Here is a 447216-nt window from a genome sequence, read left to right as displayed (position 1 = left end):
CTGTACAGGGTGCCTAGATCTATCATTGAAACTCACTGTCAAGTGGGTGAGTAATGACAGATCCTGTAATTTCTACAGAGGAGACAGGTTCCACAGGAAAGTGGAAGTAGTACTTGAGATACCTTTTGTAGCAGTACCACTGTTACATGACTCTCAGGAGCTCTTCCAACACAGTGGTTCACAGCAGTTGCCAATCATTTGACATTAGTCAGGGTGTTTTGTAGCTGCTTATGAACATCAACCAACTCATCTTATGTTCAAGAACAGCATTCCCAGTGAGGCAGTATTTTGGCTGGTGCATGTATTACAGGACACTGAACAAATAACTTTAAACTAAGCCTGCTGATTATCTTTTATACCTCTTGACCTAAAAAATTGCTAACTCCCCATAAGAATTGTAACAAATATACAACACGCAATTTCTGTTAGGGCAACAGAAAAACCTGTGGCAAAAATTACTAATTTCCTAAAACTTTTTGAGATTAGTTATACTGTAGTTATTAAAAAACTCAAGGGAAGCTTTTGATTCACACAGCATACAGCCCAGATCTAGTGCTGAGTGACTCTCATCTTTTTTTGGCAGCTGAAGGAGAGATCTGGGAGGACATTACTTGTGCACCAATTGAGAACTTCAAGACACCATGAAGACCTGTCTCCATAGGCTGGGGACAATCTTTTATGAAAGGGGTAAAGAAAAGCTCATCTATTGATGTGACAAATGTCTTAATCTTCACTCTATGAAGCAAAGTGTCTGTAACCGCTCTTTACTCCTGGTAATAAAACCATTTTGTAACTTACATTTGTCTTTCCATTATGCCCTGTTGAAGGTTGCAAGAAAGTAGCCCTCTTACTACAAACAGCATAGGTCACGAGTTATCATATCCATTATAAACATAAAGCCAGAGCTCAAAGCAGTAGTATAAGTATTTATGTCTACTAGCTTTGCAAGTGACGAACAGGTTGAAAGAAAGGCATGATGAGATCAAAGAAATTATTCACTATGTTAAAGATGAAAATTTAATTATGATGAGGAATTGAAATGCAATAGTGGGTAAAAGAAGAGAAGCAAAAATAGGAGAATGTGGACTGACAGAAATAGAAAGTGGAAATCATCAGGCAGAATTTTGCCAAAGTAGAATTTAACAATTGCAAACACTTGGTTCAAGAATCTTGAAAATCGGTGTATATGTGGAAAGGATAGATTGCTAATCATCACATAGACATGAAAATTACTGCCAAAATATTAAACGTTTGGAGAAAATCCTTCTCCTGAAATAGAAAACACAAACATGTCTCGCACCCATGTGGCCACTGTCTTTAGGTACTGGAGCCTGATTGTGACTGCTTGTGCTGTGAGCTGCAATCCGCTGGTGTGGGTGGTGAGCATAAGGAGGAGACATGTGATGGGGAGAGGGAAGAGCAGAAGGTTAGGCGTGGGGGAAGATGCTGTGAAGCCTCATGATACTGCACCTAGCACCACTATCCCGTCCCCACCACTTCGCTGCAAGCTCTTATAGGCAGAACAGCATCTTCCACAACCTGTATCTGCTATACCTCCAACTTCCCATCCCATGCCTCCTCCTTACCCTCACCATCCAATCCGGCAGTTTGCAGCTCACATCACACACACCTGCTCTTGGGCTCCAGCACCCAGAGACAGTGGCCCTGTGTGTGTGTGTGTGTGTGTGTGTGTGTGTGTGTGTGTGTGTGTGTGTATATGTGTGTGTGTGTGCATGTGTGTGCATGGCTGCATGTTTTCTGTTTCAGGAGAAGGACTTTGTCCAAAAGCTTAATATTTTAGCAGTCTTTTTCATTGTGCCTGTCTGCTACTGAAACTTCCTCTACAGTGTGAGTAGCAAGCTATACTTGTTTTATTGTTAGTATTATGAAAAGGAGAGACTGCTAATCACCATATAGCACAGATGTTGAGTCCCAGAGAGGCACAACGAAAAGACTACTAAACACTTTAAGTTATGCTTTCAACCAGAAGCACACAATCACTCAAACGGAGCTCACGAACACATGACCACAGTCTGTGACTGCTGAAGCCAGCCTGCAAGTGACAGGGCGTGATGGAAGAAGCAGTTTGGGTGATGGGGGTAAGGAGGAGATGGGTGGGGAGGGTGAGGGAGAGCAGGGTACAGGCAGGGGACAGTAAATTGCTGCTTGTGGGAGCTTTGTTAGGGCAGTTAGGTGGAGTCAGGAGGTTAGATGGATGGTAAAGGTGGGCGGGAAGAAGTAAAAAGACTTTGGGTAGCCTTGTGGAATAAAAGGATGTTTAGTGCTGTAGTGGGATCAGGGAAATGGGTAGGTAGGTGAAGGATAATAACTAACAAAGGTTGAGGCCAGGAGGGTTATGGGAATGTAGGATGTATTGCAGGGAGAATTCCCACCTGTACAGTTCAGAAAAGCTGGTGTTGGTAGGAAGGATCCAGTGGCACAAGCCCTGAAACAGTCATTAAAATGAAGAATGTTGTGTTGGGCAACGTGCTCAGCAACTGGCTGATCCAGAAGTTTGTTGATGGAATTCATGCCGGCAGACAGCTTGTTGGTTGTTACACCTACATAGAATGAAGCACAGTTGTTGCAGCTTAGGTTGTAGCTGACATGACTGGTTTCACAGGTAGACCTGCCTTTGGTGGGATAGGTGATGCTTGTGACTGGACTGGAGTAGGTGGTGGCATTGGGAGGATGTATGGGACAGGTTTTGCATCTAGGTCTATTACAGGGATATGAGGCATGAGACAAGGGGTTGGGAGCAGGGGTTGTGTAGGGGTGGACAAGGATTTTGTGTAGGTTCAGTGGGTAGTAGAATACGAGTGTGGGAGGGGTGGGGAGGGTAGTAGCTAGGACATACCTCATTTTAAGGCACAACAAGAGGTGGTCCTTATGTACAAATAGTACTTCACTGTCCCCCACCTGTAACCAACTCTCCCTCCCCCCCCCCCCCCCCCCCCCACACAGCCTCCTCCTTACCTCCACCACCCAGATTGGTTCTCCCATCATGTGCAGTTGCTCACAGTCTGGCCTCAGCAGCCAGACACAGTGGCTGTGTGCGTGTGTGCTGCCTTTTCGTGAATGTGTGTGTGTGTGTGTTGCCTACCTCAGGTGGAGGCCTTCTGGCCGAAAGCTTAGATGTTAAGTAGTCTTTGTGTTGTGCCTGTATGCATCTCAACATCTCCACTATATGGTGTTGTGCTGCGCATTCATGCAACGGGACTACCGCACATAAGACACGGCCACTGCGTTCTCAAGCATTGTGTGCCAGTGCTCCAGTGGCAGATGCGGGGCATACTTCAAAGTGCTCACACTGGGGGCGCCACAAGAAATGCAGCAGTCATACCGCTGGAGTTGACGGAGACAATCAGGGTGCAACCCCCATGTGATCAAGTCATGTCATCGCGGCCCTCGAAGGAGAGCTATCTGGTGGGTCTCCTGGAGTATGGAGCAGGTCTTTCAGTCACAACACTGTTAATGTGATAGTGTTTACAGGATATAAACTTTGGCTACGGACCTGGACATGAGTGATTACGCTGAGTTATGTTTCATCTTGTTTCCAGAAAAATTTTCCAAGTTGTAATTAATTCCGACTTTCAATTTGATAGTTTGTACCTGGGATGCAACATGTGGTGAATAGTAATCTATCCTTTTCATAATATTGCCATTATTTTCTTCCTGGATATTCCATTGTTTGCTCCTGTCTTTCTGTTGTTATTCCAACCAGGATTTTCCATTATTTGGTTGTATGTGTGGGAGAGACTGGGAGACAATGGAAAGTTTCAGATACATAAAACAATTTTAAAGCAAATAACTACCTGTAAAATCAGGTTTTAATATGTAAAACATTTCCAGAATCAGATGTGGACTCCAATCAAAAATTATTAGTTATGAAATGTGGAATAAAGGCAAAGATTGCAAAAACTATTTGGATGTGGAACCTGGAGCAAGTGGACTGAGATGAGGAAGGGGATATGATGAAGTGACATGAAGTTGACAGAGCTCTGCAAAAGAGAAGAGGGAAGATTAGATTTAATGTCGTATAGACTACAAGATTGTTCTTACCCTTTTCAAGGAACTGTCATGACATTTGCTTTAAACAATGTAGGGTAAGCCCAGATGTCCTAAACCTGGATGTCTGGGTGGGAATTTGAACAACCATCTTATGACATATGAGTCCAGTTTGTAACCACTGCACCACCTCGCTTAGTAGCTCTGAAATGTCTTAAGTTGAGGCAAGGCACCTTAAGTAGACAATATCAGAAAGATTACGACTGTGGGATAAAAAGTCATGACAAAACTGTTTCACCTGTTATTTAGGATAAATGAAACATGTAAAATACTCTCAGAAAAACGTAGTAATCTGGATGCTGTAGAAATCAGACGCTGACATATATGAGTATGACAAACTATTGTGTACAGCTTTGTATGCAATGTTAAGATGTGGGCTATAGATTGGTGCGACAACTGTTGTCATAGGAAAGCTGGACAGGAGCAGAAATGACTAGCAAAGAAGTTAACACAACCAACAGTAGATTTACTTAACTGGTATTTCTCCAATCATATGAAGACTCATTAAAAATATTGCAGAAAAAGCGCTAAACCCAGACTGCAGTACATACTAAAGACATTGTTCATATGCCAGTGCCGACAAGGAAAGGTGTTCATACTGTTGAAGGTTTACCCCGCCTCAAGTGATCGTCTGGTTATGTCGCACTAAATTGTTATCACTTGTTACAGTTTGTTTTGCTCATTTTGTGAATTGCACATTATGGTAGATGCACATCAAGCGAGGTTCCACTGTACTTCTGTGTTGTTACAGTTGTAGTTTATCTTGATTTATACTGGAGAAATATTGATTTACAAAGTTTTAAGTATGACATCAGTTTTAAGTATGACATCGGATTCTGCATAAATCTACAACATATTTGAAATACATATTTTTATTAAATATAAATTTTCCTACACTAAATTTCTGAAAATGTTTAATTTTAAGACACATAAATTTCAGTAATACAGATCAGGTATTTTAGTTGTCTTCAATTGCAGAATCTCTAGTACTGAAGTTTTTATTACCTTTATAAAGAAAAATTTGCAGAAGGTTGATAACATGCTAAATGTTTCTGTTTGACCATTTGACTAAGTTGTCTCACAAAACTGCTCTCTTGTGATTACCACAGAAATATAGTAGTGAATACTCAACAACGCAATAAAAATTACAATGTATCACATACTTCAATTGAAATGTGTATCAACTACTCCTTTTGTGGAATTATCTGTCATTGGATGTCTAAAATCAATTAAAATCTGAGCCCCTATAAATTAACTGACCAACAGATCCACATAATGGATATCATTGATTACAATGATGAATTATATTGGTTACAGACCTTTCTAGGAGATTGGTCCCTGGGTTCAGTTATGCTAAAGGTGCTACGTTCAATGTTATAATAAATAAGTAAAAACATTTATTCAGAATAGATGGTTTTTTAAACACAGTCCACAGAAATCACTTCACAAGATCCACAGTAACAAATATCAGCCATGTTGTTTCACTGTTGCCAACTTAATTGTGACAGACAATCACAAAAAATACATGAATTGTATGTCACACAACCTACCCCAATGTTATCTCACACTGAACTACCATTGGCATCTCTCAAAAATCTATTTCTAGACCTGCCTCTCCCCACCCATTTAGAAGATGTGAGCTCATGAAAACAAATATAAATATGTTCTTCATAGTAGAAGTAAGCTTCCTGGTGCCAAGCAACACCTTAATTTGTAATACTTTTAACACAAGACATCGTTGCTTGTGTACTAAATCACTCAGACTGTATAAAATGTGCTAGCAGCAATAAATGAATCAGTTATTCCTGCCAAAAATCATGCTGCAATTACAGTGAAATAAAGTAACTTTAATTTTTAATGAAATTTAAAATGACATCAATGTTGTGTAAATCATCTCATCATGAAGCAGTTGTCGTGCTGATTCCAAAACTGGTCTTAGAATTTGCAAGACACCCATGTTTCCAAAGTTGTACATAAAGCACAGGAATCCAAAGAAATATTTGGAAAATTTATTACATTGCAAGGAGAATAAATAATGACTTAAAGGTTTGCCATTGATTTAATTCTGTAAAAGGTAGTAAAGAACCTGGGAGATCATAATTTTCTCTCTATTTTCAGAAAGAAATTTTGCTGTATGTCCATATCTGATATGTTTTAGGAAATGACTCTTCCAAAACCTCACTGTATTTTTTATTTGTTGAGTCGCAACTATTTAACAGGCTGAAGTGTCATTATCAAATACTCACACTCATACAGGACAGACATAAGTTATATTGTATTATCAGGTCACGTAACGTGTTTACTTGCTGTTCAACAGCTAGACAAACATTATCTGCCCAAAGATTCACTATCAAGAACTTACACTCATTGAAACCAATCATACATCATTGTTGTATTATCAGAATGCATCTAACATATATTTACTCACTGATCAGCAGCCAGACAAAGATTATCTGGCTCTTCAGCAACAAGGAAATACATGAAATTGCATGCATTACTGTTTTCCTTGTATCACATGGAACATAGTCAAGAGGTTACAATGTTCTGCTTGTTCTTCACTATCAGATCAGGTAGCGAAGTAAAGTCTGATTGGGAGTGGAGCTAAGACTTCCTGTTATTCACTCTTGCTCAGCTTACTATTTCAACATACTCACCAACTTCTTCCAATTGAACTTTGTTTCTCAAAGTATTACAATTACTGCTGGAAGTTAAGAGTACAAATCCAACATCCACTTCTCAAAATAAATATGATGCTTCTGATGGTCAATGTATAGGATATTTACTGTTGTGTACAGTGACTATCAATTATAAAGTTATTTCAACATTTGGAATTACACAATTATATTGATAAAGACTAAGTCTTTGTGTTGCCCTTGAGATGTCATAGGCAATGTCACAGCCACACTTGCTCTATAGCACACACCATGTGTACAAAGCAGGGGCAGATGACAAGGAATAAATGGCCCAGCCAGCAGGTACTGCGAACATCGTACACTGTTTATCATCATCCTGGTTTGTAGATACGCTGCACCCATCCATTTAATAATACATGTGCATGGATAATATGTACAGTAGATTATCTAATTCATTCCAAACATAAACTTTTTATAGTAGTGATCATCATTTGTTGGTTTGAAACATGCCTGTGCAACACATCACTGCACCAAAGTGATACATTACACTACAAAGTGTAAGACATGGTGCCCAAGATGGTGCCCAGATAGTGTGGACATAGCTCATGTTCACACACTGCTCTACAAACATTAGCCTGAGATGTGCCCTAGGCTTGCACCACTTGGTGAATGGTAGTAGACTGTTCTATTTCGGAGTGTTCCAAATCATCTTCCTCAAAGGCAATCATTTGAACTGAGGGTACAGACGGCTGTCATCCATTTTTGACACCTAATACCTGATAGAAATATGGAATAATTGGTATAGTATTCAGAAGGGCTACCATATATACAATAAATTGCTCAATATCTCACAGTACTACTGTATGAACAAGGGAGTGTATAAGTACAGCAAATGCACTTGGCTGCACATACACACCACAATTTTGGAGAAACTCAAGGCAGTAAATACTGTACCTACATGCAACCTTCTGATCTTCTGTAGTTTACCCTCAGCTGCTGCAAATACAGACTATTCCTGTTGGGAAAACTTTTCCTCATACAGCTATGCAGCAGCTCTGCCATTGCTATCAACTTTGCTGGATATAAGCAACATGCTGGTAAGTTTGTTACTTATGTACTGATTTTTATCACAACAGTGATGCTGAATTGGTACAAAAAATAGCTATTCATGTATGATGAGAACAAAGAACTATGGAATGAAGCAATACTTGGACAGGAATGCTATGTAGCACAGTCTGGGAATTAACTTGACACCAGTGCCTATTAGATTACATAATTCATTAGGCTACCAAACACAGTCAAGAGTTGTGTTGATGACATCACTGTTCTCAAACTTTGATGCTCCATAGCATCAAAACTAAGCACTTACAAACTAGGGTTCCTACTTTAAAACTAACCAGTTTGCCATCCCACACAGCACGTTAGGCACCATCAGTGGTTTTTTTTATACATACCATTTATAGACTTATTGTTAAATACAAACAATGGAATGAGTGAAGATAATCAGTCACTGTAAATGGAGATGTTGAGCAGTGAACAGGCACATGAAAAATTACAGGAACATGATTAGCTTAGCTTAGGCACTTGCATCCTTCTTCTAAACAAAAAGACATGCACAGGTACATTGTTTGATGCTTGAACCACATTTGGTTATGAAAATATATTAAATCAGTACATCTTCATGTCATAATCAGTCCATCTATAAATAATGATGATGATGTTTGGTTTGCCAAGTGCTCAATTGTGCGGTCATCACCGCCCGTACCAAGTCCCAATTTTTACACAGTCCAAGTTTCACACAATCCAGTCTAGCTACTGTCACAAATGATGATGATGATGATGAAATGATGAGGACAACACAAACACCCAGTCCCTGGGCACAGAAAATCCCCAACCTGACCGGGAATTGAACTAGGGACCCTGTGATCCAGAGGTAGCAACGCTAACCTCTAGACCACGAGCTGTGGACATCTGTAAATAAGAAGGAAGAGTAAAGAACACATTACATGACAAGACAAGGATAGTAATAATAATGTACTAAACTTAATGTGCATTTCCAACAAAAAAAGACCAAATGAATGGCTAACACAGATAAAATAAGCACATTAAACATGAATTCAAAACTCCTTGATGCAAGATATGCTATTTCATTCCCCGCAGTAAAGAAACAGTTCTCAATAACTGTACACACATTCATATGTGTAGTCTAGCTCAAAAAATGATTTGTCCAAAATCCAGTGAAGTTCTCAGCCTTTTTTTGAATGCCTGTCACTGACTCAATCTCTCTATTATTGTGTGAGTTGACCTTCACTCAAGAATAAAGTTACATTTTACCAGAACTTTCCATTACCAAACTGCAGAATTGTTCAGATGTAAGATACATTTGACATTAAATGCATAACTTCAAACAAAGTTAATAAATCAATATATTCCCAGGATTAACTATGACGTAATACGCTACCTCATGAAAAAACTGAAGCACCTAGAGGACATGATTGAACATCAATGTAACTTTGTAAACTTGCACACCATTGGCGGGTACGTAAATGACCAGAGTTGCAGCTCTCTCCGAGATGTAGAACAATTGCCAGAGTGCGTAAGTGTTGTTCATGTTTAGTGTTGGTACTAGGCCTTGGAGGGTATATGATGGGTGTGAAAAGCATCAGATGTTGATTGTTCACTGTGAAGGACACAGAGATACCTTGTAGTCATATGAGTCAGCATTATCAGCACCATACAAGGTTTGAAAGGAGTTCCATTGTGAGTCTCCTTTTGGCTGATTGTTTGAATCATGCAATATTAAGATTTGTGGCAATTCAGATGTGACAGTAATCTGATGTTGGGCTGCATGGAAACATGAGGGCAGGACAGTTTCAATCCTGTACTTGTTGTCAAGGTTCTGGTCGATAATGTCCTGCTCAAGGGAGGACTGCTATATTGTGCAGCAAGCACATAGTAAACCCTTCACATCTCCACCTGCCATCCAATAACAATTAATGGGCTCTCTGCAACATTCTGTGTCATCCTACACCATAGGTTGGAGATTAGCAGCAGCCAAACTAGGGAGTTACTGAGCCTAGTGTGTAGGCTGCCATTAACTCCACAACACAAACACTTGTGTTTTGACCAGTGCCATGACTAGGAAGCATGGACTGCTTATGAATGACATCAAATTGTGTTCAGTGATTAATCTTGGTTCTAAAATACTCAGGATGAGCATTATCTGTGAATATGGTGACAACCTGGCGAGAGATCCAATTCTTCTAACATTTTGGAGAAACACAGCTGGTTACTCTCAGTGTCACAGTGTAGACAGCCATCAGGTATGGCTTAAGTTCATGGCTGTTAGTGATCAAGGGAACTTGAGTGGCACAGCAGCATGTCATGGGCATCCTACATCCTCATGTGTTACCTCTTTGGAACAGTATTGTGATGCCATTTATCAAAAGGGCTGTGCTCATCCATACATGGCAAGTGTCCCTGTGAACTGTGTTAAATCTGTTCCCAATAGAGCACTCATAAGACTATCTGGAATGTCACCTCCATCCCAGTGCCAGTATCCAAGACATCAAGGATCAGTTACAACAGTGATGGACCAGCTCTCCTCAGGAGAGGATTCAACATCTTTATGACACACTTCCCAACTGAATCACTGCATGCATCCAGGTCAGAGTTTGTTATATACCAGAATTTACTGACAAGCTGCAGTTATAAAAAATGACCAATCATGGATAAGTGGACCCATACTGCCAGGTCCTGTATGAATCTCAATGTTGTAATCACTGAAATAATATCACATAACCTATGCTCTCAACCTGCGAAGTTTCATTTCATTACCACCTCCCCTTGTGGGTGCTTAACTTCCCCCCCTCCCCCCCCCCAAAAAAAAGAATGATTTTGTGACAACATTTAAGTAAGAAATGGTCTATTTTTAAAATTCAAGAATGGAGAACAGGAGAGACAGGCCTACTTCATGTGATGTGCAACATGAAATCACATAAGAAAGGACTTTACACTACTATGCAAACTGAAGAGGAAATAAAACAAGTTTGTTATATACCATAATTGACTGACAAGGTGACCAGTGCTCTGCAATTATGAAAAATGACCAATCATGGATAAGAAATCTGTATTTACATTGATACTCCATCAGTTACCTTTCAGTGTGTAGCAGAATACTTCTGGCACAACTGTGGTTTTCTTCCTGTCCCATTCCAGATTCAAATAGTCTGCAGAAAAGGTGTGTCAGAAAGCTTCCTTATGAGATTGAATTTTCTGATTTTCTCTTCTTAGTTGTTTTGCAAGATGAATGTTGGAGAACGTAAAATTTGCCTGACTCCTCTTGGAATTGAAGGTCCTGGAATTTTGACAATAAACCTCTCTGTTGTATTGTAACTTTCAAGTTTTTCAGCAAACAGCCCCATAAGCAAAAATTGTGTACCACCTTGAACTTCATTAGATATTAAGCTTATCATGCAAACAAAAAAATATCTGTGTAAATAAGAAATACAGTGTTAATTTAAAAAAAATTATACTTAGCTCTTGTATTCATCCTGAATGTTTGTATTCCTTTACAGTCTTTCCTTGGGTCCATTTCTTTAAATAATGATAACGATTTTTCAGTGTGTTGATGTCGTAAATATTAATTTTCATTGAATGTGTTACCCCCAGAGTTTTCCTTTTATTTATCAATGTGGAAAATCTTACACATGATACACTACATTAGTGACCATTCTCCATATCTCACATCAATTATGTACGCTCTCCATGAGTTCTCTCAAAAACTACTACTTTACAAACATGTCAAAGTTGATGCCCAGAAAAAAGAAAATAGGTACAGTTGAGTGGTTTAGTGAATTAATTTTGTAATTTACAGACATTTGGTATTCCAAACTATTTTCTTCCAAATATTGTTTGATAAATTATAACTGTAAGATTTACTTTGTAATGTTCTTCAACAATTTTTGTGAGATATTAAACTGATCTTTATTTTAATCATGGTCAACTTTGTTTATACAATCTACAAATTTTATATAAACTGGAAATAACATGAAAAGCATTTCTGAAGAAGAGGAATTTGTTGACATTGAATATAAATTTAAGTGGTAATGGTAACGGTATTGAGTGTAGTCGTGTATGAAAGTGAAATGTAGAGGATAAGCAGTTCAGATAAGAAGAGAATAGCAGCTTTCCAAATGTGATGCTACAGAAGAGTGCTGAAGTTAGATGGTTTAAAGTTCTTATTTTTATTCTCTCTATTATTTAATGAGCATTTTATTAATGTGATTGCTTATTATTATTAATTGATTTTTATTTATGCTTTGGTTTAGCTATTCCTTTTCACTGCTTGCTCCTTTTATTTAAGTTTAGTCTTTTTAATTATGTTTGTGGTGGTTATGAAGTCTATATTGCTTACTGTTTTCTGTAAGTTAAAGAATACAGTAATACCATATGCACTTCGCAGCAGCAGATCTCGTTGAGTCTCCTTGCTGGAACTTCTCCATCTGAATTTCCTAAAGATAATTTATCACTCTAAGAAAATAGATCAGAACAGTCAAGTGCTATGCTGTGTCATTTGTATGAAATGTGGCGTCCAACTTTAGTTCGTGAAATTATTTAGGTCTTTGGAGAAATATTCTTGGCGAATCCCAAAACCATGTAAAACTGCAGGTTCACACCATCAAACCACACAACACTTCTGAACAACTTGCATCCTTATAATCACTGAATATTTCTTTTGAAATGATTAAGGCTTATGAACTCTACACGTCTGATACTCCTTTTGTCCTTTATATGTATTTATTTACTTCAATACCATAAAACATAGATTACTGCCTTAATGGCGGCTTCCAATAATCTCCTCTCAAGCCAACATAGAACATCTCTCTTCCATTGTCCAACATGGAATAATTATTTCTTTGCCGTAGCTTAATACAGTCTGTATATCTTTGTTATTGAGTTCGCATGAAGATGCTTAAATTCCACAGAGTATTTATCTCTCGCGTAGGTATTTTACATTTTTCATTGTATTAATAGTCCGTTGCACTTTATTTATGGGTTTTTGCATCATGAAATGCTACAGTGGGGACATATAACTAATGAGGAAGTACTGAATCAAATTAGGAGAAAATATATTTGTGGAAGAACTTGAGTAAAAGAGGGGATCAGTTGATGGGATGTATCCTGAGGAATCAAGGAATTTTCAGTTTGGTAATAGAGAGAAGTGTGGGTGGTAACAATTGTAGAGGAGAACAAGGTTTGACTACAAAAAGCAGGTTCTAATGTATGGAGGTTGCATAACTTATGCTGAGATAGAGTGGTTAACACAGGGTAGATTAGTGTGGAGAGATGCATCAAACCAATTTTCAGACTGAAGACCACAATAGCAATAACATACACAGTAAACCACAACTCTACCAACAAACTTTCAGAGGTTGTTCAGGGGCGCTTTCCAAGTATTTTGGTACAAGGAACTGATGGTCTCCAGACAATCGTTATAGTGTAATAATGGAATTATGATCTATATGGTTTGTTGCCACAGTCGCCCTTTTATTCTGTGAAAATACCTTCACAAAAGTGAAGAAGCAATAAAATGCAATAACCAAAAAGTACAGCACATAAAACACAACAGAGAGTAATGCAACATTCTTCAGAAGAAACACATAGCCTTTAATCGCAGTGTGTTCAATCTGTTCTGTCAGTGTACAGTAAAGCACATTACAAATGATACACTCAAGAAGTCCAGGAGGACTACACTGCGATAATACTAGGAACCAAGTCATGAAGAGTATTGACTGGAGTGTCATAAATTTGGCTCTTTACATGTTCCCCGAAGAAGTTATCCAATGGTGTCATGACTGGTGACTGAGCTGGCCATGCAACAAGACCATTGTGACCAGTCCATTGTTGTCCAAACAAAATGCAATTTCACTGTAAAAATCGGCCAGAGACTGAGTACTGTATACCAAAATACCCAGAAAGTATTCCTGAGCAACCTGTGAAAGTTTTTCAGTGGAGTTCTGGTTCACTCTGTATAAGCAAAACATGAAAACTAATATTTGTCAGAACTGTTAATCAAAACTTCACAAAATAATTACATGACACAATATATATTAAGAAACCCCATATTGTAGCAAAACAGGCTTAGCAGGAGCTCTCTCAAATGTCAAGTACATGATATCTCACATCTCAGAAACTGGAAATGAACTGTTTGGAAACCCATGTCTCAAAAACTGGAAATTAACCCTCCAAAACCTCATGTCTCAATAACTTTTGTTGAACTACCCAAACCCTTGCCAACATTACAATGTACAGTGCCTCTCATCTGCCACTGGAGTTTGAAGAGGATTGTGGTAACATGTACCCTCATTGAAGAAAGTAGTATAAAAAAGTGCATGCTTCATTGGATCTACTGTATTAACCCAACCTGTTACATGTTGCAGTATGACTAACAATACTCAAGAATAAGTCAAGTAAGAGTTTTGTAAGCTACTTCTTTTGAGGGTGAATTACATTTCCTTAGAATTTTTACAGTGAATCTCAGTCTGACTTTTATCTTTCTTATATCTATTTTGATGTGATTCTTCAGGTCATTCTGGATGATTACTGCTGTATAATTTAGGCTGGCAGTGCTTACACTGATATATTGTGCATAATGTAATCAAACAATTTTCCATTTACTTATGGCAATATGTTACATTTGTTGCTTGGTGTCATGGGTTAAATTTTAGTCCCTGTACCAACTGTTGATCCTGTACAGATCATTCTGCAATTTGTTTCATTTTTCTGGTGTTACAAGTTACCTATATATGGCAGCCTCAGCTGTGAACAGTTTCATGGAGTTTCCAATTCTATCCACCAGATCATTTATATAATAAAGGAAGAATGATTCCCTTGTAGTTTATTCATATTGAGTGTCTCTTTGCATATTTCTTACGTTTAAAATCCAGGATGGAAGAATAACAATATTATGAAAAGGTAGACTGTTACTCGCCATACAGTGGAGAACAACAAAATGACTGCTAAACATGTAAGTTTTCAGCCAGAAGACCTGAAATAGACAAAACACACACACACACACACACACACACACACACACACACACACACTCATACAAACAGGGCTCACACGCTCATGACCACTGTCTCTGGCTGCCAAGACCAGAGACAATGGCTGTGTGTGAGAGAGCTGTGTTTGTGTGACTGTGTGTATGTATGTTATCTATTTTGGAGGAAGGTCTTTTGGCTGAAAGCTTATGTATTTAGTACTCTTTTTATTGTGCCTGAATGCGACTCAATTTCTTCACTGTATGGTGAGTAGTAATCTTTCCTTTTCATAATATTATTATTATTTCTCACATGGCTCATATTGTACCAGTACAATCAACCCACAAAGAACAGAACCATGACCTAAATACAGCTGACATATTTACCAAGTTCTCTCAGCTGAAGCCTGTAAAGACTACTATCTTGATCTATAAAATATAATTTCAGTTGTCCAGTACCAGTAATTAATAACAGAAAGATTTCCTTCACAACCTAATAATATGGTAAGTATTGCAAGACAGAAAGAGTTGAACACATTTTAGTTATGCCAGAACTTCCTAGAGCAAATTCCTATATAGAGAAGATCAATTCCTGTATTACTATCATCACCAATTGATTTAGCATTGTCTGCTTACTGAACAGTCCAACGAGGCACCAGTAGTTAAACACACCATTAATGGCTGGACAACTAATTAAGCGTGATGCTGAAATGTATCAAAGATTGTGATGGTGGTTTGGAGCAGTGGTGCCGGATTGAGAGGTGCACAACATCTTTATTAATAACTTAAAAATCACAACTGACAGATCAAAATTGAGAGGTGGAGACACCCAGTTCACTGTCACAGTTCAGTAGCACAATGTAAAATAACCGCAACATGTGGTCATGAAAAAAGACTGTAGGACAGCATCACTTCAACAAAAATGTAGAAAATTTAACACTCTGAGTTCCTGGCTGCCAATGCTGCAAATAAAAAAAAAAAATACTCTGATGATCGCAGGTCTAAGATGCCATTTACATTTCCTTTAAAACTACCACTTTACACACACTCATATGAGTAAATTAGTCACATACTTGCAGCTGCTAGTACACTGTGCAATCTTTGTTACTCCAAGCACTCAGAACATTATGATTTTAATACTCTGCTGGTACGGCTAAGAAATTAACTCCAGAAAGTAAGCTCAGAGGTTTGAGGAAACACGTGGCAATGACCACAACTGCCATTCAGTCGGCAACATGAACCAAAATAGAGCCTATGACTATTAGCCAATAATAAATAGAAAAACATATGCACAAATAATAATAACAATAAAACAGGAACATGATTACATTTGACCTAGACAATAGCAACTACACAGGCATGCATCATAGTCCAGATCACAGTACGGATTACTACAACCACCCTGTAACCCAAATCTCTTGCCACATAACAGGTCACTAATGAGCCAAAATACGACATGTCATTTTACACAACTGATCTCCATTTCATATAAACCAAACTGAGCCAATATTGACCCAAGGTAATAGGCTACTGAGGAATCCAGTTGATGAGTCCAAGTTCTCGCCAGATCAAGGCAGGTGACACTAAGCCCAGGACCTGCTGGCGTGATGGCAGATGATGTTTCCTTGCTGATGACTCAACAGGGAAGACACCTTGCAAAACCCTGCCACACAAAGCAAGCTCTGAAGTGCGACCCCCCCCCCCCCCTCCACACACACACCAAGTTTTGCCCATCATTTATACTCTTTCAACGACGCACGTCAGATACATGTGTCAAACAACTCAGTGACATGATGGAGTCAAACCATCACAAACTTGTAACAGCATTTAGTGATATCCAGCATATTACTAACCTCACTCTGCATCATACATAACCATGTTTCAGGGATGATGATGATGTGGATGTGACTAGGCAACTAATAATGCAGTGGTCATAAATCTTTCGTACTCAACAGCCAATCCTGACATTGTTGGGTGGCATCACCAGTTGCATAGGTACCAATATTATTGTTAATCGGTAACTAAAAACTAATATGTTATGAACCTCCAATCAGATTAGCTCACTAAGGGTGTGATAAATCAGCTGCTGGTCCCCAAGTACTGATCGTTAAAGAGTCGGCATAATTCAGAACACTTCTTGTTGACTGTTGTCTGCTTCAAATTGCTGCCACCCTCAGTGACTCCAATGTGGTGACATTGTAATAGTCTGACCAAGTCCTGTTGTGTTGTCTGTGTGGGTAAATAATTAATTGATTACTAATAATAATTGTATTTTTACTTAAATGCCTTTTTGCAAAATGAGACACAATCACAAATGTTTACTATATGCTGTGAATGTAATTTTTCTCCAACTAATTACATTGTATTAGAACAGCCTTAATTTAATTCCATACTGCTCACTGCAAATATGTATCACATTGTAAGATTAATATTAACAAATATATATATATATATATATATATATATATATATATATATATATATATATATATATATATATATATATATATATACCCAAAATTTTTATCACAGCAGTTGATCGGTACAAGTCGCACACCACCATGAGTTGTCAGTGCTGTAAGACAAACAAATCATTTTACTGAACTGCTCAAACAATTAGGTTCAGCTGCTTTTGCTGTTTGTATAATTTCTGATGTTGGAAAAAAACAAATCAACTTCCTCACATATTTTGCATAGTTCCACTCAATATCGTATGGAATAATTCCCTGTGGTAACTGATAACTTCAAAAGCAAGTATTTATTGCACAAAAGTGAACAGTAAGAATGAGGAGGAAATTTCTGAGAATTTACATATGGAGCACAGCACTGTATGGTAGTGAATCATGGTCTGTTGGAAAACCTCAACACAAGAGAATTGAAGCTATCGAGATGTGGTGCTACAGAAGAATGTTGAGAATTTGATGGGCTGGTAAGGTAAAGAATGAGAAGATCCTCTGTAGAATTGGTGAGGAAAGGAATGTACCAGAAACACAGACATGAAGAAGGGGGAGGATGACAGGGCATCTGTTAAGACATCAGGGTATAACTTCCACAGTACTAGAGTGAGCTGTAGAAAGTAAAAAACTGTAGAAGAGAACAGAGAGTGGAATACATCCATCAGGTAATTGAGTTCATGCTACTCTGACAAGAAAGCTTGGTGCAGGGGAGGAACTTAGGGTGGGGGCAAGTCAAATCAGTCAAAAGACTAAAAGCAAGGAGACCAGTGGTCATGTGTACATGAAGTGTGCTTGTTTATATGAATTAATGGTGTGTGTTTCTCTTTATTTTTCTGATGAAGGTTGTGGCCAAAACCTGATATGTAAGTGTCTTTTAATTGTACCTGTCTGCAACTTAAACGTGACGTCTTTGTGGTCAGTAGCAATCCACATTTTCGTTACATTGTTGCTACTGAAATTTGTTGCAAACAAGTCCATCACAATCTGAGAAGACTAGTGCTGTCTATACCTACAACACTAGAGGAAAAAATAACCTTTATCACCCATTATTAAACCTATCAATGACTCAGAAGGCAGTTCAATATGCAGCAACAAAAATTTGTGATCATTTACCCAAATTATGTAAGATGTGTGACAGGCAGTGAATCATGTTTTAAATATAATCTAAAACAACTTCTTCTGGACAGCTCCTTCTATCCCATGAATGAAATTTTATTTACAAATTGTAACCCTTTAAAAAAATCTAGTTTGTATGTGTAGTTGCATGTGTTGGGCTAAAAAAGTATTAATTAATGCTAACACTAATCATGTACACATATTCTGTATACTGACTCATTCCATATAATTTCGATAAGAGAATCATTCAAATGATCTATGGAACATGTAACTAACTAAATGACCAGCTAACAATAAAATATTCGTCCTCTAACACCGTAGTGGCCGTGCTACTTTCCCCTCTACCCCTGAAGTAAGCAGCCAGCTTTTCTTAGCTCACAGCCGAATTCACTGACATGAAGTAAAATTAAGCAAATCGTAAAATATTACTATCTCTGTAAATATTTTTACTTGTTACTGAGCAGGAAAACTATACTCTTTAGCTCTTAATATTAGTTGACTTTTTGGTTGGTTGGTTTGGTTGTTTGGGGAAGGAGACCAGACAGCGTGGTCATCAGTCTCATCGAATTAGGAAAGGATGGGGAAGGAAGTCGGCCGTGCCCTTTCAGAGGAACCATCCCGGGATTTGCCTGGAGTGATTTAGGGAAATCACAGAAAACCTAAATCAGGATGGCCAGACACGGAATTGAACCGTCATCCTCCCGAATGCGAGTCCAGTGTTGACTTTTTGGATTTGGGTGTTAGTTGTTCAATGAATCTTATTATAAAATATCACGGGCTGCACAAATTCTTGATTCGGGCTGCAAGCAGCCCATAGGCTGCAATTTGATGACCTCTGTAATAACGTGTGGTATTGAAATAAATCAGAGATACTGATCTTGTACCAAACATGTACTAAAATTAATTTTAAAGTGATACACTAAAATGCTATTTGGATAAATGCACCTAATATTCATATGAGAGACACCTTGTTAAAAATTAATTAATAAATTAATACATTACTGTTAATTGTTGAGTGAATGCTGTTTACATTAGAGGGCATCTTAGATGTGTTTCTGCTGGAGTACATTAAGATCTGCATGTGGCCATGAAGCCATGTTGCCTACATGTGAGATGTGCTTTTTAATGTCATGCATTATAAGTACTGTATGGAACTGTAAAATTATCTGTAGAAGAAGAAGTAATACTACTTACATGTCTGATTCTCTGCAATTAGACCAATACCCCATTAACTTTGGGTTGAAAATTGTGGTGAAATAACTTCAGCCAGTCTGCATATAGCATTTGAATCATCTAGGGGGGGGGGGGGGGGCAGAATGCATCTTATTATTGGCGTTCTACACAAATGTAAATCATTATTCATAAAACACACACATACTGTTGTTCTTGCAGTCTTCAGTCCAAAGACTGGTTTGATGCAGCTCTCCATGCTACTCTATCCTGTGCAAACCTCTTCTTCTCCGAGTACTGCAACCAGCACCTTTCTGATCTGCTTCCTGTATTCATCTCTTGGTCTCTCTCTAAATTTGCCCCCCTCCCCCCCCCCCTCCTCCCCTCCTCACACTCACACACACTTCCCCCCAGTACTAAATTGGTGATCCCTTGATGTCTCAGAATGTGCTACTAACTGATCCCTTCTTCTAATGAGATTGTGGCACAAATTTCTTTTCTCCCCAGTTCTGTTCAGTATCTCCTCATTAGTTACACAATCTATCTATCAAACCTTCAGCATTCTTCTGCAGCACCACATTTCAAAAGCTTCTAACACACACACATACACACACATGAATATGACTATGAATACTTATGTTTACATTCATACACATAATCCTTTAGGGAAGCCATATTGCGATTATCAAAGAGCAGATATAAACAAATAAATAAAATTAAACAGTACACTGTCATCCTGCTCACACATAGTGTTCAGGTCTCAGGTCACCTACAAAAGTAAAGAAAACATCCCATAAGCATTATTAACAAACTTAATACATTATTTTAAAATAACACATATAAATATAAATATGCATACTTACAGTCACATCCCTCTGAATCATTCACAAGGAAAGCCATAGTTTCATTGTCAAAGAGTGATGACAGTATGCTTGCGACCATTCGTCACTGGCTGAAAAACAAGATGCTTACTTGCTCCATCTTCATTACCATAGTCAGACTGACATTTCATATTGAAGTAGTAGTCATCAATGATGGCGGTTGGACTGAAATGTATGGAAGCTGCTCAATGCACTTATTGATGGCAAATGCTAGCATGCATGTTCCAACTTGCAGAATGTTGACGCAGCTGTATTTCGCTAGCATTACTCGGCTCAGAAGTCAATGAGATATTGCACTGGTCTTGGCATATGTGTATAGCACATGCACTGATTTTGCAGATCATACATTTTTATGTGGAAGCCGATTGAAAGTGCATACACACATCCCATGGACCACTTTGAAATGCAACACACACTGCACGCCACAAGGAGCACTGCTGTTTTCTGAGCATCTGCCACAGCACTGGACATGGCATTGTGTGATGAATACTTACCCTGTAAGAGGTGTGGGAGGAGCTGAATAAAGTAATATACAGGGTGGTCAATTCATCGTGACCAGGCAAAATATCTCATGAAATAAGCATTATTAAAAAATTTACAAAGAACGAAACTTGTCTAGCTTGAAGGGGGAAACCAGATGGTGCTATGGTTGGCCCGCTAGATGGCACTGCCATAGGTCAAATGGATATCAACTGTGTTTTTTTTAAATAGGAACCCCCATTTTTTATTACATATTCGTGTAGTACGTAAAGAAATATGAATGTTTTAGTTGGACCACTTTTTTCGCTTTGTGTTAGATGGTGCTGTAATAGTCACAAACATATGGCTCACAATTTTAGATGAACAGTTGGTAACAGGTAGGTTTTATAAATTAAAATACAGAATGTAGGTACGTTTGAACATTTTATTTCGGTTGTTCCAATGTGATATATGTACCTTTGTGAACTTATCATTTCTGAGAATGCATGATGTTACGACATGATTACCTGTAAATACCACATTAATGCAATAAATGCTCAAAATGATGTCCGTCAACTCAATGCATTTGGCAATACATGTAACGACATTCCTCTCAACAGTGAGTAGTTCACCTTCTGTAATGTTCACACATACATTGACAATGCACTGATGTATGTTGTCAGGTGTTGTCAGTGGATCATGATAGCAAATATCCTTCGACTTTCCCCACAGAAAGAAATCCAGGAACGTCAGATCCGGTGAGTGTGCGGGCCATGGTATGGTGCTTCGGCGACCAATCCACCTGTCATGAAATATGCTATTCAAAACCGCTTCAACCACACGCGAGCTATGTGTCAGACATACATCATGCTGGAAGTACATCGCCATTCAGTCGTGTAGTGAAACATCTTGTAGTAACATTGGTAGAAAATTACGTAGGAAATCAGCATACATTGCAATATTTAGATTGCCATCGATAATATGGGGGCCAATTATCCTTACTCCTATAATGCCACACCACACATTAGACTAACCCGCCAAGGTCACTGATGTTCCACTTGTCACAGCCATCGTGGATTTTTCATTGCTCATTAGTGCATATTATGCCGGTTTGCGTTACCACTGTTGGTGAATGACACTTCGTCGCTAAATAGAACGTGTGCAAAAAATCTGTCATCGTCTCATAGTTTCTCTTGTGCCCAGTGGCAGAACTGTACACGATGTTCAATGTCGTTGCCATGCAATTCCTGGTGCATAGAAATATGGTACGGGTGCAATCGATGTTGATGTAGCATTCTCAACACCGACATTTCTGAGATTCCCGATTCTCTCACAATTTCTCTGCTACTGATGTGCTGATTAGCCGTGACAGCAGCTAAAACACCTACTTGGGCATCATCATTTGTTGCAGGTCGTGACTGACATTTCACATGTGGCTGAACACTTCCTGTTTCCTTAAATAACGTAACTATCCCGTGAACGGTCCGGACACTTGGATGATGTCATCCAGGATACCGAGCAGCATTCATAGCACAAGCCCATTGGGCATTTGGATCACAAAAGCCATACATCAACACGATATCGACCTTTTCCACAATTGGTAAACGGTCCATTTTAACACAGGTAATGTATCACAAAGCAAATACCGTCCGCACTGGCGGAATGTTATGTGATTCCATGTACTTATACGTTTGTGACTATTACAGTGCCACCTATCACAAAGCGAAAAAAGTGGTCCAACTAAAAATTTATATTTCCTTACATACTACACGAATATGTAATAAAAAATGGGGGTTCCTACTTTAAAAAACACAGTTGATATCCGTTTGACCTATGGCAGCACCATCTAGCAGGGCCAACCGTAGCGCCATCTGGTTTCCCCCTTTAACCTAGACAAGGTATGTTCTTTGTAGTTTTTTCGTTTGACACTTATTTCATGAGATATTGGGCCCGGTCACTATCAATGGACCACCCTGTATATATTTATAAAGACCATCTCATTTATTTGTAACCAAGAGCAGCTGCTGTGTTAGTGTTTAAATAAAAAATTAAATGGGGCATGGAAGAAAATAAGAAGAAATTTCATTTTCCAAATGAGGAGTGTACATAAGTTCAGATGTTGAATGATTGGGATTATTTTATACATACAGAGACTCCCATGGGCCCCTGGTTACAGGCAACTGCTGACTGCACCTGCTTCTAACATTGTATAGAAGAGGCATCTAAAATTATATATCCCAGTGTTAATGAATTGCATAGAAAATGTGTAATGAAAAGAAGTAAGAGGTATGCAAGGAGCTGAATAAATACACACACACACACACAGATATATATATATATATATATATATATATATATATATATATATATATATATATATATATATATATAATAGAGGGAAACATTCCACGTAGGAAAAATATATCTAAAAACAAAGATGATGTGATTTACCAAATGAAAGTGCTGGCAGGTCGACAGACACACAAACGAACACAAACATACACACAAAATTCAAGCTTTCGCAACAAACTGTTGCCTCATCAGGAAAGAGGGAAGGAGAGGGAAAGACGAAAGGATGTGGGTTTTAAGGGAGAAGGTAAGGAGTCATTCCAATCCCGGGAGCGGAAAGACTTACCTTAGGGGGAAAAAAGGACGGGTATACACTCGCACACACACACATATCCATCCACACATATACAGACACAAGCAGATATCTCACAAGCAGACATATTTAAAGACAAAGAGTTTGGGCAGAGATGTCAGTCGAGGCAGAAGTGCAGAGGCAAAGATGTTGTTGAATGACAGGTGAGGTATGAGTGGCGGCAACTTGAAATTAGCGGAGATTGAGGCCTGGTGGATAACGAGAAGAGAGGATATATTGAAGAGCAAATTCCCATCTCCGGAGCTCGGATAGGTTGGTGTTAGTGGGAAGTATCCAGATAACCCGGACGGTGTAACACTGCGCCAAGATGTGCTGGCCGTGCACCAAGGCATGTTTAGCCACAGGGTGATCCTCATTACCAACAAACACTGTCTGCCTGTGTCCATTCATGCGAATGGACAGTTTGTTGCTGGTCATTCCCACATAGAATGCATCACAGTGTAGGCAGGTCAGTTGGTAGGTCACGTGGGTGCTTTCACACGTGGCTCTGCCTTTGATCGTGTACACCCTCCGGGTTACAGGACTGGAGTAGGTGGTGGTGGGAGGGTGCATGGGACAGGTTTTACACCGGGGGCGGTTACAAGGGTAGGAGCCAGAGGGTAGGGAAGGTGGTTTGGGGATTTCATAGGGATGAACTAAGAGGTTACGAAGGTTAGGTGGACGGCGGAAAGACACTCTTGGTGGAGTGTGGAGGATTTCATGAAGGATGGATCTCATTTCAGGGCAGGATTTGAGGAAGTTGTATCCCTGCTGGAGAGTCACATTCAGAATCTGATCCAGTCCCGGAAAGTATCCTGTCACAAGTGGGGCACTTTTGTGGTTCTTCTGTGGGAGGTTCTGGGTTTGAGAGGATGAGGAAGTGGCTCTGGTTATTTGCTTCTGTACCAGGTCGGGAGGGTAGTTGCGGGATGCGAAAGCTGTTGTCAGGTTGTTGGTGTAATGCTTCAGGGATTCCGGACTGGAGCAGATTCATTTGCCACGAAGACCTAGGCTGTAGGGAAGGGACCGTTTGATGTGGAATGGGTGGCAGCTGTCGTAATGGAGGTACTGTTGCTTGTTGGTGGGTTTCATGTGGACGGACGTGTGAAGCTGGCCATTGGACAGGTGGAGGTCAACATCAAGGAAAGTGGCATGGGATTTGGAGTAGGACCAGGTGAATCTGATGGAACCAAAGGAGTTGAGGTTGGAGAGGAAATTCTGGAGTTCTTCTTCACTGTGAGTCCAGATCATGAAGATGTCATCAATAAATCTGTACCAAACTTTGGGTTGGCAGGCCTGGGTAACCAAGAAGGCTTCCTCTAAGCGACCCATGAATAGGTTGGCGTACGAAGGGGCCATCCTGGTACCCATGGCTGTTCCCTTTAATTGTTGGTATGTCTGGTCTTCAAAAGTGAAGAAGTTGTGGGTCAGGATGAAGCTGGCTAAGGTAATGAGGAAAGAGGTTTTAGGTAGGGTGGCAGGTGATCGGCGTGAAAGGAAGTGCTCCATCGCAGCGAGGCCCTGGACGTGCGGGATATTTGTGTATAAGGACGTGGCATCAATGGTTACAAGGATGGTTTCTGGGGGTAACGGATTGGGTAAGGATTCCAGGCGTTCGAGAAAGTGGTTGGTGTCTTTGATGAAGGATGGGAGACTGCATGTAATGGGTTGAAGGTGTTGATCTACGTAGGCAGAGATACGTTCTGTGGGGGCTTGGTAACCAGCTACAATGGGGCGGCTGGGATGATTGGGTTTGTGAATTTTAGGAAGAAGGTAGAAGGTAGGGGTGCGGGGTGTCGGTGGGGTCAGGAGGTTGATGGAGTCAGGTGAAAGGTTTTGTAGAGGGCCTAAGGTTCTGAGGATTCCTTGAAGCTCTGCCTGGACATCAGGAATGGGATTACCTTGGCAAACTTTGTATGTGGTGTTGTCTGAAAGCTGACGCAGTCCCTCAGCCACATACTCCCGACGATCAAGTACCACAGTCGTGGAACCCTTGTCCGCCAGAAGAATGACGATGGACCGGTCAGCCTTCAGATCACGGATAGCCTGGGCTTCAGCAGTGGTGATGTTGGGAGTAGGATTAAGGTTTTTTAAGAAGGATTGAGAGGCAAGGCTGGAAGTCAGAAATTCCTGGAAGGTTTGGAGAGGGTGATTTTGAGGAAGAGGAGGTGGGTCCCGCTGTGACGGAGGACGGAACTGTTCCAGGCAGGGTTCAATTTGGATAGTGTCTTGGGGAGTTGGATCATTAGGGGTAGGATTAGGATCATTTTTCTTCATGGCAAAGTGATACTTCCAGCAGAGAGTACGAGTGTAGGACAGTAAATCTTTGACGAGGGCTGTTTGGTTGAATCTGGGAGTGGGGCTGAAGGTGAGGCCTTTGGATAGGACAGAGGTTTCGGATTGGGAGAGAGGTTTGGAGGAAAGGTTAACTACTGAATTAGGGTGTTGTGGTACCAGATTGTGTTGATTGGAATTTTGAGGTTTTGGAGGGAGTGGAGCTGGAAGTGGGAGATTGAGTAGATGGGAGAGACTGTGTTTGTGCGCAATGAGAGGTGGTTGAGGTTTGCTGGAAAGGTTGTGAAGGGTGAGTGAGTTGCCTTTCCGGAGGTGGGAAACCAGGAGATTGGATAGTTTTTTGAGGTGAAGGGTGGCATGCTGCTCTAATTTGCGATTGGCCTGTAGGAGGATGCTCTGAATAGCCGGTGTGGATGTGGGAGAGGAAAGATTGAGGACTTTTATTAAGGATAGGAGTTGACGGGTGTGTTCATTGGCTGAGTTGATGTGTAGGTGAAGGATTAGGTGGGTGAGGGCAATGGATTGTTCAGTTTGGAACTGGTATAGGGACTGATGGAAAGAAGGGTTGCAGCCAGAGATGGGAACTTTAAGTGTGAGGCCTTTGGGGGTTATGCCAAATGTCAGACAAGCCTGGGAAAATAAAATATGTGAGCATAATCTGGCTAGGGTGAAGGCATGTTTGCGGAGGGAATGTAAATAAAACTTAGTGGGGTTGTTGTGGGGGTGTTGTGAGGGTGACATGGTATTGAAGGTGGAAAGTTTAACATGAGGTTGAAATGAAAATGAAAGATAAAATTATATGGGGAGAGATAAAGGTGAACAAGAAAGCAACTGGAGATCTGGTATGAAAAAAGGCGAAAAAGTGTTGGTTGAGTTGATCCTGTGGTGAACTTGGGTTGGTAGACAGCGATGTGCATAAAGGTTAGGTGGTTGTGTTGCCGCTAAAACACGTTAAAGGACGGAGAAATTCGGGAAAATTTCGAAAAAACGTATTAAAAGGAGTGGTGTTGTGGTGAAAGATTACGAATATATATATATATATATATATATATATATATATATATATATATATATATATATATATATATATAAAATAGAGGGAAACATTCCACGTGGGAAAAATATATCTAAAAACAAAGATGATGTGACTTACCGAACGAAAGCGCTGGCAGGTCGATAGACACACAAACAAACACAAACACACACACAAAATTCAAGCTTTCGCAACAAACTGTTGCCTCATCAGGAAAGAGGGAAGGAGAGGGAAAGACGAAAGGATGTGGGTTTTAAGGGAGAGGGTAAGGAGTCATTCCAATCCCGGGAGCGGAAAGACTTACCTTAGGGGGAAAAAAGGACAGGTATACACTCGCACACACACACATATCCATCCACACATATACAGACACAAGCAGACATATTTAAATATACACCTGAGAACTCAGTGTGAGTTGAAACCCTGTGGCAGCTAACATACAGTCATGGACTCAACGGTGGGTCAACTTTGTCTTAGTGGGGCCTCTGCCTGGCTTTCCCTGGAAGTGGGTGTGTTCTCCACCCCATCCTAATGGCCACTCCCGTAAGGGGTACCACTTTTAGCCTAATTTATCCTCGCCCACATTGTTTCCAAGCAGTGTCTGATTGGACTGCTAAGGAGGGAATCTAGTTCTAAGATTCAAAGACAAGGCGATGGTAAAGTGTCAACCCCTGTTCATTTAGATCATTGACAACAATGGTGATTACAATACATTGTTGGGGTAACTATGACTCTCTCAAGGTAGCCAACATCTCTTTGGCAATACTATGACTCTTAAGGTAAGTATAACTCTCTTAAGATAGTAATCCATCATTGTTTGACTATGGCACTCTTAACTATTCAGTGCCTGTTCATGGTAATTATGATTATCTTACAGTAGCCAATTCCTTGTTCAAGTAATTTGGCTTGTCACTTAACTATGACCCTCTTCAGATAGCCAGTACCTCATTTGGTAAGTACATCTCTGTTAAAGCTATGCTTCACATAGGGGCATATCAGTAATGATGCACAGTACAACGCCATAGCTGATTTAGCCCCTCACTCTCAAGTAGGCTTCCCACAACCTTGTGCTCTGCATATGGCTTGGCTCTGAGCACTATGGGACTCAACTGCTGAGGTCATTAGTCCCCTAGAACTTAGAACTAGTTAAACCTAACTAACCTAAGGACATCACAAACATCCATGCCCGAGGCAGGATTCGAACCTGCGACCGTAGCGGTCTTGCGGTTCCAGACTGCAGCGCCTTTAACCGCACGGCCACTTCGGCCGGCTGTGCTCTGCATAGTGCCATGCTCTTCTTAGTGCCTACAACCTAGTAGAAGAGTATGCCAATTCTACCCTAACACATTTCCCTTTTCAGCTGAGACATCAACTCAAGAAAACAGAGGATGCAGCTCTTCCACATCTTCTCTGTACAGTCATGGTTGAGACTGCAAATACAGACAGTAGGTGAGACAAGAAATGATCATTGGAGTGAAGAGAACTTGTCTCCTTAACATGTGCCAAAACAGAGCTCTTTATACTGGGGGAGCTCTTTCTTGTGACAAAAGATCTAGCACTGCTGTTACCTCACATCTTTAATGAGGCCATCAGGAGACAGCAGCTGAAGGCTATCCTTCTCAAGATACAGGGAACGGCTTCACCCCAAGAGCTTCAGCCTGATGATCCACGTGTTCCAACACCATTGTCTTCTGTTGACAAGCCCTTCCAGGAGCATGTCTCTAGGCTTTCAGCTTTGGTTGAAAAATTTGCAGTTCTAAGATCCCTAGCAAGTCTGTGTCCAAGAACACAGCCTGTTGTCATCCTTGGCCTGCTGCCCAAGGTACTTGATGTTGTTGGCAGCAAAGAATAGTAATAGAAGAAGACACATAGCTGATGGGAATACTCATGCTGTCAGGAGTCCTGCTGGAAAAGTGGCATGCATTGCATGCATGGCCTCCTGCATGGGACTCTTCTTCAGAGTCTTGCCGACATTCTGGGCGTGGTAGACTCCTGATCTCAACTGTTCACATAAACGGTCAACTTCACCATAGGCCTCACTGATGGATGATCCCTACAGTTCTTAGAGCACATAGCCTTTGAAACACTGTGGACATCAATCATTGGCGAGGAGACTGCTGCATTACTGCCATCCAGAGGCTCTGCTACTTCTCTAGATGGTCTCATGCCCATCCTGCTTCGTCTTCTGCAGATGGAGACCCTGGAGAAAATCTTCAACCTTTTTCTCCTCTCTAGAGCTCTTCCTACTCAATTCCTTTCTGCTAGGATCACCCTGCTTCCCAAGATGATCTCGCCAACATCCCCACTGATTTCCATTTGCTCAGTGCTCGGTCAGGCTTTTCATAATGCCCTTTCATCCTTCCTGATGTGGTTATATGTACTGAACAGCAACGGGCATTCATCTTGCAAGCTGGGATATTGGAGAATAAGTTCCTGCTGGATCTTGTACTCACCGATGTGACTCACCCCTGTAGGTCTGTTTATAAGGTGTTGCTGCACATGTCAAAGGTGTTCAACTCATTCGATCATGTTGCTCTTGGTCCTGGTTTACTTTGCTGGATCTTGTGGTGCTGTGAGGACAGTACAACTGTGCTAGTGGACCGTGGCAGCATGTCCAAAATTGTATAACCTTTGAGAGATCTCTGTTATGTGATCCTGTTTCTGCCCTACTTTTTAACTTTGCTGCTGGCCTTGTTCTAGACAAGTTTCCAACTCACACTGATACCCGGGCCTTCAGCCACCATATCTACTTGGTGGCCTTTGTAGATGATATCCTGCTCTTCACCTTTATGCTGGGGAAGTAGGCTACATACTCTCATTGGCTCTGAGATGTTGACCCTGGGCCACCTGGGAGTGTGAGTTGATGACACCAAATGTCTCACACTTGCACTAGTAGCCTCTAGCTATGAAAAGAAAATGAAGATTGAAGATGTAGTTGCCTTTAAGTGGGCACAACTGCTATGCCAGATATGCATGTGGGAGGGACCTTCTGATACCTGAGTCTGCAGTTTTCATTGGTGGGACGGTGCCTCTTCAACCCAAGGTGTCACATCTGTGATAATCTGGATGTCATCACCATGACTCCCTTCAAGCCTCAGCAGAGGCTGTATATGGTCGCAAATGTCCTTCTCCCTTGCTGCTGCCATGGCCTCGCCTTAAGCCACTTGTGTATTGGAGCTCACAAAGCTCTGGACACTTGTGTGAGGGCTGCTGTTCACAAACGGTTTTGACTCCCTGCAGATATTTAAATGGGCTATTTCCATGCATCCTCAGCTCATGGGAAGCTTTGAATTCCATCTGTGTGTTGGGTTGGAACCATGCTTTGATGCAACAGACTACAGACTCTGCAGCACCTGTTACCACCAGTCCACGAGAGAAGTCAGCGGGTGGTATAGATGGTGACTGTGGTGCTAGAACGTCACCTTACATGGGAGGACCACCTCCTAACTTCACCCAAGAAGGTTACCAAGACGTGATCAGTACTACTCTACGTGGCCTTTGAAAGTGTGGCCCTTCTGTCATTTGCCACAACACCTAGATTACATTAGTGGGTTGCAGACATCAGTCATTTTGTTTCCAGCCATGTGGTGGCTTATGTCACATGCGGGTGAGGCAGATGGGATTCATCATCTATGTTGAGCCTCACCTCCATACACTGGAGTGGGGCCAGAAGCTGGATATAATGGCTGTCAAAGATGGTCAGGCTCACATCATTCACACACATACTGTCAGCAACCATCTCCATCTCAACTGGTGTCATCAACAGAATGTTACAAACTATAACAGTGAAACATTCTTTATGTTTCCTGCATTCTTCAGTGAGATGTCAAGGAGATCTCCACAACAACAACAATGTTGAACTGAAGGGGGACTTGGGCATGGAGTTCAGCCAGTGGTATTCTCCAGATCTGCCTCAAATCACATGACTCTAAAGTTCTGTGTAGAAGAGTGCTAGATGGTTTAGTGAGTTCCATAGGATATTCCAGTACATAATGACTACCAGTCCAATGAAAAGAGTCAGTGTTGGGTCACATTTCCGATTTCTACACACTCCAGTGGCAGCGGAGCCTTCTATTGGTCACTAAAAGACTGACAACCAGAGGAACACTGGTGAACACAAGTGAATATGTAATTAAGGTTCCATGTCTCAGTCTATTAAAACAGAACCCTTATAGGATAACTTTGTTTTCTGACTGTTTGACTGTTAAGAACCATTTTTCTCAGGAGTAGGTAGACATATCAAGCTCAAATTTATGTCATTATTTTAAGATCTATGGCCCCTTGGCAGTGTAAAAAAATTTAAGCCTCTAAGTCAATCTGATGAGAAGATTCAGCCATTTATGTTACATATTTTGAAATCCACAAACTCATTTATCGAAACCTTATATGACCTAGAATCATGAAATTTGGCAAGAAGCAATGTTTCACAGTACAAGTAAAGAAAAAAATCTGAAACTTGTTAAACAGTAATTGTATCACATATAAATATCTTTTTGCCTGAACATACATTGCATTCCATTAGCCATCAGAAGCATAATAGATGCACATTACTGCATGCTAACATAAAATCCGAGTTGCAACCATGTTTTAGTAAATAAATGAAAAATTCTTTATTAAACCTTCTCTCTATATATACATAGGCTGAAGCCCCTGACTGCTTCTTTTTGTATGCCCTGGCTTATCTCAGGCACTACTATAGAGATTTTGATATTCTCTTGGAATTCCCGGGAGCATTATATTGCCAGTATTGATACTGGTAACAGGCAAAAATTGTTGAGATTCTCGATACCCAAAATTGATGAACTATATAGTATATATATACATATAATTAAATTTGTACAGAGCCCTCAGTGCATGAGTCCTACTCACACTTGGCCATTTTTTTATGGAACATTTATCTTGGAGAAAATCAATGGTCTATCTAAAATACTTCAAAATGAATTAAAAACCGTTTTGACTGTAGTAAAATATTTCTTTGTAGTGGTAACAAATTTCAGTCAGAATGTGACCATCTTCAGACCATTTGTATCATGATGGTAGGTGGTGGTCATGAACAGAGCAGATGTTGTGGCTCAATAAACATCAACTGCAGTTGATGTTTGTGGAGCTGCAACATTTGCTCTGTTCATTGCCATTGCCTACCATTATGGTATAAATCAGGGCTGGACACAGCATGTCAACCTAAGACATGCAGTGAACGAGCATCAGGCATGTCAAGGCTGGCCTGCCACGTGGCTTTGCATAGTCCTTCTTAAAAGTACCCGCAACAGTGTAACATTTCATTTAACACTGCAGTGCTACATTTTTCAGTCCTCACTGTCAGCAGAATTGTGGTGTCATGGCTGTTTACCCTTCGCTGTTTGTTTGTGGTATGTAGGATGCTCACAGGTCCAGTGGCCATTTGTATAAAAGTGGCAGTCTAGTGATCTTTTGTCACAGTTCTTTAATATATGTTTCATTTTGTGTCAGTTTGTGGACGATCTGAAAGTTACATTATTCTTGAAGAATCAAGTTAGCTAAGATCTCTAGAAGTTCTGTTTTGACAGATCTACACTGTCATCATCGTGCGACAAAATCTAATGATGACAGCAGAATAATACACTGAAGAGCCAAAGAAACTGGTACACCTGCCTAATATTGTGTAGGGCCCCTGAAAGCATGCAGAAGTGGTGCAACATGACATGGCACGGACTCAACTAATGTCTGAAGTAGTGCTGGAGGGAATTGACACCATGAAACCTGCAGAGTTGTCCATAAATCCTTAAGAGTATGAGGGGGTGGAGATCTCTTCTGAATAGTACATTGCGAGGCATCCCAAATACGCTCAACAATGTTCATTTCTGGGGAGTTTGGTGGCCAGCAGCAGTGTTTAAACTCAGAAGAGTGTTCCCGGAGCCACAATGGACATGAATGGATGCATGTGGTCAGACAGGATGCTTATGTACATGTCACCTGTCAGAGTCATTCATATCTGTACATATCAGGGGTTCCATATCACTCCCACTGCACATGCTGCACACCATTACTGAGTCTTCAACAGCTTGAACAGGCCCCTGCTGACATGCAGGATCCATGATTCATGAGGTTGTCTCCATACCCGTACACATCCATCCACTCGATGCAATTTGAAATGAGACTCATCTGACCAGGCAACATGTTTCCAGTCAGCAACAGTCCAATGTCGATGTTGACAGGTCCAGGCGAGGCATAAAGTTTTGTGTCATGCAGTCATCAAAGGTGCATGAGTGAGCCTTCGGCTCCAAAATCCCATATTGATGATGTTTCATTGAATGGTTCGCACAGTGACACTTGTTGATGGCCAACCACTGAAATCTGAAGCAATCTGCACTTCTGTGATGTTGAACGATTCTCTTCAGTCATCTTTGGTCCCTTTCTTGTAGCAATGCTGGAGATTCCTGATATCATAGTACACTCGTGAAATGGACATACGAGAAAATCCCCCCTTCATCACTACCTCAGAGATCCTGTGTCCCATTGCTCGTGTGCTGACTATAATACCACTTTCAAACTCACTTAACCTGCTATTGTAGCAGCAGTAACTGGTCTAACAACTGTGCCAGACCCTTTTATCTTATATAGGTATTGCCGACCGCAGCACCGTATTCTGCCTGTTTACATATCTCTGTATCTGAATACACAGGCCCGTACCAGTTTCTTTGGCACTTCAGCATATAATGCTTTTCAATAAATGGAAATGACTGAAGGGAGGGATGAGAATTCTCAATTTGCATAATCAACATGTACTGCATATTTGCTATGAAATGACGAATAAATGCCACACAGAAAGAATTTAAATATTTGGTTGAAAATGAAAGAGCAAAGAACTACAGTAATCGACACAGGGGATTCACTGTTCTGTATGAAGAAGCAGTTTGTGCAAAATTTACTAGCCTGAAGCAAATGATGACACTGATGTTACAAATAATAAAATTTCTGAAGTAGCATGCGTTATTCCGTTGTCAGTTGCAAACGTTTTTCTATGGAACTGAACGAAGAGTATAGAGACTTCATATAATACTGCAAAGTACGTTGGATAAGTCTGGTGGGGGGGGGCATACCTGAAACAAATTATTTATTTAAAACTTGCTACTGATGAATGTATGAAGGAAAAAGGAGTGCAAGAACGAATATTATAACATATGGAATAGATTGCAGACTTTGTAATTGAAGTGGCATTGTCTGCATACTGCCAACAGTAAGACACTGCTGTGTAATTTCTTTAAAAGGAAAACTGTGTTGTAACAGTGATGTATGGTGCCTCTGGCATGAAGTGCCATGTCTTTGGATCCGATGGTCTTTGACTTTACTTTTGTCTCTGTCTCTCTGCATGTTATGTTCATACAGCCTTATTGTATTCACCTTGTTCAGTGTTTAAATAAATGTTCTTTCAACTGCAAAAGTGTGTTATTACCAATCTATGAATCATAATATCCACAGTGGTGACCCCGACATTGTTATCATGTGTTCGGGAATTTTTTTGTGCTTCTTTCCATCATTAACGGACTTCATGTACTGATCCACATTGTCTTTGGACTAATGGATCTACCAGTGTCATTTTGTGCCAGTACCTTGCCCCCTATTGACTGTGGTTGCATTTTTTCTAGTGTTCCTAATGTACATTTGGTTGAAAGTGAACTATTACTTGGCCCCAGTCATGTTGCCAGCCACTTAACCATAACCGGCCCAATGTGGCCACCGTCAAATGTTACTATACAGCAACGGCTGCTACACAGATAGTGCACGCCATTCAGTGACGTTGTGAACGATAACTGAGTGAAGGATGTTGTGTTTCACCCCTCAGCTAAGCAGTCGCCTACTGTTTGGTCTGATGTGCCAACGTTTGAGAACTGTAATTTGAACATTCATGCACACGAGGTCGCACATTCTTATATGCCTCATGTCAATGCAACTCCCCGCCCCCCCCCCCCCCCCCCCCCCCATACACTGTCTCGGCGACTCCGCTCGCCTCAACTGTGCTGGTTTCCATGACCATCGCTCTGTGGTCACACCATGATCACCTTCCAACCACTCTCATACCGGCACCGGCTTTTCTTCCGCACTGGTTTCCGGATCAGCTCCCCCTTGGCTGCATCATGACTGCCTTCTGCCTGCTGTTGCTGCGGCACTGGCCATTACACCCACACCACGTCCGCATCCGGGCCTGCAGTTGGGACACATCATGCCATAGGTTGCATCGATTCACTCCACATGGTGTGCTGCTTGCAGCTAACCCTCCCCCCCCCCCCCCCCCTCGAGCAACCCATCGTCCACCGCTACTGCACTCCTGGCGTTGGGGGCTTCCTACATCATTCACACAGATCTTCACCTCACAGTGCTGCATCAACATGTGTTACCTGGCAGGTTCCCTAAGCTGCCTGATTTGCAAAAGGACAACCCTAAGAGTTGGTTCACATTGGTGGATCATCTACTGGATGTCCATGGGATTTTGGACGATGATATACATTTCGTGTGCCTGGTGAGCCACCTTCATGCTCATCCAGGCCTCATTAATGATCTGATCCTCTCACCACCCGCCTCACCCAAGTATTTAATGGTAAAAACATTGCTCGTCTAACGCCTTTCTCGCCCTTCAGCAGAGGCTATCCACCACATCATCCATGACGAGCACCTCGATGGCCTCACACCTTCACAGCTTTGGCTGTGCCTTCGTGCATTAATTGATGACCAAGCACTACCAGACGCTGTGCTGTGAACCTTATGGATGGTTAAGCTTCTGTTGGACCTATAACTTCACTTACTATCTCACATAACTGATCCTCTCGACGTTCGTCTACGCATGGCTGATCAGGCCTACGCAATCATTCGTCACCGACACCACCTGTCACTGACAACTTCGCCTTCACCTTCCGTTGGCACACCTGCTCCTTCGGTTCCATGTCGTGCTGGTAGGAGCCAGCACGTGTGCCTCAGCAGCTCAGCAACCTACCAGGAGATGCCTCCTGGCAGCCTACAGGAGGTACTGCCTGTGACCTACCGACAGCAGCCGACCTTGCCCGAGCAGCAGCCAAAGTGGTCTTGGGCTACGACACAGTCAGCTGCCTCCCCCGCCCACTCTGCACCACCTCACCTCCAAGCTTACCAACTATGCTGGTACCATGCAACCTGCAGGGACACTGCTCGCAACTGCCACATGCCTTGTGCGCACCCAAACAACTCCAGCGGGCAGCGGGCACGTTTAGTTGCCATGTCCCGCCATGATCATTCTCAGTGCCTACCTTCTGACACCATACCATTTGCTTCAACGACGTGACGCTTCTACTTCACGGACTTGTCATTAGGCATGCACATTCTCGTCGACACTGGTGCCAATGTCAGCACTATCCCAGCCAAGCAAGCGGGCAACACGCTTTCTCCTGCTAACCTCACTTTGATCGCTACAAATCACTCTCCTATCGTGGTCCTTTGCTCCATCAAGATATTGCTTCACCTATCACTGGTCGCAACCTTTCCTTGGACCTTCCATGTCACTGACATTGATGAACCTGTGATCGGGCTGTACTTTCTACACCATTAAAAACTTTTGCCAGACCTGCAGGCCGCAACTCTCTGTCATGCATCTGGTTCTACATTTCTGTGCTTGAATGAGTTCGGCACAACTCCACTCTCCATCTCCTTGGCTACACTTTCCACGGGTGCATCTCTGCTTGAAGGTATTTCTGCACATCTCTCTGATTTATCGCACATCCGCATACAGATCTATGGGCTCCGCACACATAATGAGGAGTTACGCTCCCACATTGGTGCCGCCTCTGCTGAGTTGGCTCACGCACAGATTACTACACACAGCTTGTCTGCAAAGCCACTTCTTTCAGAACCACCATTCTACTGTGTCTTTGCTCTGCATCACTCCTGTGTTGAGTTTCCCTTCCCATGCTGGCCGTTCTGTGCCATCACTGTTGAACCTACAGGAAGCTCATGTTCTCGCTCTGTGGCATACCTCGCATCATGTGGCTACCGCGCCACATCCTCAATCGTTGTCTGCCACTGACACACCACCCACACCATTCAGGCCTGGCAAGGTCAGTGACCCACTGTCGCTCGTGCCCCCCTCCCACCCCACATCTGTCCCCCTTCGTGGGTTTTGGCAGTCAGCAACGATACTTGTCACAGAGTCCACACCACATATGGCCCACCTGTATGTTATTAAGCTCAATGTCTTACCGCTTCCAAATTGCTGCGCATGAAAGAAATTGTTCAGGTTTCATTGGCTTTGGGCGTGCTCTGAAGTTCTTGTCTGTCTTAGACTGTTCGATGGTGTATCACCAAATTCCCATGCACTCACTGGATATTCTGAGAATGACCATCACCGCACCCTTCGCCCTATTTGAATACTGTTACATGTCTTACAGCTTGAAAAATGCTGAGCAGACATGGCAGTGTTTCATCAATTCCATTTTGCTACCTCTGCCTTTCGCTTTTGCCTATTTGGATGACATCCTGATCTTTTCCTCATCTGCTGAGGAACACCAGTTTCACCTTGACACAGTTTGCGCGGCTCTCATGGCCAATGGTTCCGTTATCAACCATGACAAATCTCAAATATGTTCTACATCAGTTACATTCCTTGGCCATATGGTCTCGGCCAACGGCCTCCAACCAATGATTCTCATGTCAAAACCATTCTTGCACTGCATGTTGCTGAGGACTACCCTCAACTCCATCATTTTCTGGGTAATGCAAACTTTTATAGACGCCAAATCCCTAGGGTTGCCTCTGTCCAGTCGGCCCTAACTGATACTCTCTCCAGTAAAAATACCTAGGGGAAGCAAAAGTTGGACATAGTCTAAGCCCATGCTCGATGCATTCGACAATCTGGAAATGGCCATCGCGAAAGCAGTCACTCTCACTCACCCCAACCCCAAGGCCCGCATTTCTATTACTACTGACGCTAGCGTGTCAGCTGTGGGCACTGTCTTACAACAGCACACTGCAGACTGCACGCAGCTCTCCATTTCTTTTCAAAAATCTAACCAGGTGTCAGTTTAAATGGTCGGCTTTCGACCGCAAGCTTCTCATGGTTTATGAGTCAGTCAAACACTTCAGGAGCGATGTGGAGGGGCATCCTTTCACTATCTACTCAGACCATAAACCACTCATTGACACAACATGCAACCCAGTGAAAGATCTCCTGCCACAACACTTCCGGCATATGGACTTTTTTTGCCAACATTCTTCGGATGCTTGTTACATCTGCAGTGCTGAAAATGTTGTAGCTGATTATCTATTTCGTATCTCAGTGATATCCACACCCTTGTGGTTAGATGAACTCGTGTGACTTCAGACAGAAGACGGAGACACACAGCGACTGGTTTCGGACGATGAGTCTTTGCTTGCCATCAAACCTCTTACCATGCACGGGTCGCCGACTCCAGTCCTCTGCAACATTTCTACTGGCTCTCCCCACCCCTTGGTGCAACCTGCCCTTCGGCGTGGGATATTTGATGCTTTACACAATCTGGGCCACCCCGGAATTCAGGCAACGACAAGACTAGTCACTGAACGTTTTGTCTGGCCAGGCTTGCGGCATGATTGCTACTCCTGGAAACAAGCATGTGTCCCTTGCCAACGTAGTAAAGTGAGCAGATGCACGCAGCCTCCTTTAGGACAGTTTGACATCCACAGGAGTCGCCTGTGGTCGGTCCTCTCCCCCCTTCCGAGGGGTATAAATACATATTGTCTATGATCGACCACGTCACCCTTTGGGTTGAGGTGATTCCTCTGGTCGACATTACAGCAGAGACCATTGCTCGTGCCTTCTTACCGGCATGGGTGGCGAGATTTGGCTGCCCCCTTTAACTTACTATGGACCAGGAATGACAATTCGAGTCCTTGCTTTTGGCTCGACTGTGGGAGCCATGCGGAGTAGTGAAATTCCACATGACGGCCTATCATCCGCAGGCGAACGGCCTGGTTGAGTGATGGCACCAAACTCTAAAAGCTGCACTTATGTGCCACGGTGGGCTTTGGTCTGAGGCACTTCCTTGGGTCTTACTCGGCATCCGCTCTACCCACAAGGAGGACCTGAATGCTTCGCTGGCAGATGACTTACATGGAGAACCGCTCATCCTGCCAGCTGAATTCGTTAAGGACACACCTCCATCTGACGCAATTGACCTTCCGGCTCTCATAGAATGAGCACGTATGCATGTCGCCCGCCTTCGTCCACCCCTGCCTCACACTCGTTCCACACCGCCGGTGTTTGTGCACAGAGACCTGGCATTGTGCGAATTCGTCATGCTACGAGATGACTCCATATGTGTGGCCCTGCAACCTCCTTACTCTGGTCCGCACCGCGTCGTACACCATGGAGTGAATACTTTCATGATACTACTCAATGGACGACCAAATACAGTTTCAGTTAACCGATTAAAACCTGTGTGGTCCCTCTCCGAGCCATGTCCTGAAACCCATTACCAACGCCTCACTTGCTGATGCCACCGACTTGGCCTTCAACGCCTCTCCACCGCCTGTGCAGCAGTCCGTTGCACATAACCCTGTCAGCGCGGCTTCTGAGGCACCCACTTCGTGCACTGGACGCCACCTTCATCCACCATGCTGGCACCAAGATTTTGTGTTGAAGCTCCTCACTACCAGGGGGGAGGCTCTGTGGCGCTTCTGTCATGAAGTGCCATGTCTTTTGACCCAATGATCTTTGACTACACTTTTGTCTCTGTCTCTTGCGCACTATGTTTGTATAACCTTATTGTATTTGCCTTGTTCAGTGTTTAAATAAATGTTCATTCGACTGCAAAGATGTGTTATTATCGATCTACAACTCGTAATATCCACAGACACATTCTGATAGAGACAGACCAGTTCGCTAAGCTTGCTGCTGTTAAAGAAAACGAGAGGTTTGAAGAATTTACTGTGGCCTTGAAAGAAGTACAGGGATAGTTTTATAAAGGTTTTGAGGACACTGTCGATCTTATATATGTTTTAGAGCTGTTTTCGAGACCGTTTGCATTTCAGTCGAATATGTCCATGTGCACGTATGCAGATGCAATTAACTGACCGACATACAAAAAAGTGGTGATTTCCAAAACTGGGGAACAATCAAGAATGGGGTGCCGCAAGGTTCGGTCTTGGGTCCTATGCTATTCTTAATATATATTAATGGCTTGCAATTCTATATTCACGAAGATGCAAAGCTGGTACCTTTTGCCGATGATACAAGTATAGCTGTCACACCCAACAGACACGAATTAACTGATGAAATTGTAAACGATATTTTTCAGAAAATCATTAAGTGTTTCTCTGCAAATGGACTCTCATTAAACTTTGGCAAAACACAGTATATACAGTTTCACACAGTAAATGGAATGACACCATTAATAAATATAGACTTTCTTTTGAATACATTACGGGAAAGGCAGTGATCAATGTCTTACAAATATTTACTATTAAAACAGTATTGATCACGATTCATTTATCAAGGTGACCGGTTTCGACCACTACTGTGGAATAATTGGAAGTGTGTATTCATAATCGCAATACTGGCGTATCACCCGGTGTGATGGTATGGGCTGCCGTTGATTACACGTTCCAGGATATATGTCTGGATATATGTCTGCTTGTGTCTGTATATGTGCGGATGGATATTTGTGTGTTCGCCAGTGTTTACCTGTCCTTTTTTCCCCCTAAGGTAAGTCTTTCTGCTCCCGGGATTGGAATGACTCCTTACCCTCTCCCTTAAAACCCACATCCTTTCGTCTTCCCCTCTCGTTCCCTCTTTCCTGATGAAGCAATCATCGGGTGCGAAAGCTTGAATTTTGTGTGTGTGTTTGTGTTTGTTTGTGTGTCTATCAACATACCAACGCTTTTGTTTGGTAAGTTACATCATCTTTGTTTTTAGATATATTTTTCCCACGTGGAATGTTTCCCTCTATTATATTTACAAGTTAAGATCAATTTAAAATAAGCTAATTCATAAACACAAATATTTCCAGACTTCTAGTTAGAGACAATCATTAGATTTACTCCTGGTATGCAGTACTTCTTTTACAAATAACTTATTAAATACCGTAATTCCACACTGTTCACTCATATCTCACTAGCAGTCACTACACACACTATACACATATTGTTTCATAACACTTCACTCACTACACACACACACGCATGCACACACACACACATATACTGGTGATCTCTGGGCCATTTCCTGTACTGCAACTTCCCATTTGCTATCCTGAAAAACTGAGGCAGCATCCCTCCATAATGAGTGAGATGTTGAGCTCAGAAAGTGGAAGAGGTGTTAGTATTGAGCTATGCATAGCTTGGGGGTACGTACACTACTGGCCATTGAAATTGCTGCACCAAGAAGAAATGCAGATGATAAATGGGTATCCATTGGGCAAATATATTACACTAGAACTGACATGTGATTACATTTTCACGCAATTTGGGTGCATAGATCCTGAGAAATCAGTACCCACAACAACCACCTCTGGCCATAATAATGGCCTTGATATGCCTGGGAATTGAATCAAACAGAGCTTGGATGGCGTGTACAGGTACAGCTGCCCATGCAGCTTCAACACGATACCACAGTTCATCAAGAGTAGTGACTGGCGTATTGTGATGAGCCAATTGCTCGGCCACCATTGACCAGCTGTTTTCAATTGGTGGGAGATCTGGAGAATGTGCTGACCAGGGCGGCAGTCGAACATTTTCTGTAACCAGAAAGGCCTGTACATGATCTGCAACATGCGGTCATGCATTATCCTGCTGAAATGTAGGGTTTCGCAGGGATCGAATGAAGGGTAGAGCCATGGGTCGTAACACATCTGAAATGTAACGTCCACTGTTCAAAGTGCCGTCAATGCGAACAAGAGGTGACCGAGACGTGTAACCAACGGCAGCCCATACCATCACACCGGGTGATACGCCAGTATGGCAATGATGAATACACACTTCCAATGTACGTTCACCACAACGTTGCCAAACATGGATGCGACCATCATGATGCTGTAAACAGAACCTGGATTCATCCGAAAAAATGACGTTTTGCCATTCGTGCACCCAGGTTCATCGTTGAGTACAGCATCACAGGCGCTCCTGTCTGTGATGCAGCGTCAAGGGTAACCGCAGCCATGGTCTCCAAGCTGATAGTCCATGCTGCTACAAACGTTGTCGAACTGTTCATGCAGATGGTTGTTGTCTTGCAAACGTCCCCATCTGTTGACTCAGGGATCGAGATGTGGCTGCATGATCCATTACAGCCATGCAAATAAGATGCCTGTCATCTTCACTGCTAGTGATACGAAGCCATTAGGATCCAGCACGGCTTTCTGTATTATCCTTCTGAACCCACCAATTCTATATTCTGCTAACAGTCATTGGGTCTCGACAAACACGAGCAGCAATGTCACGATATGATAAACCGCAATCATGATAGGCTACAATCCGACCTTTATCAAAGTCAGAAAAATACACATTTCTCCTCCTTACACAAGGCATCACAACAACGTTTCACCAGGCAACATTGGTCAACTGCTGTTTGTGTATGCGAAATCGGTTGGAAGCTTTCTTCACATCAGCACAATGTAAGTGTCGCCACTGGTGCCAACCTTGTGTGAATGCTCTGAAAAGCTAATCATTTGGATATCACAGCATCTTCTTGCTGTCTGTTAAATTTTGCGTCTGTAGCACATCGTCTTCATGGTGTAGCAATTTTAATGGCCAGTAGTGTATTTCTAGAAAGGAAAAAAGAGGAAAAAAAAGTGAAGGTGTTATCTGGAATGTTGGATGTTTTATAATCATTATTATTATTATTTATTTGTATAACATTTTTTTATCAAACCCCTACTCTGTTTTATCTAAGTAATCCTTCAATATATAAAATGTATTGCATAACAGGTACTTTTTAGCTGTCTTTTTAAATAAGTGTATTCTTGCAATTTCTTTAGTATCTTTTGGTAAATTCCTTGGTAGAAAATGCTGTTTTGAGTTTTATGTTTATTTTTTCTTGGTAAATGTTAGTGAAGTCTATCTCTTGTTGCATGGTCATGAAAAGAGATCTTTGTGCAGTTATTACCAATGTTATTTTTGATGTGTACAACTAACTGGTAAATGTATTCACATGGAGCAGTTAAAATCCTCAGTGTTTTTAACAGATCTTTACAATGAGCTTGAATAGTTTTCTTGGTTATTATTCTTTTGGCTCTATTCTGGAGTTTGAAAATTGTGTTCATATTTTGTGCATTTGTTCCCCAAAAAAGAATGCCATAGCTAAGAATTGATTGCACTTATGAATAATATGTAACTAAAGACACTGCATACTACACACTGATGACAGGATTCTAAGAGCATAACATGCTGATGACATTCTGTTTGGAAGTACCTTTGTGTGTTCACCACTTCAACTGAGAATCAATATTCATTCCTAGAAATTTTGCATTTGTTACACAGTCTATAGAGGTGCCATCTACATTAAATTTTTAATTCACATTTTCCTCTTCAAACTGAAATTCATGGCATTAGTTTTCTTTATGTCCAATGTCACTTTATTGCTTATTGACCAATCATAAACTTCCTTGAGAGTTTTATTTGCTTTCTCGGCAAGGAGTTCTCTTTTTTTCTCATTGACTATAATATTGCTGACATCAGCGAACAGGATTTTTTCACCATGAGTAACACTACTGGGAAAGTCATTGATGTATATCAGGAACAGTATTGGTCGTAATATGCTACCTTGCAGAACCCCTATATTAATGTATTTTGATCTGATAAGTGTTTTACTAAATGTATAGATCTATTTGAAGTATGTATTATCTCTACTCTTTGTACCCTATCTGTTAGGTATGATCGAAACCAGTCATTAGCTACCCCTCTTATTCCTAATGCTTCTAATTTATTTAATAGACTTTTTGAACACCCCGTATTTAGTGCAACATTATTTACAGGTGTTATATTTGTTTTGGGGAATTTTCACTGTAACTTCTCTGCAATACTTGAAAATTGCTCGTTTACATAGTTTGCTAAGTGTTGTGGATCACTTTTCCCCCTCCCTTAGCACAACGTTATTCTGCATTTGTTTGCATCTTCCTGTTTCCTTTATATAACATCCCAGAGTGCTTTGCTTTTATTTTCTGCGTTATATATTATTTTGTCATTAAATGACTTTTTTGCTGCAATCAGCACCTTCCTATGGGTCTTTTTGTCTTTATGGTAGAAATTAAAGAATTATGGATCATTGCGAATCTTTTTCATGGAACTGAGGTGTTTAAGTACTTGGGAGGACTTCTCAATACCTGCTGTTATTAATCTGTTTTTATGAGATGTTGATACAGACATGCATACTTTTGGAAATGCCTTTTCAAAGTTCAATTCAAACAATTTGGAGAATTTAGAGAATTTCATATTCACATTGGGTTCCTTATACATTTCATCCCATCTTAGTTTTTCTAGTTCTTTTGAAAAATCTTTTATTTTGATTTCTGATAGATGTCATTTGTAGGCTTGTACTTTAGGGAATGATTCAATGGCTGAATTTACTGTTTGTTATTTGACAGAGATGGTCTGATAGTCCGAGATCTTTTACAGCTTCATCACATTTTTCCCTCTCCATATTTGTGGCCACGTGGTCCATTACTGATGCAGTCATTGTAGTAGCCCTTGTTGCACTATTGACCAATAGGGACATGCCAAAACTTTGAAGGATGTTTGTGAAGGTGCAGCTGGATCCATTTATGATATTAGTGCTGATGTTAATGTCCCCACACAGAATTATGTTGACCTTTGCACTTGAGAATTTATCTACAACTTCTGTTAATTTATCGAAAAAAGTGTCCACACTTATCTACAAACAATGTCAGAGCAGATTCAGCAGCTAAATGATCGTACTTATGTTTGATAGACTGAAATGTCAATGTTGACTGTTGTGAAGATGAAAAAGGTTCAGCTGCTTTTAAATGTTTCTTACTTTTTCCATGCAGAAGTAAATCTGGCAAATGCGCATTCAGGTTGCATTGAGAATATTTGCACTGTGCACTACTAGGTTCCCCGGGCACCTCTAGCAACCAATCCTTTAATTGCTTATCACTTAACCATTCTTTTCTAAAATGTTGTACATCTTGCTTGACATTCTTTTCAGACATGTTCAGTCACTCATAAAAACAAACAAGAAGGGCACCAGACACTAGTTATTAAACACACAATAACTCATTATAACACTGTAGTCTGTAATTTGGTATGCACCTCCCGAGTTATTATCGACAGCAGTCAGCAGCAGCCAGGAGAACTCGTGCCCTAGTGATTTGCAGATGTTCGTTGTCAACAGAGCAGCGCACTGTTAGCTGATGTTGACTGCATTGTCATCTTTGTTGCTGAGCTGAGCTGTCTGTCGCAGTCTGTCTTTTGTTGCGCTATATTCATTGTGATTTTTACGAAAATGACTGGTGATAAGCTTGCTGGCTCATCAGGGGGGCTACCTTCTACTCCATTTCGGAAAAGAAAGCCAGTTATCAAGAGCTCATGGAAGCTCAAAACACTGCTTTCTGTTGCTTACACTGGGTGCTTAGAATACATGGAGGTTGATTTTGTTCCACTCCTCCCTCCTCCCCTCGCAACCCATCATGTATTTAAACCACCATGTATTTAAAGCCAGTTCGAATCCTGGTGGTAGATGATACTTTTGCTGCCAATATTTGGCCGGCCAGGGGAGGAGAGATGGTAGTTCAAACCTCCTGATCGCCAGTTTTTGCGCCGATATCCTGGATTAAATTCCAAACCTCTCCACAATCTCTCATGAAGAGAGGAGATGTGAAACTGTTGATGGTGATTTGTCCATCGGATGGGGATGCATCAGCGGCCCCCATGACGCTCTCCATAAAAACACAAACATGACACCACACAATACCAGCACTCATCACAGTCATCCCCTGCGTACAAAAACATGCTTGACACTTCGTAACAGGTCGGAGGAGGGCAATGGCAAACCACCTCCACTCGGACCCTTCCCAGAATGGGGTTTCAGGATTCCTGCTTCTGCTCCCTACACTCGTTACTTGTTATTGTATCTTTGCTTACAACAGAAATTAGAGCCATTTGCCACCACATTATGTTTGCTTTGCTGAGCTTGCCAGTCGTCAGAGATGTCTGGTACTGTTAGCTAAAAAATAGCCACATACATTGCTCAATAGGAAGGAAATCCTCAGGAGTTAATTTCAGTTCAGTTTTCGGTTTTATCCTACATGTATTTAATTTGAATGAACAAATCAGAAATTCAGCCCATTCTTGCAACACACTGTGTGAAACTTAGAGTTTTAGTGCAATACATTCATGACACTGTCTTGCGGGTGCACAAAGATTTGTGTTCATAATAGTTTTATCAAAGAAATTTTTTTTTTCAAAATTAAATGAAAAATCCGTCAAAAAAAACTACCCAGGTTTAATAATACACGTCAAAAAATTCGTCAACCGTCAAAACTAAATTTTACCCATCACACAACATGGAATTCCGCCAAATTTGACGGGAAATCCGTCAAGTTGGCAACGCTGGATCTAACCAAGAAAGTTTTTCAAAGTGCTGACCATGCATCTGTTTTACAGCTACAACGTATGAAGAGCATTGCTTTGATCAAGAGCGTACTCTCCAGCACTTTGAATCAGAACTACAGAACGATGTTGGTAATAGGCTTTTTCAGTCTTTTTATAGATGAATCTACAGACATTTCTGTCACCGAATTGTTGGCTGTGTCCACTGTATATTTTTCAAAAGACCAAAGCAGAGAATTGTTGAACTACAACAGGGGGATGCTGAATGTATTGTTACTGCAGTAAAGTCATTACTTTCAGATTATGGTATAGACATTAAACAAATGAGATGAACTGGTATGAATAATGCCTCAGTAATGGTGGGTATTGACAATGGGGTTTGCCAGAATCTGAAATCTGAGGTCCCTAATCTTGTATCGATCCCCTGTTTTTGCCATTCAGTTGAGTTAGCAGTGTCCTCTGCTGCCCAAATGCTACCAAGGAATCTTGAGTTCTTTAATTTGTGATACTTATTCTTAGTTTTCCAAATGTTCTTCTCGACGAGTCATGTATAGGGAGCTGTTTAAAGCAATAAATGATGGAATCTAACCCCTTAAAGTTATACACCAATCAGACACAAGATAGCTATCGATCGAGGTTGCTGTTAATCGCATTTTAAGTCAGTGGCCTTAACTACAGACACATTTTGAAATATCCAGTCAGCAGACAAGCGCTACACAGATGAACTATTATATATTATGTACTCTGATGTCATCAATAAGCTTTATCTTTTGTTTCTTAGACCAACTCTAGAAGAATGTCAATAGGTCAATAAATCATTCCAACCGAGTACAGCAGATCGTTCAAAGACAAGACTTAGTCTTTGTTATTGTAGGTCTTACGAGGTGGATCGTTGTCCCCGGTTATAAGGGGGATTTGCTAATGGTAGAAGTTAGGAAATACAAATCCGCTAATATTTGTCTTGGCCATGAAGTAAAGGTTTCATTGGTTAGTATGATGAAAGAACATAAAATTATCGCAGAAAGCGAAAAAGTTTTTCACAGTAGATGCGAAAATTGCCTGCTTTGCTTAGCAGAGGAACTCCAGAGGCGACTGCCGAATAATGTCAAGGCCTGGCAAAAAGTGTGCCTAATTACTCCAGAACAGTATTTGAAGGTGGTGGAAAAAAGTATAATCCCGCTAGCTCAGGAATTTCAATTACCTGACAGAAATAACAAAAATTGACTTCCAGTGGTCAAAATTAACTACTGCTCAATGGAAAAATGTCGACAATACAGTAGAACTTTGGCAAGAGATCGCATCATATAAAGACGCTAGTTCCCAAAATTCATTTCAGGAGCACTCAGATTTTGCAATGATGCTTTTGGTGTTACCTTGGTCAAATGGTGAGACCGAAAGAGCATTTAGCATGCTCAACAATGTGAAAATCTCCGTCAGGAATAGACTTAAAACAAATATAGTAAACGCAGTTCGCACTGTGTTCACACTTAGGCGTGTGAACAAGTGCTGTCATACGTCTTACTAGAGCATGGTTTGAACCAAATTGGCACAATGGCTACGTACGGAGGAGACCAACAATCCAGCACGTCAATTGAAGAAGAGGCAGAGGACGATGTGGATGAACTGTTATTATTTTAATCAACACAGATGAGTAAATATCTTTAAATTTGTGCATATTCACGTTTACGTGGCTCGATGACTGCTCGTTAAATTTTGGGCGTGCTGCGCATAATTTCGGCTTTTTCTTCTAATATTTCGGCTGTATGCTGTCCAGCCATCTGTCTGTCGGCTCATTCTGAAGATGACTGGACGTTATAAAGCGGAAATATTAGAAGTAAAAGCTGAATGCGTGCGACTGCATGCCAGAAACTTAATGGCCTGTATTTAAATTTGCTTGTTACTGCTACCTTAAAATGTGATGTAGTTATATAATAATATATATTTTATATTTTGGCCGAGTAAGGCGGATTTTTAAATGACTGGCCGTCTCGTATACTAGTTATGAGTATAATATTTAAAAATAAATTTTAATTTCGTCTTTTTATTCGCAAGAAAATACGGAAGTTTTATTTTTTCTTTATTTTTGCAAGAAAATATGGAGATATTTCATTTTGACGGGTTTTGACGGATGTTTGGGTGTTGGTTTGACGGAAAAAATAATCACGTGTTGGCAACTTTGCTTTAAAATATGTTTTCTGTGAAGGACTGCATTTATTAATTTGGAGCGAGATTTTCATTGTTGTGTTTACTAGACGGTGTCACTCGAAATGAAAACTTTTTGTGAACCATTTTAAGATTTAAAAACGAAGACATGATGAATAGGATTCAGAAATTACTATTCTCAGAATACAGTGAACTTGAAGAACTCGTTTTGTTAGAAAGCCCTTTCGCAGAAACCGAGAGGAACGGTAACGCCATACGTCAGGTTCAGTTAGGTACCGTATTCCAAACAACGTTATTTTTAAATGCATAAATGTAGCGTAATACGTAAGTGAGTAATGTGATTTGTTGATGCTTACAGTTTTGATTGTCCTCATGATAGACAGTAAGAATACTACGAAGTGACAGATTTCGAGTGCATTATTCAGTAACAAATGAGATGTATATACTGGAAGCGGCTCTATTTGCGGATTATAAAACGTGTCGACTTCGCATTTATAAACCCCTGTGTTCATTTTTCCATTTACTGTAACTACTGGCCTGAGACAAAATCACGTAAATTATCTCCAGCTCATCACATTATCTGCACCAAATTTCACAGCTGTGACAACACACTCGAATTTGAATAGCGTTCACCAAGTGTCAGTCTTATACATTCCCATCCGAATTGTTCATCACGTGTATGACTCATCTCTGTACATTGTTAAGGCGCTGCACTTGCTCTCGTATTTGTGAAGGCAATGATTCACATCCCCGTCTTCTATCTAGATTTTGCTTTTGGTAGGAACCGCCCCAGCATTTGCCTAAAGTAATTTAAGTAAAGCATGGAAAACATAAATCAGAATGGCTGGCTGAAAACTGGAGCCTACAGACTCCCAGGTGCAAAGCATCTGTTTACAATAGTGCTACCTCATCCCATTTCTCCCCGGTGTATAATGCAACAGTTATTTGCTAATGTAAAGCGCTAGTGGTACACCGTTCATTCATTTCCTGTTCCCAATCGCAGCACACGCTATACGCATATATGTATGTTTCATAATGTAACCCTACACACAGTCATCAAATGTTTGGACCATAGTGACAATGTATGGCTTCCATTCTGTGTACCACAACATCCCATTTGCTCCCCTGAAAAACAGAAATCACTCCATAAATGAGATGTTAAGGATAAGGTGGTTCTGAAGCGCCAAAGAAACTGGTATAGGCATGCGTATTCAAATACAGAGTCATGTAGACAGGCAGAATATGGCGCTACGATTGGCAACATCTATATAAGACAACAAGTGTCTGGCTCAGTTGTTAGGTCGGTTACTGCTGCTACAATGGCAGGTTATCAAGATTATGCAAGTTTGAACGTGGTGTTATAATCGGCGCACAAGCTGTGAGACACAGCACCTCCGAGGTAGTGATAAAGTGAGGATTTCCCCGTATGACCATTTCACGAATGTACCATTAATGTGAGGAATCCGGTAAAACATGAAATCTCTGACATCACTGCAGCTAGAAAAAAGATCCTGCAAGAATAGGACCAGTGACAACTGAAGAGAATCGTTCATTGTGACAGAAGTGCAACGCTTCTACAAATTGCTGCAGGTTTCAAAGCTGGGCCATCAACAAGTGTCAGCACTTGAACTGTTCAATGAAACATCATTGATATGGACTTTCAGAGCCAAAGGACCACTCGTGTACCCTTGATGACTGCACGACGCAAAGCTTTATGTTTTGCACGGTCCTGTCAACATCGACATTGGACTGTTGATGACTGGGAACATGTTGCCTGGTCAGATGTGTCTCATTTCAAATTGTATCTAGTGGATGGACGTTTATGGGTATGGAGACAACCTCATGAACCCATGGATCCTGCATGTCAGCAGTGGACTGTGAAGCTGGTGGAGCCACTGTTGTGGTGTGGGGCATGTGCAGTTGGAGTGATATGGGATCCATGATACATCTCTGACAGGTGACACGTATGTAAGCAACCTATCTGATCACATGCATCCATTCATGTACATTGTGCATTCTGATGGAGTTGGGCAATTCCAGCAGGACAATGCAATGCCCCACACATGCAGAATCGCTACAGAGTGGCTCCAGGAACACTCTCCTGAGTTTAAACACTTCCGATGGCCACCAAACTTCCCAGAGATGAACATTATTGAGCATGTCTGGGATACATTGCAACGTGCTGTTCAGAAGAGATATCCACCCCATTGTACTCTTATGGGTTTGTGGACAGCCCTGCAGGATTCATGGTGTCAGTACCCTCCAGCACTGCTTCAGACATTAGTCAAGTGTGTGCCACGTCGTGTTGCATTGCTTCTGCGTGCTCGTGGTGGCCTATAAGATGTTAGGCAGGTGTTCCAGTTTCTTTAGCTCTTCTGTGTATTACACATTGCTTATCTCTGGAAACATGTTTTTCCAGAAAAGAAGGAAAAGACATACCGGTAGTGTGAAAGTGTTATGTGAAATGGTAGATATTCCATTACCATTACTATTATTTATGTGTTTTACATTTTTTGCAAAATGACTACTCTGTATTATCGAAATAATCCTTCAGTGTAGCAACAGAATTTATGGCTAAAGAGATACTTTCTATCTCCCTTGTTTAAATAAGTTTGTTTTAGTAATCTCTTGAATATCTATGTTGAATTTATTTTACAGTTTTATTCCTGGATAGGAAATGCTATTTTAAGTTTTGTGTTTAATGTGTTTTTTGATAAATGTAAGTTCAGGCTGGCCATTGTTTGTGCAGCAATTCTGAATGCTATTTTAGATGTGCATACTGTACCTGATTGGTAATTGTACCGACATTGTGTACTTAAAATCCCCACCGTTTTGAACAGATCTTTACAATGAGCTCTACTGCTATTTTTGGTTATTATTCTTATAGTGCATTTCTGTAATTTGAAAACAATGTTCTTATTTTGTGTATTTGTTCCCGAGAAAAGAATGTTATTATTCTGTGCATTTGTTCCCCAGAAAAGAACTATGTAGCTAAAAACTGAATGTACATACAAATAGTATGTAATGAAAAAACAGTGAGTGTTGTCCACTGATGACAGGATTCTAAGAACATAATATGCTTATGACATTCTCATGGTGTCAGCGGCTCTTCCTCTGTATGCTGCGTTTGCAATTTGTTTTCTTTAGTCATAGCCAATTGGGTAATACTATACATTAGCCAGTGAGAATCACTGGATCTGATGACTTGTTTTGGTTTTTATTTTATTTTTTTTTTATTTATTTATTTATTTCGTATTCCATTAATCCGTATTGTGATAAATCACAAGGATGTGGAATGAGTCATGATTACATACAACAGATATAATACAGATATATAAAATGACAAAAATGTACCATAAGATTATGAATAAGTTTGTAGGTTAAAATCAAATCAAAGGTATAGCTCAAGTAATATAAAACAATACCTAAAAAGGAAATATGGTACATTTTCCAAATTAAACAAATAATACACATATATAAAATGACAAAAATGTACCATAAGATTATGACTAAGTTTGTAGGTTAAAATCAAATCAAAGGTATAGCTCAAGTAATATAAAACAATACCTAAAAAGGAAATATAGTACATTTTCCAAATTAAACAGTTAATGTGATCTATAGCAAACAAATTTTTATCAGTATAAAAAATCATTGCTTTATCTGTAGATACTCATCAAGAGAATAGAAGGAATTTACCATTAGGTATTCTCTCAATTTACATTTAAAAGTAGGTAAGACATTAATGTGATCTTTAATACCTGATGGAAGGGAGTTGAAAATTTTTGTGGCTGAATAATGAACACCTTTCTGAACAAGACTTAAATGTTTCAGATCCCTGTGTAGATCATTTTTAGACCTAGTATTATGATCATGCTAGATTACTTTTGTTTTTGACAAGATAGACAATTATTGGTCTGACTATTATGGATTATGAATTTGGGTACTAGTTTTGGTATGTATCTCTTGTATTGTATGTTGCTCATAATATGACAGCACTTCTTGAGATATTAGCCTATTTTGTATCCCAGTGTTATAGTTTGATTGTGAGTTGTTAAGCCAATGAATGTGACTTGAGGAAAATTTGCTATGGTAGCAGTCTGATCTATACCATAGCCCGAGGTCTAGGGTGGATTGAAATATTACCATCTGGATGTGAATTGGCAAAGCCCACTGATATAACTGGAGAAAAACTGACTATGGTAATGGACTGATCTGTAGTGTACTCCAATGATTGTTTTGAAAACATTGTTGAAGTGTTCCAATTTCTGTGGTGGTGCCAGGCCCCCACAACCGCACGAGTGGTCGACTGTGAAGAGCGGACAAATTGAATAGCTGGGCGGCGGCCATTAGAGTGGTAAACTGACACGCGGAGTTCGAATGTTTATACATCGCTTTTGGTTATAAAATGCCTTCCCTCGAGTTAGGTCACAAACATAATGCCTCATTTAAATACGTTACGACAATATACTTTTTAATTTATGGACAAACAGCAACTAGTCACTGTTTATGAATTTATCTTACGTACTACATGGAATTTGCCGTAGCTAAAAGTTATGTACTGGCCCCGTAGCATTTTTCGTAGTTCATTCACGATAGATGTACGCAAAATGCATCAAAATACTCGAAGATTTGCCCACTATGTTAATAGATATTTTCTGACTATACCTTGCTTTACATTTTATGACAAGAAGTGTGTTATATATGCCATTGTGCTTTGGCAACTCACGACCAAATTATCAAGTTTCAACCTAACATAGACCATGAAAACACTACCGATCAGCCAGCTACAACAAACAAGACTTCAGGCAGGCATCCAGTATCGCACTAGTCACAACATTTACTTTTGAAGATGTACACTTCAGTTTGTATGTGTGGTTTTTTCATCAGTTTCTGAGCAACTTCACAGCCCCACTGAATGAAACATGTGAAATAAACAAACATTTGCACAAGTACTGTCAAAAATAACAGGTACTGTTCAAAAATGTAAAGGCAGTAACGTATCACTTCTGAAAATGTAAGTCCCTGATCTAATCTAGAGTTACAGCATGTTGAGTAATTTACTCTTTCTGTTATACATGAACATATTTTCCCGTCTATGAAGGTTAGACTTACAGCACACAAGCAATATTTACTTTTTACTGTCCCTGAAGAATAGTACTACCCTCCTCCCTATGAAGGCTATCCAATTTTAGCTTACGAAAAATTTTCATTTCTTAACTGCATGATAACATCACACTTACCTAGGTAAAAGAAAGGTCACCCACAGTGGTTATCAAATAGTAGTTGACAGTTCTACAGAAAAAGTGACTGCTCTGAATAATGAATCAAAGTTCAACCAGCAAAAAATTAACCCTGCTGTTATTGCTACTAAGTTATAACCAGCAAAGTTTTATTGTAGTTTTCAGTCAAAAGTTTGTATTATATTCCAAACAAATGCAGAAAGCTGTCTTATGAAACTTCAAGATTTTTTATTCAAAGTGTACAAATGAAAAGCATTTTAATTTTAAACCACTTTATTATTGATTAAGGAACAAAATAGATTTATTTAAGTGTTGCCTTAGCATTTCTTTGTGAAGAGTAAAATTGTAACTACCTGCTACATGATGCAATCTGATTTTCATATAACATGAAATTATGGCCCTTAATAGTAGTACAATATGATTTTCTGGCAGTAAATTGTCTCTGGCATGGACATTTAATTCTTCAAATAAACTGAAGTGCTGTAGTTTCTCCAGTACTTTAATTTCCACTACAAGTTTTACATTGCCTCTAGGTGGCTTTCCTCCATTTACAGCTTGTATTTCTCTTAAAATAATTTCGCACTGAGAACATACTATTACAACACTATGTGAAGGTATTGTCAAACCTCCATTATTTTTCCTTCTTAAAAACTTGTTATACATTAAATCATCGTAAGTTCCAAAAAGGGAAGAAACACATGTTGAACACATTACAACATTTTTCAAATGCTGCACAACATAGCCAGCTATGTACACTACAATATTTTCTGAATATTCTGTCAGGATGGAGGGTGACTGAATATAGTCATGGTCTGGTATGTGAGACCAATTTTCATTCAAGTCAGATACAAGGCCTATATCAATATCATTCACTCGACTTTTTGAAAATATAACGGGATCAAACCATATTTCTTGAAACATATCCTTTTTCCAAGACAATAATAGAGTTACAGATTCTGATGAACAGTTCCCAGTGCTTTTACATTTTATCTCATTCCTCACTAATAGTTGCCTGTAAGCAGAACGGAACTGCAAAGCAGAAGGATTATTATTCCAACCAAACCTACCTCGTATCGTGCAGAAAAACATCTGTATATGATCTTGGCTGAATTGATACATTAACAAATATTTGAGGTAATCAGTCTCAACAAGATCAACAAACAGCCCCCTAATACTGTGAATGATGCATAAGAATCCTATTATTGGCGTTTTACGCTGTGTCTTATAGATCTCTTTTCCAGTAATATCTTTCAAACCCAATAAATAAGATTCTGCCTTTGATAGAAAAGGCTCCCAGATGGGTTTGTTTGAGACCCGTAAAGCAGATTTGTAACCAACTGCTAATGGACTTTTGCAATTGCAAATGTCAAATAGCCTATCAAACATTTCACAAAAATCTGCTGTACCTTTAGCATCTTCAAAGGTATCAAGTTGTAGGTCTTCACTTAAGTACCTTAGGCTTGTACAAACTGAGGAACTAAGCACTTGTACAGCTAATTTTACTTTCATCTTTTGTCTCTGAAATGTAACATGATTTCTTTTCAATCCGTTACCCAAAACTAGGTCCTCCTGACACTGTAATATTTCTAATGCAACTATGTGTTCCCACTTGATGACATTTCCATGCACATCTATCATCACTTTCATATCTGAAAATAAATTTCTTACTAATTTTAACATATGACAGGCATCAAGCAATATAAATACTTTTTCAGCAGTACTGGGATGCAAAAAGTAAGGCTGCAAATGGTTAACATTTATAATTGCTCCTAGTTTTGAGGCAAGTGTCAAGTTAGTGTTTAGACCATCAAATGTGAGGCCCACACACTTCACATTAACTTCGTGCAAGAGTCTGAGTGCATTCTGCACCACACCAAACTTTTCTTCAGAGGACATGCTATTCACTAAAAAATATGCAATTGGGATTTTCCAATTAGTGTTTACACCCACAACAAGAAGCACTAATGCTTCTTTGGCTTCCACTAACTCTTCATTCTGAACCCCAAAACCTCTGTCAACATAACCAATGAACTGATTCCCATCCCAGTCTAGTCTTTTTTTAATCGACATTTCATCAAATGTTAAACAAACGTAAACATCACCATTTACCTGCTTTGCTCTTTCTGAAATTGCTGAAAATGCTTCAGCAGTAAACCCTGGCTTTCCATCTACAGAGTTGTACCAACATCTTAGTGTATTTGGATGTGGCAAAGCTAAGTGTAATGATTTACGCACGTATTCATATGCACATGGAGAATAAAAATACAAAGTTAATGAAAATGATTTCAGTTTTTCAGAGTATTCAGTGTTCTTGCTAGAAAACATTCTCCTAAATAATTCTACAGAGACATCGGAAAAAGTCTCCTCAATTAGGCCAGCAGTTCTCTCACTGATTAAGTTTTTGGCTTGCAAATCAGTCACAAGCTCCTTTAAACACTTTATTTTCTCTTCTTGTCTTTCACACTTCACTTTCTTTGCATACAATTGTTTTCGTATGCTTCTAATCACACAATCCTTCTTTTCTATTATTTTACTACACTGTCTTTTGTATGTCCTTGGACTTTTTTGCAGCGAATAAATGTGATCGTTGTTAACACTACAAGTACTTGTTGTGGGTTCTGCTTCCATTTCTTGTTCAGCTGTGGCAGTGGAACTAGCTGCTTTAGTAAAAGTTTTTGAGGTACGTGGTGTATTTCTCTAAAACAGAAATATTTATCAACATTACTAAAATAGGAGAGTGAAGAACAAAATAGTCTTATGATAATTAGTTAGTTGCTTGTTTCATGATTTAAACACAATAAAGATCATGATAAGCACAGTATAAGGGTTTTACTACACATATGATTGTAACTTAAACTATATGCTGAGTATTTACAGAAAAAAAGCACATTTCAAAACACACACACACACACAAACAAACACCCACACTTACTTTTTTGTTCAGAACTATACTACAGAGAGTTTAAAGTTCTTACCAAATAGCTTATGAAGATAAGGTATTTGGTAATACATTTACTTTGAAGCACACTGTTACACTTAGTAGGCTATGGATCATATTGTATCCAACTATTTTACAGATTTCTCAGACAGTGAATTGATGATTCTGTGCCTAAATTGTGTTTTCCTTATTGTGTTTAAATTCAATTTGTACCAGAAAATGCATGAAAAAATAAAACTTCCATCGAGAGAAGTTGTGAAATCAGAATACAATTACACACATTCAGTTGCATTTTATAACGATAAAAAGCCTGCTAACTCAAATTTCGTGTTGCTTGCAACTCAACGTCTTTAAAACTTTTGTAATTAAAATAAAATATGGTTCACAAATAAAAACTGACCTTCTGCTGTACATGGTTTGGAAAACGAAAGATGGATGGAACAGCATCATATTTCAGCTTTCTGCGATTTACATAATTTGCAAGGAAACAACTTTCTTCAAAATGATCGGAACATATAAAATGGTATTCTGTCGGTCGGAAATCTTGCCTCCTGACAGCGTGTAACCATTTTTGTAACAGCTGTGGTTTTGAGAAAGGAAACCTGCAAATAGATGCACAGACATTATGCTAATACCGCGTTACAAAAACATTTATTAAGCAAGTGCACTGACATACAAAACAACTTAAAATATCCACATACCTGTGAAATGTAATATTCGTTCCTTTCTCGAATTTATTTGTACAATTCATCGCTGCACAACTCTTCACCATTGTACTTCTTTTGATTGGAACGTACAGACATTAGAATTAGGGGTAACAAATACTGTATGTACGCCCCAACAAATATAGAATGTTGAATCAGGGTCTTCACAAACAACAACACTACACAACACATCAGACTACAACCACTATAATGGCGTCCAGCCGAAGGTTCAAATTATCCCGCGACTGCAGCGCCATCAGTGAGTCTAGTTATTATTTACAAGGTCTTTGGGTGGTGCTTATTCAGAAACATAAGAGTACAGTTTAAATCTTACTGAATTTTCTGTTTTGTATCACAGCTATCTGCACAATATAGTACATTATGCCATCATGTAATTTCATACACTACACATCATCACAAGGCATGTTGAACCCTATTTTCTAATTGGTTCCACCACCTTATTTAATCATCCAACTCATTGGGGTTCATCTTGCTCACTTCCCGTTATGCACCAAACGAACAGGTGCCAACAGCAGTATGCAATGGAAAAGCTGCCAACACCAGAAGTACCTTTTATCCCTTCTGTTTGCAAGTGACTGTGTGTTGACACCACTTCAACACTAAATATTCATTCCAGAAATTTTTGTGTTTGTCATGCAGTCTATACAGGTGCCATCTACATTTACTTTAACTATGTTATTTCCCTCTTGAAATTGAAAGTCACAGAATTTGTTTATTTATGTTCAGTGTCACTTTGTTGCATATTGTCCAGTTGTATACTTCCTTGAGTGTTTAATTAGCATCCTCTGCTTGGAGTTCTCTTGTATTCTTAGTGGCTGTAATATTGCATTGTCAGAAAAGAACATTTTTTTCTCCCTGATTAACACTGTTTGGAAACTCAATGATGTATATCTGGTACAATATTGGTCCTAAAATGGAATGACTGATTTCCTCCTGCATCCTTTCCCATTCCAAATTTGGTCGGCACCTCTGATGACCTTGTGTTGTCGACTTGAAACCCTGATCTTACATCTTTTAATCACACTATAAGTTAGATCACTGCAGCACAGACAGAAAATGCAATTATTTGCATCTGTCTCAGTGAGTCTGTGTTCTGGGTTATTTGTGACATCAGGGCATAGAAACCTGTATCTCTCAATTTATCATTTTTGTCGTTGGTGTCGGTTCATATATGAGCTTTAACCCTAGAACTGCATGAGTTTTTTATATACCACTACCAGTACCTAAAACCTTGACAGTGATCCAATTGACAGCAGTGGTCTATGCTATTTTCTATTTTAACACACTGTTAATTGAAGAAAAATATTTATTTGTGAAAAGAACATTGAAAGTGAACGAACAATGGAAACTCCAGGTAGGAATATCAACAATGTAGGGAAAGACAGATTGTTCCTTACCCTAAAGAAGATATATATAAAGTTGCTGGCAGGCACAATTAAAAGACACTTACATAAAGCTTTTGGCTACAGCCTTCATCAGTAAAAGAGAGATGCACACCATTCGTGCTCACAAGCAAGCACACCTCATGCACACACAATCACCAGAATGCAACTATCACATGAGATGCAAACAGCAGTCTGGAGGGGCCAGGAAAGGGGAAGGGATAGTAGTGTATGAGTAGAGAGAGAGAGAGAGAGAGAGAGAGAGAGAGAGACGAATGCTGTCTGGTGGAGTGTGTAGGGACTAGAATGTCAACAGGCTTGGCCTCAAAGGGTTGTGGAGCAGGGAGGTGGGGAAAAAGGAGCAAAAAAGGAGAGGAGCAGGGAAAGACGGGTGGCCGCATTGGCAGAGGATTACAAATAAACAGAATGGGGAGTAGATCATAGGGCAGAGGGGGTGAAAACTGTTGCGCAGAGGGAGTGGGGGCAGTATATTACTGTAGGTTAAGGCTGGGATAATTATGGGAGCAGAGGGTGTGTTGCAAGGATAACTCCCACCTGCACAGTTTAGAACAGCTGGTGGTGGAGGGAAGTATCCAGATGGCTCGGGTAGTGAAACAGCCATTGAAATCAAGCTTGTGTTCACAGGATGGTCTACTTTGCTCTTGGCCACAACTTGGCGGTGGCTGTTCATCCTGGTGGACAGCTGGTTGGTAGTCATACCAATACAAAAAGCTGTGCAACGATTGCAGCAGAGCTGGTAAATTGATGCTTTCAGAGGTGACACAGATCCTGATGGAATAGAATAAACCTGTGACAGGTCTGGAATAGAAAGTTGGTGGATTGGGCAGGTTTTGCACCTAGGTGTTCCACAGGGATATGATCCATGTGACAGGGGGTTGGGATTGCGAGTGGCATAGGGATGGACTAGCATGTTGCAGAGGTTGGGTGAACAACAGAACACCACTTTAGGAGAGATGGGAAGTATCTCGAGTAGGATGACCCTCTTTTCAGGGCATGATAATAGGTAATCAGAGCCTTGGCAAAGGATGTGGTTCAGTTGTTCCAGTCCAGCGTGATACTGGGCGATGAAGGGGACACTCCTTTGTGATTGGTTCTTAGGGGTGGTGGGAGGATTGGGGGTGTGAGGAGAAATGGCATGAGGGATCTGTCTGCAGACTAGATCTAGGGGTTAGTGCCTCTCTGTGAAGGTCTTGGAACAAGGAAGGTTTTGTCACTGCACATGTGCTGTCCCCGGGTGGTCAGGCTGTATGGGAGGTATTTTTTGGGCTGAAAGCTGTCAAACTGTAGTGGCTGGTGGGTTTCATGTAGCAGAAGTGCGGAAGGAGTCATCATAGAGGAGGAGGTCAACATCTAGGAAGGTGGCACACTGGGCTGAGGTGGACCACATGAAGTGGATGAGAGAGAAGATGTTCAGGTTGTGAAAGAACAAAGATGGGGTGTCTTGGCTCTGAGTCCAGATCATGAAGATATCATCAATGGACCGAACCAGACCAGGAGCTTGGTGTTTTGGGAGGCAAGGAAGGTGTGCTCTAGATAGCCCATAAAAAGGTTGGCATAGGAGGATGCCATGCAGCTGCCCATGGCTGTGCCACAGATTTGTTCATATATGTTTCCTTCATAGGAGAAGTAGTTGTGGCTTAGGAAAAAGTTAGTAAGGTATATGAGGAATGAGGTAGTGGGTTTGGAGTCTGAAGGACGTTCTGAAAGGTAATGCTCAATAGTGGTAAGACCATGTGCATGTGGGATGTTGGTGTTTAGAGAGGCAGCAACAACAGTGACAATTATGAATTCAGGAGGTAAAGGGGTAAGTAACTGTGCAGATGGGAGTTAACCTTACATAATTTTGTGCTCCCACAATTATCTTGGCCTCAACCTATGGTAACATACTGTCCCCACACCCTCCATCCAACAGTTTCCACCCCCTCTGTCCTGTCATCTCCTCCCCATTTTCATTTCCCCCCAGCCCCCACTCCTGTTTATTTGCCGCTCTCTGTCCACATATCTGCCCATCTTTCCCCACTCCTTTTCTTTTTTTGCCCCACTTCCCTCTCCCACAACTTCCTGACACTGCACCTGTTAGTGTTCTAGTCTCTGGACAGTCCACCATGTAGCGTTCATCTCTCTCCTAACTTGTACGCTACTATCCCTTCCCCTTCCCCAGCCCCTCCAGATTGCTGTTTACATCACATTGATAGTTGCATTCTGGAACAAGTCGCTGGAGTTGGTCATCATGTGTGCATGAGGTGTGCTTGCTTGCGTGTATGAATGGTGTGTGTCTCTCTTTTACTGATGAAGCTTTATCTAAACATCTTTTAATTGTGTTTGTCTGCAACTTAATGTGTCGTCTTTACAGTAAGTAGCAATCTGTCTCTTCCTACATTTTTGAACATTGAAATTGAAGTCATACATTGTTTCCATGTGTAGTTATCATTTTTACTTATTATTGGCTTAATTTGGGATCAGAACACTGTTGTTTTTCTGATAATTATGAGTCATCAGTGCAAACATGGCACTGCTGCTAGACTACATTCATACATTTTCCACACTCAGGTTTCATACAAGCGTCACAAAGTCTACTATATCCATTACCTGACAAAAAACTGAGGCAACCACAAGACAGGATTGGATATCAATGCAGCTTCATACATGCACACTCCATTGGCGAGAATCGGTGGCTTCTGGAATGGCCACCTTCTGCAATATGCTGATTTATAGGGCATTCAGATGTAACAGTGGTCCTATGTTAGACTGCATGGGAATCTGATGGCAGGAATACTCGTCATCAAGGTTCCAGTTGACCATGTTTAAGACCACAAGAGAGGATTGCCATATTGTGCATTAAGCACATTGTAACCCCTTCACATCTGTCCCTGCCATCCAAGAACAAGTAATGGACTCCCTTCAGCATTATGTGTCATCCAGCACCAGTGCTCAAGAACTAGTGGCAGTTGAACAGTAGGCTTACCGTCCCATGCCTATGCTGCTGTTTACATCGCCATCCAGAGTGCCGCATCTGGAGTGGTGCCATGACCAGGAAGCACAGACTGGTGAAAAATGTCACTTTGTGTTAAGTAACACAACTACTCTTCACTATCCCAGATGACAATCATAAGTGAACATGGTAACGGCTTGGGGGGACGTCCCAGTCTTCCAATCTTTTGGAGAGGCACAGCAGTGTTACTATTGGCATCATGCATTGCATTTGACTGGAAGTGATCTAGGGAACTCTGACAGCACAACAGTATGTGACAGACTTCCTGCATCCTCATGTCTCTTGCTAGAGTACTGTGGTGCCATTTTTCAACAGGACAGTCGTCATGTGCCCACAGTACATGTCTCTGTGAACTGTCTGTGTGATGCTGAGTTAGTCTGATGGGCAGCAAGATCCTCAGCTTTGTCCATGATAGATCATGTGTGAGACCAGCTCAGATGTCAACCCTGTCCCACTGCTAGTATCCAGGATATCAAGGACCAGTTACAACAGTTATGAACCAGCTTGTCTCAGGAGAATATATAGTGGCTTTATGACATCCTTCCCTACCGAATCAGTTCATGTTTCCATTCCAGAGTGGGCACAACATCTTACAGACAAGAGGGCTCTTACTGTCAAGTTATTTGTACATTTCACTCAATTTTGTAATCACAGAAATAACATCAAATACCCTCTCAACCAGTGAAGTTTCATTTTACTTCCTCTTCTGGGAGCTTCACTTTTTTTGTCAGGCCGTGTAGTATGACACTCATCTTGTTCTTGCATTTTAAACTCTGCACTTGCATCAACCTTTCTTACTTGCAGGTTCATCTTCTTAATTTAACCCACTGTTGATACGTTTTGTCATTAAAAGTTACTGTTGGTGCGCCCCCCTTCTCCTTAAATTTTTCATAGTTTATGTAGCGTATATGTACATAATATGCATTAAAATAATAATGAGATATGTGCCCATTATCTAATATTGGTTTTCTGAATTTATTGAGTAGTTTTTCTTTTTATGAAAAAAAGCATGTTAAATATGGAGAAGTGCATTAAACGCAGTGTGGGTGTAATTGTTAGGCTATGCTACAGATCATTCTATTATCACTATTTTTATTATGCATTCTCAGATCTTCACCTTCCAATGTAAGCTAAACCTTCAGCTATGCCGTAGATCAGTCTGACACCACATGCTAGCCCAATATTATTCTAGATTTTCTGGAAGAGCTTTTGAATCTAATCTACTTTCTACACTGGAAGGAAGTGTTCTAGTAATGAGATTCTTTTTTTTATTTTTCTTACCTGGTAAATCGAACATGTTGTGCCCTAAGTTCATGACAAAGTATTCAGATTGGGTTTAATTCCCTAGTTCTTACTTTGCCTTGTATGCAAATCTGTTGAAAAGATATTTGGTGCTTGCACCCATTGCTAGAAGAATTTGATGTCAAATTTGTCTGGCTTACCATTGCATAACTCTGCATCTTGCCTTGGTGGGAAAGAGTCATCAATGATGATGTCTTGGACTGTAAAGCAATGACCAGTTTTAATGAAACAATTGCAGACTTATGGAATCAAAGCAGATGTGTCTGTTTTGAGTCTCACTGACCTATGTCCCTTGATGTCAATGCACAACATTTTCATAGTGTTTCTGTGTCAATCTCTTGACATTGTACCATGAAAGAATTGTACACTCCAGTTTTTTAAACACAAGTTATAAACTTCTGTTTCATTGGCACAAAAAGCCATGCACATACCAAACAACAAAGAATGGATCTAGCTCTGAAAGGAAAACACATCAACCATTTGTGCCCTTTTTGCCACTGGGCTTCTGATATCTACCTCTTCATCTCTGTCTTCCTCCACTGTACAGAATATCACATCTTCCTGAATTGTATACCAGTTTCAATTGAGGAGTTTGTCTTACTGAGCTGTAACAGTCATTGATGTAACCCTCCTGACACATTAACTCTTCTTGCACTTGATACAATACTGTCTGCAATATCACCATCACCACTAGTTTCTACTTGTATTTCAGTTTCACTTGCTTTAGACTCGTGCTCTGAAACTCCTAGCAAATACTGTAAATATTGCATTAGGCCTACTTTCTTCTCTGACAACTCATGAGCCATTCAGATATAGAGATATGCAGTAATCAGCTCAGAAAATTCGGCATACATTGTACATCACGTCACAGTCTTGTGCAGCCCAACTAAGTACTTGCAGTACTCTTTGGCAACATAGGCGCATAAAGAAATTTAAGCAGTGAGAAGGACTGCTGCCAATCTCTAGGTATAAGTTAGAAATAAATCCTTGGATGTAGCTATGGGTCTGTAATTTCTACAGTGCAGTCTTTGTTAAAAAGTAATAAAAATCACAAAATTTCAAAGTTTTATTTAAAAATAATGTAGTGTTTATAGACAGACAAAATTTCAGACCAATCAGTTTCACAACTTCCACAGTTCTAGTTTTAAAGGAAGTTCTCTGTAATGGCTGTTGCGGATGCCTGTTGGGTGGCTTGTTCAGTGTTGGTACACTTAAAAGTTCAGTGATCTGTATCAGTTTTTTACATAGATAACAGACTAATGATTGTGTTTACAGTGTGCAAGATATCTTCACATCAAAAGTGTACTTAGGTATGTGCAAGTCTTGTGAAATACCTCTGACATAGAGACTGAGCTTCTGACTCAAACCATCAAAACCATTCACATTCATTCAGTCTTCTCCAGTGACATATTCCAACTATTTATGTCTGTATTACAATGACACATTGTCATTACACTTGAATACCATCCAGTACTTATCCTGTGCTCACACAGAGTTCGTTTTGAAGGTTTCCACTATTTTAAGCTGTTCATAACTCACCATACTAGCCCAGTGTTGACAACCTTGCCATATGCGTGGATTGTGTATTGGATATCACCATGGACAGCTTGTACTTCACTGTTCAACTTGGTCAATTTGTACTTTGCTGTTGACAGACTTTATTGTGTTTAAGGATGGCACTTGTAAGTTCTCCTGTGAAGCCACTATCACCAGGCAGGTATGAACTCTGAACATAAGGTTCACGTTTTCCAGCAAATCAATCAGCACTTAGAAGTTGTAGACTCAAACCTGAGAACTGCATGGGGGCGGGGGGGGGGGGGGGGGGGGGGGGAGTTCACATTCTCATAATTGTTCTGACAAGTTGAGGGAGTGTTGGGAAGTATATCTCCATTTTTCCATATGGCTATGTCAAGCAAGTGATATTCAAGACCCTATTCGTCAAAGCACATTATTACTTCTCTCTATTATTGTACAAATTAATACAAAAACTAACAGCCCTTCACAGACCTTAGTAGTTTATAGTTATCAGATATCCACAATTTCCTGTCCAAACAGTATGGTAACCAAGTGTGTGTAGTATCTGCTCATCTGTCATTTAACTAGTCTTACTCATCTTGGGTAGTTGTTTTTCCAGGAATTAGCTGACAGTGCAACTACAAATGTCAGGCTTATGAAGTATCACATGCTTAATCTCTTATCTGATATGTATTAGTATGTGTTTGGCAGTAGATCATGAAGGGCATGAAAAAGCTCAAACAAATCAGATCCCAGTCTTGGTGATGCTCTAAAAGTCGCTCAGTCAGTTGAGATAGATTGGGCTGCACAAAGAACATTTGGCAGCAGTGTTGGAGTAGCTAGTATTCAGCAATGTTTTATTCAGTAATCAACAGATGATGGCAGTTCAGCTGTCATTGTTGACAAACTATTGCAAAGCAATAAGTAACATTTTGTAGTTACTGATCAATTAACAAAGAAGTGCAAGAACTGCCTCAACATCTATAGGTGCTCCCATGAAAAGAGCATGCATAATATAGTTGATTCAGGTCAGCAGATACAGCTTCAATTGTGCACCCTTCCTCCATGATGCTGAAAACAGACCCATTCAGAGTAAATAATGTAGTACTGCATCACACAAGTAGTGTCCGGACTGTCATAATAGCTTAGCCATATATATTGCTCACTGTGGAACACATTACGCTATGATTCAGCATGGGTGTTCACATGGTTGCTTTCTGTATGAACCAATACTGTGCAGCAACGTGTGAATACCACATACCAGTTCAAAACACCAAACCAATATCCAGCACCATCTATGTAACTCTCAGTCAGTTAATCGTTACACTGGACATCAGCACCAACAAAGTGGAGTTTCATGTTAACACAGACACGGCAGTGTTGCTTATCAAAATGGACACCTACTGGTGCCTGGGCTCTCGATAACTCCAGCCAGCACAGGGGCTGGTGGTTTCATACACTCAAAGGCTAAATTACGATACAAACTGTGAAATAATCAGTGTGTCTCAGTGTGCTTTGAAGTTTGTCACTAGACATTGTAGAAACTCTTAGTTTGTTGAGTTATGCTGGCTGTGCTTTGGATATTTGATGAGTTTACCAACAACATGATAGTAGAGGTGTGCGGTTGGCAAATTTTTCATAAAGTACGACGTTGTTATTGATTTTGATAACAAGTCATTGTTATAGACATGCCAATGATGAGACAATGGCAGACAAAAGAGAACAAACTGAAAAACTCTTAGTGAAGAAAATTGAGGAACTTGCAGAATGAGAACTATTTTAGAATTTAACAATATTTTTTATATTGTCAATGGTAAATTCATTAAACTGCTAATTCTTTCAGTTGACAATAAGACTTCTCATTGGGGAAAGCAAGACTACCAAAGAGATTTAGGATAAGTTGCATAATATTTATGATACTGACTCAGCTGAAAACATTAATCTGCTTAGATTCAAATTTCATAATATTGTTTGGGAAGCATCTGGTGTTATACAAAGCCATCTAGTCATATTTGATGAAATGTAAACTTAAATTTCTTTCTTAGACAAGCAATCAATGACAGTGATCTTTGTGCATGATTTTTGCAACCTTTGCCCAAAGAGTTCAATTACATTTGTATTATGTGGAATGATATACCTGGTGAAGAGAAAATATGGAGTAAATTACAAAAATGGTGTACAAATTATGAGTTGAGAAAGAGTGTACAGCAGTTATGTCAAAAAAGAAGGTTAACAAACACCAGTGAAAGCATAATCAAACTACTTCTGAAACAGTATATGAAAAATGTCGCATTACGAAAGGAATGACAATGGAAAAAGCTTTTCAGGTGCCAAAGTAGGTCACTCATCAAAACAATGTAACACAGGTTTTGTTTGCTTTAGATGCAGAAAAAAGGATCGTCAATCAAATGAGTCTCCTAGAATAGATGAAAGAAAAGACTACTATATCTCAACTTGTGTAACATCAGTGGGAAGTTCAAGAATTGTAGCCACAACGATGCTTCAAAAATTGAGAAGAAAGTTTTTATGGTGAGATGCAAAGTTTTTCTCTTAATATAAACAAACAGGACTGTAATAAGTGGTGTATTTGACAGTGTTGTAACAAATCAACATGACTGGTATATCATGTATGAGCTATTTGAAACTCCAAGAAAGAAAGATAGATCCACTACTCACAAACCTACGACAGAGCCCACACTTTTCACTCATGATAAAATTTTACAATTACTGAAAAAAACTATACGTCTATGTTACCAAAGTGCAGTTACACCAGTAGAACTATTTAAGAACTAACAATAATGATCTCGAAATTCTCTGCCTACTAAGAAAGCAGATACTTGTATTAATACTTCTACAACACAGTTGATACCAATACCAGCAAAACTTCACAAAATTATTAGTTAAAACCAAAAAATTAAAACGACCACTGTAACACTAAGCGAAGTTAAAACACTAAATGAAAATTTCACTGAAATATTTCACTAGAAAGAATAATAAACGTCAGTTGAAAACTAAAGCACGAAATTTACTAAGCGACTTCAACACACTGAAAACTCTATAAAACACAGCGAGCGAATGATTACAAAAGTTTATTAAGTCGTTATTTTGCCACAAGTGGCATGCAACACCGCTGAAATCTATTAAATTTAATAACTGTATTACAGAGCACAAATAAGTTTGTCTGTACTCAGCTTATAACCGCTACAGCTGCAGTGCACGCCGCAAAACGTTGTTGTATATATTAATATTCTTTAAATGTTGTCGCTTGAAATATAGAAACTGTGAGTTATTGTGTTGTGCTGGCATTGCCTTGGACATTTTTCAGTATTGTTCAACTCCTGAAATTTTAAAATAAATGTTTTGAGACTCTCTATGGTGTTTTACCAACACAAACTGAATGTAAAAATGTATGGATTGCGCTAACATTTTACTAGCAGTCTCACCCATAGGGGTTAATAAGCTTTTTCATTGTTCTCTTTTCATACCTGTCAGCCACTTGAAAACATTGTGTCAACCGTATAAGAAACTGCATGAACTTTAGCTGGGTTGTACAAAAAATTTTACAGCTCACATATTTGTCAAACCATTTGCTCAGTTCCATTTTTGCAGATATTGTCCAGTTTCATTCACCAGGCATGAACTAGCAAAGGCAAAACTGAACAGAGTATGAGGAATGGGGTTTATTGCACCCTTTACATCTACTCACTGGGCATCAGCCATGGTAATTACTAAGAAACCTATGGAATCTATATACATATTCATACCAATTTTAAAACTATTGCTAATACCCAGTCCAATATTGACATGTACCCAATTTCAAGCCTAAATAAATTCTTTGAAAAACTGGCTAGGGGCCAATACTCTTCCATAATAGATTTAGCAATTTCGTATTTGCAGATAACATTAGATGTAGAAATCTCTAGGAATAGATATACCATTTGCTTTTGTAAGTGGAGTGGCCATGTTTCAAAGGTAGTTGAAACAGGTCATTCAGAGACTTCCTCAGTGTGCAAGTGCAAAGTGTTCAAAATCTATAAGCACTTACTGTGACATACGTAGTGTACGTGTTACATGAATCTGTGCTAAAAACTTCTTGAATGGCTGATATTCTGCCATTGAATGGCTTTGTTGTGTTTATGGAATGGTTGACTATCTCCAGACAGGTAAGAGCTCTTCATTGTAACCTGTATCTTCTCACTGTAATCCATCAGCCATTTTTTTTAACCCTCAATAACTTGAACTTGAGCACCAGTTTGTATGACACACGCACTATTGATTATGGACTTAAATCCAAGCACCGCTTCAGAGAACTCCCATCAGCATTAATAATGGTCAATATTTGTTTATATCTTATATGGGGCAAGAGGAGGAGCACCAGTAAAATGGTCTACCTTCCCCTTCATTACCCCCAGTCAATGCATTAATTTTCCATTATTTATTTTTCCTTTTTGTGTAGCTTTCATAATTTACAGTTTTTCTTGTTATTTATTCCCTTGAGTGCTTCTCACCCACCATTTGCCATCTCATCTTTCCTCTTCTACTGCAACTTAAGTCTCATTCACACCTCCATTTTTGTTCTATCATTCCTTTATTTCTAGCTCATTAACTGCCTTCATCGCACTATCTGACTCCAGGCTTTCAAATCTTATTCCTGACATTTCAATACTAATTCTTCCTTTTTTACGCTGCTGTCTCCCCCTTTTCTGGTATCCCAGCCCAGTGAGTTTGAAGACCCATCATAAGGTATGGAACCTGATGAGACTGTTAAGTAGCACTGCTACATCTGTGGGTGCTGGTGTGACCACTGCAAGTGCTGCAACTGGTACACATCTGCCTTGCCAGCCAATCAGCACCCACACCTGCCCTTTAAAGCCAGCAGCGCAGTGGCTCTGTAGTGCTCTTGTGTTTATCTGGCAACATATCATTGTTTTGTTCTGCGTTCACTACATTTTAGGTTTTCAGTTTCAGTTTACCTGTTTGACTTATTATTCTGCCATGCTGTCTGTGTTGCCTGTCCTCTAATTTTGTCCTCCTGTTTACGCTTGGTGACTCCCGTTTGAACTCTGGGCCTTTTGGCCAGTTTCTGTTTCTCGACTCATTCCTGATCATGTCAAATTACCAGGCACTATATCTTTGTTCTGTAGTCTCATACCCATAAACGGTCTCTTCTCTTTTGATGAAAGAGACATGGTTCAAAAAATATGAGCCGTGATGTTTTCTACATTAGTGACCCAAAACATTATGACCATTTGTTTAATATTATATTGGACCACCTAGCAACATCCTTCCTTTCTATTGCTGCAAGAAACCATTAAAATGTCCAAACTTGAAAAATATCACATTAAATGCAATTTTTTTTAGCAGTGACAATGCTATTATGGTGCAGCTAATAAATGCCTGATAAGGAGAATTGTGCAATAACAAATTGTGTTACACATCTGTTTCTTGTGGCTGCTTAATGAAAATGTGGCTCACTGAAAAATATGGCTTACTGTAAGAATATTGCATCTAGGAATCATATTCCTGGTTTTTGTCTTTCAGATAAGAATACTGCCTGGTTAACTTATATCCATTCATTGGTTTATTTCCTTCATTTCAGATATAATATTTTTATGTTTCCACAACGCTGAAATTACAACTGTTCAACATAGCAATATTCATAAACAACAGTCATTTCACTCTCCTACCAAGTACATACTCCAACTTAAACGTACAGAAGAACAGAACATATTTCGGCGGCAGAACAGCCCGCCATTTTCAAGGCAGCTGCAATGGACAGGCAACGTACATGCAAATTTAAAACCTTGGTTCTCGGACTGATGCAGGAAAGATAACACACACACGGAACACTAGAACACTAGTGCCACCAAAGATGATCAAAGTCAGAGCTATCAATAGTGAGACTACGAATTCGCAGGTGAGGTAGCGTTGACTCTGTTCCTCTGTTTTTTGACGAGGGGGAGAGCCAGATTCCAAACAGAGTTTAAACAAAAACCTCCATCCCTGTTAACAAGGTTGCTTGCTAATTTAATCTCAACTGTTTCCTTAATAACACTGTCCCAATAGCTGGACGTGCATTTCAATATCTCGGTGTTAATATATTAACATGAGGTGACCAGTATCCAAGCAATGTTCGGCAATAGCAGATCTACTTGGCTGCTGTAATCGTGTGTGCTGTTTATGCTCAGCACATTGGTCCTCCACGGTCCTGATAGTTTGACCAACATATGCCATGCCACAGCTACAAGGAATGCGATATACACCCACCTTACACAGACCAAGATCATTCTTAACAGCACTCAAAAGCACTCTAATTTTAGACGGAGGTCAAAAAACACATTTCACATTGTATTTCTGTAAAATATGACCGATCTTATTGGAAGTGTTTCCTACGTAAGGCAAAAAGGCAGTAGGCTTAGGTGTCGACTCAGAATTATGATCAATCACCCAATTTACAGTTGGTCAATAGCCCAATGCACATTCAATATGTCTATCACTATAACCATTTTGACGAAACGTAACTTCCAGTTGGAACAGCTCAGCTGGCAAAGTCTCAGCATCGGAAACGACATGTACCCTCTGTACCAAGGCATGAAGTACCCCTTCACGCTGAGCCGGATGGTGATAACTATTAGCCTGTAAGTACAAGCCAGTGTGAGTACGTTTCCTGTAGACTGCAGGTCCCTATGATTCATCATCCTTTCTCCTAACCAACACGTCAAGAAGGGGAAGGCAACCATCCTCTTCCACCACCATCGTGAAACAAATGTTCGGGTGGATCGAGTTCAGATGTTCTAGAAAGGCATTCAAATTCTCCCTACCATGAGGCCATACAACAAAGGTATCCAGTATGATATCTCATTCTGGAACCATCCCCCAGGCTGTGGCTAAGCCATGTCTCTGCAATATCCTTTCTTCCAGGAGTGCTAGTTCTGCAAGGTTGCAGAAGAGCTCCTGTAAAGTTTGGAAGGTAGGAGATGACGTACTGGCAGGTTTGAAGCTGTGAGGACGGGGTGTAAGTCATGCTTGGGCAGCTTAGTTGGTAGAGCATTTTCCCACGAAAGGCAAAGGTCCCAAGTTCGAATCTTGGTCCAGCACACAGTTTTAATCTGCCAGGAAGTTTCATATCAGCTCACACTCCACTGCAGAGTGAAAATTTCACTCTGGAAACATCTCCCACGCTGTGGCTAAGCCATGTCTCCGCAATATCCTTTCTTTCAGGAGTGCTAGTTCTGCGAGGTCGCAGAAGGGCTTCTGTAAAGTTTGGAAGGTAGGAGACAAGGTACTGGCAGGTGTGAAGCTGTGAGGACAGGGCGTGAGTCGTGCTTGGGTAGCTCAGTTGGTAGAGCATTTGCCCGTGAAAGGCAAAAGTCCGGAGTTCGAGTCTCGGTCCGACACACAGTTTTAATCTACCAGGATGTTTCAACAAAGGTATCGTCAACATATCTAAAGGAACAGGTGGGTTTCAAAGGCACTGACTCCAATGCACGTTCCTCGAAGTCTTCCATAAACAAATTTGCGATCACAATAGACAACGGACTACCCATCACAACTCCATCTGGCTGCTCGTAATACTGGTCATTGAATAAAAAGTAAGTGGATGTCAATATATGCCAAAAGAGATTAGTTAATTCAGCACGAAACCTAGCCTCAATTAACCTCAATGAATCAGACAGAGGAACACTAGTGAAGAGAGAGACCACATCAAATCTCACTAAAATATCAGAGTCATTCAACCGCAGTCCCTGCAAACGAGGTAAAAAATCAGATGAGTTCCTGATATGATGTTCACGCCGACCTACTTGTGGACTCTATAGAGAAGCAAGATGCTTGGCTACACGATGTGTCGGAGTGCCGATGTTACTCACTATAGGACAGAAAGGAACCCCTTCGTTGTGAACCTTCAGAAGGCCATATAACCTAGGGGGAACAGCACTATAGGTGTTAAAACTCTTGATAGTGTCCTGCGACAAACCACTTTTATTCAGGAGGCTGTTGGTCTTTCTCTCAACACTTTTTGTGGGGTCAGCATCGATTCTACGATACGCTGAATCAGATAGTAAACGCTGCATCTTTTGTACATAACCCTGTTTATTTAAAACAACGGTGGCATTGCCCTTGTCCACAGGTAAAATAACTAGTTATCAGGATCAACTTTGAGAGAGTGTAAAGCAGCCCTCTCTGCTGCTGTTACATTACTCTTGGGTGGACGAGCCCTAGTCAACACACGGCATGTCTCTTCCTAACCTCCTCTGCAGTGTCAGGAGGCAGTTTGCAAACTGCCTCTTCAATTGAACTAATAAAATCAACTACCGGCAAACTCTTTGGAGTGGGTGCAAAATTTAAACCCTTCCCAAGCATGGATAAGGTTGTGTCGTCAGAAGATTTCTCTGTGAGATTTGTCACAGAACGTCGAGATATAACATCAGATTCAGTGCGTTGAAAATGTTCAAACTTTGCCAAATGCTGGGCAGTAATGGAATTGTATTCCCAGTCAGCTTGAGTCCATGAGGAGGCACCGTCCAACCAATCCCAAGTGAAATCAGACAATTCCAATGCAACCATTAAATAAAAACGAAACAATTCTTTGGAAACAGAATCCAAACGTCGACGAGTGAAACAAATCCTTTCATGAACAAGAGCCATGCCAGCAAGTTGCTTGATGCAACTGATGGCAGGAGAATTAATATGGTGCACAACCTTGGCAAATGTTGGGACATGATTTTCATCACGACACATCAATAAAAACGACAAAGCGCATTGCAGTCTAACTCGACAGCAACGAAGTTTATCCAACTTACGTAAACACCGATACATTTCCTCCCCGTAGAGGTAAACAATGTGAGACCTGAGCTTCTTCTGATGTATACAACTTTCATATCGCTTTCGGGAATTCAGCTAGGTAACACTTTCAGCAACAGAGGTTTTAAATTTGCATATACGTCGCCTGTCCATTGCAATTGCCTTGAAAATGGTGGGGTGTTCTCGCGCCAAAATATCGGTGATCGCTGAAAGTGTTCCCTGGCTGAATTCCCGGAAGTTATTTGGAAATAATTAGCTTAGTTGAAAACGAATTAATAAATATATTTATGTTAGAGTCAATGTTTAAACATAAATCTTTAAATTGGAATACAAAGAAAATAATATTTTACTATTTGTTGTCTCAGAAGTTAAAATTTATGTGATATCCAAGAAAATGTCTGTGTACTTGGTACTCCAAGAGTTTGTATGTATTGAGTGCTCTGATCATTTAAGAATACTGTGAATTCTGGCTTGTGGTGAAAATGCCAGGTGTACATGTATGAAATGCAAATTTCAGACAACAGATGTCACAATAACGCAGTTTGCGCTGTAAGGATTGGACACTGTGCCATTTTGTTATGTCATCAACAAGTGTCAGACATGCATGAGCGATAAGTTGGAAAAGTGCGTGAATAGTGTTGTGTAGTTGTGTTCAATATGTTGAAATTTATACTGAACACAATACCATTTGTGAACAGCTTTAATTTTTTGTTTTCATTTGAAGAAAACTGCTGCTGAATCATACTAATTATTTCAAGAATCGTATAGTGAACATGCTCTGTCACATGTAGTAACGATGTTTTCGGTGTTTCAGAAATGGTAGCTTTGATGTAGGAGATGAGGAACATGTAAAACCGCCAAAACAAAGATGTGGAATTGGAAGTATTGTTGAACAAAGATGATAAGCTGATTTGCAAACTCAAAAACTCACTGAGCAACTAAGCATTAGTCAACAAGCTGTTTCCAGTCAGCTATGGGAGATGGGAAAGTTTCAGAAGACCTGTAGATGGGTGTCGCATGAGTTGAACGACAAGTGAATAGAAAAGGGCAAAAACACTTGTGACATTTTGCTCGCTTGGTACAAAATTTCTACATTGCGTAGTTACAGGGGATGAAAAGTGGATTTATTTTGAGAATCCCAAGTGTAAAAAATCATGGGTAGACCCAGGCACACCATCCACATTGACCACAAGATCAGTCACTTTGACAGAAAGACGATGCTCTGTTTCATGCGATCAGATGGGCGTGGTCTATTATGAGTTGTTAAAACCTGGGGAAACAGTTAATACTAAATGTTACCAACAACAATTGTCTGATTTCGAATCATTTGCTGCTTGAAAAAGAGGGCACAATATTAAAAGACGCAACACAAAATCATTTTTCTTCATGACAGTGCTCTTTCACATATGACAAAACCAGTTTGTAACATGCTGGAAGCACTTGGCTGGGGAGTTCTACCCCATGCAGCTTTCTCATTGTTTGCATCAATGGGTCATGCACTTCCTGACCAGCGCTTTGTTCATACAAAGATGTGAAAAAATGGCTCGATGAATGGTTCACAGCACAAGGGGAAAATTTTTACTGGCACAGTATTCACAAATTGCTCAAAAGATGGGAAAATGTATAACAAACAATGGAGCCTACTTTGAATAAATCACTATTTATCATTCTTCTAAATTTAACATGTTTTTTAGACAAATCTGCATTTCATACTTGTACACTTGGTAAGGCCATTGACCAGTTCCATTACAACCTTTGGAATATGGTACAGTAGCAGTTCCACTTGGCATGGATTCAACAAGTCATTGACAAGTTTGTGAAGGTTTGTGACACCATATGTCAATGCACAGATCATACAATTCTCACAAATGTCAAGTCAATGATATGCAGGTGTAGAGCTGATACCCAGTAAAGTCTAAGATGTGTTCCGTTTGAGTCAATTAAGACAAATTTGGAGGCCAAGGTAACAAAGTGAGTTCACCATCATGTTTCTCAAACCACTGTAGCGCAATTGTGGGTTTGTGATACGGACAGTCATACAGTCATCATGCTGGAAAATGCCATTGCCATCATTTGCCTGTAACGCTGCTAGGTGGCATTATCTCGTGTTGGACAGTGGCCATAAAGTTCTGGTTCATTACTGTATGTGCCTGTTTCTGTTGTTGCTTAGCAAGTGAAGATTTTGAAGTAGACTAGGCATACTGCCATGCAGGAGGTCCATAACATGTTCACATAGTCCACAGCTATAGCGGTGCCCTCAATTACTACCCCAGATTCCCAAAGAAGCCCAAGTGAGTGTGCACCATAACATAATACTGCTCCCACCAGCTTACATCCATGTTTTGAGCAGCCATTTGTCTAGGAAGGTGTATCTGAATATGACCATTGATCTGGTATCACAATGAACAAGATTGCATGTAGCACATTTCCATTGGGCCATGGTCCAATGGAGATGATCCTGTGCCCACTGCAATTGTAACTGAAGGTGTTGTTGGGTCAACATTGGAACACATAGGTGTCATCTACTGTAGAGCCGAGCCCCATGTTCAGCAGTGTACGCTGAATATTGTACTCCTAAACACTTGTGCCTGCACTATTACAGTATTGTACTCTGTCATCAGATCTGCCATGTATCTCTGCCTTTCCTACTTTACAGAGATAGCAGGTGTGGATGTCCGACAGCCCGTCACCTGTTCAGAGTTTCACCATCCTTCAGCCACTCTCCATACATGTTACAACTATAGCATTTGAAAAGACAACCAGCTTTGCCATTTCTGATGTGCTTATTATCAGGTGACAGGCCATAACAATCTCTTCTGTAAAAGTCACTTATGTCAGTGGATTTCCCTGTTTGTGGCCCATATTGTTGATAGAATGATTGACCATTATCTCTGCTGCACTTTTAGACTTTCCTTATCACATCATTTGTCCGTAATGCTGCTAGGTGGCATTGTCTCATGTTGGACAGTGGCCATAAAGTTCTGGTTCATCACTGTATGTACCTGTTTCTGTTATTGCTTGGTAAGTGAAGATTTTTACATAGACTAGGCATACTGCCTAAGTGGAACATAAAAACTGCCATGTAAACAAAAATCCTTTTATTCTATTTTGAAGTTTCTTCCTCACTCCTTTGCAGCCTATAGATCTTCATGATTAATTTTTTTGTTTTGAAAATAAGAAATTCATATCTAACAGTTTCCCGTATCTTTTGGAGTAGCAGTAGTAGTAGATACCTGGAACTTTTTATATATTTGAATATAGTTCCTACTTTTATTTGTTTGTATGATTTAGATCTTACTTAAGAATCAAGAAATTGAAAAAAAAATTGCCTGATGTTAGGAATTGCTTTGAATTTTCAGGACTGACTCCAAGAAATCTCATTATTGCTGGAGATATGATCACACCTGCAGATGAGGTGGAAATCGGTTATTGCTTGGGACTAGATCCAGAAATTGAAACACTGGAACTAATTTCTATTATACCAGTTGAGTGTGTTAATCTTAGTGTTTTCAGCAGAAGGAAAAGGCGTACACTCAAAGCTCATTTTTGTAATTCTGTAATTAAATATTATGAACTTGGAGGCTCAGAACATCGTAAGGTGAGTTACCAACGTGTCTTATTCCTTCTGTGGTCAATATTTTTTCTAAGAATTGTGCACACCCTAGGAAAGGATTACTGGTGAATTCACTGATCACATACAGAGGTTGGATAAAAATATGGAAACACTGAAAACCCATGCTTAATACAGTGCAGGAAACCTGTTAGCAATCAAAACAACTTACAGTGGATAAATACAGGTACTGTGCGGTTTTCAAGGGAAGCTTATACCATTCTTTCTGAAAAATAGTAGCAAGTTCGAGTATCAATGACTGAGGTAGGTAGCAATCACACACCCTTCTTTCAGTAGACCACAAAGACTCAATAATATTGAGATCTGGTAGCTGGTGGCCATGGGAGATGCAGGAATTCATCCTTGTGCCCAGAAAACCAGTCCTGAAAGATGCAAGCTGTGAGAGCAGGGACTCTGTCTTTGTGGAATACAGCATCACAATTGGGAAACAAAAATTGTACCATGGGATGGAGCTGATAAACAAGAATGGTAACATAACCCTTGGCAGTGAGGGAGAAGTTCGGGTTGGTTACACCAAACAACACCCATTTTGCGATAGTTCATTTATTCACCTAAACACAAGCAAGGCTCACAAAGAACTGACATGGCAGAACAGCCCAAAGACAATTCTCAGTGTCCAAAGACAATGCTCAGAGTCCACAGACGAATGCATACCGATGTGGAGTCAATCTCATCAGCACCACATAGCTCCCCCCCCCCCCCCCCAATCCCTCTCACTACGGAGTACTCTTGAGAGGCCAGGGGGGGGGGGGGGGAGTGACTAAGGTGTCGGCAGGGTTGGTCCGCGGGAGCCGGACCACCGTCAGCTTGATGGCATCGTCGGGGAGCTGTGTGGGTAGTTGTCGTGAAGGAAGGTTCGGCTATCGAACCTGGAAGTCGTTGAAGCGAGCCGGGTGTCATGGGCGTGCAGCGACAGGTAGGCCGGTGGTTTGCGAGTGGAACGGAGCGACAACGACGATGTCTCCGGTGGGCGTAGTGAACACACGAAGCATGTCCAGGTCGAAGTCGGGTGGGAGGGGAACACATTGCACCAGGTGGCAGGGAATGGTGGAGGTTGTGTCATGAGCACTGGATGAAGAGAAAGACACGACGAACAGTGTATCATTGCACAATATTATTGAGATGTTGTGGATTATGTCCGGGGAGACAGGCACAAATGCTTCGTTCAAGATGGGGGGGCATGAGAAACCTCGACAGGGCGAGGCAGGCGATGGTGGAGAGGTCGAAGGGACCGGCGGCGAGGTTGTGATCGTAGGTAAGCTCGAAGTGGGGAGCATGTAGTCACTCGATGGAGTGCGTGAGAGCGGGGTAGAGTGCGAGGTCAGAGGAGAGCTTGACGATTGGAGCTGAAAGTCACTCGATCGAGTGTGTAAGTCTGACGTGGAGGGAGTGGTCGGAGCGTCGTGAGCCACGATAGTGAGGGGCGTGGTCGTGGCCTGAAGGGGTGTAGAAAAAGGCTCGACATGAGCAGGCTTAAGTCTGTTGAGAGAGACTGTAACAGTTGAATCTTTCATCTGGATGTCATAGGTGTTGGCTGGGCGCCGGAGAACTCGGTACGGGCCGGTATATGGAGGTTGGAGGGGAGCACGGACAGTGTCATCTCGGAGCATGACGTACTCAGAATTGTCCAGAGATTTCGGGATGTGAACCTTAGAGCGGGAATGGCTGGTGGGCGGAGGAATATGGAGGTTGATGAAGTGGCGTCTGACACGGTCCACGAAGGAAGGTAACTCAGACTGAGGGAGAGAAGCGGAAGGGCTCACAAGTTCGCCAGGGAGAACAATGTTCTGGCCGTATACGAACTCGGCTATTGTACCTTTGAGGTCTTCCTTATAGACTGCACGAATGCCGAGTTGCACAAGGGGAAGGGCCTCTGTCCATAGAGAGTCGTGGCATCGAAGAGCCACCTTGAAAGTGGGTGCTAGCACTCGACTAGCCCGTTACTTTGTGGGTGATATGCTGTGGTATGGATGCGCCGGATGCTGCAAATGTTGCAAATCTTGTTGAACAGGGCTGACTCAAATTGTCTGCCCTGGTCAGTAATGATGATAGCTGGACATCCGAAACGCGATACCCATAACTTGGCGAAAACTTGAGCAACAGTTTCTCCCATAATATTGGGGAGGGGGACAGCCTCGACCCAGCGAGTTGTTGGGTCGATAGACGAGAGAACACAACGAAAGCCTTTAGAGGGGGGGATGGTGACAATGTCAATATGAATATGTGGAAACGCCCAGGAGGGTTCGAAAAGGCGCCGAGGGGAGGTGAAGTGTGCTTGTGTACTTTGCAGCGTTGGCACGCGACGCAGGAGCGTGCCCAATGCTGGCAGTCCTTGTTGACATTTCTCCACACAAAGCACTCCGCTACGAGGTGGGTGGACTCATGAACACCAGGGTGGGCTAAATTATGCAATGCGTTGAAGACAGTTCGACGGAGCGTGGTCGGGATGAGGAGGCGTAGCGTGCCCGTACTGTCGTCACACCAGATCTCACCAGAAATGCTAGGGAAGGTGGTGCGGATGAAGTATAGTGAAGAGGTAGAGTCTGAAATCAGGTTTTGTGTTTCCTTGTAGGTAGGTTGGAGGTTAGGCAGTTCAGACAGGTCTAACAGCGAATGGACGGCGTCGACTCGTGAAAGGAGATCAGCAACTATATTGTCAGCACCCTTTATGTGTCTGACATCAGTGGTGAACTGAGATATGAAGTCCATGTATCTGAAGCGGCGAGGAGGTGGGTCAGCTGACAGGTTTGTAGTGGCCGCAGCCAGGGGTTTGTGGTCCATTAAAACACAGAATGGGCGTCCCTCAACGTCAGTCTTAAAATGCTTGATCGCTTCGTAGACTGCGATCAGCTCCCTGTCAAATGCGGAATATTTCCGTTGTGCATTGGTGAGCTTGTGCAAGAAGAATTGCAGAGGCGAAGTTTGGCCATCGATTGTCTGGCTAAGGACAGTGCCGATAGCAGTATCGCTCGCGTCTGTGGTGATGAAAAGCTTCGCATTGGGATGAGGATGCGCGATGGTGCAGGCCTTGGCAAGGAGATTTTTGAGGACAGTAAAAGAGACAGTCATAACAGGGGTCCATGGAATGGGCCGAGGTCCAGAAGTGTTGGTGCCTGCCAAGGCATCCATCAGTGGAGCCTGAATATCCGCAGCCCGAGGTAGATGTCGGCGATAATAATTAACCGGCCCCAGAAAGTGCCAGAGCTCTTTGAATGACGAAGGTGTGGGTAGGTTTAGTATTGTTTGTGCTTTCTCAGTTACAGTGGGTTGATGTAGCTGCAATTTGTCCTGGTTGGTCGCGATGCCTGCTGCCACGAGAGTCGTCATACAGTTTGCACATGTCGAATGTTGTCCTTGGCGGAGGAGCTGAACACAAGAAAGCTGAATTTTAGGTCGAATAGCACTTGGTTGATGAAGCGTTGCCAGGTCTGGGTTGCTTTTTCAGACCGAAGGGCATGAATCGAAACTGAAATAACCCGATCAGGGTGGTGATTGCTGTCTTCTCTATGTCTTCAGGTGCCGTGGGGTCTGGTGGTAGGCTCGTTTGCAATCAATGACAGAGAGCTTGGTCGCACCTGCGAGGGAACTGGTAAAGTCAGCAAAGTTGGGTATGGGGTAGGTGTCCATAATTGTTGATGCGTTTAGTACGGTAGTCTCCGCACATGCGCCAGGACCCGTCTTTCTCGGGTGTCGTATGTATGGGCGTAGACCAGCTACTGGCAGAGGGTTCAATGACGCCGGAGCTTTAGTAGTGCAGAAATCTGATTTTTATGGTTGGAGAGGCGCTCGGGACAAGGTCGACGTGGTTTACTAGAGAACGGGGGACCTGACATGAGGCAAAGCTTGTGAACCGTGCTGTTGGTGACGACGGAAATGTTGCCGGCAGCACGGGAGGTGGTTTGTTTACAATGTGTGGCGGGCGGGGCAGGCGAGGCGAGCTCGTGGTGTTCGGAGCCACTCAGCGGATCCGACGGGAGCCGAGGTGGCGAAGTGTACCAGGAGTCAACGCGACAAGATGGCCGTCGCTCGAAGCAGTGGCACCGTGGTTGGGTGAGCTCGGTAGAGCTTGTGAGCCTTTACTGAGTACATTCTCCGAGGGCGCGGCCTGTGGCAGCACGGTCGCGGGCGAAATGCTTGGCGTGAGTACGCTGTTTGTGTTGTCAGTGGCAGTCGCACGGTGGCATGCAGGAGCCGAAGTTGCATAGTTTGAGGTGCTGTCCGCGAGGGGCGGGGTAGGAGCCATCAGTTTGAGAACATGTGACGCTTGTCGTGCATGCACACTTGTGTCCAGCCAAGTGTCAAACACTGCCGTGTAGGAGGGTGTGGCCCTGTGGAACTGTCAGTACACGTTATGGCAGTCTTGATAGCACAGTTGTGAGGCGTAGTGGGAGGTAAACACACGGAGGCTCGTTTGCTGGGATTGCAAGCAGATTCGGCGCACTTACTGACCTTGCTTTGTCCTTGCTGTAGTGTCTGTAATTCCTTTGCTGCGTCAGAGAGCTGGAGCTGTGTTTCATGGAGCCGGAGGGAGAGCTCGATGTTTTCCTTGCATAGGCGAGCGATGTGTTCAAGCTCGACAAGGCACTTGTGGGTGGTTTCTTGTAACGTTGTTGACAGAGACAAGCATTTACAGATGAGATGAGACCGGACCAATGTATCACGGGAGGGCTTGCTCGATGGAGCACAGGGGAAGTGAGTCTTGGATGTAACATGGTGTTTTGCACTAGTTCCGGTGAAAGTTTGTGGTGTCGCAAGAAGTCAATGCCTAATATAGGTCCGTAAATTTCGCACACTAAAATAGTCCACTCGAGTTTGTAGTTTGCGGAGAGTGAGACGACGTGGGATGTTGAACCCGAGCATTGTAGTTTAGTTGAATTCACGGCTTGCAGTGAAGTATGATGAGGGCAGATGTTCAACGACGCTAAGGACGTAGGCAGCAGTGAAACATCGGCACCTGTGTCCACTAGGAAATGGTATCCCGATGAAATGTCTTTAATGTAAAGTCGTCCGCAATTATCCGGTCATTCCCGGACAGAATGGAGCACTGGGGGTTGCCTGTCATCTGCGCAGGTGGCGGCACCCGGACTTACCTGCGATTGGCGTTTGGGAAGTAGCAGGGTGGTCTGCAGTTCCGTGCCACCTCACTGAACCTTGTGAGGAAGTAACAGTATGGGTAGTTCAGTTGCATTTCCTGCGGAAAGTTCGTTGCCAGTGGCGGTGGCCGAGGTTCGGTGGCTGCAGCAGGTTTGGTTGCAGGAGGGGGCGTGACTGGGGGCGGAGCAGGTGACATCCCAGTTGCTTGTTTACTGCATCCCGGAGCGAGCAGAACACTCGGCACAGTACGGCCCTGGCCGCGTCCAGATGCAGGGTGATGAGCCTGAACCTAAGACTTGTCAGTTAGGCATTGGCTGGCGAAATAGAGCAGTGATGTATCGCGTAGCTTGTCAGCAATTGTCATTCTTTGCTCGACAGGTTCAGGAGACCTTTGAGCCAGAGCAAAGCGGATGTGAGGAGATAGTTTATCTGACCAGATGTCAAGGAGAGCTGAGTCAGAGAGTAGATCAGCGTTGACCAGGGCACGTAGCTGTCTCCAGAGCTGGGAAGGTTTGTCATTGCCTAGTTGCTTGACATGGAGCGGTTGCTGTATTGTTGCCTCAGTTGAGCGTGCAAGCCGACATAGAACTGTCTTTTTGGCTAGAGTGTACCGGGAAGATGAGTCCGGGGTGTCAAACAGGTCAGCAATCAAGTCCTCCTGGTCGTGCAGGTGGGTGATGAGGCACAGAAACCTGTTGACTCGTCGAGTTTGTAATGGTCGAACACTTCGTCCATAATTCTGAACCAGGTTGTTCCTCTGTCAGGATTAAATGGCGGCAGTGTCGGAAATTGTTGTAGAATGTTCGGAAGAAAAGGTAGAGTTGAGTTCGTTAGGGCACTGCCTGAATCGAGCTGTTGTTGCTGTAGTATCCCAGGAGAGTGTGCCTTCAGCAGATGTGGCAACGACGGCTGTTCGGGTGGCAGCGTGAAGGTGACACGTTGTCGTTGAGCGCGATCCGTCGCGACGCGGAAGGCTGACGTGGGTGAGACACCGTAATGTGTCAATTGCGGTTGCAGAAGCTCAACATGTTGCAGGTGTGTTCGGATTGACGCGTTGCGGAAGACTGACATGGATGAGGCACTGAGATGTGCCGAGAACGGTAGCAGATTCTCGACTGGAGCCGGCGCAGGGGCAACAGGTGAGAAAAAGTTCAAAGTTTGAGAACGCATGTTAGTCCGCGGAAAACTTGATGTATGATCAGAGCCAGGGCCACCTGTGTTGCAGGGAGGCTGCGGAGGTGCGGGCTGTCCAGAAACACAGTGTGGGAAAAGGTGTCGAACGTGGGACAGAATGTGTGAATGTTCACTGTTCATAGTCACTCCACTCAAAACGGTGTGCGGATAAGGTGAATGTCGTGGCACAAAACACTGAGGCGTAGCAGAGGGGCAGAAGTTGAGGTCAGGCACAGATAACGAAGTTATTGTTCCGTTGCTGGCTGAGGTATCAAAGTAGAAAGGCGTGTGCTGATGCTGAACCGAGGCAGGCGTGGGCGTGGTCGGATGCTGCAGAGGTTGACCTGTGAACGAAGCAGTTCTGGCCACGTGGCAGGTATCCGTGTGGTGGTGGTGGTGGTGATTAGTGTTTAACGTCCCGTCGACAACGAGGTCATTAGAGACGGAGCGCAAGCTCGGGTTACGGAAGGATGTGGAAGGAAATCGGCCGTGCCCTTTCAAAGGAACCATCCCGGCATTTGCCTGAAACGATTTAGGGAAATCACGGAAAACCTAAATCAGGATGGCCGGAGACGGGATTGAACCGTCGTCCTCCCGAATGCGAGTCCAGTGTGCTAACCACTGCGCCACCTCGCTCGGTCCCGTGTGGTACTGCACGGATTTCGGCGTGGCAAACCATTGTCCTGGCGGTAGTAGGTTGTCCGACAAAGCATTTGCAGAAATTGACATTGGTCTTGCACTGCACGGAGATCTGTAAGAGGTAACTGCACAGTCGATGAGGGAGGGCACGTGTGGTGGGAACAAAGGCGTTTGATAGCCAGAGTCATGCACACTCCTAACCTCACTTATTGTTGCAGGCTGAAGAATGCCCAGCGAAATCGGCAGAATCATCGAGTGATAGGTATCATGTTGCAGTCCTGGTGGATGTACATAGCCCGCAACATGATGTATGTCAATCACAAAATCCAGCATTAGGCACTGGGCCAAAGTCATTGTTCGAATGCTGTGTCGATGTAATGCTCCGACGCGGAGGTCGCGGACACAGTACAACGGCGAAAACGGAAGACGTTACAACTCTGGGTCACCAGTGAGGGAGAAGTTCGGGTTGGTTACACCAAACAACACCCATGTTGCAATAGTTCATTTATTCACCTAAACACAAGCAATGTTGACAAAGAACTGACATGGCGGAACACCCCAAAGGCAATGCTCAGCATCCAAAGACGATGCTCAGAGTCCACAGACGAACGCATATCGATGCTGGTGTTGACCTCATCGGTGCCACAGCAGTAATGTGATCTTTCAGTGTTGATATGGTGCCTCTTGAAATACATTTCATTTTGACTGCCTTGATTATGGAAGTCCTGACAAAACTCTTACCATCTGGTGAGCAAGATGTATGAGACAGGCGAAATATCCTCAGACTTCAAGAAGAATATAATAATCCCAATCTCAAAGAAAGCAGGTGTTGACTGAAGTGAAAATTACTGAACTATTAGTTTAATAAGTCACAGCTGCAAAATACTAATGTGAGTTCTTTACAGATGAATGGAGAAACTGATAGAAGCCAACCTCGGGGAAGATCAGTTTGGATTCTGTAGAAATGTTGGAACACGTGAGGCAATACTGACCCTACGACTTATCTTAGAAGAAAGATTAAGGAAAGGCAAACCTATGTTTCTAGCATTTTTAGACTTAGAGAAAGCTTTTGACAATTTTGATTGGAATACTCTCTTTCAAATTCTGAAGGTGGCAGGGGTAAAATACAGAGAGCGAAAGGCTATTTACAATTTGTACAGAAAGCAGATGGCAGTTATAAGAATCGAGGGGTATGAAAGGGAAGCAGTGGTTGTGAAGGGAGTGAGACAGGGTTGTAGCCTATCCCCAATGTTATTCAATCTGTATATTGAGCAAGCAATGAAGGAAACAAAAGAAAAGTTCGGAGTAGGTATTAAAATCCAAGGAGAAGAAATAAAAACTTTGAGGTTCACCGATGACATTGTAATTCTGTCAGGGACAGCAAAGGACTTGGAAGAGCAGTTGAACGGAATGGGCAGTGTCTTGGAAGGAGGGCATAAGATGAACATCAACAAAAGCAAAACGAGGATAATGGAATGTAGTCGAATTAATTTGGGTGATGCTGAGGGAATTAGATTAGGAAATGAGACATTTAAAGTAGTAAAGGAGTTGTGCTATTTGGGGAGCAAAATAACTGATGATGGTTGAAGTAGAGAGGATATCAAATGTAGACTGGCAATGGCAAGGAAAGCATTTCTGAAGAAGAGAAATTTGTTAACATCGAGTATAGATTTAAGTGTCAGGAAGTCGTTTCTGAAAGTATTTGTATGAAGTGTAGCCATGTTTGGAAGTGAAACGTGGATGACAAATAGCTTAGACAAGAAGAGAATAGAAGCTCTCAAAATGTGGTGCTACAGAAGAATGCTGAAGATTAGATGGGTAGATCATATAACTAATGAGGAGGTATTGAATAGAATTGGGGAGAAGAGGAGCTTGTGGCAGAACTTGACTAGAAGAAGGGATCGGTTAGTAGGACTTGTTCTGAGACATCGAGGGATCACCAATTTAGTATTGGAGGGCAGCGTGGAGAGTAAAAATCATAGAGGGAGACCAAGAGATGAATACACTAAGCAGATTCAGAAGGATGTAGGCTGCAGTAGGTACTGGGAGATAAAGAAACTTGCACAGGATAGAGTAGCATGGAGAGCTGCATCAAACCAGTCTCAGGACTGAAGACCACAACAGCAACAACGATTATGGAAGCATCCGTCATACGAGCACCAACAATTTGTCCACATTCAATTTCACTTGGTTCCAACAAACACATCATGACTACTCAGTATATTGTTCTGATCCCAACCGACACTTGCAACATATTAAGGACATTGTGCAGATGCTGTTCCTGATCAAATATGACAGTGCAATCTGCAGGGTTGATTAAAATCTACATTTATGTTCAAACATGCATTTCTTGCAGTGTTTTCATATTTTTGCCTGATCCCTGTATATTGTTTTTATTTTATTGCCTATGAAGCACATGATATGTTATGTTCTTAACATTGCAGGCAGCATTAATTATTAGTTTTAAGGATATGTTAATGGTATATCTACAATAGTTTAATATATTTCAAAGTACTCTCCAGGAGCATCTCCACATTTTTTTCCACCAACTCTCTCATGCCACACCTATTGAAAGCCTCGATGGGAGTGTCCTTTAAAACTGTTGTTATAGCTGCTTGAGTAGCCTCCGTGCCGTGAAAATGAAGTCCTTTGAGTACATTCCTGACCTTAGGGAACAAAAAGAATTTAGTTTGAGTGAGGTTGGGACTATCAGTTGCTAAAAACTATCAGGGCGTAGCAAAAAATATATGTTTCATTATTTTTGGGACACACCTCGTAGAAGCAACACATGACACACATGAAATAATCACAAACAACAACAAATCAAGATTCAAACTGCTGATGCTAATAATGAACTACAGGCAAACAATCGATCAAAGACAGGGCCTAACAATCAAAAAAATGGTTCAAATGGCTCTGAGCACTATGGGACTCAACTGCTGTGGTTATCAGTCCCCTAGAACTTAGAACTACTTAAACCTAACTAACCTAAGGACACCACACACATCCATGCCCGAGGCAGGATTCGAACCTGTGACCGTAGCAGTCGCACGGCTCTGGACTGCGCGCCTAGAACCGCGAGACCACCGCGGCCGGCGCCTAACAATCCAGACCGAAGTTGTCTAGATGTGGGACAGAGAACAAAACAAAAATGAAGGGTGTTATAAAAATAAGTAATGTACATGGCAAATAAAACATTTTAAAAACTAATCAAGTGCGAGGGGGAACCATTGCTTAGTGCAATGAAGGAAGGATGGATTTGGTAAGGAGAGTGTGAAAGCAAAAAAATGATAGATAATAGGAGCTGAATATGTGATGAGCCACAGATTGGAAGCACTATATTGGAAAAGTTCTTATTAAGTAATTCGTTGACGTCTTCCTTTTTCAGAATATTTTGGAGTGTGGGATGATAATGAAATAGATTAGTAGAACCGAAGAATCCAGTGTGAGTATTGGATATCTCCATTGTTTACAGGATCTCTAGAAGAAATTCACAACTGTGCTGAAAATATGATTGATGTGATTTTTTAACTTTGGGATGAGCTGTCAAAGATAATGGAAAACATGGTAGTTTGGCTGGGCTTGGTATTAATGAGAAAAGACAAGACTGTTAAAGCTAAGGTGCAGAAGGGTTAAAGAAGGAAATTAGAGTGATTAAGAAAAACATATCTGTTGAGAAGGTTTGTCTTTCAACTAAATTCAGTGTGAGTTAAAAGAAAGGGATGTGAAATATTCTATGGACTGTTACAAGAGTTTGTGTTGAGAAAGGAACTGTCAGAAGTGGGATCTGGCTGATTAAAAATACTGTTAGTAGTACTTATTGTGTAGAAATTTAAGTTGGGTAGACATCATATTTCGTCAGTTAATATCTCAGATTACAAAGTGGTTAATAAAATGAATGACTTCATTGAACATATGAGATTCAAAAATCTGTTCTGTTTGCTAATGATATTAGTGTGTTACTCTTTGTATCTATAATAGGAAGTTTGCAGGTAACAGCCGAAAACTCTATGTCAAGTCTTTGATAACGATTCACCACAAACAAATTATAAATGCAGAAAACACAGTATGGTTATAGAGAAGCTTTATAGCAAGCTTAATAGATAATCTATATTACTAAATGGTGCATGGTTTCAGTTGAAGGTTACCTATGTAATGGCTTAAAGGGACAACTTTTTTTCGGTTTTCAAAAAATTATTGACAAAATTTAAGAATTTAGTTTGTTTTCATAATTTATTCATTAAGAGTTATAATTCCACATCAGAGGTTTAACACAATAAGTCAAGTACTGAAGTTAGAAACCGTATATATGTCTTGAGGCAGCATAACTAGCTGCACACAAATTGTTGTTGTGGTCTTCAGTCCTGAGACTGGTTTGATGCAGGTTTCCATGCTACTCTATCCTGTGCAAGCTTCTTCATCTCCCAGTACCTACTGCAACCTACATCCTTCTGAATCTGTTTAGTGTATTCATCTCTTGGTCTCCCTCTACAATTTTTACCCTCCACGCTGCCCTCCAATACTAAATTGGTGATCCCTTGATGCCTCAGAACATGTCCTACCAACCGATCCCTTCTTCTGGTCAAGTTGTGCCACAAACTTCTCTTCTCCCCAATCCTATTCAATACCTCCTCATTAATTATATGATCTACCCATCTTATTTTCAGCATTCTTCTGTAGCACCATATTTTGAAAGCTTCTATTCTCTTCTTGTCCAAACTAGTCATCGTCCATGTTTCACTTCCATACATGGCTACAGTCCATACAAATACTTTCAGAAATGACTTCCTGACACTTAAATCTATACTCGATGTTAACAAATTTCTCTTCTTCAGGAATGCTTTCCTTGCCATTGCCAGTCTACATTTTATATCCTCTCTACTTCGACCATCATCAGTTATTTTGTTCCCCAAATAGCAAAACTCCTTTACTACTTTAAGTGTCTCATTTCCTAATCTAATTCCCTCAGCATCACCCAAATTAATTCGACTACATTCCATTATCCTCGTTTTGCTTTTGTTGATGTTCATCTTATACCCTCCTTTCATGACACTGTCCATTCCGTTCAACTGCTCTTCCAAGTCCTTTGCTGTCTCTGACAGAATTACAATGTCATCGGTGAACCTCAAAGTTTTTATTTCTTCTCCATGGATTTTAATACCTGCTCTGAATTTTTCTTTTGTTTCCTTCACTGCTTGCTCAATATACATATTGAATAACATTGGGGATAGGCTACAACCCTGTCTTACTCCCTTCGCAACCACTGCTTCCCATTCATACCCATCGATTCTTATAACTGCCATCTGCTTTCTGTACAAATTGTAAATAGCCTTTCGCTCCCTGTATTTTAGCCCTGCCATCTTCAGAATTTGAAAGAGAGTATTCCAGTCAACATTGTCAAAAGCTTTCTCTAAGTCTACAAATGCTAGAAATGTAGGTTTGCCTTTCCTTAATCTATTTTCTAAGATAAGTCGTATGGTCAGTATTGCCCCACGTGTTCCAATATTTCTACGGAATCCAAACTGATCTTCCCCAAGGTCAGCTTCTACCAGTTTTTCCATTCGTCTGTAGAGAATACGTGTTAGTATTTTGCATCCGTGACTTATTAAACTGATAGTTCGGTAATTTTCACATCTGTCAGCACCTGCCTTCTTTGGGATTGGAATTATTATATTCTTCTTGAAGTCTGAGGGTATTTCGCCTGTCTCATACATCTTGCTCACCAGATGGTAGAGTTTTATCAGGACTGGCCCTCCCAAGGCCGTCAGTAGTTCTAATGGAATGATGTCTACTCCAGGGGCCTTGTTTTGACTCAGGTCTTTCAGTGCTCCGTCAAACTCTTCACGCAGTATCGTATCTCCCATTTCATCTTCATCTACATCCTCTTCCATTTCCGTTATACAGTGTGTATACTACCCAGGACAACCGGGAGATCCGGGAAAAACCCGGGAATTTTTTCATCCGGGAAAAACACGGGAATTTTAGAATTCCGGGATTGTTTCATTGTTTTAGTTTTCAGTTAAATTTTTGTTTTTTTGACTGGTAAGAACCAATACTCCAACAAAGGATATTACTCTATCCCGCGTCTGCAGGATAATACTGCAGCAACAAAACGTTAACAAGAGGAAGAAAAAACGAAAATAAAACTTAAACAACAAAACATAGTGCTCATACAAGCGTCTGCCAACAGCAAAGGCTTTAGAAAGACTATGCAATAATTCATAACGACAAATTGCCTCCGATGAGCGTGACGTAACAGCTGTTTACGTTAGATTCGTTCGAGCCATTGCGGGAGGGCTCTTGTGCATGCGCCGTTGAGTAGCGTATGGGTAGTACCTTCTCCCGGTTCTGGCTATGGAAGTGTGGCTGATGCATAGAGCAGTCTGAGTTGTGGTAGGGAGGTGGGTAGTCTCCATGTGACCTGTGTTTATGTTTAGTGATTTTGCTGTTTCCTCTTCATTTATTACTCTCACATCAAATGAAAACAGAACGGATTCATGTGGCCGGGAGCTATCAAATGAATTAAAATACGTTCGCATAATTACGGAAGGCTAAAATATGTTATTATTTTCACGTTTTATTTCCACGTTTCTGACAGTCAAGCATTAATCACCTTGCAGAACAATGAAGTTATTTTTGTCGCTTTGCTAAAGAGATTTGGCTTTTATTAATCTTTTGTGCTCAGGCAGTCAATTTATTTGAAACGAAGTGTTTAATTTCACACTGTTGGCTAGTTTCAACTGTTTGCTGCATTTCAAGTGCACGTTTTCCGTCTTCTAGCTCGCATGGCATTATGCCATAATAAAGAACCAAACATGAGATAATACAGTACTGGTACCCAAGAAAATATACGTCCGAATCTGGACATACGAATGTGCACTTTAAGCCCAATTATGCATTTTAGTATGGTTCACGAAATTCCGATGAACTTGAAATGTCCTCTGATGTCTTGTTTCTTTTGTGACGTAGTACAAGATCTTTTAATGTTTTACACGTACGAACGTATGGGCTTCCTGTGTCATCGTAGCTACGCAAGAGTGGTGGCGCCTCTTATCTGGCGCTCTCTGGCAACTGCTGAAACGAATCAGTTTCTAACAGGTCACGGGAAAACATTGCGGATGGTGGTTTAAAAAGCGTTGCTTTCAGAGTAAATTTCCTTTTACACAAGATGAACTATATGCGAGAATGTACGCTGAATTTCTTAAATCACAGAGCGTTTGACTCTCAATTAAAAATCAACTCTTTGAGGACGACCATCTGGAAGAATTTCGAACCCAGAAGATCCGACATTTACGTCGTTATTAAAAACTTTACTGGCACGTTTGTGTGATATATCTTAAAGTGTAACACGCGCAAAAAAGATCAACACTATATGTGGAAGCTTAGCTTCTCTTGCATCTTTGAGACTACGATTATATGTGAAACCTCTGTTTTTCTTGTAGCAACAGTATGTATATTAATTTAAACCATACATTTTTCTTATTTGTGTGTTCGCGCTAATTAAGAGTGTTCTTGCTATTGGCTGACTACATCACGTGTCCTATGCTGTCATCAGCTGGCAAGATCACATGACATGAGCTATGACTGGCTTACAAAAGCACGTCGCAACCTCGATTTCAATGCCTTGGAAAGTAACTTGTAGTGTTTGGTGGAATCCGAATTTACATCTTCGTAACACGAAAATATGCAGCGTACATGTTGCTGCTGCACATCAAAGATCTTTCAAAACGTGTTTTTCCCCCCATGAGTTTCGTTTTCTACGGGAAATTCTACGTGGGCGTATAAAACTATAAACATTCAAAAGACTGATAATTTTTACAGTGCCGAGGAAGAGTACACTCTCACATAACACGGGGAAAAATGTCTTTTCACCCGGGAGAAAGTGTATTTTCAACCGAGAAATCTGGGAATTTTTTTTCTTGTCCATGTATACATCCTGATTATATTGTCCTCAAGTACATTGCCCTCTTATAGGCCCTCTATATACTCCCTCCACCTTTTTGCTTTCCCTTCTTTGCTTAGAACTGGGTTTCCATCTGAGCTCTTGATATTCATACAAGTGGTTCTCTTTTCTCCAAAGGTCTCTTTAATTTTCCTGTAGGCAGTATCTATCTTACCCCTAGTGAGATAAGCCTCTACATGCTTACATTTGTCCTCTAGCCATCCCTGCTTAGCCATTTTGCACTTCCTGTCAATCTCATTTTTGAGATGTTTGTATTCCTTTTTGCCTGCTTCATTTACTGCATTTTTATATTTTCTCCTTTCATCAATTAAATTCAGTATTTCTTCTGTTACCCTAGGATTTCTACTAGCCCTCGTCTTTTTACCTACTAGGTCCTCTGCTGCCTTCACTACTTCATCTCTCAAAGCTACCCATTCTTCTTCTACTGTATTTCTTTCCCCCATTCCTGACAGTTGTTCCCTTATGCTCTCCCTGAAACTCTGTACAACCTCTGATTCTTTCAGTTTATCCAGGTCCCATCTCCTTAAATTCCCACCTTTTTGCAGTTTCTTCAGTTTTAATCTACAGTTCATAACCAATAGATTGTGGTCAGAGTCCACATCTGCCCCTAGAAATGTCTTACAATTTAAAACCTGGTTCCTAAATCTCTGTCTTACCATTACGTAATCTATCTGAAACCTGTCAGTATCTCCAGGCTTCTTCCATGTGTACAACCTTCTTTCATGATTCTTGAACCAAATGTTAGCTATGATTAAGTTATGCTCTGTGCAAAATTCTACCAGGCAGCTTCCTCTTTCATTTCTTAGCCCCAATCCATATTCACCTACTACGTTTCCTTCTCTCCCTTTTCCTACTACCGAATTCCAGTCACCCATGACTATTAAATTTTCGTCTCCCTTCACTATCTGAATAATTTCTTTTATTTCATCATACTTTTCTTCATTTTCTTCGTCATCTGCAGAGCTAGTATTTGCTTATGGCAGTGTTTAATGACTTCCAGCAAACTTTACACATAATATCAAATATTTTCAAAACTTTTCTTGCTGTCACATCACTTTGCCCCCCCCCTCCCCCCCCCCCCACACACACACACAAAATAATGAAAGGAAAAAAGTTTGTCACTTAACTGCATTTTTGCTGCTCATGCAGAAAAACATCAGCATCAGATCTCACTTTAATTAATCACTTTTTTTTTATACTAACTCTATTCACAATACATTCTGCAGACAATATCCACATATACTACTGAATATACTTGCAAAATTATATCACTGCACAACACATAGTTCAGGGGTAATAATATCACAAGTAATGATATGTGTGAAAAACCTAATTTTTCTTAAAGCAGATTGATTTGTTAAAGAAATCGGTGTTGGTGAGTTACTGTTATTGTAGAAAATTTTTATGTTGTAAAGGTTTTGGGTCTATGGGTGTGTACATCTGTGAATAACTTATTGAAGAAACTCAGCAATGTGCCGTAGACTGAGGATATTAAAAGTTACAACTAGTAAATAAAAAATTTAAAAAAAAGCACAGGCATGCTGTACACAGTTCCACTATGGAGTCTTTTTTCAGGAGAATAGCTGAAACTTCCTGGCAGATTAAAACTGTGTGCCCGACCGAGACTCGAACTCGGGACCTTTGCCTTTCACGGGCAAGTGCTCTACCAACTGAGCTACCGAAGCACGACTCACGCCCGGTACTCACAGCTTTACTTCTGCCAGTACCTCGTCTCCTACCTTCCAAACTTTACAGAAGCTCTCCTGGTAGAGCACTTGCCCGCGAAAGGCAAAGGTCCCGAGTTCGAGTCTCGGTCGGGCACACAGTTTTAATCTGCCAGGAAGTTTCATATCAGTGCACACTCCGCTGCAGAGTGAAAATCTCATTCTGGAAACATCCCCCAGGCTGTGGCTAAGCCATGTCTCCGCAATATCCTTTCTTTCAGGAGTGCTAGTTCTGCATGGTTCGCAGGAGAGCTTCTGTAAAGTTTGGAAGGTAGGAGACGAGGTACTGGCAGAAGTAAAGCTGTGAGTACCGGGCGTGAGTCGTGCTTCGGTAGCTCAGTTGGTAGAGCACTTGCCCGCGAAAGGCAAAGGTCCCGAGTTCGAGTCTCGGTCGGGCACACAGTTTTAATCTGCCAGGAAGTTTCATATCAGCGCACACTCCACTGCAGAGTGAAAATCTCATTCTGGAAACATCCCCCAGGCTGTGGCTAAGCCATGTCTCCGCAATATCTTTTCTTTCAGGAGTGCTAGTTCTGCATGGTTCGCAGGAGAGCTTCTGTAAAGTTTGGAAGGTAGGAGACGAGGTACTGGCAGAAGTAAAGCTGTGAGTACCGGGCGTGAGTCGTGCTTCGGTAGCTCAGTTGGTAGAGCACTTGCCCGCGAAAGGCAAAGGTCCCGAGTTCGAGTCTCGGTCGGGCACACAGTTTTAATCTGCCAGGAAGTTTCATATCAGCGCACACTCTGCTGCAGAGTGAAAATCTCATTCAGGAGAATAGCTACTCAGATCATAAACATATTTATAATGCAAAAAAGAGCACTGAGGATAATATGCAGCTGTAAAAAACTGAGTTGTGTGAACCTTATTTCACTGAGCTTGGGGTTGTAGATGTTCCATGTGTGTTTCTTGAAACAATTTGCTTTACTAGGGATTATCTCATGAAAACTGGTAATCTAATGCAGAACATGGATATTTACAATTATGGTACTAGATGAAAGTCAGACCTTCACAAAGTGTGTGCCTGAACATCATCCTTTAGAGAAGTGTAACCCACTGTGATATGATATTGTATTAGAAGAAATTAAAACTGCTTCAGAGCCAGTATTTAGGAGCTAAGTAACGGAATTCCTAATGAAGCAATGTCTTTGGTCTGAACTAGAGTCTTAAAATACGTGAAAATAATAATTTTTCTTCAGATGTGCATCAAACAACCAAACTGGGAGTATATGAATGCTTTTATGTTTTTTCTTTGTTTATACTTTGTGTGATGATGTGTTATTTTGACCTCTCCAGTAGCACTTGTACAACCTTTACTCTATGCTGAAATGGACCAATAAATATACAGTACAGTACAAAACGCAAACAGTTTACCTTAAGTGGAACAATGAGTCTGAAATGAGATGCTCACAATCATTGTAGATTAGCAATTCTGATACTTGGTGTTGGGACATGCACTCTTAATTCAAACAGTGAAGAGATACATGTTGGTAATTTCTAGAGGAAATAGGGAAACAAATAATTGGATCAAGGAACAGTGTGGAATAAAAGAAATGACCATAAAGAACTGAAATGTAGATGGATAGGTGATGTAGCTAAGTGCGTGAATAGTTAGTGGCCAAAGAAGTGTTCAAGTGAAGTCCAAGAAATAAGAAAACACCAGAAGGTGGCCAAATGGGAGGTGGATGGATGTCATTATAAAAGATACAAGAGCAATGTAGATGTACACTCATGTGCAGGAAAAACAGAACACCATGCACAACTAGAGATAGGACACTCATTTTCACAGGACATGTAAATTAGTATGTTATGTACAAATGATTAGCATTTCAGTTACCTTAGTTCAGCATGTTTCCTGTTCCCCAGTAGGCTAGGGTCTGCCATGGGCTCCAATAACTTGTTCCATGCATGATGGCATTGACATGCATAAGGTATGAATGGCATCCCATGGTATAGCCATCTGTGCTACATTCACCTGGTTCCAAATTTCATTTGTGATGGTTGGCATTGGGTCAGAGGGCTACATCCATTGTTTCACCTCATCCCACATATTTTTGATTGGCAACAAGTTTGGTGATCTGGCGGGGCCAGGGCAAAAGGCTGACATCCTGTGACACCAAGAAGGCACTTGTTGTGTAGCAACATGTGGTCATGCATTGGCATGCTACAGGGCATAGGATGTCATTCACATAGATCACACTGGTCACCATGCTCTGGAATGTTCTAACTCTGATTTGTGGCTGTGCCCAATAGCACCCCACACCATTAGGTCTCAAGATGGTGCTGTATGTCTTGTGTAAGTGCAGTCACTGTGATGCTGCTCCCCCTGCCTGAAATGAACCAAACTGTGGCCATCATTTTCAAACAGAACCTGGATTCATCTGGAAACGTTATCTGACACCATTCCTGGCCACAGTGACATTGTAACATGTGCCATTGCCATCTAACATGTTTCTGCACATGCCTGAAATGCTAGGGACTCTTTATTCCTTCAGCAGGATGATTCATAACAGCCAACATTAAATACTTATAATTTTGATCTTCTATATATATATTTTCTGCCACTATCTTGTGTATCCTTCATTCTTAATAATTTTTTAACAAACATTATTTCTGATTTCTGCTGTATTAATGTTGTTTTCTTTGTTAATTTAGTTGCTGTGTCTTTTATAAATAATAGTATCAGATTGCTTTATGTGATTTTTGTTTATTTTATTATTATTATTTTTATATTTGTCGTATGTATTGTGACAACTGTCATCATCAGATCTTGTAACTAAGATCAAAATAACGGGAGTAAGAAGTGTTTCATTTGTATTACCAATCAACAAAAGTAAATATAATTCATCAAATCTTAGAACTCATGCAACAGGTTCGGTGTTAATTGCAATAAAACCTAAGCTGAAGTGGGACATCACTCCAAATTCAGGCCAAAAGATTACAGAAATGCCCTTCATTTTTCAGGTCATGTATATATAAAATGAGAGAGAGCCTTTAAAACTGCAAATATTGTAAGCTAAATTATAAGAAATGATTTCAATAGATTCAGTTCAATAACTGTAAAATTAACAATGTAGGAAAAGGTAGACTGCTACTTATTGTAAACAAGACACATTAAGTTGCAGACTGGCCCTTTTAAAAGATACTTACATAAAGCTTTTGGCTACAGCCTTCTTTAGCAAAAGAGAAGCACACACCATTCGTATGCACAAGCAAACACATCTCATGCACACATGACTGCCAGCTCTGATATATTTGGTTGGAATGCAACTATCACGTGGGATACAAGCAGCAATCTGGAGCGGGTGGGGGAGGGGAAGGGATAGTAGTGCACAGGTGGGGAGAGAGATGAACGCTGCATGACAGAGTGTGCAGGGACTAGAATGCCAAGAGGTGCAGTGTCAGGAGGTTGTGGGGTAGGGAGAGGGGAAAAAAAGGAGTGAGAAGAGATGAGGGGGAAAGATGGGTGGGTGTGTTGAAAGAGGGTGGCAAACAAAGAGGGTGGCAAACAAAGAGGGTGGAGAATGGGGAGCAGATGATAGGACAGAGGGGGTGGAAATTGTTGGGTGGAGGGTGTAGGGACAGTGTGTCACCATAGGTTGAGGACATTCACCCTGGTGTTGCACCTGGGTCTTCTACAGGGATATGATCCTTGTGGAAGGGGTTGGGATAGGGAATGGTGTAGGGGTGGACTAGGACGTTGTGGAGGTTGGGTGGGTGATGGAACACCATTTTAGTAGGGATGGGTAGTACCTCGGGTACTACTGTTCCTACACCCTCCACCAAACAGTTTCTACCCTCTCTGTCCTGTCATCTTCTCTCCATTCTTATTTCCTTCTCTTTGTTTCCGCCCTCTGCCAAAGCACCTGCCCATCTTTCCCTGTTCCTCTTCTTCCTCACTCCCTTTTTTCCCACACCCTCCCCTGCCCCACAACCTCCTGACGCTGCATGTCTTGGCATTCTAGTAACTGCAGACCCCACCAGAAAGTGTTCATCTCTCTCCCTGCATGTACTCTATTATCCCTTCTCATTCCCATTCCCCACTCCCTCCAGATTGCTGCTTGCATCCCATGTGATAGTTGCATTCTGGCCAAAGATGTCGGAGTAGGCGATCATGTGTGCATGAGATGTGCTTGCTTGTGTGTATGGATGATGTGTGTTTCTCTTTTGCGAAAGAAGGCTGTTCCTTTGCCGTGATCCAAAGGCCAATAGGAACTATTTCTTGATACAACACATAACCAAATGTATGGTTGGATGCATCACAAGACAGAATGAATTCCTTATTCAAATTTGTAAATACCAAGACCAGACTCGATATCAAAGCTTCTTTTAGTTTCTGAAAAGCGCCTTAATAATCCTCTGATCAAACAAATTTTGAACCCTTATTTAATAATTGCCTGGCAACATCCAAAAATCCCATTACAAATCTCCTATAATAATTTGTGATGCCAAGAAATGATTGCATTTCATTCACTGATTCAGGTACAGAAAATTCGCATATGCCTTTAACTAACCTTAAGTCTGTCCTAACACCACACTTACTTATTATATAACCCTGGTATGCCAACTCTTCCAACACAAAATTAGACTTCTCTGTACTCAACATTAATTTCATGGCTCTCAATCTCAGGAATACATCCCTTAGGCACTGTATGTGCTGCTCTGTGTCACTCACAAAGACAATTACATCATCCAGAGGCACCATACACTGACATGGTTTCAGTTCTCTGAGACCTCCATCCAACAACCTCTGAAATGTCGCAGGGGTTTTCTTCAATCCAAAAGGCATCCTCCTAAATTGATAATGCTTCTGCAATGAAGAAAATGCTGGTTTTTGTTGGTACTCCAGAGTGATTTCTAGCTGATGGTAGTGACTCCTCAAGTCTGTTGTCAAAAAATGTTTGCACTGGACTAAATGGTCTCTGGTTTCCTTAATGTTCAGCAAGGGGTAGGCATCAAGGGGGCATCCATTATAGTTTTGGCATTCAGATGTTGGTAATTGCAACAAAAGCTATGTTTCCATGAGCCACCTTTTAATTACTTGGCCACAATGACAATCCCGGCTGTTCGTGGGTATTACTTTCCTCATCAATCCCATCCTTCAGCTGCTGATCGATGAACTCCTTTGAAGTAAATCAGAACTTTGTATGGTTTGTAGACACAGGTGATTCATTTCCTGTTATTATTAGGTTCTGCTTAATATGCATTGCCGACAATGGCTCTTTTTGGAAAAATAAAACCTTGGCAACAGTTAATCTTCCATTCATTCCTTATCTCTCTCCTTTATGTGCTTCAGTGTCCCTTGTAATGCAGTTTCAGTGGTGTTTGTCAATTGTCCATGGCTAACAACCTTATATCCCACTCTTGCTCCTCCAGAATACCCATGTTAGTGATCAACATCCCCTTTGCTAACCTTAAGTCCTTGGCACTGGAACTATGCATAAACACAGATACCAGTTTTTCACCATTTACCTCTTGTGCACATACAACACTTCACTGAGCAAACCACCTGATTCAATACTTCATTTACTTCCTACAGTTCCACCACATTCATCATACCTAATGGTAAGCTAGACTTAACATTAACCCAAAGCGATTTCCCAGTACTTTCAGTATGCAGTCATGTGAATCAAGTCTCAGTGTGGTTGTTCACAGCTCAAATGGTTTGTCATACTTGATAGACTCACCTCACTATATTGCAACACTGCCACTGGGCTCACCCAACTAAAACCTTTCTCCATTGAGCTCCACCATGTGTTGCCGAAGATTGATTTTGGCACAAGGCAGGTGCAATGAATCCAAACCCAGAATCATATCATAGCCCTCACTCATTGCAGCACAATCTCTACATGTAGTCTGAACTGAACTGTACCCAGGCAAAAATCATGCTCACCGATCCCAATGGTGTATCAACTTTCTTCCACACTTCACGCAATCTATATCGTGATGGGTTCCACTCCTTATGTTCCACCAGACCGTCACTGGCAACTGATGCATATATCCAACAACATCCCGCAATTTGTCTTCCTTATTATTCTCCTGACAAAACGATCCATCTCTGCATATGACTTTGTAGCATCTAACTTTACTGGGAAAGCCCCCAAGTGGTCCTAGGGTTCCTGTTGGCATTTAACATATCTTTCTTTCCTAGTCCCCTATTTCTGAAACTACCATTACCATTGTGCTGCCTCTGCTTCTCCTTTCGCTGTCCTGTGGCTGGCAACATTGCCATAGCACATGCTCCATCTGTCCACATCTACAACAGCTTATGTTGGCTGAAAACACTGTCCCTCTGGTTTATTCAATGTGGTTGATATATCAATTTCCTTGCATTATGCTGTCAGTTTGACAGCTGTGTGCAAATCAGTAAGAACCCCTATCCATACCCTCCTTGCTATTTTTGACAGCAACCATCTAAAAAATGCCGTCAGGCACCCTCTGCTCAGCCTCCTGTGAAATTACTTCATTCACTACAGTGTTCTGCCCCAACCCGTATATACAACGATTGATCTTACTTATTCTATCCACAAATTCTTCTACTGATCCTGTGTGCCTTTGTCACCATGCCCAACAGTACCCAAAATGTGTAACACTGTTTTGCTTTGTATACCTTTGAACCAATCTCTTTCTAAATTCGTCAAATGTTTCAGCTCCCCTGAGAACCTCCATATAAACTGTATAAGCTTTTGCTTCTCAATTTTCTTAATTTTGCTACTTTGAAAGTTCTGCATCAGACCAACCTTCCATTTTTGCCAAATTCCTAAGATCCTCCACAAATGCTTGCACATCCTCAATTTATTTATCAGAGAAAAAAGCAGCTAAACTTGCAGCTGCCAAATCTATATTTTGCTTTGGTGACAGCGCTTCTACCAGACTAGGTAACTCTGTGTTGTTATACTTTTTCCAATAATATACAAGCTGACACTGATTCTTCTATACCTCAGACTCCTCGCCCTTCTTGGCACATCATACCGTGATGGGTTCCACTCTTTACGTTCCACCAGACCGTCACTGGCAGCTGATTCATATATCCAACAACGTCCTGCAATTTGTCTTCCTTATTATTCTCCTGACAAAACGATCCATCTCTGCGTATGACTTTGTAGCATCTAACTTTACTGGGAAAGCCCCCAAGTGGACCTAGGGTTCCTGTTGGCATTTAACATCTGTTTCTTTCCTGGTCCCCTATCTCTGAAACTACCATTACCATTGTGCTGCCTCTGCTTCTCCTTTCGCTGTCCTGTGGCTGGCAACATTGCCATAGCACATGCTCCATCTGTCCACATCTACAACAGCTTATGTTGGCTGAAAACACTGTCCCTCTGGTTTATTCAATGTGGTTGATATATCAATTTCCTTGCATTATGCTGTCAGTTTGACAGCTGTGTGCAAATCAGTAAGAACCCCTATCCATACCCTCCTTGCTATTTTTGACAGCAACCATCTAAAAAATGCCGTCAGGCACCCTCTGCTCAGCCTCCTGTGAAATTACTTCATTCACTACAGTGTTCTGCCCCAACTCGTATATACAACGATTGATCTTACTTATTCTATCCACAAGTTCTTCTACTGATCCTGTGTGCCTCTGTCACCATGCCCAACAGTACCCAAAATATGTAACACTGTTTTGCTTTGTATACCTTTGAACCAATCTCTTTCTAAATTCGTCAAATGTTTCAGCTCCCTTGAGAACCTCCATATAAACTGTATAAGCTTTTGGTTCTCGATTTTCTTAATTTTGCTACTTTGAAAGTTCTGCATCAGACCAACCTTCCATTTTTGCCAAATTCCTAAGATCCTCCACAAATGCTTGCACATCCTCAATTTATTTATCAGAGAAAAAAGCAGTAAACTTGCAACTGCCAAATCTTTATTTTGCTTTGGTGACAGCACTTCTATCAGACTAGGTAACTATTGTGTTGTGTTACTTTTTCCAATAATATACAAGCTGCCACTGATTCTGATACACCTTGTACTCCTTGCCCTTCTTGGCATTCATTTTGAAAAACCAAGAATTACAAGATACACAATATAAAGTCTTGATGTTTAATCATTAGCTATCTAGCCATGTCCCTGTAATGATTACACTTCAAACTCGCTACTGTTACTGATACTGTACATGGTGCTCAATGACTTTCCAAGTTACAGTGCGTAAATCTGACAGGTACTAGACAGTCATGACCTCCATTACCTCTAGAGTGACCTCCAAATCCCATAGCTCCTTATTTTTAATGAAAGTCACCTTAACAAAGAGCGTGGCAGTCAAGCTTTTTTCTGTGGGTAAGACACTTTAACAACAGCAATTAAATTTCTTGACTCACCATAATGTAGCCAATAGGTTCACATATTGCACTGGAAAGGCAACATCAGTACCTTAACACCAGTGAAGTGAAGAGTGGTGGACATGCAAGGGGTTGCCATGTGGCGCCAGTCATACAGCCAGAAATCTCCCAGATTTCTTTATTACCACTCTTATCCATGGTTCCATACAAGCAGCAGCAGGGTGACTGAAACACCCAGTGGCTTACAGCATGTTATTCCAGCAATGTTGGCAGAGTGCAGCCTCAGCTGAGTAGAGGCACATGGCACAGCTGCCTCTGTCGGTGATGACTCCACCCTTCAGCGCTTTGCAGGATGACCTCAAGAAACATGGCTAACTACAGCCATTAGTGCTTGGTGCTGCTTGTGCCCCAGCGCTGTCCAGTAGCAGCCCAGTGCTGTCCAGTAGCAGCCGGCAGGTGATGTAACAGACCTGTATTGATGACTGGCCAAGTGCTTTCCAGGACTGGTGCTGGCCCAGTGTGTCAGTGGCTCCAGTCCCCATGGTTTCAGGGTAGGCTGCCATGTTGCAGATTCAAAGTACGCTCCACAAATGGCATTCTGGGTGATGCCTCAAATTACCACATCCCTATGGAAATAGAGCTGTGATACTAAACGCAAGTGACTTGAGTACATAATGGCTAGTTATGTATACACTTTTGCGCTGCACTGGCTTGGGCTCTGCTGTGCCTTGCAGCAAGTATGGTAACACTTTTTTGGCTGCTGGTGTGGAAAGGGTTCTGCCATTTTCTGCCTAGGTATTGCTGTGTCAACTGTTTACACACCTCGTCAGGCCAGTTTGCCTTGCAATACTGCAACAGCATACATCCACACTTGCCTGTGGCTAGTGTTGCTGCAGTCTACTTCCTGCTCAGTGTATTTCTAATTAAATGTGGTTGGTGCACTACAATTGCAACATCATAGAGAGCCCGGTAATGTAGCATGGAAGTCCTGGGATAATGCTCCAATGTTATGAGTAAAAACAGAAATACTGTACCCAAAGGAAAATTCTGTTGAGAACATTGTAAAATTAGCAAAAGACAGATTAGCTGGCCAATATTTGGTAATCCAGTCTCCCTCTTTGTTATTTTATAAAAACAAAAATATACAGTTTTTGTCACCATTACTTCATAAGGATATGTACCCTGTGGTTTCTAAGATAGAACACACTATGTATGTTAATTTTCTTTCTTCTTGTTCCCACTCCATTTGTTCCTGTGAAACAGTACAGTTTAACTCTTTGTTGCCAGTAATGTCAACGAGTGTGCTCTTTGTCAAGTTAATGCTAATAAAGAATACACAGCTTCTGAGATGGTAGAATCCTGACCACTAATGAAGAATATTATTGATATATCTGAGAGTGCTTTCTCATTGTAATGTTACATCTAAATAATGACACCAACAAAATATAGTGGAACTGTAACACATTTATTGATTCATGACAGTTGTATAAGTAGAACAGTGTGATATTATGAATGTACGGCAAACATGAACATAGTAACACAACATTCAAACAGTTAAAAACACAGGACAAATTTTACATGATTTGTTAACACTTTGGAGACCAAGCCCAAGCATAGCTCAGGCCTCAGCTTTGTGTAGGTCAGGGCATGATTTTCTCGGTGTGCAAGCAAGCTATCTCTTAAAAACCCAGTTCATTTGGTTTGACAACAATGTACAGATGTCTTGCTATCTGTCCTTTGATTGGTGCTGCTTTCTCTTTTCAGTGTTCAGAATTATTTTGAAAGATACATTAGCAAATGTAAGAGCTGCTGTCATGAATGACTGAACCAATATGATCACATTGACTAATTTCATGTGTGTGTTCTTGTTAGGTTTTGTACTTTGCTGTAATTCTGCTACAGATATGTCATGTTTGTTGCATGAGCAAGAAATTTTGGAAGCTCAAGAGGAAGAAATTGCTCAATAGCTCACCTCACACTTTCTTCTTGGGAGGATAATTATACTTTCTGTCATCATTATTTTAAAATTTGCAATCTTTCAAAGAACGAAAGTAAATTTGAAAACTGTATCTTGGAGCTTGGTCCTTTTTATTATATTTCACTTGTGAAGATACATTAATTACATCTTTGCCAGTAACACTTTAAATAATGGCATAAATGGCCAAATTCCTAGGCCTGATATTCTTCGATGTAGTCAATCTCCAAAGTGTTAACAGATGGTGTTCACTTTGTCCAGCATCTGTTCATTGAATGATGATGTGATAGCAAGAACAACATAACGTATTGTTAAATGATGTGAATTGTACTCATTATGTTGCTGTTTTCATTTTTTTCAGTCTAAATTATGGCATTGTTGCATTGCTTTGCATTTTTATGTTATTTATTTTCAATTTTGACTGTTTCTTGAGTTTTCAATTCTAAAACTAATACGTATGTATTGGCAGACATTTCATGCATGTATGACTTGTTATCAAAAACTAATGAATAATGTATAGTTAGAATATAATAGATTCATATGTTAATGAAACTTTCACTTTCATATATCAACTAGCATATTTCTTTTGAGAAAACAAGTCCTTTCTTTTTTAATCATTCTGCCCAATCTCTTATAATTGTCATACAGTACTTTAATGAATAAGTATTTATACAGAGTGACACTGTCTTCTTTTTAATTTTACATGCAGATGTTCTGGAATCTATGGTGTGAGAAAGTGAGGTTTTTGTCCCCCAGTGAAGATTTCTCATGTCTGTCAGAAACATCAGCTGAATCTTCGTCATCTGAAAGCAGCCTCTATATCAAGTCCAAGAAACATACAGTTTCTGAGTCAGGGAAGCACAGACTATGGTGTCAGTTTGGAAGGGGTCAAGCCAAAGATGAGGTATCATTTAATCAGTTATGCATATTGTTATTGCTGAAGTAAATCATAATTGTTGGAAAATAAACTGCTATATGTCTTAGGCTTTACTGATCACAGTGCCTTGATCGTTTATAAATTATCAAGAGGAATGTTTGTACAACAGTCCTTTTTATTAGCAACTGAGAGTGATATGAAGCTAACTCATGATCCTGGAAGTGAGATATACAAAAGAATCAGAATTCAGAAACAAAACAAAATGGGGAGTGTTAAGGAAAAATGTGCAAAGAATGGAAAGAATACCGATTTACATATTCCTCTGTTACCGTGATATCACATGTCCATTTTATATTGTTTTAAATGAGAACACAAACTGTCATAAACAAACAAAATAATTTCATATAGTAACCATTGCAAAAAGTTGAATATTTTAAAATATGTAAGAAATGATGGATGGTGGTCATCCCTTTTTTGTTGTCTTGTTGTCTCTGTACAGCTGTACCATGGGAAGCAAGGAGAGGGTATTGTTTGGTGGCCAGTATCCTTTTTCTATAACACAAACTGCATGCATAGATTAACTGTGTTCTTTATTCATAGGAATAGAAAGTTACTTATCTCCAGATCGTCATTGTGGTACCGGCTCTTCTGTATAGTCCAAGTTAGCCTCACTGTTGGTGAAGTACAAAGCACACTATTAGGGTTGTTACACGGTGCCTGTCCCTGAGTTAGTGGCGGAGCTAACTGGTACTGCGATTCCCACTGGGCTGCGGCTGATGACACTGGAACTTACTCAGTGCGACAGACTGCAGCAGATTCGAACAGACTGGCCCTCTGGTCCTTGGTGGCTATTTAAATACTGGTGGGTGAGAGGGCATTGGCAGAACATTTCCTGCCAGTCTGTTGTTGGCCTCTATGTATCGTCTGGCAACCTCTTTGCCACATGGTGTGCTGGCACCAGCTTACGCCACCACAAAACATTTCCTTAGATATGATAACTATAACACCATTTTAACTGTAATTCAGTGCATCAGTCTGCAGACATTGATGGCCATAAAGTACTTCTGTATGCACAAATTATTATCCATTAAGTCATTCTTTTAACAAGTACACTTCTGCTAATAATAACGTATGAACATATCTCAGTGCCCATACTCCTTGACCAGCCACCACCATACAAAGTAGTTACTATGTTCTGTGATAATTTATATAAGGTTACAGATATTGATCCTGTTCTGGACAGATTGAATCTATCCTTACACATCTATGATTCAGTGAGCTAACATTGCTGATGGGGAAGACCCATTGCACTAGAACGTTGCAGTTGGTGACTGCTGCGCATTTTGTCACAGAAGTGAGTTAATTGAGCTTGTGTGAGCCTGCAGGACAGGTCCTGTGTGCTTGCACTCTATGGGATTGTGATATTACAGAATATTTAGTATCACAACTGACTCATCTTAAAGAGAGGATCATGAGTGTGCACATGATTGGGAATAAAAGGCATTAATTTGTGGAATGGAAATGTTTAGAGAGTCAGAAGATGATTTTAAATTATGGCGGACTCTAAAGAACTTACAAGCAATGGCAAACTCAATTAAAAAGTGAAAAGTGTATGAATGTGATTGTGGAGTGAATGTTATTTGGCAGGTAGAGAAGTTAATATATGTGATTAAAGTACAATAAACAAAGTTTTGTCAAATCTGGGTGATTTTGTAGGAGTTTAGATCAAAATTGTGGGAACTGTAGACAGGGCATGTACCAGCAGGCAAGCCTACATCTATACCTATAGGACTACTCTGCATTCACATGTAAGTGCCTTGCAGAGTGTTCATTGAAACACTTTCACACTACTTCTCTACCATTCCACTTTTGGAACAGCGCACAGGAAAAACAAACACTCTAATACGAGGTTCGTTTGATAAGTTCTCAGAACAGAATAGAAAAAAAAGTACTTACATCACTGAAACTTTTTTTTATTTTTCAGTGTAGTCTCCTTGTAGATTAATGCACTTGATCCAATGATGTTCCACTGCTTTGATTCCATCTCAAAAATTTGTTTCCTCCAGGACTGCAAAATAGTTGTCAACTCCGACTAGTAATTCTTCATTTGAAGTGAATTTTCATCCACCAAGAAAAATTTTCAATTTTGGGAAGAGATGCAAGTCAGACGGAGCCATATCAGGGGAATAAGGCAGGTGTGGCAACAATTCATACCTTAGTTTGTGTAATTTTGCCACGGCGATGACGTGTGCGGGTGCGCATTGTCCAGATCGTAGATGACCTCCTTCCTTGCTAAACATGGCCTTTTATGCATATCTTGTGTGGCAATTTGTTCAGGAGGTTAGCATAGTATTGTCCAGTAATTGTTTGCCCAGTGGGGAGATAATCTACGAACGTGATCCCTTCACAGCCCAGAACACTGAAGCCATGACCTCTCCCGCTGAAGGTATTGTCTTTGCTTTCTTTGATGATTAGATTAGTTTTTCATTCCATAGATAGATGCTGAGGAGATCCTTGTGGATGTGGAACAAGTCAACCGTTTTTTTTTTTTTTTTTTTTTTTTTTTTTTTATATATAAAAAGGCTGAAATAACAATACTAATAGTATGAATATATGCAATACATCATTTGTTTCTATTAAAAAATTCTTCAATGGAGTAGAAGGAGTTGGCCACTAGTAAGTCTTTCATTCTCCTTTTAAACTGATTTTTATTTGTAACTAAATTTTTTATGTTTGCTGGCAAATTATTGAAGATGAGTGTTCCTGGTATTGTGTGTCTGAACTGAGCTGTTTGTTGGAAAAAGAGATATATTATTTAGGACAAATTTCATTAAGGTGTAAATATACTGAGAGGCAGTAGTTAGTGTACCCAGTTCTTTGAAGAGGTTTCTAGAGGACGTCCGTGAATTTACTCCACAAATAATACGTATTACACGCTTTTGGACTTGAAGAGTTACCCCAAAATATTATACCATATGACATTATGGAATGAAAGTAGGCAAAGTATGCAAGCTTTTTCATTTTTATGTCACCTCTGTCTGCTAACACTCGAATTGCAAATACAGATTTGTTACGGCGTTTCTGCAGTTCTGTGGTGTGCTCCTCCCAACTGAATTTATTATCAAGTTCTAATCCCAGGAATTTACAACTGCCAACCTCTTCTATCTGCTCTTCTTCATACTTTATGCATATGCTGGGTGGAAACCTCTTACAGGTTCTGAATTGCATATAGTGAGACTTTTCAAAGTTTAATGTGAGTGAGTTGGCTTAAACCATTTATTAATACCCATGAAAATATCAGTAGCAGATCTTTCCAGAACTACACTCGACATACTATTTATTGCAATACTTGTGTCATCTGCAAACAAAATGAACTCTGCTTCTGGCAGTGTTACTGATGAGAGATCATTAATGTACACAAGAAAAAGCAATGGCCCTAAGATGGATTCTTGTGGGACACCACATGTAATTTCTTCCCATTCTGATGATGACTGATGACTTAATTCACTAATTCCTTGCACTGATACCCTTTGTTTCCTGTTAGCGAGGTATGGCTTGAACCATTTTGCAGCACTGCCAGTGACACTATAGAATTCTAATTTATTTAAAAGGATGTTATGGTTCACACAATCGAAGGCCTTTGACAAATCACAGAAAATACCTGCTGCTTGTAACTTGTTATTTAATGAATTAAGTACATTTTCATTGTAGGTGATATCAGAACCCTTCAGAAATCCAAACTGTGTTCTTGATAATATGTTATTTGTGGTCAGATGGTTGAGAAGCTGCCTGTACATTACTTTTTCTAAAATTTTTGAGAATGCTGGCAAAAGTGAAATCGGTCTGTAGTTTGATGGTATCTCTTTATCCCCTTTCTTGAATAGAGGATTAACATCTGCATATTTTAGCCAGTCAGGAAATGTCCCAGTTATAATTGACTGGTTACACAAGTAACTTAGAATTGTACTAAACTCACAAGAACGTGCCTTAATTAACTTTGTTGATATTTCATCATAACCACTAGAATGCTTTGTTTTTAAAGATTTTACTATGGAAGTTATTTCTTTTGGTGAAGTGAGTGACATATTCATGTACCTGAAGCTATTTTTAAAGGCTAGTTTCAGATATTTAAGGGCATTATTTACTGACCCTGACAATCCTATTCTATCAGTAATGGATGTAAAGTTCTTGTTAAATAGATTTGCCACACTATGTTCATCGGTTACTAATGTGTCATCTACCCGTAGTGCTATTTGCTCCTGTTCCTTTATGGTTCTACCAGTCTCCTCTTTCACTATATCCCATATTGTTTTTATTTTCTTCCCTGACATTGCTATCTTCTTCTCGTAGTGCATTTGTTTAGATGTCTGAATTACTTTTTTTTAAATATTTTACAGCATTCCTTGCATTTAGCTAAATTATCAGCATTGGAGCTATTCTTGGTTGACAGATACATTTTCCTTTTTGTCTTACAGGAATTCTTTATTCCTTGTGTAATCTATGGTTTTATTATAGACTTCTGTTTAATTTGAGTAACTTTTAGAGGAAAACAGTTTTCAAACATGGTACTGACATTGTTCATGAATGTGTTATATTTTTCATTCATGTCATGAGCACTATAAACATCTTTCCAGTTCATATCTTTGAGCAGTTTTCTAAAACACTCAATTTTTGGTTGGTTGACTACTCTCCTGTACTCAGATTTTGCAGTCTTGATTATCTGCTTAGAATTTACATCTAAAATAATGAGCTGCATGTCATGATTTGATAGTCCATTTATAACAGGCTTTATGATATGATTTTGTTCCTTTGATTTGTCTATAAAAATGTTACCAATGGCTGTCCTTGAGGATTTAGTGATCCTAGTTGGAAAGTTTACAGTGTGAGTTAGATTGAAAGACAACATTACTACTGCAGTAAATGTTTACTGGAAGATTGCATTATAAAATCTGTATTAAAGTCACCAGCAATCAAATTTTTTTTGTTTCTTCCTGTTAAATAACCCAAAAGAGCTTCTAGATGATTTATGAATAGATTATAATTTCCTGCAGGTGCTCGGTAAATAGTTACTATTACATAGGATCTGTTATGGAACTATACTTCTGTTGCACATGCTTCTAGATGCTAATCCAAACAGAATTTATTAATGTCAATGTTCTTGAATTTAAGGCAGTTTTTAATAAATGTGACAACTCCTCCTCCATCCATATCTACTCTGCAGAAGTAGGAAGCTAGCTTAAATGCTGAAATGTCTAACAGATCTATACCAGTGGTCACTTGATGTTCAGAGAGGCAGATTATGTCAATTTGGCTAGATGAATTCATTTCATCGATACAAATGAGTAGTTCATCGACTTTATTTCTGAGTCCCGGAATGTTCTGGTGTAATAAAGATAACTCATACTGCAAACTGATGGGATTATAACTGCTTTGGCGAAAATGAACTAGCAGTTTCTGATTACTTTCTGTTGAACATTGTTTAAATGGAGGGTGTATACTAAAATCTGCCTCCCGTTCATCTGTTTTCTCAAACTGAGTGTGTCTGCCAATCTCTCTTAAAACTTGTTTTTATTCCCCCTTCCCTATCCTAGAAAAGGCATCCCTCTGACACCTGTGACCACTTGTATTTTACCATTTGTGACAGTGTCCCCCCCTTAAGTTTGCTGCAACCAACCCAGACAGTTTTCCCTTCCCTTTCCTATTGAGGTGAAGGCCATGCCTAGTGTAGTCCCACCTATCGATAGCATCCACAGGAATCAAACCAATATGGGATCCTATATCCGCCATATGCAACCACTCCAACTCCAAGTTCACCCTCCCTACGGAAGAGTTCAAATGAGGCCGATCATGGCGTCTCAACACAGACACAAATCCCACAATCGTATGCTTAGTTGCTGATGCTATCTTCAGCAGGTCACTCTCTATGGAATGTTCAGAGTCTCTGTCAGTCCTATTTCCTGGACCACCCACTATAACCACGGCATCCTCCTTTGTGAAATCCTTGCATAAAGAACCTACATCCTCTGTTATCTGACCCAGATCTGCACTAGGCTTGAAAAAGTTTGTGACCTGGTACTCTGGACCTAGATTTTCCTGCAGTAGTTGTCCAACACCTCTACCATGGGAACTACCTAACAACAGAACTTTCTTTCTCTTTACAAATTTCCCTACCTTTTTCAAGTCCTTGAAAGCCTGTTGTGCCGTTTCTACAGCTTCAGCTACATGAGGCTCATCCAATTCTGACTGAGGCAACAGGTCAAATCTATTTTCAAGATTTATGACAAAGCTGTCTGATGCTCTCCTTTGCCTGTCCCCCCTATTACCTGTTGCCACTTCCCACCTCTGTTCACCCTTCTGCCTCTTTAACCTGTCCAGATCCTCTCTTGCCTTGTCTAGGTCAGCTTGAAGAGCTGCAATTTTCCTTTCCTGTTCCAGTATTTTCCTATCTCTACTGCAGATCCTACAATACCACTGGCGAGCCTCATTTATGTCCCCATTTCCCACGCCACTACATTTGCCCCAGTGAAAGAAAATACAGCACCCATCACACCATACCCCGGAACTAATGATCCTATGGCATGTCACACACTTCTCACTCATGGTAAAAACAGAAATCGTATAAACTGATTTAAGTACTAACTAAAACGTAAACAAAGGACCCTAGAAACTATTCAGGAAGATATAAATAAATTGAAAGAGTACTGAATAAAAAAACTGGTGATTACATATAAGTTTAAGTCACTGTTTACTTATGATACACGTGTGTGAAATTAAACCTAAAATCCGTGCCATAGGCGCGAGAAGGAAAATAAACTTCTTACCCCGTTTAATCTTCTTTAACACTTCACTAACACTTCCACTAATGCAACAACACTTATATTATATTTATACCAACTGGAAACATTTACCTATATGTTTAATTCACTGCTTACTTATGATTCACATGTGTGAAATTAGGTCTAGGATTCGTGCTACAGGCACGAGGATCAGCATGTTTCCACTACTTTGACTGTTGTTTTGTCTCTGGGGTATAGTTGTGCACCCAAGTTTCATCTGTGGTCTCAAACCAGCACAAAAACTCTTGTTCGTTTCTCCTAAAACTGGCCAAACGATGTTCCAATATCCCCATTCTCATGCATTTTTGATCCAGCATCAAGAGTTGTGGCACCCATCTTGCAGATAATTTTTCATTTCTAATTATTCAGTTAAAATGTGATATACCCTTTCAGATGACATCTGGCAAGCATGAGCAATTTCAAGCACTTTCAATCAGCGATCCTCCATGAACTTCTGTCGTGATTTCTGGAGTAGTGACACCTTGGCCGACCAGTGCGCAGATCATCATCTAAGCTCTCCTGACCAAATTTAAATTCATTTGTCTACTTGGCAACAGTTGCATATGAAGGAGCAGAGTTTCCCAGTGTATTCTGGAAATTATCATGAATGTCTTTTGCTTTCATACCTTTCTTTACGAAGTACTTAATCACTGCTCGAATCTCATTTCTTTCCATCTTCGCAAATCACTATGTAGGAACAACAACAGAGCCACTTCACCCCCACAGCTCTCTTCCGAGAGATTTGATGTGGCACGTGTTTACAGGTAACAGTCCAATGGATATCACATGAACAACTTGTTGCGCTGGCACAGAACTCTCATGGGGATTCTTAGAACTTTTCAAACCAACCTCATATTTCTGCAAGCTCTGATGTATCTTATTTCATTACAATGATCATTTCTCCTACATAGGTGGGCATCAGCAAAATATTTTTGTATTTGGGGGAGAAAGTTGAAGATTGAAATTTCATAAAAAGATCTTGCCGCAGTGAAGAATTCCTTTGGTTTAATGGTCGCCATCCCAATTCATATATCATGTCTGTAACACTCTCCTCCACTATTTTGCAATAATATACGAGGGCTGTTCAGAAAGTAACCTCCGGTTGATTTAAAAAAATACACCAAGTTAAATAAAAATATTTTAATATATACATCTTACAACTACATCTTTGCACTATTTTTCTACATAGTCTCCATAGCGATTGAGGCACTTATCGTATCTCTTCACAAGCTTTGAAATTCCTTCTGCATAAAAATCACCCGCTTGTGCCTGGAGCCAGGCTGTGACCGCATCTTTGAGCTCTTCGTCGTCATCAAACCGCTGTGACCCGAGCCATTTCTTCAAATGCATGAAGAGGTGATAATCACTTGGCGCCAGGTCTGGGCTGTAAGGTGGATGGTTGATAACGTCCCACTTGAAGGACTCAAGAAGGGCCATTGTTCTGCGAGCAGAGTGAGGACGGGCGTTATCGTTCAAAAAAACGATACCGGAAGTCAGCATACCACGGCGTTTGTTCTGTATAGCCCGTCGTAACTTTTTTATTGTTTCACAGTACACGTCTTGATTAATGGTCGTACCACGTTCCATGAATTCAACCAACAACACCCCTTTGGCATCCCAAAACACCGTTGCCATCAGTTTTCTGGCAGAAAAATCTTGCGAGGCTTTTCTTGGTTTGGTAGGCGAATTTGAATGTGCCCACATCTTTGATTGTTCTTTTGTCTCAGGGTTCACGTACTTAATCCAGGTTTCGTCACCGGTCGCGATTCTGTTTAACAATGGTTCTCCTTCGTCCTCATAACGTGACAGAAAGTCTAATGCAGAGGCCATTCTTTGAGTTTTGTGGTGGTCCGTAAGAATTTTGGGCACCCATTGTGCACAGAACTTACGGTAACCCAATCTTGCTGTCACTATCTCGTACAAGAGAGTCTTAGAAATCTGTGGAAAACCAGTAGACAACTCCGACATTGAGAAACGTCGATTTTCACGAACTTTTGCATCAACTGTCTGAACGAGTTCGTCAGTCACCAATGATGGTCTACCACTCCTCTCTTCATCATGAACGTTTTCTCGTCCACTTTTAAATAAACGTACCCATTCATGGACAACTCCTTCACTCATAACTCTTGGTCCGTACACGGCACAAAGCTCACGATGAATAGCTGCTGCAGAATATCCTTTGGCTGTAAAAAACCTTATGACAGCACACACTTCACATTTGGTGGGGTTTTCTATTGCAGCACACATTTCAAACTGCCACAAAAACTAAACTAGCGCAGGTACGACGTTCACTCGACCACGGCTTGATGCCGACTGACCTGTTGAGTGCGTGAACGCACAGATGGCATCGCTACTCTCCCCACAACCCGCACTGTGACCAATCGGAGGTTACTTTCTGAACCGCCCTCGTAGAATTAGCTGCCCTTCTTTGAACTTTTTTTGTGCCCTCCGTCAATTCTGTCTGGTAAGGCTCCCATCTGCACAGCAGTACTCTATCAGAGGATGAACATTCATAGTGTTGGCAGTCTCCTTATTGGATTTGTTGCATTTTCTAAGTGTTCTGCCAATAAAACACAGTCTTTGGTTCACCTTCCCCCAAATATCTATATAATCATTGCAATTTAAGTTGTTGAGATTGTTATCCCCAGATATTACGATGAATTGGCAGACTTTATATTTCTGTGATTTATCATTTAACCAAAATTTAATGGATTCCTGTTAATACTCATGTGGGTGACCTCATACTTTTCATTATTTAGGATCGATTTTCACACCATGCGTATAATTTGCCCAAATCAATTTGCAATAGGTTTTGATCTTCTGATGACTTTATTAGACAGTAAATGACAGCATCATATGTGAACAACCTAAGAGGGCTACTCAGATTGTCTCCTAATTCGTTTATGTATATCAGGAACAGCAGAGGACCTATAACACTTACTTAGGGAATGCTAAATAACACATCTGTTTTTTCAGTGATTCTCCATAAATTACTATGAACTGTGATCTTCTGATGGAAAATCTTGAAGCCATTTGCACAGCTGAGATAGAACTACTCCATAGGCACACAGTATGACTAGAAGTTGCTTGTGAGTAATGGGATCAAGAGATTTCTGGAAATCTAGAAGTACACATTCAGTTTGACCTGTTGATACCACTCATTACTTCATGAGAGTATAGAGCTAGTTATGTTGTTCAGGAACAATATTTTCTGAATCTGTGCTGATTATGCATCAATAGATCATTTCATAATGTCTGAAGACAAGACATGTTTCAAAATCATACTGCAAATCTACGTCAGGGATATGTTTCTGTCATTCCTTTTTTGAGTATTGGTGTGACCTGTGCTACTTCCCAGTATTTAGGTGCAGCTCTTTTCTCAAGCGAGTAGTTGTATATGACTGCTAAATATGAAACTATTATATCAGCATACTCTGAAAGGGACCTAATTGGTATGCTGTCTGGACTGGAAGACTTGCATTTATTAAGTGAGTTGATTCGCTACACCAAGAATATATACTTTTAGGTCATGTTTGCTGCAGTTCTTGATTCAAATTGTGGAATATTAACTTCACCTTCTTTGGTGATGGAATTTCTGAAAATCGTATTTAGTACCTCCACTTTAGTGGCACTATTGTTGGTAACATTGCCTTCACTATCACGCAGTAAAGGTATTGATTGTGTCTTGCCTCTGGTGTACTTTACACATGACCAGGATCTTTTTATATTTTCTGCCAAATCTCAAGACAGAGTTTCATAATGTGGAAACTATTAAAAGCATCTTACACTGAAGGTAGTGCTAAATTCTGATTTTCTATTAAACTTTGCCAATCTTGGGGAACACGCATTGTTAACAATAGGGTATCAGTTCCATCTGTTATTAAATTATTTGGTATAAATCTCTTACGTGTTGTTGATAATATTTCTTTGAATTCAAAATACATTTGGTCTACACTTACAAAGTTAATTTGAAAGGAATGGAAACTGTCTCTTGGGAAGCTGTCAAGCAAATTTTTATCTGCCCTTTTTAAATAGAGATATTTTGCAATTATTTTTTGTAGATTTTGGAGTTACAGTATTTAGTCTCATTACAACGGCCTTGTGATAACTAATTCCTGCATCAGTCATGAGGCTTTCTGTTTGCTCAGAATTATTTGTTGGTAAGAGGTCAAGTATGTTTCCATAACCATTTACATTTCGAATGGGCTCCTGAGCTTATAGCTCAAAATAATTTTTTGAGAAAGCATTTGGTACAATTTCTGATGTTTTATACCCACCATTGGCTTGCAACATGTATACTAGTCGATATATCAAGGGCAGAGTGCAGTGAGACCAACTATATCCTAAAAAGTAGGGTGCCTATCTGAAATGATAGTCACGTTTTCTGTGAATCTTTCAGCAACTGTAACTTCTGAGTCAGAGGGTCAGTAAAAGGAACTAATTATTAGTTTATTATGGTTATCAAGTATAACCTCTACCTATACTAACTCACCGGGACTAAGTACTTCAGTTTTGCTACAAAATAAACTATTTCTAACAGCAACAAATGCCCAACCACCAATTGTATTTGATCTATCCTTTCTGAACAATATTATGTTGTTTGTATAAATTTTGGGTATTAGCCGGCTTTCAGTATCTATAATGATTTAAACTTCACTGCTTTTAATTAGTTATTTGAGGTCTGGTACTTTCCAGACATAGCTATGACAGTTTACAACTGTAATACTTAAGGTTCATAGGTCTATCCTCGTCATGTGTTTGCCCTGCACACTTTGAGACTGAAGCCCCTTTTCTTCTCTTGCAAGACCCTGTAACCTAAAAAAAACCCGCCTAGTCCACTCCACACAGCACTTGCTATCCATGTAGCCACCTCCTGTGTATAATGGAATGCAGACCTATTAAACAGAACTTGGTACTCCACCACCTTATGTCACAAGTGAAGGATCTGCAGTCTACATGTAACAAAACGGTCTGAGCCTCGGATTCAGAACCTCCACTTAGCTCTGTACCAAAGGTCTGCAATTGGTCCTGTCAACGATGTTACAGATGGTGAGCTCTGCTTACATCTAGCAAGCAGATAGCCCCATTATGCACCTAACATTGGAGTTTCCAACTACCAGTAATTCCAGCCTCTGTGAATGCCCAGATCTTGCAGGCAAAGAAGCGTCCTCTGAAACAGGACAAGCAACTTGATGTGGCTCAGGATCCATGTCAGCCACAGATATTGCATGGAACCTGTTTATTAGATGAAGTGAAGAGGCCTTATGATTGACTCTCTGGAAAGTCTTTTGCTTCCCACCACACCTTGGGATTACCAGCCATTTTGCCACAGGTGAGGGGTAAACTCAGGGTCAGCAGTAACGTGGATGGCCACAGTAGTGGACTGATTGGGGGAGATGTGGGACATGCTGGACATCCCTTAGAGCTCTACATCCAGTTCCCCCCACAGTGATGACTAATGGAAACAGCCTCAAATTGTGTGCCAAAAACCAGCAGTCCTGGGGCTGTGAATGAAGAGTCACCAACTAAGCCTGCATACAAACACAGTGATCACAGTGCCAACACAGTAGTCACATTTGCCCCATATTAAAGATGATGGAAATGTACACTCACAAGAATTAAAACATTAGATTGTGCCTGGTAAGCACACAAATATACAAGAAATTTATAAATTAAACTACTAAACACACAAATAAATGAAAAGAATTCATTTCTCTTTGAAGCCTGTACAAATAATTCATGAACTAATGTTGTTCCCCACCTGGGGTATTTCTGGAACAAGAAATGCCTTTGGACTGAAGATTATAACTCGAGGAAAGTATAAATACTATAGAATATCAACTACATGAGTTCATAGTGTTAGGTTTTTATGGGTGGATTTGGCTACCGATTTCTCTGAAGCTTACAGAAAATTGTCAGTTCAACCTACTATTAAATGTTTTAAGAGTTCATTTGGCAGTTATTTGACATTAAAGGATTCAGTGTAATTGTAATTCGAGTTCAGTTGTACAAGGAAGCCCTTAATGACAACTGGTTTAAAAAAATACTCTTCTGTTGCCTTAACAGTGCTACTAGTTGCTGTCTTTTCACAATGGTGATTGTTGATGTATGTATTTACAAAACACCAACATCAAACAGTGCCCTACCTGACAGTAAGTTCAAGAAAACCACAAAGTTAAAATAAAAATGCTTTGTGATTTTGCTTCAGAAGAAAGTAAAGGCAACAAAATGCACTGACAATTATGAGAAATTGTATTCGGTTGCTAGCAAGTATTGTGCTTGTGCTCAAAATATTGGTGGTTGGTGGAAAAGAAAGAAAAAGGGAATGAAAAAACAGAATAAATATCTAGAATAATCTACATCCAATCTAGATGAAAAAATAAAGTTTGAAGATTCCATCTGTCTCAAGAACAGATGAAGTCATTTATTCCTGGTTCGAACAGCAGCATAGCAGACATATATGCATTTCGGATTGCATAACTGTGGCTTATGCAAAGGTACCACTTGGAAAGTTGGTGATGAGAAAAAATTATTGGGAGATGTCACATTTAAATATATTAGCAGATTGAACACATGGTACAAACACAATTGCAGTACATATCCGTAGTCAGTGTGATTACCTGTAGCACTGTGAACCATAATCCAAAGAAAGATCTCACCAAAGTCTGCAAATAATGCCAAATCTGTTGTATCCCAAAGAGTGCAGAATCCAAGTCCGTTCAAGTTGGATTAGCATCCAAGGAAGGAGATGAACTCTAACCAGCACAGTGAAAAAGATGAGAGTGATGGAAAGTGACCTCGTGTTGCCTTGTATCTTGCTCATTGTTTGAGGCCCTGCCCAGGACATATAACTTTTCAGAGGGTGTAGTGGTAGCATCGTGAAGGCAGTGAGAGAATCATCAATGCATGTGATGGAACACCCTGGCTGGTTGAAACTGTGTGCCAAACCGAGACTCAAACTCAGGGACTTTGCCTTTCACAGGCAAGTAGTCTACTGATAGAGCAGTTGCCCATGAGTTCAAATCTTATTCTGGTACACAGTTTTCATCTGCCAGGAAGTTTCATCACAGGCATTGATGATTATTTCACTGCCCTTGTGATGCCACTGCTACACACTCTGAAAAGCTACATGTCCTGGACAGAGCTTCATCATTGAGTGAGATATAGAGCAACATGAGGCCAGACCTCATCACTCTCGTCTTCACTGTGGTAGCTACAGTTCACCACCTTTCTTGGATAAGTTTAAAAATATCTCATGTCTAAGGAGTTGCCAGGATAATTTCTTCTGTTATTGGACAGCATTCTCTCTCATCCAGCAGAAACTCAGAGGAAAAATAGTTGTTTTCATGTCTTTATACCAAGTGTCTGAGAGATGCCCTTCATTTTTAACCATTTTTATCCTTCTGCCCTCCCCAAGAAAGATGCTATTAATTCTGAAACCAAGGATAGCATATGTACTTTTATTTGTGTCTCTCAACAGTACTGACATTTTTCCTGAAGGTAAGAATTGATCAGTAATTCTGTACCATAATTTTAAAATATTAATATTTTCGTTTATCATGTGGCATAAATTTTGTTTGGAAACAGAATCTTCAGCAATGTGAAATGAGTCAAATTATAATTTAAGAAAGAGAATCAGCCATTAGGTACTGCGTTAAAAATTTGTTATTATTAATCAGCTTTAAACTGTTTGTGCTAGCTCATGCTAAATTTAACACACTGACATTAGGAGAAATTCTGCTACTTTGCATAAAAAATTGTCTGTCCCACTCAGTTAAATGAAGTAGCTATGTTTACATTGTAATGCTAGCTTAAAGTCTACATGATCTCATTGCTATTTATCATAGAACAGATGTTATCTACATCTGTAATAACAGAGCATTGCTGCTTGTCATGCAGTTAATCTGAATCTTGAGCCCTTGAATCTAGATTATTAAATTACAGAACATGTTACAATATTCAACACCAATTGCAATGTAAGCTGTGGTGGTTTGGAAAGACCAGAAAACTTTGTTCTGGGGAGGACTAACATCTAGGATCAGAATATCTCGTGACTAGAGAATTGAGCTTGATTTAATGTAGAGGACTAGCTCTACTCAAGACTTAATGTCACACTACCACCAATATTACAAAAATTCTTCTTTGTGTCATAAAACAAGCAAAACCATATCCACTACACACAAAAATTCGAAATTCCAAGAACAAAGCAAAGATAATTTTGAACATTACTCCATATATAAGGTGTGCAACTTTGGTTCCACCGTTTTTTCCCCAACATTTGTTTGCTTTAATGAAACAAATTGGTCACACATGTATCATTCAAAGTATTTTCCATTGCTAGCCACTACTTTCTCCCATCTTTTGGGCAGTGTACGAATCCTGCATCGAAAAAATTGTTCATCTTTTGAAGCGATCCACAAATCGATCCAATTTGTGACTCCTTCATGAGATTGGAAGTGTTGGTCCACCAGGCCATGCGCCATTGATCTAAACAGCTGATATTCAGAGGGAGCAATGTCTGGAGAATACGACGGGTGTGGTAGAACTTCCCATTTTAACATTTCCAAGTACGTTTTGACCTCTTTTTCAATGTGGGGTCAAGTTTTGTCATGCTGCAAAATCACTTTATCGGACCTCTCGCTGTATTGCGGCTGTTCGTCTTTTATGCTCTGCTCAGACGCATTAATTGTGTTCGATAACGAGCACCTGTGATTGTTTCACTTGGTTTTAACAGCTCGTAGTACATGATGCCGAGCTGGTCACACCAAATGCAGAGCATAATCTTGGAGACGTGAATATTCGGTTTGGCTGTCGACGTGGCAGCATGGTTGGGATATCCCCATGATTTTTTGCATTTAGGGTATCGTAATGAACCCATTTTTCATTGCCGGTCAAAATGCGATGCAGAAATCCCTTCCGTTTTTGCCTCTGAAGCAACTGTTCACAAACACACAAATGCCGTTCAGCGTCTCTTGGTTTCAGCACACACAGGACCCTAGTTCCTTCTTTCTGAATCATTCACATATCCTTGAGACATTTTGAAATGGCTTGCTGTGTCACTCCCACTAATTGTGTCAATTCTTCTTCAGTTTGACGCGAGTCTTCACTCAGCAATGTCTCCAATTCTGCATCTTCGAAAACATTCTCTCTTGCACCACTAAGCCAATGTACAACATTAAAATCACCGTTCTTGAAGTGTTGAAACCACTCCAAACATGTTACTTCACTAATAGCGTCCTTACGATATGTACTTGAGAACATTAGATGAGGCTCAGCTGCTGTTTTCTTCATATTGAAACAAAACAGTAACACCTCCTACAAATGATGAGAATTAGGATCGTAAACTGACATTTTAAATCAAGAACAACTTTATGATGCAGACACAAATCGACTAATGTTTGAATGAGGTTATGTTGACCAAGGTCCAAGCTAACTGCCTGACATCTGCAATCTGTTTCTTTCGACCGCTACTTACCATTGTCACCACCTATCGGCAAACAGCGGAAGCAAAGTTGTACACCTTGTAAAATGAATAAAATGGGTTAGGCAAATGATGTCCATCTCACTTCTTTAATGTATTTAGACAGGTAAGAGTGATTTGTGAAATCAGTAAAATTAAATAAACACTTGATTTGAAGTAGCATTTTTATCTGCTTTTCTTCATTCTCTCCTTGTTTGTTTGTGTGTGTGTGTGTGTGTGTGTTAGTAACCTACAATGGTGACTTCTGCCTGCTGATTCTGACTCATTTCGCAATCCTGAAGGCTTTCCATCATAGCATCATTTATGGAACATTTTATTTGAATGAAAGTACAAAATCAGTAGTTTGATTAGCTGAATTTTTCTTTAATTTCCCCATTCATAGAATGTGACTGCCCATGAAGAACAAAGTATAGTGTCTGATAACCATGTCGCAGAACTTCTTCCAGTCAACAGAAGTGTCCTCCGAGGAACATCATTAACTGAAATCCGGGTGAATTTTGAGGAGCCATTCCAAAAGCAGTGCAGGTAACTATGCTGTAGAGAATTTTAAACATTATAAAAACACATAACATGACAGTACTGCAATGTGTCCACAATTAAAGTTCCAGTTTCAGAACACTGTAGAAAGACAGCCACTGTTCAGAATGATGTTCCTCAGTTTGCATTCGAGACACCCAACATGACTGTTTCCATGAAGGATTGTGAGCTGCTGGTGAAGGTCCTTCGCAAGAACAGTGACTGTGCAGCAGTAGTCCTTTAGGAGTTCTGGACACTCAAGGGTATGAAAAAAGGCAAAGGTCTGATATCTTTTAAGTATCTGGAGAAAATGACTATAAAATTCAAAAAGACAGGTCCTTTGAAGTGCAGTGTGGCAGAGGGAGGAAGGCAGTTGATCAGACATCTGTCAAAGATGCGACCACAGCATTGCAGGGGAGATCGAGTGGTGGTGTGCAAACATGCAGTGATCGGAGAATTGCCCAAATGTTGGACATGCCTGCCAGCATGGTGCATAAAATCCTATGAAACATCCTGCAATGCTATCCATACAAAATCACCCACGTTCAGGAGTTGTTTCCTGACCTGACAACAAGAGAAATATTCCTTCTGGAATTTCCTGCTCACATGGAAGTGGACAATGAATGGCCATGGAACATTTTGTGGAAAGATGAAGCCTATTTCCATCTCCAAGGACATGTCCATATGCAGTATTGCAGAATATGGGCAACAGAAATCCGTACACACATCAAACAGTACCACTTCATTCTGCAAAAGTGACACTGTGGTGTGTGTTGATGGCATTGTTTCTCATAGGGCCATATTTTTTTGGGTTTTGTTACCTGTATGATCGCTGGTAAATACTATACAGTCTTTTGTATACAAATGTCATTCCAACTCTTCAACAGTGTGGATATATGGGCAGGATCATTTTTATGCAAGATGGCACATTGCACAGCGAGTGAAGTGGCTGCTGCAAAGGCATTTTGGAAATGCTAGATTTATCAGCAATCATTTCCTTACAGCCTGGCCATCCGGATCACCTGATTTCAATCTGTTTGACTTCTGGTGGTATGGTTATCACAAAGATATGTTCAGTGCTCCAGTTATGAACGTAGCTGAACTGAAGGCACACATTGCACAGCACTTTCTGAATGTGACCTCCGAGACACTCTGATCTGTTGTGGAACATGCTGTCTCTTGATCTGAAGTTGTGGCAGAAAACAGTAGACAGTATACTGAAAATGTCTTGTGCCAGTCCCATGACAACTAAAAACCAATGGCATGTGTCTTTTGTTTTTTATGCAATTTTTTGGCCCTGAACAGTTAAAAACCAATGTCATTTTGCTTGTTATGTGACTTTTCACCTCTGGGGGGAAATAAAAGGTTCGCATCCAATGTTGCGTGACCTTGCCATGGCAGAAGGGCTTGCCTAACTTACAGTGCCATAATTGTTGACTGCCAGACTTACGCAGTCATGCACATTGAACAGTATGTATGGTGTAATGTGCAGCTCAAACCGTAGCCATTGTATTGCAATTAATCATTTGTTTGTAGCTGACTCCATTTATGTTAAGATGCTTACAGCGCCATCTTTTGGTAAGATTTTTGTTAAATTTGTTCTGCTCCATGACATTTCCCCCTGCGTCAGTAATATGCTGCTCAAATTTGACATCATTCTGAGCAGTGATTCTCTTTCTACAACATTTTGAAACTGTAACTTTAATTATGGACACCCTGTATAATGATTTGTCTTCACCTGAATGCTTTACTGTGCAATGAACTTGTTATTACTAGTGGACCTGTGTTATGATTGATAGTAATTGTACAAAATACAATATTAAGGTAATAATTTAACTTTACTAAATTTTAACAGAAGATTCCAACTTGTCAGGTAAAATAGCAAATGTAAAAAAAATGAAGAAAAATTACATAGGAAAAATAAATGCCTGTTTGTTGTGGAATGTTCTTCATCACGTAAATTGAGAAACAAAGTCACAATGTGGAAAGCTGAGGCATTTTGCAGTTTTACATTTTTGAGGTAGTTGCACTAGAGATTGAACATATGAATATTTTGCTGTGTCACATGTTTTCCTCTTTTTGACATGTAACTCATCCTAATTCTACTCAGTAATGTGATACTTTCTACTTATAAATGAATGTTTAAGTAAACAGTGTAATCCATGTAAGTTCCACTATTGGTATTTGTTGTAAGCACTGCCAGAACTTAATATTTTTTCTGTTTCAATTAGTTTAAGACTTATGTAACTTGTCTATAACATACATATGTCTACAAGTTATTGGTACTTATTGTTAATTTGTGTTTGATACTATAACATTTTATACTGAAACAGGACAAGTAAAAGATCATGTAAAATTAGACATTAATTATAGATATATGTTTTGTCTTAAGTCTATACATTAATATCCTCTAATTTGCATATATGCCATTAATAATCATTAAATAAAGTACAAATAGTAGTTTCAGCCATTGGGTGTAATATATGAAAGTTTATGACTACAGTAATTTCAGTGTTTGTTATCCGTTCACATTAATAACATGCTACCCAGTTAGGTGTGACCTAGACAGTTTCAGAGAAAATGGTAAGCGCCAAAAACAAATGGGTGTATGAATGCATACCAAACACCAGTTCGAAGGTAGCTGAAATGAAAAGCAAATGTAAAGCCAAAGTAATCATCAATAGCTTGTGGACAAAACCTGGATCACAAACCAAGAGAAGAACCTAGAACACGCTCATCACGATGGGCACAGTAGTAACGTCGGCGAATGGATAACTTCAGATGCATAATGCAACTGGCCAAGGAATGCACACTCACTTTTCTCCTAGCCTACACTGCCAAAAGGTTTTGCCAACTCATGTGGCATCTGCACTCTTAATGGAGTGACTGTGAAACTGAACAACTCCAGATGGCAGAGCTGGTGCCTTCATCTTTGTCTGAATCTGGCTATGATACCAAATTCAGTTTCTTTCCCATCATTGTGCTTGCTTGTAAATTGTTATGTTTTGGTGATGAAAATGTTATGGGATCTCCATACAGGTATGCTTGCTGGGATATCATGCCTTCTTGGCACACGAATTCATCATTATAACTTGTCATCATGGTAGGGTACCAACCATTATAACTTGTCATCATGGTTAAGTACCAACCAAACTGACTTGGTCAAGGAAACAGCTCATTCGTTTCTATATGCAGATAGCATCCTCCCTCTGTATTGATAAGTTAAGTTGTTGTAATATTGTGCAAAGAAGACATGACATCCCAGCAGCACACCCAAGAGGAAGTCATGTATTGTGTTAGCTTCAGCAATGGTGTTTTCTTCTAGTAACTGAATTGTTGTTTTTCTAACTGTGGAATTAAAAAGTGCTTCATCAACAGATAAAGGTTTCTCTTTGCCATTGATATTGTGAGTAAGGTCTTCTATGTGCAAAAGAAAAAGGCTTGGACTTAGGATGGATCCTTGAGCTCTGCAGTATTTAAATAGTGTTTTTCTGATGAATAAATTGTTATTTGTATGATGTTTCCAATGGATATGTCTTGCTTAAACACATCTTTTTGTTGACAGTGTATCAGATTACATCTAATACATTATTTGGAATATCTCAAACATCTTTCCTGTTCAACTTATTTAGTAAGGTAACTAATTATGGTGATCAATAATGTCAAACATTTTAGATAGGTCCAGAAATATTCTGCTAGCCATTTCCCCTCTATCTGTAGCTTTTAGAAGAGCATGCACATATTCAGAACCAGCTGTGTTTGTAGATACTGAGTTCCTAAAGCCATGCTGATACGACAATAATGAATTTTTGTATATACTCTCTAGCAACCCACTGTTTTATCATCTTAAAATTAAGCTGTGCTACATAGCTGTCAGTGCCTGTGTTGTTCGTGGCCTCCTCTTTGTGTGGTGTTGTGATCTTAGCAACCTATAGAAGACTGAGGAAAGAACATAAAGAAAAGATGTGATTTATTATATGCATCCGACATTCTACAAATATTGTCTTGTTCATTTTGTGGTACAAACTGGGTACCATTGAAATCACAGGAAACAATTTTTGTCAATACTGAAGATTTGAGGGGGGGGGGGGGGGGGACATTTATGCACTATCAAACTGAAGCATATTTCAAGTTCCCTGGTTATTTTTGATGAGAAGTTTCACCATTTAGTTAAAGCACTCATTGCAAATGATTAATACAGTGTTCACATAATATAATTGTACATGACTTCAGTTTTGTATATCAAGATTAGTTGTTTCAATGTTACATGAATCATGTTCATTATAAATCCCTATGATATGTAAATGTGAACTGTTTTAATATATGAGACTTTTTCTGTGAAAGTATTGCTACCTTCTGGCCACTCATGTGAGTGTTTCTAAATCATGTTTACATAATACTTATTCTATTCTTAAATTAACTAATTGAAAGAAGATTTTGCCCTGTCTTACTAGTTAATTGTATGAAAAAGAAAGTTTACTTAGCAATTAACTTTTTTTGTTCTTTTACATGTATATTGACAGTACTAAGAATTTTACATCCTGAAGGTAAGTTATGGTCAGCCTTTCTGTCCATAATTTTGTAGCTCTCTGACTGGTTTGGCCATCAAGTTACAGGGCACACTACTTGGCACAACACAATCAATTTATTTTTAATTAATTGTCAGACACAGTCATGTTCATCTGTTCACAGCAGACTAGATGAAAGTGAATATGTCATCAACTAAAATTGTTAATACATGATAACTATCACTAACTTCTCCTAGGACAGTATGTCATCTTCTCCAAAATGACCAACTTCAATGGCTGCTTCAGACAATGGCTGCTTTAGAACTTATGCCTTCTGGTTAAACCACTGTGCCTCCCACCCCATGTAACCAGCCTTTTTTAGTTGTGGAAAGGGAAACTTCCCTTCAGTGTTATCTTAAGTCTTGTAATACTGCTGGTACCAATATCCACTATCCCTGCCCTTCAGCTATAGCATCTCATTTTCTAGCTCTGTGCCTTTGTTCCCACCCTATATCCAAGTCAGTTGCTCATTTCAGTTGCTTCATAATTCCCCTTGCCACTAACTTAGATTACATTTTGTAGGGTTTACTTAGGCTCCGTATCCAGTTACTACTGCCTGCATTTGTATGTGTGTGTGTGTGTGTGTGTGTGTGTGTGTGTGAGAGAGAGAGAGAGAGAGAGAGAGAGGGGGGGGGGCAGTGTTAAAAATAATAATTAGAAAATAATCATAGCAGAAATAAAGTAAACTGAAACAACCCCTTGTGAATCAGAGTACGTCATCTATCCATTTCTCTAGAAGAGAGGCAAAATAAACTGGAAGAATTACAAACAAATATCTGTCCTACAGGGCACTCACAAATTCTCTCAAAAGCCTTTGTAAGAGACTAAAAAACAAAAGCATGTGGACTTACAGATACGAGAGTGTAGTAAGTTGTTGCAAGAGACACTCCTAGATTTGGAATCTGTAAGATGATTTTTCAAATGAAAAACACCGAAAATATGGTAGTCACCTTTATGGACTTCAAGAAGGCATAATACAGTAGTCACCTTTATGTACTTCAAGAAGGCATATGACTCCATAGTCGGACAGATGCTGTTCAGCACACTAGAAGTCTTTCACATTGACAGAAAGGTGAAAAGCTGTCATTTGGGCAATGCTGTCTTAACTCAGCTCTTTACAGTAATAATATGAGTTACGATATGTTTAAGAACATAACTCCACTTTCAAATGCTCCTTTACAAAGGAAAATCCAGGAGAATTTCCCCAATTTAATTCTCGTATTACGGAAAAGATCAATGAGATAAGTATCAGTGTCAGTGGTGTTGAGAAACAGCTGAAATCGTTAAAATTGAACAAAGCCTCAGGCCCCAATGAAATCCCTAGCAGATTCTACACTGAATCTGCAGCTGAGTTAGTCCCTCTTCTAACTATAATCTATTGTAGATCCCTCAAATAAAAAACTGTGCCTAGTTCTTGGAAAAAGTTACAGGTCACACCCATGTGCAAGAAGGGTAGTAAAACTGATCCACAAAACTTCCGTCCAATATCCTTGACATAAATTTCATGTAGAAGCTTAGAATATATTCTGAGCTCAAACATAATGAGGCACCTTGAACAGAATGACCCCCTCAGTACCAACCAGCACGGATTTAGAAAACATCGACATGTGAAACCCAACTCGCACTTTTCTCACATGACACTCTCAAAGCTTTGGATCAAGGCAACTAGGTAGTTGCAGTGTTTCTTTATTTCCAAAAAGCATTTGACTCAGTATTGCACCTATGCTTATTGTCAAAAGTATGATCAGATGGGGTATCAAGTGAAATCTGTGACTGGATTGAGGACTTTTTAGTAGAGAGGACACAGCATGCTATATTGGATGGAGAATCATCATCAGATGTAGAAATAACTTTGGTTGCACCCCAGGGAAGTGTGTTGGGATCCTTGCTGTTCATGTTGTATATTAATGACCTTGCAGACAATGTTAATGGTAAAATCAGGCTTTTTCAAATGATGCAGTTATCTATAATGAAGTACTATCTGAGAGAAGCAGCATAAATATTAAATCAGATCTTGATAAGATTTCAATGTGATGAAGAGATTGACAACCTGCTCTAAATGTTCAGAAATGTAAAATTGTGCACTATAATTTCAATGAGTCACTGTTGGAATTGGCCAGCTCTTACAAATACACTTTGTAGGAATATGAAATGGAATCATCACATAGGTTTAGTTGTGCATAAAGCAGGTGGTAGACTTCAGTTTATTAGTAGAACATGGGGGAAGGGCAATCAGTCTACAAAAGAGATTGCTTACAAATCAGTTGTGTGAGCCATCCTAGAATATTGCTCAAGTGTGTGGTACCCGTACCAGATAGGACTAACAGGGGATATTGAGCATATACAGAGAAGGGCAGCATGAATATTCACAGGTTTGTTTATTTTCTGGGAAAGTGTCACAGATATACTAAAGGAACAGAATTGGCAGATGTTGCTGACAGACATAAACTATCTTGAGAAAGTCGATTAACAAAATTTCAGGAACTGGCTTTAAATGATTACTCTAGGGATATACTACAATCCTCTATGTATCACTCACATAGGGATCATGAGAATAAGATTAGAATAATTACTGCATGCACAGAGGCATTCAAACAATCATTCTTCCAGCACCCCATACACGAATGGAACAGGAAGAAACTTTAATAACTGGTACAATGGGACGTTCCCTCTTCAATGACCTCATGGTGGTTTAAAGAGTATAGATGTAGATGTAGATTACTACTTAGCACATTTAGAGGAGGCATTGTGCAGCAAACAGTCACATTTAAAACTAGACTGTTTGATATTATGAAGCTATGTGTGGGCAGTGGGGATGCAGAAGAGCTGTGTAGTGGGGAGGCTGAGGAGTAGCAGGGAAGAGATAAGTGTAGATGCTGTAGTGCTGCCAGTGGGAGCGTGCAGGGACATTGCAGAGGAAAGATGGTGGACTGCTATGTGCAGCATTGGGTGAAAGAAGCAGAGATGGGGAAAGGACTCTGGAGGTGTGCTAGGTATGGAGGGAGGAGATTTAAAGTGTGTATGAGGCTGAAATGGGAGCAGAGCAGGGGAACAGAGCCAAGCAGAGGACAGGGAGACTAGCAGTTTGAAGCCAAGTGGGTCACAGGAACAAAGGATATGTTGGAGGAAGACTCATCAGCTCCAGTCTTTTACAGACATTTTCTGCCCCATCGAAGGCTCACTCACCTGTGAAAACAATAATGAGGTCTACCAGCTTAGCTGCAACCACTGTGTAAAATTCTGTCAGAATGACTACCAATAACCTGTTCACCCACATAAATGGCCATCGCCAAGCTGTGCCCAGGAGAAAGCCAGACCACCCAGTTACCAACAACGCCAAGCAACATGGTGTGTTGGACTTTAACAAATACTTCACTGCACATGTCATGTTGATTTTTCCTACCAACATCAGCTTTTCTGAATTGTGCAAGTGGAAACTCTCCCTATAATATATCCTTTGTTCCAGCAATCTTCCCTGGTTTCAACCTTCACTTGTCCTTATCCCCATCTGTCTCTGCCCCCTTCCTTGCTCCCATTTATGCCTCACATATGCCTCCTATTCCAACTAATGCAACTGTATAGTCCTTTACCCTCCTCTGCTCCTATTCTCTCTCCTTTTTCCTCAAGCACAGCCTCCTCGTGCTGCACCTAACAACTCACCACCTTGATCCCACAACATCCCTGCACAGCCCCATAGGCAGCACCTCTCCTGTACTCTCACTACCCAGCTCAGCTGAGATTGCATTTCACTACAGTTTGGGCCCCAGAGCCTGCATATGACAGTAGCCATGTTTTTGTGAGTTCAGTAGTTTTTTCTATACCTGACAAAGGACGCTGCATGATAGCTTAACACAATCTGTCAGTCTACTTTTAAATGTGCCTGTCTGCCACTCAGTATTTTGTCTATGTGGTGAGTAGCAATCTATCCTAATTAATATTGTGATTATTCTATTACAAAACACCCAAATTGGAATTTAGAGTGAAATTTCTGATGCATTGGAGATCAAAACCAGAGAGTGGTAGGGTCACTGTTACTCTTTAACATCATACCCGGAAAACAATTATCTGAGAAAAGGATAAAAAGAACCTAAAACAATGCAAATTGGCATAAAGAAGATAACAGTGTCAACGTGAAATGCCTGGTGTTTGCTGGTGTTGATGCAGTCCTTTAGGGCAACAGAGAACAAGTAAAAAACCTACTCAGGGTTGTCTTAAAAGCCTAGTTTGCAAATTTCATATGAAAAAACAGGTAAACTGAGAGATAGCCACAGGACCAGTCTCCCTATAGTAACAACCAATGGGAAAACCATACTAGTTCCTCATATCAGATATTTAAGTAAAAATTATTCAGCTATTCTGATTTAACTTAGAGATCAATTAAGAAAGAATCAAAAAACTCCAAAGAGAATACATGCTTATGTGAAACCACTACAGGAAAAGATCCATATCAATGCACATTTGAGGCATTAGATCACAGTCATATTTCTGGAAGCACTATACATATAAGAAAAAGCACATATTGGTTGACAGACAAAAATCAAAGAAACTGGAATGGAAAAGCCTTACAAAGATTTTTGGATCTAAAAATAGAGAAGGAATTTGGGTGGAGAGACCAATGTCAGACATGTACAAAGTCACAATCAACATCATGGACAAATTCAGGATGAATCACATTCCACTGGTCATTTGCAGGAAGAATGCAGAGAGAATCACAAGAAAAATTCTTGATTTCACCTGTCGATGCAAGGAAAGAATAAAGTGATTAGAGAAGTTTAAGATAATGTCAGACAACTAAGCATGAAGACAGATGACATGGGAGGTACAGAAAAGTTTACGAATACCATCAACAAACATGAAACTGAAATCACACAACAAAAGGAGAACACAGGATGTAGTGAACAGAACAATGAAAGAAACAACTCATTGAACACATGAAGAGAATTTGAGGAAAGAAGAAAAAATCAAAAATATTGTTATAAAGGAATTAAAGTTCAAATGTTCTCTTTAACAGGAAAAGCTAATAAATATTTAAAACATTATAATGCATCATGTTGTTTATTTTCTACTCATCAAAAGATTTGCTTTCTTTACGCAGTAAATATTTATCTAATGCTATTTTTCCATGAGATATAAGGGGCAAACTGTTTACATGTTTTTTAAAATACAGTTTCTTGAGATATTCTAGTGGTTGAGTTGATCAGCCTGGAAAATACCTGATTTTATGTTTGTGGCAGTGTTTCATTCACTCCCATAGAATATCTAATAAATCAAATCACAAATTAAATGTCATTTATTTAATTAATTAATTTATTTGTTCTTTGACCATTCAACACAATCACACAGGACATAATAGATGCACTACAGAAATAATTTATACATGTATAAAACATATACAAACTTGGATCAGACTAGGCAAGGATGGGCAGGAAGTTGGACATCTTTTCAGAAGAACTAGCCCAACATCCATGTTAGCAAGTTGGTGAAACCATGGAAAATCCAAGGCAGGATGGACAGATGGGTATTTGAACCCTGCTCCTCCCAAATAAGAGACCAATGCCTTAAGAGGACTGATCCGTGAATACCAGCCCATATAATGCTTACCATCTTTTGACATCTTTTGGGAAAATTTTTATGTACGAACCACAGCTTTAGCTCTCACACTTTTCTTAATCATAATTTTTTGTTGCAAGTAAAATGCTAATTATTTATGTACATCATAGGTACACATTACTCAAAAAACAAACAAAGTAAAAAGTTTATTTTTTCCTGTAAGTTCTTTACACTATCGTCTTTAAAGCAGGCTATTGTAAAGATGGCACTGTCCTAAATTGTGGTACAAAAATTTTTTTAAGTATGATTATAAAATTTTTTCGAAATGAGTTCAGGGTTTTTCTTCAAAAAAGCATTTTATTTTTGAAGTTAAGTCACAAGAGTAGTCTGCTTTTCAGTTAAGCTTGTTTTAAGACAGTATAGAAAATTGTAGCTCTTTATCTTTAATAGTTTTTAGTCAAAATTTACCTGAAAGTAAAACAATTTAAGTTTTGGGAAATTCAAGTTAAACTTAAAACTTGCTTTTTCTATTAAACTTGCATGGCGCTAATGCATCCCAGGTCCATATTCATCTTATTTCCTGTGTTGTTCTTCCTCCCTTCTCTTTTTCACACTATTTCTTATTCTTACTTGTTTGGTGGCTTCCAACACAGAATTTTCTACTTCGAAGAGTCTCCTTTGGTCAGTGGCTGTTAGAGGTCTACGCATATTTAGTTCATCAGGCACTCCCTCACTTCCATAACACTAAGCCTTGACACTGCGCCACCATTGAAACATAAAACAGTATCTAGCACCATTAATCACTGACAGGTGGGCGGAGTGCATGACACGGGTTGTCATCTGTGGGGGATTTATGAAAGAAGGACCCCATACTGCCTTTTTCATTCCCTCAAGGTCATTTTTATTTTGTCTTGTGGTTTGTTCATAATAATACTACAAACTCTCTGTTTCTTTGTCTGTAAGGCGACCATGTCACTAATTCACTTACCATCATCTAATTTCTTTCCATTCAAATGCCTCTTCAAGTTCCTCAATCTTGTACCTAACCTTTCCTGGATGTGTCCAAAACATCCCATTTTTGTGACACCATAAGGTTTGGATTCACAAATTTTTTGGTACCCTTTTGAGTCTCCATCTCATGGGTAAGATGTATACATCACACCATATTTCTCCACTGATCTGTAAAATATCTTCACAACACCTTCAGATTCCATCCCTCCACTATAACCACTAAAATTTATCAAACATTTATGATTTTCAGTTCCACTAGTACAACCATGACAGTACTTGCTAACACATTCCACATCAATGACTTTACCATTGTCTAAGGAGGTAGCTGTCACTACACCATTTAGGGAACCACGGCCTCTTCATTGTCAAGATGCATCCAGGGCTGCAGACATACATGTACTGCTGTCGTTCATGTCTACACTTCCTGAACAGCATTGTTCATACTATAATTTGCTAATTTCAAAGTATGTAGAATAATTTTATTGTGCCTGTCAAACCTTGTTGGGGAAGGTAGTATACTCTTTGCCTACACACCTCATAGCATCAGCAAGCTTAGTATTTGTGTTATATACACCCTGTTTAGTTATGCCAAAAGTATAGCCATATTCACTTAAATCACAAAAATTACAAACAATTCTTAATTTTGATGCACAACCTCTTCTAGTGCGTACACTGTGTGATCAAAAGAATCTGGACACGTGGCTGAAAATGACTTACAAGTTCATGGCATCCTCCATTGGTAATTCTGGAATTCAGTATGGTGTTGGCCCACCCTTAGCCTTGATGACAGCTTCCTCTCTCGCAGGCATATGTTCAATCAGGTGCTGAAAGGTTTCTTGTGGAATGGGTGCCCATTCTTCATGGAGTGCTGCGCTGAGGATAGTATCGATGTCGGTCGGTGAGGCCTGGCATGAAGTTGGTGCTCCAAAACATCCCAAAGGTGTTCTATAGGATTCAGGTCAGGACTCTGTGCAGGCCAGTCCATTACAGGGATGTTATTGTCATATAAACACTCTACCATAGGCCGTGCATTATGAACAGGTGCTCAGTCATGTTGAAAGATGCAATCGCCATCCCCGAATTGCTCTTCAACAGTGGGAAGCAAGAAGGTGTTAAAAATCATCAGTGTAGGCCTGTGCTGTGATAGTGACATGCAAAACAACAAGGGGTGCAAGCTCTCTCCATGAAAAGCATGATCACACCATAGCAGCGCTGCCTCCGAATTTTACTGTTGGCACTACACATGCTGGCAGATGGCGTTCACCGGACATTCGCCATACATACACAACCTGCCATCAGGTCGCCACATTGTGTACCATGGCTCGTCACTCCACACAATGTTTTTTCACTGTTCAATTGTCCAATGTTTACTCTCCTTACACCAAGCGAGGCATTGTTTGGCATTTACCAGCATGATGTGTGGCTTATGAGCAGCCGCTCATCATGAAATCCAAGTTTTCTCTCCTCCCGCCTAACTGTCATAGTACTTGCTGTGGATCCTTGATGCAGTTTGGAATTCCTGTGTGATGGTTTTCATAGATGTTTTTGTACTACTCATTACAACTGCTGGCAGTCTCTGTCAGTCGACAGATAAGGTCGGCCTGTACGCCTTTGTGCTGTACATGTCCCTTCACTTTTCCAGTTCACTATCACATCGGAAACAGTGGACCTAGGAATGTTTAGGAGTGTGTAAATCTCGCATACAAGTGACACACAATCACCTGACCATGTTCAAAGTCCGTGAGTTCCTCAGAACGCCCATTCTGCTCTCTCACAATGTCTAATGACTACTGAGTCATTGGTATGGAGTACCTGGCAGTAGGTGGCAGCACAATGCACCTTTTCAGTAGTTGCAGGGGCAACAGTCTGGATGATTGACTGATCTGGCCTTGTAACATTAACCAAAACGGCCTTGCTGTGCTGGTACTGCGAACGGCTGCAAGCAAGGGGAAACTACAGCCGTAAATTTACCCGAGGACATGCAGCTTTACTGTATGATTAAATGATGATGGCGTCCTCTTGGGTAAAATATTCCGGAGGTAAAATAGTCCCCCATTCGGATCTCCGGGCAGGGACTACTCAAGAGGACGTCGTTATCAGGAGAAAGAAAACTGGCGTTCTACGGATCGGAGCGTGGAATGTCAGATCCCTTAATCGGGCAGGTAGGTTAGAAAATTTAAAAAGGGAAATGGATAGGTTAAAGTTAGATATAGTGGGAATTAGTGAAGTTTGGTGGCAGGAGGAACAAGACTTTTGGTCAGGTGATTACAGGGTTATAAATACAAAATCAAATAGGGGTAATGCAGGAGTAGGTTTAATAATGAATAAAAAAATAGGAGTGCGGGTTAGCTACTACAAACAGCATAGTGAACGCATTATTGTGGCCAAGATAGACACAAAGCCCATGCCTACTACAGTGGTACAAGTTTATATGCCAACTAGCTCTGCAGATGATGAAGAAATTGATGAAATGTATGACGAGATAAAAGAAATTATTCAGGTAGTGAAGGGAGACGAAAATTTAATAGTCATGGGTGACTGGAATTCGTCAGTAGGAAAAGGGAGAGAAGGAAACATAGTAGGTGAATATGGATTGGGGGGGAAGAAATGAAAGAGGAAGCCGCCTTGTAGAATTTTGCACAGAGCATAACTTAATCATAGCTAACACTTGGTTCAAGAATCATAAAAGAAGGTTGTATACCTGGAAGAATCCTGGTGATACTAAAAGGTATCAGATAGATTATATAATGGTAAGACAGAGATTTAGGAACCAGGTTTTAAATTGTAAGACATTTCCAGGGACAGATGTGGATTCTGACCACAATCTATTGGTTATGAACTGCAGATTGAAACTGAAGAAACTGCAAAAAGGTGGGAATTTAAGGAGATGGGACCTGGATAAACTGAAAGAACCAGAGGTTGCAGAGAGTTTCAGGGAGAGCATAAGGGAACAATTGACAGGAATGGGGGAAAGAAATACAGTAGAAGAAGAATGGGTAGCTCTGAGGGATGAAGTAGTGAAGGCAGCAGACGATCAAGTAGGTAAAAAGACCAGGGCTAATAGAAATCCTTGGGTAACAGAAGAAATATTGAATTTAATTGATGAAAGGAGAAAATATAAAAATGCAGTAAATGAAGCAGGCAAAAAGGAATACAAACATCTCAAAAATGAGATCGACAGGAAGTGCAAAATGGCTAAGCAGGGATGGCCAGAGGACAAATGTAAGGATGTAGAGGCTTGTCTCACTAGGGGTAAGATAGATACTGCCTACAGGAAAATTAAAGAGACCTTTGGAGAGAAGAGAACCACTTGTATGAATATCAAGAGCTCAGATGGCAACCCAGTTCTAAGCAAAGAAGGGAAGGCAGAAAGGTGGAAGGAGTATATAGAGGGTTTATACAAGGGCGATGTACTTGAGGACAATATTATGGAAATGGAAGAGGATGTAGATGAATATGAAATGGGAGATAAGATACTGCGTGAAGAGTTTGACAGAGCACTGAAAGACCTGAGTCGAAACAAGGCCCCGGGAGTAGACAACATTCCATTAGAACTACTGATGGCCTTGGGAGAGCCAGTCCTGACAAAACTCTACCATCTGGTGAGCAAGATGTATGAGACAGGCGAAATACCCACAGACTTCAAGAAGAATATAATAATTCCAATCCCAAAGAAAGCAGGTGTTGACAGATGTGAAAATTACCGAACTATCAGTTTAATAAGTCACAGCTGCAAAATACTAACGCGAATTCTTTACAGACGAATGGAAAAACTGGTAGATGCGGACCTCAGGGAAGATCAGTTTGGATTCCGTAGAAATGTTGGAACACGTGAGGCAATACTAACCTTACGACTTATCTTAGAAGCTAGATTAAGAAAAGGCAAACCTATGTTTCTAGCATTTGTAGACTTAGAGAAAGCTTTTGACAATGTTAACTGGAATACTCTCTTTCAAATTCTGAAGGTGGCTGGGGTAAAATACAGGGAGCGAAAGGCTATTTACAATTTGTTCAGAAACCAGATGGCAGTTATAAGAGTCGAAGGGCATGAAAGGGAAGCAGTGGTTGGGAAAGGAGTGAGACAGGGTTGTAGCCTCTCCCCGATGTTATTCAATCTGTATATTGAGCAAGCAGTAAAGGAAACAAAAGAAAAATTCGGAGTAGGTATTAAAATTCATGGAGAAGAAGTAAAAACTTTGAGGTTCGCCGATGACATTGTAATTCTGTCAGAGACAGCAAAGGACTTGGAAGAGCAGTTGAACGGAATGGACAGTGTCTTGAAAGGAGGATATAAGATGAACATCAACAAAAGAAAAACGAGGATAATGGAATGTAGTCAAATTAAATCGGGTGATTCTGAGGGGATTAGATTAGGAAATGAGACACTTAAAGTAGTAAAGGAGGAGGTATTGAATAGGATTGGGGAGAAGAGAAGTTTGTGGTACAACTTGACTAGAAGAAGGGATTGGTTGGTAGGACATGTTTTGAGGCATCAAGGGATCACAAATTTAGCATTGGAGGGCAGCGTGGAGGGTAAAAATCGTAGAGGGAGACCTAGAGATGAATACACTAAGCAGATTCAGAAGGATGTACGTTGCAGTAGGTACTGGGAGATGAAGAAGCTTGCACAGGATAGAGTAGCATGGACAGCTGCATCAAACCAGTCTCAGGACTGAAGACCACAACAACAACATGTTTTTGAGGGTCTCCGGATACTTTTGATCACATAGTGTATCTTCTCAACTATTCCTCACATTGCAAACATTTATTTATTAGTTCAGCCACAGCAGAGAGTTAAACAATAACGCAACTTGAATCGATAGTTGGCTTCTCTATATTACCAGCATTAATACTGTCAGTACCATTGTCAAAATATTTTAGTTTTAGCTTTGAAGTACTTGGAGCAGTTGAAGCTGATTCAGGTGTTGAATCATGTTGTAGCAGAGTTAATCCATTTGGTGAACCAGTTTCCATAAAATTTATGTTATTTAACGCTTAACTTCTTAATTCTTCCCGTTGATTTCAAGGGAAATAAGAAACTCATGCACACAATAAGAGACTCTCCACACAATTACTTCACTGTAAACATAAGTATTCTCACCAAAAGAACAGCAAACTAAACTCTCTGTATAAACAAAAGATAAGCAGCTGTAAAGCTTTTCAGGTTAGCCAACTTAAGGGGCTAAAAAGTCATAAAAATAACAGAGCTGACTGTGTGCTATGGGGATGTCATGGTGCGTGCATCCATTTTTAAATACCTCTAATTTTAGTACCTTCCGTGGTCCATTTTGCTGGAGGTAAACTTTCCGCCGTTCAGGAAACTACAGAGAATTTTTAAGAAAAAAATTAAAAAATCAATTTTTCAACAGCTGTTTACATACAAGTCCCCTTAAGAAAACCATTGATAAAATGACACATATATAAAGCCTGCAATTAGCTTACATCATGCACAAGCAGTACTTTTAAACAGTTCTAGAACATAATGCTTTTTTATATTATAGCTTTGGGAAATATAATCACATGAACACAACTTCCTTCCCAACTGTTTCCCTTCACTGACATGGTATATTGCACTACATCTGGAAAAGAGAAAGCAGGAAATCAAGAACAGAAACATTCTGGTTCAGTTATCTGAGACTGTAGACGTGTAGTTGTTCTTGGTGTCATGGCTATCCCAAAGGCACAAAAAGCAGCAGTATTTCGTGAATCCAGCCTGTAAACATGTAAGGAATGCAACTTTTAAATCACAGCAAAGCTGCCATTCATGATCCTTATATTTGATTGCCTCTAGCAGCATGGTTTCATATGTTTCTTTCATGTCTACTGTGTAAGCTAAAGGTACCAATGGAAATGCATTGCCATTATGCAGTAGTACTGCTTTCAAGCTGGTTTTACTGGACTCTATTTAGTTGCCACTCCTGTGGATTATGTTGTTCACCTAGATGCATCATCAGACCATATTGAGCGAAGGAAGCACCTCTTGATCTGAAACAGGAAATTTTTGTCCCTGGATCTAGAAGGTTCTGTTGTTGCAGTCTCGACACCAAGAGCTCAGCTTGCTTTTTCAAAAGTTTTGGATTGTGAACCAAATTGTTCAATTGCTTTTGATTAAAGAGCTGAGATGAAGTGTCATGATATTGAGATCAGTAATCTTCCATATGTTCAATACTTTTTGATTCACTTGACATGGTGTCTGGTTCCATGGCTTTCAAGTTACAGACAGGAACAGGCAACCCCTCATCAGGGGGCACAGTCAAATGCACTGAAGATACATTTGGATTCTTTGTTTCATGTCTAGTCTGCTTGAATGTCCCGAAATATTTGTAAGACAGTCTGAATAATGGTCATTAGGCTCACACCACACCATCGGAACAATGAATGGCATGGTTCGGCATTTTCCTTTGAACCACTTGGTTAAGGTTGTAGTACAGGTTATGCAGTCAATAAGAGGTGCAAAATTTTTAACTTGATCATCAACAGGACAATCAAAATACAATTCATATGCCTTCTTAACGAAATCAGTGATTGGCTTTCTTTGGGCTTTTGGAGTGAATTTCCCACTCTCATAAAAAAAAGTTGTCGGGTGGTTTAGACAGCAACGAGATTTAGTTGCCATTTTTCTTAGTGTAAGTTCTAAACACAAAAAGTTTGCGCCATCTGTCACAGGAACACTCACTGAGTATCTCTTTCACACCAGTGGATTACCACACCAACCATTTACTGACAATTTGTAGATCTTCTAGCTCTTCTCTGCAAATCCAAAACAAACAATTAAACATAAGAACAGAAAAATGTGAAATCCTGAATTTAAAAAAAATAAAAAAACCTTTAAAAACTCAAAAATGGTGTGTGCCAGAACATTTTGAACGGTATAATTGGATTCTACACACCAAAATACATACTAGTTGATGTATCACATCCCAGATGGATAATGGCTGTTGACTAGTGTTACCAGCATATACTTGTCAGCAGGAGGAAGTGGGGGGGGGGGGGGGCACCACACGTGATATGCTTACTGCAGCTGTGGCACCTTACATGGGCGCAAGCTGTGGCTGTAGTATGTAGCCTGAGTATCTCTGACTTTTTCTCTCTATTGATATTTGGGCTGGGTGAGGAGTCCTAATCACTGTTGGATACTAAACCCCCTGCCCCTTTATCCCGTATGTAGGGCCAGAGGCTCTGCCTGTGCTGACTTTGCTGAGGAAGGGGAGAGGGGGGACACTGGAATCCCTGTCAAAGCCTCCCATAGTAGGTTCTCCATGTGATCGGTTGGGTTGGAAGACAATGCCATCTGTGAGAGACCCGGCCAATTCACAGTATCTGGGGTGCAGTTTGAGTCTGCCTCCAGGGCAGTGTGTGCCAGACATGGTGCAATGGGACCCATAGTGTGGCGCCCATAGACACCACAGTCCAAAAATGCTTAGTTTCAAAGAGAGAAGAGGGGCCACTAGTGGTGAGGGTGGAAGTCAGAAGTACAATAGGGAAGGAGGTTGTTCTAGCTCCGTCAGTTCTCATCATTGGTGATTGTTGACTGCCTGTTGATACCTAACATGAGCAGTAACAGACAAGCTGGTGGGCTGGCTTGTTCCTGCAGTAGTTGTGGAGGTTATGCCCAGTTGGCAGGGGATATGAAAGGAGCGATACATCACGTTGTGGACTGAGCTGATTCTGTTATCTTACTACCTGCTTCTGGCTGGCCACGACTTCAAACATTTGCCACCTCCTGTTGCCATTGATAATGCACAGGGTGTACCCAGGGCTTTACCCAAAAGTCAGAGCCAAGACCTAGGAGCCCATGCAATAATTCAGCTGTGTTTGTGGGTTTTGAGCCCACTGAGTTGGGCATAGCAGATCAAACAGGGTATGGGGCTGCACTCATGTCAAATTTCAGCCTGGCTATGTCCATTTACAGGAAGGGGTGGACCAGTAGGTGGTGAGGAAGATAGTGACTACTTCCCTGGAGTCACCTGTCATTCTTTTGCATATCTATGTGTTGAGTGTCATTACCATCCATTCAACTTCTGTATTGGACACTGGGTGGAAAGGGCCAGTGATCGGTTGTTCAATGGCAATGCACTGACAAAAATTCTGAAATGCCGATGCCATGAGCTGAGGGCTGTTGTTGGAAACCAGGGTGGAAGGTGCCCCCTCTGTTGCAAATATCATGGCCGGGCCACTAACAGCAGCTGCTGTTGTAGTTGTAGCCATTCGTGCCAGATATGGAAAGTTAGAGAAGGCATCGATAACTAGCGACTACATTTGTCCCCAGAATGGTCCAGCAAAATCGACATGTACTCCAGAATGAAATTTTCACTCTGCAGTGGAGTGTGCACCGATATGAAACTTCCTGGAAGATTAGAACTGTGTGCCAGACTGAGACTCCAACTCGGGAATTTGACTTTCGCTGGCAAGTGCTCTACCATCTGAGCTACCCAAACACGGCTCACGATTCTTCCTCACAGCCTTAATTCCACCAGTACCTCATCTCCTACCTTCCAAATTTCACAGAAGCTCTCCTGCAGACTTTTCAGAACTAGCACTCCTGGAAGAAAGGATACTGCAGAGACATAGCTTAGCCACAGACTGGGGGATGTTTCCAGAATGAAATTTTTACTCTGGAGTGTGCACTGGTATGAAACTTCCTGGCATTTTAAACTGTGTTCCAGGCCAAAACTTGACACTTTTAATCTGCCAAGAAGTATCATGTCAGTGCACACTCCACTGCAGAGTGAAAATTTCATTCTTTTTTATTTAATAAAATTGCAGCCAAATAGCCATATACAGTTACTTTGCTTAACATTTTACATTTACATTTTACATTTTTGCATATTGATTTATCGATTTCACTCTTTTACTGCACAGTTCTATGTGATATCGTTCACAGGCTTCGTTACACAGTTCACATACACATGTTGCGGTTGGATCGTGATAAGTTTTGTTTTTGCAGATTAGATGATGAAAGCCGTGAATAGAAAGTCTAGCATTCTGGAAACATCCCCCAGGCTGTGGCTAAGACATGTCTCTGCAGTTTCCTTTCTTCCAGGAGTGCTAGTTCTGCAAAGTCTGCAGGAGAGCTTCTGTGAAGTCTGGAAGGTAGGAGACAAGGTACTAGTGGAATTAAGGCTGTGAGGACACATCGTGAGTCATGCTTGGGTAGCTCAGATGGTAAAGCACTTGCCCACGAAAGGCAAAGTCCCAAGTTTGAGTCTTGGTCTGGCACATAGTTTTAATCTGCAAAAGTTTCAATATGCACTCTTTGCTGGGTACAGTCAGGGTGCAGCCAAGAGTTGAAATGCTGCCCTATGGCTGACAAGTTGTGGATGCAGGCCTGACAGTTCCAGATGATGTCTTCAATGGTGGCATCAACTCCTTACCAGTACATATGATACCACACCGTTGTCTTCATTCTGGACATCCTCCTATGCACAGTGTGAAGGAGCTTGAGCAGGTATGGGTGGGGCATAGGAGCAACTACCAATCAGCATTCAGAATCATCTGTAGCTTCATTTATATTAAGGATGTGCCATAAGGAAAAACAGGTGCACCCCAGGTTGGTGTCATTAGGCAGGTGCTCCGGCCAACACCACCTCACAGCAGATATCATCCTGCAGAGCAGCAGATCACAGACTGCTCTGTTGCAGCTTCGTATGCCATAAATTGGGAATTTGTCAAGGGTAGGTCACTAAATTGTGTGTAAGACATAACACAGTGCTTCATGCCTGTCAAATATGGCACCTGATATCACAGCTTGCAGGATAGTGCGTTAATGTTGGAGAGCTGCATGATGGGTTGATTATGGACCTCATTGGTATAATTACTTCATGACAACACCAACCACTGCAGCTGCTGTGCCATTTTATCAGGAAGTTCTGAATGTAGACTGAACAGCGGAATGAGGGGTTTGTGATAAGTGAAGTGTAATAGCATGAGATACACATGAAACTTCCTGATGCAATTTATGATAGCCAAAATTCCTTTCTCAATTTATGATTAATTCCTCCGTGCCACATACAGAGTTTTGGACACAACTGCACTGGACTGTTCCATGCCATCAGCCTATTTGCGGCACAACGTGCCACAATCTGACATATCAGTGGTAAACATTAAACATTTGCTGAGATAGAACGTTGCTAAACAAGGGGCCCACCTGCGGCACTTTTCAAGTTGGAACAAAGCCTCCTGGCACACCTCTTTCCACCCAAATTGAACACTTTTTTATCTGATTTAGGTGGGAAATATGGCCCACACTGTGAATAAACTTCACATAATAATAGGATTGGGGAGAAGAGAAGTTTGTGGCACAACTTGACAAGAAGAAGGGACCGGTTGGTAGGACATTTTCTGAGGCATGAAGGGATCACAAATTTAGCATTGGAGGGCAGCGTGGAGGGTAAAAATCGTAGAGGGAGACCAAGAGATGAATACACTAAGCAGATTCAGAAGGATGTAGGCAGCAGTAGGTACTGGGAGATGAAGAAGATTGCACAGGATAGAGTAGCACGGAGAGCTGCATCAAACCAGTCTCAGGACTGAAGACCACAATAACAACAACAATAATTTGTTTTGCTGTGGAATGACCATTTTTCTTTAAGGCTCTTAGGAGATGATAAATTAGTGATAGATCTACATGATCCTGTGTGCATGTGGAGCCATCTGTACGTAATATATGTGCCAAGTACCTGACATTCAGCTTAAAGAAACTACATTTGGTGAGTTAAGACTGTGGACCATGGTCTCTGAGTTGCTCTATCAATATTGTAGGTTGCAAAGGTGGTGCTCTGAAGGGTCCCAGTAACTAATAAGCCATCTGTAGTTGAGTTGGTCTAAGTTGTTCACTGACAGTTACAATGAGCTGAGTGGCTCAGCTTTATGGGCCTGCCTCAACCAATAAGATAACGTGATTTTGTAAATGTCTCTATGGCAGTGCGTTAGTCTTGTCACAGCTGTGTAGACGGGCACTGTTTTCATCTGTGGCCATCAGAGCTTCGCAGTTGAAGTTGGCAACAGTGCTGTGAGCTGTCAGGGATCTTCTTATGCCATCTCGACCATAAATAATTAATATAGTGCTTGTGATGCCAAATGGCAATCTGTTGTAATGATACATGCCAGATAGTATGTTAATCACTAAAAACTGTTTCATTTCATTATCTAAAGGCAGTTCAAAGTAGGCATCAGTGAGATCTGTGTTTGGAAAGTAATTTCCCCTTCCAGTCTTGTTAACAATTCCTCCAGTATAGGAAGTGGATGCAAATCAACATTTACTTAAGCATTAATGATAGGATTAAAATCACCACAAATTCTAAGTGATCCATTAAGTTCTGCACTATGATCTTGGGCACTGGCCATTGACTAGATGATACTGGGGACATGACTCCCATACTCTGCAACCTATCTAATTCTGGTTTGATTTGGTCACAAGTTCTGTGTATGTAATCACAGTTTGATATGAGATTTAAAAGCCAAAAATGTTAGTTGTTGCCCGCATCTCGTGGTCGTGCGGTAGCGTTCTCGCTTCCCACGCCCGGGTTCCCGGGTTCGATTCCCGGCGGGGTCAGGGATTTTCTCTGCCTCGTGATGGCTGGGTGTTGTGTGCTGTCCTTAGGTTAGTTAGGTTTAAGTAGTTCTAAGTTCTAGGGGACTTATGACCACAGCAGTTGAGTCCCATAGTGCTCAGAGCCATTTGAACCATTTTTTTGTTAGTTGTTGTCTAAGAGTTGACTACTAGCAAGGTTAGTTGCTGAGCTACACTTCTAATACCTAACTTGGACTCTGACCCCCCCGCCCCAGTGGGATCTACTGGCCATTGCAAGTCACCACTTAGCTACTCAGGGGACCCCCAGCTGTGGGGAGCCAATGCACAGGTACGTGTCCTCATTAATCAGGAACACAGCAATGCCTGCATACAACTGGAAATTCAGTGTCGTCCTATTAATGTCCAGTTGCAATGTCAAACACAGCATCCCATCTGCTTCTGCTATGAGCACCAGCAAGATAACATGGAGCGTGCACAATGCTGGGGCAGGTGCTCATGGGATGCCCCAGTTTGCGAGCAGGCAAAACGGACAACATCATGGAAAGGGTAGTGATGCCATTGATATTGTGGGCCACACTCTGGACATGATTTGATGCCCTGGACTTCTGTGGAACACCTTGTCAATATTGGGGAGGAAAACATTCTATGGGTCTTCACTCACTTTGGAATACATTGACAGCAGTGGCTAGGGGGCTACATGTACCTCTACATCTACATACATAATCTGCAAACCATTGTATGCTGCCTAATGGAGGGTACCCTGTACCGCTGCTAGTCATTTCCTTTTTTGTTTCACTCACAAATATGCTGGAGAAAACGAATGGTCTATATGCCTCCATAGGAGCCTGATCTGTGTAATCCTATTTTCATTGGGAGCAGTAAAATCATTCTGCAGTCAGCGTCAAATGCCAGTTCTCTGAATTTTCTCAATAGTGCTCCTCGAAGATTAGATTAGATTAGATTAGATTAATTATTCATTCCATAAAAGAGGGAATCCTCCTGCTTGTGGAACATGTCAGATAAACACATTATAAAAATGTAATTAGAAAAACTCGAGTTTCATTAATTTTAATGATCCTCAGTCAATAAACAGTAAAATTATGTACATGAATTAAATTTAAACTTATAATATTTACAGGTTTTACTTACATCTGTTTTCATTAAGTCCATCATTCAGACATTTGCTAGTTTCTTGGCAATTACAACCAAGAATTGTTAAAAATTAAAGTAAATTATTCATTTCAGTGATCCTCAGTTAAGAACAGTCAGATTATGTACAAGATTTAAAATTAAACTTCCACTATTTACAGACTTAAGACATACATCTGATTTCCATCCATCCATCCTTCACACAGTAGGTACAAGGTGGCACACGAAATGTGTTACCATTTTGTTTTTGAATATAAACTTTATTGTCAATACAATCTGAAAGGAACATATACTACAATGAAGAGCCGTCCATGGAGATTTGTTCTAACTCAGCACATGCTCAGCATGTCCACCATTTCGTTTCCTAACTTCCTTCAAACGAACGCTGCAGTTAGTGATTACCCTACGGCACATGTCTTCCGTAATTTCACTGCAAGCTTGAAGAATAAGTCCTCTGAGCTCCCTTAAATCACGTGCACATTTCGGGAAAATTTTTTCCTTTAGGTACCCCCAAAGAAAAAAGTCACATGGATTGAGGTCTGGACTATTGGGGGGGCCAATTTGAAGATACCTGGAAACCTGAGTGAAATGATCTGCATGTCGAAATGCTTGTGTAAAAACTCCAACACAGTGTTTGCAGTATGTGACCTTGCTCCATCTTGCATGAACCACTGTGTGTTGAAGGGCAAGGCAGTAGCAAGAAGTTGTGGAATGGAGCTATTGCAAAGCATGCTCAAATAATGCTCGCTTATCACAGTTTCTTCAAAGAAAAAGGGTCCAATAAGTCCGTGACTGGAAATTGCTGCCCACGCTGTAATCCTCGGAGCATAATGTTGTCATTCATGAAGCACTTGTGGGTTTTCAGTGGCCCAAAAGCATACCACACCGTCTAAATGAAAATGCGCCTTGTCTGAAAACCAAACGTTGTTGAGAGTTTCTTCCCTATCCTCCGCCCACTGAGCAAACAGTAGTCTCTGCTGCTTGTTTTCTGTGCACAGCTCATCTTGTATGGGTATATATGGAGGTCACTTTTAAGAATGCGTTGAATGAAGCGTCTGGATATTCCCAGTTTCACTGCTGCCTTTCTACATGATTTCCCGGGACTTCTCTGTACAGCAACTCGTACCGCTTTGATACTCTCTGGCGAACAAACAAGCTTAGGCCGAGGTCGCTACGCTTCCATTACTGTCCCTTCCTGTACAAATTTATCGTACAACCTGTGGATGGTCTTCTTGCACGGGACCCATTGTGTGTTAAACTGTTGTTGAAAACGCCTCTGAATCACAACAAGGCTTTTCGTTTCATGAAAAAGTAACACAATTGCCGATCGTTGCTGTGTCGTCAGTCTTCCATTGTCAGCCATTGCTGCTTACTAGTCTCCTAGCGGCAGTATCATGAATTACACGTCATTTCATAACTCATTTGTTTTTCCAAGCTCTGCTGGTACTGCTGTAGAGATCCCAGCAGGATATCTCATGAGCGTCGTAAATTGTGAAAAAAACAATTGGTAACACATTTCGTGTGCCACACTGTAGTTACTTGGCTGTTACAACCAAGTATTGTCAAAAATTAAAGTATTATAAATTTTCATTAAAATGGTCTACTGCACTTGTTGAGAAACTCATGGTTGGAATAGAAGGAGTTGGCAACCAAAAATTCTTTTAAATTATGTTTAAATTGTGCCTTGTCTGAAACTAAACTCTTAATGGTTGCTGGTAACTTACTGAAAATATGTGTTGCTGAATACTGGACTCCTTTCTGGGTAAGAGTAAGTGATTTTTAATCTTTATGTATATTGTTTTATTCCTAGTATTGATACTGTGTACTAAGCAGTTAGTTGGAAAAAGAGATGCATTATTTACAACAAACTTCATTAAGGAATAAATATACTGAGAAGCTGTGGCTAATATGCCCAATTCTTTGAATAGGTTTCGACATGATGTTCTTGGATTTACACTACTCATTACTGTTATTATACGCTTCTGTACTCTAAAAAATTTTTCTCTGTTTGTGGAGTTACCCCAAAATATGATACCATATGACATAATGGAGTGAAAATAGCAAAATATGCCAGTTTTTTTATATTTATATCTCCTATGTCTGACATTATTCGCATTGCAAACACAAACTTGTTTAGGCGTTTTAGCAGTTCGTTAGTATGTTGCTCCCAACTGAATTTATTATCAAGTCGTAATCCCAAGAATTTTACACTCTCAACTTCTCCCATTTCCATGTCGTCATATTTTATACACACACCAGAAGGAAATCTCTTGGAAGTTCTGAACTGCATATAGTGGGTCTTTTCAAAGTTTAATGACAGTGAATTGGCTATGGACCACTTATTAATGTCAGTAAAAATTTGATTAGCTGCCCTTTCTAACTTTATATTTGATTTGCTATTTATTGCAATGTTTGTATCATCTGCAAATAAGACAAACTTGGCATCTGGTAGTGTAACAGATGACAGGTCATTAATATAAACAAGAAACAGTAGTGGACCTAGTATGGAATCTTGGGGAACACCACATGTAATTTCTTCCCAGTCAGATGATGTCTGATTGCCTACTGCTGAAGTGTTACGTAATGGCACCCTTTGTTTTCTATTAGTAAGATATGACTGAAACCACTTTGTAGCACTACCAGTGACACCATAATATTTTAATTTACTTAAAAGATGCTGTGATTCACACAGTTAAACGCCTTTGACAGGTCACAGAATGTGGTAGTTGCCTCTAATTTGTTGTCCAATGAATTAAGGACATTTTTGCTGTAAGTGTAAATAGCTTTCTCAATATCAGAACCCTTAAGAAACCCAAACTGTGACTTTGACAGTATGTTATTTTCACTAAGGTGCTTAAGTAGACGCTTGAACATAACCTTTTCAAAGATTTTTGAAAGAGCTGGCAAAACTGAGATCGGTTGGTAATTTGATGGCATTTCTTTGTCCCCTTTCTTGTGGAGAGGTATAACTTCAGCATATTTAAGCTAGTCCGGGAATATTCCAGTGACAAGTGATTGATTACACAAATAACTTAAGATATGACTAAGCTCATATGAACACTCTTTCATTAACTTTGTTGATATGTTATCATAACCACTAGAATGCTTTGATTTCAAGGACTTTATGATGGATTCTATTTCTTTGGGTGAAGTAAGTGTCAATTCCATTTTATTGAGATTGCTTGTGTGCACTAATCTCAGATATACCATTGCATTATTTACTGAACCTGACAACCCCATTCTATCAGTAACAGAGACAAAATACTTGTTTAAATAGTTTGCAACACAACATGCATTTGTTACCAGGCTTTCGTTTATTTTTAGAGCTATTTGTTCCTCCTCATTTCTGGTCCTACCTGTCTCTGACTTAACTATATCCCATATTGTTTTTATTTTATTGCTGGATGTATTTATCTTCTTCTCATAATGCAGGTGTTTAGATTTCTGGATAACCTTCTTCAATATTTTGCAGTAATTTTTGTAATGAGCTATAATGCTAGTATCAAAGGTGTCCCTATGTATCAGATAGAGTTTCCTTTTTGTCTCACATGATATCTTTATTCATTGTGTGATCCATGGTTTATTATTAGACTTCTGCTTAATTTGAGTTAAATTCAGGGGAAAACAATTTGCAAATAAGGTGCTAACTTTATTAATGAATGTTTTGTGTTTTCCATTTGTGTCTTGGATGCTATAAACATCCATCCAATTAATTTATTTGAGCAGTCTCCTAAATTTCTCAGTTTTTGACTGTTTTATTGCCTTCTGTACTCAGTTCTGATAAATGTTTTACCCTGAAAATTTTAAAGTTTAATGTTAGGTGTTGCATGTCGTGGTCAGATAACCCATTTACTATTGGTTTTGTAATGTGGCTTAGTTGCCTCGAATTGTCTATAAATATATTATCAATGACAGTCTTAGAACATTTGTATATCCTAGTTGGGAAATTTACAGTAGAAATTAAATTGAATGACAATGTAACTGATGTCAGTAACAGTTCACTGACAGTGTTTTTCAGGACATCTATATTAAAATCACCAGCAACCACTAGTTCTTTGTTTTTTAATTTTAGATAAGATAATTAATCTTCAAGACCATTTACAAACAGGTTGAAATTTCCTGAAGGTGCTCAGTATATGGCTACTATTATAAAGAACCTATTATGAAATTCTATTCTATCTCTGTTGCACATGCTTCTAAGTGCTGCTCTAAGCAAAATTTATTAATGTCTGTATTCTTTAATTTAAAACTGTTTTTAACAAATGTGGTAACTCCTTCTTTTTCCATCTTTTGTCTACAGAAGTAGGAGGCTAACTTAAATTCTGTAAGGTTTAACATATCTATACCAGTGGTCACATGATGTTCAGAGAGGCAGATTGTATCAACTGGGTTCGATGACTCTTAATTCATCAATGCACATAAGTAGTTCATTAATTTTACTTCTAAGCCCTCAAATATTTTGATGCACTAAAGATAGTTGGCATTTCACATTTACCAAGATGAAATCAGGTGGAAATAAAATTTCTGCTGATTGCTGTAAATTTTTAACCAACAGCTGTGTTCGCTGATCCAATGTGCCAGGATTGTGCTGTTTGATTTCTTTATCGTACTGAAGGTTTGTTTCAATTTTTACTTCTCTCAGAACTTGACTTTGTTCTGTCCTACCTATCCTAAAAAAGGTGCTGCTCCAACACCTATGACCACTGGTATATTACCACTCATGGCAGTGCCTCCCCCCTTACATTTCCTGCTATTAGCCCAGCCAGTTTATCCTTCCCTTTCCTGTTGAGGTGTAGGAGATTGTCTTTCCTTCAGCAATTCCTACTTGAGTTCCCTAAGCATCTCCATAATACTTGCATGTTATTCAAACCTACCGGTAACAAATCTAGCAGGCCACCTCAGAATTGCTTCAATGTCTTCCTTTAATGCAACCTGGTGTGGATCCCAAACACTCCAACAGTACTCAACAATGAGTTGCACTAATGTCCTATATCCAGTCTCCTTTACAGATGAAGTAAAATTCTCCCAATGAACCGAAGTCAACTATTCTCTTTCCCTACTACAGCTCTTACATGCTCATTCCATTTCACATTGCTTTGGAATATTATGCCTGGATATTTAATCGGTGTGACTGTGTCAAGCAGCACACTACTAATACTGTATACAAATATATTGGATTTGTTTTTCATACTCATCTGCATTAACTTACACTTTTATACATTTAGAATTAGCTGCCATTCATCACACCAGCTAGCAAGTTTGTATAAGTCATCTTGTATCCTCTTGCAGTCACTCAATGGTGAAGTCTTCCCACATATCACATCATCATCAGCAAACAGCCACAGACTCCTGCTTATGCTTACCCTATATGCCAGACAATTTATGTGTATAGAAGATAACAGCAGTCCTATCACACTTTTGCAGGACATTCCTGATGATACCTGTGTCTCTGACAAACACTCGCCATTGAGGAGAACATACTGTGTTCTGTTACTTAAGAAGTCTTTAAGTTACTCACATACCTGGGAATCTATTACATATGCCTTTGTTAACAGTCAGCACTGTGGTACCATGTCAGATGCTCTATGGAAGTCTAGGAATATGGAAGCTGCCCATTGCCCGTCATCCATGGTTCGCAGGATCTCATATGAGGGACGGGCAAGCTGAGTTTTGCACAAATGATGCTTTCTAAAAATGCGTAGATTTGTGGACAGAAGCTTTTCCCCCAGTGAAATTTATTATCTGCAAATTGAGAAATATTCAAAGATTCTGTAACAAACTGATGTTAAAGATATTGATCTGTAATTTTGCATGTGTATTCTTTTACCCCTATATACAGGAGTCACCTGCAAGCTACGTAAGGGGCTGTAGAGTGCTCTTTGTAAAACTCAATTGGGAATCCATCAGGAACTTGTGACTTATTTGCTTTCAACTCTTTCTGTTGTTTCTCTGTACCAGCAATGCTTATTAGTATGTCCCCCATATGGAAGCCTGTGTGATGTTCAAACAAAAGTATGTTTATAAGATTCTCCAATGTGAACGATTTCTTAAATGCAAAATTTAAAAATTCGGGTCTACTTTTGCTACCTTCTGCTCCCACACCAGGCTGGTCAGCGAGTGAGGGTGGAAGGCTCAGACCCAGTTAGCAGTTTTACATAAGATTAGAATTTTCTAGGATTCTCAGCAAGATCTATTGCTTAGGTACGATGGAGATAGCCGTTGTAAGCTTTGGGCATTGGTCTTTTTACAGATGCATGAATTACTGTTAACTTTCAGCTGTTATCATTTGTGTGTTCTCTTTCGGACTGAGAGTGCAACAGCCTTTGCTTCCTCAGCATTTTTGAATTTTGGTAGGTCTTTTCAGTCTGTAATCCACTTTTTTGGCGCATACTTCTCCTGTGTCTAATTTACAATCTTTGTTATTCTTCTATGTCCATCATACTGGAACTAAGTGATGTCAATTCGTTGTCTAAGTGGGATGCTAACAACTGTCTATCTGCTGTTTCTAGCAGAAGAGTTCTCCAAGCCTTCTTGATTGCTTTGTTAACTTTAGTAACCAAAGTCACTGTGATGACATCATGGTCACTAATCACTGTCTCTATACCTACACTGTTTGTTAGGTCAGGCCTGTTTCTGGTGAAGTCTTTCAAGTTGGCATGGGCTGCGTGGTGGTTTGTTATACTGCACCTCATGCACCAAACATCTTAATAAGTTTCCACCTGAACACTCCTTTTATGTTCAGTGAATGTTGTTTACAGACTATGCAGTCGCCATTAAGTATTACAAGTCAGGGTCCAGCAAGTCCACATCCTGAACTCATGTATCTTCTTCCTCCAACTTGCTTCAGACTCCGTCCCCTTACAGACTGCAGATAAAGCTGCTGAAAATCAACTTCTCATTTTCATTCATTCTTAACACATACATAAGACGTAATATTCAATTCACTGTCTTATATTATCTGCAAAATTGCAACTCAACGCATGATAAATGAGGACAGCTACCAACTCGTATACTGCTTCTCTGTACTTTGTACATAACAGATTGAACTTTATAACTAACAATTACAATATATTTAATATCTTTGATGGTTCACATCCTTAGCTTTCATGGAGCTGTTTCTTCTGCACCACCAGCTCCATGGAAGTCCTATCTCCACCTCAGCAGGTAGGGTCATCTGACTGCTACTCACTTCCGTACAGTCATTGGATTGTTAGTGTAGTAACCTGAATTGAGTGAGACTGGAACGCACTAGCCAATGGGTCAACAGTGCCAATGGGGAATCGCTGGTACACACAACAGGGATGACCGACAACACAGACCACACAGCGAAATACTGAGTCCAGAGAGCAAAACCATATCGGATACCGAGACGTAGCAACTATCAGTGACCAGAGCAATGATGAATTGATAATGGTTAGGAGTGCTGTTGGTATACAACCACAATCTGAGCCCCTGTGCTGCCGGCTTTGTAGAACCACTGTGAGCATCAGTAGGCTGGCATGGTGGGTGTGGCCCATGCATAGTGCTATGGTGGTGACAGCAGTGCTTGCAGTTTATAGGTGGGCCACCTAGCGGCTGTCATCTACATCCCTGCCTTTTGGTGGGCTGTCCAAATTGTCAGACCAGCATACCAGAGTTATCTTTGGTATCAGCACCTAAAATTTGAAGCACCTCCCTACAGTGGGGTGCTCACAACTTGTCAACTACTCTCAGACACAAACATCTTTTCTCTGACATATGTAATTAAGGACGTGGTACCTCTCAGTCAATGAATTGTATGTATCACTACATATCCCTCCACTAAGAGAAAAGATGTTGTGACCACACATTCAACTTTAATTATTATACAAGTGTAACATAAATAGACATGATAGCCTTCTTATCACTTTCAGTTTTTCTTTAAGTTTATAATGGCATTAAATAGTACTTCTTTGCATTTGGTTTTACCATTAACACATATTTCATTATACCTTATCATGGAAATCTCTTTCTTTCTTGGGGAAAATAAATATTATCTATAATTCTAGGATCAAATGTCAGAGCTCTCTGAGATTACATTATGTCCTCAGAAATAGGTAAATTACATAACTTAAATAATTTTATTTAATCGTTCTGAAGGAAATACTCCCTTATCCAGGGTCTCCACCCTTGTACAAATAATAATATTGTAAACATTTCTGAACACTGCCCATCCGCGGATTAAGTACTCTTTCCTCTAACTTTGTACCCTTGCTAACATGATATACCTCTCTTCCCATAAAGGGTTGGGGTCCTCCCTTCTTGGGTCCATCTGAACCTGGTATAAGTTCCCTTCTCTGGGGCAACTTACCTGTCAACTCCTACATATGGTTGGGGTCCTCCGTTACTTGGGTCCACCCAAACCTGGTACAAGTTCTCTTATCTTGGGTAACTTACCAATAAGTTCCCGTAAACTGCATCACATAGCTTCTTCACTATTATGTTGAGTACTCCAGTACTTCTTCCTTCTGTTTTTCTTTTTCTTATCTCTACATCCCCCACTAGACTCATGATTTTCTCCAGACAGATCTCCTGGCTCACTGTTCTTCCTGTCGCTACTCTCCTCCAAAACCCATTTCCTTCTACATGTTAGCTTGTGACTCTTATCTTTGGGTTAGTCTGACACCTGGACCCTTTACTCCCCTCGAAAAAGTGACAAAATTTACTCCTAATAGGAAAGAACACCGTTTGCATGTGTGTGTGTGTGTGTGTGTGTGTGTGTGTGTGTGTGTGTGCACACATTGTTCCTCTGGCAGGTAACCGAAGTTAACTTTATAACTTTATAATTACTCCGTGATGAATGTCACTATTGACATAGAAAATAGGGTAGATTCTCAACAATAGAGACACATGAATATGGAAAGATGGAAATCAGAGTTGCCCTCCATTTTGAGAAGTAAGAAAGTGAAAAAAACAGAATCAGAGTGTTGAACCCAAAGGAGGAAAGAAGATAGGTAGACCTCAAAGACAGAATCCCTTTCCACTCCACCCGCCCAAGGACACGCCCCCTGCTGGGTTCTTCATTGGGACACCGGAGGACGCAGAGTGGTCGAAGTGCCCTACAGAATGGTAATGTCCCAACTTCACCCAAACAGAACCCAAAAGATGAGTCCAGCACCCCGATATGGAATGCCTGTAGGAAGTAAACAATAGTGCTATTAATTGTATGTGTGACTTGTAATGCCTGCAAATCCCACATCTCTTACCCACAGTACAATCATCAAATATAATAGTTAAAAAAATTACATAATTCACATTCTTCAGAGTAAAAAACGGTGCTTGACTAGGTCTCCAGTCGGATACTCTATTGTTTAAATCTCTTTACCATCTCTACATTGTATAGTCCTTTTTCTTTCCCATAGTTGGCTCTACTAGAAATAATGCTTTTGGATGGAGAACTCCATCAACTCTTTAGGGTCCAACATATTTAGGAAAAAATTTACTGGTTTCTTTGTTAATATGTGATCTCATGTGATGATCATTGATTAACACCAGGTCTCCAATACTAAATTGTGGTACTTGAGCATGCTCACTGTATCATTGGACTCCTAGATCTGCACTGTCTATTGAAGTTTTTGTTACTTCTCATTGTATTTCATTTATTGACAAGGTTTTGTGTTTTGGCCAGCTAAAGAATTTTGTGTTTTGTCCTGCTAAAGAATTTTAGTAAAGGATCTCCTATAAACTGTTTGTCCATTGTTTCTATAGGTGATAGGCCTGTAGTTAGATGTGGCAGTTCATTAATAATCATTTAAAACTGTGAAATCAAGTGTGCCCAACCTGTAAGTAGCTTCAAACAATAGCTTCTACAAAGTTGAGCAATTTACTTCATTGTTCACTTAGAAAGGTTACTTTGCGTGTGGTATTTTGAAATAGCAATGTGTTAAATGTTTTCCCATCCCAGAAATTCTTTAAAGGCCTGACTGGTAAACTGTGGTCCATTGAATAAAAGTCTCTCGGTGTACATGCCGTGTCAATTCAGGATAAAACTCCAAGCTTTTGACCACTACCTCCATGGTCGTAGCCAGGGCTAAAATTGACTGTCGTAAACTGGCGAGGCTCCCACTTTTATTCGCAAAGGACGGCTTCTGATTGGCTGGAATACGTCATAGCAACAGCTATATGGCGTGTAGTGGAGAGGTGCCCTCTACTTCCATAGATGTAGTTTCTATCCCACGTTGCTTGCAGCGCATGAATCAGGAGGTAAAGTGCGGGAAGTTTTCCTCTGCGATTTTTCTTTATCCAGTGCACTCTTCCAGGTGTTGCTAAGTGGATAACCGTTGTCTCTGTTAAAGTTATTATCACTAAGTCTAATTTTGACTGTTTCGCGGATCACAGAGTCCCAGTAATTCGATGCGTGGGCTATTACTCTCGTTTCTTCAAATAAAATCTTATGCTTGTTAAGCAGGCTATTCTCAGCCACTGCTGATTTTTCCAAATAGGTGGCGCTGGTGCTTGATGCAGTGGTCGGCAACGGTTCTTACCGACTGGCCCACGTAATTCTTGCTGCATTCGCAAGGAATACTATAAATTCCCAGCACCCTTAAGCCGAGACTGGTCTCAACATTTCCTTAATTTTCCTAAGTGGTCGGAAAAATGGTTTTGTTCCTTGCCTCTTTAGGACTCTGCCTATCCTGCTTGTTGTAGCACCGCAAAATTGAAGCCTTGCTATGTGTTGGTCCTCTTCTTGTTTATGGACGGCATCATGTCTTACTTTCTTGGAAAATAATTTCACTGGCAGAATAACCATTCCTCTTGAAAACAGTCGTCAAATGGTTGATCTCGGGACTGAGGTGGTCCTTGTCGGAAATAGTCCTGGCTCTGTGTACTAAAGTATTCAGCATAGCTCTCTTCCAAGACGGATGATGGAAGCTGTGGCTATGCAGATATAAGTCTGTATGCATTGGCTTCCTGTACACAGAATGGCCCAGTCGTCCATCCGGTTTTTGCTCCACCAACACATCTAAAAAAGGTAACTTCCCTTCCTTCTCTACCTCCACTGTAAATTTTCTGTTTGGATGTGCACCATTCAAATGTTTGACTTACTGCTGCAGCGTGTCAATGCCATGTGGCCAGATTAAAAAGGTGTCGTTGATGTATCTGTAGAAGCATGATGGTCCATTGTCTGTCAATTTCCTACGAGGTTTTCCTATATCACTGAAATATTCCTTTAAACACCTAATTACTGTTTCAGTGTTAGTGTGTTTGATTGGACAGGGCTTAACGCACTTTGACCAATACTGTACTAGTACAAATATGTCGACTTCCCCTACTGCTGGATAGTTCACCAAAAAACTCTGCTGCTATGAGGTCTTGCAATCCCTTGGGTATTATCGGGTACAATTTATATGACACTACTTGATTATTGTCTTTCATGCTTTGACATAAATTCGCAAGATCTTATATTTATAATACTGTTCGACCTAAGTTTTTAAAATTGTCGCACTGAATCATATGTTTTATACATTTGTGTACTCCAAAATGACAATACCCTCTTCAAATAAACTAGTTCAACTGAACTCCACTGTTTGTGGTATACACAATCCCCATTTTAATCTAACTTTCTTGACTCTTCAAAATAACGCATCCTTCGGATAGTCCAGCCTGACACGTTGTCGTCTGTTGTTCTTCTCTGGTTCAGTGTTATCTATTTATCACCAAAATATGGATCATTACTTATGTCTTGTTTAATATGTGAAACTATGTTCTGTACTTCATAATTTGTATTGCTTAATTATAGAAAGTTTACATTAACGGTAACTCCAGGACCTTCCATCCTTACAAAGTCATTCACTGCTAATGGTAAACATGATAATGCACCATGAATTGTATTTCGTGAAACCTTTATATATCTAATACCAATCTGATATTCTTGTAAAAAAAATACCCATCATATAGGCCTACTATGCAACAGACGACTTTCCATAAGGAATGCTAAGGGTTGGTGATCGGTATGTACAGTTATCTTTGATCCCCAAATTAAAATTTGACATTTCTTAATGCTTCATACAATAGCTAGTAACTCCTTTACTGCAAATTCTCACAAGCTATCTACATCAGTATGAATTTCCCTAATATGTTCTCAAATTTCGCTACATACAAGGTCGCATTGGTGAAGCATTTCATTATGAATTTTGTTTTTAAATACATTTAATTTATGATCTAGTTTATTCGCTGAACACTCCTCCAAATGCTCAAGTTTCTCATCAAATCGAGCATATCCATCATTATTATTGTTAAATACCTACTTCTTAGATGGCTGTATTTTATTTTTTAGTTCTGTAAATTGATTTTGTATCTTCTTATTATCTTCCTCATTGAGGGTTTGTTTCTGCTTAGTAAATTCATTGAATTTTTCCAAAATTATTTCTAAATTCATTTCTCCTAACATGGTCATTTTCTTGTGATGAAAGACATAAACAAATCAACACATTTAGTCCGTATATTGATGATTTTAATTGTTAATATAATTGTATTCTACCCTTGTCTTAGTGCATCACTCACGACATGTACAATTTTTTAAATTGGTCGCAAGCACAGCTCACCATTAACTTTATACTGCATGCTGCCAACAGACCACACGTTGTCTGCTAGTTGCTTATGGCTGCATGCTGCTGACGTGCTGCGTGTGTGGTCTGCAGTCTGTGGACAACTACCTGCTGTCGATCAGTTGTGTGTTGGCAGCAATGTGCCAGTGACTATATGTGTGCTGCACTCTATTGATGACTGCTTGTAGATTGCGTACTGCTGTTGGGTGAATACTGGTTCATTTCTTCCCAACAGAATTCTTCTTCCTTTTTCACTCAATTTTATTATTCATTTCTGATTCAGTTTGACATCTATACTGTATAGAATGTCTTGTTTTATTCCTGCTGCTTTTGGCAACATGTTTTCTCCTTGTTGTTTTATTACAAAATTTTCTTGAGATTGGTTTTTTTGTTACATTTTATGTGTCTTTTTAGCTACTAAGGTGTTTCACGTTGGCCTGGGCTGCATGGTGGTTTTTTATACTTCACCTCATGCACCAAACACTTAAATAAGTTGCTACTTAAAGACTCCTTTTATATACAATGAATGTTGTTTACTGAATATTCAGTTGCTGTTAAGAATTATAAATCAGGGTCCAGCTAGTTTGTGCCCTGATCCCTTTGTGCCTTCTTCCTCCAACTTGCCTCAGACTTCGCCTCCTTACAGGCTGCAGCTTAAGTTGCTGAAAATCAAATTCTCATTCTCATTCACTCCACCACATAAAAGAGAAGTGAGATTCAATTCACCTTCTTATATTATCTTCAAAATTGCAGCTCAATTCATGATAAATGAGGAAAGCTACCAACTTGTATCCTGCCTCTATGTACTATGTGCTTAACAGATCTGACATTGAATTTGATAATTAACAATTATGATACATTTGTTATCTTTGAAGTTTCACATTCTTAGATTTCATGGTACTCTCTGATGTGGATTTGTCACCAATAACTTCACTATTTGAAACCTGTTGTATTCCAAGGTCTCATGACTTCTGTACATGATGAAGCCATGTTTATTGAGGTGTTGATATTTGCAAACGGTGGGTGTGACTTGAATAATGTCTGACAAGAAAAGGAGAGTTTGAGCATCCAAAGTACTGATGGTAAGTATAAACTGTAAGTTGTCATCACTCATGCCATAGGCAGTAAATGAAAGTTATAGCATTTTGAACCACAGGCCCAGCTGTTGCTGGCTTCAAGGTCTAAATATTTCCATTGCATGTGGGCAGCTGAAGTAGGTGCTCAATACAGTTTTCAGAAGATGTGCTCAAAATATGACATTCGTTGGTGCCTTAGCTTACCTTTCACAATGCTGTTGGGGTACCACATATTTGATCACTTAGGTGGTACAGACAGACAGTGGCCCCAGGACCATTAACAAGCACAGCTCCATGTCCTCCATTAATTTTGTCTGAAGAACTGAGACAACAACTTGCCTGATGAGTGCTCAAAAGAACTTCACAATACTGTGGATAATGTGTGATGACCCTGGCATTCACCCAAGTGCTAAGTGAACATTAAGCTTTCCATGTGACTGCCTTCCCCCATCCAGGAGAGGTAATGGGGTGGGGGAAAATGCATACAATTTTGCAAAGTAACATTTTGAGTGTGGTCCCACAAATTGGTAATGGTGTTGAAACAACAGTCTCACCAGATGCTCTTAGATTTTGGTTATCATTCATATTTTTGCCAACTGGCAAGGAAGTGCACAGCCCCTTGGTGTATGCAAGACCAAACTTTTCCTAGTTCCATGATTATGTATAGAACTGTTAGTGAAATACTTAACCAATGTTTTCACTGATATGCACAATAAATTGATAGATGTATTCATATGGTGCAGCAGAGATACTCATTTTTGTTCTTCTTTTATTTCATATAGAGATTTTCCTTTATAGAAGCAATACTTTTATATGATGTAATTTTTATACTTACTGCTCCCTCTATCTCAATTCCAACTCCAGGTAATATTTTCTTGAATTATATACGTATCAGTGAATATAAGCTGGAAAATCAGTTGTCAACTGTCTTGCAAGTCCTATTTATTATTAGATGCAAAATTAGTATGAGCTCCATTTATGACATTTTTATAGGTATTTCACTCTTTAGTTAAATTATGGAGAACAAATTCTGATTTCTGCAGCTAGTACACGATGTGCAGTTTTAAGGGCTTTTTAAGCCTCTAGCACAGTGTTTTAAAGTCAACATAAAAACAAGTGCCAATTACGTTTATCTGTCATACTTTCATTAGTGCATTTTTCTGTTGGAAAAGAGAGAAGTAAGATTAGTATTAGTGAGAAGCAGTGAATTTTATTTGTAATAGTTGTGCAGTGTAACTTTTATTTCTGCAGCGTTTGGCTTTCCTGCAACAATCTCGACTAAGGTATTCTTCATTTTACTCTATTCTCAATTTAGAACCAAGAGCCACAGTTCTGCACTATCGAAGTGTTGCACAAACCAGCCTAACACCAGCTTCAAATCATGCAAAAACTTACCAGTCAACAGATTTGGGAATGGAATCCCAGAAAATTGTCAGTTAGGGCTCTTCCTGAATGTAGAGCAGTATGAGCCAGGTGGTGAGGGGGATAAAGAACAACAATGTTGCTGCATGAAAAGCTTGCAGGGGGTGAGTGGCTTGTTAATGAACACAATTGTTATGTAATGTTGTAAACAGTATCATTTACTCTCCCTCTCCATCTCTCTCTCTCTGTCTGGATTCCATTATGAAGGACAGTCTTTATGAATGTGGAACAACTCAGTAGGACACTGGCAGAACAACTCAATAACAATTTAGTAGATACATCAGCAACAAGAAGCACCTGTTATAAACTGTTCACTACAATCAACTGTTTACTATAGTAATAGTTAAAATTCTTAATGTTAATGCTGTTCATAAGACATGTAAGCTTACTTTTAAAATACTGAATTTGTTGTAAATATGAGAGCAAGGTGAACAGTTTACATGTGTCTCAGAGATGATGTTGATATCAATAGAATTTGGTTTTTATTATGTTGATAACTGTTAAGAAATGATGCAAGTCTAAGTGTCAACTTGGAGCTGTAGAGTAATTGTATTTATATGTCTGCTTTAAGTAACTGTGTTCTTTGCATTTCATTCAAATGACCAAATTCAAATACCATAAATAATATAATTACTTAGGATGGCCTATTACATATAAAAATTCGTCCAATGCTACAAAGGAGTCTTTTCCCTCATGCTTAATATTTAAGAAATAGGTGGCCAGATTCATACATGCTGTAATTCTCTTGAATATGCTCTTTGTGAAGCGCGTTCCAAACCTTCAAGAAAACATTGACAAAGAACAAAATATGGTGTTGGACAGTTACCTGTGTTTGGCCTATTATTGTGGGTGAGACACTGGTTCAATACGTCTACCCACAAAACAAATATAATCAAAATAGTGAGTGGAAGCCAATAGTCATGGGCTGAAAAAGGTTTAATTTTATTTGCCAGAAAGGCAATGATAATTTCTAATTTCTGCCCATAAAAGAAATATCATAAAAGTAGTGAGTGGAAGCCAATCATCCTGTACCAAATAAGGTCAAATTTTATTTGCCAGAAAGGCCATGACACCACTGTTTTCTTGGATGAAAACTTAATTAGTTTTATTAGTTACCTTTCATGGGTTAAAACAATAACTAGTGAATCCTTCACAAGTCTTCTGAACCAGCTAGATGAAAGAAAAGAAAATGTAAGAATGAAAGTCATCAGTTTCAGGACAGTGCATCTGCCTGCATAGGTGCTTTATCATTGGGAAAACTAAGAGATTTGAGGTACAAATTGTTGAAACATACACGCAATCAACCACATCAAATACTATTTGACTTCCACATATATCTGTATCTGTAGAAATTTATGGATGAAAAATATTTTGACTCAACTGAAGAAGGTATGGCAGCCATAGGTGGCTATTTTGCAAACTTTCCTGAATCAAACTTCAGGGACACAACCTTCTTTTTGGCAACAAAGTGTTAGATAATGTGCATGGAAGTAAAAGTGGACTACATTGAAAAAATTAGTACCATTTTGACCTAAAAAACATGATTGTAACATTGCCAGGCCACAAACCTTTTATCTTCCTCCCACACACAATATAATCAGAAGAAGAGCTATCACTTTAGGAAGAAACTGAGATTTGAGTTATTCTCTTGAGTTTGTATCAATCTGTCTCTGTATTTCCTTGTTTATGTAGTAGTAAATTATAGTTCTTTGCTTGAAACATCCCATAAAAAATCATTACAACTCTATGAATTAAGTTTTCCTTTACAAAAGTTGGAGAAAAATACAATGAAAGCTAGGAGAAACAATAACTAACATCTAGATTCAAAGTATGTATTAGGAAGAGAGCTTTATTTAATGCAGAAGACTAGCTCTGATCATGAATTATAGGAGCAACACAAGCAGTATTACAAAATTCTTTGCCATCTCATACCAAAGGCCACAGCTACACATACTGTACAAAAATCCAAAATTCCAAAAACAAAATAAAGAAAATTTGGAGTCATATGAGGCATGAATGAATGAATAAACTCAATAAGGTAAATGATATTTAACTCCTTGATAACAGTACCAGCAAGACAGGTGATGATACATTTAAGTGATTGAGTTCTATTTAACAGTAGCTGAAAACATAGGGAAAAAATCACCTTCATCGTATTTCTAGGCCTCGTTCATTCCACCTGCAGACGTTGGCTTTGGCAGACTAACTGAGGAGGAATCTCAAAAATCACTAGATTGCTGATCAGCTGTAACTCTTCTTGCTGTAACGGCATTTGAACCAAAATTTAAAATATTGTCCAGCCATGATGGTGGTTCACTTGAATAACCACTGTGTCCACTTAATTGAATGAAAGTGTATTTCTTGACAGACTGAGGTGTACAATAGCTACAGCCAACTGTAAAAAGTGATATCTAATTCTTTTTGTAACAAAATATTGTACCACATTTTTGACATTTATCTTTTAACAAATCCTCAGTTTGTCTTCCATACATCATTCTCCAAAGAAAAAGCATGAAAGCATTATATGTTGTCATGAACACAGTTCAGGCACTCCCCTCGCATAGATGAAGGCATATCTCAATGACAAAAAACAAGTCACATTAGCAAATGATACAATAGGAGCAAAACTTAATTTGGAGTGGGGCAAAATTAAATAAGGTATCCCACAAGGTTCAGTGTTTGATCTGCTCCTGTTCCTCAACTGCATGAATGATTTTCCCAAGAAGTTGTAGGACTCTTCAAAACCTGTGATGTTTACTAATGACACATATCTAAAAACAAAGATGATGTGACTTACCGAACGAAAGCGCTGGCAGGTCGATAGACACACAAACAAACACAAACACACACACAAAATTCAAGCTTTCGCAACAAACTGTTGCCTCATCAGGAAAGAGGGGAAGGGGAGGGAAAGACGAAAGGATGTGGGTTTTAAGGGAGAGGGTAAGGAGTCATTCCAATCCCGGGAGCGGAAAGACTTACCTTAGGGGGGAAAAAAGGACAGGTATATACTCGCACACACGCACATATCCATCCACACATATACAGACACAAGCAGACATATTTAAAGACAAAGAGTTTGGGCAGAGATGTCAGTCGAGGCGGAAGTGAAGAGGCAAAGATGATGTTGAATGACAGGTGAGGTATGAGTGGCGGCAACTTGAAATTAGCGGAGATTGAGGCCTGGTGGGTAACGGGAAGAGAGGATATATTGAAGAGCAAGTTCCCATCTCCGGAGTTCGGATAGGTTGGTGTTGGTGGGAAGTATCCAGATAACCCGGACGGTGTAACACTGTGCCAAGATGTGCTGGCCGTGCACCAAGGCATGTTTAGCCACAGGGTGATACTGTCTGCCTGTGTCCATTCATGCGAATGGACAGTTTGTTGCTGGTCATTCCCACATAGAATGCATCACAGTGTAGGCAGGTCAGTTGGTAAATCACGTGGGTGCTTTCACATGTGGCTCTGCCTTTGATCGTGTACACCTTCCAGGTTACAGGACTGGAGTAGGTGGTGGTGGGAGGGTGCATGGGACAGGTTTTACACCGGGGGCGGTTACAAGGATAGGAGCCAGAGGGTAGGGAAGGTGGTTTGGGGATTTCATAGGGATGAACTAACAGGTTACGAAGGTTAGGTGGACGGCGGAAAGACACTCTTGGTGGAGTGGGGAGGATTTCATGAAGGATGGATCTCATTTCAGGGCAGGATTTGAGGAAGTCGTATCCCTGCTGGAGAGCCACATTCAGAGTCTGGTCCAGTCCCGGAAAGTATCCTGTCACAAGTGGGGCACTTTTGTGGTTCTTCTGTGGGGGATTCTGGGTTCGAGGGGATGAGGAAGTGGCTCTGGTTATTTGCTTCTGTACCAGGTCGGGAGGGTAGTTGCGAGATGCGAAAGCTGTTGTCAGGTTGTTGGTGTAATGGTTCAGGGATTCCGGACTGGAGCAGATTCGTTTGCCACGAAGACCTAGGCTGTAGGGAAGGGACTGTTTGATGTGGAATGGGTGGCAGCTGTCATAATGCAGGTACTGTTGCTTGTTGCTGGGTTTGATGTGGACGGACGTGTGAAGCTGGCCATTGGACAGGTGGAGGTCAACGTCAAGGAAAGTGGCATGGGATTTGGAGTAGGACCAGGTGAATCTGATGGAACTAAAGGAGTTGAGGCTGGAGAGGAAATTCTGGATGTGGCTCTCCAGCAGGGATACGACTTCCTCAAATCCTGCCCTGAAATGAGATCCATCCTTCATGAAATCCTCCCCACTCCACCAAGAGTGTCTTTCCGCCGTCCACCTAACCTTCGTAACCTGTTAATTCATCCCTATGAAATCCCCAAACCACCTTCCCTACCCTCTGGCTCCTATCCTTGTAACTGCCCCCGGTGTAAAACCTGTCCCATGCACCCTCCCACCACCACCTACTCCAGTCCTGTAACCCGGAAGGTGTACACGATCAAAGGCAGAGCCACATGTGAAAGCACCCACGTGATTTACCAACTGACCTGCCTACACTGTGATGCATTCTATGTGGGAATGACCAGCAACAAACTGTCCATTCGCATGAATGGACACAGGCAGACAGTGTTTGTTGGTAATGAGGATCACCCTGTGGCTAAACATGCCTTGGTGCACGGCCAGCACATCTTAGCACAGTGTTACACCGTCCGGGTTATCTGGATACTTCCCACCAACTCCAACCTATCCGAACTCCGGAGATGGTAACTTGCTCTTCAATATATCCTCTCTTCCCGTTACCCACCAGGCCTCAATCTCCGCTAATTTCAAGTTGCCACCACTCATACCTCACCTGTCATTCAACAACATCTTTGCCTATGCACTTCCGCCTCGGCTGACATCTCTGCCCACACTCTTTGTCTTTAAATATGTCTGCTTGTGTCTGTATATGTGTGGATGGATATGTGTGTGTGTTCGAGTATATACCTGTTCTTTTTTCCCCCTAAGGTAAGTCTTTCCGCTCCCGGGATTGGAATGACTCCTTACCCTCTCCCTTAAAACCCACATCCTTTCGTCTTTCCCTCCCCTTCCCCTCTTTCCTGATGAGGCAACAGTTTGTTGCGAAAGCTTGAATTTTGTGTGTGTGTGTTTGTGTTTGTTTGTGTGTCTATCGACCTGCCAGCGCTTTCGTTCGGTAAGTCACATCATCTTTGTTTTTAGATATATTTTTCCCACGTGGAATGTTTCCCTCTATTATATTACTAATGACACAGGTATACTTTACACAATTTTGTTCATCACCGTCCTGTGGCATAATCTTCTGGAACAATGCAGCTAAGAGGTCACAAAAGGATTTATTCTACGGAAGTGTACAGTAAGAATATTAAATTAAATTGATAACCTAACATACTGCTGAAGCCTTTTAAAGAACCTAGTTAGTTTCCAATTGCCACCTGTGATGGGCCAGTTGATCAACAAGTTACATTTTTAGCTTTTTCTGTGCTTTTTCATTGTTAATTCTTAAATTAAGAGCATGTTTTTTTTATTATTATTTAAGAGGTGTAATCTCACATTTTAGTAAATGTAAAATGTAAATTCATGCAGTATGTAGCACAACTTTCATTTATTCTGAATGACCAGTCTCACAGCTGAATCAGGTATCAACTTCCATTGATCACAAGCTACATAGTTATCTTTCTCTGTGTGCTTTTGTAGTTGGTAGTGCTAGGGCAGACAGGATCTGTGTGAGTGCAGGAGGAGCTGGGTGCAGTTTAGGGACAGCAGAAAATGCATTTGGCTGTGGTCATCTATCTTCAGGGTGCTGCCTTGGGATGTAGGGGTGATGGAGAATGTAGCGCATCACATGGGACACCTCATTTGTAACTTGTTTCACCCATGGGATCTGCTGCGGAGGCACCTAGCAGTGTACCCGACGTGCCCCTACCATTAGGTGAGTGGCGGGTGGTAATGCATTTGTGTTACTTGAGGCAGAGAGTCAGTTTGAAGGCTGGCCAACTGGCCTCCCCATTCACCCTTTGAGAGGATAAGTGGCCTCTCCTTCAGCAGGGTCCAAACTGGCACAAGGGAGGATGGGTTTTCTAGTCAGTGTGAGCTCCAGTGTTAATCACCTTTTGAGCCCTTTAGGGAAATAGTATCCAAGGCTGGAAAGAGATCCAATGTGCACTTTCTATGTCTGCTGGGAGGCCTCATCCTAGAAGTGGAGGAGTCCTTGCCTATAGGTGTCAAGTGTGCCGGGTATAGTCGTCTATAGGTTGTGGCTCATATTGGCACCTATGTCATTGGAGAATAATGTCTGTCACTTGGGTTCTGGGGCAATCCTCAGTTAGACAGGCAGTTGGCAGAAGAAGTGAAGACAGCCGGCCTCACACTGGTAGAAGTGAGCACTCAGTTTGTAAAATCATTCCCAGAATTGATCGGGGTTCTTTGGTTTGAAGCCAAATGGAGGCTCTCAACCAAAGCCCCCATCGATTCTGTGACAGTATTGGCTGCAGACCTCTGGACCTGATTATGTGGCAGAAAATTGTAGAGCTCCCCTTGACAGACCAGGCGTGCACCATGCAAAGGAAGCAGCTACTCAGTTAACAGACTCCTTCTGGAGTGCACATGGTTTTTTTTAAACAGTAGATTGAGGTCCTCAGATGAACAAGCACATCATTTTTTTTTTTTTTTTTTTTTTTTTTTTTTTTTTTTTTACAGTAGTTTGTGGTCCTCAGATGAACACTTGCCAGTCAATAAGCAGAGAATGAAAGCAGACAATGTACAAAGTGAAGATACTTTGACAGTCAAAATTTTTAACACCAAATTATCAAAGTATTTATTACAAAGTTTCTGAATTTAGCACCCATCAGGAAAGTCATGAACAAATTATTCTCAGAACCAAAACCTGGCAGAAATGCACAATAGGAAACACTGAAATATTTAGTGAGACATGGAATGTACATCAAGAAGACATACTGGATACCGTAGAAGAGAGTGTGTTCACTGCAGTGACAGAAATATTGCGTCTGTTGAGGATGAAATTGAGTCTGACTGTGAAGTTACCTGGATGCTTGTAACAGGTCTGGGTGAACTCTGATTAACTATCATGTAACTGGATAGATAAAAAGTCTATTCACCAAGTGGTGGCAGGAGAACACATGTGTAAGAAAATGTTTTACACATGCAAGCTTTAGGAGTCAGTGGCTCCTTCTACTGGCAGAATGTTTGAAGGGGAAGGAAGAGGGCAGAACAAAAAGGACCAGAGTGGATAGAGCCCAGAAAAGACACCCAGAACCCAAGACCAGGGGAAACTTACCTGATGGGATGAGAAGGAGGAAATTCTGGGTGACTTTTTTCCAAACTGTACCTCTTTTCCTAAACTCTCCAGACCTTTTACTTTCTTTCCCTTCAAACATACTGCCAGAAGAAGGAGCCACTGGCTCCAAAAGCTTGCATATGTAAAGTCTTTTTTTGTATGTGTGTTCTCCTGCCACCACTTGGTGGCTAGATTTTTTGCCTGTCCAGTGACATTATATTGTCAAAAATTAATTAGTTCAGGTTAATTACCAGCTTGAGCAGCTAGTTCAACAGCCCACGCACATTTGAAATATTATAGATCTTGTAGTTACAAGGGATTAGCGATCATGATGTCATCATAGTGATAGTGGTTATTAAATTTAATAAGTCCATCAAGAAAACTAGGAGAGTGTTTTGCTGAAAAAAAAGCAGACAAGCAGTCGTTAGTGTCCCACTTCGATAGTGAACTGACATCACGTAGTTGCAATATGGCGGACATAGATGAATTATGAGCAAAGTTTAAACAGACTGTAAACCACAACTGGAGAAGTATGTGCTGAGTAAATGGATTAATGATGGGAAAGACTCACAGTGGTTTAATAACAAAATTCAGAGAATGCTGAGGATTCAGAGACTTGTACTCTCGGTTCAAAAATAATGCACAAACCAAGAAGCTAAGGAAATTCTAATCCTACATAAAATCAATAAGTGGGTCAAGGGCTACTATCCAGTCATTCATTGACCAACCAGGTATACCAAAAGAAGACAGCAAAGGATAGAAGAAGTTTTAAATCTCACATTTAAGAAATCATTCATGCAGGAGGATCATACGAACATACTGTCGTTTGACAGTTACACAAACACCTACATGGAGTGAGTAATAAAAGGCATTCCTGGCATAGAGAAGCAACTGAATGACTTGAATATACATACACTCTTAAGACAGAACGTAATTATCCAAATGTGACAAAAATTTGTAAATGTGATATACGTGTACAGACAAACAAATTATTAAAATTTCACAAAAATTGAATGATTTATTCAGAAGAAAGGGCATCACAAATTGAGCAAGTCAATAATTCATTGGTCCACCTCTTCCCTTAAGAAATCAGTTATTTGGCTTGACACTGATTGATAAAGAGTTGTTGAATGCCCTCCTTAGTGGTATTGTGCCCAATTCTGTCCAATTGACATGTTAGATTGTCCAAACCTCAAGCTGGTTGGAGGGTCCTGTCCATAATGCTCCAAACGCTCTCAACTGGGGAGAGATCCAGTGACCTTTCCGGCCAATGTAGGGTTTGGCAGGCATGAAGACAAGTGGTAAGAACTGCCATGTGTGAGCAGGCATTATGTTGCTGAAATGCCCTCCTTAGTGGTATTGTGCCCAATTCTGTCCAATTGACATGTTAGATTGTCCAAACCTCAAGCTGGTTGGAGGGTCCTGTCCATAATGCTCCAAACGCTCTCAACTGGGGAGAGATCCAGTGACCTTTCTGGCCAGTGTAGGGTTTGGCAGGCATGAAGACAAGTGGTAAGAACTGCCATGTGTGAGCAGGCATTATGTTGCTGAAATGTATGCCCAGTGCAACAAAATGGGGCTTCGTTGACATACTGCTGTGTTATAAGAGTACTGCTATCAAATAAAATGGCACCCCAGACCATCGCTCTGGATTGTTGGCCAGTATGGCAGGTGACAATCAGGTTGGCATGCATCGGTGTCTGAGCTTCTCCAGACACATCTTCTCTGATCATCAGGACTCAGTTCGGATTGGGATTCATCACCTAAGACAATTCTACTCTACTTGATGAGATTCCAGGCTGAAGATGTGTCTGGAGGTGCAACGGACAGCAGTGGGATACCAATGTGACTGTTGCCTGCCATAAAGCCTGACAACCAGGAGTGATGATCTGGGCAGCAATTTCATTTCATAACAGGACTCTTTTGGTTGTCATCCATGGCACCCTTACCTTAAAGCACAGCAATACATCAGTGATATTGTACACCTAATTTTGTTGTTCTTCAAAGCAAATCATTCTGGGCCTACATTTCAGCAAAGTAATGTCTGCAAGAGTTTCTACTGCTGGTCAACCACGGCCTTGTAAACTGCCGAAGCATGCACCATTGGTCTATTGACAATCCCCACTGGCTTCATCAGGTGAAATGCAGCATCTGTGGAGCACTTGACTTGCTGTCCCACTACAGACTGTTGATGAAGGTTTGGGCATACAAACTAATTTCTCAGATATGTTAGTGGCTCAAGACTTCTCAATAAACAGAACCCAGTAGGTTGTTCTTGATGGCAAGTGTTCATCAGAGTCTAGGGTATTGTCAGGAGTTCCCCATGAAGTGTGAAGGACCTCTATTATTCTCTATACATAGAGGCTCTGACAAACATGGAGAAAGAGTGGTTCATCTGTAAAGGAGACCAGGTATAAAACACTAGTGCTACCCATTCTTGAGTACTGCTCGAGTGTTCAGGATCCCCATCAGGTCAAATTAAAAGAATATACTAAAGCATCCACTGAACACAAGTGAGAAAATTTAGAGAATTGGCATTTGAGGCTGACTACAGAGTTATTCTACTACTGCCTATGTACATTTCACATAAACACCCGAAGATAAAATAAGAGAAATTAGTGGTGGTGTGGAGGCATGCAGACAGTAGTTTTTCCATCACTCTAGTGGAATAGGAAAGGAAATGACTAGTAGTGGTACAAGGTACCCTCCACCAAACATCATATGGTGACTTGCAAAGCATGTATTTACATGCATATGTAGACTTGGAGATTATTGTACTTTACATGCCTATACATTTACGAGGAGGGACCCAAAAATGACTGGAATTGAACTGTTGTGTGGGCACATTTTGTGGTTACTTTTGGAGTCTTACTCATCACTCAGTAAGTTGGTGTCAGTCAAAGTTAAGTAGTTCATTTTTGGTGCTCTGTTGTTTGCATTTCTATTTTAACCCTTCTGCGTTTAATGACATGACCGACAAGAAGGAACAAAGAGTCAGTGAAATTTTGTTTTCTGTTTGGAAAAACTGCAGCTGAGGCTATTGGAATGCTTTGCAAGCCTTTAATGATCATGCTTTGGAGAAATCACATGTGTACAAGTAGTTTTCTAATCCGGCAACATGTCAACTGAAGATATGCCACACCCCAATCATCATTTGATAGAAGGAAATGACAGAAACATTGCCACAATAAAAGGTCCAATTGATGAAGATTGTCAAAGGATCATAGGCCATTGTCAAAGGACCACTGGCCGAATTTCTGAGGAAACTAAAGTGGCACGGAGTGTGGTCCTGCAAATTTTAACTGAAAGTTTGCACATGAGATGGTTGTTTGCAAAATTTGTCACTTGCTTGCTCACAGATGACCAAAGAGTAATGTTGGCAGAACTTGAAGAGTGAAGTGCAGAATGATTCAATTTTTTTTACAGAATTATGACTGGGGATGACAGTTGGTGCTATGAATACAGTCCAGAGTCAAAGCAAGTGTCGAGCCAGTGGAAAACTCAAACGTCACCATGACCCAAGAAAGCACATCAGGTGCAATCGAATGTGAAAACAGTGTTGATTTGTTTCTTTTTTTATGTCAGTGGCATTGCACACAAGGAATTCATTCCTCTAGGCCAAACAGTGAACCAACAATTTTATCTGGATGTGTTACAAGGATTAAGAGAGAGTGACAAAAAAGGCCAGGACTGTGGAGAAATGGGGACTGGTTGCTCCACCACAATAATGCTCCAGGCCACACAACTCTGATGGTCTGACAGTTCATGGCAACAAACAACATGGTGCTTGTGCCTCAACCACCCTACTCATCTGATGTGGATGACGTCAGTACTTTGAAGGGGACTTAAGTACTGTGAATGTAGAGTTCAATAAAAATGCAAGATAACAAAAGTTCCAGTTATTTTTGGGTCCCCCCTCAAACACTTAAATGGCATTTTGGTTTAATAGTGAGAGTGGATTTAGAATCACTGTGTGAATTTCACAACCACAGTACAAGAGGTAAAAATAATTTTCATATAGACTATGCATATCTATCTAGTGATTAGAATGCAGTTTTAATTCTGTTGCAAAAGTATATGAGATTGACAATGCACATAACTTTTAAAAACATGTAAGATAGTACCTTATTTGCTACTCCTTCTGTAATTTATCAGAGTATTTGCACTAAGGAATGTAAAATGGTGCATAACTCTAGTGATATTAAATTTATTTTGACTTTACCAGTATATAGACAGCTGCCAGTGTTCTGTCTAAAGTTACATAAACACTTAGTTCAAAGTATTAGATAAAAGTAGTAGCTTAGAAATATAGGAAGGTGAACAGTGGCTCATTTCAAAGTAGCACTTTTCTTCTAATATACATGTGCTTATATAAAATAATCTAGAAGTAATTCCTAAACTAATCTAGAAGTAATTCCTATAGTTATCGACAATATTATGAAAAGTGTATATCGCTACTCACCATATAGCAGAGATGTTGAGCTGCAGATAGGCACAATAAAAAGACTGTCAAACAAGTAAGCCTTTGGTGAAAAAGGTCTTCATTGGAATTGGACAATGTACACACACACACAAACACACACTCACACACACACACACAGAGCCACAGTCTCTGGCTGCTGAGGCCAGACTCCTATAGTTATCAGTGTAAATAGATCGGCACCAGATGTAATTTGTTGTTTGTATACTTTACAGAAGTAACATGCTTGAATTGTTCCACATATCTGAAGGTTCTCCTTCATGCGTGAATTATTGAAAGTGATGTGTAAATGAATGAATGGATATCTTGGGGTGTGGTTTCATGTATCAGAATTCAGTTTATCTGTTATCATGAAGGAAAATCTAGTGTCACATGAGTGTGAAAACTTCCAAGTTCCTTGTAGAAGCCACTGCAATATGTTTAGTTGTAGACTTCCCACAGTATTGCTGTTGTTGCATATTTTCTCAGAATGATTACTTGTCCAAAGCTTATTACTTTACTTCATAATATTATCCCATTTTATACAGGGAATAAAGTAGGAAAAATTTACTAGTATCTTGATCAATAGGTTTAGCAAATTGAGAAGTACTTCTACACACTGAGAGTATTAAGCTAATTGTTTAGATTAACTTGTCGTTGTGTATTTGTTTCAGTTTGTGTTCCAGTTTCAACAGTCAGGAAGTATGTCGCTCCTTTTATGAAGTATTTTGCCCCTTTTATGTCTGTCCTCTGTCTTCTCTTATTTGAAGGAATCTACACTGTTATGTTTAAAGAGAATTTAAAGAGCCCCTGGTTGTGCTAACAGCACTGATGTTTCATACTGCGTCACCCATGGGAGCAATCTTCCTACCCTGTTGAATGTGGATGTAACTGGAGAGACAAGACACAGAGATCTGTTTCCATACAGGGTTGGTCATAATTTTGGTCTGTGAAGACGTCAGTTTGATGTATTTGGTGAGGGACTGCTCATCACTGCAGATGTGTTGACCACAGGTGGCTAGGCTATGTGTACGGGTCTTCTTGGAATGGAGTGGGTGGCCACTGTCAAAGTGAAGTTGTTGCTGGTGGTTAGTAGGTATGATGTGGGTCAAGGTACTGATGTAGCCATACTTGAGGTGGAGCTTAACATCAGTCTAAGTGGCTTTCTGGCTTGAGGCAGACCATGTGAAGTGAATGGTGGAGAAGGTATTGAATTTATGAAGGAATGTGGATTGGGTGTCATTATCCTCAATCCTGATCATGAAGATGTCATCAGTGGATCTGAATCAGGTGAAGGGTTTGGAATTCTGGGTGGTTAGGAAGGTTTCCTCTAAATGACCCATAAATAGGTTTGCATAGGTTGGTGCCATGTTGGTGCCTATTGCTGGACCACAAATTTGTTTGTAGGTGGCACTTTCAAAGGAGAAGTTATTGTGGGTGAGTATATTGTTTGTCATGGTGAGCAGGACAGAAATGGTAGATTTGGAGTCAGTGAGGCATTGGGAAAGGTAATGTTCAACAGTGGCAAGGCCATGGGTATTGGGGATGTTGATATAGAGGGAGGTGGCACTGACAGTAATGGACAGGGTGCAGTGTGGTAAAAGAATGGGCACTATGGAGAGTCAGTGGAGGAAGTGTTTGGTGTCTTTTATGTATGAGGGTAGGTTAAAGGTAATGGGCTAAAAGTGTTGTTCAATGAGGGCAGAGATTCACTTAGTGGGGACAAAAAACTGGTCTTAATGGGGCATCCAGGATGGTTTAGTTTATGGACTTTAGGAAGCATTTGGAAGGTAGGAATGCTGTGAGTGGTGGGAATGAGGAGAGAGAGAAATTCAGAGAAGAAGTTCTGGGATGTGTCTAAGGATTTAAGGAGCAGCTGGAGAGCAGGGTGGATTTCTGGGATGGGGTTACTGTGACAGGGTTTGTAGGTTGATTCCTGCACCAGGTAATCCCTGCAGTTAAAAACCATAGTGGTGGCATCTTATTGGGCATGCAGGATTATAAGGTAGGTATCAGTTTTTAGGTGGTGGAGTGCCATTCTTCCTCTGGCTTGTGGTTGGTCTTCTTGTTGAGGTAATGGGGGAATGATGGTGTGGCATGGTGTGAGGTTATGAAATGTTAACTGGGGGTGATTAGGGGGCAGTGTGTTTGGATCATAGTTGGATGGAGGAGTGAACATAGTCAGGCTAACTGGGGGTGATTAGGGGGCAGTGTGTATGGATCACAGTTGGATGTAGGCGTGAACAGAGTCAGGCTATTGTTCAGTACTGATTTTGGGTTGAGTCTGTTTGGTAGGATTCTTGTTGAAAAAGTTTTTCTACTATAGAGGCCAGGAGAAGGAGAGAAAGTCTTTAACAAATCAAGCATGACTGAATTTGGGAGTGGGGCAAAAGATAAGGCCTTTGGAAAGGACTGATAAATTTTGTGGGACTAAGGCTTTTGGAGGAAAGGTTTATGAATGTGTTTTGCATCTGTTTAGGTTCTGAATTCTGTGTGATGGTGGGAGAGAGTTTCTGAGAGTGTGGTAAATGTGGTAGGTTGGGAAGACAGTTTGTCGGCTATAAGGGGATGAGGAGGAGGTTTGGAAGCTTCTATGGATGTGATGGACAGTGGTAGTCTAAGGCAGGATTAGGATTTGAACAGGTTGAGGAGGTTTTTGAGGTGATGTAGTGCATTCTGCTTTAGTTACTGTAAGACAAGAATTTCAGTGTGGGAGATAGAATGAAGGAATTTAGGATTTCAGGAGAATTTTACAGATGGAGAGGAGGTGTTTCAAGGATGTTTGGGCCTGATTTACACTGTCTTTCAGGACTAGGCTGGTGAGGGCTATGGACTGACATAATTTGAACAGATAGAGGTCTTTTTGGAAGGAGAGGTTGCAGCCAGAGTTGGGTAATTTGATAGTGAGGCCATTTGGGGGGATTCGGTGAGCTAGGCAGTAACATAGGAATAGTATGTGAGACTGGGTTCTGGCTAGTGATAGGGAAACTTTTCTGTATTGTTGCAGATGGAAGGAACAAAGATTTATGGTGGGGGACAAAATTGAATAAAAATATGTGGGAAAAACTCAGAATAAGGACAGAACAGATGGAGTATGAGGAAAAAAGGAAACCTAAGGGAGCAGGGCCGATAGTGTAAGACAAAAATGGACTAAAAACAATGTGAAAATGCACTAAGATCAGAGAGAATAATAAAGAAAAAAGATAATAGTGGGTGGGTGGATATAGCTGAAGAGAGATGACAGCAAATTAAATGAATTTGCTGAGGTTAGCACTTGCATGTTGGAATGAGGGAAGAGGGGAGCATTTGATAAGGTAGAAGTTCAACAAGTTTGTGTGGCATAGGAAGATACGAAAAAACATCCAAAATATGTGAGAATGAGGGAAGAATTGTGTTCAGTTTGAAGGTGTAGAATTAACTCATCGGCAGGAAGAAATTTGGGACATGAGATGCTGCACCAACAGCCTATGCGGTCACCAAGTGTAGTGCATGGGACTCAGCCAACTGCCAGATTTGTCCACCAACAAACCCTGCCAACAGATCCAACAGGACCTCCAGTCTCTCCTTAAATTATTAGGTCCATCCCAGAACCTTTCCTCTGAGTCTGTTTCTCTGCTCATTCCTGCAACTCCTTACACTCCTACCTAATACATGGTTCCTAAAGTCCATAAACCCAACCACATTGGATGTCACATTGTGGCTGGTTTTAGGTCTCCCACTGAGAGAATCTCTGCTCTTGTGGACCAACACCTTCAGCCTTTTACCCAGAACCTCCTCCCCCCCCCTCCCCGCCCCGCCCTTATATAGAAGATACAACCGTTTCCTCCACCAACTCTCCACAGTTCTTGTTTCTTTGCCACACTGTGCTTGCTCAGTACATTTGATTTTACCTCCCTCTACCCCAACATCCCCAATGCCCATGGTCTTGGCATTACTGAACACTACCTTTTGCAACATCTGGTTGACTCCAAACCTATTACCTTCTTCCCGCTTACCATGACCAACTATACAGTGACCCATAATTACTTCTCCTTGCAAGTGTCACCTTTAAAGAAATCTGTGATACAGCAATGAGTACACACATGGCACCATCCTATGTGAACCTACTCGTGGACCATTTAGAGAAATCCTTCCTAACCACCCAGAATCCCAAACCCTTCACCTGGTTCAGATTCACTGATGACATCTTCATGATCGGGATTGAGGGTAAGGACACCCTATCCACATTCCACAGAAATTAAACTACTTCTCTCCCATTCACTTCACCTGGTCCACCTCAAATCAGCAAGTCACCTTGCTCGATGTTAACCTCCATCTCAAGTATGGCTACATCGGTACCTCGGTCCACATCGAACCTACCAACCACCAGCAGTACCTCCAGTTCGATAGTGGCCACCCATTCCATAACAAGAAGCCCCTTACGCACAGCTTAGCCAAATGTAGTCACAACATCTGCAGTGATGAGCAGTCCAAATACATCAATGGACTCAGTGAGGAAAAGACTGGACTCACTGAGGACTTCACAGACCGAAATTTTCCACCCAACCGTGTACAGAAGTAGATCTCTGTCTCTCCAGTCACCTATCTCTTCCAACATACACAACATTTGGCCACAAAGGAGCAGTCTCCTCATGCCTCAGCAGCAGTCAGGACTGGAGCACATTCTCCACCATGGTTTCGACTACCTCTCGTCATGCCCTGAAATGAGGAATAGTCTATAATACACTATGCTTCCAACTTCTCTCAAAGTGGTATCTGCCACCCACCAAAACTATGTAATATCCTTGACCATCCCTACTCCACCCCTGTCCCCAAACCCATTCCTCTTGGCTTGTATCCCTGCTATAGACTTATATGCAATATTTGTTCCTCCCACTACCACCTACTCCAGTCTGGTCACAGGCATTTACTATTCTGTCAGAAGCAGGGCTACCTGTGAAAACAGTCATGTTATCTACACTAAGCTGCAATCACTGAGATGCTTTCTACATGGGCGTGATGACTAGCAAGCTATCTGTCCATATGAATGACCGCCGACAAATTGAGGCCAAGAGACAGCTGGGCCACCCAGTTTCTGGACATGTTGCCCAATACAATTTGTTTCTCTTCAATGACTCGTAGACAGCCTGCATTATCTATATCGTTCCTACTAACATTAGTTTTTCTGAATTGTGCAGGTGGGAACTCTCCCTAAAATATATCCATGTCCCCATAACCCCTCTTGCGTCAACCTTTTCTAGTCCCTGTCCTCCATTTACATATCCACTTCCCTGTTCCGACTCCAGTGCAACCCAACATTCTATTCCACCAAAGCACACACAATCCTGTTCCCCTATTCTCCTTTTCTGACCCTCCCCCCCCCCCCCCCTCCCTCCTGCTGTCTGTCCTGTTCTCAACATGCCTTACGTACATGCATGCTCCCACAAGGCACTATATGCCTTTCCCCACCCACCCTGCTATCCTCTCTCCCCATCCCATGCTTCCTCCTTACCTCCATGATCAAATATCTGCTCCCATTAGGTGCAGTAATAGCTCTGTGAAGCCACAGTGGCCAGAGACAGTATTCATGTGTGTGTGAGTAATATTTGTGTGAATGTGTTTTGTTTTCTACTTTAGAAGAAGGGCTTTTAGCCAGGAACAATTTGGTTACAAGACATATTGCTATCTTGGATCCTTACAGTCCTTCGCTGGTTTCATCTGCCTCTATATATGTGGATATTCAACAGTTAACACTTAATTACTTGACAGAAGGTTCATATAAACTTTTCCAGACTATTTCTCAACTATCCCACTCTCGAATTTCAAACAGAAAAAATGAACACCTATACGAATCTATGTGAGCTATGATTTCTCTTATTTTATTACAATGGTTGTTTCTCCCTATGTAGATAGGAGTCAACAAAATATTTTGACTTTTGGAGAAGAAAGTTTGTGACTGAAATTTCTTAAAAGATCTCACTACAGTGCAAAATTTCTTTGTTTTCATGATTGTGGCTCAAGTCACATAATATGTCTGTAACACTCTATTTTGTATTTTGCAATAATACAAAACAAACTACCATTCTTTGAAATTTTTTATGTCCTTGATCGGTCTTATCTGGTAAGGACCCATTACTGTGCCACAGTATGCCAGAAGGGGCAGACAATGTAGTTTAGGCAGAGTACATAGTAGATTTGTTGCATCTTATAAGTGTTCTGCCAATGAAAGGTTGTCTTTGGTTCACTTTTCCCGCAGTATTTTCTATGTGATGGCTTCAATTTAAGTTGTTTGTATTTTAGTCCAACTGCTTCTGTAGCTGAGTGGTTTGCATCATTGCTTTTAGTGTGGAAGGATGTGGGCAAGGTTCCTGATACTGCCTCTGATTTTTGCTTTGGGAGGGAGATGAGGAATGGGATCCACTCAGCCTTGTGAGTACAGATGAGGAGCAGCTTCAATAAAAAAGCAGTTGCATCATCAGCATTCATCTACTGGCAATAATGGCTGGATGTATTGGTGACATGCTGACCACATGCCCCAATGTCATAGACCATTTTTCGTACTGATTTCTAGGCAGCAGTGGGCCAGTTGGAACAGGCCTAAAGCCTAATCAATGAGTGATGGTTATGTTTACATAACTGTAATGCCTGGGTATTTAGTTGAACTAGTAACATTTAAATTTCTATGCTTTATTGTGTAACTGAATTTAAATCTTTCTTTTCATATTAATATAGAGAATCTCACAACTAAGGCAATACTCCATAAACGTGCTGCCTTAGGCATGGATGTGTGTGATGTCCTTAGGTTAGTTAGGTTTAAGTAGTTCTAAGTTCTAGGGAACTGATGATCAAAGAAGTTAACTCCCATAGTGCTCAGAGTCATTTGAACCATAAACGTGCAATTTGATTAGGAGCTTATTGTGAAGAATGGTGTCAAAAGCACTCTAGAAATATGGAATCAATTTGAGATACCCTGTTGATAATGTTCATTGCTTCATGTAAATAAAGAGCCAGTTGTGTTTCACTAGAATGATTTTTCTGAAACCATGTTGTTGTCTTTGAGGTATTTCACAATGTTGGAAAACAGTATATGTTCCAGAATTCTACCAAATATCATTGCCAGTGATATGAGTCTACAATTCAGCATATTACTTCTGTTTCCTTTCTTGTGTATTGGTGGTGTAACTTGTGCAACTCTCCAGTCTTTAGGTACAGACCTTTCGTGTGACTATGATCTCTACATGCTTGTAGTCTGCTAAGATCATGCCTGTCTTCAATGTTGCGTTGACAAAATGTACTACATAATAGGGAACATCTGCTGCGGGAACTGTCAGTATAATCATGCCCCCTGTTTTATTGGAGCTGAGGCAGCAAAGAGAGGCTGTATGGTCTGATCATCATCTCAGTATATGAAATATTTCAGGTGCCACTTGCTGACCAGGAGAATATGTGCAGTGTCAAGTGAATTAACTATTAGTGTAATATTACCAACATGCTATTGCACCGATATTTTAGTATGGCATCCAATTTGCTCATAGCAACCATAGTCAAGTCGTACTGACATGTTGCAAAGCCTTTTGTCTTGTATTTATTATTTCATATTTAACTCAAATCCATCATCTAAGTGTGACATATTTATGAATCCACCCAATGCTTGCTTCTGTGATCAAGTATTGCAGATTGATGTTATTGGGTGGATAGAACTCTTATATGGTTATAGGTTGGTACTGACATGATCTCTACATCTTTGTAGCCTCCTAAGAAGATGCCAAACTTCAGTTTTGTGTGGAATCCTGTAGCAAGGCTTGTAAGTGAAAAGTTAGATGGGTGACAGACACCTTTTGTCACTGTGGTTTCTCTTTGAGAGTGATGATGCCACTGTCTTCAAGGAGAATGGTCAATTTGGAATCAGCTTCAAGATTGTGAATGGGTGCTCTTTTATCTGATGTGTGATTGGCACTGTTAGAAGGGATCTGCCATCAACCTTCCTCACTTCCAACACCATTTCCTGTTAGTTTTGTTGGCAGGAACTGCCATTTCCATGCACTCTGTGTCCTGCATTAATCCTATCCTTAATCTCCACTAGTTCATGTCTTCCACCTGGCTCCACTTCTATTCCTACCTCATATAATGTCTCTCATGTTCCACCATTTTCATAACTACTTCTGTCTGCCATCTTATATTGTCTTATAAGGTTATTAACCTCATCCACACTGTTTTTTCAAGCAGCTGTCTTCTGTGTTGTATCCCCGATGAGCCTACGTCCTATATTCTAGTGTGAGATATGCAGTTGCATCTTTGTGAGTATTCTCTTGTTCCCTGTTCCTATTCTCTGCTGTTGCTGCCATTCCTTTTTCTAGACCTCAGAGCTCCCTTTGTTTTTACCTCTTCTGTGAGTGTCTCCCAAACTTAGTTTAGCATCTGCCTTCCCCACAGCTACATACACATTTTCCCATATAATTGATGGTTGTGACTGAATTCTGTGGCTGATAGCTTATTGAATTATGAAACCACATATTATATTTTTGTGCAATATACTGTATTCATCGGCACTTGTTGCTGATGATCTTCAAGATTCCTACATATCACAACAATTTTTTAACATTGTGACTCCTATGTTTATGCCTGTACCCCAGCTGTGAATAGTGTATACAGATGACATTTACTGGAGAGTTGTTTTTATATGTACAGGGTGTCCATAATTGAAGTTCCAGTTTCAAAACACTGTAGAAAGGAAACCACCGCTTGGAATGACGTCAAATTTGAACAGTATATTGTTGATGCAGGGGAAAAAAAAAAAAAGAAAGAAAGATGGTTCTGTAAGTGTCAGAAGATGCACAGCACACAGCAGTTCCTCTGTTTACATCTGAGACAACTGAAATGATTGTCTCCACAAAGGCTCATGTGCTGCTGGTAAAGCTCTTTTACAAGAACATTGACTGTGTGTGAGTAGGCCTGCACAAGTTCCGGACACTCAAGGTTATGGGGGGGGGGGGGGGGGGGGAAATTGGTTCAAAGTCTGCTATGGGCTGGAGAAAATTATTACAAAATTCGAAACGACAGGTTCTTTTGAAGTGCAGTCTGGCAGAGTGAGTAAAGCACTTGATCCAATGCCTGTCAAAGGTGTGGCCAGAGCATTGCAGGAGGGATCAAGTTGTGTTGTTCAAACAGGCAGTGCACATGGAATTGCCCAAACATTGGGCAAGCCTGTGAGCATGGTGCATAAAATCCAACAAAACATTCTGCATTGCTATCCATACAGAATAACCCATGTTCAGGAGTTGCTTCTTGCTGACCTATCAGCAAGACAAACATTCACTCTGAAATTTCTTGCTCCCATGGGAGTGGACATTGAATCACTAAGAAAAATTCTGTGAACAGGTGAAGCTCATTTACATCTCCAGGACATGTCAGTATGCATTCATTCAGCAAAGGTGACTCTGTGGTGCAGGTTATGGCATTGGTTTCAGGAGATGGATCCTGTGGGTCCTGTTACCTGTACTGTCACCAGTAAATGCTATGAGAGTCTTTTGTTCACCAACGTCATTCCAACTCTTCAGCAGTGTGCATGCATGTGTGGGTAGGAGATGCAAGATGACACTCCTCCACATGTTGCACTGTCAGTTAAGTGGCGACAGCACAGGCATTTATGAAATGCTAGAATTATTTATGAAATGCTAGAATTATCAGCCACTATTTCCATACAGGATGGCTGTCCAGATCACCTGATCCTAGTCCATGTGGCTTCTGGATGTGGTGTTATCTGAAAGCTGTGTTCAGTGCTCCAGTTATGAAAGTAGCGGAACTGAAGGTAAACATTACACAGTGCCTTCTGAACATGACCCCCGAGACACTGATTTGTTGTGGAACATGCTGTTACTCGGTTCCAGCATGTGGCAGAAAATGGTGGAAAGTGTATTGAACATGTCTTGTGCCGGTCTCACAACAATTAGAAACAAATGTCATTTTGCTTTTTATGCAGCTTTTGGTCACAGGACAATTAAAAACTTATTTCTCCCATCCACTGAGGTACTACCTTGCCATGGTTGATAGGCTTACATAACTAACACTGCCACAATTGTTGACTGCTGAACTTGTGCATTTGTGCACGTTGAACAGTGTGGATGATGTAGTTTGCAACTCAAACCGTAGCTGTTATATTCGATTCACATGTCACTTGTAGCCAACCCCATTTATGCTAAGACACTTACAGTGCCATCTGTTGGTAAATTTTTTGTTAAATTATTTTATTCCATGAAATTCCCCCTATGTCTATAATATGCTGTTCAAATTTGGTATCATTCTGAGCACTGGTTCTCTTTCTGCAGCGTTTTGAAACTAGTTATGGACACCGTGTTGTAAATCATATCGTTTCCCTGAGGTACACAGATTGTTCCTTATGGTTTCTATGATTTCTACCATTTAAAAATGACATACTGGGTTCTATTAATTAGTAAGTCTTTAAAAAATTTTACACCTATTCCAGTATTATATAAGAACATATTTAATTAGTAGACAACTGTACAGAACTGCATCGAAGACTTTTGGTGAGCCAAGAAACATGGTATGAATTGGGGCCCTGGTATCTACAATTCCTTGATCTGATCAAGAAACTGAGTGAGGTGTTTCAAGTATTCTGTGCTCCTAATGATATGGCCCCAGTTTCACTGAACATTTCTTGTCTTGTCTTCTGTGGTCTTGTGATTTTTTATTTCCTTCCCATGGTCTATTCTCTATTCCCATTCCTGTTACTAACATCCCACTAGAAATCTCTTACGTTACCCCATCCTTGATAATCTTTTCTACAATTTCCTGCATCCCTTCTCCTTTAATTTCCTCCATTATAATTTTGGTCCCATCCCCACGCTGATAACCACTATAGCCACCCTGTTTAAAGTTCTGCCTGTCATGCTTCTGTAATGGTCAATTTAATTTGTCTGTGAAATTGTTCAGTTGAGTCATCAGGCCCATAAACTAAACCCCACTTTACATTCCATGGTAATCTTTTTTTAATGATAATTTTTGTGGTAATTCATCAGAAGGTCTGGCTAAATGAACTAATCTTCCAAGTTGTTTTTCGAAAAATTCCCTCATGCTCCCACTTCCCTGTCTGTTGTTTGATGCATTTAAAAATTCACTTTTATTTCTAGCTTGTTTTGACATTGGCCAGAATTGGTTCACATTTCTTTTCTCAACTTTACAATAAGACACTGCTGAATTAGTGTTATGATTTTCTCATGACACTGCATCCCATTCAAAAACATCTTTAAAATTTTTTTTTGAACATATCAATCATGCCAGAAACAAACTTAGACTGTGTTGCCCAAGATCAACAGGATGTGATTTTTTTGTCTCCAGGAAAATTTTAATAGGTATGTTGGGCTACGTATCAGTGCAATTACTAGTAACAGTTTCCTGTAATTTAGTGAGTTTTCTGCTAATGTCATGCACTTCACCTTCGCATGTATCTACATTACTACCGGTAATTACTTCTTTTCTACTCCTACAACCTTGGTATTAATTACAGAAATTTGATTATTTGTTTCACATTCCAAAGTTTTGAGTTTCTCTTTGAGGTTCTGTTTAGTTTTACCTATTTCTGATTTCAAAGTTTTACTTTTCTGCATCTATGGACAATTTCAAATTTTTTCACAAATTTTTCAGTTTCATTCATAAGATTTGATTATAAATCTACAATTTTAGTTTTAACTACAGTAACTCTTTCTGTGCTAGTTCAACAGCAGATTTCAATTTGATAAGATTCTGTTTTATCTTCCTGACCTGAAAGCTGTTATTTAAGAATTACATTTCTAATTCTTTATCTGAAACATCAATTTTTGTTGTTCGGTTTACATTTTAATTCACTGATTGAAACATCAGTTTTGCTACCCAGCCCGTGAACACAGTTACCTTTTTAACTGTTGACTCTATTTAATATTTCATCTGTTCCCTTCATAATTAGTTCAACATATTCATTGTCCCATCCTGGAGACTAAATACTATATCCCATTACTATGGTATATTGATAATTTTCACAGGACCACAAAAGTTGAAAATGACTATATCCCATGTTTCCACTTAAAGATGACTTACTAAAGCTCTGATCGTACCCAGAATCATTTACTTTTTCAGTGTCTAACAGCAATTTTTGCTTCATTTTACTGACATAATTTTCTATTTGGTCATTATTAAAAAGAAATAGTATCTCATGACCTAATCACTGCACTACAGTTGCAACAAAATATAAAAAAAATTAAAAACAATGTAATTATCTTTTGCCTTGTGTGGTATTGAGGTCCCAAATTGATTTCCAAACAATCACTCTGTTCAACTTTTTGTGCTTTGTGCATCCATCCTTTCTGCCAGCAGTATAACTCCTTGATTTTCAGATTATTTTGGTTGTCCATGTTACATTTAGTTCTAGGATTTTCAACAAGTAAAAATCTGAAACTTAAGAAAACTACTTGGAGTGCCGATTCCAACATTTTCAGTGGATCTGTGCTTCTTTGCCATATAGTTAATAACTTTTTAAAAATAATAGTCTATATAAGTTTTGGACACACTTGAATTTAATGTCCATTTTAAATAATTGTCAGTGGGTGGTCACTCTTGTATTTTGCTGCAGATGTTTCCTGATAGTGTTTCTGAACATTTTTCACTTTCTTCTAAGAAAATGAAGTACCTAATAGCTGGTGGACTGGCACAATATTTCTGGGGACACATGTTAGAAGAAGAAAGTTCATCATTTTACATATAGAATTTTAAATGAAACTACCAATGTTAAGGATAAAAAAGAACTGTGAGTAAGTGTTGCATGACAACATGTCACCCAAGAACTTTCTTTATCAGCAATGCAGATGGTGAAACATTACTTCAGAAATCATTTTCTGAAGCCAACTTGTCCCTAAATAAATGCCTTATGCCCGTATCAGAAAGACCTAATATCAGTAAAAATATTTAGGCTTTTAGGAAGTGATGTCCAGGAGACTAGAGGCAGATGAACTGTAAACATTGGAAATTGCAACATTCACACAATGTATAATGCCTAAGTAAAGGCTTTAGAATGTTTAGGTGAAGAATCATCCATTATTTTGATGGTTGGCCTGTTTACTGGGAAGAATTTGAAGGAATACAGTCTGAGTGTAACATTCCACATCACAACTTCGTGGGACATACATCAACAAGTTGGCATACTTTAGGACCTGCAACCAACAGTATTTTGAAACAGTGGGATGGTATTCAGTATCACTTTCTTAAGCATATACTTCTAAAAAATAATTCTGCTACTGTTCAGTTCAAATCCTACAGTGCCATTATGATTGCTTAAAAAAACTCCAATGCAAGCAGAATTTCATTTCACAATTTCATCAGCAGAATTATTCAGTATTCTCTCTCAGGCTTCTGCTGAATTGAAGAAGAGACTCAAAAAATCAAGGAGAAGAAAGAATGGAAGAAAGGGAGGTGGAAATCATTCAGGAAATCTTGAGAAAAGAAAATCTAATATGATCACTTCATTTTTGCTAAGATTCCTAGGAAACATAATCCAAAAATATTTTGTTGATCTTTTTCCAGTATTGAAGTGTAGAATGTCAGTAGTTGTAAAAATGTGACGTAGATTTTGTTTGTGAAGTACGATTATCAATAATGGATGACCAATACTGAATTACTAATCAACCTGTGTATATTAATAAATCTGTGTGAAGGAAAAAAATGGCCATAACTCGTCCAGGATCATAATAGAGAAATTTATTATGGTTCTAACCAGCCACGTTGGTAGGGGATTATCGTAAATGAAAACAATTCATTTGTGCTATATCTGTTTATAGAAATAATTTGTCACCTTTTAATCACATTTTTTAAAAATTTTATCAACTATTTTGTCACCTTCTTTAAATGCCACCATGGCTACTCACCCTGGACTCAGGCTGTGAAGAAGAAGAGGAAGAAGAAGAAGAAAAGAATGATGATGCTGAAGATGAAAATTGTATAAATCATTACTGTCTAAACTTCTTCTTCCTGGCTAATGAAGTGCTTGTTAGTACAAACTACCTTGAGGTCCAGGAATGGAATTAATGAAGGAAACTATGAAGCCACTCATGTTTTGGCTACTGTGTGCATTGTATGCATTGGATGTTGTATGTTTAGTCAGAAGGCATTGTAGGTTATACAGGAAAGGGCAAACAATTGCAGTTTCAGAAGGCTAGTGGTCAGTCTCAATGATTCCATGAAATGACAAAATGCTTAAAACATCCAATTGGATACAAAAACACTTAACATGTTCTTATATTTCTCTTTTGTTGAGGCAAATGTACTGCCCATCTCAAGCCATAAATGAAACCATAATTTAGTGTTCTAGAAACAAACTGGTCTAACTATGAATATAAAATGCAAATAGAAACTATTTGCTTGGAGAGGCAAGGACACTATCTTATGGAGTCATTGTGTTTTCATATTTGAAGAAGGTTTGATTGTGATATGAGATAATCATTTCTGAGTAAGATAGTAAGAAATTGAAAAAACAAATGGGAGAAGGCCAGTGGCAGTTCAGAACAATAGGTAGTAAAAACTGAAAGCACACTGTTTGTTGTGCCTAGTACCACTGACCAAACATGATGATTTTGCATAATTTTAAGTCAGAGATACTGAACTGGTATGACCCACTCAATGAGACTGCAGTACAAATGGCAGTAACTTCCTGGTTTCATTCTTTGACATCATTCTAAACAGTCTGGGCATGTACAGATTATTGCCATACTAAAACCTATGGCAGAAAAACATTGGTAAATGAAATGAGCAAATAGATTAGAAATCCCTTTAATGTCTGGTGTAAATATTGACTGCTGTTAATGTTCTTGTTTCATTTTGCACCTTATGGAAACTTAATTTGTTGTGTGTTGTGCAGTTGTGTTGAGTAACTGCTGAGAAGAACTCTAAAGAAATCTCTTCACCTTTTGTGAATAATAGCTGGATTGTGTTAATATGCTATTGCTGTGTTTTAGTTTAACTTCTTGTTGTTTCCCATCTGTGAATTATGTACTAATAGACAGCAGCAATCTGTTCCAGAAACTTTATCCTGAGAATTTGTCTGAAACTGCACAAAAGCTTGACGAAGACGCACTTCAGTTGTGGGAGATCAGAAAGGCAGCAAAGAAACGCCATTTTCGACGTTATGGTTTTTGTGCATATCCATCATTCCTGAATGGTTTTGCCTCTACAAATCTGTCTAACAATGATTTTTACTCAGTTCAGGTAGGATACTCTGAATGTTTGTAAGTGAACTAACTGGAGTTAAGTGTCAATTCTAGCTCTGTTGGTTTCACTTTCCACTAATAATCATAGTTAAATAACACTAAATGTTTGGTTTTTAACATGTTTACAGATGTATTTTTCTTTAGTAAGTGGTAGGTACTATTCAAGCAGACAGGAACATGAAAAGCAAATATGAGTACTGAATCTACAAGGCTTTACAGAGTGGTGATATCGACAGAGTTGAGGTAGAGAGATGAATACAGAACTGTTAAAAAGGAAAGTGCTGAACTGGTGAGAGGACTGGGGGTACAGAAAGTAAGACATGCAAGCAAAATCGAGTAACAAGGATCTAAAATGGACCAAATATAAATGATAAATTCAAATATAGAGATAATTAGAAAAATGTTATGCCAACATGAACAAATAGAATAACCTAAGAGAAAAATATTATAGGGGAAAGAAAGGAGAGGTAGATAAAGGACAGTGACAAGCTAAGGTGCTTACAAAGTTTGATGTACTGGAAGGCTAGTTCTCACCTGTGTTGTTTAAAAGAGTTAGTTCCAGGTGGGCGAGACCTGTTGAAATTGACTGCACTGTACTAAATAGTGTGCCGTACATATTAGTTGCTAGTTTGCCAGAGGACTTATTTGTGTGTGGATTGTTGTTTGGTGATCATGCACTGTAGTTGCAGCAAAGTTGATAGATGACCTGGCTTTTAGTTGAATGTTCTACTCTTGGTGTTGTGGTTTTGTATAAAATATGATAGTTCAAAACTAGAAGAAATGAGATTTCCACATACACTCTTTGATGAGTGTTAAATTTCTGACAGACTGGTTAGGAAGATCACATCACATGATCATTGCTATTTCAGTGATTTGGAGAGAAGCAATAAATCTCACTGCAGAGAGTTCTTTCTGTCTGACAGAAATATTTGGAATCATCAGCGAAAACAACACAAAACAGTTGTGCAATAACCAAATTCCCCATCTGCTGTAAGACCTGTCTGTGCACTGTAGTGAAGAATTACTGGTACCAGCACCTCCTGACAATATGACAGTTAGTGAAGATGAATACAGTGATGAACATGCAAAAGACAAAGGACAACATGTGTACAGTGATATGAACAGTGAATCATCTGCTAAATATTTCATGTGTCAAGTGTAAACTCTGCCTCTGAGCTAAAAAGAAACTATAGATATAAATGTTCTTAACAGCTTTGGGATTGTGATTATTAGGTGGAATTAACTGTTAAGTTAAATGTTTAAATAAATTTTGTTTACACATGAGATTTGGAGATCCTGACTTTCTGAATGAGGCATCGGAATGATTGCATCACAACTCAGAAAAATGGAGTTGCGCACCTGAGCAGTAAAATGCATCATACGTAACTTTTTATGTCAACCATGCTGTGCAGAATAACTTGTGACCACTGCATCACATAATCAATGCATATCATGACAGGTGCTGACTTACCAGCATCAGATATGATCCTTAGCCCAATTGCAGTGAAATCCCTGGATAATGCAGTACTGTGGTTCACCCAACATAAGAGCCAATTTGTGCTATGTGCGGACTTCTGGGATTGTAGTTTTTGAATCCAGTATGGCACACAGCTTTATCACTTAGGTTCACATCACAAACTTCTTCTCCATAGTACATCAGCTACTCGCTAGTATTAAAAATTATTTTATTTATGGTGTCTAACAATATTATGAAAAGGATAGTTGCTGTTCGCCATATAGCAGAGATGCTGAGTTGCAGATAAGCACCACAAATATACTATCAGAAAATGAGTTTTCAGCCAGCAAGGCCTTTGTCGGAGATAGAATGTACACACACACACACACACACACACACATGCAAACACAAATCACACACTCATGATTGCAGACTGCAATCGTGTGTGTGAGTTGTGTTTGCAAAAGTGTGTATGTGTGTAAGTTCTATCTCTGATGAAGGTCTTGATGGCTGAAAGCTCATTTTCTGACAGTTTTTTGTTGTGCCTACCTCGATCTCAGCATCTCCATTATATGGTCAGTAGCAACTATCCTTTTCATAATATTGTTACATTCCATCCTGTATTTTCCAATTGTTTTATTCATGGTATGTGATATCAGCTAAAAGAGATGTATGGAAATCAATAACCTACTTAATATGCAGGAAAGCAGCTACTTTTCCTTGTATGTCAATAACTGCTTAATCTCTCTAGCTCACATCCCACATGTATGTATGAAATTAATTATTTATTTATTTAAATTATTGATGCTTATTTTGTAGAAACATTAGCAATTACATAATTCAACAGTCTGATAATTCACAAAAATATTAGGCAATAATATAATGCATCAACTGGTTTTTCATTGCTGTTTTAGTCATAATTTCTTGATAGAAATAATGATGTTGGTGATGATGATGATGATGATGATGATGATGATGATGATGATGATGATGATGATGTTGCTGGTGACCTATGAAGAAGCTGTGAATATTGTAATTATTTTGTAGAAACATTAGCAATTACATAATTCAACAGTCTGATAATTCACAAAAATATTAGGCAATAATATAATGCATCAACTGGTTTTTCATTGCTGTTTTAGTCATAATTTCTTGATAGAAATAATGATGTTGGTGATGATGATGATGATGATGATGATGATGATGATGATGATGATGTTGCTGGTGACCTATGAAGAAGCTGTGAATATTGTAATTATTTTGTAGAAACATTAGCAATTACATAATTCAACAGTCTGATAATTCACAAAAATATTAGGCAATAATATAATGCATCAACTGGTTTTTCATTGCTGTTTTAGTCATAATTTCTTGATAGAAATAATGATGTTGGTGATGATGATGATGATGATGATGATGATGATGATGTTGATGGTGACCTATGAAGAAGCTGTGAATATTGTAAATATTCAAATACTGTGTCATTTTATGGGAATACTTTACACGCCTTGGTGATTGAGTTGCTGAAGCTGAGGCTAGTAATCTGCAGGTCTGAAATTCAATCTTTTCTTAGTCCTAGAATATTTTCTACTGTTTAAAATTACTTCAGTCTGTGTAGATGAAACTTGTGGAGCCATTCCTTCTTACAAAGGGTGCATTAATTTACACATTGAAGGAAGGCAAGTAAATACAGCTTCAACAGCACTGTGCTTGGTACATTGATCTCTAAGCCAATCTGTACTTGCTTTTATGAAGAAGCCATTATAATCTAGTGTGTTGGAGAAATGTTTAAGGCACTATATTTACATTTGGTAGTAGTGTGACTCAGATCATCATTGAGAAGGTTATAAATGGTCTTTCTGACCATGACTGGCAGAGGCTTACATTTAAGAGTTGTAATATCCCTCCAAGGGACACTAGATTATGTTGGGAAACTAATAAGAATTAATAATGAAGCTTTTCAGGAGTTCAAATCATGCTTTGAAGCAACTGACAGGAGGCTAGTATATTTTGCAAAAAAGGCTTACTCAGAATACAATTTATTCAAGACTGAGACAATAACAATTTTTGAAAGTGTATTTCCTAAAATAACATACAGAATCCAACCATTACAGCCTGTTAAAAAACAGTGGCTTCCTAAGGGCATAAAATTACTCTGTCCAGCTCTACAAAGAATTCTACAAAACCTGTATTGTTAAGGCATATAGCTTCTGTTGTAAAATTCTAGCCACATTGCCCATATGAAAATCAAAGGGACCTTTGGAGAAAAGAGAAGCAGGTGTCAGAATATCAGGAGCTCATATGGAAGGTAGTAAAAGCAAAGAAAGAAAAGTGAAAGATGAAGGAATATATGGAGACGCTATACGAGGGAAATAAACTGGAAGGCAATATTACAGAAAGGAAATTGAAAGTACACTCCTGGAAATGGAAAAAAAGAACACATTAACACCGGTGTGTCAGACCCACCATACTTGCTCCGGACACTGCGAGAGGGCTGTACAAGCAATGATCACACGCACGGCACAGCGGACACACCAGGAACCGCGGTGTTGGCCGTCGAATGGCGCTAGCTGCGCAGCATTTGTGCACCGCCGCCGTCAGTGTCAGCCAGTTTGCCGTGGCATACGGAGCTCCATCGCAGTCTTTAACACTGGTAGCATGCCGCGACAGCGTGGACGTGAACCGTATGTGCAGTTGACGGACTTTGAGCGAGGGCGTATAGTGGGCATGCGGGAGGCCGGGTGGACGTACCGCCGAATTGCTCAACACGTGGGGCGTGAGGTCTCCACAGTATATCGATGTTGTCGCCAGTGGTCGGCGGAAGGTGCACGTGCCCGTCGACCTGGGACCGGACCGCAGCGACGCACGGATGCACGCCAAGACCATAGGATCCTACGCAGTGCCGTAGGGGACCGCACCGCCACTTCCCAGCAAATTAGGGACACTGTTGCTCCTGGGGTATCGGCGAGGACCATTCGCAACCGTCTCCATGAAGCTGGGCTACGGTCCCGCACACCGTTAGGCCGTCTTCCGCTCACGCCCCAACATCGTGCAGGCCGCCTCCAGTGGTGTCGCGACAGGCGTGAATGGAGGGACGAATGGAGACGTGTCGTCTTCAGCGATGAGAGTCGCTTCTGCCTTGGTGCCAATGATGGTCGTATGCGTGTTTGGCTCCGTGCAGGTGAGCGTCACAATCAGGACTGCATACGACCGAGGCACACAGGGCCAACACCCGGCATCATGGTGTGGGGAGCGATCTCCTACACTGGCCGTACACCAGTGGTGATCGTCGAGGGGACACTGAATAGTGCACGGTACATCCAAACCGTCATCGAACCCATCGTTCTACCATTCCTAGACCGGCAAGGGAACTTGCTGTTCCAACAGGACAATGCATGTCCGCATGTATCCCGTGCCACCCAACGTGCTCTAGAAGGTGTAAGTCAACTACCCTGGCCAGCAAGATCTCCGGATCTGTCCCCCATTGAGCATGTTTGGGACTGGATGAAGCGTCGTCTCACGCGTTCTGCACGTCCAGCACGAACGCTGGTCCAACTGAGGCGCCAGGTGGAAATGGCATGGCAAGCCGTTCCACAGGACTACATCCAGCATCTCTACGATCGTCTCCATGGGAGAATAGCAGCCTGCATTGCTGCGAAAGGTGGATATACACTGTACTAGTGCCGACATTGTGCATGCTCTGTTGCCTGTGTCTATGTGCCTGTGGTTCTGTCAGTGTGATCATGTGATGTATCTGACCCCAGGAATGTGTCAATAAAGTTTCCCCTTCCTGGGACAATGAATTCACGGTGTTCTTATTTCAATTTCCAGGAGTGTAGATGAGGATAAGACAAGACTTAATACTATGAGAAAAATTTGACAGAGCACTGAAAAACATAAATTGAGAAACAAGGCCCCTGGAGTAGACAACATTCCTTCAGAATTATTGATATCCTTGGGAGAACAAACCGTGACTAAACTATTTCACCTGGTGTGCAGTATGTGTGACAGCTGAAATACCCTCAGTCTTCAAGAAGAATATAATAATTTCACTTCCAAAGAAAGCAGGTGTGACAGGTGTGAATATTATCAAACTATCAGCAATGTAGGTAAAGACACATTGCTCCTTACTGTAATCAAATAGCAGACAGGCACAATTAAAAGTAACGTATGTAAAGCTATTGGCCATAGCCTTCGTCAGTAAAAGAGACACACACCATTCACAAACACAAGCAAGCACTCCTCACGCACACACGACTGCCAACTCCAGCATCTCAGGCTGGACTGCATGAGATGCAAGCAGCAATCTGGAGAGGGCAGGGAAGGGGAAGGGATAGTACTGTGCAGGTGGGGAGATATATTAGTGTTTGTCTCTCTCCCCACACATACACTACTATCCTTTGCCCTCCCCTTCCCCCTCCAGATTGCTGCTTGCATCCCATGTGACAGTTTCATTCCGGCCTGAGATGCTAAAGTTGACAGTTGTGTGTGCCTGAGGTATTCTTGCTTGTGTATGTGAATGGTGTGTGTCTCCTTTATTGATGAATGCTATGGCTGAAAGCTTTGTGTAAGTGTCTTTTAATTGTGCTTGTCAGCAACTTGACATGTCTTCTTTATGATAAGTAGCAATCTGTCTTTTTCTTCATTGTTGATATTCCTACCTGCAGTTTCCATTGTTTGATTATCAAACTATCAGTTTGATAAGACTTGATTGCAAAATATTGACATGAATTATTTACAGAAGAATGTAAAAAAACTGGAGCATGCAACTTATCTTCTAAGATAAGTTAAACAAAGGCAAATCAGTGTTTATAATATTTGACTTAGAGATAGCTTTTGACAATGTTGACATGAATACACTCTCGGAATTCCTGAAGGATAAAATACTGAAAGCGGAAGATTATTTGCGACGTTTACAGAAATCAGACTACAGTCATAATATTAAGGATACGAAATGGAAGCAGTATTTGAGAAGGGAGTGAGACAGTGTTGTAGCCTATCCCTAGTGTTACTCAATCTGTACATTGAGCAGTCAGTAAAGGAAACCAAACAAAAGATTGGAGAAAGAATTTTTAGTTCACTGATAAGAAATAAAAATTTCAAAGTTTGTTGATAACACTGTAATTCTGTCAGAGACAGCAAAGGATTTGGAAGAGCAGTTGGAATGCATGGGCAGTGTCTTAAAAGGAGATATTCAACGAAAGAAAACTATGGTAATGGAATGTAGCTGAATTTCAGTCAGGTGATGCTGAGGGAATTAGAGTAGTAAATGAGATGCTAAAAGCAGTAGATGAGTTTTACTCTTTGGACAGCAAAATAACTGAGAAATTTGTTCACATAAAACTTATATTTAATTGATAGGAAGTCTTTTCTGAAGGTATTTGTCTGGAGTGTGCCTTGTTTGCACATGAAAGAGAATAATAAGCAGTCAAGACAGGAAGAAAATAGGTTTTTGAAGTTTGGCCTTACAGGAGAATGCTGAAGAATAGTTGAGTAGACTGCATTACTTATGAGGCACTACTGAATAGAATTGGGGACAAATGTAAAGCAGAGGTGTAGCACTACTCCTGTATAAGAAATGGGAAAAAGAAATTACAGCTTACACAAACATAAGAGAAAGAATACAGTGAGACTTAAACTAAGAAGAATGACCACTACCTTTATAGGCATACATGCACCAGAAGAAAGAAAAAAGGATGAGTCTAGACCCTTCTACGAAGAACTGCAGAAGGCTGAACAGATACAGTGCAACTGATCAGATTATTATGGTGGGTGGTTCCAATATCAGAATAGGAAACATCCTTATAACGAATATTATAGAGCCATCTGCTGAACTGGAATCTAAAGTAATTGGAAAATACTATGAGATTGTGTGTCTTACAATAATCTAAAACTAACAAACTCACTTTTTTTTAAGAAAAGAGATACTTAGGCTAGTAGAGGTCTTAGATCAATGATTGACTGCAGTTTGGTAAATGATAAGCTAGTGGTGAAGTAATAGATTGGATAGCTATATTTGGGGAGATGGAAAATGCTTAATAAATGTTTGAATAATTAGAAGAACTGATTGGAAAGAATAGTTGAAAGAAATTTGAAGGTAATTTATGAATATGTACACAATCCTGGGTGAACTTTAACGGATACCAATATCAACAGACCTTCAGTATCAATACATTTAAGGTCAATATTCATAATTTGCTTTACGTACTGCTTCACATTAATTCCATTCTGTTTAGTCTTGATTTTGACAATGTTGTTGCTGAATCGTTCCTCCAGGTTATTGCGTAAATTCTTCTTGTCTGCTCCGAACCCATCAATGCAGGCTCTTGGCAGTGAAGATACATCTTTTTCGGTGTCTATAACCCATTCAGTTTACATATAGCTTACATATAAGAAAAGAAAAAAGCGAAAAAATAATATTATTCAATACAAAATACGAGCTTTTCTAGAGTTTAGATATAGGATCAAATCATTTTTTAATCATTTCTGGAGTAGATATTTTTACAAAATGGAAGAAAAGACAAAACAAAAACATAACCAACAAAATCAACATGTTTATTAAGTATACTGGCTTGGAAAGCATAACATCAAATATCTTTACCAAAGCAGATTATTAAAGAGTTAGGAAACTTGCAAACCAAAGGTAATATAGTAGAAGAATGGCAAAAATCTAATTAATGTGGTATGTAGAGTATCAGGAGAAGCTCTCAGTACAAAGCAAAAAATAAGGAAAAGAAAAGGCCTAAAAATTTGGGGATGTGACGAAATCTGTTCAAGAAAAACAGGATGTTTGTATAAAATACTTAAACAACCCCACAGCTGAGATGAAGGAGAGAAAAATATTGCTAAATGTATTGCAAGAAAAGCGTACTGGGAACATGAAATAGACTTATTTCTAATATCAAGAATGATGTTTACTGGGGACAGCGAATTGCTTATAAGGTTTTAAGAACTTTAAACACAACAGAAAAACAGTAGATACAAATAAACAATATTGAACAAGAACAGTGGATAAATTATTGCAAAGGGCTATAGTATGATAATACAGGACAAGAAACTAGAATTGAACCAATCTATGGTAAGGAATTAGATGAAATACATTGTGATGTAGTGACATCTGCCTTACCATCACTTAATGATAAAAAAATGACAGGAAGACATGGTATTAATGCTGAATTGCTAAAATATGGTGGAATGATGCTACGCCTGTGACTGCCACAGCTCTTAAATGACTTTTGTAATGGCAAGAATATAGACAAAGACTGGAATATTGCAGAGGAATAAGTTTACTGGACATGCTAAGACTCTAAGTGCAAGACTAAAAAATATAGCAGAAGTAGTACTGAACAAGGAACAAATACAAAAACATAAAGAATGTAATAAAGCAACACACAATCCTTTTATTGATTCGAATAAAGCTTTAGACAGTACCAGTAGACAGAAACTTTGGAAAGTAAGTGTGAACCACACATCTCCGAAACACCTAATAAATGCAATGAGAAGTTTATATCAGAACAAAAATATCACTTTAGATCTCAACTGAAAAATGACTGAGATACCAATGGACAAAGGAGTGCAACAAGCCTGCTCTATCTCCTCATGTTCAACATTTACATAAATGAAATAATGCACATGTAGAAAATCCAAATTCAGTTTTTTTAAATAAAGTACTATGTGCCGAAGATGCAGTGATACTAGCAAATAAAGAAAATGACCTTCAGAAAGGAATTTACTTACTGAAATAAATAAGTGCACAATTTGGTACAGAGATTCCAACAAAAAAACAAAGGCAATGGCCTTCATGGGGTAATAACAAATTAGAAGCAAAATATTGATAGACTGTAAGATTTTAGAACAATTAAACCACTTCTGTTACCTAGGATATGACGTGTTATATGACTGTAGCAAAAGTATAGAAATTAAGTTTTGTAAGGTTTGTGGTACAATAAACAGAAACCTGAAAAACAAAACTAGGAGAGATACCCAAATTACACAAAACTGTTGCAGTTCCCACACTGCTGTATGGGAGTGAGATATGGATGATTACCAAAAAGCAAGAAAACTATATTTAGGCACAAAAATGAAATACACAAGAAGAATTAAAGCTTGCACAATAGAAGGCAGACTAAGGAATCAAGACATTAGAGAAGAACTAAACATTTATAGGACAAATGATAAAGTTATAGATTACAGATTGAAACAGAATGAACACTTAAAAGAATGGAGAGTGAGAGACTTTCCATAGTGTTGACAGAAGTCATGGGATAGCGATATGCACATATACCGATGGTGGTAGTATTGCATACACATGGTATAAAAGGTTAGTGCTTAGGTGGAGCTGTCATTTGTACTCAGGTGATTCATGTGAAAAGGTGCCCGATGTGATTACAGCTGCACAACAGGAATTAACAGACTTTGAACACAGAATGGTAGTTGAAGCTAGACGCACAGGACATTCCATTTTGGAAATCATTAGGGAATTCAATATTCTAAGATTCACAGTGTCAAGAGTGTGCTGAGAACACCAAATTTCAGGCATTATCTCTCACCATGGACAACAAAATGGGCAACAGCTTTCACTTAATGACCAAGAGCAGCAATGTATGTGTAGAGTTGTCAGTGCTAATATGTAAGTAACACTGCATGAAATAAATGCAGAAATTAATGTGAGACATGCAATGAATGTATCCTTTGGGACAGTGTGGCAAAATCTGGTGTTAATGGGCTATGGCAGCAGATGTCTGACGCGAGTGCCTTTGTTAACAGCGTGTTATCGCCTGCAGTGCCTCTCCTGGACTCATGACCATATCAGTTGGGCCCTAGAAGACTGGAAAACTGTGGTGTGGGCAGATGAGTCCTGATCTCAGTCAGAAAGACCTGATGGTAGGGTTTGAGTGTGAGTGTGGTGCCGACCCCACAAAGCCATGGGTCCAAGTCGTCAAAAAAGCACTGTGCAAGCTGGCTGTGGCTCCATAATGGTGTGGGATGTGTTTACATGGAATAGCCTGGGTCCTTTAGTCAAACTAAACCTATCATTGACTGGAAAAGATTATGTTCAGCTACTTTGAGACCATTTGCAGCCATCCATGGACTTCATATTTCCAAACAATGATGACATTTTTGTGGATGACAATGTGCCTTGTCACCAACCGGGCCACCGTTGATAGTGACTGGTTTGAAAAACATTGTGGACAATTCAAGTGAACAATTTGTCAATTCAGGTCACCCAACATGAATCCCATTGAATGTTTACGGGACAAAATTGAGATGTCAGTTCACGCACAAAATGCTGCACTTTCAACACTTTCAGAGTTATGGACGGCTATAGAGGCAGTATGGCTCAGTGTTTCTACAGGGGCTTCCAACGACTTGTTGAGTCCATGTCACATAAAGTTGGTGCACTATGTTGGGCAAAATACATGATATTGAGAGGTATCCCATGATTTTTATCACCTCAGTGTTAAATGTCAAGGCAGAAGAGGTAGCCGAAGGCCCTGGCAAAGATGGGCACCATAACAGACAGTTTTCCTAACACCTGAAGAGAAGAAGAACAAGAAGAAGATGAAGAAGAAGTAATTTGTGCCACAGTATTTCTTAGAGAAGGAGTCAGTTGATAGGACACAGTCTGAGACATCAAGGAATTGCCAGTTTAGTTGGTCCTATTGGAGGGAAGTGTGGGGTTCAAAATTGTAGACAGAGATCATGAGATGAATACAATAAGAAGATTCAGATGCACGCAGATTATAGTACAGTGAAACCCCACTTTTACACTTTTCAAGGGACTTAAAAATGGTGTAAAAAGCAGGAAAATGTAAAATATGGGAAATAACATTTTAAGCTGTAAAAGTTATTATAGGATACCCCCTTGCACTTTATGTATGATATATGTACATAATAGGCATCAAAAGACTTGTCAGGGACTTGTTTATTATCTAATGAAAGTGTGTTCTCTAATAAAAATCACTGATGTAACTGGAACTGATAACTGTCTGGGAAGTAGGAACATTTGACTGAGTTTTATATGTCATAATCGATGTTTTTGAAAGCCTGCAGCTGTCATTCATTATTTAAATAATGAAATACTGCACTAGTTACGTATTTTTTTCATGCTTAGCATGATGCGTTTCGAGAATTTTTTCTTGTTGTCAAGTGCAAATATGTACATAAGTATTTTGTGTGGTGTTTGAATATGTGCTATTCTGTCTCTCTTGCACTGTAGTCATCTTTTGAGGTTATTGGGTACTGTACCTCATCATTTATGTAGAAAACCACAGACACATGCAATCTATCACATTATTTGTTTGTGCAACATCACAAAAAATACACATGTAAATATTGCACTTGGTAATGACAATAAATTCTCAAAACACAATTTGCTCAGCATGAATAAAATACATAACTAGTGCTATGTTCAAACCAAAAACATTTGAGCAATGCAAAGTGAATGATGGTGTCAATTAGAGCTCCAAGTGGCCATATGTCGAAACACGCTAAATATGGTTCAACAAAGGTGTACTGATGATCACAACAATCACGAAACTGTGTTTGTGCAGTAGAGACAGTTTGGAAATGGTCGTGATTGGTGGTCATGATATCGTCATTCAAATGAATCTAGTTACTCCCATCAGCCACCACTCCAAGCAGAGCTCAGCAGCTGGGGTAAGTATGGCATAAATTGTTCCAAATTTTACATGATTAACAGCTCAAATCCACTGGGTAGAGTGCCCTGGTGTCAAGAAACTTAACCATGTAATATTTGTAAACACTACTGGATGGTCAACATCATGCCAGCATCATTTTTTGTCCAGTGCGTAAATAGCAGGAAAATTGTAAATACGTTGATGCAAAATCAGGTTCAAATTAACATTGTGGGCATAGGAAATTTGATGGGACCAATAAAAAAATACATTATAGGCTCACTGAAAAGTAAAACCTCTTTCGGCATACATAATATTTCCAACAAAATGTTGAAGGCCTGCTGTAATCAAATATTTATTGTTTTGGCACATATGGGGATCATACATAAATGCAGTTTCCCTATTATTATTTTTTCAAGATACATATGTAGTTGGTAATATAATGCATCCAAGACAGAACTATGATGTAACAATCATTTGATTGGCAGAAAAGTCTTGAGTGAGGTCAACAATACTACGGAAGTGGCTGAAAATTGTGGATTTTACTCTTTCCCCTGCTGACATTGGAGTTTGTTCAATAAGAAAGTTTGTTAATGGACAAAACATAGTGCCAGTCGAAATTTACCACCAGCTCTGTCAGGTGTATGGGCTGAAGGTCATCAGCAAACAAATGGTGCATTTGTTGTGTAGGCAGTTTTTGGAATGTTCTCAAAGTGTCCATATTGAAGAGAGTAATGCATGACCAACCAGCCTTGGAGCTGATGGAACAGCGAATTATAGAGAACCATCACCCCTGATCTTATTAACAGAAATTTTCATCTTTTATCGCACCTCGAGAAATTCTTGTTCTCTGTCACATGATGTCATGACTGTCATTTGATGTTTCCATTGCCAGGTGGCAGCCCTTCTGCAACACAGGAATACAAAAGTTGACCACATTATATGACAAATGCCACTGTTCTGGTAGTAATAATGTCAGAAAAACAGCTAAAACATTACTGTGTCTCTTGGAAATAAAGTTTTCAACGTAACAATGTTTTCGTTTTTTACAAAAATAAAGGGAAACTTAATCTCTGGATTACCTTCGTATTTGTTTCACAAAGAGGAAAGTATGCTGTTGATAGACCTCTTTATAAAACTGGTGATGCTACAAGTTTCTCAAACTATCATCCCATCGCACTTTTAACAAGATTTTCTGAATATTTTGAGAATTGTATATGTGTGAGAGGATACTGGCTATCTTCAGAAAGCTAAATATTATTAACTGTTGACATTTTGATTTTCAAAGAGGGATTTCTACATTTCAATCAATCTTCTCATTCACCAATGATGGGCTGGAATTTTGAAATACTAAAAAGTGGTCAGTCGGTGTCTTTTCTGATCTCTCAAGGGTCTTTGATTATGTAGATCATAAGATGCTTGTAAAACAGGCCAGGCAATGTTGAATCACCTGCCTGGTAGATAACTAGTTAAAATTATACCTTGAAGACAGAAGATAGTTATAGATGTCTCAAATGGTGTATCAAAAGATGGCTTGGTCTCTGATTGGGTATAATAAAATATGGAGCCCTTCAGCATTTTATACTCTTTCAGCTCTTGCCTTTCCAAATATACACGACACGACAAAAAATGTATAGCACTCAGAAAGGCAGGATGAAGCAAAATGAAACTTCATGGATTGAGAGGATACGTGAAGCTAATTTAGTGATCATACAATTGAGTCAAATTTATAAATAACTTGTCAGTATGAGCCCACTTTTTAAAACATTGCATCCCATCTGGCATTGACACAAGTACTGATTCAGTTGGAAAGTGTGTCATAAAGCCTCTCTGGAGGCAAGTTGGCTGGCAAATATTGTAACTGGTCCTTGATATCACACTGGCACAGGGATGGAATTCATGTCCAAGCTGTCCCTGCGTGTGTTCTGTTGGTGACAGATCAGGAGATCTAGCTGGACATGGGAGTACATCAACACCACACACACAGTTTATAGAGAAATGTGCCATGTGTGGATGAGCATAAGCATGTTGTAAAATGACACCACAATACAGTTTCATGAGAGAAACATTGAAAGAATGGGTCCACCATTCACCAGCAGTCCATGCTTTCCATTCACAACACTACTTCAAAAGCAGCCATTTGTGTTGTGGTGCTAAAAATAGTGTGCACATTATGAGGCAGCTGCACAATGCCTTCTGTGGAAAGAGAGGTAGAGAATGCTTTATGGTGTCGCCAGTCTGCTCTCTTTCTCTGCCTATACCTCACACTGAAGCCATTGCCTGCACTGGTAACTAGCAATCATGGGGTGAGGGCCACACGAGGCCACTATTTCTGCTCCTGACTGCCCCATGTAGAAGTTATATCCTTGGAAAACTAACCGTTTCACTTCTTAACATAATAATTTGTTGTGTTTCCTTTATGTGATGCATAATTAACCCTGTAGCACCTAAGTAAACTCACCATATCTAGATCTACATGAAATTCAGTGCTACTTCTAGTCTCCAGCCAATGGTGTGGTTTGATGCAGAATGTCTCAGGGAGCCCATTACTTGTTCCCAGATTGCAGGCATAGACGGAAGGAGTTATTATGTGCTTGGTGCACAATATGGAGATTTTCCTTTGTGCTGGTTTAACATGGTCCACTAAAACATTGGCGACTAGTCTGCCTGCCATTATGTTCCCATGCATTTCAACATCAGGCCTCTGTCACATATGAATGACCCACAAATGTGGCTACTGCATGATTTGACCAGCTGACCAAATGGAGACCTTGAATGATGCCTTTTTGAAACTCTTGTCAGGTGCAGAAAACACTGGGAGTGCACAGCATCTCCTTACCCTTCACAGTGATCACTCAACATCTGACACTGGTCGTGCCCTCCAAGGTCTGGTAACAACACTAAACATGAGCTGACTAACACATTCTGGTAGCTGTTCTACCTGCCACAGACAATGCCAATTCTAATGATTTACATACCTACTGCTGGTGTGTTTGTGTATGAAGTTGACATCCAAGAATGTCTTCTGGCTTCTTCACGCAATGCTTGTCTCATGTGAATGCAAAATTAAATTTTTTGCTGATTGCCAAAGACAGATAATTCAATCAGCAAAAACTTTATTTTTGCATTTACATGAGATAGGCATTGTGTGGCTAATATATGAGTTATTAAATTAGAGTCTCATATCAGTGACAAATGTGAGGAAGTTTTGGCCTGGTCTACAGTCATGTCCCTTTCAATTAATCTAAGAAATACTAGTTTCATTCACTTCCTCACAGACCACAAGGACCCATAAGAAATAGCTATTGTGTAGAATTACCAGGTTATAAAGCAGGCAGACCCTTCAAAATTTCTATGTGTTCATGTAGGTAGCTGGCTGAGCTAGGAACATCATCGTCTTGGGAAGAATGACTTTTGGTATGGGAAAATGTGACTGTCTCAACTATCAACACTTTATTTCCATTTAACACAGTCACAAAATGCTTTAAACTTCAGGCAGTCTGGTGAGTGCTTTTGAAGATCATAACTGCACTTTATGTTGATCCAGTAGAGTGACAATACAGGGCTGCAAACAGATCACCATTGATCATGAAGAGAATCACTCTTTCTAATGTAAATCAGATAAATAAGTCAACAGTTCAGTACTCTACTTCAGCTGCAAGGAGGATTTCTGAAGTATTACATTCCCTATGCATCTGATGGCATCTTTTGAAGTTTCAGAGCTTCAAAATTTAAAGTATGGAAAAATATGTTTGGAAAGATGATGTGTGCAGCCAAGCAATGATTGGAGGTCTTGGTGTAACCACCCTGCTGGGGATAATAACTATCAAAAAAATAAATAAAACAAAGTAAAAGTCTTTACATACATTAATCTTGAAGAAGATAGGTGAAATAAAAATTCTTGAAGTTGGATGGGTGTAACTCAGATTGTTAAAAAGAATGTTGGCATGAACATAACTTCTTTTTGTTGCTCTGCTGCAGCTGATTCATCCTGTAAATTCTAAAGTGATGACAGGCCAGAAAACAGCATGGTTCTTCAACAACGTGAAAAGTCAAAAAGTGATTCAAGTGTACTCAGATTTAGAACTCTAATGTTGTTTATTTCTGACTAGATGCTATTTCACACAGTGTGCTGGCATATGCCTTCGCCAGCACATCAGTTGGCACTAGGAAACATTGTGTAGCAGGTGCTGAACTAAGCATACCTATGACAAGAGAAGACCAAGACATGTCCCCAGGCTATATGTCAATAATGGTGCTGGCAGCATGTACATATGCCACTGCTGCTGAGGTGCTCAATCTCTCCTGCTCAGTACCTCAGTGCGTCGCATTAGGACTCAGTTCACATTGCACCTCAGTACATCACACTGTGCTCTTTTCGTCTACAGTGACAGTTGTTGCCTCACACCTTAGATAGCTGTGAGAGAACGTCAGTCATCATATGTAGTTGTGATATGGACACGGACAAGATTCAAGAATTAGTACATGTTAGCTGATTCTGTTAACCACCAAACTTCAGATTGGCCATCATTGAAGTTAAGTACTAAATTGGTTCCTATAATAAAGTGTATTTTAACCATGTGTGCATTTTGTGTTGTAGTGAGAGGAAACCGGCCACCCACCTATCATACCACCTACTCCTCATCCATCCAGGAACCGCAAAACATTATAGGAGGGCACGGCCACAAGTGTCGACGAGTCTGATCACCAAGTTTTGTTTGCTTTTCATGTGATCTCGGTTGCTGCAGGGGAATTGTCATTACAATGATTCTATTTACTAATTTGTTATTGTTGTTTCATGTATTACAGGGGGAAGCTGCAGAACTAACCTATTTCTCATTTCAGAGGCTTTGCACATTGCTTTCTATTTATTTTTTCATATTTTACTGTAATTTGTTAGTGTTAGAATGGCTACTCCACCCCCTCCACCACCTGCCACTGTGCATCAGCCACAGACTGCTCCTGCTCTAGAACTAAACCAGATTTTTCAGTTTCAGACTCAGCAAATTGCCACATTGCTGTCTACGGTACAGATAGCAACTGCTTGCCACACAAGCTGTATTGGCTCCCCAACAGACCAGCCAACCAATCCAACAAGTGCCACCAAACAATGTTCCATCATTTTGGCACTTCGATGAAAAAGGAGAGGAATGGCTTTAATATCTCACCCAGTTCTAGCCCCACTGTCAAGTCCATAGAATTCAAGGGACCGTGAAATCTCATTGTTTGCTGTCCATCAGGGGAACTGCTGTGTTTCCCTTAGTTCAAAAATCCTTCCCTTTGTCGTCTCCTGATGCACTCCCCTATGATGAAGTAGTAGGTGCATTAAGTCAGTATTATGAACAGCAGATTCAGGTTACGGCAACCAGATTTCAGTTCTTTCGCCTTAAGAAAAAGCCAGAACAGATTTGCCGTCAGTGGTATACCGACTTGCAGGGTCTCACTAGGAAGTGTAAATTCAAGTGTAGTTGTGCCAAGTTTTATAGTGACATGATGATCCATGATGCGATCACATACAATGTCCCTGATAGCAGAATTAGAGAACAGATTCTCAAGTACTCAGGTCCTTCATTCCATCAAATGTTGCAGATATTAGAACAATTCAATTCCGATGCCATAGCTGCCAATAAATTTGATCAGTTCCCGATTTGTCAGGCCAAGTCACCTCTTGCCCACGGCCACCCCACTCAGCCGCCACAACAAGCATGCACACAGATGTGTAAACAAGTAGTCAGGCTTGTAAATCTAGTGAAGTCTTGCCCTCGCTGTTTTGCTCACCATAAGTGGCAAGTTTGCCCGTCGTGCAATGCTACACGTTACTCATGTGGAAAGAAAGGCCGTGTCCAGGCAGTTTGCTTGCAATGGCAAAAGAATGCCAATTCTGCCTGTTCTCACAACAACAGGTCTCGTGCACATTCTGTAAGTGCAGTGTTTTCAAAAGCGACTGCACGTTCTTGCAGTAATTCAAGTAAGATTATGCCCTCATCTCACCCTAGTGCAGTGCAATGCCATTCCAACAAACTATTTGTAACACTAAAAATTGCTAGCCATCATGTTGACTTTCACTTGGACACAGGTGCTTCTTTAACTTTGCTTAATCATGTTAGGCTCACCATGCCTGTCAAAATCTAGTGTGTACCTCACTGCATACAATGAACAGGAAATCCCAGTTCTTGGACAGTGTAGTTTGCATGCCATTTATAAATATCACACTAGAACAGTGAAATTTACTATGTTGCAATCAAGAAAAAGTGAAAATATTTTTGGCTTAGATTTGTTTGATATGTTTGACCTTAGCTCATCGGCATAACCTCTCAGTACAAGAAGGTGTGATTTTTGTAGAATCTGACAGTGGACAATCTCGTGTGCTCATTCCCACAGTGTTGCAAAAGGATGTGTTACAACTGCTTCACCAAGGACATTGGGGAATTGTTCGCACTAAACAGTTAGTGTGCTGGCACTGTACTTCACAGAGCATGGATGCCCATATTGAACAGGTGACGCCACAGTGTCGCCCATGCATAGAAAATCAATCTGTTCCCCCACCGACATTCTCAGCTTGGCCTACGACTCAACCCCATGGCAACAAGTGCATGTAGGCTTTCCAAGACTCTCGTTGGCTCGTAGTGGTAGACTCTTTTTAGCAAGTTTCCATTTGCGGTGCCTACAAACTCCACCACATCAAGTAGCAGCATTCAAGTGTTGTCCTCAATTTTTTGCATTGAAGGATTGCCTGAAGTCGTTGGTATGGACAATGGACCCCAGTTCATGTTACATGATTTTGAACAATTTTGTGACCAAAATGGCTTTCGTCATCTAACAAGTGTTCCATTTCACACGCAGTCCAATGGAGAAGCAGAATGCTTTGCTCGAACATTCAAACAACAAATGATCAAGCTTCACACTTCCCACACACAGGAACAGATACTGCAACTCTTTCTCGCCTCCTATCGCTCCCACCCACGCAACAGACCATCATCGACGGAACTTCTGCATGGCCACCGTCATCGGACATTGCTTCACTTGCTCCACCCTCTGCAGCATCCAGTGCTGCTGAATGTCCACAAGTATCCCTTTGCACTGCATGATCTTGTTCTTTACAGAGTTTATGGGAGCTGTCAGTGCTGGGAGTGCGGCAAGTTCCAGAAACACATTGGCACATATATGTATCTACGAGGGTTGTTTTTTAAGTAAGGGCCGTTTGCGCGTATAGTCCCGTAGTTCGCGCGGACACCGCAACAAGCCACCGCGCCACTTGCCAGCTTCCTTCCCGTTCACACTGATGCAAGTTGCAGCTCTGTAGCTGACGTGTATGCATCGCTGTGCTACTTTTTAATGTTTACGATTATTGAATCGCCCACCGCATGTGAGATACGGTCAGTGATACGTTTTTTGACCGTGAGAAGCCTATCAGCTGCAGAAATTCATTGTCAGTTAACAGAAGTTTATGGCTTGAATGCAATGAGTGAAGGTAAAGTGTGTCAAAGGGTTAGAGAGTTTAAAAATGGCCGTCAAAACGTCCATGACGAAGAACGCTCAGGCCGGCCCTCTGTGATCACTGATGATTTGGTGGCTACAGTCGAAACAAAGATTCGTGAGGACAGAAGATTCACAATTTCCACTCTTTCTTTGGAATTTCCACAAGTTTCAAGATTGGTTTTGTACAAAATTGTGTCTGAAAACCTTTACTTTAAGAAACTGTGTTCTCGGTGGGTATCCAGATTCCTCACAGAGGACCACAACTCCCACATAGGGAAGAGATTTGCCACTTCATTGGACTTTTTGATTTGTTACGAGGAAGAAGGGGATGGCATGTTGAGTCAAATTGTCACTGGAGATGAAACATGGGTATCCCATATCACTCCCGAAAGCAAGCAATAATCGATGGAATGGCGACACACAACCTCACCCGTCAAGGTAAAGCCAAACAGACGCTGTCAAAGCGCAAGATTATGGCAACTGTGTTCTGGGATCGGCGCGGTGTTTTGCTAGTGGGCTTTATGCCATGAGGAATGACAATCAACTCAGATGCCTACTGTGCAACTCTAAAGAAGCTCCACAGAGCAATTCAAAACAAAAGGCGCGGCATGCTGACAAAAGGAGTTTTGCTCCTGCACGATAACACTAGGCCTCACACCTCTCAAAATACTCGGGATTTGATTGATTCTTTTGGCTGGGAAGTTTTGGACCATGCACCATACAGCCTCGACCTTGCTCCTAGCGATTTTCACCTTTTCCGGTACCTTAAACACCATCTTGGCGGGCAGCGCTTCAATGACGATGATGAAGTGAAAGCGGCCGTGAACTCTTGGCTGTCGGAGCAGGCAGCCGAATTCTTTGAAGAGGGAATTAAAAACTTAGTTGTACGGTATGACAAGTGCTTAAATAAACAAGGCAACTATGTAGAAAAATAGGTAAAAGTGTGTAGAATCAGAAAATAAAAGTTTTTTTACAAAAGTATTTGTATCTTTTTTTAAAAATAAAAACGGCACTTACTTAAAAAACTACCCTCGTAATTGCAGATCCCGATAGTTTGCAGCGCCCTCACCAGAATCAAATTCACATTTGTTGTTTGCTCCATGATTTTGCTTCTTTTCTTCCCCCAGATTCATGGCCTCACAGGACCACACAGCCTTAGCAGGTGCTCCCTGGTGCTGCCACTGCACTCCAGGCCGAGCCAATGGGTATCGCAACCCCACCTCCACCATCGCCGCTCTCCAACCCGATCGACCTAGACCGCCATTGCCATCACTGTCACCACCCCAGGAGATGCCCTCAGGACTGGACGTGTATCCTGGGCAATGTTTTCTGGAGGATGTTCCTCTGCTCTCACATACCGGATGGTTGGGTACGACCAGGAGTACGCCGTCCTCCACAGCTATGGCTCCTGGCTCATCTCTACATCTAGCCTCCTGCCTCCCTCCTGTTGTCATTTGCATCTCCAGTACATGACATCAGTGTGGTGTTTCAGGGGAGAGGAATGTGCTGGCATATGCTTTCGACAGCACACTGGTTGGCACCAGGAAACATTATAGCAGGTGCTGAACTAAGCACACCTATGACAAGAGAAGACCAAGACATGCCCCCAAGCTGTGTGCCGATTATTTCCCCTGGGCAGCACTCATATAGGCCACGACCAACGACCATGCTGCTCAATCTCTCCATCTCAGAACCTCAGTACATTGCATTGGGATTCCATTTGCATAGCACCTCAATACATCACTCTATGCTCTAGTCTTTCAAAGTGATAGTCAACACCTCACACCTTAGACAGCTGTGAGGGAATGTTAGTAATTGTATATAGTTGTGGCATGGACATGCACAAGATTCAAGAATTAGTATGTGTTAGTTGATTGCTGTTAACCATCGTACTTCAGATTGGCCATCGTTGAAGTTATGTACTCAATAGGTTCCTACAGTAAAGTTTATTTTAACCACATGTGTATTTTGCACTGTAGTGAGAGGAAACCAGCCAACCACTCATCGTACTAGCCTTTCCTCATCCAGCCAGGAACCACAAAACATTACTGAGGGCACAGCAGCTCAAAATCTGTGCTGTTAGACCGGGAGTACACTGTCCTGCACAGCTACAGCTCCCGGCTCATCTCTACATCTAGCCTCCTGCCTCCCCCCCTCCTCCCCCCTGTTGTCATTTACATCTCCAGTACATGACATCAGTGTGGCGTTTCAAGGGAGAGGAATGTGCTAGCATATGCTTTCGACAGCACACAGTGCAGTGCAAAATCTCACACTTTACTGGCCCCCCTCGTGTTATTTCTTGTGGGTCTTATATATATTCACTGATAATTTGGATATTGTTACATATAGTAATTTTGTTAATTACAATCACATAAGTTGTTCAAAATTATGAAACGTGTTATCATTCAATGATTACGATTGAAATTCATGAAATTAGATAAAAGATCGGATACATGTCTGTCTTTTCATGGAAAAATAAATGGAATGATTTAGTTAAATGATGCAGATTACATATTTATTAATTGCATTTAAACTACATTACCTCAAGTATTCCTACCACATGTCCTGCTTCAAATATGAATGCATTATTTTTAGTGTAGACGGAATTTCAGTATGTAATCCAGTAGCCTATATAAACACTTTGTTGATATTCTCAATTTAGTTTCAGCAATGATGGAAATAAAAGAAAGAATTAAAATTCAAGGATATCAATGATAAGATTCACTGATGACACCGCTTTACTCGGTGAAAGTGAAGAAGAATTACATGATTTGCTGAAGGGAATAAACAGTATAATGAGTAAAAAATATGGACTGAGACTAAATAGAAGAAAGCCAAAGTAATGAGAGCAATGAAAAATTTAACATTAGGATTGAGGGTCATGAAGTAGATGAACTCATGAAGGACAGAGCTAGGAGGACATCAATAGCAGGCTAGCACTGTCAAAAGGGGCATTCCTGGCCAAGAGAAGCCTACTAGTATCAAACATAGGCACCAATCTAAGGAAGAAATTTCTGAGGATGTTTGTTTGGAGCACAACATTCTATGGTAGTGAAACATGGACAGTGGGAAAAGTGGAAAAAAGGGAACTGAAGTATTGGAGATGCAGTGCTACAGACAAATGTCAAAAATTAGGTGGAGTGATACGGTAAGGAATAAGGACGTTGTGCACAGAATTGGAGAGGAAAGGAATACATGGAGAACACTGACAAGAAAAAGGGACAGGATGATAAGACATCTGTTAAGACATCAGGGAGTAATTTCCATGGTACTAGAGGGAGCTATAGAGGGTAAAAACTATAGAGAAAGGCAGAGATCTGAATGTTGTTGTTGTTGTGGTCTTCAGTCCTGAGACTGGTTTGATGCAGCTCTCCATGCTACTCTATCCTGTGCAAGCTTCTTCATCTCCCAGTACCTACTGCAACCTACATCCTTCTGAATCTGCTTAGTGTATTCATCTCTTGGTCTCCCTCTATGATTTTTACCCTCCACGCTGCCCTCCAATGCTAAATTTGTGATCCCTTGATGCCTCAAAACATGTCCTACCAACCGATCCCTTCTTCTAGTCAAGTTGTGCCACAAACTTCTCTTCTCCCCAATCCTATTCAATACCTCCTCATTAGTTATGTGATCTACCCACCTTACCTTCAGCATTCTTCTGTAGCACCACATTTCAAAAGCTTCTATTCTCTTCTTGTCCAAACTGGTTATCATCCATGTTTCACTTCCATACATGGCTACACTCCATACAAATACTTTCAGAAACGACTTCCTGACACTTAAATCTATACTCGATGTTAACAAATTTCTCTTCTTCAGAAACGATTTCCTTGCCATTGCCAGTCTACATTTTATATCCTCTCTACTTCGACCATCATCAGAAAACTGTAGAGAAAGGCAGAGATCTGAATACATCCAGCAAATAATTGAGGATGTAGGTTGCAAATGACACACAGAGTTGTTACAGGTTTCTCACGTTATAAAATACAGTATATTTGATGCTTTTGTTATCCAGTTGTTTGCAAATGAATAGTGCTAATTGCAGTTGAACAAATTGACTATACATGTTCCTACCAATGGATGGATATACTATTAGCAAATACTTTGACCTGAAGTTGTTAGTCACATTGCAGAGCTCAAAAGGCTAAATTACATAAATGGGTCCTACCTAATGACATGACAGTTATTCAAGCTCTCCAAATTAGCTTCAAAATCGAGTGAAAAATAGGCTGTTACATTTCAAGATAAAATGGACACTGTTCACTATGACAATCCAGTACATGTCACTGTGATCTCCATTTGCTTTTTTCATTTGACATTTCTGGTGATGGTTAGTGTAGGATGAGACTGGTTAATATTTTGAAGTATTTTGCGTCTACTGAAAATAAGGTGTTAACATCATGTTTACTAGATTCCGAAATAACATAAATTGCTCAAAAAATTAATGTGGCTGCAATATCTCAAACTTGACATGTTTCATCTATTTTAATTTAAAAATGGATTATGGCATGCTATTCCATGCAATATGACAGCATCAAAAAACAGTCTTCACAGCAGGTTTGAGTCAAGTGAGGTACCCCATTGTATCTCATGCTGCAATAATTTCAAACAAACTTGGTGTAATGACTACAAACGCCCATTGCAGTTACTCCCTGATGTGTTTTGTCAAAAGTAACCCTCATAAATAACCTTGCTTAACCCTTTTGATTGTGAATTTTTTCTTCCTGAAAAAAAAAATGTCTTTTCTATTGAGTTCTTCAAATTACATTATGATTTTTCAAATGTATAAAATATTTTGAGATGCCCCTCAAGGGGGGGATACAACGCGTCCCCAAATGAGGACATTGTGTTCAAGTGGGTGCAATGTAAGGCGAAAAGTCAAAGTATTTTGTTTTATTTTATTTCACCAAAATACATAAATTACACAAAGCTTACTTAATGATTATGTACATAAACTATGCTTTTACACTTTTGGAGAACGATAATCAAAGAAACGATTCTTTTTCTATCCAGACACAGTGAATGTTACATTTTACACAATAAAACTTGGCTTTGCCTTTTCAACTCAGTTTCTTGCACCTGTCAATTGATTTTTTGTCACTGATCACTGGAAAACACCCAATGTTCTCCAAACGAACTTCAACTTCTGGACAAACTTCCGCGTTGGCTCGTTTTGAAGTACTTGGACTGTCACTAGTGGGACGCCCCGTTTTCCTGGCAGATGGCTTATCTACTTTTGTCAGTACACTGTCCACACTTGCCCTAAAGTGAAGCAAACCAAGGGTCTTATTTTTAGGAACACACAATTCTGGTGCATTTTTCTTGTACTCGATCCATGCATTTACAAATGCAATATCAATTGCACGAGGAAACATGCATCCTCATTCAGGTTGCAAAACCAGCTATAAACCATCAAAAATGGCTGTTGAAAATAATGTTCGGTTTCAAAAGAGCAGCTAACTGCATGTTGTCTTTGGGTGCAAAGTCTGCTAAATGCACAATAGGCATGGCTGTCGCCCTACCATGTCCAGACACAAAGCACGTGAACAAACGTCACACTTACCAGTCTGGACATTCAAAGCTACCTTTCAGTCTGTTACAATTAGAATGAATATTTTTCTTATTCAGCTTTAGGTTGGCTGTGCTGTAACAATAACATTCTTGCTGCCAATGCATTGTCGTTGGGATGGGATGAGTGTTTCGTGATTATCTCAGTGTCACTTGCCATGCAATTAGCAGGATTTGCATCTAGGCTACTCAGCTTACAATATACCGTATGATATAAAATGTCTAACATTACTTCCCTCATTGTCCTCTTGTTCAAAATTATCAGCAGGATCATCGGATAGATTGTAAATTTTAGATGAATTAAGGAGTTTTATAACTTCTTCGGTAAGTGGCCTTCGTCTATCTTGGACACGAGGCATTGTGAAATCACCGTAAGATGACTAAAACGGCAGCGAAATAATGTCCTAAATTTCTGTGCCATTACAACCTTTTAATCACAATGTCCTCATTTGGATACATGTATGAAGTTATAAATATGTCATTTACCTTTTGTTCTCAAAGACACCTTTAGTTTTCACCTTCAAGAATGCACCTTTCTATGCACAATTATTTTTTTTTACCTAAACTCTGAAGATATTAAACGGCTGATGGGAGGTACAAAGATTACTGGGAAGCGTCCATGTGACTGTGCACATTCAGTTTTGTTTTGTGGTACCACAAAGTGACAGCAGATGTCAACACTGTTCTCAAATAAGCTCTCTGCTCCTGACAATATGAGCACAATTACAAATGGTAAAATTTAACGAATTTTAATATACTAAGCATTTATTTAGTTTGTCCTTATATGAGGACGCCATGATAGAAAGGTTTAATGCGAAACTACTTGCCAGTATCATGGCCTTAACACCAGAAGGAAAGGTGAACCACTAGGAGGAGCTGCAGTATTTGGTACTTGTATGTTAAGGGGCTAAAGCACACTGGAGCTAAAGTTTTGAATTCACTGCCAGATAATACCAAAGTGACAAGTTATTTAAAGAAGTACCTGTTTGAAAACCTCATTTTACGTTATGGATGAGTTCTGATGCAATAATAAATAACATCTTTTATGTAAAGCTCACATTGATTTATTTATAGTGTCTTCTTATTTTATATAATCTTTAAGATTTTACTGCATCACCTGTATTAATAAACTTTTGCAGTAATACATATATATTTTCCCCCCATGAACCATGGACCTTGCCGTTGGTGGGGAGGCTTGCGTGCCTCAGCGATACAGATAGCCATACCGTAGGTGCAACCACAACGGAGGGGTATCTGTTGAGAGGCCAGACAAATGCTTGGTTGCTGAAGGGGGGCAGCAGCCTTTTCAGTAGTTGCAGGGGCAACAGTCTAGATGATTGACTGATCTGGCCTTGTAACACTAACCAAAACAGCCTCTGTGTGCTGGTACTGCGAACGGTTGAAAGCAAGGGGAAACTACAGCCGTAATTTTTCCCAAGGGCATGCAGCTGTTTGGTTAATGATGATGGCGTCCTCTTGGGTAAAATATTCTGGAGGTAAAATAGTCCCCCATTCGGATCTCCAGGCGGGGACTACTCAGGTGGACGTCATTATCAGGAGAAAGAAAACTGGCATTCTATGGAACGGAGCGTGGAATGTTAGACCCCTTAATCGGGAAGGTAGGTTAGAAAATTTAAAAAGGGAAATGGATAGGTTAAAGTTAGATATAGTGGGAATTAGTGAAGTTCGGTGGCAGGAGGAACAAGACTTTTGGCCAGGCGAATACAGCGTTATAAATACAAAGTCAAATAGGGGTAATGCAGGAGTAGGTTTAATTATGAATAAAAAAATAGGAATGCGGGTAAGCTACTACAAACAGCAATGTGAACGCACTATTGTGGCCAAGATAGACACGAAGCCCACACCTACTACAGTAGTACAAGTTTATATGCCAACTAGCTCTGCAGATGACGAAGAAATTGAAGAAATGTATGATGAAATAAAAGAAATTATTCAGATAGTGAAGGGAGACGAAAATTTAATAGTCATGGGTGACTGGAATTCGAGTGTAGGAAAAGGGAGAGAAGGAAACGTAGTAGGTGAATATGGATTGGGGCTAAGAAATGAAAGAGGAAGCCGCCTGGTAGAATTTTGCACAGAGCACAACTTAATCATAGCTAACACTTGGTTTAAGAATCATGATAGAAGGTTGTATACATGGAAGAACCCTGGAGATACTAAAAGGTATCAGATAGATTACATAATGGTAAGACAGAGATTTAGGAACCAGGTTTTAAATTGTAAGACATTTCCAGGGGCAGATGTGAACTCTGACCACAATCTATTGGTTATGACCTGTAGATTAAAACTGAAGAAACTGCAAAAAGGTGGGGAATTTAAGGAGATGGGACCTGGATAAACTGAAAGAACCAGAGGTTGTACAGAGTTTCAGGGAGAGCATAAGGGAACAAATGGCAGGAATGGGGGAAAGAAATACAGTAGAAGAAGAATGGGTAGCTTTGAGGGATGAAATAGTGAAGGGAGCAGAGGATCAAGTAGGTAAAAAGACGAGGGCTGGTAGAAATTCTCGGTTAACAGAAGAAATATTGAATTTAATTGATGAAAGGAGAAAATATAAAAATGCAGTAAATGAAGCAGGCAAAAAGGAATATAAACGTCTCAAAAATGAGATATACAGGAAGTGCAAAATGGCTAAGCAGGGATGGCTAGAGGATAAATGTAAGGATGTAGAGGCTTATCTCACTAGGGGTAAGATAGATACTGCCTACAGGAAAATTAAAGAGACTTTTGGAGATAAGAGAACCACTTGTATGAATATTAAGAGCTCAGATGGAAACCCAGTTCTAAGCAAAGAGGTGAAAGCAGAAAGGTGGAAGGAGTATATAGAGGATCTATACAAGGGCGATGTACTTGAGGACAATATTATGGGAATGGAAGAGGATGTAGATGAAGATGAAATGGGAGATATGATACTGCGTGAAGAGTTTGACAGAGCACTGAAAGACCTGAGTCGAAACAAGGCCCCAGGAGTAGACAACATTTCATTAGAACTACTGACGGCCTTGGGAGAGCCAGTCCTGACAAAACTCTACCATCTGGTGAGCAAGATGTATGAGACAGGCGAAATACCCTCAGACTTCAAGAAGAATATAATAATTCCAATCCCAAAGAAAGCAGGTGTTGACAGGTTTGAAAATTACCGAACTATCAGTTTAATAAGTCACAGCTGCAAAATACTAATGCGAATTCTTTACAGACGAATGGAAAAACTAGTAGAAGCCGACCTAGGGGAAGATCAGTTTGGATTCCGTAGAAATATTGGTACACGTGAGACAATACTGACCCTATGACTTATCTTAGAAGCTAGGTTAAGGAAAGGCAAACCTACATTTCTAGCATTTGTAGACTTAGAGAAAGCTTTTGACATTGTTGACTGGAATACTCTCTTTCAAATTCTAAAGGTGGCAGGGGTAAAATACAGGGAGCGAAAGGCTATTTACAATTTGTACAGAAACCAGATGGCAGTTATAAGAGTGGAGGGACATGAAAGGGAAGCAGTGGTTGGGAAAGGAGTGAGACAGGGTTGTAGCCTCTCCCCAATGTTATTCAATCTGTATATTGAGCAAGGAAACAAAAGAAAAATTCGGAGTAGGTATTAAAATCCATGGAGAAGAAATAAAAACTTTGAGGTTCGCCGATGACATTGTAATTCTGTCAGAGACAGCAAAGGACTTGGAAGAGCAGTTGAACGGAATGGATAGTGTCTTGAAAGGAGAATATAAGATGAACATCAACAAAAGCAAAACAAGGATAATGGAATGTAGTCGAATTAAGTCTGGTGATGCTGAAGGTATTAGATTAGGAAATGAGACACTTGAAGTAGTAAAGGAGTTTTACTATTTGGGGAGCAAAACAACTGATGATGGTCGAAGTAGAGAGGATATAAAATGTAGACTGGCAATGGGAAGGAAAGATTTTCTGAAGAAGAGAAATTTGTTAATATCGAGTATAGATTTAAGTGTCAGGAAGTCGTTTCTGAAAGTATTTGTATGGAGTGTAGCCATGTATGGAAGTGGAACATGGATGATAAATAGTTTAGACAAGAAGAGAATAGAAGCTTTCGAAATGTGGTGCTACAGAAGAATGCTGAAGATTAGATGGGTAGATCATATAACTAATGAGGAGGTGTTGAATAGGATTGGGGAGAAGAGAAGTTTGTGGCACAACTTGACTAGAAGAAGGGATCGGTTGGTAGGACATGTTCTGAGGCATGAAGGGATCACCAATTTAGTATTGGAGGGCAGTGTAGAGGGTAAAAATCATAGAGTGAGACCAAGAGATGAATACAACAAGCAGATTCAGAAGGATGTAGGTTGCAGTAGGTACTGGGAGATGAAGAAGCTTGCACAGGATAGAGTAGCATGTAGAGTTGCATCAAACCAGTCTCAGGACTGAAGACCACAACAACAATATATATTTTACTCTAAGTGTGAAGGAAAAGTAATATACAACACTGTTTTCAATGTTCATTACAACTAGTGCATATTAGTTGTTTGTTGTTGTACTCAGTACTGTTTGCATTTGGTGCTTCAGCATTTATATGAAATATATTGACTCATTCCAAATCAAGTAATTAACCAAACAGCTGGAAAAGCACTGTGAAGTGCAAAGGAAAAATAATGTACAACACTTTTTTCAAAGTTCATTACAACTAGTGCATAGTTGTTGTACTCTGTAGTATTTATATTTGGTGCTTCAGTATTTATAAGACATGTATTGACTCGTTCCACATCCAAGTAATTGCTCAGACACCTGGACCTACAGAACATGTATGCCATAAATTAGTAAATCATTGTCCAGCCATCCATATTTAGTTTCGCATGGTTTCTCCAAATAACTTAAAGAAAATAGCAAAGTTAGTTATTCCGAAAAGGACACAGCAATTTCCCTCTCTGATGGTGGTACAAATCTGTGTTTATATTCTGTTTCTAAAGATATCATTTTTGATGGGATTTTAAGCCCAAATCTTTCTTCTTAATGTCATTATAATTGAAGATAAGTATAACAACTGCCATTGTACTCAGTAGTCATCATTTATCTATAGCTGTAGTCTCATCTGAACTCTGACAGGGATGGTATGCTGTGTCACAAAGAGTACGTAGTATACCAGTGCAATTTTTCCCCCTTCATATTCCATTTGTGGGTGCTGTGCACCTCCCTATTACACCTATTTTAATTGAATATCAAGTATAACAACCGCCATTTTACCCAATACTCATCATTTATCTATAGTTGTAATCTCATCTGAACTCTGACAGAGGGTGCATAGTATATCAGTGCAAATTTGTTCCTTCATATTCCATTTGTGGATGCTGTGCACCTCCCTATTACACTAAATACCTTTGTTTCTGCCAAAACAGGAGATGTTTGAAACTGTCGGCATCATCACATAATCAAATGAATTATTTGATAGTATCAACACTGTGAACAACTCTTTTTGAAATATGTTACCTAAAACAAATATAAGGAAAGTTCTGGCAGAATGTGAATAATTTAGGTGTAAAGCAGACTATTCACTGAATAGCAAAAGCATTGAGTTAACGGAAGGCAAACACAAAAGAGAATGAAAACATCCTATTTGATGATCAAGAGTACACACACACACACACACACACACACATGTCCCTTCATACACTCACACACAATTATGTCCCTACATTGTTCTGGCTGAGCACACAATACCAGGCGTACTAGGATGGGGTGAGGGTTGTGTTGTGGGATGGAGACAGTGGGGAGATGGAGGTAGAGGAAGAAAGAGGTAGGGAGCAGGAAGGGGATTGGGGTGGGTAGCTAGTGACTCAAATGGAGCCAGCAAGTATGCTGGCTAGAAATGCTGGAGGATGGTAGATGCTTGGGTTAAATGGTTCAAATCGCTCGGAGTACTATGGAACTTAACTGCTGAGGTCATCAGTCCCCTATAACTTAGAACTACTTAAACCTAACTAGCCTAAGGACATCACACACATCCATGCCCGAAGCAGGATTCGAACCTGTGACTGTAGCGATCGCGCGGCTCCAGACTGTAGCGCATAGAACCGCTCAGCCACTCCGGCCGGCCAGCTCGGGTTAGGCATGGCTCATGATGACAATGACGTGAACTGGGAGAGGGTGAAAGGACAGAGGAAGGCGAAACTGTTGGGCAAAAGGTGTGTGGTTAGTGGAGATCGGGACCAGGAGAATTGCAGGAACCAAGGCTCATAGTTAGCAAAAGCTGGTGCTGGATGGAAGGATCTAAATGACACAACTTGAAGCAGTCATTGAATTTAAATATACTGTGTTCAGCAGCATGTTGTGCCACTAAGCGGTCAACTTTGTTCTTGTCCACAGTTTGGCACTGTCCTTTCATTCTGGTGGATAGCTGGTTGGTTGTAATGCCAACATAAAAAGCTGTCGAGTGATTTCAACAGAATTGGTATACTACATGGCTGCTTTCACAGGTGTCTGTCTCTGACAGTATAGGATAAGCTTGTGACAGGACTGGAGTAGAAAGTGTTTGGTGGGTGGGTGAACTGAGCAGGTCTTGTGCCTGTGTCTTCCACAGGGATATGAGTCCTGTGGTAAGGAGTTGGGAATGGGAATGGCTTAGGGATGGACAAGGATGTTGTGTAAGTTGGGTGGACAACATATTATCACTTTAGGGGAGGTAGGAAGGACTTTGGGTAGGATGTGCCTCATTTCCAGGCACATTGATAGATATGGTTAAGCTGCTTCAGTCCAGGGTGATGTTGGATGACAAAGGGGATGCTTCTTTGTGGCTGATTCTTGGGGGTAGTGTGAGGATTAGGGTTGTTGAGGACATTCATGTGCGAAATCTGTTTGTAGCCTATGTTTGGGAGGTGGGGGGGGGGGGGGTAGTACCAGTCTGCAAAGGCCATCGAGAGACCTGCAGCACTCTGGACAAAGGAATCCTCGTCACTGCAGATGGGCTGTCCTGTTACCTCCTCCCAGTCCACGCCTCAACATAATCGTCACTGTGTGCCACATTGCACTGGCTCTGGTATCCATGTATCACATTCCTAGCATGTGCTCCTGCCACTTCTCCCTCCCACGCTCCTAACCAGCATACATGCTGCCTCCCTCTGAGCTGCTAGCTATCCATCCCCAACCCCTCTTGGTGCTTTCTGACTCTTTATCCTGCTATCCATCCCACCTGACACATCCCCAACCCAGTCTAGTTCACCTGCTGAACTGCGATCCCACCACTGTGTGTCCAGCTGGCATAATGTAGAGGCACAGGTGAGTGTGTGAGTGTTTGTTTGGATGCGCATGTTTGTGTATGTATTTGTATTCTTGCTTATCAAAGGATTTATTCTGAATGCTAGCACAATTTCATTCTCTCTTATGCTTGTCTATAAATAACACAATGCTTTTGCTATTTGATGAGTGGTCTTCTCCTTTACTGGCTGGCTCTGAGCACTGTGGGACTCAACTTCTGAGGGCATCAGTCCCCTAGAACTTAGAACTACTTAAACCTAACTAACCTATGGACATCACACACATCCATGCCCGAGGCAGGATTCAAACCTGCGACCGTAGCGGTCACGCGGTTCCAGGCTGAACCGCCTAGAACTGCACGGCCACACTCTTCTCCTTTACTCTTAAATTATTTACCTAAAACAATTCCATGGTAGCTTAAAAAGTTTAAGCTGTTCTAGATCTCATCCCAGTCCTTGCTTTTGGCTGTTGCATTGCATTTTATGGCTTTTCACCTTTTTAGTTGTTTATCAAAATGTCTCCTTTCATTTCACTAATATGTTCTTTGTCAGTGGTCCCATTATCACATGACAGACTAGCCACAGAAAATGTGTATTGAACATTTTCACCAAATGTTTCCATTCTTAGCAAAGATGTCTTTTAATTATCACAAATAAATTACGTTTTCAGGTGAAGCGTGCTGTATCAGCTTTATCACTCTCAGTATATAGTGATGAAAGAGAATTTGAGTTGCCAGTTTCCAAATGCAGTTTAAAACTATCTGTTTCACTGGATGGCCTCTCTCCTGGTCCCAGGTTTTTAGATACATGCCACAGTCGAAGCAGGATATTCTTTTGGACACCGGGCTTTTATTATTGTCCTGTCACCTTCCATAAAATGTACCAAATGCTGAGAGAACATTTACAAAGGATGAATTCATTCCTTCGTAAAAGAGGTGAGTATCATCTCACATTTCCATTTCTGGTTTTAATATGAAAATGACATTTATATGTTTTTTTTTTTTTTTTTTTTTTTTTTTTTTTAAGCTACTGAAAATAGTAAAATATTAGTACTTCAGAAGAGGTCATCTATTACATTTAATGTGATGAACCTATCTGTTCAGCCTTGCAGAGTGTTTAGAAAAAAATTATACTCATGGCTGGAGTTGGCCAATGTAGAGAGGACATAAAATGCATACTGGCAATAGCAAGAGAAACATTCTGAAAAAGGGAAATTTCTTTGGTTTTAATGTAAATTGAAGTGGCAGGATGTCATTTCTGCAAGTATCTGCCTGGAGTGTAGTTGTGTATATAACTGAAACCAAGGTTCAGACAAGTAGAGAGTAGAGGATTTTAAACAGGTTCAAATGACTGTAGGTTGCAGTGGTTATGTGGCAATGTAGAGATTTGAGCAGCATAGAGTTACGTCAAGCCATATTTGACTCAAGATCACAATAACAACAAAAACAACAACCCTCCATACTCCTTACATTTTTAGAAGAATTTGTAGATGTAGAGGTGACAACATATTATCACAGAGATCGGGCGAAGTTGGTGGGTGTGGGGGCAGGGAAAGTGACCATTGCTTATATTTTAAGGTGAACAATGCTGCTTCATGTCAAGAAATGGCCAAATTAGTTATAATATACACCACAGTGGTTGTCAAGGAGTTTCACTGAGGACATTTTTACCTTTGTTGTACAATAAAAAAAAAATTCTGATTTTCTGTCATCCAATGTGAGGTAACAATAATTTATACTATACTTGTAAATAGTCTTTACAGGTTTGCCACTGAATGACAAGCAAGTTCCATAATATTTCCTCGGAGCAACTGTCCGACATCTTCAGGTGGTTCTACCTTGCTGCTGGTTAGGTATGACTGATGGTATATGCGCGGCAATGTCCTGTACATAGAACACATGCGCAAAGAATGCACAGGCATGGAAATCATGCATGCACAAGATTTGCAGATAGATTGTGCCACACTAAAACACCCTCTGCCAAAAATTGTAGAGCGGCCCTCCTGCACATGTGATTTTCAGCAGAGGGTGTTTTGTATGGCACAGTTTATCTGAAAATTATTGTGCATGCATGATTTCCTCTATGCACATTCTTCACATGCGTGTTCTATATAAAGGTCATAAATGCGTGGATACTGTCTGTCGTACCTAGCCACCAGCAATGTTGAATGTGATTCAGGTACTCCAGTCCTGGATGCTACTGAGTCATGAGAAGAGTGCTCATGTGGCCAGACGATGGGTATGTGCAGGGTGTATACGGCCTGGGACATCCGGGAAAAACCCGGGAATTTTTTCATCCGGGAAAAACCCGGGAATTTTTTAGAATTCCGGCATTTTTCATTGTTTTTGATTTAAGTTAAAGTTTTGTAGGTTTGACGTGTAAGATCTGATACGCTGACAAAGAACTTTAGTCCACTACTGCTGAATAATACTGCAGCAATGAAACATAAATCAGAGAATAACACCAAAATAAAAGTTTAGTTGCATAGAAAATGGGTAATTTACACAATGCACAGACCAGAGTGCCGACACCGAAAAGTGTCAAAGGCTTCAGGTCGAAGATTATGCAGTACGTCCGTAACAACTAACGTACATTCGATGTATGTGACGCCACAATTGTTTACATTTCTAACAGATCACCAGAAAATATTACGAATAGTGGCTTGAGATGCGTTACTTTCAAAATAAATTTCCACGCAAGATGATTTATGTTACTTGTGAGAATGTGCAGTGAATTTCTTAAATCACAGGGCATTATAACTCTCATTCAAAACGTAACACTTTGAGGATCAGCCATTTGAAAAATGTCGGGCCCAGAAGATAAGTCATTTATGCCACTATTTAAAATTTTACCGGCACATTTGTATTTGATATGACTTAACGTGTAACACGCGTTAAAAAAAGACCAAGCTTCAAGTTAGTTTCCATATTTAATGTTGTTCTTTCATAGATAAAAAATTATGCAATCAATGGCAAAAAGTGCAATTGACCTTCAAAAAAATGTGCATAATGTGTTACTGAGCAATGTCACAAATCTCTTCATGCCAGAACACTTCGACTTTTGTGCGCAACTGATAATCATTTTGGCATGATTTTAATTGCCAAATTAGAGCCTGTTAGTAGGCCTACAGACTTCCTATCATTGTAGGACTAATAACAGTGGATGCCAATAGACGATGCAATTCTCGTTCGTACATACACTTCTACTTACGAGTTAACTGGTGTAGAAACGCACTTTGCTGAGTTGAGCGAGCTCAGCCTACCTTCGTAACGTACACGCTGCGGCCTGTTTTTCTCATAGGCCTCGTGCTCTGAATAACTGCCGTCATTCGCTAGCGAGATCACGTGACATGAGCTATGACTGGCTGACAAAAGTGCATCGCTCAACGTAATCTCTATTTTAAAGTTTCGGAAGCTACCGTGCTGTAATTTGTGGAATTTGTGTATATACTTTCGCAATACGAAAATAAACTCTGTGCATATTGTCTCGCATCAAACAACTTTCCAAACACATTGTTTTCCTGGATTTCGTTTCCTAAAGTGCTGGGACGTCCTCTGCCGGTATAAGACCTTTATGATTCAAAGGACTGATAGGTTTTACAGCTCCGAGGGAAAGCATACTGTTACTTAACACGGATGTATTTTCACCTGCTTTATACGTAATTTCATCTGGGAGAAATTGTATTTTTAACTGTGAAATCCGGGAATTTTTTTTGCTTGTCCACGTAGACACCCTGTATGTGGCAAGTGGTAGGTGACTGGAGAGACAAGCCACAGCAGATCTGTTTCTATACAAGTTTGAGAGGGTAATTTTAGTCTTCTGTCCCACCCAAGCCACCCATTAGTCTTTTCCCTTCTCTAAATCTCTCTTTTTCTGCTCCCCTGCCAACCCTCCCCCTTCCACAGCCCTGCTCCCAAACCCCCAGACCACTATCCTTGCACCACACTCCCACAAGCAGTACTACACCTTCCCACCACCCCTACCCTGTTATTTGTCCCCCTCCCCACCCCAGTCTCTACTTTATCCTCACCACCCAAACCAGACTGCTTCTATCAACATGCCCAGTTGCAGTCTGCAGTCTGGCCACAGTGGCCAGAGAGAGTGGTCATGTAAGTTGTATTGTGATTGTATGTGTGTTTTCTATCTCAGAAGAAGACCTTAAAAGCTTAGTGTATAGCAGTCTCTTCATTGTTTCCTCTATATGGTCAACTGCAATTTATGCTTTTCATAATGTTGTCATTATTGTAATTGATAACATGTGTATTTGTTTCTGAACACTGTTGCACTCTTTCCTCCTTATTTCAGTACTTAATATTCATTTTCTGTTGCTTTGTAAATTTTGAGTGTAGAATATATTGCAGTGGAGGAATCAAATTTCAGTTCTTTCCATTGTTGCTGTTGTGGTACTGCCCTTCCTGATCACCTGCATATCCACGATTTCCTTGGATCAATCAGTGTTCAAAGTGGCTGCTTGATTCACATCTGCAAGCAGAATCAAGTTGTATGTGTCCTTGGCCAGACAGTACAGCATCACCTCCATTGGGTTCCCATTGTTAAAAGCAGTGCGGGCACATGAGTTATAGCAACATACAACATAATTGCAATTTGTGCAGAGTGATGTACTTTTTGCTTCTCTCAGAGCCATAAACTATGTAATTAGATTATGTCCATATATTAAGTCCAGTAGTAGATACAAGATTATTATCATATGGTTCAAATGGCTCTGAGCATTATGGGACTTAACTTCTGAGGTCATCAGTCCCCTAGAACTTAGAACTACTTAAACCTAACTAACCTAAGGACATCACACACATCCATGCCCAAGGAGATGATTCGAACCTGCGACCGTAGCGGTCGCGCGGTTCCAGACTGTAGCACCTAGAACCGCTCGGCCACTCCGGCCGGCAAGATTATTATCCAAATAAGTTTTCTGAACAGAAGTTTTTATCTTCTACATACCTTCAAACTGTATTTAACCTCTTACATGTCTTAAAGATATGTAGGAGATACATGCAGAAAAACTATATTGTGTTCGATTGTTCAGAGTAATGTTGTATTTTGATGCCAGAATTCAAGGATAGGAACAAAAGAACAAAGTAATGAGAAAAGGCATGTGGTTGATGGGTAAAAAACACACATACACACACACACATATAGGTGCATGTCCATGCAGACATGTGGACAGAGGAAATAATTATGCCAGCTGGGAAGGGGATGGTATGTGTGCCAAATACACAGACATAGAAGAGTAAGAGACAAGTAGATCTTCTACAAAACTGTTTAGATAGACATCTGTATCTACATCCATACTCTGTAAACCATTATGAAGTCCATGGCAGAAAATGCCATAGTTATGGTTTCTTCCTGTTATATCTGTGTCCTGAGTGCAAGAAGCGTAACTAAGTACATGTCTCTGTGCCTGCTGAAAAAGTTCTAATTTCGTGTTCTCATTTCCTGCTGTAGGGATACATTGGGAGATGTAGTATGTTCCTGGCTTCCTCTCTTAAATGTAATTCTTGCAACTTTATGAGAAGGCTTTTATGGGATAACTAGTGTCTATCTTCCAGTATCTACCAATTCACATTTTTTAGCATCTCCTTGTTGCTTTCCCATGGGTCAAACAAACCAGTGACCACTCATGCTGCCCTTATTTGTGTACATTCAATGTCCTATTTAGTATGTGTCTCACCCACTCGGACAATGTTTTGCGCTGGGTTTTGTGAGCAGTCTCCTCAGCAAACTTATCCATTGACCTGGTATTCTACCAATGAGTCATAGTCTATCACCTGATTTACCCACAACTGAGAATATGTTATGATTTGCTTCATATCCCCTCAGTTGTTACATGCAGGTGTCTATGTGTTTGTATGAATTTACTGACTCCAGTTATGACTACAGATATTTTAGTGATGGGATACTACTTTTTTTCATTTTATGAAGTGCACTGTTTTGTATTTTGGAACATATAAAGCAAGTTAACAATCTTTACATTACTTTGAAAACTTATCAAGATCTAAAACAATTCTTCCACATCTGCCATGTTATTAATATATATAGCATGAACAGCAAGGATTCCAGCACACTTCCATGCCTGAATTTACTTCTACAGTTGTTGATAATTCTCCATCCAAGGCAACATGCTGTGGCCTCCCTACTAAGAAATCCTCAATCCAGTTCACTTGGTACCTCACATGATTGTATTTTTGTTAATAGCTATTGTTTGGTACTGACTCAAATGTTTTCTGGAAGTCAAGAAATATAACAGCTACCCAATTGCCTCAATGCGTAGCATTCAGGATGTCAAATGAGTAAATGCAAGCCTAGGGCCTCATTCAGTTTCAATTTCATTGATCGATTGTAACTGCTTCTTAACACCACTGAAACTTAGTATCTGTATCACTGATCTTTGCAGTGATGCAAGAATTAAAATGGGCCAGTACTCTTGGAACCTCCTTTGTAAAGGACCATTGGCAACTGAAAGTCAGCTTTTTTACTTTTGCTTTTCTTCACACAATTTCAGTAGTGTTCATTCATGAGTATATGGACTCTTTAACTTTGATGCTACTGACAGCCTTTAAATATAATCAAAATTTTTGTTTTGTGAGAAGTCTCTCAATACGATTCTGCTGTGTTTGTCATTGAGGGTTTTACACATCTTCCCTTCAACAACCAAATACATTTCATTCAGCATCTGTGTGTCTATAATCCTACACTTTTTCTGTGCTTTTTTACAGTAGTTTGACACTTTTAAATACTTTCTTTACACAGACTATATAATAAAGTATCCCTCCCATCTTGAACTGTTCTACTAGGTATGTATCTATCCTGTGCTCTGTCAATTATACTTCCAAACCTGAGGCGCTTTTCTAATGCTGCCCCGTGGACATGGGGCCTGCAGACAGCCTCCAAGAAGGAAGACTGTAAAATTACAAGGAAGTAGAATGACTCTTCATTGCTTACGTTCAGGAGCTAAAATCCCAAATACTATCAATTTGAGACATTTAAAAATAGATTTTCTGCTTTTAACTGTATCTGCTGGAAGACTCGGAATTTTGCACCTGGAAAGTATGTACTGATCGTCATTCTGTACCCCTGTAATTTTACAGTTTGCTCAAGTGAATTCTTGTTCTGATATGCATGTGAGAGAGAAGAAGATAAATATGATGGCAAAAGGAGTACAATGGTGGGATAGGATATGAGTGAGGCTAAATATGACAGAAGATAAAACAGTAAGGGGAAAGGAGGAGTGAATAGATGTCAGCGAAGAATAGTGACTAACAGAAGTTTACGATTTGAAGTTTCAAAAATGAAGGATGCTTGGGAGGGGCTCCTTCCACCTATGTCCACCTATGTAGTTTGAAGTAGCTTCTGTTTAAGATTGAGGATTCAAATGACACAATGATGCAGGTGCTTAAGTCGATGTTGTGGTGTGCAGCATGTTCAGAAGCCAAGTTTCTGGTTAGCCATGGTGTAATGGTGGCAGTGCATGTTTGTAGAGAGTTGGTTAATTATCTAGTCAGCATACATTGCTGCACACTAATTGCATCAAAGCTGATGTGTGATGTGACTGGATCCGCATGTGGCCCTACCTTTGGCTGCTTGGGAATTACTTGTGACTGGACTGCAGTGGATATACTGTGGTAAAGGTTTTGTAGCTTGATCATCCACAGGGGAATAACCCATGGACTGTAGAATTGGGCCCAAGAGTGGCATAAGCATGGGCTAGTATATCACTTTGGTTGCCTAGTATATCACTTTGGTTGTGTGGAGTATGGAGTACAACTCTGGGGGCTGATAAAGGAGTTTAGGTAGGATATCCCTCAGCTCAACGGATAATGAATGGCAATAGAAGCCCTGGTAAAGGATATGGTTGACTTTCCCAAGATCTGGGTGGCATTGGGAGTCAAGGGAAGAATTAGTTGACAGCTGGTTCACAATGGTTGCAGTAAATTTGTTTCTGAGTTAGTCAGGCAGAGTATTATCTGTCTGCAAAGGCTGTGTCAAGGTCATCAGCACTTGTGGATAAATCTTGCTTCCTATTGTTGGGGTGATGCTTATGGGTACCTTTGTATGGCAAGAGTTTTTGACATTAAAAGGGTGACAGCTATCTAAACGGAATTTCTTTTGCTAGTTAGCATGTTACATACTGACACCAGGTATTAGACTTAATAAAAACCTAGTCTTGACTTCAACTATTGCTTCAATACCTGTTCGATTTGCCCCCCTCCCCAGAATGTTCACCATTCTCCCAATGCCCGTGATTTAATATGCCCCAGTCCCTGGTCTCAGTTGGCTTCTTACCATACCCTCTCCCACACCATTTCACCTCCTGTGATTTTCCACCCAATTCCTCCCTTGTCCCAACATTTTACTTCACTTTTCCCTGCAACTCTCTCTCTTTTCTTTCTCCCCCTATACATCTCCTAGAGCCCAGCATCCTTTCTTGCCTGACTGGGCAATCATTCATAAATAATCTTTATAGATATCCTTTTTGATTATGTTCTGTGTTTTTGCTCTCAAAACCTAATACAGTTTTCTGAACTTTTGTTTCTGTGTACCATTCTTTGATCTCTTGCATGTGATTTTCATTCCTCAGATTAATGCCATGGTCTTTGTAGACTGCCACATCTACTCTGTATCATTATTTTAAGTTGTAAGATGATAGGTGCTGTGGTTGAAGAACTGTAAAGTGGAGGTTATGAATTCTAATATGTTTACATGGTTCAGATCATCTTCATGAGTGTTCTTTGAGGGAAGAAGAATATGTTCCAAAATAATGTTTCAGTTTGTTTCTTTCCCTGTGTCCTCATTGTGTTGTGAAAGTCAGTACACTTCTCAGTTTGGTACAAAACATTATTATAAAGTCTAGATTTCTACATTTTTTGTGAAAGGTGGCCAGTTCTATAGCTTTTGTTGTCTCACTACTGATTTCAGCAAATTATGTATATATTTGTATTGTTGAATATAACAAGTATTATCAGAATTAATTCCATGTGGAAACAGATGTCACCAGCAAAAGTATTTATTTCAAGTGGTAAAGAGTACAGCAATCAGTTGCAAATAATGTTTATTACAAGTCAAGATTTCGGTCACTGTGTGGCTATCTTCAGTGCTAAAAGGCAGATAAAACAGATAAAAAACCAGTCACAATAAGGTAAAACACATGTATTACTATATATACAGTTAGAGAAGCTAAAACAGATAAAAAAAACCAGTTACAACAAGGTAACACATATGTATTACTATGTATACATATAATAGAGGGAAACATTCTATGTAGGAAAAATATATCTAAAACAAAGATGATGTGACTTACCAAATGAAAGTGCTGGCAGGTCGACAGACACACAAACAAACACAAACATACCACAAAATTCTAGCTTTCGCAACCAACGGTTGCTTCGTCAGGAAAGAGGGAAAGATGAAAGGATGTGGGTTTTAGGGAGAGGGTACATCCTTTCATCTTTCCCTCTCCTTCCCTCTTTCCTGATGAAGCAACCGTTGGTTGCGAAAGCTAGAATTTTGTGTGTTTGTTTGTGTGTCTGTTGACCTGCCAGCACTTTCATTTGGTAAGTCACATCATCTTTGTTACTATGTATACAGTTAGAGAAGCTTCACAGATTAGTCAGTAATAAAATACATACCAGGTAATGCAAGTTAAAACATTACAATCACTTCTATATACACATAAACGACCCAACTGTACTATCCATGTCAAAGGTCGAGTTCACATTTTCTTCACAGATTGATCTAAGTTGTATTTTAACTATTGTCTTTGCTTTTGTTACTTGGAATTTGTCAGGTATAGCTAATTGTAGTTGTAACCTGTCCAGACCTATGCACTGCTATGCATATGATGTGCAAAGTTTATATAACATTCAGTATGGCAGCTTGTGAGCTAATGAGCTGACACGTTACTGTGGAAATGACTACATAATAAGTTGTGTATATTTCATTGTTTGTGGTGTTTCAACCCACAGACTTTTCTGATTACTTCTCTTTGTCTGTCATCATTAAGCCTAAAGATGACCACAAAATATAGGTCACACTGGCTGTCTTCTATAAAAGAAGCACTGTGATATAGACTTGATAGTAAAATGTTTTATATATTACTGAAATCAGTGAGCTCCACAATTTAACTTTGTTAAATTTCATGATCTCAGTTTGGTGATTAAATGACCCAAATATGTCACCCAGCTAACTATGTAATATAGTTTTATCTGTAAAAGCAAAGAGCTGTAGAGAATACTGCACAGTTTATTGTATAATTTTAGGATAATCATCCTCTCATTACTTCCTTTCTTTGTTCTTCATGGTGTTCACTTCTCTCATGTTTAACATCAATAATATCAGAACTATGGGAAATTAAGAAAATATCTAACAATAGAGACCTGCTCATCCCTTGCCAAATTATATGCCAATGTAACATTAGTAATCAGGCTCTTTAGATCATGAATTACATAAGAAATATTTATTCCAGGTAAGAGAGTAAAGAAGTCAGTGCACCATAGAAAGAAGACAACAAGGTATGTGAATGGAAAGGTAATTTGCTCTGAACTGTTTTTTATCAAACATTTTTCACACATTCCAAAATTTGTGCTTGCATGTTTACATACGATAAATTGCAAATCTAAATTAATGTGCAAACACCAAGTGTGAACTGTGACTGAAAGTATAACATCTTGTTTGGTAGTTTTGGTGTCTCATTTGTGCAACTAGACCATTCATATAAGTATGAACATAAAAAATCAATGAGAAAATTTCTTGACCTAGCAGTGAAAGACAGCATTTTTTTATATTCAGTGCACTTAATATTTCAACATAGTCTTCCATTAGGTCAGTGCCATTATCTAGGATTTCCCCAGGAATTTCATTCCTTCATACAATGTCATGAAGGAGGAGTCTTCAGGGACAAGGAAAAAGTTTATAAGCAGAACCAGCCACCACAGGCTACTTGTGAAAAGTATGCCAACAACAAATTATTACTAAGCTGCTCATGCTGATCATTATGGAAATTACTTTATATATGTTTATGTATATTATAAGAAAAATAGCAACTTTGAAACAATCCTTTGCTCCTCGTACTCAGTTGCTGTTTTAGCTAATACTTTAAGTTTCCAGCCAAAGTGTGGAACATTGGAAGATCAGAAAATTCTCATCTACAACTCCCATAACCTGGCCACTAGACTCAAATGTTTTCCAACCTAAACATTTCTTTGTATGTGAGAATATGGAGAACTCAAAGGGTGTAAGGATTTTAATGAATAAAGTCTTGTGAATGAGGTTCATATTTTAATAAATAATTGATTGAAGATAAAACACACACACACACCAACACACACACACACACACACACACAGAGAGAGAGAGAGAGAGAGAGAGAGAGAGAGAGAGAGAGAGAGAGAGAGAGTAGGCAAGGGGAGAAAAGATGCGGGAAGTGGAGGGCAGTTTGGGAAAGGGTGATTAATGGCTCACAGGGAGACAGTAGGTGTATGCAATAGGAATAGGGGAGAGAGAGGTAGGCAGTGCACAGGATAGGAATGCACCAGAGCTGGTGAGTCCATGCAGTGCATGAGGGTGATGATGTGGGCAGTGGATTGGGACTAGGTAACAGAGCAGTGGAAGAGAAGACTGTAGAGAAGATGGCGTGGCTGGAGGGGGTTAGCAGAGATGGGGGATAGGACGATTATAGGACTGAAGGTTGTGGTGTAAGGATAACTCCCCTTTACATTGTTCAGAATAGCTGGTGCTGGAGAGAAAGACCCAGGTGGCATCAGTGCTCAAGCATCCATTCAAATGAAGCTTGTTTCCAACAACATGTTTAACCACTGGTTTGGCAACTCTGCTTTTGGCCATAGTTTGGTGGTGGTCAATCATTAGGGTGGACAGTTGATTGGTGGTCAAGCCCACATAAAATTCTGTACGGAAAATTGCAGTAGTGCTAGTTTATAATATGTTTGCTTTCACAGGTGGCCATACCTCTTATGGAATAGGATAAGCCTGCGATGGAAATGGAATAGGATGTGTTGGATAGTTGAATAGGACAGGTCTTAGTACTGGGTCTTCTGCAGGGATATGACACATGTGGTAAGGGCTTGAGAGCAGGTGTGGTATAGGGATGGACAAGGATATTGTGTAGTTTGGGTGGGAGGTGTAATACCAGTTTAGGGAGAGATAGGAAGGTCTGTGGGTACGAGTCCATAATTTCTGGACATGATGATAGTTGAAGCCCTGGTGAAGGCTGTGGTACAGTTCTTCCAGTCCAGGACAATCTTAGGTGATGAATGAGTGTTCATTTGCAGGTGGTTCTTGGGGGTGGTGGGATGATTAGTGATGTGTGAGGATACAGCATGAGAAATCTGTTTGTGGGCTGGATTTGGGATATAGTACCTGACTATGAAACCCTTAGTAAGACCGTCAGCATACTGAGCCAGAGAATCCTCATCACTGCAGGTGTGCCATACTATGTGGGAGTGATTTTTTAATGTGGAAGGGATGACAGTTATCAAAACACAGATACTGTTGATGGTTAGTGGGCCTGATTTGGACAAAGGTATGGATGGAGCCATTACAGAGGTGGAAGTGAATGCCCACAAGGGTGGAATGATGGGCTGTGGAGGACATGTGAAGTGAATTGGACAGAAGATGCTTAGACTTTGAAGGAATGAGAATAGCATATCTTAGCACTGGGTCCAGATCATTAAATGAAAGTTTTGGCTAAAATTTAACAAGATTGATTTTTTAATTGACAAACAGCATGGGCATCGAGACGAAAAGCTACACAGCTGATTCATGTGACATCTCCCCTCTCCATTCGCACTACCCATTCATCTGCCAGCCACTTAATTGGGCCGTCAGACCATATATCTGCCCTGTCAAAAAATGCTTAGCATTTTGAAAGACGAACAGGTTAATGCGAAATTTTTAGCAAAACTTGGAAAGTCCACCACAGAGGCCTGTTATTTGTTGAAGCAAGAGTGTTGTGATGAATGTCTTCGACATACTGTAGTTATTGAGTGGCTTAAGCAGTTCAGATAGGGATGAGAAGAAACTGAAGATGAGTCATCTCTAGGGTGACCCTCAACATCAACAATGGACAAAAATGCTGAAAAATTTTAGATTTAATGCAAAAAGACCATTAATTGAATATTTGTTTGGTTGTTGATATTGTAAAAAACAACAAAGAATCAGTTAGTGAAATTTTATATGAAAATTTTTGCATAAGGAAAGTTTGTTTAAATCTTATGCCGAAGAACCTGATGCCCACCAAGTTGTTTCTGGCTGCGCATGGTATTCTTGTATTCAAACACCCACCCTACTTAGTAGATCTTCTTCTGTGTGACCTTCTTTCCATTCCTGAAAGTGAAACCTGCACTGAAAGATATGGGATTTGAGACAGCTCAAGCCATGAAAGAAAAAATGATGGACACCAAAAAATGCTTTCAGAGCTGTTTCAGAAAATAACATCAAACACTGCTTTGAGCACATGGATGTTGTAAGATCGTGAAGGGGATTATTTTGAAGGGGATAATGTAAAGTTGTGAAGAAGTAAAAATGAAGAATGTCTTATCCCTAATCCACTTACTTTCTTAGCTAAATCTCAAGTCATCAATGAACCTGACCAGACAGAGGTTTTATGGTTAGGAAGTTTCCTTTAGATGACCCATAAACAGACTGGCATAGGAAGGTGCAATGCACATCCCATGGCTGTACTGCAGATTTGTTATGTATGTTCCACTCAAACAAATTAATTAGATGTATAAAAAATGAGGTGGTGAGTTTGTAGTTGGAAGGATCCTGGGAAACATATAGTGTTTGATATCAGCAAGGCCATGGATTTGGGTGTGGGGAGATGGCATCAACAGTGAGCAGTAGAGACAGGGGTGCTCAAGAGTCAATGAGGGAAATTGTTCACATTTGTAATATGAGAGGCAAGGCTGCAGGCAGTTGGTTGGAAATGTACCATGGTACCATAGTAGGGTGTCGAGGGTTGCTGGGTGTTTAGATTTTTGGATGTGTGTAGAAGGTGGATATCATACCCACTCTCAACCTTTTCACATATCAGTCATATACCAGTGGAAGATACAGGTGCAATACATGTCCAACTCAACCACTCAACACCTATTCCAGAGTCATCACAGGCTTATTCTATCCCATCAGAGACAGGGACATCTGTGAAAGCAGCCATGTCATGTACCAGCTCTGCTGCTATTTCTTTACAGTGTTTTATGTGGGTATGACCAGCAGTCAACCTGAATGAATGGCTACCACCAAATTGTGGCCAAGACTGGAGGTGACCGTCCAGTGGTGAAACATGCGGTTAAGCACCACATGCTCAATTTCAATGGCTGCTTCGCAGCCCATGTCATTTGGTTCCTTTCCCCTAGCACCATCTTTTCTGTACTACACAGATGGAAGCTATTCTTGCAATACATCCTGAAATCCTCCTGCTAATGTCCTGAACTCACACCCTCTTCCTTATAGTCTTCTCTCCCTCTGTTCTGCCACCCTGTCCCAATCCACTCCCCCATGTCACTGTCATCGTGTACTGCATGAACTCACTGGTTCCAGTGTCTGTGTGCCATATTCCTATTCTGTGTACCTACTGCCTCTCCCTCCTATTTTCCTTTCTCGAACAACTGTTGCCTCCCTCTGAGCAACTGGCCACCCTTACTGAACTCTCCCTCCTGCTCCACACCTCTTTTCTTCCCTCGTAAACTTCAACCAACATAACCCTTCACCACAGTCTGTCTGCTGAACTGCAGGCCCAACATTGCGCATTCAGACAGCACAGTGTACATCTACATCTATACTCTGCAAACCACCGTGAGATGCATGGTAGAGGATATGCCCCACTACACTGTAACAGAGGAGCATAATTCAAATGGCTCTGAGCACTATGGGACTTAACATCTGTGGTCATTAGTCCCCTAGAACTTAGAACTACTTAAACCTAACTAACCTAAGGACATCACACACATCCATGCCCGAGGCAGGATTCGAACCTGCGACCGGAGCGGTCACGCGGTTCCAGACTGAAGCGCCTAGACCGCACGGCCACACCGGCCGGCGGAGCATAATTAATGTTGGTGTAATACTACACAATAAGATACCAGAGGAAATAAAAATCACTATGCATCTAAAATTTAAAACTGAATTAAAGACATTTCTAATAAAGCACTGTTTCTGTTTTGTAAAAGAACTTCTGAATATGTAACAAAAAAATTACATAAAAATTAAATTGTAAGAAAATGTTCCTAATTTTGATTTGCTACTATTTGCTAAGACTATGTATAACTTTTCTTTGACCTATCCAGTGTCAGTTGTACAAATTGTGCTGTATGATATAACTTTACCAATAAAAAAAATCAATCAGTGTACCTGTTATTAGGGTCCTATTCCATTCCCACATGCAATGCAGAAAGAATGATTGTTTGAATGCACCTGGGCATAGAGAAATTATTCTAATCCTATCTTCACGATCCCTATGTGAGTGAAGTTCGGTGGCAGGAGGAACAAGACTTCTGGTCAGGTGACTACAGGGTTATAAACACAAAGTCAAATAGGGGTAATGCAGGAGTAGGTTTAATAATGAATAGGAAAATAGGAACGCGGGTAAGCTACTACAAACAGCTTAGTGAACACATTATTGTGGCCAAGATAGATACGAAGCCCACACCTACTACAGTAGTCCAAGTTTATATGCCAACTAGCTCTGCAGATGACGAAGAAATTGAAGAAATGTATGATGAAATAATAGAAATTATTCAGATAGTGAAGGGAGACGAAAATTTAATAGTCATGGGTGACTGGAATTCGAGTGTAGGAAAAGGGAGAGAAGGAAACGTAGTAGGTGAATATGGATTGGGGCTAAGAAATGAAAGAGGAAGCCGCCTGGTAGAATTTTGCACAGAGCACAACTTAATCATAGCTAACACTTGGTTTAAGAATCATGATAGAAGGTTGTATACATGGAAGAACCCTGGAGATACTAAAAGGTATCAGATAGATTACATAATGGTAAGACAGAGATTTAGGAACCAGGTTTTAAATTGTAAGACATTTCCAGGGGCAGATGTGAACTCTGACCACAATCTATTGGTTATGACCTGTAGATTAAAACTGAAGAAACTGCAAAAAGGTGGGGAATTTAAGGAGATGGGACCTGGATAAACTGAAAGAACCACAGGTTGTACAGAGTTTCAGGGAGAGCATAAGGGAACAAATGGCAGGAATGGGGGAAAGAAATACAGTAGAAGAAGAATGGGTAGCTCTGAGGGATGAAGTAGTGAAGGCAGCAGACGATCAAGTAGGTAAAAAGACGAGGGCTAGTAGAAATCCTTGGGTAACAGAAGAAATATTGAATTTAATTGATGAAAGGAGAAAATATAAAAATGCAGTAAATGAAGCAGGCAAAAAGGAATACAAACGTCTCAAAAATGAGATCGACAGGAAGTGCAAAATGGCTAAGCAGGGACGGCTAGAGGACAAATGTAAGGATGTAGAGGCTTATCTCACTAGGGGTAAGATAGATACTGCCTACAGGAAAATTAAAGAGACCTTTGGAGAAAAGAGAACCACTTGTATGAACATCAAGAGCTCAGATGGAAACCCATTTCTAAGCAAAGAAGGGAAAGCAGAAAGGTGGAAGGAGTATACAGAGGGTCTATACAAGGGCGATGTACTTGAGGACAATATTATGGAAATGGAAGAGGATGTAGATGAAGATGAAATGGGAGATACGATACTGCGTGAAGAGTTTGACAGAGCACTGAAAGACCTGAGTCGAAACAAGGCCCCCGGAGTAGACAACATTCCATTGGAACTACTGATGGCCTTGGGAGAGCCAGTCCTGACAAAACTCTACCATCTGGTGAGCAAGATGTATGAAACAGGCGAAATACCCTCAGACTTCAAGAAGAATATAATAATTCCAATCCCAAAGAAAGCAGGTGTTGACAGATGTGAGAATTACCGAACAATCAGTTTAATAAGTCACAGCTGCAAAATACTAACACGAATTCTTTACAGACGAATGGAAAAACTAGTAGAAGCCGACCTAGGGGAAGATCAGTTTGGATTCCGTAGAAATACTGGAACACGTGAGGCAATACTGACCTTGCGACTTATCTTAGAAGAAAGATTAAGGAAAGGCAAACCTACATTTCTAGCATTTGTAGATTTAGAGAAAGCTTTTGACAATGTTAACTGGAATACTCTCTTTCAAATTCTAAAGGTGGCAGGGGTAAAATACAGGGAGCGAAAGGCTATTTACAATTTGTACAGAAACCAGATGGCAGTTATAAGAGTGGAGGGACATGAAAGGGAAGCAGTGGTTGGGAAAGGAGTAAGACAGGGTTGTAGCCTCTCCCTAATGTTATTCAATCTGTATATTGAGCAAGCAGTAAAGGAAACAAAAGACAAATTCGGAATAGGTATTAAAATCCATGGAGAAGAAATAAAAACCTTGAGGTTCGCCGATGACATTGTAATTCTGTCAGAGACAGCAAAGGACTTGGAAGAGCAGTTGAACGGAATGGACAGTGTCTTGAAAGGAGGATATAAGATGAACATCAACAAAAGCAAAACGAGGGTAATGGAATGTAGTCAAATTAAATCGGGTGATGTTGAGGGTATTAGATTAGGAAATGAGACACTTAAAGTAGTAAAGGAGTTTTGCTATTTGGGGAGCAAAATAACTGATGATGGTAGAAGTAGAGAGGATATAAAATGTAGACTGGCAATGGCAAGGAAAGCGTTTCTGTAGCAGAGAAATTTGTTAACATCGAATATAGATTTAAGTGTCAGGAAGTCATTTCTGAAAGTATTTGTATGGAGTGTAGCCATGTATGGAAGTGAAACATGGACGGTAAATAGTTTGGACAAGAAGAGAATAGAAGCTTTCGAAATGTGGTGCTACAGAAGAATGCTGAAGATTAGATGGGTAGATCACATAACTAATGAGGAGGTACTGAATAGGAGTGGGGAGAAGAGGAGTTTGTGGCACAACTTGACCAGAAGAAGGGATCGGTTGGTAGGACATGTTCTGAGGCATGAAGGGATCACCAATTTAGTATTGGAGGGCAGCGTGGAGGGTAAAAATCTTAGGGGGAGATCAAGAGATGAATACACTAAGCAGATTCAGAAGGATGTAGGTTGCAGTAGGTACTGGGAGATGAAGAAGCTTGCACAGGATAGAGTAGCATGGAGAGCTGCATCAAACCAGTCTCAGGACTGAAGACCACAACAACAACAACATGTGAGTGATACATAGGGGATTATTGTGTATTCCTAGACTCATCATTAAAAGCCAGTTCTTGAAGCGTTGCTAATAGACATTCTCAGGATAGTTCATGTCTGTCTTCAAGAGTCTTCCAGTTCATTTGCTTCAGTATCCCTGTGACACTCTCCCATGGGGCAAATAAACCTGTGATCATTCATGCTGGCATTCTCTGTATATGTTCAATATCCCCTGTTAGTCCTATTTGGTACTGGTCTTTAGCAACAGACCAGTTGCCTGAGTGACTTGTAAGCAATCTCCTTTGTAGACTGATTGTACTTCCCCAGCATTCTGGCAATAATCTGAAGTTTGCCATCTGTTTTACCCACGACTGAGCATATGTGATGATTCCATTTCATATCCCTACGAAGTGATACACCCAGATATTTGTATGAGTTGGCACATTCCAGCAGTGACCCACTGATATTATAGACATAGACTACTGCATTGTTCTCTTTTTTTCTTTCTTTTTTGTGAAGTGCACAAGTTTACATTTCTGAACATTTAAAGCAAAATGCCAATCTTTGCACCACATTGAAATCTTATCAAGATCTGACTAAATATTTATCCAGATTCTTTCAGATAGTACTTTGCCTTTGATAACTGCATCATCTGCAAAAAGTCTGAGGTTACTATTAATATAGTATGCAGGTCATTAACATACACCATGAACAGCAAGGGTCCCAATGCACTTCCATGGGGCACAACTGAATTTACGTCTACATTTGATAATTACTCTCCATCCAAGATAACATGCTGTGTTCTCCCTACCAAAAAGTCCTCACTCCAGTCAAGTATTTCACTTGATACCTCATATGATCCTACATTGACAAAAAGTGTAGGTCAAATGCTTTTTGGAAATGAAGAAATACTGCATCTACCTGACTGCCTTGATCCACAGCTTTCGTATGTCATGTGAGAAAAGTGTGAGTTGGGTTTCACATGAGCAATGCTGGTTGGCATTAAGGAGGCAATTCTGTTCACAAGACCACATTATCTTTGAGCTCAGTATATGTTTTAAGATTCTACAACAAATCAATGTCAAGGACATTGAATGGTAGTTTTGTGGATCACTTCTACTACCCTCCTCATAGACAGGTACAACCTGTGCTTTTTTCCAAGAAGTTGGCACAATTTTGTTTTTCAAGGGACATATGATAGATAATAGTTAGAAGAGGGGGTAACTTAGCTGCAAATTCAGTACCGAATCTGACACGGATTCCATTGAGCTTTGTAGTTTTGTTCAGTTTTAATGATTTCAGCTGTTCCTCAACACCACTAACACTAATACTTATTTCATTCATCTTTTCAGTGATACAAGGATTAAATTGGGGCAATTTTCTGGGTCTTTCTTTATAAAGGAACATTTGAAAACAGAGTTAAGCATTACTTTTGCTTTGCTACACTCAGTTTCAGTTCATGTTTCATTTGCTAGGGGCTGGATACCAGCTTTGGTGCCTCTATCAGCCTTTGGCATCAAGCATGCTTTCTTGGCAGCCAAACATGTTTCATTCAGAATCTGTCTATCTATAGCTGTATCCTTTGTTTTAAAGCTGTTACGCACTAATCTCTGTTTCTTTAGAAGTTTCTGTACAGTGACTGTATATCAATAAGGTTCTCTCCCACATGAACTGTTCTCCTGGGTACATATCTTTCCAGTGCTTAATCAACTATTCTTTTAAACTTGAACCATAGTTTCTCTACATGCTTCTGCCCTTTGCTGAAAATTTCAGGTCCCTCATTGAGATACAGTACTACTAATCTTTTATGTAGTTTACAGAACATATATATCGTTCTCCTTGTTTTAGCTGTTGTTTGTACTTTGGTAATCACTGTTGCCATAACATCATGGTCAATGATATCAGAGGTCAGGTCTATTGTTCCCATCATGAGTGGAGTTCCTGACTATCTGTTCTAGGTAGTTTTCAGAGAAGGCATTTATTAATGTTTCTCAGGATGTCTTATCATGCCCACCACTAACAGAACTGTAATTTTTCCAATTAATTGTGATCAAAGTCTCCTCCAATGATTACAGTAGGACTGGGAGCTTACATACAAGTGAACTGAGGTTTTCTCTAAAGCATTTGGCTTCATCATGAGAAGAGTCTGGTGGACAGTAGAAGGATCCAATTATCATTTTACACCCACCTCTGATAGCAAGTCCTGCCTAAGCAGTCTCACATGCAGCTTCAATTTCTATCTCAGTGGATGTGAGTTCCTTGACTACTGTGACAAATACACCACTGACATTTCCCTTTTGCCTATTCTTTCAATATACATGTAAATTTTCCCCAAACATCTCACTGCTATCAACTTGTACAGAATAGTGTGTGTATATGTGCGTATTATGAGATAATAGGCGAGTTGTGGCACCCTAAGTTGGCGTGGCTGCATGGGCCGCACAGCAAGCTGTGGCTCATCAGCAACTGTGTGGTGCCGAACATTAGCCAGAGCAAGAGGGGTAGCCCCAGCATGTGGGTCCAGGCTGACCACATGGCTGGGAATTCCATGTTGATGATGTGTTGAGGAATGAGCTTTGTGTCAATGAAGGAGATTTGTATGCTGGGAGTGCCAAAAATGGCAGACTTTGTGAGTACCAAAGATGGCGGACTTTGTGAAACCACAATGGTAGACATTTCACAGTTCATGTAGAAATTAATAATAGCCAGAGGAATCATGATACCTTAAAAAGAAACGTGTACATTAACATTATTTGCAGGACGATTCTGATGGTGTAATCAGATTTTAGATGTCATTATAAGTTCAAAGTTTAGTATATGACTGTAAATTAGACAAGTAACACCCAGCAACAAATTTCCAAAATTGAAATCAATCATACAATTTTGTTGATTGACGTATCTTTAGAAAGCTATTAGCGTAAACCTAAATTGGTATGAATTACTTGAATAGTACATGAGTTATTAGAGGTCAAAGTGGCTGATTACTATTGATCACATCAGGCCATAAACACTCCACAGTTACATGAAAAATGGTAGCAGCATGCTTATAAATATATTTATTTGTCTATGTCTTCGTTTATATCTGATATATACTATTTATGAAGAAATTGGTCAAATATTTACTGTGGTTTAGAAAGCACAGAGGCATTAGGCTACTGGTCTACTTTTGTTTCTATTCCTTTGATATATGTTTATTTTATTTGTTTATCTATTTAATAATGTGTGTTAGAGTGTGTTTATGGTCGAGCTGTAGGAATATTTATTGAATTTCAGGTTATTTAAATGTAAATCCAGTATTTTGTATGTGTTTCAATATGTTTGTGTGTGTGCGTTGGCTTGGAGACATGGCAGAAGCACTCTAGCCAATCACAGTGCTCATTACTACTGTAGGCAACAACCGAAGTCAGTGGAGAGACGGTATGGAAGTGGGGGAGGAGCATTGGGTCGCACAGGACATGGGGGAGTGCTGGATGGGGAGGCACAACAGAGGGTCGCAGGAAATACTTGGAGAGTGTTGAGCAGTTTGCGCATGGTTGCAGGAGATAGAAATATTTCATAGTGCTGACTTGTGCACTTGCACTCTGCAGTGAAGATGTAGTATGCGTTTGGAAGGGAATATCTCATGAACTATGTTGTTGTTCATAACTAATTACGTGAAGTAGGAATCTATTGTTTCCCTGTTATTCAACTTAATATTTTATTTAATTGCTGGACCATTGACACCAAAAAGTGTTTTACAGAAATAAACAGCATTCTTAAAGGTACTTCTGCTATCGTACTCATCATTTAAAGTCGTTAAAAATAGTACCTGCAGATTTTATTTGATTGCAGTGTTTCATTTATAAATATCTAAGTTACATTCAAAATTTGCAATTGCCGAATGATAGGAACCTTTGACCATTCAATTCATGTGTTTATTCACAATGTATACTGTAAACTCAGCAGTATTTGGTTTGTAATGCGGCAACTACGTATCCCAGCCCCTAGACAATGAAGCCAGCCAAAACTTTCAATGTTTCAGCTCTGAGTCTGAGGGTACATAGTTGAGGGCCACCACTGCATTTTTATTTGAAAGCCTGCAATTAGAGGTTTCTCGTCCGGGATTTGTGTCCTGTAAAGTGGTAATTCCTTTGCTCTCTGTAATTCAGTGTACTATGTGAAGTGTAAAAACCTTGCAAAACCAGCAGAGATTTCTGTAGAGTGAATCTCTCACAAAACACAGTGATATATCATTCCCCCCTCCCCCCGCACACAAGTAGGTTTCTGGAAATGGTGAAATTACGCAGTAATTTTCGCAACTAACACATGCTATCACTAGAGGTCCTAATCTATCATATTAAAGGCAATTTGTATGGGGGCTCAGAGTATAAATAATTTGAGTCCAGGGAACAGTAGCGGTTAGCATGGTTAACAGACAGCAGTATCGGAGACTGTTGGAATACGTGGTAACCGGCAGCAGCTACAGTTGCATCAGGTGACCTATCCAGTGGTGGACGCAGATCAACAGCAGTGCGACGGCAGCATCTTTGAGTACTCCAGGGTAGTCTTCCATGTCGACATCACTACAACCAATGGCATCACCATGGCAGAGGGAACCACCTCAGATCAGATAAGTGCCTGCGCAAATAGTAAGATAGTGTTTAACTGTGAAGTTCAAGCTCCACTTATAGATCTCACGAATATAAAACAGCCACCTAGTATGTGTAATTCTGAAAATGGAAGTGAGCTGGTTAGTCCAAAATTAGAGCGCAAAAGTGTAACTAGTAGGAATTTAGGCAATTGGAATGAATGTGGGGGAGATATGATGTCTGAGCTAATGCAAATTATCTAGGGATTGGGAAATAATATGAATACAATGGCAAATAATATCAGTACAATTCGAACAGATATGGGTACATTGTGAACAGATATGGGCACATTCCAAACAGTTACGGATACAATTCGGACTGATATGGGTACAATGCGTACTATGAAAGAAGTTGAAAAAATTTTGGGTAACCTTAAAAAAGCAATTGATGATAAATTAAAATGTGTCCAAGTGGATATGGGGAAAATTACAGATGAAGTTGTCATAGTAAAATCTAAAACTGGATCAGTGGAAAAAGATCTTGGGGGAAAAAATGGATAAGATACAAACGGAACTTGGGGGCAGGGTAAGCGACTGTATAAAAGCGCAAGATGCTCATAAAAGCAATATAAATTTAGCTATTAGTGACATTGCCAATCATGTAGGTGAGGGTGAGAAAGAATTGGGCAAAATTATAGATAAAATAAACTCCAGTATTACTACTGAAAATGAATTTAAAAAACAAATGCAACAGATAAAAACTGATGTAAATTCGTTAGCCTCCCAACCAGCCACGCCAGTTATAAATATCCCTTAGGCAAATACCGGAGATTTGAAATATTATGACAGAAAATATCACCCAGTAAATTTCTTGGCTGCCTGTAGGGATGCTTCTGTTCACGGCGTGTCAGACAAAGCAAAAACAAAATACGTTAACCAGCATTTGGAGGGAGACCTACAGTCTGGAGCAAATGTTAAATGTAGTTCCCGCGAATCGTACGAAGAGTTCGAAAAGTGTTTTTTGAATAAATTTTGGAGCAAGGCAAAACAGACGCAGATCCAAAATGAATTTTTAAACAGGCCGAGTTACAGGTACGATAATGGGATGATAAGAGATTTTTGCAAGCACGAACTTGGCAAGCTTATGCATGTGAAACATCCATTGTGGGTTTTAACGGAAATCACCACGTTAAAACGGCGATTACCCGATAATTTGCTGTGGGATCTTGTCCATAGTCCATGTGATTCCGTGGACGAATTTCTAGAATTTGTAGAAAAATTAGAGAGGGCTTTGAAGTTCAATCCTCAGAGCAAACCAGGTGGTAGCTATCAAAATGAGAATCCAAATAGTCATCACCAAAATAATAATAGTGAGAGAAATCAAAGGAATTCTCAGGGAGAGAGTAGCTGGAATGAGCAGAATGATTGGAGAACGAACAGGAGTGATAACTTCCATGAACGGGACCCAAGTAAAGAACGCAGATTTGACAGGGGAAATTCGCGCGAAGTGCAATCGCGCAGCAACCAGTCGGGAAACTGATGTTCGCCACATCTCAGGTCCAGGGATGGTGATCTAAACAGGCGATGAAAAGGACTGGAGATAATGCCAATGGTAGAAATGTAGATAGGTTTGGAGAAAGGCAACAAATATGTAATATGGGGTATATTAAAGAGGAAGGCTATATAGGTGTATCTTCCAATAAAAGCAGCCGCGAATGGTGGAAGCATAGATTTGTGAGAGATTTAAGTAAAAGTAATGGGATTAAATTTGTGGGGAATGATGTAAGTTAAAACGTGTAATGAATGAGTGTGTGAATGGTGATGAATGGAAAGATTCAGTGGTTCAAAAAGAAGTTAAAGAGGAGATGAATTTTGTGAAAGCAAATTGTGTGGACAGTTCTGAAGAGGTATTAGCAAATAGTAGCAATTGCAGGAAGGTGTTGTAGTAGTAAGTATTTGTGAGTTGGTGAAAAGCATAGATGTTAGTGAAGGCAGCATCAATGTTACTAAGGGAGGCTTAGCATTGGTCTCACCAGCAGTTGAAGTTGAAAATGTTGCGGCAGAGGTAGATGATTTCTGTTCCAAGGAACAGAGTAATGGTAAAGCTACTGGTATTGATACTTTCGAGGAAGGAATTTATGCATTTCTAGTCACAAATGAAAGTGATTGAAACTTATTAATTAATGTGTGGATGTAAAACATTTGTCAGACTATGAATGTGAGAATGTATGTAAAGTAGGATCGGGGGTTAATAAGGATGAAAAGTGTGTATAAATGGCAGTGTGTGCTGATTTTTGTCCAATCACAATGGAATGTAGCAAGTCTGGAAGTCCCAAAATTGTATGACAGATAGCAGCAATTTATGTAACGTAGCGGCGGTAGATAGAGTTGTGTATGATTCACATAAAGTTAATTTGTCGATGGAGGAAAGCAAGGTTTCTGATGTGAATTTAAATGGTGTATCAGCAGATAAGGTAGCTGAGATGAATATTTAGGGTGATGATGGCTTAGGCATCGATGTATTATTTCAGGAAGATAAAGTGTTTAACAGTGAATTAATGCGTAATTTTGTTGAAGCTGCAAGTGTTGATATTTTGAAGGAGATAAACAGTAAAGTTGTGCATGCTGTGGGTAGTGAATTGGCGAAAGGTGTGGAAGAACCAAGAGAAAATTTAGAGAGGGCTGAAGTAAATAATGTGGATGGGGGTAGTTTGTGTAATGAAGTTCGTACGTATTGGTATATGAAGGAAGAGTGTGATTTTAGTGTGACTGATTGGCATTGGTAAGATAGAATGTTATGGTCGTTACTGCTGCATATTGCATATGTGGAAATGAAATTGGTTCAAATGGCTCTGAGCACTATGGGACTCAACTGCTGAGGTCATTAGTCCCCTAGAACTTAGAACTAGTTGAACCTAACTAACCTAAGGACATCACAAACATCCATGCCCGAGGCAGGATTCGAACCTGCGACCGTAGCGGTCTTGCGGTTCCAGACTGCAGCGCCTTTAACTGCACGGCCACTTCGGCCGGCGTGGAAATGAAAGAAGTTTAAAATTGCTAGAGGTTTACATAAGGGAAGGAATGAATCTGGGGCGAAGGAAATATTTAATGAATTATTTTGGGATGAACACGAGATTGAGTGATGGATAGAACAGAATGTGCGTATGCTAGAATTGGAAGACAAGGGACGAGAAGTAGCCAATTATTGAAATTAAAGTTGGCAAAGAAATGGTTGATGCACTTCTAGATTCAGGTAGTAAATGTGTCAGTGGTGTCGGAAAGTTTTATGAACATGATCAAAAATAGGGAACTAGTAATCTTCCCAGTCACTAGCGTTCAGATTAAAACTGCAGTTGGTGGTATGAGTAAGCTAATAAGACAACAAATACTTTTAGAATTTAAATGTGGAAAAAATAAATTTGAGTTAGAATGTTTTGTAGTGAGTGATCTAGTAAAGGAGGTAATTTTAGGAACTGACTTCCTGTTCAAATACAATACTTCGCTTAATTGTGTAGGAAATGCCTAGAATTTGGATTTCAGAATGAAAAAGGGCAAGTAAAATTTAAAAAACTTTTAACAGGTGAAAATCACATTGTTCATGCCATAGTTACTGAGGGTTGGAGTGAGGAAGTCAATATGCATAATAGAATTAAGGAAGTGACTGATGCAGTCAAGGGTATATCAGAAGGGGAAAAGAAAGAGTTGTGTGGGTTGTTGTACCACTATGAGGACATATCTCGGATTGACCTGGTAAAGTTACCGTTTTCGAGTACTCTATAAAATTGAAACCTCACGAACCAAGAAAGTGCAAACCATATGTAATACCTATAGCTGATCAAGATGCCGTCAGAATTTGATTAAAACAAATGGGTTGAGGTATAGTCGAACAATGTAGGAGCGATTATTGCACTCCTATCGTTATTGTTAAAAAATGTGATAATTCAGTCAGAATTGTATTAGATGCAAGACAAATAAATAAAGTAATTGTAAGGGAATTAGATCATCCTGACAATATGGAGGAACTGCTGCAGAATTTCAATAATATCAATTTAATGTCCAGTGTTGGTCTGACCTCGGGATTTTGGCAGATCCCGTTGGCAGAGGAAAGCAGACGGTACACTTCTTTCCTTTTTGAAGGGTGAAGCTACCTATTTAGGGTAGTACCATTCGGACCTACAATTTCTGTGTGGCGGTTTTTGTAAGAGCGTTGAGTCATGTCCTGGGGGAGAGTCTAATGAGCAAACTCGTGATATATGTAGATGATTTATTGATCGCTACAGAAACGTGTAATGAGCATTGTCAAGTTTTGGAGGAGGTACTCATGGCTCTGAGATGAGGTGGAATGACTTTAAAAGCTCGCAAAATGTGAGTTTGTAGGAGCAGAAATTCAATTCCTGAGGCATATCCTTACTTCAGAAGGAATTTTACCTGGTTCTGAAAAATTAAAGTCCATTGCCGAATGTGGTAGACCCAAAAGTAGGAAACAACTGAAGGCTTGTGCGGTTTCTACAGAAAATTCTTGGGGGAGGGAGGGATGAACATTACAAATTTAGGCAAATTGTTGAAGAAAAATGCAACTTGGAGGTGGACCGAGGAATGTGAAACAGAATTCCAGGGTATAAAGGATCAATTGTGCAATAGTAAGATGTTGTACTATCCAGTTTTGAATCTCCCTTTCTGTTTAGCGTCGGACAGTTCAAACTATGGAATAGGTTGTGAGCTATTTTAGGAAAAGCTAGTCAATGGAAAAATCGAACATCGTAGTGTGGCATTCTCCAGCCGCATGCTGAATAAGCACGAACAGGGATACAGCATATCTTAGAAGGAGATGCTCGTGATCATGCACAGATTTAAGAAATTCCGCATGTATTTAGAGGGCAGAAAAGTGACACTGTTGACGGACCATGAGGCGCTAAGTTTTCTGCAGGACTGCAGGATACTGACTGACCGCTTAACGCGTTGGACAATGTTCATACAGCAATTCGAATATGAAATCCACTACATCAAGGGTACAGAAAATTGTGTTGCTGATGCTCTGTCCAGATTACCAGTGGGGGCAGAAGACGATGGAAGGGAGCAGTCGAACGAATTTAAGCTACTGTATATGAAGGGGGTAGCGGGAAAGAAAGAAATTCGTGTGGTGTGCAAAGAGGCGTTGAGCACAAAATGATGATCCTGAACTGAAACGCATTAAGGTGAATTTCGACAGAAAGGGATACGAGAAAGTACCCAAATATTTTAAGATACACAATGGAGTGTTATTCCAGCAGAAAGATGAAGAGACAGACAAATGGAGACTGTGTTGTCCCAATAGGTATGTGGAACAGTTAATAGACTACATCCATTCAAGTATCGGACAATAAGAGGCCAAAACGTTCACTAAAATCGTTGAGGAATATGCCCACGTAAATAACCTGGCCAGATGAGTCTGCGCCCAGCTGGCAGCATGCGACCATTGCCAATGGGTCAAATACTGCACAACCACACAACAGGGGGAAATGCAAAGCATTACTAAAGTGGGCGAGTTACAGGCTGCAGACAATTTTGGCCCACTACCCACAGGACGCGGTGGCATGAAGTACATCTTTGTTGTGGTGGTTGTGTTCTCTAAGTTCATTAAACTGTATCTGATACAGAAAGGGAATACTAAAACTCTGATCGCCAAACTGGAGAAGGATTTCTTCAAGAATATTGTAAAACCAGTTAGGCTGTTGTCTGACAATGGATCACAGTTTACTACGAATGATTGGAACATGTTCATAATGACCAGGGTGTGCAACATATCCGTATATTCGTCTACCACCCAAGAATCTGCTCCTTTAGGGCAAAGTCAGTGAACAGGGTGGTCATCTGTGGACAACTTATGAAGGTAGGTGGCCCATGCAGATTTTCTCATTCCTTTAACATCATTCAGAGGTGCAGTTCGTCTAATGGCCAGTCCATAATAACTCTGAAGAAGGTCTATTTCAGTTTCTGTCAATCTGCCTTGGCCAGACAGAGATGTTCCATCAGATAGAAACTTTCCTTTCATTTCTCTTCATAGCTTCCTCAATCTAGCACCCATCCTCTTTTGCACATTTCCACAACACTCCAGTTTTATTACCAAGGTATCACCATAAACATTGAACTCATTAATTTTATTGAAAGCTTTACAGTCCCCATTGCCTAGATACTTCGTAAATCTAACGTTATAAACAAGCACCGACCTCTGAATTTTTTTTTTTCATTTGAAATCCTGTAATGTATATATCAATGTAATCAGGAAAGACTAGAATTTAACAGTCATACAAAATTCGATATTTCCACCATTTATAAGTACCCTGTATCCTTAAGGCGAGGTTTCAAAAGGGGCACAGAACATTTCTTACCTGTGGAACTGTCAAAATATTCACCATGTCTCAGAATGAGCACCACAGTGAAATGGAGCTTGAAGACCTTGAAATAGTGAGAAAAACTTTTATCGGCTACATATGATAACGCCCAGGGGAAATGATGCCACGAAGTAAACTTGGGATTAGTGTCGGTTAATTTGAGAACAAATATACGAAGGTTGACTGAAAGGTAATGCCTCCACCTTCGTAACTCTTCAACAGTTGGCAGAATTGGAATGCGGCAGGTATTTGCTTGCTCCGTAGCCTCTTCTCTACAGCTCCAGCTGGTGGGAAGCCTTAACATCAAACGGTTTTGTTGTTACAGTGTTAAGTATGGAACCCTGCGCAGATGCTCGGTCACTGCGACTTAAGCAACATGCAGTCATTAAATTCTTGACAGCAGAAGGTGTTACCCCAAAGAAGATTCATCAGAGAATGAAAGCAGTTTATGGTGGTTCTATTGATGTGAGTACTGTGCATCTTCTTTCTCATAACATGAGAGGAGTTCCTGGCAAATTTCAAGTCTGTGCACTTTCATTTCAGGAGTCAGCATCTGGGGTACCCATCGTGCACAGATCTTCCAATAGCCAACCAAATCAGTAATGTGAACCTACACATTCTAGTGAAATGCCAATTGTGCATGCAGTTTCTCTCTGAGTGATATGACAATCATTCTGAATGAATCCATCAACATTTTGCTTGTGAAACTCAGTGGTTGCTATCACAGGAAGTCCAGCTCTTTTCTTGTCACACAGGTCAGGTGTTCCCGCCTCAACATCTTTAAACTTACTTTCCCAATGATGCACAGCACTCACATCAACGCAATCACCATAAACTGCTTTCATCCTCTGATGAATCTCCTTTGGGATGACATCTTCTGTTGTGAAGAATTCAATGACTGCACGTTGCTTAAATCACACTGACCGACTGTCTGCACAGGGTTCAATAGTTAACACTGTAACAACACAACCGTTCAATAATAAGGCTTCCCGCAAACTGGACCTGTAGAGAAGAGGCTACAGAACAAGCCAGTACCTGCCACATATCAATGCTGCCATCTGTTGAAGAGTTATGAAGGTGGAGACAGTACTTTTAAGTCAGCCCTCGTATTAACACTAACTTGGTAAAATCACAGTCGCTAATGATTCAGTACTGTATACAGCTAACTTGCTCTGCTATAGAAAGGCTTCAGGTCAACCAAAATCACATTGTTATGGAGCATCTAGAGTTAATGCTAACTTAAACACACAATAAGTTGCTCATTCTCTCTATATTAAATCGCACATACTCTGAAACGATCTGAACCATAAAGACGTTGAGCTTACCTTTGAATTATGTGTAAGCTGGAAATTTTCACGGTGTTTTGCAGTCAGCTATCCATTTCTGTTGGAGTTCTGTACTTTTTGGAAAATAAAACACTGCCGCTCGCAGCCCATTTTCATAATTTCCTCTGCAACATGGCACACAACACTTGTACACCATTTCGAATGACGACATCAAAACCTCAGAATTGAAAACAGACGTATTTCTGTAAATCCAGTCTCACGATGAAACAGTATATTTTGAAATCAACATAAATAGTTACCAAAGCTTTGTTTATTGGGTACGTTAGCTAAAATAAAGACTATCGGTATATTCCAAATTGCTTATACAGATAAATCCACAGAAATTAACCACATTATTATTCACCTCAGATTTTTCACCGCATTTTTCTTGCAGTACGTCATATTTTACACGAAATGAGCAACGCGCTTAATCGGTGGGTTTAGTTGCATTGTTGATACAGCCACTAAGTCCATCTTTGGCCACCATTGGCACTAGTTGTGACTCTATCTCCAGAAAGTTGCCCTATTCATCAGAAGATATCCGTACTGCTACATGATGGCCCGAAGAGCTCTTGCGATCTAGGCCCTTCAAAAATTGCTGACATTAAGTGCTATATATTTAAAATCCAGGAACCTCTGGAGCTGCAACTAATGTGGCACATGTTGTAGAAAATTTTACTGAATATGAAGCATGCCCACGAAAAAGAATTAAGTTTCAGAGTCACATATATCAGCTGTACAAATGGAAATTGAGCAAGTAATGGATGCAACTGCAAAAACTTCAGTAGCTTGAGATATTTTTCTGCAGAACTAGATGAAACTACATTAAGTTTGCTATGGCTGGTGCTGACATCTAATGGTGCATCATGCAGCTAACGCCCTGTTGCAAGCTGTTTCCACAAAATGGCAGCCCAGTAGCCAGCCTTATGCTTGTACGCGATCGATACTCGACGTGAAGTTTTCGACGTAGAGTGCATCATCAGGTCCCAGACTCTCAGAACTCTGACAGTTCCATAATTGGAAAACCGTGCCATGCCCCCACTACTGCCAGTATTCCATGCAACACTGCGGCTAGTGCCACAGCTCAGGAGGCTGCCTGGCTGTGTGGTCGGCCCCTCCGTCGCCTGGGTTTTCGACATTCATTCATTCGAGGGTTGGATTCCCTCAGTTCCAAGTCGAGCAATTACACTGCCTGGGCTACACTCAGGGTGTATCATCGATTGGAAGGGTACCAGCCAGTGCTATCATCTTTCCGTTCATCTGCCTGCCGTCACTGCCGCCCGCCCCCCTGTCCTCGCCGCCCGGAGTTTGCCGCCGCCTGGTCACCGCCTCCCGGTGTTCGCTGCTGCTGTCGTGCCTGGTCACCGCCTCCCACTGCTCGCTGCTGCCGCCACTTCCCGGAGCCTGCAGCCTGGTCGCCACCACCCGGTGCTCACTGCCGCTGCCGCCTGGTCGCCTTGTAGCCGTCCCCTGGTGCTCGCTGTTGCTGCTGCCACTGCTGCCACCGCTGTCTCCACCAGCCTGCAGCTGACACCCGTCCTCCCCCGCTGCAGCAGCAGGGTGGGGCCCCGGCCCCCCTCCCCGCTGTTGCAGCCCAGCAGCAGCCTTCCTCCATGGGCTCCTCCTGGACACTGTCATCATCTGTGTCTTTGTGTTAGCCTTCATCTTCATCTTTTGTCATTTCAGTCTCTTCTACCATGTCCAATGCCGCAATCTCTGTGGTCTACATTTCTCCCTCTGCTTCAGCTAACACCTTTACATGGTGTGCACAGGCTAATCCTCCCGTGTCCATCCCTAACCTCATGTCAATCCCTACCCCCACACTGTTCACTCTCCCTTCCACCCCTACAACCACACCTTCTCCCTCTATACAGACTGATCCCTTCCCCCCCCCCTCCCCCTTCCCCTGCCACTCTGCGGGTTGTGGCACATAGGGCCACAGTAAATGCTGCAGCTTCTCTGACACCGACACCGCTGCTGCCACAACCACCAGCTATGGCAACGGGGCTTTCCACCTCCCGCCACCTACCTGTAACTCCCACTCCCAATCCGCCTCCCATCCTACTCCTAAGAAACGCCTCAACACCATCCCCACCCAATCAACCAGCTCCAAGAAAACCCCCACCTCCCACCTCCCTCACCCCCAGCCGAAGATCTAATGGATCTCACTCCTCCCCCTCCAGATTCTTCTACCACTTCTTCTCCACCTACTCATACCCAAATCTTCTCCCACCCCAACACCCACCTCCTGGAAGCCCGCAATCTCACTCTCCTATTCCGTAAGTACTATTCTACTGCCCCCATCTCCCTCCTTGTCCCGCGCTGTGACTCTTTCATCAAATTCACCAGCCCTACCCTCCACATTGATACCCTTGCCTGTATCCCAATTATCCACTTTGGCCCCAAAGCCACCCTCACTCCTGCCCAGCCTGCTTCCTTCTCCCACCAGCCCCAACCTCCTCGCCGCCCGCCAACCCTCACTGCCGTGACCACCAAGATCAGCCTGGTGATCATGGAGGCTGAGGTGTTGGCAGAGCTCAAGTCCCATCCTGACCTCGAGAAACGCTTGGCATGCCGTATTAACAATGCCGCCAGCCCTACCTTCTTGATGAGGGTCTTCAGTGAATCTGCCCCCTCCATTGACCCCCTCCTCAAAGAGGGAGCCCTCATCTACCATCGTAGATACAAAGTTGACCCCTCCTGTTCCCAGCCCCAATCCTACCAGTATCAGCATTGTTTAAAATACGACACCCACCTCACCCTCGACTGTCGTGACCCTTCCACCTGCCCCCACTGCAAAGGGTCCCACTTCCTCTGCCAGTACCCCAACCTAGACTCCCCCCCTTTCTGTAACACCTGCAACCTGCCCCATCCCACGTACTCACAGAAATGCAAATCCAAACATCCCCCCATCTCTCCTGAGCTTACCGTTCCCGTCCCCCCTTCAATGACCCCACCCACCCCGGCGACACCCTTCACACATTCCCCACAGCCAAGGACGTTATTCACTTTGTAACCATCGTCCTTCAAAACATCCATCCCTTCCAGCGCCCCCATATCCTGCACCAGATCTCCCTTGCAACCAGATCCGTCTTTCACCTCAACACCTATGCTACTTATTTCCACAACCTTGACCACTTTACCTTCTCCCATCTCGACACCCTAGTCTAGCCTCCCTACTATGGTGCGACAGCAGCACAGTATTCTGTTCAACAACATACGCTCCCTCCCCACCAACAAACATCTCCTACTCCACTCCCTCTCCCACCACTGCATGGATGCCTTCATCCTTAATGAAACCTTTCTCCGCCTACTCACATGATTAGCACCTCCCCATATACCCTTCACCGCACCGACAATCCCCTTCCTGTTGAGTGTGGTGGAGTTGCCATTGGCCACCTCTGCCATCTCCCTGTTCGACCTCAACCTCTTCAATGATCCTACTGAACACCTGATCCTCAGTCTCTTCTTCCCCGGCCTTACCATCACCTGTGCCACCATTTACATCTGCCCTGATATTCAGATCCCATATGATTTCCTCACCCACATAGACCGCACCTTCTCCTCCTACGTGATTGCCGTCGACCTCAACATCCACAGCCGCACACCTGCCCAGTTACGGCGGTGGCATCAGTTTATTGCCACCCTCCAAGGTGACCTCCTCCCTCTCCGTCAGCATATGCACCCAGAATCCAATACCACTCCCGACGTAGTCTTCGCCTCCCCAAACCTCCTTGGGCACATTACTGCAGACGTCCTTGACCCTCTAGGTAGCGATCACCTTCCTGTCCTGCTCACCATATCAGGCAGACCTCGCCCTCACCCTGCCTACGACCCAGACCCACCCCCGAGACTCATCCATGAATACTCCCATGCCAACTGGGATGCCTACTGGGATACCATAGATATTCAGGTCAGATGCCACACTCTTGCCTATCAGCACTTTGATGACATCACCCATGCCACTTCCTTTCTACACCAGACTTTGTCAGAGGCTGTTGAGGTGCACATCCCCACCAAACCCATCCACCCTCACCATCCTTTCTTACCACCACAGGCCGTACTCCTCCTCCACGAATTCCGTCGCATTTACCGCTCCTTTCTGTGTTCCCGGGACCAGGGCACACTCCTCCACCATCAGCAACTCCAATGCCATACTAGAAACATGCTTGCGGCCAAAAAATGCCGGGCCTGGTGACAGACATGCACCCGTCATAATGCTTCACTGCCTATCAACTCCTCCAAGTACTGGTCAGCCTTCCACCACTTTACTGGCATGAAACCTTCTCCCCACTATCCTCTCCTACACAATGACCACCCTTTCCCAGACGATAATAGTAAGACCAATCATTTTGCCTCCCACCTGTCTGACATCCTTTCTGGCCCTGACAATCCCCGGTTTGATTACTCCCTCTTCCCTGAGATCCAGGACTGCACTGACACTTCTCTCCCCCCACTGGTTCCTAGCTTCGAGTACTTGGGGGCCACACCACCGTTCGATCTCAACACCCCCATCATCACACAAGACCCTGCACCACATTACGCACCAAATGCAACACGGCTCCCGGCCATGATCGTATTACATACCGCCACCTCAAACAAGCCCCCCTCCCCTTCCTTACAGTCCTAGTCACCCTCTATAATGTTGTCCTCTCCACCGGCTTCTACCCCAGCCTGTGGAAGACTTGCTGGTTCCTTATGTTTCCCAAACCTGCCAAACCCCCTTCTGACACACCCTCCTATTGCCCTATCAGTCTCACATCGGTCTTCAGCAAGGTCCTAGAGTCCATCCTTACCCATCGCATTCACCACCACCTCCACCAACACTGCCTCTTTCCCTTGACCCAATTTGGCTTCCAACCTTCCTTCTCTGCCAATGATCTCCTCCTCCACCTGACACACCTTCTTTCACTCACCTCAATTCCCATCGCTCTACCATCTTTGTGTCCCTTGACCTTGAACATGCCTACGACCATGTATGGCATCCCGGCCTCCTCTTCAAACTCCAGACTTATGCCCTCCCCATCAACTATGTTCGCCTGATAGCCTCCTTCCTCTCTCATTGCCGCTCCTATTTTACCATCCACAACTCCAACTCTTACACCTTCTACCCCTCCGCAGGTGTGCCCCAAGGCTCCGTCCTTTCCCATCTCCTCTACCTCTTATAGACGGCGGACATGCCACAGTCCCCACCACCCGTCCATCTCCTGCAATATGCCAATGACACTGCCTTCCTTGCTCTTGCCCCCTCTCTCCAATGTTCCCAGTACCTCCTCCAGTGCCACCTCGACCTGCTCACCGCATGGTGCAACCAATGGCTTCTTAAGATCAATCCCTCCAAGACCTAGGCAATCATTGTAGGCCACACCACCCCCTCCTTCAGCCTCCTAGATTTATACCTTACCATCTATGTCTGCCCCATTGCCGTCACTCCCACCTTCAAGTACCTTGGCATCACCCTGAACCGCCGCCTTTCCTGGACCCCCCATCTCCTCACAGTCCAAGCCAAGGCACGTAACGGTCTCTGTCTCCTCAAACTCCTCTCTGGTCGAAAATGGGGCTTAGACCCTCCCACTATCCTACATACCTATAAGTCCCTGATCCGCCCCATCCTACATTATGTCCACACACACCCCACCCCCACATACTACAAATCCCTCCAAATCCTTGAGCACCATGCACTCCGCCTCGCTTATCACATCCGTCTCCCATCCCCCACGTGGATCGTTTATGATCTGATTCCCTTCCCCCATCTCCTCCTGTACCTAGAACGAATACGGATCCTATACATCTCCTGCAAACTGGATCCCTCCCATCCTTTGGTTTCCCCCATCCTCTCCCACCCTAGCCTGCTGCTGCGCCTGTACCACAGTGTCCCGTCTTGTCTCCATCTCCACACACTCCATACCCTCGCCCAAGGTGGCTCCCGCCAACTCCTCCTCCCGGATGATGTCCTCATGCCTTCCATCTACCCCTCCTACCAGATCGAATCCCTCCTCCTTCACCCCACCCTCCTCAGGGCTCCCTCTCTCCCTCCCTCTCCCCCTTCCTTTCATCCTCTTTTCCCCTGCGGAATACCTCCTTTCTCCTTTCCACCACCACCCCTGCCCCCCCCCCCCCCACCTTCCCCGCAGGCTTCCAGCTCCTTTCCTTCTCCGCTCCACTACCCCCTCCTACCCCCCTCCAGGTTTCCCCCTACCATCTCTCCCCCTCCCTTTTCTTCCCCCCTCCTCCCTTCACCCGGTGGTAGGTCCCCTTCGCTGCAGTGATTTTTAATGTTTTCGTTGTGGTGTCAGTGTTAACTCCAGTGTTGGGTTCAGTGATACATTCCACCAGCACCAACAGTGTCGCCAGCATCATTCGTTTGTGTTCCCACTGGTGTTTCTTTGTTTATCGTGTCGACTCACTGTGTTCATTCTTCACATGTGTGTGTGGCTCTTGTCTATGTTGTTTTTAAATCTACAGTTTATACTCATCTAATTTTTTTCCCCCAATCACTCTATACCATTCTCTGTTATGTGTTGTTTTCTCATTTGACTATGTTGTGTCTGTAACTCTCTTGGCTGAAGAGTGGCGTATTGTGCCGCTGCCAGTCCGCCCCATTTTGGGTAGTGAAATAACAATAAAGAAAAAAAAAATTCTGACTCTTCATCTGCAACCAACCCACCACCCTGACTCACAGTGAAATATTTAGGACTTACTGGAGATGAAGAAGCTTGCGCAGCAGTGAGTAGCATGGAGGGCTGCATCAAACCAGTCTCTGGAATGAAGACCACAACAACAACTGCCCTACCTGAATTAATGAGAACAAATTTCAAAAAGGATAATGAAATTGCAGCTATAAATATGATTCATTTCAACCTGATTATTGCTACAGTTGCTGATTAACATCTGGAAATTTTAAACTATTCTTAAACAAAATGCAGTCATTACTAAATAATGTAAATAAAATTTATTGTGAGTTGATAATCTGCGGCAACTTCAGTATTGATTTCCTCACAAATAGTAAAAACCGAGAGCCACTTTTGAACCTTGCAACATCCAATAATTTAATGGCTGAAGTAAAAGCTGCTACACGAGTAACAGAACCTAGTGAAACAGTTTTAGTTCAATTTCTAGTCAAGAAAAGTTTACGCAACACTTCACAAAAAGATTTCAGTGCAGGATTTAGCTACCATCTTGCTCAAATATTATACTAAAAATGAAATGCACTGTTATTACATGTTTGTTAGAACCACAAGTAGAAGGTATAATCAGGATAATGTAAACCACTTCAACAGCTTAATATAAAAGAAAAATTGTCACAGGTTTACAAAATTAACGATATCAATGAAACATTCTGCACTTTCATTTATACATTAATCCATTTCTTTCAAATTGTCTTCCCACTGAAAATTGTAACTATAAGGGGGAATTCTAGGACAAACAGTTCGATCACAATAGGAATAAAGGTTTCATGCCAGAAGAAAAGACAACTTCATGAAATGTGTAAATAAAAAAATTGCTCACATGAATACACATATTCTATAAATAATACTCCAAACGTACTAAGAAAAGTAATAAGAGCAACAAAAATAAATAATAGTGATGAATACATTTATAATTCATATAATAAAGTGAAGGCAATGTGGAGTGTCATAAAAAAAGAATCTGGTGAACACAGACCATTGTGAAAAAATATAACACTATCACAAAAATAAAATAAAAAAGTGACAAACCCCTTAAAAGTAGTCAACAGTTTTAAAAAATTTTTCACATGTTGCTGATAATACAACACAATCAAATTTACATAAGAGCACTCAAACCAGTGAACACAAAGTAAGTGCTTGTAGAGGATCATGTATATCTGTTCTTTCTCACAAGATGAAGTAGCTAATGCAATAAAAGGACTAAAAAAATTCCTACTCAGAAGGCATTGATGGTGTCCCTGCACCAATCTTAAAGAAAAGTGCACCAAACCTAATTGAAATATTTACACACTTATGTAGCTGCTCACTTCAGACCAGGACTTTACGTGATGTATTTAAAACATATAAAATCATTATGTATATAAAAAGGTGAGAAAGATAATGTAAATAATGACAGATTAATCACAGTTTCCTCCTGCATTTCAAAATTATTAGAAAAGTAATGTTTGCCAAACTTATGAAATTTTTAAATAAAACAATATCCTGTGTAATGAACAACATGGATTCAGAAGTAAGAGATCAACAACAACTGCTATTTATGAGTGCATAAATTCTATATTAAGCTTAATGGACAAGAATCAGGAATTAATAGGAATATTTATTAACCTTTCAAAATCTTTTGACATAGTGGACCATCAGATTCTGCTGTCAAAGCTTTAAAAATATGGTATTTGAGGTTTGTCCATCAACTGAGCAATCATAAGCAGGCAGTGTGCATCAAGCACACAAATATCCACCTAAAAGCTGTATCTGAACACATATCAGACTGTAAACAAATTAAATATGGGGTACCCCAAGGATCAGTAATGGGGACACCTTCTGTTCCTGGTGTATATAAATAATCTCAACTTAAATGTGGATGCACACAAAACAGATCATATTTGCAGATGATACCAGTATTGTACTAAAGGGAGACAGCAAAGAACAATAATGGCAATCAGTAAACTTTGTCACAAAACAACTTAGCAGTTGGGCACAGAATAATCAACTTGTAATAAATAGTAAAAAAATGACTGCACTAACATTCCACAACATTCTGAATAAGATCATGTTTATCCCATTGGTCTTTATCAATGAAGAACTAGTTAGTAACGGTACTGAAACCAAATTCATAGGACATGGTGCACAGTGATGTAAAATGCAATAAGCATATTGAATATCTTAACCCATTAGCGCCGGAATTAATTTTTTCGTGATTTTTTTTTTTTTAAATTGTGTTATTATGTCTGTAAAAGGTATAAATTACACAACAGAGTTATTTCGACGAAAGTCATTACCGCCGTTAGCGAGATATTTGATGTTGCCATATGGCAATGCTAGGCGCTTTCACTACCTAAATTTATATGGATTACAATTTCAATTAAAATAAGTAGGTTATTGAAATTTTTTATTACATATACAAGTTTTGTGCAAATTTATTATTCAGTCTTCACCATACAATTGATACTTTGTAACACAGTACAATTAATAATCAAAAATCAAACCTTGAACTCAGCATTATTTTACATGAAATGGAATAAAACAATCAATGCACAATCCCACAGTACACTTTGAACACATTGTTCTCACAATAGATTTACAGTCCTTGTGTGCACACCTTTTCTTCTTCTTTCCTTCTGTGTGCTGGGCGAGGTGGTCAGTCTTATCAAACCTAATTGAATCTGATATGTGACTGTCGGAACATGCCCTTGATGCAGATGGTCTCCCAGCTCCTTTTGGTAAAGCTTGGTGTCTTTGCAAGTACACTGTTGCCACTTCTCTCTGGAAATGAAGCTGAGAAATAGTTTGGTTCGTTGCTTTATTATGCAAAATCCAACTGTTTTGAATGGCGACATCTAACATCTGTGTAAAGAGACATCAGTACCATTTCTTGCTTCTTATTGCAATGAGATACCATGCTAGATTCTGATCCATCTGATCAGTACCTCCCATATATGTATTATATTTGGCTACCAGTTTTGGTCTGGGAATCATTATATTTCGCTTTTTTAGTTGCGAGAATCTCTTGACTTGGCCAACTTCTTGTGCACCACATGAAGAAGAGATCATTGTGACAACTGAGTTGTCCAGCCACCGCACATACAATAATCCATCATTCTTCTCTATTCGGATCTGGGGTCTCAACAAACACATCACCTTCAATATCGTCATTATAAAGAATCTCCAGCGCCTTAGCAAGCGAGAAACTTCTTCTAAAACAAAAAAGAGAAAATTCATCCTTTTACTGAGTACAAGTGCCTAGCATTGCCATATGGCAACACCGACATTCAAACAGCCTAAATGAACGTAATTTATTTCACAGCAAGCAGTAACCTCCAAAGAATATATATTTGAGTATTTAAAGAATTGAATTGAATTGAATTTATTTGATCCTGTAAGATTACATTGTGTACAGTAAATGTACGTGTAATATAGGACATGTCAAAGTATTAACATTCTTTATCACTTATTTTTCTACACCTTTAGCTTACATTTTTACATCACTGATAATGAGTAACAATATATACAAATTTAATGGCATAAGTATTCTGCAACACTGTAAAACTCTTTTTCAATGAGATAGTCTTTAAGTTTCTTTGGAAAGTCATTGTGAAGTACATTATCTTGCAGGTTTTTGGGCAGACTTCTTAGTAGTCTGATACCAGAGTACTGGGGTCCTTTTTCTAGCATTGCCAGTCGGTGGGGTATGCTCCGTACTTCATTCTTCCTTCTTGTATTGTGGGTGTGTACACTAGCATTTGTAATCCAGTCGTCACTACCTTTTGTGATGTACATTATTGTTTTGTATATATACAACGATGAAAAAGTTAAGATACCTAAATTCTTGAAACAGTTTCTGCACGTTTCAGAGGTCTTTCTTCTTAAAATGGTCCTAATTGCTTTTTTTTGTAATGTGAACACTCGTTTTGTCTCTTGTTTGTTTGAGTTTCCCCACACAGTCACTCCATCATCACCAGCTGATTTCTTGGACTTCAGTTTCTGTATAGTTTTCCGCAATTCATCTTTCGTGACTGGTCTTAAGAACATAGTACTGCATGATCTTTTTGGTACCTTAATACCCTTCTGTTTTTTGACTATTTCTTTCCAATTTTAAGTTTTGTACTACTCTGATATAGTTATTATTCAGTATGTTTGCTATTTCCATACCATCTGTGACCACTGTGTTGTCTATTTTAATTGACCTAATACCTTCTTCTTTGTTTGACCCATATTTTTCCTTTCTTTCAGCATTGATTGCATTCCAAGCTGCCTATGCCTTGTTTTTTGAGTTCGCTATAGTGGTGTCAATTGCTCTTGCTTTGGCTTCTCTTATTGTTTTTCTATACTTCTTTTTTAACATTTTATAGTTTTCAGCTTCGCCCATCCATCTCACATCTTGAAGCTTCCTTCGCTGTTCTAGTATTTCACTGGTAATCCACTGTGTTTGATCTTGCTGCCTTTCTTGTCTCTTTACTTTGGGAAATGCTACATTAAAATGGTACTTAATTGTTGAAATAAATGCATCATATTTTTCATTTACACTCTGGGCCTATAGGGTTTCATTCCAGGTTTCCTTACTTAACATTGTTCTAAAGATGTTGATATTTTGTTCACTGATGATCCTAATTTCTTTGGTTTTTTGTTTTGGTTCTGATACTGTGTCATTACTTCTGAAAAAGCTGATTAGTTGTCCATGATGATCAGATATTTCTGTCTGAACTACATGTGACTCATAGTTACACATATTAGTAATTATGTTGTCAATAACTGTCTCACTTTGTGAAGTCACTCTTGTTGGTGCAGTTATTGTCACTTTCATGTTATGCTGTATTAACAATTCTTCAAAATCCTGTCTAATTTTTGTGTCTTTTTCCCATGTCAATGTTGAAGTCTACACATATAATAAGATTTCTCTTCATATTCATTCTCAGTAAGCAAGCAATTTTTTTTAGAAAGATGCTAATATTGCCACATGGTGACCTGTACACACAAAACACTCTAAAATCCTCTGCCACTATACCAGTAACTTCAAAATCTTTTTCTCTAGCTATGGGTAATGTAGCAGCTTCACTGTTTACATTCTTTGATAGAGTACCTGTTTTAATATATATACAAATGCCGCCACCCTTATATTTAGATCTGCAAAAGTAACTAGCTAGTTTGTAGTCCTTTATTGCAACATTATGTATTTTACTTTCAGTTAGTACATGTTCACTTATGCATAATATGTCTGGTCTTACTTCACTCAGCAGTACTTCTGCTTCTAATTTTTTGTTACCAAAGTATTGAATATTTTGATGAAGTACTTTTATGTAATTTTTCTTTTGTTGGTTTACATGTTGTGAGCTGTATTCTGGGGCAAATTCTTTAGTATCGTCTTTTTTTGTATGGTGCTTATATTTTTCTTTCCCAGCTGGAGTGTATGATTTATCACCCCTTTCAGGCCATATTAGTTTCCATTGAGTCTAATGATTTTGCAGACATCTGCAAACATTCTGCTGAATGTTACAGACCCCAGTCTATTTAAATGCAAGCCATCCTTCGCAAGTGAGTTTTCACATAGGAATTTGTTTGGGTCTATAAAAATTGCCCCAAGACGATCACATTGTTCTTTAAGAGCACAGTTTATTTTGGCGATACATTTTTCACTCACCGACCTTCTGTTTATGATTCCGCTAAGTATCAGACGAGATCCTGCATACATATTTCTTGCAGAACGAATCATGTTTCTTGTTTCACTTGCCATTTCTTCCTCACTGCTGCTCCTTAACGAATTCGTTCCAACATGTATAAATACCCCATTATAGTTATGTCTGGTTTCAGAATCTGGTTCTGTAGTATTTTGTCTTGCATTTACCATATTTTTAAAATGTTTACCGAGTTGATGCGTTCTAATTCCAGGTCGTACGTCGATCTTGCAATTGGGGACAGCGATATTCTTCAGCAGTGAATCGCCAATTCTAAAAAGTCATTTTCCTTTTGTTGCGTATCTGTCACCTTGTTTTTCCTTTTGCTGTATGTCACCACCTTCCATTTATATTTATCTTCCGGTTTTTGGCTTACTGAGTTTACTGAGACATCAACGGGAACACTTGAAATGTTGTTTTTAAAGTACGATCGGTCACTCGTATTTTCGCGATCTTCTTGCTTTTCCGTTTGATGGCTTTTACACACACAAAACAACCATACTAAGAAACCAAATTATATATCATAAGTTACTGTGTAAAACATACTTACATGAACTTATACTCCATATTTCTTCGTCATTCAGCAAACGACGACTTGCAACACTGCTTACGCTGCAGAATTTAAATTTATTGTTAAAACTGTTGCATTGTAGTGATCTTTACACTCTTGTGGAACGGAATCCAGTGCTGCCAATACTCTCGCTTCGTTGATGGAATCAATGATTTTAAAAAAGTGTTACAAACATTTCCATATGGCAACGCACAGCGCTAATGGGTTATTGCAGAACTGAGCAAGATATGTTACCTTCTTTGCTCACTAAAATCATGCTATAGTGAGAAAACAGTAATGAATGCATATTACACCTACTTCAATTCTTGCCTTAAATATGGAGTCACTTTCTGGGGAAACTCTAAAACGGCTAATAGCACTTCCACACTACAAAACAGGGCCATTAGAATCATGTTTGGATAAAAACCTAGAGACTCTTGCAAACCCCTATGTAAGATATCTGGTATTCTTCCATTACCAAGTGCATACACTATGGAAACTCTTATATTCCTTACAATAAATGTAGTAGGTAATGACAGCAGAGTGCAAAAAAACTGCGTTATACATGATTACTTGACTGGACAGAACAAAACTTTACTTATAACAAAAGGGTACTGTCCACATGGGAGTTAACTTTATAATAAACTTCCTGGAAACTTAAAAGGTATTACTGAGGTCAAAACCTTTGGAAAATCTCTAAAGTCATGTTCACTGCTTTTACCCTACTGAAGAATATTTAAATTTATGATGAATGTTATATAAATACTTAAGGTATAAAGTGTTTCTTTGTAACTTTAAATAAGTATGCTTAGTAATCACTTTCAGAAATGTACTTATAACTTGACTTGTTCAATGTCATATGCAAAATGTGCTTTTATATACAACAGGGTTTATACATGCAATACAGTACAAGGTATACAATATTACATTTAACATTCCATGAAAAACAACAATTCTGCAAACAATATACATACAACATACACAATATTATATACACTAGCATGCAATATTACAATATGATTTATAATACGATACATCTTTTATGTAACTTAATGATAGAGTTGCATTTACATATTCGTTTTCTTTCTGAAAGCCGCAGATCATTCACGGAGTCTCTTCCAGGCTTCTCTTTTCTTCCACAAACATCTCCTGCCATTTCAGTCCTCTTTGGTTCACATAATCCTTCACTTGGTCTCTCCATCTCATTTGTGGTGTTCTAGTTGGCCTTCTTCCAGTTTCTGCCTTTCTAGGGCTCTCTTTGGAAGTCTTTCTGGTCCCATTCTCTTAACATGGCCAAACAATTTACGCTTATTTCTCTTCATAGTGCTCTTTAGGAGCTTCATCTGCAGCTTGTTTTACATTGTTTCATTCTTTATCCTGCCTCTTCTCATCTTACTCAGGATCCCATGCAGAAAGTGCATATCTATTGCTTGTATTCTGCTCAGATCTTTCTTTGTCCAAGTCCAACATTCTGATCCATAGGTCAAAACTGGCAGATAATATGACTTGCATCTCATGATCTTTGCATTGGCAGGTATTTTACAGTTTCTAATTATGTCCAATACACAATAATAAAATTTCAAACAATTTTTTGTTCTGTCAGAGATTTCATCCTTGATGTTTCCTTTCTCGCGTAATTTACATGCTAGATACTTGAAAGCATCTACTTCTTTACTAGTTGTTCCAGTGCAGCTTACATCCTTCATTTTTTGATTTTTCCTGCTGATTTTCATTATTTCACTTTTTGTTAAGCTTATTTACGTGCCTGCTACTTCAATTACTCGCTGCCAGGTATTTAGTTGTTCTTGCAGTTTCCACTCATTTTCTTCCAAAATCACTGTATCATCTTCATGCGCTATGATTTTCATATCATCTATTGTTCACCCTTGGAAAACTTTGCTTATGATGTTATCTATGATTATATTAAAAAGTGCTAGTGAGAGCGTACTTCCTTACCGACCCCTCAGTCCATTACAAGCCGTTCTGAGTTTTTGCTGTGTATTATAACACAATTCAGGGAATTTTTGTACATGTTTCTTATTCTCAGTTGAATTCCTTCTGACATTTCCAGCCTATTCAGACCTTCCCATGTCTCTTCCCTTCTAACAGTGTTATAAGCCTTTTTATATCTGTGGATGTAAGCAGATGTCTTTCTCAAATTCTCATTTCCTTTCTACAACCTGTCTGGCTGTGAATATGGTGTCTATAATTGATCTTCCAGGTCAAAATGCTTGTTGCTCCTGTCTTAATTGTAGTTCTATCTTCTTCCTGATTTGCTAAAAAATTATCTTTTCATAAATCTTCATGCAGTGGCAAAGTAGTGCTGTTCCACTGTAATTCTCACAGAGAGCCTTGTTGTCCTTTTTAAAGATAGGTGCAATAATTGCCTTTGTCCAATCATGAGGTATCTTTCCATATGTCCATACTATCCTCAGTACTCTGTACAGCCAATGAATTCTAATGCAGCTTTCTCTGCATCCAACATCTAGAGATCTTCTCTTCTTATTTCCTCTGTGGTGGTTTTATTTCTTTTGCCTCCCTCTGCCTTACCACTTGTAATAGTTTCATCCTGTTCTTCATGTAGTTTTTGGAACTTTCCATACTTTCAGCACTACTTATTCCTCGCATATGGATCTTCCTTCTTTGTGGATGAATCTTGAAGTATTTTCTTTCTGCTTCCTTCTGATACCCAATGTGTGGTATAAGGTCTTCTTTTCATCCTTGAAACTCTACATTTCTTTTGTGAATTTTTCCTAAGTCGTCATCTTAGCCAGTGTTATCATTTTCGTTGCTTCACTGTTTAGTTGTTTCCATTTGTCTCTATTATTTTCCATTCTGTTTATGTAGCATTCTCTTCATGCATTATTCTTCTTCTTGACTGCTTCTGCAATTCCTGTGTTCCACCATGGAGTTTCTTTGTGTCTGACTTTTTTGGATGTCCTTCCACATGTTTCTTCCAGTACCTTAACTACTAGGACTTGTTGGATCTCCTCCATTCTTCCTCTGTGTATTTCCTCTCATCTTTAAGAAGCTTTGTCTCAATCTTCTCCCTGTATATCCCATGGGTTCCTCCATCTTTCAGTTTCCAGCATATGATTTTCATGTATGTTTTCCCCCAGCATGTACATTTTTTAAATTTCATTAATGTCCCTACCAATAGATTTTTGCGCATCTTTTTCCCGTGTATGTACCTTTTTTAAAAATTTCTTTAGTGTCCCTGCCTATAGTCAGTGGTGTCCATTGAGATTACTACTTGGTAGTACTTTCACTTCTGCCAGGCATCTTCTGACTTCTTCACCTATTATTATATAGTCTGTAATGGATTTTCATTCCAAATTCCAATTGTATCATGTAAACAAGGGAGTCTCTCTTTTCTTATATCATACATTACCAATTATCCATTTATTTCTCAGATATGTGTGTAGTAATACCTCACCTTCCTTTAATTAAAATACGCTAATGTTTTGAGGTTGTCAGTGTCCTTTTGTATGATCAGTGAGATTTTACTGTAAATTATTATTCCAGAGTGAATAACTTCTTTTTGCACTATTTTGACAGTTACTGAATCTTTGTGAAGGCTTTGCTTCTGGCTGCGATTGTCACAGTTAGTTATTTAAAGTTTTTTTGCTGTTGATTACAAATATCATTGATGAGTAGATGTAACTTATTAACAAATGTCTATCTGTTGTTTACTTTTTGTGATAAACACATTCCTTCATTTTTCATTGTAAATTGTGTAAATCTGAAATAAGAATTTATGTTACTTTTTATATTAAAGTATGGAAAACTAGGCAGCTGCACATTTTCAAGTTAAAATTTTGTGGTAAGAATAATAAATTAAGTAAATTTTTTTCTTTCCTTACTCAGTTTGGAACAAATTATTATGTCTGTGATGATAGCACTCTACAATATTTTAAACGGAAGCTGAAAAAGAATCTGAAGTTAACAGTGTGGAACTTTAATTCAACAACATTGGCTTATCAGCTAACTATGATTGATAGAGATCTGTTTTGCAAGGTAACTGTACAGAATTAATTTTGTCTGTTTTTCTTAGGTATGTAATGATTGATAAATATTTTAAAGAATAAAAACCTACCTTTTTGCTGGATAAATATCATTAGTAATGTAATATAGCATTCTAAGTTACCACTCACCCAACAGTTTCCTAGCATTAAAATAAATTAACAAAAAATATGTCATGAATGAAATGCACTGATATGTGCACTGATATGAAACATCCTGGCAGATTAAAACTGTGTGCCGGAGTGAGACTTGAACTCGAGACCTTTGCCTTTTGCAGGCAAGTGTTCTACCAACTTAGCTACGCAAACAGGACTCACCGCTTTAATTCCACCAGTACTTCCTACCTTCCAAACTTCACAGAAGCTCTCCTGTGAAACTTCTGGAAGTAAGGATATTGCTCAGACATGGTTTTGCCATTTCCTGTTTTACATCCCTGAAAGTTCTCCTTCCTGATGGGATCTGCATATCATGGAAAAAAATTACATCTGAAATCTGCAGAGCCATTCATTTTCAAAGCTTAAAGTGGAATACACACTGCTTCTATGTGAAGCATTATATGTTCATGAAGCAATGTAGTGGGTTTGTAAGCAGCTGTGAATGACTTAGCACAGTGATTAAAGCACTGGAATTGCACTTGATGAGAGGAAAATTCAAATCTCCTCCAACCATCCAGGTTCAGCTTTTGCATGGTTCCTCCAAATCAATTAAGATGAATGCCCAAGGCCCTTTTTTTGTGCTTCATCTCTAAATGTCGTCATCAGCAAAATGTTGATCACTAATCGTACTTTTATCCGAGGGTTGGAACTTAAATAGTGGCAACTATTTAGTCACAACCTCTACAAAAGAGTTACATGTTTTCACCTGTTACTGTCCTTCAAAGTAGTCACCAGCATTGTGTAGAACCCTTATCCAGATAATTGGAAGGTGTAGTATACCATTAGCAGACCCTGTTCAGTTGATGGTGTGAATGGAGCGGTCTACTGCCTGTCAAATCTCTGGAACAGTTCTGAAGCGGATGCCACGAAGTGGTTCCTTCATCTTTGGAATCAAATCAAAGTCACAAGGACTTAAGTTATATTACTGTTCGCTTTTGGAGTATAACCTGCGACCAGCTTTGGGAAAGCAGTGGCAACACTTTCTACGCAACCCATCCTATCTTTTGCATGACAATGTGTGGGCGCATACAGCGCAAGCTGTGGCTGCTCTGTTCGGTCCATGGGACTTGGAAGTACTGTACCATCCACCATACTCCCCAGACTTAAGTCCTTGTGACTTTGATTTGATTCCAAAGATGAAGGAACCACTTCGTGGCATTCTCTTCAGAACTGTTCCAGAGATTCGACAGGCAGTAGACCGCTCCATTCACACCATCAACAGAACAAGCTCTGCTAATGGTATACTACGCCTTTCACATTGCTGGCAATGGGTTCTAAACAACGCTGGTGACTACTTTGAAGGACAGTAACAGGTGCAAACATGTAACTCTTTTGTATCAGTTATGGAAAAATAGTTGTCACTATTTAAGTTCCAACACTCGTATGTTAGCTTAGGCACGACTAGTTATAGTAAAGGAAGATTTGTTGAAAGAATTAATCATTACTGATTGATCAGTATTTGTTGTTGGTGCCCTGAATTATTCTAACACATTATGTGTCAGTAAGTTTGTGAGTAGTAATATTTATGTCAAGACTGTAATAAAACTACTCTTACTGAAATTTAAACTGTTTTCTTACTTCCACGTTCAGTCCTCGGTTCACACTCTGTTCGCAGCATGAAAGATAATGTATGTAGTTTGTTCTCCTTTGTTTCACTACAAAGAGTAAATTTCTATCAACCCACACATTACTCATGGCTGTGGCTAGGCTATACCAGTATTGATGGCTGTTTGAAGATTTTTTGACAGTGGAAATGGAAACAGTGTGCCTTTAAACTTTCTTTTTACTAACTGCTTTTCAGGCAGTAGGAAATGAATGGGTATTTATTTGTTTTCGAACCCCGAAAATTTATATGAGAGAATCTGTAGAAATCTGTTTTTATACATTTTGGTTATGGATTGTTATACTATGTTGTATTGCAAGTTTCTATGTAGTTTTGTGCTTACATTAGTATCTTTCTGTTTCTTCTTTGGAGAGAGCTGTAAAATAGGTTCAACCTTCTGCATTACTCATCAGTACAAATAACTTGAAATAATTTTTAATCATATGGATATAAAATTTTTCAGGTACTGTGGTGGAAATATCTGGGTTGTGGAGTTCTTGAAACTAGACACCACTTTTCTTGCACATGATGAGTTGTCTCATTCAGTGTTTAGTAATACATTGAGTTGATACAAAGAGCATCTTTAAATAGTATAAATACATTGACTTCATCTGTAAGGTCTGTTTCATGTCCAAAGGATGTAGATAATTCTGAATAACACAAATAATGAAAGCATATTCTCTACCAAAATATTATTAATTACTGCCACTTTTAATTTGATCTCCATAATATTATGCTGTGTGGCTTTGTAGGTGAGAATATAAGAATTAGCAGATATAGCAGAGTATGATAATAATGTATGTTTGTATACTTCAAAGAATATAAAAGAGAAATTAGATTTAATATTAAAGGAGTCCACCTCTATGTTTTCAGTGGTTGTAAACTGTGCCTCTTATTTTATCTTCTCACAGTTTCATTGATGATAATGGACACTTAAGAAGTCTAAAAACTTATACAACCAAAGAAACTGTAGCAAGTGATAGTCACTGATCACCAACTGAAGGTTACATTGCGACATTAAAACTTTCTTGGTGTATAGATCGTTCCATGTAATTTTGGGAGAACTGCTGCACAGCAGTTTCTGGCCATTTTAAGATGTTTGAAGATGAACATATGGTGAGCCACTGTATTTAAGAACCTGTAAGTGTGCGGGTGGTGTACTAGTAAGTTATTGTGCACCATTACTGGAGAACATGAATTACCCAGAGGCAACATGGATAATCAAAGAATCATCCAAAAAATTGTTCATCCCATATTTCAGGTATATCTGCATGAATAAAAACATATTTTTAAAAAGTTTCAGAAGTTACAAGTTATGGAAGTTACAAGTGTTATGCATAATATATTTCGTAGCAAATTGGCGCCTGTGGGTTGTGATTACTGTAACATGTCAAGTTGCATTTTTTCTTTCCTTCCAATAAGAGTGCACATTGTCTGCATTTATTGTAAAAATTTCCACCACTTTCAAATTTCTTCATCTGGTTGTTAGTGACCAATACCAAAGGAAAAACACAATCCAAGTAATGTCAGGGAATCTCAGGTTTTTCAGTTGTCATGATAAAAATTTTGTCGTTGGGTGTTAATGGCTTCAGTTCTTAGAGAGAGCTAGTATTACTTGTAGCATAAAAGACCAAGTAATTAAAAGAGATGTTTAGTTTACAGTTGCATAAAACATTGGACCAGCCTCAGTGCGGACCGACTATGGGCCGAGTTGCTATTCGTAAGCAGCTGCAAATTGCCCTGACTACTCTCACATGATTGGAAGCTGCTGCATACAGTTATGTGGGGGGGGGGGGGCTGCCAAAGTACTTGTACCTGAGATATCAACAATACCTCAAGTACTATCCTTTCCTGTGGATATTGTCTCCTCTACAGGAAATACAGGATTTATCATCACTCATCCAACTGACTGCAAGAGGTGTGTCAGTGATTAGTATAAGTGCCCTGTACATTGGTGACAGGGACCAATGAGAACTTGGGCTCCCAGCTAGCTAGTTTGAAGTGCTGCCTTGCTCTGAAACTGGAACTGAATCAGTGAGACTCACTTCATCTTTTGGGAAACCTGCTGTGTCCCATGTCAAAGGGATGCAAATGCAAGAGGGTATTTTCTATTAATCATCAGCAGTTCAAACATATGGTGAATAGTGGTACTCTTTTCTGTTTGTTGTTACTCTTGTTTGTTTTAGGTGTAAACAAGACTCAATGTTCTGCAGAAAGTATAGACCTGTCAGCCTTTTATCTGTGATATAAAGCTACTCACAAAAATGATGACTACATGCATAGAAAAGCTATTCAGTCTTAATCAGGGAAACGAACAAGTGAACTTTAGAAATGGATGTAATGCAATGGACCATTGCAACAGTTGCATCCCTTGGGATATCACTATGTTCAATAATGCCATTAGCCAACTGCTGTTCAATAAATTCCTCCATTATCAGATGCAAGTGTTTTAGGACTCTGTATGGCTTCCTGTACACTGGAGTGTTGTTTCTCTTTGGTATTGTATGTTGTGTAATTGCTGTCACTGGTAATGGTCCACCAAGATTAAGTAGGTCTGTTAATAATAGTAGCAAAGCTTCCATCACTGGTCTATCTCTTCTTTTGTAACACTTCACCTTTTCACATAATGCAGAAGCATTGGTGGTTTGCTTGTGGCAAAGATCTCCCCCTATCTAAGTTGGCAGCTAGTAAACACTTTGACTGACTTACCTCGTCCATGACAAAAGTACTTATGCTCACTGGAATTGGAGTGGTCAGAGACAGTGATCATGTGTGCATGAGATGTGCTTGCTTGTATGAATGTGTGTGTGTGTGTGTGTGTGGTTTTTTTTTCTGAAGTTTACTTTGGCCAAAGCTCTATATGTAACAGTCTTTTCGTTGTGCCTGTTGCAACTGTACTCTGGCTCATTCACTACCTATTTTACATGCGGCTCATCTGCAAAGGGGGTCGGTAGTGAACCACCACAATAGACAATGACCAGAAGCCCCACTTTCACGCTCATATCTCCAGTCCTGAGTTGGGTCACGTGACACTAAATTAATCAAAATAATTCCTAAACATTGCCACAAATCATTTACAATTTTATAAGATTTAAATACTTAAACCTAAATATATTACATAATTCACACACATTTATCACCACATAATTTTATAATTTGTTGCAATTAAAAGAAAAAGTACTATGCATTGGAACTACGAATGCTCATGAAAACACAAAACAAGTACTTTCATGTCCATTTTGCATTACACTGCCGTGGGGGATTAGCCGAGCGGTCTAAGGCGCTGCAGTCATGAATAAACAATAATCGGTGCAATTCATACACATGGTTTATTGTCTCACACTTTCATGTTGTCTTGGGCATTCATCTTAATTGATTTGGAGGAACCATGCAAAAGCTGAACCTGGATGGTTGGAGGAGATTTGAATGCCTGAATTCACCTAACTTATGTAGACTATTAAAGGAAAGTGTAACCTGGTGCTGGGCATCTGAGTGTGACAGGGAATTTAAAGCCATAAAGAATAGCTTGAAAAAATTCACATTTACATAAGTCAAACAATGGAAAATCCAGGGTGGAATGTAACAATACCAGAGAAGGAAAGTTGCTGCTCACTATATAGCGGAGATGTTGAGTCGTGATAGGCACAACAGAAAGATTCACACAATCAAAGCTTTCGGCCATTGAGGCCTTTTTCAGCAGTAGACACACAAGCAGGAACGCGCGCGTGCGCGTGCACACACACACACACACACACACACACACACACACACACACACACACACACACACACACACACACACATAAACGGAACTTGCACACACTGGCAGTGTGGTTTCAGCTCTCTGAGACTGCAGACATGTGTGCAAGTTGTGTGTGTGTGTGTGTGTGTGTGTGTGTGTGTGTGTGTGTGTGTGTGTGTGTGTGTGTGTGTGTACTGCTGACGAAGGTCTTAATGGCCGAAAGCTTTAATTGTGTAAATCTTTTTGTTGTGTCTATCGTGACTCAACATCTCCGCTATATGGTGAGTAGCTGGATGGGTGAGGACAGTGACTATCTGTCCTCACCCATCCAGCCCCCTCCCTGTTCCCATTCCAGCACTACACAGCCGTCATTTCACCGCCACACCCAGTCTTTTAATTTCTTTTATTTCTCTCCTTTCCACTACTTACTCCCCCCCCCCCCCCCTCTGCACCTTCTCCTTCTCTCCTGCCCTCCGTCTAAACTGCAACACTTGACTGTCCACCACTCGCACCATACTATCCCTCCCCGCCCCAGCCTCCTCCACCCAGTCGCCACTCCCATCATGCACTGGTGCTGCTGTTCGCACTGTGGTCTCAGCTCTCTGAGACTGCAGGCGTGTGTGCAAGTTGCGTTTATGTGAGTGTGTGTGCGTGTGCCTGTGTGTATGTGTGTCTACTGTTCACAAAGGCCTTAATGGCTGAAAGCTATAATTGTGTGAATCTTTTTATTGTGCCTATCGCAACTCAGCATCTCTGCTATATGGTGAGTGGCAACTTTCCTTCTCTGGTATTGTTACATTCCATCCTGGATTTTCCATTGTTTGATTTCTGGACAGAAATTTAGCATTATAAAAATTCTGCAACGGTCATTCATGTTCTCTGGCTGATCATTTCCCTTGACTATTATTTTATTTCGCTTTCTTGCATCCAATACTATTCTTATAGAACCACCTCTTTTTCACCACTACTATTAGATTACAGTACTAACTCCTCCCCATTTCCAGTATGCTTCACTTCAACATCTTCTGTATCCTGGCCCTTACAGCCTCTTTATCAGCTGTTGCTATAGGATAAGGTAAGGTTTGGTGCTTATTACTTCATATGGTAATACCCTCAAAACATAATTGAAATCTACAACTTCTCCAGGTCTGTCAGAACACATGCTTATGTTTACACAATAAATCTGTAAGCGGCACCTTTTGTTCCTCATTTAAATGTCCCATTTCATTTACTTTGTCATATATCTGCTGTTCAGTGCACAATTAATCACCTACCTCATCTATCCTTTGTAAATGAGTCATTATCTCCCCCCCCCCCCCCCCCCATTTTAATTTCCCTTTAAATTTTATTCTTCGTCTGTTTCAACCAGCATTAAATTCAATCACTCTGTCCTTTACAAAAATGCTGCTGTCATATTTGTACAGGAATTCCATGCCCAAAATCACATTCAGTGCCAAACCCTTCACCACAAACAACTAATATCAGAGCAATAATCACTACTCTTAAATTCCAGTGACACTTCTCTGCTGATGGGCTTACTGTATGTCCCAGTTGCTGTCTTAATTTTTACTCCTGTAACTGGTAGTTCCATTAATCCTAAGCATTTAATTTGCTGCCAGAAAGATTCAGAAATTGCAGATAAACTTGAGCCAGAGTCTAATAATGCTATATCTACTGGCTGTATCACCACTATTTCTACTCTGTTCAACCCTGATTCCTATAATAAATCACTTTCTGTTTCACTCCTGCTTTCCTCTTGCGTAATGCAAATATCTTTAGGTCTTTCTCCAAAGCATACATCAGTATCCCCTTCAAACAGATCCTTAATGGCAAACTCAACATTCTCTTCTTCACTTAATTCTTACAATTTTCTGGCAATTTTAAATTTTATTTCACCCCATTCTTCAGGCAACAAAGCTTTATGTAATTTAGCATAGGATAACCAATCACTCAAATCGTAATCAGCCTCCTCCTTTCCTAACCATCTACAACCAACATCTTTCAGGCTTGCATCCTCATCATTTAAGAAAACATAGGTTTCGATTTTATCTTCAGGGCAACCTACAGCAACATTCTCCATATCATTACACATTTCCACATCCACATTGGACTCATTATCACTACCACAATTATCACCTGCACCCACAAGCACAGTAAAATTATCAGTAGGTAATTTACCAGCATTTTCCACATTGTCATATACACCACTCATATTAACCTTTACATAACACTGAATAATCCTTTCCTCACCTATTTCATAATTCTCCAAACTATTTCCGATAGACATCTCTACCCGTTCATCACATCCATTATTACTGTGAACATTGGCCTTTAGTTCCATATACACTTTTGTTTCCCCTTTTGATGAAACTACATCTGTCTCCAATCTTTCAATGAATTCTGCTGCACATAAACCAATATTGTCCTCCTCTGCTTGTAATTTCTTTTCCCTCTTAAACATGTCATCAATGTTAAACTCACACTGTCCATTGCTGATATTAGCCTTGTTCCATTTTTCCCTGTTATACCTTTTATCTCTATTTCTGTAATTGTTAAACCCCCCCACTGATTTTCATTTCCTAAGACAGCCTCCATATGATACATTCCAATTTCCCTATTTTCCTTGCTTACTTTATTACTCGTCCCATCATGTCCTAGGCTGGCCCTGTTCACAGAATTACTAGCCCCCCTGTGGACCTTTTGACTGCCTACCCCGCCCATTTGTATCTGGCATTCCCTCTATTCTCAGACCTTCTCTATCACTCCTCTGATCAAAATTGTCTCTTCTTCCCCTCCCCCCCCCCTCCACACACACACAAAAATATCTGTTATATCTTTGTGGCCTACTTCTCCAATCTCTATACTGATTATTCTGATCACTTCTGTCCTCTCTCCACCTGTTATGATTATTACTGTACTCATAATTAATACTGTTTCCCCTTTCATAATACCTTCCACTCTCCATCTGTTTCATGTATTTAGGTCTGTAATATAATGCCCTGTCCATATTATCCACAAAATTAAGAAATTCTTCCACTGAATCTGTTGCACTGTGAATCAAATCCCATTGCAAATGCTCTGGTTATCTTCTCTTTAGTGTTGATATTTCTGTTAATATACCCAATGGCATATCCAGATGATTTAATTTATTCAGTTCTCTAACAGAACTCTCTCATACTTTCCTTTCAACTCTTGTAACTGGGTCCATTCAGAAAATCATTTTCCAGTGTTAATTGTTTTACCTGGACCTAGTATTTGTTCAAGAACAGGTTTTCAAAGGTTTTAAAATCACAAAATTTTGTAGCATTTTGCTTAGCCCATGTTTGAGATCCCCCTTCCAATTGCCTCTTAACATATTTAATTTTTGCCTACTCACTCATCCCTGTCACAAACTTATCCTTACCACCAGCTAAAAAGTCAACTACATGGTATTTATTCTCCCCACAAAAAGGTTTTGATTGAAATCCATGCTCCATAGGATATCTCAACAACAAATTTCCATTCCCTGCTGCTACAGTATTAACTGTTTCCCTCAATACATTTATTTCCCCTTCTAATTCCTTCTTATTATCAGTAATCCCCTTATGACAATCCAGCACTCCCATCTTAATGGATTCAATGTCTGCCTCTGTTTCTGAAATAATGTGCATTTCTGTTCCTGTGCCTGAATCTGCCCCACAAGATTACTTTGCACAGTGTCCACCTTGGCTACTAGTCCCTTTTCAACCTCATCAACTCTCTCAGTAATTCCCCTGACAATTTTAACCACGTTTTCGACTTTATCTGTAATCTGAGTGAATTGGAGATCTAGCTGATCAAAGTTTTCACTCACTGTCTTTATTTTATCACTAAGCCTCAATTCCATATCACCTATTTTTGATTCCATTTCTCCAACTATTTCAGTTTTATATTCCCTATTTTTGAATCTATTTCTCCTAATTTACCACTAAGTTATACAAAAAATGCACTCAGGTCACTTCCTGGTATCCAACCTATTTCTTTTGGCATGCTAAGGCTACTACTGTTACTCCTAACATCCACTGATTTGCCTTCACTTTGAGATTCACGCATCTCATCAGCCATGGTTTACAATGTAACTGCTGACTGTACTTCTATATCCTCGTGTGACATGATGTCTGCAGTCAGCGGTGGCAGCACAGCTATGCAGTGAATTGTAGTCGGGCGGCGTGTACGCACAGAAAACTCGATCAGGAGCAAGAAGATGTGGTGTGGGCTCCTGGCAGCATGTAGACGTTTAGGTCGGTGGCACGAATGATAGCGTTGATCCTCAGCAACACGTGGTTACAACTTTGTTGACTGTTTTACCCGCAGTAACACATGGACATGGCACGGATGATGGTTTTACCTGTGGCAACACGTGGACGTGGCACGGAAGATTGCATGTGTTCGGCGCCCATTGTAGTGCATGGTCGACTCACCATGTAATGTAAATGACTGCATCACAATTGTGGTGGCCTTATATTGGCGTAACCAAGCGGCAACACGTATCTTGTCTAGCACATGCTGCTACTGCTGATGCATCAATTTAGCTCAGAGCCCCCATACTGACTGTTCAAAAGCCTAAACATCAGACTGACACTTGATCACAAAGTATTATGGAATAGAATGAAAACAAAAGAGGCTTATCCTGGACGAGCCCCCAATTACAGCTGTACTCAGGCTCATTCACTACCTATTTTGCATGTGGCTCATCTGCAAACGGTTTGGTAGTGAATGGTTGCATTTGCGCCCCTAATACTGAGTCATGTATTGGCTAGCCTTTGAAGAGCAATGAATTGAATACACAATTGTCAAAAAAAAAAAAAAAAAAAAAAAAAGCTCTTCTAACTTTGTGGCCATGCATATTAAAGTTCACAAATAAATCCGATCTGGATAAATAATAATTGGTGCAATTCGTACACATGGTTTATTGTCTTGCACATACACACTTTCACGTTGTTCCTTCACAGTTTATTCACGTTCACATACACTGGCGTCCATGCTTACACCCGCGGCACTTTGCCGCTCTGAACTTACCAACACAATGGAGAACGACCAAAGGCCCCACTTTCACACTCATATACCCAGTCCTGAGTTGGGTCACGTGACACTACATTAATCAAAATAATTCCTAAACATGGCCACAATTCATTTACAATTTTATAAGATTTAAATACTTAAACCTAAATTCATTATATAATTTTACACACATTTATCACCACATAATTTTATACTTTGTTGCAATTTAAAAAATAAAAAAACACTATGCAAAGGAACTACGAACACTCATCAAAACACAAAACAAATACTTTCATGTCCATTTGCATTACACTATTTTCACTCTGCATTTAATACACAATTTTATTCTTAAGCACGGAAAATTAAAATCAGTACTAATTTATGACATGCTATCAGATTTACATAATCAGGAATAATTCCTTGTTTTGGCACAGTTTCACCCCTCTCCCTTCATTTAATGATGTCTTTGCACAAAATATGAGACATGCAAACACTTGTATGGCACTACAAAGATAAAACTGAATGGTGTCTTCATAATAAAATAATGACTTACTTTGCAGTTGTTCTTAACGTCTTTATAACTTAATTCTACTATGAAACATTTCGATTGAAGTACACCATCCCAACATATTATTTCTGCTTCTGTGCTTTAAATTTAAATTACGAGCTACTTGGAAGAGCTCGTTTTCACGTGACTTCTGTTTCAATGATTAGGTATCCAACAAATCCAAGGACTCACATTACAAGCACACCCTACATTATTTGCTTAAGTGCAAAGTCATGTACAGTAATTATATGCAATTATGTAACCAAGTAATTTAAACCATCTGAAACTGCTGAATGCTGCCTTCTCTTTATCTGGGAAAGATGGGTCTATAAATGTATTGACTTGTGTTTATGCTTTTCACATCCCATCCATTTTTCGATAGCAGATATTTCCATTGCCAGCAAAGCTGCTGACTGGCCATATTATCCCCCATTACCTTACACTGTCCGCAATTCAGCATGTCATCTTTACAGTGAGTAGTGATCTCTCTGTTTTGTACTATTGTTGGTATTACAACCTGTACATTCCATTATTTGTATTGCAATGTAAACATTTGTTATCCACAAAATACAACAATTGGTGTGTCAATGTTCAAGCAGCTAACTGTGGTGGGAGTGTAAGCTGTAAATGCCCACTCAGTATGTGCTGTCCAGGGTGTGACTCACAGCCACAGCAGCAGCTGCTGCAGCAGAGTCAGTGGCATCAGCATCAGTGCCGCCACAAGGCTGTTGCCCCACAAAGTTAGCATGCATCATTGTCCATGCTGCCTAAGGTGGGCAATAGCTTCCCAGAGAAGTTAGCAGGGCACCCATGGCCCTGCATTACACTGCACACAGGGAAGATTGTGCTGTGCAACAGACTGATGATAACTGTACTGCTAGGGACAATGAACAGGCTTAGAAAATCTCTCATGGTGCCTCACAATACTTGTCAGTGACCACACTTTCTGGTGAAAGAATGTTTCTAGCAGCAAAGTGGTTCCATTGTCTCTAACAATCCTGATTTAGGTTTTACACGGTTTATTCATATCCTAGGACTTCGCGGAGTATGAATAGTCATGCAGATGGATGCCACAGTCTCCTGATAAGAGAGAGTCTGGCACCATTGAAGTCTGCCACAGAAACAGAGGCAAGCGGCAGCAGCGGCACACCCACACAGTGATGAATGACTCTCTAATCCCCAGCACTGCTAGTTAAGCCTCCAGAAGGCCTGCCAGATGATGGTGTCCATAGCTCTCCGTAAGTCTTGACTTGGTAGTTGGTGCTGCAGTTTACAGCGACTAAGTCCCTCCCGGAAGGACTTGTTGCTCTATAGAAGATTGAAGGCAACTAGATAGGCAGAAGGCTGACCTCCCCTATTGACAAGACAGCTTCAAACTGAATATAACTTTACCAGAACAGATGTAGTGTTTATGCAGGATTGGCTTTTGTGCTCTGCTATGGTGACACGGTAAAGATGTCATTCAACCTTCTTTTCTCGTTTTGTCAGCTCTCTTTGTCATTCCTGCAATTCACTGTTTCAGCTTTCAGATGCTCTTTCTGCATATCAGTATGCTAAATAGTTACTCTTTTGTCCAACTTAAGCTTTGTAGTGACACTTTGCAATCACCATTATGATGATATCCCCCCATTATGATGATGTCATCCTGCTATGTTGCCAGCTTGGGTACACAGCTTATTTAGGGTGACACAATAGCTTCATGTTCACAGCTGCACCATGACAGTTCCTTCTCACTGGAAATCTGCCTGACTATGGACCCATACTTTTCTGCCTCTGGCAGCACTGGAAAATATCTTTGAATTTTTTCTGGCTGCACCAAGTATACTATTGTACTGTGCAACAGACTGATGATAACTGTACTGCTAGGGACAATGAACAGGCTTAGGTTAGTGTTGTTTAACGTCCCGTCGACAACGAGGTCATTAGAGATGGAGCGCTAGCTCGGGTTAGGGAAGGATGGGGAAGGAAATCAGCCGTGCCCTTTGAAAGGAACCATCCCGGCATTTGCCTGAAACGATTTAGGGAAATCACGGAAAACCTAAATCAGGATGGCTGGAGACGGGATTGAACCGTCGTCCTCCCGAATGCGAGTCCAGTGTCTAACCACTGCGCCACCGCGCTCGGTCAAACAGGCTTAGATACAAAATCTCTCATGGTGGCTCACAATACCTGGTGGTGACTACACTTTCTGGTGACAGATTGTTTCTAGCAGGAAAGTGGTTCCATTGTCCCTAATAATCCTGATTTAGGTTTTACATAGTTTCTTCATATCCTTGAAATAAGTGCATGGATGATTAAACATGCCACAACTGCTGCCTTTCTTTATCCTCTGCCAACATACATGAAATGTTAAATTTCGACATAGCTTTGTTCTCTTCAATGTGATTCAGTGCCCTGGATACCTCTCACCACATGGATGTTATGAAGTGTTCATTCCATGACTTGTATTTCCAAGTAGGAACTTGCTCTGGTCAACATTTTTAATTCTTCCTACATGTCTAATCTCTATTTATGTTAATTTTCCAGTACTGTTGTCTACTTCTTTTTCACTTTCTTCAAGTAGTGCATCTATTCTATTGTACACATGCGTTTTCATTTCTGTGACATGGTCTGCATTCTTGAAGAGCTCCTCACTCTCATGCAGGTTGCATTATTGTCTCTTTTTTCTTTCTTTTCTTATTAAGTGCCTGTCTTTTCTTTACTTTTTGGCCACTTATAACTTCATAATATGTTGCTGTATTGTCAAAACTGATTTCATGTATATCTACATCATTGATTCCCAGAGTGAGTTTGCTCCATCCTACAAGGGGCCCATTTCAGCAATAAAATAGTTGGGGCTGTATTAGATGTAAATAGGAATCCACAAAAGTGGATCCCATTGAAGCAGATCGTAATCAAAATTCCAAATTGTTCTCGCCCAGCCTCATCAGCTAAGATAGGGAGTGGAGTAACTCTGTTTTCTCTCTCCTGCTGACAGTGTTCAGCAACATAATTAATTATTTTTCCAACAACATACTATCCCATGCCCTTCTCTGAGAAGTGGAAAAAGTATATGATACTGCCTATGATAGGCTAGGAACCACTCCATCACTCATCAAGAGGTATATTAATTTGTGACACAATACAACATGGCACAACAATCACTTTGCAGTTACTACATGCACAAGGTTCTGTGTAACATTACTGAGGCTTGCAGTGGCTGGACACAAGACATTAGTTGACAGTAGTGACTAACTTCTGCTGATCCAGAACTAGGGAGCCCTTGTTCATCTTTTTGTGAATATACTTAGCTAACTACCATAGAAGTTAAAGTCAATCAATATCATATTGTTTGGGAGTGTGGGTGAAAAGTAACTAAATTATTTTTTGTAAAATCCCTTTTTGTAGTTCCTTTGACTGCATAGAGATGTGCCAATCATGACCTGAGGTTGAGAGGGTTGATTTTGATTGCTGTGTCTTATCGTTTTATGAGAATAGCTTAATTTTTGGTCCACAGGTAGCAAATGCTAAACATGGCCAAATCCAAAAAGAAACACAGACAGTACACTGTTGATTATTTGAAGTTTGGCTTAATTCCATCATTGTTGGACAAACCATTACCTATGTCCTTTTACACAGCAAAGTGTTAAGCAATGACACTATGGACCCATCCAAGCTGAAGGATCATCCAAGAATGTGTCACCCTAACAAAACAGCTAAAGATTTGAAACACTTTCAAATACTGAAAGAAAAATGTCAAAAGTGACCCAAGGTGAACATTATGTTTGCTTTGATGTCACAGAGAGATGATGATAGTCTGCAGGCTTCTTACAGTATCTTGATACTTAAACAAACACCTGGAAAACCTTTATACTATTGGAGAGTAGTTAATTTCACCAGCCATTAAAGAGGTTTCAAAAACTTTTGTACACTGATCTGCTTAAGGACTCTAAAAGAATTCCTTTGAGCAAAAATGGTGTATTGATTAAATAAGTTGTGATACTGGAAGTATCATGTGTAACTATCTGCAAATGACCTATTTCTCTGTACAGTTGTATTAGTGAATTTTACATGGTGATGAAGCATTATTATTGGTATCTGTGCATTTTGTTCATGAAAAACTGCTCTTTATGAGAAATGTGACAATATACACTAAAAGTGAACCAATATCTAATGATTTGAAAGATTATTTCATTTAAAAAGTGATCTGTTTATCAAATATAATATCTGCAGTAGCAGATGAAGCACTGCCCATGTTTGGACACTATCAAGGGTGTAAAAGAGGGTGTAAAAGCTATTTAAAATAAAATGTACCCTGGTATTTTCAATACACTGCCTCCTTCATTGACAACATTTACTTGCTAAAAATGTAAGTGATATATTGCATCAATCTCTTCAGTTTTTCATTAATGCAGTAAATAAAATTCTTAGCAAAGCCTAAAATTTTAGGTTATCTGTGCAGTTGGAGAGTTTCTGGATGCCACAGATACAATTTTAAAAGAATATTTAATCAAGGGGAGACCAGACATTGCTTATTTAACAATTTGTTTATTAAATTTAATTGCAGTTACAAGCTGACTGTCTAAATTTGATACAGAAAAAGTCCATCATTTTAGTGATCCTTGCGAGAATTAAACTAATGAAGCAAAACACTGAATGGTGAAAATTTTACTAGTTTCCCAATTTTTTGCATACAAACTGCCAAGGTGATGACTTTTCAGCCTACATTCAACATTTAAATGTGATTCACACTGACTTTGAATCTAGGCTTGAGGATGGACTCTATGTAAATGCCATAGTGGATTATTAGTCCCTACAGTGATGTCAAGGAAATGGATGCCATATTACAAGAAGAACTGATCAGAATACATACTAACAAAGAATTAAAATACAGTTTAGAAACGAATATCAGCAATTCTGCCATCAGAGAGACATATCTGTTACTTATCCTGTACTATGAATAATTGCAATAAAGCTTTTGATAATGAACATAAACATGGTCTGTAATATGCTGTAATGTGATTTTTATTTAATCATGTGATTAGCTAATTTTGACTACTTGTCATTGTCAAGCGCCTGTAAAACCAACTTGGAAAAGCACTATATTGTCTGCATATATTTCCATGCCTTTCACATCTCACATTAAGATAAAACATTACTGCACAAATTTCTTACAACCACATGGTAACTGATGACAGCTGGTAATACCTGTAGTCAAAATTAGCTATTTGTGCAATTAAATAAAAACAGATTACTGCCTACTATGGACCACGTCTACATTTATTTAATGTCTGGAGGCTGTAGATCCCCACAAATACAAAATTTTTAAGCTTTTGATAGCTTTTACACCTTCATGTCTTCTGGAAAGAGGTTTCATTGCACTTGTCAGTCTTCTTACAACAAAAGTAACAGACAGGAAATCACTGATGGAGCAGATTTAGGATTAAACCAAAGTAAATTAAAACCAAAGATCAAAAATTTGGAAACAGAATATCACACTCATCTCTCCCATTAAAAGCATTTTATGTACTAATTTCATTAGATATGCATTTTGTGTCTTTTAAAAGTAATAATTTAATTTAATTTAATTTAATTGTCTTAGTGCATGATAATGTATCAAAGCTGAATGTTGTTAAGTCAATTTTGTCACATCATGTAACAATTCTCTGTAAAGCTGTAACTTTAAGTAACATAATTTGTAGGTAATGTAAAATAATCATTCTTCTGTGTTCTTGTTTACTGTTTTAGACTCCTGTAAACTGTATATTTGTATTGACTTATCCCGTATCAGTTGTACAAGCCACTGTACTGATTCAATCTACGGGACAAATAAATAAATAAATAAGTCTTTCACTCTTCACTTCTGCAGTTAAACCTATCAAAGTGAGGAGCACTGTATCAGCTATCAAAAGCACATTCCAAGTTGATGAACCCAAAAGCACATTCCAAGTTGATGAACCAGGAAACTTCAGTGTTCTACCGAAAACAGAAAAAAAAAATTGCACACCATCTAGAAGACAAAGAGATTTGGGAACCTGAAATGTACAACTACATATTTAATCTGCAAATCTCTGTACCAACACCAATCAGTTCCTTTCCTGTTTCACTCGCAAATTGAGTGAGGGGAAACATCTGTCTGTATGCCTCTGTATGAGCCCAAATTTCGTGCAACTTATTTTCACAGTCTTTTTGGTGAAATGCACGTTAGTGGCAGTAGATAATTGTGCAGTCAGGTGCAAATGCTGGTTTTAGTGTTTCACAAAAAGAACACATTCTTCCCTCCAGGGCATCCCACTTGACTTCATGAATGTCTCTCTAATACTAATAAAATGATTGAACGTACTGGTAACAAATCTGGCAGCATGCCTCTGAATTGTTTCAATATCTTCCTTTAATCCAACCTATTGGGGATCACAAACACTAAAGCAGTACTCAAGAATGGGTTGTGCAGTAGTGTTTTATATGTGGGCTCCTTTATAAATGAGCTATCCTTTCCTAAAATTCTCCAAATAAACATGAAAATTACATCTAAACATGTAATCGATGTGACTGTGATCAAGCAGCATACCACTAATATTGTATTTGAATATTACTGCATTGTTTTTCCTACTAATCTTCATTAACTTACAATGTTCTACCTTTTGAATAAGACATCATTCATCAAACCAAATATAAATTATGTCTAAGTCATTCTGTGTCCTCCTACAGTCACTCAATGATGATAATTTTCCTATATACTACAGCATCATCAGCAAACAGTTGCAGGTTGCTGCTTATCCTGTCCATAACATTATTTATGTGTAGAGAGAACAGGAGTGGCCCCTTCACACTTCCTTGGGGCATTCCTGGTGATATCCTTGTCGATATTGAACACCAGCCATTGAAGGCAACATGTTTAAGAAGTGTGCAAGCCACTCAATTGTATGGGAACCTATTCTTTGTGCTTGGATTTTGTTAACAGTCTGCAGTGGGGCTCTGTGTGAAACACTTTCAGGAAATCTAGGAATATGCAATCTGCCTGTTGACTTTTATGCATGGTTCACAGGAGATCATGTGAGGAAAAGGAAAACTGATTTTTGCATGAGCAATGGGTTCTAGATCTATCCCAATTTGTAGACATGAGCTTTTCAGTCTCAAGGAAATTTATTATATTCGAACTTAGAATATGTTCAAGAATTCAGCAGCAGACCAGTATTAAGGATATTGATCTATAACTTTGTGAAACCATTCTTTCATCCTTCTCATATACAGGAGTTACCTATGTTTTTTTTTCCAGTTGCCTGGAGCATTGTGCTGGGTGAGATATTCATGATAAATGTAAGAAAATTAAGGGGTTCATACCTGTAATACTGAATTGGGATTTCATCTGGACCTGGTGACTTATTTGTTGTCAATTCTTTCAGTTGTTTCTCTGTACAAGGAATGCCTATTACTATGTTGTCCATATGGGAGTCTGTGTGATGGTCAAATGACGGTATGTGTATATGCTCCTCCTGTGTGCTTGGTTTCTTAAATGAAAAATATAAAACTTCAGCTTTCATTTTATTACCTTCTATTGCTACAACAAGCTGGTCAATTAGTGACTGTATAAAAGTCTTTGACCCATGTAGCACCTCAGCATTTTCTGAACTTTGTTTTTAAACTACAGTGACTCTTTTCCATTCTTAATTTACTTACGGGACATACTCCTCCAGATCATGATTTACAATCAGTTTAAACTTTGTCCATAAATCCACTATGGTCGTCACATTGAAACTAAATGATGTCCATTCATTGCCTAAGTAGAATGCTAACAACTGCTTATCTACACTTTCTAATGTAAATACTCTCCTAGCCTTCTTGACAGGCTTATTAACTTCAAAGCCATCATTGATATGATGACATCATGAACACTAATCCATGTGTCTATGCTGACACTGACGAAAAGAAATTTTAACAACAACGCTGCTGTTTATTACTGGCTGTCTAATTTTAGGCTTTGCCATTTTCACAAGGCACATATTTAGGATATTGTTGGTATCCACAGTTCTATTTATGTCCTCACACTCAAATGAATCTCTCATCTTCATCATCCAGCCTGTTGTGATGGTTGAAATGGCTCGGAGCACTATGGGAGGTCATCAGTCCCCTAGAACGTAGAACTACTTACACCTAACTAATGTAAGGACATCACACACATCCATGCCCGAGGCAGGATTCGAACCTGCGACCATAGCAGTCGCGCGGTTCCAGACTGAAGAGCCTAGAACTGCTCGGCCACCGCAGCCGGTGCCTGATGTGATCCATGTGACAATGATATTTTATGCATAATGGTGAATTTGTTCTTATTGCATTACACTGTGTGTCACTCTGTATTCTTCATCGTAGGTGTTATCATAATTTTGACAGATGCTGATGCAAGCCAGCATAACACACAAAGTAATCCAATAAGAATAAATACTCAGTTGTGTATAAGAGATTGTTTTGCATGGATCACGGCAAGCTGAACAATGGAGACATGAGATTCATTTAAGTGTGATGACAATAGGACTGTCCACACCAACCATATCCTAAATGCAAATAAGTGGCTTGCAGAAACAGGCAAGGCCCAAAGCTAGTCAGCCAGTAAATAAGCAGCAGTCAGCAACTTTGTCATTAAAATGTCTTTCCTTTAATATCTGAGACCTGCAAGACTCGATATACTGAAAATGTTGATATACTGACACTGTTGATAAGGTCATGCCTGTTTGTAGCTACAAGATCTAAACTACTCCCATTGCATGTGGGTTGTGAAACTATCTACTCAAGTCTGTCTTTGGAAAACATGTTCAGAACTGCTTCACAAGACTGTCTATCCATATCAGGTACATTAAATCCATAGATGTCACAAGTCTATCCCCAACAGGTTAAAGTCCCATTCAGTAAATTTTTCATGATCAGGGCATTTTCATGCTATTTACTTTAGACACAATTCGAATGATTCTACAACTAGTATAGCAAAATTGGGTGGCCAGAAAAAACATCTAGTGATTAACTTGAGTCATATCCAGGACACTTCACAGTCAGTCTGAATTTTGACCTCAATAAACACAATATTTTTGTTTACTGCAATAAACACTTCCCCGCTCCTTATGGTGTCTAATCTGTCTTTCTGATAAACATTCCACGCCTTATTAATGAGAATATTTTGAGCATGACAATTTACCTGCAGGGCAGTAAGATCTCGGTTACAAATGCTTTGGCAATTTACTGTTAAAATTTGGACTGTAAAATGTCTTTAGTTAAAAATGCTACTAAATTTTCTGATATTTGTAAAAGTATCTCAATCTGGTACTGTGTGAGAAAAAAATATTTTCATGTTTTTATTTTATTAATAAGATAGTCACATCCCAATATTTTCTGATGAGTAACAGGGTCTCTGTAAAGTTGTTATTGTGGAAGGCCAGCCAGCTAAGGGTTTTATACAGCTGTTAAACATTTAATTTTCCAATTACGTCATTTCACAATTTTAAATATTTATTGTTATTTAATTAAAAGTGGAAATTATAATATTATTTTTATCTTTTTGCAGATTGAAGAAATTGAAATTGAAATCTTATTAAAGCAGCATTCAGCCAGAAACACTCCCAACATAGCAGCAATCATTGCATTCTCTCATAGAATATCTTGCCTTGTTGCTACTGATATTCTTGAACAACAGAATTTAAAAGTAAGTAAATTCTGTATATAATACATGAGCATATTTATCAATAAGAATAACGGTGTTGTGAACAATAAGTACACATGTAAGCCAGTAGCAAATTCTTCAAGATACAATATTCATTCCTGCAGACAAAGCAAATAACAGAAGTAAGCAGGCAGGAAAAATAAGAGAGAGAATCTCTCTCTCTCTCTCTCTCTCTCTCTCTCTCTCTCTCTCTCTCTCTCTCTCTCTCTGTGTGTGTGTGTGTGTGTGTGTGTGTGTGTGTGTGTGTGTGTGTGTGTGTGTGTGTGTGTAGGGGAGATGGCAAGCAGATTAATATTATTATTACAGTAATTGCCATTAAAACTGCAACACCCTAAATGTAGCATGCTAAAAATGTCAAATTGACACGTGAATACTACATGCTTAACATGCTTGAATGTGCAAATGATTAGCATTTCAGAGTAACAACAAAAAGTAAGTAGGAATGACTCCATCTACATTCTGTGCATAAGGAACAGTTATACAGCGGACTCCTCATTCAGAAATCATACTTAAATAAGAGCTGTTTAAGAAAAGTTGTGTTATGCCTTGTGTAAGAAGGAGAAATGTCTTCCAGTATATGTTAGAATTTGTCATCGGCAGGATTGTGGCACATCAAGATTTTGCTTCATCATTTTGCAATATTGCTGCTCACATTGGCTGGAATCCCATGGCTGTCATGTGAATATGGGATCAATGGATTCAGGAGGACCACATGCAATCAATGGATTCAGGAGGAGCATACTTAACACCATGCAGGAGCTCAACATCCCCATGCAACTAGCATCCCATAGGGAAGACATATTATTTTCATGGTCGTGCAGAACTGTACAGTCACATCACATACCTCGAATCAGAAAAAGGGTTCATTTGCAGGAGGACAAGTATCTACACAGACAGTGTGATGATTTATGGTGGACCATCAAATTTGACTTTGGTGACCAATGTTACAGGTTCCATCAATACGGCAGCAGATGGAAAAGTGCTAACAGTTGTATACACAACAACAGTGGACACAGTAGTGTCATTATGTAGTCCTTTCAGACAAGTCCTAGTTCTGTGTAGAGCATCATGATGGACCATCTGTGGAGATTCTGAGGAGAACACACTTTGCCAGATTGTATTCATGATCATCATAAAGGCCCAGCTCCAGATGTGATGCCAATGGGTGCATTGAGTATACAACACAATCATAGCTGGTTTTTATAGTCTGAAATATGGGAAGCCATTACATTTCATACATATTAAAGTTAGTGGTAGTGCCTTATCTTTGAGGTTTCCATGATGTTTTCATTCAACAAGGTAATGCAAGACTGCATATTACCTGTGCTGTCCTGATGGCCCGCAATATGGTTGGTGTTCGATTGTTGCCATAGCCAACATGTTTTTCACATCTCTCACCCATTAAAAACATCTGGTAATGGGTTGCAGGGAGACTGACATGCTACAACTAGCCAGCAACTATGACTGATAAACTCTGGCATAGAGCTGAAGCAGTGTGGAATGATGAGCCTGTATTTATCATCCAAGCTCAGTCTGACATGATACCAAGCCGTTTTAGAGCCATTGTTTCTGCCAGAGTTGACAGCTATATGTGCTAAATTTTACACCCTGTACACCCTCAAATTATCTACAAATACAATGATGGGAAAAAATTGCAACATTACTAAGGAGTTGATGACAGAATCAAAAGTTGGTAGATATGTTTCTACATCTGAAAGATGATTCTGTTCAAATTTCACACCAGTTGCATTAGAGTGTCACTGCTAGTGCCATCATGAGGATGCAAATCAGGTTCGTTTTAAATATTCACTGTATTTGTCATGATTGTTAGTTCCGTTGAGATTGGATGTGGTGATTTGATGTCAGTCAAGAATGCCTTTAAGGTGACAAATACACCATGGTCAACAACAAATCAATTTGATCAAATTTTGTAATGGGGCTATGAGTCCTGGATATTCCTTCTGCAATATTGTAGAGAGACTTGGCAGGAATTTATCAACTGTACATGATTACTGACAGCAGTGGTCACGAGCCTGTGTGGTCACAAGAAGACTGCGCTTCAGACAGCCATGTGGCACTACAGAGAGGAAGATCATTGTGTTCAGCATATGGCTCTGGTGCATCACACTGCATCTGTAGCAGCAATTTGTGCAGCACTTGGCACCACAGTGACACAACAAACTGTTGTGAATTGGTTACTTCAAGGAAAGCTCTTGAGCCAGATGCCCTGCAGTGAGCATTCCACTGACCCCAAACCACCGTCATTCGTGACTTCAGTGGTGTCAATCGAGAGCTCATTGGAGGGCAGGTTGGGGAACTGTTGTGTTTTCTGATGAAAGTTAGTTCTGCCTCAGTGCCAGTGATGGCCATGAGTTGGCTATAAGGGGGCCAGTTGAGGGTTTGCAAGCAACCTGTCACATGCTAGACCCACTGGACCTACACCTGAAATTATGGTCTGGGGTGCGATTTCATATGACAGCAGGAGCACACACATAGTTATCCCTCACAACCTGACTGCAAAATTGTATGTCAGTCTGGTGATTAACCTGTTGTGTTGCCATTCATGAACAACATTCCAGATGATATTTTTCAACAGGATAACACTCACCCACATACTGCAGTTTGTAACATGACATGCTCTACACAATACCAATATGTTGCCTTGACCTGCTTGATCACTATATTAGTCTCCAATTGAGCACATAGGGGACATCATTGGATGACAAGTCGAGTATCATTCACAAGTCGAGTATTGTTCAAAAAAATGATCTTCACTACTTTTGGCTAAACTAACTTTGGCATAGAAAGGGGTGATTTTTGCTGCCACATAAATCTTTGGTCACTTCTCCAAAAAAGAAAGAAAGAAAGAATTATGGCATTTAAAGAAACCTTTTGTTAAACTGACATATTCCACATCATTACAAATTGTCATATCCATGATCTATGGAACAAGTCTTAATCTAATCTATAAACCATTTTAAGTTGCAGGGACTTTGTTAAAAAGCAGTACTGAATAATGTTTTGTTTTGTGTTTCTTCTCAGGATAGCTAAAGTCATCTAACAAGTGTGTTGTGTATTATCTATTCTATACCATGAACTTCAACTGAGAAGTTTGGATACATTGAACTGTGTTATTCACAAAACAATTAAGTTTAAAATTTATGCATTGCTTACACTGCTATCAAATTTATCTCCTTAGCTTTCTTGAAAGGCATAGTTTCGATGAATAAAAAGTACATTTATAATAATTATAAGTCACTCAAAACCCAGGCTAAGGGAGACCCACCTATTACGAGAAAGAAAATCTAAGACCTTAGAGTGACTCCACTTTCACAACCTCCAGCAAAAGAATTGCTCCCTCCAGATGAAGGAGCCTGTTGTCCCAAAAACTAGGAGTATTATGATCTGTTTTATGAATTTTTACTAGCAGTGCATTAAGTCATGTTATTATTACTGCCTCATAATGTGCATTTGTTTCTGTAAGGTGTGACATTCTCTGTCTCATTGACACTAATAGTCGAGTATATAAACACAGAGTATTTGGACGTGATCTAAAAAGTTTTCAAAACATCATTTGCAACAGTGTTTAGGTAGTATTTCAGCAAATCATCTTGCAGCTCTTCTTTCAGGTGCAAATAATCACACTGGACAAAAAATTTATCCTTGGGAGACATCAGACAAATACCTGAAGGGAGCCTGCAAGAGTCTTCAAGAATCCAAATGAAGCCACTCAGTGACTGGATCCTATACAACTATAAAATTCTGGTGATGGTGATTGTTATTGTTGATTTTTATCTTTTTCCAAATAGTCTCAGAAGTTGTCTATGGTGGGGTGTTACAATGCTACCCTGTGGGGCAAAGGTGCCCCCTGGGCAACTCTCGTCATGCTCGTGGGCAGGAACAAGTAATGTAGGCTATCCACCAGATGCCCCTATTGCATGTGTTATGCACAGGCCTGAACCTCTTGACCATCCCTGCTTGTTTGTGCTTGACCAGTACAGTACATTTGCATGTGATACAGCCTGGATGCAAGACTGCCCACACATCAACTGTTTTCGTATCCCGCCTACTTGTGCCTGTGTGCATGCTGCTGCCTGCAGGAGGGCACACTCAAGTTAGGAAAGCGTGATCTGTGGGATTAAGATTGAGTGATTTAATGAACCAGTTGATGTGTGGGAGAGTGTCTGTTTGTTGAACCAGGAGTGTTTGTATGCGGGCCTGTTATCACAGCTGTTGTCATCCTGGAAGACAATTGTGACCACAACATATTCATCATGAAGAAGTAGGAGAAAGAACAACACTTAGATTGTGGAAACAAACATACTGATTCACATTCTTGGGAACCTGAATATTTGGCCAAAGGTGTGGTTTTTTTTAATTTTTTATTTATTTATTTATTTATTTATTTATTTTTATTTAAAGACTATATATTTATATATATACACACACACACACAAACGGAATCAGGCCGGGGCTGAACTACACCCTCCACACACTGTGAACTGAACACCTCACCGGAACATCCGACCACTTGACATTTTGTATCATTTTAAAAGGAGGAAAAAGACACACAAACAAACATAAACATACACACAAAATTCAAGCTTTCGCAACAAACAGTTGCTTCATCAGGAAAGAGGGAAGGAGAGGGAAAGACGAAAGGATGTGGGTTTTAAGGGAGAGGGTAAGGAGTCATTCCAATCCCGGGAGCGGAAAGACTTACCTCAGGGGGAAAAAAGGACAGGTATACACTCGCACACACACACATATCCATCCGCACATACACAGACACAAGCAGATATTTGTAAAGGCAAAGAGTTTGGGCAGAGATGTCAGTCGAGGCGGAAGTAAAGAGGCAAAGATGTTGTTGAAAGACAGGTGAGGTACGAGTGGCGGCAACTGAAATTAGCGGAGGTTGAGGCCTGGCGGATAACGAGAAGAGAGGATATACTGAAGGGCAAGTTCCCATCTCCGGAGTTCTGACAGGTTGGTGTTAGTGGGAAGTATCCAGTTAACCCGGACGGTGTAACACTGTGCCAAGATGTGCTGGCCGTGCAGCAAGGCATGTTTAGCCACAGGGTGATCCTCATTACCAACAAACACTGTCTGCCTGTGTCCAATCATACAAATGGACAGTTTGTTGCTGGTCATTCCAACATAGAAAGCTTCACAGTGTAGGCAGGTCAGTTGGTAAATCACGTGGGTGCTTTCACATGTGGCTCTGCCTTTGATCGTGTACACCTTCCGGGTTACAGGAGGGTGGTGGTGGGAGGGTGCATGGGACAGGTTTTACACCGGGGGCGGTTGCAAGGGTAGGAGCCAGAGGGTAGGGAAGGTGGTTTGGGGATTTCATAGGGATGAACTAAGAGGTTACGAAGGTTAGGTGGACGGCGGAAAGACACTCTTGGTGGAGTGGGGAGGATTTCATGAAGGATGGATCTCATTTCAGGGCAGGATTTGAGGAAGTCATATCCCTGCTGGAGAGCCACATTCAGAGTCTGATCCAGTCCCGGAAAGTATCCTGTCACAAGTGGGGCACTTTTGGGGTTCTTCTGTGGGAGGTTCTGGGTTTGAAGGGATGAGGAAGTGGCTCTGGTTATTTGCTTCTGTACCAGGTCGGGAGGGTAGTTGCGGGATGCGAAAGCTGTTTTCAGGTTGTTGGTGTAATGGTTCATAGATTCCGGACTGGTGCAGATTCGTTTGCCACGAAGACCTAGGCTGTAGGGAAGGGACCGTTTGATGTGGAATGGGTGGCAGCTGTCATAATGGAGGTACTGTTGCTTGTTGGTGGGTTTGATGTGGACGGCCTGCAAACCCAAAGTTTGGTACAGATTTATTGATGACATCTTCATGATCTGGACTGAACTCCAGAATTTCCTCTCCAACCTCAACTGCTTTGGTTCCATCAGATTCACCTGGTCCTGCTCTAAATCCCATGCCACTTTCCTTGACGTTGACCTCCATCTGTCCAATGGCCAGCTTCACACGGCCGTCCACATCAAACCCACCAACAGGCAACAGTTCCTCCATTATGACAGCTGCCACCCATTCCACATCAAACGGTCCCTTCCCTACAGCCTAGGTCTTCGTGGCAAACGAATCTGCTCCAGTCCGGAATCCCTGAACCATTATACCAACAACCTGAAAACAGCTTTCGCATCTCGCAACTACCCTCCCGACCTGGTACAGAAGCAAATAACCAGAGCCACTTCCTCATCCCTTCAAACCCAGAACCTCCCACAGAAGAACCCCAAAAGTGCCCCACTTGTGACAGGATACTTTCCGGGACTGGATCAGACTCTGAATGTGGCTCTCCAGCAGGGATATGACTTCCTCAAATCCTGCCCTGAAATGAGATCCATCCTTCATGAAATCCTCCCCACTCCACCAAGAGTGTCTTTCCGCCGTCCACCTAACCTTCGTAACCTCTTAGTTCATCCCTATGAAATCCCCAAACCACCTTCCCTACCCTCTGGCTCCTACCCTTGCAACCGCCCCCGGTGTAAAACCTGTCCCATGCACCCTCCCACCACCACCCTCCTGTAACCCGGAAGGTGTACACGATCAAAGGCAGAGCCACGTGTGAAAGCACCCACGTGATTTACCAACTGACCTGCCTACACTGTGAAGCTTTCTATGTTGGAATGACCAGCAACAAACTGTCCATTTGTATGATTGGACACAGGCAGACAGTGTTTGTTGGTAATGAGGATCACCCTGTGGCTAAACATGCCTTGCTGCACGGCCAGCACATCTTGGCACAGTGTTACACCGTCCGGGTTAACTGGATACTTCCCACTAACACCAACCTGTCAGAACTCCGGAGATGGGAACTTGCCCTTCAGTATATCCTCTCTTCTCGTTATCCGCCAGGCCTCAACCTCCGCTAATTTCAGTTGCCGCCACTCGTACCTCACCTGTCTTTCAACAACATCTTTGCCTCTTTACTTCCGCCTCGACTGACATCTCTGCCCAAACTCTTTGCCTTTACAAATGTCTGCTTGTGTCTGTATATGTGTGGATGGGTATGTGTGTGTGTGCGAGTGTATACCCGTCCTTTTTTTCCCCCTAAGGTAAGTCTTTCCGCTCCCGGGATTGGAATGACTCCTTACGCTCTCCCTTAAAACCCACATCCTTTCGTCTTTCCCTCTCCTTCCCTCTTTCCTGATGAAGCAACTGCTTGTTGCGAAAGCTTGAATTTTGTGTGTATTTTGTGTTTGTTTGTGTGTCTATCGACCTGCCAGTGCTTTTGTTTGGTAAGTCTCAAAATATTTGTTTTTAGATATATTTCTTCCACGTGGAATGTTTCCCTCTATTATATTAAAAGGAGGAAAAGCATGATTCACAGACCACACTACATACCTTCAGTCAGTTGCTGTCCAGTTTTTGTGTTGTTTGAGCTATTGAAGACATGCATCTCTAAAGGCCACTGTGAGCAGTGGCCATTCACAAGGTACCCCTTACAATGTTCACAAGGAAATTGGTTGAGATGGAACTGCATTCAGAAGCAGCAGCCATTTCTGTTGAATTTGAAACCTATTGTCATTGGCAAGATAAGACACTCGTGTCCAGTCCTTATTGGTTAGGATATTTTTAAGGCCACTCTTGTTATGTTGCAAGCAGTAAACTATTGCTGGTGGACATGTTTGACAGTACTTGCTTATCACCAACATATCCAGCAATTTCATTAACAGTGTGGTCTGCAGCACATTCAATCATTATAGCTCCTTTCTGCCATCTTGTCATGTCTCCACACCACTCATCTTACTGTGCAGATTTCCTGCAACTGACTGCCATGGCACATCAGCAGTGGAAGGTCATGTGACCACCTATTACCAAATATGCACCATCTACAGTGCTCCAAACAGGCCATTGTGCTCTTTTAATGTAGTGACTAATATGTTGTCTGGTGAGTTTTATGTCTAGTGTATGTTGCTGAAAACTTGTATGATCATAACTGATTGTGCATAGTTTGTAGTTTTAACTACTGCACTTGTGTTTCTGTGTATTACACACATACCATATAAATTTTATTTCTCATTAAAGTAGTAATGAAAGGTTATTATTCTTGCCAATTCCATTGAACACTATGAAATTATTGAATACTTGGTATAGCTACTGATACCTTATCAGTAATATCAGAAAGAGTATATGGACAGAATCACAGAAAAAAACACCTCTTCTCATGATAAATGACATCATTATTCTGGAAACAATTAGACATTTTTGGTCTTCAGTGTGTTTCATTAATCACTTAGCATCCTCTTCTGTCTTAGAGGGATCTTTTCTGGCAGAATGAGAGCCATTACCTTCCATTTGCAATGCAGTGGTGCTACCCTGATACAACAGAAACCAGCTTCACTCAATAGTCATAATTATCAGTTAAATATTATTGTTGCTGCAACAATGCAAGCTTCAGTCACAAAATACAAATGCAGCATGGAAAGGAGTACAACTTTCTTAAAATAGTGACACTAAGATGGCAAATGCCAAGACATTAAATCATCAACAAATCAGACATAACAAAGAGCAGGCAAACAGATCTGGACTTTAAAAGCAGTCAGACAAAACAGAATGTTACAAATCTGATTTTATATGAAGAGTGACTCTGTTCTATACTTCCTGAAAGTAAGTATCTTTTATATAACAGTGGTTTTATGCTAAACCAATGAACAACACATTTTATCCTCTACATTGATTTCTTTGGTATACACAGACATCAAAATGTTGGGACTGTTTCATTAAAGATTCTACCAAGATATAAAGAGTGGGCTAGCCGATCGACCTTGATTGTGGCTACAAACTTAGTAAGACATGGAAAGCTGCACTTTTTTTTATTAAAGAGAAGTAGGAGACAATCTGCCAAAACAAGACACAGACATCACTGCAGTTGGGAAGGCCAGCAACATGGTTACTTCCTGAAATATTGTGCCCATTGGACACAGATGTCTGACAGTACACCCATGAAATTATTTTTGCCATTTCATACCTGCTTCCATGATTCCTTGTGTTGAGGGCAGCCCACCACTTTATAACATGTGAGAATATTACTTTTGTAGAATTTGTATTCATATAAGAAGCTTGTTTCATGTTTATATTATGACCTTCAGTAGTTTCTACTGGAATAGTTCATGTAAACAACACTGTAATTAATGCATTTTATACAGCAATATCCCATTTGCAATAGTGACCTCAGTGATAAAAGTTGGAAATAAAAACATGGTTAATAGAATAAAGAACTAAAGTAAAATATAGGAGGCATGTAGAACCTGCCTTTGTAGTTTTTAATATATTTTATCTATAATGTATTTTCAGTAGAGGAACTTTTCCGAAGAATGTTGTGAAAAGTAAACACAGTATCAAAAATGTAAGTATAATACTTCCTTAAAGACAAAATAAGTCTTCAAAAATTTTATAATGTGCAGCTTTTGTTGTATTATAGTACAACAAAGAAAAGCAAGACACTCTGGAAACAGTCATTTACTCTAGATTTACAATTTAGTAACCCCATCAGCAATGCAAGTGGAAGATGCAAACATATCATTATGTGTAAAAGTGAGACACCTCCAGCAGTGAGGGCACCAGCAGTTAGAGCAGTGCTGATATTGCCGGCTGGTCACATGTAAATATCACAGTGCCATCCACCAATGATCTCTTCCTCACTTGCTGAACTCTGACTACTGCTAGGCATAATGGACTTTGCTTAATATCATACTAACTGAATGTATGGACAGTATGCCAGTAGTGCTTGGACTCTTTATCGGTACTATGTCACATTTATTTGTATTTGGCTTATATTACGTTCTGCCATAAACTATTAGTGTTTGGTTTTATGTCCCAATTAATAGTTTTTATTTGTTGTTACATAAGTTCATTTGTATTCAGTAGATGTTTTTGGTTCAAAAGTGAGGCTTACAATATTCATATTCTTTTTTCAAGCATTAAAAACTTTTACCTACTGAAAGTGGTATAAGGAATGCCCTAATGATTAGTTACAGAATTTGCCAGCCGAAAACAGGGTACACTTTGTGAACCTACTAAGGTTACACTGATTGTTTCACCTCTTTGTATCTACACTAATTTTTAACTGACTCATGAATGTAACATTGGGTTCAAATGCGTAAAATATAATTAAGTTATAAAGTATTTCATTATTTTTCTCTGTTTTATGTTAAATGGCATTTCAATTAATATTTTCCTTTTTTTAAAGTAAGCTTATGCAAAGAGCTTAGGAACTTCTAATCACAGGAAGTTATATATCACAGGAAGTTATATATCCTACTTGCACTAGGAGCAATTAGATGAGAGATTTGTTACATTGTGAAATTCACTTCTTACTTGCTGTAGCACTGTTTGAGCAAATTAATTATATGAGAATACTGTACCATTTCACAATTGTATTTTAGAACAGTTCTGACAACCTGTATCTTTTTTGTGAATGCAAAATTACAGGTAATTTTAGAGAACCTTGTGCTGCATGATGTGGCTTAGTGGCTCAGTGGCAAAGTCCCAGACTACAGATCCAGAGGTCTTATGCTCAATGTGCAATACTTTCCAGGATTTTTATCTGCCACATTTTCCTTCTTTCACTTCCAGCAACTTGTATTAATGTGAAAAATGCTGAGTTGCACCATGGTTTGGCACCACATTTAACTGTTGGTGCACCTATAACTGGTTGGGTAAATCAGTTCAAACATCATAGGAAAAAAATGGCATACTGTACTACCTTTATTAGTAACATACATAGTGAAGTACTGTGAGGTTCAAATCAACCTTCAGATTGATGAAAGTTGTACCTTTTTATGTGATACACACACAGATATTTATGAAAGAAATAATGATGAGATCAACATGTGCTACAAAATATATTTTCACTGTAGAACCTTTACTCCCAGTAAGTAAACCTTCTGTTATTCTCTCTGGTTAGGTGATTTCCTTCCTACAACATCCCATACATACAGTAAGAGGATCACCTTTTAAGTTGTACAAATAGTCAATAGATGGCACTACTGAGATATGACATTACTATTGTTTTAAAATGTGTTTTTTGTTACTGTTAAAACAATGGCATGCTTGAAACTGGCAAATAATTTGTTTACAGTGAGCATTTAAAGAATAGAGTTGTAAAAAAATGGAAATTTCAAATGAGGGTATTTGTTGGATGAGATTTTATGATTTTTGAAAAAGCATAACACAGCAACAATGGCTCAAATTGCTTCATTCAACTTTTGGTAATCAATCACCTCCAGTAAAGACTGTTTACAGCTGATCTGCAGAATTTTGTCACAGCCATGCTTTTACCATCAATGAATTTTGTGAAGGTTGATCAAAATCTGTTCCCAAAAATGTTGATGCTGTGTGCAGCAAAATTGAAAAGGATCAACATGTAGTATACCATGAGAAAGATGCCCCATCAGGTATATTAGGGAATGCAGTACATTTGATTTTCCATGAACATTTATCTGTAAAAATTATCCATTCCTGGCAGATTCCACATAATTTGACTGATGCTCATGCACAGGCTCATATCAATTTATGTAAAAAAAAAAAATAAATAAATAAATAAATAAATCCACTTGAATCACCATAACAATAGATATAACTTGGATACATTCATATGAGCCAGAAACTAAGCAGTGGTCAGTTGTTTTGTGTGGATGTTCCAAAATGAACCTAAGCGAGCAAAAGTGGTTTGCTTGTCAAATGCTTCCAAGGAAATGAGCACTCATTTCTTAGGTTATATAAGTCATGAGCATTGATTTAGAGGATCAAAGGACAGTTAATTCTGAATGGTACACAACAAATCATAGATGAAATCAGGAAAAACAACTGGAAATGTCACATTATGAGAAAGCTCACAGTAACACAATGTTTTAAAAAATGAAATATTTTAAGGGGAAAAACACTGAATTAATGTCTCATTGCCCATATTCCCTTGATTTGTTGCCCAACAATTCTTTTTGTTCCCTTATGTCAAACAAAAAGTGTGTAGCGAACGATTTTCATCCCATCAAGTAGCTATTGAATCCTTCCAAAATTATGCTTTTGAAGTACAGCATCATTGTGGAAAAAAATGTTTCCAGAATTAGTTCAATCTAATACAGTAGTGTGTAAATTTTAAAGGGGAATAATTTGAGAAACAATGAAAACATGTGTTTACAAAAAAAAATTTTCTTTCATTGTTTTTGTAACAGCTTTTTACTTTTTCTAATCTGTTGTCTTCCACAGTCTTCTCCAGATGTTAAATACCTTTGCTCAGCATAGCTGTTTCTGTCTCAGTCCATCTAGTATAATGTTTTATCATATGTACCACTATCATGAGAATAAACTTGTAGCATTGCTAAGTTTTGTGCTTTGCTATCTTGCTATATGTCACATTTTTTTACTCGTTCAGTAAATATATTCTACTCCCCATTTCTGTCTCTGTCTATAGCAATTAGATTACTATAAAAGACTGATACAAGGGTTTATTTGTCTCACATTATAAAGCAGTCTTTCTTCTTCTCCCTTAAAATGACAGAAAATTTTGCAATCTTCATAGGTATCAGTTGCAAAAAAATGTGTTCAGTGTTACCATATGGTGTCTTTTAAAAGCTTTTTGATTGCTTAGATAAAAGAATAGTGCTTTGTAGATATTAACATATAAGCTTTTCTCATTTTATTCCAATCAATTTGTCATTATTGATACTATGTTACATATAGATTTTTCCAAAAAAAATTGCATTCCCTTCAACAATATTTGGAGTGTAAGTCATTTTATATCAATAAATTTTCTAGACAAGAAGCCTCCTGATTGTACGGTTCATCAGTGTAGCACAAAGGTGTGATACCCTTCAAAACTTTCAGTCATGTCATAGTGTACTGGAAGGATTACAAAGCCCAGCCATTCATAGACTCCATAAGACCTGGGAACGTGTCCGCAAGGAATATCCATCAAAATACTGGTAAGTATTATTACTAATCCTCAGAATATCCTCATACACAATATTTGTATGTAGTATCTCTACATACAAATGACATGATGTTCACAGCTCTTCATCTACAGTTAGTGTCACTGCCTCTAGATTGCAGAGTCCTGGGTGCGATCCCCAGCCAGGTCAGAGATTTTCTTCATTTAGGGATGATGCGTTTGTATTGTCCTCATCATGTTATCTCGTCTTCATCAATGAGCAAATTGCTGAAATAGTGTTAAGTAGGAAGACTTGCACCAAGCAGCCAAAAAACCTGATGGGGTCTCCCAGCCAATAATTCCACTGAATACACTCCTGGAAATTGAAATAAGAACACCGTGAATTCATTGTCCCAGGAAGGGGAAACTTTATTGACACATTCCTGGGGTCAGATACATCACATGATCACACTGACAGAACCACAGGCACATAGACACAGGCAACAGAGCATGCACAATGTCGGCACTAGTACAGTGTATATCCACCTTTCGCAGCAATGCAGGCTGCTATTCTCCCATGGAGATGATCGTAGAGATGCTGGATGTAGTCCTGTGGAACGGCTTGCCATGCCATTTCCACCTGGCGCCTCAGTTGGACCAGCGTTCGTGCTGGACGTGCAGACCGCGTGAGACAACGCTTCATCCAGTCCCAAACATGCTCAATGGGGGACAGATCCGGAGATCTTGCTGGCCAGGGTAGTTGACTTACACCTTCTAGAGCACGTTGGGTGGCACGGGATACATGCGGACGTGCATTGTCCTGTTGGAACAGCAAGTTCCCTTGCCGGTCTAGGAATGGTAGAACGATGGGTTCGATGACGGTTTGGATGTACCGTGCACTATTCAGTGTCCCCTTGACGATCACCAGTGGTGTACGGCCAGTGTAGGAGATCGCTCCCCACACCATGATGCCGGGTGTTGGCCCTGTGTGCCTCAGTCGTATACAGTCCTGATTGTGGCGCTCACCTGCACGGTGCCAAACACGCATACGACCATCATTGGCACCAAGGCAGAAGCGACTCTCATCGCTGAAGACGACACGTCTCCATTCGTCCCTCCATTCACGCCTGTCGCGACACCACTGGAGGCGGGCTGCACGATGTTGGGGCGTGAGCGACGGCCTAACGGTGTGCGGGACCGTAGCCCAGCTTCATGGAGACGGTTGCGAATGGTCCTCGCCGATACCCCAGGAGCAACAGTGTCCCTAATTTGCTGGGAAGTGGCGGTGCGGTCCCCTACGGCACTGCGTAGGATCCTACGGTCTTGGCGTGCATCCGTGCGTCGCTGCGGTCCGGTTCCAGGTCGACGGGCACGTGCACCTTCCGCCGACCACTGGCGACAACATCGATGTACTGTGGAGACCTCACGCCCCACGTGTTGAGCAATTCGGCGGTACATCCACCCGGCCTCCCGCATGCCCACTATACGCCCTCGCTCAAAGTCCGTCAACTGCACATACGGTTCACGTCCACGCTGTCGCGGCATGCTACCAGTGTTAAAGACTGCGATGGAGCTCCGTATGCCACGGCAAACTGGCTGACACTTTCGGCGGCGGTGCACAAATGCTGCGCAGCTAGCGCCATTCGACGGCCAACACCGCGGTTCCTGGTGTGTCTGCTGTGCCGTGCGTGTGATCATTGCTTGTACAGCCCTCTCGCAGTGTCCGGAGCAAGTATGGTGGGTCTGACACACCGGTGTCAATGTGTTCTTTTTTCCATTTCCAGGAGTGTAGAATAGAAGTTTATCATCTTGTAATATACAGTTTCAAGTCATTGACTTAATGTACAAGAGACTCTTCAAAACATAATTGGTTTACAATTTTTCTTGTAATATCATTAATATAACATACTGTACTGGATATGTAATTAATTTGCAATTAACATTTTTTCTTAAAAAGTAACAAACTTTTAAAAATCAACAGTCCTAAGTTCTTGCTCTCTCCTTCTCAAATTTTCAGGTTGTCCTTCATTAATTCTTCTACTGAATAGTAACATTTCTGCACTAGTGACTCTTATAAGGTTTAGTTTTAGGATTTATAAATTTATACCGAGAAATTATCTTCCTTTCACTTTATTATAAATTTTCATACCCGTGTACTGTGGAGTTTGAGCATAAAGTTTTAAATGGTGGGTGGACAGCATGAATTATTTTTATTTCTGGTGTTGTAGTCATGCTAACAATGATTTGCTACAAATGAATCAGGGTCACTATGTACAAAGATAATCAGCTCGTAGATGTATAGTAAGGGAACACTTGATATACTTAATCAAACAATGGAAAATCCAGGATGGAAATATTATGAGAAGGAAAGTTGCTACTTGCCATATACTGGAGATGCAAAGTTGTAGACAGGCACAACAAAAAGATTTTCACTCTTAAAGCTTTCGGCCAATGGCCTTTGCACACACAAACACACACACACACACACACACACACACACACACACACACACACACACACACACACATGAAAACGCAACTCACACACATGACAAAGGCCATTGGCCAAAAGCTCTAAGTGTGAATATCTTTTTGTTGTGCCTATCTGCAACTCATCATCTCCGCTGTATGGTGAGTAGCAACTTTCCTTCTCATAACATTGTTACTTAATATACTTCGATTTTTTAGGAGTGGGCAACATGATTTTCTTCACCTTACATTGTTCATATTTCTAATGATGGTTTTCTGAAGTTTTAGCATTCGACACATATGGTTTGAGTTACCCCAAGATACATTTCCATACCTTATTACTGTTTCGAATCAGCTGTGATATACAACTTTTCTTATGTCCATATTGGCACCATTGTACAAAACGCTCATTTTATATGCTAGGCTATTTAATTTATTTACAGGGCACTGTATATCTGAGCCCCATATAGATTTTTATCCAGTTGCAGACCTAGGAATTTCACACAGCTAGCTTCCTGCAAATTGTGGCTTTTGTGATTGATTTGAACACCATTCAGTTTTGCTTGTTTCGATTTAAACTGCATCTACTGAATCTTTTCCATGTTTAATTTTAATACATTTAAGTCAATCCAGATATCTAATTTTTCTAAAGTGTTTAATACAGTTTGAGGAATTTATCAGTACTTGCACTTTCAATGATCACAGATGCGTCAACTGCAAAGAAAACTGAGTGACCCTCAATATTAAGTGGTAGATCATTTATGTAAAACAGAGACAGAATGGGATCTAAGACAGAACCTGGGGGTACTTCTTGTGAAATGGTTTTCCATTTTGAAGTTTAAGTTCCTGTACCTGATGATATAACCACTCTTTGTCTTCAGTTGGTCTGGTAGGACTTCAGCCATTCTAATGTAGTACCCCTACTTCCATATTTTTCCAGTTTATAGAGTAGCAAGGAACGGTTCACACCATCAAAGGCCTTTGGCAGGTCACAAAAAATTTGTCTAGAGAGGAGCTAATTTTATCTACAAAATGATTTATAGCAGATATTGTGGTTTTACCTTTTTGAAATCCATACTGTTTTTTTAAGATTATTGTAAATTTCTATGAAGTTTTGAATTTTTATCATGACTTCCTGTTTTAACTGTACTATTGTGTACTTTAGTATGATTAGAAAATAACCTTCTTGGGGGGCCTGTTTAACTATTGTAAATAGAGGCTGTGCAATTATTTTAGAGACTGTTTTTAACACTTTTGTTGGTATCCTGTCCCATAGTGACAGTATCACATTTACTATATCTTTTACAGTAGTTTTGCTGAATGTACTGAAAGTTCACCTTGAAGTTGCTCAATGTTAAAGAAATGTATCTTATCTAGGTAACTTTTTAGATTGATGTTTGATTTGTTTGCATCTATAAAGAATTCATTGAATAATTCTGAAATTTGAGCAGGATTTAATTTTGCTTGTTTTGATTTAAACTGCATTAACTGAGTCTTTTCCATGTTTAATTTTAACCTTTTTAAATAAAGTATTTCATAAATATCATGGCTTCTACCTGTGGCACCTGTTTCAGTTTTGATCAATGACCATACTGCCTATGATTTTTTTTTTACTATCCAAAATAAATCTATTACTTATCAGTTCTTTTGCTTCCTTTACAACTTTTTGATAAGTACAGCTTTTTACATAGGTAACAAAATCAGGACTTCTAGTATTTTTTTAATTTCCTGTGTAGCTGTCTTTTTCTTGCACTAGAGATTTTTATTCCTACAGTAATGCACTTTACTTTATTTCCTACTTCTTTATGATGTACAATAAGGGGGAAGGTTTCATTAAAAACGTTTAGAATTTTTTCACTTTTTTTATGGCTTAATGTCATTAGAAGGGAGAAACTTAAACACCATTTTGTGCATGAATACAACTATCCATAAGTGCATATGCATAAATTTATACAGAGCATTCACAATTCCTATTACAAGCTTTAGGGGTTGTAGAGGGAACTTAGTAGATAAAGTTTTGATAAGGAACATATGTCTGGAAATATATGGTTTGAATATAAAATAAGTTGAAGATCAGAGCATTTACAAATCTCCCAGTTCATGTCATGCAGATAAACTGAAAAGAGGCACATCATCAGTCCATGTTGTAATTATTGCATCATTTACAGTTTTCATCCGATTACAACAAAAGCTGCAAGAACTTGGTATATTCACAACTGGGAGGGTTGACTATGGTGCTCCATGGATGTGCTCCACTCTTGACTTTGAAGAGGACATCCCTCATTTTGTAGAAGAGAATGTGATGACAAGTACTTGAAACATTTCCCATGCCACAGGCTCCTATAGAGCACACAGGTCAGTACTCATTGTCTCTGCTGTGTGCTTACCATGAATTTGGAGATTTGAAAGTGATGTAATCTTCGAACTTATTTTCTACCCAAATGGAACTTTTCTGAACATGGGTTCTGTATCAGAACATTATTTCCCACATCCCCTATACAATCTGCAAACGTCTGTAACAGGAATTGTGAAACATCCTGTATATTCCCTTGTGAGCCAAAATATTATGGTCATCTGCTTAATAGAATTTTGGTCCATCTTTGAATTTCATTACAGCAGCAATTCTGTGTGCCATGGATGTAGCAGGTCCTTGGTCAGTTTATGGACATTTGTAGCACTAATTGCTTATGTACAGGTCATGCAATTTCTGTACATTACAGGCCATTTGTTTGTGAACATGGGGCCAGTACCCAATAGTGTCCTAGATGTGTTCCATCAGGTTCATATCAAGTAAGTTTGGCAGCCTGTCTATCAACATGAGTTCACTATCATGCTCCTTAAACCACTGCAGCATGATTGTGGACTACTGGAAAATGCCATTGCTATGGAGGAAAATTTCAAGTATGAAGGGATAAAGATGGTCTGTAATAATGTTCAGATTGTCAACAGCTGTCGTGGTGCATTTGATTACAACCACAGATACCATGAAAACCCAAGTGAATGTCACCCTCTGGCCCCATGGTCTGTGGCATGGTTCATGTTTCTAGAAGCCTCTTGCAAGGATGCTGGTGTATCTGGACACAAGTATCAACTTAGTGTAACAATAACAATAAAGATGATTCATCCAACTAGGCAATCATTGAGCCACAATCTAATCTCATTGATCCTTTGCATACTGTAGTTGTAATTGACAATATCATTGGATCAGCATGGGAACAAACTGGGGTCATATGCTACAGATGCCCCAGATTCAACAATGCACATTGAATGTTATGCTCTGAAATATTTATTCCTGCACATGTGTTGTACTCTTTCATCATATTTGCCACAGATCCCCAACAATCATGGTTTACAGAGTGGGCAGGCCTCCAGCCTCCTTGTTCTGTGATGAGGAATGGATTTCCAGCACCTTATGACTTACTTGTTGTTTCACTGCCTGTCAACCACTTCCTATAGTTGCTTACAACAGTAGCACATGAACTGTCTTCTAGCTTTGCCATATCTGAGATGCCATAACAATCTGCCCTTTGTCAATGTTCAAAAAATGGCTCTGAGCACTATGGGACTCAACTGCTGTGGCCATCAGTCCCCTAGAACTTAGAACTACTTAAACCTAACTAACCTAAGGACATCACATACACCCATGCCCGATGCAGGATTCGAACCTGCGACCGTAGCAACAGCGCGGCTCCGGACTGGAGCGCCTAGAACCGCACGGCTACCGCGGCCGGCTTTGTCAATGTTGCTTACATCAGTGCATTTCCCCATTTACAGCCTGTATTGTCACCAAAGTGATTTCCCATTCTTCTATGCTCTGTTTATATGCTCATAGTTTATTCACTGTAATATGTGCCCTCAGTGCAATCAGATGGCACTCTATCCTGCAGTGAGCAGGAATCATAATATTTTGGTTTATCAGTGAGTTAAAGGAGTAAAAGAATAGAAAGATTATTGATGTAGACGTAGATTTTATGGAGCCTTCTCCATGCAAAAATGAAGGATAACTGAGTCTTCAAAACAAGCACTGCATATTTGAGTGAAAAGTTAGAGCTAATACAGAGACTTACCAATAATCATTCTTCCCATATGCCATTCACAAATGGAACGGGGAAGGGGATCATTTAGTGGTACCAGGTGGCTTGCAAATTATTGATGTAAATGTAGATTTTGTGGACCCTTCTCCATGCAAAAATAAAGGATAACTGAGTCTTAAAAACAATAGGTGTTATGGGCAATTTTACTTATTGTTGCATTTATTATATTCATGTTCCATAGAGCCATACAGCAGCGATCTTTCCCTGTATGCGAAACGTATACTGAGGTGCCAAAAGTCACGGAATTGTGGTATGCACATATACAGATGGCAGTGGTACTGCATACACAAAGTAAAAAAGGGCAGTGCATTGGGGGAGCTGCCATTTGTACTCAGCTGATTCATATGAAAAGGTTTCTGATGTGAGTATGGCTGCATGTCAGGAATTAACAGCCTCTGAACACAGAATGGTAGTTGGAGGAGATCCATGGGGCATTACATTTTGTAAAATGTTTGGGAATTTAATACTCTGAGAACCACATTGTCAAAAATGCACTGAGAAATCCAGATATCAGGCATTACCTCCACCACAGACAACACAGAGGCCGATGGCCTTCACATAATGACTGAGAGCAGCAGCATTTGCATAGAATTATCAGTGTAACAGACAAGCAACACTGTGCAAAATGACCACAGAAATCGATGTGGAACGTACACTGAACATATCCTGTAGGAGAGTGTGGCGAAATTTGACATTAATGGGCTGTGGCAGCTGACAAGCAATGTGAGTGCCTTTGCTAACAGCATGACATCACCTGCAGCACCTCTCCTGGGCTTGTGATCATATTGGTTGTACCCTAGATTACTGAAAAACCTTGGTCTGGTCAGATGAGTCCCAATTTCAGTTTTACAGAGCTGATGGGAGGGTTCGAGTGTGGCACAGACCCTGCAAAGCCATGGACCAAAGTTGTCAACAAGGCTTTGTGCAAGCTGGTGATGGCTCCATAATTGTTTGGGCTGTGTTTTCGTGGAATGGACTGGGTCCTCTGGTTCAATTGAACTGATCATTGACTGAAAATGGTTATGTTTGGCTGCTTGGAAACCATTTGCAGCCATTCATGGACTTCATGTTCCCAAACAGTGGTGCCATGTCACCAGGACACATTGTTCATGACTGGTTTGAAGAACAGTCTGGACAATTTGAGCAAACAATTTGACCACCCAGATCACCTGACATGTATCCCATCAAACATTTGTGGGACATAATAGAGAGGTCAGTTCATGCACAAAATCCTGCACTGACAACTCCTTTACAATTATGGACAGTTATAGAGCCAGCATGACCCAGTATTTCAGCAGGAGACTTCCTGTGACTAGTTGAGTCCAAGTCATATCAAGTTGCTGCACTATGCCAGGCAAAAGTAGGTCTAGCACAATATTAGGATGTATCCCATTACTTTTGTCAGGTCACTGTATAGTATTATTTTTTATAAAAAATTTTTTGTACAACATGTATCAATAAAATACTTGGCCAGACTACGACTGAATATTCTGTTGTAATACAAACATAGTATTAATGTGTTTTTATTCAAGAATTTGTCTGTCAGTTCAGTAATATGTTTACAAACTGCACAACCACAATATGATAACAGTCTTATTTACATAATACTTATGTTAGCATTTGAGAAAAAAATAAGCTGTATATAATAGTTATTTCTTTAACAGACTCACATTTGCAATCTCATCAATAGGAAGATTGAACCAACACAAATTGCCATTATTTTGCTTTTAAAACTGATTATCTACTTTTTTTAAGCACTTAATTTCTATGCGAAGTAAGTTGAAACTTTTAGTAGCAATATACTTAAAACATTTTTGCTCCAATAACAGATATTTTAATTCATAGAGGATTTCATTATTGTGTCTAGTACCATGTATGCAAACTGCCACACTGCATTCATACAGTAAAGCATGTTACCCTTATATGCTGTCATAATTTCCCAGTTTTCTCTTCTACCAAAAGCAATTAATAGTATTTCTTAGATAATGGGGTGATGCTAATGGTTTCCAGGCCCTTTGACAGTTACTACCTCATTGTATAAATTTGTTTTGGACTCGCCACATTTTCACATTTATGCTTACCTACTTTTCTATTTACATGCTCAGATTACCTCAGCCTGTTACCATGCTGCATGTTTTCAGTTGTGCAAGCTAGTAAAACACTAACTGCTTCAGAAATAGTTAACAAATGGGCTACTTTTATCAAAAGAGCACACATTTTTTATCACATGTCAAACCTACTGTTCATTTTTTTAAAATTTGTACGCTCAGTTTGTATTTCTATATTGCATCTGTATTCTGCAAGAATGACGTAAGACAGGAGGTGCATTATGCACCACAATCATTTTACCATTTGCTATTCCATGCATAATGGATGATACATAGAAAGAATAATATTTCATTTCCCTCAATGTAAGCCCAAATTTCTCTAATTTTACTTTTTTAGTCACTATGTGTATAGTGTATGTTTTAGTAGGTAATATTATGTTCCATGGTTCATAAAATTTGAGCTTACAGAATTTCAGAAGTAAAGCTTTCTGTGATACACAATGTCTTTAGTGCAGTGTTTATTGAATATTTCTGTGTAATGTATTACCACCAGGTAGTGATGAGCACAACTGGATGAAAACAATCAACTCATTCAGTTGCAGTTTTACTTTTCAGTTATTTATCAATTTAATTTAATTGTTCTTTCATTCTTTTAAGAGAAACCAGTCTACTGGAACAATTGAATGATAACAGTCGGTTCAGTTAACTGTAGTTTTACATATCCGGTGAATTAGTCCTTCATTTCTTTTGAGTGAAACTAGTCACAATGCTCCATGAGTTTCCTGCTCATTATCTTCAAGTATAATGTTGGGTCCATGTCCAGTTCATTCCTTTATTGCTGCTAGACCAATGCTTCTGCCAAGGACCGATGGGTGTGCCAGTCACATGCCTCCAGAAGAGTTGTCTCAACTGGTGGGAGGAAGGGGACAGCGCCCTGGCAGGGTGGAAGAGGGTCTGTATTTGTTGAGTCCTCTTGCTGTCTATCTTTTCTACTATCTGCCCCAACCAGTGCAAAGCTCAGTTGGAAGTCACTTTCCTGGTTGACAAGATTATCACATACTCATACTTCCACTGCCTCTTTGATGACTGAATTCTAGAACCTATTGGTAAGGCATATCATCTTTATTCAAAAACAAAATTGTGCTCTGCCATGGCAGACTTGTTGGTTTGCCCAAGGCAAACACTCTTCACATCCTATGAAGAGCACTGTAAGTTGCATAAATGCATCTGGCTGATGTACTGTGTGCCATACTTGCAACTGATGCTGTAGACACCAAGTGCCTATAAGCCATAGTTGGTTTTTGACTGACCCAAGTATAGACTTAATTTTAACAATTGAGCAGGAAATGGTTTTTATGTTGTTTTTCTCCATTATCCTGTCAGTCTTGTCAGTGGGTGGCCCTACTTATGGAAGGAATACCAGGTGTTAGGTTTATTCCTCTGCGTCATTTTCTTTTGACTTTTTGTTTGGCTTCAGAGCACATTATATTTGTGTCTCTAAGTAGCCATTGTTACAAAATGTTTTGCAACCAGTTTCTAGCTCAACCATTAAAATCTAAAATGTTCTTTGCTCATTCAAACACCAACTTTGGCTATGGGTACCTGCTATCTACAGCATCAGTTGCAAGTATGACATGAAGTACAGCAGCCAAATGTAGTGATGCATCTCACAGTGTTGTTTGGAGCATGTGAGGAACATTCGCCTTGGCCAAACTGACAAGTCTGTAGTGGCAGAGCATAATGTCCATGAAGTTTGTTTTTGAACAGACAAAGATGCTGTGTCATGCCAACAGGTCCTGGGGTTTTATTATCAAAGAGACAGTTGACAATGAGTGCATGTCTATCTTGGTTTCCAACTGAACTCCTCATGTGGTGTGGTGTCAGCAAAAATGTCAGTACATCAGGAATGCTTGGATATGAAAGCTTCAGATGTAGTGGGTAGAATGGACTATCAGCAAGAGGATGTGGTACTTGGATTAGCCTCATCACTACTACTACCACCAACACCACCACCGGCCACTACACTTCTTCCAGAGGAACATGATAGATCCACTTGTCGGGTCACTGGCATAGATGTCTGTGGTCCAGTGATTATGAAGGAATGAGCTGGACATGAACGCAACAATTCACCTGAAGATCATGAGGAGGAATCTCATATTAATGTTGTACGACATGATAACATGACTCAGCTGATGATCCGAGAAAATTTCATCAGTCTCTGGTACTTTCATTGACTGAAATAAGGCAGTGGTGCTGCTGGGTACTGAGGATCGCAAGCCCCTGGGTAAATGTTAAGACATCTCATGAAGCACTTCAAAGTTAAAATAAGCATTATATGTGTGAACTTAATTATGTAACAAATAAACTAATTCTTCTCTTCCTCATTTTAAACTGATTAACATATTTCTGCAGATTAAGTTCTTCCAGATGCAATTAATTCTTAATTAATTAAGATGATGTGTTGTTGGGGGTACAAATTTGAGTGTAAATGTTTCCTTTGGGGTATGCAAAAAAAAGTTTGTGTTATGTTTTTGTAAATTAAAAAACCTTTGAACTGAGCCTTTAAAATCTTGCACAGGTATTTATTTGTGTGGAAGGTAAATATTTTGTATGGAAAATTGTCATGAACTATGTCCATACAAATCACATCCGTGCAGACAAGCCTGTTTACATTTCACAGAATGTGAAAAGTAGCAGGTATAGTATGAGGTCTGTTCAAAAAATTCTGGAATGTTTGCAATTTCGCTAATGATGTGTTAAAGTGAAATACAGTTGGTATCCCTGCACATGCCTGTGTTTAATGTGTAACTTGTGGAAGTTTCGTTGTTGTATGTCCATTAGTTATTGTTCAGTGCTACATTTAGTAGAATGTTACAGAGACACACCAAATGATGCAAGAAAACCACAGTGATGTGTGCTTAATCTGTACCCGGTGTTACAAATGGTTTGCACAATTTAAAAATGGCTTGATAGAAGTTAACGCTGACCCTCTTTCAGGACACCCTCCGACATCTACCAACAACTTTGAAGGATTAGGTCATCATGAGTTTGTGCCACATGGACAAACTGTTAATCGATGGTACTATCAGGACATGTTGTGATGCCTGCGAGAAAATGTGAGAAAGAAATGGCCTGAAACATGGCAAGACAATTCATGGCTCTTGCATCATGATAACACATCCGCACATTCATCCCTGTTGGTGCATGACTATTACACAAAAAATGAAGTCACTATGCTGCCTCATCCTCCCTACTCTCCAGATCTGGCCCCTGCGGACTTTTTTTTTTTTTTATTTCTAAAACTGAAAACCCTGTTGAAAGGAAAAGATTCACAATGATAGATGAGGTAAAAGAAAATTTGCTGCCAGTGCTTCAAGCAATCCAGCAAGAGGCATACCAAGACTGCTTCTGGAAGTGTAAATGGCATTGGGGGCAGTGTATCAATTGTGGAGGAGAGTATTTTGGAGGAGATCCTGCCCACTAAGTAAAAGGTAAGTGTAGAAGAATTTTGTGGACAATTTCCAGAATTTTTTGAACAGACCCCGTAGTTCACAGCTATGAAGAAGTACTATCTACATTCAAGCATTGGTACTTCAATTTCACAATTAAGCATATCAATATCGATAACTGTGAACAGTCCGTAACAGAGTTCATGCCCTTCTGGGACACTGGGATCAACGATTGCACTCACCTGACCACAGCACATTCAGTTCTGAACAGAAACAGTCAGTTGGTTTGGTGTTATTGAATCATTATTGAATGTATTCTGTTGTAGCCTCTCATCCTTGTTATTGTCATTCTAATATTTGATTTTTGTGTAGTGCCAATAAGTAGGCTTTAATCAGTTTTTCACCCATATTTAAGAATAATTTGTGTACTTAATAATGATCTTAGTATTAGGATCTAAATTTCAAAACAGTCAGTTGTTTGGGAAGTTTATACAAAAAGTAAAAGAGATGTTCAGTTCTTAAACATTGCATTGCGGATAATTAGTCAGAAGTTACATTTTTATAAATACACTTTTTATTTACCTTTCATTGAAAGGTCATGTTGACAACCCTATTCATGGCTCATATATAACCAAAAAAGCTGAACAATATGTAATGAAACATTCTTACCCCAAAACGGAGTGAAAACATTCAAATAACTGACTTAATCATTGGGGACTTGCATCAGCCAGTTGTCTCAAATTAAGTGAAACAACTCAAACTCAGAAAGTAAGTGAAAAACATTCATGTAGCAAACATGGCCAAAGAGACTATTTTCATTTGGTTGTTTCATTTGACTGAAAAAAAAAAAAAACTGACTGAAAAGAAAAGCAATGGACTGTCAAATTGGTTGTTTAAACCAGCCAGTTGCCTCATCACTACTACAGCATAAAATAATACAAAGAGCAGTTGCATAACACTCTTATATCTGCATCAACCTATCAGCCCATTTTCCTCAAAGATTTACTGTATTCATTTCACATTATGTTTGGTAGCTTGTTTGAAAAGCTCTGTCGTAAACATCGAGATCCACGACTGCCTGCATACCAGAAGGCATTTTATCAGGCTAGTCTGAAGCCTCCATTTCTACCTTTCATTGGAGATATCCTAGCAAGAGCTTTGAGAAGAGTGCCTAATTTTCCCTTAAAACTTTTGTCAAAATCTTCACAAGAAAGTTTTACAAGTAAGTACCACAAATTTGAATAATTAAAATATAATAAATACTTTTATTCATGCATAGAAGTAATTTTCTGTCCATATAAAAGTTTGTAATATGCCTTATGAAAGATTAAATTTGAATAATTTCACATCATATTTCAGATAAATGAACCTTCTATCACAGATGATGTTCTACATCTACATAAATACTCTGCAAGCCACTGTACAATGCATAACGGATGGTAACTTGTGCCACTACTATTCATTCCCTTTTCTTTTCCACTCACAAATAGAGCAAGGGAAAGACGACTGTCTATATGCCTCCATATGAGCCCTAATTTCTTATATCTTATGTGTAGTGTATGTCGACAGCAGTAGAATAGTTCAGCAGTCAGTTTCAGATGTTGGTTCTCTAAATTTTCCAAACAGTGTTTCTCGAAAAGAACTTCACCTTCCTTCCAGGTGTTCCCATTGGAGTCCCTGAAGCATCTTTCTAACACATGTTGTTCAAAGCTACTGTAAAAAGTCTAGCAGTCCACCTCTTGAATTGCTTCGATGTCTTCCTTCAATCCGACCTGGTACGGATCCCAAACACTTGAGCAGAACTCAAGAATAAGTCACACAAGTATTCTGTATGTGGTCTCTGTTGTGACAGTGCCACGAGATTTAAAAGTGCCGCTACATCAGTACGCGAACACGGCGATAGAGGTGCTCCGCAGCTCGGCCGAGCGCGGGAGCGCCACCTGGCTATGAACGGCGCCGGCCGCATGTCACGCCACGGCAGTCGAATGACAGATACGGAGTTAATAGCATGTAACCCGCTATTGTTTCTACTTTTGTTTATCCATGCAATTTATTAGTGATTAAAGGTTATAACAGTCTCCTCTACAGGTCAACCACTCTTTCCTAAAATTCTCCCAATAAACTGAAGTCGACTATTCACCTTCCCTACCACAGTTCTCACATGCACATTCCATCTCATATCACTTTGCAATGTTGTTGTTGTTGTTGTTGTTGTGGTCTTCAGTCCAGAGACTGGTTTGATGCAGCTCTCCATGCTACTCTATCCTGTGCAAGCTTCTTCATCTCCGAGGAACTGCTACAACTTACATCGTTCTGAATCTGCTTAGTATACTCATCTCTTGGTTCATCTCTACGATTTTTACCCTCCACACTTCCCTCCAATACTAAATTGGTTATCCCTTGATGTCTCAGAAGGTGTCCTACCAACCAATCCCTTCTTCTAGTCAAGTTGTGTCACACATTCCTCTTCTCCCCAATTCTATTCAGTACCTCCTCATTAGTTATGTGATCTACCCATCTAATCTTCAGCATTCTTCTGTTGCACCACATTTAGAAAGCTTCTATTCTCTTCTTGTCTAAACTATTTATCATCCATGTTCACTTCCATACATGGCTACACTACATAGAAATACGTTCAGAAAAGGCTTCCTGAAACTTAAATCTATACTTGATGTTAACAAATTTCTCTTTTTCAGAAACACTTTTCTTGCTATTATCAGTCTACATTTTATATCCTCTCTACTTTGACCATCATCCTTTTTGTTCTCCAAATAGCAAAACTCACCTACTGCTTTAAGTGTCTCATTTCCTAGTCTAATTCCCTCAGCATCACCTGATTTAATTCGACTGCATTCCATTATCCCCATTTTGCTTTTGTTGATGTTCATCTTATATCCTCTTTTCAAGACACTGTCCATTCCGTTCAACTGCTCTTCCGCATCCTTTGCCATCTCTGACAGAATTACAGTGTCACTGGCAAATGTCAAAGCTTTTTTTTTCCATGGATTTTAGTTCCTACTCCAAAATTTTCTTTTGTTTCCTTTACTGCTTGCTCAATATACCGATTTAATAACATTGAGGATAGGCTACAACCCTGTCTCACTCCCTTCTCAACCATTGCTTCCCCTTCATCCCCCTCGACCCTTACAGTTGTCACCTGGTTTGTGTACCAATTGTAAATAGCCTTTTGCTCCCTGTATTTGACCCCTGCCACCTTCAGGATTTGAAAGAGAGTATTCCAGTCAAGATGTCAAAATCATTCTCTAAGTCTGCAAATGCTAGAAATGTAGGTTTGCCTTTCCTTAATCTATCTTCTAAGTTAAGTCATAGGGTCAGTATTGCCTCGCATGTTTAAATATTTCTGTGGAATCCAAACTGATCTCCCTTGAGGTCAGCTTCTACCAAACAGTGTTATGCCCAGATATTTAAATGAAATGACTGTGTCATGCAGGGCCCTAGTAATACTGTATCTGAACATTACAGTTATGTTCTTCCTACTCATCCTCATTAACTTACATTTTTCAACATTGAGGGCTAGCTGCCATTCGTCACACCAACCGGAAATTTTGTCTAAGTCATCTTTGCCTCTTCCTACAGTCACTCAACTTTGACACCTTACTGTACACCATGGCATCATCAGCAAGCAACCGCAGATTGCTGCCCACCCCTCCCACCAAATCATTTCTGTATATGGAGAACAGACAAGGGTATCCTCAGGAGTGTGTCAGGGAAGTTTGATAGGATGCTAGTTGTTCTCTATTTACATAAATGATTTGGCAGGAAGGGTAAGCAGTGATCTGTGGTTGTTTGCCATGGTCTACAGTAAGGTGTCGTAGTTGAGTGACTGTAGGAAGATACAAGATGACTTGACAAAATTTCCAGTTGGTGTAATGAGCAGCTAGCCCTAAATGTGGAAAAATGTATATGGATGAATAGGAGGGACAAACCTGTAATGTTCAGATACAATGTTACTAGTGTCCTGTTTGACACAATCAAGTCGTTTAAATATCTGGGTGTAATGCTGCAAAGCCATATGAGATGGAATGAGCATTTAAGAACTGTGACAGGGGAGGTGAATGATTGACTTCAGTTTATTGGGAGTATTTTAGGAAAGAGTGGTTCACCTGTAAAGGAGACCACATATAGGATGGTCATGTGACCTATTCTTAAGTACTGCTCGAGTGTTTGGGATCCATACCAGGTCGGATTGAAGGAAGACATCGAAGCAGTTCAGAGGCGGGTTTCTAGATTTGTTACTGGTAGGTCTGAACAACATGTAAGTGTTATGGAAATTCTTCAGAAACTCAAATGGGAATCCCTGGAGGGAAGGCAACATTCTTTTTGAGATTTAGAAGATAATACCCAGTTGAAATCATAGATTGCATCAAATGTTAACAAAAAACAATTACTTGAAATAAAAGATCACACAATTATATTTGTAGCCTTTGCAGTGGCCTTCATTCCATCTATGAGAGAAGTATATACAAAGACAGTAACTTGTTCTCGAAAGAACAGTTATTGTTGATGACCGTGCAGCTTTTCCCTGAAATAAATGATGACTAACTGACAACCTCAGCTGTCCACATCGAGGTATAACAACAACACCTGTCAGCAGCTGAGGTTGTCAGTTAGTCATCATTTATTTCAGGGAAAAGCTGCACGGTCATCAACAATAACTGTTCTTTCGAGAACAAGTTACTGTCTTTGTATATATAGTTAAAGGCTACCCAGCCATTGACCTTTGTCTGTGCGAATGCGCACAGGTTGCCCAAACTCTTACGGGAATCGCCAGCGCGTGCGCGAGTAATGAGTGGGTGGGCAAATGTCTATAAGGTACAATACATATGTAGAATTGTGGACAGTTGGGAATGTGAGTCTCACGGGAAACGTGCAAGGGATAAGTCCCTGCAGTCGCGCTATTCATCTGTGTCCTCGGTGGCTCAGATGGATAGAGCGTCTGCCATGTAAGCAGGAGGTCCCGGGTTCGAGTCCCGGTCGGGGCACACATTTTCAGCTGTCCACATCGAGGTATAACAACAACACCTGTCAGCAGCTGAGGTTGTCAGTTAGTCATCATTTATGAGAGAAGTAATTATACAAGAATATATTTTCCATAAAAATGATTAGAACAAATTACTCTTATCTTAATGTCCAACAATGGAAAATCCAGGATGAAATGTAAAAATATTATGAAAAGGGATGTTGCTACTCACCATTTAGTGGAGATGCTGTGTTGCACCATAGAGTGAAAATGCTGACTCGCCTATCTGTGACTCAGCATCTCCGCTGTATGGTGAGTAGGAACTGTGCTTTTCATTAATTGTTATCTTAATATCCATAACTTCAATTGCACTTTGCAGCCACACCTGTTTGTTGATCATACTTCATACCTCTGTTACTTCCCCATCCTGTTCCTTTCCTAGATGTTGCATCAGGTTACAGTTTAATGTCTCACTGATTTCGTTAGTAATGAGTACTATTTCATCCAGAGAAGTGAGAAGAGGTGAATAAGCTACGAGCAGTCAAAGGAAGCATTCCAGCATTGTCTGGTGCAGTTTAAAGAAAATTTAGTTGTGGATGGCCATTTGGGGGATTTAAGACTTTTCTTCCAGGAAAGAAAAAAGATTGTTACAAAATAAAATTCATATATCTTAATGAATTTGCTATCTTGCTCAATATTTTGTGGGAATAATGACTGGCTATATTCTTCTTTTTTATGTTCATATGTTGATCACCATAGTCTTTGTATGATGCGTACATATCAGATACTGTAATTTAAAAGAAACCGTCTTCATACTGCCAGACACCTTTCTTATGCAGTATCTCAATGGACTTAACCAGGCACTTCTGTGAAGTGCAGTTCCCACTGGGGCAATACAGCATGCAATATGATACACAATGTGTTGTGTGATAGATGTAGGGATTACCTTCATCAGTATAGTGCATAGAAACGTAGTCGAAGAGACTGAACTGGTTCACAAGGGGATGACAGAGATACAACACCAAGACATATCTCTGTCATGCTGCCTGGCACAACACGGAGTGCTGGTAACTCCATGCAGCTTCGTCATACAATAAACGGAGGGGTGGAGTGAACCAAATTTTTTGTTGTCAAATGTGCCCCAAAAAAACATTTTATGTAAATGAAACAAAGATACATCCATCTCTTCAGTTATTTCTCAGTAAAGGTTTTACTTTTTCTATAAAAAAATAAAGAATAATGGTATTTAGATTTGCATGTGTTCTCTGTGATGCAGTACTCCTCATTTGATTATGAGGATATCACAGCTTGATGATAAAACAGATTTCTTTTCATTTGAGCTATAGTTACAATAGTACTTGGAAAATAAATAAACCACTGGACATCTTTTGAAAAGTTTGCAGTGAAGAATTTAGTTGCTGGCCAGTTTACAATCGGTGGATTTTAGGTGGTACACTGGTGCGTCTGAAATGTAGCTAACCAATTGACATTGTTTTTACCCCTGGAAGGAGAGCCATACCTCTTTCCAGTCTCAGGTAAATGAGTGATATATTTTGATAACTGGCCATGACGAGCTGTGATGCATCACACTTGACACTATAGCCTTGTGCTTTGCAGAGTTATAGCTCATGTTTCTCTTTCATATGTGGTTTACGAAGTTAGTCACAGTCACATTTTAAGTTGTGTTGTTGTTTGATGCAGCTTTCCATGCTACTTTATCCTGTGCAAGCCTCTTCATCTCTGAATAACTACTGCAACCTAGATTCTTCTGAATGTCGTCTTCAGCATTCTTCTGTAGCACCACTTTTAAAAAGCTTCTATTCTCTTCTTGTCTAAACTGTTCATTGTTCATGTTTCACTTCCATATACTTCCATATATGGCTACATTCCATACAATTACTTTCAGAAAGACTTTGTAACACTTAAATCAATATTCAGTGTTAACAAATTTCACTTCTTCAGAAACACTTTTCTTACCATTGTCAGTCTACATTTTATATCATCTCTACTTTGACCACCATTAGTTATTTTGCTACCTGAATAACAAAACTCGTCTATTACAGTAAGTGTCTCATTTCTTAATTTAATTCCCTCCGCATCATTTGATTTAATTTGACTAAATTCCATTGTACTTGTTCTGCTTTTGTTGATGCTCATCTTAATCCTCCTATCAAGACACCATCTATTCCATTCAACTGCTCTTCCAAGTCCTCTGCTGTCTGTGACAGAATTACAATGTCACTTACAAACCTCAAAGTATTTATTTCTTCTCACTGAACTTTAACTCCTACGCCAGTTTTTTTTTTTATTTATTTATTTATTTATTTTTTTTTTTTTGGCTCAAAGTACAGGTAGAATAACATTGGCAATAGGCTGCAACCCTGGCTCTCTCCCTTCTCAACTACTGCTTCCCTTCCATGTCCTTCGACTCTTATAACTGCCCTCCAGTTACTGTACAAGTGGTAAATAGCCTTTTGCTCCCTGTATTTTACTCCTGATACCTTCAGATTTTCAAAGAAAGTATTCCAGTCAACAATGTCAAAAGCTTTCCCTAAATCTACAAATGCTATAAACATAGATTTGCCTTTTCTTCACCTGTCTTCTAAGATTAGTCATAGGGTCAGTATTGCCTCACATGTTCCCATGTTTCAACAGAATCCAAACTGATCCTCCCTGAGGTCAGCTTCTGCCAATTTTTCAATTCTTCTATAAAGAATTCATGTTGATATTTTGCAACCATGACTTATTAAACCAATAGTTTGGTAATTTTCGCACCTGTCAGCAACTGCTTTTTTTGGAATGGGAATTATTGCATTCTTCTTGAAGTGTGAGGGTATTTCTCCTGTCACATACATTTTGCACACCAGAGGGAAGAGTTTTGTCATGGCTGGTTCTCCCAAGGCTCTCAGTAATCCTGACAGAATGATGGCTACTCCTGGAGCCTGGTTTCAAATTAGGTCTTTTAGTGCTTTGTCAAATTCTGCTCACCGTATCATACCTCCCATCTTACCTTCATCTACATCCTCTTCCATTTCTATAATATTGCCTTCAAGGTCATTTCCCTTGTATAGACCCTCTATACACTCCTTCCACCTTTCAGCTTTCCCTTCTTTGCATAGGACTGGTTTTCCATCTGAGCTCTTGTTATTCATACATCTGCTTCTCTTTTCTCCAAAGGCCACTTTATTTTTTCTGTAGGCAGTATCTATCTTCCATTTATTGAAATACTCTTCTAAATCCTTACATTTGTCCTCTGGCCATTCCTGCTTAGACATTTTGCACTTCCCATTTTTTTGACTTTTGTACTCCCCTTTGCCTGCTTCATTTGCTGCATTTTTATATTTTCTTTTTTCATCATTCAAATTCAGTATTTCATGTATTATCCAAGGGTTTCTATTAGGCTTTATCTTTTTACATATTTGATCTTCTGCTGCCTTCACTATTTCATCTCTCAAAGCTACTCATTCATCTTCTGCTGAATTCCGTTCTGCTGTTCTAGTCAACCGTTGACTAATGCTCCCTCTGAGACTCTCAAAAACCTCTTGTTCTTCCAACATATCCAGGTCCTTCTCCTTCGTCTCCTACCTTTCTTCAATTTCTTTAGTTTTAATCTGCAGCTCATAACCTATAAATTATGGTCAGAGTTCATGTCTGCCCCTGCAAATGGCTTACAATTTAAACTCTGGTTATGAAATCTCCATCTTACTAGTATACGATAAATCTGAAACCTACTGGTATCTCCTGGTCTCTTCCACATACACAGCCTTCTTTCAATATTCTTAAACCAAGTGTTAGCTATGATTAAATTATGCTCTGTGCAAAATTCTACCAGGCAATTTCCTCTTTCATTCCTTTCCCCCAGTCCATATTCATCTACTGTTATTTCCTTTTCCTGCTATCAAATTACAGCCCCCCATCGCAATTAAATTTTCATCTGCCTTAACTATATGAATAATTTCTTTTATGTCGTCATATATTTCTTCAGTCTCATCATCTGCAGAGCTAGTTTGCATATAAACTTGTACTACTGTGTTGGGTGTTGGTTTTGTTTCTACCTTGCCAAGAATAGTGTGTTCACTATGCTATTCATAATAGCTTACTTGCGTTCCTATTTTGTTATTCACTATTAAACATATACTTACATTGCCCCTATTTGATTTTGTATTTATAATGCTGTATTGACCTTACTAGAAGTCCTGTTCTTCCTGGCAGCAAACTTCACTAATTCCCACTATATGTAACTTCAACATATCCACTTCCCTTTTCAAAATTTCTAACCTACCTTCTCAATTAAGGGATCTAACATTCTACACTCTTATCTGTAGAACACCAATTTTGTTTCTCCTGATAATGAATACCTGAGCGTCCCTGCCAGGAGATCTGAATGGGGAACTATTTTAACTCTGGAATATTTTACCAAGAGGATTTCATCATGATTTAACCACACAGTAGAGCTGCATGCCCTTGGGAAAAATTAGGGCTGTAGTTTCTCCTTGCTTTCAGCTGCTCACAGTACCAGCACAGCAAGGCCGTTTTGGTTGATGTTACAGGGCCAGATCAGTCAATCATACAGACTGTTGCCCCTGCAACTACTGAAAAGGTTGCTGCCCCTCTTCAGAAACCATATGTTTGTCTGGCCTCTCTCCACAGATACCCTATCTTTGTGGTTGCACCTGTGGTGCAGATGTCTGTATCACTGAGGCATGTAAGCTACCCCACCATTGTTCATGCAGTATGGAACAGTGATATACAATCATAATACAAGACATAAAATAATTTTCATGTAGATTTTTCCTCCTTATCCAGGGTTCAGAATGGAATTTCTACTGTATTCTGATAGTAAGACAGTTTACAAGCTCACATCTAACATAAAACAGTTCAGTAACTAAGTAAATGTGTACTTCAGTAGCCACTCTTCTCCAAATTGTTTGAATATTTGATTCAGGGACTTCAAATTTCTGTTTACTACATGGCAAGTAGAAGTGTTTGTTGTAAAGTTGTATGACAAGTAATTATGTATTGTAAGTAAGACTCTGTCTCCCTAGATGTAAAAATATTTTCCTTGAAAAATACCATTGTAGTCAAGTGAGTATTAAGCTACTAACACCAGATAAACACCAGTAATAGAGTAATTAAAACTTCCGGGCTAAGAGGCCGTGGTCCAATAGTAGAAATACTTCTCCCTGACGTTTTGTTGCCCGCAGCTGGCAACGAAACGTCAGGGAGAAGTATTTCTACTATTGGACCACGGCCTCTTAGCCTGGAAGTTTTAATTACTGAAGACGCCGGCCGTGAAAGCCTACACGCTATGACCAGTAATATAATAAAACTGAGGAGGCAGCAATTTTTTTTTCAAAGAAGCAGTTTTCTTCCTAGTTCGCTTGATTAAATTTAGATGCCGTAAATGTGAATATCATCAAGCAGTATTTGATAGTGTAGGTAAATACAGTACACAGATTAAGTTTCCGTGATATCTTTGCCTCATGTTGATGTAGACATTTACTCATTCCACATCTCTGAAGGCTCTTCTTCTTGGTGGTATCTATAAAATACAATAAATGAATAAATGAACCAATGACATGTGTGTTGTGGAGATTAAACAGTTAACTAGAACATTGTTTTTTCTCCCCTGATCTTACTGTAGAATGAGGCATACAGTATAATAACCTTCCCATCTAGCTCCTGGATAAATTTCTAGATACCATCCAGTGTGTTAGAACTTCAAGTTTAACACATATATTTCGGAACGACACAACAACACATATAAGTCACAGTGTAAGTTCACAAGTAAGACATGTGTACACGTTAGCATTCGAATGAGCACTGAGTCCCAGTCTAGCGGCCGCTGCTCGGCTGGCCGCTTAGGTGGCACAGCTGCTGCATGGCTGGCAGACAGCGCCGCACGTAGAGGACGCGCGTAATTGCGCGGCGGCACTTTGAATGATCGGCGAGTCACAACACTTTTCCCCCCTTTGAAATTGTTGCACTGGTCTTGATGGAGGTGTCCTGGAGATGGCTAACATCCATAGGTGTTGTTTGACTCGCCGTAAAGTCTCGAGGAGGAGGCTTCCCGTACGGACGGAAGTGTCCCCGATGATAACGGGTCGAGATGACAGGAGACGTAGGGGTCGAATCTGCTGGGGCCCCATGCACCAATCTGCCCGTTGCGGCAAGTCCAGTTGATATGACAGGAGACATGGGCAATGTGTCGACGTCCGTTGGAAGAGGAGGCGAGTAGATTTGCTCTGACAGAGGATGGTCCTCCGGTTCCTGCATGGGCACGTCTCCTGGTGGCGTCCGTTCTGGTGCTGGCATCGCGATGACGGTGAGAGGGCTGTGTTGTGAGTATTGAGAGATGCCAAGATCCCGAGCGTCAGGTAGAGCCAAAGGTGGTGTGGCGGCATTCGGAACAGGCGTTGCTGGCACCCGAGACCAAAGCTGGTCCGAATGACGCACTGCAACACCCGTGTCCGTCTGGATTTCATACAGGCGTCTGCCACGGTGTCTTAAGATGTGGCCTGGGCTCCATTTTGGCCACCTGCCATATCCCCGTACCCAGACGAGGTCGTCGGCGGTGAACCGGCCAAATGAAGGCACCCGCGGCTGTGAGGTGGGGGCCACAGAACATGAAGTAGTGTGCGGGGCTGTCGGCCATGTAAGAGCTCAGCTGGGATGTGGTCGCCCATGGGGGTGAAACGGTAAGACGCCAGAAACTGGAGAAGCGCATCATCAGCAGCAGAAGAAGTCAGAAGTTTCCGCATCTGAGCCTTAAATGTGCGGACCAGTCGTTCAGCCTCACCGTTGGATTGTGGATGGAACGGTGGGGCCGTGACATGTGTAACGCCGTGACGAGCACAAAAATCCGCAAATTCGGAAGAGGCAAATTGTGGACCATTATCAGTAACAAGAGTAGAGGGAAGGCCTTCCAAAGGAAAAATGCGGGCGAGAGCACTGGTGGTTGCTGCGGTGGTAGATGACGTGCAACGGGCAATAAAAGGAAAGTTAGAGTAGGCGTCAATTACGAGGAGCCAATAAGTACATAAAAAGGGTCCCGCAAAGTCAGCATGAATGCGCTCCCAGGGCTTCTCAGGCGAAGGCCACGGTGACAAAGATGACTTCGGGGCAGCGGCCTGTGATGCACAAGGGCCGCAGGCAGCAACCATGTGTGCTATTTCAGAGTCGATGCCACGCCAGTACACATGACGGCGCGCCAGAGATTTTGTGCGAGACACACCCCAGCGCCCTTGGTGAAGGAGGCGCAAGACCGAAGCATGCAAAGACGCAGGTACCACAACACGCGGCGAAGCATTGTCAGTGGAGAGGAGGATAACACCATCCCTAGCCGTGAGGCGGTAGCGCAAAGTGTAGTAGTTCCGCAACGGATCAGAACTCTTAGCGGACGGGCGATCTGGCCAACCTTCCTGAATACAGCGTAAAACCCGGGAGAGGGTAGGGTTAGAACCCGTAGCAGCCGCCAGTGGGTCCCCGGTGATGGGGAACCCGTCCACAACCCGCTGCTCGGCAACATCCAGGTGGAAACACAAAAGTTCGTCCCTATCGAATGCCTGATCAGGACCCATGGGAAGGCGAGACTGAGCATCAGCATTCGCATGTTGAGCCATTGGCCGGAAATGAATCTCATAATTGAAACGGAACAAGTAAAGAGCGCAACGCTGGAGGCGGTGTGCAGCCTTGTCGGGAAGTGACGTTGATGGATGAAACAAGTGGTTTGTGATCTGTAACAAGATGAAATTTTGAGCCATAGAGAAAAACACCAAACTTATGAAGAGCATAAATAATGGCCAAAGCTTCTTTTTCAATTTGAGAATACTTTTGTTGGGTATCTGTGAGCATTTTGGAGGCATAAGCAATGGGTTGTTCAGAAGCGTCAGAAAAACGGTGTGCAAGGACTGCACCGACTCCGTATTGAGAGGCGTCTGTGGCAAGAACAAGATGTTGGCCAGGTCGATAAGTAGTCAGGCATGGGGCCTGTTTCAGCATAGTCTTCAACTTCTGGAAAGCCGCTTCACATGACGCGGACCAGTGAAAAGGCACGTTTTTATGCAACAGGCGATGCAATGGCTGAGCCACCGAAGCCGCAGACGGTAAAAACTTGTGATAGTATGCTATTTTCCCCAAGAAGGCCTGCAGTTCCTTAACAGATGTAGGGCGAGGAAGGGCATCGATCGCAACGACAGTTTGTTGAAGCGGACGAATACCACCCCGAGAGAGTTGAAACCCCAAGTACGTGATAGATGCCTGAAAAAATTGTGATTTCTGAAGATTACACTTAAGACCGGCAGTCTGTAAGACATGAAAAAGTGTGCGGAGATTTTGAAGATGTTCGTCAGTGGTGGAGCCAATGACAACAATGTCGTCCATGTAATTGATACACCCAGGAACAGGGAGCAATAATTGTTCCAAGAATCGCTGAAAGAGAGCAGGGGCGCTAGCAACCCCGAATGGCAAGCGTTGGTATTGATAGAGGCCGAAAGGCGTGTTAAGGACCAGAAACTGCCATGAAGCAGCGTCGAGAGGAAGTTGATGATAAGCTTCTGACAGGTCAATTTTATAAAAATACTGGCCTCCAGCAAGTTTAGTGAACAGTTCTTCAGGACGGGGCATAGAGTAAGTGTCGATGAGTCATTGAGCATTTACAGTGGCTTTGAAATCGCCACAGAGACGAATATCACCATTTGGCTTAGCAACTACGACGACAGGAGAGGACCTGTCTGTGTCTGTGTATGTGTATGTGCGGATGGATATGTGTGTGTGTGCGAGTGTATACCTGTCCTTTTTTCCAACAAGGTAAGTCTTTCCGCCTCCGGGATTGGAATGACTCCTTACCCTCTCCCTTAAAACCCACATCCTTTTATCTTTCCCTCTCCTTTCCTCTTTCCTGATGAAGCAACAGTTTGTTGCGAAAGCTTGAATTTCGTGTGTATGTTTGTGTTTGTTTGTGTGTCTGTCGACCTGCCAGCACTTTCGTTCGGTAAGTCACATCATCTTTGTTTTTAGATACATTTTTCCCACGTGGAATGTTATAATTTTGTGTAATGCATCACAGTTATTTTCATTAATCTCTATTGTTTTGTTGTTGTAGTAGTCTAAAGCTTTTAGTAGTGCATTTTTCTTGTTCCATTTCTAAAGTTTCACTAGTTTTTCTTTCTTTTCCCGTCCAACATAAAAAGCATTTTTTGAAACTGTATACAGGGATATTTACATATAAATCTCAGAACTTTCAAAAACAACATTCTTTGTGTGGTAATTTCTGTACTTAAAGCTTTACCAGCAATCTTTCTGTATATCAAAACAGGAAAAGACACAAAATAGTTGGCCTTTCCATAGCATTGAAGTCTTATTATACTTTTCATCATAAATAATGGACAGAAATTGTATTCCACTTCAAGGTAACTGTCAAGCATTGTGTGTTAATGGTAATTATTTCATTAATGAAAAATAGTGTGCCAAGATATAAAGTTATTTCACTACTATTGACTTTGATAAATTAGAAAATACTTGTATTTATGATTCGTCCTTGTCATAAAAAGATAAATGCATACATTCTCATTGTTATATGCCACAATGGAGATTAATTCCATTAGCTACATTATTTTAACTTTGTAATCTTTATTCATTCATCATTACAGATTTCAATGCCTCAGGAGTACAAGAAGTGGCAGCAGCTGGTACGAGGACAGTGGATACTAGAGATACAGCACACAGTCCTTCACGAAAAACTCGGTACATTCATTGTATTCGGCAGTTCTTTTCCTTCTTCCATATTATTTCAGTGGCCTCTGTTAATTCCATTATGGATAATAGAAACAGTGAAGTTTCACATAATGAATTACCTAGCCCCAGGAAATTTGAAGCGAATAGTATGCAGGTGCCAAATATTCAGACATGTTGCTTGCTGCCAAACAATGGAAACGGTGAAGTTCTGTTTAAAAATTTCAATCCAGGAAGTATACCATCTGCACTACACCCCAATTATAGTGTGCTAAAAGTAGGTGGTGTCATACATTTACTAGACTGGTATAAGAGAGGCGCAATGGTGTATGATTTTACCCCTGATAAACTTGCAAGGGATTATTTGTTAAAGTCTCATTATCAAGAGGAAACAGAGAACTACTTGCTCTCCACAAAGCTTGAAACTACAACTAACAGTGATCAACAATAATTGTAAAAAGTGATAAATTGATTGAAATATGTGAAGTGTAGTGTATTTAAATTTTCAGGCCACCGTCCAGTAACCACCCCACACTTTTGAAATGATTTTGAAAATGTTTTACTTTTATTTAACAATATATAATCTGTTTATGAAGAGGCCCTTTTTTGTTCACTTAAGTGTGTGAACATGTTTACACAAATGAAATATATTTTTAATTTTTCTCATTGTTTGGAGTATGTTTTCCATCTGTTGTAATTACTGTCAGAAAACTTACTGGAACGAAAAACACTGTACAGTATAAATGTAAAAACAGTATAATCTAACACACACACACACACACACACACACACACACACACACATCATGTGCCTCAATAACAAACGTTTATTTACATTAATTTTTGTATCAGATGATTCTGAACTGAAAGTAATAATACAAAAATAAATATACTGTGAAGTTACTTTCAGCTAAAATATCTTTTCACTGAAATCCCTATTTTTGAAAAAAAAATAGAAAAGAAAAGAATTATTTCTTTTGAACAGACATAACAAATTTACATTGGATTGCAAGTTCTAATTTTTAGAAAAATAATTATATCATCTGAACAGAACTTATAAATTTACTTTTCACAAATTTTGTTCAGTTAAATAATTTATTCACTAAACATGATAAATATGAAAAAGATCTTCTTGAGTACTGACTTAATGTAATCTTAGAACTTATACAGGACTGAATAAAATTCTCATCATGATCATCAGGAGTTAAACTGTTGGCTGCCAGTATGGTATAGTGTTCTCATATGGGTGATATATCAGAGCCGAGAACTGTTCTCATTCTTTGACCATTTGGTATCCATAGTTCATCCAGTGCCCTAGTGCATACAATCTTGACTGCCTCTTTTGTAATTGAATTCCAATAAGTTGTTGCAAGGACCAAGAATCTCATTCTTTCAAAGTAGTTTTTTTGTCCATTGTCTGGACAATATTCAGGTGTAGCTACTGTACTTTTACCAATTTAATTTTTCCTACATTCACTGTGAATACCAGACACACTTGACATTCTAAGAGGGTTGACTGGAAAGTAATGCCTTCACCTTTGTAACTGTTCAACAGTTGGCAGCATTGGTATGTGGCAGGTACTGGCTTATTTTGTAGCCTCTTCTCTACAGCTCCAGTTGGTGGGAAGCCTTAGCATTGAACGGTCGTGTTGTTACAATGTTAAGTATGGGACCCTGCTCAGAAGGTCAATCAATGCGGTTTAAGCAATGTGCAGTCACTGAATTCTTGACAGCAGAAGGTATCACCCCAAAGGAGATTTATCAGGTAATGAAAGCATTTTATGGTAATTGTGTAGATGTGAGTACTGTGCATCATTGGGCGAGTAAGTTTAAAGATGTTGAGGTGGGAACATCTGACCTGCTTGACAAAGAGTTGGACGTGCTGTGACAGCAACCACCGAGTTTCACAAGCAAAATGTTGACAGATTGATTCAGGATGGTCATCGTATCACTCAGAGAGAAACTGCAAGCACGATCAGCATTTCACAAGAAAGTGTGGGTCACATTACTGCTTTGCTTGGCTATCGGAAGATCTGTGTGCGATGAGTACCCGGAATGCTGACTCCTGAAATGAGAGCACACAGACTTGAAATTTGCCAGAAACTCCTCTTGCATTACGAGAATGAAGGTGACACCTTTCTACATTCAGTTGTGACATGAGACAAAATGTGGGTACAAAATTACAACCCAGAGAAGGAATATCAGTCTATGGAATATCAACACAAAGACTCGCCCTAGAAAAAGAAATTCAAGACACAGCCATCAGCAGGAAAAATCATGGCCACAGTGCTCTGGGACACGGATGGTGTTATACATGTTGATTTCCTTGATCGTGGAACAACAATAAATTCAGAATGTTACTTCTGAATGCTGCGAACTCTGAAACGATAGGTAACGTGGGTCTGAAAGGAAAAGGAAAATGTTTTCCTGCAGCATGACAATGCCAAACCACACATTCATGTGCCACTGCAGCAGAACTTTAGAGACTGAATCTCATCACTGTATGGCGTCCTCCATACAGTCCAGATTTAGCACCGTCTGACTTCCATCTGTTCCAGATAATGAAATACGATCTGCGGGGCCATCATTATGCTTCTGATGAAGACATTGAGAGAACTTTGAGACTGTGGTTATGGAAACAGAGTGTCAACTCTTTCTGTGACGGCTTCAGAAAACTTGTTCATCATTGGCAGAAATGTATCCATTTGGCTGGTGATTATGTGGAAAAGTGAATATTGGTTATTAAAAATCACATTCTAAGGATTATTTCTGCATTTGAGTTATTGAAATATCCCCATCCAAACCCCAATTAATGAAGATGGAGGCATTACTTTTCATTCAACCCTCATATGATATACATCACCTTTAGCTGGTTGTAACATTTCCTGAGTAATTGAAATGGGGTGGATCACTGGCCTTAGTTCATACCTCTGGATTATACATGTAATTATTGCACAACATTACAAAATAAACGCTGCTGGCTTGGCTTGTTCCACTGACAAGCAGAGAATCATGTGCTGATTGTACTAAGAGTGTCACCAATATGATCCTTGCTGTAGCTGTGTTCCTTGATTTTGATTCTTAAGTGCTTATTCGTGAATTGGAATCGTTATTGTTCAATATTGTTATAGTCCTGTGTATTCACTGCACAAGACAATTTCCTTCACAGCAGGATGATAAAACTTGTTTGGATTCAGGTACTGGTTGGTGTGGGTTGACTTCCTACACTTTGAATGACCGAGCCGACCATCTGCATTCAGACCAACTAGCTTATCCAAGAAATGTAGCTTACCACACCCCTCCAAGTAGTAAATGTATTGTTTGGATGAACCCAAACATGTGATCTAAGAACTGCTGTTGGGCCAATTCACCATCAGGGCATAGCAAGAAGATATATTCAGCATACTGGAGAAAACAAGATTGACAAAGGGTGTTTGGTATATGGTTCTGGCATATCATACTGCATCTGCAGTAGCAATTTGAGCAGCAGTTGGCACCACAGTCACCCAACTAACTGCCACAAATCAGATCTTTCAAGGACTGTTCCAAGCCAGACACCCTGTAGCATGAATTTCCCTGAGCCTAAACCACTGCCATTTGCGATATTGATGGTGTCAAGTGGGAGCTCATTGGAGGTCTTTTGTATTTTCTGATGAAAGCTGGTTTTGCCTTGGTGCCAGTGATGGTCATGTGTTGGTTAGAAGGTGGCCAGTTGAGTACCTGGAACAAACCTGTCTGTGTGCTAGCTACATGGGACCTACCACCTGGAGTTATGGTCTGGGGTGTCATTTCGTGTGATAGCAGGAACACTCTCACGGTTATCCCATGTGCCCTGGATGTAAGTTTGTGTGTCAATCTGGTGATTCAACTTGTTATGCTACTGTTCATGATCAGCATTTGAGAGGGTGTTTTCCAACAGGATAATACTCACCCACATATCACTGTTGTAACGCAACATGCTCTACAGAGTGCCAACATGTTGCCTTGGCCTGCTCAAGCACCATATCTGTTTCCAATTGAGTAAATATGGGACATCATTGGACAACAACGCCAGTGTCATCCACAGCAAGCATTAACCATCCCTGTATTGACTGACCAAGTGCAACAGGTCTGGAACTCCATCCCACGTACTAACGTCCAGCATCTGTACAAAACAATGCAAGCATGTTTGCATGCTTCCATTCAATATTCTGGCGTTATACCTGTTATTAATGTACCAGCATTTCACATTTGCAATGCCTAATCTCATGCTTACATTAACCTGTGATCTTGCAATATAAATCACTGAAGTATGCTACTTAGGCAAATGTATTCCTGAAATTTCGATACTCTACATTAATTATTTTTTGGTGCTGCAATATTTTTCTGACAAAGTATAATATTTGATTTTTAAGAGATATCATCTCAGTACATCTTGCTAGATAGATCTAACAGGGATCTGTTTTACATGTCTCACTTTTGTTGTTTTCACACTCCCATTCCCCCATGAAAGACTGTCCTTTTGTCCTCCATAGATACACACAATACAGTGTCTCCACTTAAATCAAGAAAGAGCACCAGAAGAAATAATTCAAACACATAGCTTCACTAGCTCTTCCAACTTTAAACATTTGTGGCTCCATGTAGCAAGTTTACAAAAATAAATAATAATACAATAACAATAATGATAATCTCATTTGTAAGAGGCATTGCAACACAACACTCCATCCATGCACACTGTGATGCACACTATGAAAATCCTTACTATATTTATGAAGTAAGGCTATTGGACATGCTTTCCATCTAACAGCAAGAAATTCTTAGAAGACATGTAATCACCAACACTTGGATTAAGTATAAGTAATTATTTCTTATTTTACTTGGAGTAAAATCTTTATTTTTCAGTTAGCATTCAGCCCCTGTTACTGTCATATATATATATATATATATATATATATATATATATATATATATATATATATATAACAGAGGGAAACATTCCACGTCTTTAAATATGTCTGCTTGTGTCTGTATGTGTGGATGGATATGTGTGTGTGTGTGCGCGAGTGTATACCTGTCCTTTTTTCCCTCTAAGGTAAGTCTTTCCGCTCCCGGGATTGGAATGACTCCTTACCCTCTCCCTTAAAACCCACATCCTTTCGTCTTTCCCTCTCCTTCCCTCTTTCCTGATGAGGCAACAGTTTGTTGCGAAAGCTTGAATTTTGTGTGTATATTTGTGTTTGTTTGTGTGTCTATCGACCTGCCAGCGCTTTTGTTTGGTAAGTCTCATCATCTTTCTTTTTAAAACAAAGATGATGTGACTTACCAAATGAAAGTGCTGGCAGGTCGACAGACACACAAACGAACACAAACATACACACAAAATTCAAGCTTTCGCAACAAACTGTTGCCTCATCAGGAAAGAGGGAAGGAGAGGGAAAGACGAAAGGATGTGGGTTTTAAGGGAGAAGGTAAGGAGTCATTTCAATCCCGGGAGCGGAAAGACTAACCTTAGGGGGAAAAAAGGACGGGTATACACTCGCACACACACACATATCCATCCACACATATACAGACACAAGCAGACATCTCACAAGCAGACATATTTAAAGACTCTTTGTCTTCTAGTAATTACCAACATTCATAGGCACTTATATGATTGTGAAACTTACATTTATAATTTAAATTAAAACAAAAGAAAAAGAAATGCACTGACCATTGTGCACATTCCCACTTACACTTATCACTCACTTTTTGCACTCCTCATTGCTTACTACAGTACATTCAGAAAGGCACATGTGTGGGTGATGCTGTGAATTTGGTCAATCTACCTTGTATTAAAAGTAAATGTGGTGTGATGGAGGATTGCATTCTGGGCTGCTGCAGAACTTCCATGCCGCATCTTCCTCATGCACCAGCTACCAGATGGGTTAGATGTTAACTGCCATGACTTTGTGTATTGTCTATCATTGCTGTTACTTTGTAACTGCCATGAATTTCCTTCTGTTACTATCACAACTCTTACAAACTGCGAGAAAAAACATTTAGTGTATGCTATGACTGTAAAGCATAGGAACCTTTACTTAATAACAATTTTCTTCCAAATCTTATCAAATTTGAATGACCAATACAAATCAAAAGGTTCAGTTAGTTTACAACTACTAAACAAAGCTGTCATTGCATATTCATTACTTAAGTAGTTGTTTTAAGTTTATGAAACTCTGAATATGAATGAATCATTTTCAAAATGTACACTTTATCACCATTTTTGGCTCATAGTAAAAATAGGTATCACTAAATTTATTGGACCCAAACATCAAGGATTGTTTCTGCGCAGAGCTTAGACATAAAATAAGTAATTTACTACATTGGTGTGCCTGTAACAAGGAACATGGTAGAGTGATAGATAGTAGTAATGGCAGTGATGTGACACTCCAGCCAGCAATGACTTTCTGCTGCATGTGCCTGTAGCAAGTGCTTCAGGGTATACATAGAACACTTAGCATTGGTTTTCATATTTGTTTAGATAAAGGAAGGTGGTCGGTCAGTGTAGGCTTCATTATGTGTGGCATAAAGCAAACGTAACGAGTATTACATTAACAAGTTACAGCAATAGTTTTCCGAACATACAAATGTTTAAAGAGAGAGTCAGAAGCTGAAACAGATGGCCGATGTGACACTTACCCCAGCACTGCCATTTACCAGGGTATGTAACGGCTAGAGCATGTAAATGGTGCCTTTACCTTTCCTAAAGCCAAATTGATCATCATCTAAAACATCCTCAATTTTTTTTCCATTCTTCTGTATATCATTCTTGCCAGCAACTTGAATGCTGAGGTATTAAGCTGATTCTGCAGTAATTCTCGCACCTGTCAGCTCTTTCAATCTTCAGAATTGTGTAGATAAAGTTTTTCCAGAAGTCTGCAGATATATCGCCACCTCACACATTCTACACACCAACATGAATAGTCATTTTGTTGCTATTGTTACACAGCCTTAAAGTCTTCCAAAGCACTTTAAATTCTCATGCTAATATTGGCTTCCCTACCTCTTCTATTTAGACTATTGTTTCTTCCTCGTTCATCTCATCAGACAAGTGTTCCCTGATAGAGGCCTTCAACGCACTCTTTCAACCTATCTGCTCTCTCATCTGCATTTTACAGTGCACTCTTAATGTTACCACACTTGCTTTTAATTTCACCAAAGGTTGTTTTGACTTTTCCATATGCTGAGTCAGACTTCCAATAAGCATTTCTTTTCAAGCTTGTTTTTACATTTCTCATGCAGCCATTTCGCCTTAGTTTCCCTGCATTCACCATTTATTTCATTCCTACGTGATTTGTATTCTGAATTCCTTCAATTTCCCTGGGTATTTATGTACTTCCTTCTTTCATCGATCAACTGAAGTATTTCTTCTGTTACTCATTGTTTCTTCACGGTTACCTCCTTTTTACCTAGGTTTTTCTTTCCAACATCTGATTGTCCTTTTCAGAGATGTCCATTCACCTTCAACTGAAGTGCCTACAGAGTTATTTTTTATCGCAATATCTATAGCCTCAGAGAACTTGAAGCGTATCTCTTCATGCCTCAGTACTTCTGTATCCCACTTTTTTGCACACCGATCATTCCTGAGTAGTCTCTTAAATTTCAGCTTACTCATCATCACTACAAAATTGTGATCTGAGTCTATATCTGCTCCCAGGCACATCTTACAATCCAGTTTCTGATTTCAGAATCTGTGGAAGACCATAAAGTAATCTAACTGAAATCTTCCTTTATCTTCCCGCCTATTCCAAGTATACCTCCTCCTCTTGTGATTCTTGAAAAGGGTATTCACTATTACTAAATGAAATTTATTGCAGAACTCAATTAGACTTTCTCCTCTCCCATTCCTAGTACCAAGCCCATATTCTCCCGTAACCCTTTCTTCTGCTCCTATCCCTACAACCACATTCCAATCCCCAATGACTATTAGATTTTCATCTCCATTTATGTATTGATTTACCTGTTCAATATCCTCAGGTATTTTCTTTATCTATTCATTTTTAGCTTCGGCTTACCACATTGGCATGCATACCTCAACTATCATTGCCATGCATACCTCAACTGTCATTGCCAGCGTTAGTTTGCTGTCAATTCTAATGAGAACAACCCTATCATTGAACTGTTCATAATAATTCACTCTCTGCCCGATCTTTCTATTTGTAACAAATCTTACTCGTGTTTTAAAACTTTCTGCTGTTGTTGCAATAACCGAATACATATATCTGACCAAATCTCCTTGTCTTCTTTCCATTTCATTTCACTTACCCCCACCATATCTAGATTGAGCCTTAGCATTTCCCCTCTCAGATTTTCTAGCTAGTAAAAATTTCTGACATTCCATGCCCGACTTTTAGAACAATATCCTATCTTTGGTTATTCAATTTTTTCTCATGGTCACCTCTCCCATGGCAGCCTCTGGGGACTAGTCCGGAATCTTTAGCCACTGGAAAGATCTCAATACACTTTTCAATTACCCACAGTTGTAATGCAACAATGGAACTGTACAAGAATTTAATTTTTTTTTTTTTTTTTTTTTTTTTGTTGGCGCACTTTATACAAAGGGTTAATGCTGTGGTTTCCATTGTCTTCTGTATCCTCATGCCATTGATCATTGCTAATTCTTCTGCCTTTAGGGGCAGCTTACCAATGCAAGGGCAAGAGAGTGCCCTGACCCTATGTTGCTCCTCCACCCTCTGACATGGATGTTGGGAGAATAGGGGTTACTTCTTATGCCGGAGTCTTCAGCAGCCATTGCTGATGATTCTTTTTTGAAATTTAAATGGTGGTGAAGTTTCGAGCTGGGACTAAGGGCATTTTGATTACTAATTAATTACACTACCCTTGGGCCATCTGTGTCCTGAATCATACACATAATGCCAATGATATGGCTATCCCATGCTTGCATTTAAAGGACAAGCAACATGCAATAGATGTGGCTGAGCAGTACACAAATAAGGGATCATATGTTTATTACCGCAAATAAGCGTAAACTTTTTGAGTAAATACACAATGAGGAGTTGCAAAACTGAATATTACTTGAAGGAAGGAAAAACATTACAAAGTAGTAAAGCAATTTATTATAACCACATATCTTTGTGACATCTTTTATATCTGTGGTAAAAAGATCAGTATACTCAGATACATCTACTAGAATGCTGGCAATTAGCATAAGTTAAAGAAAGTACTTCTGTTTGCAAGCGCAAATGCAAAGCTGTAATTGTTCATAGACAAATCACTAAGCAGATACTGTTACGAAGAAGTATATTATTCCAGTTACAGCACTATGTAAAAACAAACATAGTATCCCAAAAAACCCACACCAACTTCACTATCAAAAGAGAAAAATCAATTGCAATATCATAAATCAGGTAAGGTGGCCCCAAAGTCATTTCAGCATCTGAAGCAAATTTTGTTGAGAAAACTTTTGATAAGAGTCACTCATGTTTCAAATATTACTATTCTGACAGTTCAAAAACATCTAAGAGTTTAAACTTCTGCCAGGGCACTACTAAGTCTGAGCACAGAGTCAAGAATTGAAACTCAGAACGTTGACCATAAGTGTTGATTTTGTTAACCCTGTTAAACATTTTAACACATTTCCAGATTCATCACGTATTTTCTTCTTCTTCTTCTTCTTCTTCTTCTTCTTATCAAAAGTCCAGACATACATTAACTTGTCATCTCAACACACACATCAAAATGCGAAAAAATTACTTCAGTAGTAATGAGAAATATTAATCCAATAGATTATAATACGAAATGTTCTTAAATATCCTGCTCAATAAAAGTATTTTTCAGTGAATGCTCCTCAGACCACTATTCTTAACACCAACAAATTATTGGCTCATGGCTAAGAATGAAAAGGCAATTGCACTACCTCTAAGGACTTCAATGGGAACTTATATAAGCCTGAGTAGGTCATTAAACATTGTGGTATAAAACAACATTAGGCCACCATTCAGAGCAGTAGTCATCTGTAGTTCAATAATACAACTGACAAACCTACCACCATGTAGAATTAAAAAGGAAACACCCTAAAGCTCAAAAAATATTTTAAAATAAATAATTGCAGCTACGGACTTTACAGTGTACCATTACAAATGATACTGCTAAGTACTAAAAAATGTCGGAAACAGAATCAAAAAAGAAAGAAATATAACTTCTGCTTACGCAGTTACTCTAAAGGTTTTGTGAACATCGAATTGTGGACAGGCACTGTTAAGAAGTCAAATTAATACTCACTATAACACAAAAATACACTGAAGGGGCAAAGAAACTTTTACACCTGCCTAACATTGTGTAGGGCCCCCGCAAGCACACAGAAGTGTCACAACACAATGTGGAATAAACTCTACTACTGTCTGATGTAGTGCTGGAGGGAAATTGACACCATGAAGCCTGCAGGGCAGTCCATAAATCCATAAGGGTGCAAGGGGATGGAGATCTGCACAGCATGTTGCAAGGCATCCCAGATACGCTCAATAATGTTTACGTCTGAGGAGTCTTGTGGCCAACAAAAGTGTTTAAAACTCATGAAAGTGTTTCTGGAGCCACTCTGTAGCAATTCCGGACATGTGGGGTGTCGCATTGTCCTGCTTGAATTGCCCAAGTCCATCAGAATGGACAATGGACATGAGTGGATGTAGATGATCAGACAGGATGCTTACGTACATGTCACACGTCAGAGTCGTATCTAGATGTATCAGGGGTCACATATAACTGCACACGCCCCACAGCATTACACGGTCTCCACCAGCTGCTGACATGCAGGGTCCATGGACTCATGAGGTTGTCTCCATACCCACACACATCCATCTGCTCATTACAATTCGAAACAAGACTCGTCCGACCATGCAACATGTTTCCAGTCACCAACAGTTCAATGTCAGTGTTGACAGGCCCAGGTGAGGCTTAAAGCTTTGTGTGGTGCAGTAATCAAGGGTACACGAACAAGCCTTCGGCTCCGAAAGCCCATATCAATGATGTTTCGTTGAATGGTTCACATGTTGACACTTGTTGATGACTCAGCACTGAAATCTGCAGCAATTTGCGGAAGGGCTGGACTTCTGCCATGTTGAACAATTCTCTTCAGTCATCATTGGCCCCATTTTTGCATGATATTTTTCTGGCTGCGATGTCAGAGATTTGTTGTTTTACCGCATGCCCGATATTCATGGCATACTTGTGAAATGGTCGTTCGGAAAAGCTTCACTTCATTACCACCTCAAGATATGCAGTGTCCCATCACTCATGTGCCAACTATAACACCATGTTCAGACTCACTTTAATCTTGATAACCTGCCATTGCAGCAGTAACCAATCTAGCAACTGTCACACAGACTTGTCTTACATAGGCGCTGCCGACCGCAGCATCGTATTCTATCCATTTCCACATCTCTGTATTTGAATATGCATGCCTTTACCTGTTTTTTTTTTTTTTTTTTTTTTTTTTTTTTTTTTTTTTTGGGCACCTCAGTGTACAAGGGGCTGTAGATGACTTGGTTAAGGATGGGTAACAAACAGAATGCAAAACATAAATGTAAGCATAACTTGGGGATTAGGCCTGTTTCAACTGGCTGGTCGCTGCCAACAAGGTAGTTCGAGATGATCTATGATCGCGGAACATGTGATCAGCATGTCATAAAGTTTAGTTTGTTTTGAGTTCATATGCAGTGTTTTAGTATGGTGCAAGAGCAGTATAACATTGTTTGTCAGAATTGATGTTATAATACATAGTGGAAAGTGATCAAAATCAATGTATATTTTTTATTTATAATGCATATCTGATGTCCTGCATGCATGTTGAGGCAGTTTAATGTAAATTGCTGCAGTCATGCAAGTTTTAAAAATCACCCTGACTATGAAAAAGCAGACCACCATCGGCTACAAGTTATATTGGTAACTGTAAATAGCTTCATGAACTATTTAGAAGCAAAATATAAAACCAGTTTTTATTATCAATTTATCATACCATTTTGTAGCGAACTCCTGCACAGGTAAACTGTCAATCTGTTTGTATTTAAATGTAACTTATTCCAACAAACTATAATACAATCAAACAATGGAAGCTCCAGGTAGGAACATCGGCAATGTAGGAAAAGATAGATTGCTACTTACCATAAAGAAGACACATCAAGTTGCAGAGACACATGATTAAAAGACACTCACATATAGCTTTCGGCCACAGCTTACACACACGCGCACGCGCACACGCACACACACAAAAGTGAGTACATTTCACACAAACACGACCACCAACACCCGCATCTCGGGAAGGCATTCCAGCCCAAGATACTGGAGTTGGTGGTCGTATGCGCGTGAGGTGTGCTTGCTTGCTTGCTTTTTTTCGTGTGTGTGTGTGTGTGTGTGTGTGTGTGTGTGTTGCAATTGTGCCTGTCTGCAACTTATATCTTCTTCTGGTAAATTGCAGTATAATATTAATAAGTGGGGATACTGTGGAAAAACACACGAACACACATTTCAAAATTATTTTATTTGGCGTTAGAAAATTCAGTTGTTTCTTTGCAACCATAATGTATGAATATAAATTGTCAGCAGTTCTTGGAAGATACAAAATCTTTTATTTTTTCTATCACAGGCTCAAGATTTGAAGCTGGAACTAAGAGCACACGCCTGTATGGCACCATCTCTGTATCGTCCTCCAACCACGAACCACTTAGAGCACTGTCCGAGTCCTGTTGGACACAAAACTCAAACCAGCAGTCAGCTTCCTGCAAAATTATAAAGGCTATAGATCCAATAATTCTTAAAATATATAACACATTCATATACACAAGAAAATTGCACACTGATGAGCCACAACATTACGACCACTGCCCACCGCAAGGTTGTATGTTGCTTGGTGGCACTGAGGGCACATGACGCAAGAAGAGAAGTATATGAGCAGAGCAGAAACAAATGGGGAAACATTATAGTGATAGTAAGTGGCGCAAATGCAGAAATCCGCCGACTTAAGCGACTTTGACAAAAGCCAGACTTTTGTGGCCCAGTGCCTAGAAGCGAGCAACTCGGAAATGGCGAAGATGGTTGACTATTAATGTGCTACTGTCGCGAGCATCTATAGAAAGTGATTGAAGAATGCTGAAATCACGAGTAGGCGACAAGAAGTTGGACATCCATACCTCATCCACTCTCTAAAGCAGGATAGGCGATGATTTTTAGCAGACCTGACGACAGAGTACAGCACCGGCACTGGCATAGGCACGAGTGTTTTGGAGCATACTGTTGAGTGCACAGTGTTGAACATGGTGTTCCACAGCAGAGGATCCTACATATTCACTACTGACCCAACAACATTATCAATTATGATTACTGTTGGCTCAGGATCATCAAAATTGTACCACGGATCAATGAAACTGCATTTCCTGGTTGGATGAATCCTACTTATAGTTTAACCATCAATAGTCATGTCGAGATACACCGTCATCGAGGCAAACAGCCGCTTGAAACCTGCAACGTGCCACTGAGATAGGGCAGTGGGACCACCTGTAAACCCTTACGTTTGATATCTTCCTCAACAGTGATGGCTTCTCCCAGCAGGATAACTGTCTGTGTCATAAGGCCAGAATTATGGTGCACTGGTTTGAGGAGTGTGATAGTGAACTCACTTTGATGTCTTGGCCATCAAATTTGGCTTGTCTGAATCCAATGGAAGTTAACTGGGACACTTATCAGGCACCAGCTCCTTACCCACAAACAACCACCCATAAATTATGGCACATGAGCGACCTGTGTGTAGGTGCCACAAACCTCTGGAAACCTATCAAGTACTTGTCGAATCTACGGCACACAGAATCACAGCTGAATTCTTTTCCAGAAGTGGACCAACACACTTTTACGTAGGTTGTCATAATGTTTTGGCTCTCAGTGTATATGTAATTAACTTAGGTATACACAGAGTAATAGATTACACTTACGTAATATTTGCTAAGCGAAAGTTAAGAAACAAAACCAATTTCAATGAGAAATTGAAATTATGAACAGACCGAAAATAGCACTCATTCATGGATGCCCCGACACACACACACACACACACACACACACACACACAATGAAGTTTAAACTGACTTTGTGTATTTGGTCAAAAAAAGAAAAAAGTGTTATCTCCAAAGTGTTATCTCAATGATGCCAGTATCCATTAAGGGTGGAGTGTGCCTGCCACCTGTGGCAGGGCTGCAATTACCAGATATCCCACTCTGTTGGTGATTTAAAGGGTTCATTTGAGGATGGAAAGACAGTGCCATCAAGCTGATCGAGTCAGGTCTTCGAGATTTTCCACAAAGATCCAGGATTGGAACTAGGAGATACATACAATGATTATTTGGAATTTACAGATGAAAGTATAAATGATGATTCAAATTGTTTTCCAAAGCTAAAAAACACCTCTCAGCTGTGAAGTGTAAGTCATAGACATTTATTGTCTTTCTGAAAAATCTTAAGGCTATGTTAAAAGTACAAAAATTTTAGTGAGGAACAACAGCAGAATTTCTCTCAAAACTCCTCAGTGAAATTGTGGTACTATTAGCATTATGTTTTGCAGAAAGACAATAAATGCAGCAAAACCACCCTCCATGTACCACGGACCTTGCTGAGGTGGAGTGGCTCTCACAGGTGCAACCACAACTGAGGTTTATCTGTTGAGTAGCCAGGGTAACCTGTGGTTCCTGAAGAAAAGCAGCAGCCTTTTCAGTAGTTGCAGAGCCAACAGCCTGGACGATTGATCTGGCCTTGTAATAATTAGCCAACATGGCCTTTATGTGCTACTACTGCGAATGGCTGAAAGCAAGAACAAACTACAGCCATTAATTTTTTTCCAAAGGGCACACAGCTCTGCAGTATATGATGGCATCCTCTTGAGTAAAATACTCAAATTGGCCCCCATTCAGATATCAGGGCAGGGACTATTCAGGAGATGTCTTCATTCGGAAATCAAAACTGGCATTCTACAATTCGCACTGTGGAATGTTAGATTCCTTAATTGGATAGAAAGGGTAGAGAATCTGAAAAAGGGAAATGGGTAGGTTGAAGTCAAATGGTGGGCATTAGGGAAGTGCAGTGGCGGGAAGAACATCTTTTGGGCAGGTCAGTACAGGTTTATGATCACAAAAGCAGGCGGGGATAATGCAAGAGTAGGTCTAATAGTGAGTAAGGAAACAGGAAAGCTGTTAAGCTACTATGAACACATAGTGAACACATCATCTTAGCCAAGAAACAAAGCCAACACCCACCACAGTAGTACAAGTTGATATGCCAATAGCTCCGCAGATGAAGAAATTGCAAGAACACATGATCAGATAAACAAAATTATTCAGATAGTTAAAGGAGAAAAAAATTAATGGGTGACAGGAATTCAGTAGTATGAAAAGGAAGAGAAGAAAAAATAGTGGGAGAAGAATGACTGGGAGGGGGCAGGAGTAATAGAAGAGGAAGCCACTTGGTACAATTTTTCCCAGAGCATAATTTAATCATCATTAACATTTGGGTTAAAAACCATGAAAGGAGGTTATATTCGTGGAACAGACCTGAAGACATTGGAAGATTTCAAATTTATTATATAATGGTAAAACAGATTTTGAACCCAAATTTTAAACTGTGAGACCATGGGCAGCCAAAAATTAGGCTCACAACCATGTCCTGGCTTGAGTGCCACAGTGCTCCCCACCACCAAAGCATACTGTCAGAGCACGAGAAGGGGAAACTGCGAACATCCCACATTTAAATGGTTAAACGGAAGTGCAGCTGCACTGCATATGAATTGCATTTCTATTTCGCTTGTCTCAACATCATAGATCACAAACAAAACAATTTGTCAGTAATTTTTAATTACTTCTGGCATGTTGAAAACGTAATATAATTTTCATTTGGTACAAACTGTCAACTACAGACAAACGCAGATAATTTCACAGACGTCTGCACTCAGTTTGCCACATAATCTTGACTTATTAAGTTTCATAACCGAAAAAATGTCTTTCACATAAACATGTCAATCAAATTATTGCAGCCCATTTGCAACATCATTATGCAGAAGTGGAAACTATCTGAGGAAAGCAATGTAATGTCTGGGACAGTTTTAATGTAAGAGGGTTTGTCTTTAAAATGGGAATTATCTTGCAGAGGTCAATCAGTTACATTTGCATGTGCATGAGGGTGTTTTCAACTGACATGGTAAATGGTCTCAATAAGAGATGTAAGATTGGCAGTGACCTCAAAATGTTTAGGAAACTATTCATGTAACTTCTACAAGCCCACAATGAATTCCTCAAATCTCATGTTTTCGTTAATGGCAGTGAGCTTAGGGAACTGGACTAAATGTAAATGTCGTGTGACTAGGGCCTCCCGTCGGGTAGACCGCTCGCTGAGTGCAAGTCTTTCGATGTGATGCCACTTCGGCAACTTGCGGGTCAATGGGGGTGAAAAGATGATGGTTAGGACAACACAACACCCAGTCCCTGAGTGGAGAAAATCTCCAACCCAACCGGGAATAGAACCCGGGCCCTCAGGACTGACATTATGTCGCGCTGACCACTCAGCTACCGGGGGCGGACAGGGAACTGGACTGTGTTGGTCAGAATGTCTCCCTTCTATAATGCATTTTTTTTAATGCATCCTTGTAAAATCAGAAAGAAGTTGTTTCTCACTTTGCAGTATCTTACTGAGGGCAATAGGACATCAAGTCCACTTAAAGTGGAAGGTGCGCAGTCTGTTCGAGGCGGTCTAATTTTTGTTCTTGCATTTCTTTGTGCTTTATAAATTCAACAACACCAAGTTTTAGATACGAAAAATTGCTCCAGGCTTGTCTTCTAACTTAAGCAGGTACTTTGCAGTAATATAAAAGGTCTCTCCATGCTCATAATTCAGTTACATCAAAAACTGTTGCAGCTGACAGTGGAATAATGTGTGTAACTTCAGAAATTTCACTATTCATGTCACCTTTCTTCATGTGCTGCATACCTGCAAATTCAGCACAAAGTTACTTCTGATGTACAGAACAATGAATCCCAGCTACAGATCGTTGCAATTATTTACTCTTTTGTTGTCAACTAAATCTTTAAATTCTTTCTGCATGGTATTGTAAATATTATTTCGTAACAAATTTGCAGTACCCAATGCTTATGCAAAATCATACCATATATTGAGAATTCTCATCCCTCTCTTCTGGCATTCCCATTCATGTTTAAAGACTTGTGACAATAGATTGCTATGCTGCCTCTTTTTGGGCAAACAGCCACTAGATCTGTGAATGTCCTTCATACCAGGAACAAACAGCGAAGGGCAAACACCATGGAACCACAATTCTGTCAAACTGCAGAGATTAGTGCCAAATGAAAAATGCCATACAGCAATAATAAAAGAAATGTTGTGCTGCACTGATAACTTCCTGCACCCTTGGCCCCTGACTAAGACATTTCCAGAGGCAGATGTGTGTTCTAACCATAATTTATTAGTTATGAACTGCAGACTGAAACTGAAGAAATTGCAAAAAGACAGGGAATTAAGGAGAGGGGACCTGGATAAATCAGAAGGAACCAAAAATTGCTGGGAGTTTCAGCGAGATCATCAAACAACATGGGACTGAAACGGAGGAAAGGAAGACAATAAAAAACTCATGGGTAGATTTGAGAGCCAAATTAGAGAATGCAGCAGAGGATCACTTCGATAAAAGACAAGACCAAGTAGAAATCATTGTATAACTATCGAAATACTGAATTTCATTGATGACAGGAGAAAATATAAAAAAGAAGAAAGTGAAAGGAAATGCTAATGTCTAAAAAAATTCAGACTGACAAAAAATGAAAACGGCTACACAGGAACAGCTAGAGGACAAATACAAGACTGTGGAAACTACGGAAATGATAGATGCCACCTATAGCAAAATTAAAGAGGTCTTTGGAGAAAAGTGAAGCAGGCGAATAAAAAGAAAAAGCTCAGATGTGAAACCAATATTAATCAAAGGGAAAGCTGAATAGTGGAAAGAATATGTACAGGGGCTATTTTACAGACAGCATGCTGAAAGATCTAAGTGGAAACAACACCCCGGGAGTAAGTGATGTTCCATCAGAATTATTGAGATCCTTGGAAGAGCCAGCCATGACAAAATTATTCCACTTGGTATGAAAGATAGGAGACAAGCATAATACCCTCAGCCTTCAAGAAAAATGTAAAAATTCAAATTCCAAAAAAATCTGGTGCTTGCAGGCAAGAATAATAGCAACTATCACTTTAATAAATCATCACAGCAAAATATTGACACAATTTGCAGAAGATGGAAAAAGTGATAGAAGGTGAACTCGGGGAAGATCAATTTGGGTTCTGTTCTGGACAAATGAAGGAACACATGAGGCAATGCTGAACCTATGTACTATATCTTAGAAGACAAGCTGGAGAGAGGCACATATACATTTAGAGCATCTGTAGATTTAGAGACAGCTTTTGACAATGTGGACTGGACTTTGCTCTGAATTTCTGAGGGTAGCAGGGACAAAATACACGGTGCAAAAGGTTATTTACAACTTGTACAGAAACCAGACTGTAATTGTGACAGTCAAATGACATGAAACTGAAGCTATAGTTCAGAAGGGAGTGAGACAAGACTGTAGCCTATCCCCAATGTTATTCAATCTGTACATTGAGCAAGCTGTGAAGGAAACTAGGTAGAAATTTGAAAAGGCATTAAAGTTCAGACAGAATAAATAAGAACTATGAGGTCTGCCGATGACAACGTAATTCTGTCCCAAGGACTACAATGGTACGGATAGTGTCTTGAAAAGAGATAGTAAGATAACAATAATAAAAGTAAAGAAAAGGGTAATGGAATGTAGTCTAAGTAAATCACACAATTCTGAGGAATTTGGATTAGGAAATGAGACATTACAAGTAGTAGACAAGTTTTGTTATTTGGGCAGTAAAATACACTCCTGGAAATGGAAAAAAGAACACATTGACACCGGTGTGTCAGACCCACCATACTTGCTCCGGACACTGCGAGAGGGCTGTACAAGCAATGATCACACGCACGGCACAGCGGACACACCAGAAACCGCGGTGTTGGCCGTCGAATGGCGCTAGCTGCGCAGCATTTGTGCACCGCCGCCGTCAGTGTCAGCCAGTTTGCCGTGGCATACGGAGCTCCATCGCAGTCTTTAACACTGGTAGCATGCCGCGACAGCGTGGACGTGAACCGTATGTGCAGTTGACGGACTTTGAGCGAGGGCGTATAGTGGGCATGCGGGAGGCCGGGTGGACGTACCGCCGAATTGCTCAACACGTGGGGCGTGAGGTCTCCACAGTACATCGATGTTGTCGCCAGTGGTCGGCGGAAGGTGCACGTGCCCGTCGACCTGGAACCGGACCGCAGCGACGCACGGATGCACGCCAAGACCGTAGGATCCTACGCAGTGCCGTAGGGGACCGCACCGCCACTTCCCAGCAGATTAGGGACACTGTTGCTCCTGGGGTATCGGCGAGGACCATTCGCAACCGTCTCCATGAAGCTGGGCTACGGTCCCGCACACCGTTAGGCCGTCTTCCGCTCACGCCCCAACATCGTGCAGCCTGCCTCCAGTGGTGTCGCGACAGGCGTGAATGGAGGGACGAATGGAGACGTGTCGTCTTCAGCGATGAGAGTCGCTTCTGCCTTGGTGCCAATGATGGTCGTATGCGTGTTTGGCGCCGTGCAGGTGAGCGCCACAATCAGGACTGCATACGACCGAGGCACACAGGGCCAACACCCGGCATCATGGTGTGGGGAGCGATCTCCTACACTGGCCGTACACCACTGGTGATCGTCGAGGGGACACTGAATAGTGCACGGTACATCCAAACCGTCATCGAACCCATCGTTCTACCATTCCTAGACCGGCAAGGGAACTTGCTGTTCCAACAGGACAATGCACGTCCGCATGTATCCCGTGCCACCCAACGTGCTCTAGAAGGTGTAAGTCAACTACCCTGGCCAGCAAGATCTCCGGATCTGTCCCCCATTGAGCATGTTTGGGACTGGATGAAGCGTCGTCTCACGCGGTCTGCACGTCCAGCACGAACGCTGGTCCAACTGAGGCGCCAGGTGGAAATGGCATGGCAAGCCGTTCCACAGGACTACATCCAGCATCTCTACGATCGTCTCCATGGGAGAATAGCAGCCTGCATTGCTGCGAAAGGTGGATATACACTGTACTAGTGCCGACATTGTGCATGCTCTGTTGCCTGTGTCTATGTGCCTGTGGTTCTGTCAGTGTGATCATGTGATGAATCTGACCCCAGGAATGTGTCAATAAAGTTTCCCCTTCCTGGGACAATGAATTCACGGTGTTCTTATTTCAATTTCCAGGAGTGTAACTTATGCCGAAATAGGCAGATGTAAAAAACAGACTGGCAATAGCAAGAAAAGCCTCTCCAAGAAAGAGGAACTTATTAACATCTATAAATTTAAACATGTAGCCTTGCATGGCAGTGAAACATGGATGACAGCCAAATCGAGCAAGAACAAGACAAAAGTTTTTGAAATGTGGTGCTATACAAGAATGATGAATATTAGATGGGTAGAGTGAATAACAAATGAGGATGTAATGAATTGAAATGGGTAAAAAAGAAATTTATGGCACAACTTAACCAAAAGAAGGGATTAACTGATGGTACAGATCCTGATGGATCAAGGAATTGTCAATATGGTAATGGTAAGAAGTGTGTAGGGTAAAAATTGTAGAGGGAGACCAACACTTGAATACAGCAAATACATTCAAATGGATGTAGGTTGCAGTAGTTACGCAGAGATAAAGAGAGGCTTGAACAGGATGGGCCACGGTGGAGAGTTGCATGAAACCAGTCTTCAGACTGAAGATCGCAACTATGACAGCACCCCACTTATTTATTAAACAAACATTATCTTACACAAATAAGAGATTAAAAGGGATGTATCACTAACCAATTACATGAATACACAATGGATGAAATTGGCTTGAAAACGACCTGATATTCAGCAACATCCTATGTAATCCACGCAAGCTGACTGGAGATTTGCTCATTATTTTTCAGAGAAAGTTCCATGTATTTCAACCAAGTCAATACAGTTCACTACTGCAAAGCTTTTCAGATAGAACATAAGAAGAATGGTAAGCATATTAAGTATTAAGAGTAGATGATGGTGCATGGACACCAACATTGTCCTTTGCACTCCTCAGTACTTCCATGATTATCAGACCAAAATAAGAAATGTGAACCACAGAAAATAGTCTCACTTTCAGATAACTAGTATTAAACACTCCCGTATTGTTATTGTGAATTAAACAAAAATAAAAACTCCACAACTCAAGAAGAGATAGCATGCTAAACATTTTTCATAACTCTAATGAGTTTTGATATGATTATTATACCGTCTATTTGAATTGTACATAATAAAATAAACAAGTAAGTTCCCCTTTTAAATAGTCCAACAAAAATGTTTCGATTTTATTTCTGTATTTTGCAATGACATTTCAGAGCAATCCAGAATTGTGCCAATTCTGATTTATGTTACATTAATACTACTGTGAATTTGTAAGAGACTTTCCTTTTTGGTTTGTACATTACCACTTTTAAAAACATATAAATAAATCAAAGTTGATGCTTCATTGTAAATTACTTTTCTACTCTAATTTATTTATTCTAGTATCAGAAACATACATATTATATACGGTTATAACTATATTACTCCTGCTGAAAACTTGACAACTTCTACTGGATTTTCTGTTCCTTGATGATATTTATCTTCTATGCTGGAGGCTGGACACAGTCAGCATGGAAGCATAAGATGGACACACTGGTCCTCTCCAGAGTCACACTGAATATCATCTTGATCAGTGTAGCACATCTTGCCAAATTAACCTTTGATCTTCTAACTCCACATCTCGCATCTATTCATGGACTTCCAAGTCATCTACTTATCATCATGCCGGGAGGGAGCGTTTCTGAAACATTCTTCCAGTCAGGGGAAGGTAGGTCACAGCTGTCCATGGTTGCAACCTAGCTTTTTCAGCAGTGGTTCTTGTAAGGGGCGTCGATGTTCTAAATCAGCTACTCCTTGATTTCGATGTGGGTGCAGTTTATGCCCATACAGAGGACCCATTCTCTCCTGCTCCACTTTCTTTCTTTCCTCATTCCCAGCTATATCCCTTCAAACAGGAAGTTGTGCTATTCCTGGAAGGTGGTATAGTCATTCAACTGAAGTCAATTTCAAGTAACCTGTTATATTATGCAGCTATCACTGAGAGCAATGTCCACCTGTTTGGCGAATGCTGAATTATACACAACATGACAGTAAGGGTACAATGATGCGAGTTCACAAAACACCTGCCTCTTGAAATGGTATCACCACTAGTAACCACAGAGTCTACTCTGGCGTGTGTTGCACAAACGAGTAGTAACTTGAGTTGTGAATTCAAACCTGTTTGTAATATGGCAAATAAAACCAGATATCTTCCAAACAGTTGAATAGTTCTCTGTAAAAAGCAATTTTCATGAAGAACTTCTGGAAGAAACGGGGAGGGCTGCCAGCTGTAGGTAAAGGTATGCATCAAGATGGCAGAACCCTCGCAACATGCATACTCTGGCACAAAAAGCAAAGTGCCACTGCAAAGGTTCATAGAGTTTCAGGTTGACAACACCAATGTGATCCTGCCAGTTTCCTTAGAAGATTGTTCCTGATGGAAACTTTTGACATGCAGTGCTTTTTGGAAGTAAGTCTCACTCCTAATACAACGTAAATGGATAGATAAAAAAAAAATCTACTCACCAAGTGGCGGTAGGAGAACACATACACAAAAGGATTTAACTTTTATAAGCTTATGGAGCCAGTGCCACCTCCTTCTTGCAGAAAATTTGAAGTGGAAGGAAGAGTGGTGAAGGAGAGCTTTAGGGAAATGGGTACAGTTTAGAAAACTCACCTAGGATCCCAGGTCAGGGGAAACTTACTAGACGGGATGAGAAGGAAAGACTGATTTTTGGGGACTGCACCGGACGAGAATTGAAAACCTGAGAACTTAAAAAGTGGAAGACCACCTTCCATCTTTAAGCTCTCAGGTTTTCAAATCTCATCTGGTGCAGTTCCCAACAATCAGTCTTTCCTTCTCATTCCCTCTGGTAAATCTTCCCTGACCCAGGGTTCTGGGTGACTTTCCTAAATTGTTCCCCTTTCCCTAAACCTCTCCAATCATTTTCCTTCACTCTTCTCCCTTCCCCTTCAATTCTTCTGCCAGAAGAAAGAGCCTCTGGCTCCGAAATCTTATAAAAGTTAAATCTTGTGTGTGTGTGTGTGTGTGTGTGTGTGTGTGTGTGTGTGTGTGTGTGTGTGTGTGTGTTCCCCTGCCACCGTTTGGTCAGTAGATTTTTTTTATCTAACCATTCACATTATATTATCAGTAACTGATTATTTTTGTTGTAATAAGTTTCACTCCTAAATGTTTTGGGGTCTCACAGTGTTCCACCTTGACACCTGACCACACTATATTTTGCAACTCGTTTCCTTGTACCTCAAATGAAAACACACACTTGTGACTTTATGGGATTTGGTTTTAGTTGGTTTGTGTTGCATGGGCATACGTCTCCCCATTTAAAGACCCTGTAAGTTTCTTCTCTAATAAAAAAGTGTTATTTGAGCAACACTGGCATGTAAATCTTTTAGATCAACAGGGTTTATCTTTAACAGTGGTTAAGGGGTCATTTCACAAACACTACATCATGTGTATTGCACTACTGCATAGACTCCACTGAGGAACCACTCACATGAAGTACTTAGTTTACAGAGAATGTTACTGTCCTTATATAGATCCCCCATGAACCATGGACCTTGCCGTTGGTGGGGGGGGGCTTGCGTGACTCAGCGATACAGATGGCCGTACCGTAGGTGCAACCACAACGGAGGGGTATCTGTTGAGAGGCCAGACAAACATGTGGTTCCTGAAGAGGGGCAGCAGCCTTTTCAGTAGTTGCAGGGGCAACAGTCTGGATGATTGACTGATCTGGCCTTGTAACATTAACCAAAACGGCCTTGCTGTGCTGGTACTGCGAACGGCTGAAAGCAATGGGAAACTACAGCCGTAATTTTTCCCGAGGGCATGCAGCTTTACTCTATGGTTAAATGATGATGGCGTCCTCTTGGGTAAAATATTCCGGAGGTAAAATAGTCCCCCATTCGGATCTCCGGACGGGGACTACTCAAGAGGACGTCGTTATCAGGAGAAAGAAAACTGGCATTCTATGGATCGGAGCGTGGAATGTCAGATCCCTTAATCGGGCAGGATGGTTAGAAAATTTAAAAAGGGAAATGGATAGGTTAAAGTTAGATATAGTGGGAATTAGTGAAGTTCGGTGGCAGGAGGAACAAGACTTTTGGTCAGGTGATTACAGGGTTATAAATACAAAATCAAATAGGGGTAATGCAGGAGTAGGTTTAATAATGAATAAAAAAATAGGAGTGCGGGTTAGCTACTACAAACAGCATAGTGAACGCATTATTGTGGCCAAGATAGACACAAAGCCCATGCCTACTACAGTAGTACAAGTTTATATGCCAACTAGCTCTGCAGATGATGAAGAAATTGATGAAATGTATGACGAGATAAAAGAAATTATTCAGGTAGTGAAGGGAGATGAAAATTTAATAGTCATGGGTGACTGTAAGACATTTCCAGGGGCAGATGTGGATTCTGACCACAATCTATTGGTTATGAACTGCAGATTGAAACTGAAGAAACTGCAAAAAGGTGGGAATTTAAGGAGATGGGACCTGGATAAACTGAAAGAACCAGAGGTTGTAGAGAGTTTCAGGGAGAGCATAAGGGAACAATTGACAGGAATGGGGGAAAGAAATACAGTAGAATAAGAATGGGTAGCTCTGAGGGAAGAAGTAGTGAAGGCAGCAGAGGATCAAGTAGGTAAAAAGACGAGGGCTAATAGAAATCCTTGGGTAACAGAAGAAATATTGAATTTAATTGATGAAAGGAGAAAATATAAAAATGCAGTAAATGAAGCAGGCAAAAAGGAATACAAACGTCTCAAAAATGAGATCAACAGGAAGTGCAAAATGGCTAAGCAGGGATGGCTAGAGGACAAATGTAAGGATGTAGAGGCTTGTCTCACTAGGGGTAAGATAGATACTGCCTACAGGAAAATTAAAGAGACCTTTGGAGAGAAGAGAACCACTTGTATGAATATCAAGAACTCAGATGGCAACCCAGTTCTAAGCAAAGAAGGGAAGGCAGAAAGGTGGAAGGAGTATATAGAGGGTTTATACAAGGATGATGTACTTGAGGACAATATTATGGAAATGGAAGAGGATGTAGATGAAATGGGAGATAAGATACTGCGTGAAGAGTTTGACAGAGCACTGAAAGACCTGAGTCGAAACAAGCCCCGGGAGTAGACAACATTCCATTAGAACTACTGATGGCCTTGGGAGAGCCAGTCATGACAAAACTCTACCATCTGGTGAGCAAGATGTATGAGACAGGCGAAATACCCTCAGACTTCAAGAAGAATATAATAATTCCAATCCCAAAGAAAGCAGGTGTTGACAGATGTGAAAATTACTGAACTATCAGTTTAATAAGTCACAGCTGCAAAATACTAACGCGAATTCTTTACAGACGAATGGAAAAACTGGTAGAAGTGGACCTCGGGGAAGATCAGTTTGGATTCCGTAGAAATGTTGGAACACGTGAGGCAATACTAACCTTACGACTTATCTTAGAAGAAAGATTAAGAAAAGGCAAACCTACGTTTCTAGCATTTGTAGACTTAGAGAAAGCTTTTGACAACGTTAACTGGAATACTCTCTTTCAAATTCTGAAGGTGGCAGGGGTAAAATACAAGGAGCGAAAGGCTATTTACAATTTGTACAGAAACCAGATGGCAGTTATAAGAGTCGAGGGGCATGAAAGGGAAGCAGTGGTTGGGAAAGGAGTGAGACAGGGTTGTAGCCTCTCCCCGATGTTATTCAATCTGTATATTGAGCAAGCAGTAAAGGAAAGAAAAGAAAATTTCGGAGTAGGTATTAAAATTCATGGAGAAGAAGTAAAAACTTTGAGGTTCGCCGATGACATTGTAATTCTGTCAGAGACAGCAAAGGACTTGGAAGAGCAGTTGAACGGAATGGACAGTGTCTTGAAAGGGGGATATAAGATGAACATCAACAAAAGCAAAATGAGGATAATGGAATGTAGTCAAATTAAATCGGGTGATGCTGAGGGGATTAGATTAGGAAATGAGACACTTAAAGTAGTAAAGGAGTTTTGCTATTTGGGAAGCAAAATAACTGATGATGGTCGCAGTAGAGAGAATATAAAATGTAGACTGGCAATGGCAAGGAAAGCGTTTCTGAAGAAGAGAAATTTGTTAACAACGAATATTGATTTAAGTGTCAGGAAGTCGTTTCTGAAAGTATTTGTATGGAGTGTAGCCATGTATGGAAGTGAAACATGGACGATAACCAGTTTGGACAAGAAGAGAATAGAAGCTTTCGAAATGTGGTGCTACAGAAGAATGCTGAAGATAAGGTGGGTAGATCACGTAACTAATGAGGAGGTATTGAATAGGATTGGGGAGAAGAGGAGTTTGTGGCACAACTTGACTAGAAGAAGGGATCGGTTGGTAGGACATGTTTTGAGGCATCAAGGGATCACAAATTTAGCATTGGAGGGCAGCGTGGAGGGTAAAAATCGTAGAGGGAGACCAAGAGATCAATACACTAAGCAGATTCAGAAGGATGTAGGTTGCAGTAGGTACTGGGAGATGAAGAAGCTTGCACAGGATTAGCATGGAGAGCTGCATCAAACCAGTCTCAGGACTGAAGACCGCAACAACAACAACATATAGATCTGGATATGGAGCATGTATCCTATACTCCAAGTGTGTGCCAAACACCCAGCAGCACCTAATCTGGAGTACATCCATGGCCTATACCAGACCACTGCAATCTCTTTCCCATGGGGCATGGGCACCACTGAGCATCTGCAGCTGCCCTGCATGGAGTAGCCTACCCTACACTGGCCATATTGCACTGTGTTAACACCATGTTCTGTTGCATGCGAAAGTCTCTCTCACTCATTTAACAAATCATTTAAATAACTTTAAATACACTACCTCAGGTAAAGGATTACTAATTATTAACACATCCATAGACAAAATGCATGTATTTGAAACATAGCTTGATAAAGAACACTTTACTTTTTTCTAATACCTTTCTTCAGTTCAATTTTTTCTAATATCTTTCATCAGTTCAGTTAACTCCAGACATTAAGTATTGTCATGTACAAGTAGGTCCCAAACTACACACAAATGGCTGATATGAGATCTGTGTGTGAACATTTTGTTGTGAAAACTTTTTTCTTATGAAGAGAATTTACAGAAAGGTGTCAGCTTCACTGAAATGCATTTTGCTTCTTCAGGCAATCTAGGTTCTGGCACCAAATATTTAGTTACTTGCGAATAAAAAGGAAATGTCATGTTCCACAAATGTAACAAAACATAACAATTTTTGTCTAAGTTATATTTTTCTGTTAAATATGTACTCTTGTACTCTTAGAAATTGTACGAGTATTTGCTAAACCATCAACATCTCACTAGCCAGCACTGTTGTGTGCTGAATGAGGACTGCCTGCATACCAGCCATTTGCCCATCCCCGCGTGCTCGGTTGCAAACTTAAAACCTATGTTAACTTCAAACTCAACAAAATGTCATCTTCGAATTACTTATTTCTGTGAGGTTCACGAATCAGGAACGACACACAGCTCTTTACTACAGACATTACACTTAACAGCAACAGCAACACACTAAAACACTAACAGTCAACAGTAACAGAACACTGATTCAACTACCGGGGGACCACCTCTGCCTGAAAAGTGAATACTTATCAAGCCTGCAAGATCACGTCATCACTTAAATCAGTAACATTAGAAAAAATATAATTTTAAGATTTTGCTACAGCATATATCTCCAAGTGTTCAGGAGTCTTCAGTTGTGAACTGAATAATAATTTACACTGCAGTTAGCATCTTAGTAGTTGCATGTACACCTGTGGGCACAGATGTCTGATGTTCACAGCTAGAGGGGTCATACTGCATTAGCCTCTTCACATCATCTTGGTTTACTAGCCTGAAAGTATTATTAGCCACTTGTTGATGCTTAAATATACACTGTTTATCGTTGCCCAGCTCTGGGTTCTTGCTTCTTGTACAGTTGTAGTCTGCTGATCCTCAAGTAACTTGACACTGAATGAATATTTACTATGTCGAAGGAGTAATAAATGTAACTTTGTAGCATTTTATAAATTAAAAATTCTATTTCTATCACTTTTTCCCTTTCTTGCACCTCAAAGAGATAGCTACTTCATAAACAAAAATTAGGCAAGACTACCATTCAAATTTAATTTTTTGATGTGTGACATATCTGAGCATGTGCAAATGTGTACAGGGTGACACTGTCTGTCTGTATTTTTATGAGTGATTGATCAGGCTGACACGAGAGGGAAACAGGAAAATTGAATGGCAACTGACAGGGAGTGAGATGCACAAATTTTTAAGCACCACATATCAACTAGCCCCTCCTCATTTTTGTTTACAGTTTCCATCTCAGATTTTCCATTACTGTAAAAAAAAATCTGAGAGTTCAGCTCATATATTTTTAACTTCTTGATAAATGGACACACATCTGTGTTAAGTAACTAACAATTTGTTTGTCTCTCCAGTGTTTACCAGACACTGATGAAAAATAGTGCACTAAAACTAATGAAGCTTGGGCTAGTAGTGTGGGGGGAAAAGTAACAATGATATACCTGATTTATGATTTCCTCTTCAGGGTTAGACCAAATTATATCTTGTTCACACTCACTGTCAGCTTTCTTGTTTTTCTTTTTCTTTTTTGATGTTTTATCTGCTTTGTATAACTTGCATATTATTACATAGTATGCAAAGTCAAATGGCATTTTCTTCTCTTTTGCCCTTTTTATTTCCTTGCTGAAACAAAATCACACACAAATTATATAAAATCGACAAAGACATTTAATACATAATTAGCACTGTGGGGAAACCTAGGACAGTATAACATTTTTATTAGGATACATTACTAATAACCAATGGTCCCACAAACAGCACTTTACCATGCCCTACCCATGTCCTGCTCTCCCTCCCCCTCCCCACCCCAGCCAGCTTCTCTCATCCTTGCACAAATGCTTGCACTCTGGCCCCAGAAGCCAGAAGCAGTGGTCCTGTGTGAGTGATTTGTGTTTGTGCCCAAACGTGTGTGTGTGTAGGGGGGGTCTCTTTCAGAAGAAGGCCTTCTGCCCAAAAGCTTACGTGTTTAGTAGTGTCTTTGTTGTGCCTGTCTGCAGCTCAGAATCTCCATCTCCGCTATATGGTGAGTAGCAGTCTACCCTTTTCATAATATTGTCGTTATTCCGTACTGGATGTTCCGTCGTTTAATATAAGAATTCTGATGTATTAGCTCGAAAAATTTTGGTTGAACATAATATCACATCTTTTATACATCCCTGTTTACTGGTTAGAGCTACTTTTGTTTCATAAATATGGAAGTCTTCCATCATGAATGTCAGAGAAAGATGACTATACATTTTTGCAATGTAATTACAAACGAGCTGTAGAATAATTTGAATATTATTTGTACTTGGATAAAGACACTGTCCTTTGCATACTACAGCTCAAGTCCAATGTCAGTTGTACATGCTCTTCCCACACTTAAAGAGGATGTTCAAATTTATTGCTCTCTAACAAGGGGACCTTCCGTTGTGACTCGCCGATCTTTCAAAGTGCCGCCGCGCAGTTACGCCTGTCCTCTACATGCGGCGCTGTCTACCAGCCATGCAGCAGCAGCGCCACCTAAGTGGCCAGCCAGCCAGCAGCCGCTAGACTTGGACTCAGTTATGATTTGACTGTTAAAGTGTACACACGTCTTACTCTGTTTACTTGATCTGTGACTTTCATCTATTTCGTCTTCCTTGAAATATATTTGCTAAACTTGAAGTTACAACAATTGGTGACGAGGATGGGATTTTTCTTTTCCATCGTTGACCCACATATTTCCATGGCTACTTTACAGCAACTATTGCAAGGTCTCATAGAACAGCAAAACGCTTCTCACAAATGCGATTCGTGATTTTGTCGCGGCATCAAATGAGGCGCGTCTCTCCTCATTGTCTCTACCTACTTTTCCTCCTTACAACAAGACGGCGGAAGACTGGTCTGATTACGAAAAACGTCTTCGACAGCACATCTTGGCATTTCATGTCGCGGACGAACAAATATGTAAGTCTCTGCTCCTTTCATGGATTTCACCTCAAATGTATCGGTTTTTGTCGCAATTGGCTCCTTTGAGAGATCCTGCGTCTTTGTCCTTTGCTGAAATAGCTCACTTCTGTCCTATTTTCAAAAGCAAATGCATGTGGTAGCCTCTCGTTTTGCCTTTTATCGTTGTCAAAAACAACCGAATCAATCCTATCGTGCTTGGGCTGATGAACTTCACGGCCTCAGTAGAAAGTGTCAGTTTGTTACTGAAGTTCACAAAGAATCCTACGCTGATTCCACGGTACGGAATGCTATTATCCGATCGGCGCCCGACAAAGAAGTTAGGCAACGTGCCCTTCAGCTGGCAAATCCGACTCTAGATGAAGTCCTATCCATCACTAAGTCTTTTGAAATTTCTCGCACCACTGGAGCGCAAATAGAGCCATGGGGCGACGTCACGGAAATATAACCTCTGTGCGATGTTGACGAAGCATGTGGTGTGTCCCCGCCGCCCGATGTAGCCGCAGTACGCTCCCAACCGCAGCTTCGGCCTAACCGTAAAACAAACCTCTAAGAAACTGCAGCCAAACCCACGGCAACTTCCTTCATGTCCACAGTGTTTTACGAAACATTCACGAGAAGATTGCCCACAACAATGGGCCGTGTGTAACAAATGCAAAAAAAATTAAAGGGTCATGTGTCATCCGTTTGCAAATCCGACCGCATACATGATGTTCACGAACAAAACACTGATTCTGCTTCTGTGTTGTCTGTCAATTGTACTTCTTCCCTTTCAGGGAAGTTATTCCTCACTGTCCAAATACTTGGTCGAGATGTTCGCATGCAGGTGGATACTGGTTCTGCTGCCACTATCATCAATTCTCAGACGTATCTTCAGTTAGGTTCTCCAATTCTGTCACTTGTCACTACGCAATTACGGACTTACAATAAACAGAAGATTTCTCTCTTGGAACAATTTGATGCTGAGGTATCTTACAAATCTGTCGTTCGCACTGTTCCCGTATTTGTGGCTGACCGCAGTAATGCGGAGAATCTTTTTGGTTTCGATGCCTTTCGTTTTTGGGTTCTCCATAGATGACTCTGTCAATATCGTCTCTGATGCTATTCCTTATGCTCAACTGGATTCCTTGTCGACGACATTTTCGTCCCTTTTTTCTCCTGGGTTAGGCCATGCAAACAACTTTGAAAGCTCATATCACGCTCAAACCCACTGCTCAGCCTAAGTTTTTTCAGGCTCGGCCCATTCCTGTGGCCCTTCGTGATTAGGTCAAATGGGAGCTGGATAGCCTCACTGCTTCAGGGTCTTGCTTCCTGTCACTTCCAGTGAGTGGTCCTCTCCTGGTTGTCGTTGCTACGCCAAATGGTGATATTCGTCTCTGTGGCGATTTCAAAGCCACTGTAAATGCTCAATGCCTTATCGACACTTACCCTATGCCTCGACCTGAAGAATTGTTCACTAAACTTGCTGGAGGCCAGTATTTTTCTAAACTTGACCGGTCAGAAGCTTATCATCAACTTCCTCTCGACGCTGTTTCCCGGCAGTCACTGGTCCTTAACACGCCTTTCGGTCTTTATCAATACCAGCGATTTCCATTCTGGGTTGCCAACGCCCCTACTCACTTTCAGCGATTCTTGGAACAATTATTGCTCACTGTTCCTGGGTGTATAAATTACCAGGACGACATTGTTGTCATTGGCTCCACCACTGACGAACATCTTCAAAATCTCCGCACACTTTTTCATGTCTTACAGACTGATGGTCTTAACTGTAATCTTCAGAAATCAAAATTTTTTCTGGCATCTATCATGTACTTGGGGTTTCAACTCTCTTGGGATGGTATTCGTCTGCTTCAGCAAACTGTCGCTGCGATCGATGCCCTTCCTCGCCCTACATCTGTTAAGGAACTGCAGGCCTTCTTGGGGAAAATAGCATACTATCACAAGTTTTTACCGTCTGCGGCTTCGGTGGCTCAGCCATTGCATCGCCTGTTGCATAAAAACGTGCCTTTTCACTGGTCCGCGTCATGTGATGCGGCTTTCCAGAAATTGAAGACTATGCTGAAACCGGCCCCATGCCTGGCTACTTATCGACCTGGCCAACATCTTGTTCTTGCCACAGACGCCTCTCAATACGGAGTCGGTGCAGTCCTTGCACACCGTTTTTCTGACGCTTCTGAACAACCCATTGCTTATGCCTCCAAAATGCTCACAGATACCCAACAAAAGTATTCTCAAATTGAAAAAGAAGCTTTGGCCATTTTTTATGTTCTTCGTAAGTTTGGTGTTTTTCTCTATGGATCCAAATGTCATCTTGTTACAGATCACAAACCACTTGTTTCCTTGTTTCATCCATCGTCACTTCCCGACAAGGCTGCACAACGGCTCCAGCGTTGGGCTCTTTACTTGTCTCGTTTCAATTATGAGATTCATTTCCGGCCAACGACTCAACATGCGAATGCTGATGCACTGTCTCGCCTTCCCATGGGTCCTGATCAGGCATTCGATAGGGACGAACTTTTGTGTTTCCACCCGGATGTTGCCGAGCAGCGGGTTGTGGACGGGTTCCCCATCACCGGGGACCCACTGGCGGCTGTTACGGTTACTGACCCTACCCTCTCCCGGGTTTTAAGCTATATTCAGAAGGGTTGGCCAGATCGTCCGTCCACTAAGACTTCTGATCCGTTGTGGAACTACTACGCTTTGCGTTACCGCCTCATGGCTAGGGATGCTGTTATCCTCCTTTCCACCGAAAATGCTTCGCCGCGTGTTGTGGTACCTGCGTCTTTGCGTGCTTCGGTCTTGCACCTCCTTCACCAAGGGCACTGGGGTGTCTCTCGCACAACATCTCTGGCACGCTGTCATGTGTACTAGCCTGGCATCGACTCTGAAATCGCACACATGGTCGCTGCCTGCGGCCCTTGTGCGTCACAGGCCGCCACCCCGAAGTCATCTTTGTCACTGTGGCCTTCGCCTGAGAAGCCCTGGGAGCGTATTCATGCTGACTTCACGGGACCTTTTTTAGGTACTTATTGGCTTCTTGTTATTGACGCCTACTCTAACTATCCTTTCATTGTCCGTTGCACGTCGCCTACCACCGCAGCAACTACCAATGCTCTAGCTCGCGTTTTCTCTTTGGAAGGCCTTCCCTCTACTCTTGTTACTGATAATGGTCTGCAATTTGCCTCTTCCGATTTTGCAGATTTTTGTGCCCATCATGGCGTCATGCATGTCGCGGCCCCTCCGTTCCATCCACAGTCAAACGGTGAGGCTGAATGACTGGTCCGCACATTTAAGGCTCAGATGAGGAAACTCCTGACTTCTTCCGCTGATGATGCGGTTCTCCAATTTCTGGCATCTTACTTCTCCAATTTCTGGCCTCTTACCGTTTCACCCCCACGGGCGACCACAGCCTGGCTGAGCTCTTACATGGCCGACAGCCCCGCACACTACTTCATCTTCTGCGTCCTTCCACCTCACGGCCGCGGGTGCCTTCGCTTGGCCGGTTCACCGCCGACGACCTTATATGGGTACGGAGATATAGCAGGGGGACAAAATGGAGTCCTGGCCGCATCTTACAACACCGTGACCAACGCCTGCACGAAATCCAGACGGACACGGGTGTTGCAGTGCGTCATTCGGACCAGCTTCGGCCTCGTGTGCCGGCAACGCCTGTTCCAGATGCCGCTACACCACCTTCAGCTCTACATGACGCTCGGAATACTGGAATCTCTCATTACTCACAATGCAGTCCTCTCACCATCATATCGGTGCCAGCACCAGAACTGATGCCACCAGGAGACGTGCCCATGCAGGAAGCAGATGACCATCATCTGTCGGAGCAACACTATTCACCTCCTCCTCCTACGGACACGGACACATTGCCCATATCTCCTGTTACAACAACCGGACTTGCCGCAACAGGCAGATTGGTGCACGGGGCCACAGCAGATTCAACCCCCACGTATCCTGTCATCTGGACCCGTTATCATCGGGAACACTTCCGTCCGTACGGGAAGCCTCCTCCTGGAGACTTTACGGACAGTCAAACAACACCTATGGACATTAGCAATCTACAGGCCACCTCCATCAAGACCTGTGCGAAAAATTCGAAGGGGGGGGGGGGGGGGGGGAGGGGATGTGTTGTGACTCGCCGATCTTTCAAAGTGCCGCCCCGCAGTTACGCGCATCCTCTACATGCGGCGCTGTCTGCCAGCCATGCAGCAGCAGCGCCACCTAAGCGGACAGCCAGCCAGCGGCCGCTAGACTTGGACTCAGTTATGATTTGACTGTTAAAGTGTACACACATCTTACTCTGTTTACTTGATCTGTGACTTTCATGTATTGCGTCTTCTTTGAAATATATTTGTTCAACTTGAAGTTATTACACCTTCCACATTCAGAAATTCAGTTTGGGATGAGACTTCGCAGGTTGGTTGTGTACCTCATGGGTGTCCACTCCTGTCGTTGTTGTTGTTGTCTTCAGTCCTGAGAATGGTTTGATGCAGCTCTCCAAGCTACTCTATCCTGTGCAAGCTTCTTCATCTCCCAGTACTTACTGCAACCTACATCCTTCTGAATCTGCTTAGTGTATTCATCTCTTGGTCTCCCTCTACGATTTTTACCCTCTACGCTGCCCTCCAATGTTAAATTTGTGATCCCTTCATGCCTCAGAAAATGTCCTACCAACCGGTCCCTTCTTCTTGTCAAGTTGTGCCACAAACACCTCTTCTCCCCGATTCTATTCAAAACCTCCTCATTAGTTATGTGATCTACCCATCTAATCTTCAGCATTCTTCCGTAGCACCACATTTCAAAAGCTTCTATTCTCTTCTAGTCCAAACTATTTATGGTCCATGTTTCACTTCCATACATGGCTACACTCCATACAAATACTTTCAGAAATGACTTCCTGACACTTAAATCTATACGCGATATTAACAAATTTCTCTTCTTCAGAAACGCTTTCCTTGCCATTGCCAGTCTACATTTTATATCCTCTCTACTTCGACCATCATCAGTTATTTTGCTCCCCAAATAGCAAAACTCCTTTACTACTTCAAGTGTCTCATTTCCTAATCTAATTCCCTTCGCATCACCCGACTTAATTCGCCTACATTCCATTATTCTCGTTTTGCTTTTGTTAATGGTCATCTTATATCCTCCTTTCAAGTCACTGTCCATTCCGTTCAACTGCTCTTCCAAGTCCTTTGCTGTCTCTGACAGAATTACAATGTCATCGGCGAACCTCAAAGTTTTTATTTCTTCTCCATGGATTTTAATACCTACTCCGAACTTTTCTTTTCTTTCCTTTACTGCTTGCTCAATATACAAATTGAATAACACCGGGGACAGGCTACAACCCTCGACTCTTTATAACTGCCATCTGGTTTCTGTACAAATTGTAAATAGCCTTTCGCTCCCTGTATTTTACCCCTGCCATCTTTAGAATTTGAAAGAGAGTATTCCAGTCAACATTGTCAAAAGCTTTCTCTAAGTCTACAAATGCTAGAAACGTAGGTTTGCCTTTCCTTAATCTATTTTCTAATATAAGTCGTAGGGTCAGTATTGCCTCACGTGTTCCAGTGTTTCTACGGAATCCACACTGATCTTCCCCGAGGTCGGCTTCTACCAGTTTTTCCATTCGTCTGTAAAGAATTTGCGTTAGTATTTTGCAGCTGTGACTTATTAAACTGATAGTTCGGTAATTTTCACATCTGTCAACACCTGCTTTCTTTAGAATTGGAATTATTGTATTCTTCTTGAAGTCTGTGGGTATTTCGCCTGTCTCATACATCTTGCTCACCAGATGGTAGAGTTTTGTCAGGACTGGCTCTCCCAAGGCAGTCAGTAGTTCTAATGGAATGTTGTCTACTCCCGGGGCCTTGTTTTGCCTCAGGTCTTTCAGTGCTCTGTCAAACTCTTCACGCAGTATCATATCTCCCATTTCATCTTCATCTACATCCTCTTCCATTTCCATGCTATTGTCCTCAAGAACATCGCCCCTGTATAGACCCTCTATATACTCCTTCTACCTTTCTGCTTTCCCTTCTTTGCTTAGAACTGGGTTTCCATCTGAGCTCTTGATATTCATACAAGTGGTTCTCTTTACTCGAAAGGTCTCTCTAATTTTCCTGCAGGCAGTATCTATCTTACCCCTAGTAAGATAAGCCTCTACATCCTTACATTTGTCCTCTAGCCATCCCTGTTTAGCCATTTTGCACTTCCTATTGATCTCATTTTTGAGATGTTTGTATTCCTTTTTGCCTGCTTCATTTACTGCACTTTTATATTTTCTCCTTTCATCAATTACATTCAATATTTCTTTTGTTGCCCAAGGATTTCTACTAGCCCTCGTCTTTTTACCTACTTGATCCTCTGCTGCCTTCACTACTTCATCCCTCAAAGCTACCCATTCTTCTTCTACTGTATTTCTTTCCCCCATTCCTGTCAATTGTTCCCTTATGCTCTCCCTGAAACTCTCTACAACCTCTGGTTCTTTCAGTTTATCCAGGTTCCATCTCCTTAAATTCCCACCTTTTTGCAGTTTCTTCAGTTTTAATCTACAGTTCATAAACAATAGATTGTGGTCAGAGTCCACACCTGGCCCTGGAAATGTCTTACAATTTAAAACCTGGTTCCTAAATCTCTGTCTTACCATTATATAATCTATCTGATACCTTCTAGTATCTCCAGGATTCTTCCATGTATACAACCTTCTTTTATTACTCTTGAACCAAGTGTTAGCTATGATTAAGTTATGCTCTGTGCAAAATTCTACCAGACGGTTTCCTCTTTCATTTCTCTCCCCCAATCCATATTCACTCACTATGTTTCCTTCTCTCCCTTTTCCTACTCTCGAATTCCAGTCACCCATGACTATTAAATTTTCATCTCCCTTCACTACCTGAATAATTTCTTTTATCTCATCTTACATTTCATCAATTTCTTCGTCAACTGCAGAGCCAGTTGGCATATAAACTTGAACTACCGTAGTAGGCATGGGCTTTGTGTCTATCTTGGCCACAATAATGCGTTCACTATGCTGTTTGTAGTAGCTAACCCGCACTCCTATTTTTTTATTCATTATTAAACCTACTCCTGCATTACCCCTATTTGATTTTGTATTTATAACCCTGTATTCACCTGACCAAAAGTCTTGTTCCTCCTGCCACCGAACTTCACTAATTCCCACTATATCTAACTTTAACCTATCCATTTCCCTTTTTAAATTTTCTAACCTACCTGCCCGATTAAGGGATCTGACATTCCATGCTCCGATCCGTAGAACGCCAGTTTTCTTTCTCCTGATAACAACATCCTCTTGAGTAGTCCCCGCCCGGAGATCCTAATGGGGGACTATTTTACCTCCGGAATATTTTACCCAAGAGGACGCCATCATCATTTATCCATATAGTAAAGCTGCATGCCCTCGGGAAAAATTACGGCTGTAGTTTCCCCTTGCTTTCAGCCGTTCGCAGTACCAGCACAGTAAGGCCGTTTTAGTTAGTGTTACAAGGCCAGATCAGTCAATCATCCAGACTGTTGCCCCTGCAAATACTGAAAAGGCTGCTGCCCCTCTTCAGGTACCACACCTAGAAGAACCACTCCTAGAAGTCTCAAAGCACACTATCCAGAAAATTCTGAGAAAAGGGGAAATTTTAAGTGTAGCTCATATGCAACTCATATAAAGTCAGAAGTAGCACTCCAGCAAACAGGCAAAATACCTGTCAGTCAAGTTGTTATAATTAATTAATAATCAGTTAAATCATAAATAATTTTATTTTGTTTATGAAATGGCTGCCACAGGCTACTTAAAATGTGAATTACACTCATCAATATTTTCTTTTTAGAAAGTTGCATAATTTCAAATGCATTTTTAATGGAGGTAAATTAAAGCATTAATTACTGTAATTACAATGTTATTACAAAATTGGACAATTTTATTAGCTGGAAAAAGGTTATAAATATTCGTTGTAAATTCAAGGAAACCAGTGTCTTCGTGGAAAAGCAGAGTATAGCTTTACCCTGTTGTATATCCAAAAACGCACACAGACACGAAGTGTCAAAGCCCACACAGAACTAATCAAGCAATGGGTCTTACCTGTTACAGTGCCAGTTCAAACCTGACTTTTACATAGATTGGAGCGTTCTGTATTGTGAAATATTATCGGAATTTAATTTTTTATTTATTTATTTATTTTATTTTTTTTTTATTTGTGGTAAGTTGCTATGGCACCAAACTGCTGAGGTCATCGATCGCCAGGCTTACACAATACTTAATCTAACTTAGATTAACTTAGTTAAGTGTTGAAGGTGATGTTAAAAGATGTGGATATTATGAAAACTTGCTTGCTGCAAATAACTTGATTGAATCGGAGTCTTCAACAGTTTCTCATGAAGCAATGTTGACAGGCAAAGAAATTTACAGACATACTATGGACATGGCTCAAGAAATAATTGTGACAGGTGATGAACTTGCTCAAGAAAATGAAAACTCTGAAGGTGACCCTTTTAGAAAGTAAGAAGACCACGGCTCATCTGATGAATATGAATCACAAGAAAAGGAGGCAACACAAGTAGACCGTCTTTCTTTGGATTACAAAATTAACGTTGTTAATATCGCAAAGGCTCATCCTACGTGGAAACTACAAATAAAAAAAGGGATGCAGCTGGCTAGGAAAGAAGTAATATTTATCCCAATGGAAAGAAGATATTAAAAACAAGGAGGTAATAAATTTGATAAGTACGTAGTAATCAGTTTCAGGACATATGATCATTTTGTTGAGACCCGAGAGAATTATCAGCAAATGACTACACTGCATTTACAACAGTAGGCTTTAGCAGCAGTACAACAGTGTACAGAGTTTCAATTAAAAGCTTTTGACAGCTGGAGTCATAGATTCAAAAATAAACAAAGAATTCATCAGCGAAAAGTGACCAGATTTGTTTCAAGAAAAGAAGTAGCTATGATTGAAGAAACGTTGGCTACTGCAGGCACATTTCTAAACCAGACGTTAAAACATACCGAATTTCAACAAAGATTTTGTTATTAACATGACCAGACAGGTATTTATTGCAGTGTATTTAAAAAAACATTTTGCTCTCTATTTTTAAGATTCTTTGACAATATACTTCAATTTTTGTTGATATATAATTTTTTTTTTTTTCCCAGGATGTCAGTATCAATCTGTGTACAACAGGACTCCGGCTGTCACAGGAAGCAAAGACATGACATGAATAAAGCGACACACACACACACACACACGTAACATGGATCCATCAAAGATGTGGAGGTTTATGTCCTGCGAAGTGGCTGAGCTGATAAGGATCAGGTGAAAGGTGCAGGAGGGAAGATGTTCAGGACGTGGAGCAATTAGGACAGTGTGCCTTGGTCCTTTGACCAGATCACCAGCATATCACAATGAGACTCAGCCATACAAGGGTTATAGGATCTTTGGTGACTATAAAGGTTTCCCTGTAAGTGTGGATGTACCGGGTGATCTAAAAGTCAGTATAAATTTGAAAACTGAATGAATCACGGAATAATGTAGATAGAAAGCTACAAATTGACACACATGCTTGGGATGACAAAGGGTTTTATTAAACCACAAAAATACAAAAGTTCAAAAAATGTCCATCTGATCAGAATAGCAATAATTAGCATAACAAAGTAAGACAAAGCACAGATGATGTTCTTTACAAGAAATGCTCATGTCCACCATCATTCCTCAACAATAGCTGTAGTCGAGGAATAATGTTGTGAACAGCACTGTAAAGCATCTCCGGAGTTATGGTGAGGCACTGGCGTCGGATGTTGTCTTTCAGCATCCCTAGAGATGTCAGTCGATCACGATACACTTGCGACTTCAGGTAACCCCATAGCCAATAATCGCATGGACAGAGGTCTGGGGACCTGGGAGGCCAAGCATGATGAAAGTGACGGCTGAGCACACGATCATCACCAAACGACGCGCGCAAGAGATCTTTCACGCATCTAGCAATATGGGGTGGAGCGCTATCCTGCATAAACATTGTACGTTCCAGCAGGTATTAACATCAGCCAGGCTGGGGATGACTTGCTCGTCATGCAATGGAGTTTCCACGACAGTTCTAGGATTTTCGGTGGCCCAAATTCTGCAGTTGTGGGCGTTGACAGACCCTCGGAGCGTGAAATGAGCTTCGTCGCTCCACAACACGTTACTCAACCAATCGTCATCTTCCGCCGTCTTTTGAAATGCCCACACCGCAAATGCCCTCCGCTTCACTTAATCGCCAGGTAACAGTTCATGATGCCGATGGATTTTGTACAGATAGCATCCGAGGGTACGCCTAAGTGCCAACCAAACAGTAGTGTATGGAATGCCGGTGCGACGTGCGACTGCACGAGAGCTGACTTCCCCGTGCATAGACGAACCCGCTACAGTCTCCATTTCTTATTGAACTGTCTCAGCAGCATTACGCTTTGTGCTCGGTCGGCCACTACAGGGTCTATTGTCTAAACAACACGTGGCTTCTAACTTCGAAATCATTCTCGCCACAGCTACATTTGTCAACAGACCTTTACCCATTCGAATCCCCTTCCTATGGTGATAGGATTGTAACGCTAAACTAGCACATTCCCCATTCTGATAATACAGCTTCACTAAAAGCTGCCTTTTCAGGTTATGTCAACATGCTGTGACTGCTGGCACATCTGATTCTCTCTCTCATTACAGCTCCTTTTATACACGATTGTCATGCGCAGTCACTGACGTTTTGCTGTCCAGTGCCATCTGTCGGGCATTTGGTGAACTATTTTTCGTTCTAATCAAACCCCATGTCATTCCAAGCTTGTGTGTCAATTTTTACCTCTCTATCTACATTATTCCATGGTAAGTTTTCAGATATATACTGACTTTTTGATCACCCGGTATGTGTGTGTTCTGTTAGGCTTATCTTCAAGCAAGCTATCCAAAAGCTTAGCAATATTTCGGTCTTGTTTATATGCTTGTTGATTGCCTAACCCCACAACCATAAAGTGAGTGGTCACCTTTGCTCCTTTCATTACCAGTATTACACTCAGGTATTTTAAGTATATATTCAAATTTAAGGCAACAACAAAACTGCTGGACATGATTGTTTTCTTGAAGTGATAATACTTACACAATAAATGCAAAGTGAGATGATTAAAATCAACATGAGCATTAGTTCAAGCAAATGATACCATAATTAATTTACCTGAGGTTCTCAAGGAGAGGGACAGAAATCTGTGCAGGAATATTGACAAATCGTTCATTGATTAGCAATCCAATCGGCCTTGTGTCATCTGCAATAAGAGAACTGATCTGTGTTGCAGCTGAATCAGTTGCGTGTTCACGGCTCAGTTCCAACAATAATGAACGCAACTGCTGCACACACTCCCGTTCCTGTCAAAAATCATAATTACATTAGAATACAAAATTCAGGCACTGTATAAGGATTCAATAATGAGGAAGAAAGTATTTAATGCAATTTAAGTTATTAGTCTTTGTTATGAATTAACTTTTATTTTCCTTATGTTGTTTTCTCCTACACAAAAGCTGCCAAGTAACTTTACATTTCAGATTCAATGTTAAGCAGGTCCAATAAATTTTGGTGAACTGTCTTCACTTTCCAATATAATGAGTGACTTGCTTAAATGAAATCAATTGATAAAACTGTCCATAAATTGTGTAGCAACATGATTTGCGGTGCACGGCAGTTACTTGTCCCTTGTTTCACTTAACCACTCATCTCCAGATGTAGCCAAGTCTCCTCTCCAAATACAGTTCATAATTTTATAAGGCATACTCCAATATTATACTTATTGCCATTCACACAGCAAAATTGGATTGCATCTTCCACCCTAAATCTTTTCATTTGCTCAGATAATCAATATAGGTGTATTTCACCAGCACAGAGATGCAGTCAGCAGCAAGCAATGTTGCAGTTGCTTTTGCATATTTGGTTCTGTGGCTGGCTGCACTTCTTAAAGTCATGCACATACCCATCACTTTAGGAGTGTTAAGTTGTTCTCATACTCTTAAAAAATGAACTGATTATGTAAGTTAAACAATGATTATATTGGGCCATTCCATGCCAAGTGGTCTATTTTTGGAAAAATGTCCCACATGACAGTCACGGATTTTGTTGAAATTTTGTGTGAATATTCACACCTGTTCCCAATGAACGCTGGTGCAGTTTTACTTTCACCAACTTAATAATTGCACAGATTTAGTCCAAAAAAAGTACTTTTTAATTTTTTTTAGACGTCTCTAACAAGTTCAGCTCCACAGTTCTCACAAACAATGGAATGGCTCAAAATATCAAATAATAAGGAGAAATGTCTCTCTTCTTGTGTGTCTAAAAATTAGAGATGCCCTCCTGAACTTCTCAATATGACAGTCTGCAGACCACAATTTAATGAATGCATGCTACATTGTTGTGTAAAGTTCTCTGGGCCAGAAGCTATAGTGTCTGCAATTACTAGCTGTATCATACAACATGACCCACAGGTAAATACTGTGTATAAACAACGGATGCATACTGATCGAGACACTGGACACAACACAAATGGCAGTGGATGAATTTTATTGACAAAGAACAAGAATTTGGAATGTGTCGTGCCATCATTACATTGTCAAACATCTGGGTTTGCATCTTAAAGCCCTTAAATTTAACCGAAGGAAGATGAGTTTACCATGCTAATGGATTTTGCTGAAAACTGTTCACTTATAATTCAGAGTGCAGGGCAAGGTTGCTGCGGGGGAAGTAGTCAAGCATCAATCCACCCATTTGTCATCTATTTTCCACAAAATCAGAAGGTGGAATTTATCACTTTTTGCATCATCAGTGCCTCTTTGTGACATGTCACAACTACTATTCATTATTTATCATGGAGCTGAGTAAATAGGTAAAAATAAAATTTGCTAGGATTTCCCAACACCCACTATTTCAATTATGGCTCCAGTGCCCAATGCAAAACTTTCAAAAATATTCTCAATTTTTGTTATCATAAAAGAGACTTTTGAATGATGATAGACAGGATTTCTTTTGGTAAAAGTCATGGAATGTCACCCTGTTATAAAAACAGCTGCACAACAAAGTGACTAGCAAGAGCAAACTTACAAGGGTCATTTAATAGGCAGATCCATGCGCCTGTAGATCCATTTCTCTTCTGCACTGAAAGCATTATTGGCATTAAATTTGCTTTCATCAGCAAATAAGAAACTGAAAAAAGTAAATTAAACATGGGCATACTCTAGAAGGAACCAGAGAAAATCATCATTTTTTGCTAACTGGTGAAACAACTCAGGTCAGCGAAAGTCTGAAATGATGCAACCTCTTCTCTGGTCACAATTAAAGACAGTGAAGGAAGTATAATAACATAGGACCTCCATCCAGGACAATATCCTGCATGCATTTATGAAAAGGCAAGTTGGACTGGAAACTCCTGTAAGACTTCCACTGAGCAGAAGGAAAATTTCGTAAGCTTTATGCACCAGCATGTACCAGCAAATTCATTTTATTAGCCATCAAGGAGTGAAAAATGCTGGTTTCCACAACAGCACATTATTACAGTTATTCTGGCTCCATCAATGAGAGCATTTGGCTGACAGTTTTCCTTATGATATTACATAGTAAATCAATTAAGGAACGGAGGAGGAGGAGGAGGAGGAGGAGAAAAAAAGCAAGTAGCTATGAGTAAACATGAGCTTAAGATCCTAAAAGAAACCACTTCTAGCTTTAGCCTGGGACACTTAAAGAAATGTATCCTCAGGCTCGAAGACCATGTGGAAACAAACCCGTATCAGGCTTGGGATCCTCTAGTAGAGAAACCCACCTAGGGCTGCTGTTGGACAGCTTTGAGCATGGCCCTCATGATGATGGCATTGCAGGTTTTCTCACTTTGAAAGAATCAGAATTTGTTCAGCTACCATGGAGCATAGCAACATACTGTACAACATATCATCAGTACACTTATGTTGGACACAAACTGCAAACAATGCAAACAGAAAATATGCTATACTTTAGACCAAAAGATAACTAGCACATCAGTAGCACTACAAAATAAAGAGAGACACTCAAAATTCTGATTAACACAAATCCTTTTCCAAAAAAAGGTCAGGCAGACTGCTGTGAACCTCACCAAAATTTACAAATGTAGCAACGGTGTAAAACTTTAAAATGGCTCTGAGCACTATGGGACTCAACTGCAGAGGTCATAAGTCCCCTAGAACTTAGAACTACTTAAACCTAACTAACCTAAGGACAACACACACATCCATGCCCGAGGCAGGATTCGAACCTGCGACCGTAGCGGTCGCGCGGTTCCAGACTGTAGCGCCAGAACCGCTCGGCCACCAGCGGCCGGCGTAAAACTTTAAGATTGCTTCTAAAACATAACGGGATTTTACCAGTGTGCTCTATACTGCCTTGGTAATCAACATTTATACTTTGAAGCTTGTAACTAGTTTTATTCCATAATTATTACACCAACAAATGGAACATGAGAATATTTAACTGAATCTTCACCTTGTCATTTTTTTAGGGCCCTATATGCTTCCATTGCAAAACCAAATCTAGATTTTTAGGTGGTTTAGAATACAGTCTTTCTAATAGAAATGGGTTGAAAGAGATCACACAAAATACTTTTTATAGAGTGGGCTGATATAACCATTTTTGGATTTTTACAAAAATCACCAACTCTGCCTGGTGTAGGCTTCTTTCAAGAAAATATTCCTGGAGATGATAAGCTTTCACAAAACAATATGACAACTATTAATTACCAACATTTGTCAATGTTCTTACACAATTTCAACACATTCACTGAATGTCAAACAGAGAAATGGCACACACAAAAAAAATCACAAAACACGTGTTTTTTGCAGGTAAAATCCGAATGAAGCAACATTTTTGAAATGAAGTTTTCAGTTTTATAAGAATGTATTTTTTATTTATCTGATTCACTTGAAACTGTTTCCACCCATTCAATTAACATAATAATTGCTACATTTGGCTTAACTTGACAACAGACGAAGACTACTGGATAAAAAAATTTGTTTTGACTTTATACATTTATCTACCTTTGTGCCAATTGTGAAGCGCTTCGTACAAGTTTAAAGTCTAGAAGTGGCGTGCTTCAAAAGCCTCACAGAAAAACCTGTTTTTTGCATGTAGATCTGCAAGCAACCATACGGATACAGGGATTAGTAAACACAGGGTTGTCATAGTGAGACTGAATATTGTAATCCCCAAACTCTCCAAAAATAAATGAAAAATGTACCTATTCAAAAAAGCAGATAAAAATTCAATGACACCTTCCTGAGAGACAATCTCCACTTCTTCCAAATTAACAATTTAAGTGTAGAGCAGATGTGGCTCGAATTCAAAGAAATAGTATCAGCAGCAATTGAGAGATTTACACCAAATAAATTAACAAACGATGGAGCTGGTCCTCTTCGGTACACAAAATGGGTCAGAACAATGTTGCAGAAACAATGGAAAAAAATTGCCAAAATTAAACAGATGCAGAATCTCCAAGATTGGTGATCTTCTACAGAAGCTCGAAATTTAGCACGGACTTCAATGCGGCATGCTTATAACAGTTTCCACAATAAAAGTCTCAAAACCTGGCAGAAAATCCAAAAAGATTCTGGTTGCATGTGAAATATGCTAGCAGCAAGACACAATCAATGCCTTCTCTGCACAACACCAATGGAAATCCTATAGATGACAGTGCTGCCAAAGCAGAGTTACTAAACAGTCTTCCAAAATTCCTTCACCAAAGAAGACGAAGTAAATATTCCAGAATTCAAATCACAAACACCTCCCAACATGAGTAACTTAGAAGTACATATCCTTGGAGTAGTGAAGAAACTTAAATTACTTAAGAGAAGCAAGTCTTCTGGTCCAGACTGTATACCAGTCAGGTTCCTTTCAGAGTGTGCTGATACAATAGCTCCATACTTAATCATATATCACTGTTCGCTCGATGAAAGATCTGTACCCAAAGACTGGAAAGTTGCAGAGGTAACACCAATATTCAAGAAAGGTGGTGGTGGTGGTGGTGGTTTTGGTAGTAGTAGTAGTAGTAGTAGTAGTAGTAGTCCACTAAATTACAGGCCCATATCATTAACGTCGATATGAAGCATGATTTTGGAATATATATTTTGTTCGAACATTACAAATGTTCGTAATGTTCGAATCAGCTCAAAGAGCACAGTCTATTGACACACAGTTAACACGGATTTAGAAAACATGGTTCTTGTGAAACACAACTAGCTCTTTACTTGCATGAAGTGATGACTGCTACTTACAATAGATTTCAAATTGATTCCATATTTCTAGATTTCCGAAAGGCTTTTGACACTGTATCACACAAACAGATTGTTGTGCAATTGCATGCTTATGGAATATTCTCTCAGATAGGTGACTGGATTCATGACTTTGTCAGAGATGTCACAGTTCATAGAAATTGACAGAAAGTCAAAATAAAACAGATATGTTTCTGGCATTCCGCGAGGTAGTGTTACAGGCCATTCCTTATCTATTATAAACAATTTAGGAGACAATCTGAGCAACCGGCTTAGGTAGTTTGCAAATGATACTGTCATTTATTGACTAGTAGTCATTGAAGATCAAAACAAATTGTTAAATGATTTAGAAAAGATTTCTGTATGGTGCAAAATTTGGCAATTGACCCTAAATAATGAAAAGTGTGAGGTCATCCATATGGAGTACTACAAGGAATCCGTTAAACTTTGGTTACACGATGAATCAGTCAAACCCAAAGGTCAGAAATTACAATTAAGAACAACTTAAATTGGAAGGAACACATGGAAAATGTTGTGGGAAAAGCTAGCCAAAGACTGCATTTTATTAGCAGGACACTTAGAAAATGTAATAAATCTACTAAAGGGACTGCCTACACTATGCTTGTCTGTCCACTTTTAGAATACTGCTGTGTACTGTGAGATACATAGCAGATAGGACTGACAGAGTACACCAAAAAAGTTCAAAGAAGAGCAGCATATTTTGTATTATTGCAAAATAGGGGAGAGATTGTCACTGAAATGATACATGATTTGGGATGGACATCATTAAAACAAAGGCATTTTTCATTGCGGCAGAATCTTCTCATGAAATTTGAATGATCAATTTTCTCCTCCGAATGAGAAAATATTTTGTTGACGACGACCTATATAGGGAGAAATGATCATCATAATAAAATAAGGGAAATCAGAGCTCACATGGAAAGATATGGGTGTTAGTTTTTTTCTGTGTACTATACGAGATTGGAATAATAGAGAATTATTGTGAAGGTGGTTCAATGAACCCTCTGCCAGGCACTTAAATGTGATTTGCAGAGTATCCATGCAGATGTAAATGTAGATATGGTGTGCACTGGAGAGTACCCTGTTCCACTAATAGTCATTTCCTTTCCTGTTCCAATAGCTAACAAGAGTGAAGGAAATGTGACTCTCTCTATGCCTCTGTGTGAGCCCAGTTTTTCTTATCTTTGCGGACTTAACATGAAATGTATGTTGGCGACAGTTGTCCTTCAGTTAGCTTCGAATGCCGGTTCTCTAAATTTTCTCAGTAGAGTTCCATGAAAAGAGCATCATCTTCACTCCAGGGATTCGCATTTGAGTTCCCAAGCATCTCTGTACTACTTGCATGTTGTTCAAACTTACTGCTAACAAATCTGGCCACCCGCATCTGCATTGCTTCAATGTCTTCCTTTAATCCAACCTACGAAAACCCAAAAGAAGAAAGGTTTTCAAACAGTTAAAACTTACCTTACACCTAGGTCAAATATAACGCTGGATCAAATTTGATCCATCAGTCTCGTTCCACTCCAAAGTTATTTATGGGTGACTGTTTCTGCACGTAAGATCTGAACAAGGATGACTGTATTTGCATATAAAATCCAAATAGTGTACATAAAACTGTGTCATTAGTTGAGCATTAATTTCAATCCAATTAAAATCTTATGCAAATGGGATTAACTGATTCGCACAATTTGCCTGAGAGCCAGCTCCCGTTCACCATTCAACCTTGGTTGATATACTGTAACATAGAGGGGATAGGCAAAACAATGTGAACAGTGGTAGTAATGGGATGGTGACTGACTCTCAACAATGCAGGTAAGGCACATGTTGCGCTGGACTGTGTGTGTTCAGTATGAACTAGGCTTCACTGCAGGTTGTTTCCCCAGTAGTGCACGCTTCATATTTACATTCAGATGCCGAGGTTGACATCCATGAAAGGCCTAACAGAGTTCCAAAGAGGACAGACTGTGGGTGACCAATTAGCTGGAACATCAATAACCAAAACAGCCGACTTACTGAATGTTTCAAGAGCAACTGTTTCAACAGTCATGACAGTCTATGCAAAACATGGCAAGACATCATTGTGTAAACATAAGAGTGGGTGCAAATCAAAACTAAATGACACAGTTCATCGTATGCTAACACGAATTGTGTCAAAACAACACAAAACTACGGTGGCTAAAGTGACTGCAGAGCTCAATAGCCACCTTTGAGACCGCATATCAATCGACACTGTCCGCCGAGAACTCCATAAAGCAAATATTCAAGGACGAGCTGCTATACCGAAACCATTAGTGATGACAACCAATGCAAATAAGAGTAAAACATTGTATCAGGAGCATAAATCCTGGACAGCTGATAGTGGAAACACGTCATATGGTCCGACAAGTCAACATTTTCATTATTTCCAACATCGAGTTGGGTTTACATCTGGGGAACACTAAAAGAAGCCTACAATCCTGATTGCCTGATTCCAATGGTTAAGCATGAAGGTGGAAGGTGGAAGTTTGATGGTGTGGGCATCCATATCATGGTATTCTGCTGGTCCCACCATTACTCTCAAAGGCCATGTTACAGCCAACGATTATGTGAACATTTTAGATGGTCAGGTGCACCTCATGATTCAAATGTTGTTCCCCAATAATGATGCCATATTTCAGGACAACAATGCACCCATTCACACAGCCAGCACAGCACAATCATGGTAAGAGGAGCATGCAACTGAACTGCAGTGTCTTCCCTCGCCAGCACAATCCCCTGACTTAAACATTATCGAACCCTTGTGGGCAATATTGGAGTGCAGGCTCTGGGGCAGATTTCCACCTCCCTCGTCACTACAGGAGATAGAAGAGATTCTGATCTAAGAGTGGCATAACATTCCACTGGAGACTATACAATCATTACACACTAGCATTCCTACAAGAATTGCAGCTGTATTATGGGCAAATGAGGGTCCCACCTGTTATCAATAAACCATTCCCAAGTAAGTACAGGAGTTCACATTATTTTGCCTATCCCCTGTATCTACTGTAAGGACAGATGTTCGAATAGCTACACAAATGATCACTGGTATGGGCTAAACCAAAACCTTCTTATCCTATATTCCTAGCTCAAACAGGAACCAAATGCCAAGACCCCCAAAACTACAATTCTACACATGGCATTTCCATATGCATTTGTCACAGGACATCTGCATTTTAATGATTCATTTCATAAATAAGTTTGACATGTACATTAAATCAGCCAAGTTGTCACATAGACTAATATAACAACGAAAATAATCAATTATTGACAATATAATGTAAATGGATACATAAAAAAAAATCCAGTCACCAATTGGCGGCAGGAGAACACACACACAAAAAGGTTTAACTTTTACAAGCTTTCAGAACCACTGGCTCCTTCTTCTGGCAGAAGAGCTGAAGGGGAAGGAAGAGGTGTGAAGGAAAAGGACTGAAGAGGTTTAGGGAAAGAGGTACAGTTCAGAAAAGTCACCCAGAACCCAGGGTCAGTGGAGACTTACCGGACAGGATAAGAAGCAAAGTCTCCCCCGACTCCATTCATGGGTTTTAGAAACCATTACTCATGCGAAATTCAGCTTGCCCTTTTCTAACGTGATAACTGAGATCTATGGATGAAGTCAACAGGAAGATTCCATATATCTACATTTCCAGAAAGAATTTGACACGACACCCTATTGCAAGCATATGGACTAAGTTCACAGTTATGCGAGTAGCTCGAAGACTTCTTACATAACAGAACCCAGTATACTGTCCTCGATGGCGAGTGTTCATCAGAGCAAAGTTATTATCAGGAGTGCGCCAGGGAAGAGTGATAGGACCGCTGTTGTTCTCTATATACATAAATAATATGGCTGACAAGGCGGGCAGCTATCTGCAACTGATGATGCCAAGGTGTACAATAAGGTGTCAAAGTTGAGTGACTGTAGGAAGATACAAGACAACTTAAGCAAAATTTCTAGCTGGTGTAATTAATGACAGGTAGCCCTAAATGTGGAAAAATGTAAGTTAATGTGGATGAGTAGGAAGATCAAATGTGTAACATTTGGATACAGCATTGCTAGTGTCCTGCTTGACACAGTCAAGTCGTTTACATATCTGGACATAACATTGCAAAATGGTGTGAGGTGGAACGAGCATATGAGAAGTGTGGTAGGGAAGGCAAATGGTCGACTTTGGTTTATTAGGACAATTTTAGGAAACAGTGGTTCACCTGTAAAGGAGACTGCATATAGGATGCTGGTGCAACCTATTCTTAAGTACTGCTCAAGTGTTTGGGATCTGTACCAGGTTGGATTGATGAAAAAACAATTCAGAGTTGGGCTGCTAGATTTGGTGCCGGTAGGTTCGAACAACACGTAAGAGCTACAGAGATGCTTCAGGAACTCAAACGAAAATCCCTGGATGGAAAGTGACATTCTTTTCAAGAAACTCTATTGAGAAAATTTAGAGAACTGACATTTGAAGCTGACTGCCGAACGATTCTACTACTGTCAACATACAATGCGCTTAAGGATCTCGAAGATAAGATACGAGAAATTAGAGCTCATATGGAGTCATACAGACAGTCATTTTTTCCCTCGCTTCGTTTGCTAGTGGAACAGGAAAGGAAATGACATGTAGTGATACAGGCTGCCCTCAGCCACAAACTGTACGGTGGCTTGCAGAGCATCTATGTAGATGTAGAAGTAGAGCTTATAAGTGGTATAGTTCATATCATTTCAGGCAGGCTAGGAAAAAATCTTACCTTCAGAGTCTCAGATATTACTGATTTTCGCTTATGTCAAAATGAAGGACTAAGTAAGGAAAACATATTTTTTTGTTTTCTCCAAAAAAATTTCATCTCAGAGATATAACCCTCCAAAGTAGACACTGCACATATCATTTTGAATATGTGAATTTTGGAAAAAAATTTAAAATGCTGTATCTCTAGAACAGTTCTAGATTTTTTTTTTAATTTGAAAAATAATTGCTTTATGATTTCTCCATTTGGATTTTTCTGTCAAAGTTCTTTTACTATGATGTTCTGAACTTTTTTTGTAATTTATGGAAAAAAAATTTTTTTTTCTAAAATGCCAATCCATAAAATTTTAATTTTTTTCCTGTTGATTTGTACAATATAATTCTAAATCCCTGAAAAGGAGAGCTTCCCCTTTTAGGTTGATAGGTTTTATAAACAACTGAAATTTTTGTCATACATAAAATGTTTCATTACCACATTATCACATAACAGGCTCTTAAAAATCAAAACCTAGCCTTATTTAACATAATTTTAGTTTTGAAAGATGAGGAAGAGACTCACTTTTCAAGCATTTTAAATGGTTCCAAAATGTACGTGAAAGGTCCAAAGACTTAAAGGTTTCAATTTATACAAATTCTGTGCACTCTGTTTTGTACTGAAATTAGCCATCAATGAAGTAAAAATGTGTTCCACTGCTTCAGTATCATCCTTTGATATACAGTGATGCCTTCCTGTTGAACCAATAGGAACTGAAGCACTTACAATTTTCAAAACATAGTGAACAGCAAGTGAGCACTGATGGCATTGTTGCTGTCCTTCAGCTGGAAACCTATATCCAGCAGCTGGTCCATGTGGTAGCATAAAGTTCACCACAATTTCGTTTAACTCATAACTGGTGTCTACAATCTCTGCATTCCACCAGTCACACACACACACACACACACACACACACACACACAAGCGCCACCAACATTCTTCTTTTTTCTTCTCATGGAATTCTTCCATTTCCTATTTGGACAAAAGAATGAGGGCTGTGGATGTGTAAGATTTCACAATTCTTTTAAAATCCTCAGCGTTCTAAATAGCAGCTGTATTGGGTCTGGAAAGATTATATTTGGTAGCATGGTGCTTCAACAGGCCGCCTACACCATCAGAAGGCCCCTTCCCATGACCAGTAGCTCTGTATGCCCAGTCAGTTGGCACAAGCGACTTATTCAATTCAAACAGCTGGTAACAATTTTTAAAATGACTAGGAGCACCATCAGAAATAATGATGATCTTCTCTGCCCCTGTTTGCTGTTGAATTTTGTGCTTTGGTAGCAGAACCTGTGCTGAGTCATGTCCTGTGTCATCACTTATAACTGCAACACTCGTGCTCTTGTTTTGAAAACATGTCACTCTTGTAAAAATTGAAACCTGGTCATTACTCTAATGATACCCTTTTACTTCTTGTGGGAGAATTACAGACCAGTTCTCTGCAAAATCACAGTGAAGCACTAAACATAGTTCTTCAGCCTGTACACACCCTTTCACTTCTGCAGTGTGCTGCAATGTGTTGATATTGCAATTTCTTCAGATGCGGGTGTGTTACTACTTTCACTGACCATTTGCCAAGTTCATTAATGAAACTGTCAAAGGCAACAGCTTTCTTAATTAGTTTATTTTCCTCCGATGTTGCACATGTAATTTCTGCAGAGTTCTCTATTACGTCTTCCAGGCCAAGTGTCTGTAAAGACAGTCCTCCCTTTACAGGGCAGTCGCCACATTCTTGAAACAAACAAGTCTCTCGCTTTACATCGCAGACTACTAATGACTTCACATGCCAACCAAGGTGACATGTCACGTGCTCCAGTAAGTTCTTCAAAGCTACCACACAAACTTCAAAATTCATGCAGTATACACATAAACAGACATCTCTAGGTGGGTGTGGAACTACCCACTTAGATCATAGTGCATAAAATTTCAGTCTTCCAATATGTGAAGTTCTGTAGTTGCTTTTATAAATTACAAAAGTTTCTTTAATACTGGAAGCCATGTACCTCTTCACTTGCACAACTTTTTGACCTTTTTTTTGGTGTTCCACGATGGCCGCTGAGTAAGTGACGCCAGAAACCATTTCCAGAAAGTTAAGGGATTTAGACAGGAATATAATTTAGTTTAACGCCGACAACAAATTAAATACATGCGTTAGTGTATCATTTAGTCTTGCCGTTAAAGGTTTGACTTTTCTTTGCGTATTTTTTCAGAAAACACGAAAAGATCGTAACTTCGCGAAGTCGGGCTTAGGCTTAAATTTTGTAAACGTGTTTGTTTCTTGTTTCATGGTAATTTAACTAATTTCTCGGTAACAAATAAGTAAACTACCGTAAATAGCGTATAACTTCATTGTTTTAATACAGATTTCAGAAAAACAGCGTAACTGTATATCAGAAACTTGCTTATATACATTTGTTTATAGGCCTAATTCTCGTAACGTTTTTGGAGAATCAAAGTTAAAGTATCTCGTTTAATTGTCCTTTTTTTCATTCCATCGAGTGAAATATAAAATAAATAGCGTATACCTTCATTGTTTTAATACAGATCTCAGAAAAACAGCGGAATTTTAAATCAGAAACTTGCTTATATACATTTGTGAATAGGCTTAATTCTTGTAACGTGTTTTTTGATTTTCGGTAATTTAATTGATTTATTCTAGCTAAAGTATTATTTTTGCCATGAGTGAGAAGTGCCTGACTTGCCGTAGAATTGTTAGTTCCGGGATTTGGTGTGATGGATGCAGTAGTTTTTTTCATTGGGGGGACTGCAGTGGCGTGGGTGTCGGGAAAGTCGATCAGGCTCATCAGTGGTTATGTAGGATTTGCAGCAGAGATAGGAAGATAGTGGAACAAGAGGGGAAAATTGCTGCCCTTCAGGCTGCGCTAGATCAGGCTAGGGAAGATCGGGACAGGATAAGGAGGGAGAAGGGCAAAGAGAGGTGGGAAGTGGCAACAGGTAGCAGAAGGAACAGGCCTAGAACTAAGTCTGACAGTTTTGTGGTGAATGCCAAAAATAAGTTTGACCTGTTGCTTCAGTTAGAAACTGATGAGCCTCGAGCAGAGGTAGGTGTAGACAGGACACAACAAACTTTCAATAGGAAATTGAAGAAGAATGTAGGAAAGCCATCGAAAAGGAAGAAAGTTTTGTTGTTAGGCAGTTCTCATGCCAGAGGTGTAGGCCAACTTCTGCAGGAGGAGTTAGGACCACAATACCAGGTCACAAATTTTTTCAAACCAAGTGATAGTCTGGGTCAGCTGACAGAGGATTTAGGTTCACTCTTTAAAGGATTTACCAGGGAAGACACCGTGGTTATTGTGGGAGGGCCAGGGAACAGCATCGACAGAGATCCTGGGTACAGTATAGAGTGTGACCTGGTAAAGATTGCGTCGGCATCGAGACACACCAATGTTGAATTTGTATCTGTCCTGAGACGCATGACCGGCCTCATTTGAACTCTTCTGTTGGGAGAGTTAATTTGGAGTTGGAACGGCTGCTTGGGTCGGGTGCGGGGGCTCATATTGGTGTGGTTCCTGTTGATTCTCTCAGTAGGTGGGACTATACCAGGCACGGCCTACATCTCAACAGGAAAGGGAAGGGGAAACTGGCTGGGGTAATAGCAGGAAATTTAAGGGGGGGAGGCATTGCCATGAATGGTAAAATACCAGTGGTTACAGGTGTTGGAGCAACACGTTTTTAGGATAGGTAAGACAGAAAGATGTCAAGTTCTACAAGAGGTCAGGATTGAAACAAATCTTCAGTTTAGGAAAGAAATTAAACAGCACAATTCTAGCACATTGGATCACCAATCACAGCTGTCAATTATAAATTTTCACCAATCACCAGAAATGTTATCTCCACCAAGTTGTATCTCAGTCCTAGGTAATTGCATTGATGAATTAAAGTCACCCAACCCAGTTGACATAATCTGCCTCTCTGAACACCATGTGACCACTGGTATAGCAACTAGGCCTAAGCACAATGAGAAACTCAGACAGGAGAGTACTGCAAATGTTAGAATAAGGAAAGGTTCTCATAAAAGTATAATTAAAAATATTGTAAATATATTTCATCAAAATATTGGGAGTTTAAAGAATAAAATAGATGAGCTTCTGGTTCGTTTAGAAGATTTAGAAGCTGAGAATGAAACAGATATACTATGCCTGTCTGAGCATCACATTGTTACTGATATGGATAAGGTAAATGTAAGTGGATATAAGCTCTCTGCACATGTAATGAGAGAAAATATGGAGAAAGGAAGAGTTGCCATATATGTCAAAAGTTATCATTGTGCAAAAAGTATAAAAAAAAAAAAAGTTTTGTGTAGAGAAACATATAGAAGCATGTGCCTGTGAGCTTAAATTAAATAAAGGCACATTTATAATTGTAACTGTATATATATCCCCATCAGGAAATTTTCATCTATTTCTGAAAAATTTGCACTCCTTGTTGTGCTATCTGTCAGACAGGGGGAAGCAAGTTATTATTTGTGGGGACTTCAATGTAGATTCTCTGAAAGAGGGTAATAGGAAAAATGACCTTGAAGTATTACTCTGTTCTTTCAATTTGACACCCGTTATTGATTTTCCTACTCGGGTGATAAAGGATAGCAGCTCACTGATAGATAACTTCTTTATAGACCAAGATAAGTTTAACCAGATAAATGCTCAGCCTGTTGAGAATGGTCTTTCTGATCATGGTGCACAGCTGGTTACAATATATGACATAGCTCCATTCAGCAATACTAAACAGTCCTCCAAAGTAGTACGTTCAGTCAACGATTTAACAATTGCAAATTTCAGGGAAAGCCTACAGCAGTTAGACTGGGATGAGGTGTACCGTGAACCTGATGCCAATTTAATATATAATTTATTTCATGACATTTTTGTAAATGCATTTGAAAACTGCTTCCCCAAGAAAATAGTTAAATATACTCGTAAGAAACCTTGTAACAAACATGGCTTACTAAGGGTATAAAAATATCTTGTAACCGGAAAAGGGAAATGTATCTGACAGCAAGAAAGAGTAGTGACCCAGAAATTATCAAACATTATAAAAACTACTGTGTTATATTAAGAAAAGTTATTAAAAAATCCAGAAGTATGTGTATCATGTCTGAAATCAGCAACTCTGATAATAAAATTAAAACAATTTGGAATATTATTAAAAGAGAAACAGGTCAACCAAGAGCGCAGGAAGACAGTAATACCATCAAATTGAATGAAAACTTTACGAACAAAAAGTCAGAAGTTGAAAATATTTTTAATAGTCATTTTCTAAATGTTGTGGATATAGTAGGATCCAGGTGTTCATTAGAAGATGCTAGGCTGTTAATGGAAGAGGCCATACCTATGCAATGTGATACAATTGAAATCTCACCCACTTCTCCCTCTGAAATTAGGAAAATAATAAACTTGCTTAAAAGCAAAAACTCACATGGAATTGATGGCATTTCCAGCAAAATACTAAAAGCTTGTTCTCAACAGATAAGTAAGATTCTCAGCCACCTGTGTAATAGCTCTCTGGAACAGGGCATTTTCCCTGATAGACTGAAATATGCTATTGTTATACCTTTGGATAAAAAGGGGGATATATCTGATGTTAACAATTACTGTCCAATCTCCCTTCTAACAGCTATGTCCAAAATTTTTGAGAAAGTCATGTATTCAAGAGTAGCTTCACATACCTGTAACAATGAAGTACTAACAAAATGTCAGTTTGGTTTCCAGAAAGGTTTTTCAACAGAAAATGCCATATATGCTTTCACCAATCAAATTCTGAATGATCTGAATAACCGAACACCACCCATTGGGATTTTTTGTGATCTCTCAAAAGCTTTTGATTCTGTAAATCATGAAATTCTGCTAGAAAAGCTCAAGTATTGTGGCATGAGTGGGACAGTGCACAAATGGTTTAATTCGTACCTAACTGGAAGAGTGCAGAAAGTTGAAATAAGTAGTTCTCATAATATGCAAAGATCAGCACATTCCTCAAACTGGGGAACTATCAAGAATGGGGTTCCACAAGGGTCAGTCTTGGGTCCTTTGTTGTTCTTAATATATATTAATGACTTGCCATTCTATATTCATGAAGAGGCAAAGTTAGTTCTCTTTGCTGATTATACAAGTATAGTAATCACACCTGACAAACAAGAATTAACTGATGAAATTGTCAATACTGTCTTTCAGAAAATTACTAAGTGGTTCCTTGTAAACAGACTCTCACTGAATTTTGATAAGACACAGTACATACAGTTCCGTACAGTGAATGGTATGACGCCATTAATAAATATAGACCTTAATCAGAAGCATATAGCTAAGGTAGAATATTCCAAATTTTTAGGTGTGTCCACTGATGAGAGATTAAATTGGAAGAAACACATTGATGATCTGCTGAAACGTTTGAGTTCAGCTACTTATGCAATAAGGGTCATTGCAAATTTTGGTGATAAACATCTTAGTAAATTAGCTTACTACGCCTATTTTCATTCGTTGCTTTCATATGGCATCATATTTTGGGGTAATTCATCACTGAGGAATAAAGTATTTATTGCACAAAAGCGTGTAATCAGAATAATAGCTGGAGTCCACCCAAGATCATCCTGCAGACATTTATTTAAGGATCTAGGGATATTCACAGTAGCTTCTCAGTATATATACTCTCTTATGAAATTTGTTATTAACAACCAAACCCAATTCAAAAGTAATAGCAGTGTGCATAACTACAATACTAGGAGAAAGGATGATCTTCACTATTCAAGATTAAATCTAACTTTGGCACAGAAAGGGGTCAATTGTACTGGCACTAAAGTCTTTGGTCACTTACCCAAATAGTATCAAAAGTCTGACAGATAACCAACAAGTATTTAACAAGAAATTAAAAGAATTTTTGAATGACAACTCCTTCTACTCCATAGAGGAATTTTTAGATATAAATTAAAAAAAATATTAAAAAAATAAAAAAATAAAAATAAAAAACACAAAAAAAAAACAAAGAAGTTGTTATATTAACTTAAGTATGTTGTTAAATTAACTTAATTATGTCATGTATTGGAAAATTTGACTCGTTCCACATCATTAAGAAATATCGTATTCATGATCCATGGCACTAGTATTAATCTAATCTAATCTAATCTAATCTAATCTAACCTGCAACTGTTACAGTTATAATGACTTTTTGTTGGCACTCTGGCGAGGACAGTCCCACTTATCTTCCACATAAAATGACTGTATCATTTGAACTTGAGCTGCTTCTACAGGATGACCATAAGTGTGATCTGGTCTTCCAAAGTCTCCTTTTACAGACATCACACTTCTTGATTTGTGTATCATGTACTTTGATACTGATGGAACATGATTCAAAATTGTTTTATTTGAAAATTCCTCTGGAATAATAGTTAAAACTTGCACCTTGCCACTGTAGAACGCACAATATTCAACAGCTGAATTGATATTTGTGAAAAATTCCTGGCAAGAGGTGCAAGAGTGCTTTGTTTCAATTTCTTATGAAGATGGAATTTCTACCTTGAAGAGTGTGGTCACTTTTGCTGTAGTGTATTCATCCACAGCTTCAGTAATTTCTCTGCACTTTCTTGATGCATAGAGCTTATGACTCTACTTCACTGACCATGGTTTCTTAACAGGACTAACACCTACCCCTCTAGTTGACTGATTAAGGGTATTTAATTCTTCCTCTATTGATGCAAAATTGGCATCATCTGCACCATAGGAGGGTTCACCTTTTTCAGATACTATCACTGTTGTTATTCTGTCAAAACATTTAGAACACAAAAAGTCATCACTGGAAACATCCTCACTCTGAAACAGAGTCTTCAAATGAGAACACTTATTCCCAATCTGAACAAAATCTGTTTGTGTGTGTGTGTGTGTGTGTGTGTGTGTGTGTGTGTGTGTGTGTGTGTGTTACATATCACTCTTTTTAACGATATGCAAATAGTCAGCACACTTCACTCTCCTGTGGCCTCAGTCAGAAGACATTTCAAACAGTCCTTTTCACAAAACACACTGCAACTGTGTCAACTGACAAAGTCCTTGTAAAAAAACAGAACTCACTGGCTGGTCTCAGATTTCTTAGAAGACTCTTCAGTAAACAAATTAGCCCTAAACAGAAACTGACAATAAACTACAACAAACTGTAAGAAATATCTGCAACAATGAAAGTGAAAAGAAATAACTGCAACAAAGAAAGTAATAAGAAATAACTGCAGCAAAGACAATAGAAATAAACATTGTAACAAAGAAATTAGTGAGAAACAACTTCAGTGAAGATACACATTACCCTTGAAAGTTCAAAAAAAAAATGATTTTTTAAAAGAAAACCTGTCCATCCTTAACAGGAAGCTCTCCTTTACAGAGAACGTAGTACTATATGGTACTCATCAACAGAAAAAATCTGACTTTTTTGGATTGGCATTTTTGAAAGAAAAAAATCTGTACATTATAAAAAACATTCAAGAGGTGACAGTAAAAGAGCTTTGCCAGGTACGTCCAAATGGAGGATACCATTGTAATCATAAAGCAATTATCTTCCAAATAAAAAAACTAACAAAATATCTAGAACTGTTACAGAGATACTGCATTTAAAAAAATTTTCCAAAATTTGCATCTTCAAAATGGTGTTCGCAGTATCATCTTTGGAGGACTGTATCTCAGGGCTTTTTTGGTGAAAACAAAAAAACACGTGTCTCTTACTTACTCCTGAATTTTAACATATTCTAAATTTAATAAAATCTGAGACTATGAAGACAACCACCCCTGCCTGAAGTGATACAGATTATGCCAAGTATTTTGGTATAAGGGACCCCCAGTCTTCAGCGGTAAGTTACAGAGTTACTGCATTTCGAATGGTATCTTGCCCCATTCATTCAGCTTTGTATCTATATTACCTGAAAATAGTGCACATCATTGTAAATGTCAAAAGTATGTGCTGTGTGTGTGATTTCCTTTTGCTCACAACACCTACTGTTTACAAGAGTAATGCCTCATCAACTCACTGTATTCAAGTTTGATCAGTTCTGTTTTGTTTTCTGACAGTGTTAGTTGTGTGTTAACAGTGATAGGTTTACCGATGAAGAGTTAGCTAATACACATCTCACATATGGGTTCACTGAATGCAATGGAAAGGCACCAAAACAATGCTAATTGAATATTACAGGTTTTTTCACTGTTGTTAATGTATTTCTACATAAACCAGAATGATTGTGGTAACAAACCGAATAAATCATAATTATGTTATTGCTCTGTAATGAGATACACACAAGGTATTCCATAACAACCTCTGAAAGTTTGTCAATGAACTACTGCTTCACTCTGTATAACAATTGGTCGTTTTATTCCATCTCCAGTGTTGAATATATTTAAGGAGACTCTGGTAATCAGACACAATAATTTTAAGAAGGGAGTTGAAGATATAAATCTGAGTGGTTCCAAAATTGCACTGTCTTCATCGTAAGGATTGAAGTGCTTTTAGGAAGTCTGAAGATTTAACTGATTGATCTGAGAGCACATCCAGTATACTACTCTTGGGGAATTTTGGATCCATCTGTATGTATACAGATATAACCACGGCCAGAGGTTCAACGAGAAAAATCAATTTATACTGAAATAAAAGAAATGGCAAAGAACTTCTTATAGGATGTAATATAGGAGACTAAATTTTGAAGTTGGTACAAAGGGCCGAAATTATATTTCTTTTGTTGGAGCAGATATGCAATTGGTAATGGCAGTCTCTACCTCTAAGGACAGGACTATCCATGAATGCCATTCCTTGAATGAAAAATGTATCTGACAGCATGTGATCTCATGCTCAAAGGCATCTCTCTTATCTCCACTACAAAAGCACTTGTATGCATTGAATGAATGACTCCAAGGCTGGTACAATTGTACTGAAGAGTATCTAATTTGGTGAGATAAATCTTAGGCACACTGTGATAAAGAACACAGCCATAGTCCAGTCCAGTCTAGCTCGAATTATTCCTCAGCACATGGTGAGTGCAAAACTTTGATGCGCTCCCCACCACAAATGGCTGAGTGAGTGAAATACAGGGTGAGTATAATTAAAGTTACACTTTCAAACTGCTGCAGACATAACACCACTGGTCAGAATGATGTCAAATTGCAACAGAATATTATCAGAGAAGGGGTAAATGTATGGAAGAAGAAAAATAAATAGTTACATAATGTAACAATAGGTGGCGCTGTAAGCATCATAATTTAACAGTGGCCGACTGCAAATGACAAATGAATCATACAACAATGCCTAAGGTGTATGTTTGACATTAAACAAACTTTACTACTCAGTGTCCATGGGCGTACAGGTCTCATACTGTTAGTTACGTAAGCCCATCCACCATGCAAGGTCATATCACATTAGATGGGAAAAATTGGCTTTTAATAGTTGGTTGGTTGGTTTAAAGGCAGGAGAAGGGACCAAACTAAAAGGTCATCGGTCCCTTGTTCCTAATAAAACAATGCCATAAGTGTGAGAATAAAACGGACGAAACATATAACACAAAACAGAAAGAAAGGAAAAGCCCCAAGAACAAAGAGAAGGCAACAAACACTAAAAGGAACAAAAGAGGACAAGAAAACAGATGATAGAAACAGAAGAGAGTAAAAAATGAAAGCAGATTACAGTGGCTGGCCAACCACGAGAATAAAAAGGGAAAGCCAGCCACTCTGCATCATATTAAAACCTCCACCCTAAAAGCACTAGGGTGGAGGACACAGAGGGACAACAGACACACGCTAAAACCTACATAGAACTATAAAACCCACTCTCACAGATAAAATGTAAGACTAAAGCTGCTGTGGAGGCATTGTTGCCCAACACCGAAGGCAGGGTGCTGGGAAAGTTAAAAGTCTGCCGTAGAGCAGCTAAAAGTGGGCAGTCCAGCAAGAGATGGACGACTGTCATCTGGGAGCCACAGCGACACAGAGGTGGGTCCTCGCAACTGAGTACGTAACCATGCTTTAGCCACGTATGGCCAATGCAGAGCCGTCAGAGGACAACTGATTCCCTGCGAGAGGCCTGCATGGAAGACTTCCACACATTCATAGTCTCCTTAATGACATGCAGTTGGCTGTGTGTGCTATTATGGCATTCCGTCTCCCAAACCCAGAAAACCCTGTGGTTTAAGACAGAATGCAGGTCAGCTTCGGAGATGCTTATCTTCAGAAGCAATTTCTTCATCACCTGTTTGGCAAGCCTGTCGGCAAGTTTGTTGCCAGGGATTCTGACAGGTCCCGGTGTCCACACAAACACCACGGAACGGCGGGACTGTTTCAGGGAATAGATGGACTCCTGAATGGACGCTACCAGAGGGTGGCGAGGGTAGCACTGGTCGATAACTTGTAGGCCACTCAATGAGTCAGTACACGGGAGAAATGACTCACCAAGGCATGAGTGGATGTACTCAAGAGCACAAGATATGGGTGCCAACTCTTCAGTGAAAACACTGCAGCCAACTGGAAAGGAGTGGTGCTAAATATGTCCTCCATGAACATATGCGAAGCCTACATGACCATCAGCCATTGAGCCATCGGTGTAAACCACTTCAGAGCCCCGGAACACGTCAAGAATCGAGAGGAAGTGACAGCGGAGAGCAGCGGGGTTAATGGAGTCCTTAGGGTCATGCAAATGGTCCAGATGAAGCTTCGGCCGAGGCGTACACCATGGAGGCGTACGTGAACGGACTGCAAGTAGAAGTGGTGAAGGGAAGGACTCCAGATCGGAGAGAAGGGACCGCAAGCGAACTACAATCATTAGCCCCGATCTGGGCCGCCGATGTGGGAGATGGACTGCCGCAGGCGGGAAAAGGAGATGGTAATTTGGATGCTCAGGGGAACTATGAATGTGTGCTGCTAACTGGCGAGCAGTTGCGCATGTCTGATCTGCAGTAGAGCGACACCAGCCTCCACCAGTATGCTGGTCACCAGACTCATCCTGAAAGCTCCTGTCGCTTATTGAAACCCACAGTGGTGCACAGGGTCGAGTAAATGCAATGCTGAAGGTGCTGCCAAACCATAAACAACACTCCCATAGTCAATTCAGAATTGGACAAGGGCTCTGTAGAGCTGCAGCAGCGTACAGTGATCTGCACCCCAATTGGTGTTGCTCAGGGCATTGATGTGCTGCCAGCACTTCTGCTTAAGCTGACGAAGAGGGAGCCTAGTCAATCGAGCGTCGAAAACCAGTCCTAGGAATTGATATGTCTCCACTACAGTGAGTGTATCATCATTAAGGTAAAGTGCGGGTTCCGGATGAACGGTACGACGCTAACAGAAGTGCATGACACACAACTTTGCGGCTGAAAACTGGAAGCTGTGGGCTAGAGATCATGATTGCGCCTTGTGGATGGCTCCCTGGAGGCACCGCTCAGCACGGGAGCAGTAGTGCAAAATGCAGAAGTTGTCTGCATACAGAGAAGGTGAGATCGAGGGCCCGACAGCTGCTGCTAGACCGTTAATGGCCACTAAAAATAGAGAGAGACACTCAATACAGAGCCCTGCGAGACTCCATTCTACTGGATATGGATGGAACTATGGGAGTCACCGACTTGGGACACGGAAAGTATGGAGCGCCAGGAAGTTTTGGATATAAATTGGGAGTGGTCCCCAGAGACCCTACTCATACAATGTGGCAAGGATATGATGTCGCCAAGTCGTGTCGTATGCTTTACGTCAGTCAAAAAAGACGGCAATCAGGCTGTTCGGATGGCAGACTCGATGGACACAAGATTATCAGTGGTAGAGCGACCCTGGCGGAAGCTGCCCTGACATGGAGCCAGCAAGCCACGTGACTCCAGGGCCCAACCCAACCATCGACATACCATACGTTCCAGCAGCTTACAAAGAATGTTGGTGAGGCTGATGGGCCAATAGCTATCCACATCAAGCGGGTTTTTACCGGGTTTGAGCACTGGAATGATGGTGCTCTCCTGCTATTGCGATGGAAAGATGCTATCGCACCAGAGCCAGTTGAAGATGATGAGAAGATGTCGCTTGTAGTCAGATGAGAGATGTTTAATCATCTGGCTGTGGATGCACTCAGGCCCAGGAGCTGTGTCGGGGCAATGTGCAAGGGCACTGAGGAGCTCCCACTCTGTAAATGGGGCATTATAGGATTCACTGCAGTGTGTAGTGAATGAGAGGATGTTCTCTTCCAGCCACCGTCTCAGTGTGCGAAAGGCTGGGGGATAATTCTCCGACACAGAGGCTCGAGCAAAGTACTCAGCAATCACGTTTGCGTCGGTACATAACTCGCCATTTACGGCAGCACCGGGGATAGCTGTTGGGGCCTAGTACCCGAAAAAACGTTTGATCTTTGCCCAGACTTGGGAAGGTGACGTGTGGCACCCAATGGTGGAGACAGATCTCCCCCAACACACTTTCTTCCGTTGTTTCATCAGGTAGCGAACACGGGCACAGAGCCGTTTAGACGCTATTAGATGCTCCAGGGAAAGGTGCCACTTATGCTTTTGTGAAGCTTGCCAACACTCCTTAATTGCTTCGGCGATTTCCGGCAACCACCAAGGGACTGCCTTATGCCTCGTGCACCCTAAAGAGTGTTTTCTGCCACAGAAACAATTGTGCTACATTGATGTTGCCGTGTGGGGGAGATTCAGTGGTGACAGCAGAGGTGAAAGTTCCACACTCCGCCTTGTTCAAACCCCATCTGAGCAGGCGTCCATGTGCCTGATGCTGGGGCAGTGACAGGAAAATGGGGAAGTGGTCACTACCACACAGGTCGTCATGTGCTCTCCAGTGGATAGGAGGATAGATGGGAGAAGTCCCGGGCTGCAAATTGATAAAGCAATGGCCAAGTAACTACCATGAGCCACAATGAAATGTGTGGCAGCCCCAGTATTTAAGAGGCAGAGGTCGAATTGCGACAGTAAAGTTTCGACATCTCTGTCTTGCCCAGTAAGCATGGTACCACCCCACAAGGGGTTATGGGCATTAAAATCTCTCAGGAGTAGGAAAGGTTTAGGGAGTTGATCAATCAGTGCAGCTAATACATTCAGGGGTACTGCACCATCTAGAGGAAGATATACATTGCAGACAGTTATTTCCTGCGACGTCCTTATTCTGACAGCCACAGCTTCAAGAGGGGTTTGTAGGGGCACATGTTCACTAAAGACCGAGTTTAGGACATAAACGCAAACTCCACCTGACAATTATAGTCGCTATGGTTCCTGTAATATCCCTTATAGCCACGGAGGGCAGGGGTCTGCATTGCTGAGGACCAGGTTTCCTGGAGGGAAATGCAGGTAGCAGCCGTAAAGCTTAACAGTTGCCGTAGCTCAGCCAGGTGGTGGAAAAAACTGCTGCAATTCCACTGGAGGATGACATCATCGAGAGACTGGGAAGGCATGGAACATTCAAAGAGGAAGTTTATGCCTCAGAGTCACCTGCTGCCATCAATTTATTGCCTGAGCAGTCTATATCCATTGTGTCTGAGGGTCTAGCGAGATCTATGTTCTCAGCGGACACCAAAATCTCCACCCCATCCTCAGCCGCAGAGCTTGTAGGTAGTGGTGGTGTGGGTTCCACTGCAATTTCCTTGGTCTTAGGGGTTGTCTTTTTGGATTTCTCTCACTGCTCCTTGAGTTTCCCTGGCTGTGAGATACTTCACTGGCTCAGTCTCTGGGACTGAGGATGAGCGTGAAGCCCTACGACCAGCTGCTTTTAGGCTCTTCAGCCACTGTCAGATGTCGTCTTTCCCACTAGAAGAAACCTGGGAAGGGAGTGACCCAAGGGTTCCCTTCCTAGTGAGAGAAGCCAAGGAAGATTTACACTTCTCCGGCTTTGAAGTGGGGACGGACATCATCTACAATAGTTGGGGGGGGGGGGGGGGGGTTCTCCTGAAGTAGGTGGTGCAGGAGCAACAAGGAGGGAAATGCCCACCACCATCAAGGGGGCAGGTGTAGTCTTCTGGCTCTGAGAGGTGACCTGGGTTGGCAGAGCTGATAGTGCCAGAACTGTTGTAGCGGCAACGTAAGATGATGTCATATGCACAGGATGCAGGCGTTCAAATTTTCTCTTAGCCTCAGTGTATGTTAGTTGATCCAAGGTCTTGTACTCCATGATTTTCCTTTCTTTCTGGAGAATCCTGCAGTCAGGCGGGCAAGGCGAATGGTGCTCTTCATAGTTGACACAGATGGGAGGCGGGGCACATGGAGTATTGGGATGTGATGGGCGTCTACAATCCCAGCATGTGACGAAGGAAGTATAGCGGGAAGACATATGGCCGAACTTCCAGCAACTTAAAGCACTGAATTGGGGGAGGGATATAGGGCTTTACATCACACCGGTAGACCATCATCTTGACCTTCTCGGGCAACGTATCACCCTCAAAGGCCAAGATGAACGCACCGGTGGCAACCTGATTATTCTTCGGACCCCGGTGGACACAACGGACGAAATGTACACCTCACCGCTCTAAATTGGTGCGCAGCTCACCATCGTACTGCAAAAGAAGCTCCCTGTGAAATATGATACCCTGGACCATATTTAAGCTCTTATGGGGCGTGATGGTTACACAAACATCCCCCAACATGTCACAAGCATGTAACTCCCGTGACTGCGCAGAGGATGCTGTTTTGATCAAGCCTGACCCAGCTCTCAGTTTGGACAAGCCCTCCACCTCCCCGAACTTGTCCTCTAAATGCTCAACAAAAAACTGAGGCTTCATCGTCATGAAAGATTTCCCATCAGCTCTCGAACATACAAGGTACCAGGGCAAATAAGATCCGCTGCTATCCTTAGCCTCATGTTCCTCCCATGGTGCGGTCAGGGAGGGGAATGATTTGGGGACATACTTCTGTGCACTGAATTGAGCTTGTGATCGCTTAGATACTGCTGGTGTTTCACCACCAGCAAGAGATGATGAACTACGCTTCAACACGTGTCATCCGCCCTGATGGCACCCAGGGGCCCTCCCTACAGGTGCCACCCAGCCACAGCAAAGGCCACCTGGCAGGATGGCCATTGTCGGGAGTGCCGATGTCCCAGGGGGATGGGCATCTACCCCTTGGCATACATGGTGCAGGCATCAGCAAAACGATCCCTGTGTGGTCAGGGGGCTACAACCAACAGGGTACATGGCGGCCCCACCACAACGGACTGGCTACTTGTGCTGGATATCAGGTGCAAAGAAGTCCATGGTCATCGTCGACGCAGAAATCGACACTGCATAGTGCATGGTGGAAAACACACCCAAGAAGGTGTCCTTGCCCAAGAGATGGAGAATGCGCAGGACTGCAATGCGACAACAAGAAAGTGGGCTAAAGATCTCAAAGCACGATGGACATGATGTACCTTCTAAGGTGCCCTCCCCCAATTGGCTCGCTCTTCGAGAAAATTTTGAAGAATGGATGTCAAACTCTACAGGGGACCATCACATAAAGGCCGAAACGTGTAAAACTCCTTTTAGTCGCCTCCTACAACAGGCAGGAATACCTCTGAGCCTATTCTAACCCCCCGGACCTGCAGGGGGGCTTTTAATAGTCCTGAGGCCAAAAACCACATAAAAAGCATCAGTCAAAATCAAATTGGATTATTAGTTTCCATGTGACTGGCATAAAACATGTTCAATATGCTGTCCACCATTTTCTGCAACAAGGTGAAATTGAGAAACAACATGTTCCAAAACTGATTGAAGTGTTTCTGAGGTCATGTTCAGAAGGTGTTGCACAATGCATGCCTTCAATGTAGCCAAGTTTGCAGTCGAAACACTGGACACAACATCTTTCAGATAGCTCCACAGCCAGAAGTCATACAGATTAAGATAAGGTGATCGGGACGGCCAGGCTGTAGGGAAATGGCAACTGATAATTCTAGCATTTCCAAAATGGCGCTTCAGCAACTGCTTAACTGGATTTGCAATGAGGGGAGGGACACCATCTTGCATAAAAATGATCCCACCCACACATCCACATTGTTGGAGAGCAGGATGACATGGTTGCGCAAAAGACACTCATAATGCTTACCAGTGACAGTATAGGTAACAGGTCCAAAAACACCTGTCTCTTCGAAAAAATACGGCCCTATGATAAATGATGCCATAAACCTACACCACACAGTGACCTTTTTCAGGATGAAGTGGTACTGGTTGTTTTGCATGTGGATTTTCCATTTCCCATATTCAACAATTCTGTGTATTGACATATCCTCTCAGATGTAACTGTACTTCGTCTGTCCACAAAATCTTCCATGCCCAATCATTGTCCATTTCCTTGCAAGCAAGAAATTCCAAAGCAAAGATCTCTCTTGCTGGCAGGGCAACAGAAAGCAACTCGTGCATATGGGTAGTTTTTAATGGATAGCAAAGAAGGATGTTTCGTAGGATTTTACGCTCCATGCTCATGGGTATGTTCAATGTTCATGCAGTTCTCCGTGCACTACACATTTGCATACCACCACTCGCCTCCTCCTGCACTGCTGTGACCACTGCTTCCACTGACATAGGCGAGAGAAATTCAAAAAGACAACCCCTAAGACGGAGGAAATTGCGCCGTATACCGATCCTGCCTTGGAGGAAGTTAAGTGGGAGATGTGTCTCAGAGCTGGATAGTGACTGAGTGCCAGATGGTGACGTGACACTGCACATGCACATAGTTTATTTATCAGCCAATAGAGGAAAATATTAGATACGGGACTGATTTAGTTTCACCCGGGTGTGAGTCGTGCTTCGGTAGCTCAGATGGTAGAGCACTTGCTCGCGAAAGGCAAAGGTCCCGAGTTCGAGTCTCGATCGGGCACACAGTTTTAATCTGCCAGGAAGTTTCATATCAGCGCACACTCCGCTGCAGAGTGAAAATCTCATTCTGGAAGCCTCTACATCCTTACATTTGTCCTCTAGCCATCCCTGCTTAGCCATTTTGCACTTCCTGTCGATCTCATTTTTGAGACGTTTGTATTCCTTTTGCCTGCTTCATTTATTGCATTTTTATATTTTCTCCTTTCATCAATTAAATTCAATATTTCTACTGTTAACCAAGGATTTCTATTAGCCCTCGTCTTTTTACCTACTTGGTCCTCTGCTGCCTTCACTACTTCATCCCTCAGAGCTACCCATTCTTCTTCTACTGTAGTTCTTTCCCCCATTCCTGTCAATTATTCCCTTATGCTCTCCCTGAAACTCTGCACAATCTCTGGTTCTTTCAGTTTATCCAGGTCCCATCTCCTTAAATTCCCACCTTTTTGCAGTTTCTTCAGTTTTAATCTACGGTTCAGACCAATAGATTGTGCTCAGAGTCCGCATCTGCCCCAGGAAATGTCTTACAATTTAAAACCTGGTTCCTAAATCTCTGTCTTAGCATTATATAATCTATCTGATACCTTCTAGTATCTCCAGGATTCTTCCATGTATACAACCTTCTTTTATGATTCTTGAACCAAGTGCTAGCTATGATTAAGTTATGCTCTGTGCAAAATTCTACCAGACGGCTTCCTCTCATTTCTTACCCCCAATACATATTCACCTACTATGTTTCCTTCCCTCCCTTTTCCTACTCTAGAATTCCAGTCACCCATGACTATTAAATTTTTATCTCCCTTCACTACTTGAACATTTTCTTTTATCTCATCATACATTTCATCAATTTCTTCATCATCTGCCGAGCTAGTTGGCATATAAACTGTGGTGTCACCACCAGACACCACACTTGCTAGTTGGTAGCTTTTAAATCGGCCGCGATCCGCTAGTATACGACGGACCCGCGTGTCGCCACTGTCAGTAATTGCAGACCGAGCGCCGCCACACGGCAGGTCTAGAGAGACTTACTAGCACTCACCCCAGTTGTACAGCCGACGTTGATAGGAAAGGTTCACTGAGAATTACGCTCTCATTAGCCGAGACGATAGTTAGCATAGCCTTCAGCTTAGTCAATTGCTACGACCTAGCAAGGCGCCATTTATCCTTTGTTATGTATCTAATGAAGCATGTACAGTAACAAGACCAATGTTCACCAATTGTGGATTAAAGTTAAGTATTCCAGAAGCTACGTACTTTTCTTTATAGCATTCATTATGTATCCTGTTTCAGACCTCACGCCAGCCTGCGTGAGTTTATAGCGTGCATTTCGGCTTCGTCAAACAACACGGTTTTGGCACTTCTGCCGACACTTCATATTGGCGACGTGGCTTAAAAGAGGATTTTGCGTTCGTATTGCTCTAATTTACTTGTGTCATGGCTTCGCCACAATCTCCAGATGTACTGTCCAAATTTTATCGCTTGCAGAATCAGCAGACGCAGGCGTTATTGGATGCCCTTGGACAGCTCGTCCTGGGTCAAAGTCAATGCAAAACGATGCGGCAGCCGCCGCTTCACAGCTACCGCACCCACAACGTGCAGTTGCACCACCTTTTAGACGCTTCGATGCGGCCCTGGAAAGCTGGACGGAGTGGTCACGCCAATTTGGATTTCATCTCGCCGCCTACTGAATTCAAGGTAACGAGCGGCAGCCTCATTTATTGGCATGTGTAGGGGTGCAAACGTACCGTGTGATTGTGAAATTATTTCCCCGACGCGACGTAGCAACTCTGTCCTACGAAGAAATTTTGTCTGCTTTAGATGCCTATTTCAAAGAAACAGTCAATGTAGTTGCAAAAAGGTATACATTCTTTCGTACAAAACGTACGGCCGGTCAGACTAATAGGGAGTGGGTTGCAACTTTGCAAGGCCTTACTAGGGATTGTGCTTTTGAGTGTGGATGTGGACTCCCTTATTCAGATACTATGGTGCGTGATGCAATTGCACAGAACGTTTCTGATGTTCGTATACGGGAGCAAATTTTGAAAATAGTCAATCCCTCCCTTCAACAAGTGATAGACATATTGGATAGGCAAGACACACTTGACTTTGCTCAGGAATCATTTGAAACTTCGCCAGGTGTGTGTCACGTTAACCGGCCCGCCGGGCGAGCTGCACGGAACTGTAAACAGCCCTCGCGCACGTCCGCGCAGCCCCGTGTCCCGCGCCAGCATGCAACTCCAGTACTAAAGTCATGCCCGCGGTGTGCTACTAGACATTCGCGTGAGAATTGCCCGTCACGCCAAGCTATTTGCTTTTTCTGTAATAAAAAAGGACATGTTCAGAGTGTTTGCCAGAAAAAGCTCCGATCGGACATTCACAACCATTCCAGGCCCTTTGCTTCGCGCCGGAATCGACCCAAGAATACTCAGGCTCGTGAACCTTCGCCCATGGACATTCATGTCGTTAATTCCACTCCGCCCAGTGCCACTCTCTCTAACAGTGACTATGTTCATCCCACAAAAAGTGTGCGTCGACATCGACGGAAATCACGTCAAGTCGCAAGTGATTCTGTACCAGTGTCTCTTCACGTTGCACAAAACAGTCGCTCTTGTCGTCGGCAGGACAATAAACTTTTTGTTGACTTAGACATTAATGGCAACGTGATCCCATTCCAGCTCGATACCGGAGCTGCAGTTTCCCTAATCAATAAAGACACGTACAAACAACTGGGCAACCCTCCGTTGCGTGCCGCAAATGTTAAGCTCACTAGTTATTCAGGACAGCATCTCCCTGTGTTAGGACAGTGCAGCCTTCTTGCAACATACAAGGGACAAACAAAACTTTTGTCATTTTATGTTCTTCGTTCTTCTTCTGCAGTGAACTTGTTTGGTTTAGATTTATTTCAGTTGTTTAACTTGTCTATCGTAAATCAGGTCCTATCAGTGAACCAGACTGTGCCTTCAGACAGTGTTTTTCATCTATGTGCAGAATTTGCAGACATTTTTGCACCGGGCCTTGGTTGCGCTAAGCACTATGAAGCACATTTGGAACTGAAAGTAAACGCGCAACCGAAATTTTTCAGAGCGCGCAATGTTCCCCACGCATTGCGTGATGACGTCGCAAGAACATTACACGATTTAGAATCACAAGGTGTAATTGAATGTGTGCAGGCTTCTCTCTGGGCTTCACCCTTAGTAATTTTGCCAAAACCTTCCGGAAAATTGAGACTTTGCGTGGACTTCAAGGCCACAGTGAATCCACAACTAGTGATTGCAACTTATCCTTAACCCCGCCCGGAAGATGTTTTTGACAAACTGTGCCCGGGTAAATATTTTTCTAAGTTGGACCTCACAGATGCGTACTTGCAAATACCGGTGGACGAAGAATCCCAGCGCGTATTGGTGGTTAACACGCATCTTGGTTTGTACAGATTCAACAGACTGCCATTCGGGTGTGCATCCGCCCCTGCATTGTTTCAGCAATATCTGCAAACTGTTTGTGCGTCGGTCCCTACTGCAGCAAACTATCTGGACGATACTGTGATCTCCGGAAAGACAGAAGGCGAACATTTAGCAAACCTCCGAACATTATTTCAGGTGTTGCGACAAATTGGTCTTCGCTTGCGGAAGGACAAATGTGTGTTTTTTGCTCGTGACTTACCATATTTGGGACATGTAATCAATGCCCAAGGCATACATCCAAGTCCAGAGCACCTCCGTGCCATACAAGACTTGCCTTCGCCGCAGACTTTGAAGCAGCTACAGAGTGTGTTGGGAAAAATTAACTATTACAATAAATTTGTGCCACGCGCTTCTTCCTTTTCAGCTCCGCTTCATCGCTTACGCCGTAAAGGTGTTCCGTTCGTCTGGACGACGGAATGCAAACGCGCCTTTCGCCAGTTGAAATCGGCGTTGCTTTCTAGTACTTGCCTTATGCCATTCGATCCCCAGAAACCCCTTTTGTTAATGGTAGATGCATCGGATTTCGGGATCGGTGCTGTGCTTGCGCACAAAGATGGATCGCATGATCGCCCTATTGCCTTTGTGTCCAAATTGCTCTAGTCTGCGCAAAGACATTATTCACAGATAGAGAAAGAAGCCTTGGCTCTCGTGTTTGGTGTTACAAAGTTTCACGATTTCTTGTATGGTCGTCCCTTTACCATCATCACAGACCACAAACCTTTGACGTCACTTTTTCATCTGAACAAGCCTGTACCTCCACGTACAGCGCAGAAATTCATTCGCTGATCTATTTTCCTCTCGCAGTACCGCTACGATATCTTGTATCGGTCCACTGCTAAGCACGGAAACGCCAATGCGTTGTCCCGTTTGCCTGTTGCTGAGGATAGAGCATTCGATTCTTCCGAACTTGCTTGCATGTTCATTGATGCGGAAACCGATGACGTGGTCGAATCGTTTCCGATTGATTTTCGTCGTGTAGCTACAGCCACAGCTGCTGACCCTGTCCTTGCTACAGTTTTGCGTTTTGTTGCTACGCAATGGCCCTTGTCAAAGTCGCGGATCCGTTGGTTCGCCGATTTTTTGCTCGCAAGGAGAGACTTTTTATACGACGTGGTGTTTTGCTGTTGCGTTCTGATAATGATCAGTCCAGAGTCGTGGTCCCACGATCGTTAGTCCTCTGTCTTACGGCTTCTTCACCAAGGACATTGGGGTATCGTGCGAACGAAACAACTTGCTCGTCAGCACTGTACTTGGTTCGGAATCGATGCTGCGATTACGAATATGTGCTCTTCTTGCATGGCGTGTGCCAAACAACACTCCGCACCGCCGCGGAAATTCTTTGCATGGCCGAAAGCCACTTCCCCTTGGCAACGCTTGCACATCGATTTTGCTGGTCCATTCTGGAATGCTCGATGGTTGGTTGTGGTCGATTCCTTCAGTCATTTTCTTTTTGTTGTACAGATGTCTTCCACGACGTCATCTGCCACCATCCAGGCGTTATCGGCTATCTTTTGCATTGAAGGTCTTCCACAGACTATTGTTTCCGACAATGGCCCACAATTCATGTCCGCAGAATTTCAGTCATTCTGCAAGGCCAATGGTATTCAACATCTGACATCCGCGCCATTTTCGCCTCAGTCAAACGGTGCCGCTGAACGATTGGTCCGGACTTTCAAGTCACAGATGTTGAAGTTGAAAGAGTCGCATTCTTGGGAGGACGCGTTGTTGCTATTTTTGTCTTCGTATCACTCTCAGCCCCGAGATGGTCGCTCGCCGGCTGAGTTGCTCCACGGTCGTCCTCATCGAACCTTGATGTCTTTGGTGCATCCGCCGCATCAGGTTCCTGTGCAGCGGCAGCCACCTGCTTTTGCTCCAGGCGACGTTGTATACTATCGCAACTATCGAGGTTCACGGCGTTGGCTCGCAGGGCGCATTCTTCGCTGCCTCGGCCGCGCTATGTATCTGGTTTTGGGGGCCACTGGTGAGGTGCATCGGCATCTCAATCAGCTGCGCCTCCGTCGACGCACGGGTTCTGCCGCTCGCCGTCTGCTTTCAGCGACGGTGCCGTCTGGTCAGCGCCCTGGGGACCCATCTACTGGCTCGCCTCGTCCCCAGGTGTTACCGACGATGCCTTCCATTTTGCCCCATGGCGACGCGCCGCCGCCGGCGCCGGTTCTCCCGCCGGCGCCGCCCGCAGTGGACGCTTCGCTGCAGCCGCCAAGCGCCTCCCTGGGTCACGCGCCGCCAATCGCTTCCCGTGACCTGCTGTCCTCCGCCATGGAACTCTTGCCCGCTCCGGACCACATGGCGTCTTCGCGCGTCGGGTACCCCGACGCAATGGAGGTCGACCCTTCGGCCCCTCCTGTCTCTTTACGGGCGCATACACCGCATGTTGACGTGCACCCTGGACTAGGTTTTCTGGCGTTTCCTAGCTCCCCTCGGACCGAATGGCCGGGTGCGGGTGGCACAGCTTCGCCTGTTGTTAGGCTCCCCACCTCATTGCATACGTCAACATGGGGTCCTCCCCACGGCGGGCGGCAGCCTTATAACACGACCGTTCGCCGATTTGCGGGGGAGGAATGTGGTGTCACCGCCAGACACCACACTTGCTAGTTGGTAGCTTTTAAATCGGCCGCGGTCCGCTAGTATACGACGGACCCGCGTGTCGCCACTGTCAGTAATTGCAGACTGAGCGGCTGCCACACGGCAGGTCTAGAGAAACTTACTAGCACTCACCCCAGTTGTACAGCCGACGTTGCTAGGAAAGGTTCACTGAGAATTACGCTCTCATTAGCCGAGACAATAGTTAGCATAGCCTTCAGCTTAGTCAATTGCTACGACCTAGCAAGGTGCCATTTATCCTTTGTTATGTATCTAATGAAGCATGTACAGTAACAAGACCAATGTTCACCAATTGTGGATTAAAGTTAAGTATTCCAGAAGCTACGTACTTTTCTTTATAGCATTCATTACGTATCCTGTTTCAGACCTCACGCCAGCCTGCGTAAGTTTATAGCGTGCATTTCGGCTTCGTCAAACAACACGGTGTTGGCACTTCTGCCGACACTTCACAAACTTTTACTACTGTAGTAGGCATGGTCTTCGTGTCTAACTTGGCCACAATAATGCGTTCAGTATGCTGGTTGTAGTAGCTTATCCGCGTTCCTATTTTTTTATTCACTATTAAACCTACTCCTGCATTACCCCTAATTTGATTTTGTATTTATAACGCTGTATTCACCTGACCAAAAGTCTTGTTCCTCCTGCCACCGAACTTCACTAATTCCCACTATATCTAACTTCAACCTATCCAATTTTTGACATTCCACACTCCGATCCGTAGAACGCCAGTTTTTCTTTCTCCTGATAACGACATCCTCTTGAGTAGTCCCCGCCCAGAGATCCGAATGGGGGACTATTTTACCTCCGGAATAATTTACCCAAGAGGACGCCATCATCATTTAACCATACAGTAAAGCTGCATCTAGCAGTAGGGCTACTAAAACAGTTTTGAAAATACATTTAAGACTCAGTGTATTATTAAAACTGTATAGGGATTTCAAATGTTGAACCAACTCTCCATCTGAAGGCAGCTGACAGTAGAAATATTGTGATTCAGTACAAATGTAGTGACTGCCACCAATTCCATCATAAAAATGCTGCATTCACCAGGCAAAGAATGCGGCTCCTGATACATGTAACGGTGTAGCCCATCTGGTCTTCACCTATTGATCCATCATTATATGTGACACCTGAATTGAGGTTCTCATCAAGTACCGAGAGTAAACAACTGGCCGAAAACCAAGGGGTCTATCACAGATGAGAGGATGCACAAAAGTGCAAGTACACAAAAGTCTGGATGGATAGAGTTATAGTATAACTAATTATGATGTGAAGCAGCTCATTAAGTAGGTAGAGTTCTACATGCAGATGAATGGTTCTACATCAGCAAAACTACATGCCACACATTTTATATTGGTAGATTGGAAGCCATGTGAACACGACTAACATTCCACTTTCCTTACAAAGTCTGGTAGTTTGTACTCAGCTGCCCTGATACTGAAAGATGAACAACAGATGCAGAAATCATCAATCAATAAAGTTGCTGAGACAGTAGTTCTCACTTGTTTCTGCAAATCAGTCTATTACTATTAAGATCACATTCAGTATAGAGCCTTATGGGACTGGTTTTTCCCCTCTGCATATGGGAACTACTGACTGACAGAAGGATTACTGAAAGACAAAACTTTGGATGAAGATCGGGGAGGAGCCATGAAAGCCCCAAAATACCACATGGTGTCATAGGTTTTAAGCAAGTCCAAGGAAACAGCCACGAGATTCTGGTGACAGGTAATAATGGTTCTGATAGTAGACTACACATAGGGTAAGTGATTGCTGGTAGACCAATCATCCCAAAATCCTCACGAGACACGAGACCTTTTGTCTCGAGGGCCCAGAACCAGTCACTCAAATCACTTACAACAGACATTCATGTATAATTATACAATTGTATTTTCCCTCTACTAGGAGTGGGCACTGAGACAAAGGGGCAGGGCACCTACCCTCAAGCTAGATTTGGTTATAAGTACCAAGCATGTGGTATTAAATTTCACAAGTAGATAGCATAACATTTGATTGTTTACTCAATAAGTGCCAAGAGCTGCATTTTATCATTCTGCCAGTGCACTGAGGAGTTCCTATTCAGAACAGAGTTCCAAACATTGATGAGAAATATAAGGAAACACAATGCTCTCATTTTATAGAGAGGGTGTGCAGGTAAAGTAGTTGTCAGATGCTGATGTTAAGACAAAGTGTGCTGCCAGTTGGTTGACAATGACAATAAGGTTTAAATTTCACTAAGTCATCCTAACAGATGCCAGTGATATAAGTCATTCTGGTAGACCACAAATACAATGCAACTTGGTCCATGCCTGTAAAGTCATCAGAGTTCCAATGGTGGATATAAAGCTTTCCAACACTCCCCCCTCCCCTCAGGTCAGGATGTTCCTCATTTCAGGGCATAATAGGCAATTAAAGCTCTGACAAAGTATGTGGTTTCAGTCTGGGCAGGTACTGGGTAACAAAGGGGATGCTTCTTTGTAGCTTTTTGTTGGAGTGGTGGGAGGATAGAGGTGTGTGGCAATATGGCACAGGAAATATGTTTGTGCACTATTTCTAGGAGATGATGTGAGACTGTCAGCATACTGGGCAATGGAGTTATTTGCACTGCAGATATGTTGTCCCCAGGTGGCCAGTCTGTATGGGAGGAATTTTTTTGGTGTGGAAGGAATGGCAGCTGTTGAAATGCAGGTACTGTTGGTGGTTGGTGAGTTTAATATGGACAGACGTGTGCGGAATCATCAGAAAGGGGGTGGTCAACATTCAGGAAGGTGGTATACTGGGTTGGGAGGACCAGATGAAGTGGGTGGGGGAGATGACGTTCAGGTTATGAAGGAACAAGCATAGGGTCTCTTGGCCCACAGTTAAGATCATGAAGATATCATCAATGAACCTGTACCAGGCCAGGAGTTTGGGCCAACCTCATCCCAACACTGAAACCTCACTCTCCCTGTTCATACCACCATCCAACTGTGATCCTTCCTCTCCCTCCACCCCTCCCACTCAACCACCCACTGGTCACCTTCCAGCAATTCCTTTCTCCAACTTGGCCTCACCATTCTTCCCCAGGTCCTTTTCTACGAACACCAATCTTTCGGTGGTAGAAAGGACAGCAACATACAGCCTCAAGACAGATCCTGACCTAATCTTCCTACAAAGTTTCCAACACTGTCGCTATGAATTGCAGTGACAACCTGGCAGGAGGCCTCTGCCAATTGTCTGACTCTTCCACCCATAAACTCTACCAGAATGATCCCATCACAAAAATCCAAAAATAACCTCCAATTCCTGCTTAAAGCCATAAGGCCTCTGAATCCATTTAACTCTTCACTCCCATGACATTCCGCACACCCATCTTCTACAAGCTCCCCAAAATCCAACAATCGTGGATGTTCCTGTAGGTGGTTATTGTGCTCCAACTGCAAGAATTTAGGTCCTCAACAATCAACACCTCCAACCAACTGCATAAAATAAGGCATCCCACATCAAAGATACCTTCACTTTCTTCACCAACTCTCCATCATCCCAACCCCTTCACCTCCTGGATCCCTACTCATCACCACTGACACCACTTCTTTGTACACCAACATACGTTATGCCCGGGGCCTTTCCATTTTTTAACAATACTTCTCCCAAAGACCTTTAGACTCTAAACCCACTATCTCATTCCTCACACACTTTATTAACTTTACCCTAACACAGGTACAAAAACAAATCCATGGCACAACCAAGGACACTCACATGGCACACTCCTAAGCCAACCTCTGTATGTGCAATCTACAGGAAAATGCCAAACCCTGATCCGCTTCAGATTCATTGATGATATAGTCTCGACTCAAGGCCAAGACACCCTATTTTCATTCCTTCGCAATCTCAACACCTTCTCTTCCACTCACTTCACCTAGTCCTCCTCAACCCAGTGTGCCACCCTCCTGGACGTTGACCACCTCCTCTCTGATGGCGACATCTGCACCTCTGTCCACAATAATCTCATGAACCATGAACAGTACCTGAATTTTAACAGCTGTAATCCTCCCACACCAAAAAATCCCTCCCATACAGCCTGGCCATCCAGGAACGGAACAGCTGCAGTGACCCGAGCTCCCTTGGGCAGTATGCTGAAGATCTCACAAAATCCTTCACAGGCAAGCACTCTCTCCCAAAACTAGTTCGCAAACAAATTTCCTGTGCTATATCCCCACACACTCCCTATCACCCTAATATCCCCAACAACCAGTTGAAAGGAGTGTCACCCAGTACCATCTAGGATCGGAACAACTCAACAACATTCTTCAACAGGGCTCTAAGTATATATTATCATGACCTGAAATGAGTGACATCCTACCCAAGACCTCCTCAAGTGGTATTCTGTCGCCCACCCTATCATCCTAGTCCATCCATATGCCACACCCAGTTCCAGCACCTAGCCACAGAGATCACAACACTGTGGAAGATTGAGGTTCAAGACCTGCACAATCAACCCACCCAGCAGTTCCTATTCCAGTCCTATCACAGGTCACATGTGACAGAAGCGATTTCATATACCAGCTCTGGTGCAATCATTGCACAGCTTTTTATACTCGTGTGACAACCAACCAGCTGTCCACTAGGATGGATGGTCACGGCCTAACTGGCCAAGAGCAAAGTGGACCACCCTGTAGCACACCATGCAGCTAAACATAACACACTGGATTTCAGTGGGTGATTCACAACCTGAGCCATACACATCCTCTCCTCCACCACCTGCTTTTCTGAACTGTGCAGATGGGAGTTATCCTTACAAAACATCCTCTGCTCCCCAAATCATGCCAGCGTCAATCTACGATAACCTACTGTCCCCACACCCTCTACACAACAGTTTCCATCCCCTCTGTCCTATCAACTCCTTCCAATTCATGGCCTCTCACCCTGATTGTGCGTCACTGTCTGTCAACGCACCCACCAGTCTTTGTCCCTCCTCTGCTCTTCTCCTTTTCCACTCCTCTCCCTCCCTCCACAACAACCTCCCTATGCTGCACATGTCAGCCTTGTCCTGCCACCATTTAGTCCCTGGACATTCTGCCAGGCAGCACTTACTCCTCTTCTTCCCCCCCCCCCTCCTTCCGTACCCTGTTATCCCTCTCCCCCCCCCCCTCCTTCCTCACTGCAATTCCAGATTGCTGCTTCCATTCAACAGGACACAGCTGCATTCTGATTGGAGCAGCTTTGTGAGAATGCGTGGGTTTTCATTTCTGAAGAAGGCTTTTGGCAAAAACTAAATGTGTAACATTCTTTTCATTTTGCCTGTCTTCAACTTGACATGTCATCTCTGTGGTGAGTAGCTCTCTCTCCTTTTCATAACATAGTTGATATTCCAACCAGCACTTTCGACTGTAAGATTTAAATACACTAGTGTAATATGTTACCACAATTAATGGCCTTAGAGCTGCCCCATAAAGGGTTATGGGCATAAAAGTCACCCAGTAAGAGAAAGGATGGGGGTAGGTTGGAGAGCAAATAAATGGACACAGAGGGAGATTCACCTTAGCAAGGTGGTACAAAAATCATTTGTTTGTACAAAAGTAATGCGAAAGGGACGGGAATTTTGCATCATGATTCAGTTTCAGTTAGTACCACTGACTGGTTATCATCTGCTTGTAAGACTTCAGTAACAATGGAAATAGGAATGGAAGATAGATTTTAATGTCCTGTCAACAACGAGGTAATTAGAGACGAAGCACAGGCTCAGATTAGTGAAGGATGGTAAAGGAAATCAGCCATACTCTTTCAGAGGAACCAACCCACCATTTACCTTAAGCAAATGGGGAAGTGGAAGAAAACCTAAATCTGGATGGCCAGACAGGGAGTGAACCATCATTGTCCTCCTGAATGAAAGTCCAATGTGTTAACCACTGCGCTACCTCACTGAGTAACAGCAATGGAGGTTGCAAAGTCACCTTTCACCTCTTATTTTCCTATTTTCCTCCTCCTCACAGAATTTGGATTCACTGGGAGTGTAAAGATAAAGAGTCTGGTACAGATGATGAGCAGACTGAGCAGGCTGTTCTGTGGCCTGATATCCATACTTCTTGCAGCCACTGGCCTTCATTAGGTCAGTTGGTTGTGGTGGTTAAGTTAACAGGCCCGGGAGGGAGCAACCTTCTGCTAGGGGATGTCTGTCAGATAGAGGTCTATTATACAGGTGTAAGGTGCCGAAATCCCCAGCACAGATGTAGTGGTAAGGGAGAGGGGGCTCCCCTTCCTCAGGTGAACGAATGAACTAAGCTGGCGACTTAACAGCCCAGTGACAAGAAGGGAGAAGAAATTTTCACACCATTCATCTTAGTTGTATATTATGAAAGGGTCACTTTTTGGGAGCAGCTGCCATCGGGGCAGCAGAGTAAGGGTTATTATGTATGTTCCCAGCTTCACATTATGTTAAACAATCAAAAATCTTGTGCTATTTAATTATTCATTTTCCTCCTGTGAAGTGGCAGGTTGGTGATCTCAGAGAGTGATCCTCTCTGGAACTGGTGCAGTGAGGGTGTGGTACACAGGGGGAGCAGGGGGTGGAGTGGGGGGGGGGGGCAATCATCATATATTGGTTGTCTGCAGTCTATATAGTTAGGTTCATTTGTATAGCTAGACAACATGGCCAAATTTCATACATTTTAAGCACCTCGGTACAAGGGGCAGGAGAGGATCAAGAAGGGTTGCTTATAAGACATTATACTGGTAAACTATAATCTAATTTTTTAAATTTCTGATTTGGTGGTAACTGAATCCTTGGATCATCAAGTTGGCTAGTTTGCAAATACAAATGTCCTTTCTCTATCAATTCATTTTCATTTAGATACGTTAAGACCCTGGACCGGAATGCAAAGAGTGAATAATTCATATAACTTCATGATTTTTATTATTTATGTTTTAATGCACAATGTCTCCTAAAGCAATCTGAAGGTCAAACTATCACCAACATTCCGAAGTAACGGTTTGTGAAAGTGTACAAGAAAACAATACCTGAAACTCTTTCTCAACATGTTAACTCAAAGTATTGCAAAACTGAATATTCTGTAGATCAAATGTAAATAGACAAAACCTGACGATAACAATAAACCTCAAATAATACTGTACAGTATTAAAATCATTTGGGGGCTGATTACAATACTCTTAACCGAAGATATAATGAACTACAGTTGAATCAGCATAAGTTGATCCCTGATAGTTGCAGCAAGTTGGGCGCAGCAGCCTACCTCAACCAATTCCCATGAATCAAACATTATCAACCAATTGCGTAACATGATTGTGTAAATATCTCTGTAGCAAAGCCCCAGTGTTGTCACACCACTGTAGATGGCTACTATTTCCACATGCAGCTGTTGGCACTTCGCAGCTGAAAGCTGTCAACAGTGCTGTGAGCTATCAGGGATGATTTTACACTGTCTCGACTATACATCTTTCTTTCTATCACTTTCCCCACTTAACGGATTTGGGGGAGGAGAGTTATTGAAACACTGAATTATGAACATGGTAATGACATTAGCAACATCTGTCCATCCACTAATGATTGACTACTTCTGTGTATGAAGATTAAATGATGAACTCGAGATGATTCGCAGTGCTCCTCTCAGTAAGAGGTGGCAACATGGCGGTCAAGCAGCACAACAACCCAAAATTGTTTTGGACCACGTATTAGCAGACAAAAATATTGTAAACTGTCATGGACTATCAGGAATTTACAGGTGCAACAAACTCCACTACCTGGAGAAAAATACTACTACTTAAGCAGATTCCAGTATGTAAGACAAACTTCTAAGCTTGAGAAAATTCACAGTGATACATAGAAACAAATTCACAAGACTGGTAACAGAGTTAGGAAACAAAACGGGCAATAAACGACATATAAAATACAAACAGAGCTCACCTGCTTGTCAGTAAGATTAATAACAGTTGTGATTCCAAAAACGTCATTTCCATCATCACCATCGTCGTCATCACTGTCTTCATCCACTTCACTTTGCTTCAAAATCAGAAAACAGAAATCAGTACCACTTTCATATACAAACAACAGTATAAAATAATTTAAATGCAACTGCTACTTTCATGTCAATATACCTGTACACAGAATCACCCACTGTTTAAACTGCATATTCAACCAATCTTGTTCAGTTTTAATGCAACTGAGCAGAGCGAGACTTAAAAAGGTTAAAGCACAAAATGGCAGTGGGGGCTGCATGAATGGGAGTGGAGATCCACTTAGCACCAGGAGTCTAATGAATGGAGCTAGTGCTGCCTCACTCAGAATTCCAAGTGAGAAAATTAGGTGTACATTTGATCATTCTTGCTGGCCACTTACAAATGTTATGAGTGGTATAAAGACTAATTTTATTTGAAGTTATAGTACTACAATTTCACAATTTTCTTTACGCAACATTTGCACTACCTTTAGAATATAACAGCAAATAAAAGTTTCATTTAGGGCACGTTTATGCTGCATCCTCACTGCTGGCACCTCGCAGCTAGCTGCTGGCACAATGCACTTCACTGCTACCCAGTAGCATTGTTGCATTTATGCTACAGCCTCACTGTCCTCCAGGAGTAATTAACCTATTCACATATCAAGCAGAGCCCTAGAAGTGCAAAAACTGGGCTGCTGCAGTGGTCCTGAAGCAGCCATTCACTGCTCACATTTCAGGATATACAGTGATGGTCACAGCATCAACACACCTTACTTCAGTGTGGTATACCTACACTGGAAGATGTGAGGAGAACCGAAAAGGCAAACCCAGGCTAGTCAGTCATCACAAAGCGAGTAACAGACTAAAACAGAGGCAGTACTAGCTAGGGCACTTTTCTTCTTCTATGTATAGGTTTGCAGTGCATATTTCACACACACCATGGAAGAATAGTTTAAAACAACAAATGAGAAGTGAGAAAATTTGAGTCATATTTTGAGCACCAAAACTATCCGTTTTCTTCAAAGATTATTCATGGGTTAAAACAGTAACCTTAAATTGCCAAAACAACTGCTTTCACACACAGATTTGTGATATAAGGTCATGGCAACTGATCTTTAGAGCTGTATTACAAGTTGGTGAAGCCAATAAAGTGGCGTTTTGAGAAAAAGCTTTGTTACAGTTACTGGACAGTTTAAAAAGTGATTCTGGTTGCATACAAAATGTGGCAAAATTGTTTTTTATTGTTACAGCTAATATCTTATGAACATTTCGAATTGCTGGATAACATAATAATTACAGCAGTTTATAGAATACTTAGTGGAGACATAGACATATTCACTAACAAATTGGAGTCTCTGCTGGGCATTTATGTTCACTGAAAAAGCTACTATAATTGTCTGTCAAGACTTCAACATAGATCTTATGCTTGTGAATCTGCATCTAGGAAGCTGTTTCTTAATGTATTGCATAGCTTCAGCATGTTTCCTCTTATTAACAGCCCACAATAATAACACACAGAAAGTCTTGTGGACAACCTTCTTTCAAATATTGATACCACAGAGGTATAAATTATTAACACCAATTTAGGGCTACCTGGTCTTAATGTCCTATCCTTACAGATCCTGCAAAAGAAAGAAATATCTTTTTCTATCGTAAAAGAGGCCAGACAGAGGCCAGACAAACGTGTGGTTCCTGAAGAGGGGCAGCAGCCTTTTCAGTAGTTGCAAGGGCAACAGTCTGGATGATTGACTGATCTGGCCTTGTAACAATAACCAAAACGGCCATGCTGTGCTGGTACTGCGAACGGATGAAAGCAAGGGGAAACTACGGCCGTAATTTTTCCCGAGGGCATGCAGCTTTACTGTATGATTAAATGATGATGGCGTCCTCTTGGGTAAAATATTCTGGAGGTAAAATAGTCCCCCATTCGGATCTCCGGGCGGGGACTACTCAAGAGGATGTCGTTATCAGGAGAAAGAAAAACTGGCGTTCTACGGATCGGAGCGTGGAATGTCAGGTCCCTTAATCGGGCAGGTAGGTTAGAAAATTTGAAAAGGGAAATGGTTAGGTTAAAGTTAGATATAGTGGGAATTAGTGAAGTTCGGTGGCAGGAGGAACAAGACTTCTGGTCAGGTGACTACAGGGTTACAAACACAAAGTCAAATAGGGGTAATGCAGGAGTAGGTTTAATAATGAATAGGAAAATAGGAAAGCGGGTAAGCTACTACAAACAGCTTAGTGAACGCATTATTGTGGCCAAGATAGATACGAAGCCCACACCTACTACAGTAGTACAAGTTTATATGCCAACTAGCTTTGCAGATGACGAAGAAATTGAAGAAATGTATGATGAAATAAAAGAAATTATTCAGATAGTGAAGGGAGACGAAAATTTAATAGTCATGGGTGACTGGAATTCGAGTGTAGGAAAAGGGAGAGAAGGAAACGTAGTAGGAGAATATGGATTGGGGCTAAGAAATGAAAGAGGAAGCCGCCTGGTAGAATTTTGCACAGAGCACAACTTAATCATAGCTAACACTTGGTTTAAGAATCATGATAGAAGGTTGTATACATGGAAGAAACCTGGAGATACTAAAAGGTATCAGATAGATTATATAATGCTAAGACAGAGATTTAGGGACCAGGTTTTAAATTGTAAGACATTTCCAGGGGCAGATGTGGACTCTGACCACAATCTATTGGTTATGAACTGTAGATTAAAACTGAAGAAACTGCAAAAAGGTGGGAATTTAAGGAGATGGAACCTGGATAAACTGAAAGAACCAGAGGTTGTAGAGAGTTTCAGGGAGAGCATAAGGGAACAATTGACAGGAATGGGGGAAAGAAATACAGTAGAAGAAGAATGGGTAGCTTTGAGGGATGAAGTAGTGAAGGCAGCAGAGGATCAAGTAGGTAAATAGACGAGGGCTAGTAGAAATCCTTGGGCAACAAAAGAAATATTGAATGTAATTGATGAAAGGAGAAAATATAAAAGTGCAGTAAATGAAGCAGGCAAAAAGGAATACAAACATCTCAAAGTTGAGATCGACAGGAAATGCAAAATGGCTAAGCAGGGATGGCTAGAGGACAAATGTAAGGATGTAGAGGCTTATCTCACTAGGGGTAAGATAGATACTGCCTACAGGAAAATTAAAGAGACCTTTGGAGAAAAGAGAACCACTTGTATGAACATCAAGAGCTCAGATGGAAACCCAGTTCTAAGCAAAGAAGGGAAAGCAGAAAGGTGGAAGGAGTATATAGAGGGTCTATACAAGGGCGATGTACTTGAGGACAATATTATGGAAATGGAAGAGGATGTAGATGAAGATGAAATGGGAGATACGATACTGCGTGAAGAGTTTGACAGAGCACTGAAAGACCTGAGTCGAAACAAGGCCCCGGGAGTAGACAACATTCCATTGGAACTGCTGACAGCCTTCAGAGAGCCAGTCCTGACAAAACTCTACCATCTGGTGAGCAAGATGTATGAGACAGGCGAAATACCCTCAGACTTCAAGAAGAATATAACAATTCCAATCCCAAAGAAAGCAGGTGTTGACAGATGTGAGAATTACCGAACTATCAGTTTAATAAGCCACAGCTGCAAAATACTAACACGAATTCTTTACACACGAATGGAAAAACTAGTAGAAGCCGACCTCGGGGAAGATCAGTTTGGATTCTGTAGAAATACTGGAACACGTGAGGCAATACTGACCTTACAACTTATCTTAGAAGAAAGATTAAGGAAAGGCAAACCTACGTTTCTAGCATTTGTAGACTTAGAGAAAGCTTTTGACAATGTTGACTGGAATACTCTCTTTCAAATTCTAAAGGTGGCAGGGGTAAAATACAGGGAGCGAAAGGCTATTTACAATTTGTACAGAAACCAGATGGCAGCTATAAGAGTCGAGGGACATGAAAGGGAAGCAGTGGTTGGGAAGGGAGTAAGACAGGGTTGTTGCCTCTCCCCGATGTTATTCAATCTGTATATTGAGCAAGCAGTAAAGGAAACAAAAGAAAAATTCGGAGTAGGTATTAAAATCCTGGAGAAGAAATAAAAATTTTGAGGTTCGCCGATGACATTGTAATTCTGTCAGAGACAGCAAAGGACTTGGGAGAGCAGTTGAACGGAATGGATGGTGTCTTGAAGGGAGGATATAAGATGAACATCAACAGAAGCAAAACGAGGATAATGGAATGTAGTCGAATTAAAGTCGGGTGATGTTGAGGGTATTAGATTAGGAAATGAGACACTTAAAGTAGTAAAGGAGTTTTGCTATTTGGGGAGCAAAATAACTGATGATGGTTGAAGTAGAGATATAAATTGTTGACTGGCAATGGCAAGGAAAGCGTTTCTGAAGAAGAGAAATTGGTTAACATCGAGTATAGATTTAAGTGTCAGGAAGTCGTTTCTGAAAGTATTTGTATGGAGTGTAGCCATGTATGGAAGTGAAACATGGACCATAAATAGTTTCGACAAGAAGAGAATAGAAGCTTTCGAAATTTGGTGCTACAGAAGAATGCTGAAGATTAGATGGGTAGATCACATAACTAATGAGGAGGTATTGAATAGGATTGGGGAGAAGAGAAGTTTGTGGCACAACTTGGTAGGACATGTTCTGAGGCATCAAGGTATCACCAATTTAGTATTGGAGGGCAGCGTGGAGGGTAAAAACCGTAGAGGGAGACCAAGAGATGAATACACTAAGCAGATTCAGAAGGATGTAGGTTGCAGTAGGTACTGGGAGATGAAGAAGCTTGCACAGGATAGAGTAGCATGGAGAGCTGCATCAAACCAGTCTCAGGACTGAAGACCACAACAACAACAACAACAATCGTAAAAGAAATGTTTCTGCAGAAAATTGTGCTAGTTTTGTTGGTAGTCTAAGTAACGAATCCTGGTCAGAAGTGCTTTCTCAGACAAGTACTAACAATGCTTTTGTTTTCTCTTCAATATTCACATCCAATTTTGAAATATGTTTTCCCAGGAAACTGATCACAGGCCATTCATCTTGGATCACAAAATCCAGTTTGTGGATTACGTCAGGCTCAAATGAAAAGATCCACAGACTCCCAGTTTATAGAATATGTGACAACATGCTCTGAGAATTATTTTTAAAGTTTGCTCCCCAGATGTTGCTAGAATGGCTTATTTTGGTTATTTCCGGTCCCTTGTAGCTTGTGGAGCAGTTTTATGGGGCAAATTTAGCAGTCAATTAAATGATATTTTTACTTTACAGAAAAGGGCTATTTGAATCTTGTCACATAACTTTGTCAGTGCTCACTGCAAGCCCCTATGTTCTTTTCTTTTTTTCCTTAATAAAGAGTTCTGTTTGCTTCCTGATCCCTCCTTCTACATATACAAATGTGTGTTGATGACAAGAGTTGGACTTGGTGACCCACTAACCAACTCGAATTACCATAGTTATAACACAGACAACTGTGGGTCTCACTATATAGAACAAATTAGAACCACCCATATTCAAAGACATGTGAGCCACTTTGTTACCATTTTTTATAATGTGCTGCAAACAATAAAGATTGAGATTTTCACTCTGCAGCGGAGTGTGCGCCAGAATGAGATTTTCACTCTGCAGCAGAGTGCGCGCAGTTTTAATCTGCCAGGAAGTTTCATTAATAAAGATGTTGGAGACATTTAGATCAAGAGTTAAAATCACTTCTTGTTGAAAAGTGTTTGTACAATGTTCATGAAAATGTTAGCTTATAGGATTACTAGGCCCTGGCTCATTGTTGGGTTCTTTTGATTCTGTTAACAAATGTGCCACTGGTGCCGTGTCTGTCTTTGCAAAGAAAGTCCCTGCTGTTGATTTTTTGTTTAAGGCGCAGTGCAACTCACCCCTGCTGAGAAAGGATCTAGTGCTAACCTAATTGTCATGGTTAGTGATGGCAGGTTTCTGTGTGCTCGTGCTATATAACATGCTCATGTGGTTTATTTATAGAGGTGTTTTAAATCAAAGTTTCATGTTTTACCCATATCACTGACTGATTTAATGTGCATTTGTACTTTTCTGTGTAATTTGTTATTTTTAAAATTTCTTTATCATTTATTTACTTATAGTGCACATTAGACTCACAGTGTTGACAATGCATTTTGATATTCCAGTTCCAATCATGTACTGAGCGAGGTGACTACTCCTGTTTTAGTGTACTGGACTCACATTTGGGAGTAGTGGAGTTTATCCCCCGTCCAGCCATCCTAATTTGGATTTACCAAGGTTCCCCTTTGTCTCTAAGGTGAATGCTGGGATGGTTTCTTTGATTAGGCAAATGTTTTATATGTATATATTATTTCGGATGTTTCTGACCTGTCTGACACTATTGTACCAAATGTTCTATGGACAAGTACAAAAAAAAAAAAAAAAAAAAAATAAAAAAAGTAAAATCAATGATGGAATAATGACAATATTACGAAAAAGATAAAATACTACACACCAAATAGCATCCAGAGTCTGGTTGTGTGTGTGAGTTGCACTCGCACAAGTGCAAAGTGCAAGTGTGGGCACTCGTGTGTGTTTTGTCTAATTTGGATGAAGGCCTCTGTGGCCGCAAGCTTACACCCTCCCCCCCCCCTCAATGCAACTCAACATCTCCGCTATATGGTTATTAGCAAACTATCCTTTGCATAATATTGTCATAAATAAATAAACAACACCTGTTCTTCCAAATATATTAACCAATCTGTACCACTCAGGATTTGGCGCAAATACTTCATTTCATAGCTACAAAACACATGGTCAATCTGCTGCTCTCTCATTAAGTATTTACAACCAACTATTAACACATTCACTTTCATTCCCGACAAATCACAGTGGATAATGCCAATGTTGTCCCACAATGAACTTAAGTTATAACATGAACCCTGAAATACACTAAAACCAAAAATAACTAATGTTGAAATAGGCCTAGATACTTCTTGGCATAAGAAGTCCACTATCCCAAACAAATACTTGGCATTCAATGTATATAGGGAATCTAGAACTAGATAACTAGAGACAGGGTGTGTAAAAATTGGATCAATATCTGACCACAAACCGTCTCACTCGGCAGCTCTTTTCCTCTGTTCTATAAACATCATCACAAATGATTACTCCTCCATGGAAACTTGAATTGCGAAATTAAATAGCAGTCAGATGAAATTAAATAGCAGAGTCAGATGTAGGTAAATAATTTATGCCTATGCGACATATGTTCTAAAATACAACTGCCTAAGAAGTAAATAAAGGGGTATGTTTACAAGCATCAACAGTGTTATAAACCCAAGAATAAGTTTAAACTATATGCACTCAAATAACTGGTAAGTTTTACATTGGTATCCACTTACATTTTCAATATTTGTCATACAATACACGTAAATAATATACACCAAATTACTCTAACATTAGTCAGATATGTACTAAGATTCGGGTGTGATAGTGTCTACCTTTTAATATTGATTCTGAAGAAAAACTTCATCTGTGGCATAGCTCGAGGTCTTCTTCTATGTGACAGTTGACATACAAAATAAAGATTGTGCTAATAGATTGACCTGTGGCGTAGCCCAAGGTCTACCATTATTATAATGATTCACTACATTTATTTTCGTTATTTGAATGTCCCCCATTACGTAAACGGCATATGAAAGGGGCAAAAGTAAGCAGATGCCCGAACATTACTGTAAGTGGAAAATTAATTCCATCTAATAAATGGTGTTTACATTTATCTACCTGACGTGCTAAACTGAAAAAAAAAAATCAAATAGGCCTATACAAAAATTTAACCTTGTAAGCTGTGCTTCTGCAAAGGGGCGCAACAAAGCTTTGCGGTTATCAAAGCTCAAGCCTCGAAACCAATGGCATCTGTCGGTAACAAAACATAATTATGCATTGCATGGAACTGCTTACCTTCACAACGCTTCCAACGTAGTTCTGAGAAACTATTAGGTCTGTTAGTTCTGACAGATTGACATGGGCTTTCAAAAATAGTTGCTGCAGTAACTGCTTGATTCCATGAAAGTCAGAATCGGTTGGATTTCTTCCCTCAAAATCAACCTGAATCTCCTGTGAAACAAGACATGACAATGCTGAATAACATCATCATGATTGAATAACACTTCTGTGCAGTAACACGCGGACCGGCATATACCCTCATCCGAGCTACTGCTCCATACATCTATCTTCGTTCATACTTTTTGTCCCATGTATTCCTCTTGTTCTGGATATTCAGAGCTCTCATCGCTGCTGTCACTTGAATCCTTGTCTTCTAGATTTCTCTCCACATTAACATTACGCTTCTTCCCCGGCGTAGCCATGTTTACTCACTTTCTAATTGCTTACTGCACGTGCACATGGTGTAAACAAAAGAACATATCACCAATTACAGCCGGGTTCACACAAGCAACAAAAATGTCGCCACGGCTAGTGGCATACTGCACTTGCATGTGTGAACTCCCAGTTTTCAGTGTCGCAACTAGAGAGACGCAACATTTGTCATGCCACGAAAAGTTCAACTTGGTTCTACTTTATTGCACCACTTTCCTTCCACCACTTCTCTCATGGTTGTATTTCGAAACACGGGCATTTTATTACTGAGAAAAAAAATCGAGATAGTGGTCGGCGGGTACACTCCCGCAACTTCTAGAACTACAAGAACAACCTATGTTTAATTTTCTCTAGCATTCTGTGTGTGTGTGTGTGTGTGTGTGTGTGTGTGTGTGCAAACCAATGACGCATTCACAATCTTGAAAGGTTTTTGGGTGAATAAATAAAGAAACTTAATATCTAACCAAAACTGAGAGTCGTATAAACTTCGTGATTTGTGAGATCAAGCACTGTATAAATTGTGGATTAAATATAGGCAATAGTCCCTGCATGTGATGTGGCACCAGTTAACATAAAAATTAGTTACTCGAAATCAGTAGAGTCGACACAGTTGAATAAATGATAGTGAAAGACATTTAGCGCCAGTAATTATATTTACCCTTCATGTAAAGTACATCAAACACAACATTACATTACATACATAAAACTAAGAGCGTACAATAGCACCAAAAAGGGCTGTTATATTACGCATGATGCACTTTGCCGCCGTCTCACACGAAATATATTTTTCACACAATTCCAACGCCCCCCTTTGAACATATATTTTGTGGCTTGCCTTCACAAGATAAGCCAAATAGCCCCACAGTCTTTTCAAACTCTTCTTTGTCCAAGAGTTTTGTCAGAAGCTCAGCCAACATGTCTTCTGTGCGCAGGTAGTCCACGGCGATGTTCTGTCGCTCTATGTGGTCCCAAATAAAATGGTCCCTTACATGAATATCTTCTGTCATAGCACTAATGACACCATTTTTAGCTAGGTTAATGGATCCTTTATTGTCACATAAGGTCGTTCCACAATTAAATTGGGTTCTATTTCACATATTAATGTTCTTGGCCACAATGCTTCCTGTGTGGTGTAAGATAGCACCATGTACTAGGCCTCTACTGTACTCAATGCAACAGCCTTTTTGCTTTTGACAGGACCATGAAATGAGGCCCCCCATTAATATAAAGCAGTAGCCAGTTCATTCCCCCACTCCACATCGCTGTAGCCTTCTAGGTTTGCATTACCTTCTCTATATGTATCTTAATTCGTGGTTTGAAGTTCCTTTTAGATATCGGAATATCCTTTTCACAGCTTTCCAGTGCTTTTCCTTTGGGTCTCTACAATATCTGCTCACTGTGTTGGTGGCAAAAGCAATGTCGGTTCGTGACAATTGAGAAAAATATAACAGACTCCCTACTACTTCTAAATATGAAACATTCATATCACGTTCCACACATGTCTCATTTATATTTAACTTCACTCCTACTTCTACTGGAGGAGTTATGAGTTTACAATCACTCATTCCAAATTTCTTTGCAATTTTTTCTGTATATTATGATTGATTTATGCTCAGTTCTTGTGCCTCTTCATCCTTAGTGATATGCATACCTAAAGAACGTTTAACTTCTCCCAAACCATGCACCTTAAACTTAGTTTGCAGCTGCTTCTTAAAAGTTCTCATTTGACTTTCGTTTTTCAGTCAGATAAAGAAGAAGACCACACATATTGTCATTATTATTATCCCTTCTCTTCCCCTTCTATAGTATATCCTGAGATCTGCCTTAGACTGCTACTTATTCACATTTATTAGGGTTTTGTGTAGACATCGATTCCAGCAATGTCCACTCTCTTTAAGTCCATAAATACATTTTCACAAACGCCAAATCTTTTTCCCTTTCTGATCTGGTTTTTATGACATCTCTTTATGAATAGGCTGCCCCGATAGCTGAATGGTCAGCGTGACGGATTGCTGTCCTAAAGGGTTTGGGTTCGATTCCTGGCTGGGTTAGGGATTTTCTTCGCTCAGGGACTGGGTGTTGTGTTGTCTTCATCATAATTTCATCCCCATCTGGCGCGCAGGTCGCCCAATGTGGCATTGCATCTAATAAGACCTACACCAAGGTAGCTGGACCTGCCTCATAAGGGGCCTCCCTGCCAATGACGCCAAACGCTCATTTCCATTTTTTTCTTGGTGAATATCTCCTCCTCCTCCAATTTCCCATTTAAATATGCTGTTAAAATTGTTAAAATTCGTTTTGCTGCCAAGGCATACTTGACTACAGCTGAAAAAGTTTATTTGTAATATACCCTTGTTTGAATATCCTTTTATTACAAGTCGTGCTTTATATCTTGGTGATGAATTTTCGTGGCTCTTCAAAGTGAATACCCACCTAGCCTGTAATGGTTTCTTATCTGCTGGCATATTTACCCATTCAAATGTTTCGTTCTGAGATAAAGATTCCAATTCCCTCTCCGCCAATTCTTTCCATTCTTGAGAGTTCGGGCTGCTCATTGCTTCTTCTGCTGTTGCTGGCTCATTATTAAAAGACTGGGCTGCATACATCTCAAAATCCGGATATTCTTTCAGTTTTGGCACACGAGAAGAACGTCTTACATTGTCATCACAAATAGTCTCCATTTGCCTTTGACCATCCTCTTCCTCTTCTTCACTTTCTCTTTCTTCACAAAAGATTTCACTCTCGGAAATAGGTGTAGTTAACTTAGCAGTCTTGCTCTCTTCAGAGTCCTTTCTATTTTCAAAGAATACTACATTTCTGCTATTAAATATCCTTTTATTCAATGGATCTATTAATCGGTAGCCCTTTTAATTCTCACAATAGCCTACAAAAATATATTTTTTACCTTTTGGCTCTCATTTTCTCTCAGCTGTTTTGGAATGTGCGCCTTTGCATGACACACAAAAACCCTTAGGTAAGTTTTTCTTCCTACGCATATCTCATACGGGGTTTTATTACTTAATGCTTTTGTAGGCGATCAATTGCTCAGATATACCACCTCTGCCCAAAAATCTTTTGATAATCCAGCATCAGTTATTATGCTACTTGCTTTTTCGACAATAGTCCTATTAGCCCTCTCAGCAACCCCATTTTGAGATGGGCTGTACCTTATGGTAGTTTGATGCCTGAGTCCCGTTTTTGCCAGAAGTGTCTTCAATTTCTGGTTAATATATTCTCTCCCATTATCAGACCTGATGATCTTAATTTTCTTTCCCATCCACCTTTCGACCATGTTATGATATTCCTCAAATATGTCACTCACTTGGTCTTTCGAACTAAGAAAATAAGCATGAGCGAATCGTGAATAATCATCAATAAATGTAAGAAAATAATAATTCCCATCCATGGATTCACACTCCATCGGCCCACATACATCTGAATGGATTAATTGTAATACCTCTGTAGATTTACTTTTACTAGTCTTAAAAGGTAGCCTTGCTTGTTTTCCTTTTAAGCATATCTCACAAAGGTCTTTGGATACACTATAATTCTGAATTCCCTTTACCATATCCCTTATTAAAGATACACCCTTTCTATTTAGGTACCCAAGTCTGCAGTGCCATGAAAAACCTCCCACTGAGTATACTGGATGATATACATATCTATGTTTACTGTCAATGGTATCCAACTTAAAAATACCCCTTTCGTTACTTGCTGTAGTGATAAATTCACCATTTTCGTTGATTACTCTTGCTCCGTATTTACCTTCTTGACAATTTCCCCTACAGACAGTAGGTTAGTCGCAAAAATTTTTATGTAATGAACATCATGTGCTGTAACCATATCGGGTTCACCATCTACACTTACATGTAGGTCTAGTTTTCCAGCCAAATGACACTGGAACTTGCTGCCATCAACAGTAGATATTCCCATATGAGTCTTATCTTTAAAATCATAAAGAAGAGATTTGTCTTTAACTATATGCATAGATGTACCTGAGTCTAAACTCCATTCCAGTTGATGATTACCCACATCTCCAAAAGAATAGAAACATGAGAGTGCCTTAACAATATTATTGGTCCCTCTCACTGGGCTATCAGCAACATACCTCTTTTACTACGTGTCTGACATTGGGTTTACTTTTTCTCAGCACTGAAATGCGTTATGCCCCGTCATCTGACATCTACAGCACCTCACTGATTTCATCCTTTTGTTTTTTTTTAATAAAGAGCAGATGCAGTTTCCTTCTCCTACACATGACAGCTTGAAGTGCACCTTACATCCTGTAGGATTTTCGCTTTAACACTGTCGCCTGTGCTTTCCAGCCCATAATCATAGGCTCATACCTTTGCGGCAGTCCTGCCAACAGTAGTGTCCCTATCCATTCGTCAGCGATCTCAAACCCAATGTTTTTCATTCGGTTCAACGTGGTTATTATTTTGTTGACCTATTCGTATACACTGTTGCATTTGTCCAGCTGAGTGGTAATTAACTCACATTATAAGCCTACTTTCCTTGTAAGACCTCCATCCTCAAATGCACTTCATAATTCGTCCCAGACATCTTTCGTTGTCGCAGCTTTTTCAATGTGAACGTAATTTACTGGGTCAACTAGTAATATCAACTTTGATTTTGCTTTTCTATCCTTAATTGAATAATTCTGATCTGTGGATTTCATTGTCCCATCCACCACATCTCATAGGTCGTCCAAACGTAAATACACTTCTACTGCAAATTTCCATGTTGCTTAGTTTTTGCGACCCATAAGTCTTTCAATCTGCAGAATTTGTGCCATACTAATTTTAACGTGAACTTTGATCTTTCTTGATGTAAAGGATAATACCGAAGAGTAATACAAAAGAGTTGCATTCGTGTTGCAAGGATAACTCGTACTTAATGCAAGTGCACTACTTGAAACTTTTCCAATACTTTCTCACTATTATATTATGTATATACATATTCCAAATGCATCGCTGGGCCCATAACCTATTAGAGTCGACATAGTTGAATAAATAATAGTGAGTAAAAGACATTTAGTACCAGTAACTATATTGGCACTTCCAGGTAAAATACATCGAACACAGCAACCAAGGAAATTATTACATACATACATTTCAGAGTAATCAGTGTACTATACCACCAGAGACGTCTATTATATTCCACAAAATGCACTTTGCCGCCGTCTCACACGAAATATATTGCTCACACAATTCCAACAGAAATCTATACATCAACGAATACAATAAGACTCTAAAATCTTGGAAGAGAGGAGTGTCTGCAGATGATATTTAATGCCAGCAGCTAGTTAGTTTGCCATTGCAGATAACATTTTCGTCTCAGAGAGTTATTTCTTTTATAAATGTAGTTTGCCCCTGATTTTTCCCTCTGCAAAATTTATTTTCAGATCCAACATTTGGGTTTCTTCTTCCTTGTATGTAACTCTTGTCGCAGCCCTAATGTCATAACCTGCACTACAACATTCACACTCGCTCATATGATTGCAGCTGACGCCATACTGAAAGCTGTGCAACTACGTAGAATTTTTGGCGTCCTGTGTCAATGGTACAGTTCCCACAGGATACCGTTGCCAATATGTGAATAGTGTTTTATTCATCTAATCATATACAATTTCTGATCATATGATTAGTGTACATGAGATACATCAAAAAATGGATAACACAACTTAGGCCTAATTGGTACAAAGAATTTTAACATTAATATAAACTTTTATTTTTCTTTCCTCCCTTTTGTGACGGACAGCTACATTTACACACAAGACTATATGTAAATTTATCCTGCTCAAATGTTCAATTCATCCTTCATGAACTCCTCAACAGTGTAGTAGCAGCGTTTGACAAGTATATCATATAGCTTTGTTTTCAGTGTCTCTAGGTTCATACTCAGAACGTTCTTTCCTTTTAGCTTGTTATGAATTTTCATTGCCATATACTGAGGAGACTGCGCATTTAGGTTTAAGCGATGAGTGCGAAGCATAAAATTGTCTTTGTTTCTCGTGTTATATGTGTGATTGAAACAGTTTTTCTCGAATAACTCTAAATTACTGTGTAGAAAGATGATAATATCATAGGTGTATAAGGAGGGAACTGTTAATAACTGTTGTTTTTCAAATAGTGGGCGACGTGATGACCTTGGATGGGCAGTACACATGTTCCTCATTATTCTTTTCCGTAACTTTAGTATGCGCAATATATTGCTTGAATTTCCCCCAAAAATAATACCATACCTTACAACTAATTGAAAGTAGCTGTGGTATGCAATTTTCCTTGTATTCATGTCTGTTGCACCAGCTAATATTTGCATAGCAAATGCAAAGCTACATAATTTGTTTAACAGGTAGTCAACATGTTTATTCCAATTTAAATTTTTATCTAGGTTTAACCCTAAAAACTTCACAGAATCCACTTCTGCTATATCCTGATTTTTATGAGTTATTTTAATTTCTTGAGGCTCTGACTGTTTTGTTCTGAATTGGACCATGTGGGTTTTGGGGGTGTTCAATCTTAATCCATTCAGTTGGAACCATGTTTCTAGTTTGTTCATTGTGTTTATTATGTAGAGAGGGATGTTTTCTGGCTCCTGGTTTTCAATTAATACAAATGTGTTATCTGTAAATAACATCGATGGAGCATTTATATTGTTCGGTAAATCATTAACATAGAACAAAAACAAAAGCATTCTGAAATTTAAGCCAGATTTACAAGGATCTCATCTTCAAGCTCAATTGTACTAAATCCATGTCTAGAGACTGTGATACCTAATTCTTGTTTTACAACTGACCACGCTGCCTTTGATTTATTCTCATATTTTAAGATTAATTTATTATTTGTCATTTGCTTTGCTGCTTTGACAACATTCTTAAATGTACTTTTGTATCGTTTAACATATTCCATAAATTAATTTTTTTTATTTTGTCTTAGTTCCTAATGTAGTTGCCTTTTCTTAGCACTGGAGATCTTTATACCTTTAGTGATCCATTTTAATTTTGTGTTTTTATTAAAATAAGTTTTTAGTGGAAACATTTCATTGAAAACACTTAGAAAATCCCTTAGAAACGCTTCAAAATTTGCTGGGCATGAAATATTTTTATCAAAGTGCCATTCTGTCTGCTTCACTTTATCATAGAATAGAGTCAAATTTCCTTGGTTGAAGATCTTTTCTACATGGGACTTCTCTACCTGCTCTGGGTAGCTCAATGAATAATGCTGAATGATCAGAAATTCCTAGATCTAGACAAAATTTATATCCATCTTCAAATACATAATTCGTTAAAATATTGTCAGTGCATGTAGCTGACTGCACATTTTCTCTTGTAGATTCAGAAATATTTAATTTGAAGCCATACTTTTTGTAAATTTTCGTACTTCACATGTTTCATTCAACACATTGATGTTGAAATCAATTCTATAAATTGATATCATAACAACATTTAAGCCCTTTAACTCAACACAGCAACCCTCAAAAATACACTCTTCATTAAAATAGTTGAAGTCACATCTTACATGGTAATCTAAATCAGAATGAATGAGTGTGCATGAACCTCCTCGTGACTTATTTATCCTACAAAAGCTGGTAGCTACCTTGAAGTTATCAATTTTATTTAAGATTTTTATGGTATTACTACTAAGCCAGTGTTCATTTAAACAAATTACTTTAACATTTAGAAATTCAGATAAAAAACTTGTAGCTCATCTAACTTAGAGCTTCTGTCACATGAGTATTCAGCACATAAACCCTTTATATTACAGTGCATTATATAGTTTAGATTAGATTAGATTAGATTAGATAAATACTAGTTCCATGGATCATGAATACGATATTTCGTAATGATGTGGAACGAGTCGAATTTTCCAATACATGACATAATTAGATTAATTTAACAACATACTTAAGTTAATATAACAACTTTATTTTATTGTCTTTTTTTTCTTAATTTATATCTAAAAATTCCTCTATGGAGTAGAAGGAGTTGTCATTCAAAAATTCTTTTAATTTCTTCTTAAATACTTGTTGGTTATCTGTCAGACTTTTGATACTATTTGGTAAGTGACCAAAGACTTTAGTGCCAGTATAATTCACCCCTTTCTGTGCCAAAGTTAGATTTAATCTTGAATAGTGAAGATCATCCTTTCTCCTAGATTGTAGTTATGCACACTGCTATTACTTTTGAATTGGGTTTGGTTGTTAATAATAAATTTCATAAGAGAGTATATATACTGAGAAGCTACTGTGAATATCCCTAGATCCTTAAATAAATGTCTGCAGGATGATCTTGGGTGGACTCCAGCTATTATTCTGATTACACACTTTTGTGCAATAAATACTTTATTCCTCAGTGATGAATTACCCCAAAATATGATGCCATATGAAAGCAATGAGTGAAAATAGGCGTAGTAAGCTAATTTACTAAGATGTTTATCACCAAAATTTGCAATGACCCTTATTGCATAAGTAGCTGAACTCAAACGTTTCAGCAGATCATCAACGTGTTTCTTCCAATTTAATCTCTCATCAATGGACACACCTAAAAATTTGGAATATTCTACCTTAGCTATATGCTTCTGATTAAGGTCTATATTTATTAATGGCGTCATACCATTCACTGTACGGAACTGTATGTACTGTGTCTTATCAAAATTCAGTGAGAGTCCGTTTACAAGGAACCACTTAGCAATTTTCTGAAAGACAGTATTGACAATTTCATCAGTTAATTCTTGTTTGTCAGGTGTGATTACTATACTTGTATCATCAGCAAAGAGAACTAACTTTGCCTCTTCATGAATATAGAATGGCAAGTCATTAATATATAATAAAAACAACAAAGGACCCAAGACTGACCCTTGTGGAACCCCATTCTTGATAGTTCCTCAGTTTGAGGAATGTGCTGATCTTTGCATGTTATAAGAACTACTTATTTCAACTTTCTGCACTCTTCCAGTTAGGCACGAATTAAACCATTTGTGCACTGTCCCACTCATGCCACAATACTTGAGCTTGTCTAGCAGAATTTCATGATTTACACAATCAAAAGCTTTTGAGAGATCACAAAAAATCCCAATGGGTGGTGTTCGGTTATTCAGATCATTCAAAATTTGACTGGTGAAAGCATATATGGCATTTTCTGTTGAAAAACCTTTCTGGAAACCAAACTGACATTTTGTTAGTACTTCATTTTTACAGATATGTGAAGCTACTCTTGAATACATTACTTTCTCAAAAATTTTGGATAAAGCTGTTAGAAGGGAGATTGGACGGTAATTGTTGACATCAGATCTATCCCCCTTTTTATGCAAAGGTATAACAATAGCATATTTCAGTCTATCAGGGAAAATGCCCTGTTCCAGAGAGCTATTACACAGGTGGCTGAGAATCTTACTTATCTGTTGAGAACAAGCTTTTAGTATTTTGCTGGAAATGCCATCAATTCCATGTGAGTTTTTGCTTTTAAGCAAGTTTATTATTTTCCTAATTTCAGAGGGAGAAGTGGGTGAGATTTCAATTGTATCACATTGCATAGGTATGGCCTCTTCCATTAACAGCCTAGCATCTTCTAATGAACACCTGGATCCTACTATATCCACAACATTTAGAAAATGATTATTAAAAATATTTTCAACTTCTGACTTTTTGTTCGTAAAGTTTTCATTCAATTTGATGGTAATACTGTCTTCCTGCGCTCTTGGTTGACCTGTTTCTCTTTTAATAATATTCCAAATTGTTTTAATTTTATTATCAGAGTTGCTGATTTCAGACATGATACACATACTCCTGGATTTTTTAATAACTTTTCTTAATATAACACAGTAGTTTTTATAATTTTTGATAGTTTCTGGGTCACTACTCTTTCTTGCTGTCAGATACATTTCCCTTTTCCGGTTACAAGATATTTTTATACCCTTAGTAAGCCATGGTTTGTTACAAGGTTTCTTACGAGTATATTTAACTATTTTCTTGGGGAAGCAGTTTTCAAATGCATTTACAAAAATGTCATGAAATAAATTATATTTTAAATTGGCATCAGGTTCACGGTACACCTCATCCCAGTCTAACTGCTGTAGGCTTTCCCTGAAATTTGCAATTGTTAAATCGTTGACTGGACGTACTACTTTGGAGGACTGTTTAGTATTGCTGAATGGAGCTATGTCATATATTGTAACTAGCTGTGCACCATGATCAGAAAGACCATTCTCAACAGGCTGAGCATTTATCTGGTTAAACTTATCTTGGTCTATAAAGAAGTTATCTACCAGTGAGCTGCTATCCTTTACCACCCGAGTAGGAAAATCAATAACGGGTGTCAAATTGAAAGAACCGAGTAATACTTCAAGGTCATTTTTCCTATTACCCTCTTTCAGAGAATCTACATTGAAGTCCCCACAAATAATAACTTGCTTCCCCCTGTCTGACAGATAGCACAACAAGGAGTCCAAATTTTTCGGAAATAGATGAAAATTTCCTGATGGGGACCTATATACAGTTACAATTATAAATATGCCTTTATTTAATTTAAGCTCACAGGCACATGCTTCTATATGTTTCTCTACACAAAACTTTTTTGTTTCTATACTTTTTGCACAATGATAACTTTTGACATATATGGCAACTCCTCCTTTCTCCATATTTTCTCTCATTACATGTGCAGAGAGCTTATATCCACTTACATTTACCTTATCCATATCAGTAACAATGTGATGCTCAGACAGGCATAGTATATCTATTTCATTCTCAGCTTCTAAATCTTCTAAACAAACGAGAAGCTCATTTACTTTATTCTTTAAACTCCCAATATTTTGATGAAATATACTTACATTATTTTTAATTATACTTTTATGAGAACCTTTCCTTATTCTAACATTTGCAGTACTCTCCTGTCTGAGTTTCTCATTGTGCTTAGGCCTAGTTCCTATACCAATGGTCACACGGTGTTCAGAGAGGCAGATTATGTCAACTGGGTTGGGTGACTTTAATTCATCAATGCAATTACCTAGGACTGAGATACAACTTGGTGGAGATAAAATTTCTGGTGATTGGTGAAAATTTATAATTGATACCTGTGATTGGTGATCCAATGTGCTAGAATTGTGCTGTTTAATTTCTTTCCTAAACTGAAGATTTGTTTCAATCCTGACCTGTCGTAGAACTTGACATCTTTCTGTCTTACCTATCCTAAAAAAGGTGCTGCTCCAACACCTGTAACCACTGGTATTTTACCATTCATGGCAGTGCCTCCCCCCCTTAAATTTCCTGCTATTACCCCAGCCAGTTTCCCCTTCCCTTTCCTGTTGAGATGTAGGCCGTGCCTGGTATAGTCCCACCTACTGAGATAATCAACAGGAACCACACCAATATGAGCCCCCGCACCCGACCCAAGCAGCCGTTCCAACTACAAATTAACTCTCCCAATAGAAGAGTTCAAATGAGGCCGGTCGTGGCGTCTCAAGACAGATACAAATTCAACATTGGTGTGTCTCGATGCCGACGCAATCTTTACCAGGTCACACTCTATACTGTACCCAGGATCTCTGTCGATGCTGTTCCCTGGCCCTCCCACAATAACCACGGTGTCTTCCCTGGTAAATCCTTTACAGAGTGAACCTAAATCCTCTGTCACCTGATCCAGACTAGCACTTGGTTTGAAAAAATTTGTGAGCTGGTATTCTGGTCCTAATTCCTCCTGCAGAAGTTGGCCTACACCTCTGGCATGAGAACTGCCTAACAACAAAACTTTCTTCCTTTTCGATGACTTTCCTACATTCTTTTTCGATTTCCTATTGAAAGTTTGTTGTGTCCTGTCTACACCTACCTCTGCTTGAGGCTCATCAGTTTCTAACTGAAGCAACAGGTCAAACTTATTTTTGACATTCACCACAAAACTGTCAGACTTAGTTCTAGGCCTGTTCCTTCTGCTACCTGTTGCCACTTCCCACCTCTCTTTGCCCTTCTCCCTCCTTAACCTGTCCAGATCTTCCCTAGCCTGATCTAGCTCAGCCTGAAGGGCAGCAATTTTCCCCTCCTGTTCCACTATCTTCCTATCTCTGCTGCAAATCTTACATAACCACTGATGAGCCTGATCCACTTTCCCAACACCCACGCCAATGCAATCCCTCCAGTGAAAAAAACTACTACATCCATCACACCAAACCCCGGAACTAACAATTCTACGGCAAGTCAGGCACTTCTCACTCATGGCAAAAATAATACTTTAGCTAGAATAAATCAATTAAATTACCGAAAATCAAAAAACACGTTACAAGAATTAAGCCTATTCACAAATGTATATAAGCAAGTTTCTGATTTAAAATTCCGCTGTTTTTCTGAGATCTGTATTAAAACAATGAAGGTATACGCTATTTATTATATATTTCACTCGATTGAATGAAAAAAATGACAATTAAACGAGGTACTTTAACTTTGATTCTCCAAAAACGTTACGAGAATTAGGCCTATAAACAAATGTATATAGGCAAGATTCTGATATAAAGTTACGCTGTTTTTCTGAAATCTGTATTAAAACAATGAAGTTATACGCTATTTACGGTAGTTTACTTATTTGTTACCGAGAAACTAGTTAAATTACCGTGAAACAATAAACAAACACGTTTACAAAATTTAAGCCTAAGCGCGACTTCGCGAAGTTACGATCTTTTCGTGTTTTCTGAAAAAATACGCAAAGAAAAGTCAAACCTTTAATGGCAAGACTAAACGATACACTAATGCTCGTATTTAATTTGTTGTCGGCGTTAAACTAAATTATATTCCTGTCTAAATCACTTAACTTTCTGGAAATGGTTTCTGGCGTCACTTACTCGGCGGCCATCTTGGAACCTAGTTACTACTAAGATCATCAATTTTATTTTTAAAGACCTAATATTTAATAATGAGCCAACCTCACGAAAGGGTTGGTCTGGATTCTTCTGTAGCAGCCCATCAGCTTGCTCACTTGGCTTGTACATTTCTTTGTCACTTTGATATTGTGTATTTACATCCATAGTTACATTCTTGATGGCACTGGATCTGGATGGTGCTGAAGCGATTTCCCTGGTGCCAGCCATAAAAAATCTCTGTTCCTCTCTGGAGCTTTCCTTGTTCTAGAAGACACACATATAGCAGCTTGTTTGTCTTCCAGTATTTTTGGAGCTTGCAAAATTTGTGCTTCACTTCTTTTTGGCTTGAACCATTTCGTAATTTGAGTTTGTTTCCCAGCCTGAATGTTACTTTCTGGTCTATTGGTAGTAAACCATTTCGTGATTTGACACTGATTGATGGCTATATTGGTCGCTGCATGAAAAGAACGCTTTGTTACTTACGATCGATTTCCACTTGTCCTGGGCACTTCATTGGACCCGGAAATACGAGTAAAAATTTTTTCCGTAAGTACCTCCTTTCCTAATGCATTCAAATGAAGACCGTGAACTGTATGGAGCCTTCGCTCCAAACTGTTTATGTCAATAACGTCCACGTTTACGAAGTGAGTACATATTCACTGAAACTCTTGTTTGCGGCATGAATTTCACTGTTTACACACGACCACCTCGGTAAATCGTGACGATTCAGGATATTTACAACGAGTACATTCGTAAATTATTGAGGCATTTTCTCAATTCTGTGCTAGCCTTGATCGACTCATTTCTATATACGTCATTTGATCCTCTCAGCAATACAACAAAGTCATCCTTACACAAACTAGTTACTTCACGTAATTTTGTAAGGTTTTACAGTTCACTTAATGGAGCCCCAGGCTTCACGAAACCGTTTGCCCTGTAATTGTATTTTTTCGTTAGCACTGCGGCAATTCCACGGCTGTGGCTATCGCCTATCACACACATTTTTCGGTATTTTACAATGTTAGCAGTCGGAAGTTCATCGAGCAAAGGTTTGTTTACTTTTTGTGGTTTATTTCGTAACTTTTCGACTTCGGCTGGCGTGTTCATTGAATCTTCAGTAGTGAATACTCCCACAAGGTTGTTGTACGTTCTAGTTTGACAGTTTTTATGCATTAAAGTTTCACTGTTTATACACATTGAAGTTTCACTGCTGCTTTGAGATTGTACTTTCTGAATGCAGTTTTTATGCAATAAAGTTTCGCTGTTTATACATACTGCAGTTTCACTGCTATTTTGGGATTGTACTTTCTGAGTGTAGTTTTCTCCCGCCATTGTTTGCAGAGATCGAGTCTTCTTGCTTCTTCAGCGACTCACATTTTTCCGCATGAAGTTCCTTTATGTCCAGCTTTAAAGCACCGATTATAATTTGTAAACTGGATGTTCGTTCGTTTAGCTTCGAGATCTCGTCCTCAAAATTTACACACGTGTTCTTTTTACTACCGAAATTTACTTTTTTTCACGGGGATACACGAATTACTTTTACACTCGCCGCCATCTTGCCAAATTTCGTCCAAAGCCCCGGATGAGTTCATTCGTATATTCGGAAAGAGAGACCAACCGTGTTTGCCCCCTTTCGGCCGGTCGGTGATGACAGAATCGAGGCGCACACCCTGCAATCTTTCCCAAACGATTTTACAGAAGCTATTCGTAAAAAATTCATTTTTGCTTCACTTATCGTTTTATATGTCAACTTAGCTTCATGATGATATCATTTTGTTAATGGTCTTACTTATTATTATATTTGCATAGAAGTAAGTTGCTGCACAGATTTTCGAAAAAGTTTGCAGTGAAATATAGGTGGTACTATGATTTTGCGATTGCTGCATATTACATAATGTGTTGCTGCATATGAAATTTAGCTGACATACTGAAATTTTCTTTAGAGTTGGATGGAGGTCTCTATCTGTCACCAATCTCGAGAAAATTGATCTGATGTAACAACTCATCTGCGATCGCGTCCGTCAGTAATGAAGTCAGAGTGAAATATCCATGGAGGTATAAGGAGATACCTCCATGGAAATATCCACAACATTCTTCATATTTCTATAACGGTTTGAGGTATCGAAATGAGAGTTTGGCAGATGATAGCACGCAGAGAAGAGTATTTTGCCAAATGCCAACTATGCAAAACTTCATTATCTGCTGGCCGGCCGGTATGGCCGTGCGGTTCTAGGCGCTGCAGTTTGGAACCGCGTGACCGCTACGGTCGCAGGTTCGAATCCTGCCTCGGGCATGGATGTGTGTGATGTCCTTAGGTTAGTTAGGTTTAAGTAGTTCTAAGTTATAGGGGACTGATGACCTCAGATGTTGAATCCCATAGTGCTCAGAGCCATTTGAACCATTTCATTATCTGCTGTGTTATTACACTATCTACAGACTTTTTTGATGAAAGAGTGTAATTTTTAAGAGCCATCGATAGTTGGCGAAACTAGAATTGCTTTGAGTTTTGGAACGACAAAAGTGAGACACTGCACTTTTATTTTTGTGCCGATGATGTGCTTTTTCATAAGCTATAGTTCCTCTCTTAATAAACCATTCTTTCAGAATTCGCTCATAATTGCGTTTGCACATGTTTGTGAAGTGTCACTGTGTAAACTCTGCTGTGTTTTGACAAAGGAAGCAAATTTTAACATGCTAGCAAGAAAGATGTGTAGGTTTTACTCAAAATTCTCCGCTCATGGCACTTCTCTGAAAGTTACAAATGATTAATGGTCGGTCCACACTGACTGCCACATCACACCACGTCCCATTGAAACATCCTGCAGTGCATTTCAAATGGCGGCATCCACACTGGGCATCCCTGCATGTCCCGGCACGTCATGGCACTGTCAAAGCTTCTCTGGGCGAAAGTTTTGACAGCTGTCGTCATCCATCCGTTGCCGATCACATGACCAGCCTTTCCAATTTGTGGGGAATTCCCTAAACTGTGGGTAATTTCAATTCGATTGGGGATATTGTGGAGATTAGCATCATGTGGGGAATATGCTGGGATTTTAATGTTTTACTATTTATTAATGTATCGTAGCCGTTACACCGATAATTTGATGGTTGGTAAGTTTGTTGCTGGTGTTGATTCTAACGATTTTCGGGACCTTAAGGTCAAATGATTTTCATAGAAATGACTTAGAGCGGTATCATATAAACAGTGCAGATAAAAACTCTTATATACAAATATTACTTAAGCGAGACTCAACATAGTGGCTGACAGCATGCAAGAAAAAGTGTTGAGTGCATGCATAGAGCAAAGCATTGTTCCCCTTCCATATTCTGTTTGCTGGGCAATACTCTCTCGTCACTTTCTGCTGATATAGTGTACATTCGACTGCTTATGTTTTTTCTTTGCCTGGCAAATAATAACAATTTGTGCAAAAATGGATAAATGGTTGCTAATAGGTTTAGATAAAAAGGTGGAAACGATTCCTAAGATAGGTTACTGACTAAATTTGTTTGAATTCTTTTAAACAGCTCATATATAGCTTGTTCACTTTTTATGATACCTGTGACTGTCTTCTGATCTGAATTTGTCAGTGCTAATTCGGGAGTTTCCTCACTACTTTCCAACTCCTGGCAGCCTTTTACCATGTATTAATGTGTGACTGTACATTGGTTACTAAGGCAGTGAAAGACTTATTGTTGTTATTGTCAGTTAGTTGGGCGTTGCGAATGCATGTGATATGAAGAAAAGGTTTATAGCCTCTCTGGGGGACACTACCTTGACGAAGCACTGTCCGTGTGGATCGAGAGGCTTGCGTATCCACGGGAAGCTAAGGGCTATGCCGAAGGTAGGGTACCTACTGCCGGAAAGGCCTTAGCCGATGGATCACCTAAGAGTGTCCCACAACGTCCCATCTTCCCTATCCATTCCTAGTCCTACCCTATTGCCTGACACAACCCAAGGTGTGATGCGATCCGTGCCGAGGGGTGTGTGGCACATGGGAAGATGTGTCACAAACAGAGCCTCAGGGATACTGGGCGACCTCCCTGAGTAATTAGCCTTCACCGCGCGGGGCATTCGTGGTGTGGACCTTCTAGATCCCCAGATCTCGTGGGACCAACATGGACACAATTATATAAAATAAAGAAAAACAAACTGAGGGACAAATTGAGACCTCAGGTACCCAAACATCAGGGACAGAACCCATGGAAGGCATTCCCACTACTGAATCAGGGTCTAGACTTGAGCCAGAAGTGGGAACTGTAACCGAGAAGCTAGACCAGATTAAGATTGAAGGCCTGTCTGGGGCCCAGAGGAGGAAGCTACTCAGGGAAGAGAGGGAAAATGAAGAATGGCTTCCTAAAGACAAATGGAGGGAATTAAAGAGACTAGAATCTAAGACCCCCAGGAAGAAACTGTCTTAGGTTGAAGGGGACACACAGACCCCCACAATGTCAAAGACAGGTTGTAACCAGATAAGGGAGGAATCAAAGACTCCCTCCTCCCTGGATAAGCGAGTCCAGAAAAAACCGAGGCAAGAAATAGGGAAACAGACCTATCATTCTGCAGTCTCGGTTTTTAGGATGGCAGTTATCCAGGAAGGCTATCCACTGGTGGCCATCACCTCGCAGCAGGAGGAACTGGTACAGATGGCCTTCTTTGAAAAAATAGGGGGGGGGGGGGGAGACATTGGCCCAGGACCCAACTTCAGGAGGGTCTATCTAGATTATGGTGCACTCATTTTTGTCTGTGAGGGGGTGCACATGGTAGAATGGCTCAAGGACAAGGTGCCTGTGATATGCAAAGCTGCTGGTTAAGATGGCAGTGGAGCTCCTTAAGACCGCAAAGATATCATTATGGGTACCTAAGATCCTTAAGGAAGTCTCTCCCAAAACTCTGTTCGGGAAAATGGCTCTTTTCTGGAGTTTGAAAATTGTGTTCATATTTTGTGCATTTGTTGCCCAAAAAAAGAATGCCATAGCTAAGAATTGAGTGTACATACGAATAATATGTAACTAAAAGACACTGCATGTTACACACTGATGATAGGATTCTAAGGGCATAACATGCTGATGACATTCTGTTTGCAAGTACCTTAGTGTGTTCACACCGCTTCAACAGAGAATCAACCTTGATAGTTTCATTTGCTTTCTCGGCAAGGAGTTCCCTTGTTTTCTCAGTGACTATAATATTGCTGTCATCAGTGAAGAGAACTTTTTCACCATGAGTAACACTACTGGGAAAGTCATTGATGTATATCAGGAACAGTATTGGCCCTAATATGCTACCTTGCTGAACCCCTATATTAATATATTTTGGTTCTGATAGTGTTTTGATCTATTTGAAGTATGTGTTATCTGTACTCTTTGTGCCATATTTGCTAGGTATCATTGAAACAAGTCGTTAGCTACCCCTCTTACTCCTAATGCTTCTAATTTATTTAATAGAATCTTGTGGTCGACTGTATCAACTGCCTTAGAAAGATCCAAAAATGACACACGCATCTTTATCAAGAGCATCAAGTACAACTTTTGTGAATTCTACTATGGCTGACTCCGTATTTTTGCCACTTCAGAAACCAAACTCTCATTCGCTGAAAAGATTGTATTTATTCAGGTAATTCATTAATCTGTCTTTCATAATTGCTTCTATTATTTTTGAGAATTGTGACAGCAGGGAAATGGGCCAGTAATAATCTGTGTCTTCTGCATTACCTTTCTTAAGCAAAGGTACAACTCTTGCCTGTTTTAATTGCTCTGGAAATGTTCCTGATGTGAAGGATTCATTTATTATATTTGTTAAGGGGCCCTGTATACTCCCTATGCAATGTTTCAGTACACACTGTTATAACTTTAAGTTGTACAAATATATTTCAAGGTAGACGCAATACATTAAAGTCACAGATCAAGTAAACAGAGTAAGACATGTGTACACTTTAAAAGTCAAATCATAACTGAGTCCAAGTCTAGCAGCCGCTGGCTGGCTGGCCGCTTAGGTGGCGCTGCTGCTGCATGACTGGCAGACAGCGCCGCATGTAGACGATGCCCGTAACTGCGCGGCAGCACTTTGAAAGATCAGCGAGTCACAATACTTTTCCCCCCTTTGAAGTTTTTGCACAGATCTTGATGGAGGTGGCCTGTAGCTTGCTATCGTCTATAGGTGTTGTTTTACTTGCCGTAAAGTCTCGAGGAGGAGGCTTCCCGTACGGATGGAAGTGTCCTCGATGATAACGGGTCGAGATGACAGGAGATGTGGTGGTCGAATCTGCTGGGGCCCCATGCACCAATCTGCCCGTTGCGGCAAGTCCGGTTGTTATAACAGGAGACATGGGCAATGTGTCTGCGTCTGTAGGAGAAGGAGGCGAGTAGAGTTGCTCCGACAGATGATGGTCATCAGGTTCCTGCATGGGCACGTCTCCTGGTGGCGTCAGTTCTTGTGCTGGCACCGATATGATGTTGAGAGGACTGCGTTGTGAGTAATGAGAGATTCCAGTATCCCAAGTGTCAGGTAGAGCCGAAGGTGGTGTAGCGGCATCCGGAACAGGCGTTGCCTGCACACGAGGCCAAGCTGGTGCAAATGATGCACTGCAACACCCGTGTCCATCTGGATTTCATACAGGCATTGGCCACGGTGTTGTAAGATGCGGCCAGGACTCCATTTTGGCCGCCTGCCATATCCCCATACCCATACAAGGTCGTCGACGGTGAACCGTCCAAGCGAAGGCACCCGTGGCCGTGTGGTGTAGGGCCGCAGAAGATGAAGTAGCGTATGGGGCTGTTGGCCATGTAAGAGCTCAGCCGGGCTGTGGTCGCCCATGGGGGTCAAATGGTAAGAAGCCAGAAATTGGACAAGCGCATCAGCAGCAGCAGAAGAAGTCAGGAGTTTCCTCATCAGAGCCTTAAATGTGCGGACCAGTCATTCAGCCTCACCGTTTGACTGTGGATGGAACGGAGGGGCCATGACATGCATGACGCTGTGGCGGGCATAAAATTGCAGACCATTATCAGTAACAAGAGTAGAGGGAAGGCCTTCCAAAGAGAAAATGCGAGCTAGAGCATTAGTGGTTGCTGCGGTGGTAGGCGACGTGCAACGGACAATGAAAGGAAAGTTAGAGTAGGCGTCAATAACAAGAAGCCAATAAGTACCTAAAAAAGGTCCCACAAAGTCAGCATGAATACGCTCCCAGGGCTTCTCAGGCGAAGGCCACGGTGACAAAGATGACTTCGGGGCGGCAGCCTGTGACGCACAAGGGCCGCAGGCAGCGACCATGTGTGTGATTTCTGAGTTGATGCTGGGCCAGTACACATGACGGCGCACCAGAGAGCCAGAGATTTTGTGCGAGAGACACCCCAGTGCCCTTGGTGAAGGAGGCGCAAGACCGAAGCACGCAAAGATGCAGGTACCACAACACGCGGCGAAGCATTTTCAATGGAAAGGAAGATAACACCACACCTTGCCATAAGGCGGTAACGCAAAACGTAGTAGTTCCGCAACGGATCAGAAGTCTTAGCAGACGGACGATCTAGCCAACCCTTCTGATTACAGCGTAACACTCGGGAGAGGGTAGGGTCAGAACCCGTAACAGCCGCCAGCGGGTCCCCGGTGATGGGGAACCCATCCACAACCCGCTGCTCGGCAACATCCAGGTGGAAACACAGAAGTTTGTCCCTATCAAATGCCAGATCAGGACCCATGGGAAGGCGAGACAGTGCATCAGCATACGCATGTTGAGCCGTATGCCGGAAATGAATCTCATAATTGAAACGAGACAAGTATAGAGCCCAACCCTGGAGGCGGTGTGCAGCCTTGTCGGGAAGTGACGTTGATGGATGAAACAAGGGAACAAGCGGTTTGTGATCCATAACAAGATGAAATTTGGATCCATAGAGAAAAACACCAAACTTATGAAGAGCATAAATAATGGCCAAAGCTTCTTTTTCAATTTGAGAATACTTTTGTTGGGCATCTGTGAGCATTTTGGAGGCATAAGCAATGGGTTGTTCAGAAGCGTCAGAAAAATGGTGTGCAAGGACTGCACCGACTCCGTATTGAGAGGCGTCTGTGGCAAGAACAAGATGTTGGCCAGGTCGATAAGTAGCCAGGCATGGGGCCGGTTTCAGCATAGTCTTCAACTTCTGGAAAGCCGCTTCACATGACGCGGACCAGTGAAAAGGCACGTTTTTATGCAACAGGCGATGCAATGGCTGAGCCACCGAAGCCGCAGACGGTAAAAACTTGTGATAGTATGCTATTTTCCCCAAGAAGGCCTGCAGTTCCTTAACAGATGTAGGGCGAGGAAGGGCATCGATCGCAACGACAGTTTGTTGAAGCGGACGAATACCACCCCGAGAGAGTTGAAACCCCAAGTACGTGATAGATGCCTGAAAAAATTGTGATTTCTGAAGATTACACTTAAGACCGGCAGTCTGTAAGACATGAAAAAGTGTGCGGAGATTTTGAAGATGTTCGTCAGTGGTGGAGCCAATGACAACAATGTCGTCCATGTAATTGATACACCCAGGAACAGGGAGCAATAATTGTTCCAAGAATCGCTGAAAGAGAGCAGGGGCGCTAGCAACCCCGAATGGCAAGCGTTGGTATTGATAGAGGCCGAAAGGCGTGTTAAGGACCAGAAACTGCCATGAAGCAGCGTCGAGAGGAAGTTGGTGATAAGCTTCTGACAGGTCAATTTTATAAAAATACTGGCCTCCAGCAAGTTTAGTGAACAGTTTTTCAGGACGGGGCATAGGGTAAGTGTCGATGAGGCATTTAGCATTTACAGTGGCTTTGAAATCGCCACAGAGACGAATATCACCATTTGGCTTAGCAACTACAACGACAGGAGAGGACCACTCACAGGAAGTGACAAGAAGCAAGACCCCTGAAGCAGTGAGACGATCCAACTCCTGTTTTACCCGATCACGAAGGGCCACAGGAATGGGCCGAGCCCGAAAACACTTAGGCCGAGCAGTGGGTCTGAGCGTGATATGAGCTTCAAAGTCGTTCGCACGGCCTAACCCAGGAGAAAAAAGGGACAAAAATGTCGTCGACAAGGAATCCAGTTGAGCATAAGGAATAGCATCAGAGACAATATTGACAGTCATCTATGGAGAACCCAAAAACGTAAAAGGGATCCAAACCAAAAAGATTTTCTGCATTGCTCTGGTCGACCACAAATATGGGAACAGTGCGAACGACGGATTTGTAAGATACCTCAGCATTAAACTGTCTCAAGAGAGAAATCTTCTGTTTATTGTACATCCCAAATTGCCGAGTGACAGGGGACAGGAGTGGAGAACCCAGCTGAAGATACGTCTGAGAATTAATTATAGTGGCAGCATAACCGGTATCCACTTGCATGCGAACATCTCGATCAAGTATTTTGACAATGAGGAATAACTTCCCTGAAAGGGAAGAAGTACAATTGACAGACAACACAGAATCAGAATCAGTGTCATGTTCATGAACGTCATGTATGCGGTCGGATTTGCAAACGGATGACACATGAGCCTTTTTTTTTTTGCATTTGTGACACACAGCCCAACGTTGTGGACAATCTTCTTGTGAATGTTTTGTAAAACACCGCAGACATGAAGGAAGTTGCCGTAGGTTTTGCTGCAGTTTTTTAGAGGTTTGTTTACGGTTAGGCCGAGGCTGAGCATGGGAGCGTACTACAGCCACGTCGGCCAGCGAGGACACGCCACACACTTTGTCAACATCGCACAGAGGTTGTGTTTCCCTGACGTTGCCCCGTGCCTCTATTTGCACTCCAGCGGTGCGAGAAATTTCAAAAGACTGAGCGATGGATAGGACTCCATCTAGAGTCGGATTTGCCAACTGAAGGGCACGTTGACTAACTTCTTTGTCGAACACCGATCGGATAATAGCATCCTGTACCATGAAATCGGCGTAGGATTCTTTGTGAACTTCAGTAACAAATTGACACTTTCTACTGAGGCCGTGAAGTCAGCAGCCCAAGCACGATAGGATTGATTCGATTGTTTTTGACAACGATAAAAGGCAACACGAGAGGCTACCACATGTGTTTGCTTTTGAGAATAGACGGACAGAAGTGAGCACATTTCAGCAAAGGACAAAGACGCAGGATCTTTCAAAGCAGCCAATTGCGACAACAACCGATACATTTGAGGTGAAATCCATGAAAGGAACAGAGACTTATATGTTTGTTCGTCCGCGACATGAAACGCCAAGAAGTGCTCTCGAAGACGTTTTTCGTAATCAGACCGGTCTTCCGCCGTCTCGTCGTAAGGAGGAAAAGGAGGTAGAGACAATGACGAGAGACGCCCCAAATTTGATGCCGCGATGAAATCACGAATCGCATTTGTGAGAAGCGTTTGCTGTTCTATGAGACCTTGCAATAGTTGCTCTAAAGTAGCCATGGAAACATGTGGGTCAACGATGGAAAAGAAAAATCCCATCCTCGTCACCAATTGTTGTAACTTCAAGTTTAGCAAATATATTTCAAGGAAGACGAAATAGATGAAAGTCACAGATCAAGTAAACAGAGTGAGACGTGTGTACACTTTAACAGTCAAATCATAACTGAGTCCAAGTCTAGCGGCCGCTGGCTGGCTGGCCGCTTAGGTGGCGCTGCTGCTGCATGGCTGGCAGACAGCACCACATGTAGAGGACGCGCGTAACTGCATGGCGGCAGTTTGAAAGATCGGCGAGTCACAACACACACATTGGTACTTCATCTAAGTTGAACAGTTTTATTGACTTCATTCTCTGTGGTTGGAAGTAACATCATTGTATTTAGTGCAACATTATTTACAGGTATTATATTTGTTTTGGGGAATTTTTGCTGTAACTTCTCTGCAATACTTGAAAAATGCTCGTTTACATAGTTTGCTAAGTGTTGTGGATCATTTATTACCTTATCCTTCTCCCTTAGCAGTATGTTATACTGTGTTTGTTTGTCTCTCTCTTTTTCCTTTTTTATAACATCCCAGACTGCTTTGCTTTTACTCTCTGCATTATATATTATTTTGTCATTAAATGACTTTTTTGCAGCCATCAGTACCTTCCTATAGATCTTTTTGTATCTGTGATAGAAATTTGAGAATTCTGGGTCATTGCGAACCTTTTTCATGGAACTGAGGTGTTTAAGCATTTGGGAGGACTTCTTAATACCTGCTTTTATCCATCTGTTTTTGTGACAAGTTGATAAAGGCAAGCATACTTTTGGAAATGCCTTTTCAAAGTGTAATTTAATCAATGTGGAGAATTTAGAGAATTTCATATTCACGTTGGTTTCCTTATACACTTCATCCCAGCTTTGTTTTCCTAGTTCTTCTGAAAAATCTTTTATTTTGATTTGTGATAGATGTCATTTGTAGGCTTGTAGTTTAGGGAATGATTCGATGCCTGATTTTACTGTTGTTATTTGACAGAGATGGTCTGATAGTCAGAGATCTTTTACAGCTACATCACATTTTTCCCTGTCCATATTTGTGGCCACATGGTCAATTACTGATGAAGTCATTGTAGTAATCCTTGTTGCACTATTGACCAATAGGCACCTGCCAAAACTTTGAAGGATGTTTATGAAGGTGCTGCTGGATTCACTTATGATATTAGTGTTGATGTTAATGTCCCCACACAGAATTATGTTGACCTTTGTACTTGAGACTTTATCTAGAACTTCTGTTAACGTATTGAAAAAAGTGTCCACACTACCACTGGGAGATCTATACGCACACAAAATGATTAATTTCTTGGTGATATCAAGCCCTGTTAATTCAACAGCTGATATTTCAAAGTGTTTGTCTTCACTTACTGTACTGAGGTCATGTCTTGATTTGAACCGTGTTCCTTTTCTGATCCTCCACCCCTTGAAGTAGTTCTGCAGTAAGCGTTTACCTTTTCATACAATGATAATACTACATGTTGGATTTCTGTGCCTCTACACCAGTGCTCAGTAATGCAAACTACTGTGCAGTTCAAAGATTGGAGCTCAACTTCTGATAGTTATATTTTATTTTTTATTGATTGCATGTTTTGATGGATGGTTTGTTAAGTCTGTGAAATGCCCCATGTTATTCTTTACAGTGGTTTGTTTTTCTTTGTGACATATGGTATACGTGATATCTGAGGTGTTAAAATCTGTTTTGTGAGTGATTGTTTCAGTATTTTTTAGAGTGCTGGAGTTACTCTTTAGGCAGGGGAACCTGTTGTCTGGATTTATCCTAAAAAGGACCTAATTTTCCTATCTATGACAACAGGTATTTGACCATGTGTGGCCCGAGATCTACCCCCTATACTTTTCATGAATCAGCTGTACCAATCTTCCCTTCCCAGTCCTGTTTAGGTGTAGGTCATGTCTAGTTAAACCCCATCTGTTGATAGTCCCAATGGGCACCAGAGAAACATGAGCAAAGTTGGCTGTCCTCAGAGCCATCCCTAACCCCACATTGCTTCACGTCACAGCTCCATCAAGATATGGTCGATCATGATGCCGGAACAGCTCAACAAAGTGTACGTTGATGGCATGAGTCAGGTAGGCTATCTTGTCCAGGTCGCCATCTATGTCATACGCCCCATCCCTGTCCAAACTGTTTCCCGCCCCATTGACTATCTCTACATGATCCTCTTTTGTGAAGTCCTTACATAAAGATGCTAGGTCATCTATCACATGACAGCCCTGCATTTGGCTTGAAGAAACTGGTGGCCTGGTATGCTGCCCCTAAACTTTCCTGTAACTGAGGACCTACACCTCGCCCATGACTAATACCTAGCAGCAACACTTTCTTCTTCCTAAGACTTTGTACATTCCTAGGCTTCTTGGCCTTGGTTGAAGTGTGCTGCACGTTTTCTGCTCCTCGTTCTACCTGAGGCTCTTCTCCGCCTGACTCGGGCAGTGGTAGTTACCTGTTTTTGGTGTTGATGATAAAACTGTCAGATCGCGTCCTCTTTCTTCCTATATTCCTACCACCTGCCAGTTCCCAACCACCCTCCTATCTCCCTTGATCCTTATGAGTTCCTTCCTTGCTTCGTACAACTGTGCCTGAAGGGCACAGATTTTCCTTTCCTGTTCCCCAATCAAAATGTTCCTACCGCATACTCTGCAGTTCCAGGAGACCAGGAGAGAGCCTCTTCTGTTCTCCCAACATTCTACCCACTGCACCCCCCCCCCCCCAGCGAAAATATTTCCTACAAGATTGGCATTAAATCACTACTCTATAACAGCTCCCACATTTCTCACTTATTATTTGCAGTCAGATGCTTAAGAAGACACTTGAACACAACCTCTTCAAATATTTTTGAAAAAGCTGGCAAATGTGAAACTGGTGGATAGTTTGATGGTATCTCGTTTCCTCCTCCTTGTAAATGGGCTTAACTTTAGCATATTTTAGCCAGTCTGGAAATAACAGATTGATTACAAAAAAAAAAAAAAAATACGATAGAACTAAACTCACATGAACACTTTTTGATCTACTTCATTGATATGTTATTATAACCACTAGAATGCTTTGATTTTAAGGATTTTATGATGGATGCTACTTCTTTGGGAGAAGTGAAAGTCATTTCCATTTTACTGATGTTATTTGTAGAGACTCATCTCAAATATTTCATTATACTCTTTACCTAACCTGATAACCCAAGCTGCCAGCAACAGAACAGAAACAAACTACTTGTTTAAGAGGTTTGCAATACAACACGCACTTGTTACCAATGTCTCATTTATTTTTAGAGCTATCGGTTTATCTTCCTTTCTGGTCCATCCTGTCTCTGTTTTCATTATATCCCACCTAATTTTTATTTTGTGATGATGTAATTATCTTTTACTCGTAATAAAGCTCCTTACATTTCTGGATTACTTGCTTCAATATTTTGCAGTGTTGTTTGTAATGCATTACAGTGCTAATATCAGAGGTTTTCCTTGATAGTAGATACAGTTTCCTTTTTGTCCCACATGACACCTTTATTCCCTGTGTAATCAATGGTTTATTTTTTTACTTCTATTTGTTTTGAGTTACTTTTAGGAGAAGATAATTTTCAGTTGAGGAAGTAACGTTATTAATGAATGCTTTTTATTTTCCGTTTGAGTCAAAAGTATTGTAAACATCTATCCAGCTCCTGTTTTTGAGCAATCTCCTAAAATTCTCAATTTTTGACTGATTTATTACCTTCCTAGCACATTTACTATTGCTTCTGTGATATGACTTTTTTCCCTAGATATGTCTACAAAAATTTTGCCATAACAGTCTCAGAGCATTTACATACCCTAGTTACAAAGTTCACAGTAGGAATTAACTTGATTGACAGCATTACTGATTGCAATAATTGTTCACTGACAAAGCTTTTCAACAAATCCACATTAAAATCACCAGAAACCACTATTTCCTTGTTTATTACTGTGAGGTGGGACAACAGAGCTTCCAGATGTATTACAAAGAGGTTAAAGTTTCCTGAAGATGCTCTGTATATACTTACTATTATAAAAGGCTTATCATGAAATACTACTTCTGTTCTACAAGCTTCTAAGTGCTGCTCTGAGCAAAATTTATTAACAACGTTATTCTTGAAATCAAAACAGTTTGTGACAAATGTGATAAGTCCTGCTTTCTCCATATTTTCTCTACAAAACTAAGGTTAAGTGAAATCCTGTAACATTTAACATTTCAATTTTGAAAATGACCTTTTCCCACTGCTGTCTGTCATCATAAGTAGCAGGTACATTCTTAGAGCAACTTCATATAAAAATCTATGACTTGTTTGGATGAAATGAGATGTATACGACATTGGTCTTCTGGCACATCAAACTCACATATACTGCCAAAATACTGTTAACCACACTTTTAAAAATCTTAGCAGCTTTGCCTCCTGAAGTGTCATGCCTATGACTGGGTGCCACTGGGCATCTGATGTTGGGTAGCATGAGCTTTGAGAGGTGAATGTTAACTTAATTCTTATCAGTTGTCCATGAAAAGTTTAGGTGAATAAGCCCTTACAAAATAGTTAAATCTACAACATTTACAATTATAAGGGAGAGTGCGCCATGGTCCAGGCCCCGAGGCTGCAGGCTTGATGGCTGTGCTAAATATGACCGTGCGATAATACGCTCTTAACTCAGGAACTGAGGTATGCAGATTTCTTTCCTTTCTCCCACAGCAAAAATCTCCATTTTATGGAGGCCA

The 447216-nt window shown here is 40.4% G+C and overlaps 2 protein-coding genes and 2 non-coding genes across 4 annotated transcripts; 2 read left to right on the top strand and 2 right to left on the bottom strand.

Moving 5' to 3' along the window:
• The first annotated feature begins 48649 nt into the window (after nucleotides 1-48649).
• On the top strand, nucleotides 48650-328096 carry LOC126252254 (uncharacterized). The gene is made up of 13 exons (XM_049953128.1): nucleotides 48650-48770; nucleotides 76775-77013; nucleotides 104601-104795; nucleotides 121468-121610; nucleotides 187225-187423; nucleotides 220471-220735; nucleotides 245185-245389; nucleotides 246126-246360; nucleotides 267079-267228; nucleotides 287829-287966; nucleotides 300762-300928; nucleotides 313967-314154; nucleotides 327564-328096. Exons 1-13 carry the CDS (start codon nucleotides 48650-48652, stop codon nucleotides 328094-328096), a joined length of 2778 nt encoding a protein of 925 aa, XP_049809085.1.
• Trnas-uga (transfer RNA serine (anticodon UGA)) lies at nucleotides 93527-93601 on the bottom strand. The gene has a single exon. It is a non-coding gene; the product is annotated as a tRNA-Ser (tRNA).
• On the top strand, nucleotides 317862-317935 carry Trnat-ugu (transfer RNA threonine (anticodon UGU)). The gene has a single exon. It is a non-coding gene; the product is annotated as a tRNA-Thr (tRNA).
• Nucleotides 328097-340142: 12046 nt separating the features above from the next.
• Nucleotides 340143-419361, bottom strand: LOC126251418 (protein BCCIP homolog). Its single transcript, XM_049951832.1, has 6 exons — nucleotides 419086-419361; nucleotides 418802-418957; nucleotides 410864-410959; nucleotides 369195-369382; nucleotides 356492-356672; nucleotides 340143-340399 (listed from the first exon to the last, which is right to left on the bottom strand). Exons 1-6 carry the CDS (start codon nucleotides 419206-419208, stop codon nucleotides 340220-340222), a joined length of 924 nt encoding a protein of 307 aa, XP_049807789.1. The 5' UTR covers nucleotides 419209-419361; the 3' UTR covers nucleotides 340143-340219.
• Between the last annotated feature and the right edge of the window lie 27855 nt (nucleotides 419362-447216).

The sequence above is a fragment of the Schistocerca nitens genome, chromosome 4 (genome assembly GCF_023898315.1).
Source record: "Schistocerca nitens isolate TAMUIC-IGC-003100 chromosome 4, iqSchNite1.1, whole genome shotgun sequence".
NCBI lineage: Eukaryota > Metazoa > Arthropoda > Insecta > Orthoptera > Acrididae > Schistocerca > Schistocerca nitens.
Note: the sequence above shows the minus strand (reverse complement) of the source record. Positions and strands in the feature narration are given on the sequence as shown.

Bases quoted from the DNA above. Each gene is read 5' to 3' on its own strand.
- LOC126251418 (XM_049951832.1), bottom strand. From the start codon at position 419,208: ATGGCTACGCCGGGGAAGAAGCGTAATGTTAATGTGGAGAGAAATCTA. The intron at 369,383-410,863 runs GTGAGCTCTGTT...GATTTTTGACAG, and splicing joins TTAATCTTACTGACAAGCAG to GAACGGGAGTGTGTGCAGCA. The intron at 356,673-369,194 runs GTAAATTAATTA...ATTTTGTTTCAG, and splicing joins CCTCTCCTTGAGAACCTCAG to CAAGGAAATAAAAAGGGCAA.
- LOC126252254 (XM_049953128.1), top strand. From the start codon at position 48,650: ATGAATAGGATTCAGAAATTACTATTCTCAGAATACAGTGAACTTGAA. The intron at 104,796-121,467 runs GTATCATTTAAT...CCCCATTCATAG, and splicing joins GGGGTCAAGCCAAAGATGAG to AATGTGACTGCCCATGAAGA. The intron at 121,611-187,224 runs GTAACTATGCTG...AATAGACAGCAG, and splicing joins CCATTCCAAAAGCAGTGCAG to CAATCTGTTCCAGAAACTTT.